At 43.1% G+C, this 576716-nt stretch overlaps 5 protein-coding genes and 1 pseudogene across 22 annotated transcripts in view; 4 read left to right on the top strand and 2 right to left on the bottom strand.

Annotated features, from left to right (window-relative positions):
• Positions 1 to 18903, bottom strand: part of tango2 (transport and golgi organization 2 homolog) — a 25874-nt gene extending 6971 nt beyond the window's left edge. The window contains exons 1-5 of the mRNA XM_084024166.1: positions 18753 to 18903; positions 18109 to 18240; positions 10167 to 10255; positions 8446 to 8565; positions 5073 to 5190 (exon numbers count right to left, since the gene is read on the bottom strand). Of these exons, the coding sequence (XP_083880292.1) occupies positions 5073 to 5190; positions 8446 to 8565; positions 10167 to 10255; positions 18109 to 18164 (383 nt within the window). The 5' untranslated portion in view covers positions 18165 to 18240; positions 18753 to 18903. The remainder of the gene's footprint in view (positions 1 to 5072; positions 5191 to 8445; positions 8566 to 10166; positions 10256 to 18108; positions 18241 to 18752) is intronic.
• Positions 18904 to 132361: 113458 nt separating this feature from the next.
• On the top strand, positions 132362 to 282958 carry arvcfb (ARVCF delta catenin family member b). 14 transcript variants are annotated; one of them, XM_084024118.1, is made up of 19 exons: positions 132362 to 132463; positions 196782 to 196940; positions 197408 to 197428; positions 203221 to 203861; positions 211446 to 211951; positions 224138 to 224321; positions 234912 to 235029; positions 235131 to 235302; positions 237052 to 237069; positions 239195 to 239266; positions 264227 to 264354; positions 266202 to 266352; positions 267560 to 267752; positions 268827 to 268938; positions 269109 to 269253; positions 271521 to 271574; positions 274857 to 274948; positions 276277 to 276389; positions 279973 to 282958. In XM_084024118.1, exons 2-18 carry the CDS (start codon positions 196815 to 196817, stop codon positions 276376 to 276378), a joined length of 2835 nt encoding a protein of 944 aa, XP_083880244.1. In that variant the 5' UTR covers positions 132362 to 132463; positions 196782 to 196814; the 3' UTR covers positions 276379 to 276389; positions 279973 to 282958. The 14 variants fall into 14 exon arrangements, with proteins under 14 accessions (XP_083880244.1, XP_083880249.1, XP_083880240.1 ...); XM_084024123.1 differs by lacking the exon at positions 132362 to 132463 and adding an exon at positions 138909 to 139115 and having other exon boundaries at positions 269166 to 269253; XM_084024114.1 differs by lacking the exon at positions 132362 to 132463 and adding an exon at positions 138909 to 139115.
• Positions 282959 to 286595: 3637 nt separating this feature from the next.
• On the top strand, positions 286596 to 287922 carry LOC311023567 (tubulin beta-1 chain pseudogene; annotated as a pseudogene). The gene has a single exon. The product of its transcript is annotated as a tubulin beta-1 chain pseudogene (transcript).
• Positions 287923 to 297105: 9183 nt separating this feature from the next.
• Positions 297106 to 318234, top strand: txnrd2.2 (thioredoxin reductase 2, tandem duplicate 2). Its single transcript, XM_084025627.1, has 17 exons — positions 297106 to 297219; positions 298234 to 298299; positions 298383 to 298439; positions 298548 to 298692; positions 299345 to 299419; positions 300525 to 300603; positions 301337 to 301399; positions 301617 to 301687; positions 304942 to 304961; positions 305342 to 305433; positions 305527 to 305701; positions 310599 to 310735; positions 312400 to 312495; positions 313205 to 313297; positions 314457 to 314528; positions 315075 to 315172; positions 315786 to 318234. The coding sequence occupies exons 1-17, from the start codon at positions 297144 to 297146 to the stop codon at positions 315907 to 315909; spliced, it is 1539 nt and encodes a 512-aa protein (XP_083881753.1). The 5' UTR covers positions 297106 to 297143; the 3' UTR covers positions 315910 to 318234.
• An 8809-nt stretch (positions 318235 to 327043) lies between these two features.
• On the top strand, positions 327044 to 357673 carry gnb1l (guanine nucleotide binding protein (G protein), beta polypeptide 1-like). 2 transcript variants are annotated; one of them, XM_084024159.1, is made up of 8 exons: positions 327044 to 327153; positions 331721 to 331871; positions 333443 to 333605; positions 333763 to 333888; positions 334929 to 335091; positions 339144 to 339236; positions 346211 to 346426; positions 354722 to 357672. In XM_084024159.1, exons 3-8 carry the CDS (start codon positions 333496 to 333498, stop codon positions 354998 to 355000), a joined length of 987 nt encoding a protein of 328 aa, XP_083880285.1. In that variant the 5' UTR covers positions 327044 to 327153; positions 331721 to 331871; positions 333443 to 333495; the 3' UTR covers positions 355001 to 357672. The 2 variants fall into 2 exon arrangements, with proteins under 2 accessions (XP_083880285.1, XP_083880286.1); XM_084024160.1 differs by lacking the exon at positions 331721 to 331871 and having other exon boundaries at positions 327090 to 327153; positions 354722 to 357673.
• A 2732-nt stretch (positions 357674 to 360405) lies between these two features.
• tbx1 (T-box transcription factor 1) lies at positions 360406 to 369506 on the bottom strand. Of its 3 annotated transcripts, none has more exons than XM_084024152.1 (8): positions 368995 to 369506; positions 367456 to 367846; positions 365319 to 365420; positions 364788 to 364959; positions 363723 to 363878; positions 362857 to 362924; positions 362224 to 362324; positions 360406 to 361461 (listed from the first exon to the last, which is right to left on the bottom strand). In XM_084024152.1, exons 1-8 carry the CDS (start codon positions 369176 to 369178, stop codon positions 361082 to 361084), a joined length of 1554 nt encoding a protein of 517 aa, XP_083880278.1. In that variant the 5' UTR covers positions 369179 to 369506; the 3' UTR covers positions 360406 to 361081. The 3 variants fall into 3 exon arrangements, with proteins under 3 accessions (XP_083880278.1, XP_083880277.1, XP_083880279.1); XM_084024151.1 differs by having other exon boundaries at positions 360406 to 361464; positions 368995 to 369504; XM_084024153.1 differs by having other exon boundaries at positions 360406 to 361464; positions 367456 to 367795; positions 368995 to 369503.
• Between the last annotated feature and the right edge of the window lie 207210 nt (positions 369507 to 576716).

Here is a 576716-nt window from a genome sequence, read left to right as displayed (position 1 = left end):
AGTACATTTGTCAAAAGAAGGAAACAAAGAAACCACGACGTATCATTGCCGATGCAGTAAGAGCTAAAAATAGAACAAGTGTTAGGTCCTCATCTGAGTAAAGTAGTACTTCAAGAGTAACAGTGCTACGATCCAAGTTTTTTTTTTTTTTTGCGGGGGGGGGGGGGGGGGGGGGTCGAGGGAGGGTGTTAGTGGGTCATGCTATGTAGAGTCGAGGTGAAGTCTGAACAGGTGAGTCTTGAGCCTTTTTCGGAAGATGGCAAATGACTCTGCTGTCCTGACATTGGTCGGGAGTTCGTTCCACCACTGAGGCGCCAGAACAGAGAAGAGTCTGGACTTTGCTGAGCGTCATTTGTTTGATTTCAGCGATGGTGGTACCAGCCGGCCAGCTGAAGTAGAGGAGCGGAGTGCTCGCTTCGGGGCATGAGGTTTGACCAGTGTTTGAAGGTAGGCAGGTGCCGTTCCATTGATGGCCCTGAAGGCCAGTGTCATCGTCTTGAATTGGATGCGTGCTGCAACAGGGAGCCAGTGGAGGTCACGGAGGAGGGGGGTCACGTGGGAGAATTTGGGTAGATTGAAGATAAGGCGTGCTGCAGCGTTCTGGATACGCTGCAATGGTTTAATCGCATAGGCCGGGAGTCCGGCCAGGAGAGAGTTGCAGTAGTCAAGGCGGGAGATGACCAGTGCTTGGACCAAGAGCTGCGTTGCATCCTTTGTGAGGAAGGTCCGAATCCTGCGGATATTGTAGAGGGCAAATCTGCAGGATCGGGCCACAGCAGTGATGTTGGGGGTGCAGGATAGTTGGTCATCGAGGATTACACCCAGGTTCCTCGCAGTTGAGGAAGGAAATACTGTGATGCCCTCAACAGTGACCGACAGGTCCATGCGAGGGCAGTCTTTCCCTGGGATGAAGAGGAGTTCGGTTTTATTCAGGTTAAGCTTGAGGTGATGTGCAGTTGTCCAGACAGAGATGTCAGCCAGACAGTCCGAGATGCGAGTTGCAATGTGAGCGTCAGAGGACGGGGGAAAAGAGAGGAACAGCTGGGTGTCATCAGCGTAGCAATGGTAGGAGAATCCATGCGATGTGATAACAGAACCTAGTGATCTGGTGTATAGTGAGAACAGAAGCGGTCCTAATACTGAGCCTTGAGGGACACCCGTGTCCAGAGAGCAGGGTTTGGACATAGAGCCATTCCATGTGACCTGAAAGGTGCGATTTGTCAGGTATGATGTAAACCAGGTGAGAGCAGAGTCGGTTATGCCAAGTTCAGCCAGAGTGGAGAGGAGAATTTGGTGGTTGACTGTGTCGAATGCAGCAGATAGGTCAAGGAGAATGAGAACGGAGGAGTTGGATGATGTTTTGGCGTCTCGCAGGGACTCGGTCACAGTGAGGAGGGCCGTCTCAGTGGAGTGGGCAGTCCTGAATCCTGATTGGTTAGGGTCTAGGAGGTTCTTCCGCAAGAGATAGGATGACAGTTGGTTGTAGGCAGCACGTTCCAAGGTTTTAGAGAGGAATGAAAGAAGAGATACGGGTCTGTAGCTTTGGATGTCAGTAGCGTCAAGGGTGGGTTTTTTCAGGAGAGGCTTCACGATAGCGGTCTTAAAATCCGCTGGAATGACACCTGAGGTGAGGGAGGAGTTGATCAGGGTGGTGAGGAATGGCAAGATGTCGTGTGAGATGTCCTGGAGAAGAGAGGAGGGAATCGGGTCAAGGGAGCAGGTGGTGGCACGGTTAGATGTAACAAGTGCGTGAACGTCTTCAGAGGTGATGGGGCTAAAGCTGGTAAGACCATCCGAGTTGAGAGTTGGGGGAGATGTCTTCTGGGAGGGAATAGGCGTGAATGAGGAGCTGATGTCATTTACTTTCTTGGTAAAGTAAGTTGCAAAGTCATCGGCAGTAAGGAAGGAAGGGGGCGGAGGGGTAGGAGGGGTGAGGAGGGAAGAGAACATGGAGAAGAGTTTCCTGGGGTTGGAGGCAGAAGAGTTGATCTTTGCCAGGTAGAAGGCAGATTTAGCTGCCGAAACAGTTGAGGTGAAGTCAGAGAGGAGGAGGTGGTAGTGAGCAAGGTCCTCGTGCTGTCCCGATTAGCAATTAGCTCAAAACACCACGGTGCTTCCATACAATCTCAATTTTTTTTTAAATGTCCTATACAAATAAAGTTGTTATGTTATGTTTTATGTTACTGTATGTGAGCTCAAGGTGACTGCTGACAACAGAATATCATAATATTGTTATAAAATATTGCTAATGAAATCTTATCACACATGACCTCGTAAAGTTATTTCATCTAGATTCGCCTTCACCGGATCAGGCAGACTTTCGTGGAAGATGCATGGAAATGTAGTGGCATTCAGATCTGCTCCTGGGATAAAATGTGACCCCATGCTAGCAAGTGTTCAGCCAAAATCAGCATTATTTCCATTTTTGTGGCAATGTTGGGACATCTGGATTCATTCATCAATAAACAATGCAGGCTATATTTGAGCTATTCACTGTAATCATCTACAGCTTAATTCTATTCAAAGAGAATGTGATTTCCCAATTTCCCAAGGTAAGCTTAATAACTCTCTAAGTAAAAGAACCAATAAATAAATGATATGCATGGCTGTTTCTCTTTAAAAATGTTGAGCTCTTCCAACCCTGATCATTTGGAATGTGTCTATCTGATGCTCCGCTGTTTGCCTTGTTCAGCACCGACAAGTTTCTGCCAAGAATCACAAAACATGATATGAAGCCACAAGATTGAATCACTTTCTAAAGTATGAAAGCAGCCACACTCTGCCTGACTGAAAGTGCATTAAGCAAGGCATTTCATCGCAGGCAAACATCATTAGACATATTAATTAAAAAGGATCATCTCTGGGGTTTGACTTTAAAGTGAGAGTGAGATGAAATGGGATCAATCACCAAATGTATAGAAAAGTCAGATGAAATGCTTGATATGGAGCCTTGAAAGAATCAAGCAGAGGATATCCGAGATCAAAATTTTAATATATATGGTATTAGCTCCACGGAGGGAAGGCTCAGTACAATGTTCCTGGAAATGCTGCCACTGACCAAATCAGTTGCATTAAACCCAACATGGTTATAGTTTATTAATCACTGCCATATTGGTTTAAAAAGCAAGCAACTAAAGCATGGCCAGTGTATTAAGTGTACACCCTTTCTCCTGCATTTCAATGAGATCTCTATAACATTTAAAAGTGGTGGTCACACCGTTTCCCCTACTGCCACCCCGTCATAAATCATGTTGCTGCTTACAGATGACGGAGAAACCCTCTAATTGTAATAAAGTGCTATGCTCTATCTACCAGATGTAGTGCATTGATTTGGAAAGACACCAGACGCCTTCTTTCCTCTCAGTTGCTGTGCACACTACAGTGGAAAACAAATGGGCTGCTAATGAGGGTTTTTATTAAAAAGTTGAAGGCTTGTTTTCTATCATGGTTTGTCACTATCTGCAGTGAACGCAGCTCCAACCAGATGGCTATTTGAGGGGTGGAACACCGAGGCTCTGGTGAGCCATGTCAGCCCTAGATGACAGCTCAGCCAATGTGATGGACATGAAGTGTATTATCACAACCTCAACAAAGGTGCTTTTCACTTTGCTGGCGTCTCGTGTGCGTGAGGTGGAACCAGATCCTTTCATTTAAGAGGAATGCCACTGGGTCAGCTCCCACTAAAGCTGCAGCTCCTCGTCTTAACAAGCACATTTGCATATCTTGATAACATCAGCCTATCAAAGAAACCAGACCATCTAATTGCTGTTTAGTCAGTGTGTAAAGAGAAAAAGGTCTCTCAAAGGCTGAAATAACACAGAGTATCTATTGCCTCCATGCGGTTCTCAACACGGAGATGACTGAGTCAGTGGTTAGCAGCTAAGAGTGTAAATCGATGGCAACAGTGTAGCGCAGAGCTAACAGTGATAACCTGGGTGGGAGGACCGGAGGGTGGATGCTAAGCTGGCAGAGTGGTGTGGATTAGCTAGCCAGTGGGGCACAACAAGCAACCACAATTTGGCTCAGTCAGCAGGCCTGTCAAGTTTTGGATTTCTTCACATGTTGAAGTGGGGCATGGCTGATGTATTATGAGAGACACTCGACATTTAAAAAGTGTGGAAGGTGGTGTTTCAATCAACTTATTATGAGGTTTTTTTTCATCCGAATAAACAATAAAATCCTGTATCGTCCGTTCACTAGTTCTCATGTTACAATAAGCCTGCTGCAAACATAATCAGCCAGAGACAAAGATTTCAACCTAAATGTAACAGTCACCTCTGTTTGAAATCAAAGACTTGTTGTTTTAATAAATTGCATCATATCCATCACATAGGAGACATCATAGTCTTGATTATGATCCTAAAACAACAGAAAACTCACATGCCTAAGAAAACCTGATCCTCCTTGAGGCCATGACTCAGATATGTGGATCATGACCCCCCGGATAGTTTGGTTGGGGTGTGTGATGGAGCTGAACCTCCAAACTCTCACTGGCAGGAACCAGAGAGCCGCTTCCATGCCAAATGTCTACAGGGGCCTCCACCACAACAACAAATATGTTGGTGTGCACTGATCCCACTTTGATTTTTCTCCATTTACCAAATTCAGTCAAGTCAGGCTGGTGAGACAGACGAGGAAAAAATAAAGGAAAGGGAAAAACACTATTTATTTTTAATGCTATATTTCCTTTATCTGAAACCCTAAAATATGAACAGGTATTCCTTTAGAATATTAATGTTGGCTCTTTCACAACTCAGGAGCTGAGATTTTTTATTCCACTTATGTCTGCTTAGCCAGAACTCATAGGACTGGAGTTACAATCCATTCTCAACAAGTTGAAAAAGTCTCAGTTAGAATCCTTTGCCAATGTGCAATAAAGAACTTGTCTAAACATCTGAAAGCCAGGTGGCCGTATCAGGTCTTTTGTTCAAACTCTGGAATAGATTTGAACTTGTAAAATGTGTCATGTTGGCGGACAGCTGCTTACTTGAAGACAGATTTGTCTCCAAACCTTAAGACTCTTGTGATGAACACATATATTCTATGTTAACATCCCCACGACTTTCACTCACTTAAACTCAGCTGTGATGAGGTTGAAGCCGCTGTATAGGTGGCCTTCTGCCGACACCTTCTTCAGGTAGGAGTAGCTCTCTAGATCTTTGTCCATAAGGTAGTTAGACACTAGAAATCCTGCAGAGCAACACAGGTTAAAAGAAATGGTTCTTAAATCAGGGACTCATCAGGCACCTGGAATTTAAGAAAGAGTGAGGAATACACCACCAGAAAACACGATGGTGAACCTGGACACAACTTCAGAGTAGGGATGCAAATTATCGAGTAATTCATTAATCGATAGTTGTTTCATCTTATCGATCGATTAATTGATAAGTGGCAATTCTTCTGAGAAGCTGAATTTCCCTCTGAATAGGTTCTATCTACTGTATACGTAACATAAAATGCTATCTTCCTTATGATATAAAGAAAAATGCAATTGAATAATTTCATTTTAATGCATCAATTTGGTGAATTTTGAGAACCAAAATATGACATATCAATTACTGACCAATTTCTTACAAACTGCTGGTACTGATCCAAATGTTGACATATTAAATGGGGTTGAGGAGTTTAAGCATTCAAGAAAAGATGAAAACAAAAATGACTAAAACACAGTGCTGAGCCTTTAAACTATAAGTTTATTATAACTATTATTATTAATATAAGTGGGTGACTATTCCCCAGCCTTCCTTGGTGTTTTGGTTTTGACTGAAGCCTCGTTCACATACGTCACCACTCGCCCATCTCTGAGCGACAGCTGTCAATGAATGTGAATGTGTTCACGCGGAATGTGGGCGGGTACGGAGATAAAATTAAATAATTGTAACTTTCTGCGATGCGAGTGAAGCGAGTACCAATCGGAATGTAGAATAGAGATGATTGACAGTGACGTCAACAGAGAGTTTCACAGAGAGTTGTCGCTTGAACTCGTCGCTGGCGGCAGTAAAAATGTTTTTGCCAGCGAGTAGAATTCAGCGAGAAAGCGAGTGACGGGCGAGTAGCGACGTATGTGAACGGGGCTATACGCGCCGTCAAACTCGCCAGCTGAGGGGGGGTCGGCGCGGGGGACGCCTTGCCATGGCGACGACGGGGGAAAACAGAACGTTGATGAGCCAAACCAGCCGCGAGGATTCCCCCTTATAATACGCGCTGCTGCCGTCCTGTGTAGGCCTATCATTAGAGCCGCTAGTCAAGTCCATTTGCCTTGATGAAATAATTTTGGTCGAACATTGAGACTATGGTCAATGGGTGCAGTCGAATAGTCAAAAAATACTCCTATTCCTAACTCCTATTCCTAACTCCTATTCCTTGACCTCTGGGTAAAACGTCACGGGGTTAAGGAAAGACGATAGGAGAACTCAAAAGGATTTAGGAAAAGTCGGCCGCGGTGCTCAGAGAATCCGACCGGACTTTCACTAAGCTACGTCATTAAAACGCGGCCGCTGATGATTGACAGCTGATGATCGGCACCGGTGATTGACGTGCGTCTGCGCTGGAGAAACTACAATAATGGACTACAAAAAGCGCATCGTCCACTTCTCCACATGTTGGTTTTATAAACAGCTGGTTCACTGACCGGCTTCAGGTCCAGCAGCTCCTCCTTCCTGTTTGACCGGTTGCTTTATTTACGTTTCATTTGTGGTTTTAGTTTCGTTTTTGTCAAGTTTGTAACATGATTGAAAAAAAAAAAAAAAAATACCATTCAATTATTATCACTGTCCACACACATTTATCATCACTATTCCAATTACTATATGTCTGCATGAAAGTAACTGTTATATGCAAATGCACATATCGTTTGTTGCCGAGGTGTGCAGCACTTTAAATGTTGCTCTTGCAAAGAATTGTGGGTCGGCGTAATCTCCTTTCCTTTGGCATAGGAAGGTCCGTTGCATCCTATGCTAAAGGCCACTTGTTTACTTCCGGGTCACTTCTTAAGTTAGGAACCTTCCTAAGCAAAAAAGACTTTTGGACTGCACCCAATGTGTGTGAAACACTGCTGCCAGCGTCCCGCTTCCCGTATGCCTTGGGTGCAGTCGAATAGTCTTTTTTGCTTAGGAAGGTTCCTAACTGAAGAAGTGACCCGGAAGTAAACAAGTGGCCGCCATGATAAGAGCCGTTGGGATTCTCTAAATGCAAAGGAAAGGAGCTCCAATGCTTCCTTTCAGAGCTCCTTTAGCATAAGATGCAACGGACCTTCCTATGCCAAAGGAAAGGAGATTACGCCGACCCACAATTCTTTGCGAGAGCAACATTTAAAGTGACGCACACCTCGGCCGTTCATGAAAACAAACAATATGCCTATTTACATATTTAACAATTGCTTTCATGCAGACATATAGTAATTGGAATAGTGATGATAAATGAGTGTGGACAGTGATAATAATTGAATGGTATTTTTTTTTTTTTATTTCAATCATGTTACAAACTTGACAAAAACGAAACTAAAACCACAAATGAAATGTAAATAAAGCAACCGGTCAAACAGGAAGGAGGAGCTGCTGGACCTGAAGCCGGTCAGTGAACCAGCTGTTGATAAAACCAACATGTGGAGAAGTGGATGACGCGCTTTTTGTAGTCCATTATTGTAGTTTCTCCAGCGCAGACGCACGTCAATCGCCGGCGCCGATCATCAGCTGTCAATCATCAGCGGCCGCGTTTTAATGACGTAGCTTAGTGAAAGTCCGGTCGGATTCTCTGAGCACCGCGGTCGACTTTTCCTAAATCCTTTTGAGTTCTCCTATCGTCTTTCCATAACCCTGTGACGTTTTACCCAGAGGTCAAGGAATAGGAGTTAGGAATAGGAGTTAGGACCTTATTTTTTGACTATTCGACTGCACCCCTTGTTGTTGTCGTCAGAGCCCTGCCTCGCTTGTGTTCGCGCATGTGCGTCAAGTACGTCTGGCGTCAAGCGCGCCCTCACGTGGACTGGCGGGGAATTACGGGTTCAAAACGCAATTAATTGCAATTAATTTATTTTAATCGAGTAATTTCTTATCGACAATTAATCAATAATCGATTAATTGTTTGCATCCCTACTTCAGAGGAAGCCCAGAAGGTTCCTATTTGGTCACTCAATGTCATTGTTCAAAGTAAGAAGCCACACACAATCGCACAAGAACTCCTACTTCCAGGGGTGGTTGAAATGTGCTTAATCTGTGTTACGATGATGAGGGGGTCCTTGGAAAATGATCTCCCCTGTACCCCTGCTCTAGATGACAATTAAATATCCACGTCCAGCTTATTAAAGACATTGCATGAGTAGGCTTGAAATGTATCAGAAACACTTTGAAGTTGAGTTTAAATCTGAAGTGTAAGCAGCATGCACGATTCTTCACAGGAGACTGGATGTCTGATGTAAAACTAGAGAATAGATTTGGACTTTTTCACCTCTTCCTTGTGCATCAGGGTTGGGACGTCCTTCCAGGTAGTTGGTGAGTACAGCCAGCTTGCCCCGCTTGTTGATCCCCAGCCATGATCCTCCTTCCTTCCCACATTCCAGATCTAGACCTGGTTAACACAAACACACCAGAATATTAAATAAGTGCAGCTCTGACAGTTTTCAGTTAAAACCATGTACTGTATAGAAGAAGTGGACGAAGTCATGGTTAAATTAATCTCAAAAGGTAATAGCATTGGTAGAGTAGTGACAGTACTGAGGCTGGCAATCATGAGTTAGCCCCACCCCTAAAACATCCCCTGCTTTCTGGTCTGGTGGACTCTAAATGGACCATCATGTACTAAATGAACATCATGCTGGATTGAAGAAGACTTGAAACTAGAGATTGAGACCATAAACTGATGTTTACAATGTTTACTGAGATAATACATCAAGAGAGAAGTAGGACCATTTTCTCATAGACTTCTAAACAATCAGAGAGGAGTCTCCCCCTGGTGGCCAGCAGAGAGAATATAAGTTTAAGGCACTTCAAATAGGGCCTCACTTCTCAGAACTGCAGGTAAAACACAGCAGAAAAATAATGTTGACAAATATTCAACAAAAATGAGTCACTATTTGATCTAACATTCGTCTTACTACAAAACACTCAATAGGCAAGCTTTGCAGCAAAACGTCCATCCTTTGAATGCGACGGGCTAACAAAGGCAGTGAAACAACATGCTGGAGTTGAGGTCGCCTGTGTTCAGATACACCTGATGAAATACAACATTCACCATCATCGATATGAAGAAACAAATTAGTAAGAGAGTAAGTATAGAACACTTTGATTGGATGAGGCTTGTGTGTTACTTTGGCAGTAATTAAATAAAGTCAATCCATTAATACATCTGTTGTCTCTTGCCATATTCCTCTTCATCGCATGACATGGAAAAGGTGGACTGCATGTCTGCTGCACTTCCTGGTGATCAATAAAGACGGGTCCACTTACACTGACAGTGACCGAGAGAGCCTAATGGCCCTGCTCCTCTGGGAGTGGATGGAAAGCCAGTCCGATCCCACTGGGAGCAATAACTTACTTCCTTTCTCGTCATGCTAGGTCTCCTGTGGGGGCCCTGCCTTCCCAGCAGCCCCCAGGCCCGCAGATAAGGCAGAGCCATTTATTCCTGTCACATTGCATAAAAGCGGCCATCAATTAAGAGCCCACTCCTGGAGTCCTGACCCCTCTATTACAGAGGGGAGAAGGAGACCGATGAACAAAGAGGCTATCTCTGTGTTTCCTCCTTCAGCAGAAAAAAAGGATGATGGATTTCCTCTGCTCGGCTATAATGTGTATTGGACATCAGTCAATTAAACATAGTTTACGGTGGGTGGGGATATCCGGTGATGGAGTGGAGGAGAATTCCATTCTGAGGTGGAGGAGACATTATTTTCTTTCATTATTGAAAGCCATTTAGCCTTGCATAAAAGTGTAGTCAAATGCAGGTATAAAGCAAACATGTACAATATTATGTGTTATAGTCTTACACATAATCCATCTGTCTTGGTTCAACAAAAAGTCTTCTTCTTTAGCTCAATATATCATCTGTTGCCAGATTTTATATAGTTTTGTCTGCAACTTGTTACTTTTCTCGGCAGGTTAACTTCCCAACTCTCGTTAAAGAAGCCCCGTCTGAAGTTGAGTGGTGAGCTAGACACAAACATGCAGACTTACCGCTGAGGATCTCACTGTTGCTCCCCCAGAAGTCTGCAGCTTTGGACGGCCTGTTGTAGTACTCATCTCTGTTTGCAGCCAAAATTAGCCTGAGGAGGGGGAGCGAGACATTGTTCTGTTACAATCCAATACAGCAGCTTGGTGCGAATTCTCAGTGCAACTTAGAAAGAGCTGGGCGACATTGACAAGATTCATGATTATGTTAAATATCAACACAGATGTTATTATATTAATTGAACTCATTGCCGAGGACAATTTGCATGAAACACAAAGAAATGTATGATCTGAGGCCTCAGAGTCGTTCACAACGTTAGGATGAGCTTAAGGTTAAGATAAGAAGGAGACCTTGTCCCAATGACGGGCTACACATTGTTCCGTCTCCTCCCTGGTGAGGTTATTATATATGATGTGTCATGATCATACATACCGCTGAGCAAATGTAATCTCACTTTAAGCTGTTGGTTTATCCGTGTCCATGCATACAAGACTGTCTGTTTCGACAATTTAGGAGAAATATGTATGAAGTGATGGTTCGAGAACATTTTCTGTTACCTTTTTGTTCATTTCCAGCCTTTGAATAGGTTTGAATAAACGTGTTGGTAATTCACAGTGTAATCATCATATACCTTCAGTGGAGAGCGATCAAGCCAATAGAGAATATGCAGTAGATGACAAGGTCAGACACTGTGGAATATGTTCTAAGATATGACAGATCTCCATTGTGGGGGGGGTTTAGCTCAGGAGGTAGAGCGTTTGGCTGGCAACCGCAAGATTGCCGGTTCCATCCCCGGCTCCTCCTAGCTGAGTGTCGCCCTGCGTGGTTGACTCTGCCATCTGTGTGTGAATGGGTGAATGTCAGTCAGTAATATAAATGAGGCCATTGTAACTAACAAATACACAGTTGTTGGGACCTCACCTTTAAGACTACACAATGCAGCCTACAAAAGCCCTCACATGCGGTCAGGACAAAGGAACAAAGGAGATAAAAAAACTACAACCACCATTTTAGTTTCACTTCTCACCGAGGTGCGAAGTGCAACGTCACACAACTGGTGCCCTATTGGCTGACAACCACAGGTACCCCAGGGGGTCCCCGGGAGCAGCCGTGAGCTATATAAACCGGCGCTGCCTTAAGGACTTCCTCTCTCCTGAGGAGACCGCCGCGACCGGGCGACTCCCCTGTTTACCCGCGGAAGGAAGAAAAACACTTTCTTCGTCCCAGCTGCCAGCAGAACGGATAACTAACGACCCGTTTTTGTCTGAAGTCAGCTGACTAAATTGCCGAGCCCCGCGATTGTATTGTTGCCTGCAGAAGGGAGAAACACTAACTGTTTTCTTCAACTAATTTGATCCGCGAGGAGGATAACTTCTACGACCCAAACTCGCCTGGATTCAGCCGTTCGTCTGCACCCTCCGGCGCCGAACGAGCGCTTGCGAACCACCGTCCGTCGCCGGCATCCAGAAACGCCATCACCGCACAGGACAGAAACCTCACATCGACACACCTCACATCGACAAAAGTAAGAGGCTATTTGTCTGGGCAGAAGCAGAGATTCGATAGTGTAGGACATGCTTGTAATTCTTGTTAACGTGTCTTAAGTTTTGTTCACGGACCGCCGAGACGTGGCTTTCTGTATTGTTGTATTCGAAGGCTGATTGTGTACCCACGCCGCTGGGTTGATTTCTGTAACAGTGTTTTTGACTAACCATATTCGCGAGCTCAGTAAGCGTCTACTATCAGTTAAAAGACCGGGGTCCCGCTGAACGAACGCCAGTTCATTCACAAGCTGCCGTGTGATAGTAACACGCCTCCTGAGCCTTAGAATAGTGCGCGCGCATTCTCCCCTTCTCTTTGTTTGTGTCCCGCTAACACACACACGCACACATACACCGCCCCCACACGTATCCTACGCCAGCTGTTTCCGTCTCCGGACACTGAGGACATAGCTCCATCTGGTGGCTGTACCTGGCCATCTCTCGCTCGCTCGCTCTCTCTCTCTCGCGATCCTATCGGACGTCAGTGGCTCCGCCCCTGAACGCTGTGAGGGATAGCTCCATCCGGTGGCCCCGCCCGACCATATCTCTCTCTCTCTCTCTCGTTCTCTCTCACTACGCACACGCGCGCGCGCGCGCACACACACACACACACACACACACACACACACACACACACACACACACACACACACACACACACACACACACACACACACACACACACACACACACACACACACACACACACACACACACACACCACGTGTGTCTCTTCCTTTGTTTAGCTTAGTTTTGTGTGTTAGGTAGTTAGGTAATAAGGCTTTGTTAATTGCAGTGTTATTGATTGTGATCATTATAACTGATGTTAATAAATCGTATTATATTATAACTAGCGGTCTCTTGTGCTTGTTGTGTATATGTCACAGGATAACAGCAGGTTGTGAAGGCTAGTGCTTGAATTTCACGCCTTTTTAATTTTTCGATTGTTTTATACTTCTATGCCAATGATCACGATGATTGGCATGTGAGTATAAAACCTTTTATATTGAGACTGAATACAGTTTTAGGTTATCTTTTCCCTGATCCCAGGGTGGTGCCCCGTTTATTCATGATTATATCATGATAATATATTAAATATAATTATTAATATCGATAATCATATTGACATCAATAATTAGCTGTTGATAACCAAATCTGCTCCTGCTATATCCCCAACACAGTGCATTGTGACCTTTATCTGTTCGTTTCTACACACCTTAACTAGCAGGTCACTATGGAAAGTTTGCAGCAGTGTAACATCATGATATATATCCTCCTCACTCAGCTATTGTTATCCACCGCTCACATAACAACACACATGCACACGACCCTCTTCATCTCACCCATACAGCAGTTATGAAACACAGTGGGAAAAAAAGAGTTCTTTGCTCAGAGGAAAATATGACCTCTCTCACAATTGCACCATGTGACTTTTGTAAACATGAATTAGCATTTTAGCAGAGAATCATAGACGTGCATGGTGTGTAAGCATGCAAGGCCCCATCATGGAGCTTTGTAAAAATACTAATTGTTGTACATTTATAGTATTTGAGTTAAGGAAAAAAGTGTAGATCTAAATGCTGCAAAGGAGCACTTACACAGTAAAACTAAACAGGCCAGAAAAAAAAACAGCCAATGAAATGTGTTGACCTCTATAAAAGCTGTTTATTCTTTCTGAGTCCCACCAACAATGTTGGGTGGGAGCTTGGATCTTTTAAAGAGCAAACAGACCTAATTGACCTCTGTGCATCAAGTGGTAATGATAGCCTGTTCCCATGACACTGTGTGTGAGCCACCACTGCTCCAGAAAACAAAGCCAACACACCAGAGAGCATCTGCTATTGGATCCTGAGGGCAAACTCACATGTGAGCAGCTCTGATCACTAACAGTCAGCAGCTGCATCATGTAGGAGGGATGCTGATCAAAGCTCATGGTGAACAGTGCACCCTGATTCTTTGTCTACTCGGTAAACACAGCGCTTTCTGGACTCAGCAGCAGTTATGTATTCCAGGAGATTCTTGATTCCCATAGGGTCATTCTGATTTGTGATCCCTTGACCTTTCACCTTACATTGATGTTGAGGTAAAATTTCCACTTGCTTAAAAACAAGGTATTTTTGGAAAATAGCTTAAATTCTATGAAATTTGCTGCAGATGTTTATTGTCTGCAGAGGAAACTGTCCTTTTCCCCTCTCCCACAACCATGTTGTACATGTAAGAATGAATAATGATAACTTCTTTTCAAATAGCACCTTCATAAAAAAAGGGCTGAGCACAAATCCAGCTAAGCTTTGGGAAACAATATCATTGGTGTTACAATGTGCTGACTGAGGACGTCGTCACTGTAACACTAAAATCATTTGATAAATATTCAATGTCCTGGACATGATGCCAAAGTACAACAATTTAAGAGTCAAGAGATTCATCTACCTTGAGTTTATCTTTTGTAGATACTGGGTTTTTCTTTTGTGTAGATATTGGGTTTTTCTTTTGTGTAGATATTGGGTTTTTCTTTTGTGTAGATATTGGGTTTTTCTTTTGTGTAGATATTGGGTTTTTCTTTTGTGTAGATACTGGGTTTTTCTTTTGTGTAGATATTGGGTTTTTCTTTTGTGTAGACCACTGGGTTTTTCTTTTAGATATTGGGCTTTTCTTTTGTTTAGATACTGGGTTTTTCTTTTGTGTAGATACTGGGTTTTTCTTTTAGATATTGGGCTTTTCTTTTGTTTAGATACTGGGTTTTTCTTTTATACTGGGTTTTTCTTTTAGATATTGGGCTTGTCTTTTGTTTAGATACTGGGTTTTTCTTTTGTGTAGATACTGGGTTTTTCTTTTAGATATTGGGCTTTTCTTTTGTTTAGATACTGGGTTTTTCTTTTGTGTAGATACTGTTTTCTACCAGATAAAGATGTCCCTCTACTGTAACTGAGTCCATGTAGTTGGATCTGTACAGTGAGTATGGTTCAGGAATCATTTTTAGCTCATTAATGTCAGACAACCAGGAACATAATCAGAGAAAGCATCCAGATGATCCACATTCCTTTGTGATTTTATTGCTCACATGTGACAGCGTTACTACAGAACTGTCACTTTCTGACAACCGGTTTGGCTCCACAAAATATTGGTGCCTTGCATGCTTACACACCATACATGTCTATGGTTTTCTGCTAAAATGCTAATTCATATTTACAAAAGTCACATTGTGCAACAGAGGGAGGTCATGTTTTCCTTTGAGCAAAGAATTTTTTTCTCTCTCCCTGCGTTTAATAACTGCAGTATGGGTGAGATGATCAGCATGCGTGCTGCTGTGTGAGCGGTGGATAACAATAGCTGAGTGAGGAGGATATATAGCCACTCAATGATGTCAATGACTCTTCTTTGCTGCACTTTCCAGTAGTGACCTGCCAAAACCTGGCACAACATCACGCCAGTCCTAATGAACCCCACCCCGCCAACCCCCCCACCCCCACCACCACCACCACCACCAACCCTCTCGGTCCCTCAGATCCACATCAGCCAGTCTCCTCTCCATCCACAAATCCAACCTGCGCAGCTTCTCCAGGGCAGCCCCCAGGCTCTGGAGCTCCCTACCCCAACCCATCCGTGACTCTGAGTCCCTCACCAGATTTCAGTCCCGCCTCAAGACCCTCAAGATTTGTTTTTTTTCTGTAAAGCATCTGTGTATTGCGGGCTGCACGGTGGTGTAGTGGGTAGCATTGTCGCCTCACAGCAAGAGGGTCCCGGGTTCGGTTCCTTCTGTGTGGAGTTTGCATGTTCTCCCTGTGTGAGCGTGAGTTCTCTCTGGGTTCTCCGGCTTCCTCCCACAGTCCAATATAGGGATATTCATTGATGACTCTAAATTGCCCGTAGGTGAGTGTGAGCATGAATGGTTGTTTGTCTCTACATGTCAGCCCTGTGATAGACTGGTTACCTGTCCAGGTGTACCCTGCCTTCACCCAATGACAGCTGGGATCGGTTCCAGCCCCCCTGCGACCCTGAATACAGGATAAGCGGTAGACGATGGATGGATGGCATCTGTGTGTTCAGAAAAGCGCTAAAAAATGTAATAAAATGTATTATTATGAGTAAAGGCGTGTAGAAAGGAACTGATAAAGGTCACAATGCAGTGTGTATTTGTAAATTACAAGATCTGTCACTTATTAATACATTTATTAACACAACAAAAAGGTTTATAATTACAGGTCAAAATCATATCAAATGCTGGTTGTTTGATTGCAGCTCTGCTTTTATTCTGAGAATTTTTTTTTTCTTAAATAGTGCGGGCTAGAAAAATACTTTTTAAATACAGAAGTCTCAGCATCATTGAGTCACTTGTGCTGAACATGTACCCATTTCAACCCTGTATGTATATTCCTGTCATTTTGTTCTCTGGGATCGTAACATAAGTCTACATATAATGAACATTCCTTTAGATTTACACAGAAAAGTACTTCTGCAGCCAGTAGAGTGTGTGTGTGTGTGTGTATATATATATATATATATATATATATATATATATGTATATACACACACACACACACACACTGATGTGACCACATTAGGACACGTAGCTTCACCTTTCCCCAGGTTGGGGTCTGAGTCATGACTCATAGCACACCTCTGCTGTGATCTTCTTAGGCAGGGTCAGACTCCCAGAGGGAAGGACGGAGGTTTGGACTTTGGCCAGGTAGAGTGTTCGCTCTCAAGCTTCGGGCCATTATACAGAACCGGAGTTCAAATCACCCCGTTACTCACATTGACTGCACATGGTGATCTGTGTTGCCCACTGAAAGAAGTTAGCATTTACTGCTGGGTAGGGCACATCGAGGTTGTACAAATATTCATTAAAATGGTGCAAAATATGTGCTGTATTTTCCAGAACAGGTAAGTACATTGTGTGCACAATATTTACCCCTTTTCGACCAATGCAAACCTACTTCTAGTGCTTGGCTGGTGCTGGTTCACAGTTGGTTCAACTTGCAAACCTTCTCAGAACCTTTTCCAAGGTAGCACCACGACATTATGTCACTATATTCGTCATTATGCCACTGTATACGTCATTATGCCACTGTATACGTCATTATGTCACTGTATACGTCTTTATGTCACTGTATACATCTTTATGTCACTGTATACGTCATTATGTCACTGTATACGTCATTATGTCACTGTATACGTCTTTATGTCACTGTATACGTCTTTATGTCACTGTATACGTCTTTATGTCACTGTATACGTCTTTATGACTCTGAATGCCTCAGAGGAAAAAGGCCTATTGGGCAAACAATGTCAGCAAAACTGACACCTCCAAAATCAGATGCCACACTTTTAAAATGTGGATACAATGGGAAATTCTCTTCCCTCAACTCCCTTGTAACCATACTGATGTGTGTTTGTGCACCTTGCAAAGCTCCAAGTGGCACACTAGACAACTCTGAAACAAGATGAAATAGGCAAAATTGCAGCTTTGTCAGAGTATGATAGCAGTGATGTCAAGACTTGACACCTGAAACACCAAAACATTTTTCTTTTAAAAAGCATATCTATATATTCTGTAAGTGTTTCAACACTTCAGTGAAGCCATATGAAGCAAATTGAACAAAATATTAAAACCCAGTGTAACTTTTACACGCTTCCCAAAAATACATAACACAGTGCAGTGACACACTCAAAAGAGCATAGGTTGTCATGTGATGTTTGATCCTTATCATGAGAGCACTCTAGGGTAAGCTACGTCTAACCTGAATTTCCATTATCAAGATAAACATCATCTTGTGTGCCTTGAAAAAGCTGTCTAGCTTGCTGTAATGGTAAATACTCAAAGAACAAGTTCGACCCCATTTAAATGCCTTGGTGGAAAAAGGCCGATGTGCAAAAAAATTCAGCAAGACTGACACCTCCAAAATCAGATGTCACCTTTTTAAAATGTAGATAAAATGGCAAATTGACTTGAAGAAGTTGTCTAGCTTGCTGTAATGGTAGAGAAGTGAAAAATAGAGCCTGATATTAAAAATGCATGATACAGTAATGAGAATTCATTTTTATATTTACTTACGTCACTTATGTCACTGTAAATCGTGCAGTGAAAACGTATCATTATGATAATTTTATTTAACATCATTTGATTGTTTATGTAAAGTGATTCCGGTATATTTTAATGCCATTTCTGATGATTATCGGGATAATATCATGAAACGCAATCGTTTTGGCCAGGATAATCATGACATGAAATGTCATATTTTCCACACGTTTCATGGTTGTCTTGGAGCTGAGTATGTTGTGACATCATATAATGCACTTTGCACATCCTTTCTTCTGGAATTGCCCTTTCATGACTGACCAGGAGCTTGCTTACTTAGCTTTCATGGAGCACAGTGAACGTTTGTTGAAAGGATGAACTGCTCACCTGTATGCATTTTTGGATGCAGGCCGGGGGTCAAACTTGAAGAAAATTATACACATGGATGGACGTGTTTGGGGGGAGGGGTTGATGAAAAGTTTCAGTCACTCCACACGTGCCTTCAAACCTCAGTCATGTCTGACAAAGACAAAAACAGCAATGTTTGGTGATTGTAGAAATCGAAGATAATGTTTGTTTCATATGCAATCACATACAGATGGATATAATATTTGTGTGTCCATATACATATGTGGAAGAAAGAGAGTTAAATGTTCCATATCTTGCGTGTGCACCTATCATTGATAACTTCAGTACAACAGTTTACTTTGCTGTGGGATAAACTTATGAGGAGTGCATGCTGGGTGTCCTCCTGTCAACACGACCCATGTTCAGTATAGCACAGTTACGCACAGTACCACCAATGTTTACTATCTTTGTCATTCCGTTCACTGCAATGAGCGCCAAGGTAGAAATGGAGTAACATGAGTTCACCGACGACTCACCACGTCATTCTATACTTTGACAGCTCGGAACCAATTAACGCTTCTACACAACTTGTTAACCTCAGCAGTTACTAGCTTACGTTAGCATTGTTGTAGTCAATAACGTAAAGATGAAAACCCAAGCGAAGTAGAGCTAAGGTGACCTACCTAGCCTTAGTGTGCTGGAACCACGGGGCTGCTGTACTATACGTGAAGCGAATTGTTCACCCGCTGTCTACACATTTATGTTGTGAAGTGTCTGCTAGTTTTACTCGGCACTGTCACACTCTCGCTTACGTCAACTAGGAGGAAGTGTTCACATCGAGTGAGCTCGATTTGCGTCTCCGGTAGTCCCAGAAGCATCTTCTGGTGTTTTATGGCGGTTGGTAGCGTGAGCCTCTACAGCGGGCGTGAGGGTTTATTTTCCGTGCGTTGTCCTGATCCCGCCCGCTCCGGCACGTCAAACGCTATAAAACGAGTGCACTTACAACACGGCTCTGACGTTGGCTGTGATTGGTCGGTTACAAGTAACTACATGCTAACAGCAAACAGGTAACTGTTTTTTATTTCCGGTTAGTTCAAAATAAAAGCATTGGTATTATAAGCACGCTTCAGTGAAAGCATTTAGGCTTGGTTTGTTGAGAGCAGAGCAGAAGACCCACTTATTTTTTTAAATAACTCTTATTAAGTACAAGGATTCATCTATCAATTCAGTTCCCAGGCAGACGACTACGATTATGTGCTGTATGAATACAGCAGCTTTATTCAGGGCCAACGGGACAACTTCTGAAAATAAATAAAGGATTGCTTAAAATATTTCTGTGCAGGGTGTCCACCAGCTTATAATATGAAATCAAAGGACCACTTCCTCTGTGAATATGTAGCTGGTATTCATATGGCTTTGAGAACCTTTACGTTGAAAAAAATATTCAACGGACGGTTTCTTTGTATTTGTGCTGACTTGACAATACCACAGTACCAAACAAAAGAAGCACCGAATCTAGAGAAATAAAAGACGAAACAGATGACGAAATTAAATATATTTGACGCATATGATTGATATGTTGTGTTTTTAAGCAGTTAATGGACGAGTAAATATAATGCTGTTTTTTTAATAGAAATTAGTAGAGCGTTATACCAAATTAGAACAATTTAAAGTAAAACACGAATACCCGAATAATAATTCTTCAGATAATATTTTCAAAAAGTCAATCACAAATTCCCTCTCATCCTGTGCGGGTGGCAAGGGGCGGAGACACTGTGACCGACAGCATCCAGCACTGTAGTGGAAGGGAGGACGAGGTTGCCCTGCCTTTCGTACGACGCAACGTCGCCGGCGCCAATTAGTGTGATAATTGACGCTGGTCGCTTCGAGCAACGCTTCGAGAAGTCACTTTGAAATCATTTGGGAGAGCCTCTTCGTTTCTTCACGTGGGGCGTGACTGAAAGCACCAACCTGACAACTACGTTTTCAGATCTCGGAGCTTTTACTGGGCTGCTGTCCCCGCAGCGACCAAGTTGCATGCAGAACCGCGTCATTGAGCCGAGGCTCGGACTAACTGTGCACCAGCACCCTGGATGGTCGCTTCGCCTTCAGCAGCGCGGGTGAGCCGGAGGAACTGAGGTAGGCTGCGGTCAGCTCTTTTGCTTCCTCGCGCGAATCCATGTGGCGATTAATCCTACAACGCCAAGTTTAGCCTGTGCCATTACAACTCAGGAGGAGGAGTGATAATACTATAATAAAATAATGCAATAACAATGGGGAACGAACGACATGGAAAATGCTGGAAATAAACCAGCGACTTCCTTTCGGATGACTGAGCAGGTGATTAGATATTGATTAGGATGCATGAGTGTTCGATTTTTGTTCAATAGTAGGTGTTTTAATGCGATACAGTGCTGGGAGCTAGAATACTCTCATTATATCAAATGTATTGATGAAACAATGAGTTGTTGTTGTTGTTGGCTCTTGTCGCTAATGGATGCAGTCAAAAGGCAAGCGATCGCGAGCCGCGACCAGCTGTCAATCATCTCATCTTTACAAGTCCATTGTTTTGCCCCTCCTGTTTGTGAGTGAGTTGCCATGGAGAGTCTTCCGGTTTTCTCTCTAATTACCTTATTTGGAGAAGGGGCGGCCGTCAGTGGCTGGACCACCGGTGTTTTTGGGTTAATGGTGCTGCGTTCATGTCCCATGCGAGAACCGGACAGAATGACTGAAGGCTTCAAAACAACGACCTGAGCTCAGGCCACTACGGAGCCTCAAATGGAGCTCTGAGGAGTCTTTGATCGTTCCTGCCTGCTCAGCTATTTCACACTCAGCCAGGACTAATGGCCTCAGCATGTGGTTGGATGTAATAATGACAATTAACTGTGAGCATGTGCACTGTATAAAACCACTGAGCTCACACCCAGCAATGAGAAACCTCTGATAACTATATGTAACACACACACACACACACACACACACACACACACACACACACACACTCTCTCTCTCTCTCTCTCTCTCTCTCTCTCTCTCTCTCTCTCTCTCTCAATAATGAGCATGTTGGTCTATAAAATACTAGGCTATCTAATTTGGTCACTGTGTGGGACTTGAATCCCTTTTATACGGACCGTCTTATTTCATCTTATTCATAGACTGTCTACTGCCACTGTTGTTTACTATACCAATTAAATCTAACAGATAATCAGTGGTACAGCATAATTGTCTGTATCTGTGGATGCAAGTATGGAACAAAAAGCTAAGCAAAACCAGAAGTGGTTGCAGGTGCAGTAAAGAGACCGATCCTGATTACTGGGGACTTGTGATCACTAAGGCCAGGTGTTCCACATTCACTTCAGGACCTTTCACACCATGTGCGATGTAAACCTGTAGTTTAGGGGAAATTGTTTCTGCGAAACCTATTTTTGATGCGTTATGTCTCAAGATTTCAAGATTTGTGGCAAGGTGTTGCACCGCTTGCATGTGGACATGAGAATTTAGGCCATTGGATTTATTCAGACAGTGTCAGACAGAGTGAGACTCACAGTGCGACAGTGAAGACACACAATGCCCTGGGTGGTTTTTAAACCAGCCAAATTACACCAGAAATGTATCAAATGTATGTGTTTGTTGATGTTTCTACTTACATAATAATAATATAATCATAATAATATACTGTGGGTCAGCATGGAGCAGTATATTTTTTTTACAGCTTGAATACTTCCTTGCATCCTTCATTACTTTGTAACAGTTTGTAGGATCTTGCCCTCCTTGAAAGACATCATCATTTGCGTGTGGCAGGTGAATAGATGTAAATAAGTTCATACCAGTCATATTCACAGGTCTCCTCAGATGCTTCTATGTCAGCAAATCCTTATGCTCAAAGAATATATTTGGGCTCATCGGCAATCAGTAAGCAGCTCATTTGGAACACAACATATTTGCAACTCAAACAGAGCAGTCTCTGGACAGGACCAGAATTTACACACCACCTGTTACAGGGGGGAAACCAAAAAATGGCTCCATAACCGGGGGGATAACTGGAAGACTTCACCTGAATGCTAATGTTAAAACCCCCTATTTCATCTGTTCCCCGCATAAACACAAGCTTTTCAACATTGTCTTGTCCTCTATTATACAGTCAGTTTTACTTAAGGCAAAAAAAGAAGCGTTTTTTAAAATTCATTACCATAAACACCGGTTGACAAGCCAATTAATGACCAACCCAACATAGCAGCATAATGTAATGTTGCAAGCACATAAAGCTTTACCCTTCACGTCTGAGCCTAGATAGGGCCTCTCTGGCAAAGATTGAGTTGTTTTGTGCATGGAACCAATTCTTGTATCACCACTTGACAATCTTAAAGGTTGAAATGTAATTTTTATAATGGACTTGACACGACCTACGGTCAGTGAGCAGTTCATTCTCCACTGCTCTAATTTATGAGGAAGTCAGACGCCTGAAGAAGATGTCGTATTGCGAACTGTCAGCCCTGCAGCGTGTTGACAATGTGGAGACAAACGTAGAAGCTGGTTACTGTCAGATCCTGCCTTTGTCTCAAGTCTGCAGGAACTGACTTGCCATGTCACTTTCTGAATATGACTCCCTGGTCTTTCCATTCTTTTATCCATCCATACACATTAGACAGGGGTCACAAGTGGTAGTATAAATAAAAAGGTTGCTTGATGTGATGAGGGGTAGAGGATTTGTCCAGTGTTTCTGCATGCTGATAATAATATTTCTATGTTGAAACAACCAGTAACCCATTTTGTATGAGTATTATTTACATCAGTCGTCCTCATGGTGCTTGAAAGAGGAGGGGAGTAAACAGCAGACAAAGATGCCTCCATGCATTAATTGGTTTTGCAACACACTGTAATAACAGTTGCAGTGCATTGCAATAGACCATGGGTATTTCAATGCGAAGACATCCAGGGATTGAGTATCCAGTAACAGTGAATGTTCCTAACAGAGATTTACTGTTCTTCAAGACAGTGAGACTGAGTGACAACTCAAGCATTCACTAGTCCTTTAAATGAAAGATGAATCCACTAAAGTGTTCCAATGATATACAATACCTCACAGGTTCTTCAGCTTGTTTTTATCCAATTATTTCATATCGTATGGGCAGCAAGGCCGACACCAACCTAGCCAGCAATTTTAATATCACAAAGCTCAGCAAAATTAGCAACAAGGGAATGTTCTCCTTCCTTCAGTTGCCAGGAGCCCTATTAACTGCACTTGTGTATTTTGCCTTTTTTTAATTGGATGGGATATTTTGTCCATAAATTAAAGGTTTTGAAATCTTAATTCTATGGGCTCACATTGTTGCAGTATGCAGTTATAGAATCGGGATTTAGGGAATTAATTGCAACTGACAACAAAAAGAGATTCAGATATACATTTCAATAATTATAGTGATGCACACCAAATTGCAAAATAGAGATTAAATGAAAAAAGGAGAAAAAATAGTACTTTAGTTTATATGCAACCAACGATGCCAGTATCTACCAATACCGAGGTATTTCTGCAGATTTCTTTTAGTTCATTGAGAAAAAAGCTGACACGACTAGACCCCTGCATGAACGCTGCATCTTAGATGGATATTAAACGTGTAGTTAAACACACACACACACACACACGCACACACACACACTTCCAGTATGTTTTAGTGCCATTTTAAGACTTGTGTAAATCTGGACATGACATTTTCATATATCCATGCCTGCACCCAGCCTCCCTCACAAGAGTCACAAAACTGTCAGTTGTCAAACCAGTAGGATTCTTCGCCCCACACAGTGTAAGAAATGACCGTTTGCATATGAACGTAAACGTTACCAGTAACACTATACATGGAGAGCCAGTGTTGTCATTAATCATATTAGCCTTGTACCTACCTCATTATAGTTTCATGGTCAGTGTAGCATTTCATTACCGAGTGTGCATTGGAATTCTCGAGCAGCAGCGGCAGCAGTATTTCATAGAAATGGTATTGATGAAATGATACGCTTAATGCATAACGTGTTCAAAATGTATGCAGTATTTCTCCACGCAGTCACACGGAGGGGTAATTACAAACTATCGTAGTGCACATGAATTGTTTCAAGCCATTCTCATTATTTCCTGGAGATATCTCTGATTCAGAGCTCTTCTGCTGTGTTATATCATACACGAGCTGTCTTTTGTGAGCTGACTGAAGCTTCCTGTGATTAGCCAGGGGAGAGCCAGTCCTGACCCGGAGTGAATGGTCCTTTTGTGGGACAGACACCTGCAGAGCTCGGCCTCCTGCTCCTGCAGCGATTAACATGCACCTCCGACCTCCGTGGCCTTCCTGCTCCCCAGTCCCTCGGACACCCACGCTGGCACTGCACTGTCGCCTTGGCACCTGTTCCACATCGTCCATCCTGCAAAAGCTATAACTCATGTCTTTGTCTGTGCCGGGCGAACACAGCGTGACTACAGAACTGTGTTAGATTGCATCGATCACCAACGGGTCAAAATGAGAAGTTTTGTAACAGTTGACAGTGTGGCTTTGTTCTAGCAGGTGATAAGATGATGTGTGCAAAATACCTGTATGTTTTAATAAACACTTTTAAAAAGGTATTCAATTTTCTGGTGAGCCAGTTGAAAGTTGTACAGTCCCATGAGTCACATTACTTATTTTTCTGCCACAAATGTAAAAACAGATACATTTTAAACTTAAAGCTATGGTCTACGACAGGGCTATTCAATTTGTTTTGAATGAGGGCTGGTTGATGGAAATGATCCAAAATGAGGGGCCGGAAAAATATGGCTTGAAAATCACATTAATAGCTACAGATACTGTGAAACACGACATGAGTGCATATATTGTCTTAAAATAAAAATATAAGTTAGCGTTTACTCAACAGCTCAACAGTTCATAGAAATTCAGGTAGAAATAGGTTAACTCAGAGTTCCACGGCAAAAAACAAACCTTATGGGTCATTCTGTGTCATTTCATCAAATTTCTGAAAATCTTCCCAACTGACCATCACAGAATTTCTTGAAAACATTCTAGTACAAAGACACACATAATAGGACAGATCCAAAATATTAGGTCTCTACTATCAACAGTTTTCTCATGATACATCATTGAATGAAGGGTAGTTTAGCCGGTTTTTGGCGTCATGCTCTGAAAAGCCATTTTTAAACATGGAAAACTATCTCACCTGTGGCCTTCAACATTTCTACAGTGTATATCTGTTACTAATAGCCTCCAGACATGGAATATCAGGGGTGTAGCTCAATGATAACCTAGTATGGTAGGTACTTAAAATGTGGCTTGTCGAAATGAAGTAGCAAATTTGAAGAGTGGCTGAGCTCCCATTTTTGCAGATAAAAGACTTCTATCATTTCTGCCTCTATCTCTGGTGTTAGCTTAAACATTCTACAAAAATGGTCTCTCTTAGATTATTAGTTTCACAGATATTAAGGCTCAAAAATGGAAGTAAACACATCTTTGCCCAACTTCAGAGCCATATTCCAAAAAACTGACAACAAGTATCAGGTCCAAACCTCGGGAGGGTGTTTTACCTCGATTTGTCACAGTGATTTTTTAAAATCCTGATATTGGTGGGGTTTTTGTGGCCGGTTTTGGTACTGCATTTCCGAATAGTCTACTAGTAAACATCACAGCAGGTCAATTCAATTGTGTTTTTTACCATTTACCAAAGACTTACATGTGACTAAATGCTACTGATAAATTTAGCCTTACAAAAACATTAAAATGTAGCACAGTTGTAGTTACAGAGGCAATAAGTCCTTGAAGGTGAGTTGAACATGCTGAAAGCAGCTTTTAATGTCTTAAACCATGAACAAACATATGATAGCATAATATTGAAGACTGCTCATTTTGTCATACTTTAAGTATATAAATTACACAACCAAATCAAATAATAATCTTAATTTGAGCATAAAGATTTTACATTACAATACAAAAGTCTCCAAAGTTTGATATTGAATAACAGTTTGTCTTTGAAGACACGTGCAATGTCCCACTGCAGCATAGAATTGCAAGATTTTACGTTCCCTCTACACTACACTACAAACTGGGTGCATGTATGCCATCAAAAAAGATGAGCACAACAGAGCAGAGATGTACATTAGACAATTTGTAAAGTGACTGACAAATTAATGAATGTGACGAAGGAATTGGATCTAAAAGATGAAAAAATGTGTGATCCCTCATAGTGAGGATAGAGACAAACTGTTATTCAATATTAAACTTTGGAGACTTTTGTACTGTAATGTAAAATCTTTATGCTCAAGTTAAGATTAATATTTGATTTGGTTGTGTAATCTGTGTGTATGTATATACTTAATGTATGGCAAAATGTACAGTCTTCAATATTATGCTATGTTTATTATTTATATTATATATATATTTATATATTTATTTATTTATCAGTAGCATTTAGTCACATGTAAGTCTTTGGTAAATGGTAAAAAACACAATTGAATTGCCCTGCTGTGATGTTTACTAGTAGGCTGTTAGGACATGCAGTACCAAAAACGGCCACAAAAGTTTGGACCTGATACCTGTTGTCAGTTTTTTGGAATATGGCTCTGAAGTTAGGCAAAGATGTGTTGACTTCCATTTTTGAACCTTGATATTCCATGTCTGGAGGCTATTAGTAACAGATATACACTGTAGAAATTTTGAAGGCCACAGGTGAGATAGTTTTCAGAGTATGATGCCAAAAACTACCTTTTATTCAATGATGTTTCATGAGAAAACTGTTGACAGTAGAGACCTAATATTTTGGAATTTTCCTATTAACAAGTGTGTCTTTGTGCAAGATTTTTTACAGGACATTCTGAGATGGTCAGGTGGGAGGCATTTTATGAAATGACACGGAATGACCCTTATTTTATTAACACAGGCTGCCTAAGGGCGCGATCAGTACCGTGCCTCGGCATGGTCATCAGAACAACATCAAGCACGTAAAGTACACGAAGCAGAACGTAGCAGGGCAAGTCTACACTGTGCTGCGCGGAGATGAGAGAGGGCAGCTCATATCGGCCATTATACGGCCAGCATTTTTAAATGTTTTTTCCATTAAAAGGGCCAGTAAATATTTCTTTGCGGGCCGGATCCGGCCCGGGGGCCGCCAATTGAATAACCCTGGTCTACGATTTCGAATAAAAAAAATCCATTCAGTCTATCAGCCAAAGGCCTGCATAGAGATTGACTAATGGGAGCCATTGCTCCAAGCCAAAGGCTCCCATTGGCTTGTACCCTCCATCCAATCCCTTCCTCTCTCCTGCTCCTCGTCATCACGCCTCATCGAATCGTGGAACACTGAGGGGAGGGGTTTGGTTGGGGGGGCGGGATGCTTTTTTCAAATCTGTCTCAGAGGCTCAACTGATTTTCAGAATGTAGAGTCTAGACCATACCTTTTAATTGAATTCATTTTTGGCATTAATGACAGAAAGACACACAGAAGGCAAAATGTTGGGGCAAGTGTAAGTTTATGTTCAGTCTTATGGGTTTATGTTCAGATTGTAATTTTAAAGGGATAGTTCGGAATTTTGGACATAAGACCTATTTTCCAACTCAACCGGTGTGTTCGAGACGTCTGGAGACGTTTTCAAGACATTTCATTCAGTTCTTCTAGTTGCCGAGTTCGCTGTGCTATGGCTAGCGCAAGTCAATGGTTCTAGTTAGCCAGGCATTAAAAACAGTCTTGCCCACTCCACAGTGCACCCGAGGCAAATCAATTAAAACACTAGACTGTCGATGTACATATCTGTGTTGATAGAATAATATTTGAAACAAAACTAACCTCGCATCGCACGCATCATCCATTTTTTGAGGGACTAGTTTCTCAGCAGCAGCGGAATTTTACTTTGCTCTGGTTAGTTGTGAATTAACCACAACACTGCAACAGAGAAGCGCGTGACGGAAGCCCAGCGGGACACAATAGCCTTGTAGCCTAAAACTTGTACAGTTGGATTAAATAAAATTAGTCGGACAGTCTCTGTTTGTTCGGTCCCGGTTCTCAGCTCCAGCGGGGGCTATCTTGGTCTCCACAGACGCTCATTCACGTTCTGCCCTTTGAGCATCCCTCTCGCGCAATTCTTTCTCTGTATATTCAGGCTCGTACAGGTACGGTTGCGTTTGGGTGGAAAAAAAAACTCCTCATCAGAGTCTTCAAAAGTTTCAGTATATTCTCCAAAAGTGTCCATTTCTGTGAGATTGAAGAAACTAGCACTGCAGGCTACTCTGCATCTGTAGCAATGACCGCAAGTAAACAAACTATTATAGAAGCGGTAACTTATAAGTGCTAGTTGATATCAATCCGCCGCTGCCATAGCCTACTAGGAAGTATGACACGCTGCTGCTGCTGAGACATAAATCCTTAAAAATGCAAGGTTGGTTTTATTTTAAACATTCTATCAACACAGATATGTACATCGATAGTCTCCAGTTACAATTGATTTGCCTGGGGTGCACTGTGGAGTGGGCAAGACTGTTTTTAATGCCTGTCTAGCTAGAACCATTGACTTGCGCTAGCCATAGCACAGCGAACTCGGCAACTAGAAGAACTGAATGAAATGTCTTGAAAACGTCTCCAACACACCGGTTGAGTTGGAAAATAGGTCTTAAGTCCAAAATTCCGAACTATCCCTTTAACACTGGCATGGTGTGAAAAAACAATATGGACGAAGGTAATGCTAAAATGAAATCCTAGGCAGCTAATGTGCTGTAGATTCACCTGTTGTACACAGGCAGCAACCTCCAGTTCTGAAAAGTGAAGCCAATGCTGAAGTGCCTTAAAGGAGTCATCACCTGGTTTTATACGTATCCAGCCCCCCTTGGATCGCTTTGGATCAATTCGTAAAACTTATTAGAAAAAAAAAAAAAAAATTTAATCAAACATTGAGCTTGTTCTGACCCTTTTTCGTACCGCGATTTTATCACGCGAGATTACGCGCGAGGTTTTGACTGGTCCGGATGTGCATTGTATAATATGTAATGAGGCGCGCGTTGATTCGCCGCAGGAAGGACAGAGCCGGGGGGGCTTGCCTGCATGCAGACTCCAAAACATAATGGCGGCGCTTCGGCGATTTCAGGTAGCGGACGGGGCGGGGTTGGGTGGTGAAAGAGGGGTGGGCTTATGCAAGTAGCCGCCACGGTGACGTCACCGAAGGCGCAGAATCAAAATCTCGTGCTTTAGGAATGCACACCCTTGTGTGCTATTCCTGTTCGGAAAAAGAGCAGAAGCGAAAAAACGGCGCCACTTTCAAACTCCAGCCTTTCAGGCAAGTTTCAACTGAGGTCAAACACAGATATGCATGTTTTAACAAGAGAAATTGCGATTTCCGGGTGATGACTCCTTTAAGGTAAGTTCACACCAAACACAAAGTGAATGTTCTGGGACTTCACAACATGTAAAAAGCAGCAATAGTAGTTATGTCGACCATGATTAAGTTAAACATTTTAGTCCCCCTCCTTCCCGGCCAGTAACACGAATACATGACTGCCTCCCCGAATAAACGCTGTTATCATGGGGTCAAATTCACGTGTGTAACGCAAAGGTGACCATTCACATGGTTTTGGACAGAAGTCCCATTGCATGGAAGTCTATGAGAAAATGAAAAAAAAAAGTCACTTCCTTCACTGGTTGCAAACATTTCAAGATGGCGTCGGCCAAAATAAAACAATACAAAACTGTAATCCACACTGGGTGACATTACGAGGGCTACATCCACTTCTGATATACAGTCTACAATTCTGGCTCATATTCTCAGTAGGTTTATTTGGTAGGTTTCCGTTTTCCTCAGGCTAATGTGTCGTGTCCTTAAAGGCCGGGGTCAGTGAAGGCAGCACTCTGCTGTCAGACACAAGATGACATTTGTGTCGAAATTGGTTTTAAATCAGATTTACGTGGCATCATCGCCCTACCCAATTTTCAGGACCTCGGGCTGCGTTGTTATTAGAATATCAGCTGGCCTGAGCTCCATGACACGCTGACTCGCTGATAATCCACTCCCCTTTCTTGCACCCTCTCTTCATCAACACAGCGCTGATTGAATTCCTCTCCTGAATATTCCTGAAACCTGCCCTCCACCCTCTTTGCCCTCCCTGAGTGGATTGTTTTTATTTTCCCTCTTTAAAGCTCTCTCTCTCTCTCTCTCTCTCTCTCTCTCTCTCTCTCTCGCTCTCTCTCTCACTCTCTCACACACACACACACACACATACTGAATTAGGGCTGTTGGAATGAACCTAGGGATTCGAATACAATAATACAAATCTGTACTATTCGAGCGCTGAAATAAGTATTTTTTATTTATTTTTTTTAAACGTGTTTTCTAACAAATCTCGGCCTCCTCACCTTGGCCTAGCCGCATAAACGGAGGCTTTTGACACGTTAATTACGATGAACAATAAAGTTTTCTGAATCACAATCTGAGTATCAGAAACAGCCGACAGCGGCGCATCACGGAGATAACACGCAGAGATAACCCTGAAATGAAACAAAGAAGTGATGACATCATGACAAAGATGCATTCATGCTGCTTACTGCTAGCTAGATCGACCCGCGTCTCCATCAGCTGATTCATCTGGAACGAGACCAACAGCTGGATGTACTGAGAACGTGAAAGTAGAGCTGACGGTGAGACGAGGAGGGCGTAGCACATGGCATGTGGTTGTTTTACTTTCTTAATTATTACTAATCTAGAAAGCTGTCAGCTGTTGGTAATTCAACATGTATTGGTAATGTTTTTGGATCGCCCTCTAGTGGACAGGAAGTAAAACAACCACATTGCTGATAATGGCATTGGCAACGTATAAGGCTGTGTAGTGTAGTTAATATTAATTATAGGCTGAATTTGAGCATTAAATATTCAAATATAATTCAAATATTAAAAATATGGAATGAGATTCAAATAGTGTTATAGATGAACATTCACAGCTCTATACTGAATATTCTGGTGTGTATGGTAATGTGGTGTTTATGTAATTCCTGACATGAGACGGTGACCAAACAGAACAGTGAATGTGTGCTCATCTATCTGTCTTTCCATACTCTGCATCCCTGCACCACGCCCCCTCCTCCACTCCCAGACTTTGGTCTTGAGGATTAACCCCGCCCTCGACATTCTGGCCTGCCTTGATTATGTCCAGGGATAAGAGCTGCTTAATTGTAATCACTGGAGCTGTCCTGCGCAGTGTAAATACAGGAGCACAGATCAGCCCAGGTCACACACTCAAGATGGATGAACAACAAAACAGACATGACAACATTTAGTCAGTATTTGTTGTCAGTAATGATGGGACGATATAGGATCGTGATGAAAACACTAACAATAACTGAATTTCCAATATCTGGTCTGTAAATATCGCTCTCTACAAATAGCTTGCCATCATGGTAGAGAAGAGAAGAGCCTGATTTCAAAATACAGGAATTAGAATCGAAGTAAGAACAGATTCACACAATACATTTTCAAATGTATTTATCCTTTATTTTTGCAGGGAATTTTATGATTTACATAAAATTAGATGATGATATGATTTACCAAATTTAGAATGATTTGGTTGTTTTATTATTCACTATCTTCACCAAGACAGGTGTATCCTATCTGTGATCAATAAAAAAACCTTAAAGTGGCATAATTCTGAAATGTATTTAACAATTCAAACCAAAGATTTAGATTATACATGTTCCTGCTCATTTCCACTGCATTTTCCAAAGGTGATGTGACAGCAACCTGACAGATTTAATTATTATTAAGTGAGTGATGATGAGTATGATTCCATTTAACATCGTTGCCATCTGCTACGGTCATTTCATATTCCCATGATGGAAAATAACGTAAACTGTTTGAATTCATTGACATATTTTATAGTTGCAACTCTTCAAAATACTGATTTGCCAGCCGCCCGTCTCGCCGATCATTTGTGGCTTTGTTTGTGCCGGAGGCTCGAAAGTGTGAAATGAAGTTGACACATCATTAGAGGGTTCGAGGGGGAATAAGGCACCTGAACAAGCGGTAATTTGTTTTCCTTAAAAGGTAATTGCTTCAGAAAGAAAGGTTGATGAGATAGTACAACGTAACTGCTTGTGTGCAGCATCTGTAGTGAGCAGGTCTTTACCTTCCTCCACCATCTGGTGAACACGGAGGCTTATGTCTGTCCTGTGGGGTTAGCTGAGCCCTGTGCTGAGGATCCCACATCGCTTTCCCTATCCGCTTCAGGACTCTCTTTCCTTAATTCTTAATTAATGTTTTTGAGTTACTCCTGGTCAAGTACAGTCTTGATTGGACTGTCGAAGCTGTATTTTTGAATGTTCATGGATAGAATGTCGATGCTTTATGGATGTGAAGATAGAGGATCTTAAAAAAAAACCAAAGAAACCAAGGATAACTCATTATCACGGTCACGAGTGACTTGAAAAAGCTGTCTAGCTCGCTGTCAAAAAACAAAACAAAACAAGACTCACCCTTGACAGATAAAAATGTTTATTTCTTAACAAAATATAAAATGATGCCAGTATATTTAAGTGCCATTTTAAGAGTTTTAAGTATATTTTGATGATTCTCGGGATATCTTGAATGGCAAGTATTTTGGCCAGCATTATCGTGAATATATTTAGAAACTTTCATATCGCCCCATACCTACTATACCTAGCTGAAAAGTGGATCAATTTTGGGGATTCAGGAGGATTGCATCTCTGCTTTTTACTGCTGGGTTCTTCGGGCTCTGCTCAGAGCAGGAAGTGAAGTATGGGTAGAGGGTCTGTAGTGAGATGCAGTGTGGGAAAACCCTGTCCTCTTGAACTTACTGAGTGCAGGCCCAGCCACCCTGGAGAGTACAGCTTGATGTCTGCTCCACTGAAAAGGACATCTTAATGCCAGAAAACCGTCCAATGAAGATTTTTCTAGTAACACGTAAATTGAGAAATGTTAAAGGCAGTCTAGCGGAACAGGTTGGCCATCTGGCATTTTAGTCGTGTCAGCGCTGAGGTCAAATCTCAGGCGACCTGTCCTTGGTGCACTACACCATGAGAGCCAATTACTGCCCTCTAGAATCCCCCTAATGCACTTTGTCCCATTTACCTCCACACTGTTCGGATGTTAATACCAGGGACCGAGTTCAGTTTCTGCAATATGATCAATTCTGTTTTTTTTTGTAGTGTTTCTAATTTATACAAAAACCAAAGTGTAAAGACAACTCGTTGCAGTTTTATAGGGGGTTATGCACTTTAGGCTTACAATTAGTACTATGTACTAGTAAGCTGACATCATAAGCATACACTCTTTATGGTCTGTTTGACCAAGAAAACCTGAAACTAGAGACGGAGACCATAAACTCATGTTTACTGATAACATATCAAGTAAGAAGTAGCGTCATTTTCTCATAGACTTCCATCCAACTTCTTTTTGCAACCAGAGGAGTCGCCCTCTGATGGCCAGGAGCGCGAATGCAGGTTTAAAGCATTTCACCGTTGGCTTCACTTTTCTGAAGCAGAGATTGACGTCTCACCAAAACCAGTAACTTCGGTCACTAAGCCAACTAATCTTCTGGCTCCAGTTTCTTGAAACATAATGTGAGTGGAGTGATAGGCCTATCTATATTCTCATCTATTTATACATACATACATACATAATCTAATGGAGCGGCAAGTAAGCGAATAAGCTTCAAGTCATTTAACGAGCAAAACCCCACAGAGTGATTTGCCACAATCAGCCATTCCACTCATAATTTAGATGATGTATGGATGGCCACCGTGTGAGCTTTGAACATCAACATTACGGATGTTGTTGTGGCAAAATGTACCGGCACACAGCCGCCTGACAGCAAGGGGTTCCTGAACGGGGATCTGAAATCACACCAAAGAAGCAGCCAGCAACCGTTTTAGTGGAGAGAGAAAACTCTTCACGGGTGTAAATGTATGCAGATGTGAACCTCATCAGAGATTTAGCAACTGAAGTGCTTTCCTCTGCCCGCACTGATGTTTGCTCTCCTGTCACGCTTAGTTAAAGTGTTTAGATTTAGAGACAGGAAGTGTAATTGAGGTTTGGAAGGTAAGAGAGATTACAATCAATTTGGCGAGTTTAACTGAAAAATCACAATTACTAGAGCTTACGGGGTATAATTAGAATTAATATATAAAATTAGGCAGTGAGTTATATCTTACTTATAATGAGCTACAAAGACAGCAATTAAATAAATATCCCTGTTTTCTCAGTAATAAGCTAAATACTCATCAATCCAAACAGATTCCTTTGGATTCTAGTGTTCTTGTTCATGGCAGTAATATCTCCTCAGTGAAATGGTCCAACATATAAGGAAACATTTGTTTGATGTCTGGCTGAGAGTAAATAATAATACATAATCGATACCAGAGATAACTTCTGTTGTGATAAGACACTATCCATAACACTGAATTGAATTGAATTCCACTGTCATACTGGTCTCATATGTCCATTAAAGCTCACTAAACACATGATGCATCTTGTTTGCTTAATTTGTAAAAGAAGGCAAACAGTAAAAACCATAACTTGTATGTGCTGGACTATTTCTTGGCTGGGAGCAGTGACTTCCTTCCTCCTTGATCGCCTGGCAACCTCACACTGGCAAGATGTCAAGGAACCTATAAGAGCAGGAAGGGTCATTAGGTCATTGAACTCACATTGCTATTTTCATAGATTTGTCTCATCACACTGCTCTCTCTTCTCACCTGTCATGTAATCTAACCATCTCTTGGCTCTAACTTAATAGTTAATGGTATCAGGCCATGTCCACACGTACCAAACAATCTTTTTTTCCCTGGTTTTCCTTGGCGGCGTGTCAAGAACATCTGCGTCCTAATGAATCCATTGTAAACGACTGGTAACGCTGTAGTAACGCTGTAGTAACGCTGTAGTTCATATTCCAGGCCTATATGTGGCGCTGTTTCTGCTACCAAAATACACCAAAGATGGAGAAGAAGAGACGGAGCTTACGCATAAAGCTTGCACGCTGTATACAAACATAGACAGTAGAAGAAGAAACCGAGCACAACAAAGGCTAGATGGTTGAGGGGCTGGGCGATGACATCATCGTATGTGTATTTGCCGTAGACGCCAATTCGAACATGCAAGTGCGCCGTTTTTGACTTTTTCACAAAAAGTGTGTTTACAGGCACCAAAAACTCCAATTGGACGGTCGACCCAAATGTGTAAGACTTCTGCGTTTACACACAAAAACCATCGCTGTGTGGACGGGCCTCAGTCTTTATGTCCTAAAGTGTCAAACCATTCCTTTAAGTTGAGGTAAACAAGGAGACGCAGGGAAATAGTCAGGACAGAACTGATTTTAATTCTCTCATTTACATTAGTAGAAAAATAATCTATCCAAACAGTCTGTGTGTCCATTTCCACTCTGGCCAAGCAGCAACGTGACAGCTGATTTATGCGGCAGTCATGCGAGAGGCCTCATGAAGAGGCTGTCAAATAAAGATGGGGAAATGTTTTTCCTCCCCTACTTAAGAGCTGGCAGCAAATATAAAGGGACACTGTCAAAACATGAACATTGCGGAGGAGATGCCAGTGAATTCATCAATGCCGGCTTTATGTGGGGCTGACTTTTTGATGTACGGGGCTCACGCTGCAGCGGTCGTCTGTTGAGGGTGAGAGCCAGGAGCTTTACCCAGCTGGGACTGAGCAATGGCAGAGGCAATCTGTCCCTCCTGCCTCCTACAGCACAAAATCCCACTTGGATGAAGAGAAATGACTCGAGCGTGGAAAATAACAGTAGACCGTCTCATTACAAGGGATTTGGGTTATTGGAAGTTACTTGTTTTGAGTTTATGACTGCTTTTTGGAAACCCCTCTCCAATGCTTTTTTTGGGTGCTTGATCATTAATAAAGCATTTCCCCCCTCATCTATTTTAAGTGTAGATTTCTCAGATGCAGAGATCTGGGTGTCATGGAGGAGCGCTGCAAATGAGGCTCTCTGTGGCCCCAATGTTGTGGCTGTGACTAAATCAATTCAGGCTGCTGCAGAGCTTTGCAGCATAGAGGGCAGTGCTGCAGTGTGGATGAGGCCCCTTCAGCCATGGAACCTTCTATACGGCACTGTACAGACTACACATACAAAGTAATACCTGTTTGACAAGCAGACACATCATATAGCATGAACATTTCATGTCACAATTATCCTGGCCAAAATAATTCTGATTCACGATATTATCCCGATAATCATCACGGATATTTTTTATCGCGTCATAGATAAGACATCTATTTTAGTGTAAAAACAATCAAATAATCTTAAATAATATCATGAATAAATCATATATCATAAGGTCTGCATAAATAAAGTAAAAGAAATGTTGTACACTTTTTCCCCCCAATTCTCTTGTATGAAAGCAATCTAGACAGCATTTACAAGATATTTACCAGTATTCTGATATTTACAATAGAAAATCATCTCGATCAACTTATTGTGAATGTGTTGATCGTGACCTGTAATAACATCCTGTGTCGTTCCATTCATATATAGGACAAATCAAACCTCCAGCTAGAATCAAGAATTTAATATACTACGTTTATTTTCTGATAATACTCCAACAGTAGCGTGGCTCAGCTTGTTTTGTGCCCTACTTTGAAAAGTGTGTAAAAATGTAACCACTTCACATTTCCTCTGTTGTTGCCATGGTGTCTGCCCTAACTTGTCATCATCATATCTGCGGGAAACACTGTAATCCTCTTATTCTGCTGGTATCCCCACCGAAAACTACAATTCAGACAGCCGGCCGAGCTGCTGCTGCGTGACCCTTCATTTGTGTCGAGGTGTTGGGTTTGCATTACTTCTGCTCTTTAGCAAGATCACTGAACTCACCCTGCAGCAGCACTACCACAGCATCATGGGAGCCTGCAGGCTCCACTATGGCATGAAATCATGTGAATCGATCAGAGACAGAGCTGTTCCCTCAGACAGCCTCTTCTTCCATTCCAGCCGAGCTCGTAGTGCTGCAGGCCCGCGGGTGCTGTCGCAAGGTGATGGGTGCTGTGCAACTCCAAACCAGCTGCCCAGGTGGAAAATAAATAACCTTTCGTTCATTTAAAATATATTTACATTTTTCAATAGTACATTGCACATAAATGTACTCTGAAAAATATTGAGTATACTGACATCATACTTTCAAGTATTATTCAAGTATTCATTTTTAACACACTTAATAATTGTACAGTACAATTTCTATAAATATTCTATGTGAAAATATACTTTAAGTGAAAGTTGCATGTAATTAATAAAGTTTACTTATGTCAATGTTATTGTTAAATATATTATTAAATAATATTTAATAATAAATTGAACAATAACAAAAAAATGTTGAGCATTAAAAATATGCTAAACTTATATTATAAGTTCAGCTTATTTTTAATACTCAACATTTTTTTGGAACAATGCATTTAAAAAAATTAATTAATTGGAATTAGCCAGAAGTATAATTGAGCAAACTATTACTAAAACAATAAAAATGGTATATCCATACTATTGGCAACGTTTTAATAATCTTGTAACCCAAACAAAGCAAACATTCATTTAATTAATCAATCATGTATATTAGTGAATGCAGAGCCAATACTAAGTATACTTGAAGTTGTTCCATTTCAGCACATAAAACTACACAAAATACACTTCAAATGTTGCTTTTCTACTTTTTAAATTAAAAATAAAATACACTTACAAAATGAGTTAACAAAATAGCAAACTTCAACTTAATAAATCAATAACACTCTTGAAGTATACTGATGATTAGTGTGTCTGCAAGTACACTCAGGTATACTACAATTTTATAAGCTAAGTATATTTATTCTTCACCAGGGATTTCTTGGCTACTGGAGGTCCGTAGGGAAGGAGGAGAGGAGGAGGCAGCAGGAATGGAACACTTAGCCTCAGATTGATTTAATCATTCAGAGCATTTGTAGGAGGGTGTGTGTGTGTGTGTGTGTGTGTGAAGAGGTGGGAGCACTGTCTGCGACAGAAACCTTGGCAGTTATTACTGTCATCTGTGCTGCAATGCATGCAGTGGATGTAACTTGCTTTAACCACGAATTACCTCTCGTGTACATTGGTGTGACCTCTTGATCAGGACCACCTCTTTTTTTCTATGAGAAAATCATATTTTTTATTCTGAACTGTAATAAATGATTAAAGTCCAGTGAGGAGAGGGGAAAGAACGTCCACTTCTTAAAAGTGAAGCCAAATCTGAAGTGCCTTTAACTTACATTCTCTCTACTGGCCATCAGGGGGCGACTCCTCTGGTAAAAGAAGTCTGATTGCATGAAAGTCAATGAGAAAATGAGCCTACTCTCTCTTGATTTATTATCTCAGTAAACATTGTAAACATGAGTTTATGGTCTCAATCTCTAGTTTCAAGTCTTCTTCAATCCAGCATGATGTTCATTTAGTACATTATGGTCCATTTAGAGTCCACCAGACCAGAAAGCAGGGGATGCTTTAGGGGGCGGGGCTACCTGCTGATTGACAGGTCGCTTAACACCGTTGCTACCACGCTACCAATGGCATTAGCTACTAAGATGACTGTAAAGCTGTAAAGGTTAGCTTGAATTGCAGAAGCTAACTTTGTTAGCAGCTTTACACCAGAATCCAGATGGATCCAGATCCAGTAAGGTTGCTGCTCGGGCACCACTCTGCTGCTTGTGTTCCTCAGATCCACCCGTCGCACCATCACAGTTCAAATATTGTCACTCCCTTCACTGGTTGCAAAAAACGACAGCCAGTATCCAAGATGGCAAAAATGATACCCATGTTGGAATATACTCTATCCATTAAGTCATACATTCAGGTTAATTTGGTGTTGTGTTCTGACGAAGTGATGCATGGAAACAGACCAAAAGAGTAGGTGCTGGCCGTAAAAACATGATCCCTTGCTTACATCAGAAATATTGCTTAGTGCAGCTTTGAAAACAGTATATTTAAGGTGGTTTACCTTCCACAGCATCATGGCTCACAGAACTGTGAGGTGTTATTGACGAAAGTAAAGCCCCGAAGAGATTTTAATATCTAACTAGAACCAACATTTCACTAAATGCTGTTATGTTAAAAAAAATGTCTTTCAGGCTGCATGGAAAATATCCAAGCATTAAAAACAAGATTGATTCTCCAGCACTTACACACCCTCTGTATGCTGATATCAATATGGTATGTCACTCTGTCACAAACATCCTCACTGCGCCATCCCCCCTTTTCATCACTGGAACACTTCAAATAGATGCTGGCACCATGAATGACAGTGAGTAAAGGGGGGGGGGGGGGGTACTGGGGCTGATGGGATTGAATGGTAACTGATCCCTTGGTGTTGCTGGCATGGCATGGCAGAGGACGAAGCCATGATGTCCCACAGGGACCCCGTTAGCCTGAAGCATGTGTCATGGTGAGTGATGTAACAGGCTTTGTAGAAGTATTGTGTGTAATGATTTATTTGCGAGTGTGCACTGACATACTGTAGGACATATGCCCCATCTCCCCTTCTCAGGATATGAGATCACATTGCTGCTTGTCTACAGCCCTGTTATTTCCTGGCTGTGGCTGAATTAATTTAAGTTTGCATCAGCGTTTCTACTCCCCCCCCCCCTCTCTCTCTTAATCTCTTAATGTTCTTATCTTAGTGTAAGCCAGATATTGTATCTTCATATCTATAAATTGTCAGGAAAAATAGTTCCGACTTTAGCCTTTACAACCTGTACGGACTACACTACACATGCAAAACCCCTTTCCCATTATTCACTAACTTACATGAGATCTACATCACTCCATTTGTGTGTTTTAAGATTGTACGACCCATCTGAGTATTTTTAGGCCTTAAAAAAACACAGATTAGTCCTAATAATGTGAGGCATGTTAGTTAACTTCAGTTTTATTAAAGCTGCACAAATCCAGTTTTTTTTAATTAACAATGGGCCGAATGGCTGTGGGAAGTGAAAGGGTCACTTTTAGTAATAAATCCACTTATAATTATCACCCAACTCTGCAGTTATTTCAACTTTATTGAGTGTAATATCGTCTGTCAGCTAATTACTCAACATATTAGCCATAACAACCAAACGGCAGACATACAGTTAGCAACTAGCTGATGAAAAGAGTATAGCATTTAGCAGCTAAAGAGGTCATGAGATGAGGATGTTTTGAAATGAGCATGAATATTAGATTTATATTTTCCAGGTGTCCAGAAACAAATAAATGCTAATGTTGGTATCACATTAGCTACATCCATTTAATAATATGATAATATGTAAATGTTGGGTTTACAGTTTGTTATGCTGCCCTGTTGTAAATTGCAGTGGACTTTGTCTAACAGGAAAGGGGATTTAATCAGGGATGATGGTTTGATTTAAGGCTCTGATGAAGATACGTTGCTCACCTTTTCAGTCCTTTCAAGCACACATCAGAAAGCAACTCAAACAACCTTTTTATAAATTGTGAAAGTTGCCTTATTTTCCACTAATAGGATTTAAAAGTCTTTTCGGTAGAAGAATTTTCCTTCATGAATGAGATGAGATTTACTTTTGAAATAAACTGTCACAAAATAAATTACCACTCTTTGGGACGTGCAAGTCTAGTAAGAGTTGATGATGGATATCAAAGAAAGTGTAAGCGAGTGATATTTCTTTGGAGTGAGTAAAAACTACTTCAGTCATAAAACTAAAACTAATGTCTCATATAGTTTTCTTTTTGGAAGTGTAATCCATTCTTTTCAGTAGGATGTTTGATTTGCACGACAATTTCATTTCAAGGTCCGTAGAAAAGAGTAAGAGAATGAATTAGACTTTGTAACTTTGTCCACTTTTAAATTTCTCTTCTTAATGGAGGGTAATCTTAACTGAGATCTCCGTTCTTTAAAACTTTGCCAAGTGCAGAGATTAAACTAAAGAGACTAATTGTGATTTCATGCAAATGCCACCTGTTTGATCTTAAGGGATTTATTTAAGTTTTAAAGTCACAATGTATTAATACATTGGCTGGAATTGTACCCACTTCTATCACAAACATGCACTTCACCCCATCACTATTGAACTACCAGATGTTACCAGCGCTGCTTAATATGCACAAAGAATCTGAAAATAATTAAAATCTACGACAAGTGATGTGACCCCAATTACCCCATTCTAGCTGGTGCAGCAGTGTGGCGGTTTGGGCACTGCACATCTTTGCCGAATCGCAGTATGTTTTCCATATAAAGATCATGCACTCCGACACACAAGGTGTAAACAGCTCATCAGGAAAAAAAGAGAATACATTTTACTCTTTTGAGGCACTGTTATTATATGTGTGTCTTTTATTTGGACATTGTTGTCCCAAGGAGGAAAACCTCTTTGGGTGAGACCGCCTTCACAGTAAGTTTTGGAACACCCTTCCATTAAATATACGTCAAAGTGACTCTTACCGTTCCTTTGCATATCATCTTAAAACGTGGTTAAAAGCAATCAGACCTGCCATCATACCGAGCCACTGTGTGCTTACCTTGTCTGCCCTCGTCTGCCTTCTGTCTGTTAGATTGTGTTCTGGGTTTATCCCTGTCTTCTAATGTCATTCATGTTGTCTGTGTTGATAATCGGACTATCATTGTTCTGTATTATTTTCTGCTATATATGTCCCTCCGTTTGCATGGTGGTGCCCTATTCCTTCCTGTCTTTTGTATTGTGGTCTATGTTGTCATGTTGTAAGTGTCATGCTGATTGTCTGTCTAACATTGTGGGGGCTTTCTGCTTGTTGTCCTACTTTGCATGACACTGCCATATTTGTTCAAGCTCTTTACTGGTTGAGCTGCTTCATGTTGGATTCTTTCTTGTTCATATTTTACTTGTGTTTTATTGTTGTTGTTTTTTAATGGCAAACTTAACTTCTAGCCAAGGGACAACACTTGAAAATTAGCCTTTTGGCACATTTAAAGTGATGTTGATTAATATGCACTGTCCCTGCAAAATAAAATAAACTTAAACTTATTGCCCTGCAGATATTGTGGCTGAAGTACAAGATGGTTTTAAGATTAAGTAAATTTTCTGAAATTATAGTGCAGTAAACTGTTTAAACAAGTTTGTAATTACAGAGTAATCCTTTAGACTGTGTCCATGTTAAATGTTTCAGGAAAGAATGGTCACAGCTTGAAATGGGCTCCGATAATCTCCTGTCTCAAAATAATGGTGTATGTTAATCTGTCGGTCTCTGTCTGTACTACGCTGCACACAGATAAGCACCACTGGTTGCATCAGGGGGATTTAGGATGTATATTACAGCACTGCAAATCAATTGGTTGACCGCAGGCAGCACAGATATCTGAGTGCAGCTTGACACCAATTCCAAATGCCATACCGTCTTCTTGCATGTCTGTCCCCCTTTTGGTAAGTGCTCCCGCTGGGTCCGCGATCTGCATTCAGCTGTTCGGGACAGGATATGAATATTCCTAGCAGTCCTTTTGCACGCTCGGCGAAGCGAAGCAAACCCCTCGAAAAACATTCTTGTTAATCGTGGCATTTGCTAAAAGATGCCGAAAGGCAAGCAGTTGTCAGAGAGCTCACTGCGCAAAGAGATGGCCCACATTGCACACCCATGTGGCGCCTCAACCCAGGGATCCGTGTCTTTGCCTGAATGATTGACAGGCCTGTAACAGCAAGGCCTTTACCGTGTCCCATAATTGTGATGAAAAATCTACCCCCTCGTCTCCTCCTCCTTCTTGTTCCATCCTAATCTTCTCTTGCGGTTCTCTCAGCCCGTAGCGCTTCAAAACCCCTTTGTCTCCAACAGCTGCTGAGGACAGGGAGGTATAGAGAGATTAAATGAGTCTTTGCAGCCCCCTGAAGGAATCCCACATGCCTCGCTGCCTCTAGGCCCTGCTAGTGCCTTTGATCCGTGTTTTCCAACCCAGTCAAGTCCCACTGGGTGTAAGGGGGCTCCTACACATGCCAACCTACATACAGACCTCTTCAGACTTCAGGGTGGCTGTTGAGCATATGACTTACCTAGTTAGGCAGATAAAAGGCTCCGTTGCATTCAAACTCATGGTGCTGGAGGAAACCAGTGGATTGAGAGTGTCTTGTTTGTGCTCCAGCTGTCAGTAGAGTTTGTCAGGCTGTTCCACTGCAGTATACGCCGGTGGTTATGGACCTACCAGTCAGGATGTCATCAACGGTTGCCTTTCCTTTTCTGCTGTATAATGTCCTGTATAAGGCCTTCTGTCCAACCTTGGCTACCATTGCAGGACAGGGATAAAGCAGTGTCATCAGTGAGATCTGGCAGGATCGGCTGGATGGTGATAAACCTCTGGGGAATGCCTGCAATTTTATATTAGCCGATTGCAATAAATGGCCTGTGATGGCCCTGGGTGATGCACAGCACGTATATCAGCATGGATGTCATTTATTTCTCTGTTAGTTCTTGTAGTGCAAGGGCAACACACAGACCTGTTCAACAGGACACACTTTCTGCCTTTCATCTAACCTCTAAACCAATAAAATGTGGCCATCCCTGACACTCCAGATTTCTGTTCTGTTGCTAATGTATGATGAAGTTGATCGAGTAGGTAATGACAATTCTGCTGTCTACTGTATTCTGAAGAAAAGATGATGTTTAAGACATGCTATGGGACACATTTGTGCCTACATGGACACAGAGTAAAGCCTCCGTAGCTTGAACATGGTCGAAATTGAAGCAGTGCATGTAAATTCTCAGGGCTGCTGTAACCCTGGTAACGTTCAGAGGGAATTTGGAGGATGGGTGATAGATTATTATGAGAAAGCATCCACAAAGCTAATTGAGTCTGTCCCTCAAGTTTGTTTAATTTTCACATTTGGTCCCCGTACATGCCAGCCATGGCTTTTTCATATCTGTTTACTAGTAAGTTAGCCTAGATACCAGGGGAAGATTATGTGGCAAATCCGTATTTGGTGCACTGTAGTGTGCTAATACACCCTCCAATCTTTCATCTTAACCTCCCTGACTATATTGGTTTCATTGTAAATAACAGTGTTGATAGCTTTAATACTGCTCTTGTGTGCTACATTTATCTAAGTACTCCTGGATGTAGCTGTGGGCTGAAGAATAGTGCTGGACCACATGTTGTGTGGGTTTACATGTGTAACCACTGACGCTGTTAAATGCCCAAGTACCAGTGCTTTGTTTTCATATACCAGGTTAATTACATTTCTTTCAAAGTATTTGTCTCTTTATAATAGACCATAACGGTATGTTTCACATTGTGTTTGACTGCAGGATTATTTGTTTATTCATTGTATTTAGCAAGACACACGCTGGTTTACGAACCCAAAATGTAAGATTTTGTTCTGATTTGATTGCAATAAATAAATACAAAGAATGCTGAAATAACTACATTATGATGTCTATTTGTAAAAGGGCATGCCTTGTTTGGTCTCTTTGCAAGACGACAAGCAAACAACTTGCTTTTTATCTGAATTCTTTTTGAAAGAGTTTGAATTGATGGGTGCTAGGCTATGCTAACATTGTAGCTGCTCCATCCAGCACTTAAAAGAAAGCCATTTAGACATAAATACGAACCTTGGGGTGCTACAAGAGAGCTCCATTTTTTTATTCAGCTTCATCAGGATGACAGCGAATCATGTTATTTTCACCGCCTGGCACCTATACCCGTCTTTGCATTGACTTCTGCAATCACACTTTATGAAACATTTGATTGGTGTGAACGCAGCATAAGACTATCTCATGTGAAACTAGCTGCCTGTCAGTATTCAGGCTGTAACATGTTGGCAGGATGGAGACACATGTGATCTGCCTGCCAGTATGGTGGCGGTTAATTTCCAAAATATTGGCCACCTGCAACAACTTTAATCCAAGATTCACCATGCAAACCTTGTATTGGTTAGTTGTCGGCATTCATTTTAAACAACAGCACCATTTGCTTTTCCTTTATTATTATGGGACGATAGGATTTCATTGTGTTAATAAACACTCACAATAAGTTGATCATGGTAAATTTTCATTTTCAGGATAGTCAAAAATGACAAGCTAACTAGCTATCATGGTGGCAAAGTGTAAAAAGGAGCCTGATTTTAAAAAGATACAAAAATACATTTCATTTTACTTATGTAGGGACATCTTATGATTTATGATCATCTTATTCAAGATTTTTTGTATTGTTTTTCACTAATAGAACATAATAAAAATACTTGTTTTTAGGTTTTGCAGTCCTGCTGCCGATTTCCCTGCAGAGGATTACGTGGATGGAAAGCTTCCATTCATCTGTCTGCACTCTCCTTGACACTACAGCCTGTGAGTGAGCAGGTTGCAGGAACCCCTGACCTAAAGGTGCTTTCCATTTTCTGCCCGGTCTCCCTGTGTTAGTCCTCAGAGCCCCATTCGCCTGGGCCATCGTGGCCATCATTACATTGAGTGCAAAAATACATTAGCTCTTACTAGGAGCCACTAAGCTCTCGCCCATCTGCTGCTAGCAGGGGATTAATTAAATGATTCTGCCTGGCCTATTACCTTGTTATACCTTTTGTCATCTGTTTGGTGACGATACCCGAATTTCAGCATATACACTTGTTTTCTGAATATTTTTGTTACCAATAAGTTGCATTTGTTAGAGGATGATTCGGTTTATAGCCCATTGGACTCTGAATACAGGGCGCCAAGGCAACCATTACTGAAGGATATGGAGTGTGATTCATAAGGGCAGCCATTTATTCTAGTTTGTCGTTATGACAGAGACCTTATGGAAGTCAGTAACAATCATCATTGCATATTTGAGTACATTACAAGCTCCATGTTGTCCCTGTGTGCTCTGTGCTTTGTTCTTTCAAGCTGTGAGGAATATAGAGTCAGTCATCATTATGTGCACCAGTCGTGTTCTGCCAAGACTCAGTGTAAGATTGCATTATGCCAGATGGATGTTATACAGGAGTGTAACTACTCTGCTCAATGTATTGCTTTAAAGGCTTTTGCTGTCACACCTACAATTATTATTATTTTTTTACTCAGCAGTTTACTTGAATGTATATTTGTACTCTTCACTCAGCACACTTACAAGCTAACCAGAACAGGAATGTCACATGGTGAATAACTTATTTTGTAACCACTATCGGTGACTCAGCGGTTCGAATCCGGATCTCATCCAGTCTGCATGCCGAAGTGTCCTTGAGCAAGATACTGAACCCCCACATTCACACGCCATCGGCATTGCATGTGTATGAATAAGTTAGCTCTTTTGCCATCAGTGTATGAAAGTATGTGTGAACGGGTAAAAGAGACTGAATGTAGTGTGCAGCGCCTTGAGTAAGCTAGAAAAGTTCAAATGTATAAATGTAGGTCCTAGGGTTGTAAACGATAAACCGATGCGACCGGATATTCGGTTCAACAAGTGAGAGATACGGCTACATCGGTAGCAGCCTCCTCAAGCGATACGAATTATCAATGGATTCCTAGATGAATCGGTTATGGAGTCATGGATCGGGTATCGCAAGACTTTGAAGCGGTTGGCGGCATCATATCTATGGGCGGCATTACGCCAGCGTCTCTAAAACAACGCGAGAGCTGAAGCTGCCCGTGAAACGCCGTAGCTGGCTAGCTGGTATGAGTTATAAACAAGGGACAACACGGAACATGGAGGAGGTGGAGGTGGAGAGGCCGGCGCAGCACAGGTAGGTGGCTGCGACGCTGCCGTGTGACCGCAGGCACTCCACGACGGCACGTGAGAGACGGACGGCTTTGAATGTCAATCGCTTGTGTCTCAACTTGCGCCACAAGAGGCGGCCGCAGCACGGGTAGCGTCCACGACACTGTCCTGTGACCACCATCCAACGATTCAGACAGAGTTTTTTTTTGGTCCATGTCTAAAAATAAATACATTGACATGTGATTTTGTTGTTCTGTTTTTTTTTTTTTTTGCCAGTGCCATACAGCCACAATGTTTGGGGATATGTGGTATTTTACATATTTGAAAAGAAACTATTGTACTGTCACTTTCATAGAATCGGCTTCTTTATTTTATAAAATATCTACAACAAATATTAACCGTAGAATCGAATCGTATCGTTCTTACACTGTATGGAATCGATTTGAATCGAATCGGTCTGTAATTAAAGGATATCGTTTTTGAATCGAATCGGTCTGTGATAAAGGATATCGTTTTTGAATCGAATCGTAACCTGTGTATCTAGATGCATATCGAACCGTTTATCACAAAGAGATGTGCAACCCTAGTAGGTCCATTTACCATTTAATCATCCAAAATACTTAAAACTCTTAAATTGGCACTAAAACAGGATACAGGAATCACCTTGCATTTTGTTAAAGGGATAGTTCAGAATTTTGGACATAAGACCTATTTTCCAAGTGAGCCGGTGTGTTCAAGACGTCTGGAGACGTTTTCAAGAAATTACATTCAGTTCTTCTAGTTGCCCGAGTTCGCTTATGCAATGGCTAGCGCAAGTCAATCGTTCTTAGCTAGCATGGCATTAAAAACAGTCTTGCCCACTCCACAGTGCACCCGAGGCAAATCCATTGTAACGGCAGACTATCGATGTACATATGTGTTGATAGAATGTTTGAAATAAAACCAACCTTGCATTTTTAAGGATTTATGTCTCAGCAGCAGCAGCAGCGTGTCATACTTCCTAGTAGGCTATGGCAGCGGTGGACTGATATCACCTAGCACTTATAAGTTACAGGTTCTATAATAGTTTGTTTACCTGCTGTCATTGCTACAGACGCAGAGTAGCCTGCAGTGCTAGTTTCTTCAATCTCACAGAAATGGAAATTTTTCGAGAATATACTGAAACTTTTGAAGACAATGATGAGGAGTTTTTTTTCCACCCAAACCCAACTGTACCTGTACGAGCCTGAATATACAGAGGAAGAATTGCACGAGAGGGATGCTCAAAGGGCAGAACGTGAACGAGCGTCTGTGGAGACCGAGATAGCCCCCGCTGGAGCTGAGAACCGGGACCGAACAAAGGGAGACTGGTGGTGCCAGGAGGGAATCCCCCGCAACGCGTCCGAGGGTTTACGGTTCTGCGGACGGAGCAGAGGTCCGGGTTCGCGGTGCGTAATTGTGGCTTTGCGTGGCCATGGGCTGCCCGGTGTTTGAGTGAGCTCCGAGGGCTTTTCAGACAGCCTTGGGGGTAAAAATGCCGACAGTTTGGCCCGGTTCAATTGCCTATTTACGGGCAGTATTTAGGGCGGCGCGTCTTAGAGTTTTGAGTCCGACGGAGCAAAGTAAAGTTCCGCTGCTGCTGAGAAACTAGTTCCTCAAAAAATGGATGATTCATGCGATGCAAGGTTAGTTTTGTTTCAAATATTATTCTATCAACACAGATATGTACATCGACAGTCTAGTGTTTTAATGGATTTGCCTCGGGTGCACTGTGGAGTGGGCAAGACTGTTTTTAATGCCTGTCTAGCTAAGAACCATTGACTTGCGCTAGCCATAGCACAAGCGAACTCGGCAACTGAAAGCAATGCACTCAGGAGAGAGGATTCTGGCTGTTTCCATCTCAAAGCAACTCGGGAACATGGGCTTATTCAAATGACTTTAACAGGCTGGTGATAAGAGAACTTCAAGGGTTACCAATAAGCAGAGTCCCTTTCTGTTTTATTTTGATCAGATAATCTTGTTCTTTCTGACTGCAGTCATTCGGTCAAAATGAAGATGATGGTTTTTAGGTCCATTTCATATTTGTTGCACCCCCATGATTGTGGGTGTTCTTGAAGACACGTGCATTGGCACCAGTGCTTTAGAGCATAATGGTTTTATTTTGAGCACATCATTTCTTTTACATTCAAACAACTGAGAAAATGGTCAGACCAAAGGGAAATAAGCATCCTTCTGGGGGATGTTCTTTGAGGACTGCTGAAACACAATTTTACAGCCACTGAGCTCAGTATTTAGATTCAATGCATAAGAATGCAAGCGTGCAATTCTAATTTGGACTTAATTTGATTTGCATTTGTTTGGAAGTGCGACTGAGCGGCCATATAGGCAGAGGATGCTCTCAGCCTGCTCTTCTCGACCTCAGAAGAACACTTTTACTAATCTAAATAGATTCAATGGCGAGTGTATTTTCTTTATTGTAACCATACATCAACCATGAGTTACTTTACACTAAGTTCCACGGGTGGTATTGTATGTTTTGAAAATCAACAACAACAACAACAACAACAAACACTGGCATTGAACACAATCATCCCATCATCATGAACAAGATTTGTCTGCTGATAGAGCAGTGTATAATTATGCTATGATCATACACATTTCTAGTGCTTGATCTTAATTCCTGTTGCAATTTACTGCACACATGACTTAAGCTGTTTATTCTCAAACAAAATAGACGTCTAAGACATCCTTATTTCCTTGTGCTTGCTGGTAAGGTAGTCCTGCTCATTGCTGTGAACTGGAAGAGAAACATCAGTCGAGTCACTTAGTGATGTAGCAATGGACAAGAACTCGCCATACACATGTGTGATGAGTAAAGTGGAAGCAGTGTATTTTAGCAGAAATATGACAGAAAGATATGAAGTATAACAGAGGTTTATTATGCATGCAATATTGTCATGATATGTTAAGATGTATTGTTTTGACTATGTTACTTTAACCATAGACTGTATAAGTGGACATAGTCATGGTGATGTCACACATTGTTTGTGGACTAAGGTTTTGAAACCTCTAGTTCGGCATTTTGGCCACCGTCAACTTGGATTTTTTTGCAACCAGCAAAGGAAGTGACCATATTTGGACTGCTGCAGCAGAGCAGATTGACAGATTTGTATTATAGGCCTTACACTGAATGTGGTGCTCAGGTTGGTCATGTGCACACGTGTACAGCATCTCTGTGTGTGTGTGTGTGTGTGTGTGTGTGTGTGTGTGTGTGTGTGTGTGTGTGTGTGTGTGTGTGTGTGTGTGTGTGTGTGTGTGTGTGTGAGTGCAAGCTGCTGTCTAAGTGTTAGAGATTAATCGGTTTAGTGAGAAGAGAACTAATTATAGCCTGGGACCTGCACTCAAAGCCCAGATCTCTCTATCTCTGTCTTTGTCTGTCTGTCTGTCTCTCTCTCTCACACACACACACACACACACACACACACACACACACACACACACACACACACACACACACAAATTCAAAGTAATCATGCCCTACAAGTGGACCTACATTAATATATTGTTGTGACATGGAAACCAGTAATGGATGACACCTGTGGGGCCCCTCTTTATTTCTACTGTAGTATTGCAATATGCACTGAGTGAGCCATAGTAGTGCACTGTTTTGATTTAATATGTATTCAAGGCACTTGTTAAAACTCCAATTTAAAAGAGAGGCACTTTGTGTAAGCATCAGAACCACTGGAGAAAATGCAAACTGCAGCTTTCACTTGTTGTGAGTACAGGACTGTATTCCTTGTGGACTGTGTAGGTAGATACAGTTTGAGTATTCTCCATAGGCTCGTTAATCTGTTATGATGGGAGTCTGGCCTTTGTACTCCCCAGAGACCCCGAGGCCATGTGTTCCTGGCTGCGGCCTCTAAAGTTGGACTGCACCCTCTTGCATCGGCTTACTATCCCAAAACAAGCTCTTCAATACAAACAGAGAAGAAGTGCAACTTGTGTGTTTTTACACTACTTGTAACTGTTCTTCAGATAGGGGATACATGTATACTGGGAGCCAGATTCATTGAATGCAAATATTCCTTCCTTCCTTTTTTCTTTTTTTTTTTCTTCAGTGTTGGGCTTCTACGTCTTTTGTGTGACCTCGTAATCCTAAAGCTGTTGACCAATCCGCAGCCTGGCTCGAAGCCCGCTCCTTCGCCGCTGGTGACGAGTAGTTTAACAACGCTGAATGCAGCCCCCTGTTTGCCCAGCAGCCATCGATGTGGCCTGTCTGGAAATATCGAGGTCAGGCTAAGCCACTCTGCAGCGGTTTCTAGGGCATGACACACATCAGGACTGAGTTGAAATCTAGTTCAAACAGCAGCTGGGGGAGGTAGGGGAGGTGTGTGACATCACCTAAGTCTCCCACACGACCACCTCCTTCCATCCCGCCCACTGTGGTTCACCCTGGCGGGTTGCTTTCTTTAGAAAAAGGAGCTGCGGGAGGCTGAATGCTGTTAATGTGGATAAACTGCACTGTGGGATCGAACCCTACACAAAGCGATTTGACTGCAGTGCAATTTCACGATTATCCCGGCCAAACTAATCATCCCGATAATCATCCAAATATACTTAGAACTCACTAAAACATACTGCCATCTGTATCATTTTTATTGTGACACAAAAAAAGACATCTTTTTTTAGTGATCATCCTTTTTAATGAGAAACAAATAATTAAGATTCAACAATTAAAATCATCTTAAACAAGGCAATCATAAGGTCTACTCTTAAATAAAGGATAAATACATTTTGTATCTTATTTTTGTACATTTCTGTATCTCTAATTTTGACTTCTTTAACAGCGAACTAGACAGCTTTTTAAAGTCACTCATGATGATTTTTATGGTGATCCTGATGACGTAAATTCACCAAAATGAACTTACTGTGAGTGTTTCTCATCCCGATCCGTGATCAAATTTCCTCCCGTACAAGTGTAGGGGAGTGAAGGTGAGCAGCTGGGCTGAACCCTCTTCAGGTCTTCGGGTCCACATATGGACGAGTTGTGCCTCCGTGCATGAGCCACTCAGACTGTCCATCCATCCATCCATCCATCCATTTTCCTCCGCTTATCCGAAACCGGGTCGCGGGGGCAGCTGCCTGAGCAGGGACGCCCAGACTTCCCTCTCCCCGGACACTTCCCCCAGCTCCTCCGGGAGGACCCCAAGGCGTTCCCAGGCCAGCGTGTCCTGGGTCTTCCTCGGGGTCTCCTCCCAGTGGGGCATGCCTGGAACACCTCCCGAGGGAGGCGTCCAGGGGGCATCCGATGCAGATGCCCAAGCCACCTCAACTGGCTCCTCTCGATGTGGAGGAGCATCGGCTCTACTCCGAGCTCCTCCCGTGTGACGGAGCTCCTCACCCTATCTCTAAGGGAGCGCCCCGCCACCCTGCGGAGGAAGCTCATTTCGGCCGCTTGTATCCGGGATCTTATTCTTTCGGTCATGACCCAAAGTTCATGACCATAGGTGAGGGTAGGAACGTAGATTGACCGGTAAACCGAGAGCTTCGCCTTTCGGCTCAGCTCTCTCTTTACCACGACGGACCGATACAGCGACCGCATTACTGCAGCCGCTGCACCGATCCGCCTGTCAATCTCACGCTCCATCCTTCCCTCACTCGTGAACAAGACCCCAAGATACTTAAACTCCTCCACTTGAGGCAGGAACTCCCCCCCGACCTGGAGGGAGCAAGCCACCTTTTTCCGGTCGAGAATCATGGCCTCAGATTTGGAGGTGCTAATCCTCATCCCGGCTGCTTCACACTCGGCTGCAAACCGCCCCAGGACATGCTGGAGGTCCTGGCTCGAAGGAGCCAACAAGACCACATCGTCCGCAAAAAGCAGGGATGAAATCCAGTGGCTCCCGAACCAGATCCCCTCCGGCCCACGGCTGCGCCTAGAAATCCTGTCCATAAAAATAATGAACAGGACCGGTGACAGAGGGCAGCCCTGCCGGAGTCCAACATGCACCTGGAACAGGTCTGACTTACTGCCGGCAATGCGAACCAAGCTCCTGCTCCGGTCATACAGGGACCGAACAGCCCTTAGCAGAGGGCCCCCAACCCCGTACTCCCGAAGTACCTCCCACAGAATGCCACGAGGGACACGGTCGAATGCCTTCTCCAAGTCCACAAAACACATGTGGACTGGTTGGGCAAACTCCCATGAACCCTCGAGCACCCTGCGGAGGGTATAGAGCTGGTCCAGTGTTCCACGGCCAGGACGAAAACCGCATTGTTCCTCCTGAATCCGAGATTCGACTATCGGCCGAATTCTCCTCTCCAGCACCCTGGAATAGACTTTCCCGGGGAGGCTGAGAAGTGTGATCCCCCGATAGTTGGAACACACCCTCCGGTCCCCTTTTTTGAATAGAGGGACCACCACCCCGGTCTGCCAGTCCAGAGGCACTGTCCCCGACTGCCACGCGATGTTGCAGAGACGTGTCAACCAAGACAGCCCCACAACATCCAGAGACTTGAGGTACTCAGGGCGGATCTCATCCACCCCCGGTGCCTTGCCACCGGGGAGCTTCTTAACTACCTCGGTGACTTCAGCCCGGGTAATGGGTGGATGAACCTCCGAGTCTCCAGCCTCTGCTTCCTCAATGGAAGACGTGTCAGTGGGATTGAGGAGGTCCTCGAAGTATTCCTTCCACCGCCCGACGATATCCCCAGTCGAAGTCAGCAGCTCCCCACCTCCACCGTAAACAGTGTTGGTGGAGGGCTGCTTCCCCTTCCTAAGGCGCCGGATGGTTTGCCAGAATTTCCTCGAGGCTGACCGATAGTCCTCCTCCATGGCCTCCCCGAACTCTTCCCAGACCCGAACCTTTGCTTCAGCGACCGTCCGTGCTGCAGCACGCTTGGCCTGCCGGTACCCGTCAGCTGCCTCAGGAGTCCCCCGAGCCAACCAGGCTCGGGGGACAGACCACTCAGACTGTTTCCCGATTAAAGCTCCTTATGTCCCTGCCCACATTTTGATCCTACACTAAGACTGCCGCTTTAAAATGACACAGAATTTGGTTATTTTTTCATGAGCAGAAGTTCTTACACTGTCAGCGTTCTTTTATGGGAACATAAAGTGTTATGTAAGGAACTTAGCCACAGGGAAATGTGGGTTTTCTCCCTCACTGCTATTGCCATTTTTATGATGAAATTAAATTGCTTGACACTCGTAAAATGCCTAAATGTTGCTCCCAGCTGGAGGTGAGAATAGGAACGCACTGTGGCATCCTCCCTCCTTTTTTCTGTCAGGCCTTGAGCGACAGCAGCTCACAGGTTATTATCACCCTGTGAAAGGTTACAAATCAATACTTGTCATGACAGCAAAATCCTCTTTTTTTCAAGTACAGCTCTGCTGTAAAATAAGAATCTCTAATCTCTCCTTCCTCCCCTCCTCCTTCAAAGCTTTGGACATAATAATCTGACAGACAGGGTGTTTTTTTTCTTTTTGATTCCGTGTATGTGGATTTTTGGATTTATGATGAAACTACATTTTGGATGCACAATAACTAGGACACTGGCGAAGCAGATGCGTATATGTAACGATTATCTGACAGTATTTGGGAGAGTGTATTTATATACAGGACTGAATACAATTTAGACAGGGATCATATAATTATAATTAGGGAGGACCGGCAGGATTATGAATATTGTTTTTTTTAAACACAAAAAAGATAAATAAATAATGTCTGGGTCTATTCAGATGATCCACAACCCACTATTTTAATTGTGTGAGAGTGTGAACGTTATTAATGGGAGAGAGAAATTACCTGAGTGTTCCAAAGTGTTTTTTCAATTTGCAGATGAGCTCACTCCAGTCCTCTATATAATCCTCTATATAGTCCTAGACCTATGTAGTCCTCTATCTAGTCCTCTATATAGTCCTCCATATAGTCCTCTCCTAGTCCTCTTTATAGTCCTCTATATAGTCCTTTATATAGTCCTCTACATAGTCCTCTATATAGTCCTCTATATAATCCAATGTCTGCTTTAATGAGTCTTTCATACTATAACTTAATTGGAAATATATACATGGAATATTCATTTGTTTTAAATCGCTTCATACTCAAACAAGATTAAAATGAGAGTAATATAAATGAAGCTAATCATCTGGCATATTTCATGACTCACTTGCAGATATGCTATAATGTTGTGCTAGGATTGTCCTGTCACACCTCACCATGCCTTTTGTCTTCCGTGTCCGTCATCTCCTTCATCTTCCGAGTCCTTTACCCCTTCCCCTCTCATTCTTTCCATCTCGATTGTTGCCATAGCTACACTATCAACTGGAGACGAGCCTTCAGCACATGGGAGGTGATCGTGTTCAAATGACATATCTCACTAAGATGAAATCTTGCTGCCAAAGCATTTTCTTCTTAACACAGTGCAAAGATATGCTTGCCGTCGATACTTTCCCCCCATCTTTGCATTTCCTATCACTCCTACTGTAGATTCTCTGAGCTTCCTTTATCACGCTCCATTTTCTCCATCTCATTTTTAAGCTTCCTCTCAGTATAGGATTTGATGTTCTGGAGGTCCTCATTCATCGTAGTTAGGTGATTTATGTTAGCTGGCTGCAAAACGATTACATGTCCAATGCAAGGAAGACATACACTACTATATTGCCAAAAGAATTAACTCATCCATCCAAATAACTGAAATCAGGTGTTCAATAACTTCCATGACCACAGGTGTATAAAAGCAGCACCTCGGCATGCAGACTGTTTCTACAAACGTGTGAAAGAATGGGTCGCTCTCAGGAGCTCAGTGAATTCCAGCGTGGTACTGTGATAGGATGCCACCTGTGCAACAAGTCTAGTTGTGAAATGTCCTCCCTCCTAAATATTCCTTAAAGGGGAAGCGATTGGGAATGACAGCAATTCAACAAGAAGTGGTAGACCACGTAAAATGATGGAGCGGGGTCAGCGGATGCTGAGGCACATAGTGCACAGAGGTCACCAACTTTCTGCAGAGTCAATCACTACAGACCTCCAAACTTCATGTGGCCTTCAGATTAGATCAAGAACAGCGTAGAGAGCTTCATGGAATGGGTTTCCATGGCGATCAGCTGCATCCAAGCCATACATCAGCAAGTGCAATGCAAAGCGTCGGATGCAGTGGTGTAAAGCACGCCGCCACTGGACTCTAGAGCAGTGGAGACGTTCTCTGGAGTGACCAATCACGCTTCTCCATCTGGCAATCTGATGGACGAGTCTGGGTTTGTCGGTTGCCAGGACAACAGTACTTGTCTGACTGCATTGTGCCACGTGTAAAGTTTGGTGGAGGGGGATTATGGTGTGGGATTATTTTCAGGAGCTGGGCTTGGCCCCTTAGTTCCAGTGAAAGGAACTCTGATGCTTCAGCATACCAAGGGATGTTGGACAATTCCATGCTCCCAACTTTGTGGAACAGTTTGGGGATGGCCCCTTCCTGTTCCAACATGACTGTGCACCAGTGAACAAAGCAAGGTCCATAAAGACATGGATGAGAGAGTTTGGTGTGGATGAACTTGACTGGCCTGCACAGAGTCCTGACCTCAACCCGATAGAACACCTTTGGGATGAATTAGAGTGGAGACTGAGAGCCAGGCCTTTTCATCCAACATCAGTGTGTGACCTCACAAATAGGCTTCTGGAAGAATGGTCAAAAAGTCCCATAAACACACTAAACCTTGTGGAAAGCCTTCCAGAAGAGTTGAAGCTGTTATAAGGGTGGACCAACGTCATATTAAACCCTATGGATTAAGAATGGGATGTCACTTAAATTCATATGAGAGTCAAGGCAGGTGAGCACATACTTTTGGCAATATAGTGTATTTGAAGGTTTGTGCTTCAGATATTTATATTCTGGACATTTATTTTGGTTGATGTTTTCAACACTTTTCCTTGTAATCTCTTCTCCGCTGTAGGTGTGATGATTATAGTGGTGATTGGCTGAGAGCCAGGCCAGACTGACCGGTGTGTTCGGAGAGCCTTGGTGATTGTTTGGATTAACGGACCTGGCTCTGAATGTGAGGCATTTCCACAGCAGGTTTTGTCTTCCACAAGATTCTGGATGTAGGATTCAGCCCAGACCTGATGTCTGAGGTACCTCCTGCCTCTTCTGACGATTGCTCTTCTGTCCTGGGCTGACACGAGGCTTGATGTTGTGCAGCTGTGACAGTAACAGAGTCATTGTTCATAGCATAAATCCCATGTCTCGTATTTGATATTTCCTCCCGAGACCTCTGAGGAGACATGAGGAGGATACATGAGAGCAGCCTTCACACAAGTCTGATCTGATTCATCTCAACATCACTGGAGTTTCATACCAGAGAAACAGATAACTGAGTATGAGAACCACTAGTTTTATATTTCATTTGTTTTCTGATTCACCATGTAGTTAAACATCTGAGTTAATTGAAGGCCTGAACAACAAAAGGACCACAATTAACTTTATTATTTATTAGAAAGATTTCTCTTGTCATGATCTTTCCCCCATTAACTCTTATGGATATAGTTAAAGTATGTCCATCAGCAAGAAACACGTTTTACATAATTTCTCCTAATTTCCATTTAGTCATTGTGGCTCTGATATGAGTTACATAATAAAAATGTTACCTCATAAATAATTGCCAGTGTTCAAAATATACTATCATCATATTCTGAGTTATTAACTATTGAATTCACAATTGAAATATCAGTAACTAACGACGCAAATTCAGAATACATATTATAAATACATTCTGCCAGTAGACTTACATATGCAGGTTTTTCTTCATGTGTTTGTTAAACAGGTAGCAGACTACTCTGTCGCTGATAATAACTGTGTCTTTATTAGTCCGAGCACAGAGAACATGTGTTCAGACACAAACTCCATCAAAAGTATCCAGCTGTTGGACCCGACTGACAGCTGATCCAGCTGCTCAGTGAGAGATGTCGCTTCAGGTGACGCTTCAGAGGAAACATCTCAGTTCTCTAAAAACTCCCCGGTTCACCTCGCCTCACAGGGTTTCCCTGCTTCTCTCCATGCATCACAGCTGGAGGGACTGAGTAAACGTGGACCCCATTGAAGAGATTTGGGGCGCACCCACGGGTGTGTGCCCTGTGACCGACAGGCACACTGACTGACACCTGCTGAATGAATCGTTATGGTTAATTATCATTTGGTCTGCATACTCTCATCTTACATACCTGCTTGCCAAATATATAACCCCATACACTCTGATGTATCAGGACGTAATTGAAGGGTTTTCATTTGTGCTTTTTTCCTTGTGTGGGAGCAGTAAAGTCTCAACAGCGTCCATCCATCCATAGCTAATGAGGCAGCGTGAGTGAGGCTCGCAGCAGCCTCTGACTCACCTCCCCTCTGCGCTCTCCTATGAAACGGCCGCAGTTACTTTCACCTGCATTCCTGTTGGCTGCGTGCACGTTCAAATTTGGTGGGTTGATGGGTTACTATTTTCGGAGCTGCCTTCCAAAATTCATTATTATTTGGATAAGCGCAAAACTTAACTACCAGACTGGTAAGGTTGCTGGTACGTGCAAAGACAACAGCATGTTATCTAAAATAACGCTTAACAATCACTTATGTTCAACAGCTGCTGTCCAGTGCTACTCACTCTTTTATTCAGCTTTTCACTCAAATCCTGTGTTAACACCAAATGTGAATTTTTGCCTCCTGTTACAGCAGGACCAACATAAATAATAATAATAAAAATAATAATAAATAATACTGGCGACCTGTCCAGAGGGGTATTCCATCAAACTCGCTAAGCGCAAAGCCGGGCTAATTTCGATAAGCCTCGCTACCTTTAGCGAGAGTTGCGTTCCATCAACGTGACTTGAGGCACTCTCCGCTAAGTAACCATGGGAATTTATCCGACCAAACTAGCCTGCTCCGGGGCAGGCTAACCATCAGGCTTACTTTAGCGGGGGTTTCAGAGAAGTCCGTCTGTCGGAAACAACTGTACCAGCAGAAGGTTCCGCCAAGCCTAGTCCTCGTGATTTCATCACGTGAAAGACCAAAAATGACCAAAATGACACAAACAGACTATATTTTCATCAAGCGTCTAAAAATACATGCTTGCAATTAAAAAATATGAATAAATCGTTTATTTTGTTTAATAAACCGACTGGCCATATCATAAATTAAAGCCCCCAGGTGGGTGCGTGGTGATGCACCTGCCCTCGGATGTGAGCATCGCAGGTTCACATCCTGGCGAGAACATCTCATGTGTGTTTTCTTTTTCTTTTTGCCTGTATAATTGTCTTTAGATCAGAGAATTAGACCAACATTTTACCTTAACTATGATAAATATGTCATACAATTTCCCCCAAACCCAAATATAACTTGCAAAAACATGATAGACATAAAGATGTTATTATTAATAGCATGTTATAGATCCCAATGACAAAGGCATTGCTGCATGCAATTTTCAGCCACATAAATTCCTTTCAGGTGAGTTCATTAATAGGTTCATTGAATGTATTCATTAAATTGTTGAGATAAATGAGTTGGTCAATATAGATGCATTTACTAGGCCTATCTAAAGAGAGAGAGAGAGAAAGAGAGAGAGAGAGAGAGAGAGAGAGAGAGAGAGAGAGAGAGTGTTCCGGCCAAAGAAAGAAGTTTGACAAAGTTCCATAGTCAGGAATTGAACCATCACCTGCCGCGTGGGAAGCTGGCGCTTTACCTCTACACTATCCTCACGTTAGAGAAATCGTAGTCAGTGTTATATTAGAACATGTTACTCTTAACGGTACTTCCGTATTAAATCGTTCGGCAATTCTTGCCCAAGCAGCCTCGCGATTTTTATTTATCACTACAGTATTCCCTTTATTGGTTATGATGGGTTTGTACTCCTCGTACAGTTCCATCAATAATTTTTTCTCTGGTCTTTTCTGCCATTTTCTCGATGATTCGACATTCACGGTTCTGGTCTGGCTTCATATCCCGTGAACGGTGTAACACACGACAACTTTAACCTGGCTTGAATAAGCCTCAACAAGGCGCGGCTGAAATGCGTTAATGGAACGGGTTTACCCGCAAGTGGAAGTTGGCGTTAGTTCTAACCAGGCTTAACCAGGTAAGCGCCGCTTTAATTAGCGAGTTTGGTGGAATACCCCTCTGGTGTATCCTGCCTTCGCCCAATGACAGCTGGGATCGGTTCCAGCCCCCCCGCCACCCTGAATACAGGATAAGCGGTGGACAATGGATGGATGGATGGATAATAATAATAATAATTATAATAATAATAATAATAATAATAATAATAATAATAATAATAACTTCATTTACATAGCACCTTTAAAAGCAACAGTTTACAAAACTTTTGACAGCAGAATTTAAATATGGCCAGGTACACAAATACAATAAACACATTAGCAGAGATCAGGTAAAAAGGCAATAAAATTAATAAATAAAAATAAATAAAGTTAAAACGGGTGACATCATATAAAAGCAAGTCTTTAAAATTGTGTTTTAAAGTGTAAGACCGGCGAAAATGGACCCCATAGTCTTTTTCACCATGAAAAAACATCAAATAAGCCATCCAGACATTTTTTTTCAGTGATCACCCATGTATCGAGAAAGTCTCGAAAGACGCTAACAGCCCCATAGCGCTAACAGTGATTAGATTGGGGCGATGCGCCTAATGCATCCACAACGGCATATTTTAACCACTAATATTGCTCAAAATAGCACCAAACCTCTTCAGTAGCATGATAAGGGTCCTTACACATAAAACTAAGCACCAACAACGTATTTAGCGAACCCGTTAGGCGCATCGCCCCAATCTAATCAGTGTTAGCGCTATGGGGCTGTTAGCGTCTTTCGAGGCTTTCTCGATACATGGGTGATCATGGGTCTGGATGGCTTATTTGATGTTTTTTCATGGCGAAAAATGGGGTCCATTTTCGCCTGTCTTACACTTTAAGAAGTGAAATAGAAAACATAGTAGCAACATTGTTTCTGTGAGGACGGTGTATGGGTTTTCCATATACATTTCTCCACAGTTTGGTGTGGTCTTGGATTTTCCCTCCATTTCTGATTCAGCATCGCCAGGACGCCAGGAGGAGAATCCCAACATCATCACGCAAATCTCACGCTCAAGTTGAAATATTTCAACTTGTGAAAATGTGAATGATGCAAACTTAGTCACGTAATTGGTGGCATTCGCAATCACAGGGCTGACATGTAGAGACAGACAGGTAACCAGTCTATCACAGGGCTGACATGTAGAGACAGACAGGTCTTTTGACTGTGGGAGGAAGAGAACCCACGCTTACATGGGGAGAACATGCAAAATCCACACAGAAGGAACCCAAACCCGACCCGGGAATCGAACCTGGGACCCCCTCGCTGTGAGGTGACAGTGCTACACTACACCACCGTGCAGCCCGCCAAGATGCATTACAAAAAAAAAAAAACTAAATCAAAACAAAAGAGAACAGAAGAAAGCAAGCAAGCCAGCAGAAAAATCAGTTTAAACAAATTTAAAGATTAAAAGCAAGCGTGAAAAGGTGAGTTTTGGCTGGTATGAAGCATTGCAGATCTGGCTGGGAAGGACATTCCAGAGGGAGGGGGCAAAGGCTCTGTTGCCCTGTCCTGAGCTTGGTGCTAATGGGTTGGAGGAGGTTGGCATCAGTGGACCTGAGGCGACGGGTAGGGGTGTGGCGGTGGAGGAGGTCAGAGAGGGAGGAAGAGGCCAGGTTGTTGAGGGCTTTGAAGGTGTTCAGTAGTATTTTGAACTCAATCCTGTATTTGATGGGGAGCCATTTTACGGCATTTCCTTTACCCATGAAACGGAAAATTCTGTAGATATAGAGTACTGTTCTTTCAAAGACACTTCTGTCAAAAAATAAATTCCACAAAAAGATAAATTACACTATATCAAACTTGCCCCAGAGTCTGAAAATGAATCAAAAATATGATTATTATGGTAGTAAAGGTTAACAAAAGTTGAACAACTCTTTCCAACTAAAAGCTCTTTCCAACTGAGCCAATGGAAACTGCATTACATAAATCATTTTAGATGAGCATTGATTTTTTTATTTTTATTTAAGTTTCAGGAAGGTTCCTCCAAATCTGAAACTCTTTGGTGATGTCGCTGCCTATGGCAACTTACACGTGAGTGGAGATTCTTGCTCCTGTAACTCAATACATAATTAAAAATACAGGTAAACTCACATTAAAACACATTTTTACAGACTTTTCTTTGGGAGTTCATGAAACCCAAAATGAGTGATTCATGCGGCTGTGATTCACCGATCAGTGAATCTAAATGAGTTTTACTCTTCCCCCCTCTGACAGAGCTGCCCACCTGCTCCTGCGTGCTCTGACAAACAACTTCACACAAGACATCTGGCGGTTCAACAGGTTCAACTGTATACGACGCATGTAAAGCTGAAATGCCCCAACACAAGTAACCCTTTCATGCTTTGTCGTCAGTTTCTTTCACGCTCAATTTGCTCTGCTATCACGTCAGGGCCAAATGTGCAAACAGGTTGCAAATCATTCATCAAGCATTAGTGTTGGAAAACCGTTTAAGATCTCTGCCATGTGGAATATTTTCGCCATAGCAGAGTTCATCAGAGGCACGCATGTGATTGAAGATGTGTAACATGGAGAAAGGGAGAGAAACGTGACTAGATATCCAGAGTTGAAAATATCAGATAAGAAGGCCAAGCACGAGAAGGAGGAAAATGGTAAAAATAAAAAGGTTGAAATTGTTGATTTTAAATTATTCTCCAGCCCAGAAAGAGTAATGGTCATTTTCCATAATCTCTATGTAAAATGATGCAGGCATCTGTGATGCATCAAGTTAACCTCTCTGGGTAAGGGTTGTGATAAATCTGATATTAAAATGTCATTTTTGCATGAGAGGGCTGGGTTCATTAAAATATTGAAGAAATGTTGGAAACGAGATGAAACTTCTGTGCAAATGGATGATTTTAATATTGCCAACGAAGCCTTCGTGCCTTCAGTTAGATTTAAGGGGTTGATTAAAATGTTATGAAATATGAAAATGTAAAAACTGTGAGGGTTTAGAAGTGGTGGAATATTTGCAGGATGACTGCTTCGACCCCTTCAAACCAGTTATTTTAACTGTTGTTTTAGCCACCAGCTCCCTCAGGATGTTCTTTCCCTGTTGAACTTGGAACAGGCCTCTGCATATTTCTGGAGGAAAAATATATTAGATGTATGTTTTTCTAGATGTATTGCAGTGTAGGTCATTATACTCGAATGTGGGGTTATGAGTTTTTTGCATTTAAAGATACTGGCTGTAACTTAAGGTGTGTTTAGATTTAGATGATATCTCAGTGATTTAAAAAGCAGAGTGATTTCGGTTTGTGGTTCCAATCTTTCTACATATGAACAAAAAATACTGTTTTCCACTTTATTTCATTCAGGATGATGGTAATGAAGATGAGCAGCAGTAAACATGTCATCTACCACCAGTGATGCGTTTACTCATTGGGCTGTGTAGGGAAAGCTGTCTTTCAAACAACTCAAAATTGGGGGAATCATGCAGCGTATAGTGAAGCTCCTGCATATGTTTTACAATTGCAATTCCACGGAAGCTCTCTATGTGGGGGATATTTGACTTTAAAATTCAATGCACCCTCAAAGCCAATTGGTGTTTTTGTTTTAAAAAGCTAAGTTGTCTTACGGTAGCGAGATTCATCACTCACCCCAAGTTGTATCACCACATGGTCTGAGCCTGGAACGCATCCTTCCGTGTCTGGTTGTTACAGTGATGTCGACCACAGACTGTATATGAGAAGTGGACGTAGGCCCCATTGCTTTGTGGACTCCATTTTGAAGCTCAGCCTGAATTTGAAGTTCAGTCTGGATTTTGGGCGCCGCCATTACATTTACATTAACATTAAGGTCATTTAACAGACGCTTTTGTCCAAAAGCGACTTACAATTACGACGAAGTACATTAGTCGAAAGAAATGCGCAAAAATAGAAACAAGTGTTGGGTCCTCGTCTGAGTGAAATAGGTAAGGTAAGAATATAGAAGTGTTTTTTTTGGGGGGGTGGGGGGTGGAGGGGGGGGGGGGTGTTAGTGGGTCATGCTATGCAGAGTCGAGGTGAAGTCTGAACAGGTGAGTCTTGAGCCTTTTTCGGAAGATGGCAAGTGACTCTGCCAGCTGAAGTAGAGGAGCGAAGTGCTCGTGTCGGGGTGTGTGGTTTGACCAGTGTTTGAAGGTAGATGGGTGCCGTTCCGTTGATGGCCTTGAAGGCCAGTGCCATCGTCTTGAATTGGATGTGGCAACAGGGAGCCAGTGGAGGTCATGGAGGAGGGGGGGTTCGTTCTGGATACGCTGCAATAGTTTAGTCGCCGAGGCCGGGAGTCCATGCAAGGGTAGTCTTTCCCCGGGATGAAGAGGAGTTCGGTTTTATGCAGGTTAAGCTTGAGGTGATGTGCAGTTGTCCAGACAGAGATGTCAGCCAGACAGTCCGAGATGCGAGTTGCAATGTGAGTGTCAGAGGACGGGGGGAAAAGAGAGGAACAGCTGGGTGTCATCTGCGTAGCAATGGTAGGAGAATCCATGCGATGTGATAACAGAACCTAGTGATCTGGTGTATAGTGAGAAAGGAAGCGGTCCTAATACTGAGCCTTGAGGGACACCCGTGTCCAGAGAACAGGGTTTGGACATATAGCCATTCCATGTGACCTGAAAGTTGCGATTTCTCAGGTATGATGTGAACCAGGTGAGAGCAGAGTCAGTGATGCCAAGTTCAACCAGGGTGGAGAGGAGGATTTGGTGGTTGACTGTGTCGAATGCAGCAGATAGGTAGAGGAGAATGAGCCATCTTGGATTTATTGTAAGCAGTAAAAAGAAGTGATCCATATTTGGACTGTGGAGGAGCAACGGGTGGATCTGACAACAGTTCTGCCGTTCTGCAACACAAGCTGCAGAACGGCAACCTTACTGCGACGTCTGGATCCATCTGACTTCTGGTGTGAATCTGTTAACAGAATTCTTATATATATATATATATATATATATATTATATTGTCAAAAGTATTCACTCACCCATCCAAATAATTGAAATCAGGTGTTCCAAGCACTTCCATGGCCACAGGTGTGTAAAAGCAACACCTAGGCATGCAGACTGTTTCTACAAACATGTGTGAAAGAATGGGTCGCTCTCAGGAGCTCAGTGAATTCCAGCGTGGTACTGTGATAGGATGCCACCTGTGCAACAAGTCCAGTCGTGAAATGTCCTCACTCCTAAATATTCCACAGTCTACTATCAGTGGGATTATAACAAAGTGGAAGTGATTGGGAACGACAGCAACTCAACAAGAAGTGGTAGACCACGTAAAATGATGGAGCGGGGTCAGCGGATGCTGAGGCACATAGTGGACAGAGGTCACCAACTTTCTGCAGAGTCAATCACTACAGACCTCCAAACTTCATGTGGCCTTCAGATTAGCTCAAGAACAGTGTAGAGAGCTTCATGGAATGGGTTTCCATGGTGATCAGCTGCATCCAAGCCATACATCAGCAAGTGCAATGCAAAGCGTCGGATGCAGTGGTGTAAAGCACGCCGCCAGTGGAGACGTTCTCTGGAGTGACCAATCACGCTTCTCCACCCCGTACTAAATGAACATCATGCTGGATTGAAGAAGACTTGAAACTAGAGATTGAGACCATAAACTCATCTTTACAATGTTTACTGAGATAAGAGAGAGTAGGCTAATTTTCATAGAATTCTATGCATTCAGACTTCTTTATGCAACCAGAGGAGTCCGCTATCCAGACTTCCCTCTGTTCTGGGAATAAGCACATATTTAATATGGGAATACCTAATTTGCATATTCAAACATAAACCTTCAGGAAAAAAAATGAATCAACTGGGGAAGTTTCATTATGAAATCTTTTAATATAAATTTCCCTATCCACCACATAAAAAAGAAATTGTGATTCACAATTATATAATAATTCCCCATAATCATCAAAATATGATCAAAATGGCACTAAAACATACTCTCATAACTTAACATTTTGCTCAGAATCAAATATTTGTATTCCATCACAGATTGTTTTCAACATCGCTATTAGTGAAAAACAATCAGATAATGTTTAATAAGACAATCACAAATCACAAGGTCTCTGTACATGAATAAAGGATATATAAATAAATTAAATTGTGTTTTTAAAACCAGGCTGTATTTTTCACTTCTCTAACATGACAGTGAACTAAACAGCTTTTTCAAGAGTCTTGTGACGATCATACCGATTTAAACATTCAACACAATCAACTTATTGTGAGTTTTTTTTTTTTTAAAATCACAATCCACAATAAATCCTATTGTCCCATCCCTAGGGGTGACTGAACTGTTTATACACTGTCACCTTGTTACAAGTCACGGAGTTCTCACAAAAATAATGTGTGTTTCTGGCGGACATGCAATTGCACATGCTGTGATGTGTTTTTGTGTCTGTAGTCCTATGGAGAGATATCGAGTATTTGCTTGTTTTCGTGGAAGTGTTTGCAGATGACTGAATGCTGAGAGAGCTTGTGAATGAGCTAAACTAGTGAGCAAGCAAGCACGTGACCCAGCTGAGTGTGTGTGGGTGAGCGACCAGACAGCGTTTGAATGAGTGTGTGAGTAAGTGATTCATTATTATTGAAACCGTGTGTTTCCTCTCGTGTTTCAGTAAGTGTTGCTGCAATGTGTTTCATGTTTTGGCAGCCAAAGATGGCGCATGTCGTTGCAGTAAGCGGTGGAACAGTATTGAGTAGCTGCTCTGCCCACAGCTCTCATCCTCACTACACGGTGCAGTGATCTCTGCTCACTCCTCCTCTCCTCTGAGAGACGCTCCACTTCTCTGGGAGATCTTCGTCTTGGATGACGGGGCGGGAGGTCTCCTGCAACCATAATGGAGGAGTTTATGCAGCCTTTCTGACACTGGCAGAGGAAATGTGCTTCATTTCTGCCCAATATGCAAAGTGGTCTGGTGAAGTGCAAAAATGCCAAACTGTATTTCAGTAGTGATGGGTGATTAGAGCTGGACAGTCTTGGATGTTTCTTCTTTTTCTCACTTAAATCACTAACTCTACTGTTAATTTAAACATTGTAATACAGTCATTTATATTCTCTCTAACATATATAATATATATATTTTGATACAGTATTATAGCATACATTTCTGCAGGGTCATATGACATCATGTGCCCGATTCAGGCGGCAACCTTTGGTTCTGAAGAGTGAAGCCAAGGCTGGAGTGCCTTAAACTGGCATTCTGCCATAAAGCAGGGAATGCTGTAGGGCGGGGCTACCTTATGATTGACAGGTCAATACCAGGGTGGCGCTACCATCGCTACCAATGCAAATAGCTACTAAGATGACTTTAACACTACACTGTAAAGTTTACCTTGAATTATGAAGCTAACTTTGTTGACAGCATTTCCTTCGCTGGTTACCAAAATTCCAACACAGCGGTGGCCAAAGTCGAAGCTTCAATACTGTAGTCCACAAACCAATGGATGATGTCACGCTTACTACACCCGCTTCTTATATAGCGTCTATAAGCGATACTCATATACCAGCTTTCTTGGTCTTCACTAAGATCGCTAAAATCCAGTGTTGATTTATTTTCCATGACAAAAAAACATCACATTTTCTCTGAAAATCCCATCTCGACGAGCTTTGACATAGTAATGAATGTTTTGAGAGAAGGGGATCTTATATATTCCTTTCATCGTCTCAGGTCTTTGTTGGATCATACATCACAGTGTGTTTGGTGTGATCAGGGGGAAGACCTCTGAGTGGCTCAGAGGGTTCTTACCCAGCCTCCCCCCAGGAGGACTACATACTCCCTAGATCCTCAAGGTCTCTGTGGTGCAGCAGATATGCTTTGCGGCCTCCTCTGGCTCTTTAAAGCTCAGTCATTGCACACACCGACCCATTTGTCTGGACCTGCTCTATAAAAATCTATTACCAGTCCAGTGTTGTGTGTTTTCACCTTGTTTTTTTATGGTTTGTGTCCTCGGCATGGGACAGCACAGCAAGGACAGAACTAAGAAAAACACTGCCTTACTTTGTGCTACATTGAACTTCCATGCAGATATACAGAATTTGAAGCTGGAGATATTAGAGCCATGGGTGGTGGGTGTAGTCAACATGCATCAAAATGCTGAATGCCTGATATTCTGAGTCCAATTTGCAACAAGTCCAATTTGACTAGTTGGTCTTAAACACCTGAGCTCCAACAATTACCACCTCCCTCTTTCTTCCAACTGCAGCAGCAGAAGCAATCAGAGCTGCCTCTCAGCCAGTGTGTTGGAGTGTTTTCACACCCATAGGGGGCAGCTGCGCTCTCCACAACCTTCCCTCTCTGACTAATAGAGTAGCAGACACACACAGAGAGGGATGTAGCCCCAGGTGAAGCATAATCAGTGTATTTCAAATATATTTACTTTTTCAATAGTATATTGCAAATATACTAACATAGGAATCCCCTGCATTTGGAAATATATTGAAGTATTTTTCATAATAACAAAACAAATTGTACTCTTGTACACTCACTGATTATATGAAAATATAATTCAAGTGAAAGTTACTAATTACTAAATGTTCTTATGTCACCTTTGTTGTAAGTATATTTTTGGTGTATGTATATAAAAAATATGCTCAACATTATTATTGGAAGAATGCAGTTTAGGCACATTTTAATATGCAAATAATGAATTGGAATAAGCCAGAATTATAATTGAGCATATTATAATTACAAGAAGATATTAATAATATATTGCTTTTATGTTATTTCTCGAACAAAGTTTAATTTAATGTATCATGCATGTATATTAGTACATACATAGCCATGAAGTGTACTTAGTATACTTGAAGTTGTTCCATTTTAGCACATAAAACTACATGAAATACATATATTTTAATACAACTAAAATACTCTTAGTACAAAATGACTTGTTCCAAAGGAGTAAACTTCAAGTTAACTAACTAATTAACATGCTTGTATACCGATGATTAGGGGGTCTGCAAGTACTAAAATGTAATATACTTAGTATATTTGTAGTGCTCAGAAAGAGTCAATTTCTACTGTGTTGTTTATGGCTCCAGCCTTTTGGAATGTGTTTGAAGCAGCATGCGAGTACCTAATGAAGTGAGGCATCTGCCGGAGACGGAACTCAAGCTTGTTTTGATGTCAAGCTCTCTTATATTTAGTTTTTATCTCCCTCTGTCTCCTTTCATCTTCATCTCTCTCAGTTAAAAGGCTCTTTAACAGTGATCAACAAGGCGGTCTCGCAAAGTAACTGGATGTAAGAAGTGGACGTAGTCATTGTGACGCCTCCCATCGGTTTGTGGGCTACGGTTTTGGAGCCTTGAGATCAGCACTTTGGCCGTTGTCATCTCGGTATTTTTGCACTAGTGACCATATTTGGACTGCGGATGAGGGACGGGTGCATCTGACGAACACATACCGGAGCAGCAGCCTTACTGAATGTTTGCAGACAGGTAACCAGTCTATCACAGGGATACATTTAGAGACAGGTAACCAGTCTATCACAGGGAGACATGTAGAGACAGACAGGTAACCAGTCTATCACAGGGCTGACATGTAGAGACAGACAGGTAACCAGTCTATCACAGGGCTGACATGTAGAGACAGACAGGTAACCAGTCTATCACAGGGCTGACATGTAGAGACAGCCAGGTAACCAGTCTATCACAGGGAGACATGTAGAGACAGACAGGTAACCAGTCTATCACAGGGCTGACATGTAGAGACAGACAGGTAACCAGTCTATCACAGGGCTGACATGTAGAGACAGACAGGTAACCAGTCTATCACAGGGATACATTTAGAGACAGGTAACCAGTCTATCACAGGGCTGACATGTAGAGACAGACAGGTAACCAGTCTATCACAGGGCTGAAATGTAGAGACAGACAGGTAACCAGTCTATCACAGGGCTGAAATGTAGAGACAGACAGGTAACCAGTCTATCACAGGACTGACATGTAGAGACAGACAGGTAACCAGTCTATCACAGGGAGACATGTAGAGACAGACAGGTAACCAGTCTATCACAGGGCTGACATGTAGAGACAGACAGGTAACCAGTCTATCACAGGGCTGAAATGAGACAGACTGGTAACCAGTCTATCACAGGGAGACATGTAGAGACAGACAGGTAACCAGTCTATCACAGGGAGACATGTAGAGACAGACAGGTAACCAGTCTATCACAGGGCCGACATGTAGAGACAGACAGGTAACCAGTCTATCACAGGGCTGACATGTAGAGACAGACAGGTAACCAGTCTATCACAGGGCTGACATGTAGAGACAGACAGGTAACCAGTCTATCAAAGGGCTGACATGTAGAGACAGACAGGTAACCAGTCTATCACAGGGCTGACATGTAGAGACAGACAGGTAACCAGTCTATCACAGGGCCGACATGTAGAGACAGACAGGTAACCATGCTATCACAGGGCTGACATGTAGAGACAGACAGGTAACCAGTCTATCACAGGGAGACATGTAGAGACAGACAGGTAACGAGTCTATCACAGGGCTGACGTGTAAAGACAGACAGGTTCATCCTGCATGTCTTTGGACTGTGGGAGGAAGCCGGAGAACCCGGAGAGAACCCACGCTTACACGGGGAGAACATGCAAACTCTTCACAGGTTCAAGGAACCCGAACACGACCCAGGAATCGAACCAGGGACCCTTTTGCTGTTAGGCAACAGTGCTACCCGCTACACCACCGTGCAGCATGTTTGCAATGTTTGCTGAGATAATGCATCAAGTGAGAAGTCCATGCAAGCAGACTTCTATTTGCAACCAGAGGAGCCGCCCCCTGATGACCATTAGAAAGAATGCAAGTTTAAGGCACTTCAGTGTTGGCTTCACTCTTCAGAACCGGAGCTTGCCACCTGCTTGCAGAACAATCATCGATTACCACTCTCTTAAATGGGGGGGTTTTGACTCATAATTACAGTCAATGGTTGTCCCTGAACATTGAAGCATTCATTGTAGGCTGAAAGAAATGGCAGCTCCTTACAGAGCGAGGCTACAGCTGAGGTATTGTTCTCTGACAAAAACATATCTACGAGAGTATTTATCCTGGACCAACTGAATTGCCAAGCAGTCGAGACAAAGCAAGAGAGATCCGGAGCTGGCAAGAAAACAGGTCTCTGTAGCTGCAGTCAAGGTCTTTGCCCACACTGGAGTGTAATAAACTAAACAATATCACATTAACACTCACGGTCTGCCATTAATGGACCTAGCTTTGGCCAACAGACAATATTACACACACATGCGTGTGTTCACACTGTAAGTGCCCACTGTCTCTCAACTGACTGTTAAATTCTGCAGCTGATAATTATAACTGTTATCTGTTGCCTCTGAAAAATGATCGAGCTTGTCTGCACCCATTAATTTACTCTGTATCATAAATTAAGTGGCACAGGCTGTGTTTTATCCCCATCTTGTTGGAGAAAATGGAGGCAGTTTTTCCAGAGGCTAAGTCTGCTTTACTGTACTGAACGTCACACATGACAGACTTTTGTTCTGCTTCCCCGTTGTTTAAAAGCCTGGAGAAAATGAGTCTGAGATAAATTAGCCACAGTCGAATGTGTGTGCAGCCTTGAACTGGAATGAGGATGTGTCATCTAAGCAGAGCATTGGAGCTGTGGGTTGACATGCAAATTAACTGTTCACTCCTTAACATATCACAAGAAACTCCGCTGACCTAAAACTGTCTGATTTAGGATCTATGTCCCAGAAAAAATGTTTAGTATGGTAACCTTGTTTTGCCATGTGTTGTCCAAAAACCCCCGAAGCTGCAGGAAGCATACATCAGCAACCAATCTCATACTGCCGTCGATATATGTCCCGCCTGTTGCTGCAACATGATTTGTACTCGAGCTGATGAATCATGTACCTCAAATCAGCCAGTGAACAGCAGGAGAACCATGTGGCTGCCAGCAGGATAGAACAAACATGATTTATAGGCCCCTATTGTGCATTGTACTCAGGCACCACATTGTGCATCCATCCACATCCATCTCTGACAATAGCTGTCAGTCAAAATGCTAATGCTTACTTCCTGTAAATGCTGAGTGTTTCCGGTCGGAAGAGGACGACAATAGTGACCTGTTTGAACGTTGAAAATGCACAAATTGTTTCACGTCTACATTCTCAGGGTTTAGCAGGACAACTCCACATTCATGACTGTTAACGTGGTTGGACGTCATTCACAGAGAACCAGAGACCTGCACAATAACATTTCAGCAGGATGACTTAAGGATGTACTGAGTTTAAATCGTTGAGTTTGAACTCTAAAGTTGAAGTTAAAGCAGAGATAAGAAAGAAAGTTCATCCACCAGAGAGCAAGGACAAGTATGTTTTTCAACTGTTTTATTACCAAGTATTATAAATTCCACTCATTGTACAAAACTACATTTTTTTTTGCTTATTCATGTGAGCATCCACGTGCATAATAAAATATCATGGTGCAAAACATAAGTTACTATTTTGGGTCAATATTCAAAAGCTTTACAAGATGTGAAAATGACATTTTTTGTGGGTTTACTTTGCCCATGCGAACATAGTCCAGTGACAAAGTGATTTTGTCAGATCGGAAACTTTGTGTAGTCAACTAGTCCAGATCATAGACTGTATATGAGAAGTGGACGTAGTCATCGTGACGCCGCCCATTGGTTTGTGGACTACTGTTTCGAAGCCTTGAGTTCAGCATTTTTCTCCATCTTTGATTTTGGCCGTCGCCATCTTGGATTTTTTGCAACCAGTGAACGGAAATGTCCATATTTGGTCTGTGGTGAATCTGATGGACAAGCTGTGGCCCCTGAAACAGCAACCTTATTGCATCTGCAGTGGTAGCGACCTGTCAATCACAAGTTAGCCCCGCCTTAAAGCATCCCCTGCTTTCTGGTCTGTTTGACTCCAAATGGAACACAATTGACTAAATTGACATCATGCTGTATTGAAGAAGACTTGAGAACATAAACTCATACACAATGTTTACTGAGTTAATACATCAAGTGAGTAGGCTCATTTAACAATCCACTAGATTTGTGTGCTAGGTTTGGGTTGACAGTGAGTCTTGCAACATTTGGATGGATGAACAACCAGGACCCTTGTTTCCAGAGAGAAGGGAAGTATTGCTGCTGTTACTTCATGATAAGTCCGTCATGATGGAATGTGGAAGTCCACAACCTCTTCTTCAAATCCCTATCAACACTTCCATTATCACTCTCATTTGCTCTTCTTGTCTCATCCTTCTTGTCCTTCTCACCTTTTTTCCCCACCATTGTTTCCTTCTCTTCCAGTGTTCGCATCTCCATCCCTATACCCTCCCTTTCCACCAACTCCTCCTCTGGCAGCCAGGAGACACACCATTTAAATTGGATGTGTGGCTGACGACACCAACAAAAAAGTGATGTTTATTTCTCCGCCTCCAAACAGGCAAGTGTGTCACATCCCGGATGTTTCGGGGAGATGCAGGGCTGTTAGTGAGCCATACAGACTGATATAAGTAGGTCTTAGTGTGTGTGTGTGTGTGTGTGTGTGTGTGTGTGTGTGTGTGTGTGTGTGTGTGTGTGTTTGTGTATGCTAGTGTGGTCCTTGAACCAAACTTGTGAAGCTCATTATCTGAGCGCTGCGCTATGATTCCCGAAAAAAGGTTTGACAGCCACTGAGAATCCCTCCACCATACCGTACGCTACACTTTGGTCCGCTCCGCTACCTGGCAAAGGAAGACATCGCTGAAAACTTCACAGCTCACTTGGAGCCGCTTGGCCCATTTTCTGTCTACCTCTGCCATCGTTCTGTTCCTGCTCTCTTCTTTGTGCTTCCATCTCAACAGCTTTCGTCCAGGTCTATTCGACAAAGACTAAAAAAACCCAAAAGACTTCTTATTATAGCATTTGATGAGCGGAGCAGCCTCTGTCAGTTTATCCACCTGCTGCAGCATGGAGCTGATATGATCCAGCACAATGTGGTTTGTTTACCTTTATGTAATCTTTTTGGCTATTTATGCAACTTCAACTTTGGAAGCTGCCACTATGAATACCAATCTCTGTAGCTTCGGAGCGCCGCTGCCTCTGCATGGGTATTTACTGCTCCTGGATGGGTCCCAGAATTGATGTCAGAGAAGTCTACACTTGCACTTTCTTGGTAGAAGTCAATATGGTGTAACTTTAGTGGGTGTGAAAGAAGAGGAGAGGTGAAGTGGGACTTTAAATGGACCAAAATGCACTGTTTGGGACATGATATGGAGTTACTGACCCATCTTTGTGCAATTTCAAAATCTATTTTCTAACATTTTTTGTATGATGAATTTATACTTTTAAAGAGAAGTCAATATGGAATAATGATTTTCAACTAAAATTACTTTCCAAACTTACCATGACCCAAAGTGACTTCCAATTGCTGGTACAAACCCAGAACAGCAAGAACAGTTGTCCTTTGTACAAACATTTTATACATTTATGTATTTGACTGCTGCATCCAAATTAACATTCCAATCAGCAGCGGTGACATGGCAAATATTGAATCTTAAATGTTGGAAGCCAGACAGCCTGGGAGCAAAGGGAGGAAGGGTGTGTATGTAAATCTCAGTTGATTTTTGTTTGCATTTTTGAGCGCCACTGACAGAGGGTCGGGTCGGGACGGGGAAGAGATTCCACGGAGCATTAAGTCTAACTGAATGGGTTTTCGCTCTATCATAGCGTACAGCGCTCCACTTTTCAACAGCGTTGAATCAACATTTCCATTTCTCTAATTCTTTCCATCTTTTGTTGCAGCCAGCAGACTTGGCAACTATTGTTTGACATGTTGCTTGTGCCAGAGAGAGCTGTGTGCGTGTGTGTGTGTGTGGTTGTGGTGTGGGAGAGTTGCGACTGGCTAATCCATAAATTATAAAGGAAGACTGCTCCTTTTGATGCCATATCAAGTGGAAGTGTCCACATTTCTCTGCCTGTATCCACTTTCTAACCTTTTAGATTGGAGGTTAAGTGGAAACCCTAACAGGACTTGTCATTTAGCTGCTGTTGGATTGATTCCAAATAAGCATTAAAAAGCATTATTTTTGACAATGGTGTTGTGTGTGTTTGCATCGTGTGTTGGGATTTGTGAGGCACCAGAGGCAGGAAATAGTGCATAAAGAACTATGTTAATTTAAGAAGAGAAAAATGAAATGAGTGATTTGAAGATTTTCTGCAACAGCAGCAGTAAGCTTCTTATTAATCTGTGCGCTAAAGATAAATGAATATTTTATGTCTGAGGAAGGAGCAGTAGACAATAGGTCATAGAGTCAAATGCAGACGTACCTGTATTAAATCTGTTCTATTTTGAAGATTGGTTCCACAGTCTACAAAGAGTCATTTTTACACCGAAGGGAATCACCACAGAAACTTTCTCACTTCAAAACCATTGAATCCAGCCTTTGAGGCACTTTTACTAGTTTCCATTATGCCTCGGCTGAATTATTTTTGTGGAAAATCAATTCTATCAAGGTGAGCTTTGGAAGAGGTGCTTTAGTATTAACATTCACAAGAATATCAATCAGCCAGCCACTGTGAGTGGGTGAAAAGACAAGGGAACAAAAGTTCTGATGGTTCTTCTGTCTCCCCAGAGGGATTTCATTGTGGTTGTTTCTCCTTACTGAAATCCAGTAAGACCCCCCACTCCCCCACCCTCACTATCCCTAGATCCCATTAGCAGTGAACTCCAGGGACCTCTGATCAACTATGCAAGGTCACTGTGTGAGTAGTCTAGATAACAGGAAGTGAAGGCTTGGGATCAACACCCGGAGGAAGGAAGTCAGACTTTACTCCTTCCTCCCGCTTTCTGTGTCCTTGTTCTCAAACTCCCTTTGAATCGGGCAACAACAGCAGCAACCTCAGAGCTAGCAACTTATACTTGTGCCCGATGTTGATCCGTGTTCTGACAGGGCCGTCATCAGTCGGAGTTGTTTTGGTACATCTCTTAACTCTGGTAGTAGCATGCACCAGAGACGTTGACTTGACCGACGTACCGATCCGTTCCACTTCACATGAGCTTCCTGATATTGGTCAGTCATTTTTTTGCAAGACCTACACACAGCTAGCAAATCGTCTGTCTTTTTAATTAGCCCAGTGTGCTCCTCCAGAGCTAAAGTATAGGCAGGTGTGACGGCTGGCTCATCGACGATCAAATTAGGTTTTTTGTTCTCGTCACACAGGCGGCATACGACTTTTAAGGTTTCATGCAGAGTTTTCTTTTGAGGGGAATCAGCCATGTTCACGACAGAGTGAACGTTACGAAACAAGTTGAAACTGATATCTTCTGAAATAAAGACGTCTTCTTGTGCCGTAGAATGTTAGAATACTTTTATAGAATACTGTCATCAAAGACGCCCTTTGTAGCAAAAAAACAGCCATTAAACAGACTGGACTGATGAAATCAGCTTGAATTCTCATCTCTGCAGCTCACTTCAGTTTTCTCCTAAATCACACAATGATAAATCGTGATTGAGATAATAACCATAAATTAGATTCTCAGTAGGCTATTTTATAATGGTAAACACTACTGCTCAGCCTTAGCAACATTAGCATGTTAGCAGAATTTCTAGTTCGCTAACGTTCAGCATTAATACGGTAATATTCTATCTGTGATATGACATGTTCTTTCCACTATGATATAACCGGTGTTCCAATGTGATGGCTGAGGACCGTTGGTCTGTAACACCGAAATCATTTGATAAATCTCAGTACTGAATGTCCTGACCTGACAGCAAAGTACAACATCTTAAGTTTCAAGAAATTCATCTGTCTTGCGTTTTTCTTTTGTGTAGATACTAGGTTTTTCTTTTGTTTAGATACTGGGTTTTTATTTTGTTTAAATACTGGTTTTTATTTTGTATAGATCTGGGTTTTTATTTTGTTTAAATACTGGGTTTTTCTTTTGTATAGATACTGGGTTTTTATTTTGTTTAAATACTGGGTTTTTATTTTGTTTAAATACTGGGTTTTTATTTTGTATAGATCTGGGTTTTTATTTTGTATAGATACTGGGTTTTTCTTTTGTTTAGATACTGGGTCAGTCAAATAATCATAGAAGGCGTCCAGATGATCCACATTCCTTTGTGATTTTGGCCCTCACACAAAGTACGTCATCTCTGTTTATTGTCTATTGGTTTAATTCTTTGCGTAAAAATTATGAAAGCAGACTTTAAGTTGAATTTTATTTCAAATAAGGAGGCTGTCAGTGTTGAATCACAGGGAATTAACAATGGCTGTCCATAATTTACATATTGTGGCAGGGATTTAATCGTTAGCCCTTAAACTCTGTGCATGTGGGAACATGAGTCTCCTGGACAGAATCACATCTGTTAACTCCCTTCATCCTGTCTGTGTGTGTGAGGAGTACCGTCATTGATAAAGAAGCCAGACCTCCCTGCGAATGACTTCCACATTACGTCATCTGTCAGTAACGATTAACCTCCAGCCGCTAAGTCTGAAGAGGTCTGAAGCCAAGCTCTGCTGATGCCAAGAGCCGCCGCACACACTGAGGATAAAACAGGGAAAGCTGAAAGGCCAGTGAAGTAGACGCACCACAGGGTTGAAGCCTGTGTCCTGTGGGAATAATGCAGTGAATGTGGAAGATGAGAGACATTTTGTCTCATGTCTTTTATTTTAATAGCGGCCACTGGCTGTATGTTATTAGCTGCACATGGTCTCCACTATCACCGGCATTTACTACCTGTGATCTGATAGCTACAGTAAACGCACTCCCTTGCACCCCAAATAGCGTTTATCTTTTAGCTCAGTAACTGATAATCTTTTGCAGAGCAATGCCTGATGATGGATCTGAACCGTACATTTCCACTGTGAAGAGATTATTGTAATAAAATGGAAAGATAAAATCAAAACGGATACTTCTTTCAAAGCAGCGTGAATAAATTAATTTCAGCCAATTGATGGGGCGTTGTTGTTCGGTGTGAGTGAAAATCCTATTTACAATACCTTTATACACAGTACGTTTTTTATTGGTGGACATGTCATTTTTTTTTTGTATCATTCACTTTTTTTAAATTTCTTTACAACAATCTAACAACAACAGTAACATTACTATCGTATGGCATCACATACCACAACACCATACAATTAGTGCTTAACGAGTAATTCAATTGTACACCTGTTGGTTCAGTGCAATCTAACTACTGAATTGCATTCCGGCATCGTCTAGGTTTGTGCTCTGCAGTGTTCAGTTCCTGCACTCTTGTCCCCCTTTGGGCTTTCTTAAATACACTGTACAGTTCCTTTGAACAAAGTCACTGTGAGACCAGCAGGGGCTGCCTGAATGGTTCTGCCTGGTTGCTCTTAAGGCGCACCAGACTGTAGCCGAGGCTCGGGTTTGGGAGTGGAAACTGTGTGTGTGTGTGTGTGTGTGTGTGTTTGTGTGTGTTTGTGTGTGAAGGCTGACTGTTGGAGGAGCAGGCGGGATAGACCAGCTCCTCTGACCCTTCAGAGCTCCATCTGGACTGTGGGAGGCTGTCATACAGGAAAGCAGGGACCGAGCGGAGGAGCAAATTGCTTTTTAATCGATCATATTCCCAGTAAAAGCCACTCCCAGCAACCACTTGCCTACTTTCCATTCTATTTATGGAAGCTGCCTGTGTGTGTGTGTGTGTGAGTGAAAGAGAGAGAGAAAAGGGACAGTAGGGGAGAGTTTTGTTGACAACTTCAAATCAATGAAAAAGAGGCTTGTGTGTGGATGTATTTTTCTCATTAAAATCGGAGTACTACAAGGACCTTGCATCGAGGCTGATAGCAAGCTGTTCCTTTGTCTCTGCAGAAGGCAGTGATTCCAGGGCAATGAAACATGAGCAGCAGACACTGCTATTAACAACACAAGAAAAACCCTCCCCACCGTTAAACACCACAGAGACAGTCAAACATGTCGTGTGCTTTCATAGAAGCCCAACAATGCTGTAATGTGATAATTTTCCCAGCTCCACTTTCTTGCATCTATATTCAGTCTGATGCCCGGTGTTGGGTCTCACCAACGGGTGCTACTGTGAAGCGTGCATGGGTGATTATGACTCAGCCCAACGCTGCTGCTGGTTGTTGGATCCATTTTTTGAGACGCCGTTGTTTCTAACTAATCTGCCCCCTGGGGCTCTCATAGAGGAAGTTTAAGTCTGTATTTGCTTGCTCTGTTGAACACGTTTTTTTTTCATAAAGCATTGAATCATCTCCTTTGTTTAAAAACAAAATTACAGCTGTAATGGTGTCACATAAAAGATCCTGCAGAATGAGCAATACCATTGAATGAGGCCGTCGCTTGGAAGCACTGCTGTCAGTTATTCTCTGCAGGTCTCCCAGGAATTGGAAGACAGATTTGTACTATTTGCTGAACATTAGTTTTGGGTGTGCTTTTGTTTCTCTGCAGTGCACCAAAAGATGTATGACTGTTTAATATAACTTTGTAGAAGTTACAAAGACAGGACTTACATTAGAGGAAAGCACAGCTATGAAATCTGTCATATTTTTTTGGAACCGTAGCTGTTTTTCTTTTTTTTTTGTTTTACTGTGGCTCTGATCATCACACTACAGGGAAGAACAGACTTGCCAGTAGACAAAACCCAAACAAATGAAGAAAACTGTGGCATCAGTTTTAGAAAAACTCAAAGCTGGCTGCAAATTAATAAAAACATTAAAATTATGAAACACCTGTTCCACATGTGTTGTCAAAGATTGGTGAGAGTTTCTCTTTTTGCGTGTGTGATCTCTCATGGATACTGTCATATTTCACTCATAGACTGTGTAGTGGAAGTAGTCACTGTGACGTCATCCATTGGTTTGTGGACTACAGTTTTGAAGCCTTGAGTTTGGCGCTGAGGGCCAAACCCCCAATGCTGTTGTCTGACCCTGCTGCTGGCCTCATGTACCACTCAGCTTTTATTCAGGCAGTTCTCTGTTGTTTACTGCTCATCCTCCCATTCTGGGTGTATTCTGCCATAAAGGCTCTTAAATTATACATTTGATAGCCACCAGTCAATACGATCAACCTCAGGTATTCTGGGCCTCCTTGCTCTTGCACCACAGCATGTCAATGTGTCTGGCCAGAGAAACTTTGTAAAATTGCTTTGTTTTTGTGCTGTATAGTTTTTTTTTTTTTTTTTTGTGTTTTAAGGTATGCTGCTGCTCATGTTTTATTGTTTGGTTTTTACTCATGTGAAGCACTTGGTGAATGGTTCTAGACCAGAACGTTTACTATGAAAATTAATTTGTTGGTAGTAGTAGGTATTAAAGTGTCAGTCTGTAAGATGTGAGCTGTGTTGCTTCTAGCGGCCTCTGTGGTGGTAGATGGAACTGCAGGCGAGCCTCTGGGACTCATCTCCCTCACCAACAGTGTGACTGTCTCTCATCTGCGTGATGCCTTCAACACATGCTCCACACTGAAAGGAGGTCTGTGGTTTCCCCTCGTTGGCGTCACTTTGCTTCTTGATGACTTTCCTTCTTCACTTCCATTAGTTTGTTGTTTCTGTTGAATGGTCTTCTTTCTCTGCCTGTTGATCCTCCATTGTGAGTCAGCAGTAATGAAATGTACCTGGTCAAACACTTTAGACTAGAGGGAGCCTGACTCAGCAGTTTGAAGTTACAGATTTCAGATTACAAGTAAACGCAGCATACTTCTGTGAGTAGCTCCACCTGCAGACCAACCGCTGCTGACTGACGGAAAAAGATCAAACTCATTTAGAGTTTAGTGGGAAAGTGGCCACAGACACGGAGATCCTATTTCTGGACAAAGCAGCAACAAGCACTTTCATTAGTGGTCACATGATCAACCATCATTGTTTTAACTCACTCTTAGGAACTTAAAAGACAATTACATAGATGAAAATGATACGGACTGCCACTTTAAGTCATGTTATATTTGTATATTTCCGTTGACCCGTTGATGTGAGTGGTATCATTCTTCTCATCTAACTCAGCAAAAAAACAATTTGACGTATTTCTCCGAAATGTCTATTTAATCATTTTAATACCTACCGGTACATATACTGGGCTTACACAGTTTTCTGAAACGTCTTTCTCTCTGTTTTTCAGCATCTCAAGTGTTGTGGCTCTGGAGTGATACATGTCAGCCAGTCTTGATATTTGTATGGGTCTTTCTCCTCAACCAAAGGTGAGTTCATCCTCCTCTCAAATAGGTGTCGTGGTTTACTACACGTTAACATTGGATTCGTGGATGATACACAGATGCTACACTCACTCCTGCACAGTGCTCAGACCTCTTTTCTTAAAGTCCCAGTCAGCAACATTTTTTTGATCATATTCACTGAAGTCGACACTACGCTCCGATAGAACAACATAAATCATCCGGTTTTAGAAAAAAAAGCGTGCCTCTACGTGCACGTAGAGTTGTTTGTTTTGCAAAATATCAACACAGCCCGGGTCATCCTGTCCAATCAGCACGCAGGGCTGTGTTCGTGCACACAGAGCCCCTCCCCTCTCGGGTCGTTCCACTATCACAGGGGGGAGGCGGAGGGAAGAAGCAACAAGCTTCTAATTCCTCGGTTAAAAACCAAAAGGAGGAGGTCCAAAACGACCAAGAAAAAGAAAACAACGGTGGGAAAGAAGGAAAAAAAGAAAGATTACGACGGTGCCCATGATAAAACCAGAGTCGGACATCAGACCCGCGTTTCAAAGGTAGACGAGCTCCTTCTAAGCTAATGCAAACACGATGATTCTTCAAAACATAGTTCTGAATATTATATTCCATTTCTACTCATAGAGCCACTGAAATGCGACACGGATCCTAAGTTACTGCTGTATTTACCTGAGATTGACAACTTTCCTGGCTTGCCCTTGCTTTCACTCTTCCAAAGTACCGATGTCCTTTCACAGTTTCTTTGCCACAATTCAGGCCTTGATGTTGGTTGTCCTGGAGCTGTGAACTGAAGTATAACCTATTTGTGGAGTTCAGCAAAACAGCCTTTTCTTTGGTCACTCTGACAAGGTGACTCTCTTTAGTCACTGATTTACAAGAACGCTGAGTTGCTACATTATGCTGTACTTTCTTGCTTAATAGGTTAATCTGCTGGCAGCAAAAACTGGTCGTTTGTGTAGTTTGTCTGAAGGAAATCTGGATCCCAACTCCAGGTCTTGTTTTGTTTCTGTCCCTGTCTTGTGCGTTTGGTTTAATGGGACTGAGCTACAGCGCTGGCTGTTCTGGGGGGAGCAGTACATCACCGTAGCTGCATGTACGGCTTCTACGCACTTCGGCCAGGAGTTACAGCCCGGCCTCGGGTGAGATATCCGCTCTAAGACTTGACATGAGGGCGAGATTTAAAGACTTGCAAACTAGAAATCAAACAAAATGGTGAAGAAAGCCGGGCTCTCACATCCAGTTTTTGAAAGCAGTGGTATGGGAGATTAACCCAACTCCACCAGCTCCCTCGGGCTATGATCCTCCCCCGGTGGGTGTCTCCTCTGATAGTCCCCTGAGAGGCAGCTCTGCTGGGACAGAGCCACTACTCCCTGTCATCGTTAGCGTTTTAATGGGTACAGCTAAAAGCACATATCTTGTTTGTTTTTGTTATTTCATTTTCTTGCTTTCCATCACTGGCTCTGAAATCCATCGGTTGATGGCTTTAAAGGTGTGTTCACACCAACACATTTTTGTCTCACATTACTTAAGCAAATTTGACTGATGGATCATTTGTGTTTTTTTTTTTAATCTTACATGTATCTTATGATCTTCATGTGTGACATGGCCTATAGTTTACGTCAGCCATCTGTGCGTTCGCTACAAACCGTACGTTCAGTGCCTTTTGATAGCAGCAAGGACAAGGGAAAAATAGGGGCTGATCATAGACTCTGAATAAGAAGTGGACTTAATCCACCTGACGTCCCCCATTGGTGTGTGGACTATGGTTTTAAAGCCTCGAGTTTGGCATTATGGCCACTGCCATCCTGTAATTTGCAACTAATGATTGAAAGTGACCATATTTGGAGTGCGGAGGAACGACGGGTGGATCTGATGAACATTTAAAGCAGTTAACAAAGTTAGAATCATAATTTAAGATCAACTTTATGGCTTAGTGTTAAAGTCATCTTTGTTGTTAATTGCCATGGTAGCAACGGTAGCGACGGTAGCGAGGCTGCGGTGGCAACTTGCCAAGTACAAGGTAGACCCACCTAAAAGCATACCCTACTTTTTGGTCTATTTGACCAGTAACATTATCTGTTAAATTGCCCCCCCCCCACACACACAATTCCTTTATTTCTGAAGCCCATGCCTGTAGACAATGTTGAGCATATCTATGTGACACTGACAGTAGCGAGCCAGTAACTCTGCTTTTAGACTTTTTGTTCCCACAGGGGTTAACCGTGCTTGGATTAAAGTGTTCACCAAATGGCATACATTATACTGTAAGTTGGATCAGCTCTCTCCTGCTCTTCAGCTGAATAGAAACGAAAAGTGTTCCAAAAAGTTTTGAAGTTACTTTTCATGACAGTGTTGTTGAATGTGCAGAGGAGGACTTTTAATAAGGCAGCCTCAGCCAGGAGTCACACAGGCTGTCTCTAAGGGCCAACGGGCCCATAGCCATGAACTCCCAGCTCTCTCACTAATGCTCCATTCTATTCTCTCTCTCTCTCTCTCTCTCTCTCTCTCTCTCTCACTCTCTCTCACTCTCTCTCTCTCTCTCTCTCTCACTCTCTCTCTCTCTCTCTCTCTCTCTCTCTCTCTCTCTCTCTCTCTCTCTCTCTCTCTCACCTTTGAGAAGCTGGTGTTTTGCTTTCATTTGAAGGAAGAGGGGCCATTGGCCCACAGCCCAGTGATTCACACTGGCCTGTTTTCTAAATAATTAAGATGGATGAGAATTTATTTAAGTTAATCATACTCTTTAACTCAATGTTATTTTGGTCCCATTTCTGCCCTTTTCACAATACATCTCTTTACATGATAAATATGACCAATTTCCCATAATAATTGCTACCAAGTGACATTTAGGCCATTCCCACTTTGAAGTGATTTTGTCATTAAATCTAGGGATCTGATTTGAGGAAGTCTTCGGGTATTGTTTATCACTCATTTTGATTGAGTCAGTGACCGAATTTGCCTGAGGCCACTATTTGTCATTATATGCAGTTAGGGCATATTAATGGGCCAGGTAAAAATACTCTAAGTTACACTAAGTGAGACGAGCTCTATATGACTGAATCTTGCACTGTGAATTGGTTTGGACAGGAACTAAAATGGATTTGCAGCTGTGCAGTCAACTCTAGTCCACAGTCAAATTTGCAATTTCTTTAGCAGATTACAATTTGTAATGATATAGCCTTCAAGTTCTTCCCAGGTGGAAACCCCTTCCCAAAAGTGAAGCCAATACTCAACTGCTAATTGCCTGGCCCCAGTGAAGAATTGTTTGGTTGTAATCAGGAAGCAATCTCCGATTCTGAAAAGTGAAGTCAGGGCTGAAGTGCCTTAAACTTGCATCCTCTCTGCTGGACATCAGGGGGCGACTCCTGATTGCAAAAAGAAGTCAGATTGCATGGAAGTCTCTGAGAAAATGAGCCTACTTTTCTTTTGATGTATTAGCTCAGTAAACATTGTAAACATGAGTTTATGTCTCAATCTCTAGTTTCAAGTCTTCTTCAATCCAGCATGATGTTCATTTAGTTAAAGGTTGTATCAGCGATTCTGGGCCGAAACATAAATGATCACATTCATCTGTTTTTACCTCATGATCCGCTAGCTGCCCGCCCCATAAGCAGGCCGTCAAAAAAACGCGTCTCTCTAGGCAGCCTAGGCTCCGAGATCGCACACAAAAACAAATGGTACTACCAACACCTCAAAAGCAAAATAAACAACCAATCACAGACAAGGCACGTTCATGAAAATGCGCGTCCATGATCATTTTCAAAACACGGGACGGAGGGGCTAGCTGGTTCTGTTTTGGATCTCGCAACGGAAGTGAGGGCAACCAGAATCGCTGATACAATCTTTAATAGCTGTAAAGTTTAACTTGAATTCTGGAAGCAAACTTTGGAAACAGCTTCACACCAGAAGTCAGGTTGAGCCAGATGCAGTAAGGTTGTTCAAGTGGCCAAACTCAAGGCTTCAACAAACAAATGGGTGACGTTCTTCCTGGCTGTATTTACTACAGGAAGAGTCTAAACCTACTCTTTACATGTCATTCCTAACATTTCATACAGCATGTATAGTGCAAAATAGAGTTTAAGCCTCAGGAGATTGCATGTTCGACCTCAGAAAAGTGGAGCTTTAGGTGTGGCTGGTGTAAAGCTGATATTTGCAGAGGCTCCAGACATGGATGTGGTTGGGTTTATTGTAACGGTGAACCGAGGTTCCTGTGTATTCACTGCACAGTCAACGTCCCTCTATAAATAAACTCTCCCTGGTACCACATTAGTAAGGCATTGGGTTATTTCCTTGGAATTATATTGCATAGTATTGAGGCATATGTTTACAGCTGCTTCCAGTAATATTATGTCCTCCGGAGTAGTGGTGAGATAATGTGCACTTAGCTTTAGTGGGTCTTGAATTGTGGGGGACACTGGTAGTTTGTGACATTGCCACACTTTCTTTTATTGTGTTTCAGTGGAGAGAGTGGCCGTGTCAGGGATTCCCCTCAGCTTTCTCTAATATTGATATAGAGAGTTTGGATTTCTATCTATGGCACAGCTCACTGTTTATTTCCAGTGTTTGCAGCGCTGCCCTTGCTGTGGTGTTCTGAGACGGTATTTGGATGCATGGCAGTGATGCAGCAGCAGAGAACCGGGGTGTGACTAATCCGGGGATCTCCTGCACGGTGTGTACGGCTTGCTGTCCTTCATGCCTCCAGCCTCCGCTGATGGAGGTGGGGGGGATATGGTACAATTTGGAGCTAGTGTTATAGATCTAAGTGCATTACCACCACATATAGTGGAGTTAAGACCGTCATTAAGGAGTGAAGCAGATAGCCTACCAATGCTGAGGTTCTATTAGTGACACTCCACTTTGTATGTATTGTTTCTTCTTAAATGTCAGTACAAAGTAATGAAAATGCATTGTGTATTCTGCTCTGGTTGCTATAACCAATGATAAGGGGATACTTGTCTTTGGGTTCATGTTCTCATGTCCTCACATTGGCTTTTCAGTGATTTTTTGATGGGTGCTGTTGTGGCGGTGGTCATTGGTGAGCTGGGAACAATTGAAGATGTATACCTTTATGTATTTGCACTCTAATTCCCTCCTCAGATGTCCTTATTTTGGCTTGACCTGGTGCTCTATGGTGCGTGTGTCTGTAGGGTGATAAGAAGCTGGTGAGGGATTGTGTATCTCATTGGTCATTGGACTTGAGCTGTGACAGAGTTTGAACCTGTTTGTGTTGAGTTGAGTCCATTATCAGCAGAAATATCATTTTAATACCTTTGTAAGAATATCTGAGACGATCCCAAATCATTTAATTTGAATGTTCTTGTGTTTTTATGTGCGATTCTTTAGATTCATTATACGAAGTGTGTAACCTCTTTTGACTGCACAGTCTCCCATTTATATGAATCCGCTGTTATAGCTGCAGCCCTTCAGAGACCTGCTAATTCTGTTTTAATGTAGCAGTTTTCATTTTGCCTGTCATTACAAAAATGATGTATGAGCACTCTGAACACAAATCCTCGCCTTCTTATGTGCCAAAGGAGAGAAATTGGGATGCACTGCTCTGTATTAATAGGATTACTTTGTTCTTATTCAGCTACAATGAGGAGAAACTCAAGTCGCCCTCTTTTGATTGCCTCCCATCTGGCTGGAACTCCTCCATTTTATGCACTAGTGCTGGGACTATTAATATATTCATTGGTTTTACACTGCAATTCCAAAGTTGGGAGTCACCTGCTATGTTTATGTTTTTCTTCTTTCCTTCAATGACAAAAACAGTATAATTCAGACATCAAATGTATTATTTATAGGGCTGTCAAAAGATAGATTTTTTTAATCGCGATTAATCGCATTTTGTCCATAGTTAACTCGCGATTAATCGCAAATTAATCGCATTTTTTGGCAATTTTTTTTTCTTCTAAATGTACCTTAATGTATTTTTTTTCATATTCTTAATACTTAACAACATAAGAGCAAATATACTTGATTTATGAAAATGTTTATTTAACACTTCAAATATCCCCTTACCAAAACATGGGATCAAAACAGGGTTATAAGAATATATCACAAACAATTAAAGTGAACATGTCACAGGAGATAGTGTAACAGGAGATAAGTACAGTTAGGATATAAGTGCATTGGCTTGCAAGTGATATCTCAGACTGGACGTACTTCTATGGTAGCTCATTTCATACCCACAGTACGCGCAGATGACTTTGGTCTTATCGACTGAACCATCTGGCAGTCTTTTGAAGGTGAATTTGCCGTTCACAAATCGCCCCTGTGGACACGCACCTTCAAGGTACCTTCCCAGTATTGCAGGCTTGCTGGGCTGCCACTAGAGGATGATTGACAGGCGCTCTCCTTTAAACAACACATTTTTGCGAGCGTTCGCGAGCGTTCCCGAGGCGGCGAGTCGAGCCCGGCGCCTCTGATTAGCATAAAGTAGATTCGACTTCAACTTTAGGCAAATGAGGAGCGGCCAACTCGCGCGCCGTCTCTCGACATTCGCCGCGACGCTACCAGAATGCATTGCACAGCTTTTCACATAGACAATGAATGGGACGCGGGGAAACACCGCTGCCTGTGGACACGCACCTTCCCTCTGGATCAAGACTACAGGTGCCACCGACGGTCATAAATCATACAATGCGCGTTTTTTTTTTTTTAAATACCGAGCGTTAATCGCGCGTTAAAAAAATTAACGGCGTTAAGAGGATGTTGCGTTAACGCGTTATTAACGCGTTAACTTTGACAGCCCTAATTATTTACATTGGCCCCAAAATAAAATATTTGCTTGAATGGAATTAAACTGATTTGTCAGTCCACAGTATGTTCATCTGATAGTCTGTGATCCAAATTCAATAGTGTCCCACCCCTCGGAGTACTGATGCTCACAGACCTCACAAGCAGACCACAGCAGGATGAAGCGTGCTTCCAAGTGACTCTTGTTTCTACACAGCCCCTTTTTTCTGAACGCAAGTGTCTTTATTCAATTATTTTCAAAGAGCGGTGAGTGTATGCAGCCACTTTGGGGGGGGAAAGAACGGATTTCTGAACTTTTCAGAAAAGTGAAGTCCGGGAAATGGAGGAGAAACTTGTTTGGACCATGTCTGCCAGTCAGATACTGTCAGAACAAAGACGGGAGCAGATCGGCCGGATGGACACTGAATGTTGCTGGTGACTGGTGTACTTGTATCGTGTTTTCTCTGACAGATCGTCTGTCAGATTGAGCAATGACAAGTTCATCACAAAGTATGGAGTTTGAAGGTGCTTTGCTGCCAGAAAAAGGCACTAGGTGGAGACTTTGTATAAGAAGTGGACGTAGTCATTATGATGTAGTCATTGTGACGTAGTCATCGTGACGTTTTCATCACCACGTAGTCATCGCCACGTAGTCATCGCCACGTAGTCATCGCCACGTAGTCATCGCCACGTAGTCATGCGTAGTCATCATGACATATAGGGGGGATTAGCTCAGCGTAGTCATCGTGGCGTAGTCATCGTGGCGTAGTCATCGTAGCGTAGTCATCGTGCGTAGTCATCGTAGCGTAGTCATCGTGCGTAGTCATCATGCATAGTGATCGTGAATAAGTCATCATGCATAGTCATCGTGAATAAGTCATCATGCGTAGTCATCGTGACTAAGTCATCGTGGTGTAGTCATCGTGACTAAGTCATCGTGGCGTAGTCATCGTTGTGTAGTCATCGTAGGGTAGTCATCGTGAGTAGTGATCATGCATAGTCATCGTGAATAAGTCATCATGCATAGTCATCGTGACTAAGTCATCGTAGCGTAGTCATCGTGACTAAGTCATCATGCGTAGTCAGCGTGACTAAGTCATCGTAGCGTAGTCATCGTGACTAAGTCATCGTGCGTAGTCATCATGCATAGTGATCGTGAATAAGTCATCATGCATAGTCATCGTGGCGTAGTCATCATGACTAAGTCATCGTGGCGTAGTCATCGTTGTGTAGTCATCGTAGGGTAGTCATCGTGAGTAGTGATCATGCATAGTCATCGTGAGTAGTGATCATGCATAGTCATCGTGAATAAGTCATCATGCATAGTCATCGTGACTAAGTCATCGTAGCGTAGTCATCGTGACTTAAGTCATCGTGGCGTAGTCATCGTGACTAAGTCATCGTGGCGTAGTCATCGTTGTGTAGTCATCGTAGGGTAGTCATTGTGCGTAGTCATCATGCATAGTCATCGTGAAAAAGTCATCATGCATAGTCATCGTGAATAAGTCATCAAGCAAAGTCATCATGAATAAGTCATCATGCGTAGTCATCGTGACTAAGTCATCATGCGTAGTCAGCGTGACTAAGTCATCGTGACTAAGTCATCGTAGCGTAGTCATCAAGCGTAGTCATCGTGGCGTAGTCATCGTAGCGTAGTCATCATGCATAGTCATCATGCGTAGTCATCGTGAATAAGTCATCATGCATAGTCATCGTGAATAAGTCATCATGCATAGTCATCGTGAATAAGTCATCATGCGTAGTCAGCGTGACTAAGTCATCGTGAATAAGTCATCATGCATAGTCATCGTGAATAAGTCATCATGCGTAGTCAGCGTGACTAAGTCATCGTGAATAAGTCATCATACATAGTCATCGTGAATAAGTCATCATGCGTAGTCATCGTAGCGTATTCATCGTGACTAAGTCCTCATGGCGTAGTCATCGTTGTGTAGTCATCATAGGGTAGTCATCGTGCGTAGTCATCGTGGCGTAGTCATCATGCGTAGTCATCATGACTAAGTCATCGTGAGTAGTCATCGTGCGTAGTCATCGTGACTAAGTCATCGTGGCGTAGTCATCGTGACTAAGTCATCATGACTAAGTCATCGTGGCATAGTCATCGTGACTAAGTCAGACGTGACTAAGTCATCGTGGCATAGTCATCGTGACTAAGTCATCGTGACTAAGTCATCGTGGCATAGTCATCGTTGTGTAGTCATCGTGGCGTAGTCATCGTGACTAAGTCATCGTGACTAAAGGCAGGAACACACCGGCCCAACCGTTGGCGTCTGAAGCGTTTGGAGAGGCTCGGACGAGGTCGGGAACACATATGTTTGGTGTGTACAGCTGCGTCGGAAGCTTTCGGAGCCGCGCGGACGTTGTCTGATCAGACTGAGCATGCGAAGTCTGAGGAGGTGGGCTGTTGGACGTCTGAGCCATTGGATACTCTGATTGGCGGTGTGCTAGCGAATCAGAGTATCCAATGGCGGTGTGTGGGCGGGGTGGAAGTGACGATGGTAAACTCCGTATTACTCGTTCCCTACTGAGACGACGTCTTCGTAAAATAATGAGCCCGAGAGCACACAACGTGAGTGTCACCCTAGCCAGAGTCATCTTTCCAGAAATGCCAAGTATTTAGTCCACAAAGGTCTTCTCGAGTCGAACGAATACTGAACCAAGACTGTGTGTGCATTGTTTTTATCTGCACTCCGTTCCGTCATTTCCTGTTTTCCTGTTTTGGAGTACTGGCACGAGACTAGCGCCACCCGCTGTTAAGGAGGCTTATTGCATCTCGCGCAAGCGCAGAACGTACACGCTGCTGTGGTGTCGGAAGCACGTCGAAGCGGTGTGTACAACGCAACTTTTCTGCCGAACGGGTCAGACGAGAGGCAACAGAGTGGGCGGAGAGTGGTCGGATAAGGCAGTTGGACGTCTGGGCGGTGTGTAGGGGCCTTAAGTCATCTTGGCGTAGTCATCGTTGTGTAGTCATCGTGCGTAGTCATCATGCATAGTCATCGTGAGTAGTCATCATGACGAAGTCATCGTGCGTAGTCATCATGCATAGTCATCGTGAATAAGTCATCGTGCGTAGTCATCGTGAGTAGTCATCATGACGAAGTCATCGTGCGTAGTCATCATGCATAGTCATCGTGCGTAGTCATCGTGGCGTAGTCATCATGCGTGGCAGAGCGGCACCCCAAGCAGAAACGTTGTTTCTTCTGGTGTGACGCTGTTAACAAAGTTAGCTTCATAAATCAAGGTCAACTTTACAGCTAAGTGTTAAAGTCATCCACTCCCTAAAACACAGCCTGCTTTATGGTCTATTTTACTCGAAATGGATCATCTCAATAAGCTCATGTTTAGTTTGCTGAGATAATAAATCAAGTGAGAAGAAAACCACAACCCACAATGTGACTAAAAATGATGCCTTTAAGCAACTTCAAGCTCTTTATAGGCTGCATTAGTGAACACTTGACACCTTAACAAGTACTTTTAAATCTTCAAGTATTTTGATGTTTGGGTTCTTTTTCCAACGACTGGTGATTTCTTCTGTTCTTATTGAAATGTTGCTCAGATGGCAAAGATCCATCTGTCATTCTGCCATTCAGTTGTCAGTCTGGTTGGACCATTTTACAAAGTTTTGTTCTTTAATGTACAAAATATGACTATTTTTGCAAACCCTCCATTCAAACTAACATCTATTTATAAAGAGGAATCTTTACAACTTAAAAGCATGAAAGATGACTCAAAAATAGAGAGTAGTCCTCTCAGCCATCTGACTGTTACCAATCAAGATTTTGTGGCAGGCGATCCCAAACTTGAACAGCAGTACATATGAAAGGAAAGGTCTGTAGTGTGCAGAGACACAACTGAGACGTAACAAAGATCCAAGACTCAAATCCAGGTTCAGATTTACCTGGTTTATGCACTTAATCTTCTTAATTTATGTTTGTTGTGTTATTTTGTTAACATACAGAGTGTAATAGGCAATATTTACACTATGTAAATATACTCATTTTCTGTTTTATAGTTGAAGGAAATGTCCATAAACTTAATGTGAAAGGTCCAGGACATTATCTGAAGTTGCAGGTCGTAAAAACAAAAGCAATGAGCATTAAGTTACTAAAACGCACCATAGAGCTGAGGGGAACTGCAGAATCGGATGATAATTCCTCATGGTTTTGCTTTGGTATGCTTTGGTACTACTTGGTAATCCATTGTTCATATATCAATATATAGTTAAACTTTGTAACATTCCAGTGTTGTATCCTTCATATTATGTAGGTCAAACTGACTTACTTTCATGAATTATTTGATAAAAATATTTCTTAGGTATCAGTCACTTAATTTAGAGTATGAGTAATGTTTTTAAATGGTGTCTTTAAAAAAATGTGTGAATGGGTTTAGTGCTCTCTCTTTTTAAAATGTCTACCAGTCGCCCTATAATCCATCTGTTTCTCTTTTTCACTGTTTCTTTGGAGACAGAATCCAGAGAAGCCAGAATAAATCTTGCTGTGCTGACTCTGCCCATGTCAGCTTCAAATACAGCTCGCTTCTTTTTATTGTATATTTGAAACCCAACAATCACATTCTTCTGCCAGCTGAACACCGTGTGCTTTCATCTTTCATGACAGGCTTGGTGTGTGTGTCTGTGTGTGTTCTTGGCCCTCATAATAATGAAACAATATTTTTAAGTAAAAGTATACTGACATATATATATATAAATTAAAAAAATTAAACATGAAAGTAACATGCTTAGTATAAACTTATTGCTTATTAAACTTAGTATTAAGCTTTAGATACTAATAACGATGCGCATGTGAGAGTAACCTCACTTCAACGACATGAACCTTAACTTCTGAGAAATGTGCTTGTATGTTATTTTATTTAATAATTACACATGTATAATATTTGAATAAATACATTATGATGAGTTACCCTGACATTTATATGAGATACTTGAATAAACAATAAGCCTTCGATCCATGTATCATTTTAATTTAATCCAATTGCTTTAAATTTGATCTTTTACATTGAACTTATTATATGATCAAATTAGATGGAACATTTAAGAAGACTTAAAGGTTTTGGTATGATTTTTTTTTGTTTAGCATATGTGTCATGTCGGGTATCACTGGCTACTTTTAATACACTTGTGATTTTAATTGTGTGTGTGTTTGTGAGAAGGAGAGAGAGGGGAAGGAAGGGAGTTCAGTCTCTCTGGCTGCAGAAACACTCTACTGGAATGTTAATTGGTATGACTGGTCAGCCTCTGAGATAAGATACAAGGCTGCTTTTAATAAACCAAAGATCAGCATGTCCCACTGTCTCACCCCGCTGAAGACGAGAGAGGAAGAGGATGTGTGTGCATGAGGAGCGCTGTCTGCCTGAATCCCTCTTTTTCCACACATTCTGTTGCCCCGTAACAAATAGAAAAAGTGAAATATTGCTGAGGTGATTCACTGGGAGACTCAAAGCACATGTATTATTAAGACTGGTGCGGCGAGGTTTTGAAGTTATGCTAATGAGGACCATTTTGGTGCTACAAATCTCATTCGTCATTTGAATCATTTCGCTGCCCGTCCCTCCTCTTCTTCCCCTTCTCATCCCTTCGTTTCCATCTTCTATCCGTTCTGCAAGAGTCACTCACATTCAAGGGTGCAGCGCTGGCATGAAGCCTTGCACACTCCGGTTTAAGGGAGGTGATGGTAGATTAGACTGCAGCTACGGAAAGCTCCACACAGACCTCTGACCGGAGGCTTCTCCTCCCACATGCTGCCGATAATAAAGAGCTCATTTTTATGCTCACCTCCTCCTCTTTGACATATATACATTTCTCTTGAAAACATAAAAAATAAAGATCTCTATGGATGTTATGTATGCACGTACATAAATCCTCGCTCTCATCCCAATGCACCGAAACAGAACAGAATCACAGTATCTATTTACAAAAAAACACAAATGTTGAATCTTTATTATTCTGACTGGCATCTATCATATAATGTTGGCATCATGCAGAACAATTTGCATGTGTGTGACGTTTGTTTATGTATGTGTTTTAATATTTAACCGTTAACGCAGTAGACACCAAGTAGGGAGTCTAGATTGTGAATTGAATCACACTGAGAATAGCAAAATATTACAATCCTTTAATGTACAGTGGGTACGGAAAGCATTCAGACCCCTTTAAATGTTTCACTCTTTGTTTCATTGCAGCCATTTGCTTAAATCAAAAAAAGTTAATTTTATTTCTCATTAATGTAAACTCAGCACCCCATCTTGACAGAAAAAAACTGAAATGTAGAAATGTTTGCAAATTTATTAAAAAAGAAAAACTGAAATATCACATGGTCATAAGTATTCAGACCCTTTGCTGTGACACTCATATTTAACTCAAATGCTGTCCATTTCTTCTGATCCTCCTTGAGATGGTTCTGCTCCTTCATTGGAGTCCAGCTGTGTTTAATTGAACTGATTGGACTTGATTAGGAAAGGCACACACCTGTCTATATAAGACCTTACAGCTCACAGTGCATGTCAGAGCAAATGAGGATCATGAGGTCAAAGGAACTGCCCAAGGAGCTCAGAGACAGAATTGTGGCAAGGCACAGATCTGGCCAAGGTTACAAAAGAATTTCTGCAGCACTCAAGGTTCCTAAGAGCACAGTGGCCTCCATAATCATTAAATGGAAGAAGTTTGGGACGACCACAACTCTTCCTAGACCTGGCCGTCCAGCCAAACTGAGCAATCGTGGGAGAAGAGCCTTGGTGAGAGAGGTAAAGAAGAACCCAAAGATCACTGTGGCTGAGCTCCAGAGATGCAGTAGGGAGATGGGAGAAAGTTCCACAAAGTCAACTATCACTGCAGCCCTCCACCAGTCGGGGCTTTATGGCAGAGTGGCCCAACGGAAGCCTCTCCTCAGTGCAAGACATATGAAAGCCTGAAAGTTTGCCAAAAAACACATGAAGGACTCCCAGACTATGAGAAATAAGATGCTCTGGTCTGATGAGACTAAGATTGAACTTTTTGGCGTTAATTCTAAGCGGTATGTGTGGAGAAAACCAGGCACTGCTCATCACCTGCCCAATACAATCCCAACAGTGAAACATGGTGGTGGCAGCATCATGCTATGGGGGTGTTTTTCAGCTGCAGGGACAGGACTACTGGTTGCAATTGAAGGAAAGATGAATGCGGCCAAGTACAGAGAGATCCTGGAAGAAAACCTCTTCCAGAGTGCTCAGGGCCTCAGACCTGGCCGAAGGTTCACCATCCAACAAGACAATGACCCTAAGCACACAGCTAAAATAACAAAGGAGTGGCTTCAGAACAACTCTGTGACCATTCTTGACTGGCCCAGCCAGAGCCCTGACCTAAACCCAATTGAGCATCTCTGGAGAGACCTGAAAATGGCTGTCCACCATCCAACCTGACAGAACTGGAGAGGATCTGCAAGGAAGAATGGCAGAGGATCCCGAAATCCAGGTGTGAAAAACTTGTTGCATCATTCCCAAGAAGACTCATGGCTGTACTAGCTCAAAAGGGGGCTTCTACTCAATACCGAGCAAAGGGTCTGAATACTTATGACCATGTGATATTTCAGTTTTTCTTTTTTAATAAATTTGCAAAAATTTCTACATTTCTGTTTTTTTTCTGTCAAGATGGGGTGCTGAGTGTACATTAATGAGAAATAAAATTAACTTTTTTGATTTAAGCAAATGGCTGCAATGAAACAAAGAGTGAAAAATTTAAAGGGGTCTGAATACTTTCCGTACCCACTGTATATAGCCCAGACATGTATTAAAACCCTCCAGTATAATACATTTATTTATTTCGGGCATGTCAGTTAAATCATCATCATCACACATCTTTGTTCAAATAATACAATACACATGGCCGAAAGGGAAAGCGGGAGAAGCCAAGGCTTATCTAGTCCCGCCCCCATTACCCACAGGATAAAATCGTCTTCATAATATTATCTTATCTTTTGCATTTTTCATTTGACATAACATTTTCTTTTACTTGTGACATTTGACATAACATGTTACAGCAGTAGGTGGTACAGAGAGCGGAAGTCCAGTGCATACAGATTACGTGTGTGTCTGCACACGTGTCCATATTTGTTCGTCATGAGTGAACAGCAGTCTCATCATGTAACAAAGTCTGAAGGGGGTCCAATCGACAGAGAACAAAAAAGTCCAGTGTAGCTATTATTTGTTGGGATGGTGTGGGAGCCCTTTTTTCTGCCATTTTTATTTTATTCATCAATCTCCTCTGCAGCTTTCGCCGCCGTTAACTTCGCCATTTCCTCCAGATTAGTGGCCACTTCAACTCGCACCAGTGCCGTGAACTCGCGAACTGCAGAGATGTCAGAGCGCATCCCGACCACAGCAGTCCGAGTAGTGGCATTGTCCGCCCTCACACTGGTCAGCTCAGTGGCGATCTTTCTCATTTTCCGATATTGCATGAAAAGTCCACATCCCAAGGCGATCGTTCCAATTGCCATGAACGCGAACACGTACACGTCCTCGACGTCTTCCACATCCAGTGCGGCAAGGCAGATGACTCTTCACTTTCCCCAACCATCCATGATGTAGCCGGACATAAAGGTCCCGTCCGGGCACGTAGGTTCACCAGAACCCGCACGCCGTGTTGAGAACACTCTGTCGATGGCATTCAGTGACCAGTTCAGCAACTCCATCGTGGACTGTTGGATTAACAGTCACGGTTGGTATTCATACCTAAGTTATCTCCACATTGTTGATACTCCCTGCTACGTACAACTGACATCGGACCACACAAGTTTCTCAGGTTCAACTTATTGTTTGGGTACAGAATGTTCATTTGTTATGCTCCCATCCCGTCACAACACCATGTCTGCTGATTCGTGCCTCAGACCTTTTTCAACTCTCATTCAATAGTCTGTACCGGTCAACGGTTGAACATCTACATCTACTACTACTGAATTATTCATGCACTCTTCTGTTCGAATCAATTTGGGTTTAGAGCATCCAACCAACCGCATCACAGACATTATATGAGAAAAGATTGATGTTGACTGGCAGATATGTCCTTTTTTAAAAAAAAAAGACAGAAAAAGAGCAGGTAGGGGTGCCAGGATCTGTGAACAATGTATTTATTCATTCTAATTAAAATTGTGAATGATGCAGGGAGTCACAATATTCCGGTGGACAAGTGAGGCCGTTTCCAGGTTTTTTGTAGAGAGAAATGGTGCAATCTTTGTAATGTTGACTCAGATGCAGAACTCGGCAGCAGCCGTCGGTTCTGAAAAGTGAAGCCCCAGCTGAAGTGCCTTTAACTTGCATTCTCTTTACTGGCCATCAGGGGGCAACTCCTGTCTGATTGTAAGTCTATGAGAAAATGGTCCTATTCTCTCTTGATTAAGTAAACATTGTAAACATGAGTTTATGGTCTCTAGTTTCAAGTGTTCTTCAATCCAGCAGTACCGTTGTCCTGGCAACCGCCAAACCCAGACTCATCCATCAGATTGCCTGATGGAGAAGCGTGATTGGTCACTCCAGAGAACGCGTCTCCACTGATCTAGAGTCCAGTGGCGGCGTGCTTTACACCACTGCATCCGACGCTTTGCATTGCACTTGCTGATGTATGGCTTGAATGCAGCTGATCACCATGGAAACCCATTCCATGAAGCTCTCTACGCTGTTTTTGAGCTAATCTGAAGGCCACATGAAGTTTGGAGGTCTGTAGTGATTGACTCTGCAGAAAGTTGGTGACCTCTGTCCACTATGTGCCTCAGCATCCGCTGACCCTGCTCCGTCATTTTACGTGGTCTACCACTTCTTGTTGAGTTGCTGTTGTTCCCAATCTCTTCCACTTTGTTATAATCCCACTGACAGTTGACTGTGGAATATTTAGGAGCGAAGAAATTGAGCACTGAGCTCCTGAGAGATTCTTTCACACATGTTTGTAGAAACAGTCTGCATGCCTAGGTGCTTGCTTTTATACACCTGTGGCCATGGAAGTGATGGAACACCTGATTTATATTATTTAGATTAGTTAATACTTTTGGCAATATAGTGTATGTGAACGTCCTGGAGCTATGATTCATGTCTCTGTGTTGTTGCTATTTACAATGGCAGACAATGGACGGCAGGGTCACAGCTTGGAATAAAAACAGATTTCATACAATCGTACATAATGGACTGACTCATGGCAGATTGTGAAATAGACACGGAATGCAATCTATTACTTTTGTAAACAGGGACATGAATTGACCATTTTATTGTGTTTTCAGCATGAGAACAATGCCATGGAAAGTCCTTTTTGATGGTGGACACACAAATTAACTACATTGGCGTGACTATGCAACGGCCAGGGCTATTGACATAGTATTAAATATTGATAAAGACCACTCATTGGGAGGTGGATGGGTCCATCAACATAGGACTTTCAACCAGTGTTCAACACCAAACATTTATTTCTATTGCTAAAACTTAACTGTGTTTTGTTGCCTAAACCACAATGTGAAGTTATTTAAAACCCAACCATGTTTTCCTAAAACTCATTATGTGGCTTTGTTGCTTAAATCTAACTTTTGTTTTGTTGGGTAAGGCCTTCCCACCTGGCAGAAAAGAACATGGTGGAGGTCCAAACGATAATTCCAATTTAAATACATTATTTCAACCTCCGACATAAGTCCTGCTGAATGACACAAAAGAAGTGGAAGATCCATGTACATCAATAAGTAAATTTGAATCTTGCGATTATGCCAAAAGTGCCGTGAGACAGTCTCCCCCACACACAACCAATTGGCCGTAAGGCTGTAGTCTAGTTATGGCGGTTCTTCGATCATTACTGTGTAGCTCTCTCCACACCCAGAGGCAGAATGCAATGAGTTGAAATAGCAGGGAGATAAATTGTGTTTGGACTCTGCAACCATCCAGCGCTTGCAGTGTCAATGCGCTCTCCCACGTTAGATTTGAGGAGTTCCACGCGTTGTTTCGAGGCCCTCTGACTGCTGTTATCGATCCATGTGAAGGAGGGCCGTGATTATACTGTTGTAGACGCAGTGTCAACTCAAGGTAGTGGATATGGGGTGCCTTGATTGTAAGCAATAACTTATATAGCTTTCACAGATGCTCAGATGAAGTCTGTGTGTTGGTCTGTGTTCACTTATTTATTAATTCGGTGTTATTTTAAACACCCTGTCTTCATCTTTGTGAAACCATGTGCAATATTTATTGTCATATACTTACTTCGACTCGTCCCAAATTGCTGATTATCTTCATTTGGAGAATTCTGCTGTCCCATGATGTCACAGCTGAATGCATTTTGAGATGTTTCTGACAAAGCAGATCATAACATCGTTCAGAAAGCTGTTTTGAATATTGAGTACAAAAAATCCAATTTCAGTATCACATGACGATACTGATGGACGATTGGATATTATTGAACATAGCAACTGCGAACAGATCGGCAGTGGGAGATGCTGTATGAAATGTATCAGCAGCGAAACATTTTCACATCATAATATGAAATAAAAAATAATAAAATATGATCTCTGGCTCCATTTTAATCATGTCTAGTCACTTCTTCTATTTCTTGTCAACCACAGATAGTTGCTAGGCAACGGGAGCAGCATAGGTGACCCAAACAGGACATTTTCTGTAGAACAGTTCAACCTTTCGGCCTTCAAAGGAACCGGCTGACATAGACCAGGAAGGGTCGTGTTCTCCGAAAGATGCAGGTGCTGGATTAGGACACAGCTTCTTTCTTAACCAGGCGCATGCACTAACTTCCTAGGGTATCCACTCATTGCCTGGCAACTTTATTGTGAAAATCAAGGGGTGACTCCACTGGTTGCAAAAGAAGTCTGTCTCTCTAAACATTGTGAACATGAGTTTATGGTCTCAATCTCTAGTTTCAAGTCTTCTTCAATCCAGCATGATGTTCATTTGGTAAATGATGGTCCATTTAGTAAAATAGATGATGAAGCAGGGTATGTTTTAAGGACATCAGGGATCCATCACTTCCGTTCCCTGATTGCAAAAATTCCAAGATGGCGATGATCAAAATGCTAACTCCTCTTCAAAGACTGCCCTCGCATGGACCTGTCGGTGACTGTCAAGGGTATCACAGTATTGCCTTCGTCAACTGCGAGGAACCTGGGTGTAATCGTTGATGACCAACTATCCTGCACCCCCAACATCACTGCTGTGGCCCGATCCTGCAGATTTTCCCTCTACAATATCTGCAGGATCTGGTCTTTTCTCATAAAGGATGCAACGCAACTCCTGGTCCAAGCACTGGTCATCTCCCGCCTTGACTACTGCAACTCTCTCCTAGCTGGACTGGCTCAGCGACTAAACCATTGCAGTGTATCCAGAACGCTGCAGCACGCCTTGTCTTCAATCTACCCAAATTCTCCCACATGACCCCCCTCCTCCGTGACCTCCACTGGCTCCCTGTTGCAGCACGCATCCAATTCAAGACAATGGCACTGGCCTTCAGGGCCATCAATGTCAAATTTTATTTTTAATTGACATCTTTAAGACTGTGTCAGTTACTGTGAGCAAGTGGAGCTACATTAGGTACTCTACATGTACATGTACAGGTGGCAGTTCTTCATCACTCTCTCATAGCTGTAATTATAACAGAGACAGAGCCCCTCGTAGTACTCAACACTGAGGTGACATGCAGGAATACCTTCAAGTCTATCCAGTGGAAAGTGCAAACAGAACAATGAAGTACATGAAGGGCACAAATATGAGTCAAAAGGGACTTTCACACTGGCATGATGATGTATCATGTGACTGAATTTGGCTACACACCTTAAAAAAAAAATCTGATTTTTTTTAGATCTATCAAGCAAAGGATATCTTACCAGATACAGAGAGAAGTGAGAGTATTTAGAGATAAATTCTACTTTTTTATCTACTGTCTGACTTCTGGCTTTTTTAACAGACGAGAGGATCCGTATTTAACACCATGGCATTTTCCAGCCAGGAGCTGATTTTGTTTGATTGCTGACGAGTGACAATTTCTCCCTTCACTGACTCCCAGTATGACACCACAGCGAGACCTCCGGGCTCCAGAGAGACCACACATGGAGGCGCCCCCCCCCCCCCCCCCAGGGCTGTTATGCTGTGATCACACCAAACGTGGAGCGAATATTCAAGTTTGACCGCAGCATCTGTTAAGTCAGGGGATCGTTTGGGTTTATATGTGTCACTCGTAAGGTGGTGCTTGGTACACACCAACAAGGTTCCATCCAATCACCATTACTGCTTTGTACATGTGTGAAGATATCAACAAAAACTTTTCAGTGACATTTGACTGGAGGTAGGCTGTGCTAACCCAGGGCATGATGGGAAATGTTTGGCTGTCACCTGATCGAAGCTCTGATTGGCTTTTAGTTTTGACAACAAACACCACGTTTAGTTTAAAATGCTAATTTGGTGTGCAATTCATATTTTTTAATGCTAGATTGTAGAATGTTAGTCTCACGACAGTTCATTCTGATAAAAAAAACATATCTTGTTTGGTTTATAATAAGAATAAGAGTTTATGAGTCTATGACACTTTACGAAACGAGCAACAACGTACAAAGCCAGATACACATATTTATTTATGAATAAATCTAAACATGGTCGTCAAACTACAGGAAGATCCGTTCAGATGCTTTGAGTGAAACAGAGTAAAATGAGACTCTGATTAAAGGGCCACTCTCTCCTTCCATCTCCTTGTCTCTTTCTCTGAATGAGGGAAGTGGAGTGGGGCCAGGGTTGCCCCCTCCTCTGTTCCTCCTCACCTTCATTGTCCTCCCTTTATTCTCTCACTAAACGCCGCTGACAGCATCACTGCTCACATAGATCCCCCCCGTTCTCCTCGCCCCAAAGACCAGGAGTGGCCACCGAATGAGCGTGTCGTCAAAAGAAAAGGAAAACAAAGTTCGGAAGTGTTAGTGTTACTTCCCCTCATCTCCGGGGATACAAGGGGAGAATCAATACTTTTTCATTAACCTGTCTTCCTCCCTGTAAACGAGTAGCTATAGCCTCGGGTACCTCAGTAAATGCTCTGGCGACAGTGTTGGGGGGGGGGGGGGGGGGGGGGGGTGGATATCGCTCTCTTTCACACTAACACCCAACATTTCTTCCCAACATTCTCACTCCTTAGCTATTCCACTCTGTATTAAGAACTAGGGTCACACCATACCAATATCCAATATCAGCAAATTAATTTTCAAACAAAGCTCATGCATTCAAACCATCGTGAGATCTTGAATTCATGATCAAATAGAAAAGGGTAATTTTCTTTACTTAACAGCCCAAATGTGCACAACATGATGGCAGTAGAATGAAGTCTATTCATTTATTCAAAAGACTTCAGAACTTCTCAGAACAACCTACAACCGTTATTTATAATGTTTTGTGAAGAGTGAAGACATTGAGGGATTTATCCCTATATTCTCTACCTATGTAAAAGAAAAAGATCAAAGTCAGTAAAAACCATTCTACTTACATTGGATGAAGCAGCCTCTACATCAGGGCTCTCAAACTGGCGGCCCACGGGCTACATCCGGCCCATCCCCCCTCTCCATCGGGCCCACGACGGATGTCAAAATGATTACATTTCTACATTAAATTATTTTATTATTTAATACTTGGTCCATATCAATTTAAACTACCCCTTGTAATAAAACCCAATTATATTTGTTTAAAAGTTAAATAAAAAGTATTTTGTTTCAATACAATGACAAAGGTCAGAGGTCGTGACTGCAGCGTTGACTGCAGCGTTTTTCCAAAGAAGCGTGCTGTATCTTCCTTTGTTTCACCACAAACAGCAAAGATGTGTCTTTCCCAGCAGAAAAGAAAGGTGGACTGGGAACACACACTGTTCCAACAAAGATGGACGTTGTAGGATTTTGTTGTGGAGTTCAGTGGAAATGCTACGTGCCTGATATGTGAGGAAAAAGTGGCGGTTCTAAAGGAATACAACATCAACGTCATTACTGGTGTAAACATGGAGAGCAGGATGAGAAGTAGAAGGGAGAGGACAATGTTGACATGGCCGTCCTATCAGATGACAAGACCATCAGCGGCCCTAAGCCACTTTGAGACCCTGCTGTGCATAGAGCAGGGGTCTACATAGTGTTACTTCCTCATTGAGTACGTTTCTCCTTCTCTCCCTCACAGATCTACACTATCTCACATGTCTGGAAATACAATGTAGCAAGTGTTTGGGAATGACCTTGCTCCTTGTACGGTGCCAACCTCCCCTCTGTAATAGATTAATCTCCCTTCTCCCACGTGTGCTTGCACACACTGTGTAGAATGTGTTGCAGCCACGAGGTGAGACTGTGCAGCTTTATATCCTCTGTTAATGTTGTTTGTTTCGCTCAAGGCTCTCCAAGGATGGGAGCTAGCAGCACATGCTGGAGAACAGCATCTGTTGTACCTGAGTGTGAGGAAGTGGTGTGTTTTGTTCATGCACACCTGCTGCAGTTGTTGCAGCTGGAATCATCAACAAGTGCTGTGGTGATTGGGGTGCAGCAGAATGGGTTTCCTCCGGGTTTGCGTGGCCACTAGAGCCCGACTGATTAATCCGTCAGCCGGTTTAATGGGACGATATTAGCCCAGCGCAGATATGTTGGCATCGCCGCATATACTGGCCGATACGCAGATATAAAATATACATTTCTGAAGAATGTGACATGGTAAGAGCTGTTGATGATTCAGAAATGGTATCATTACAAGGTTTGGCCGTCAGGAAGAAAATAAATCATCAAGGTGATTGATGAAATACATCCCTGGCAAGTTTAAAATAGCAAATGATTACCAACCGCCAAATGCTGATACATTTTGGATGCGGCCAGTGAATCTGTCTGCGCTACCAGCCACTTTGGCAGGTAGCGCAAACGTCAAAAAGAACAACAAGTGATAACATTCAGATCATCCAAGGTGGAGAACTGATCCAGACGAGGTGATTATCACAGCCAATGAAGGCTAAAGCTCAGCAAATAATCAGGAATTACTTCATTATTAATATGTATACATGTGTGCAATACATGTGGCCTGTACAAAACGTTAATCTCAGACCACAAAGGCATCTGCAACAACAAGCGATCGGGAAACACGCTTTGGCACGGAGCCTGCACGTCAGTAGAGAATTAAGCTACACTGACTCATACAGCCTTCCAAATCCACTCAAAATGTTCAATATTTTTGCCAATCATCTAGATTTTTAGAATAGAAAATAACCTCCGAATGAGGTTGGTGACCTGCCAAAGTGGCTGGTAGAGCAGGCTGCATCCAGAATTGATCAGCATTTGGCTGTTGGTAATTTGCTGCCCTGAAGGGGAGATGAAGGCGGGATGACTGCCACGGCATCGCCTGGATCCAGATGGCCCAAGACAGAAGTGGATGAATGCGAGCACTTTCTCAGCAGCCTCTGTTCCATGAGCCACTCAAAGGCTCAAGTACAAACACAAAGCAGCTATACCAAAGTTGTTCAAAGTTTCACCAATTTGACTTTATGCACTGCTGCCTGTTGAATGGTTGTATAGTGTAACTTTATCTGCTGTCAGGTTGCCACTGGTAGAAATTAACTTTCATCCAAAGGAACAGTGTGCACCCGTGATCCCATTTTAGGGGCATTTTGGGAGGCCTTTATTGAACAATAAAGACACACATTGGCAGAGCACATTGACTAAAAACTAATTTGCAATTTGCTGACTTTTATCACTTTTTCTAGTTTCAGTCATCACATCATGCACTTACAGTATTTCCCACTGGTGGAAACAGAGAATTGTGTGTTCAGAAGGGTTTGAGGCTGGTTTCCCAGCACTTCTACTGGTCTGTGTTCCATCTCTCATCCTTATCATACTGCTTGATGTTTTCATATTTTATGTTCACACAGTTTTCAATGTTCTAACTGCTTAATGCATGGTGCCAGGATTTCAGTAGCCTAAAGTTGTGATTTCTGATCAAAAGCTGCTCACTGAAAAAAATATTATTTTTTTATATGAAGCACAGAAGTAAATCTAAATATTGTTTTGTGTTCATTTCTGACATTATTTTTCATCAATGGTGGAAGAAATATTTAGATTCCTCAAGCAAGTGTTGCATTTCAAATTTGACTTATGACTACAGGGTTATGAGCTAAATGGAGCCTATGTAAAGTGTTATAACATCTTAGTCTGCAAAGTTACTACAGAACTTTTCTCTCTTTTAAACAGTTATGATATTTAGTGGGCGGAGCCAAACAGGTGTCAGAAAGAGACAGTTCTGTAGCAGCGCTGTCGCAACGTCACACAGAATGTGGATCATCTGGAGACTTTCTCTGATCTTTGACTGGGTTTCCAGCAGAAGAATCAGACACAGGCATTGTTTATGGGTCTGGGTCTAGAACTGTTCATCAGGGACAGACTGGGTCTGGGTCTACATGGGGGATCTGTTCATCAGGGACAGACTGGGTCTGGGTCTACGTTAGACAGAACTGTTCATCAGGGACAGACTGGGTCTGGGTCTACGTTAGACAGAAATGTTCATCAGTGACAGACTGGGTCTGGGTCTACGTTAGACAGAACTGTTCATCAGGGACAGACTGGGTCTGGGTCTACGTTAGACAGAACTGTTCATCAGGGACAGACTGGGTCTGGGTCTACGTTAGACAGAAATGTTCATCAGTGACAGACTGGGTCTGGGTCTACGTTAGACAGAAATGTTCATCAGGGACAGACTGGGTCTGGGTCTACGTTAGACAGAACTGTTCATCAGGGACAGACTGGGTCTGGGTCTACGTTAGACAGAACTGTTCATCAGGGACAGACTGGGTCTGGGTCTTCATGAGAGAACTGTTCATCAGTGACAGACTGGGTCTGGGTCTACGTTAGACAGAACTGTTCATCAGTGACAGACTGGGTCTGGGTCTACGTTAGACAGAACTGTTCATCAGTGACAGACTGGGTCTGGGTCTACGTTAGACAGAACTGTTCATCAGTGACAGACTGGGTCTGGGTCTACGTTAGACAGAACTGTTCATCAGGGACAGACTGGGTCTGGGTCTACGTTAGACAGAAATGTTCATCAGTGACAGACTGGGTCTGGGTCTACGTTAGACAGAAATGTTCATCAGTGACAGACTGGGTCTGGGTCTACGTTAGACAGAACTGTTCATCAGGGACAGACTGGGTCTGGGTCTACGTTAGACAGAAATGTTCATCAGTGACAGACTGGGTCTGGGTCTACGTTAGACAGAAATGTTCATCAGGGACAGACTGGGTCTGGGTCTACGTTAGACAGAACTGTTCATCAGGGACAGACTGGGTCTGGGTCTACGTTAGACAGAAATGTTCATCAGTGACAGACTGGGTCTGGGTCTACGTTAGACAGAAATGTTCATCAGGGACAGACTGGGTCTGGGTCTACGTTAGACAGAAATGTTCATCAGTGACAAACTTTGACCTCAAAATTTCTCACGTCATCAGCCAGCAGAAGTTTGCAGCAGAGCTCCAGGTTGAAAAAGCTCTGGTTCTGGTTCACCAGATGTGGAAGAAGATCCAAACCTGGCAGAAAACGTGCCCCTGAGCAAGAGCCACCGTTTTTCAAAGAGTCGTAGGACCTGAAAGACAAAAAGGCCTCAACCAAGCAGGAGCAGGGAGCAGGAGGTGAAGGAGGCTCCTGAGAACTTCATAATTTAAATAAAGTTGAGCGAGAAAATGGAAAAAATTCAGACACCACATTGGTTTAAATAAGAAATTAGATCAACTTTTAGATGTTCCAGCAGTATAATACAATGTACATTAATAATACAATGTGCATACATAATACACATATATAAAATAGCATTTAATGTTGTATATATAATACAATACAATATATAGGATTCTGCAAGGATCATATAATTCTTCAATATAATTCTTCACTGCTGTGAGGTTACAGTATTAGCTGCAGCTGTGATGTGCCTGAGCCTAGTTCCTGTATGTTTACAGTGCTTGGTGGTTAAGGTGACGCATGTTTCTATTTTAAATGTGTGATTTCATGTGTAGTGGAGAATCCGAGGAGTCTCCCTGTTTTAAGATGTTCTGGCGGTAAGAGGGTCGGCGCAGCCTGACTCAGTGGGGAATCCACGGGGATCACATGCAGCGTGAACTCACCTCGCAGCCCCCAGAGAGACGGAGCTTGTGTGAACCAGACTGCACATCAGTAATGAGTAATCTGAGTAGCTGCAGTCATGCATCACGTCGCCCTGCCCAGGAGGATGCCCAAAATAAGAAGCCCGAGTGTGGAAAACAAGCGAGGGCGTGTGCGTAACCGCGACTCGTGCATGCCAGACTCAACCTCGACGACTGATGCTGAGAAGATGAAGATGTGAACCCCCGCTGCCTCATGACCCTCTGTGATCTAAACACTAATTAGGAGTTCTTTGTTTGTATCAACTTACATCTGGGATTCATGCAGTCTGAGAAGTCTGTGGCAGATTCAACTGTCAGCACTTTGATCAAAGTGATTAGAATGAGGCCTCCTGTCGAAGCAAGCCGGCTCTCACTCGCCCTCAGCCAAGACATGAGCCCTAATTTGTGTTTTGTTTTGGTGAACCCCACAGCTGCTGACTTTCAACCAGCCGAAGAGCCTCGCAGTCATGGGCCAATCTCGCTGCAGGCGTCAGCTCTGATAAGGATGCTGTATATACATCATGTTGATATTGGATGGCTGTGTCCTTAGTTTGCTTTGGTTTCCCCAGACACTTCTGTAATAGCCATTCCCAGAATGCTCTTTGATTACTGCTGCGGTGTCGGGCAGCTGTGTGCCATCGACTCCACGTCAAGAACCATTTGGCTGATTTACGCTGCTAAACAACGCAAACCCATATTCCAGAGCATATTGTCTGCCCGTCCATTTTGACAGCATGAAGCACATCCATCGTTGTTAAGATTGCATTGCAGCAACATGATACAGTGATGACAGCTGATACCCATTTTATAAAAAATCTTTGTTTGAACTTCTTTGTCGCCAGGAGCGCGATTCAACTTTGCGATTGGATTCTTCTCCGCGAGTCGTGACCAATGTGTTATCTCTGCTCTGTTGGACCTATTTCACCCCCATTTGCACCACAAAGAAGTCCCAATCAATACTGTACGTGGCGCGACTAATTGTCACAGCACTGAAAAAGAGCTTTCAAGACCTAAATGTGGCCTCCTTAACGTTCTGTCAATAGTCATGACGCACCTATAAAGTGTACATTTTTCATTTCTAGCGTTGTTTTCTACTGTTTTGTCATCTTCCTGTCATGGAGACAGAGAACCTTCGTCCACAAGCGTGTGGGAGGTTATCCTGGTTCATGAGTGAGGGCGTACAGCTACTTACGTCTAATTCTATGGCTGATTTCTTTCTCCTCCTCCTCCTCCTCCTCCTCCTCCTCCTCCTCCTCTAACTGTGGGTTTTCTCCTCCTCTTGACGGTGTGGCACTAGCTTTGCTAATACACACAGAGTAATCCAGCTATTGGCCATACTTCAGTGTAGGTCTTATTTTAATTATGCTGTTTACACGTGTCTTAGGTACTATGTACTGTGAGTCTCACTGTCGCCATGAATAAATCAATTATTGGAGCACTGCTTTCCACCCTGTAGTGGATACCTGTAGCACACAGAAAATAATACAGACGTGCTGTATTTCATTCTGGCATGTTACTTTTTGAGGAGTCCCGAGTTATTTTTTCCACAAAAGTCGTTTTAGCAAGCTGCCTAATTAAGACTGATTCTGCTACATTTCCTAAATGCCTTAAGTTTGCCTATAGACTGTAGGATAAGAGGTTGTGATGTCAGCCATTGGTGTGTGTCCTACGGTTTTATGGCCTGACCAAAAATGGATCTGAAAAACACCTTGAGTTTGCTTGACAAATATAATCATGTTTTTTTCTCCATGCTGTAACATCAGCAAAAGGATCTAAAGACCAAACAATGCATTGGTTCTACAAGGCCATCATGTCCAACACAGATCAATTGGTTGAATACTTCCTAGAGTGTAAAGGATATATAATGGTATCTTTATCAATGTTCTGCAGAAATAGTCCAGCAGCTGTTTGAAGTACTTGGAACTTGGAGATGGGCTGCAGCTATAAAATCATTTGTAATCGAGTAATCTACCGATTATTCCATCGATTAATCGAGTAAATGGATAAAAAATAATATTGTGCTATTAAACAACCAAAACAAATAATGCGTAACGGAAATGATGTGGCTATTTCTCAAAAAACATACAGGTATTTATTCCAACTCCAACTTTATTGCAACTGAACATTTAGTGCTTTTACTACTTAAAAAAGAATCAAAGCTAACCATCATATCTAGTGAAATCGCATCACGACATCACTCCGAATACAGTACGCTCTGGTACGTTAACTCAGCTAACATCAATGCTTCCGTTACCTTGTGTCGGCGACGCTTGGTGAACTGTGTTGTGCTGTGCCAGTTCTTCTTTGCAGTAGACACATCGCACCTTGTTGTCTTCTTTTTTGAGGGTGAAACGATCCTGAACTTTGGACATTCTCTGCCGTTTACGGACTGTTTCTTGGATCTCCGCCATCACGCCAACTGAATTCCGAATGTAGTGGTGTGCTTCCTCAAAAACGGTCCGTGTGGAACAATGATCCCTAATGAGCATAATGCACTAGATCGGAATTTAAGGAAGCTTCGAGGCAGTTTTTGCCTCAAGCATTTTTTGTAATCAAGTTACTCGAGTAACTGGAATAATCGTTTCAGCCCTAACTGGGAGTAATTCACACAAAGTCATCATTAGCTTAGTTCATCTAGAGTCTGGTTACTTGTGGAACAGTCTGATCGATCTTTGTACCCGCAGATTGCATGTGTGTTCATTTCTTCTTAGCATTTGAGTGTCATAAAAATCCTTTTGCAGTGTGATTCCTATTCATTCTGATACTGTAGTGTGTGTGTGTGTGTGTGTGTGTGTGTGTGTGTGTGTGGTTATATTTGTTGGCAAGGCTCGACCACAGTCCCTGAGAAAAGAGCAGTGAAGCATTTTATGCGAGGAAGGGGCAATGCTCCGACCCCAGAGGGGAGCCAAGGCTGTGAGGGGTCAATCGAGATGCACCACCTCAGCTGCACAATCTGACAGACCTAATGAAGCTATTTGTAATGGTATTCTCTCCCTTCAGCTACAGCCCTCTTATCTGTAGCCAAGCCAGCTCTCTGCAGCAGGGCTGAGGCCAGCTCATCACTACACCGTTCTCTCCGTGTCTTCTCGGTCCCGAACGAATGATCACATTAGGCTGACTGGATTGTGTGTTACATTACCAGATCAGTGGTTTGTAAAGAAGAAGTGTTATGATCAACACACCTATTTCACTAGTTGTGGGAAATAACACTGAATATAAATTGTACAAAATATTTGATATTCGTTAAACCCATGTACGTTCTTTGAAAGGAATATGTTGCCACTGGGTAAAACATTTGATTTCTTGCTTTCTTGAGTTAAATGAGGAGTGTGTAGGTTTTGGGGGCATCTAGCTGTGAGGTTGCAGATTACAACCAACTGAAACTTCTCCCATGTGCCAAGCGTGAATTACAGTGGCCAACACAACATGAAATTCTGAAGAGCTATTTAAAATTAAATTATCTGAAGCTAGGCGTCTTATATACACATCAAATTTTCCCAATTATTTGTGGCAATGTTGTAGGCTATGTATTGTGTCTAATAAAATAAAATTATGGGGCATTAGCAGGAGCAGATTCGGTTATAAATAGATTATTAATATCAATAGAATTATTGACCCCGGACCCCTGACAGGATGCAGCGGGCATCGCACGGTCCCCCATCGGAACAGGACCAGGCGACGAGCGGACCCCCGTCGGGACTGGTGACCGACGGACCCCTGACAGGATGTGTGGAGCGGGCGTCGGGCGGTCCCCCGTCAGAACAGGAACTGGCGATGAGCACCTCCGTCGGCACTGGTGACGGACGGACCCCCGTCGGGACCGGTGGCGGATGGACCCACGTTGGGACTGGTGACGAATAGACCCCTATCAGGACTGGTGACGGACGGACCCCCGACAGGATGCGTGAAGCGGGCATCGGACGGTCCCCGTCGGAACAGGATCTGGCGATGAGCGGGCCCCTGGCAGACTGCATGAGGCAGGTGACGGATGGACCTCTGTCGGGACTGGTGATGGACCATCTGCTTTTCAGTAACTCATGTTTACCGAAGTCATTGCAAACCTCCTGCTCACTGTAATCACCACTTTAATCACCACTCTCTGTCACAGTTCGTAAAATTATTTAAACATAGCGATTGCATGTCAGCTGGGTCCAGAGAATGCTTACAATATGAACATAATCTGTTCATTAGATCAAACTCAAAGTGCTCTGCTGCTTTCCAAGGACATGTTGTCTCTCAAGACTGATTCAATATATAAAAGCTTTCACTGGGATGCTTAGGAAGTATTGATTTACATTAACATATCAACAAGCTGACCTTTTACTGAGTTTGAGCTATGAATTTTTGCATGTTCTTAATATTCAGGTTTTTTCTGTGAGGGCTGTGCCAACTTTCATGAGGTTCTGCACATCTCTGAGATGAATTGCACAGATCCCAAATTGCCTGCCTGCTCCACCCTATTGTAGCCGAGGAAGCCCCGTTTAATCACTCAGCCAGAGCCAAGAGATTCTTCTGGGCTTTGCACAGATTAAGAGGACATTACATTGAAATGAGGGAGAGAAAATTGTCTATGGGTTTTTAAATACTCACTGGAGAGCCTCAGTTTCACAGTCTTTTATTTTGGTAATTTTCTTTTGCCTACATGTGTCCATGGACAGGCTTTGAATACTTCAGATTCAAGCTTTCACACACATGACATGTGAGCTGCTCCGGAGAAGATGCACCTCTGCTTGAGAGGTGAGGTGCCTTGCTCAAAGGAGTTGTTGAGACAGGAGAGTGTGCTCTCTCCAGGCCTTCATCTCACATGTTTGAGGACTCCCAGTGATACACCGGAAAGAGTACAGTAAGATGTCTTTGATCTTACGCACTGACAAATTCCCTGAAACAGATTTTCTTGTTTTTTTTTTGTTTTTTTTGCCACGTCAATTTGTTTTTGTTGAAGGCTGTTAAATGTGGGATGAATTTCTGACATGCACTGATGCCGAAGTTTTTTTTCAGAGCACTTGAGGTAACTTCAGGTCCTTCCCATCAATGTGAGAAGGTACTGGCAGCAGAAATTATGCCTGCCTGCCTCTCTCTCGCTCTCATTGACTTCTCTTTCCCTCTCGATCTCTCCTCTCTTTTACAACTCGTTGTTTGTCAGCTTTGATGCGTCTGTCACATGATGCCTATCGCGGAGCAGCGGCCAGTTTTCCATTCCGGCCCAATAAAGCTGCAAACACCAGCTACAGAGCACAACAAAGGAAGGATGCAAATCTTTACAAAGGGCATTTTTTTGGATTCATCACTGTGACTCTGGTAAAAGCTATTAACAATAGCCTTTTTGTAAACAAAATGGCCGGTAGTAGCTCTTCGACAGAAAGCAGTGGTGTTTTTTTCCAGAATAGTTAATGATTCAGTTGGGTAAACAAGGATTTAATTGTCTCTCAGTGTGAAATGCTCTGACATTTGATGTTAAATTACAGCTGTAAAACTCCGGGCAACACTGAGGTTCATATCAGTGCCAAGCTGGCATAGACTGCGGGACTTGTTCATTTCAAATCTGGACTGGATGGAGGTAAGACATGGACACATTGATCTGAGAGATCTCAGAAGGGAAGAGGATATCATGTATATTGGTTTCAGTGGTATTATATTAATCAGAGGTTTAGTTTTGGAAATGTGAAAAAAATGGCAAAATGATGCTCAAAGAGAGAATCCATCGTTTGTTCTCTTGAACAAAACTCCCAAGTCACCTTTGTTTGACAGCAGTGACATTTAGATTCAGTGGGTGAGATTGATTTGAGGTATGACTGCAGTCAAAGTTAAAAATGAAGTGGATGCTGGGTTTTGGTCTGAGACTTTTTCATCAATAGCAAGTGGAAGGAACGGAGCAGGCAGGACTGCTGCAGAGTGAGGAGTGATGTATTGAGGCTCCCTGTCTGGCAGAGTGACGGCTCAGAGACAGCATGTGTTACCCGTCCATCAGTCCCGCACTTTCTCATCGGCCTTCCCTCTTCCTGCCAAGGCTCCGGCGTGCACATTGAGAGAGAGAATATCGATTTAATATAAATGAGAAGTCTTTAAGGTTCTCCATAGTGTTAATCTCTCCCTCCATCACATTCCACCTCTGCGGGTGAAACTGACAATAACAGCACAGCTGGGGTAGCTGAAGTGGGGGTGGTCGTCACACATACTTCACGAGACCAGGAGAGTTCAATGTGCAGCCAGAAATGTGTGTTTCTTTGAAGATACAGTATTGGACTAGATGGTGAAAGTAACAAAGTATATTTACTCAGGTAATGTTGCGATAACACTTGACATCTGGTTTTGGTCCCAACTATATAAAATAATGCAGAGTGAAATATGTTATGGAGCCCATTTCCTTTTGAACCCTTCTTTGGTTCAGGATTGTTGCGGTCAATTACTCCCTGAAATATGCAGAAGTTAAATGATTAAATCCACAAGGGGAAGTAGGTCTGAAAAAAGACAAGGCTTTGGTGTGTTCTGTGTTCCTGTGTCTCCAGTAGCCAGTTTCACTTGAGCCACCTTTCCGTTCCCAGTCCAGGAAATTGTGCCTTCTACTTGCGTTTCTAAAAATAGCCGCTTTATTTTACCCCAAAATGTGGTGGTGGCCAATTATATTTGGCTGAATTCCCTTCCTGCCCCGGAGAAAAGTGCAGTCCTTTCAAGTGCCCAACCGTCAATCAGCAACTTGTTGGAGGCTTTCGACCGATTAGTAATTGCGTTCTCAGTCCAGAGCTTTGTGAAGTTTGTAAGATGGAGATGCTGTATTCTGAGATGTAATTACCACTTCCTTTTTGGGAGAAAGAAGTTAATTATCCAGGCCGACTTCATGACGCGAGATGTAACGGCCAGTGTCAGCACCAGCGATGACCTTCATGCTGGTAGTCCACTCCACATGCGGTTTCAAGCCTCACTTCGCATGAATGGCTATGTTGTTGTAGTGTTTTTACACCAGTTAACTGCAATTAGATTTAGGATTGGCAACAATTAATCACTTGTTCTCCCCGGCAGTTATCTGCTCACCACTGGTCACAATATGTCCTTCCCAATTACACAGTAATGGACTTAAACAAAGTGTGTATTGTTGTGTAATGAACTGTGGCTTATAGCAAAAAAAACTAAAAAACAAAGCGGGATGCATCTCGGTCACCTTTAATTCTGTGTTGTTAGCAGGGATTAAACGCATCGCTTAAACACACCTAATTTCAATCTTTATCACTTGCAGAATATATTTTTATCAAACATTTCAGACTCTCATAAATGATATCATAAAGCTTCTGTTTGTATGATTTAAAGTTCTATCAGTCAGGGTCCATATAGTAAAATGTCCTTAAATGAATGCTTTCCTCAAAGTGTAATCCATCTCTGTCCATGTCAGTGTTTGCCTTATGATGACTTCATTTCATGCTTTATCCTTTATTTTATACGTATAACTATTCAGTTGTAACAGTGTGACTTTCTTGGTGTGGCGGTGCTTCTCCTCATATCCACTGCAAACACAGGCAGCTGATAACATCCCAGACTAATGTTTGATCTCTTCACGGCTTTGACACCTCCAACACACACACCTGCGGACTTCTCTCCCGTCTCACCGTCCCTCTCTCCCACTTCTCATTCTCTGATACCTCAGATAAGTCTTGGCTGTCTTTGTGGATCCCGATGAGAGGTGAGAGTTTCGCCAGGCTACGATGGTACCCGTTACATAATTGACGAGGCAGGGTTGATGCTGGCGTTATGCGCAAATCCCAGCACGGATCTTTTATTCAAAGCAGCAGCACGTTAAAAAAAAAAATCCTCCTCAGCCAGGCTCTGTTGTTCCACCAGGGGAACTGATCCTCCATATGCTGAGGGTGATGGGGTTGAATCCACAATCACCAGTCCTGGGTTGGACCTGCACCCACACAGAAACACTTAAAAGAGTTCCAAAAATGTCCACTATGTCAGAGTGTGATCATCCAAGGGCTTTACATGATCTACCATTCATCAAACTGCATCCTACAAATAAACACATCCATACCTCCTCACAAACCTGCAGGGAGGTGCTGGATGTTTGAATGAATGCAAAATCCAAAAAAATGCTTCATCCTGCTGTGGCCTGTCTGCTCTCTGTCAGGCCTGTGAGCCTCGGTCCACCAGGGGTTTTACAAAGTGGCGGTGTTTGTGAACGGGCTGCAGTTTGCTCATTGGCTGGGAGTCCCTTTGCCACGTGGGTCAGAATGATCTTTGCTGATGCCCAGAACAGTCGCGAACACTGCAAAACTTTATAATGAATGGTGATCCGGAGCCAAGAGCAAACACAGGCTGAAGACAGAGGGATGTTTATTTAAACATGAATGTGGAAGGAGGAGAAGGATTGTCCGGGAGAAGAGAGGAGTCTGGCAGGTGAGCCGAGAGGAGCGGAGGCTGGTGTGGGCTGAGAGTCTGAGGGAGGCAGGGATGCTGGCGAGCCTGTAGACATCCTGAGACACGGGTAGTGAAGCCGAGCAAACAAAAACCAAGCTGATAAGAGGAAAACGAACAAACAGAACTGGCCAACAGGACGCCACTGAGAACAACGGAACCCGCTGTGTGTATGGTCCAGAGAATATTAAATTATCAGCAAAGTTATCGCTGTGAGATGAAGCAGTGCAGTATGGGTGGACACCCCAACACCGACACACCATGTACCTGGTGAAATATCAGGAAGGTATGAAAAAACAGATCCCGTCCGATTATTCAGCAGAGCTCAGAGTCCAGAGAGAGAGAGAGAGAGAGAGAGAGAGAGAGAGAGAGAGAGAGAGAGAGAGAGAGAGAGAGAGAGAGAGAGAGAGGCGACTCAACACCACAGTGTGATCGGGAGACAGCGGAGAAAAAAAAACAAAGAATAAGAGGGAGAGAAGGCAGGGGTCCTGTCACAAAATAAAAATAAAATGGAAAATACAGGCAGAGGGCATGGGCTCTGTATACACAAATACCACCACATACTTGAGGATTGAAGATTACCTAAAAGTATTTTTTTTTTTAGAAATGTATTATATATCATTCAATCATTGTGAAGGAAAGGGTGTCAGCTTTTTTCAACAAAATTGAATAACTTCATTTGTTATATACTCTCAACAACAAAACATGATGTTCTTCATGTGTGAAAATTACAATAACTGATTTCTGACATTGCATATCAGAGAAGCAGAGACTGGTACTGCTATTGTTACTTCACTTCCACTAGTGTTTATATATCAATGTAAATAAAACGACAAGTTATCTGGCAGGTCTAATCCTGAGATTTTACCTCTCAGCTGAGTTATATCTCTGTGTCAAGGGAGACATGAGTGACTAACTGATTTCTCAGTGTCTGAGGTCTTATTGACCTCTCTGATCGGGGTGCTGAGACCAGAGGCAGAAAGGTATAGCATTTTTCAGAGTAAACTTCCCAAATATCTCCATATATGCTTGTTCAATTTTGAGAAAACTGCTAGTTTCTAGAGGTGATGATAGATTTTTTAGAAAATAGGCAGAAAATCCACTAGAAGTAAGAGGGGAAAAAAACAGGTCTGAAAAGTGAAGCAAATGCTGATGTGCCTGAAACTTACAGTCTCTCTGCTAGCTATCAGGGGGCGTCTGGTTGCAAAAAGAAGTCACATCAATGAGAACATGGCCCTACTTCTCTCTTAATGTACTATTTTAACATTGTAAACATGAGTTTATGGTTTCAAGTCTTCTTCAATCCAGCATGATGTTCATTTAGTACATTATGGACAGCTACCGTCGCTACCATGCTACCCGATGCCAATGCAGTTAGCTACTAAGATGATTTTACCTTGAATTATGGAGCTAACTTTGTTAGCAGCTTCACGCCAGAAGCCAGATGGAGCCAGATGGAGCCAGATGCAGTAAGGATGCTGCTCATGGTGCCACTCGTTTGTTTTCATCAGCTCCACCCGACGCAACTCCACTTCAAATATGGTCACTTCTGTTCACTGGTTGCAAAGATTCCAAGATGGCAAAGACCAAAATCGAAGATGGTGGCAGCCAAAATGCTGAATTTGAAGCTTCAAAACTGGAGTGCACTAACCAAAGGGTGACGTCACCATGACTACATCCACGTACACTCTGTGGTAAAGACCAAGTTATTGTGTTTCCTGCTCTTTGAGGACAAAACCAGACGGGGAAACAGGCGAGAATGAATTAGCCCACATCAAACAGAGCGAGACAAACCATGCATTCATGGTTTAGGATGTTTGCTTCTGTCTATGTTGTCAACAGCATGATAATAAAACACCTCGCTGTTTTTATTCCAAATGAAGGACTCTACTCTGCCTACAGGACAAACAGTCCAAATGTCAACCAAGGCCCGGTCAGATCATCTTCCCAGTGAAGGATTTGGTTGCTGCTGTTAACACACTGATGCAGATTTTAAAACATGCACTTGGCCTACAGGAATGCACTGCTATTTTTGTTTTTCTTGTGTAGCAAATGGGCTACAACTGCCCTGTGTTGCATAATCATAATAAATTATCCTTGAAAACAGACATAAAATATTTAAAATGTAAGACTAATATTATTCTTTGTAGTTATCACCGAATAGCATTATTTAAAACATAATTTGAGAACTTGACTAAATTAAGCTGTGCTCAAACTAATATTAGCAGATGATGAAAAACAAAATACCAAAACTGCAACACACATAATCTCCAACAGGAAACTGCCCACCTGTATAAAGAAAGTAGGCCACAGCTTTTAATTGAGGACTTATTGTGAGATTGCAGATGGTTAAGGATGAAGTGGGCTGCATAATGTCACGTGTAACTGTGACGGGTATAGGTTTGGACCCAATTGCAGTGCAGAAACAGGCAGGTTCAGTTTGTAATGAGTTATTTGTCGAAGAGGGACAGGCAAAAGGAGAGTTTAAGCCGGGAGGGAGCCGATGCAGGGATTTACCAAACAGCTCAGGAGGGAGGCAGACGGAAACGAGGAAAGGCAGGACTAAGGCGGTGGTGGGGGACGAAGGCGGTGGTGGGGGACAGAAGGCTGAGGTTATTTCCAGGAAGACGACAGGACGGGTTGGTCAGCAGCAGGCAGGGTCGAATCCTTAGGCAGTCCGGTAACCGCTGGAGAGTCTGGCATGTGAGCTGAGAACAATCTAGCAGAGAGTGAACATTTAGCAGAGTTTATATACTGGGTTGATTGGTGATCAGAGGCAGCTGAGTGCAACAGGTGAGGAGAGTTGGACTAATGAGGGGGGAGTGGCAGGCAGTTGAAAAGTACTGGGAGATGAGCTGTATGAGAGTGAGCAAACTGTGACAGTAACTGACTTTATTTAGCAAAATAATGCAAACATTCTCAAGCAACCTCATTGGCGTCATAGCCAAAGAAGCATCATGTTATTCATCATCATCAAGTTAATTCGGAGCTAATTGTCAAAGTTGTATAGCAAAGAAGGAAGCTTGGAAACAATAGTTTGCCAATTCAGCGGTCGCATCCTTCGGAGGTCACCGCCTTCGTGGTCTACAGGGGCCAGTTGTTCAAAGGATTGGATCAAATTGGAAAATCAAATTGATCGGATTGGATCAAATCTGGAAAATGGGTTGTTCAAAAGGGAAAGAAGGATTCTGAAATCGGATCAGATCATGTAATCCAATCCTAGTTTGGAAATGGATCAAACCTTCAGTTTGTGTTGTTCAAAACTTTTCAGTAGGATTTGGATAACTTTGATCCAAAAAAACTGGATTACCCTGATCCCAACATGGGGTAGGATTTCAAGGTGGATTTCAGGAAGAAAATGTAGTAAAACTTTAAAATTGGTCAAATAATACATTTGTATAATTTAGTGTATATACTTTTATTTATATTTTGCACTTGACTTGTTTAACCGTTACAGTGATAAAGTAGACATAGGCAACCAATTAAGCCTTTCAGTATAGTAAAGTAAAAATAAAAATGATCTTGTCCCCATGAAATAAACCCCCAAACAGATTTCAATAACAAACAAAAATAATATATTACATTTTTCATCTCTGTCATTGTCATTCATCACTGTATATTAATGTCATCAGATATGAACCTGTCAAAAATAATTTTTGAACAATTGCATCCCTTCACGTCCAGTCAGTCCCTCATTCTGACAGAACGCCAGAGGTTGGTCTGGTTCTTCAACAGGCTCAGGTGCATCATAAACATCACAGAGAGGGACATTGCGTCTGATAGCGATGTTGTGCAGGGCAATACACGTATATACAAGTATTATGTTGCATACTCCCTCTGGTTCCACACGCAAATAGTTAAGGCATGCAAGCGTCTCTTCAGAACTCCATTTAAATGCTCAATTGCACATCTTGTTTTGCAATGAGCAGTATTGAAGCGTGCCTGCGCAGGCGTGGTTGCTGCAAGAAAAGGAGTCATCAGCCATGGTAGGAGTGGATAGCTACTGTCTCCTAATTTTATGCCATCCGGTCGGTTGGTTTCGAGCTCTCTGTATAAAGCACTCGCCCTCAGGATACGTGCATCATGAACAGACCCAGGCCACTGAACAGACCCAGGCCACCAATTCCTCTCATGAGGTGCTTGGATATGCACATGAGTGCAGTCAATAACCCCAATAGTAGTGTGGCTCAGATGAGGGGTCATAAAAGAAATTATAAACGGAAGTGGATGTTTATGTTTTGTGTTTTGTCTCAAAATAAACACTTAAAGTGACCCCATGTTGGCTCTTCTACCTGTTCTGTACATAGCTGGTAATCCGGATTTGGTAATCCTGAAAACTGTGTATCTGGATCAGGGTGATCCAATCCAATGTTGCTTTGAAAAACCGCCTTAAAAGTAAGATGGATTACCTGATCCTGGTTAGCAAAAAATGTGATTTCCAAATCTGGATAATATTGATCCGGATTACATTTTTTGAACAACTGGCCCCAGAGGATTTCCTTTGCCTATCCCTCTTAGGGTTGTAAACGATAAACCGATGCGACCGGATATTCGGTTCAACAAGTGAGAGATACGGCTGCATCGGTAGCAGCCTCCTCAATCGATACGAATTATCAATGGATTCCTAGATGAATTGGTTACAGAGTCATGGATCGGGTATCGCAAGACTTTGAAGCAGTCGGCGGCATCATATCTATGGGCGGCATTACACCAGCGTCTCTAAAACAACGCGAGAGCTGAAGCTGCCCGTGAAACGCCGTAGCTGGCTAGCTTGTATGAGTGATAAACAAGGGACAACTCGGAACATGGAGGAGGTGGAGGTGGAGAGGCGGCGCAGCACAGGTAGGTGGCTGCGACGCTGCCGTGTGACCGCAGGCACTCCACGACCGCACGTGAGAGACGGACGGCTTTGAATGTCTATCGCTTGTGTCTCAACTTGCGCCACAAGAGGCGCAGCAGCACGGGTAGCGTCCACGACACTGTCCTGTGACCGCCATCCAACGATTCAGCCAGACTTTTTTTTGGTCCATGTCTAAAAATAAATACATTGACATGTGATTTTGTTGTTATGTTTTTTTTTGTGCCAGTGCCATACAGCCACAATGTTTGGGGATATGTGGTATTTTACATATTTGAAAAGAAACTATTGTACTGTCACTTTCATAGAATTGGCTTCTTTATTTTATAAAATATCTACAACAAATATTAACCGTAGAATCGAGTCGTATCGTTCTTACACTGTATGGAATCGATGTGAATCAAATCGGTCTGTAATAAAAGGATATCGTTTTTTAATCGAATCGTAACCTGTGTATCTAGATGCATATCGAACCGTTTATCACAAAGAGATGTGCAACCCTAATCCCTCTCCTATAATCAGCTGTGGTTTAAAAGAAAAAGCATAGAAGAGATAACCAACATTATATGATTTAAATGGAACCAGAGATATTTTTATTTTATTGTCTATTCATTATTATGATATATTTCAGGCTGCTGATCCACTTACATTGCTTGATTAAAATCCAATTGTCGCCATGATAGGTGGGACCAGTGAAGGATCCATCAGTTGGATCCCCCAAATTTCTCGGCTGCATTTTAATGAGTTGAAATGGGACAGCATTGTCTTAACATTCAGGCTCCAAAGGATGCGGCCGCTGAATTAGGAAACAGCTAATGTCTCTGTTTATCCATATTCATGCATTATCATGGTATTAATGATGGTGGAAAGTTAGCAGGCTAACTACTTTATCTGGATAGCTGGAGGCCAGTATGGGTACTTTAGCTTTTTTGAGATATTATATGGCAATACTGTATTCTTTCAGCAAGTAGCACTACTGTTTCATATCGTTCTCTGTTGAAAATGAATGACCTTCAGTAACAAGTTCAGTTTACTTTACCTCTGTAAAAATATCCAGATCCAGACTGCTGGCTTTGGTTGCACAATTTAAAAAAGCTAATTGGTTTCTGAAGGCATTTTCAAACCATTGTGGTTAGTTTAATCAAGGCTGTTCAATTCTAAACAGAGAGGTGGTTGTCTTTTGTTTCACGGTTTTCCCAAAAGACTGTGGTATAAATAATGTCAATATTTTCTCCCTGGGTAACATATTATCAACTACAGGCACAAGGTCAAGGTGTGCACCGGTGCAGGCTAGATCCCCATGTTGGCTTTGTAAAACCTGAGTCATCATTAGGGGATGATACCAAGGCTGTGGCTTGTGGATTGCTTTGCTGATCACCGTCTAACTGAAATTAATCTGTGACAAATTCAACTTTCAGAGCAAACCTCCTTAAATGCTCTAATTTCTCCTCCTTCCTCTTGTACCCTATAAACTTTTCAGCTGGCTCTGTTTCTTTGTCTTGGCAGGAAATCATTCTCTCTTTGCCCGGGCAATTGTTTTTCCAATCACGTTCCTATATTTACATCTGGAGAGGCGGTAAGTTCTGATGGGGCAGGATGATTTCTTAATAAATGTAAGGAGCTTCAGCCAAGGTTGGCTCTCTAGGAGGAGTGCTAACACCTGAACCACTCTTCTTTTTAGTATGACACAAGCCTGTTTGTCTAACCTAATGATGATGGACTGTCATTTTCTCTTGGAATAAACAATTAGCCGCTGCTCTCTGCAAACACAGGAGGAGCATTTGCAGTACAATGTTTCTTTGACAATAACCTGGAAATACAGAGCCGTCGGAGCATTCTGTGGGAGCTCAAAACCAGCTGCAATAGTCTGCAACTTTTTCTGGTTTTATTTGGCTGCATACTGGGGAGAGATGGGAGAGGAGAAGAAGAAGAAAGCAAACAGGAGAGAGACAGTGGATTACATGGAGTATGAATCATATGTAAACCTGAGGCACAACAATACTACGCTGTGCACAGTGGGGCTTCCTTGTGCTCAGTGAGCTGCTGCTATACATGAAGGACGGCTATACATGAAGGACAGCTTCATCCCCTCTGTTGGGTTGCTTTTGTGCACAACTCTAAAGAACTTTTCTTTAACTCGTTTAGAGAGTACAACGTTACATTTCTGTATCCTACAAAAGGTGCTTTCTTTATTGGAGAGTCAGGTAACAACATTGATTCCAGTTTCATGCTTATTTGAATGTTGGAATTTGGGAACGAATCAGATACAACAATGTCAGCAATCTAACGCTTGCCTAGAAAGTTCATATATGTTTTAGAAAATGTGAAACTATTGACCACAATCTTCCCTTTAGCTTAACCAAGCTGTTTTAGATGGAACGTTGAACCAAACCCTCCTCATAGATGTCACACCAGCCCCCAGGCAGTAGTATGTTGTGATTGGCCTGTCAATTCCTTCCCCGTTCATGTGATTACCTTGCCCCGCCCTAATGTGTTGCACCTTTGTCTCGTTAGCTCCCTTTGTTACTTAAGTCATGTGCTCCCCTCTGTGTTTGCCAGTTCGTATTCGTTCCTTGAGAGATACTTACCAGCATTTTTTCCTGCCTGCCTACCTGTGGATTATCCTGCCTGTCTGTTTTCCGAGCCTAGCCTTCCCCTGTCGGTACCTTTGCCTTTGGACTGCCTTCCCGTGCTTGACCCTGCCTGTCTGGTTACCTGCCTCATGTCTGCCCCTCGCCTGTCTTTGTGGATTCTGGATTCCCTGACTGCTGTTAGCCCTTCTGTGTTTTTTTGGTGAACATTGATCAGTTGTTAAGGACTCTGGTTGATAGTGTGGCCCAGATCTCCAACCAACTGACGGCACTAAGCAGTGCTCATTCATTTCAGCCCACTCCACCACCTGTTGTTGCTGCTGCTCCTGTACCTCCAGCCAACCCTACTGCAGAGCCCCATATTCCTCCGCCTGCAAAATACTCTGGTAACCCCGATACATGTTGTAATTTTTTAACTCAAGTCCAACTTGTTTTCAATGCTCAACCAGTTCGTTACCAACATGAGGCTGCAAGGATAGCTTATGTAGCCAGCCTCTTGGAGGGGCCCCCTCTCAGTTACTTTAATGCCCTGTATGAGCAGGGGTCTCCTGCTATTCAGACTTTTGCCCTGCTTGAAACCGAACTAAAGCGAGTTTATGATCACCCCATTAGAGGACAACAGGCTGGTCAACAGCTTTTGAGGCTAAGGCAGGGGAGGCGCTCAGTAAGGGAGTTTGCCAGTGACTTTCGCTCCTTAGCTGTTGAGTCCGGATGGAATGACCAGGCACTGCTCACCGCATTTCAGAGTGGGCTCAACCGCACCATTGGCTGAGAGATTGCGCTGAGGCAGGAACAGCTTTCCCTGGATGAGGCAATATCAACAGCAATCAGGATATCAGACCAGATGGCTTAGTGGCTAGTGGAACCCTCTCCACTCAGACCAACGGTGCCCCCCTTCGGAGCTAACAACAGAGTTCTCCCGGCTCTGCCTCCTCCCGGGGCCACTGCTTCTACAGGAGAGGAACCTATGCAGGTTGGCCGCACCCAACTCTCCCCGGAGGAGCGTCAAAGGCGCATGTCAGAAGGTCGCTGTCTCTACTGCGGCCAATTGGGACATATTATCTCCACATGTCCAGTAAAAGCCAGGGCTCACCAATGAGTGGGAGGGCATTTGTGAGCCGCACATTAACTGTTTCTAATCCCTCTCGTCTGCAACCTCTAGTGTTTCTGTGTTCTCCCTCAGTGTCTCTCCAGCAGTCCGTCCTGGTTGACTCGGGTTCTGACGCTAACCTCATTGACTCCAGCCTCGCCAAGAAGCTCAATCTCCGTCTGTTCCGGCTTCAACGCCCTCTGGAGGCTTGCGCGCTGGATGGAGGGCTCATCTGCCACGTCACCCATCAGACTCAGTCACTCACCCACAGGTTCCCTGATCAACACTCTGAAAGAATCTGTTTTCATGTGTGTCGGACTCCCTTGCATCCACTCATCTTAGGTCACCCCTGGCTCATCCGTCACAACCCACACGTGAACTGGAGAACGGGTGAGATCCGTGTCTGGGGCCCCACATGCTCCCTTACCTGTGGTGTTGGGGTCAATTCCCCTCTGTGCCCGGAAGTCTCCAAGGTGACCGTTGCATCCACCAGCATCTCCAATCACTTGGACCCAGAAACTGTTTTTCCAGCTCTCGAAAAGGTACCCTCATGTTATCATGATCTAAAACAAGTCTTCAATAAGGCTCGAGCTTCTGCCCTACCTCCTCACAGACCATACGATTGCGCCATCGACCTCCGACCAGGCACAAGTCCCCCTAAAGGGAGGTTGTATTCCCTGTCTGGCCCTGAGACAGCAGCCATGAAGAAATATGTGGATGAATCCTTGGCTGCTGGACTCATTCGTCGCTCCTCTTCACCCGCCGGTGCAGGTTTTTTCTTTGTGGACAAGAAGGACAAGTCACTCTGTCCCTGCATTGACTACCGGGGGCTCAACGACATCACCATCCCTAACGGGTACCCCCTTCCTCTTATGTCCTCGGCTTTTGAACTGATTCATGGTGCTAAGATTTTCACTTAACTCGATCTGCACAATGCCTATCACCTTGTGAGGATTAGGAAGGGGGATGAATGGAAGACTGCCTTTAATACTCCAAGTGGACACTATGAATACCTGGTGATGCCTTTTGGCCTGACTAATGCCCTGGCTGTTTTCCTGGCCTTAGTTAATGATGTTTTGCGGGACATGTTGAATGATTTTGTATTTGTTTACCTGGATGACATTCTCATCTTCTCCCCCGACAAGTCCTCCCATGTCCAGCATGTCCGTCAGGTGCTTCATCGCCTCCTTCAGAACCAGCTTTACATGAAAGCTGAGAAATGTGAGTTTCATCAGACCTCTGTCTCATTCCTTGGCTTCATCATTGCGGAGAGAAGCGTCCAGATGGATCCTGAAAAGGTCAGTGCGGTTAGGAAATGGCCAACGCCCACCTCCCGTAAGGAAGTACGTTTCCTTGGGTTTGCCAATTTCTACCGCAAATTCATCCGCAGTTTCAGTTCTGTGGCTGCGCCCTTGCATAACCTCACCTCTCCTAAGCTTCCATTCAGGTGGGGCGCTGGGGCTGAAGAGGCATTCTGGCGACTCAAGAAGGCCTTTTTTCCTCGGCTCCCATCCTCTCAATCCCTGATCCGTCCCTCCAGGTCATGGTAGAGGTTGATGCCTCTAATGTTGGGGTGGGGGCCATATTGTCTTAACCCCCCCCTTTCAGATGACAAGCTCCACCCCTGCGCCTTCCTCTCCAGGAAGTTGTCCAATGCGGAACGCAACTACGACATTGGTAACCGGGAACTGTTAGCCATCAAGGTCGCTCTGGCGGAGTGGCGTCATTGGTTGGAGGGAGCGGAGCAACTGTTCTTGGTTTGGACTGACCATAAAAACCTGGAGTATCTGCGAACCGCTAAGAGGCTCAATTCTCGGCAAGCTAGGTGGGCTCTGTTTTTCACACGCTTTCACTTTACCCTGTCCTATAGACCCGGCTCCAAGAATGGCAAGCCTGATGCGCTGTCCCGTGTGTTCCCCTTGGAGAAGCCGGAATCAGACCCTGAACCCATCCTCCCCAACTCGTGTTTTGTTGGGGCGTTCAGATGGAGGATAGAGGAACAGGTAATCAAAGCACTCTAGAACTGTCAACCGGCGAACCGGGGGTTGACACCTGTTTCTCTCCGCTCCCAGGTCATCCATTGGGCCCACACATCTAAGCTTGCATGCCACCCTGGTGTTCGCCGCACTCAGTTCCTGGCCCAGCAGCGATTCTGGTGGCCCGCCATGGGGAAGGACATTGCCGACTACATTGCTGCTTGCCCTGTCTGTGCCACCTGTAAGTCCTCCCATAAACCACCGGCCGGTCAACTGCGTCCCCTGCCTGTGCCCCTAAGACCCTGGTCGGATATCTCGGTGGACTTCGTCACAGGCCTGCCTGCATCGGAAGGTAACACCACTGTCTTAACCGTGGTGGATAGGATTCTAAGATGGTTCATTTCATTACCCTGGACAAGCTTCCTTCTGCCAAGGAGACTGCAGAGGCCCTGCTTTTCCATGTGTTTCGTCTGCATGGTTTTCCCAGAGACATTGTTTCCGATAGGGGCCCTCAGTTCGTGGCACAGTTTTGGCGTGCTTTTTGCTCGCTCATTGGCTCTTCAGTCAGCCTCTCCTCCGGATATCACCCACAGACCAATGGGCAACCAGGAGTTGGAGACCGGTCTCCGTTGCCTGGCTACACAGAACCCTTCCACATGGTGCCGCCAACTGACCTGGGTTGAGTATGCTCACAATTCTCTGCCCTGTTCCTCTTCCGGCCTGTCTCCTTTTAACATTGTCTACGGTTACCAGCCTCCCACCTTCCCTGCCCTGGAGAAGGAGGTCAGCGTGCCCTCAGCTCTGGCTCTAGTGCGTCGGTGCAAGCGGACATGGAAGCGGGCCCGGCAGACTCTCCTGCACAACTCCGAGCGATATAAGAAGGCGGCTGATCGCCACCGGACCCCAGCCCCAGAATATCAGTGTGGGCAATGTGTTTGGCTCTCGACCCGTAACCTCCCCCTTCGCGTGGAGAACCGGAAGCTGGCACCCAGGTTCGTTGGGCCATTTCCTATCTCTAAAATCATTAACCCTGTGACTGTGCGTCTGAAACGCCCCAGGTCTATGAGGGTTCATCCTTCATTCCACGTTCCAGATCAAGCCGGCCAGGGAGTGTGCTCTGGTTCCCGCTTCCCGACCCCCACCTCCCCCCCGACTCATTGAGGGGGGCCCTGTCTACATGGTCCGTAGGCTCCTGGCATCCCGTCGCCGCGGCCGTGGGTTTCAGTACCTGGTGGACTGGAAGGGGTACGGCCCTGAAGAGCGTTCCTGGGTTCCCTCCTCCTACATTGTGGATCCGGCCCTCATCGATGCCTTCCACCGTCTTCATGCTGAGGCCCCTGGGCCGTCCGGTGCCGGCCCTAGAGGGGGGGTACTGTCACACCAGCCCCCAGGCAGTAGTATGTTGGGATTGGCCTGTCAATTCCTTCCCCGTTCATGTGATTACCTTGCCCCGCCCTAATGTGTTGCACCTTTGTCTCGTTAGCTCCCTTTGTTACTTAAGTCATGTGCTCCCCTCTGTGTTTGCCAGTTCGTATTCGTTCCTTGAGAGATACTTACCAGCATTTTTTCCTGCCTGCCTACCTGTGGATTATCCTGCCTGTCTGTTTTCCGAGCCTAGCCTTCCCCTGTCGGTACCTTTGCCTTTGGACTGCCTTCCCGTGCTCGACCCTGCCTGTCTGGTTAGCTGCCTCACGTCTGCCCCTCGCCTGTCTTTGTGGATTCTGGATTCCCTGACTGCTGTTAGCCCTTCTGTGTTTTTTTGGTGAACATTATTAAATCTTTTTTGTGAACGGACTATCTGACTCCTGGTCTTGCATTTGGGTTCTCCTGTCTGAGCTCAGTCGTGACAATAGAGGCAAATTATCACAAATTGTTCATGTGAATCTTTTAAAATTATATATTTTTAGTTTTCCAAGTCACTGGAACAGGGGTAGGGATGGGGATGGGACGTTATAGGTTTTGATAGTGGATCACAATAATAAGTTAACCGTGGTGAATTCCATTATCGGGATAATCGTAAAAAAATAAAATACAGGAGACAATTTTTTTTATTCATCATTGATTTATGATAAATCTTTATTATATTTCAGATTATTTGATCATTTGATTGTTTTCTTCTTTTTTTCACATATTCTGATGATTATTGGGATAATATTGTGAATTGCAATTATTTTGGCAGGATAATCTTGACACAAGGTTTCCATATCATCCCATACCTAGTGCTGAGGCACTGACATCTGAGGAAAGCCCTTCATTAGTGGAGCTTTCTCCAGGCAGTCAGTCAGTCAGCGAGCCATGCAGCGCTCACTGCATTTATTATTAAACACAGAATTACACCGGGGTATTCTCCAAACGATGCAGGTTGAAGGGGGACGCGTCTCGATAGAATATACAATTGTCTGCATAATGCAGAGCAGGTGAGGTACCAGGCACTGATATGAAGCACAAACATTGCATGAGTGCTCTGCAGTTATTACTTAGTTATTATTAATGATGATGGCGGCGTCAGGGGCATTGGAAACATTGTCAACACAGAATGAAGAGGAGAGAAAATGTATGTGACAAGGTATAAATAAATCTGATTAGACTTGGGTATTGGGAGTATGACATCCTATCTAGCTGGAAGCATCGTCACTTACTTTTAATATCTTCCTTTACTCACAGAATCTTGGTATGCACATTTTACTTACGAGAGCTGCTCAACACAGAAGCATTATGACATCCCATACCTGAGCAATGTGTCAGCAGCACTGTGTCAGAGCTGGCCAATCACCAACACCTCTTTAGCCACAGGAACCCTCGACTGCCACCCACGGTAATTGCAAGCTGTGTCCCAAATCCCTCACTGCTTCTACATGGTGTAGTGCTGTCTGTATATTCAGTGACAATCATTTTACCCTATAGTGAACTCAAAGTATCCGACAATTCATCTTAAAATCTAGTGTACAACCGATGGTCAGTAGCATTTACCATCATGCATGCTGAAGGAAAAATGGGAGCAGAGCATTTGAGACACAATGATGAAAATAACATATTTTATGTTAGTGTATTCAATACAGATGGTCAGTGTTTTTTATGTATTACACTCATTGACAATGGCAGAACATAGCGCAAGTTTTGTTACCTACTTACTTACCTTTCACAATAAAAGCCAGAGACATATTTGGCATCACTACTTGCGAGGGGTATATGTATAACAATATGTATCCATACAAAAATGTCAGTATTGATTATGGATGGTCAACCAGCCACCGTTGATCTGACACGTTGTAATTCTGCGACAGCAGTGAAAGAATGACCCGAATAGTATAGTAGTTTTTAATTTACAGAGGAGCTCGATATACAGTCTTCTATACAGTCCTCTACATAGTCCTCTATACAGTCCTCTACATAGTCCTCTATACAGTCCTCTATACAGTCCTCTACATAGTCCTCTATAGAGTCCTCTACATAGTCCTCTACATAGTCCTCTATAGATTTCTCTACATAGTCCTCTATACAGTCCTCTACATAGTCCTCTATACAGTCCTCTATACAGTCCTCTACATATAGTCCTCTATACAGTCCTCTACATAGTCCTCTACATAGTCTTCTATACCGTCCTCTACATAGTCCTCTATACAGTCCTCTATACAGTCCTCTACATATAGTCCTCTATACAGTCCTCTACATAGTCCTCTACATAGTCCTCTATACCGTCCTCTACATAGTCCTCTATACAGTCCTCTATACAGTCCCCTACATAGTCCTCGATACAATCCCCTACATAGTTCTCTATGCAGTCCTCTGTAGAACTCATTGGATAGTGAGTATGGAGGACTGAATATGTGAGGTATTTTTGACACAACCACAGTCTTCCACTTCTGACCTCTGATCAGCTTGACAGAATTAGCTGGGAGATTAAGCGCTGTTAGTTGAGAGTCATAGCAAAGGAAAAACTCACTTACTCGAGCATTGCATCACATTAAATAGAATAAAATGTGTATTAATCAAGCGGTGCTGTGAGTCTCTAACTGCGCGTTTAAATAATCCCCATTCAGAAGCGATGTAAGGATTCGTCCAGAACCAGAGACGAGATGATAACTAATGCGGCCGTGCTTAGCTTCACCTTTGATGTTTGTAGCAGAAATTCAAGGTGCTCAGAGCCTTCATCTGTCCTTGAAGTAAACACACCCAGGAATCCCTGGAGAGCTGGAGAGGGGAAGATATTCTAATCCCAGAGCCAGCTCAAACCTGGAGAGGAACGTTGATTGATTTTTTTCTCTATCTCACTGTGGGTGACATCTGATCATAATTAATGAAACATTACATGGCTTCACTCTTGACGCTGCATCTGAGGTACTACTCACATGGAGAACTGACTAGACATTCAGACGTAAAGCAGGAGTTCATGTTTCTGATCTGAAACACCAATTCCTAAAGTTTAAACTTAGTCTGCAATATTTCATATATTATCATATCATATCATATGAAAAAATGAAGGATGTTAAAAAATTACTTCACATTTTGTCCACCCTAGAAAGGAACAATGTGTTTATCAATAATTAGGTTGAAACACCCATGCATAACAGATAATATTTTGAAAGGAGCCGCTGTTTTGGGAATTGTAGTTTTTTTGAAATAAATATTCCACCAGATTGAAATGGTGCTTGAAGTATGAGGCAATTGTTAAGTAACCATTACATTTTATTAAGCCCATTGTCTTGAAATGAAAGATGGCCTGCGAGGAAGCATGTGTAAGGGTGCGTTTGATTTCATCATCAGTGACACCTTCAAGGTAGCAGTCAATCCAGGGGTTTTGCTGCCAGGCTTTGTTTTTTCAGCCATCAAAGGCGGCAGACCCACTGGACAGCTTGGTGTGTATGGCAGAATGATTCATCCCATGGTATGAAGCATCAAAACCAATTTGAGCTGCAGTATTGGACACTGGTCTCTTCCTTTGTGTGTGCCTGTGATGTCTATATTTCTGAGGCGGTGCAGTGTGAATGCTAAGGTCAGGCTGACATATTGGTTTGTTGAAAATATTGAATAAGTGTTGCCTCATTATTAAAAATTAGAATTTGGGCAGACAAGAAGAATTTATAAGTAGACTAGTTCTTTATGTGAAGCTAGTCGATGAAATTATTGTTATTGCTGTAGCAGCAGCATAGCTGTCGTTTCTTTTTGGATATAATTACGTTTGTATAATTATCCTGGGTTTCCTTGGAGAATATTAGCATCTCGAGAAATATTGACTGCATGTTTTCATTTGACATCTGCCAACACCACATGAACATACAGTAACTGTCTGAAGGAATATGTATTAAGAAGGGACTTTGAGGTTGACACAGAAGTAGCAAGCCTCGGTACCACCAGCTGAAAAACCTTCACAGGGAAGGTGTCTGGTTTATAAGGGGTCAGGAGTTCAGAGATATATTTCAGAGCAGCAGTTTTCGTTTGTCCGTCCAGTCCATTATATCAGGAATGCATTCATTGAATTTCTTTTATTTTGGCACAAACAACGACCTGGACTCAAGGAAACTGAATAGAATTTGCAATTTGCAACTTGACACTAGGCGCTAATTCAAGTTACCACTGTACTGTTCAACCCCCTTCAGCATCAGACACGGAGGTCAAGCTTTATTAGGTTACAGATTTTTAGCCACATGTCTTATTTATATATTTTTTATTTATGGAGAGGACAGAGTGAGAGTTAGAGGGGGAGGGAGAGGTGGACGACAAGCAGCAAAGGGCTAGACTCAAACCTGCGCCACTGCATTGAGGACTCCAGCCTCGGTACAGGACTTACATGGGGCCTTGGTAAAAGTGAGCTATCTGGTGCCCCGAGCGACAGATTTAACATTAATTGACAGTCTGTCAAGGTTATTTTTGATCTGCTGAATAAAGTTGGGAGGGCTGAGGAAATGGATCTCTGATTTATTGTTATTTAGCAGCAAAAAAGTGCTGGACAGCCAGCGGGTTATTATCAGATGTTATGGGTTATTAAAGCAGGTTGTAATAATTTTGTATATTTTTCACTGCTTGTTCAGAGAATCGTCACCAGAAATTTCACTTGTAAGACGAGGTGTCCCGTCTCCTCCACAAAGCCGCTATTTTTAAATAACCAAGCTACCGTCAGTAGCCACAGCAGGTTTTTTTAATTAATGAATAAACATTGAATGAATGATGAATAGAAAACTGGCAGCCTGCAAAACCACACTGTGGTCAGTTAACAAGGTACAGAAATGCCTCTGTAGGTTTTTGACGCAAGGATCCAACAAGACCTGCCTCGCTATGACCATCAGCTAAGAATTCTGCCTACAGTCCTATCTATCTGCTGCATTACGGTATCCGCAGTGGAAAATGCAATCTAGAAATGTATCTCGTACCAAAACTGAATCAAGTCGAGCTGGCGCTATTGGCAGTGTAAATGAGGCAGCATAATTGCAAATAATGTCCCTAAAAGGAAGCAAGTAAATAGAAAGCAGTAGTGGACCTAAAAAGGAGCCGTGTGGCATACCACAAGTAATTGGCAGGAGAGGATGAACCAATAGCCATTGAGAGGGTACTTGAGAGTAGAGCACAAGCATCAGATTCACACAAGTGTGAAACTACTATACTTGTCTGTGTTACATAAGAGCCCATTAACCATGCACCATCGGCAGGTTGGCTGAATACTTCTGTCCTTTTTTTATCCACAGGTCTCTCCTGGCGGACTGAACAAACGAGTCGACTCTAACTGTGCTACGCCTGTCCTCTGTGTACTTGTGGTCTGACGGCACTCACCAACATCAAAGGTAGACCCGTCTCTCTCTCTCTCTACACCTCCAGCCTCCTTTAATCACTTTGTTCAGCTCATCATTGCAGTAATTACATTCCTGACAGTTTTTTTTTTTAATTTGCAAATGCAAGACTTTACTTTCTCTGTCATCTCTCCTCGAGGGAGCTTCACTTTACTTCACTTCAATTTGTCGCTGAGGTCCCTTGTATGATTTCTCATTTCAATTCATTCAGGAGCTTTTTCCTCCAGGAAATGTGCTCTGATTTCAATAATTCTCACAGTCGAATCAGCTCAGGTAAATGTCAGTTGAAAGGTGGCATTAGTCCTCGTCGAAGGTTTAAGTGTGTTTAGGAGAGAACAGGAGAGGAAGTTTAGGTCCAGTTTCATAACATAGGCTCAACTGTGTAATTGTGTGTTTGATGTCTGTCACCTGTTGAAGATACAACCTGAGAGACACCTTATTGAAATTTGGATCGTATGTGCTCCTTTTCATGCTTTTAAAGTTAGAGACACTCTTTTTTGCCTTTTCCCTCTTTAAGTAGTAGGTCATAGAGAATATTACAAATAGTGACTACTGTTCAAGTCTTTCTGTGCAATGCCTTTAGTGGTTTGAAGTAACTTCTTTGCTTCTTCAATCAACTTCTCACAACCAAGAACTTTTATCCCACAAAAAATGTAGATACTTGAGCTTTGAACCTTGACTGGCTGCTTAATATGTAAGAAACTTATTCCATAACATTTGTAACAGAAGAGAAGTCATTTTAAACAGACTCCTCTATATTGTACAGTATTCTGTAGCATGTTTCAGTTCTGGTGAAGTATGTGAATATCTATTAGTCTTAATGAACTGATCCATCTCTTCAAAGAGTCTAAAATCTGGCCTGAAATCCAGCAAGATGTTTCAAAGAAAAGAGATGAAATAAAATATGGATGGTAAACAATGAACAGCTATGGCCTCCACACACCACTCGCTATGCTTTCCTTATCCTGGCATCCCTCAGCAATATCCCTCTGGGAATTAACTCTCACTTTAATGTTCCTTGTGTGTATTGCGTTTTGTGGCATCCTTTCAAATGTAGTGGAAGCCTTGGTTTGGCTACAGTTACACTCTAAAAAACATTGGAAAAAAAGGTCACGATCATGAGTCGCGCCTTTAAAGTGTTGCAAAACTCATAAAAAACTTTGTGTTGGAGAAAAGCCCAACATGGTAGATTGTCATTATGATGAATCTCTTAACTGCTAGTCACTCTCCGTATGAGCTTTGACATATTCACTTGAGTCAGAAAGGCTACGTTTAAAGCAGAGCAATACTTTTTACCTTCTGACTGTATGGATGGATTCACATCAACAGCCAATGTTGTTTGATTGAAGGCCATTCCCACCACCACTGGAAGAGGAGCAGGTGTTGTTGAGTACCAGATTGAGCCGCTGAGAGCTGCATTCTCAGATGGGCAAATAATGGGTTTATACAATGAATTAAATTTGAGCTGCAATTACAGCCTCTGGAAAAGTATAAAAAATGCCGTGGGGGGGAGGAAGCCCTAATCAGGTGATTGTTTCTAACTCAATATTGGGCACTGATGGTCACACTCAATTATCCTCATCCTTTACCGCCCAATCTGTTCCCCCATCCCCCTAATTTCCCCGTTTTCAAACCCCTCAAGACATCCGCCATGTGCCGCTTCTGGTCTGGGCAGACTCCTCACTAGCTCACTCACAAGTCTCTGCTTTGATTCCTGATATAAGACAGAATTCAAAGCAATAGATTTCATTTTTCATGAGGCAAATTTGTATTTATTTGTCAAACAGACTGACGTTTTCTGTTTGAGCTAAGTTAATCTACTTTTGGCAATACTTTTATATTTTGTATATAGACCCTGGACTGCATATGAGAAGTAGACATTGTCAAAGTGACGTCACCCATTGGTTTATGGACTACGGTTTGAAGCCTCAATTTTGGTATTTTGGCCGTTGCCAACAAACACTGAATGATTGTGACCATATTTGGACTGTTGAGGAGCAACAGGTGGATCTGACGAACACAAGCAGCAGAGCAGCATGCAACAAACTTACTGGATCTGGATCTATCTGGTTTTGCTGGTGTGCAGCTGTTAATACCCATTATTCAAGGTCAACTTTGCAGCTAAGTGTTGAAGTCATCTTAGTAGGTAATTGCATTGGTAGTCTGTTAGCGACAGTAGCGGTAGTGACCTGTCAATCATAAGAAAGTCAGACCCCTAAACATACCATGTTTTATCAGGACCATTATTTTCTCATAGACTTCCATGCAATCAGACTTTTTTTTGCAACCAAAGGAGCCCCCTTGTGCCCAGTTAAGTCAATAAAGTCATCAATCTAACTGAGCCTTTTTTGTGAACATTATTTCTTTAAGCTCTTATTATGGACACAGAGTACGTTTTTCTTCGGCTCAATTTGACTCCTTTATATCTCGCGACACCCACAGGCTGCAAAGCATAACGTTTTTAACACCAACTCCTTAGTGAATCATAGGTTCTCTTTACGGATGCAGGGTGGCCTTGTGATTAAAGCTGCACTTGGCATCTCTCCACATTGGTGGTTTCTAAAGGCAGTGAGAGGTAACGGCCATAATTCTACAGTAGAATACAAGAGAGTCAACGGATCAAATGTTTGTCATTCCAGCTTCCTCTGGTCAGAGTGCCGGCATGCTGCTAGAGGCGGAAAACTTTCCATACGTACAACATTTTCATCTTGGCAATGTGGGAATAACCAACCTTTCAGTTTAGGCAGATAGGACATTTTCCCTTCTTGCAGCTTTTTGTTTTTGTGATTTAGTTGTGTCATATGGTGAGATAACCAGACCTCTAACTGCTGGCTCATTTGAAGCTGCTGAGAATAACATCACTTAAATGCTTGCCAGTTTACTATAGCGAGGGGTTTGATGGCAGAGAGTCTTGTCATTGCAAGATTTGTTTTAGGGGACTCCAATTGACCTGATGAATAAGGTGCCATGGATTTATGACCGGATTGTCCAGCAAGCCTTTGAAGTGAGCAAAGCTGCGTCTCATCCTCCGATCCACACTTGAAATTGTGGACATGTGTGTGTGTAGATATATTTAACACTAGGCTATTTTTAGAGCTGAGGGGTTTGTGCTGAAGTGCATAAAAGTCTTGCAACAGCGCAAGCGAAGCTGCAAGTGAGGAGCCGCATCATTTCTACGCATGGAATAAGAGCCTGTTTTTCATTTTAATCATGTTTACGCCTTAAGAGTAGTCAAATCTAACACTCTTCCCTTTGTGGAATTAATTAAACATTTTTCCCTTTTCATCTCTTTGATCAGTGATCATCCCCGCCACTGATAAACTTCCAAGAGTGGCGCCCACCAATGCCCTTGGAGTTGTACTCTGATATATTTCCATAACAGAAAGTTGAGACGAAGTAGGGCGTGTGTAATTGAGGATAGGGTTAAACGTGCAGACCTTGGCTCTGTTTCTATCCCTTCTAACGCAGGCTATTAGCAAACATCTGCTGAACCAAAGCTTAAAAAAAAAAGTCTGTCACATGGGAATTCTTCAGATGCCCCTCCTTGTGCTATTTTAAGTAGGCCCAGAAGTTGGTGTTTAATGATAAGCTGTGGGCGTAGCTGACATGCCTGCCATATTATTCCCTTTACGACTCAGGAAGCAATGGCTCCGTTGGCCCCCAACCCTCCAGGAGTGTGTATCAGTAGACTCTCATCAAGTATGTCCAATCAGCATGCTGCCCTATTGCTGTCGGTTATCTCAAGTAGTGGATAGCTTTGGAAATTGGCAAGGATGCTATTTTTTGCAAGTAGTCATTACCCAGCAATGTTTCCATTTTTAAAACCAAGCTACCAGCTGATGACTGTTCCCCCTAAAATATTTCTGATTGAGTTTACAGTGTGGTGGATTCCAGATTTGATCATGACAACAAACAGGCTAAGTAATGAGAGACCTCCTCCTCATATAGAGGTAAAGGAACCGAAGGAACCTTTTCTTTCATTCACACGGATGTGAAGTTTAACTTTGAAAGCACAGCATGGATTGCTTGGTGAGGAAGAGTGAAGGAAGAGTCGTGTCAGATGAGACTCCATTCCAGATAAATAAATGATCAGTGTGCAACAAACATCAAAGAGGGATTGTGTGCTTCAAAGAGAATAAAGGCCTCACACTCACTAGGTCCTATATTGAAGAATGAATCCTGCGTATGCGAGCGCACACACGCACACTTTGTGTCTGTAATCCGACCTGTTTAAGATTCTAATGGCTGCATCTGCATCGATCGTCCCCTGCGGAGCCCGACCGTCCCTCCTCAATCATTGTCGGTTTCGATGGCAAGATCAGCTGGAAAATACCCATAATACTTTGATGTAATGTGTCTCCTGACTCATTCCTCATTTCTTGGTTTTTGTAAAGTACCTTCTCTCCTTAACCTTCCTCTGCCTAAAGAAGTACTCACTTTACATTCCTGTTGTAAAGCCCCAATTCCTACGCTCATAATCCGAGACATGTTAGAAGAAAGGATTCGTCTCACCACGTGCTACACTGTTTTTCTTTTAATGACTCACTGGCCTAAGTTGACCCCAGGTTGTGATTTTTCTCAACAAGAATCCCTTTCACTCTCTGATGGAGCAGTCCAAGGCCAGAACATTATGTCCCAACCACATTCAATAGGACACATCACTTGTGCTGTATCTGTGAAAAATGTTGCTTGTAAAGTGTTTTGTAAAATAGATATGGCCTGTATCCACAAAAATGAGGCCGTGATCCCTTTCTCTCTGTGCAATACCTATTTTCTTCATTCATTGAAAACGTGTAATGAAATGTTAATTAAGTTTTTACTATGCACCATACAGTATGCACCACTGACGTTGTTTCTTTTACAAAATGTTGCCATTGAACACTGAATCCAGAGTTTGGCAGAATAAATTAATATTCCAGGATCCAGCAAAAGTCCCAAATCATTTCTGTTAGTATTGTAATTTATTGGTAAATATTGTATTAATAAGATTATCACTCAGCTGACACACAGTGAACTGTGGGATTTGTGGCATGTGGCCCCAGGGTAGCAGCCCACTTTGCCAAATTTATAATCCAGCCTTGAAAATAGCCTTTAGTAATGAAGATTTATGAAAACAAGTCACACAAAAAAGCTGTGTGGAAGCCAGCAACAAACTGGATGTATTTTGAAAAGAACATAGGTGATAATGTGCTAATTTTCAAATACTTGTTTTGCACCTGGTTCATTAGACGTGGGTTTAGCAAAAATGCAACCCAGTCAGAAGAAGAATGTTGATCTTTATTTCTGTTTTTAACCTCTGGCCTTTTCTCTTTTTGTATTCCCTTTGTTTTTCTTCCCTGTCTCTCCCAGCTCTCCGTTCTCCTTGCTGTCTCATCCTTCTGCTTCTCTCAGAGTGGGGGATGTCTGTTTTCTAACGCCTCTCAGCCTGCTTATCTACTAGGTCTGTATTGCTGTGGTTTGGTATTTCCAAACCTATTTGTTATTGTGCCATCAACCCCCTTGATATCACGCCACCATCAGTTATGGATATCAGGGTGTGTGTGACAGTGATACACATTGTGGCTTGCAACTGTTATCTAGAAATTGTGATTGTTTATGATAGGCCGTGTGTGTGTGTTTGTGTGTGTGTGTGTGTGTGTGTGTGTGGTACCAGGCCCAGGTGTCTGTGTGGGTGTCTGTCGGAAGCTTGCATGTGATGGATTCCGTGCCTGCAACAGTGCTTGTATGTCAGATTGTGTTATGGCTCTGTGCATGGCTATATCCAATGACAGTGCCAGTCCTCCACGCTGGCTGTGATTGTTCATTCGTAGGGGCCAGATCATTCCTCTCTGCCTTTTGGACGTCCAAAAACAAGATTCTTTGTTTTTGTGAGTGCGCACTGTGCTGTTCCATTCCCTTTGTTGTACTTTGAATTGGTGGATCGTGTTTCCATTCTCCTGCGCTGATGTGAGATTGAATTGTACGTGTGGTGCCAGGATTGTCTTAATGACAAGAAAGGCTCAAACATGTGCAAGCAAAAACCATAATTGGCACCCAGCAGAGTATCCTCATTAATGCCGTTGCTATGCTGGGATTATCAGAGGCTTTCCTGTGTAGTCACCCATTGTGGGGAGCGTCTGAGCTTGTCTCTTCGGGGCTCAATAAAGCTAGTCTAACTTAAACAGATTTGACTGTCACAGATCGACCTCCCCAGTTCGTCAACCATCCTGATTGTTCTATTTTGATGTATCATGTTGGACTTCATGATTATTATATAAAGCTTGTGCTGTATGCCAAATCATCAATGTCCCATCTTGGCGAATATTTGACTTTGAACTTGCGTGAGCCTATTAATGCAGTTCTTCCCCGCCTGTTGGGTCTGGGTGTCTTTAATGACCTGGTGCCCTCCCCCTCCCCTTCTCTTCCTTCCCTTCCCGACATGAAAGATCCATACTACTTCAACTCAACACTTGACATGGAGGACTATGATGTTCGCTCGGCCGCCAGCATCCTGGCCTCAGTGAAAGAGCAGGAGGCGCGTTTTGAGCAGCTGACTCGAGCCCTTGAAGAGGAGCGTCGCAACGTCACCCTGCAGATAGAGCGCACCAACCTGCCTCCCAACCCCGCCACCAGCCAACCGCTAGCATGGCAGCAGGTGGTGATGCAGGTAAATGATGCCAGCATGCTGGCCACCATCCCAATCATTTTAACTACCAACTTGCACCACCATGCGTCTCTCTGTCGGCCTCACTAGTGACCCCCCCCCCCCTCTATGTGAGCCAGATCATCCCATGTTTCCTCACGGTCATTGCTTTTCATCATTGGTGGGACTCAATAATCTCTCTGTTGAATTTCTGTGTGGTTTGGGACACTTGTTCCCTTTGTCTGAATGCACTGTCCTGGATGTTGTGCAATCATCAGCTCTGTGATGACTCATCTTTAAAAGTGAGCTGATGAGATTCAACCTCTCACTCCTTTGCCTCCTCCTTTTACGTCACTGCTTGCCATTCAATCCCATCTCCCTCCATCCGCTGGTCTTTGATGTTGTCTTGGTGATGCTGCTGATTGGCTGTGGCCTTTCGCCCAGAACTGGCCACTGTCTGTGGGACAACAGAGTCCTGGCCGGGGCTCCTGTGAATGCTGGTGGAATTCTGCAGGAGCAAACGTTGTAGAGTTGTAGAAATTAGACAGCCGTAATCCCCCCCCCCCCCCCCCCCCCCCCCATCCCCAAATGTCAGCAACCACAAGAACCCATTGATGTACATTGGAAAGAAGGAAACCATCTCAGACCGTTCACATGTTTTACTAGCCTGAATTCTAAAACACAATTTGCCAATGCAGCACCTGTAGCACTTGGAGACATCACCTTTAATCACAGTAAAGGAGGCAGTCTCATGTATTATTGATACAGCAAGAACTTGCAGTGATGAAACTGCTGTGCTTACATTTGCCTGCGGTTGTATTTGCCTGTAGTCACATTTTGTTAACAGTCATGTCAGTGTTCATTTGTAAAGGGCTTGCTGTCAATTTGACCTCATGAAGGGATAATGAAGAGGATGCAGGGGTTACAGCAGTGTAAAGTAAAGTCGTCATCCCCTCACCCACCAATCTGCTGCTTTTATACACGAATCCGGGGAAAATACTGGAAGTAAACAAGTCACTATTAGTGCGGTCTCCCTACAATCAAGCCTCCAGGAAGAGAAGTAAAAGTACATTTTTTTTCCTTGTGGACAAACCTTGGAATTACAATTTTCTTGTTCATCACATGATGCCATTGGCCCTCTGTATTTACATTGGGAAAGTACGACGGCGTATTAAGGCCACTGTAGAAAAAACAAATGGAGCCAAGAGGTGGGCAATACAAGCAGTTTTAAAGTCACAAATTTGCTACTTTAAAACTAGCAAATTTGCTACTTCAGGTCATAGAGGAAGTAAACAAATTGCTTGACCGGATGTTTGCCGTTACAATGACAACAAGTAAAAACTACCGCTAGCATTATAGCCCAACCACCCGATCAATAAACACCCATAAGATGGCAATGTGGCCCATATAAAATTAACCAACAATAACCATCAACAGCCATCACTCTAAGGACCTTAACAAGGCATTGTCAGATGTTGTGATGTATTAATTAGAAAAATAATCATGGGAAGTTAGCTAGCATAGATGCCGGTTGTTAGCATTGTAATAAAGTGGCAATTTTTTTTTCCACAGTGGCCCTAATATGCCGATATAGTAAAGAGACATCCATAATTCAGTGGATTTTTTTATGGAAATCCACTTCCCAGTACAAACACTTGGGTAGCTCTTATTTAAATCATTTACTCCTCAAAGTTGTAAAATGCAAAAAGACGAATCTATACTCATTTTCCTTCTTTTGTTCGTGTGAAAGAGCAAGACACCCGCTGGGAGGCGACGTTAAAGGAAAATGCTTCTGCGCTTGCGTTATGAGCCCATTGATGTGGAAGCAGTGCAGAGGATCCATATCATTTTGAATCAGTAGTCAAACTTTTTTGGCTTTATGCACCACTGAGCAAATTTCATATAGACACCAAGGTTTCATCAATCATGGCAGAAATAACCACTTTTGCTGCTTTGTTGTGAAGCTGTATTCACTGTATATAGCAAGACACTTATCGGCTGATTTACTGTAGTGATATGAACACAAATAAAAAAAATATCTAGGATTGAATTAATAAATATATTGATACAAAGGATACCTTGATAAATGGAAAATGCCACAAGACAACAAGCAAGCAACTTTTAAAATGGTTGTTTTATGAATGTAGTTCGGATCGATCAGAGGTAGGCTTTGCTCACATTGTAGCTGCTCTATTAACACTTAAAATGACAAGAGAAAGAGAGTCAGATTCCCCTCCTTCCTCATGAACTGGTCAATGATTTAGAGGACAGTTTATAACACGACAGGCAATGGATTAACCTTCTCTCTTATGCTATCACTGAGGAATCAGATTCACAGATAACCTCCAACCTTTCCCATCGGGGCATCAAACTGGTCTAACAGGGTACCCCTCACACAACCAAGCACCAATTTAAATCACTTGAAAGATGATTGGCCTTAATCATAAACACCTTTAAATGCCAAAGGACATTGGAGTTTGGTGTGGCAGGTTTGTAGTCTGGGGCAAACCGTTTCGTTCTTGAGTCAGAAGATGCAGTGTCGTCCGTGTGTGCTGCACCGTGAGATCCACTAAGGAGGTATGAATGATGCAGAATGCATCAGGTTGTCCTCTTTCTATCTTTCCCCTCGCTTAGTTTAGTCCCCCACACACTCCCCAGACTGCATGAAGGATTAAAATGGATCATGGATCACTAACTAAGGTCCCAAATTCAAAACCCAGACACCAGCTCAATGAGGCCTGCCATTATTTAAAGTTGGGGCAGACGAGCAAAAGTGGAACGAGTCTGATTAATTAAAATCAGATTCAAATACATTCTAATGAGAGTGACAAACCAATAATCTAAATAGGGCCTATAGAGATTGTTGCAGATACACACACACACACACACACACACACACACACACACACACACACACACACACACACACACACACACACACCAGTTTAGCACTGTATGATTGGTCACATCAAACAGCGGTCTGAAACTCAGCACTGTTTGCTTTTTTCATGAAGTCCCCTCCCTCAGTGCTCTACCACTGCAGGCTCTTCTGTCCAGTACAGCGTGGATGTGGAGTGAGGTATGGCCCTGGACCGCAGCCCAATGACTCAAATAAATCATTCAGTGATGGCTTGACAGTGTTAAATGGAAATATAGCAGTCATTTCCTCTTCAATTTTCAAGTTAAGAAGATTTGTAGCCTTTTGAGATGTTGGGTTTGGTGACAAATCTTCTGGTTAATTTTCATGTGAACATAAATATGTTACAGGAAATTGTTTTTGGCGACTTGGCTCCAGAGACGGCATCATTGGTTGGCGCAACCGAAATGTGAAATATAATGAAATCTCGGCATATATTGGATGGACTGACTTTTGAGTTTTAAGGTCAAGGTCACTGTGACCCCATGTGACCCAACACTCAAGGATGAATTTGGTGGTCAAAAGTCACTGACACAGAACACCTTTTTGAATAAACTCAAGAATTCATACGATATTCTAACAATTTCAATTACAATTTTTACTGAGATAATAAATCAAGAAGTAAGGTCAATTTCTCATAGAGAAATTCCATACAATCAGGCTTCTTTTTGCAACCAGATGAGTCGCCCCCTGATGGCCAGAAGAGAGAAGGAAAGTTTGTGAGAGTTCGGCATTGGCTTCACTTTTCAGAATCAAACTGTTTAACCAAGACATACAACCACAAGCAGTAATTCTAGGCTTTAGTTTTATGTAATATATCTTGAGAATGGGGAACTATTTAAACAGTTGTTGTCATGTTTGGCGGACTTGGAAACAGGCGTGGACTCGAAAAAGGGAGGTGAGGACCCAAATGCAGAAAAACAGAGGTTTTATTTAAATAATAAACTAAATACAAAATAAAACCTAAGACAAAAAACAAAGTATCAAATGAAGGAGACCACACGGGCAAAAACACCAGGCAACGAAACACTTACGAAATGGAACCAAACACGAAGGGACACGGAAGGCAGGACGCAGGGACAAAGACAAATCCAGGGACGAGACGTGGTGCATGACAGCGACAAGAGACAACGACATCGACAGCAACAATGATCCGACAAGGACACAAGGGAAACACACAGACTATATACACACACAGGGAGGCAGGGAGCTGACGAGGAACAGGTGAAACACATTAGGGCAGGCAAGGTAATCAACACGAGAGGATGGGGGAGTCAAGACAGCGGAAACAACAAGGACCAGGAAGTACGAGACAGGAAATCACACCAAGGGCAAAAATCACAAAATAAACCAGGGAATCAAAACATGAAAACACAGATCATGACAGTACCCCCCCCTTAAGGGACGGATCCCAGACGTCCCCAAGGTCCATGATACGTAGGGTGGGTGGAGGGGGCCAGGAGGGGGGGTTCAGGAGGCCGGGCATGAGGGCGACCTAGCGGGCGGGGCCGCTCAGGAGGCCGGGCATGAGGGCGACCTAGCGGGCGGGACCGCTCAGGAGGCCGGGCATGAAGGCGACCTAGCGGGCGGGACCGCTCAGGAGGCCGGGCATGAGGGCGACCTAGCGGGCGGGACCGCTCAGGAGGCCGGGCATGAGGGCGACCTAGCGGGCGGGACCGCTCAGGAGGCCGGGCATGAGGGCGACCTAGCGGGCGGGACCGCTCAGGAGGCCGGGCATGAGGGCGACCTAGCGGGCGGGACCGCTCAGGAGGCCGGGCGTGAGGGCGACCTAGCGGGCGGGACCGCTCAGGAGGCCGGGCATGAGGGCGACCTAGCGGGCAGGACCGCTCAGGAGGCCGGGCCTGAGGACGACCTAGCTGACGTGGCCGCTCAGGAAGGCGACGTGGAGCAGGCATAGGACGACCACCCGTCTGGACAGGAACGGGTGACGAGCGGACCTCCCGAAGGCTGCGTGGAGCAGGCGTCGGACGGACCCCCGTCTGGACAGGAACGGTTGACGAGCGGACCTCCCGAAGGCTGCGTGTAGCAGGCGTCGGACGGACCCCCGTCTGGACAGGAATGGGTGACGAGCGGACCTCCCGAAGGCTGCGTGGAGCAGGCGTGGGGCGGCCCCCCGTCGGAACAGGAACTGGTGACGAGCGGACCTCCCGAAGGCTGCGTGGAGCAGGTACGGGGCGGCCCCCCGTCGGAACAGGAACTGGTGACGAGCGGACCTTCCGAAGGCTGCGTGGAGCAGGCGTCGGACGGTCCCCCGTCTGGACAGGAACGGGTGACGAGCGGACCTCCCGGAGGCTGCGCGGAGCAGGCGTAGGACGGCCCCCCGTCGGAACAGGAACGGGTGACGAGCGGACCTCCCGAAGGCTGCGTGGAGCAGGCGTGGGACGGCCCCCCGTCGGAACAGGAACGGGTGACGAGCGGACCTCCCGAAGGCTGCGTGGAGCAGGCGTGGGGCGGCCCCCCGTCGGAACAGGAACTGGTGACGAGCGGACCTCCCGAAAGCTGCGTGGAGCAGGAGTAGGACGGCCCCCCGTCGGAACAGGAACTGGTGACGAGCGGACCTCCCGAAGGCTGCGTGGAGCAGGCACGGGACGGCCCCCCGTCGGAACAGGAACTGGTGACGAGCGGACCTCCCGAAGGCTGCGTGGAGCAGGCACGGGACGGCCCCCCGTCGGAACAGGAACTGGTGACGAGCGGACCTCCCGAAGGCTGCGTGGAGCAGGCACGGGACGGCCCCCCGTCGGAACAGGAACTGGTGACGAGCGGACCTCCCGAAAGCTGCGTGGAGCAGGCGTGGGACGGCCCCCCGTCGGAACAGGAACGGGTGACGAGCGGACCTCCCGAAGGCTGCGTGGAGCAGGCGTGGGACGGCCCCCCGTCGGAACAGGAGCGGGCGACGAGCGGACCTCCCGAAGGCTGCGTGGAGCAGGCGTGGGACGGCCCCCCGTCGGAACAGGAACTGGTGACGAGCGGACCTCCCGAAGGCTGCGTGGAGCAGGCGTGGGACGGCCCCCCGTCGGAACAGGAACTGGTGACGAGCGGACCTCCCGAAGGCTGCGTGGAGCAGGCGTGGGACGGCCCCCCGTCGGAACAGGAACGGGTGACGAGCGGACCTCCCGAAGGCTGCGTGGAGCAGGCGTGGGACGGCCCCCCGTCGGAACAGGAACTGGTGACGAGCGGACCTCCCGAAAGCTGCGTGGAGCAGGCGTGGGACGGCCCCCCGTCGGAACAGGAACGGGTGACGAGCGGACCTCCCGAAGGCTGCGTGGAGCAGGAGTAGGACGGCCCCCCGTCGGAACAGGAACTGGTGACGAGCGGACCTCCCGAAGGCTGCGTGGAGCAGGCACGGGACGGCCCCCCGTCGGAACAGGAACTGGTGACGAGCGGACCTCCCGAAGGCTGCGTGGAGCAGGCACGGGACGGCCCCCCGTCGGAACAGGAACTGGTGACGAGCGGACCTCCCGAAGGCTGCGTGGAGCAGGCGTGGGACGGCCCCCCGTCGGAACAGGAACTGGTGACGAGCGGACCTCCCGAAGGCTGCGTGGAGCAGGCGTGGGACGGCCCCCCGTCGGAACAGGAACTGGTGACAGGCGAACCCCCAATAGGCTGCGAGGAGCAGGTGTGGGACGGTCCCCTGTCTGGGCTGGTGCCGGACGATCGTCCGCCGGGACTGGCGACGGACGGGCCGCCGACTGAAGACCACTGGCAGGTGTCGACCGGACCGCCGACTGAAGACCACAGGAGTGTGTCGACCGGGCCGCCGACTGAAGACCACTGGCAGGTGTCGACCGGACCGCCGACTGAAGACCACTGGCAGGTGTCGACCGGAACGCCGACTGAAGACCACTGGCAGGTGTCGGCCAAGCCGCCGACTGAAGACCACTGGCAGGTGTCGGCCGAGCCGCCGACTGAAGACCACAGGCCGAGACAAGGGCTGTGACCGAGGCGCGGGCTGGATGCTTGGCTGTGGCTAAGGCCTGGACTGGAGGCTTGGCTGTGGCTGAGGATGGCTGGAGCTCAGGGGTTAGGAGGAAGCCCCTGACCCAGGCAGGCAATGAGCCCCTGAGCCACGGGCTGGCGGAAACCAGCTCCCTGGCCCTCGCCAGGGCCGACTGCCTCTCCTCCTCTCCCTCAGCATGCCGGTGCTCGGCCTGGAGACACTGGAGTCTATAGGTAGCCTCCCGGAGCTCATGCGTTGAGCCACATAAAAGAAAGGCTGCTAGGTCCATATTAGCTGCTGGGTCCTTAATGTGGTCGGATCATTCTGTCATGTTTGGCGGACTTGGAAACAGGCGTGGACTCGAAAAAGGGAGGTGAGGACCCAAATGCAGAAAAACAGAGGTTTTATTTAAATAATAAACTAAATACAAAATAAAACCTAAGACAAAAAACAAAGTATCAAATGAAGGAGACCACACGGGCAAAAACACCAGGCAACGAAACACTTACGAAATGGAACCAAACACGAAGGGACACGGAAGGCAGGACGCAGGGACAAAGACAAATCCAGGGACGAGACGTGGTGCATGACAGCGACAAGAGACAACGACATCGACAGCAACAATGATCCGACAAGGACACAAGGGAAACACACAGACTATATACACACACAGGGAGGCAGGGAGCTGACGAGGAACAGGTGAAACACATTAGGGCAGGCAAGGTAATCAACACGAGAGGATGGGGGAGTCAAGACAGCGGAAACAACAAGGACCAGGAAGTACGAGACAGGAAATCACACCAAGGGCAAAAATCACAAAATAAACCAGGGAATCAAAACATGAAAACACAGATCATGACAGTTGTGATTCTATTACCATGAAAAAATTCCCAAAATTCGGCTCTTTCAAAAGCTCAGCCATACATTATAAGTGATAATTAGTAAATCTACTGCATGTAATGGGTAAATATAATCTAAATATGCTAAGCTAAAACCATTACAAGGGCATTCATGGGCAGTTTACCATGCTGAAGTTGGCATGTAGTTTAAGGCACCACGGTGCATTCTCATAGAAGTGGCAGTGGGCTTGTGGACTTGTTGAACCATGAAGGGGGAAGTTTTTTCAAAAATTCCAAGTTGTTTTCTTTGGCTTAAGATGTTGATGATGGTTCAGTGTTTTCTATGATTTATATTTGTCCTACAGAGAGTCGAGACAACATAATAGTCCCAAACACAAATATATCACCCTCTGATAGGAACACAAGTCACCTTGTTTAGCTGGAGTGCACACAACTGAATAGCATTAAAGAATATTGTGGCTCTACGTGTTTTAATATAATTTTATTATATGTGATTTGGCACTGCATGTTCTGAACACAGGGTATAAAAAGGTACATCCCACAACACTTTGACCATTGTATTGGAACAATGAGCGTGGGAGAGGTTCTTGTAAACAGCACTGGCCTACTTTCAAGACTTCACTAATTGAATTTGTATCCTCATTCACGATATCGATATTACACTTCATGAATTGCAAGGAAGAGTTTTCGAGTGGTTACGCTGTAGCGTCCTGTGAGAAACTACACTAGCTTTCCTGATGAAATTATCAGTCGAGATTCAGTGACACGGACTGAGACGCCTTTCAATCTACATGACCGCTCACATGCTCATACCCTTTCTTCGTTTGATATTGCGTTTGTCTGTGGTAATTGATTTTTGCCTGAAGGAGCGTTATCACAGAGGCTCTGAAAGGTCAAATGGTGCATACAGTTCTATGTGTGCAGACAGCACTCAGACAACCACGTCTGTTTGGAGCGAAGGGAGAAAGGTGACCTCATTTCATATACACCAGAAGCCTAATCTTTCTACCCATGGCATCTGTCCGGCACATGCACAGATCCCATCACGCGGTGCATAAGTCACCATACTGCATCAGAAAGCAAACTCAGGATCATTTCTCGCACTCTCTCTCGGTATCGTTAAATGATGGTGTTTGATATTCAGATGTTATATTTGGCAGGCATCTAGCATTGCAGAGGTATATCATCCCCTTGTGTTAATGTTGTGGGAAGTTTTTAAAGGCTGTGAGTTTTAAAGAGAAGGGAACAGTGCAGCCTTTGATCTGTGTTGCTGTCTGTGGTGAAGATGTACAGGGCGATGGCACAGCAACACTCAACCAACAATCGCTCCAGCCGCCCTCACCCACTTTCATCGCCCTAGCCCCCCAGCCCTGTCTCGGCACAATGGGAACAAAGGGCTAAGGGGTGCTATAGCGACAGAAGATCTATCCTTCCACTGGCAGGGCCTGGGAGCCCCTGTACCCTCGTAAATCACCTGCCTAACAATAAGCCTTAGTTTACCCCCTTCCCTCCTCTATCTTACCCTGTCCTTTCCTCGTTGTGCCATCAGAAACCTTCTCTCCACCCATAAACACTCTAATTACCTCGGTGTGAAAGTGCCTCCTTTGTTTATCTGTGTGTACCACACTGTTCCCGTACCCTCCTACACCTACTTTCCTCTTGCGCTGTCGATTCATGGAGAAAACCTGCAGAAAAGTCACACTTCAAATCTAATGATGTCGCTGCCCATTTTCCATGTTTCCATATGGAGCAACTAATTGTGTTTCTTAGCAGTTTAAAGGTTACTTTCTCTTCTGAATATGAGGAGTGAGAAATTATTTCCTCTTGGGCTCAGCTGTTGTAGCTTTGTTTTCAGGGTCCGTGCATGATGTCTACATTGCTGTAAGTGTCTCAGTGTTTTTCCACATGTCAGCTGTCAAAATGAAGCTGTATTTCTTTTTGGCCCCTCTTCACTGGTTGCATATCTATAACTTAGGAGCACAGTCAGATATTGTTTATTTCTTCTCTGATTATTTCATCTGAATTAAGATGCAAGGATTTGGAGAAACCTGTTACACAACCCTTTGTGAGATTGAGTGGATTGTCTAATAATCGTGGGGTTGGTGGTGCAATTCTCATTTCCTCCTGACAGCATGTCAAGGTCTCAAGGAAATGCAATGCAATCCATTTAGAAATCTAATAAATGTATGAAACATTTAAAGAGCTAACCCCACCTGCCCATTACAACGGGCAAACTTTAGCAGAGCCTGCCATTTATGTTCTAGGTTATCTTTTATTCACTCCACTTCAACATTAGGACTCAAGATTGAGGTGATGGCCCATGAATCACCCTGCTAACTGCTCAAGGTGGGCAGTAAGTCTCAGCTCCGTTAAGAGGCTGACATGGAAGGACAGGAATTTTCAGTTGGGGTTGCACATATTTCCCATGTTCAGACGAACAGGGAGAAAGAGGTTTGAAGGGGAGGCAGCAGGAAAGCCTTTTGTACCGTGGGCTATTTATATTCCTCTGGGTAGCTCAAACCTTCATCCTTCAAATCTGCCCCAACGCTGGTGGACTTAATGCCTGTCCTGGTGCTCCTCCCTGCCACTCGATCACAATCCATTAAACCATTAACTCACTAAAAGCATTAAGAGGGGTATCTGGACACTGCTCCCATCTCCTTCACCAGACACCGACTCTGTGTACACGCATAAGTGAACACAGAGCCTCCATATCTTTGAAGGGCACTGCTTTAGTCTGAACATTTCTGGGGAATTTGTACTTGAAGATGACCATGGTGGTCTGAATAGACGATCAGGCTTGATAGTTAAAATCTGAGATGAAATCATAGCAAATAAAGCCCCTCACCTTCACAAGACCCCGATGGCACCGGTGGAATGTGACCTCACCCTTCCCAGTGTCCAGGATAACTAAACAGGGCTAGATGCTGACCCCTTTCAACTAACAACATCTAAATTGAAAACAGACTTTGCTGCAGGGCTGGAGGTGTTCTTCAAAGCCTTGATTTTATTCTCCTCGCAAGTTTAACATACTGGTGCGACAATTTTACTACATGACTTACAAGCATATAAATGCTCATCAAATGAGGAACAGAAGCTTCACCTTGTTTTTGGGAGACGTGCAGGAGTAACTTCACACTTTATTGGACAGAACGTTCCTTGAGACTACAAACGGCGTAATGGCAAAGGGAGCTGAAGGTTTCTTTTAATTTTGACCCCAAAGGCTATTACAATGTGAATATTGGTATGCTTCTCTCCACAGTGTAAAAACTGTCTCTCATATTATTCTCTTTCAGGAAATATGTTAACAAACATGTTGGCTGGCCTTGGGATCTAAATTGTTAAATAATAATTTAAAAAAAACTAATAAGTAGACATTAGTGAAAAGATGCCAGAGTTGGATTCACATTCGCAAAGACCAAAACACATCTTAGGCAGACAAATCAGTTTCCTTTAAGACCCACAAACTAAATAGTAAATGAATCAACTCAGAAGGGGCGACTGTAGCCCTCAGCTCGGTATGTATGGTCTATTTGAATCTAGATGTAACATAATGTACTAAATGAACATCATGCTGGATTGAAGAAGACGTGAAACTACAGATTGAGACCATAAACTCATGTTTACAATGTTTGAGATCATAAATCATGTGAGAAGTAGATCCATTATCTCCTAGACTTTCATGCAATAAGATTTCTTTTTACAACCGGAGGAGCCGCCCCTGGATGGCCAGTCGAGGGAATGGTAGTTTAAGGCACTTTAGCTTCACTTTTTCAGAACCGGAGGTTGCCGACTGCCTGGATTTAGCCTAACAAACGAAGTTCTTCATTTAATGCTCACAGAAGAAAACCTCTTGGTAATTGCTAGTTCCTGTAAATCCTCATTCTTCCATCTGTGTGTCAGATTGTCAGCATATGAATTCTACAACAGAGGGGTATGTGCAGCAAGAGCAGGTGGTATACTATCAGATTATACAATATCAGTCAGAACCACACATACATCCATTGACTTTGAACTCGGTCTGACTGTATGAGCTCTGTTATTGCCTCAGGCTGGGGCACATTTCACTGCTGGACAGACTGGAATGAGACAAAACATCACAGAGTGTGAAATGTGCAAACCGTTGCTGTTTTTTGTCACACACTTCAATGTAAAAAAAACCTGTTTATAATGTGGCACAGTTGAAGAGGGTGATTTGGTATGTGGACTGTAGCATATGGAGTGTCCTAGAGTGATACTTGTGTAGAGGGTGAGGCAAGAATGCATGGAAAGAAGGCACTGCTCTTAACAGTCCTCTCTCCAAGTGCCTCATTCAAGCTGATCATTCAGTGCGGAAGAATGGCATATATATACCAAGCATACTGTATATCCAGTGCATGAAAAAAATATATTTTTGTTAAATCTCAATGCAGCTGACATCACTTGTATTTATTATTTTCCGAGCAACATGACACAACTGAAAGTGTGAACCATCATATTCTGTAAACTGAGGCATATGAAAAGTGATAACTTTATATTTTGCCAGCAGCTGGCCCATCTGACAAAAAGAAATCTCAGAATCTCTCATGACATTTGGCATAAAGTTCAACTGAATAATATGATCATTTTAAGACTTCCCTTTAAACAACCAATTGAAGGATACAAGACAGAGGTCACAAATCCAGGGTACATTGGTTCAACCAAAATGAAGGTGTAAAAGTTGATGATTTGCTGCATGTCAGGCTCAGACTGATTCCGATTATGTTGTTTGTCCCTCATTCAGTGTCCCAATTATGCATGAAAACACTTGGAAAAGCCAAATCCAGTTATAGTTATATGAAAAACCTTGGCAATCACAGCATTGCGACATAAAACCAGAAAATAGAACCTTTTGATCTAAAGTTATGTCATTTAAACAGTGGTTTCCCTAAATGAAGGGAAAATTGCCTTTTTGCAAGACAACAGCCCCCAAGTAGATTGGACTTGAATCCTCTGCATCGCTGAGTCGCCATTTTTCACTGGGACAATAAAACATGATAGTAAGAGTCATTAGATAAGGGCTTTTTTTGCAAGCTGTGCCATTGTTAGAATAAACAGCAGTCAGCCCGTACAGCAGAGCAGATCATCCTGGCCCTGTAGATTCTCATACATTATTGTTTTGTCAGGGCATTTACACTGTTTCTCTTAAAGAATATAGCAGCAAAGTCAGTATTATGTTCAAAATCAGATTTTATACATTTTTTGCAGACCTGCTTTGTGGAATATTAGGTTTAACTTAGTAACCTTTTTTTTTTTATTAAAGTTTGGAGGTAAAGTAGAGTTTCTCATGATATGTATTCTTAGCAGAAAGTATTACTTTATGCCATTAAAGTCTCCTCTCAAACTTAAGATTATAAAAACATATTTTTTTTGTAATGAAATCCTATCGATGTTTTCAAACCATGAGCTGCCTCTGCCTTCAGTCTACTTTTTGTATCTGCTTTTGCTCCTCTGTTCTTTCTTCTATGCATCAGGCATCTTGAATGGCAGTGAAAAACACAATTTTAACAGATGCAGCTTCATTGGAGGTGTCTGGCTGTCAAAGCAAGCCTTGTTGCTGAACATTAACCTTTCTACCATCTGTTTCGCACCGTACGTCCTGACAGAGTAAAGCTGACTCCAGGAGCTTTGATTACAACTCCTGGATTATTCATACACTTTGTTCATTTTACTTCCTAGGCGTTGGTTGGCTAGACTCAACACAATATAACCTTTTTTTCTGACAGTAGCAGGTATTCCTGGAAACATCAACCATCTGTAATGTTGAACACTTCCCAGGTATTATTTTGAAAGGAAAAATTCAATATACTTTTTGGGGATATGTTGTTTACCTCAACCTGTCCTTTCTATTTGTACTTTAGTTGTCAGTGGGTTGTGACTGTGCATGAAAAGAGCATTGTTTAGCCATGGTGAATGTTTGTCAGGATGGCAGCGTCAGTCCCCGACTTTGGTCTAGGCTCAAATATCTCAACAACTATTTGACAGGTTGCCATAAAACTTTGTACAGACATTCATGCCCCCCAGGGGATGAATCCTAATAGGTGATCCCCTGATTTTATTTCTCTTGTACCATGACGAGGTTGACATTTGTAGTTATGAGCAAAATGTCTTGACTACTATGAAACAGATTGCTTTGAGATAAAGATAAAGATAAGATGGAAAACAAACCAAAAAATGACATTCTTATTAGCCTCAGCTGTACTTTGTGCTTAGTGGTAATTAGTAAAATGTTAGTATGCTACCACCAGGCGGCTACCTCCGGTTCTGAAAAGTGAAGCTAATGCCGAAGTGCCTCAAACTTGCATTTTCTCTAGTGGCCACCTCCTCTGGTTGCAAGTCTAAAAATGTATGGAGGTCTATGAGAAAATGGTCCTACTTCTCTCTTGATTTATTATCTCAGTAAACATTGTAAACATGAGTTTATGGTCTCAATCTCTAGTTTCAAGTCTTCTTCAATCCAGCATGATGTCCATTTAGTACATTATGGTCCATTTAGAGTCCAACAGACCAGAAAGCAGGGATGCTTTAGGGGGTGGGGCTATCTTGTGATTGACAGGTCACTACCACAGTGGCATCGTTACTTGTAAGGTTGCTGCTCGGATGCCGCTCTGCAGCTTGTGGTCATAAGATCACTCCTCCGTGGTCCAAATATAGTCACCTCCGTTTACTGGTTGCAAAAAATCCAAGAACTCAAGGCTTCAAAATCATAGTCCACAAACCAATATATCATGTCCACTTCGTATATACATGGCTATCTATGGCTATAGCGCTAAACCAAGAAGGTACTGCAAAATATTATATCTGCAAAAAATATCATATTTGCATCATATAGTTGCTTTGAGTCAAAGGCCAACAGCCTCACAGCTAATGTGGCTGAGAATTTGGCAAATGTTCCTTCAAACAACTATCACAACATAAAACGATAAATTGGACACAGGCAAAACTCACATGCACAGAGGAAATAAAGAGTGCAGTTTCTTTTCTAATCTGCTCCCATGAGTATTCCAAAGCACATAATGGATTTTTAAACAGGGTTATGAAAGTCAGTCAATGCTTAAATGGCTTAAATGGAATGTGATATTGCGAATCACATAACAGAATAAATGCAGCGCAATTTAAGTTATAAGGCTTTTAAAAAAAAAAAAAAAAACACTTTCCGAGGTAATGTTGGTTGGATGAGTTCTTAATGGTACTGTTGAAAGTAAATAGTAGATGTAATGGTGCATGGTGGACCAGGTCTTTCATTAAGAACAAATGGAGCAGCTCGGGCAGATGAAATACCAGGCTTGTAGAATGTAAAACCTCAGCCATTTCCTCTCTATTTGGGATCTCTGCTTTCTCTGTTTTCTTTTTTAAGTTCAGTCATTCTTTTCCCTCTCTTCTGTACATCCAGACGTCTCTCAAAGTTGTCCTTAGTTCAGCTTCCACCTATGTTAGTAGATTAACATTCCTTTTCAGTCTTGGTCACAGTCATAGATATTTGAATGTAAATTCTTTCACGTACGTCCCACCCCTCCCTTACATCAAGTGCAGGGAGAGGGACGGGACAAAGAGGTGGAGAAGAGGAGCAGTGTGTGTGTGTGTGTGTGTGTAGTGTGTGTAGGGTGTAAAAATGTGCAGAGTATTGGTGCCTTCGCCTCAATAGGGCCAACTTTTGCTTTGTGTGTGAGCCCCTGTCCCCCCCAACTCCTCTTCTTTTGCCTCCTCTCTCTCCGTCTATGCCAACAAGGGGGAGGGGGCGACGGATTGATGGGCAGACGCAGCTGGAGTGCACAGAGGAAGCTGGTCCCGCCCTACTAAGATGCCAGACATAGACCCAATGAGGGAGAGAGAGAGAGAGAGAGAGAGAGAGCTGCTACACTTCCAGCTCCTGCTGCATGTCTGGGAACCCTCCTTTCTCTTGACACACCTCCTCTTTCCCCCTTCTCTCTCAGCCCCTGAGGTTTTTGTTCTCTCTCCAACTTTTTTTGTTGAGTGTGTGTGTGCGTGCTAATTCATACAGTTCGGCTACTCTCCATTCCTTTTTTCTTGGACTCTTTAGTGGGGGGATTCCCTTCGGGGGCAACGGCAGCCTTTGCCCCTCCATCTCGCTTCATTCCATACATACGTAAGAGCATCTCTGCAAAGGAGAACGCTGGGTCCCTTTTCAGCTGTGTCAAACCAGCCCGTAATAGCCAGATTTACAGTGGATGGAGGGTGATTCTACTTTCAAAATAAAAGCATTACTTTTTCCACAAATGAGCTTGTTGCAGCTCACGTTTCAATCATTCTGTTTTCATACCCTATTAATATTGAAACCACTTGATATGTGTCCCTGACCATTAACTCTTGACATAGTAACTTACACCTACTACTATTTCTTTATTATAGGTATAGGTCTATGTGTAACTTATATACCTCCAATAAGGCAGCAGAAGAAATCAGCCTTAAACAGACCCTTTTCTCATTACCATTATATCATTATTCTAGATGTTTGGTTACATCTACAATATGGTTGGAGAGCTTGGGATTTGAGACCTTGTACTTTATATAAGTATGCAAGACATGGTGACATCACCCACTTGGTTTGTGGACCGTTTTGAAGCCTTGAGTTCGTTTTTTTTTCCCGTCACTGTTTTGGATTTAGGCCGTGGCCATCTTGGAATTTTTGGAACCAGTGAAGGAAGTGACCATATTTGGACTGGGGAGGAGGGACACCTAGAGCAGCAACCTTACTGGATCTGGATCCATCTGTATTCTGGTGTGAAGCTGTTAACAAAGTTAGCTTCATAATTCAAGGTCAACTTTACAGCGAAGTCATCTTAGTAGCTAACTGTATTGGTAGCGTGGTATAGCTGTCTATCACAAGATAGCCCTCATGTTCTCATAGACTTCCATGCAATCAGACTTCTTTTTACAAACAGGAGGAGTCGCCCCCTGGTGTTCAGTAGAGAGAATGCAAGTTTAAGACATGGCTTTGACTTCACTTCTCAGAACCAGAAGTTGATGCCTGTTTGAGAGAACCAAGCAACATGGAACATAACCAGAGCTGTAGTGGAGGCTAAACGCATGTACATGTCGTTTATGCACCTCTGGAATTTTGGAAATAGCCTTTACGCACCTGTAAATTAGTTTATCCACGTATATGTATGAGCCAGGGCTCACTTGTAAAAGAGATATCTATCTCAATATGATTCTTCCCTGGTTAAATAAAGGTAAAAAAAAAAAAAATGTTTACATGCCTGTACATCTTCCTAAATATTTCACTGCCTGTGGCAGCTATCAGGAAGTGGCAGGTTGTCTCTATTAATCAGTGGCTCGGTACACATTGATGCGGTTTGTAGAATGGACTGTTAAAATAGATATTAGGTGATTTGTGAAGCGTCCTGCAGTGTCTCACCTCCATCAGATACAAGCACAAGGCCTCCATTACAAAGGAAGTCCAATACTTCACCTTTTTTAATGTTGTCTTGGTTCGTATAATGTGACACATTCAGTCAGTGACGATGATGTCACCACTGTTGTACGGAGTGTTATGTTGAATGCGTTCCTGTACAACATGGAGCAAAGCTTATTTTCTCTTCCAATGCAATCTCAGGTATAAAGTCACAATGAGCAGGTGTGGATGATGTCGGTGCATGTCATCACTTTGAAGGGAAATAAAGAACAAGCACTCTGGCTGGAAGTTTACAAGGGAGCCCCCCCTCCCCTTCTTAAGATGCTTCTCTAACAGAAACGTTGTGAACGTGGAGCTGGGCTGCAGCATTGATCACACATTCACACTTGATGCTTCTGTAGGTCTTTTAGCAACGGGAAGATCAGCCAGGAGGCTGAATAAAGTGACTGGCTGCCTAACAGTTACCAGGGCAGAACTCTCCAATACAACTCATTGTACATGTATTTTACAGGCAGGGGTGAGAAAGGAGGGTCAGGAGGTCAAGGAGAGGGAGGAGAAAGAAAGAGGAGGATAGTAAGAGGAAATAAAGAAAGAGAACCAGACAGTGGAGAAGAGGAGAGAGGAGGAACAGAGAGAAGAGGAAGAGAGAATGAAGTGACAGATGTAGAGAAACAGAGAGAAGAGAGAGAGATGCCATTGATTTAGTGTTTTGTTTTTCTAAACAGACCTTCTCTGACCTTTTTGTTTTCTGTATGAGGACACAGTTGGTTGATCTTTTTTTGTAGGCCTGCTGATATGTTTTGTGCTGCTTTATTTTGATGAAATAAAATTACACTACAATAGATGCATTCATTCTGGAATCTTCTTCAACATTACTTTTAACATTTAACAAAATTGGATGTAGTGACTGAGTGAAGGCATGAGAGAGCACTCAGTGATGTCCTTGGTATAGTCTAATGGTCACACATAGCACACATGTGTGTAGGATAAAAACATTGGGTAATAGACTGCAGGTAGTCTCCCATTTCTTTTCACAAAATGTACAATAACCACATACCATCATAACCATAACCAACAACTTTGACAGTGATGACACCGGTCTGGTATGGTACAAAATACAACCTACACCGCGCAGTATATCCAGGTCTGCCTTCCTGCATCATGGTCCATCTGATCACAGGATTCATATTTACCTTCTGATTTTACCACTACAGCCCTGAAACCAACCCCAGTATATCAGACCAGACCTGACCATTTGACAGCATAGTCTCTACCTACAACTTGAACTATAAAAATTATTTTCCTTTCTTGTTGTTTCGAATGAAACCATCGTTTTGTAGTTGGAGCAGATAAATCTATATATCCGTAAAGCGCACTTTTTGTGGGCACGCGTAATCGTCGAGCTTTTATTGTGAAAGGCCCAGCGCAACACATCCTGCCTCCTTGTATCTAACCGTGTTTGGCTCGACACAGCTGAGTAGAGGATGGCTGCCTGCGTCTGAGCTGCTGCCTCTGCGCTCACAGAGAGAAAACTCAACGTAAATAGACCCGGACAGCGTGAGCAGACGAGAGGAGGAGAGGAGGGAGCGGACTTTTACCGAGACAGGAACTAGTTGTCGCACGCTGATTTCCCCGGGAGGTTTTTCATTTTTTCGGAACGAAGGGGGGGATTTTAAACCATGCCTGCCGAAGTGAAACAGGTTAGTGTTGTCTGCCGGTCCCCTCTCATCGATTCTCCAGCCTCTTCTTGTCTTTCTCTTCTTCCTAATTGATTCCGTATTGTTTGCATCTTGTTCCGTTTCTTATCCTGGAACAGCATTCTCTCTGTCTCTCATGTAGCTTTCCCTCCTAGTTTAATTCACGAGAACAGCTATTCCCATTTATCGATGTCCTTCAGGAGGATGGTGCGTGTGTGAGCGTGTAACGTGCACGTATGGACGTCTGTGCACGTATGCGTGTGCATGCATGCAAGACGATCAGATCCATTCTGGACGAGTTAAGTACTTCTACCACTTAGTGACCATTTCATGCTGTAAATAGGCATGACCATGAGATATGATCAGTGGTGATCCTGTGTGTGTGTGTGTGTGTGTGTGTGTGTGTGTGTGTTGCAGTAAAGCAGTGCTGTGACTTATGAGTTTCCTGACACATTCATGGGATGGGACGTAGCATCCACAGAATGACTGGCTGGTGTGATCATGGGACAAGCAGTGAGGTATTGAAACTTTGTGATCAGCACCGCTGCCCTGAATGAGCCGGGCCAGGATTTACAGCCTGTTGGCTGCAGTGCCAAATGTGTGAGAGACATGGCATTAAAGTCTTTTGTCTTTCACTTGCACAGATACCGCAGGAATGTGCTTTTGTTAGCTCTTGTGAGCGCGTTGCTGTGTGTGTGTGTGTGTGTGTGTGTGTGTGTGTGTGTGTGTGTGTGTGTGTGTGTACCAGTCTGTGGTGTGCATGCATTATTGGAAGGCTTTCCTGTATTTGGAAGCGCATCCACAGGCAGCCTACACCATCACAGAGCTCTTTTTTCCTTGGCAGTGCCGAGATGCACGAACCCCCCAAAGAAGATAAGACATCCAGAGAGAGAAAGAAAGTGAAGGAAAACTGATTGAATAAGGTCAACTTCCCATCAGCGCTTCTCTCCTCCACTAAGAGGGGTGGAGTAACTGAACCCCTGTTTGGCAGACAAAAACATTCTATCAGCTCTCCACGTTGCTCTGATAATAATACATTAACAGTTGCCCTGGTGGACGAGCGCCACCAGATAACTGGAGGAGCCTCTCCACCAAACAGGATCTGTTTTTCACACGCTGTCACTTCCTTCCATCCCCTTGATTTTGAAAAGTTTCAAGGCTGCACACCGAGTGTGAGCCGATGGATCAAAAGCAAACGTGGCCTGTCGGGAGTGAGATGAAATGCATGTCAACAACCCGAGAGAATGTCCTCTCCAGATGTATGCCCAAAAAGGCACGTCCGTGACCCCCCTTCAGACACAGATAGCTTGCATGCTTTGGGGCTGGCCGGCATCGTGGCGTGACCTTTTCAACTCAGCTGGACATTCCTCAGCGTGGGGAGCACCTGCTTGGGCAGGGCAAAGACGGTTCAACACACTCAAGCCTTATGGATCAGTTCCAGTGTCCACGTTGTTGTTTTGGTTGTTTTCTTCTAACTTTAACATTGTTGGGACGAGAGAAGAACCCTTTGGAATGGGCGCTGAATCGTTGGATGTCTTCTAGCTGCCACGCTTTGCAGGGATGCACCATACTATACCCTGGATGTCCTTCAGGGGCGCCAATAGCTTCAAATCCGTTTTTTATACGGAGAAGAATGTAGATAGAGGAGATGAGAGAGATGCTGATCTGCCGTGACCTCATCTTAATGCTTCAGCAGCGCTCATGGTAAATGAGTTTTAGCCCACTGAAGATTACTGCATAGCTCTCAATTAGTGGGGGAGACTGCAACAGACCATGTCTGAGTTAAATATAAACTGTCCTTTTATTCTCGAACTTTACACCAGCAGGGGTAGCGCCCGGATGCTCCGAGTTTAGTTGCAGTATCGTCTGCTCATGAAAAATAGAGGAACAGATTTGTCGTGGAGGAGAAAAGAAAACATTATAAATAATCCAGTAGTCATCATCTTGCCAAGGTCTATCGTTTTCTTCCCGCATGTGAGAAGGACCCATCTGAATAACAAAATAATTTGTCAGTGAATCAGGCGAAGAGTAAAGGAGGACTTGCCTTCAGACTGCGGGTTACTGCCAGATTCCTGACAGCTAGCGAGGGCTTTCAGGTGCAGCGTTCAGAGAGTTCAGAGCGTTCGGAGCGTTCGGAGCGTTCAGCGTTCTCCTCTCTGATACCATTTGATTTTTACCAAAGTTAAAAATCACTCTAGTTTTTCCTGCAGGGGTGTTTTTTTGTATGACAGCTCGACCGTCCCTTCATATTCTTTTTCCAGTCCTTTCCAGGCTCCTGTTTTGTGACTGCAGAAGATGTTTCACAGATCAATATTATGTAGAGCGTGAGGAGGGGGCTTTGTTTGGGGAGTGGAGGTCATACAAGAATAATGCCACTGACCGGAAACATAGCTGACGGTCAATAACTGGAGAGAATGCATCAATGTGAAGGGCATTACTGGGGGGGTTTGGAAGGCGAGCCGGTCTTGGAAGAGGCACCATCATATGGTGGTAGGTGCCTGGTGACTGGTGAGGCCAGATGGCCATCCCCCCACACAGCCTGGCCATACTCCCCATGTTTCCCATACCGTTCTCATGGCTGCCCTTATCGCATGACCCATGACACAACCCGGCTTGACATGTTACACTATCTGCCACTCCGCCCCGCGTCCGCCCACCTACTTCTTTCACTGGGGACCCGTCTTTGGTTTGAAGTAACCTGAACTGTATTTACATGTGAACAGCTCAGACCATATATGGTCTGTACCTCCACATGCTGACTACTCCAGCCTATATTCTTTGTTATTATCACATTCACTGGCTTGAAGTATCAAAGAGATGTAGTTACTTTATGATGCATGTATTCCCATGGAATTTGTCATTTTCAATATCAAGTTCAAGATCAAGAATATTTGATCTGTTTGCTGCTATCTGCTAATAAAATGGCCTTTTTTATCAATGCCATTTTCAATACAGAGTCGCAATTGATGATTATTTTCAAGTAGTCCAGTAATCCGCAGATTACTTCATTAGTTGTCTTGTAGGCATGGGAAGATATGAATGTGTCCCCATTATCCTGTCCAAAATAATTGCGATTCACGATATTATCCTGATAATCATCAAAATGTTTAAATCTCTTAGAAATGGCACTTTACCATACTGGAATAACTTAAAATTTTTTGAGAAACAAATATTTTATTGCATCACAGATGTGAAAAATAAATGAAATAAGGTTAAATCACAAAGTCTCTGTGCATACATAAATGATGAATACATTTATTAAACGGCAAAACTGTGCAAGTCTGTTTTTTATTAAATTTTACTATGTTTTCACTTCTCTGCCATGATAGCGAGCTAGACATGTTTTTCACGTCACTCATGATGATCTTCATGATTATTGCGCTAATGGAAATTCACCACCATCAACTTATTGTGTTTGTTTGAATTTGCAATCCAGGATAAAATCTTATATTGACCTGCCACTATTGTCTTGTAAATGGAAGTCTTCAAACCGAAGGTGTTCGGTTAATAGTCATACGGACCAAGAAAACCAGCAAATACTGAATTATTTCAGCTCTACAATTAATTAATTATAAATACATAAATTAATAATGAAAATAATCATTGCACTCCTATTTTATATTGCATACTGTGATATTCATATACAACTATGCTTAAAATGCTACAACTGTCAAAGTTGTTTTTTGAAAGACAGTTTGACTTTGTCTGAATTCTCCTTATGCAACACTATTCCAGACAGCCGGTCCACCAAGTGGCTGAAAACAAACACTAGGAAATATGTGAGCGATTTGACCCCAGTGAGTATGACACTTATACATAGTACATTGTATGTTCTTGCTCTTCATGTGAACACAGCCTCGGGTCTAGGGATGCAACCATTTAGGTTTTTTTTTTTTAAATGGACCCCATAAAAAACGGCCACAATTTCTGTTACAATCATAAATATTGTGAATCACAATTATTTGCCTACTCAGGTCTTTGGTGTGAACTCTGTGTTCTGTGTCGATCATTTGGGGTCTAAACCCCCCCCTCCCCCCTGTTGTCTGCCTTGGCTTCTCCTCTATCTGTCCTAACCCATTTGGCTGGCTGACAGTGTGACCGATGCAGGCCCATGCACTGGCTAACTCACTCTCTGACCACCGGTGGGACAATAATGCTCCCTGAGCTTTCATCATCACGCTGATGGACTTAAAAAAAGGTGAGCGGCAGTCAATGTGAAGGCGGGGGGGAGGACGAGGGATGCCGGAGATGGAGAGTCATGCTGCTGTGTTTGGAAACGGCAACGGGGAGAAGAAGCGGCGCATTAATGAGATGGCAGCTCATTATCTTGCTCGACTCGTTGGTTGTTACCTACTCAGCAGTCCTGTTATCAAAAATATGTGCGGGGTGTGTACAGTATGCATCATGTATGCATGCATATAATTCATTCACATTCTTGAAAACATGACATAGTTGTATTGTTTACATTTTGTATATGTCCAATCACTAATTAGCGACTACGTGGCTGATTGAGAGGTTTTTTTTGGTGCTTTTTACCGCTGCCAAATACCCTCCAGAGGTGAGATGTAGGCAGTGTCAGCCCACTCTTTCTTCAACACACACACACACACACACACACACACACACACACACACACACACACACACACACACACACACACACACACACACACACACACACACTCACTCACTCACTCACTGGAGGCTACAAAGGAACATCAATTGGATGCCCAGCTTATTTACTCAGTGTTTGTCTGCAGGCTACGGACAGGGCAGCCCTGTTTACAATGGAGGGGGATTCATGGTTTCCTTCGCTGTGTCCAATAAACATCTTTCTATCGGTGCTGCTGGAAGCCAGCAGCAAGATCCATGTTTCAGTATCAGGTAGATAAGAAAGCCACTCGCCTCAGTCACACAGGGCTGAGCAGAAAGCTGGGGAAGTAGAACCCGTTACACCGTTCTACATCAAGGTTCTACATTGGGGTTCTACATCGGGGTTTTACATTGGGGTTCTACATCGGATAGGGATGCAAATTATCGAGTAATTCATTAATCGATAGTTGTTTCATCTTATCGATCGATGATCGATTAATTGATAAGCGGCAATTCTTCTGAGAAGCTGAATTTCCCTCTGAATAGGTTCTATCTACTGTATACGTAACATAAAATGCTAACTTCCTTATGATCATATTTTGAATAATTTCATTTTAATGCATCAATTTGGGGAATTTCCATCCATCCATCCATTGTCTACCGCTTATAATTTGGGGAATTTTGAGAACCAAAATATGACATATCGTTTCCTGACCAATTTCTTACAAACTGCTGGTTCTGATACAAATGTTGACATACTAAATGGGGTTGAGGAGTTTAAGCATTCAAGAAAAGATGAAAACAAAAATGACTAAAACACAGTGCTGAGCCTATACTATTAGTTTATTATGACTATTATTATTATTCTTAATAATATAAGTGGGTGACTATTCCTCAGCCGTCCTTGGTGTTTTGGTTTTGACTGAAGCCCCGTTCACATACGTCGCGGCCTCGCCATGGCGACGGGGGAAAACAGAACGTTGATGAGCCAAACCAGCCGCGAGGATTTCCTCTTATAATGCGCGCTGCTGCCGTCCTGTGTAGGCCTATCATTAGAGCCGCTAGTTAAGTCCATTTGCCTTGATGAAATAATTTTGGGCGAACATCGAGACTATGGCGGCCGAAATTAGACTACGGCGGTGCGCCATAATGTGTGGGAAACACCACTTCCCGTTTGTCTTGTTGTTGTCGTCAGAGCCCTGCTTCGCTTGTGTTTGCGCATGTTCGTCAAGTACGCCTGGCGTCAAGAGCGCCCTCACGCGGACTGGCGGGGAATTACGTGTTCAAAACGCAATTAATTGCAATTAATTGGTCGGGACACAGTGTGCTGTCACGTTGACCTGCGTGTGTGTTTGTGTATAAATGTGAACTTTCTGTTGCATAAACGCTTGTGTTTGCGTGTGTGCGTGCATGTGTCATTACTATAATTGGCTTTCCTGCAGGGTCCGTGGTTAAAGCTGCAGATGTGACAGGTTCTTTGGGATGACGGTGGACAAGCAAGGACCCCGGTGATCCTTAAAGCCAGTGATTGATGACACCATGGTCTGCAAATCTAATTCCCCCAGACCGGTACCATAGCAAAACAGCTTGTGAAGTGAGTGTTGATGTGTCGAGATGCTTGTAGCTGAACTTCAGCCAAGTTGACGACCAGAGTGGACCGTAACTGCCACAGCGCTATATTGATAGTAAAGATTTAATTTCCCACAAGGGAAGAAACCAACCCTCCAAGTCGTCAGTAACAGTACTCAAGATAATCCTCATGATTCATAGATTAGTTTTTATGATTTTTGCCATTCATCTCGAATGGAATATGAGTTGTTTTCTCTTATTGCTTCCTCCCCCTTTTCCCATTCTCCCTGTGCTCCAGACTGGGAACACTGGTGCCACCCAGAGCTTCAGTCTGAGAGTGGTCTGGTTCTGAGGCCTTTTCAAAAGAACTGGGGCTTCTTTAAAAGTTATGTATAGTTCTTATAGGCTCCTCCCTCACCGTCCTGCAGCTGTGGACCTCTTAGAGGGGCCCTGAGGGGGGAGGTCAAAGTCCCCATAGAGCTTCCTTCAACCAGAAACACAGGAACAAACACCTCCCTACTTCTCCCTTTCTCCTTAAAACTCCATCCAGATTGTACTACATGCAGCACAGCCGTGGGGGCAGGGGGAGATGGCTCAGGCTCCTCTTGCGTGTTTAGTCTAGAACTTTCTTTTGAGGGATTAGCCCACTTCCTGCCTCTGGGCCCGGCCACGAGAAGCAGTCGGGATGCCGGGGAGAGCATCGATCCTCCATCATCGTGCCATCTGTCTCAAAGCTGCCTTTTGGGATTAATGATTCCCTCTGACAGCTCTTTAGTCGGGCTCCATCAGTGCCGGCTGACCATTCAGATTACGCTGACATGTGGCACAGCGAGGAGCTGGCATGAGGCATCTCCCATTTATTTAGTCTAAGTGCTGTAAGGAGTCGTCACAGTCATTGGGATTTTGAAAACTCAAAGTCATGACAAATTGTTTGATGGCAGCTTCCCGCTACAGATATGTTTCACTGACTTTAATCACACATCTAAAAGACTGCAGCGTACATGGATAGATGTGAAGTCTATGTAGATTCACCACACTCACCAGTCCTCTTTTGATCAGATCAGATAACCTTCATCAGCGGTTGTATCTGTAGATCCGTGTTTTGATTACTCAGAGCTCAGTTACAGGCCGTTGGGAGTTTGAAGTGAGGACTGACCGTTGGGGACCAGCTGGCGGTTGACGTGCACTGATGAGGTCCGGCACTTTGTTAGAATCCTGCTCTGAACCCCGCAAACACACAATAGTGGCTGTTACTGCTGATGGCTTGGATCCAGGGAGAAAAATAAAAGAGACAATAGAGGAGGAAGGAACGAGAGGGAAAGTCCTGACCACTGAAAGCTGACCGGCCTTGAGGCCACAACCCCCCCTACACGCAGCCACAGCTCACCGGCCCCCGACACCGCCTGCACACAAACATTATGCTAACCAGCGGCAAGAGTTCAGCCAAACCAGGAGCAGAACCTCCTAAAATGGGAAAGATAAACCAGTTCCTGGCGTTCTCAGCGCTGCCAATTCTCCACGCAGACAGCGGGCCGTACAGTTCAATGGCTTCTACAATAGAGGCATCCAGACACTGGACCGGTTGTCATATGCCATTACATGTGATGGCACAGCATTGTTACCCATCTCCTCATCTTCTCTTGATATGTGCTCAGCCCATTCCCAGAGGAGCGACCGGTGAACAATGGAGTGATGCGCCTCCTCGCACATTCCACAAGGCTCCATTGAGCTGTCTAATGAACCTCTACCGCATGCGTGGCCTGCGCTGGCTGGCTGCTGCTGCGGCTCCACTAAAAAAAAATACCATCTCGCCACATCACACCCCCCTCATATTTAATTCGTTTGGAATGTGTAATAGGCTGTGAAGCGGAGCGTGGTGCAGCGTTGATCCGTGCCAACCAGGTCTGCGGATACGGAGAGGACAGGTGCCAGCCACCCGCGGAAGGTGCTGTACTTAACACTCGGTGCTGGGTTGGACAGTGTACAATCCCGGCCCCGCGGTGAAGGCCTTCAGAGCTCCCTGCCAGCATCCTGTTGCTCTGGCCAAGCAAGCTTTTAGTTTGGTATTAGGACATCATAGACGTGTGTTCCTTTTCTGAAGAGGGGGCAAGCTGAAATTTGGAGAGAAAAGGTTGCGTCGGGTCTCATTCGCAGGCCAGTAGAGCTAAAGTTCCGTTCTTTTTGCTGTAACTCAATCCTGCATGTTTAGATGGAGATCACACCCGTAGGATGAAAACAAAACACAATAAAAGCTTTTCTTCTCACTCGTGGTCCACTTTTATGCAGCCACTTGGAAATGATGTATTGATGTAATATTCCACATCTGCAGCTTAAAGCAAGGTTAGTTCATCTTAAGAAACTAGCAGGAGTATACTGCATTTGAAAAAATCTCCAACTGAAAAAGCCGGCCCAGTGCTGGTCAACTCTTTTACCCACAGTTACCGCTGTCAGCCCGTCCCTTCACGTCACCCACAAAAGCCACTCCTCCAAAATGATTGTTATATCGAGACGTAATGAGAATTCCAATAAGAGTAACTAGAATGTGTTTGAAGAAGATGAAATGATGCGCTTGCTTTATTAGGTAAGATATTGATATACAGGGAGCGTCTGGGTGCAAGGACAGACATGACCTCATGACGCAGGAGATGCATTAGCGACTGAGCAACAACAACAGCTTTCCATCATTATTTGTGCTTCTTACAAGTCTCTGAAAGGCAGGCAGTGACATAGCTCCAACCTCTGTATGTCGGCCCCGGTCTGTGCTTTTTATCTGTTCTGGTAGACTTTGTAGGAGAAAATACAGCTCTGAAGATTGATTCTGCAAGCACATTGCCTCTTAAACATAAGAGTGCTGTGCTGTTTTCCTAACTGGAAATTTGACTGCCAAGGACATTAAAACTAACATGGGTATTTATTTCCCTCTGGCTGTTTATAGTTGTCGTCGGTTACCACGCTGCTTTCCTGGATCCTTAGAGATTTAAGAGTGTCTCATTTTAACACCACGGTTGATCAGCAGCTGAAGTAGGGGCATATTTTGTATGTTTTTGTTTTTTACCTCTGATTTAGGACGTGTGGAAAAGAGTCCACTAAACCCTGCGAAGTTCTCAAAAGTTAAACAAACAAGACCTGTTGACACAGACCTCCTTGAGTTCCCAAATTCTTTCCATCATATTCTAGGACAGTTAAGAGAGGCTTAATCCAATAAAACCCACTCTTCGCCTATTTTGCGCTCTGTCTCTCTTGAATTTGGCTCAGAGTGTGTGTGTGTGTGTGGGGGGTTGAGTAAGTTCCTGTGAAGGAGTGGCCAGCTGCAGCCTCTGTTGTTCAGGCCACAAGGGAACACAGGGAGTGTTTTTTGGGGTCATGGAGCAGCTACATTCCAGACCTGAATACTCAGATGGGAGCACTCATTCCTCAGTCTGCTGCAAGCCATAATCCACCTCCACTGTGTCCCTTCTCTGCGGTCCTTCGAGCATAATGTCCCTGAAACACGGGTGCTAATTAAGTGCTGCTGGTGTCTGTAACTGGCTTGCGGAACATGTATCAATGCCCTCCTTGTTCGGTGCAGGAGCGTCGCTTACCGGTAAGCCAGAAGTCACGGGAGACCAGACAGAGTGCACCCTCTCCTTGATCCTTCATGTTCTCACGCCGCTCATATTGTGACTTTAACAAGGCCTTGTTATGGTCTTCTGTTCACTGGGTGCTTTGCTGCCTTTTATAATTACTGGCGGAGATGAACTGAGATGGTACTTTTTACATTCAGAGAAAGATGTTACAGGGGAAATGAAAAATGGACTTTACTTCTGTGGTCCTTAGTGGAAGACGAACCAGCAAAGTTTGTTTTTTATCTCAACATACTGTAAAAGAAAAGAAATACAAACAAATCAGATTCATCCGGAAATCGCTGACAGAAAAGCCGACAGAAGCAAAATGCTTGTAAAATCCTGCCCCTGCTTTACATCATATGTCATTAAAAAACAAATATGCATGTTATAATACATTAACAGTACAATATTTCTCTGTGATTTTGTTAATCAGACTCGGTTGTCCTCCTCTCTATATTGGTCAAATATTGTTTTCTTGTACCTTTTTTTAATTGTTAAATGCTATGGCTTTGTTTGATCTCACACTTCAAACCATTCCACAATTTAAACCACACCATGACTTCACATCATCTGACACGTTGGCCATATAGGCGGATGAAGAAGCCGACGTATGATAGAGGGAATGTGCCGACCTGAGGAAGGAGCAACTGCTTTTTCTGCAGTTTTGAGGCACCCAGATGCTCACACCCCGGTGCGTATTCGTCCTGTACACTCTACAAACTGCCCACGCCCTATTTTAGTAGTCAGGTGTCAACAGACAAAGGTCCCTGTCTTTTTTAGCTCACAGTCATAGACTGTGCGTAAGAAGTTGCTTCGTAATTCAAGGTCAACTGTACGGGTAAGTGTTGAAGTCATCTTAGTAGGTAACTGCGTTGGTAGCAACTTGTCAATCAGCAGGTAGCCCCGCCCCCTAAAGCATCCCCTGCTTTCTGGTCTGTTGGACTCTAAATGGACCATAATGTACTAAATGAACATCATGCTGGATTGAAGAAGACTTGAAACTAGAGATTGAGACCATAAACCCATGTTTACAATATTTACTGAGATAATACATCAAAAGAGAATTAGAGTCATTTTCTCATAGACTACAATCACAAACAATATACAAACAATATAAAGACTTATTTTTACAACCAGAGGAGTCTCCCCCTGATGGCCAGTAGAGAGAATACAAGGTTAAAGCACTTTTCAGAAACGGAGGTTGCTGCCCGCTCACAACACAACCCACCCTCAGAGCTACATACAGCAACAGGACCATGGCTGCCAACATGGTCTCACGGGTGCCCCTCCACCCGATCGCCTCCCAGATGAATGCCTTATCCAGTAAAGTAGCCAGATCAACTACAACATTTTATTAATGTGTTAATCGAACGTAAATCCTTGCTCATCCAGCTGAACAAATACCTGACTTATCAACGTGGATCATCACATTGATGCAAAATCCTGTCAATGTAATATTATCGTTGAGCTGCAAATTGATTGATAGATAGTGAAAATGAACTCATCATCTGACAGTATATTGGCTCAGTTCTGAAAACCCGCATGATTGATGCAAAACGACCAGTTAGGTGTGACTTGATGACATCCCCAGTGCCAGAGCATGGGTAGTATACCCAGCCGTGGCAAATCTGTCAGCTGTAGTGTTCAAGGTATCTTTATTATCCCCAGAGGGCAATTGGCTTTACAGCCAGCAGTACTACAGAAACAACAAATGCTGCCAAGTCATAAATAAATACAACTGGTGAAACATAAATACTGTTTCATCTGTGGTTTAATCCTGATATATTGATTACAAAAAAAAATGTGTTTCAGCCCTAAAAATTCATTACTGCTGTATTTTTTTGTAGTGCCACAGTTTTACAAATGATGAATATGCAAATATCATGTTCTGCTATATTAGTGATGACACATTGCCTGCATTCTCCAAAGGGTCCAATTATTCCAACCAGTCTTACTGAAATATGGTGCACAGCAGGGGCCGAGACTTCGGATACTAAATCTGCGGGACGGCCTTCAAAGGGAAAGCTATTGTGTCCCCTGCCACATTGTAGTGTGCAAATCACAGTGGGCACGTGCACAGAGAGCGATCTGAAATTACAGGCCTCCATCCACGCTCTGCAATCTGAGGCTTGCAGGCAGCAGGACTGGCATGGTGTCCCCAGACCTCCGAACCTGGAGCCCTGAAGCCACAAGCTGCTGCTGCTGCTGTGCTCCAGCCTCTGTGGCAAACAAGCCTCCTGTCTTCTCCATCCAACGTACACTGACAAACCTAATTAGCTTTCTCTGCCGGGCCCAACGCCCTGCCTCTCCCCCGCCACAGCTGTGCACTTTGTCCTCAATGCTTGGAATACTCTCTCTTCCTCGAGTGTTTAGATTCACAAATCATGGCATTCTGATGCCAGTTCACGGCCCCCCGACCTCTCAGAGGTCTCAAAATCAAACTATGTTTATATAACCCGCTACATATTGCGTCCAGCTAACCCCGTTTCTGGGTTTGAAAGGTGCAGTGGTGTGCAGGTGCTGCAGAGAGACTTTCTCTGCCTTCCCCCTGCAGTGAGCCTCTCCAGGGAGGAGCTGATGTCTGCATGATGTTTAAAACTCTGTTTCTTTAGTCTGTTTACTATAGGCGCAGCGACTTTCTGTGTTTGTGTACGTTGAGGATGCTGAGTGAATGTTACAGATGCTTTTATGTGTGAATTCCTGTGTACTGTGCACATTTGGCAGTGAACTTTGCTGGCGGCAGCGCTGCAGTGTTGGGCGGTGAGGTTCTGAAGTGGGTCAGCCTCTCTGTAGTGCTTTTTACTCTCAGAGGAGCATGTGAGGAAAAAAACCCCTGCATAGCCAGGAGAACTGTGCTATTACCGTCGCTGTGAGTAGACACATTGCTGTGAACTAACACAAGCTCAGAAGAATGATGTAAAATACATGCATGCTTAATTAATGATCCCACAGGGATTTACCATGATTATCCTGCCAAAATCATTCTGATTCACAATATTTTCCCGATAATCATCAAAATATGCTTAAAACTCATAAAATAGCACTAAAACATGTAATTGCTTTACATTTTGTTAAGAAACAAATATTTTTAAAGGATTTAAAACATTTTAAAATGTATTTTTGTACAAGGAATGTTTAAATCAGGCTCTATTTTGTACGTATCTACCATGATAGTGAGTTACACAGCTTTTTGATGTCGCTCATGGTGATATTTTCAAATATCCCGTCAATGTAAATGAACCAAACTTATTTTCAGTCGTTTTTATCATCGCGATCTGCAATATAATCCTATATTGTCACATCACTAGTAATGATTGTCCAGCCCCAAATAAATGTGATTCACAATATTATCCTGATAATCATTCAAATATATATGACACATGGAACACATCTTTCTGTCGTGAAGATCATAAAGGACAAAGTAAAAATAATAATAATAATAATAATACACAATTAAAATCAGTCTTTCTGATGATTCTTGGAAGTTTATTCTTTATATGAGGCTACAATTTACTTCTCTACTATGCCTGTGTGCTACACAGCATCTTCAAGTCACACATGCGATGATATTCATAATAATCCCAATGGAAATTCCCCCTCGATCAACTTATCGTGGGTGTTTTTTTAATCACTGTCCGTGATAAAATCCTATATCGGCCCATCCCTAGTTGGATGTTGGTAAACTAGTTCTGGTGCCACAATAAGCCTTTCTTTCATTGGAATTTGAATATTGTTTTTGGGCTGCCTAAGAGCATTAAGCATAATGAAGCAATTAGAAACATGCTGTAGAATCATTGCGGTCTATATGCTGTTTTGTTTTCTACACTCTTAGAAATAAAAGTGCTAAGTAGAACCATATAAGGTTCTTCGGCTTGTCCTCATAGGAGAACCCTTTTTGGCTCCAGGTAGAACCTTTTATAAAGGTTCCACCTGGAACCCTTTTGGAAGGTTCTACCGAGGACCCCACATAAAGGGTTATACCTAGAACTGTGTGTGTAAGGTTCCACCCAGAAACCCCCATGAGAGGTTCTACAAAGAACCCATACTGGGGGTTCCACCAAGAACCCTTTCATATTTCAAGGGTTTCATCTAGAACCTGCACAGGGAGTTCCACTAAGAACCCTTTCATTTTTCAAGGGTTACGTCTAGAACCCACACAGGGAGTTCCACTAAGAACCCTTTCATTTTTCAAGGGTTTTATCTAGAACCCACAAAGGGAGTTCCACTAAGAACCCTTTCGTTTTTCAATGGTTATGTCTAGAACCTACACAGGGAGTTCCACTAAGAACCCTTTCATATTTCAAGGGTTTCATCTAGAACCCACACAGGGAGTTCCACTAAGAACCCTTTAATTTTTCAAGGGTTTTATCTAGAACCCACAAAGGGAGTTCCACTAAGAACCCTTTCGTTTTTCAAGGGTTATGTCTAGAACCTACACAGGGAGTTCCACTAAGAACCCTTTCGTTTTTCAAGGGTTATGTCTAGAACCTACACAGGGAGTTCCACTAAGAACCCTTTCGTTTTTCAAGGGTTTTATCTAGAACCCACACAGGGAGTTCCACTAAGAACCCTTTCATATTTCAAGGGTTTCATCTAGAACCCACACAGGGAATTCCACTAAGAACCCTTTTGTTTTTCAAGGGTTTCATCTAGACTTCACACAGGGGGATCTAAAAACAACCCTTTTCAAAGGTTTTCACAAATAACTGTCTTGTCCTCTGAGGGTTCTATAAAGAACCATATTGTATTCTACAGATCAGTTTAGTTCATATTATATTGTGGTCATTTATCATGTTGACATTGAACAAACATTCAAAACATTTTAATGAGAAAAACATTTATTTAAAGATAGTCCAACAGAACAGGCTGTGTAGGTCCCAGGGGAGAACAGGTCAAAAGTCAGCATAGGTCCAGTGGAATCAGCAACATGACAGGCCAGACACACCATGCTGTCCTCAGTAGGTGAACTTGTGTAATCTCCAGCAACGGTGACATGGCAGAAAGAGGAGACAAAAAAGAGTTTTAGTTCCATCAATCCAAGGTGCATTTACTGTGCCTTATTGTAAGCTATCTACAAACAATAAAATAATGCATGGTCCAATGAAAGGAATCAGAGTACATACTGTATGTAGTTATCGTGACAGTGGAACAGAATCATGAGAAAGTGAGGGAACCCCACAACGTTTTCACATTGATTTAAATAATGTTAAAATACTTTTCAGTGTTATGTTACAAGTACTCAAAATGTACCATATTGTAACAATAATGGAAATCTCAGCAAAACCCTCTTTTTCAAGCCAATGGCACACTTCGGCTTTCGTCAAAGCTGTGTAAGTCATTTCTACAAGAAAACAAACAAACAAGCAAACGAACAAAACATAACAAGAAACAAATGCTTAGTCCACCTTTCACCATAAAAGTCCTCAGCTAGGGTCAAGCATGCTGAAATAAGATATTACATTTAGCTCACCTTGATTCTCTGAAGTTTCTTCTGTTCTCTCTCTCTCTTCTGTTCTTCTTTGTTCTGTTCTGTTCGCAGTAATCACTATTGGTACGTCACACCTGGTTTGTAGAGGGGGAAGACCAGACTATATGGTGCAATCCATGGGGCAACCAGCTCTTAACTCACACATGACAGCAGCCATTGTGCCAGCTCACAGGCCCAACACACCAAACCTTGCCCTTTCCCCTGGGAGATCAAGGTTCAATTCCCGGCATCAACAAACCCTGATGTAGTAGCCCCAAAGTCAGTGTTAGAATATGATTTTTTCAGTTAAGGCTTGGCCTCTGACATCAAAGACCTTTCTTTATCACTGAACTTTTGTGCAGCTTCACAACTTGACTAAGCCAGTCAGCAGGGTACAGCAGCCAATTTTAAGCAATTCTGAGCAACAAACAGGAGAATAGGAAGGCAAGACAGTTGACATTGTAATGTTGCACATTTTGCACCAGTTGAGGCTGAAATCCACAATTTCTGGAACCAAAGACCATTGTCTATCGCACTGAGCTAATTGGCAAGTGGCAACTCAACTGTGGCTTCACAAATTGAGTAAGCCATTCACTGTCGCGCAGGCAGATTTGAAACCACTGTAAAAAAAAAAAAAAAAAAAATCTGTTTTTGGGATAAAAATTCTGATATGTTTTTGTCAAACATCATCTACCATGACTTACTGAAATTTTGTACATTTGTTACACAAAGACTACCAGGTATTTTGATGTATTACCATTATCACCCTTGCTGGGGCTTGAACCCACATCGTCTGGCACCAAGAACCAGCTCCTAGCCAACTGAACTAATTGTCTGGAAGTGCAATCAGCAAGGTATGATCTGTCAACATGGGAATTGAACCTGTGACCTAAAAGCAGAAGTCACAGTTTGTACAGACAGAGCTAAACAGACACATGATCAGCTCTCTGTCTGGCCACTGACATGAAGGAACGGTCAACCTTGCTGTGTGAGTGAGTGTGGCGAGTCAGAGGAGTCCCTGATCTATACATTCTGCTGGATAGCTCAGTGGGTAATGCTACAGACTTTAGATTTGGAGGGTGGGGGTTAAAATCCCAGTCACAGCTAATCTTGGCCTGGGTCAACAAGATTGGCTGATGAAGGTCTTTCTTTCTTATAATTAATGGTTGTGAAAATAAATTGGTAACAGAACATTTCAGTTTCAGGACTGCCATTATTTGTATGTCTGAGCAGAATGTGTAAGGTAATAGACTAGTATGGTGGACCTGATGACTCCACCCAGCTAGCAGGTTAGCTCAGTCACTACTGCCAGTGACTTTAGACTGGGTGGCAGGTGTTCAAATCCCAAGATGGGCAATTATGTTGCAGTTTGATCAACAGGATCTGGAGAAGAACAAATAAACAAAAAAATGGATATGAAAAGTATTTGTATCAGTAGTCACAAGGAATTGTATTTTGCACCATGTATGGAAGTATGTCCCTGGTGACACAGGATCTTATACCCATGCTTTCAACAATCCCTGAAGAACTCTTTCTTCCAAAAACGGTTCTCTGGATCAAAATAGTTCTTACTGGAACCCTCAGCGTTACCAAGAACCCTTTTAAAACCTTTTATTCAGGAAAGGGGTTTTAAAGGGTTCTCTCGATCAAAATGGTTCTTACTGGAACCATTAGTGTTACCAAGAACCCTTGAAAAACCCTTTCTTCGGGAAAGGGTTTTTCAGAAGCAAATGGTTCCAGGTAGAACCTCAGCCCTTGTGAAAGAACCCTATTGGAACCCTTATTTCTAAGAGTGTATGGATATCTTTCCTCTCTTGAAGTTCCACCCTTTGGCTTGGGGTTTCAGCTTGTCTGCTCTTGAGTGATGGGCATTTGGCTGCTCATGGATCCTTCAGTCCTCCCTGGCAGGCAGAGCCGTCTTAATTGTTGAATGCCTCTGGAAAGTGCTCTGCTAATGGGGCTGTTGGAGTCCCAATCAGCAAGCACTGCCTTTTCCCTCTCTAGTATTTCGGCTTGAACGAGCAGGGCTGCCTCGATGATGCAACAAGCAGCTCTGGTTGGGTGGCTGTGGCCTGGAGATGTGATGTCTCACATGTCTCATGTCTTCACGCCACTTTTCAGGTTTCTGGTGTGGATCTGGGATCCGGGCAGAGATGACGTCTCGTGTTGATGTCGTCTGCTGGGTCTGTTTTTGTGTTAGTCGCCTGGCTGGCCTTGTGAAGTAACGGGTGTGATGAAATATGACAGCCACGCTATCAGATAGTTGCAGGGACTAATTTCTCAAACTGTGACAACCTCATTCACACTGGATTCGGGGAAATGAAAGGGGGGGGGGGGGGGGGGGCATTACTGATGCTACCATAAACACTCATCATAGCTGCTGATCCTCTTCACCGAGCATTCACACAGGTAAGAGGTCTTCGACAGATCGTATTCAGGGTGGGGCTTTTCCCGTAAAACTGGGATTTGCATAATAGGAGCTTATTGTTCTTTCCCTGGAATCATTGTGGATTGACTGGGAAGGCTGCCATTTTTCATTGAAAATCCAAGTGTTGACTCATTGTGTGTTGTCCCACTAGTCTATAGAGGCGATTTGGGAAACCAGAACAGTGGTCTAATACCTCAAATGAGTCATGATGCACATGCCAGGCCCCTTCCCCTGCCTCTCTCCAGCCTCCTTTACCTCCTGTACAGTCCAGGGCGGATGAGAGGAGGTTTAACCATTCAGACCAAACTCAGCATCATTTCACTGCATGCTGCTGGCCTTCTCTTTCCTCCGCTTTGTTGCTCAGTCTTTATTTTGGCTTCACAACAAGTAGTGGATCTACTGGCAAGGAGAGCAACCCTCTAATACGGGGAGATGTGAGCACCTTGTCACCATATGGGGCTCGGAATTCCATGGAAATGTTCTCTAATCTCCACAACATGTTCGGAATTTGAAGCCCTTGTTTTGTTCAGGAGAAAATAGCAGTCCACTCACCACATGGCTCCTCTGTTGACATGCAGTGAAGTGGCATTCAAGTTTCAAGTTCTTCATCTGTCAAATGCACAACAACACAGGCATAGCATACATTGATGGCAATGGAATTTGAGTGATCCAAGCCCTCCTTGACAGTGCAATGGTGCAGTAAATGTTAGACAAAGTTTTAGGACTAAAAGATCAAATAAAATATATGTATAATAATAAAATATATGTGCAATATGCCCGCGACCCTGAATACAGGATAAGCGGTAGAAAATGGATGGATGGATGGATGGATGTGCAATATGCAATATCCCTGTAGCACATTCACTTGAACATGCATGCATGAACACACATGGGAATCTATGTTTATGATGTTGTTAGTAGGACACTACTCCTTTAGGATTGTAGTTTCAACTACTTCCAGCCCCATTTTATCGACTTTAGTAGCCACCAAATGTTCAGAAACCAACAAGAGGATAATCGAGAGGCGTTTCCGATGCACAGGCCTTGCATTCAGCCTGGAATACCACTGTGTCTCCTCTAACGATGTACCAATACCATTTTTTACCTTGCGACATCGATTATGATACCTGAACTTGCTTGATTTTTATTATACTAACCAAGGTGGCAACTTTGGGTTGTGAAAAGTGAAGCCAAGGCTGAAGTGCCTTAAGCTTGCTTTCTCTTTACTGGCCATCAGGGGGTGAAAAGTCTTTTTGGTTTTAAAACCATAGTCAACCAATGGGTGATGTTACGAAGACAACGTCCACTTGTTACATAGAGTCTATGTACCAACCCTGTATGATGATGAACCCTGTATGATGTGGTACTATTGCTTTCATTGTGGCCCTGACTCAGGTTAAACATGAACAAATACAGAGAAAGAATGCCATTGAACTTGTATATTATTCAAGTTTATTTAACTTCTTATTCATCATGACTGAAAAAGAAGTTAAATAAATCAATCTAGGAATGAATAGCAATTCCAAAGTGCAGCCATCATTTATGGGAAAGTACCGATGTGCAGGATGCGTGGCTCTGGAACCCAGCCAGTAGTTGTTGGTCCTGTACAGTATAAATGAGCTTATAAATGATATGATAATGTAATATCAGATCGGTGTATAGACTTGCATACTCCCCAATACCCAATCCAACATTTCAGCCTGGATCAGAGGTGTGTATCATTGCCCCATTGCCCTGTGGTGTGATGCACTACAGAGGCAGCTACGGAGTTCTGAGAGGTCCTCCTCTGCCTTGCTAAATGGCTGCTGGTAATTCCTGTCGGCCTGCTTAACAGACTCATTTTTTAACTTTGCATGTTGATTGTACAATGTCTTGTTGTCGTAAGCCCCAGAGGATTTTTTTTTATCTCTCCCTTCTCAATATTTTTTTTCACATATTGTTTGGTTTAATGCTTTAAACATCATTACAATTTCTATAAACATTGAAACTATGTCAGTTTTTACATTTTAAAATGAAACATGAGTCCAGTTAAAACAGGTTCTTCTTTTAGCAGCATACAGTAGCTTTTATAGTTTTCATCATTGCGTTGATGACATATTTATTGCGTGTGGGGAAAAAAACATAAAAATGTTGCTTTCCCACGGAACAGCCAGAGATGACTTCTGTTTGTGGCGCAGCTTAGAGTCAACACAGACGACGACACTTTAAATGATGCGGTGTTACTCTTGTTGTGAGATGTTTTCATTCGTGTGGGCATCAAGTCTGGAAGGGATATTTCTCAGGGTTGTGTTTTTGAGGCTTTTAGGGTGGGTGGGGGGGGTTGGCTTCTTATTACACGGCACAGTAAGTTATGCCTCAACAGTGAGAGTCATCGCTTTCTCTCCCAGTGTGTGAGGAATCATTTGTGGTTGGTGTTGCATGAAGTTTCTTTTTGCATCCTTTGAGCCATAATCTGGAACAGGCCGTTCCCTATTTGAGACATTCCTCAGGTTTAGCAGAGGTCTTCAGATATCATCCTTCCTCAGTCTTTGCTCACTGCATCAGTGGCCTGAAAAAAAAGTTGTTTTCATCATTTTGAGATATTGCCTCGTTCCTTCCTGAGGCCAGTGGACTAATGGGCTTTGGTCTGTGGAATACACTCCAGTGTTTTCTCCCTCATTGGGCCATTTGCTGAGGCCCCAGTGGGGCCAGACAACAATAGGCTTCGTATGAAATATGCACTATGACGGGGGCATTCCGGCAAGCAGTCGATCTGTTCACAGCAGTTTAGTGGTTGGATAAAAATCTGCTGAGATTGAAGAGAAAAGCACAACTCCAATGCTCCAGGGATCCCAAATAAGATTGAGTGTTCAGTTTGTTATTGGATGGTGCCCGCCTGCTGTCTATCTAACTGCTCTCTGGCACGCAATGCTTATGGGCCTGTCTTGTCTCTCTTTGTCTCAGTCAGAATTTCCGCCTAATGAAATGAGGGTGCATCCAGAGTCCTGAATTAGTAGTGAAACAATTGTTTCATATCTTATTTATTTGCTGAATATTCCATGGCAGAGGGAGCGGGCCCGGAGCTCTGCCAGTTCCAGTGAGGGGCGGTGCTCCACAGGGCTCAGGTGGTTGCAAGCCTTGATGGGGCGCAGATGCTCAGAGTAATTGCAGTGAAATCTGGGGATGTCTCAGGTAGGAGAGATGGCGCAAGTCCCTTTCCAAAACTCAACTGTCAAACACCAACTCGTTCTGATTAAGGAGCCGCCTGCATGGCTGAGCTGATGCCGACCGGAGAAGTCAGGTGTTGAGCCAGTGCTCGTAAATGCTGCAAAAAAACACTGGCTGCAGACTGAGATGCCAAACCCTCTAACTCATTTGGCTGTGAAGGGAACTGACTTTTGAAGGAGCAAATTGTTTTCTATATTAATTCTCTGAACTCTGAATTTTGCACCACCAGAAATCACCTGTCAAAAAAACCGTCCTGGAATCAGAAATGGAGGAAATAATATTGTAGTAGTCTGTGGTCCCCCAGAGCTGTATAGTAGCTCATATTAGTAAAGAGTCTGTCTATGGTACAAACAGCAAAGTTGCTGCAGTCTGGATGACGTTACTTCAAGAGTTGATGGAGTGGCTACAATGTTAGCATTGATTTTATCTCCATTCAGAAAAGTTGTTTGCCTGTGTTAACAAACCATGGCTTCAAGCTTTATACAAATTGTCACAATTGTGCGTTGTTTTTTCAGCACCCCTTTTATCTGTTTATTGCAATGAAATCACAACATTTATTTTGGGTTCATACCGCTGTAGACATGTGTTTTGCAGCTCAGTGAAATCCACTGAGCACCTCTGGATGATGTTATGAGCCCAGACAGGACAGCGTTTGGTTTCCCCGGTGTATCCGGGACCAGCTGAACCACCATCACATGGATTGGTTTGGAGGGTAGAAAAGAAACCAGAATAAATAAGAGTTAATGAGGAGATCATAAACTGCACAAAAGGAAAAAGTAATCGGTGGAAAATGTTCAATATCCCAGGAAACATCCCTGTTAGCGCAGAGCGTATAATTAGCTCATAACACTTAGTGATTTGGTCACCCAGGAATTTAACACAATAGTGGGTTGTTTTTCTTTATTCAATTAACAGTAGTAAGTGAGTGTTGCTAATATTAATAATATGAGTAATATCTAGATTGAGGGGGTGCAACACACATCCAGCAAGAATTTCATACGTGCTGCTAATGATTCAGAACAACACAACATATTAATAATATTTCTCATCAGCTGAGGCCAACTTCATGTCGTCTCTGTTAGCATCTACACTGCTAAGTAGCTGCTGTTTGCCACTGGAATTCCATGTGCCATGCTATCAAGCTGGAAGCCACAGACGTCTATCAGAGTGTGACGTTGAGGTTTAAGAGACATCCCTCTCAGTCATTTTAGTGGTTTGTAACAGATTACTAAACACTGGAAATGTCAATATGTCGGCATCAAATTGCAGCGATTCATTTTTTTTTTTTTTTTTTTTTTGCTGCAGGCACATCCTCAATCCTTTTGAAAGGAACAACTGTCCATTGGCAGTTCATCAAGCAGTTTTTCCATAAAAAGACTGTGATTAAGCTTTTGGTTCACATGTATTGACATATGTCACCTCAACAATCGGCTGTCAGTGGGTGGTGTTGTTCCCCAGGCGGTTCGCAGCCTGTCACAGAGCACGTTGGTGTATGGACTTCACATTCCTGTGGAGGCATAAAGGGAGAGGCCACGGAAGCACAGGATGTTGGAGCGTCGCTGTCGGTGTCAGTCCAGCCCTCCGAGTCAGGTCCTACGCAGCGCCTTTGTAACCTCTGCAATCCTGTGTGAAAAGCTGACTAGGACCTTTTCATAAACTTGCATATCTGCCTCTTTTCTAGCAGTGTTGTCAAGCTGACAAAAGCCCCGTGGTTATATTCCGTTTTCCCAGGGAAAGATTTGCTTTCGATCGTGTGCCCGCTGTTCTTTTGCCAAAGCTTGGCTTCTCACAGCTCTTTCTCCAGGAGGATTGTTGGAAAAGGCTGTCCACTATTTCCTTTTATTATACTCACAAATGAAAGTACTGTTGCAGTGTGTGTGTGCACGTGATTCCTATGATTCTTCTGTGACGACAGCAGGTAAAGGTTGTTCTAGTTATTTTGACATAGGTTATAGGTTACATAGAACCTTTATAATGATTTCAGTGTGGCATGATTTCAGCCGCGGTCTGTGAAACCCACAGTGAAAACTGACTCACCCTACTTAAGGAGCTCTTAACACGTCTTAAACAATGTCACGATTCTTGCTTAATTAGAACATTTCATTGCCCGATTTTGTAAATGCTGTTTGTCTCACTCAAACCAGGTTTTTTTCCCCCTAAACAGTGTTACTCATTGATGTGTTTTAATTGGTTTTGGACAACAATGGGACTCTGTGACTCGGAGAAAGAAGATATATCAGGCTTTGATACACATTAACTACTCTTTTGTTTTTGTGGGAATAAGTCATTACAGAACAGGTGAAGACAATTACAGCGACAAAAACAGTCAGAAGACATGAAAAATGAAGTAAATGAACAAAAGAAACTACAGCCAAATGAAACACACAAAAGAGAAATGATGAAAGGGACAAAAGCAAACTGTGTGTGTCTGTGTGAGAGGTGTTGAAAGAGGTTAGATGGCAGGAAAAGAGATATTAACACTTAAAGACTGCGCATATATACATACCAATTTATAGACATACATATTTTTCCTTTTATGTGTAGAGGATGGAAGGAGCAAAGGTGGGGGACAGAAGAGAAATCACCATAAAGGACTTTTGTGTGTCTGAGCCTATGCAGTAGACCTACATATGTCATTGTAGTGAGTTATTTTTAAGCTCCACTTGCATGCTGCAGAACTCATTGCACAGCAGTAAGTGTTGCTGAACGCAGCCCCGTCCTCCCGTCTGACTAAAGTTCTCCACGCAGGCAGCCTGTGGCTGCAGCAGTCATCTCACACCCTCCATCTATTTTAAGCCCTCAGACAGAGGCCCGCTTCCCCTTGAGTGGACCCCACTCTCTCTGTGTGGCCCAGAGCAGGGCCTCCGCTCACTCTAGACATTCACACACACACACACACACACACACACACACACACACACACACACACACACACACACACACACACACACACACACACACAAAGCAGCTGCTGCCAGCTGCTGCAAAGCTAACAGCAGAGGTAAATGTCTGGACGGCGACTGCTGTACACGGAAAGTTTGAGGAGGATGCTCATTAAAGTTTGAGAGTTGATATGTTTGTCAGGTCTGTACCACAGCAGGGTCAGCAAACAACAGCCCAGACATGCTCTGAACAGTTTGGAAGTCTGGTCTGAAATAGGCTGAACCTTCAATGGAGGTTTGTTTGATCATTGGCTGTATGTAAGAAATGGACCAAGAGATGGTTGTTGCAACATTACCCACTGACTTGTGGACTGCGGTTTTGGCCGTCGCCATCTTGGAAGTTTTGCAACCAGTGAAAGAAGTGACCATATTTGGACTGTCGAGGAGCGACAGGTGGATCTGATGAACACAGCAGCGCAGCACCCCGAGCAGGAACCTTACTGGATCTGGATCCATCCGGATTCTGGTGTGAAGCTGTTAGCAAAATTAGCTTCACAATTCAAGGTCATCTTGACAGCTAAGTGTTAAAGTCATCTTAGTAACTAATTTAATTGGTAGGGTGGTAGCGACCTGTCAATCATAAAGTATGTTGACAATGTTTACTGAGATAATAAATAAGGAGAGAAGTAGGGTAATTTTCTCATAGACTTCTATACAACCAGACTTCTTATTGCAAGCAGAGGAGTCGCCCCCTGATGGCCAGTAGAAAGAATGCAAGCTGAAGGCATCACCTTTACAGGAGGTTGCTGCCTGCCTTTAGATGCAAAATTGTATAGTGATATATGCTAATGAACTGCTGACTAAATTGCAACAGTAGCAAACTCTTTCACTTTCACTGAAAGCTGGGTCTATGGATTATCTTATTCTTTATTTCCAGACCTTACACATCCATAACTGTAGTAATGAGAATACCAGCGTTGTATGCAGACCTCTACCAGTTTGCCATTGTTTCTCTATGTGGTGGATTCCACAGTAGGCAGACTGCAGGAAAGCGACCAGCACCACATTTCCTTCCCATCTGCAAACACTTTGTCCAACTCCCATATTGCATATGATGCAGTGCCGATACCACTACCATGACACAAACAAGTAGCCGGGGTTAAGGGCATTGTCTACCTTGGCAGACATTAGTTAGTATAATAACAGTTTCACAATCACAACAGTGTTTTAAGCATGGGACGATATTATACTGGCCAAAAATATTTGGGATTCACAATATTATTGTGATAATGAAAAAAGATCAAAAGATGTTTAAGCTCTTATGGTGATAAAACATCCTGGAATCACTTTATATTTAGTTAATGAACAAATGTGTTTTTATCGCATCAGACACATTTCTTTGAGTGAAAATAAAATAAATTAATAATAATCTTAGGTCTCTCTGCATGAATAAGGGGATAATAAAATGTATATATACCATGATAGCAAGATAGACACCTATTCCATGTCACTGTCCGGATAAAGGATATTAACTGCAATCATATTATTCCGAGGGCTTTTTTTTATTTTTTTTATCATGATCCGCAATAAAATCCATATAGTCCCACCCCTTGTGTGCTGTTAACCAACAATTGAGCCAACTCCAAATGTCAAATTAGGCATATGCCATTTATGTCAGGGTCTGGGGCCAGGGACTCAAACGCAGACTAGAGTTAGTTGGAACACGTGTGGTTTATTGGAAATGTGCAAACAACAGTGGTGACGTGGCTGGTATCCTTCGTGGCGCCGGGAGTGATGGTGTGACTCAGTGTCAGGCTTTGGTTGTAGTTGGCGGGTGACCGGTTCAGGCTCTGGGCTGGTGGTCTGTGATAAGGCAGAGAACAGGTAAGTAGAGTATTCCGAAAAAACACGAGAACTAGTTCAGGTGCGGCTGGCGTCTTCTCACTGTGACTGATTCAACGATCCGGCGAGGTCTGGAAGGTTGGTCTGGATATAAGTAGGCGCGCTGATCGGTTGATGAGCTGCAGGTGTGCCAACTGGAGCTCCAGCGACCACGCCCACCAGCGGCTTCCAGAGGGAGAGAGAGGAGGTGCAAGACACAGAGACAAACACCAAACCAAACACACCAAGCACACCAAAGACAAAACATCACAAACATACACACACTGGGTAGGAGGTCCTGATCATGGCCCGTGGGACGTGACAATTTAGTTGGTGATTTGAGCCGGAAAGTACCCTTACGACTAGTTCTTAAATAAGTCTCATGTTTCCAACCACAAATACACCAGTGTAAATAAAGTACTTTGTCCTGGTTTTAGGTTTCATCCAGCTTGCTAAAAAGTCTCCGTCATCCACCCTGGAAAGTACCTCTATTTTGGTCAATTAGGAGAGGGAGATGAGGCTAACGTGATTTTGTGTGGCTGCACGGCATCAGAATTGTGAGTAATCAGATGGCTGGCGCACACCGGACATCCTCTGTCTGACGGAGACACAGACACAAGCTCCCCAGTGTTCCTGATAATCACGGCTGTAGACAGGGAGGCGCAGTGGCTCTATCATCAGCTGTTGCAGTAGCTTCTTCTGGTTATGGACCATGCAGAAGCCCCGCTCACTGAAGTGTGCCCTGATGACTGCTGTTATTTTACATAATTACTTTTAGATTACCCATGTTCCTGGTTAAAATAGCAGTGTTATTCTATTAGAAAGTGGAGTCCGTAGATTCCCACAGGTCCTTGCTAAATGAGCAATAGTTTAATGTTTTCATTTCTCATTCCAAATTATCCTCAGTGCAGTAAATGTGAATTTTGTAATGATGCGATTCCCTTGCAACTATTATTTATTTAAAAAAAATGTATTATTCTAATAATTAGTCCATTGATTAATCAAGTAATGAGATTAAAAACGATTTTGCTTTAATAAAGAGAGTAAATATACAAAAGAGAAGGTAAGACTGAACAACAAACTGGTTTCCTTTTCTAGAGTTGTGAGTAAGTTTTGACAGTGCCAGAATAATAATTGCGATTTGTCTCAAATAATTGTGATTCAGGATATTATCCCGATAATCATCAAAATATGCTTAAAACTAACATTAACACTGGAATCACTTTACCTTATATTTATAATATTTATATAAATATATCATAGATGTAAATATTTAGTATATTTGTTATTGTTATGCTTCAGAAAAGGACACGCATCTTTCTTTAGAGAACATCATTTCTAGTGAACAATGATGTAATCATAAATCATAAGGTCACCCTGCATAAATAAAAGATAAATCATTTTTTTCAAATAGCAACATTGTTTTTTATGTTTTTACAATGTAAATCCTGATTTTTTCTATTTTTCACCTCTATCATGGTAACAAGCTAGAGTCGAGACACTGATTCCGATATCACAGAGTAAAATATCGATATATCGGCCAATATTCATGTTTGGCTTTCTATGAGTAGTGTCTTCTTTTATATCTCCCATGTTAGATTCTTCAAAAATTCATGTCATATATCTGCACATATTGGCCAGTTTATGCAGCAATATCAATATATCGGCCGACTAAGTCGGCTGACCGATAAATGGGTCGGGTTCTACTTATGACACTATTCATGAGTATCCCATTAATGGAAATTCCAAATGGAGTGCTTTCTAAGCCGATCCCTGATAAAATCCTATATCGACCCATCCCTATCGACCCATCAGCAGATAACTTGGGGATTCTAATGCTATTAGTACCAATATGAATTCTGGCAGTCCAAACCCATACTGCCAGGGAGTAGAGCTGTGTGGGGTTAGGTTCAGGGCTGATGTCTCAGAGGACTCTGAAGGGTTGGGCTGATAGTTCCTTCCTGTTGGGAGTCATGTCTTCACCAGAGTTTGGATGATATCTGGATGATATCTGTCATCCAAACTCCCCTGACCCGTCTCTTGATGGGCCAGTTTAGAGTCTCTGGGCTGTCAGCACTCCTCCCCCAACTAACGGCTATTTTGGGTCAAGATCCTGTTTACTGGATCTTCAAAAGTCAGCATTTCCTGGACTGAACAACAGCAGCTGATGCAGGAGGGGGTGGTTTTTCATCATGGGGGGATATGGATAGAGATGCGTGTGTGTGTGTGTGTGTGTGTGTGTGTGTGCTTGCTTGATTAAAGGCTGGGCGAGGGTGGGTTAGCAACCAGATGCTAGGCCTGCATCTGGCTGGCTGAGTGGGAGGGAAGCTACATTGAAAAGCGGCGGTGCCAGCAAAGTGGGGCTTAGCCAGACACTGAGAGGAGATAATCCATATTTCATCTACATCCTCCTCTTCCTCCCAACCACCTGCAGAGAAACACAACATGGACCCAGGGCATGAATAGTGCATGACACGGAAATTAAATTTGAGAAATGCTAACGCTTCGGTGGAAGTAAGAGACACCCTTTCATATCCAACACCTTGGGGAGCTCTTCAGAACCCGGGAATGACCCTCTCTTCCAGCCTACTTGTGCACCCACCTTTTGAGTTTGGATCCAGCCAAAAAGGCTTTACTCTGCATTCATTAGATATACTCCCCAGAGCGCTCTCCCAATCCCTCAAAATGCAGTTTTTCTGATATTTTTAATTCATCCAACCAATGTTTGCGATGAACAACCAACAACCACACTTCACAGTAAATGAGCTGCAATCTTCAAAGACGCTATTTATTTTTATACCGTGACTTTAGCTGAAAATGTACACTCTGTAATTTAGCATAGGAAAAAAGGCACGCTACCAAAACTATATTTCAGATATCTGCCTCGTCTTAAATATTCATGATCAGCTTGCAGCTTTGAAAAGTAAGCTTAAAAGACGCTCTTGCTCACTCAGCCTCCCATGCACGCACACACAAGCACACACACACAAGCACGCACTCACACACATGCACACAGTCGCACAGTACCAGAACGAAAGCCCTGTCTATTGTCTCCCTGCCTTTTATCCTCTACTCAATATTCAGAGGAAATCAGGTAGACTTGTTTCCATTAGCTTGTAAATGAGCTCTTGTTTTTTTGTGACACTATTAATCTCTGATTAAAAATCTTAACTGCAACACAATGTCAGCTGTAGCAAACCAATACCGATCCTGTTCAAATCCAATTTGGCCCTGTTTACCTCTTCCAGAGGCGGCGGAATGCATTAGATGCAGATATGGCACTCTTGTTTTTCTCCAGCCTCTCACGTGACTTTATTGCTGTTATGAGCCTTGTCATAAAAATATTTGTTTACACTCAGACTTAGAAGTGTTTCACTTCCGTCACTGCCAGAGGAGAGGGAGCTCTGTCTTTGTATTGCAGTGAAGTGGAGGCTATGGCATCTGTGTACTCTGGTTGACCTACAGATTTCTGACCTGCGGTAGTGTTTAACGGTAAGCTCTCACACAAAACTGCTCAGACTCTGTGCTTGTGTTAGGGATGGGACGTTGTGGGATTACATCGCAGATCGCAATAAGTCCACAATATTGAATCGTGGGGAATTTCCATTATCGGTGTAATCGTAAATATCATCCCGAGTGACTTGAAAAAAAACAGTCTACGTGCAGGATACAACAAGGTCTTTTAAGCAGAGCAGGGCTGAGAAGTAATATCACATTTCTTTTTATCCGACAGAGAGAGAATAATAAACAAAGTAACTGGGCCGGTAGCTCAAGCCTCCTGATAGATTTATCCAGCTGCACAATGGCTCCTTCATGGGAGACACATAGATCCAGCCTCACCTTATCTCATGACCTGTTGAAGGTTAGCAGTAAATTGGCAGGGACTTCTCTATCGGTCAGTTCTCGCCATTTGTCCTCCGCCTCTGGCTCTGACGCCATGCCATTGCCCGCAAAATGAGCCCAATCCTTTACCAGGCGGTTGGCACCAGGCCGTAAAATATCCCCAGAGGGGGGTTAATCACGTTTGACTGAGTGCATATTTGAAAAGCAGTCGCGGTTATTGTGATGGACTGCCTCCGCTCTGCGAGGTGTTATCTATGTGTGTTTTTCAGAGCGGAGTCCTGGTGATGGCAGCGCCTTGGGCTTTCTGCGGCTCCCTTCGGAAGCTTATGGTGGTCTCCTGTCAAGATGAAGAGTAGTTTAATTTGCTCTAAAATGTCCTAACTAGAGAATTCATTCGAGTCAATGCAGTCACAAGTTTCAGCCTCGCCCTCTATTGCCTCCCGAGGGGCAGCGAAGACATTTATTGCTTTGGAAGTAAATCCGTTTGGAAGTAAATAAGTAAAAGCACACGTTTTGCCTTACAGGTCTGTTTTGGAGTTCATGACAACAGTTTGAGAACTTGTAGCTTGTCCTGTAGTGAATCGCCTACACACGGCCACAGTCCCAGTGGAGGACATTTAGAAGCATTCTTAAAACAGTGAGAGCCCCCTGCTATTATAAGTCATCTATTATAACTGCCGTGGATGTTACTGTTCACAAGAGAGACAGGGGAAAGGCCAGATATGGAAGGGGGGGGGGGGGGGGGGGGGTACATTTCTGTTAAGTGGGACACCGCTGCACAGACCGTTTTTGGAGAAAGAGTTTCAGGGGGACAATAAGTCTTGCACTGGTAGCCTGAGAGGAAGTGGACCAAATGTCCCCTTTCCAAGTCCTTAAGTCTCCAGTAGACCTCACATGAACTGAGCTTCTGGCAAAGCCCCCCCAATTCGCCAACCCTCTGACAGAGTCATGCTGACAGCGATCCAGAGGCTGATGGGGAGGGGCACTGCAGGCAACCCACCCTCCAGGAACCCAGTTACACCATCAGGGCAAACCCACCACTCCACACTCCGCCCCCCGCCTGCCCACCATGACCAGCTCCTGTTTATCTGCCTCTACAGGGCTGAAGTCTTCTTTTTCTCTGCGTGTCTCATGGCCGCACCCACTGTCCAAACAAACAGACCCTCGCCGTGAGCAGTGACCCCTTTCCAAGTCTCATTGTTTTAGCTTTACTTGACAGGCTCCATGTGGTTTCTCCTGCCTTTGTTTTTTATTTGTGATCCCCCCTCCTCCTCCATTCTGAGTCTTTGGCTACTTACTGAAAATCGTATTATTATAAACTTTTTTATCATCCTGCTGCTCGAGTTGCTTGGCGCTGTCATGAATTCCATGTTGAGAGTGACTCTCTGCATGCTTCCCTCCCGATGTGACTCCAGCTCTTGAATTTTGAGGAAAACATATGTGGTATGTGACTCCTTGTGTGCAAGTGTGTTTGTATGCACAGTGTATAATTGATGGCATATGTAAGAAATTACCCAAGGTTTCAAAACATCTCTCGGCCAATTTAAATGGAAAATCAGCCATTCCAGAGATTTAGATGGTGTCGAATGTTGCCAAGGGTCGAGCTGGGGTTTCCATCTGTCGCTAGATAGTGGGTCTGCAGTGGGGAAATGTGGTCGCGGAGCCCCGTCGGGAAGCAATCAAGCTTTAGCTGCAGGATTTTCGTTTGGCTGGGCGGTTGTTTGTGAGGCCTCTCTCTCTTTTAGGGTCTCAGCCTGTCAAGCGTTCTGGCTAACCCGAGCTTTGTCTAGGCGCTGGTGCAAAGGAACAAAGGGGCGCATCGTCGGAGGGTGGCGTGGGGGTGGCGGGGCAATAGGCGAGGGTTTCAGGGAAGAGGTAGAAAAAAGCAGGAATGGGGTGGGAAATGATGGAGGCGTCTGAAACCAGGAGGCCAAGCGTGAAAGATGAGAGAGGCAGAGAAGCCCAGATTTGGCCGAGGATCAGTCGTCAGAGGAGGAGAGATTAAGGTCCCATCATTCCCAGCTGCATCATCAGGACTTTGGCCCACTCCCCTACAGTTATCTGTGTGCTAGTTAATGTGTGCTTTACCCCTAAAAGAGTTGACTAGAAGGATGCTTGAAGCACACACATAAAATACAGTTGACCACCAACAGGAGGTCAGCTGAACTTCCCGTCGTTCAGAGAGTTGGGACCTTTGCTCCGGCTGTAACTGAGATGAGGCCTGGCTGGCCTTGTGGTTGAATGGCCCTCATTCTTTCTTTTCACCCTGGGATAGCATGCTGTTTTGGGCCTGTGCCATGCATTGTCAGCCTCTTTGGTTCCCCTTCCTCTACTTGACTTCCCCTCTGCCTCTGCTTCATCCCACAAACAAACCTCGCTTTGGCTGGATGTTTGGATCACAAGGCAGCAGTTCACAGTTTTGTTTACGAGTTACCCTAGTGCACCGCGAATGCACACTTATTCCTCTCTCCTTTTCATTTGAACTGCATCATGTGATTCTTCGTTGTGGACTGCTGCCGAGAGGGCAGGTGGTAGAAACAGAAGGGACTGATGGGAAATTGGACGACCCAAGGTTAGCCAGGCCGATCTTTGCTGGAGGATTAATTGTGTAAGAGCCATGTAATGATTGCTGGCATGTCTCTGGAGTGAAATCCTGTTAGTCACTGCACAGGGGTTAGGCTAAGCCTGAGCGTGTGTGTGTGTGTGTGTGTGTGTGTGTGTGTGTGTGTGTGTGTGTGTGTGTGTGTGTGTGTGTGTGTGTGTGTGTGTGTGTGTGTGTGTGTGTGTGTGTGCATCAGGAAGGAAGGTGACTCTGATCACACCGGTATGCATGACCAGGTGGCGATCTGACAAGGTCTGTTGTCTCAACCTGAAAGCCACCTCAGGCTCCCTCCCACTGTGTTCGGACTGAGACATGCATCTAAATTCTGCTCACTGAGGTTGTGTCGGGTTGAGAGGGAATGTTGTCCTCATGTATGCCTGCATTAACTGACATCATGTAACGCTGTTCATCTTCTGACTCCTGCACTGATATTTTGCTATGGTTCATATGTGGAACCTAAAGACTGGTCTGCATCATTCATAGTGTTTATGGGGCTGAGTTGAATCTCGTTTTCACTACCAATCAAAATGTGTATGCAGCACCTTGTTAACTGATAGAAATTATACTTTTTTAGTTAGACAGCTCACACAGATGGAATTATATTAATTACTAGATTAATATGTGCAGTGTTAATATTTGGTGTCTCTAGGCTCTAATCCCATCACTCCCCATAATGAAACACCAAGTTCAGCACAGCACAGAATGGGGAGTGATGACAATAACTTCCTAAAGGTGACTTCTCAGGCTCAGGTAGATGTTTGGAAATGCGATACAGCAGCGTAACCCATTGGCTTGTGGAATATGGTTTTGAAGCCTCGAGTTCGGCATTTTGGCTGTCAGCATCGGACTTGGAACTTTTGCAACTAGTTAATGGAAGTGACCGTATTTGGACTGTGGTGAGGCGACAGGTCCATTTCACGAACACAAATGGCAGAGTGGCACTCTGAGTATAGGGGGGACGATATATGAGTTTATTGCAGATTATAATAAAGAAAAACTCACAATGAGTGGTGATGGTGGTGAAGATGGTGGTGGATTTTCATTATTGGAATAATGGTAAATATTGTGATATGAGTGACCTGAAAAACCTCACTGTCATGGTAGAGAAGATAACATTAGCCAGATTAAAAAAAGTAATACAAACAATATGAATCCAAGAATCATCAGAAAGAATGTTGTTATTTTTAAATTGTCCTTTTTTATTTGGTCCTATACAATTCTCACTTAACAAGAAGATTTGTTTCTTGACAAAATGTGAGGTAATGTGATTCCAGTATGTTTCGCCTTCATTTTAAGAGTATTGAGGATAATATGCTGATTTTCGGGATAATATTGTGAAACACAATTATTGTGGCTGGAACAATTGTGACATATTCATAAAGTCATGCCTACCAAGGGTGCCCCACTATTTTGGTCATTTAACAATATACACCAACTTGCTCAATACGTCTCAAATTAAGAAGTAAGTAAATAGTGCTGATCTGGCCCCTTATACTGTATCCCAACAATCTTTTTTAAAGCACTATAACTATCACTGCAACATCAATAAAATGCATTTCATGTAGTCTACACCGTAGACATCTACTGAAGAGACGACTCAGACTCTTCATTGCATCTAAAGTTTTCTTGTTTTGATTTGGTCCTGGGGGAAGGAAAGGCCCTTATCTGCGAAAGATCCCTCCCTTTCCAACATTTGATTCTAACTCCCCATGCACTAACAACTGAGCAGTTTATTGAACACAGATGATGAATGGGTGTGGATTGATGGCAGATAGCAGGCCGCCGCTAATTGACACCGCTGTATCACTTCATCTCCCGCCTTTGTATTCCTCCATCTCCTCCTCCTTCTTTTCTGTTTGTGGCATGGCAGTCCATTACGGTTCAGATTAGTCACCCTTAAGAAGCAGCATGTCCATGCATGATCTATTGCAATGAAATATACTCCAATGGCTCAAGGGCTCTTTTCAAGGGTTTTTTTTTGAGGCGCTGATTGTGTTGTACGTTGTTGAGTTATGGAAGAGCACGAGTTCCTCGTCTCTTCTCATTCTTGGCGCAATGTTTTCATGTACTTTAATGGGATGTCGCCAAAGCAACTCTATACTTTTCTTTTAGTATTATAGTGCAAGCACTCTCCAAGCCTCAAGCCAGGGGTTAGCCAGTGTAATAGTTTCTCAGAAAGATCAGAAAGGTGAGCTTTTGTCATCTGCCAATCAAGCTCTCTTTCTTATACCACTAGTGAAAACCAACCACACCAGACTGAATGAAGTGCAGGTTGTACAAATCCTCAGGCCTTCTTCGGAGCCAAAGCCCTGTCTTTTTGAGACCTCAGCTCCTCCTCTAGCCCTGGATGAACAGAAGTGATTTACACAGCTCTCTTCTCTTGACCAGAAATTAGGTCCAGCTCTTGGCAGGGCTCTTTAGGCTAGACAAGGAGGCAAGCGTTGTTGTTGCTTTTCTTATTTACATCAAGATGTGTTTCTTTCCTCTGGATAAACCGGATCCTGAAGATAGGCTTGTTTGGGTTTATAAAAGCTTGTGTTATATTCTTTCCCAGTTGCTCTTCCTATTTTTTTATCCACTGTATCCAGGTTTGACTCTTGTTGACTTCACATTTCTATTTCACGTTGTTCCAACGGAACAGGTGCGTTGAGACTGTTTGCTCAAGGGACCCTCCATTATTTCTGGAATGGACCACCGGAGGAAAATAGGGGGGGGGGGGGGGGGGTGTCTTAATATTCTTTGTTGAGGGGTTGGTCACCCAACAATTTTTTTTTTCCCAGCTAAGAGATCAACTTGGAGAAATTATGCATAAAGTGATCAGAGGTCCAAAAATCCTTCCGGTGGGTCTTAAAATGAATAACGTTCAGTCCCTTACTTTTAATCTGAGAGGATGTCCCTTTGTTTTATTGATCCAACTGATTTTAGCCTGGAACCGTCAAACAAAATTTGAGGTTACCACTTTCCCAATGTCTGCCTCAAACCACTTCCACAAGATATGAATGCACTGGGACCACATTATCTCTCGTACCCTTCTTCCACTTTATCGTTCATCTCTCTGAGGTCAGCCATAACCTCACTGTGCTCCTCTCTTCCCGCTCTTAACTTAAGCATATGCTTTTCTGAATCTCCTCCACTCAGAATCAGCCTGTGATTCCCCCGGTACCAGGCAGACAGGCATGCTAGTCCACAGCCAGACGGCTTTTAATCATTTATTTAGGGGTTCAAGTCCACTCTTTCACTTAGTGCACGTAGAGACGAGAGAAAAGTGAACGATAGACACCACATTAAGCTCGGATCAAGAAAGCAGTTTGTCAGCGAGCCTCTACGGATCCCTCCTTCCTCCCTGTCAACTGTGTGTTTTACACTAGACTAAGATGGGGCTCCTTTTATTATGCGTTGCTGTTTTGACAACGTCTCCTCTGGGTTCAGCCAATGAGCCTTCAAAGAACTGAAACATCATAGGAATGCAGTTAATTTGTCCAGATTTCATGAGTGGAGAGCCGAAGAACATTCACAGCCATTGTGTTCACTGAGTAAGAAAGAGTTACTGTAACAGTGTGTCTGCCTCATTCTGCACAGAGGATGAAAAGATTAATCATACCAAAACCGAAAGTCGTTACACATGGCTTTATTATCTTAGTTACATGCCTAATGGACTATTGTCTTTCCTTAACAATATTCAGTTGTTTCTTTATGGAGTGTTCACAAAGAGGCACAACGCTATGAAGAAATGCTTCCGAAGGATGAATGAGACTAGAAATGTTCAAGTAAAAGGTGGAAAGTCGTTCAACTTTAGAGGCCGCAAGACTACCAATCAAATTGCAACAAGCAGCCAATTAGTGACAAGGGACTCGGCTTGTATTTTCACTGAGCCGGCCTTTCTGTGTCTGAACAAGGATATTTTGTGGTTATTAAAGGTACTAAATTCAGAGCATTAATGTAGCAGCATAGAGCTTTGTATTATGTGTGGATATAGTAGAGTAATTGCGTCCTCCTGAACAAAGAATGAAGTATCTGTGTGTGGTAATAGAAGCTTCTCTGTGCGTTGTTTAGGTAGCTGGTGCACGCGTGCCTTTTAATACATTAAATCCCAGTGTGTTTACCCAGCTGGCTAGCTAATCGCTGGTTCCAACCCACGGTGTCATCGTGGAAATGTTAGCCTCCCCGCTTTACGCTGTTCTGTCAGTACTGTGGCCTTCGCCATGTTGAGAGCAGTGTGGAGGCAATCCCTCAATCACAGATACGCTCCAAATATGGAACGATATAGATGTTTCATTCGTTTCCACATTAAAAACACTGTGCATTTGACAGTGGCCCAAGTCAGGAAGGTAATTCACATATATGTATACATACAATTGAACAGAACAAGTATGTTTTCCTGGAGTACAACGAATCAGCTCTCACCTTTCCTGAATATCATTAGAGGGTCCTTCCCAGCCTAGCTGTGCTGTTTAGCCTGAGGAATGCTTGTGTGTACATAAATAGTCTCTTTCTACACAGCAGACAGCCTACCCAGTCATTAACCCCAATAATGGGACTTGGGAACCTTTCTCTGGGTGCAACGTGACCTCACTCAGCTCAGTTCAGGGTACTAATTGACTCCCAGTCAGTGGCTGGGTACAGCAGGTAAATAAAGGTTGCACATACAGCCAAAAAATACCTTTTTTTAGGGTTTTGGTAGAAAATATTCCCAGTGCAAACTTTTGACGGAACAGCAAGAAGAAATGGAGATCAATGAGGACTGTGTGGAGCTTTGAAGCCTGAGAGGAGTTGGACAATCAGTGGAGAACAGTTCACTTGTTTGTGTCTTCTAAGACGTGAAAAACAGGCAGACTCCCTCCGTAAGGCGTCGCTTGTAGTGTTTCAACAAAACAAGAAAGAAGAGAACAAAGCCAAAACTTTCCTCCTGCTCCTCTCACTCTGTCTCTTCCTCCAGCTTGGTGTAATTGGTCAGACTAAAATAGCGTGCTTGGTTCAGTTGTTTCTACATGAGGTGAGCTAACAAATAGTTTAAGAGATTCAGGGAGGGGATTAAGATTAATGGGGGTCAAAAGGTTTAATTAAAAAAAACAGTATTTTGAAAATAAATTGGTTGATGTTACGTCACATTTTAGAATAGAATGACATCTTCCTCATGCAGCAAAAGGAAAACAATAGAACTGGCATTGCAGATAGGTAAAACAAATCATTGAGCTCAGATGCATCAATCTGGGACACAATATCCTGCTTCTTCTTTTTTTCCCTTAAAAAGAAAAACTCCACTTTCCTCTACACCGTCTACGCCTTCTCCATTTGTTCCATTCGTTTTTTTTCACTTAGACATGAACATCTTATCAAATGAAATGAATACATTATCCCCCAATCTGGCAAAAAAGAAATAAATAATAATAATAGAAAATAAATAAATAAATAAAAATAAATGCAAAAAGGAAGGTATACATTACTCTTTTCTTTCTTTTTTAAGATATATAGAGTCTCTCCAAAGCTAGACAGGCCATCGGTTCCTTTGCCAACATTCCAATAGAAGGTGCATCCATGCTTTTCCACAACAATGCAGTTCTCCTTGCAAAAGTCCAAAGTCAATAATCAGGGACTGTTGATGATGATGAGGTTATCAACGATTGCCTCAAATGCCTTCCTTCCCCTCTCCGTCAGGGGAGCTGTAATGTTGACATGCACAGTAATGGGCCATGCCAGGGCGTTGCACCTCTAACCACTGACTTCATATCATATCATCAGCAGGAAGTGCAGCATGGAAGCACATTCGCACGGTCAGGTGGGGTATGAGGGACTTTACACTCGCTTTCATCCTCTGCCCATGGAAACCCTTTCCTTAAATCCGTGGTCTCCCATTGAAATATGAATCAAAAGCAGCGCTCCAGGCTTTTGCTTGCCTTGAAAGAAGTTTTTACTCAATTTGAAGTACCGAGAAGTGAGGAGTTGCTAGCTACCCTGCATTGCAGTGTTTGGATATAATATTGGGACTAAATAAATCATGGAATGTCAGGACAAAAAACAAATAACTATATCTATTTTCTTTCTGTTGGTATTGTATTTGCTATTGTGAGTGTGTGTGCTTACTGATGTGTTATTTTGAGTGTTATTTGAAGCTGTTCTCCAGAGCCTAGTCTTGTTATGTTCAAGGTGGTGGACAGACTTACCTTTCTATAACCTTTTTAACTTTGAGCTGCATCATAACAAGTAATACTGCATTTGCCCTGTGCAGTTATTGGTGTCATAAGGAATTCACATTGGCAGCCAATGTTCAAGTGCAATATTGTACATGCAAATCTCCGTGACCCATAATTAGGACTTAATCTACTTAGACATGTGACAAATTGAATGTGTAAATGTTGTATAGTGATGCTGTTTTTTTTCTAAATATTTCAATTCTGGAATCACTTATCATAATACTCCAATTGTGCGGTGATTTTCATTCTGCACGCGTCACGTTTGCTTATTATTATTTGATAAACACTTGTGATTTAGCTCCTCGTCTCAGTAGATTTTGGTGCTGTTATTTTCGAGCCATTATTATTCGTGAACTGCGTTTCACACTTTGCTCGAGTGTTGCATTGCAAATTCCGGGTGGCATTATATTTAATACCCTTCATTTTCAGTTCTATTTTTCCCCTGCTGGATTCTAATATCATGTGTTGCTGCAGTGGCCCAATTAAAGCTCCAGCGTACACCTAAAGGGAGATTACCTGGGTGTTTTTCTGCACGCTGTCTGAACATGGAAATGTTCTGGCTTGGCTGACGTCTCTTCCCCCACCCTGTCTGTGCAGGAGCAGAGTCCCAGCAACGCCACATCCCTGGCTATGATGCAGGAGCCGCAGGAGGTGGTGGAGGAGACGGTCACCATAGAGGAGGACCCCGGCACCCCCACCTCCCACGTCTCGGTGGTCACCTCTGATGATGGTACCACGCGGCGCACAGAAACCAAGGTGAGTCCCACTGCGTTGGAGAAGAGATCCTGTAAAATGAGTGTGATGTAACACTTCTTCATTTGGAGGCTGCTAATTGTTTCATGTCGTAACGAGGGCTGATGCAGGTTGTTTGAGCCCCCATGATTGTCATGTAATCTGAGCTGATGTCAGCCTGGTACCTGCTATCACATCGGACCAGGACGCCTCAGAGTTTTTGCATTCTTGCTGCAAACAGATCCCACTGAGCTCATAGCTTAAAAAACACAACAAAACCCACAGACCCCTTTGATCCATTTCAATATTGCTTCAAATTATGGTTATGGATTAGCGCTTCCAAACAGCACGGTACTGTACCTCCTCTCCCAGACTTCCAGCCCAAAGAACTCTAAATCCCATAATCCCCCCGTGTTCTCCTAGTTCTGTGCTTCTTAAAAGCTCTTTTGTTGATTCGTCCTCTACTGTGCTCTGTTGTTTCTCTCTGTAAGGGTATCTCATCTAACGTGAAGGTGAGTGACTTTTCTACCAATATGGCTTTTCCCACCACGCCACCATCTTTATGTGTGTCCATACGGCCCACAGCAGCAGCACACAGCACAGCCTGCTTCATCACAGCCGAGTAATGCTGCAGTCTATAATACCTCCACCCTCCCTCCCTCTCTCTCTCTCTCTCTCTCTCTCTCTCTCTCTCTCTCTGTCTCTCTGTCCCTCTCTCTCTCTCTCTCTCTCTCTCTCTCTCTCTCTGTCTCTCGTTTTATTATTTCTGTTGCATGCTCTTCTGTCTCTCTCTGTCCCTCTCTCTCTCTCTCTCTCTCTCTCTCTCTCTCTCTGTCTCTCTGTCCCTCTGTCCCTCTCTCTCTCTCTCTCTCTCTCTCTCTCTCTCTCTCTCTCTCTCTCTCTCTCTCTCTCTCTGTCTCTCGTTTTATTATTTCTGTTGCATGCTCTTCTGTCTCTCTCTGTCCCTCTCTCTCTCTCTCTCTCTCTCTCTCTCTCTCTCTCTCTCTGTCTCTCGTTTTATTATTTCTGTTGCATGCTCTTCTGTCTCTCTCTGTGTCTCTCTCTCTCTCTCTCTCTCGTTTTATTATTTCTGTTGCATGCTCTTCTGTCTCTCTCTCTCTTTTTCTTTCTTTCTCTTTTTGAAATTCTGCCTTACAATATCCCTCGTTGACATTACAGGAGGAACAAAATGCCACTACTCAGCTTCAATAACACCTTTTACATCCTCATACGTGCGAATGTTGATGTGTGTGTGTGTGTGTGTGTTTTTAAGGTCAAAACAATGTTTTTCATGCACTCCACAATTGAGATGTTTGGCTATGTTGCTTCTATAACATCTTCTTTCACTAGTGGGGAAAAAAGCATCCAAAATACATGTTTAGGTGGTTATTTCACACAACTTTGTCTATTTGCGTCATTTTCTCCTAAATACATCAACAGTTAGCATAAGATACACAAATTACACAAATACACAATATATATATATATATATATATATATATATATATATATATATATATATATATATATATATATTAATGTAGGTAATGGACTGGGGAGGTTTTGTGTCATATCTATTAGTTTGACATTAACATTTACTCTATTCCCCTGTAGTGTTTTGCAAAACGTATATCATTTTAAAATACATATCTTTAAATGTCGTTCTCTCAAAAGTGTTTTTTTCTCAGACTCCAGAAACCAGAGAAGCAGAAATCTCCACTTCAGGAGCACTTGCATCAACCAAACCTTCCAGTTTTATTCCTCTCTGTATTCTGAAGGATCTTACAGAGAGGTTTCTTCATATATCATTCATAGCCTCATTAATAACTGATGTTAACATTTTCCTCCCAAAAATAAGGGAAAAATGTATTAATTTAATGGCTCTTGACAGGATTTTGTGATTTATAGATTGCTCAAAATTCCCTCAATAAAGCCTTTGAGTCTAATACGTCAACATGAAACAAGAATTTTGACCTTTACTAGTTCTGGTGTCTGTTCTGGACATGTATGCAAATTAGCACATTTGATAAGATAATGAATAATTTGCCTATTTCAATAATCAATTTGGAAAAATGCATAAAACAAAACAAAACTAAGTGCCTTAATGTAAGTAATGAGCTGGGTCAGTGTCACGGTGATACAGTATGTATGAATTTAACAGGTTAAAGCTTCACCTGTAATGTCTCCCCTTAATTGTCACATTGTAAAAATTCTCAAGACGTTTTACTTGTTTTTCCTTTCAGCTGTATGTTTTTATTTTATTGGAATGGTATGAATTACCATTTTTTTGGTGCATTGGCTCCCAAAAGTAATTTGCTACCACTTTGAAGTCCCCAGTCCTGAATAAAAAATAAAAAAAACATTTCAAGCAGCATCAGTAATCTGCTATTGCTGGAACCAGAATGTCCTCTTGGTGTCAGGTTGGGGGGGTTGAAGTTTTTCAAGTGTGTGCTATTCATTGTGTTTTGGGAAACAGTCTGCATTTCACTTCTAAGTTTGAATTCATAATTCTTTGTGCACGGAGAAGAATTCCCAACAGAATCCACGGCAGAATTTTATAAATAAAATCAAGTGGGGGGGCTTTTTGTTGCAACACTTTGCTTGGGATTCAGACGTAAACGTAGGCAGTGGAGTGGTGTTGAGCTCTACTCTCGGGACTGTGAAACTGTAATTAAAAAGCCTGGTCTAATCCCTCATCAGGGAGGCCCGTTGCCCTCCAGCCTGTTTACAGTGAGGGGATTGGCCACACACACTCACTCGCACTCACATGATTTTTCATTTGCATTCATATGCAGACCATCTTAGCGATAACACACACACAAGCATGTGCAGTAAAACATCAGACTAATCAAGGGCTTCGCTGCTGAGGAAGCGGGAAGAGGAAGGTCGCTGCGTTAAAGAGGCCGCCCCCCCCTGCTGGGAGGAGGGGAGCAGGCGCTCTCTGGATGTCACTTTGAGGAGAAAAGCAGATTAATGTTCAGGGTGAACTCTCCGTGGTGGCAAACGGATCCAGACCCGAGTCCCCCTGAAGAAAGCCCTCCCCTCGTCTTCCTCGGATCCCCCTCCGTGTTTTTGTCCTCTCCGCATCTCGTCTCTCTGACTCCCTTTCATGTGTTGTTTTTCCACCCTCTCCCCTCTTCTATTCCCCCTCCCGTCATCTCGCAGCAACTCACAGTTTTATTTATGTGCTTATCTGTTCCTGTGAACCAAAGTCTTGCCGTACTGTCTAATGCTAACACGCTCCTTTCCCCTTGATGGTTATCCCCGTTCTCACTGCTGGAAGATGAAACATGGAGGCTTCTCCCGTCTTCCTGATTTGCAGGCAAAAAAAAGTTTTTTTTTCCGAGCTGATTTAGTATCTGTAATATTACCAGTCAGAAGGCAAAGAAAGATTGGCACCAAGACAGCGTTGAAACAAGAGACAAAAAGAGGCTGACAGCAGACGGATTCAGTTAATGGAGGATGAGTTTTATATATATAAATAATTGGAAAGCAACTATGAACAGCCCTTCAATAGCGGATTAACTGCTGGTTCTATTTCGGCTCAATCAAAGTGAACCGGCCAATTAGATCCATCCTCCCGTCCCAGCATGCCATGCTCCGCAGCCCCTATCTTCCTGCCGGCAGACTCTCTAAACGGAACACCGGCCCCGTCGGAAGGAGAGCACAGCCGGGCCAATAAAAGCAGCATCCCTCCTCTTTCCTCTGGATATGAGCTAATGAGAGTGGAAGCAGACCGCACAAACAAATAAAAGGCCTCTTCGCTGCCCCGCACACGCCGGGGAGTCAACCTCGGGTCGGCAGGAGTTGGTTTATTAGCTACAGCTGTTGTGAAAAATGAGGTGCCACTGTTGAATAGTACTACTGTGGAGTGCTTTACACTCAGACAGACTCCACTTCAGTCTTTGCAGTAGTTACTGGAGCGCAGCAAGGACTCTCTCTCCTCTGGCTCCGCTCAGGTCACATACAGCGGCTGTATATGCAGCTGGGGCCATGTGCCAACAATACCCCCATCCACCCCCTCCTCCGACTCCAGAGTGGTCCCAACCATCACCCGCCGTACCTAGCACCCAGGGGAGACCGTACATCTCGACCCCCACCCCCATTGGAGACACCAGGAATGGATGCAAATCCCTGTGTGTTGTCTGCGGTGTGTCTCCCCCCCCCCCCCCCCCCCCCTCCCTGCTCCTCTAACATCATGTTTTAAAGAGGCTCACATTTAGCCACACTTGTGACGACGTGTGTCATCCTCCAGGCCACCGTGTCCACTTGAGCTCTCAATAAAGTGAACACTGGAGGTTGTGAAAGCTCTGGCGGAGCTGTAAGGTGGACGGTTTGACGCCTGCTGCCTTTTCCTCCACTTTGAACAGTTTGGTAAACAGTTAATGCCGGTGTCTAACTGCCTGTGGTTGTTTCAACACTTTTCAGCTTAGCGTTGACCTTCAATGAAAACAAATACTAATCTGTAGTATTTCGCCGTGTGCATGTGCTCGCACTCAGGTTTTCCAACATTTAAGCGGTTCTCTTTCAGCCCTGTTTACCCCACTTTAGCATCTCTCTTGAAACGCAGGTCCCTCGCCTCCCCTCGCGTTCCCCCACGCAGCGCTTTAACGCCTTGTGAACTTGAGCGTACATCAAAGAGTGTGTGATGGTTCCCTGTTGCAGCCCTTTGCAAATCACCTAAAAAGCTGTGTTGGTACAAGGCAGCTGGGCATGTTGAGGCTGGGAAGCAGTTTGCGGCGCTCTCCTCTCAGCTCCAGCAGCCAGAAGAGAATACAATGAAACACCATGATAAATACATAGTAAATAAAATGAGCAGTTAGGAAGAAAAGCATTCAGGCATTACTCTCCAGACGGAAGACTTGGGTTGCCCGGTGAAGCCATATCTCACAGGGAAATCAATAAAACAAGTCCAAAAATTCAAAATGTTATTTAATAAATGATATTTATTATGCCGACGTAATCACTCGATGCCGGTATGATATTCGGCCGCTGTGGTCAGAACAGCTGAGGATAAACGTGAGCGTGTTGTTCAAGGTCATACATGTGTTTCAGCAAATTAACTCTTGATAGGTGGCATCAGAAATACATGTCAATGAGTCACTAATTACTCTGCGTATGGAAATGAACCTCCTCAAAGAGGCTTTATCATGTAACAAAGATTTCTGCTCGTTTCAGCCGAGATAACGAGGACGCCGTGTTGAACAACTCGTACGCTGCTCGTGCTCCTGCATGGGTTAATGCTTCGTCCTGCTTTCTTGATATTGTTATACCGTTGCCTGCTCCTGATTAAAATAAATTATAGCATTGATGGGAAACTAAAGAAAGCATATTACAATTAAGTGAGTCGGTGTCGAAAAAATGAAACGCATCGGAAAATCCGAACGGCGGTCTGCGCCCGTCAAGTGGGAATGAACCTCTCCGCGACACCTTGTCAGGCACGCATTGCATCAGTCCTGAACCCCCCTGCGGACGACGATTAATTTTCATCAACCTCATTAATTTCTGAAGATTAATTTATAGCCGTGGACAAAATAGCCAATTATCGGCCACAGCAGAATTCACTGGGCAGCAAATTGGTTTCTGTATGGGCGGAGAGCCCAGGGAGGTAGGGGGGAGCTGTCTGTAATCCTCCAGTCAGACAGACTCAGAGACAGCAGAAGGGCGAGAGCTGTTTAGCTATAGGAAGAAGCGAGCCTGAGAGAGAGAGAGATGCATGCAGGTCTGGTTGTCATGTGATCCAACCCTGTTCCCTTGGGGACACGACGGATTCAAGGTCCAGTAGAGCTGTAGCACTTGAACATGGCTCCGTTACAGCACGATGCTGTGTAGTGAGGCAGCTACTGTGTCCCGTGTATTTAGGGTTCCATGTACAGATTCTTTTCCACTTGAAGGCAACACAAATTGGTGGCACAAGCCTTCCAATTAAAATTATGCATTAAAAAAGGAAATGGGAATTCCGTCTGATTGTATAGAAGTCTATGAGAAAATGGTCCTACTCCTCTCCTGATTTATTATCTCAGTAAACATTATAAACATGAGTTTATGGTCTCAATCTCTAGTTTCAAGTCTTCTTCAATCCAGCATGATGTTCATTTAATCAATCATGGTCTATTTAGAGTCAAATAGAAGTCATGGTAACGGTGTCGGCTATATGCAGTCCTCGTGTCCTGATCAGACAGTTAAACATCTTTGTTTCATGGATGTGCAGCCTGAAGACGACCAGTGGGATCCAAACATAGGTTTGCTTCTGTGAGTCCTGTGATGCCACACTGTCTGACAGGCGTGTCTGTCCCCTCTACAGGTCACTAAGATGGTGAAGACGGTGACCACGCGGACGGTGCGCCAGGTGCCCCTGGGCCCCGACGGCTTGCCTCTGCCTGAAGGCTCGTCCCCGCTCGGCAGCTACACAGACTCCATTGACCGGCGCTACATGAAAAATGGAGGAGACCGCTTCATCATGCCTCAGGCGACCTCCACCCTGACGCGCTCCTACAACAACTCCTACAACGATTCCTACGTCGAGACACCCGAGAGCCAGTACGTGCGCCACTACGGCCTGCACGACGGTTACCCCGACATGGCCGACAACTACGGCAGCCTGTCGCGTGGCGTCAACTTCCGGCCACCACGCTACCCCTACATGCCCAACAGCTACCGGCCGGAGAACAGCTACACGCTGCCCATCCGCAAAGACGACTACGGCCACGTGGCCCAGCCCCAGGTGCCGATGGGCAGCAGCACCGTGGACCTGAACCGCTCGCAGCCCGAGCGCTTCCAGGCCGAGCCGTACGGCCTGGAGGATGACCGCCGCAGCCTGGGCCCCGAAGAGGAGGAGCCGTATGAGCTGGAGCCTGACTACTCCACTGCCAACCGCCGCACCCTGCAGGGGGCCAACCGGGGTCGCACCCACCGGGAACCTCTTCGCGATGCGCCCCGAGTCAGGTGAGGATGAACACGCTTAACAGAGTCGTCTTTTTCCTTCAAGCAAGAACAGATGTTCTACCTCAGAGCAAAGATATCGATACATCCGCATACCAGTACACCTGTTTTTTATACTTCACACCTCACCTTGCATGAAGGATTAAGCCCACTCACAGGAGATAAGGGTTTGTCAAGGTGTTTGTAAAGATGAGAAAGAATCAAGAATACTCTTCTTCGTCATGAAAAAGACTACGTTACATGGCGTGGAAGTAAATAGATGTCTCTTCTTGCTAGGGAAGTCTTTGATTGCCATTTTCCTGCAAATGGATAACAAACAAGCGTTTGTGTTAGAGGCAAAGAGGGGGGAATGATCTGAGACGTGTGGAGGGAAGGAAGGGAGGATGGAGGGGAAGGAGGGGAGAGTAGGAGTGGAAGGGAGCCTTTTGTCAGTAATCTCTCAAAAGCTTTTTTGTGCAACCTTTGTTGAGATGAGTGTAACCCCTCGTTCCAGCCGTGTTCACCTCACAGCAGTAAGATCCCCAAATTGACTCTTGTCTTCTAATAGTTCCCAATCATTTCTTTGCTGCCCAAAGGGAGGCCAAGAAAAAGTGTCCAGCAGGGGTTTGGAGCTGAGTCGGTGGTACGTGCGTGGGGACGTGATCTGTAGCAGATGGATGTTTTGAAGTTCGCTGCACCTTCCTTTCAATCTCGGGGCTAGATGTTTGTGTGTGTGTGTGTGTGTGTGTGTGTGTGTGTGTGTGTGTGTGTGTGTGTGTGTGTGTGTGTGTGTGTGTGTGTGTGTGTGTGTGTGTGTGTGTGTGTGCGCTCTCTTTGTCACTGTCAAAGGTGATGCTCGATCCGGGCTGGCCAGCTTCTTGACAGGGAGTTCAGCTTTTTGACCTTTTTTAAAGGTTGAGTAGGTGATCCTATTCAGAGACTTTTTCTGTTATATTACTAGAAAAACTCAGAAAATACGATCTCTTAATGTTCCTCTACGATACAATTCAAATTTCATTCCATATTTTTTTCAACATTTGAATTATATCCAAATATTTAATGCTCAAATTCAGCCTATTATTAATATTAACTACACTACACAGGCTTATACGTTGCCAATGCCATTATCAGCAATGTGGTTGTTTTACTTCCTTTAGAGAGCGATCCAAAAACATTACCAATACATGTTGAATTACCAACAGCTGACAGCTTTCTCGATTAGTAACAATGAAGAACGTAAAACAACCACATTTCCGTTCTCCTGGGGACGCTGTGTCCCTGGTTGCCATGGCTACGCCCTCCTCATCTCACCGTCAGCTCTACTTTTATGTTCTAATGTACATCCTGCTGTTGGTCTCGTTCCTGATGAATCAACCAATGGAGATGCGAGTAAGCAGCATGAATGCATCTTTGTCATGACGTCATCGCTTCTAGAGCTCCGCCCATTTCTTTGCTTCATTTCACCGAGTGCTGCCAGCGGTTATCTCCGTGTTATCTCCGTGATGCGCCGCTGTCGGCTGTTTCTGATACTGAGATTTTTTAAACTATTCAAATTAGATTTAATTCCCGAAGTTCATTCCAACAGCTCTATAACATACAGATAGCAATGAAAAAATGAAATGCTCTAACATAGAAAAATTAAAAATTAAAATCTTTGGCCGTGGCAGAACTGTAAAAACCCTGTCCAATCAATAAAGTTGGGCGAGAAAAATAATTGGACGTCTGAGGCCTGAACAAAGGGGGGACTTTCTATAAACCATCAAGTTTTTAGGTCCACCAAAGATGGAAACAGAGGGTTTGAATCCGATGTCTAATCAGATAATCAGATGCTGTCTTTGCACACTTTTGACTTTTCTGTGACACTTGCACGAGCACACTATCTCTCTCTCTTTCTGTCACAAACACACACACACACACTCAATATAAATCTGCATCTTCAGAAAATGAGTCACTCCCCCATCCGCCTAGTGAGAGGCGCTTGCTTTGACAGGCAATTTGTAGCCTGCCTCACACGTGTCACAACACAGCCCTAACAGCCACATACACCCCTTCTCACACACACACACACACACACACACACGCCGACAGCTGCTAACATGACTGCACAAACATAAACACATATGTTTGTAGCCACTCTTGACTCACTGCTTACTTGCCTGGCTAATTGTAGCAGAAAATATATCCCAAATATTTCCTTCAAGCGTCTCCCCGCCTGGGCTCCAATCAGCTGACATCCAAGCATACATCAGTGTTGGCGTGTTTTCCCCCGGTCACAGGAACGTGACCGTCGGCCCTCCCGGAGTGCCCGCTGCTCTCCTGTGCATTCACGCTGCCATTAGTATTCTTCCAAGCAGGGACTGATGACTCCAAAGGGCTGTAATGAATCTGGGAATGAGAGCGCTTTAATTAGAGCTTATCGTTGCATTGCAAGCCTTCAATTATGTTCAGAAAAAAAATAATGAAGACGTTTAGTGCTAAAACGCCTTCCTGCATCGGCGCCAAGCACTGCCACCGCAGCCGAGTCCATCATGCGTCGGGAGTGATGATGGATCATTTGGTGATGGAGGTCTTAAGTGTCTGAGTCTGCGTCATTCCTTGCTTTGTTGCATGGATGCTTTCAACGCTCTCCACCTAAACACCAAATGAGAGAATATCTTTTCCACATGGCCCAGTCCTCCATCAGAGAGGTCTTCTTCTCCGTGGATTAGCAGTATGTGACATACTGTATGTCCATGCTGCAGAGCACGACAGGATGCTGATGCAGGTGTTTCCTCTATCGCCTGTCTGTAATAGTCCCATGCAAACTATTGGAACTCATCTGGTCTCTACATGTGATGTAAGAGGTGCTGGTCTTTCATGGTCCTGCTGTGTTACTCTTCAGCAGGGTGCCATACTATGTTATTGATCTGTTAATGTGTGCGTTGATGGAGATGGCAGGATTTTAGCTATATATTGTCTAATTTTTTAGAATGAATTATAGATTAAATTACAATGCAACACAGTTTTTTTCTATTTAATTAAACAACTTTATCGACATGTCTCCATAAGTCTTGGATTGGCCTGTTTTACAGAGGTTTGTCATTAGTCAACATTAGTTTTCCTTGGTATAAAAGCACTTTAAAAAGTGTTACATTTAAAAAGTGTGTTATTTACCCTAAGAGTATATTAGTGCCTTGCTCAAAGCCACCGAGGGTGGGAAGGACATCTCGTTTTCCTTCAGCCCTGCTCAGGTTTGGCAGATAAACGTGTCTCCTGCCCCTCCCACTGTCTGGATCCCTTTCACACGATCCCGTGTGTGTGTGTGTGTGAGTGTGTGTTTTCAGGAGCAGCTCTGTGTGTACGTGCATCAGTGTGTGTCCCCATGCCAGCATGATTAATAGCTGCTTTTGAACTCGGTCAGACTACAGGGGCGTCTTTAAGCCAATCTCTAATGGCTCATCTCTCCTTGGGTGACCTGCTCCACCACACCTGTATTCAGGGGTCACCACACACACACACACACACACACTCACACTCACACTCACACTCACTCATCCCCTAATTGAGAGGGGGTGTGTCTTATTCTAATCCCGTGGCGTCTGCAGGGAACGGCTCGTGGAAGTGATCCGGCCCCCCTCCCCCCTCCTCTTACTCGTTCCTGCAAAGAGGCTTTCACTGAGAGCCACATCTGCGGGTAATATCATGCTTCCCTTCTGTCGTGTTTGAAGTTTCTCAGAAGCATCCCTTAAATTATAGATGGACCTTCTGAGCGATGTCATTCCTTTAATTGAATGAAAACAAGCAGTGGATAATGCCTCGAAACAGCCGGAGAAATTGTAAATTGGCGACACATAAAGACTCCAGCTATCCTGTTTTTATTCCCTCTTCTTTCTTCTCTGTCCCACAAAGTCTTGAGTGTGTCATAAAACAGTTATTGCCCATAATTCAAAATGGGCAGGAGCAGTCAGTCATAAACGCCACGAAAGACTTATCGTGTACATGTGCGATGCAAACATTGTCTTGCAAGTCATCCTTTTTCGGTCGGCCTCCTTTCATTGGTCTGCCGTGGAGGAGGGGTCAATGGAAGGATGATGAAAATAATCGGCAGAAGATGAAAGGGAGGAAGAATAGCGAGGATGTGACGGAGTCCAGATGAATGAAGTTTTCCGACATCTTCTATCTCCTGCATCGGTTTATCTTCCCGCCTGTTCTTTGTGTCTTCAAACAAAACAAGCGCATCTGTGGACCAGCGGTGCACAGAAAAAGGCCCGGACGTTTAGCAGCCCGATTAGCATTGGGAGAGTGATCCGCTGTAATCACGCTCGGAGCATCGCGTCTGGCGGCAGAGAGCCTTTCACATCCTGTGAATACACCCCTCCCTATGCACACAATGGCGCCAATTTAAATGCAAATCCTGACATTCCCATCACTCAGCCTCGCGACGCCTGCTTTACCAAAAAAAAAAACCCTGCAGCATCGGGCCCCGATCTAAATGAGGCGCGATCGGCACAACTGTACATCTCATGTGTGTGTGTCGGAGTGTGTCTGCCAGGGGGAGAGTGTGTGAGGAAAACAGTGTGTCGGATAATGAGAGAGAAATTCAAAGCGAGAGAGGGAGATGGTACGATAAAGACGGCATTACGTACGCAGCTGCATGCCGTGGTGCTGATGCTGAGATTGCGTGCTGCCCTTTCTTTAAGAGGGTTATCCCTGCCTCCTTGCCTCGTCATGTCCAATATCCAGCTGCAATTGAGCTGGTTGAAGGCCTCAGAGTGTGGGAGTGTGTGTTTGTATCTCGTGTTGTCAAGGAAGCATTTAGTAAACCGCCAGCACGTGCACATATATACTCTGAAATATCCCTGGTTTTTCCATGCCGGCTGTCATGCAGCTCGGTGTTGTTGCCAAACCTCAGAGCTGCAGTGAGACATGCTGCAGTAAGATCGACCCTCCTTCCATAGTGGTGTTACCGCCTGCCCACGGAGGTTTGTGGCTCTCAATGTTCCACAAAGCACCAACAGTAGCCCCTTTTACACTGCCTTTTTGTCAGAGTTCAAAAAGCTCAGTGTTATGTAGCAAACCAAAGTTCAGTCCAAACAGTGCAATCCATCAACTTGAGGAGTCTTCTTTCTGTGATTATCATCTCTGTGATGCTACACCAGATCCACTCCACTTTAGGTGAAATGTTTCTTTTTCATCTGGAGGATCCCCTGTTTGAAAGGACATTAGACGTCCGCAGCTAGTCAGGACGATATGAATAATAATGAATAATATAATACAATAAGTGTATCCATGCTGGGTCACTTCACATTTAGTCAAGAAGCTCATATTTATCACATGACAGATGGAAAACATCTTTTTGTAGTGAAGCTTGTGAAGCACACAAATATTCATAATAATAATAACACATAAGTTGTATATAGTGTTTTTCCATGGGGTTAAAAACACTTTACAAAACAAAACAAATGATATCAAAACAAACAAAAAAAGAACAAAGCAAGCAAGCCAGCAGAAAACCCACCCCCCCCCCCCCCCCCCCCCCCCCCCCCCCCCCTAAAAAACAAACACATTAAAACACGTTTAAAGACTAAAAGCAAGAGTTAAAAGGTGAGTTTTGAGGTGTTTATGAATGCAAATTTAAAAATATCAACATCGTGTGAGTCTGATCATTCCTGGAGGCTCTATTTTCCACTCTTCATGATATCTAGAAACCTGATTTTCACGTCGTCCCGATAACGAAAATTCACCACAATCAACTCATTATTTTTGTTTTTTATTGCGTTCCACAATAAACTCCTATATCATCCAGTCCAGAGTCACATCCTTTGTCATGTGCCTGTGACACAAAGCTTGTCCGGCAAAGTTTGCCATTCAGCGCCACGGTTCTTTCAACTTGCATTGGACACAGGCCTGCATTCAACTGCCATGGCGCCTCACTTCATCTCTATTAATCCTCTTCCATCCATATGAATAGGGGCTTTAGTATCTCGTTACGTTGCATGGGCAGGACTTTTTGTCCCAGTTCATTACGTATTGATTTCCCTGGCAGTGAAATGCACAACGCCTTGCCTTAAAAGCCAATATGTTACTGCGAGGTTTGTGTAAAAGAAGAATCAACAGAGGAACACACCGCCGCCGAGGCGAGATGGCATGCCGAGTCCCCCTCCTTCCTTCCCAGCATGCCTGGGAAGAACTGTAAAAACACATAATTAACATAAAACTCATTAAAATTACAGCTCGCTGTGGAATTCCCTGCCAACCACCGGCGTTGGCCACCATTTTGTTGCACCACCAGCCACCATATATCAAAGATGGTGAGAGGATACCAGCTGGATTATGCAACGAGGATAAACAAGTCTCAAGCTGTGGTGGGTGGGTGGTGGTGGTGGTGGTGGGGGGGGGGGATGATAAAGGATGTGCACAAGTACACAACCCTAATTAAATTCCTCTCCCCATGTCATAACTTTCCCCACCAAACATTCTACCATCCATTTATACAACTGGGCGTTCAAAAAATCCTTTTTTTCCCTAAATAAGTTTCCAAAATGTGCTTTGCAACTAAGTTGCCAGTGTAATATGTGACTCCCCTGACTCCGTCCCAGCGTTGGTGACGGATGACTGCTGTGATTAAAGAGCCAGAACTGAAATGGGTAGCCTGCACTGTTGCAAGGAGCAACAAATGATCTGGCTTCGGATCATGCCTTTGGATTAAAGATCCAGAGATCACAGACTCTGCGGTTTGGGAAAAAGAGATTTATTGTTCCCCAATAGGAAGCCCTCAAAAACCAGCGCCCCTCTTCCCCCAGAGGACAGCACTTCATTTCCGTCACACCGAAAACAGTGGATGCTCAATGCAGTTTAAGTTCCTGGCCCAAAATAGTAGGGATGCTAATGAGGCTAATGCTAGCAGAGGAGTCCTAGAGAGATGGTCATTAAGGTTTTAGCGGCTGCATGCTAGTGTTGGCGCTGTGAACAGAGGCCGGCCCCCCGGTGGGCATCAGAGAGGTTTGTGGTCCTCCCTGGGGGGACGGCACAGCTTCCCCCCGTGTTCCCTGTGGGAAAGACATCAAATCCCTTCTCTACTCTCGATGGTGGCTTCCTAAAAAAAAACTTCACAAGACTTTTTCTTCAAAGCTCATTCTTTGGTGTTGCCTTTGTCTCCGTTTCTTTGTGAACCGCCCACTTTTTCTCTCCAAAATCTCATCCCGTCTCTCAGTCGCTCACTCTCAGACTTTATGTTTGTGGATGTCTGACTTGTTTGCTGCTACCACCTGACGGGGAGGAATAATGATGGCTTTTTATTGCGGGGAATTGCCGTCGCGGTCCCTCAGAAAGACCCGTTACTAACAGATCCAGAGCACAGATCGCCGTGTCTCGCCTTCGCTCTCTGTCCTGCACTCCTTCCCCTTTTCTCTCTCCGTCACCAACACATCGTCTCACCTCTCACTCACCCCATCCTCTGCTTTCCCTTTTCTCCTCATTAGTCAGCAGCACTCACCTGGGTTGGCTTCTCTCAAAGTTCTTTCCCCCGGCCGTCCAATCCATCTCCCAGACAAATCTGTCTGAGTCACCTCCCGTGTGCCTCGTCCATTTCCCATGTCCTCACTGTCCCTCTCGTCTATTCTCTTCCAGAGGCTACCCGGACGAAGCCATTGAGGCGGAGCTGATCGACGAGCGCCACCCCTACATCCACGGCATGTACTCGGCACCCCTGGCCCAGCCGGAGAGGGGGAGCATGGCCAGTCTGGACCGCATGGGCGGCCGGCGCTCGCCGTCCATCGACAGCATCCGGAAGGACCCGCGCTGGCGTGACCCTGACCTCCCCGAGGTCATCGCCATGCTCGGCCACCCCATCGACCCGGTCAAGTCCAACGCCGCCGCCTACCTGCAGCACCTGTGCTACGAAAACGACAAGATCAAGAAGGACGTGCGTCATCTGAAGGGGATCCCTATTCTGGTGGGGCTTCTGGACCACCCCAAATCCGAAGTCCACCGCAAGGCCTGCGGCGCCCTGCGCAACATCTCCTACGGCAAGGACAATGACAACAAGGTGGCCATCAAGATCTGTGACGGCATCCCGGCCCTCGTCCGCCTGCTGAGGAAGACCAACGACATGGAAGTTCGAGAGCTCATCACCGGTAAGAATGAACGTTTCCATGTCAAACTCAAATAATGATAAGAAACAGTAGCATCCATATTCATCAATATTGTTAAGTCAGTTTTTTTGTGAGATGTCAATATGTATGCATGACATCATTTTCTATATTGTGTCAATGTCTAAAAAAGATATGCGACCTTATGCGTCTGAACTACATCACCCAGTCGCACCGGAAAGCTTTCAATCAGAGCACTGAAGCCTCATGTGGGGCAAATGATTTGAAACAAAGTGGATATGTTTCATTTCATTCCACAAGTCAGAGATCATTTAAAGTCGCCGTGTCGGAGGTAAAAGATTCTTATATTATGCACAAACTGCCTACAAAGCAGGAGCCCAGTCTGTTGACTTTCTTCTCCACTCGCTGTAGGATTCCCCTTTATGTCTGCCTAATTAGCCTCGTCTCTCTTTCTCGTAAAGTAAGCATAAAAGTGCTGCTTTGAAGCCTTTTAAGCTGGTATGATAGTACCTCGCTGTGCTTTCCAATCGCTGGCTTCCATCACTTGAATATTCCATCCAGGAATATCCTTTGTTGGCTTTTGTCTGCCATAATCCCGTACTCCGCATAGTAATGCAGGGCTGAGTCATACTACATTAATGGGTTTTTTGTGTTTTCCACACATGATCTTCTTTGCAGCAATATTTTTGCTATTTTGTCATCTCACACCAGTCACACTGTGTGATATGTTTGTGCCCCTGCCATCCCATATGAGTAGTGGTTTGCATAACTCTCTGAATACTTGTGAGGCAAGATACCAATGCTCTACTGCAGAGTTGTAATTAGTCCTTTTTCATCTAGTCAAGTCACATTTGGAGTAAATTGTCGGGGATGGCTCTTTTTACCACTTGTAAAAAATGTTAACGAGCTAATAAGTGATCTTACTGGAGAGCCATTTCCTTTCCATGTGAGGTAATTAGGACCAAACGTTATGACATTCTATTGCCATTAATACACTGTACTGTACAGTAAGCTCAACGAGACGGATATACATTGGAATGATTCTCCGTTTAAAAGGAAAAGCAGCTGAACATTGATTTTAGAAGAATAAGATATTAGCTGCAGTGTGTCATGAAATATGGTTTAATTCCTTTAAGAGGAGCTATTGATTGGAACGCCCGATGGGTTTTCCTCTCCTGACCTGGTAAATGTCAACAGGGAAATATAATGGTGTGCACGGGTGTGCTCGGCTAATCCCCGACGTGATTGGTTTGACCCGACACACGTTGGCCCGTGTGCACGCCTTGCCATCAGAGAAGAGGGCTTTTGTTTTCAGTGTACACCACTTTTTAAGTGAGCTGCTTGGCCTTTGAGAAGGAGCTGCCTTGTGTGAAATACAGCTGATGAACCAGCCAAGCCATACAGGGAGGCTTCTTTGTCTGTGATTTTACACTGTAGGGAAGGGAACGTCTCCACGCTGGCTTTTGGACGTTATGTTGTGTAGATCTGCGATGCCGTGGACCTCGAGAGGAGGGTTGCGTACTCGTAACACTACTCTGATACTACAGCAACGTGACATTAAGCTCTCATCGTTGAGCCTAATAAACTGCAACAATAACCTGATGAACATTAAATCCATAATGTCTCAGCAGCTGCAGTATGTGAGTAAGTGAGTCTCCACCACATCAGTTCATTTAGCTGTGAGGTTTTCAGCTGTGTCTGAATACGAAGTCAGCAGCAACATTACAGCATGAATGTAGCAGTGCATTGTGGGTACAGTTTATTTGTGTTTGATTAAAAGCTACAACTCCGAGGACCCTCGAGGAGACTCAAGCTAACTTCCAGTCTTGTTGCCAGCCAGCTGATACTTAAAGTGAAGTGCCCGGGGTTAGCAACATTTTAAGGTGGACTGACCTTTAAGGTGGATGAGGGTGATTGTCCTTTAAGTGAAGCTGCTCCTTTGTGTCTTACTTAGCTTTTAATGTTAACTGTTAAACACAAAGTTAAAATGTAAAAACAGCATCACGTTGTATTTTTGAAATGCAACAGTCATAAAGTGAGGATTATGTCATGTAAATGACGCATTGTTGTGATGCTATTATTAAATACTCGTGGCAGTACTCGGCATCGGGGCATGTACTCAAATGTAAATACTTGTACTTGGTCTGAAAGCAAAGGTGGGCATCCCCACTAAAGAGGGAATGTCAGTATTGACAGCTCCAATCCGGAGGTATTTGATAGTGATACCGTAGCTTTAAGAGCCACGGCGTGGCTTGGCTGTGACAGAGATGTCGCGGTGAGTGATGACTGTGCCGCAGCAGAAATGATTGCCTTTACAGCACCGTGTTGCTCCCCATCGCAGCTAAAAATAACCCTGCACCACAAGACAAGGAGCACGGAGAGGAGGGAGGCTTTTCCTTTCCTTTTTCCTCCCTCACTCATTATGCTCCCTCCTTTACTCAATCTAATTTTTCTCCTCTTCATTCATTATCTACACACACACTCTCTCTCTCTCTCTCTCTCTCTCTCTCTCTCTCTCTCCAGTCACTGCAAGCCCAGCCTCCAGCCTGAGTCCATGTGGCTAGAATTGACCGTGTTTTTCTACAATTAAATATGGGTTTTTAGATATAGGCCCCTTTTCTTAGTCCATGTGTTTTAAGAGTTTCGCTGTTGGAGTTCCTGCTGTCCCTGGAAAACCACAGAGAGCTCTGTTTTCTCTGGTGACGTGGAAGGAACCAAGTGGTTTTATTTTCCAACACACCAGACAGACAGACCAGTCCTTCATATTTTTAGAGCTTTCTACCGTTCAGAGTCATTTTTATTTCCCCTCCCGGTAGGCTCTGGGCTGTTTGTGCCCTCCGGCAATCCCCTCTCTGCAAATGTAGATTATTAAGCGGATTTGTCTCCTGTTTTTCCTGCAGGAGACACTCAGGCAGGTGCATGCTGTGTTGTTGTTTGTGTGAAAAATGCATAGAGAGAAAGCTGGCAGGCCTTTAAGCCAAGAGAGATCATGTCTAGTGTGTATGTCTGTGCCAAGATTTTCTGGGCTTTTCCTCACTCCAACATAATGTGTACATCACTCTTTAGAGGGTGTTTTTGGCCTCAGAGAATGCAGATCGCACACAGGACATGAATGCTGAAGCTGTGGGTGTTTAAGCAAACAGGAAACAATATTTTTCCATTTACTTAAATTTCACCATCTTAATGAAAATTCTCTAACCACTCAGGTGCAGAACAATACGCTATAAAAACGGCATTGTTATATTATTTGTACCTAATAAAGTTGTCCAATGTGTGGCCTACTTACTCATGCATGCAAATACTTTACTGATCAAGATTAGAATTAGTTTGAAGTCTCCTTGCAGTGCTGTTTTCAGTCTTCTCTGATTCCTGCAGCGCATTAGGGCTGCAGCGATTGATTATTCTTTCTAATCCAGTTACTTATTGATTATTCCATCAATTCACGGAATAATGAGATAAAAAAATAAGTTTGCTTCATTGTGGAGCAATAATGAATATACAAAAGAAAACATAACACGGAGCAACTAGTTGGTTTCCTTTTAGAAAAATCATTATTATTTCTTAAATTGCATATAATAATCTGTCAAAACTAAACCCGTTAAGTGCCATATTATATTATGGGTTTCAAAGCTCCAGACTGTGTTTTTCACCACAGTCCCAAAAAAGAATCATCCGTTAGTGTAAACTGTCAAAATTCAAAATGTTATCCTTTTACCTTGTTGTTGTTGTTGCTATTAGTCATTTGCCAGAAGAAAAAAAAACACGCATTTCAAATGATTAGGAAAAAGATGATTGAATTTATATTTAAATATTGGCTCTAATTAAAAATCAATGATTGGCATTAATAGGTTTAAGTATCATAAGCTGCTTAGAGGGAGTGTTGGGAAGTCAAACAGATCTTAATTCCCTCTTTAATATCTATTTTATATTGCTGTGAAAAATCTTCACACGGCTGTTTCTATTCACGTTTCTCACCAAAGACGACATTATTCCAGACACATCATGATAACATTAGAATGTATCTTCACTTCATGGTCATTTTTAAGAAACGGAGGCTGAAAGCATCCTGATGTAACTCAATGTTAACCAGGGGAAGGGAAGCCAAGATGGCGACGGCCAAAATGCTGAACTCAAAAACTGTAGTCCACAAACCAATTGGTGACGTCGCCATGACGACGTCCACTTCTTATATACAGTCAATGCTGTTAATGATAGTGTTAGTCATTAGCTGCTAGCTGCATTATGCCCACCGGCTGCTGATAATTTAACTAGCTGTCGGATTTCAACACGGATTCCTTGTTCAAACCAAAACAATCAGCTGAAAGCAAACAATGTGATGGGATGATAGTTCTATGTGGTGTCATAACTCTGAGCGACCCCCTTTCACATTACAGAGCATCAATTTCTCCATCGTTAATGTAAACGTCTTGCTTTCTGCTGCTTTAAACACAACGTGCTACACTAGACACTCTAGTCAAGGTGCATACAGGTGTAACTTGTTCTTAGTTGCTTTATTTCATTTCAGTCTGTATGCTTTGGTGACATTAAATTACTTCTTTAATAACAGACTATAAACCCTTTTCACAGAAGTCATTTTGTCCTGTCGTACTGTAGCAGGAGAAGCACAGGTGTGACTAATTACATTAATTAGTGAAGGCTTTATTCCATTTCACTGTCCCAGTTCCTGGACTGGATGTGTCCATGTGGGCTCGCTTGTATAGTTTACTGAGACACTTGATGGGACTGAGCTGTCGTTAGTGTTATTACTTACACCTGTGCTATCCGTTAGAGAGGCAGAATGCCTGCATGAAAAAGGCTCTATCAGTCGGTCTCAAGGCAGAAGCAAAATGTATTTTTACAGTTTTTAAATCCTACAGTCTATTTTAAACGTGTTTTTGTATGATGCATTTTTAAATCAGAATCTATTTTTCACTTGTCTACATGATGGTGAGCTAGACAACGTTTTCAAGTCACTTGTGAGGATGTATACCATCATTCTGATAATGAAAATGTGTTTTCCATCATGATAAAATCTGATATTGCCCCATCACTATCCCGATACATAGTATGTCAAAAATACCAGCATGTCCTCTTATGTCACATTTTGCAGTATGCAAGCCAGTATGCTTTTCTGGCTATTCTATTACACGCATTATTCATTTTATTATTATCTGACCCACAATCCTTTGCGCGGCAGCTATGTGGTCAATGTGTTCCAACGAGCTGCATGGTATCCATCACCATGACACTAACTGAACCGTATGTCATTTTTAACAACCGGACACACTTTGAGCATTTAATCTGTGTGTTCCATAACGATGTCATCCATTTTCAATTTATATTTATTTAAATTGTATTTATTTATTTATATTTGATTGTCTTTTTACCTTATCTCTGCTGATGTGTTTGTTGTATTTGTGTACCTGACCATATTTATATTCTGCTGTCAGAAGCACTTTGTAAGCTGTTGTTTTTAAAGGTGTTATATACATAAAGTTATTATTATTATTATTATTATTATTATTATTATTATTATTATTATTATTATTATTATTATTACTATTACTAAGGTGGGAGTAGTGAAGCCATTTCTGAAAAGGGTAACATACCTGAGCCCTGATCCGTGAGTTCATCATATATAGTGTATATAGAGTGTGCATGTGCATGTGTTAGTGTGAATGTACGTTCAGCCGTCCTACTTGGTGTGATTTACTGCTTCCTGGAACTCGACCTCTGCACCCTGCCTCCCGAATACACATGCGCATTAATCTTCCATTTCTCTTATTTGAGTGGGTGTTTGCCATAGCAGACAACAGAGTGAGTCCACTTACCGAGGCCCTCCTCCTCCTCCTGCTCCTCCTTCAGCACCGAGAGTGTGATGGATGGCTTAAGGGGGTGAGGAGGAGAAGGACAGGAGGGAAGAGGCGGAGGAGGAGACCAGTAATAGCCAGAACTAAATAAATTGCCCTGTTAGAAGAGCAACATGGCTGCCAGTGGTGCCTGGGAAATGTAATTAGCCTTAACCTCGACTCCAGTCCCCATCCCAGTCCAGGTCCAGGTCCCAGAGTCTGCAGCCCTCACATCCAGGTGTCACAGGGAGGGGAGAAAGACAAGGAATACATAGAGAAACATAGCTAATATGGTTAATTCTCAGTCAGTCAGTTATGTTTTAATCAAATCTTTGGTGGGATACGTCAAGCTCTTACAAGTATGATTGATAATATTCAGCTTGCCGTCTGGATTGGATTCAAGACAAAGGAAACGGACGGGAAATCACAGGTCGATGCGTAAAGAGAATGACTGAATCTGTATCAAATATGAGTTTATTTTACAGAAATGGATCGCAATATATTCTACAACTTGTTTTGCACATTCTGCTCCTCAGATGCTTTCCTCCACTGCCAACCCAACCAGACTGTTTACCCCTTTAGTATGTTTCCTCAATGATAAACAACATTAATAAACCAGCAAGGAACCGTACTTTGGAGATCTTAAAACCAGTTTGACTCAGTTATGGAAGGCCGTGGTAAACTCTTGGAATGTTATATTATGGCCCTGCTGGGAATCCTGACTTTTTTAAATAGCACAGTTGGCAGAAAAGTGACAACATAAGTTAAGATCATAATTCTATATTTTGTAAACGTGAAGACGGCAGAAAAACGCTTTCAGATATCGGAGCTAAATGTTTTGTTCCTCATCCTGCACGTCTGGCCGGCTGGCTCCGTGGAGAAGAGTTGGGATTGTTTGGGCCGATGAGCGTTGGTTGATGTCAGGCCAGTTTTCTTCAATCAACCACGAAGAAGAGGAAATGCTTTTTGATTTTTGGACCAAGCAGGCCTATTCAGCAACAAATGGCTATTAATGAAGAGTGTTGAAGTCGTAATGAATGAATACCCAGGGACAGTTGACAGTGCTGTTGAGCCAAAAGACTTAATGATGCTGGAGATTATCTGCTCGTTACTGAGAAGTTTTCCCCTTGTAGAGTCATTTCTGGAGTTTCTTCCCAACCACTTTATCCCCCCGAACCATTATTCATTTGAAATTGACTCATGTTTGTTCCTTTCCAGCACATATTGCGACCATAGCTTACACTAGGTTTGTATCAGAATTAATAAAGCTTAATAGCTGTGCTAAGAAGTATCACCTGGTGGAATAAATCATACCAGCAACTTTTAAAAAGGAACAGCATTCACAATTCAAGTGTAAACACTTTAAATGCAGGAATCAAACACATCAGTCCATTTAGAGTCAAATAGACTAAAGCAGGGTATGTTTTAGGGCGGGGCTACCTTGTGATTGACAGGTCACTACTTCGGCAGGGATGCCTTGCTACAGGTCACTTTGGCACCACCACAAAAATTGGTGGTAAATCCTGGACTTGAAGTGTAATGTGTGTTGTGTGTGTGTGTATGTGTGTGCGTGTGTAATATATATATATATATACCAGGTTTTAAAGCTATTGAAAGTTATAGCGCATTCTGCTGGGCAAACTATGTAATAACCCCATTTCCAAATTATTCTAGCACTACTTTCTATATTAGATTCTTTATATGTATCCGCAGTAGGCCAATTTGGGCCAATTATATGGGCCAGCCAATAAACCAGTCCCAACACACTCCAGATGAGATCGGCAGTGCAGGTGTAAAAGGAGCCTTTGACATCATACCTGCATGGTCCCTGCCTCAGCTCCACGAGACAGCAGGAGGTCCCCGGCCCACCTCGGTCTGACAAGCTGACAGAGGACAGCAAATACACTAAAGCTGAGTCGCTGGCCTGAAACAGTGGCACGCCGTGGGACGGAGATCGGCTCTTCCACAGCACTCTGTCATCTTAAATAACAGTGTGTCTGCGTGGCTGTATGCCTGTCGGACTTGATGGATCACAGCCACCCGCAAAGACATGCCTTTCCTCCCCTCTGGCACATGTGATCAGTGTAGAGCTGACTGATTCCCGGGCCTGAGCCGTGTTTCAGCTGGAGGACTGGAGGTGATGGAGAACAGCAGGTGCCTGGTTGGATGGTACCTCCTGCATCCAGGCTCCGGGTATCTCTCTGTACTTTGAAGTATGGGTGGTGTATATGATCTTGTTGGATTTTGCAAATTGCTTCTTTTTTTTCCTTTTTTTTTTATGCACATGAAAATTCAAAGATTGATGCTGGCTTATTTTATATGCAGAAATACATTTCCAACCATGCTGGGTGTGGGCTGTTGAGCATGTTTAATGGTGACGGAGGACAACACTCAACATGCACTGTGTTCATAGCCGACCTCTTCCCAGGTCGATCTTGTTAGTGACGCCTGGACGCTTCTTGATGTCCTCCCAGATCTGTTTTCTTGTTATGTATCATATTTGGTCATTTTGATTTTTAGGCTACTGTAATTTCTTTTATGTTGACATTTCTGTCCATCCAGGTATGTCTTTACGATCACGTATGTGATGTTTGATTTCAGGCTACTTGATTGACTTGATATCAGAGCCTATTTAAAAGGCTGTTGCATCAGGCTGGAATGTTCATATCATAACTTACAGTATATTATACAAATGAATGATAAGGCCTACGTTTTTGTGGATTATCAAAGCTACTGTTGGTAACGTTTATATAAGTCATTTTTGTCATATGTAGGCCTACATACAAGTATGTGTTTACTTCTCTCAGGATATCGTGACAATTTGGGTAAACATGACAAAAACGTATTTATGTTAAAGTTACCAACTGTAGTTTAATTCACTCTTGGTGTCTTCCTTCTTGGCACCTTGCAGAGCTCCAATAGGCTGTATGCTTGTCTCACATGGCTCCTCGTGTGCTGAATGCATGTTGAGTGTTGCTTGTCACAAGTAAAACTGATGCTAATGACACAACAATGGAGGTAATCAAGCTGTCAGCCTGGCAGGCAGACACCAGTGTTATCTGGCTGTCATCATAAGCAGAGTACACACCCCTAAGAGCACATTTCTTTGAATGTCATTCATACTACATGATACTTCCACTCATTTGCTCCTGTGCATAGTTGAAATAAATGACAAAATCAAACCCGTGAAAAAATATGATCCAGGGAAGTAGTGGGTGTTTTACTCAAACCAATACCTCAGGAGGGCCATGAGTCAAAAAAGGATTTAAAAGATACAGTGCACGTTATTTATGAAGACAGTTAAAATTGCAATACATTTTCAGTTTTTCTTTTGGACCTAAACATCACATCTCATTAATTCATTGTGTTGTGTCATTAATGAGCAGTCAACTCATAATCCTCCATAATGTTACATTTGCTCTCTCAGGCCTGCATAGTTCTCTTTAAAGCCATGTGCTAACGTTTAATTCTGTCCTCTACAGTACCAGAAATAACTCGCCAACGAGCCAAGCACATGTGAACCGTCGTCACTGTGTTGTGATGTGATACCTGAGTTGCATTCAAACAAGTAGCAACAGTGAAGCTCTGAATCTGTGCAAAAGAAAAGTGTGAAGGACTGCAGGTCCGGTATGTGATGTCTCCAGCATTACTTCCAGGCTTTACCTCGTTGTTCTCAACCAATAGCACTTCAACGTGCATTCAGTGGCGGCAGGAAATTAAAGGCCACTTTGAGGTAAAACCATGACAATTAAATGCAAAGACGCTGAACAACGACAGACTCAGACACACACAGCTGGGTTAGACCAAGGGCACATCACAATATGCAATTAAGGCAATAAATAAATAATAAACTGATTTCTTCAATTATGCCGATGGAGGAACATCCATACGTTTAAATAACGTCTCAGCTCCTTCTTGTCCAAGTTTAACACACCATGAAAGTGCTCGGGGACAAAAATCGATTCGGAATTTTTAGAAGTGTGAAATTTACAGTAAACACATGAAGCACACAATTAAACCAGCCTTCATTCAACAATGTAATTACCTGAACATTGTTTGTTTGGGGCTTAGGAGACATTTTGCCCGGCAACGAGTCTCTCAGGCAGTGTTTACTCTCCGGACCTGTTGTGTGTTTATTTAGTTTGTTACTACACTTATTAATATCAGGGCAATGTAAAAAAAAAACACATTTGTCTCAATAAACAGAAAAGATGCTTTGTACCAGATCTGAGCTCATTTCCATCTGTAGTCCAAGAGCAGGTGAAAGGCAGCAATAGGGGGATAGTTTGTTATTGAGTTATTGGTGGGATACATGGTTAACTTATAAGGAGTCAAATGATTTTGAAAAACCACAGAAAAGCATCCACAGTGTACAAAATGTGAAATATTCTCACTGCACACAGGATTATATGAAGGTGGCTCAAGGCTTTGTTCAGTATAATGTGTGTGATGGTCACCTCTAGTGAAGCTCGTCTCTGATGTCTCGTCACCAGACAGAGCACAGAGGGGATGGAAGTACAGCTTGAATGATACGGTTCCTATAGACATGCCATGTAGGGGCCAAAGGTCAGGAGCCACATTCAGACTGAAAATATCAAGAACAGCATGCGGATTAGTCCAATGAGTTTTTTTTATTTTCTTATGTCAATGTCTTGGCAAAGGAAAGCAGTTTTCTCCAGGCTCTACCACACCAGAAGGACTGCATTTATTTTTAGCCCGGGTCTGTCCGTCGGGACCTTTTTTTCTCTCCCTGTGTGCAGAGACCATGATTTAACAGGGGAAATATTGACCATCTGGAAAATGTACAAAAAACATTTTTAAGAACAGGCGAGACAGTTTCACTGCTAATGGTCTGTTATGGTGGGGAGGGGGGGTGCAGACTATGAGTGTAAATATATCAGTGCATTTCTATTAGGCTAAGCGCAGACTGTAAAGCCCCTAGAGGCAGATTTGTGATTGTTGATTTTTGTCTTGAGAGCAGGGTGTTTATATAAGACGTTTACATCATTATTCTATCGGAAGTGTATATCATCCATAGGAATGATAAGGGTTATTGAGTGTGGGTTATTAAAGGTACTGCTGCTAATGTGAAAGAGACGGGAGGATGCTGTTGTAAACACAACAGAGTTGGTGATTGTAGTTCGGTGGCTGACTGTGCCAGATGTCAGCCAGTGTGACGCCCAGCAAGCCGAATGGGAATATGCAGGGTACATCATTGTAGATTCAGATCGACTTACACTTTCCAGGAATAAACAGACGTAAATCCCCTTACTTGAAAAAAACATCCCATTTCCAAGTTTTCTTCAATATCAAAGAAATGCAGTGATATGTTTCTATACGTCCACGGTTGCAAACAGGAAGTGCTTTGTGCTATTTCAGCACACTCTTAATTAGTGGTAAAACTTTATGGAGTTTATAAACCACTACTTTGGACTGACTCCAGTTCAGACTGCCAGCTTAATGCCTGGATGCAAAAAGAGAAAAGAAAGAGAGCGAGAAGTGATGAGGCAGAGAGAGAGAGAGAGAGATCAGGGGTGACTCGAGCCCCGTCAAACATCAGCCTTTTTGTGTAACATTTTTGTTCTTGTGGAGCCGGAGTGTGCCTCGCTCCACAGCGTCCGTGTGTCTGAGTGAAAACCCATCTGATGCTGACGTTTTAACGCAGCATTGGATTTCTGTGGGCTCCGGCTGCCTGGCTGCCCATGCTGCAAAAACCCTCCTCCTCTCTGCTTTCTCTGCCTTTTGTGAAACCTCAGTTTAATTTACCTCTCATGCAGAAGTGTGGAAAGGGCTGCTTGTTCAAGAGATGTTCAGGTAAACAGAAAATGCTTTCTCCTGCTTGGACAAGAAACATAGAGGAGGTGGATACAGACCATCAACATGCTACACATAGTATGCATTCGTTGAGGACATAAAAGCATAACGTTACTCACTGTAACCTCACTAATCCTAGATTATGAGAATATTATATAAATATCTATGTCTCTAAACTCCCCATTGATTACAACACAGTCATGGTCCACAAAGGCCTCATGAGAAAATCAAATAATCATTTTTTTATACAGTGCAATATGTTGCAATCATGATGGGCCGATGAACAACCAATTCTGTTTTATTTTGATTTTTCAAATACTCCAATCTTAATGTGGTTTTGAATGTAATCTTAAAAGTCTCCTGCCGCTACACAGCTGTCGTTATATTACCGTTATATTGCATCAATCCTCATCTCTCCTCTTCTTCCATCCTCCCTATTGCTCCTTATAATCCGCTTTCAAAATGCCTTTATCTCTCTCTCTCATCCGATCCTCTCAATATGACTTTAAATGTCTCTTGTCTCGCCCTCCCTGCCTCCACCCTCCAGGCACCTTGTGGAATCTGTCATCCTATGAACCACTGAAGATGGTGATCATCAACCACGGCCTGCAGACCCTCACCAACGAGGTCATCATCCCCCACTCAGGTTGGGAGCACGAGCCAAACGAGGACTCAAAGCCCCGTGACGCCGAGTGGACCACCGTCTTCAAGAACACCTCCGGCTGCCTCCGGTAGGTTCCGTCCAGATGTAATACACATGAATCTGGCTGAGTTTTCAGACGAATGCATCATTTTCAGAATTTCACTGGCTTTCAGTTGAGGAGTGGTTACGCATAAGAAATATGTTTTTGTCGTTTTCACATATACAGAGGCATCGAGGTTTGGATACATTATAGTCAAACTGTTGAATCGTTTTTCCCAGTCAAAAAGCAATAACGCTGCAGCTCTAGATTTGCTTTACTTATAGGTTTGTGAACTGTATGTTTTGCAATTTGGGACTCATGATTAGATACAACAAGTGATTTAAACATTTCACCTAGCGCTCTGGGAAATAAAAATGGCCAACTTTACTGGTTTTCCTCACACTTTAAAGTCAAATTGATTTAGTGGAAATTGCACCAAAAAGCAAGAAAATCTGCAATTCAAACAAGAAATGGCCAAATATTGGATATGTAAATGTAGCACATCCAGCATGCTGTCTGAGGAGCTTGAGCAGATTGAAAGCTTTTGGACAAAGCCAGCTTTGAATCAGGAACGCTACAGAAAGACACAAATAAGCAACACTGTGGAGACAGATGGCAGATTTATTCAGGTTCATGTCGATTCTGGCTTTACAGCATGTGGCCACATATTAGAAATCCTCCTGCATTTGATAGAAGGGAGAGAACTCAACACACCCCCAGCCTTAAACATCAGCATTTCTGAAGACACCAGTTGTAGCTGGGGACAGGTGTGTATGAGACTACATCCTATTGTTGGACTTGGACCAGGGTCAGGTTGAAGTCTTTAGATTGCTTGATGTTTGATGTGGCAGATGCTGGGTTTTTTCTGTCCTGGCCTGAATCTCTAGGAATGGGAACTATGCTGGATGTCTGTCTGCAGCAGATTGCTGGGTGACTTTAGGAACTATTAATGACAAACATCCACCCTCATCACACATGTGTATGTACAGGTACAGTGCGTATCAGAGTAGACTGTATATAAGACGTTGTAGTCATGGTGACGTTATTTTTTGGTTTAGAAAACCTTTAGAAAAGTTCGGCCTTTTGGCCGTCGCCATCTTGGAATGTTTGCAACCAGTGAAAGAAATGACCATATTTGGACTGTGGAGGAGCAACTGGTGGACCTGATTAATGCAATTAAGCTTTCATGAGCTACAATAATTTCCCCACTGAACTGGGAATGCTCTGCTTTGACCGTTTTCAGTAACTGCAACTGGAACCTTGAGTTGTTCTCAGGTCAGTCATCCCAAATGGTGTTAACTTCTCCGTTTCCACAGTGACCTCCCTCACTCTGTGTGACTCACTCGACCGCTCTGCTGACCCTGTCCGGTCCATTTGATTTAAGAAGTGAAGGTCTGCTTCTGTCCCGTGGCCTCCAGTCTGAGATAATAGCTTAAAAGTGCACTTACCCAAACCCCCTCACATACATATTCTGTGGAAGAAGACATAACATCATGAAGCCTCAGTGGTCTTTGCAGTCACATTGCTCACGGCTGTGGAAGCAAAGCTGACTAGGGTGTAGAATGCATTTTCACATCTGACCCGTAGTCAAACAATGTCCACACCAACGCCTCAAAACATGTGTCATCTCTGTTATGTCCACGCTGGTGCTTTCAGATTGTTTTCTAATGTTTCCACACTAAAACTCCAAAACAATGCAAAAACACCCTTCTCCTATTTAGTTCATGGCAATAGTAGTAATTTATTTCTTCATGAGGTGTACCCCAAATATTAATATGAATATCACTTATAGCCTACAACTGCCCAAAGAACGTCAATCTTACATTTTATTAACATCAATTATTTTTCAAAAGGTTCCTAATAGACATTACAGACGTAACAACCTTGTTTTGAAGTCATTAGCAGCGCTCCAATCCAGCAGCCGCATCCTTCAGAGGATGCGTTCAAAGACCGCATGCGCCACAAAGCTGTCCCGTTTCAAAGACGGCCTTCTTTCCCTGATTCAGAGGACCCAACCGATGGATCCTTCATTCCAGCCGATCAGCAGAATGCATCCTCGCCTGAAATACTGTATATCATGCGCAGATATTGCCGGCAGTGGAGCGTATCCTCCATCATAATTTAGAATAAAAAGAATAATATCAATTTTAATCATATATAACCCCTTCTGTGCTCTTTGTCAACCGTAGCTGGTTGCTAGGCGACGGGAGCGGCAAAGGCGATGTAAACAGGAGATCGTCTGTAGCTGCGCGGTTCATCCTTTGGGGTCTCCAAAGGACCCAGTTTATGTAGACCATGAAGGCACCGCTGATGTGCATTCCAATGTTTACTCCTATCACCGTTCTGTATGGACACCCTGAGTGTTAGAACCTGACTAGACACCAAGAAAGAAAGCTAAGATCAGCTAAGCACACCACCTGTCTCCTGAGGCTACCCATACTGCTTGAGCATATGTTACTAAGGCTCTGTTTTCTTTCTATTGCTGTTCAGTTGATTGATTGAAAAAATAATAATAAGCAGCAATTTGGATAATCGATCTGTGGCTTTAATAATTTTTCAAGCAAAACTAAACATTCTCTAGTTCCAGCATCTAAAAACCAAACTAACATAAAATCATCATATACATTCAGGGAACTCTGCACTCATCTTCAGCGCTAGGAGCAGTGAGCTAAAGCGCCCCGGGAGCAACTTGGGGTTCAGCGCCTCGCTCAAGGGCACTTTGAGATGCAGACTGTCGGAGCCTGGGATTGAAACCCGCTCTTCCCCCGTAGCCACTGCTGAGGATTAGATGCTCTTTGTTGTCTTCCATGACAGTAGAGTGATTATCTTTAGGGGTTTATCGGTTGCACTAAATGAGTGGTTTTAGCTTTTCATTTTTTCTGAAATTGTATTGACAAAGTGATTAATGGACTGATAATGAAAATAATTGTGAATTGCCAGTTATCTAAAAGCTTCCTTGTTTTCAAAACGATACACTCGGACTAAGTTTAATGTAATTTAAGTACTTGAAAACCTCAGTCAGTCATCCTCTCTGTTCCTCCTGTGAATGCTCATCAACATGAGGTCGACTAGTTGAGTCCAACAATCTTGAACTCCTGTTCTTGACTTCCACATAGTTCTCCTTCTCAATCTTCTGTCCCTGCTGAATGTGTCAGCTTGGCTTCCACTTACAGTGACAGACGGTAGTAAATTGTGAAAGACAGTGTGAGTGTGACGTTATCGCGGCTCGTGCCTGGCTGTCGTCTCCGTCCAGGCCCGTCTAGACTGTAATCCGGGGCAGAGTGTCTGCTGGCGTAGACGCTGCAGCGTGCTGGTTGACATCCAGAACAATATAACATCCAAATCCAGCTCAGACACAAAGTACCAGAATGCATTTCACACATCATCGCTCTGCATTAGATGTTTTCCAGCTCGTATTCTTCGGCTATAGAAAGTGTGCAAACTCGTAATTTTGGAACATTTTCTGCTGAGTTGAATAGCAGCATTAACGAACCAAGAGGGAATAAATGAAAGCGCTCTGATAGAGCCGAGGAAAGTCATGGAGAAGTCATGGAATATCAAATCAGGCCCACAGTGGGAACCCTGCTCTTTTTCTGCTTCCGACTGCTTCTCATTGTCTTTCTCATGATTTCTTTCATCATCTGTCAGACTGTGTCTATGTACTGTATCTTCCCAAACACCATATCCAATCCTCATCACCACTGATGCCACGTATCTCACTGCTGTCGCGAGTCACAGCGTCTCCCCTGCGTTCACACTGCCTCAACCCTTGATGTAGCTGCTGCTGATGAGAATACGTCTCCATGGTAACTGTGACCAAGCCCACAGTTGCCTGGACGCGAGGTTTGTGTGCTGGGGAGAAGTGCTGATGCCAGGGAGAATCTGTTTACTCACGCCAACAGAGACGCAGCCTGCCCCTCAATAAAGCCGGGGAGGGTTTTATTATAATAGCTCCTTCTGTCAATAGGAGCCAGCTTATTTACAGTGTTTACGCTGTGGGCTCAGTGAAGGGGAAACGCTGTGTGTGTGTGTGTGTGTGCGTGTGTGTGTGTGTGTGTGTGTGTGTGTGTGTGTGTGTGTGTGTGTGTGTGTGTGTGTGTGTGTGTGTGTGTGTGTGTGTGTGTGTGTGTGTGTCACCTTTGGTGGGATGTATGCCATGGAAAAGGGGAAAGAGGGAACAAGGATATGAATAGAAGATAGACTGTATATAAGATATAAGAGGTGAGTCATCGCGGTGTCACCCATTGGTTTGTGGACTACAGTTTTGAAGCCTCAATTTCAGCATTTTGCACACAGTGAAGGAAGTGACCATATTTGGACTGCGGAAGAGGAGCGACGGGTGGATCTGATAAACAGAGCGGCACCCCGAGCAGCAGCTGACTGCATCTGGATCCATCTGGCTTCTGGAGAAATTCATGGTTCCCAATGATGAATCCGAATGACTTAACTGTTCATCTAGCGCCATCATCTGGTCACAATTTGAAAATTACAAACTTGCAAAATTCCATTCCCATCATCCCCAGCTTTTTTGTTTAATGCTAATTAGCAAATATTAGCGCGCTTTTGCCTGAACTAAGTTTGTAACCGTTTCACATGTTAAACCCCAGCATGTTGCATTGTCATCATTGTCATTGTAAGCATGTTAGCATGCTGACATTAGCCTCTGAGCAGCCTCACAGTGCTGCTGGCCTAGGTGTCGACCAAATTCAAAAAGCCAGTTAGAGATTTACAGCAAGGGTTAACAATGGTGACAGGAACAACTGCAACAAACATGGCAACAAGCATGAATGGGATAGAAGCAGCTTCTTTAATTAACATGACAACCTGGCCCAGTATCCAGTTTCAGATGAATGCCAGTATTTGTGTTTACTGCAGACACTTTGACGTCATAGGAACGAAAGTACAGGTTTACTGATAACATTAACAATGGCTCAGATCTATTCCATTAAACTCTGACAGTGAGCCAGCATCAACAATACCAGGACTCCGAAGCAGCTAAATGCAATTCAGACGTCATTCTTTTTATTGTTAACACCTGTGCTTTCCCTACTGTGACATGTCAAAATGATGTGAGTTCCTAGCAGTGGAAATCCGCTGGCGGTAAAGGTGAGTTGGGCTTCGAACACATTTGGGTCTATTTTCCTCACAGATATTAAGCAAGGATGAGATAAGAGGTGGAATCCACATGATGAATCAGGATTTGAATCAGAATCGATAGAACGTAAAGGATACCCAACCCTGGGGTAAACATATGGTCCCACAGTGTTGCCGTTGACCTTGCAGGTTGTTAGCAGAGGTCAGCCACGTCTCCATCCATCTCCATCAGTCTCCATAAGTCCTGCTCCAGTCTATTCGTCCCAGCTGCTCTATTGTCCTCTGATGGCCACATGACTCCCAGTGACCTTCACACCCACACTTCAGCTGATAAAGCACACACTATAGGCCCATCCAGATCCCAGTGACAGGCTGTCCATGTCAGTGCAGACACACACTGAATTCTAACCTACATAATGATGAAATGCTCTCCACAGCCGTCACTGAGCCAGACATGACGAGGCCCAATTTTCTACAAGTTCAATTATGATTGCTTGAACATTTGCAAAATGAGGGCCGTTTCCAAATGACACTAAGCCAGTGGTTTTCAAACTGGGAGTTATGACAGGGGGGCGGCGAGTAGGGCCCTATGATTTCCACAATGTGGAAAATGCAAGCGGAAAATTGAATCATGTAAAAAGCGGAATTTCGTTGAATTTCTAAAAATCAGGGCTTCTCTAACATTATAAGCGTTTGTCACCTAAGCTGAAAAAAAAGAAAAAACACGTTGTCGAGAGTCTCTACTGTGTTTTAGTGTAATTAACCGGCACACCGCTTCATCCAGCGTCCATCCTCTCTGTCTGTTTCACACACACACACACACACACACACACACACACACACACACACACACACAGTTGACCCTCAAGAATCCGTGTGATGAGCAGCTCCAAACAGAACCTCACATCAGAAACCTTAGAAATCAACTGATTCACATTTGATTTCACATTTGGGGGGGGGGGGGGGGGAGACCACGGAACCACGGAACCACTGCACTAACCCATCGGGGGATCTGTTTTTCTTCCTGTCATTAACAAGAACGTAAAAAAAACACCTCAAATGACTAAGAATTTCCTTATTGATGCCAAAAGACCTCATGCTTTTGTGGAGAAATAAATGTCTTCAATTTCTGCACTTGGCCAGAGAATGTCCTTGTTTTTCTTAAAAGGGTAATGTTGTAGTTTGAACATAATTTTGTCACTAATGTCATGAGCAGAAAATCTATGTGCTGTTAAAGGAGGAAAGAAAAATGTGTTGTCTCGGCTAAGCATTTCTAAAAGGGGGCAGATCAGGTTTATGTATTCACACACATCGATATCCAACATTCTGCCTCTTATTAACGACTGTAAATTGAGATGTAGTCATGATTTGTGGTAATAACAGACAGGGCATGATGTGCTCATTTCCATTTTTGCAGTAAATGTTTAATGACCTTTCGCTACACCACACAGTTTGTAATACACTTTAAAAACAGCAGAAATAAGCAATAAATATTGTACAAATATTAAGTAGACACATCGGTTCTTTGAGCTAAACTACTCACATTGACAACATGCTGATGGTCAGCAGGATTGTGTGTTCACATAGACTGTCAGTATATTAACATTTGCTTGTCAACAACAAACAAAAAGTACAGCCGAGGCAAGTGGGAATTAACGTTGCAGGTATTTGGTCATAAACCAAAGTATTTGACTAATCAACAGTTTGGCCCAATGATAACGCCAGGGATCCCCAGTTGTTACGATTCCTCCTGAGGGGGCACCTAGAGCAACAATCTTACTGAATCTGGATCCATCAGGATTCTGGTGTGAAGCTGCTAACAAAGTTAGCTTCATAAATCAAGGTCAACTTTACAGCTAAGTGTTACTGCATTGGTAGTGATGGTGTAAACAGCCACTCCCTAAATACTGCAGTGATTGAGAGATTTCAGTCTGGACCCAAGTGGAGGACGCAGCAACCAACTAACCGTCCAACAGGTAACTCCTCACCGCAGCAGCCCAGCGTTGGAATCCGACCGGCGTCCCTTTCTGCAATGTCAGCCCCATCTCTCTCTCCCCCTCCCCCTCTCACTCTCACTCTCTCTCTCTTAATAAAAAAAGCAAAAACGGCTAAAAGGGGGAAAAAAATGATCGTCCAACAGACCGATCCATCTGCCATCAGCGGAGCCGGCATACCACTAGCACGGCTAAAAACCCTGTTAAATTCCGTACATGCCGTCATACTGAAGCTTTGATTGGTGACATGATCCCTTATGTTTGCTAGTTGTACTAATGAAAGGCAGAATGTGAGTTTCCTTGTGCACAGCAGGCAGAACGAGCAAATGTAAACAGAACTAAAGACAGAAGTCACACAAGAATACCTCATATACAGGAAAAGGGTACTTGAGAGCAGAATCGATTTTGAAGCATTAACACAAAAAAAAGTGCTAAATTGACATTTAAACTAAATTTAAGATACATAATTAAGATGTATTTCTGCTAATACTGTATATTATGTCACTTAATACTTATGTTATTAATGTCACATATTCACATCAATGTTATTTGTTTTGTTCATTCAAATGAAGGTATCTGTGCATTGATTTTAAGGTTGCATGTGTGTGCACGTTCTGCAGGTGGACATAGAGAATCACTGTGAAAGGAATCCATGGTTGTAGAAGGTTGATCGTCTTTGAAAACACATGGCATCCCAGTCATTTCTTGATGTCTGATTAGAAAGTTAGTCACATGGAGAGGATATGTAGTATCACAACAGCAGATGGTAAACTCCCAGATGGATCAATGATCATCAGGACCCCCACTAAATGTTACTCCACCAGATAACCAGTGCAGTGATAACAGCGCCATCCCGCACTGTCTCCACTAGCAGACGCACCCGTCCATAAACCTTCGACCAAGACAACTGCTCCCTGACAGACTCCCGGATATGAAGCAGCTGACAATAAAACTCTTCGGTCTGCCCTGAAACACACTCCTGTCAAATAAATCCAAGGCGCTCGCTCCTCTGGATCCATTTACAGAGGAGGTGGTGACCGTTCTCTGACAGCTGAAGACAGATGCATTTAGTTTATGAGCAGGTCCAGATGTCCGGTGCTGTCTGCCTTGGCTCCTCCAAAGATTAGTTTTAATTAGCACTGACTGCAGGATGGTTCCATGGGTCTCCATTCCATAGACAAATGGCAGAAACTCACACACTGGCCGAGTAGACGACAATGTGGAAATTGGGGTGTTTCACTCGTTCCACATGCATTCCTTCACCATGCCTACCGGAGTGTTCTAGATTATAGATGCCACCCCTCCCCATCTTCACATTTAGTTAGAATGAGTTGTACCTCTGAGATAGGTGACAGGGAAAGGTGATGAAACTTGATGAAACAGGTAAGTCCATCAGGATTGTAAAGTAGAGCTTGACTAAATCAAACGAGTGAAAGATGCAGTAATGAATTAAAACCTGAAGTCGAATTAGTCAGAATCAATTATTAAACTAATCCCAGCAGCTATGCCAAGCTACTGCTACTTCCTGTATCCAACCTGAGCCCTTCAACGATATCTTCTTATCTGTGTGTGTGTGTGTGTGTGTGTGTGTGTGTGTGTGTGTGTGTGTGTGTGTGTGTGTGTGTGTGTGTGTGTGTGTGTGTGTACTTTTTTAATGGACACTGAACTAGTTCCGATATAATCCATACCAGGCATCAACCTCAGGTTCTGAAAAGTGAAGTCAATTTGAAGTGCCTCAAATCTGCATTTTCTCTGCTGGCCATCAGGGGGTGACTCCTCTGGTTGCAAAACAAATTCTGATTGTATAGAAGTCTATGAGAAAATGGTCCTACTTCTCTCTTGATGTTTTATCTCAGTAAACATTGTAAACATGAGTTTATGTCTCAATCTCTAGTTTCAAGTCTTCTTCAATCCAGCATGATGTTCATTTAGTACATTATGATCCATTTAGAGTCCAACAGACCAGAAAGCAGGGGATGCTTTAGGGCGGGGCTACTTGTGATTGACAGGTCATTATCATGATACCAATGCAATTATCTACTAAGATAAGACTTTGAGTCATGAAGCAAACTTTGTCATCACACCAGAATTCAGATGGATCCAGATTCATCAAGGTTATTGCTCAGGGTGCCGCATTGATGCGTGTGTTCAACAGATCCACTATTCACTTCTTCACAGTCCATATATGGTCACTTCCTTCAGTGGAAGCAAAAATGTCAAGATGGCGACGGCCAAAATCTGAGATGGCAACAGCCAAAAGGCCGAGCTCAAAGCTTCAAAACCAATGGGAGATGCCATGAAGGCGGCCCACTTATACACAGTCTATGGTGTGTATGCCTACACCTGCCCTTCCATTTTCTCAACAGCCATTCATCCCCTTGACTTCTTCACACTGCAGTGATGAGTGTGAGGTGGTTTTGATGAGTGGTTCCCAGAAAAAGCTGCAACGCCAGAAGCGAAGTCATCGGCTCGTTCCAAACGGTACTGAACTAGTCCGAACATGATTCAAACACAGAGCAATATGGCTTTGCAGTTGTGGAGCAGGAACATTATAAAGCAATCTCGTTGTATGTGATATGTTTCAGTCCACACAGCACTATAAAGCACTCCACCTCCGCCAGGCTGCCACTCTTCCCCCTTACTAACTGGGGGTCGGCTAATGGGATTAGGCGGGTTGGAAGCCCCGCATAAATGAAGTCCCCGGTGAGGAGCAGGGAGCTCCAGCTATCCCTTAACCCTCTTTAAAGCCTCGCCTCTCACAGTCAGTCAGACAGCCGCACTAAGACTGCACCAGCTCTGCTGCCAGTGTGCTTAAAGTAGGAGCTGTGCTCAGGGCACTGGCTGATGTAACATGGATGGCATTTCCCTTTGTAGCAAAAATGAAATTTATATTCATCAAGATTATTCCTGAAGCAGCCGGGCTTTATTACATTGAACTGTTGAGGCAGACAGGAAGGATAAAAGCCACGAGTCCCATGCGGACCCAGGAAACCACAAGGCTGGGTTCTGCTGGTATTGGTTTGTAAGTCATGTCATGTCGTCCATCAAGGATTGTAGATCATAGTAATGTTGAAAATGAAGAAATCATCAACAACACCAAAAGAAACCAGATCTTTTATGATCTTCAGGTTTTTGATGCACCCACACACTTTTTTTTTATACTTTCTCCTGTCTTTTGTGGAATTTCCTTCAGTTACATTTTTCCAGACTTCAAAGAAAAAAAAGTTTTTTTTACTTTCTTGCAACTATGCATACAGTAGTAGTACTAGCAGTTGTTTTAACAATTATACAATTATATTTGGGGTTTTATGTGATAAAATAGTTGAAATGTATGATATTGACTCCAAAATGACCTTCAAATACAAGTGAGTCAATTTTATTGCACACACCTACAAGAAGTTAGAATTTCCCCTCACAATGAATCTGCCACTGAATGGCTGCAGAAATTGCATCTCAAGTTGTCTTATTTCCACAGGTTCTTCTAAAAAAGTGGTTGTATCTGGTTGATGATTACTAACGGTCTACATGTCATGTACCTTCTCCCCTAAAGAAACGTGAGCTCAGACGGGGCAGAGGCTCGGCGCAGACTGAGAGAGTGTGAGGGATTGGTGGACGCCCTTCTGCATGCTCTCCAATCAGCTGTAGGGAAGAAGGACATGGACAACAAGGTAGCCACCAAAACACGTGTTCCTTACATACAACTATCTCTGATATGCTCTCTATCTAGTAGTTACTAATGTAGGTGAGAATGTCCCTCTTCCCTCCGTAGTCTGTGGAGAACTGTGTTTGCATCATGAGGAACCTGTCCTACCACGTCCACAAAGAGGTGCCGGGGGCCGAAAGGTTCCAGGACCCCTCTGCGCCACAGGCCCCTGGCTCAGCAGGACCACAGAGGAAGAAAAAGGATGATGCCGGCTGCTTCGGTGGCAAGAAGGCCAAAGGTGAGAAGGAGGGAAGAGGGCGACCCATCGACCTGTGATAACCACTAATCATAATCTTGAAGAATTCCAAAAGGAGATTTAGTAGAAAATTAGGAGAAATGATTGTGTTTTTTTTCTATTTGCATAGAAGGCAACTTACGATGAGCTAGAAGTGTTTCTTAGAAGATTTGCTTCAATGATTGATAGGAGCTGCATGTGGTCGTTTTATAGTCCTTATTGTTACTTTTGCCTTCTTTTCATTGTTTTTCATGCATCTGATCTTTGTACATCTGTAGGATGTACAAAGATCTGAGAGCGAGAGCAGCGCAGTAATTCAAACAGCTGGGTTGCATATACCTCTCTATTCTTTGTCACCCTTTGTTGTATTTCAGATCATTGTTGGTTTAAGGCGCCGGGCTCATAAAAATCCCCTCTGGCAACGACCATGTTTCAGAAAACATGAAGTGTCTGATAGACAAATAGACTTTGGACGTCTCAAATGCAATTCTCCTCTCTTGACATTCTCTTGAAAATGTAGTTTCAATTTCACCACAATTCAATGGACAAGCTGCCGCTACCGTAAATGAGTGATGAGGCAGTTTGTCACGGTAAACACTTAGCTTAGCAAGACGTTGATGAGACAGCGGCCGCCTCTGTCGCGGATGTGTGTCGCTGCCACGTCGGCAGGTTTTTGCAGCTATTGATTCTCCTTAACAGATGTGTGTGCGTGTGTTGTCGGCGGCTTTTTAATCAGCATTCTCTCGGGCCGTTAGCTCAGTGACACCGTTATCTCCCTGCTGTACAACATTAATGGCTGCCATTAATCACTCAGCCAATGGGGTGTGACTAGCAGCCAGTGACCCCTCCACTTCTAACGACTCATCGGAGAATCCTCCGGTTCAGGGGTCAGGAGAACACAGGAGCTTACATGTATACAGAGTAATAAAGACACCAATTAACCACGTAAATACTTTTGCACGCGCACTTTGAATAATGGGAAGTGTTCAGCTGCAGCAGACCCCGAAGGCGTTCAGGCTCAGGTACAGAAACATTAAACGCGGCTATAAAGGAGCATAGAGGCGGGTAGTTAAGCAACACTGCCGGCAATATGCTCAGTAATTTGTTACCTTAAGTAGGCTACGTTTGGCCTCCTCTTCAGTTTAATGTCACAATCGGTATTAAACATACCATTGTGCTCAACACGCACTCAGCAGCTCACGCTTTGTATTAAACAGGCTGGAATCCTGGTGCTTATTTCCATCTCATTGAGCCTACTTCTGTTCCCAGGCAGGAGTTTTAATGACAGTTGGTGCTGTTGTTATGTATGTTTCACTGTGACTCTCTATCTTTTTATCTGACGATGTAGCTGACTCATTTCCTTCTTAGTCTGTTGTTTCTTTCTCATTTGCGAGCTTGTCTCCACATCTTTCCCTATTTTCCTTTATGTTTCCAGCTAGTTGACACCTTCATCTCTAAAAACTACTATCTCTACCTCGAAAAACACCTTCGGACTGCTAAAAGCTTCCCGATGAGTCTCTTTTCATTCTCAAAAGTCCTCCTCCTTTCTCTGTCTATGCACTCTCCTTTCTTTCCTCCTTCCCCTTCACTTTTCCACCTTCTCCATTAGTAAACGATGCCATCTTTTTGTTGAACTGTTCGTCTGTTGCACAGCTTCTTGACACACGCACATGTCTTTTTCACCATGCCTCTTCTCTCTTCTCCCCGCTTTGTGTTTTTTGGCATTGCCGCTGCTTCCTTGGCTAACTATAGAGGAATGGTTTAATCAAGGTGAGTGTCCCTCCTCAACTCTACTCACTTCAGCTTTCCCTCTCTCCTCCTCCCCTCCTCCCCCTCCTCCCCCTCCTCCCCTCCTCCTCCCCCCTGGCTGTAGAATATAGTTAGAAGTAGTTCTGGGTGTCCTCCAAAAAGTTCCAAGGGCTCCAGAAAATTGGGGTGTTTCACTCCTTCCACATGCATTCCTTCACCATGCCTACCGGAGTGTTCTAGATTATAGATGCCACCCCTCCCCATCTTTACATTTAGTTAGAATGAGTTGTACCTCTGAGATAGGTGACAGGGAAAGGTGATGAAACTTGATGAAACAGGTAAGTCCATCAGGATTGTAAAGTAGAGCTTGACTAAATCAAACGAGTCAAAGATGCAGTAATGAATTAAAACCTGGAATCAAATCAGTCTGAACCAATGATTGAAGTGAGATTCACAGCCTTTTAGACTCCAGATTAAATGTATCCCAGCAGCTATACCAACCTGAACCCTGCAACCATAGCTTTGAGTTTGAGGATACATGTCAAGCTCTGCTACAGACCCTGTAAGTGTGTGTTGTTGTGTGTGTTTGTGTGTGTGTGTGTGTGTGTGTGTGTGTGTGTGTGTGTGTGTGTGTAGGCTTTGAATGATATGGATCATTGATTTTGAAACAGATTTGTATCAAAGCTGCCAATATCCACGATTTTGCGTGATAATTTGTCATCGATGAAGACACTGTCATTGTTAAATACATTGTTCTTTTTTTATACCTTATTTATTAGACTTAAATGATATGCAACTATATCAAAAAATTATTAAATGAGGAAAACATATTAAAAATGAAAAAACACATGTCCTTCAGCTAATAATTACCATTAATGTCCAACATTATCAGACCGTAAAGTAAATATAAAGGGATATAATATAAAGGGCTCCCATCCTGCTCTGAGCAGAGAAGCATATTGATCAGTCTATGGCATCAGCCAAAGGTCTTCAGCAGTTGGTCCTGAAGGAACAGTCAAATGTTTTTGGGAAATCTTCCTAATTGCTTTCTTGCCAAGAGCTGGGTGAAAAGATTGATACCACTATCATGTCTGAGCATTACATATGAAGCTCACCTCCTGGCTGTAGCTGCATCGTTAGCAGAATAATATTGATTAGTATCAGCTCACTCTCGGGTGGAAAGCGATTACGTTTATTACCCAAAATGTTGAACTATTAGTTTGAGGTGCCTTCAGAAAGCAATGCTAATGTTCTGTGTGTTTCAATGGATGGCGGTTCATCTGTTTAATCTCTGTACTGTCCCATGGGCACGTCCATACGCATGTGAGATGACCGTTAGCCAGCCGAGCTGCAATCGCCCACATGCCCTCCTACTCCATTCCCCCACTTCCACTGCACTACGGTTCTAGTAGGAGAGGTGTGTGTGTGTGTGTGTGTGTGAGTGTGGAAAGAAGGTGTGTGGCTTTTAGGGTTGTCAAAAGTATCGAAACTCAAAAAAGTATCGATACTAAAATGTTGTATCCGGATACGATACTCATTTTCAATATTGTTCCAATTGTTATTGTTTATTTTATTTATTTATTTTTTGCACTACCTCAGACCTGAAAGTTGTTATTTTTGCATTTTTTTTGTTAATAAAAATATTTCTTTTAAATTTTGGGGTCTTTTTTTCATCCTTGTGGTATCGAAAATGGTATCGAGTATCGAATATTTTCCTGAGTATCGGTATCGAGTTGAAAATTTTAGTATCGTGACAACCCTAGTGGCTTTGTGTTCATACAGTATATTTTCCGCATATATGCCACTTTGTCGTTTTGAACACGCTGGTGCCGACAGTATGGGATGTTTGTGTGCTTGAACATATCATGGTCCAGCTCTCTGCACTGTGTACACCTGCACCAGACCAGGGTTAGACCTATATGTCCATTCAGAGATGGAAAGGATAAACATCAAAATAGTGTTATGATGTAGGCATGGAAATTGTTGTCTAAAGACACTGAATATAAGCTACTGTATTTGCATTTTCTATTCGCCTTCCAACCCCCATATGGGTCTAACCCTGGTGTCGGCATCGCCTTCTAGAATAATGTTAATGTCATAGAATAATATGACACTGACTGTCTTGCCTCCTCTCTTCTCTACCCAGGCAGGAAAAACGGTGAGAACGACAAAAACTACGACACACTGGATCTGCCCAAGCGCTCCGAGCCGTCCAAAGGTAGGCCTCCTGTCAAGCAAAGCATCCCTCTGTTCAGGCTTTGGCTCCGGAGGGAGAGCATCCCTCAGTGTGGAAATAACTTGTCTCATTTAGATGGTACCCTGCAGGAAAGGACAGGGAGGAACGAGTCAGATGGTTGACAGCAGGGCCGGTGGAGCCGTGAGTGTGATTGCTTTGATTGGAGGCAGGTCGGGTGTGTGGGTCAACAAAGGCAGCGGTCGGGTCATTCAGCCTGGTTACATGGATTGTGCTTTCACTGTGGCAGTTGATAGGCGGCAGCTCGTGAAAACATCAAATCTGAACGCATTTCCTTTTATTGAATACAACGCCGAGAAACAAAAGGCCATAAACGCAGTCTGTTACTGTATACTCGGATCTATTGAGTTTGTAGATAAATAGCATCCATTGTTTTATCTGTTGCATTGTACTAGGATTTCGTTGGTGACGACGGGGCCTCGTCTTCTGTCCCACTACATGTCATATCATAATGAGACTATGGCTGAATTCATTAGTTGAATCACTTGGTTATTTGATGGACAAAAAATCTGCAACTTTTTTGATAATGCTATTTATATAATATTTTCAAGCAGAAATGTCAATCATTTCCTGGTTCTAGCTTTTCTTCTGGAAGGATTTGATGATCCTCTCTGTTTTATATAATTGGAATGTAATATACACTCAACAAAAATATAAACGCAACACTTTTGTTTTTGCTCCCATTTTTCATGAGATGTACTTAAAGATCTAAAATTCATTCCAGATACACAATATTACCATTTCTCTCAAACATTGTTCACAAATCAGTCTAAATGTGTGATAGTGAGCACTTCTGCTTTGCTGAGATAATCCATCCCACCTCACAGGTGTGCCACATCAAGATGCTGATCTGACATCATGATTAGTGCACAGGTGTACCTTATACTGCCCACAATAAAACGCCACTCTGAAATGTGCAGTTTTGTCTCACAGCAAAATGCCACAGATGCCACAAGCATTGAGGGAGCGTGCAATTGGCATGCTGACAGCAGGAATGTCAACCAGATCTGTTGCTCGTGCATTGAATGTTCATTTCTCCACCATAAGCCGTCTCCAAAGGCGTTTCAGAGAATATGGCAGTACATCCAACCGGCCTCACAACCACAGACCACGTGTAACCACACCAGCCCAGGACCTCCACATCCAGCAGGTTCACCTCCAAGATCGTCTGAGACCAGCCACTCAGACAGCTGCTGAAACAATTGGTTTGCATAACCAAACAATTTCTGCACAAACTGTCAGAAACCGTCTCAGGGAAGCTCAACTGCATGCTCGTCGTCCTCATCGGGGTCTTGACCTGACTCCAGCTCGTCGCCGTAACAGACTTGAGTGGGCAAATGCTCACATTCGATGGCGTCTGGCACGTTGGAGAGGTGTTCTCTTCACGGATGAATCTCGGTTTACATTGTTCAGGGCAGATGGCAGACAGCGTGTGTGGCGTCGTGTGGGTGAGCGCTTTGCTGATGTCAATGTTGTGGATCGAGTGGCCCATGGTGGTGGTGGGGTTATGGTATGGGCAGGCATCTGTTATGGACGAAGAACACAGGTGCATTTTATTGATGGCATTTTGAATGCACAGAGATACCGTGATGAGATCCTGAGGCCCATTGTTGTGCCATACATCAATGAACATCACCTCATGTTTCAGCAAGATAATGCACGGCCCCATGTTGCAAGGATCTGTACACAATTCTTGGAAGCTGAAAATGTCCCAGTTCTTGCATGGCCAGCATACTCACTGGACATGTCACCCATTGAGCATGTTTGGGATGTGCTTGACCGGCGTATACGACAGCGTGTACCAGTTCCCACTAATATCCAGCAACTTCGCACAGCCATTGAAGAGGAGTGGACCAACATTCCACAGGCCACAATTGACAATCTGATAAACTCTATGCGAAGAAGATGTGTTGCACTGCATGAGGCAAATGGTGGTCACACCAGATACTGACTGGTTCTGAGTCCCCAGACCCCCAATAAAGCAAAAAAATGCACATTTCAGGGTGGCCTTTTATTGTGGACAGTCTAAGGCACACCTGTGCACTAATCATGATGTCAGATCAGCATCTTGATGTGGCACACCTGTGAGGTGGGATGGATTATCTCAGCAAAGCAGAAGTGCTCACTATCACACATTTAGACTGATTTGTGAACAATGTTTGAGAGAAATGGTAATATTGTGTATCTGGAATGAATTTTAGATCTTTAAGTACATCTCATGAAAAATGGGAGCAAAAACAAAAGTGTTGCGTTTATATTTTTGTTGAGTGTATGTGTGTTTTAAACTGTTGGTTCGGACCAAACAAGTCATTTTAAGAATCTGACAATTAATTTGCCAAATGATAACTCCCAAGAACAAATTATGATCTTTCACCTCATGATCTTTGTACCGTTGCTAAGACAAGATATTGTGTTTTAAGTTGTTGATTTTTGTCCTTTGGACGAAGCCAATCGTTCCATGCCTTGTGCTAAGCTATGCTAACCAGCTGCTGGCTCTAGCTTCACTTTTGACAGTAGGAACATAAGGTGGTGGTGTCAATCGTCTCATCTAACTCGCTGTCAGAAAGGAAATCCCGAACTGTCAACGTATCCCTGAATGAAAACGACGATATAGTGAACTTTCTAGAAATGCTGTTAACAACAAGTAAAGTGGCAAGATAGGGACGCCTGTGTTTGGCTAATGTAGCTTTTTAAAATCGTCATCACATTGATTTAAAATCCTATGAGCCCAATACTGCCATAAAGGCACAGCTACCTCGGTATAACTGGCAGAGAAATCCTGCACATTTATCTTCATATTTCTTAACTGAGCCGAGAAGCCACAGTGTCGGACAAACATTACGCCGTCGCCCAAATTGGATGTCAGCAGCACACAAAAGGAGGATGGAAAGATGTGTTTTGCTGCTATTTGAAAAGTTAAATACACTGCTGTTGGGTTCAAGGAAATGTGCTTTTGTCCACCATAGTCGAAGAATAGTCACTGTCTGTTCTGGGACTCTTCCACTGCTTATCCACATCCACAAATATCACTGGGACATGCGATCAGCGATAGTATGTTGGCAAACGCCACATGAAGCCCCACACTGTCAGTAATGTGGGAGTTAGTGTGTGTGTGTGTGTGTGTGTGTGTGTGTGTGTGTGTGTGTCCCCGCACTTATTCTCTTTGCTTTTTGGCACAAACAGTCGTGACAGTCGCAAAAGCAAATTAGTAGGCGGCACATCAGTCCGGATGGTATAAGAGTGTGTATTTGCTTGTGTGTGAGTCCCCATAGTCCCTCTGTGGAGATGTCTGAGTGTGTGTCCATCCGTGGTGGCGTCTGGAATGCGCTTGTTATACACCCTCATGTGGTATTTACACATCAGCACCTTCATCAATGCCTAGTGGCAGGCGCTCAAAGTCAATACCACTTCCTTTCTGACTGTTAATTAGCCACATTAACACGGCAAAGTGGGCTCTCATTAAACTAGATCACAATTAATTGCCGTGCTTTTTCCAAGTTAAGCCGATTTTTTGCTTTTTTTATCACTCCTAAAGTAAAGGAAAGCAGATGAGCTCCGAGGATGATAATTAATATTTTCCGCTCCCTGGGTTTTCATGGGTAAAAGCCAAGCTGGCACGCAGCGACTGTGGATCTATGGCGGGTTGCAATTGTGGTGCGATTATGTTACACAATGTGGAACAACACCCATCGGAGTTTAGAATCCAGAGAAAGCAATTATCGTTATGGGCCTAAATGTCAAACACAGTTGAAATGTGTGTGTGTGTGTGTGTGTGTGTGTGTGTGTGTGTGTGTGTGTGTGTGTGTGAGCACTCAGCATTTTCTCGCTCACAGACAGACAAATCATATTTGACGTTTATTAGCTCCACACACAGGAATAACAACAGTGAGGTGCATGGATAATAAGCTTAATCACGAGAGCAAAACTCACGTAAAAGGCACATCAGTTTCTCCTCTTCAGGAAACTACGGAGGTGAAGGAGCGGCCGCCCGCTCGCCTGTAAAAGTCATCAGGGTGCCTTGTTTGTTTGTCTGGGAGGCCAGGCCCCGACTCTACCCTCCACCGCCACATCCCTTGGTCACGTGGTGAGAGACATAGATAGAGGATCTCTCGTTCCTGTGGCGATGGGTCAGACAGATAGGGGAGATTACCCATGTATCCCGGTCACGATCTGATGTTAGACAGCGAGGTCAACACCGGGACCAGGCCGGACCCGGCAGTGGGCAAACGATCCATCTCTTTCTTTGTGTGTGGATGTGTGAGTGTACAAGGAAAACAAAGAGAGAGCGAGAGGAAACACAAGCACTGATGGGTATTTTAAGTCTCTGTTTAGACTGTTGTGATATATGAAGTTTGAAGAAATGGGCAACGTGCCTATCTAAACATCCAGCAGAGCAATGTTTATTTGGAGACATGTTTCTGGCCACCTTATGAATGTTCAAACAATATTTGCTCTGCTGTGTGCTCAATTTTCCTGGGACAACTTACTTTTTGCAACCAGGCGAGTCACCCCCCGATGGCCAGCAGAGAGAATGCAAGTTTAAGGCATTTTGGCTACACTTGAGGTTGCTGCCTGGTCCTAACGTTGGTGTTTGGCAGGTACCCATCAGCTGTCTGCTGGGCCTGGAAGTGAAGCTGAGGAAAACAGTGAAACTGAAGAGTTGAGAGCTAAAAAAAAAAATTAATAATCAACTAATAGACACTAAAACGCTCCATACAGCTGAGGGGAAGTGCAGAGTTGGGTGGTTTGTCACCCCTTTCACCTTGTAGCCACTCCATACATTATTATTACAAATATATGTTTTGGTACAACTATCATTTTACCATTTATCATTCTAAAGAATTTAAGTGTAATTCTCATTATAGAACATTTAATCAGGAAACCAAAAGAGATATTTGACCTTTTCTTCCTTTAAGAAATAGCAAGACATTTTTGAGAAAGTCCCACTTTCATGTCTGTACAGTAATTATGAAACTAGAAGACAGTTATTTTAGCTGAGCATTAAGCTGGCTGGCTCTGTCCAACGTTATAAATATATCTCTACCAGCAATCTATATGTTGTATATCGTTGGCTTCATCTGGAGATCTTTCTCAGGGGTTATGTGCTGGACTAGTTCTCTTCATGGCCTCACTGTGAGGTTGCCAACCAACCAGCGATCTAACTCACAGGTTAAAAAGGGAATACATGTAATCAAATCATCCCAAATTCTGACCTATTACTTGAAGGCAGAGTGAAGCAGGTTGTGAATAATTCATGTCCTCTCTCCAAAGTGAAAGCAAAGTATCGTTATATTTTTTTTCTTATTAATAGCGCTCCAGCGGTTGTTCTGACACCCCAGACACCCTGCTACAAAATGAAATAACTTCCCTTTCAAAGTATAAGTTCAATATCGGCATGACTGAAAGTTGAAAGCGTAAAACATTGACCCTGACACGTCTATTTATTATTAGCCAAACATCAATACCTGCTCTTCTGCCCTCTGCTGACTAGATCTCAAAAATCGATGCTGTGTTTTTAGCAAACTTGTCCTGCCAGAGTCTCAGTCGTTGTGATTCATCTTTCTAGTTGATTATGTGGCTACTTTGTCCACCCTAATTGATTGAGTGAGTTATTTTGTCCGTGCAGTTGCATCAGAAGGGGGACGTTGTTGCGGGGCACGCACATCAATGGAGAGGTCCATTATTCATGCATCCCAGAGAGCAGAGGCAGAGAAGGAAAGAGGGGTGGCTGTAACAAAAGTCATTAACAAGTGTGAAAAGAAGCATTTCATTAAAGAGGCGGTGAGTGCGGCAGCCCCCTGAGATGATGAAACATTTTACCCAGCTGTTAATTGAAAGCACAGCGTAAACCTTTAGATTGGAGGGAGGTCAGGTGAGGGAAGAGAGGGGAGGGAGAGGTGTGTGCACTTCTTGCCTCTTTTCTCGGAGAGTGCAAATAATCTGCAGTAAAAGGTACAAATGATAGGTTTCCTTTTGCTGAGGTTTCCTCCAGCTTGACGAGGAGGTGGATAGAATACAGAGACGTTTCCGGCTCTTCTGAGAGAAACACAGCACCTCAAGTCAATTAGCCGTTACCTTTTATGTGGCCTTCAACTCTCCTGCCTTCTTTCTTGAGCACGTCGCTTTCCTCTGTTTTTGCCAGAGCAGCAGAGCGAAAAGAGCCTTGCGTCCTCTCTCAGCATGCAGCCGTGTTTCCAAAGAATAAAATGTACCAAAGTTAAATGTACATGCTGCAATCGGAGAAAGGCATCGGCACATTTCCACCTACTGACAGCAACACGAAGAGCTCTTTCCGCTGCGTTTCAAAAAGTACAAAGAATATAAGAAAGGAGAATTGGATGAGGATGGGAAAACCTTTCTGGCTCGTGTGCAGTCAGAGGGCTTGTAGTGGCCACAGTCCGGGCTGTGACACATATCTGACGGCACGTGGACCTTTGCAGATTTAAGCCTCAAGAGTCGACTGCCAGCCCTGTGATAGACTGGCGTCCTGTCCAGGGTGTAACCCGCCTTCGCCCAATGTCAGCTGGGATCGGCTCCAGCCCCCCCGCGACCCTGAATACAGGATAAAGCAGTAGACGATGGATGGAGTCGACCGCCATGTGAATCCAAACCTAGTCCGGACCAACGTGGTGGACCGAGCTGACCGAGAAATTCATATCTCTAGAGCCTCAGCGCCGCCGTGGCTTCACAAAAGAAGTCCAATGTGATGTTGGTAGGAAGGTTACTTTGTGATCACGTTGAGTTCATATATCAACCTGCCGTCCGTGTGCAGCATAGCGATATTAATCAAACCTATACATGTTCAACTCCTGATTGCCTTTTACCTCTTGGCCGGCTCCACTCTTATATGCTTTTATACGAGGATATAATTGGAAACTTTGCGGGTCGCTGCGGCTCCTCTGGCAGAGCTTATTCCCACCGTGATGAATCTTTTTTGTCATCCATCACAGCTGCGTTAGGTAGCGCTAATTAGTCATATCTGACAACAAGGGCAATCTGACGAAGCAATAAAGGCCTCGTGTTTGAAAAGCATCAGTGCTTTTCATGACATTGCCCTCTTGCTCTCTCTCTCTCTTTCTCTCTCTCTTTCTCCTTCTACCTCTCTTCCCACTTCTCATTCCTCTTGCTCTCTGCTGCTTCAGTGCTCTCTCCATCCCTGGGAGATTTATTGTCCTCCCCTCGCCTCACACACTCTGAGCAATTGATAAAACAGCGGCGTTTACCAAGAGGGCGAGTGTGTAGCGCGTCTCGCTGTTTTTGTCGAGCTGAGCATTTAATTTGGGGAGAGGTCTTAGCGTTGATAAACAACTGTGATGTAGCTGTTATGTATCACATTGCGTAACCCTCTTCGCCTTCATCCCACTGGAGATCTCTATTTGCAGTGTAATGAACAATGACTTCGCAATCGGAGTCATCTCCGTCTCCGATGCTTCGCCGCTCTTTAAGTCTGAGAAGTCACGGGCTCAGTTCAATCAGGGGGAAAATAACGGAAGCCGCACTTGCCTTGTGTGTCTCACGAGAAGCATTCCTCTTAATGTGCCGGCCGTGAATGTGATTCTTCTAATCCTTGCTGCCATATTTCTGTGGCTCGTAAGCGGCGGCGAGGAAAACAAGCGCCGTGCCCGAAGGCGTGATGAAAGTGAGCGGAGACGTTCAAGCGGATCCATTTTTGCCGCATCTTCAAGTCAATCAACCGCCGCCAAGTTTGCTTCAGAGTAGCACAATCCCCATGGGAGGGGACATTTCTGGCCTCTTCTGCGTCTATTTTTCCACCGAAGTTAAAGCGGAATATGATGAATAATTTACTCTCCGTCCCAAATGACAAGCAGCAGCCTCATTTAGGTGCTCGCCGTTTTCCACGCTGTGGAATCCAACACCCGCCTAGTGAACGCTGGCTCCTGGCCTTGCTGAGCTCCTGGCCTTGCTGAGCTCCTGGCCTTGCTGGCTCCTGGCCTTGCTGAGCTCCTGCGAGCTTGCAGCTCCTTGACCGCCGCGGTGAATTGACCGCACTTACCCTTTTGTTCACAGTATTCACCTCTCTTACCCCTTTTCCACCAACGCGAACCTAGTTCAAGAGCCGGGCCGGTGCCGTGCTGGTTCGCAGTTGGTTCAACTTGGAACCGTCCGAGAACCTGTTTGCGTTTCCACCGGCTAGAGAGCCCAGAGAACCACGTCATTACGTCACTGTATACGTCTGAGGTTTCCCCGCAGCGCTAATTTCAAGCATAGCAGACATGTCTCTTCAGAAAAAGTGTTTATTTTGGCAAATAATACAATAACAATAAAATACACAAAATACTAAAATCACAACATTTTTAGAACAAGTGTAGAACAGTGTGTGATCCATAGATAGATAGATAGTTTGATGTTTAGTCATCTGCAGGTTGGACCTCCGTTCAATATCGCCGATGTCCGACAGCTCTACAAACACAAACCAGAGAACAGTGGTTTAATCACAAACGTGTCCACGACGCTGTAAACACAGATGTTAAGTCACGTTGGTAGTTGGTAACGTTTAGTGAGCCAACAGCAGTCAGAAAGTGGCATGCTAACGTTGTTGTTAGCAATATCACGCTAGCTGGCTAGCTAGCCGGTCAGCTGACATTACCCGAGGATGCATAGCCACTAGTTGCTGCTGTTACAAACGTAATCACTAGCTCTGTAAACTAAACAGAAATGTGTCGTTGGTTTGCAACGAGGTGAAACATTTTAAAAGTGAAACTTACCGGGAACAGTAACGTTAGTAAAACTCCGCACTCCGCAGTGGCGTATTTTCCCCCGTTGCCTCGAGCGTTAACCCCGCCCCCAGCCCCTAACGTAAGCCGGGGCCGGTTCCAGCCCAGCAAAGAGTTGGGGCCGCTCGGGAACCAGTTTTCCAGGCCGAGAGCCGGCTCTTTGTCTGTGGAAACAGGAATAACTGGTTCGCGATTGGGCACCGGCTCCGAACCGGCCCTCAAAATGCCTGTGGAAAAGGGGTATCAGTGGCGTCCGTCGATCACCTCCCAGTTCTCACTCACTGCCGCCACATTTCACAGCCAAGCGGGACGCCAGATGACGGCCGGCTACCTCGTGGATGTCTGCCTATACAAAACACACGCGCACTTACACACATGCACATCAACATATAAGAGCTTCATTCACACGTACTTTCTCACTCTCAGCTGCTATCTTGACACATAGAGTCCACTCCCCACAGATCCAGACCGTCTGGCATCTTGCACCGCCATCCATCTCTTTGTAGCCTAGTTCCCTCATTTTTACACCTTCTTTATGAAAGAATACAGCAGTGAGTAGCATCGCCTCGATCACGTCTATCCTCCTCGAAAAAATAAGGAGACCAGTGTATCAAGAGTTGTGATGAGCGACTAATTGCTTTTGCATTCCTGTTCCATTTTTGCTGCAACCTTCAAGTGAAGAGGCAAAGCTAAATAGGATCCAAACAAACAGACATAAAAAAAGAGTTTTTGTATCTCAGGAGACCGTCCTAGTTAAATAAAGGAGAAATAAATATAAACCAAAACCTCGAGCTCAAACATCAGACACGTTCCTCTGGACTTTCCACCCAAACAGTTTGTGTAACGCTCACTGCAGTGAACAACTTTGCATGGGTGGTGGAGATAATCGATGCCTGTATGTCAAGGCACTGATGTTATTTTACTACATTTTCATTCACTTCCTGCGTCTGGATGCGTCTGGATGGATTGGACAGCGATCTGATATCAGATTCCCAGTTGAAATGCAGCCAAGAAGCATTCGAGGCAAATTGAAATGAGATTGTTGAGATGCATTCGAGGCAGATTTTGAAAAGATTTAAATGCATCAATTGTGTCAGGTTGCATAACTCTGTCCAACTGACTGTAGCCCCTGTGGTAATGACAGTAACGTCGTATTCCCTGCAGCTCCAGCGATTTTGAAACTTATGGCCGCACAGAAGGCATTAAGTGAATGTGCAGCATTAATCTGATCCCTGATCAGTGCCACCATTGAATAAGACAGCACAATGACCTGCATGGGGGAGCGAGCAGCATTAAGTTATTGGCCATGACGGCCAGCAGAACTTGATTCCTATCCAGGCGGCAACCCTCCGGTTCTGAAAATTGAAGCCACGGCTGAAGTGCCTTAAACTTGCATTCTCTATACTGGCCATCAGGGGGCGACTCCTCTGGTTGGTATAGGAATCAATCTCAAGTTTTAAGTCTTCTTCAATCCAGCATGATGTTAATTTAGTACATGATGGTCCATTTAGAGTCCAATACAACATATAGCAGGTATGTTTTAGGGTGTGGCGACTTTGTGAATGATCAGAGCATTGCTACCACAGCGTGGCCTTGCTATCATGCTACCAATACAATTAGCTACTAAGATGACTTTAACACTTAGCTTTAAAGTTTACTTTGAATGATGAAGCTAACTTTGTTAACAGCTTCATACCAGAATCCAGATGGATCCAGATCCAGTAAGGTTTCTGCTCGGGGTTCCACATTGTAGCTTGTGTTCGTCAGTTCCACCCGTCGCTCCTCCACAGTCCAAATATGGTCACTTCCTTTCATTGGTTTGAAATATTTCAAGATGGTGATGACCAAAATCCAAGATTGCTATGGCCAAAACTCACAGACTTACAGCTCAATGAATTGATGCTTGATTGACACTCCTCACATGTCAATCACTTCCTATCCTTTAATATTGATAATACAACTAACACAGAAAAGTGGCTAATTATGTGGCTAGCGCTACACCCCACTCCACCCCGTTCAACTCGCCACCATCCTCTCATGAACACAGGCGGTGATGAAAAGGAAGTTATGATAAGACGAAGAGGAGTAAAACAACAGTTGAAGGGAGTGAGAGGCTTATTTAAGTGGGATCACCTTGTGTTTGGTTGGAAACACAAAGAGGTTTGCATAATAATGTTATTCCTAGGAGGTCTCATTTTGGAATGGCTGCTGTACACATCATTAGTGGAACGAAGTCCTTGTACAGTACTGTGTGTTTGCGTGTGCATGTGTTGCTACATAGCAACATTTTGTAGGATAGTGGTGCACCTCTAAATCCCAGCACTTTCTCTGTGGCAGCGCATAAACCGAACAGCACATCCACCCACTCAGCAGTGATCAACTGCTTCTCTAGTTGTTTAAACTTTCCTTACCCCCCAAAAAACTCCTCTTACTCCTCCTCTCTACTCTTCGGATGATTAAGCACGTCATTGGCCTCCCCCGTCTCCCTGAACCTGAGTGGTTGGAGCAAAGCGATAATTACGAGACAAGAACGACTCCAGCAAAAGTAGGAGGAAGCGTAGTGAGATGTACTTGCCAACTAGAGCCTTTGTTTGGCCCCGTTTGAGCGCCGCTTCCAGTTTCTGTGAGAGACGCTTTAATCTAATTAAAAGCAGATTAATTGCACGCATTGCTAGAGCTACAGCAGAGGCTTAGTGAGAGGGGGAAAATGCACCCCCCCAGAATTTGCCACTGTCCCGTTACTGGTAAGCAGTCGATGAAGTATTGGTCGTAAACAGTCTAGACTGTTGTAAACAGAGGGTTTAAATGCACCCTAAGGACTGCTGTCCTTGTATACAATCGAAGGAGAGGGTCATATGGAGCAGAGACGACTTGAGCACTGGCAGGCGTCCAATTAAACTGTCCCTCCACTGGCTTTTACTCCAACCATAAATTCAGCCGTATATATATTAGCAAGCTAGCCAGCACGATGCTTCAGATGATATTTTAGGGATTTAACTGGTGCTTCTGTCCCATGTGACATGAAATGTGAGCGCCCCGTGTAAGCAAGTGAGCTGAGAGGCCCAACGTTCCTGTGACTAATACAACCGCCACAACAGAGAGAAGAAGTAGAAGTGGAAGCAGAAATGGTCAGAGATGGATGGAGCGGGAAGGGTGAGAAGAGGGCGACATGAAACAGTCAGGTTTCAGCATCCGCAGCCAATCTGTTTGAATGGTTTATAATCACAAGCACTTTTGATTTTAATGTTTGATTTTGACGACATTTAAGCTGCCAGGGGCAACGCGCCTCATCGTCACTGCCTTTCATTTGACTCTCATAAGCACATACACAAACACACAGACAGACACACACAGACACACACACACACACACACACACAGACACACGCATCCAAATCCTAATTCACACAGCTGTCCACGAACACAGTCCCGCACACACACAGATACACTCTCACACACACACACACACATGCACACGTAAAGTGCACCGTGCCCTTTACCATGAGGGTGGTATTATGTGGCTATTAGAGGTGCTGTGGTTTGTCAGGGCGTTGCAGGGAGAGATAATATTACCTGAGAAGATTGACCACAGCATCCACTATGTGTGTGCGCTGGTGTGCTGGTGTGTATGTGTGTGTGTATGTGTGTGGTGGTGGGGTGGGGGGAACAATGACCAAGGCAAGAGTTAATCCGGAGTATCCATCACACTTTAGCGTGCCATTTCACGGGGGGGGGGGGGGGGGGGGGGGGGTTTGGCGAGGCTGGAGGGAGCGCTAAATGAGAGATGGTTTGTGACACTGACCCAGACAGAGGAAATCCCTACTTCATCCAACACCATCACACATCTCAGTGCAGACATAGCCAGAAACAGAAGGTGCATTTGTTGAGGTGCTTCTGGTCTGGCAGTGGTACACCAGGTTTTTGTGTTTCTTTAAATACAGCCAACAACCTAAACCCGTCAGTTTTCCTCAGATGTTGTCTCGTTTAACCGGGGTGCATATTCACCTCTTCCTGCATTTGTCACATATAAAGAGGTAAATGTAATTACAGAAACGATTGCTCCTAAAAATACTCACCCTCTCCTGGTGCTGGCAAAAAGACACAAGCAAAAACTGAGAGAACAACTTTAAGGTCCTACACAGCCACACAGCTATGATGGGAATAATCCGTTTTTCAACCCCAAAATATCTAGCTACAGTAAAGTCAGAGAAATATAATCCAGTCTGAACCAGACGGCAAACTCCAGTTCTGGAAAGTGAAATCATTGCTGAAGTGCCTTAAACTTGCCTTCTCTCTAATGGCCATCAGGGGGCGACTCCTCAGGTTGCAAGAATATTGATTGCATGGAAGTCGATGAGAAAAGGATCCTACATTGTAAACATTGTAAATCTACCATGATGGCATCGCTACCATCCTACAAATGCAATTAGTATGAAAAATGACTTCAACACTTAGCTGTAAAGTTTGAATGATGGAAGCTTGTGTACATCGGATCCACCCGTCGCTCCTCCAAATGTGGTCACTTCCATTCACTGCGTGCAAAGATTACAAGATGGCCACGGCCAAACTGATATACAGTTCACGGTGTGTACGTGGCCATACAGGCCAGAGGAGAGAGTCTAGTAATAATGTGTGAAATATGTAGCACCTGTGTGGGTGGATATGCCGTACAACGACTGCATAGAGGCTTTCCATAAACCCAGAACACAAAACAATGAATGAACTCGGGTGAACACAAAAGGAGACTAAACAAAGCAGAACAACTAAACCAAGTGGACCTCCAGAGACAAAGAGATACAAAGAAACACAACGAGCCGCCTCTGTGCTACAAAACCCACTGGCCATGTCCTTCATTTCCGTGCACAGGAGGTAAACCGGTTAATCCATTTGTTCCAGCACCTTCTAAACTCTTTAAATGCAGAGTGTCTCCGCTTCAACCTTAAAAACCTGCACCGTGTTGTTGGCTGTGATAATGCCCCGTGTTTCGGTTGTTATTTGAGCCATACACCCCCCCCCCCCCCCCACACGCACACACACACACACACACCACCCCCTCCCCCCTTCCCGCTTCTAAGACCTCGATCTTCAGTCCTCGTTTCAGTGCACTGCCACATCTCTATTAACCCCCCATCACACACACAAGCAGTCCACAGGATTATCTGGGCTTATTCCCGAAGGCTGGACACCCAACCTCCAAAGCCTCATCCCAAACCGTCGAGTACATCATTTCACTTCCACTGCATCAGTTTTTCCTTCTGGAAGATTGTTGCCCTGACGCTATCCAATGCATCTCTGTGGACTATTTACCAGACAGCTCCCATCCACCGTCACAATTTATTCTTACCCCCTTTACTCCCTTTTACTTTTCTCTCTTCTCCCTTCCTTTTCTGGTTCCTTACCTCCTATCTCACTCTCCATCCTCCTCCTCCGCTCCTTCTCTGTTGGTGCACAATTTCTTGTGTTGTGGACTCCAGCTCCCTCCTTCTCTCTTTATCTTCATCTATTCCTCTCTCTACCTATTTTTTTAATATCTCTGTCTCTCTGGCAGGCTCTTGCCTTTGCCTGAGTTTCTAGTTTCATTTGTGTCTGGCTGAGGACGTGACTTGCCTGGGTAAAGAGAGCAGACAATCAAGGTGATGCTGAAACACGCTGCATTCTTACTAAACGCACACAGTCACACACACACACACACACACACACGCGCAAACACACTCCAAAGCACTTGAGCGTGTGAGGGGGCTCTTGCTCCTAAACACTAACTTCCACGGTGCACAAGCAGGACTCCGCCACTAATTGCAGCCCTCGGGCTAGCATTTCAGCCAGCCCTGTGGAATCACAGGAATTTTAGGTAAGGTCCAGAATTTAAAGGTGCTTTGGTTGCCGGTTTGGTTGCCTCTCACAGTCGTGAATGAAGTGCATCAGCTAAATGAGCAGGTTGCCGTGTTCTGAAATGTACGGATTAAAAGCAGTTTGTTCCTTTTTCCTTGTTTTGCAGCTGTCTCACATAAACTGACAGATTTGTTAGTGGCATGGAGATGGGGTTTCCATAGCAACCCTTGTTCTACTGCACTCTTTCATCTCTTGCCTCCATCAGTAGGTAGAGACATTTTTGGAATTGTCTGCTTGGTTTTTGTGTTTCGTGGTGGCGATACGGGAGGTGAGCGAAAAGAAAAAGAGAGAAACTGGTCAAGGAAATAAATGTTCCTCCTCCGTATCTGTTCCATCTTCAGCCAACTCGATAGCACAGTCCAGACATGTGTCTGCAACGTGACGGATGGAAGACCACGATGGGAAAGATGACCATGTTTATGAATTGGGAGGGTTCTCTCTCTCTCCCGCTCTCTTTTTCATATTGTTGGTGAAATTATTTCCCTGCAATACCAACATGCCAGAGTGGAGCAGCATGTGACGTGGGCTGACGTCACTCCTCGGGCTGCTAGTGTGCTTCTTCCTCTACTGGAGATCCCAACCTTCTTAGCAGGTGTTCAGGAATAACGGCAACCTCCGGTGTGAAAAGTGTAATCACCGTTGAAGTGCCTTTATTGGCAAGGAAGTCTATGAGAAAATGACTCTACTTCTCACTTGATTATTATCTCAGTAAACATGAGTTTATGATCTCAATCGCTAGTTTCAAGTCTTCTTGCACAAAGATGGTGATGGCTTGAGACATAAAACTAATAAAGGAAGTTTGATTCATTCCTTTTAAGGTTTATCAGATATCATACAACACTCTTTTATAATCACTCTCTTGTAATCTTTCATTCCATCAATAGCAGGTAAACAGACTTAAACAAATAAGGGACATTTGAACATTTGAATTGCATGTAATGTAAGTCATCTGGTGCTGTGTGATGATCTTTCAGAAAAGTCAAACAATACGTCTTGGAATAGTTTTTTGATTTTTGATTGTAATTATCTGAACCTGTTAATCACGTCAACTCCAGAACAGGTCGTAATGATTCAGTGATGATATTGTAAAGGATACCAGTAGGCTACACACTTGTCTTTGTCATATCCATTATCATAAGCTATAATTATATATCTCCACCTTTAACAGTAGTACCCTGCTGCTCCACTGCTGTGTGTAAGTGCTGTCACACATGTAATTCTGATTAGAGAGGCCCAATGAAATACGCAAATACAACTTGGAAAACAGAAAATTGACTTCCCGCCCCTTTGATTTGTTTCTATTTCCAAGTAAAAGCACCTAGATGCATGATGTGCACATCTTTTACACGGAGGTAGCAGCACACACAGGTGACTTGTTCTATCTGGCAACTACACATTAGGCGATATTAACTTTGAAAGTCACTTGTTGAAACACGGCATATTGTTATTAAATACTTATATTTTACGCACCACGCAACTCGAAAAGTGACAGATCTTCTCAATATGGTTTCCATCCGAAGGGGAAATAATATCTCCACCTGACAGAGATTCTAATATGAACTAACACATTTCACCTCGGGCCCTGAAACGCTATTACATTTGCAGGAGGGACATTGGAAACAAACAACCAGAGCATTACCACCGCTGATCCACTGAGAGGCCGGATCGCTGCGAGGCACATTCTTGAGAAAGCCACAGAAAATCTAATACAGCTATGGCTCAAGAGTGAGAGCCCCGCCGGCTGTGTTTCTGTCTAAAGTTCAGCGGCTGCAGCGGATGAGATGGTGCGTTTCCAAAACACATTGTTAAAGGTCTTTGACGTTTCAGACAATCTGGTGTCAGTGTCTCTTTGCTACCGATGTTGATGTGTCCTCTCTGGACTAAGAGTCCACAGCAGGACTTTGCTGGCCAATCAGCACAGGAAAGAGGAAGTACTCCCCTGTCACTGTCGAGGCAGCTTGCTGAAAAAGCTCCTATTGTGCTTAACGGTAGGAAACCAGCTTTGATGGAGCAGACTTTATGTAGTGCTGGAGCAGGACCTGTTGCTTCTCCCCCTCCGCTCTGTCTCTTTCCCCATGTCCTTCTCACCCCATCACACCGGGACATGTTTGTGGTCCAAAGCCGATGGTGAGCTGTCCAAAAAGATGGGCCATTTGCCATCTTCTGCCTCTCTTTATCAGCATCCAAAAATCTAAGGCCAAACCACCATGTGGGAATGCTAATGCATGGTGCCCCGGGGGCCGCCCATAGAGATGCCAATCTGCAGCAGGGGCCGACTGGGAGAGGAGAAAGTGAAGCCTCCTGGACCCTGTCAGTCTGAAGGGTGAACCGGGGGCCTTTGCAGCCTCTGCTTTGACTCCGGTAGGCTCCAAGTCTGTCAGCAGGACCGCGGGGAGAAAGGAAATGCACAGCTTCCATCACATGTTCTCCCTCCAGCTTAGGATGATGACAACCAGGCGTGGGTCAAATTGTTGTTTTTTGTTGGTGTGTAACACGTTGGTTTGTCATGACATGAAATTGTACCGGAAAGAGCAGAGAAAGAAACATTTGAAAGTCAATTGAGTGTATTTTTCTGTGATTCATTGAAAGCATTAACATGCGTCGGGTACGTGGGCCTGATGACATGCAGCCCTGACATTAAGATGCATCTCCAGAATACAAATGGAATGAGAACTCTCCCATTTCAGTGCACGTCACCTCCTCTCGCAGTGCTTTTCACTTCACTTCTACCCTTCCCCAAGGGTACCTGCTGAACAAGCATGTTTCTACCTTAACTGATTTATTTGCACGCAGAGACATAATTTGCTCCTCAAAGCATGCATGACCAAAAAAATATATATAAATTCCAAACACTAGACTCGGCGAACCCTGACAATTTCCGTGTTTTGTTTACGTGGCTCCACCGCTCACCTTTTGTAGTTTTTAATGAACCCAAGAGTCACGACCGTTATTCTACCGGTGGCATAATACTTTTAATGATGTGCTGATTTAGCCATCGCCCCTCTGTGGCCCGTCCTGCCAAACTCGTCATTAGAACTCTAGCGCTCTCCCATGTGCCTGTGTGTGTTACATAAAGACACACTGATGAGCAGGAGACGACGACTTGAGGCTGATTTATCCGAGTTCCATAGGGGGGGGGGGGATGTGACTGTGGCCAGCGTATGTGCTAGAAGTATTTCTCATCTCATTTCCTCACCTTGTCTTCCACTTCTCGACCTGGAGAGACCGAACAATGAGCGCGACGGCAGTTCCTTTCAATTAACCAGTCAGGAGCGCAAAGGTCAGAAGCTGTGTGTTACTGCAATGTTCCTGTAAAGGTAGGAAGACTACGTAAGAGCACACGCTGTTACAGAAAGATGACTGAGGATGACAGATAGGAGGGAGGTTTTTTTCTGCTGTTTGTTTTTTTTTTCTCCTCCATCTGCCACTCTCTTTATCTTCCTTCATCTCTCTCCGGTCCTTTCACAGCGCTGTAAAACTCCCCTATGAGTTGTAGAAAATGATACGCCATCATGTCCCTCTGATTCCATGGAAGTGCTATGTGTGGAAACGGAGCAGCAGATAAATGGCTGCTGGTACAGCAGCAGGAAGTTGGAAGGGACCCGTACGTGTTGTAGACTGGATCGATGAACATCACCTTTTGACAGGGCCAGGGCTGTGTGTGTGTGTGTGTGTGTGTGTGTGTGTGTGTGTGTGTGTGTGTGTGTGTGTGTGTGTGTGCATGTGTGCATGTGTGTGTGCGTGTGTGCGTGCGTGCGTGCGTGCGTGCGTGCGTGCGTGCGTGCGTGCGTGTGCGCAGAGTTCCAGTTCTGCACAAATGCAACCGACTATCCTAAAGCAGAGATCATCAACAGGGGGTCCGGAGAGAAGATTTACTGCAGTCCCATGTCCAAAAATAGACCTTAACATGAATACAACCTATAATAAGCAAATCTAAATCTTCCTGTTTGTTTAATATTATGTTGTGAAATTGTGATGTAGAAATGGCAAAATAGAATTATAATATGAATCTGTCAATTATAATTTTAATAGCTTAGCATTATACATAATTACAAAGTACTGTTAATAGGCACTACACATTATTATTGGTACGGTTTAATAAGCAACACAAACATACGGTATGTAATTGGGGTCCCTCCACTGTGTCACGATCAGTTAAGGGGTCTTTGGCTTGGAAAACGTTGAAGACGTCCTTCCTAAAGGAAGGTTGGAGTCAGTGAGAGGACTCCTCATTGTGTTCACATAATGTACGTATGAGTGTGAGGAGCGTCACCTCCGTAAGCCGTCAGTTAATCCATTATCATTTACCAGCCCGTCACACAGCTACACCTTGGCTTTAATTGCAGCCAATGGCTACGTGAGCAAAGGAACGCCCTGCACTGAGCATCGCTCCATCACTTCAACGTAACTTTGTTTCTAACCCAGTTTCCATGCGCTGCAGCACCACAAAGCCCCGTCTCCTCAGCATCCGGCCGCTAATTGAGCCTCGCCTCGGTTGCAGTGAGTTGTCACCGTCTTCCTCTGCTTTCAAAAGTGACCTGCTGCTCCTCCCCTCTCACCTCATTTAGGAATGAGCTTAGATCTCCCGAGCATTTCGTGCACGCCTTCCCGATGTTGCCATTTGTGTGTGTGTGTGTGTTTGTGTATGTGTGTGTGTCCCTCAGCGTGTTTTAGCAGGAATCTTGTAAGGAGGCCACAGTTGTGTGTGATGTTTGTTCGCCACAGCAACATGCAAGCATGGGAAATATCCACGTTGGGTTCAGCTCAGGCCGCTGGAACTTAGCACTAACATTATTTACACTACACTGTATGTAGTGGAGGTCGGCATTTTGGCCATTCACATCTTGGATCAGTGAACGCATTTGACCATATTTGTTCTGCAGAGGAGAGGAGGTGGATCTGGCATCTGCTTTCTGGTCTGTTGGACTCTAAATGGACCATCATGTACTAAATGAACATCTTGCTGGATTGAAGAAGACTTGAAACTAGAGATTGAGACCATAAACTCATGTTTACAATGTTTACTGAGATAATACATCAAGAGAGAAGAAGGACCATTTTCTCATAGACTACAATCAGAGAGGAGTCGCCCCCTGGTGACCAGCTGGGAGAATGAAAGTTTAGGCATTTCAGGTTTGGCTTCACTTTTCAGAACTGGCAAGACCATAATGGTGTCATTATGGGTCCTGAATGACACACCTCATAAAATGTGTAACATGCAAACCATAGCAGGGCTGAACACTAACATTTAAGTTGTTGCCACCAAATATCAGCTTTTGGTTGCCGAAAAGGAAAACTGTAGATGCCGTTATTTTTTAGTATTTGAGGTTCCAGGTTATACATCAGCTTAAAGGGATAATATGCAACAATTGGTCCACCACCACTGCTTTGTCACGCGCCTCCATTACCATAGAAACACCCACAGAAAACAGATGATTGATTATCAGTACAGCATATCGCAATATTTTTGTGCAACAATATTGTATAAATGTATAAACATTGCAAATACAAGTTAAACCTTTGGTAACCATTGTCATTTTTCAGTCCACCAGTTTTTCCTGGTGAGGTCATGAGTAAAGTCAGTGGGACTAGCAGCCAATTGGTCAAAACAAAAGATGGATGTTGCTGCAAAATAGCTTGCCCTTTATCCTACTAGATAAAACAGATGTTGACAGACTGCATACTTTGCAGTTGGAAAAAGGTAACATACTGCAATATACATTGTCACAATACTAGCTGTATTGCGCAATGTTTAAGATTGTATTGGTACTTAAGTATTGTGATAATTTCGTATTGTGGGCGGTTTCACCATATCGTGGTTTTGACCGGTATGAAAATCCTAAAACTGAGACACGAGTGAAAATGAGACGAGACAGTCTACAAAAAGTCGTCTCCAGACCAAGACCAACCGATCTTGTTTATACAATCCACATGTTCAACCTATGAATTATGACCGGGAGCTTATACCTCTGATACGAAATAGTTGGCTGCAGCTCCACCTCGACCAACTTTTACCTCACTTTCAAGTAAATGATCAGAATCCTAAGTGGAAAAGAAGTGAACTTGCATCAACTCCACGCTACCAGCGGATCCATCCGTATTTCAATAATCTCATCATGTTTGCGGTCCATCACAGGATATAAGGCTGTGGGCTGCCCTGTGCAGAGCCAAGGTCACGTAACACTGACAGCTCATCTCTCCTCTGAATTGTAATTCTGCCTAACAAACTGAGAGCTAACAGGCCAAACGGCTAGCAGGAGATGACGGACAACGGCAGAATACCGTTGCCAACAGTCTTGGTGCTGACATTAAGCCCCCGCTAAGGACACAGAGTGAAAGCTCTGGCAGAGATGTTCTCTGGCTGAACAGCGAGAAATTCCACTAAGGATAAAGGAATTAGTTTAAAGGCCCAGTGAATTCTTCCCCATTATCATCATCCTTTATTGAACAGAACATGTCTCTTTTCTCTCTCTCTCTCTCTCTCTCTCTCTCTCTCTCTCTCTCTCTCTCTCTCTCTCTCTCTTCATTTGTAAAATGCCAATTTCATAAGTGGCTTCAGTTGATTGCCAGACCAAGACCGCAGCCCGTGCAACATGCAGGTTTGCAGATTAAAATACCGGAATAAAAGTTACCGTTTTAAAGTTGCAGGCAAACTTGGCGACAGTGGTTCAACATGGCTGACATGTTGTGCAGAGTGGGAACGGTTCCTTTGGAGATGAAGTGTCTGTCAACGGAAGTTGCTGTGAGATGGTCTCCAGTTTGCTGAGTGTGCAGCCAGCAGGCCCAGAAATATGAGGAGCGTGCAGGATGTTGCTGAGTGTCTAGTTTGCAGACTGGCCCCCCCGAGAAAAACCCATCGATGTGATTCATGTTGTACCACATGGCTACAGCCAGCGCCCGGTGCATGACGGCTCCCGCTTCTTTGAAAATAACTTCTCAAGATTTCTCAAGCAGCACCTTCAGTCACATCCTCCCGAACCTGGCAGTTCCTCCCACACACATTCTGGAGGAGCAGAAGGCCAAAGGCATTGAAAACCCTACTTTGTGAGCGTTAACAACTATGTAGCTGTGTCTGAATCTGGCAATCTGAGTTCCGCTCTCTGCAAATTACGGGTGTGAGATGTGGATTTAGAGGCACAAATGTCAGGTTGGTGTTTCCGTTGAACATCTCAAGCACACAAATGACACACTGCTCTCTTCCACTGTTTTGTTTTCTTCCCCTGGAATAAAAGCAAGTCGATAAGAAAAGGACATGTTACCTCAAGATGCCCTCTTAAGGGTTTTGATTCATGCTTTTATACTTTGGACACAAGTCACACTTGTTACAAAAAGATCTTGAAGAATTCACGAGGGCCTTGTCAGCCCTTGGGCATCTATCAAATGGGGTTACTATCCATCCCTGCCCACATAATACAGGGGTTTTCAAATAGAACCTCCGGAATTCTGGCCTCCCAACTTATGGGGAGAAACAGTGGGTAATACTTTCTTTAATTTGAGCCTAGAGGGATAGAGGAAGGATTTGAAATTGCTTGTGTGCTGTCACCGAGGATAGGAAGGAAGCTGCTGGTGAAATGGAATTTCTGTAAAAGGAGATTTTCGCCACCAGTTTCAAAGCGTCAGCTGAGTTGTGCAGAAGTCTGTTAAGCCTCAGTGAGCAGTAGCAGATTGTGCCCTCTGTGGAAGCACTATGGCCTTATTTCTGGCTTTGTTTTGACTCCTCACTCTGCAAACATTCACTTTCCTCTTTTGCCATAGATTTGTTTTCCCCCATATGAACCTAAAACATAGAACCCGACCGATTTATCGGTCAGCCGATTCAATCGGCCGATATTAGCCTATAGATACATTGGCATCGGTGCATACACTGGCCGCGCAGATGTGCAGATATAGAGGATATAGAAGAATCAAACATGGAAAGGGCTGGAAGAGTGATTCAGAAATGGTGTCATTACAAGTTAGAACTTGACAGAAGACACTGACTTAGACAGATTTAGTTTAACAACTATTTTGCATAAACAGCAGTCAATATGTTTTATTTCTCTTTTTAATACCATATATATATAATGCATCAGTAATCACTTTTGACCAGGTGCAATGATTATATTGTTGTTTTCTCTGCACTCTAGCTTTGTACTTTGCTACACAGTTATATTGTTTTGACATACACTGCAGCTTTTTTGCATGGATTGTACCGATGTTTTTTTCTTACCTGTTGCTGCTTGCACCTTTGTCCTACACCACCGAACTCGGGCCGTTTCACCAGACTTTCCTCCTGCTGCCTGGTGGATCCTGCCGTTTTTCTAGCTGCAAACCATCGCTACCAGCACCAACACCTGCTTCTTCCGGGCCCGGATAACCCTCATCTGGATACTGTAACATCACCCGGCTTAGCGAGCAGCCACTGCTAGTCGGCCGGACAATTAGCGTGCCTTTGATACCGCTGGCTCCCTGCCGCCGTGAGCTATATCTCCAGACAGCCTCTCCTGGAGCACCTGCCATGCTGTGGACCATCCTGCTGTGCTACCTAAATCCAACTCAGCTTTCATCTCAGAGAAAAATGAACTTCTTACCTCACTCTGTTCCACATCTGCAAACACCGTCATACTTGGAGATATGAACATTCATGTTGACACCCCTCCTGTGACCATGCAGCTGAATTTCTACAATTACTGGACTGTCTCAACCTCAAACAGCATGTCGACATCCCCACACACAACAGAAGGCACACGCTCGACCTGGTCATTACTGACTCTGCCCCATTACAAAACCGCTGGTGTATGACGTGGGAGTGTCAGATCACAAAATCATTTCACTGAGTTAAAATGGTCGCACCTCACCAAGCCTAAACGGCAAATTCACTTCAGGAACCTGAAAAACATCAACCCATACACCATGACCTCGGAACTCCAGCAAATCCCCCTCTCCAAAGACCTCCTTTTTCCACCTCAAAAACATTGCCAAACTCAAAAACTACAATACATCCAAAACAGTGCGAAAACATGATCACATCACACCCATCCTTCATTCACTTCATTGGCTTCCTGTTTCATTCAGGATCGAATATAAAATCTCTCTCCTTACCCATCAGTGCATCCAAGGAAATGCCCCTCCCTACCTCAAAGAACTCCTCACACCACAAACCTCCTCACGAAACCTCCGCTCTGGTAACAAAACCCTGCTTCACCCCCCCAGGACCAAGCTCCACACTATGGGGGATTGGGCATTTGGCTCAGCCCCCCCCCCCCCCCGCATGTGGAGTTCCCTCCCTGATCACCCGAGGGCTCCACAAAACGTTGACTCCTTTAAGAAGGGCCTAAAAACCTTTCTTCTTAAAAAACATTTTAGTTAACTTGTGCTCTTTTTGTGCTCTCCTTAAACCTACTTTAATTCTGTTTTTATTTTGTTTTAAATTTTGGCTTACTCTGTAGCACCTTCAGATCGTTGTTAACGATGAAAAGTGCATTACAAATCAAATGTATTATTATTATTATTATTATTATTATTATAAAACCTGAAGACATGTCAAAAGGTGCCTTCAGGGTGATCCAAATGGTAAAGAATAGTTTTTGCTGAAGCCATTTAAAGCTGTCGAATTGTCTCCCCTTCCTGCAGCGTGATGATTCCGCCATTAAAAATGCATGACTCCCTCCAGAGATGAACAGCTCGACATGACCTTGACAGAAGACACATCCTCGCTATGAAACCCCTGCCTTTTAATTGAATCGCATCTTGTTGATCCCTTGTAAAGCACTCAGTGGCAAACCTGTTTGTGCAAAATAAGAAAAACTCTGGATGAATAAATTTGATTTGGAGAAGGGGGGAGCCCCCCCCCCCCACCCCCTCTCTCTCTCTCTCTCTCTCTCTCTCTCTCTCTCTCGCTGTGCCTGCTCTGTCTAATAGCTGATAATGTAATTACGCTTCCATCAGTGGGAGGCCTAATGATTGACTGGTGGAATGTGTTATGTGCTAGCGAGATAAACCGCCCTCTCAGATACTCGGGGTTTGATCGGATCAATAATTTCTCCCACTTGTGTTCTCCTCATTTGTAATACTGAAGTATTTTCAATCATAACGCTTCAGGAAAGATTCTTGGCGCTGTTCCAAGCATTTCTTAATAACGCTGTTGCAGCCTGTCGTTGAAACCATGTGGATGGACTTTTATTCCTGTATATGCTGTGGAATTCTCAAGGTTGTCTGCTGTTACAGTAGCATTGTAGTGTTGAACCCAATGCCCCCCCATCGCCTGTCTTGCCAGGGAGTCTAACCATTGTGTGCGTGTGTTTCTCTGTATTTCCCTGCAGGCTTTGAGCTGCTGTATCAGCCAGAAGTGGTGAGGCTCTACCTATCCCTGCTGACGGAGAGCCAGAATTACAACACCCTGGAGGCCGCTGCCGGGGCTCTGCAAAACCTCAGCGCTGGACAGTGGACCGTGAGTCCGGGGTCGGGGGGGGGGGGGGGGGGGGGGGGCACAGCACGTAGACGCCATGTCCATATCTGAATTTGACTCTGCTTTACTCACATTATTGCAATGTCCATCCTCATCTCTGACCTTTCAGTAGCAGATATCTTGGATTGCGATAGGAACAAAAAGTCTAAAGGACTTGAAAGAAGACAGATGTCTAAACTGAATTTAATCTCAAGACAGAGACTCAGGTAGCTCAAAAGCAATCTTTTCATTGATGCTACCTCTCTGACATGTTTAGATAAGTGTTGGATAACTAATGAACGCCAAACTTTGATCTCTGCGAGACGTTTGCCTCTGATGATGTGAGGACCTGGAGAGCCGGGATCAGACAGTTATTCCAATGAGAAGGACTGAGGAGCCGCTGAGAGGCTGGGTGCATTCGGTCCACGGCAGCAGCATCACTGCAGTGCAACTCTTAACACCCATGTGTCAGATTGTCAACACGTCCTTCAGTCCTCTTGGAATTCATCGGCAGCCTAAAGGCTCCTTTCTCCAGTGGAATCAATGCCAGGACTCTTGGTTTCATCCCTGAATCTCACATTTAGTGTTAATAATTCAGTGGTAGTGATTTTCAGCTCAGTTGAACATTTTGAGGAGAAATGTCCTTCCTTTTGGCGTTTTTCCGGTCGGAGCTGATCAGAACACCTGGCGAAGGATGGGGAACCTGTTGAGCTGCTAACCCATCACAGAATCACATCTGGACAAAGCCTGCCCCTGCTCCCTGGAAGGATAACATAAGTGCTTCTTTAAATCCTCTTTGCTACTGCTTAGTTCTGGGCCGCTGGATTGGCCTGTTTCTTACAGCTTACTACTGCCACCTGGTGGCTCAGCCGCACCTGTCCTCTGTTTAATTACATCTCTTGGGGTACCAGTGCTTAGAAGATAAACCCTTTTATGTCAAACTTAATGTTTCATGTTACAAAAAATATGAAAAAAAAACTAAAATCTACTGATGTTTGAATTAAGACGAATTATAGCACATGTCCATTCAGAGCCCCACTGTGTAATGTTGTGAATTAGTCAAGGAGCAGCGCCGAGCTGATTCGTTTTGTAGTTTGTAGTGTGTGTGTGTGTGTGTGTGTGTGTGTGTGTGTGTGTGTGTGTGTGTGTGTGTGTGTGTGTGAGGAGGGCTGGATAGACGATAATTCAATATGATAATGTATTTTGGTTCAGTGGAATCGTAGCCTGATAATAACAAACTGTTTTTTCACAACGGGGTATACAAAAGGCCACATGGTTATTTTAGCTCATTTATTGAATTACAAAAAAATAATCATGCTATATTGGATTAAATCTGTTGTTATCGAAATATGAAATTACCTTTTATCTTGCTCGAAGATTTTGACCATGAGTTTTAGTAGTTAATCGTATTGGTAGCGTGGTAGCCACCTGTCAATCACAAGGAAGCCACGCCCCCTAAAGCATCCCCTGCTTTCTGGTCTGGTGGACTCTAAATGGACCATCATGTACTAAATGAACATCATGCTGGATTGAAGAAGACTTGAAACCAGGGATTGAGACATAAACTCATGTTTACAATGTTTACTGAGATAATACATCAAGAGAGAAGTCGGACATTTTCTCATAGACTTCTAAACAATCAGACTTATTTCTGCTACCAGACGAGTCGCCCCCTGGTGGCCGGTAGAGAGGATGCAAGTTTAAGGCACTTCGGTTACTGCCTGGCTTTTAGAACAGATGTGTGTTCGTGCTGGGCAGCTCCCAGGAGGAAAAAACAGTCTGCACTCACTCAGTTCCACTCTAGAGTTTAAAGGTTGAAATTCTAAAAATGGCGTCTGTGTGCCCCGCAGTGGTCCAACTACATCCGAGCCACGGTGCGTAAGGAGAAAGGTCTTCCCATCCTGGTGGAGCTGCTGCGCTCCGACTCCGACAAGGTGGTCCGAGCCGTTTCCATCGCCCTGCGCAACCTGTCCATCGACCGCCGCAACAAGGACCTGATCGGTACCAACACACACTGACTCAAGATTTCAGCAAAAAGCATGTTTGTTCGAAATTGACAAAAACATATTGTTTGTGCTACAACCAAAACATCATCATCCTTCAAGGATAATTTCAGTTCTTTTGATCATTACTCTCATGAAAGAGTTAGTGGTTGCTGTTGCCCTCCTTGTTCTGTGCTAAAACACAATCCAACGTTCAGCCGAAGCTAATATGAAGCTTTAGCAGTCTGACTTAGTCAAATCAAGTGGGTTTCATCCAGCACTAAAACCTAACCAGCTTCTGAACAGTTTTGATAAGAGTTGATACCTTTTCATTCCAACAACAGCAACTGATTGTTTTTGAATGGAATTGAATGATCTTCATTATCGTTTACTCAGGTACAATCACATTGTGCAAGGCTTCTCTCGGTGCAGTTAAAATAAAACAAATAAATGCGAGCGGTAATAAAAGCACTAAAGGGGCGCAGTCGTTTACTTTAATGTGAAGTTATTAGAAGATCGCTTGTCAGAAAGTATATAGTCGTACCACTGGAGTGTGATGATGCTAACTATTTACAAAGCAAAAAGACCAAGGATTTCTGTGTCGAATCAAGTTAAGATAAGTGGAGTCTTGTTTGAAAATATGGTCTGAAATTCTGGTGAAACTGCATTGCAAACAATTGAGTTTGTCTTCAAGGCGCTATTATCATAGAGGCTGCTCATTTTCAGGTTCATACTTTTTATTTCTACAACATGTTCTAATGTTCAAAAAACACTTCATTTTCCTACACAGTACTTTCTGCCTGAATCCACCAGTATGACATCATGTCTGAAACGCTCCATTGTAGTGTCTTTAAAACATTGCTTTGTGGTTAAGCTTAAAGGCAGAGTAGGTCATTTGGAAAAACCAGAGACTTTGAACACATCACTGAACGGAAGAAGTCCCGCCCCTTCGTTCAGACCTCTGTTCAAAGCCAAAAGAGTGCTCGACATTGACAGAGTGCGCACAATCAGGAAGTTAGCATTGACAGACAGGCTGGTCTGACTGTTTTGATTGGACGGGGTTTTTACAGTCCTGCCACGGCCACAGATGACATTTAAAAGAAATAATTGATGTCAGAGCATTTCATGTATTCATTGTATGTTACGAGGATCTCAAGTAATATAACAGAAAGTGTTTCTGAATAGAATCACCTCCCTCCACCTTTAAACAACACTACGCCTTACAGGGAGTTATGCCATGCGGGACTTGGTGAGCAACCTGCCCAGCGGCCAGCAGCGGCCAGCCAAGAACCTGGAGGAGGACACCGTGGTCGCCATCCTCAACACCATCCACGAAATAGTCACGGACAGCTCCGAGAACGCTCGCTCCCTTGCCCAGGCTCAGGCCATCGAGAAGCTGGTCGCCATCAACAGGACCAGGTGAGAGTTAATATACACACATACTACACCAGCAGATGGTTTTATTGTGATTCATTTATGGCTGTAGCCTGCTCACACACAGAGGCAGGCACACATTGCACATGCTCATTAATACACTCAACACTGGCAGAACTGAAGAATGCTTAGTATTACCAAACACCCCCTTTATTAAACTCTGGGTGATTACTGTGTTTTCATCATCTATAGGTCAAACAAAGTGTACTGTGGAGCCGTGAGTGAAGCAAACACTGTCTATACATTCATATCCACGTAAGCCGTGCCAGAGGTGTCACCACGGAGACGTTATATGCGTGTCATAATTACTGTATGACCTTGAAAGCAATTTGCACCCTGATCTTTTATATTAGTATTCATGGAGGATAATGTAATGTGTCTCTAATGGCCCGAGCTTGGCTACCACAATACTATATATACACTGTAACAAGCCAGAGCCCACACACACCGCCGCCCGCCACACAATTAGCAGGCTTTCAGAAGTGGAGGGCATTGTTATGGATGGGGTGCCGCTGGGTAAGAGAGCGCTCGCTCCGCGTATTCCCGAGCTCTCCACGGCAGCTTGCTAATGAAAACCAACACATATTAAGGCAGACATTTTTTCAGGAAGCGTCTTGTATTACCACGGTGCTAACCGTACCAAACCGGAGCGCGTCTGCACCCCTACTTTTTAATTTCAGATCAAGAGCACTTTTCAAAGTCCTTGTGCGGTGAAGTATTGATCATGAGGTAGAGTCACTCTAACTAGCATGAACATACATCGCTCACTCGCAGGCCAAACAGCCGTATTTCTTCTCCGCCCACATGAGATTAGCTTTCTTTGAAGCGAGGCCTTCACCCACATGTAATTAATACCGGTGGCTAATGAAAGGAAACACGCACTCATCTGGCTATGAATGAAAAGCTGGACCCTGGAGCCGACATCTTTGAATAAAGAGACTGATTTGTGCGCTTGCACATCCAGCCGTCACTGTTTGGAGGTTAGATGGGGTTTCCGACTCGAATCGCTGCATCAAGTCTTCATTTCTTTCCTCCTTCTTGTGTGTCTCTCTCTCTCAGCCAATCGGCTCGTGAAACCAAGGCGGCGTCCCACGTGCTCCAGACGGTCTGGAGTTATAAGGAGTTGAGGAACGCTTTGACCAAGGACGGCTGGAACAAAAGCCACTTCCAGGTACACAACCGTCCATGAAGTTACCCTTCACATGTAACCCAAGTTGTTAGAGAATATTATTTCACGCTTAGAGACACAAAATGATGATCATTTAGTCCCGCTAAGAGAGCATTTACTTGACAGTAAGTGTTAGTAGCATCATTAGCATCTCCTGATCTTTTTCATTTCAGCATGTGGATGATATTAAAGATATCACACATTTAAAACCCGCCTTCTTCTCCTCTCAGCCCACGGTGACAGCCACCCCTAAAGCAACCAAAAACGGCAAGCCGGGCTACGATGACACCACCCTGCCACTGATGGAGAAGAACCAAGGTCAGTTCAAGTGCTTATGTGATCGCAAACGTTTTCACCTATGTCGAGGACCGAGGAGGTGGGATAGGGGAGAGACGATCCCAGAACTCTTCAGCAGAAGACTATTAAATGTTACTGTTAGTCTAGGCCCCGTCCACGTGGACCCCAGTGCCTAATCTAAGGGATTAAAGCTGGGAATAAAGACTTCCCCATCCTGTCCATGGCTCTCATCTCCAATTCCATTGGTTCCAACTGAAGATGCAAAATCTTCTATAAACAGATGGACCTTGATTTCCACTTTTCAAAAGAGATGGATGAATTTCTTCCCTTAAAATAAGCACTGTAAGAAAAAACTGCATTGAAAAACAGATACTGTCCTGGCAGGAAATGACCAGTATCTTTCCTTTCCATTTCCTTCAAACCTAAAACTTCAGTGATATCATTCTTTGATGTGTTTTAGGTCTTTAACAGAGATGAATAATAATAAAACCTTAAGAATCAAAATGTATTGTAAAGCACCTTTCATAAAGACAGCTCCAAGCGCTTTGCAGCAGTCAAAAACACAAAAGGTCATAAATCAGAAAGCATGAAAAAAAAAACATACATATTAAATAAATCAAATCATTAAAGGAGTGATTGCTACAAGTTGTTAACATTAAAAATAATGCTTAGACAGTTTTTAAGATACAAAAGTCCAAAACAAAAAGTATGGGAGATGTAAAACTAACATTAAACAATCAAAACAAAAGTTGCAGAAGTCGCTTGTCTGTGTCACGTTTAAGGAGAAACAAAAGATTACTGGAACTAAGGTTTATTTAAGGAAAAAAGGAATCACATGCACACACACACACACACACACACACACACACACACACACACAGGTGAAACACAGAAGGAGAGGGAAACTCAAACAGGAAGTAAAGAAAACAACACATGACAGATGAAGACTTTAAATTCATTTTAGGAAACAAGCTATATGAGTCAGAGTACAGAGACAATACTTAGAATATAATTAGAAATGTAAATTAATTGGTAGTTTTGTTCTTTTCATTGGGTTTTTATTGACAGTAAGAAAACTGAAGGGAATAATCATGTCTAGAATCCGTATTTTCCTGAGTATCCCACCTGTATCGTCCTCAAAGCAGGTTTCAACTAAATATTAACCGTGAATTGAAAACAGTGCGTGATCGTGTCCACTTTGCTGAGGACTTTTTTATTTCTCATGCCTTTTATTGAAGCATTCTGCTTTCCACATTATTACTCTCATCTTCTCTGAGTAAGGAAGCTGTGGGGTGTCATATGTTGCAATACTGCCTTTGATAGGGGTCAAAAATATGCACAAAAATAAATCTAAATATAAACTCAGCAAATGGGAGCTTTAACCCTCTGAGACCCATTGCAGCGTATACGCTACAAAAGATCATGTTGTCTTTAGAGCGTCATAACTCCGTAATGGTTTGCGCTAGAAACATTTTTTTTCCTCTTAAACTAGAGAAACGGGGCTAAACAACGGTACCCTGCTTGCCCATGTGAGCGATTTATTTCTGACAACAAAACAATGCGTAAAGTTGTAAAGATGTGAATAGATGTCTCCTCGTCTCCGTGGCGCATTTCTCCGTTGTGTTTATTATAGTGTATATACGTTTTTATTGAATGATAAACACAGTTAGCTGAGGTTGTGCTGATTCTGGGGATGTGTATAACTTGATGATACTCTAAAAAATGACAATTTTATAGGGCAATACACAAAAGTATGACAAGACGGAAAGTTCTCTATGTGGGTCTCATACTGCTGCTGTTCAAACCAAAACCTTCAACCCTCATGAAATGTCCTTGTTTCAAATGCTGAACACTTTCGAGTTTTCGTCGTGGGTTTTTAAATTGATGGCGATAATACAAATTTCCCCACCCTTATGTAAGTGCGTATAGCTCCATCCCCAATGGGAAACTGGGTTAGAGATGTTCTCTAACAGCAGCAGTATATGTGGGGGAGGGTGGGGACTTGTGCAGTACATTGGCCCAACAACAAACATCTCTTTGACAGAGGAGTCAATAGCACAGCAGGAATTTAATGTCCTGATTATTGGCCTTGAGCCCCACTTTTTTCTTTTTTTTTTCCCTTTTTTTATTTGCATCCATACATGCACATGAAACGCGGCGCTCATGCCTGCCAACTCTCAGTTTTGCATTATTCAATCACTGGCCGAGAACCATTACCCTGAAAAGCAGCAGCGTTTTGGCTCCACGACTCAGTTTGTTTGTACAAATGGCATATGAATGCTTTTCAGGCACCAAGAAATGTGGCAGTGGTGATATGATACCTATGGATGAGCTGGGTCCAGGTAAGAGCCAGACTGCATGCTCGTCCTCAGCCAAAGAAGAGCTAGCCCCCCCCCCCCCCCCCCTCTAATCTCACTCCAGTGTCCAACACCGTTTGATTCGACAACCCTTCCACAAGTTCTTTAACCGTTAGCCAAGATGTTATTTTTAATCTGAAAATTCAAACCGCTGAATGCTCTGATCTCGCTCTGATGACTTCAGACGTGGCGCTCTTTGATGCTGTATGCAAGACGCCCTCTCTTGACGAGATGTTTGTACAAAACTGGGCCTGCATTAGAAGCTTGACACAACACAATGTGGGGGTTCCTCTTTATATCTTCTTCTTTAAAACTGTAAATAATGCTGCTCCAACTACAACTCTGATAGTCTTTCTACTTCTTACAGTAGTCTACTGTTAATGTCTGTTCTTGGTTTTGGCTCCAAAAGCATGTACATTTACAGTATTTTACCATATTTAGAAATAACGGTACATTACTGTTTGGCCGTAATTTGGCCGTATTTTTACGGTAATAATTTACAGTGTAATATTATATTATCATATAATATGTTATATATATTATTGCTTTGACCTGTCTAGGGTGTACCCTGCCTTCGCCCAATGACAGCTGGGATTGGCTCCAGCCCCCCCGCGACCCTGAATACAGGATAAGCGGTAGACGATGGATGGATGGATGGATATTATTGCTTTTAATTTATGTTCATAAAGAACCAAGAAGAAACATGAAAGAAAACGCATACATGCATCTTTCCCTTATACTTTAGTGTAACTTTACCAGTTTAATCTCACAGAATATCTGAGTTTTTTTTATCATAAATGTACTACTTTAAGAGAAATCGGAACACTATCCCCCTCTTTGTCATTTTTATTTCCATCTTTACAAAGACATAATACACCATCACCCTCTCTTTGTGTATATAATGCTGCTTTTACAAGCCTCTGGACCAACATTCATCAAGCCTCTAATAACCCCTCCGAGGAATTTCCTAAAAGTGAAAGTAGGGCTAAAAATACTCTTAAAACCAAAACACACTTGTATGAAGCTTCCTACACTGACTTTGAACAAGGAGGAAGACTCCCTGGAGACCATCGGGTTTGCTCTTTTATTCTGAGCTGTTTTGTAGAATTGATGATGACATATTGTCGTTTTCTGACAGCTGCGGTTTGAAATGTTAAATGGGTAGAGTTGGAAATGCAGAAAAACATGTTAATTTCCATGTGTTTGGTAAGTAAGTTCAGAGATGAACTTTTTCACAAATGGAGTTGCAGAAATCAATAAACATGAATGAATGAATGAATGAATCAATGATTTGACTGTTGAACTTAACTCTGATGAGATGAAATGTTCTGGAGGGAAACTGCTGGCCTGCAGTTGTGATACAAAGTGGGAAGATATAAGTCTATAAGATGTATATATACAGTATAATGTATATAAGAAGTGGATGTAGTCATGGTGACGTCACCCATTGGTTTGTGGACTACGGTTTTGAAGCTGTGAGTTTGTGGTGAAGGAAGTGACCATATTTGGACTACATAGAGGAGCGACCTCGACATGTTATGATGAATAATGGTAGAGTCGGACTGTAGAAAAGCACACTGCAAGGTGACATGGGCATATGGATTATTACTGTCACACACCTGTTAATGAACTGACAAATTACACACCGATACAAGTTGAACATGTTCAGACCTATAACTCAGGGAAATAACCAGTGCTGATGTGCTTGTATACAGTCTTAATACAGATCTATAGGATCGCTTGCTGAAATGTGCAACGATATTCTAGAGAACATCAGATTTACACTCACATTCACTAGACGGCACTTTGCAGTACAAGGATAAATCAAGGAATATTGAAATAAAATGAAATATAATTCATATTTTGAATGATACTCAAGTCTGATTGGATTAAGAACCTTGTGTTAGCTTCCTTGTGTATTATTTTTGTCTTGTGACTGTGAGTGTAAATCTGATGTTCTCTATAATATCGTTGTGAATGTTCTGTTTTCGTCTTTTTTGTGGTCTGCACCAGGGTTTGATTGACAGCTTTCACACCAGCCAAAACGAATCGGGCAAACTGACCTGTGTTCATTTTAAAGAACCCGAGGGTTTGGTGTGGAAGCACCCTAATATAGCAATACAGTGTGAATAAGGTGAAATCCAAAATGTATGCAATGCTTCTAAAAATGAAGAAAATGAATGACCCTATACATTATGTGAGTGTTATGAGTTAGTTATTACTGCTGAAGCTGTTGCTTGTAACAGACACACATCACTGTGAGGACGCAGCATCTGCAGGTTTAATGGAGGCGTTTTTTGAGAGGCGTCGCTTTATTCTCACACAAGGCCTGTTAAAAGAATGTACCCTTTTGTTGCCAAACCAGGATCTCTTGATTATCACATTGTCATGATTGACTTTTGGAAACTTCTACCAGTTGTTTAGACATTCTATTCCTCAGCTGGGGCCTGAGCTGGAATGTGTGAGTGCACTTTTAAACACAGTTATGAGGACAGCTTCAAATCCCACTTGCAAATACTTCATCTAGTTTGCTTTGAACCCACTCTGGTGGTAAATAATGAATGCCAGAAAGTTGAGAATGTGAATCTGTTGAGTCTATTATTCTGTGTCCAACAACTTCCAAGCACTCTCGTTAAGTGTTCCAGGCAGGCGCCAACCTCTGCTTCTGAAAAATGAAGCCAACCTTAAGTGCCTTAAACTTGCATTTTCTCTACTGGCCATTAGGGGGCAACTATTCTGGTTGCAAAAAGTCTGATTGCATGGAAGTCTATGAGAAAATGAGCCTACTTCTTACTTGATGTATTATCTCTGTAAACATTGTAAACATGCGTTTATGGTCTCAATCTCTAGTATCATGACTTCTTCAATCCAGCATGATGTTCATTTAGTACATTATTGTCCATTTAGAGTCCACCAGACCAGGAAGCAGAGGATGCTTTAGGGGGCGGGGCTACTTGTGATTGAAAGGTCAATACCAAGCTATCTTTAACACACCAGAAGCCAGATGGATCCAGATCTCCAGATCTCTGCTCTGCAGCTTGCCTTGGTCGCTCCTCCGCAGTCCAAATATGGTCACTTCCTTCACTGGTTGCTCAAGGTTTTAAAACTGTAGTCCACAAAGCAACAGTTGACGTCACCATGTCCACTTCTTATATGGTTCCAGTGCAGAAAACCTTTTTCCGCCCGTCGCTCACTCAGGTTAATGCAACACTATAAATGATCTGTCACCGTCAGAATTGACTCAACCTTGTTCTCTGACCTCATTAGATGGTTACTCCACCATCGACCAGAGGGACAAGGACTGCAAATACAAGACAGTGGACAGCTCAGTGGACCAGACAGAACGGGAGCCATTAAAGGTACGGGCTCTTCTGGACTCCCGGAGGAGGGGGACAGAAGATGATATAATGGTGTCTCATTGAAATGTCCTCTACCTCTGTGTCCCTCTCTTTCCCTCTCTCTTCATGTTGTCTGTGACGGTCCTCATTAAAAGCTCTTAATCCTATCGATTCTTTAAAGAGGCTGGAAGTTGTCGTTCTCTGTTGACGTCGGCCAGCTCGGCTCGGCGCTGCGGACAGCCTCAGATCTGAGGGGCTGCCAGTTAATTGAGTGTACGCTTTTGGCGTCTGCGAAGTAATTAATCTGAAACTGATTAAAGAGCCGCCACCGAGCGCTCCTCGCGGAGACGACCCTTGCCTTGGCAACGAACAGACTTCTGCATTATCAAGCGGCCGTGCGCTGATTATACAGCTGTTTCACTCTGCAGCCAGTTTATTTCTTGTCGAGCTGATTGGCTATCCAACCTCAAAGAAGAGTCACAGGATAATGGCTTCAGAGGATGTCTGACATATAGCGGATGACTCTCAAGTACTTTTTGTAGTCTCTTTTTGATCTACGTGAGTGCTAGATGAAAAGGATTTTCCCTGTGGGATTGTTAAATGAATGCAATAAAGAGTCCATTCAAGCCAGTTTAGCATACGTCTCTTTAGATGTATGGTCGTATATATATCTGCTTCTCCATGCGGGTTCAAACTACCGCAAACATGTTTTCCGAGGCAACGTCCAGGTGGAGATTACGTCTGGAGTTAATAATCCAGTTAATATTCTGTGGGGTTTGGCTCTTTATCTGAATATTGGTAGTGGTAGTCACGTTTTCTGAGAAATTGGTTTTATGATAGTTTATTATTATTAACAGGAGCGTGACAATTTTGATTGAGCCATTCAAAACCACGTTAGCGGAATCCAGTGGCTCTTTATCATATGTAGGTTTATTACTAAACAGTTTGAGCTGAAGTTCCACTGTCACTGCTTCATATGGCAGAAACTTTATCCAGCTGACACATGGGAGTAATCACAACAGTTGTTTTTGTCTTCAGAGTGTACAGGTCTTCTAGCCTTGCTCCAGAGCCCTCTTCTCAATCTGCTGTCTGAACTTCCCAGATGTTTTCTTGCCCGCTCCGATTGTGACTTGGCTGTTGAAACTCTCTCCCTCTTTCATTTGCATGTTGTGGTTCGCTGTTTTGAATCACCTGAATTTTTCCAAGCTTTCTGGAAGGCAGCGGACTAACACTGGCTTCTCTGATCCTGGACGCATGTCTACGTGTGTGTGAATGTATTTGTCAAAAATGTATTGACCTCATTGTTTTGCTTCTTTTTTTCTTTTTAACCCGTCCTCCTGTGGCCACAGAATGACACAAATAGGAAACACTATATCAGGAGTAACAGGCCTGCGGTCAGTCTGGTGGACGCTTGTGATGTTAAGCCCCAGCCTGTTGACTCCTGGGTCTAAATGCATGCATGGTAGGTCTGAAAAAACATGAGCACAACAAAAATAACCACCTTCCCCTCCCTGGTTGGGTTGTAGCATCCTTTCCATTGCCTGTTCATCGTTTCCACCCGTTTCCTTTAAATCTCACACTGTATCATGTAGATCTGTGTCTGAAATCACTCACTCATTAATAACCTCCTAATCACTATAGAGGGAGGTCTATGTATCTATGACTATAAAGATGAACTTGGGACAATACTCTGCTAATTTCTTCTGCTCGTTAATTACATCAACTGCAGCCGGTGGACCATCCATAATAAATTTAAATGTATTTTATATAATAAATACATATTATAGCTTATTTGTTCTAATTTAAGTTCCCCGGGTATACATTGATGCCACATTATGTCTAGGGCTTTTATTGTGAAAGGGATGAAAGGAGCAGTTCATGGAGGCAATTAGTGCATTTTTTTATATGTGACCGCCTCTGCTCATTAACTATATTATTTTCATAGATTTGTCTCAGTCCTGCTGCTCTCTCTTCTCTCGTGCATCTGTCTTTTTTCCTTCAGCGCAATGCATGCTGGTCTATAACGCTCAGTTAGTGACGATCGGTGGTACTCTTCAAGAACATGAATTGTAGGGTATAATAATTCTCACTCAACATTCAGACAGAACTACAACATGGAGAATGCACTGTGGTAGTGAGTACTGAGTGATTTCAGAAGCAGCCCAGCTCTCACCCTGCTCTCACCCAGCTCTCACCCAGCTCTCACCCTGCTCTCACCCAGCTCTCACCCTGCTCTCACCCTGCCCTCACCCTGCTCTCACCCTGCTCTCACCCTGCTCTCACCCTGCTCTCACCCAGCTCTCACCCTGCTCTCACCCTGCTCTCACCCAGCTCTAGTAGTATAGTAGTTGTAGCATTTAAGGTTTAAAATGTTTAGATTGTGTTTAGGATTTAATACATTCATATTAGGTATTCTTCATATTTACACTGGCTCTTATGTTTCACACACTTTCATATGTAGAACAAGAGAAAGATGGCGCTCCAAGAAAAAATTACAAAATGAATCAGGAAAGAGAAAAACGCGTCTTGTCAAGCTTTAGATTTCTCTACATGTTGAAGCAGTTTGCATGGGAGCGACACTCAGCATTTACATCTATTTTTTATCTTTCCTAAAATCCAAACCACAAGATCAAAACTGTTAATTGAGTGTCAGCTTCAGTTACACAGCATGCCTGTCTAACTGTCTAACCTGTACTGGAATGCAAATTATAACCAATGTAAACTAAGCAGGATTATATTCAAATCAAATACCAGTTTTTTCTTATTTTTTTTCACATCAGTGTTTTTACTCACTGAGTCAACATTAGCTGATAGATATCTTCAGGCAACAGTTGTCATTTCAACCATGACGGTTGATGGTGAGAAATGAAAAGGCAGACAATAGCAGGCTTCTTGTTTGGACTGTCTTTGCTAGAGAAACCTGTTTTAGTCTAAATGTCTCAAATCGAGGACCCAGTTGTTCCAAAACTTATGGGGAATTTCGAGTGCAAAATGTTGCCCATGTCATTGTAAACTGCTGTATGTCGCGTGTGAGAACCAAAAGCTTTACGGTGGAGCAACAGTAACATTGCGTTAATGCATCCCATAATTATTTGACCACTGGAACATCCACATTTAGCCACATGAGTGATCACCAAGGTTTTGTAACCAAAACAAATAAAATAATGCGTAATAAGTAAGGCTTGTTCTGTATTTACAATTCAGCAACACCTGTGTGCTTGCTATGTACATCAGCTTCACTCACAGCTTCCCCTGGCAAATGATGAGGGGAGTCCTCCTCCTGCACTTCAGATCCATCCTGCAGAGACTCAGTTATCACATGATGAGAGGCAGGAGGGAGAAAGAAAGAGATACACCCACACACACACACGCGCGCAATTAAGATTTGAAGATAAGCTCAGATAAATAATTCTTGTAAGTAGATGAGCTGATGGCGGACTCACACTTAATATGTCCGAGGCAGAGATGTAATGAAGGGTTCAGTTTACATTTTACATTTGGAGGTGGATTTTAATATTCTGTGTCAACATTCACGTCATAAATTATTGCAAACTGACTTTTGATGTAACTCAGAGGGTCATATAAGTTACAGAAAGAAAGAAATGCAGCTTCTCTTGAATGATTTAGAAATACTATTTTATTCTCCTCTTGCATCGTCGAGCAGCTGAATTCATCTTTCTTTCCATTACTTCATATGCATCAGGCGGTTACACAAGTCACAATGATAGACAGCTAAATTAGAAAGGCGCTCATGCCTGTGAAAAAAACGCTTGACTGTGCATTCGTGACCTTACGGTGTCTTACTGAACTCCCAAACTGACCTGCGATTAAATGACCCTTTAAATGACATTTGCAAAGCTGCAGGCTGATCTGGGTGAACTTCCGTAGTTGTCCTCATTCCTCCATCAGCAGCTTTTACCTGAAACCTCTCTACCCCCTCCTCACCACCGGCTTCCTCATCGTCGTCTTCTTATCTCAATGATCTTTGTCAGCAGCCATCTGTTCAATGCTTTCATCCCCATCATTGTCATTATCACAGGAAATACATCACAGCGTGACTCTTCAGAGTCAGTGGTGTGATTTGTGGTGTTCATTGTAATCGTATCACTATAGTTTAAAAAAGAACCCTGTTATAGGTAATATTAAGAATGAACCATCAGGTAAGTCGTTTTCACTTCACTGAGCACATGCCGGGTTTCATCCAACACATTAAGCATCTGTTTTGCTGCTACTTGCCTCCATTTGCCATCTGGGCTGACAGAATGGAAGCATTTTGCTGACAGTGATGTGATTCGTCAAGTACCGTGATGATGCCAACCGATTGTTGTGCTGTCTGACACGGAAGCACAACTGGAGAGTTTCATTCCAGACTCACATCCATCGATGGCAAAAATGTGGTTCCTGTTCCAAAAAAGTACATTTCAGTGTGAAATGTTGATGAAAAGGCTTTTTCTTTTTGCCAACATATCCCATGAAAAGACCAAAAACAACAACAAATTGATCCTAGTTAAAAGTATTGTGCCTTAAACGTGCATTCTCTCTACTGGCCAGTAGGGGGCCAGTACAGCATGATGTTCATTTAGTAAATGATGTTCCCATTTAGAGTCAGAGTCAGTGGACAGCTGGAGGTGCATCACCCTCAGTAACTGCTGTCTGTGGTTAAGCTGTGTTTAAAGATGGGTTCATTTCATCTTTGGCCACTTGGGGGCAGCTACGCTATAAAACGTACACATGGCATGATATTAGATCATATTGATTTGAAGTCCTGTCTCTGAACAGCGGCAAAATGTGAATGCAAGATTCAATCTTCAATCCAACTGCTGATGGAAATGTTTTCATTAAATATTATTATATTGGTCTTTTAATGGAATTTGTTCACAGCAAGAAAAAGTAATAATTACAGCATATCCTTTAAGTCACTGTATAATATGTAAGTTATTATTTGTCATGCTGGATGTCAGTTTTTAGAGTGCAGCATTTTGGACTGAAACAATTACAAACTGTATGGATGGTCCTTCTAATACGTTTCTCTCTTGTTGCTCCAGGCTTAAGATAACGACACCCCAGCTAGAGGAGGATATCTCATATCATCACTGCCATTTCACATGGAGCTCATCTTTGGAGTTGGACTTTGTACAGAAAAAAATAATTAAAAAAAATGATGATGACGATGATGATCACAACAGCAACTACCCAGCAGCAGCCAGCATTCTCATGCTTTTCAGAAAAAGAAAATAACAAAAAGTGACTCCTACTACTTTCTCATATCTACATTCCCACTGGACATCATGTGAATTTTACAGTGTTGACTCTTGTTGAGCTCTACCGGTGACGAGAAACAGACAGAGGGCCGGTGCTGATGAAGGATCGGACGTATGAAGGGCAAAGCAAAGTGGGCTGAAGGAAATGAATGGAACAGGAACGTGTGTTGGAAAGAAACGAAGAAAGAAGAAATGCTGAATTAATGGTTGTTTTTTTATTTTTTTATTTCAGTTTTCACAACTGGAAGACGTTCATGCCTCAATTGTGTTGGTTTTGGAGAATTTCACTTTCAGTTTGCTGTCAGGGTTTGGTATTTTGATGTGAACAGGTATGGACAGGTGTGTTTGAAGGTCAAGGAATGTTTGTTTTCAGATTGGTGGGATGGACACAAGGAAGTACAAGTAGAGAAGCCGAGAAGAGCTGTAGCATATTGGATAAACATGGAAACGCAGCAGTCTGCTCTCCTACACTTACAATCCATTTGGTTCACGGTGTTTGTTTTTATTTGTTTGAAAGTGCACTGAGATGCTTTGAAATCAGAAGTGGTTAGCAGGAGATTGGTGGACATTGATGAAGTGAGGAGTGTGAAAGTCGTGGTCTGGACAAAGGAAAGTGAACATAGTGTGGACATCGGATGGAGTAAAAGTTTCTGTTCACACTGCATTGCTACGTAAGCTACAATGGAACTGTTTCTGAGTCCTCGTCAGCATGAGGACTCACAGAGATGTGGTTCCTGGTGGAACCACTCAGGTTGGGCAACGACGCTGTTTTATGAGTTTCCTGGCTGGTTGCACTCTGTCAATGATGTGTATTAAAGAGGATATAAGGCATTTTGTTTATAAATGGTTTGTGCTTTTGAAAAAGAGGCAGATTGTTCTCGTGTTGAAAGCATAGATCTAAAAGCATTTTCTTTTTTCTTTTTGTTGGGTTTTATATAAATGTATATTAGGGTCAAAAGGAGAAAAAGTGGAAAAAAGGAGGGGAAAAAAAGTACCGACTTGTTAGTTGTATATTAATATCACATTGTTTGGAAAGCACATCTCATTTGATAAAGGCTCACCATGTTTGTAAACCAGAAATAACTTAAATGTGTGTCAAATATTTATATTTTGTATTTGTCAAAAAAAAACTACAGAAAAAAAAAACGGTTTATCTGCAGTGTTCTTTCTAAAGGCGATGAATTACATGTTGACAAACATCCAGACACTCTGGAGGGGTCAAAGGTTAGAGGTCAGACTCATGGGATTGACAAGAGATGGCAGTGTTAATAAAAGTTCCTTAGGGTTTTCTTCCCAAATGCATTCAGACCACAATCCCCCCCCCCCCCACCCCACCCCACACACACACACACACACACACACACACAGACACACCTGTAACCGGTGCATATAGAGACATATTGAGTCCTGAGCATGAAGAAAAACTGTACAGATGTTTATATTCTATTCTTTCCAAGTGCCAGTTTTTGTGGTGTAATTTGGATAGTAACTAATTCATTCACGAGCAAGAAGAGAGTGGATCTGGATGTTCAAGGCGAAATAAAAGAGTTGCATCACACTGTACAAAAACAAAACATCAAGTTTGGTGATATAGTATATATTTTTACAACGTTTTAGGGTGGGCAGTCAAGCTGAAGAGAAGCAGAGAGATACAGAATGGCTTTGCCATTTTTCTCCCGCTCGCACACTAAATCAATGCTGATGTGTGCCGTCTCCTTGTCCGGCCTCAGTCTGTCAGCGAGACAGAAAGAGAATCCAATCCAGTTGGTATCACTCATGCGTCATTGAGGCGAACGGCATGTGCCTGCGTTGAAGTCTGATTTTTCTTTCGTGACGTATGTGACTTTATAAAGCTTGCATATTTTACACAGTGTTTACAAAGATGTATGTTGTGGTAAAAATCAATAAACTACAAAAAAAACGAACTGTATAAATTTTAATTTCAGAGGTTAAAAAAAAAGTTATAATAATACCCAGAATTCCTTTTGTGTGTCCTCAGAAGTGTGTGCTTTCATTGGACAATACAGAACCCCTTGCAACAAAGACCCATATGACTGTCTATTATTGACTGCACTTCGCGGCACCACAACCAAAGGATCTGGAGTTTAAAGGGGGGTCTTGGTTTTCTGGATGTGCAGCACATTGTACATTCACAGAATAAAGACCCAAGCAACTGTAAAGGAAACGCAGGACACGGACACACGGCGAATCAAAGAAAGCTACCTGTGTAGATAGAACTAATTCAGGAGCGTCAGAATAAAGTCACTCAGTAGCAGATGTGTTTGTACCTATCATGTGCCTTAACCTTTTCCATGGTAGATCAAGATAAGTGTGTTTTATAGAACTTTATTCCTCCCTTTCAACTGTCATCTCTCCATTCTGTCTGTTCACCTCTCCCCCATCTCCTCCTGTGTCACCCAACTTTTCCTCCATTCAACTCACTCATTCATCCATCCTGCACCCCCCTAAATCGCCATCCTCCTAACCCCGAGTAGAGTATAGACTGTTGGTGGGTTTCTGCCTTCTATTACATTGTATTATAAACTTTGAAAAAGATAGAGTTATTCAAATAACGCTTTTGATTTCCTAGAGGAGTAAAGTTGTTAATGCTTTCGTAGCGAGCAGAAGCGATGCCACAGTGACAGAATGTATTATGTTGATTTTACTAATACCCAGAGGCAAATATTACGCTTGTTAAACATAACGGAAAAATACTGGTTTGTAGAGTATAAATTTGGTGTGTTTTCAATAAATCATGCCTGGAAAGAAGGTGCTGCTCGGCTCTGTCTTATTTCATATTGTGTTCATATTTGACAGCAGAGGCTGCGATGCTCATTCAGATGGTAACCTCCTCCTCAAATGCCTTATTGCATTCTCTCTGCTGGCCATCAGGGGGCGACTCTGATTGCAACAAGAAATCTGATTGCATGTCAGTAAACATTGTAAACATTTGTAGTCCGTTTATGGTCTCAATCTCTGGTTTCATGTCTTCTTCAATCCAGCATGATGTTCATTTAGTACATGATGTTCCCATTTAGAGTTAAATAGACCATAAAGCAGAATATGATTTAGGGCGGGGCTACCTTACCAGGTCGCTACCATGTCCTCGCCATCATCGTTTCCATGCTAATGCAATCATCTTGGGGTGCCTCTCTGCCACTTGTGTTCATTAGATCCACCCGTCCCTCCTCCACAGTCAAAATATGGTCACATCTGTTCACTGGTTGCAAAAATTCAAAGATGATGACGGCCAAATTCCAAGATGTCGAACTCCAGGCCTCAAAACTGTAGTCCACAAAATAATGGTTAAAGTGTAAGTTTGGCAGAAATTGAAAATAAAGCTATTTTCTGCATGAAAATATATCAACTAAGCCGTGGAGGAAGTAATTTTCGCTCATCACGCAGTTCAGAGCTAGCACGGGCGGAAGCTAGAGTCCAAAATCGCAAACAGTGGGTTAGCATGGGGCCAACAGCCACACGCTTTCAAAATCGCATTTTTAAACCACTAACATTGCTCAAAACAGCGCCAAACCTCGTCAGCAGCTTGCTCTGGGTGTCTACACATAAAACGAAGCACCAACAACTCAGTTCATGAACCCGAAGTTTATAACAGAAGACAGTTAAGAACACTCACCAATTCTACCCCTGCCAGCTCCTCGCAAAGGATAGTCCGTAAGTGTCGATTACCGAACGCAGCTCTCGTGTTCCCGTGTGAGATCTCGCGTGACATGTATGTGCTTCAGATAAGGCTGCTGTCTTGAACTGATTGGAAGTGTATACAAACTATCCCGACGTTTTTACCCACCGTTATTAACTTATATTTGGCCAAACTGCCACTAATTTAAAAGTATACTCGTTTTATTCTGGGCGAAATCTTCAGTGGTCTCCCTCGTTTTGCATTGCGTTCGGTAATCGACACTTACGGACTATCCTTCGCGAGGAGCTGGCAGGGGTAGAATTGGTGAGTGTTCTTAACTGTCTTCTGTTATAAACTTCGGGTTCATGAACTGAGTTGTTGGTGCTTCGTTTTATGTGTAGACACCCAGAGCAAGCTGCTGACGAGGTTTGGCGCTGTTTTGAGCAATGTTAGTGGTTTAAAAATGCGATTTTGAAAGTGTGTGGCTGTTGGCCCCATGCTAACCCACTGTTTGCGATTTTGGACTCTAGCTTCCGCCCGTGCTAGCTCTGAACTGCGTGATGAGCGAAAATTACTTCCTCCACGGCTTAGTTGATATATTTTCATTCAGAAAATAGCTTTATTTTCAATTTCCGCCAAACTTACACTTTAAGGTCACGATGACTACGTCCACTTCTCGTATACAACATACATACACACACACACACACATTTTTTATATTATATATTATATATATATACAGTATATGAGCAATTGTGAGGGGGAATTCTTAATAGTCTTAAGTCGAGATCCTCAGACATCAGCTTGCTAGAATCACTTGCTTCCATGTCTGAGGTTGAGGAGGAAAGGATGGCACATTTCTCCAGAGTTGGCTCAGATTCAGGAAGAGGGAGGAGACGGATCAGGAGAACCTCAGGGTTTGTTGAAGAGAACCTGCCGGACAGCCAGTTAAAAGATTAAGTCTTTTAAAAATGTATCCACTCGTTCTGGAACAGAAAACTTTAATGAACCATATATGGAGTCCATGCTAGTCTGCTCTGTAATCCAGATTGGACTACATGTATACTTGGTGTACAACCACCAAGGAGCTCAGAGCAGATCTCATCCGAGAGGCAAAACGTCTTCAAAACCCAAAGCAAGTCCAGTTGCCTGTTGATACAGCGTTGGTGGAACAGTAGGTGATGTGAATCATTGATTGTCTACCAGTTATTTACTAAACGACACATTTCTACAGATTTCAAAGATTCAGTTACAAAAACAACCCATGACATATTACCATGGTACGGCGCTCCCTGCTGGAGAGATTCTGGTTGTGGCCACTAGGTGGCAGTGTTGGCTGGCCATTCGTTTCCACAAGAAGTAGGTGAGGATGCTAGTGGTGAACGCCAGCAGGATGTCAGTGCAATTTATATATATATATATATATATAGGTTTTTGATGTGTAGATGGTTTCATCAGAAAGGAAAGTACAAGAGTAATATGAATCATGATGTATATTTTGGTGACCAATCAACAGTATGGAACATTATTATAAGTCTAAAGGCGTTTAGGCCGGGTTGCTCTGACAAGGATTTACTTTAAACTTGCTCAAAATTAAGAAATATTAAACGTTAATATCGATGTTATTGGCAGGCGGAGTAGACCAATGGTGGAGGGGCATTTTAACATTTGATTGGTTCAAAATGGTGTCTGTATATTATGCTTGCGCAAATGAGCCAATTAACATTCGAGCTGAGACTTAGGGGGGCGGGTCTTTATGTAGTATAAAGACGAACGTTGAGCCGTTGACTACGTACATTCATTGAGAGCTCATACACCGCATCCAGAACGAAAATGAGAGAAATTGTGCATCTTCAAGCCGGCCAATGTGGAAACCAGATTGGCGCTAAGGTTAGTTAAACTATATTTCGTTTGACTCGTGACTCACGTCGTGTTCTCCGCCGGGCTCTCTGCTCCCGGAGCGGCGCTTTGTGCCCGTTCGCGCCACTGAAACCACACCCTGGAAATATAAACTGTCCTCTTTGTGAAAATGGACATTTAAAGCTGAACGAAACGAATGCCATTTTGGGTCGTCTTCAGTACCATCATGTGTTGGCGTTAAAGACGAATAGAAACGATTTAAACTTATTTTTGCATTTGTAAAACGTATCTCTAAATTAACGTATGCCCGCCTGTTGTAGAAAATCGTTAATACTAAGTTCAAAAACTGCTGACTGATCCACGTTGATTTGGATTGGCGGAAAATGGTTTGCATGGTTTGTTCGGCAACGTTACCGCAATGCGAAAAAAGGAAGCAAGGATTTCTGGTGAAAGGAATACGACACCGATAACGTTATATTAACCTTATAAACGCAACGGTAAAATGGGTTTACATGGCGTGTTTGAGGCCTACTTGGCGATGCCTTTTTCTAGCGCAGGGCCTTTTTGCCCCGATGAGTAAGCTTCTGCTTCTATTGTTTAATGGCGGTTGGCAAATAGCTTTTAGGTGCATTACCTCCACCTCCTGGACTGGAGTGTAGACCTGAACATGTTATGTGCCACTACATTAATTACTCATAACACTGGTATCTACGAACTATGTGGAAATATCCTGGTAGGCAACTCCATGTCATTGCTATTTAATAACTATAGAGAAAAGGGCAGAAGGTCACACTCAAATCAGTGACGAGCATGGTATTGACCCAACTGGTACTTACCATGGTGACAGTGACCTGCAACTGGACAGGATCAACGTCTACTACCATGAAGCCTCAGGCAAGTTTTTTTTTTATAGGTGGTAAATATGTGCCCCGTGCTGTACTGGTTGATCTGGAGCCAGGTACCATGGACTCTGTGAGGTCTGGTCCTTTCGGCCAGATCTTCAGACCAGACAACTTTGTCTTCGGTAAATATTTTGTACACTTTTTGTACAGAGTGGAGCTGGCAACAACTGGGCTAAGGGTCACTACACAGAGGGGGCAGAGCTGGTGGACTCTGTCCTGGATGTGGTGAGGAAGGAGGCAGAGAGCTGCGACTGCCTTCAGGGTTTCCAGCTCACACATTCCCTGGGTGGAGGTACCGGCTCCGGTATGGGCACCCTGCTCATCAGCAAGATCCGTGAAGAGTACCCCGATCGCATCATGAACACCTTCAGCGTGGTGCCTTCCCCAAAAGTATCAGACACAGTTGTTGAGCCCTACAACGCCACACTGTCGGTCCACCAGCTTGTAGAAAACACAGACGAGACCTACTGCATCGACAATGAGGCCCTTTATGACATCTGTTTCCGTACCCTCAAGCTCACAACCCCCTCATACGGAGACCTCAACCACTTGGTCTCTGCTACCATGAGCGGCGTCACCACCTGCCTCAGGTTCCCCGGGCAGCTCAACGCTGACCTGCGTAAGCTTGCTGTCAACATGGTGCCGTTCCCCCGTCTGCACTTCTTCATGCCGGGCTTTGCCCCCCTCACAACCCGAGGCAGCCAGCAGTACCGAGCACTCACCGTGCCAGAGCTCACCCAGCAGATGTTCGACTCCAAGAACATGATGGCTGCCTGTGACCCACGCCACGGCCGCTACCTGACCGCGGCTGCCATCTTCCGTGGCCGCATGTCCATGAAGGAGGTAGACGAGCAGATGCTGAATGTGCAGAACAAGAACAGCAGCTACTTTGTTGAATGGATCCCCAACAATGTCAAGACCGCTGTCTGTGACATTCCTCCCCGTGGTCTCAAGATGGCCGCCACTTTCATTGGAAACAGCACCGCCATCCAGGAGCTGTTCAAGCGCATCTCTGAGCAGTTCACAGCCATGTTCAGGCGCAAAGCTTTCCTCCACTGGTACACCGGTGAGGGCATGGATGAGATGGAGTTCACCGAGGCAGAGAGCAACATGAACGACTTGGTGTCCGAGTACCAGCAGTACCAGGATGCCACTGCTGAGGAAGAGGGGGAGTTTGATGAAGAGGGTGAGGAAACCTGGCCTAAATGTATCACTTTTCCAAATATCATCTGCCCGATTGTTAATGCAAGCTGTAATGTTCCAAGTAATTTCCAGTTCTTGTTCAGGAAGAGGGTGAGGGCTCTGCTGTACAATTGTTGATGTGAACTGTCATGTTCAATTTCCTTCAAGTTTTCATTGTTCAGTGTATCGTTCATTTAAAAAGTTCTCCTTCACGTTCCAGTCTGCCTTCCTTGTTTTTCTGCCCGAGTATGTGATGAAACTCCTCACTGACTTCATGTGAAGGTAATGCTAGGTGTTGCACCACACTCTACATGTTGTAGCTGTTCACTGCTTTTTTATTTTGTCAAATGAGATTTTCCATACCACAAATGCAGGTGTTTAAATATTAAAATGTTTTAAACTGTCATCTGAGCATTGACTCTAAAATGTATATTTTATATTGCACTGGGGTCTTGAACACTAAAGCAGCGTCGGCAAATTGAGCCTAACTCTGGGTTCTGGATGAGTTCAATGAAGAGTTACACCTGCCGACTCTACAAAGCCATCATCAATGGAGTGCAGATCCTCTGTGTTTATGGAGGAAACGAGCTCATCCTTCAAAAGTGGAGCGACCTGACTGCAACTAAGCAGACTGAATTGACTGCAGGTCGAAATGATGCATACGAATATTGACCAAATGGTTTTAATCATATTTCACATATTAAACGGTAGAGCAGATATCTCAATGAAGAAACGCATTTCACAAAACTCCTGTTCACAGAGAGAATTTGTGTGTGTGTGTATGTATATACATATGTATATGTGTATATGTATATATATATATATGTGTATATATATGTATATGTGTGTATATATGTGTATGTATGTATATGTATATATATATATATATGTTTATATATATGTATGTATGTATGTATATATATATATATATAGTCAAGCCAGAAATTATTCATACCCCTGGCAAATTTTTACTTAAACTTACTTTTATTCAACCAGCAAGTTTTTTTCATACCGGAAATGACACAGGCTTCTCCCAAAAGATAATAAGACGATGTACAAGAGGAATCATTGTGGGAAAAATGATTCCCCAAAAAATGGCATGTCCAAAATTATTCATACCCTTTGCAAACTGAAACAGTCTATGAAATCCAAAGTTCTATACCATTCCAAATAGTCCAAGCTCTTCTAAAGCATCCTAATTACCCTGATTCATTGGGAACAGCTGTTTTAATCAACTCAACCGGTGAAAAACAGCAGCTCTATGCAGTTGGTTTGTGGACAGTCATGGGTAAGACAAAGGAGCTCAGTGAGGACCTGCGGCTGTACATTGTGGCTGCTCACAAGTCAGGAAAGGGCTATAAGGCCATATCTAAATGTTTTCAAGTTCCAGTGGCTACAAAGTATTATTAAAAAATACAAGACTGTGAAAAATCTCAGAGGACGTGGTCGGAAGCCAAAAGTGACACCTGTGCTGGCCAGGAGGATAGTGAGAGAGGTGAAAAAGAATCCAAGGATCACCACCAAGGCCATCCTGGTGAATCTGGGCTCTGCTGGTGGCAACGTCTCAAGGCAGACAGTCCAACGGACACTGCACACTGCTGGGTTCCACGGACGCAGACCAAGGAGGATGCCACTTCTCCAGATAAGGCACACAAAAGCCCGCTTTGCCTTTGCAAATGCTCATCTGGACAAAGAAGAAGACTTCTGGTCTTCTGTTTTATGGTCAGATGAAACAAAAATTGAATTGTTTGGTCACAATGATGTATCCTAAATTTGGCGTAAAAAAGGAGAAGCCTTCAACCCTAAGAACACCATCCCCACTGTCAAACATGGTGGTGGGAACATAATGCTTTGGGGGTGTTTTTCAGCCAATGGACCTAATCACAGTAAACGGCACCATGAAAAAAGAGCAATACATCAAGATTCTCAACAACAACATCACGCAGTCTGCAGAGAAACTTGGCCCTGGGCACCAGTGGACATTTCAGCATGACAACAACCCAAAACACACAGCAAAATTGGTGAAGAAATGGTTAGTGGACAAAAACATTAACGTTTTGCAGTGGCCCAGCCAGAGTCCTGACTTGAATCCGATTGAGAATCTGTGGAGGGAGCTAAAGATCAGGGTGATGGCAAGGAGACCCTCCAACCTGAAAGAGTTGGAGCTCATCGCTAAAGATGAATGGGCAAAAATACCAGTGGAGACATGCAAAAAGCTGGTCAGCAATTATGGGAAGCATTTTATTGCTGTAATAGCAAATAAAGGCTTTTCTATTGATTATTGAGAAGGGTATGAATAATTTTGGACATGCCACTTTTTGTTCAAATGTAAATAAAACCTGAGAATTTTTTCCCCCCACAATGATGCCTCTTGTACATCGTCTTATTATCTTTTGGGAGAAGCCTGTGTCATTTCCGGTATAAAAAAAAAACTAAAAACTAAAAGTAAGTTTAAGTAAAAATTTGCCAGGGGTATGAATAATTTCGGGCTTGACTGTATATATACATATATATGTGTGTATGTATGTATATATACATACACATATATATATATATACACACACACATATACATACATACATACATATGTGTGTGTATATATATATGTGTATGTATGTATGTATGTATGTATGTATGTATATATATATGTGTGTGTGTGTGTGTGTGTATATATATATATATGTATGTGTGTATATATATATATATATATATATATATATATATATATATATATATATATATATATATATATGTGTGTGTTATATATATATATTTGAATATGCAAGGTCTTTCAAAGCCTAAGTTTGCGATAAAATGTAATGTGGTTTGTTTGCCGAATAGCCCACTAGATGGCGGTATTGGTGCTCAGATGGCCTGTTGAAGTTGAAATCATTAGCCATTTAATTTGATGATATGTTCGCCATATAGCCCACTAGATGGCAGTAGTAGTGCACAGAGGGCAACCTGTTGCATTTGAAGCTTTGGTGTAAATTGTTAACATCAGTAAATGGCAACACTTTAGTGCGACCAATAGCTTCTTTAATTTATACATTTGTTGTTTAAATGTACTTTATAAATAATTGTCTTCAATACAGCATGATGTTCATTTCGTAAATGAAGGTTCCATTTAGAGACAAATAGACAACAGGTATGCTTTAGGGCAAGGCTGCTGTCTGATCTCTGAACACATTCCAATACCAGGCTTTATGATCTTGACTCATTTGGACATAAATGGACTTATTCTAGCTTTCAGGTGTGGCTGCCCTGAGCATACAGCATGCTGTGCAATGATTACAGGCCCTTTACTTCCTGTCCCCGATATAGTTTACCTGCAACACACTTCTACCCTGCCAGCCATTGTGAACTTAAATTATGCAACAAAGATAAACAAGGTGTCCAACAGATATCATACAGAGTCAGATTTGTTCAATAAGGTGTCATCAAATCATCAGCTATGTCGCCACAGACATGGGGATACTATTTCTGGGCAAAGCAGCAAGTACAAGGACTTTCATTAGTGGTTCATATGATCAATCACCATTGTTGGTGTTTGTAACTTAAAAGACCATTAAATAGATGAAAATGTTATGGGCTGCCACTTGGTGGACGGTACTCTGTTTTTAATGTGGAAAAGGAACAGTGAACAGTGTGAAACAGTGTGGGGTTAAAGAAAATGCTGAGCATGTCATTGCACTGCATGTATGAGGTGGAAAGAGGCTATTCCCAGAGAAGGTAGTGTGGGAGTGGAATCTGATGGGGACACTGGGAACAGAAGGAGACGGAGGGGAGATCAGAATCACCAGAAAGGCACTATTACAATTTTTAAAAAATACAGGGTTGGTGAATAGAAAAGAACACCGTAAAATGAAGTGATGTTACACACAGGATTTCCAGGAAATGAAAAAGTGGATAAGCTAGCAAAGGAGGCGATCAGTACAGATATGTAGAAATGAATATTCAACTATCAGTGGCAACAATACTAGGATGGTGCAACAAAAGGGACTTACATGAAATACAATGTAGGAGCCATATTGTGTCACTGGTGGATTATTTGTCTTTTGACTTGTTTTGTCTTGTTGCCAGGGTGATACACAGGGCTTGGGTCACGTGGGCACAGGGGATGATTGCCGTAGGTGATATAGGGAACTGGATCACCTGCACTGGGGGAGGAGAGAGAGGAGTGTAGGTAGCCGCAATTTGACCGCATTTTGTTCAGTTTGTTGCTTTATTACATATTCGCCACCAGTGCACGTTTTCCATTTTTAGGCGTGTGTAATCTAGCCGCTGAAGTAGCCGTAATTATTTCAAGTTATTAAATGATTGAAACGTACCTACTCAGCGTGCTTATGACCCAGCAGCAGCGCGTCACACAAACATACAGGACCTCATCCTCTCAAACGACTTTAAGGACAGGCAAGTCGTTACATTTGTCAACAAAAAAGGCAACAAGAAAGCGATCGCTCACAGCGCAAAGGCATCAGCGAGACGCTCAGTAAGTACAGCGGTGTCGAACAAAGGGCAAAGCGCCACTTCACACGTCTGCCATGAAGGACAGGTAATCTCACCTGTGCATGTATGTGTGTGGAGAAGGAATCCGGATTGCATCAACGTCGAAGTGTCTCCGTTTGGAACAGTTGAATGAAGGGATGCTGGTCGGATATGCGATGTCTGTGCATTATGTTTGCTCCGTGCGCTGAATGACGTCTGCACTTTGTTGCCTGTGTATGCGAATGTTTATGATGTTACAGGAGGAACGCTGATGCTGCCTTGTTGAAATGAATTGCTCTGATTGATTGTGGATTGTGGATGGATTTAAATGTCACAGTTCGCTGAAACTGAATTTAAAAAAATGAGTCAACCAAATGACGCTGCCTTGTGTTCTGACATGGCGTCTGGGAAAAGGGAGAGGAAACTCACTGAAAAGGCTCTGTTGAATAAAATTGAAAGCCTGCAAAATGAACGCAAACGTGTTGTGGATACAATTAAAGGGTTGATACCAAAAATGAAAGAGCTCATGAAACAAAGCGAAAATGTGTCTCAAGTGAAACAATGTTTGGAGAATTTAAACACGCTGTGTGAAAATGCCACAACCTCATACAATGAACTGTTGCCTCTACTTCCTGAGGATGAACTCATTAAACAAAAGGAATGGTTTTCAAGCATTATGAACTACAGCAATACATTTCAAAAGGACACTCAAAAATGGATTGTTGAAACTGAACAAAAAATATCTCGGGAACAACAGGATTCACCAGAAATACCATTACTCTCTGTGGAAATGAATGAAGCAAATCAAAATGAGGATGACATTAAACCAAGTGACAGTGTTTCGAATGTTGGAAGCCACAAAACATCTCAGTCACAATGCTCTTCAACCTCTTCTGCACATGAAGCCGAGCTGGCAGCCTTAACCATGAGGCACAAATTATTAAAGGACAAGCACGCTTTGGAAGAAGAGGAACAACGCCTGTGCAAAAGGAGAGAAGAGCTCAAACTGAACACTGAAATTGCAGAAAAAATGGCAAAACTTGAAATTCTCAAGACAAAAAGCACAACCAGTGGAAAAAGAACATCAAAGGTCTCGGATGGAATTAAATCATATTTTGAAAAGCCACAAGTTAAACAGTTACTCAATGTCAATGCAGATGAATTTATTCCAAAACAAACTGAAACAAATACAAACATGAATACAACTTTGTATGAACAAAACCAAATGCAACTTCATATGAGCCCATTCAACACACAAGATTCACATGGACAACAGTGGATCAGGAAAACAGCAATGACGTTCTTGGCATCATGAGGAAACAAAACGAAATAACAACATTGCTAATGCAACAGCAATGCCTCTCAGCCCTACCTAAGAGAGAGATCCCAATTTATGACGGTGATCCGTTAAAATACCACATGTTCATTAAAGCTTTTGAGAATGGAGTTGAGAGGAACACAATTAACAGCTGTGATCGTTTATATTTTTTGGAACAACACACAAAGGGTCATGCCAAAGAGCTTGTGAAAAGCTGTCAACTTTTAACGTCTCAGTTTCCTTGATGCTAGGCACAGGTATGTAATAATAACCTCAGATATGTTCTAATTCAGACCCAAGACTTGTGATCATGTTGTATACCATTCCAAGATAAACTAGATCTGGAGATAAAGTCTACATTTCAATTAACACGAATGTAAAACAAATCTGACCTGCTTGTTTTCGGGATGATCTGGGTCTGCCATAAATAATGTTTCCATCGCAGTCCCTCTTAATCCACCTAACACCTTGATTGCGGTTTGATGGCTGGCTGGTGGATGGTTCTGCCTCCTGGTGCAAGCTGATGAGCTGTTGGAGGTTTTGGAGGTGAGCCTGATGTTCAGCCTGACCAACAAGGTCACTCAACTCCTTCTGGAGCCGGTTCGGCTCAGGATCAGACATTGTACAGGGAGGGAGAGAGGGCAGGTGAGGGCAGGGGGAGAGGGAGGGAGGGAGGGAGAGAGAGAGAGAGAGAGAGAGAGAGAGAGAGAGAGAGAGAGAGAGAGAGAGAGAGAGAGAGAGAGAGAGAGAGAGAGAGAGAGAGAGAGAGAGAGAGAGAGAGAGAGAACAGAAAGTAGAGAGACTGACAAGATACAATACAAATGTGGCTCTTAAAAGTGCCTTTTTGTTGTTATAGGGTGCTGCTAATCAGTAGTTGGAAGTGACAGGGATAAGGGAACCTGTTGAGAAAGAGAAAAACAAATCAATATAATATAGAATAGATCACCAAACTACAAATTACAATATAAATACTTTAAGTGATGTGTAAGTCCATACTTCACATAAAATAGTTATAAATTCAGTTCACACAGATTAAAAATGAATAGTTCACGTTTTTAATACACCATTTCAATAGTTCACGTTCACTTCATTTTATTCAAGCTATAAAAATATCCTTAACCTAGCCCTATTATATGGTATCTTTGGTGTCCATGGATGTTTACGAGCTTGCAAATAATTGAATTGAAGTCTGGCAATTGATGGCGTTGTGACATGAACTTGCCAGGGTTAACTTGAATCCAACATTTTTATTCAGATTTCAATCTCACCATAGTCTGAGCTAGTTCAGTGACTAGCAACTAGATTGCATTCAGTTCATCGTTCTAGAAAACATAGCGTGTTCTCCTGGCTAACTATTAGCTAACTATGTGTAGCACTAAGGGTTGCCACCTTTTAGAAGACACAAAGAGGACCGGATCCGGGCCGGGGGGGTTCTAGCAAATTACATTTGGTCTAAAAAGATGTTGTTATATATATCTATCCTATGAAATCGCATACAGTGCGCATAAACATTACCAAAAAAACACAACTATAAATGGCAAAAACTTTACAGCATAATTTGCTTGCTTTTGATGAGGGCATGCTGTTTAATTATTTAAGCAGAATAGCAGGCAATACTTACGTGGGATGTCGAAAAACGCAATGGTCCTAAGGAGCGTCTCATACAATGATGTATCACTGTTGAAGTAGTTTATTGGCCAAAGTGATGCACCATGCACGATAAATGATTGCCTGAAGGAAAATATGTCTTCGTATTTATTTATTTGTTTGTTTGTAATCCAACTCCACTTACACCACAGCTAAATAAAAAAAATATATACAGTCAAGATAAACACCTGTAACACAAAATGCATCACCTGAAACCGAAACTTCCAGCGCAGGCAAACCGCACGTTGGCTAACCCCCTTGCGTCAAAATCAACCGATGAGGGATTTGCGTTCAAATCAGATGACCCTCTGCGTCGGAAATAGACGCAGAGGGTCATCTGACTGATTTGAATGGAAATCCCTTTGCGTCACTGTCGGATGCAGAGGGGGTACCCTATGCGTCCGTCAGTGACGCAAAGAGGGTATGACCAATCGTCAGTATGTGACGAGTAGGGATGAGACTGTGTTGTCAACACATAAATCCAGAACGAGGATACACAAAAGCAAAAGCTTTATTAAAGGAGCAGTTCTGAAATGAACAAAAGATCGCCTTTGCTTACATGGACAAAGCCCTCTCATGGCCTCCAATTAAAGCAGAGGAAATAAAGGCCCTGCAGGACTACAGTCTCTTTCTCAGAGGCTGTTGTAATGCCATGGAGGATGTGCAGTATCTTTTGGATATGGATATGCCTTCAAACATGTTGAGCATCATTAAAAAACTGCCCTACAAATTCAGAGACAAATGGAGAAACCGAGCATGTGAGTTGCAAGAACGATACGACCGAAGAGCTAGATTTACAGATATTGCCGACTTCATTGAAAGGCAAGTGAAAATTATAACAGATCCTGTGTTCGGCAATATACAAGCCTCTCAACCAATAACTATGATTAGAGGAACAAATAAACCGAAGCCACTGTTTCGTCCTGGAAACAAGGGGAGATGTTTTGAAACATGTTGGCTTTCCGTTAAGGATTGTTTCAGGGCACGGTGTCCCCCAGGGTTTTGCCAAAGGAACATCCTGTTGGATTTCCTCTCCCCACTGTCCAGCATTTCTTTCAATTCCTTTAAGAATGACATCTGTTAAGAACACTGGTTTGACATTTATTGTTTATAAATTTCAGCTATATTCTATATAACTATATATAGTCTATAGTCAAAGACACACAAGATGGCTCAAATCTAAAAAGAGTCTAATCACGTAAACATATCTCGACGAATAACAATGAAAACATAATAAAAGTCAAAGATTACTTACTCAGATCGTTGGAATGGGAATGGGAATCCAAGTGAATAGATATCCAAGACCATATTGGCTCTTCTTGGATTTAGAATGAGCATATGGCATATGATCAATATTATCACACCTGGCATCAAAATTGGAAATTGCTCCTGATTGGCCAGTAACTTAATCACCAACCGTTTCCTTCATTTCATTGGTTTAGAGGCAGTGATCATGCAGCCATGGCATGATCGAAAAACCAACGGAAAATTAATCTTCAGTTCTCTCCAATAAGGAGTTAGGCTAAGTGGTCCTGATCGATTGACATGGGCCTGCATAATTGAAAGTACTACTCATACAACTATGACTAATAATAATAATTTAATCATTGTTATTACGATTTCTATTAATAAAAGTGATCAATAACATTGGATAGACAAATGATTATGGCTTCTCACATTTAGGCTATTCTGCTAACAGTGAGAAAAGGGAAAAGTTGTATTAAAAATAAATACAAACAAACAAACACTTCACAGATCACTCAGCTGGTCCAAACAACAGAACAGATCACAGAGCAGCTGGTCACGACCACTGTGCCACTGGTCAGGACCAGTGTCTTTAGCGCCCCTAGTGGTTGTGACAACTTTTCAGGCAATTCTCTAGCCAGCACATCGCCAGCCTGGGTCCTTTCATAACAACAACATGGCTGCCTTGTGGAGGGGCAGACACCGGTGGAGAAGGACTAATTGTTTGCATGTTTTGACGAGAAACCTGACAGGTAAAATTATTTTGTACATATATGTATTTGTGTAGATACTAGAGAAGGACACGGACTCAGGCTAATGCTTGGAGTTGTTCCACACCGCCAAGTTACAAACCAGCAGCAACTCTGCTGTGACTCACTAGCTTACATCTGGTGTCCTCCGTCACCCAGAACCTCTCTATTCTGAGTTCCTCGGCTGGTTTAACGGCCACAGTGAACCGAGCCAGAACTGGTTAGTGACTAGCTGGTTCAGCACGCCTGTGTTTAAATGTGGGTTATTTGGCAAAACGCAATTATAGAAAGCTGTGCTGTTGAACTGCTGTTGAAATGTTCTACTGATGTATAAATGAATTACTGTGATGTTTGGATGGTGAAGTCTACGGGACCGTTGCAGGGAGCCTCGGTACATGGGGCGGTAACTCTACCACTAAGCTATCAGCGCACTTAACTCATTCATGTAATCAGTCAGATCAAGTAGTGCGGTTATGACGGGGCAGTCATATTATCCGACTATTAACTTACGCATTCACACAGTCGGCGAGCTTTGCGACTGGAGCAGATGTTCGTCACACGATGTTATTGCTGTGAAATATGAATACCTGACCATTCGTCAGAGATCCGAAAATTTTAAATACATTACGAACAGTCCCTAACAGCACATAGCTGCTGCGGACGCAACGTAAAGTAAATATCCCTCCTTCCTGATGTGACGTTAGATACTAGCTAGCATTAGCTAACTTCATAGCGTTTCTCAGCTCAGATACCAGTGTGAGAAAGCACATTAACGTTACTGAAGTGACGCCACTGCCGTTATATTAATTTAGCTAACGCTAGTGACTTATATTACACAAATGAATACACATTTGCTCTATATTTAAAAACTGCGTCATTAAAGCGAAACTGCTTAATTTGCGTATTAAGACAATGCCCCAGACACCCTATGTAGTTACAGTATACTGTATGTGAGGAACATGTAAAACGTATAGGTTCATAACTAACTGTGTCTACTATTCCTCATTCAATGTATAGGGAAGTATGACTATGACCTGGTGGTTATTGGTGGCGGTTCAGGAGGCCTTGCCTGTTCCAAAGAAGGTGAGATGACTTTGCCTGTTATTCCATAATGTTTTGGCATGTATGCTTCTAATAACACACTCGCAATGTATCTGTATTTACAGCGGCGCAGTTGGGACAGAAAGTTGCTGTTCTAGATTATGTGGAGCCATCTGTTAAAGGTAAATTCCTTTTTTTCTCAACCTGTTGTGCTAGATAATTACCAAAATAATTATTTGATGTTTGAAGACCCCACTGTGAATGTCTTCTTGAAATGCGTTTCCAAACAGGTACCAAGTGGGGTCTTGGTGGTACATGTGTTAATGTTGGTTGCATTCCTAAGAAGCTCATGCACCAGGCTGCTCTGCTTGGCACTGCAGTCAAAGATGCTAAGAAGTATGGCTGGCAGATCTCAGGGCCAATCAGCCATGACTGGTAGGTCAACCAATAGTTTTTCTTACAGTTAAAGGGTAGCTACACAGCACCATCTAGTGATGTAATTGCAGTAGGACAAAAAGGTGACTTGTGGTTGGAAAATTAGTTCTTTGATGGTAATGGGGTTGGTGCTATTGCTTTGTTTTTAAAAGATGTAAAGATGAAATATACTAGTTATTAATTATTACGTATTATATTACAACTATTTCATACATTGTTGTTGCTCACTTCATGTTTTACCTTTACATGTTTTACCTTTGTACATTTTGTAAATTTCCCCATTGTGTGACTAATAAAGGATTAATTTACAGTCTATTACTAAAATAAAAACAGAATTCACAAAGGAAACATGCTCACAGGCCAGATGAATGAATCCTGTTAACATGTCCAAAGAAAAGCACATGTACAAATGATAAGGCAGAAACCAATGGTTCATGGTTCTCTGATGGACAATGATACTTAACTTACTTTAATATACTCTTAATTCATATAATTTGGTTATATGGTGTTAATAAACATTATTTCCATTATGATTCCCATTATTCAGCTATGTCTGAGTGGCATAAACAGTTGCAGCTTGATGCATCTTTTCCTCTGTGTCATGCCAGTTTGGTCAGGAATGTTTACAGTGTTACTCTGGTGTGTTTTCCAGGGACACCATGGCAGAGGCTGTTCAAAACCACGTCAGGTCTCTGAACTGGGGTCACAGAGTTCAGCTTCAGGACAAGTATGTGACTCCAGCTCTGCTTGCTGTATTGTGACTTCTTAGATGCATGATGTTTCGTTTAATAATTTATTTCAAGGTATTTATCCCACACATTTCTTTTCTTGTAAATTATTTACAGATATTGAATTCGTATATGCACAAAATTCCAACCTATATAAGTTGAATTTGCATGAAGCATTGGAATATGTTCTTTAATTCTTTGCTCATTTGTATGACATGAACTATTGCTGAAGGCTGTACACTTCTACTGGCACACAGCTGAAGGAGTGATAGTCAGCAACCACATGTTGATTGAGTGGCTGTCTGGAGGGCAAACAGGTGTTAACCTCTGTGAATGTACCCGAGCTTAACCCAATATGTTCTCATTCCAGTGAGATAATTACCTTGGACGCAGCATATCAGTAATGCTTTTCTAATATCTAATATTTGCTAATATCATTTTGTTTTCTATCTATTAATTAACAATTAGCCTTGAGAGCAGAGAGGTGTTGTTAACCACAGTGATTCCCCACTTGTGTATTCGTTACAAATATAACAATAAATGAGCACACAAATTAATAATTAAGTTAGGTTTTTCTGTAAGCAACAAAGTTATATAGTTGTTAGTAGTATCCAAGTTAGTACACAAGCATTTAGAATAGCATTTGTTGGTATAGTGATTTGTCTCTTTACATTGTACAAAATAACTTAATTTAAGAGTGTATTTTCAAACAGATTCCTTTTAATCAAAAACTGATTTTCAATCGGTGTATCTAATGAGCAGGATTTCAATTAAATGAGAATAAAATTAAATGTATCATCCAACAATCTATTCCAATTAAAGTGGTGGTTTTAAAAAAAACGCTACATGGCAGCAGCGCTGGCTTACTAATGAGTTACATAAATATGACAAGTACAAAATCACAATTGAAATGTTTTGGTTTCCTTCTCAAGATTAAAGCTTACAAAGATCAAATATGTAGGACGTAGTATATGTTGGGAATTAGCAGGAAATAATAGAGAAATGGTGATGGGGGATATGAAGTTAATCCACCACAGTTACTGTGGTTGATCTGTAGTACCACAGTAGGTTAATCTGTCCATCTGTGGATTCTCTGTTTTGCAGGAAGGTGAAGTATCTGAACTTCAAAGGAAGTCTGGTGGATGAACACACTCTTAAAGGACTCACTAAAGCAGGGAAAGAGGTGGGCTGCTCATCCATTCTTTTAATTGTTACATGCATTCAGCCCTAAACTGATGATTTGATGTCAATCATTAAGACCACAATCAAGACTGTATGAATTACTCTTACTCAATATGAGTGCATCAAGAAATTAACTTCACCTGAAAGAAAACTTAAGTAGTTTTAGTCCTATTTAGAACATGTGGTACTGGTGCACTTAACAGTTTTACACATTCCTAGCAAAACATTTCTTTCCTCGTTTCGATAGCTGGATTCTCACAATGTCACAAGATCATGCGAGAATCGCAGGATCACATATCACCCAAAAATCCTTCCCGTCTGGCTTCAAGTAATGCGTTTGTGTACTGTAGAAGTGGAGATTATTTCTTCAATGAAAGAGGAGCAAAGAAGACTCTGAAAGCTTTTCTTGATGCAAATGTTTTTTGCTCTCCTCCCGCCTCGCCTTGATTGACTGATGGTTCATCCAATCACCTGTAATACTGTGTATTTGATTAAGTCAGTCCTTCTAAGTAAGTCCAGTCATTCTTTCTGAATCATTAATTTATGTGCAAATGTAAATTCAACACCTCCGTACCCACTGAGAGTGCTGCTACTTGTTTCAGTGACATCACAAGGTTTCCATCATCACCTGAATACAGAGCACTGACGAGGCCACTTGCTTCATTTGACATTTCCTTGTTTTCTGAAGGATACGAGCAAAAGCTATTACTTCACATTTCCCTCCTCTCATACAGACGATCCTGACTGCCAAGAACATTGTGATCGCCACAGGTGGACGGCCCAATTACCCCACAAATGTAAGTAGCACTGCTGCTGTCATTCCACCCCAACACGTTTCTCTTTTCCCCTGCCAGCATGTGTTGTTAGGTTCATTGGTTACCAGGTGAAAAAAAGCAAATGGAAAGGAGTTGCCAAAACCCCTGAAGTGATGTAGAATGTGGTTTGGAAGCCGTACGTGTACTTTCCAAGCCTTAACACACTGAGGCTAGATCACAGCTTTAACTGTGGTTACAGATCCCAGGAGCAGCAGAGCATGGCATCACCAGTGACGACATCTTCTGGCTGAAAAAGTCGCCTGGCAAAACGTGAGGACACCCTTCACCTTCCCACACACGGCATATATTATATTGCATTATTGAGCAGATATTATCCAGTCAGTCTACATCTGATTACTTGCTGTGAAGATGACCTTCATACAGCGTCGGTTATGCCACAATACTAAAAGTAAAAAGCACGTTTTTTTTCCTTTCTTTCTTTTTTTTCTTTTTACACGAAAACTATCAACATTGAAGACAATGAACGTTTTGATATCACCCTGGAATTGATGCATGTGTAGGATTGTTGCCATCATTCTCAGTACAATGAGCAACAAGGAAAACAGAACCTCTAACCTCTGCAGTATTAATGTCTCGCTTTAACTCCCCACGCTGACACGACACGTCCCACTGTCACGCACTGTAATCATTCATCAGTGACATGGGGTTTGTTTTTCTCCCTTCCTGTCAGCCTGTCTTCGCCTCATGATTCCGATTAGCAGCGTGCATCCTGACCTTTACAGAACAAGCCCTTTAATCCAGCCATTTAGCCCCCTGTCATCACCTGGTTAATTGGTCTTTCCCTGACGTTTCCTCTTGGCACAACGCGCAGACAGTGACTAGTGGTTGTGGTATACCTGGGTTGTTTGCTTCACGGTGAGAGATGAGCGGAAATAATTATTCTGATATGTAAGCTTCATATGTATCCAGGCTGCCTGCACCTGGGGCAGTTTTTAATTGTTTTTAATTAGTTCCTTTTTTAAATCCAGATTTTGTCTAATGATTGTTTTTTTTTTGTTTGTTTGTTTTGGGGGTTGATGGGTATGCAGCACTTAATTCACTTTCGTTTCTCCTTTATGTAGGAGTGTCAGTTCCTTCGAATGTTTGATTTTAAAATGTGTGGCATTCCAGTGTAGTGTATGTTTGGTAATATGTATGCTATTCAACTTTTTGACCACTTGGTGGCAATACAAAAGTGCCCTGTAGCCATCCTTGAACAAGTACCATTGGAGCATTCATCCATTCAACAAAACACCTCTCTATATGAAGCATAATTATCCACTTCAGCTCAGGAAGTCCTTTGATGAAGAGTGTCATGGTTAGTCCTCTACCTAACCGCAGGCTGTGAGGGGTTAGCTGTGGGTTAGCATTAGCGTGCTCTGTAAGGGTAAACCGCACACTGTGGCCGGAGCTGGAGATGTTGTTGTGCTGCTCAGCTTTCAGCAGTGCAGCTGAGGGTCCAGGAGGCTGTTTATGCCAGCAGGGCTGGTGTGGGAGGGGGTCTAGGTGAGTGATGCGTGTCTAATGGGTTTTGGAACACATGCACACCTGAGTGACAGATTTGGCCCCGGGAGCCGGAGCCCAGAACTAGCTGCCATCATCATGCTATCATGAGAAGGCAGGAGCGCGTGCCAGCAGGACTGATACTGGTCTAAGGATTCATGCTGGGGGTCTAACTGTGCATTGTGTGTAGTGGACAAAGTGCGACACTTCCCGGGAATATCTTTCAGCGGTTCATTGCGAAAGCAGCCCAGATGGCTCCAGCATAACTTCCCAGCTATTGTAGAGAAAGAAAACATTCACACGCAGGGTCATATGCACACTCGTGTGCCTTTTTTAATACCATGAACAGCAAAATGTCCCACGCGTGATCCGAAAATTACACTCTAGCATTACAAGGTTCACAGCAGCCCTGGCTGCCAAACATACACACCTCTCCCAACTGGCAGATTACAATCCTTTACAGTAACTTTGAGTATTGTATGCACTGTATGATTACTGTTAGATAATAAAGGTGTGCGTGTCTGTGGTAAATGACCTGGATATGATTATCCCCCTCATTTCAGACAGACAATAAATAATGCAGCAAACAACGGTTTGCTATGTAAAGATAAAGTGGAGTGGTGTCTCTCTGAGCAGAGAAAGAAGTGGCTCTCTCTCTGTGTGTGTTATCCAAGCTTTCATGTACTGGACCAGCAACATGTTCTTTCATGTGAGCGCGCTCCACTGGCTAGCTTAAGGCCACTCTGCGCCGTGTTGAGATCCTTTGAGAGGCAATCGAAATACTCCCAATCTTGTATTATGCACCTTTAAAATATCTGGCCATTGAAATGACTACTGCAGAATTTACTATATGTTAAAAAAATACTACACACGCTGTTGCTGAATATATATGTATTGATTTTCATACTTTTTCACAGATCATATGGACACAACAAGTGAAACAAAACAGATTGTATCAATGCACAAAGATGGAGAAAAGAAAAAAAAAGTACACATGTAAATAGTTCATTCTGTCATGCATAAACTACATTTACAGAGTTGGCTATTTAATTTGATTCAAGTAGTGCAGAAAGCATCTCCTTATTTCTTGGAATGACTGTAGGAGGCTTTTAGCTGAAACATGTCAGTGTTTCCATGACCAGGCAGCCGCTGTTTAACCTGCCTGTCGCTGCCGCTGTGCCCCCTAAATGTCCCCATTGTAGAAAGGGGTCAGAAGGGTTGTAAGGGATCTCATCGCATCATCTTTTAAATGATAAATGTAGCAGCTGTACAGACTCAGACTGGAACACAATGATAAAGAAGAAGGGCCGGAGGAAAAGAGACAGTTTCTCAGTGATGAAAATGTAGAATCAAGCTAAAGCTCTTTGCCTAATCTTCTTTAAGCCACTTCACAATATGTGCTAAGTGCAGCTGTGCATTACACAGACACAGAGAAGCGAGCACCAGGGCTTTTAGTGGTTTGTGTTAGCACGGACGAGGGCAGGATGTGCCGCAGGCAGCCAGAGTTGTCATGTGGAGCAGACCTAAGGGAAGGAGGTCTGGGTTGAAGAGGTAAAAACAAGGGAGAGAAGGGCCTCATCCATGCGGGTGACGGGCATCACTCAGCTGGCTGATGTGTGGACTTGAGCCCTGAACATGGCACACCCCATCTGCAGGGATTAGCCTAAACGCTGGCAATTAGCGCTACAGTGCTACAGATCTCAGGGCTGGTTTAGAAGTGTGATTTACCTGGACCACACACACACACACACACACACACACACACACACACACTGACACTGCAAACTCACACATACCTTTTACTGTCCCTGTTTTCTTCATTTTCTTCACACGTCTTCACTTCCCTCTCAGGTTCTGAAGTTTTGTAATTCATCGCCTCTCTAATTTGTGGATTTTAAAGTAAACATTTTCAACTTTGGACTTTATTTTATTTGGCAAAAAGTGTGCTGCACGATTGAATGGACATGTTTTTATTGCATTATTACTTTGGCTAACGGCTTCTGTTTATTTGTGTTTTGCAGGCTTGTGGTTGGAGCCAGCTGTATCCTTTGTCTGCCAGACAGCTTGTAAATGGGGCCACTTTATAAAATCTGCTGGTAATGAGTAGAGATATTGGGAAGTTATTAACTTAATAAAAACATTGTCATCAGACCAGGTTCAATAGCTACAAATAACACATGTTTTAAACTCAGTGTGCCATGTCAGCAGTCTTCAGTACACATGATGCATCATGTACGCTTAACCATGATAAAAGAAACAATATGACATTTTTCTAAACCCAGTTTCCTGCTGCATCGCTGTGATCTGACCTTCTTTTTAATCTACTTTCTTGTTGTGGAGTGTCTGGCTTATGGCTACACATCCAGTGCAACTGGACGTGCAAATCAAGAAAAGTAGTTAACTCCTCAACCTGGTGTTCAGATGTAGCTCTGGAGTGTGCGGGCTTCCTCACCGGCATTGGCTTGGACACCACAGTGATGGTCCGCAGCATCGCCCTCCGGGGGTTTGATCAGGTATTGCTCCCTAAAGTACATTCTATCTATAGATCTTTCCATAGAGTTTTTTTCCCACATTAAAAAGTTGATATTCTCTTTTGGTTAATGCAGCAAATGGCAGGTCTAGTCACAGACTACATGGATGCATATGGCACGAAGTTTGCATGGAAGTGTGTCCCAAAGAGAGTGGACAAACTCTCCTCGGGAGCTCTGCAGGTGACCTGGACCGACACCCGCACAGGCAGCGAACACAAGGACACATATGACTCTGTGTTATGGGCAGTTGGTGAGTCTGTGCGTAGCAGTTCACTTCAATTTGAAACAAGCCTGAATTCATAATGCGCTTCAGGAACCCTCTCATACCCTCCACATGAAGGTCAGGTGGTAGAAGGAGATGCCAAGGCTTTAGACTTGAGCCTTTGACACACTTAAGTGATCAACACCATGTGCATCTTTTGAAGGAACCTTTTTAAATTAGTGTTGTAATAAGAATAGCAACTGACTTTACTTGTGACTTGAATTGGACTTGTGTTGGTTTACACTTGTATTGACTGAGACTCGTCTGCGTAGAGACAAAACACCAAGGACCAGGCAACAAAGGTCCCAAGGCCAGAATCAAACCCTGGGCATTGCAGTTACATGGCATACGCTGTAGCCACTTCCTGTAGACTCCTTTTAATAATGAAGCTACCTTGCTAATCCAGATAAAAGGCCTGAATTATGATGAACTCGACTTTGTAGGTAAATTGATGGTGAATCAGTGCAGTGAACAGTATAGTAATGGACTACTTATCCCATGTTTTAAATATACTAGCCATATTGTTCCCTGTTTATATCCATGAAATTAAAAAACACCGGTGTGACTTTGCTCCCTGATACCATTTTTTCATTGTCATTCCCAATAGAGTGCAGTGTCAGCAGATAGCAGTAGAATCAAGGCTGAAAACAAAGTAATAAAGTCTGAGTTCTGGGAATGGACAAGGGAAGTGTTAATCACCCTCCACTGGCTCTCTGGCTGGAGAGGGGCAGGACAGGGCAGGATGCACCCAGGCACAGGGTCACCGCGTTCCCCTCTTTGTTCTCCCACGCTGGGCCTTCCTGCCCATGCCAGCCCTGCGGAAACCAACTCTGCATCTGTCACTGCCATCCCTGCCCGCGGCCCTCGGCCTGTCATTACAGCAGCATTCTCATCTGTCCATTCTTTCTTTATACTCCCATTCCACCAGCAGTGTGAGTAGCAATGGAGGGCCACTGCCGCCAGCTTATTTGTGTGGAGTGGGTTTAGAGGCGCCGCCAGTGCTCAGACTGTGTTTTTAGTGTTGTGGAAGGAGAGATGGTTGGCTCTTGCTCCATGCGTGTGACAGCGACAAGGATGTGCGTGACCTTGCAGCTGAGATGACGTTCGTTTGTTGACTTCCCACATTGTCTCAGCGTAGGACTGCTGGTGAGAATGACATTTGCATTGACTGCATATATCAGTAGGTGTCAAGCGTGAGATGCTGATTTCCTGTTTCCTAATATTCACGAGAGCAAGAGTTCTCAAGCAGACATTTTGGGGCCTGGCAAATGATTTTCGATTGCAACCACAGTGCACCAAACTGTTGATAATTTTAGCCTGGTTTAAGCCTCTTTCACATTACATTTCAAACTTAAATGCAGCACAATATTTGTTAGTTGTTCTTAATTTGCTGATAACCAAAACTTTAATTTCCTTCACCTTTTTATAATAAAAATCATGTCACACATTAAGTCATAACACAAGCAGCGATATCCTTGTGTTAGCACTACTAGCTAAAACCTTGCAAGCACCCAGCTATATCCACGACAATGTTTGTTCCCATACAGTTCAGTGAGAACCAGCAACAATGTGGCCTCTGCTCTTTGATGTGTGCATGCAGGAGTTATGAGTACAAGGCCACTTCCCTTTACTGTGACCTTACACTAGGGGCCAGGCAGGGTCCCAGGCCTCTGTGGAGTTATTAAAGGCCAGAGGGAACGCGGGACAGTATCACCACAGCCTGCCACATCCTTCTCCTTGGCCCTGCCTCCCTCCACCTTTCCCCTGCTCCTTCCTGGCCTCATGGCCGCTCCCCTGTCCAGGTGTGCCAGCAGAAACACACCAGGAAACAGAACATTTCCACACTTCCTGTCTACATGCATGGCCACATTAGTCTTCCGTCTCGCTGCGCTCTACAGTACTGAAGGATGCCATTTGAAAACATTTCCTAGTTTTTTAAAAGACATTTGCCTGACGCGGACTATAAGTTATCGATGACATCCCTGGATGTTGTTCTCCCGGTCTCTATTACCCTGTGGCTTCTCAAATACCTTTTTGTTGCAGTACAATTGATAATAATATGTAGTATAATAACAATAGTGAAGAAAAATAGACTTTTATTTATTAGGGATTCTGTGGCAGTACCATCATGGTGCAGCATAGGTGATTGTGAAAAATGAAACAAACCAGTGTGTTGCAGAGAAAAGGATATTCAAAATGTGTTTTTCTATTTTTTTTTCAATTATGAATGCATTGTCCTCTTATATGTTTGAGCTTGCACAAATCTCTATTTAAATGTCTGAATTGAAAGGTCAGACAGCATCTTGCTGAGTCTTAAACTATTAATTTGAATACCCAGTTTAAAGAATCAACAGCTGACTTTATTTTCTGAGACAGGCCCCTTAAAATGTGGTTTTAAATCTTTCCATTTTTTTTCCCTATAAATTTAAATTAATAAGCAATAATTTAATGTTTAGAAAAAAAGGGACTGTGTGGGTGGGATTTCATCCGATTTGATGGACAGTGGAAACAACACAAGCAATAATCTTTGTTCTATAGCTAGCGAGCTCTTTATCAATTTGCATCTTAAAATCTTTTTTGGCCTCAAATAGAACATGTAATCAATTTTTGGCATCCTGTCCGATTATTTCCCCAAGAAAAACAGTCTCCGCTCACATCGCTCTCCCTTTTGTCTTTGTTCATTTGATTGATCAGATAAGTGTTCAGCTCTCATGTCAGCTAGTGGAGGGTTGTTGTGGCTAATTAGCCTGTAGCAGTCTTAAGGCTTCCTCTTAATGTCACAACAAGCTTTGTTCAGAATCAGATTAGTGTGCGTGTGTTTATTCTCAACCATCCTTTTCAGGAATTCATAAGTAAATTATTAAATATGTTTACACTAAAATGTAATTATCAGCATATACAACACGATTATCAATGTAAAAATGATCAATGTATAAATACATAGTATTTTCTAAATAAATAGTCAGTCATAGTCCTATTAAATGCTCATATAAAGTATGAAGCTATGTATTTTATGTGATTACAGCTGTGTTATTCCTTCACTGTTTACACAGCTACGATCAATCAGATGACCACTACATGATAGTGATGTAAACCATTTATATATAATTGATATACTCATGAATGTAAAATTAGGGAAATATTTAAGGCCTTGGAGATATGGCAGTATTCAATCTAAGGGGATATTCTGTTTCTTCTTCTTTCTTTTTGTAATGCATAGAGAATCAGATGTTTGGATAAAAAAAATTACATTTCAAAATTAAAATAGCTTCACCTAATTTGAGTATAATCCTCTATAGATTCTGAGAATGAGTGAATGACATGTATGCAGACTATTCCAGTGTTGTGGACCTAAAGGAGAAGAAAATATTTACAAGTCTTGCTTTTGGGGATTGGACATGACTTCCCCCCTCTCCTCATTCTCTGTGCTCCCCATCGCCTTCAGCCACCCATGCTGTTGAGCACTAGACGGGTCCCTGCAGCCCCCCGGCCTGAGAAGAGGGGGAGGACGTTGTTCTTTGGCTCCAGCCAGGAAAACGGGTCTCGGGGGTTTGTTATTTTTGCTGTCCGATAGCATCTACATGGGTAGCTCAGTGCCGGGTGTTTATTATGCTACCCAGGCAGGTTGTGAGGAGCTATGGAGAGGAGTGGGGGGTGGGGGGGTGGTCCATGCCCCATCACCATAGAGACTCTGTGACGACAGCATCAGTCAGCCGCCCCCCAGGAAGTGTCAGAAATCACACCTTTGGGTGTCCTGGGGGGTTGAAGGGATACTGATTCCCAGCAACGGTCGAGATCATCTCTCTCTCTCTCTCTCTCTCTCTCTCTCTCTCTCTCTCTCTCTCTCTCTCTCTCTCTCTCTCTCTCGATTGATTGATTTGTATTTTAAGGCCAATGTTGGTACTTGTGTTGTTATATTTGAGCTTGTAATTGCTAATTAATATAATATAATCAGATCTTTACTAATGACTTTCGTAGCCAAAACAATTCACAATAATGATATCACTATCTCTACATTACAACATTTTAAAACAAAATTCTATCAGTGAAATTCACTTTCCACCTTTGTTGTGGCTTTAGTCTCTTTTTTTGGTAAATCAATTACAACCCAAAAGTGGAGGGAGGTGGAGAGAGAGAGTTGTAATCATAACTGTGAATATAAAATGATTGAAGAGCTACTGTATTTTTTACACAGTATTATAATACAGGTTTTATTAAAACCATATCAATATTTATTTTTTAAATATCACAGTTATCATCAATGACGGTATATTACAACATCCTGAGTGTTGACAGATTTGGTCATGAAAAAAAGATATGTGCTACATATATTCAAAGTCTCCAGAGGAGACATTTGATTGAGCCTAGTTCTCCCCTGACTTCTCTTTTAGTACCACCATCAGGCAAAACAGTACATTGTTTAGTAAGTGTGAGTATGCTAACAGAATAAACTAATTCATCTTTTTGTTTCAGCAATTGTTAGTATGCTCCCGGAGTTTTATTGTCTGCGTGGAAAAGCTTTTAAGCAACACAGTCCGCTGAAACAGTCAATTCTTTCATTGTCGGCGGTCCCTCAAGGTTGCCTTCTGGAAGGTTCCCTGTAGAGTTTCTATCAGATTGTCACCCAGGGAGGTGAATCAGGGAGCCTTATTATCACTCCTAGTATTCCAGCTGTATGCGTGGACACAGTGTGCACATATGCAGTAGTATATAACCCGATTAAGCAGTACCCACTAGGTTGTCTGTATGCAGTGTTGGTACATACCGTAGAACCTCAGCAGAATGTGTTGTTAACGCTGTAGAGAGCCCCCCCCCCCCACATATCTATCTCTCCTGGGCTGTAACGTAATATTCTCCCTGTGTTGTTTCCTTCCACTGCCCTCAGGCCGAGTCCCTGAAACCAAAGCCCTGGGCCTGGACAAGCTTGGCGTGCAGCTCAGAAAGGAGACAGGGAAAATAGTTGTGGGCGCTGACGATTCCACCTCGGTGCCAAACATCTACGCTTTTGGTGACATCGGCGAGGTAGGCGTTGTCAACGGACACCACACTGACAGCAGAAACAGCCCCGATAACAGTCGTGGATGGGAAAACGCCACATAAATGATAAGTTTAGACTGAAAAATAATACTGTACAAGCTGTACGGTCTACATTCAGCTCTTTTAGCTCCATGAGAGAATAATATGGGACTATTTTAATCTTTAACACACATATAGGCTCTCTATCATATGACATGTGCATGTCATTAATTCATTAGAATCTGTAGTAGGTAGATGTTGTTGACACTAATAAACAAATGTTTATGCTCATCACAAGGTTAATGAAGACCTATATGTATAAATGCATGCTTCCTGTAAAGGAGCTTTAGCTATTCCCTAACACCTGTTCGCTGTTACGAAGACATAGATCCTTACCATGAATTAAGGTTGTAGAGACTTCTAGTGTCTCAGATGTAAAGAGGTGGTAACCTTGGTTTGATGACATTGGCTTTAGCTCCTCATCGTTCCAGGTCTCACAAACCCTCTGCTATGTAAAAAGTGTTCATTTCAAATATAGATATAGAAATGAGCATAGTTAGTACACCAAATAATAGCCATTTTGTTAAAGGTATATACATATACAGAATGAACCGTATGAAGTGAAGCCTACAGTCTCTGGCGTTGCCACTGTGTCTTCAGGCTGATCCACCCATGTTAGTACTAGTTATACCTGCTGCATGTAATGTCAGTGTTGTTTTTTCATCGTGACCAGCTGTGTGCTTCCTCCCTGCCTCCCAGGCCTCATGACACCCACACGCACTCTTTTTGATTGACACTTCACTTTGATGAGTTGTGCTTCACCCCAATACGTCTGTCAGCTTTTCACAGGGAGGCTTTTTTTAATTCAGGTTTAGCAGTGGGGTTGATAACTCAATTTGTCCAGTGCTTTGTTTGTGGTTGTTTTTTTCCCACTCTGTGATAAGAGTGCCAAGAAATGCATCATGATGGCAAATACCAGAGCACACGTCCACATACATGCAGAGGTGCAGGGATGTTGGACAACAGGATGTGCGTTGGTGATTTAACAGGTTTAAGTCACGCCTTTAGAATTGCCCCGCAGCCTTACTTCCTGTGTGTGTGTGTGTGTGTGTGTGTGTGTGTGTGTGTGTGTGTGTGTGTGTGTGTGTGTGTGTGTGTGTGTGTGTGTGTGTGTGTGTGTGTGTGTGTGTGTGTGTGTGTGTGTGTGTGTGTGTGTGTGTGTGTGTGTGTGTGTGTGTGTGTGTGTGTGTGTGTGTGTGTGTGTGTGTGTGTGTGTGTGTGTGTGTGTGTGTGTGTGTGTGTGTGTGTGTGTGTGTGTGTGTCAGTCGGTGTCAGTCGGTGTCAGTCGGTGTCTGTGTGTGTCTGTCTCTGTGCTATGCGTTTGTCTGTTTTGGCAGACACCCAGAACAATAAAGGCAAAACACAGATGCAGAGATTGTTTTAAGCGTGCTCGATGGTTTAAATGTTTAGCACTTGTCGCTTATGTCAGTCACTCATGGCACACCTTGTCATGTGTTTGTGTTTCCACTATTTCTGCACTGAATATTAATGTTTGAACGTCAGACTTCTGTTACTCATAGCAGATAAACACATGTTTAAGAAGCAGACCTATCGATGTTATCTGTTTGATGTCCACATATTTCAGTAACTTCAGTTGCGTCTTGTTTTAGGGTCGTCCTGAATTGACCCCAACAGCCATTAAAGCAGGAAAGCTTCTCGCCCGTAGACTGGCTGGGAGCAGCACTGAACTCATGAGCTACGACAACGTAAGACACACACACACACACACACACACACACACACACACAGAGAGAGAGAGGCTGGTCATTTCCCTCTTTCTTTCCACAGCTCGTGTCTTTTTTTAACCTATTGTTTTGTGCTTAATTTGAGGCAAATTCTAACCATTTCTGGTGTTTGTGCTCAGAGTCTCTGATACACCGACACAAATCTCCCTGCACCTCCAGCCTCTCCTCAGGATGAGTCGTATTATAAAACTACCAGCATTTTTCCCAGAATGTCGTCATTCATTATGATGACATGTTTGTTTACATTCAGTTATTCTGCAAGTCTCAGTGCAGGTTTTATTGTGGAATATCTTTATATTCACAGTTTTTTAGCTTTTATTATCAAAAATATAAAATGATATGTCATTGTTATGTACCCCCCCCCCCATAAATCAACTTTAAAATACCTTGTACAATAACAGTAAATAGGATATGTCCCAAAACAATCCAAAATCAGCAGAAATAGTAATTAAAACACACACACACACACACACACACACACACACACACACACATACAAAGCAAGCACAAAAACAGGAGAGGAGAGTCAACCTTTAATCACAACCTGCACTTTGGCTAGTAATAGTAATATATAAGAGTAATATTATTACATGTATTATTATTTCCATTCTGAATGAAATTTTCAGAGTCTCCTCCATGGTATTGAATGAAATGTGTGTGTGTGTGTCAGGTGGCCACCACAGTGTTCACCCCCCTTGAGTACGGCTGTGTGGGTCTGTCTGAGGAGGACGCTGAGAAGAGGCTTGGGAAAGATGGCATAGAGGTAAGATGTGTCTCTATACAACTAGTGAATTTACAGGATGGATTTGTAGCATTTTGAATAAAATCCCTTCATGTTATGTCCCCATTTAAAGTTAAATGCAATCAAGAAAAATCAGGCATACCTTCAAAGTGATTATTTCCATTTGAGTGTAAATTTACTCAAACTTTGAAATGTAGTGGTAAAAAATATGTTAATTAAAATTATTTTAATTATTAATTATATTTTTCTCTGTATAAGTCCTCAAGATCTACAACTAACCCCAGTATATGTGGAAGGAAGTTACTTTTGTTGCCAAGAAATGACAGGTGTCCCACATGCACAGGTAGTTACAAAGGCAGTGTCATTGGCTTGTTACTGCCATCAATAAATGTATAAACAAATCCAACGTCCCATAAATCCCTGAGCAAACATTGACACACGCACACACGATGCAGCAGAAGCAGCTCAGTATTCTGACACGCTGGCGTACGTGAGCGGTGTGCCAGATGCTAGCCAACACCTGCACAGCTCTGTGGGTAAACGGTTTAGGCGGCGAGGTGGGGCTCGTCCCCGTGACTGACAGGTGAGCAGGAGGTCTGATTGAGGTGTGTGTGAGGTGATGACAGGCTCGCTTAGATCTGAGGAGGAACCGCAGCACCAGCCTCCGACAGCTGCACGGCCCGCACGACTTGTGTCGGCATGTTCGCCCGGAGAATAAAACACAACTGCACACGTTTTTCACTGAGGAGTTTGAAATCAATCACTATCTTTAATGAAATTTTCATATAGTTTGTTTAAATCGGAGCTCCTAAGGCCTTGCAAAAGCATTGTTAGTGAGAGATAGTCATTAGAATCGGAATGGGCTGTAATATGTGGACCATGACCTGACACTAGATTTAATGAACCATTTTGTCTTGTGCTATTGAAAAATCACAATCTGTGCTGCTTTTAATTTGAAACCGATTCTTACATGAGGCTCCTCATGTTCTAAGAGTGGCTATTCTTGACAAAAGTGAATGTATGCAAGAGAAGATCACCATTTTTTGCACATTCGTAAGCTGGTTGAAGCAAAGAGCCTCAAGAGGGTATTTTGACATCACAGTCGCTCATGCTGTTCACAGGACCACAATAATGCATCTCATTTGTCCTGTTTCTATGATTCCTGTTTCTATGTCTGTAGGTCTACCATGCGTTCTACAAGCCTCTGGAATTCACCGTCGCAGAGCGCGATGCCAGCCAGTGTTACTTAAAGGTAGGAGACCAAACTTTTGTAAGTTTTAAGCTGATTATGTTGTTATTTTAGACACCATATCATTTAGTTCATTGTGCTATATGCAAGATGAGATATTTGTGGACAGGAGTAGCCTTCTCAGGTTGGTGTGTTTCAGACTTCTGCTTGAAGGACATTTTTATTGGGATCGGCTTATAAATGAATAGTCAGAAAGGTTTAACCATAATCCTGAAAACCTTTGATTTCTCTGTCAGTGGCCTAGCAAGTCAGCTGTGGAATCCACTTGTCCTTCTCGGTGGTTATTTTGTCGGCTACAGCAGATGAGGCTTCAGCTCCTCGGCTTAAAGTCCCAGTGAAATGGAAGTTACAACAATTAACCAGTGAAGAGGAATATTTGAGTGGTGTAAAGTAAGAGGGATGTAAATCCTTCCTTGGGCGTGGGCTCTACAGAGCTACAGAGTTTTTTTTTTTGCAAATATTGTTAAATAGGTGCATAATATGACGGGGTGTGATCTAAAAGGCTTCTCATTTGATCTTGAGATTAAATGAGTTTTTCGACCTCCTCAGGTGATATGTGAGCGCGGAGGAGAGCAGAAGATCCTGGGTCTGCACTTCACCGGCCCAAACGCTGGAGAAGTCACACAGGGCTTTGCTATGGCCTTCCAGTAAGTTTAATAAATCCTCGATTTTAATTAAGGTACATTTGGTGTTTGTATTTCCTTCATGCTCTATGGATCAACTATCCAAACCATTCTGGTGTTTAGGTGATGAAGTTGACAAAATGTTAGACACCAATGACATGCCAGTGTAGCTACACGTTCGTTCTAGCTTGGTTTTAGACATCTTTTATTGTCTTTGCCATATGATGGGATGCCTGCATCTGTATCACTGAGAGATCTGTTGTCATTCGTTAAAAACAACCTGAAAGGTGCTACATTTGAAATTCAGAGCTATGTACACAAAGCACAGATACTTTGGGAGAACAACACACACAGATGGAGAGCGACTTCACTCTCTTTAAATAGAAAATCATTGTTTGCTGCTATAGTAATGCTCTGAACATCATATAGAGAAGCTTAAATGAAACTATTCAACACATCTTTTTCTCAGCAGACACAAGCTTTTATTTCCAAGGACAAACTGATGGCAAACAATTAAAATAAATGAATGGACTTATTATTTTTAGAGGATATTGGATCATTTATACAGTTGTCAATCATGAGAGAATCATAGTTAAATCCAGGTGAATGACCCCCTTTGTATTGCCATGTGTCTCAGGTGCGGAGCAACGTATTCCCACCTGCTGCAGACCGTAGGCATCCACCCAACCTGTGCCGAGGAGGTGATCAAGGTCAACATCACAAAGCGATCCGGCTTGGATGCCATGGTAACCGGCTGCTGAGGTTAAGCATCTCGGTCTCTGAACGTTAGAGAGCACACAGGTTCCCTCCGTGGAGAACGTTAGCGTTTAGCCTGGGTTTCTCCTGCTCTCTCTTCTTGCCCCTCTCCTTCTATAAGGCTATAAGCTTATAAGGTTTCACGGTGTTCTCTCTGGGAATCGTCTCTTCATAGGCCAGTCATGCAAATCATTAACACATCATGTGATAACCAAGACTTTGATTATCCCGTGTATATATGCACGTTGTGTGTGTATCCTCTAAAAAGCACAGATCAGGTTAGTGAGTGTCAGGGCCGCAGAGTGAGCTTCTTTTAAATAAACAGGCTCATCAATCAGGATTAAGGCCTGTGCTCAGGGTTTTGTTGAAACCATACAAGAACGGTGGACCGAACCCTAACGTTTTTCTGAATATATGTATTCTGCAAATATTGTTGTTTCTCCGGCTGTACTTCCTGTCCATTAGTCTTGGAGGTGACACATACCATACACCCCCACAAACACCACCCCCCCATGACACTGATGGATGGCCCCAGAGCTGTCGCCGCAACGACACCGCCCCATTTCCCATGGACACACACAAACAGTCGGTGGGCCGTCTGTCAGTCAGCCAGCTAAGACCTGGCCAGGGAGCCCCCGCTTGTTTAGGGCCCAGCAGACCCCCGACCCCTTCCTCTTCCTCCCATGCCTTTCTCTATCCCCATGCATAAGAAGAAAGAGTGGGACTACAGACGTGTGTTGTCACAGTCTGTGTGAATGCCACAGGGCAACTCTACCTGTTGATAACAGTGCTCTGACAGCTCTACTATAACTATACTACTCAGTGTCACCCAAAGGTGGCACTGTTGTCCTCCAATTCACCCTTTTTGAGCTAAGAATGGAAGACAGTATAAAGTAGTCAAACATGAGCCTGAATACATTCAGGTTGCACATTTAATCCCTTTAATCCCTATAAAAGATATGTGCCTCTTGGATGACGTTTAAAAGCAGTGGTGCCAAACTGATAAGTGTTATCTGTTGTGTATTTACATTGATGGCAGGTTAGGCCTAAAGAGTCATCACCCTCAAAGATAAGGCCAGTTGCTTATATCAATAAAGCAGTAATGGGCCGTTTGCTCAAGTGTCCAACCTGCTGGCTCTACTGGACATCTTGGGTTTATTAAGTAGAGGATGAGGAGGAGGTCTGTCAATAACGTGGGTTGCTTAAGAAATTGGGGGGACCTAAGAGAAGGCTGCTGGATGTAGTTTATTTGTATTTGAAGTCTAATCTGCCCAGCCTGATTAATGATTTCGATGAGGGGAGTGACAGTGTGCCAGGAGATGGAGAGAGGAAAGAGAGAGAGAGAGAGAGAGGTACCAGGTTTATTTGGACCTGAGCCAGAGGAGAGAGAGCAGAGTTTCAACCCTGGTTAGGGAGGGAAGGGGGATTCCTGTGTGCTCTGTTCAGGGCCGAGGTGCTGACTGAAGGACCCTGACCTCCGCTCAGCAGGAACAGCTTGACTCTATCACTCGGAGCACAGAGGGCTCACATGCTGCAGCGCTGCACGGCAGGGGCCTGGGGGGGCCGGGTGGGGGGGGGGTTGGATGGTCGGATGGCCAGGAGACGGACGGACCCAACCTACCAGCCAGCCAACCAACACAACACCAAGCAGTAGCGCTGTGTTTGCCCAGGGTAATTGAGTCTATGTTTCTGTGCTTAATGAGCCACTTCAGAGACCCGAGGGTGGGCCCAAGGCAACACGAGGGAAGTCATTGAGGCCATCAGTGTAACTGTAATGTCGGTTTGCCTTTTACCTTCCACTTCCCTCCTGCATTTTCTCATCTGCTCTATATCTTGTTCTCAGTATGGCTGCTCATACGCACAAAATGCCATTTATTTAACGACATATCTGTCTGACTTGAATGTCATTTGTTGTTGTGGATCACCGCAGTCACTCCAGGCCCAAGATTTGACCAGTTAGCCTCAGCTGCCCCATGGGAAGGTCAGGGTTCAACTTTCAGATTGGCCAGCTAATGATGGCCTGCACTAAAACCCAAAACTGGGGAGTGCAGGTCTGATGTCACCTGGCCGCCTACTTTAGCAATTGTAAATACAGAAGTGTAATTTTCCATTCAAGATTTGTTATATATAATTTATATGTAAACTATTAAATTAACAATGCTCACTGATTGTTCTGTGTTGTACATCAATGAATGCTCGCGTGTTGTCTATTCATGTGCATAGACTATAAATGTAAGTACTTAAAGGAATATTTCAACATTTGAGAAATTATGCTTATTTCCGTTCTTGACCAAAATTAGAGCACATCAATAATTTAGCTTTGCAGATGACTAAAAAAGGAAAACTGACTAGTGCTGTGATGTTTGTCAACAAGACATTGATAGTGGTATCAATCTTTCCCTCTGACTCTCAGCAGAAAAAAGGTATTTCTCAAAGTATTGAACTCCTTTTGAGAATAATCTGCTTTTTCACAGCATTATAAAAATATTGAAAAAACCTCCGGAGAAAACTGCTGCCAGTGTTGAAGTGAATCTGCATCTGTACAGGTGTACCTAATGCTGCATGTCTTATATTAAGCAATGTCACATGGGGTGGTCACACTTTGACCCGGAGTCATCTCTGCTGACAGGCAGCTCTGCTATGCAGCCCTGTCACTCAACCCTCTGCACCAACAATGGCAGAAATTCCACTGTGTTTGTTTGGTTAAGGACAGAGCTCTCTGAAACCCCTGAACCTCCTCAGGATCCACAGCAGCCTCACTCACCCTGAGAATGAGGCCGGTGTCAGTCCTAACCCAGACAGCGGGAGTAAAGTTCACCTGCCATCTCAAGAATAGCCAGTCCCATTAAGCAATTGTGTCTCCTCTGTCCCCTCCACAATGGAGCAAACAGGCTAAATCCACCTTGAAATGCACTTAGTAGAACATGTCAACATGTCAAGGTGCGCTCGGTCCTATGCTCCGTCTTAATCCAGCCCATTGAATGCTGACAGTTGTCTAGAGGCAGACATGCACAAGGCCTTTGTCACTTCAGGTCTTGAGCCCTAGCAGCCACGCTGGAGGAGCAGAACCCTCAGACACGCACGTTAAAACACACATGCTGGGTATACAGCCCGCCTTCGGAGCAAAGCCTTAGGAGGAGGAGAAACCGACGCATACCTTGTGTAAACATGAGTGAAAAAATGAAGCTCGGAACAGAAAAGGCTCAACCAAGGCGAGGATTATCCCTGAGAAATGAATAGGGGCCAATTATGACGGCTCTGTTGTACTGCCAGTATCTGGCTCAGGAGCTGTCAGCCCGAGATGCCTGCAGGGCCTGGAAGGGGCTGCAGTGGCTCGGGGCGGGGCGGGTCTTCAGGAGGTTTCATGAAGACAAACGGGCCCTCAGACTGGTAAGCCAAGGTGAGTCTCCCAACCAGGTTTGTGGTTTCTCCCTCATCTGGCCTCCCAAGTTCAAGACAAATGCTCAAAGAACCCGCTGAGGCCATCCACTGAACCAAACGGTATAAAAACAATGAGAAATGACATTGTATCCTTCTCCTTTCATTTGCTGTACAACTTGACACAGTTCACAGACACCACTTTCTTCTGTGAGAACTCCTCATTCTGAGATATTTTAATCTTTTCTGGAGTCTGAATACTCCCATTGAGGAATGTCAAGGTTGTCTTGTTTGTTTCAAAGACCGGCCCATATTTGATTCAACCACCGCACTGAATCCCTTCATGACCTTTCATTCAACCACAAACACGGGGAAACGTAGATGAGGTGGACTTGTCACAGCGGGGTCCTGTTGGTAGCCCAGGAGAGGCGAGGGCCTGTGAAATGAGCTTATCTGACCCCTGATAAGAACAGGATACCCTCAAGAATGGTCTAAATTCAATACACATGGCTGCTAATGCGGCAAAGTGGGTGTTCGGAAGAGAGCTTGGTGCAGCAGTACTGTGGTCAGGTTTGGCCTACCCCGACTGGTCCAGCAGACCACAGCCTTACATAGAACACCAGTGCCTGTGGCCAAAAGGGAAAAAGGATGTGCTACAATATCAGTTTGTGGTTCTGATCCCTGGACTTCACTAAGAGACCAATTACGATCAGCAACCTCAGCTCCTAAATCATTTAGTCAGGTCTCTTGCCACACAGGAAGCTGTTTTATTACCTCTGGAAGCAGCACAGAGATTTATTGAGCTGCTGTTTGATGCCGGCGTGCAACAAAGGGACAGTGTTTGTATGAATATGCCAAATCACAGCAGTCAAAAGCAGCACAACAAACACTGCTTGACATGACTGAATGGTGATGTTGTTGCACCTCTGACAACCTCTTTGCTGTCTGCTTGATCAGCTCTTATTCATTCATCAAAAAGTTTAAACATCATTTCACTAACTAAAATATCTCATCGACTGCCCAATTTATTGGCATGAAATCATTTTCGCCACGTTTGTGATTTTTAGTTCGATGCTTCCACAGCTATGTTATAGACGACACTGAAAGTCGGTACACTTTGATTTACATAGAGCAGCTGTGGCTCGGAGGTAAAGCGAGTCGTCCTCCAATTAGACATTTTGATCCGTGGCTCCTCCAGGTCATGTTGAAGTGACATCAGACAAGATACTGAACCCCAAATTTTCCTGGGTGGACGTAGCCATCGTGACATTTCCCCCTTGGTTTGTGAACTACAGTTGGGAGTTTTGCAACCAGTGAATGGAAGTGACCATAAATGGATATGCGGAGGAGCAACGGGCGGATCCGAGGAACGAAAGCAGAAGCGGCAACCTTACTGGATCTGGATCTATCTGGCTTCTGTTGTGAAGCTGGTAACAACGTTAGCTTCATTGTTGAAGTAATCTGAGTAGCTAACTGCATTGGTAGTGTGGGAGTGACGGTAGCGACTGTAGCGAGGTTGTGGTCGCGACCTGGCTACCTGACCTGTACTTGAACATTTTAACACTGCAATGTATTTGTTACTTCACAACAACAATGTGAAAATAAAAATGTTCATTGTCTGTTTGCTTAACTAGATCTAACGCTAACATCGTTCCAAAGCAGCCACACTGACGAGGCTGCCTACAGACCTGCAGACGTTTTTTGTTTACCGGCCTCATGAGCGCAGGCATTGGCCGATGGCGATCATCTCAATATGCCATTAATCGGCTAACCGATTAATCGGTCTACCACTTATTTAGTTTATTGCCACACTGTATATAATTACAGCCTCGCAGAGCCCTTAGGATGTCACGCATTCAAAACCTCATTTTGATCACTGACAGAGATAATTAGCTATAGCAAGCGTCTGCACCAAAAATAACAAGCTACTTCATTACACTTCCTAAAGGTTTTGCCAAACACTAGCAGAGCAGAGAGCGTGTCAGTTTGCTTCTAACGGTCTGCTCCGGGGGCTCTAGTGTTATCAGTCTGAGTCACAGCACATAAATCAAAGGAGGCTACCTTCCTGTTTGGTGATGGGCTTCGCACTCTGCAGCCAAATCATCAGACTGGAGATGTGAGGAAGTGCCTGCACGGCCCGAGTTTCTACCAACGACCCCGTACATGAACATGCATACAAGAATACACGCATGCAGGCCGAGCTGCAGGGATGGTCTTGTTATGCGATGCAGATCCCTCGGGCTGCTGTCCGTGTCCTCGCTGATTGATTCTGTATTTCCTGTTCGGCCATTAAAAGCTCTGCGTGGTGGAACGAGCGGCTTGCGAATGAATCACACACACACACATTCTGCATGTACCGGGTATCTGCTTAGCTTAGCTTTGCACAGTTATGCCTGCCTGTGTTTATTTGTTGGTCACTGATCTGATGAGCGATGGCTTGCGTGGCATGTATGTGTGTGTGCAAGGTGTTGTGTGTGTGTGTGTGTGTGTGTGTGTGTGTGTGTGTGTGTGTGGGGGGGCAGGTGGGAATGTGGATGCGTGGGTGTGTCGGCAACATGAGCTCTCTTGCACACAGCCTGTATTTGGTTGTCCACGCATACTGCATGTCTGAATGGCGCGGTGTGAGTGTGTTCAGCCTGCGTTCAGTCCACATGAACGATCCTAAAAATAAAGCTGTGGAGAGCTATACCTCTGCTCTGGCTTTCCAAACAAATTTCCCGATGGTCGTGTAACAGGAGCGTCGCATTCACAGCCAAACTGTGGTATGCACGCACACACACACACGCACACAGACCAGTGTGTGTATATATATATAACCTGCTCAGTAATTAGCCTTCGCAAAGTAACCTTTGGCCTTAATGTCATCCTCTATGACAAATGAAGTGGCAGCAGCACCACGAAGAGTGGTCGTGACTGTATGTTGAGGCATCTGCTGGACTCTCGACTCGCTCATCTCGGTTCTGTCCATCCAATGGCATTTTAAGTCTTAAACTTGACTCGTGTTCCATGCCAGTGGTACAAAGATGGCAACAGATTATCAAGATGATAATGTACGTCATCGTCTGAAGTCTCAGGCCTCAGAGTGTTTGTAAAAATGTAACACTTTTGATCCTTGACTGGTGTAAAGGTCTCCTCGTCGTTGTGTAACAAACTTTCTTTTGAAATAAAAATGAGTAAGAAATGGAATCCCAAATATCGTTATCAATTTTATCATCAACAAAAAGGAAAAGGCTAGCCACTAATAAAAGCGTGGCTCTGGAACAATTTAAAACTTCTCAGCATATACTGTATTTAAACATAGTTTAGTTTAATATTTTGAGGCTCAGCTAAGAGCTTCCAGGTTTCAGCTCAGGTGGCAACATCTCGTGAAGTGAAGCCAAGGTTGAAGTGCCCCTTTAACCTGCATTCTCTCTATCCATCAGGGGGCGACTCCTCTGGTTGCAAGAAGTCTGATTGCATGGAAGTCTATGAGATGAGATGATCCTACTTCTCTCTTGATGTATTATCTCAGTAAATGTTATTGTAAACATGCGTTTATGGTCTCAATCTCTAGTTTCAAGTCTTCTTCAATCCAGCATGATGTTCATTTAGTACATTATGGTCCATTTAGAGTCCAACAGACCAGAAAGCAGGGGATGCTTTAGGGGGCGGGGCTACTTGTGATTGACAGGTCTCTGCCTTGGCCTCGCTACTGTCGCTATCATGCTATTAATACAGTTAGCTACTAAGATGACTTTAACACTTAGCTATAAAGTTGACCTTGAATTATAAAGCTAACTTTGTTCACAGCTTCACACCAGAATCCAGATGGATCCAGATCCAGTAAGGTTGCTGCTCAGGGTGGCGCTCTGTTGCTTGTGTTTGTTCGATCAACTCGTTGCTGCTCCACAGTCCAAATATGGTCATTTCCTTTCATCTTTCATCGGTTGCAAAAAATCGGAGATGTTGACAGGCAAAATGCCAAACTCCAGGCTTCAAAACTGTATTTCACAAACCAACAGGTGATGTCATGATGAATACGTTCACTTCTTTTATACCGTCTTTGTTCCAGATCCATGTTGATGCTGCAGAACAGGACCCTTATTCCTTATTTTATAAGTTAATGCTTTGGGAAGGAGAATAGCTTGCATGTAGTTGTTGTCACCACATGTGAGCGTATGTGCATCAGTGTAAAAGATGAGTGTAATTGGTGACTCGGATAAATATTAAAAAAGGCTTACTCCTGGTTGTATCAGGGGTCAGAGATAAAAATGTAACCTTTCCTGCTAATCCCAGTGGATATGACCATGAGAAACAGCTTCATTATTACAGAGGAGTTCAGAAAAGAACTGATAAGTATATTAACTTGAGACACTGGCTGCCTCCCTTTCTTCACTGTTCCAAGGGAGGATGCTTTCGTGGAGCTGATAGTGCCTGTGCGTCCTTCCCGCTACATCCTGATTCATTTAAGTCTTGGTTTGCTCTTGCCTCAAAGTAACAGGCCAGTCACTCCTCGCCGTCCCTGAGGTTTCTCCATTCACACCTGCAAAGATGCTCAAGGAAAACATGAGCTCCCCATCACACGTTATCATACCTGCACCAGCATCTTCCTCTGCACTTCTGATAACGTAACGCTTACTCGTCAACTGACACGTCGACGATTCAGGGAGACACAACATTGCACCTACACATTTATTCTGGTGTCCAACTGAGTACTTAAATGAGGCATGAGAGGACAGTCCATCCTGTTTTGTGCGTTTTTTTTTTTTAATTCTCTGAGATAACATCTGAAACATAAAAATAGAAGAAAACAGAAAATGTTAACACAATACATATTATGTAAACAGTATGTTTTGAGCTGGAAAGGTCGTTTTGCAAGAATTTAAATGTTTGTTTGTATTCATAAACCTGTTCATCCTTGCCTGAAGGAAAACACACAGAGACTGTATATAAGAAGTGGACGTAGCCATTGTGATGTCACCATTGGTTTGTAGACTACGGCTTTGAAGCCTCTGATTCAGCATTTGGTCATCGCCATCTTTGATTTTGGCTGTTGTGATCTTAGGCCAAATCCCAATGTCCCCCCTCATGGACTCATGGACTGATGCACGTTCCCATTAAGTGCTGGAGTCCTGAGAGCTGTCCCTCGGTGAAGTGTGTGTGAGGGCTCGCTCGAGGACAGTTTGAGCCCTTTATACCCACTTTCCGTAAATCAGCATCGATGCAGACTTTGAATGAGGGAATTACCCACAGTTCATAGCGTAACATGAAACACGGGGTTACCAGGGGAACCAGTTATTTTAATTGAACTAATTGAAGCCGTTTTAACTAACACAAGTAAATAAATGATTTGACAATGACATCTGGTATGGGATAATACGATCCTGGAAGACATTCAGAATAATAACACTTTTAGATCATATATTTTATGTCATCAAAGTAAAGTGACTTGCTGATTGCTGTCCCATTTGTATTTCTACCATTTCAAGCCCTCACAGCCTCTCACACTCAACCACTTACCTGGAAGCGTCAGTTAAGTCCCTGAGGGTTCAGGGCTTAGACCTTAGGGGGGACATTGGGATTTGGCCTTAACAATTTTTTGCAACCAGAGAACAGAGGTGACCATATTTGGACTGCGGAGGAGCGACAGGTGGATCTGATGAACATAAGCAGCGGAGCGGCACCCCGAGCAGCAACTGGACCTGGATCCATCTGGACTCTAGTGAAGCTGTTAACAAAGTTAGCTTCATCATTCAAGTGTTGAAGTCATCTTGGCATTGTGGTAGCGACGGTAGCGAGAACTGGAGGTTGCCACGAGGAGTAAGGTGCCTGAACAATAGTATTCATTTAAATAACTTGCTGGGATGTTTCCTTGAATAAAGGTTAAATGAACCAAATGTAATAATTCATCATTTTATTGTTAGTTTACTTATTGACAGTCATGTTATAGTGTCACATTTAAAAAAGCACTAGAAATGTATACTTAGGTAGCTCTCTGTGTGCATATATTCATTACTTTCTGGTCCGTCTTGGAGGCCTTCTGTAAAAGTCTTGTGTTCCTCCCTGGAGTCGTGGCCTCCACGGTGTGCAGTGTGATCCTCCACCTCTCCACGATGAGAGAGGAGCCTGGTGAATGAGCACCAGCAGACGGCATCGCAGCACTCCCATCTATTTCTACCCCTCTGTGGTCTGGCTGCTGCTCAGGCTGACCCACAGCCTTTCTAATTTGGTGATGAGCTGTAAAGTGACCTGCCTGCCCCCACGGCCGGGTGGCGGGAGCAAAAGTGGGATTCCAGGGATTTCCTTACCACACAATCTCTCTCCGGTTGGATGGATGATACTGTATACACACCTCAACCCTGTCACCCCACCCTCCTCTCCTCCTCTTCTCCTCCTCTCCGTCCTCCTCGGACCCATGGGGAGACAGGCTCCAGCTCTCAAGTGCACCCTGGCATTGTCCCGTACACCCTCCTGCCCCTGGGTAAGTTGAGATGCCAGGAATAATTGATGATGATGTAGGCCATGGTATCTGTCCAGGCAGGGCAGCAGACACTTTCTCCCACCTCCTGCTGAGAGGTTACCCTCCTGCCACCTCCATTTGCACTAATTGGTTTAAACTCACTGCCGCTCTACAACTGAGACTCACCCTTGTCATGTATTTCATTACAGGCTTAGTGATTTCATCTGGCTCATTTGTGAATTAGATAAACTGGTAAGCATCCTCTAAATCCCAAATATTGAATGTCCCATTTGAGTATGTCTGGAGGTGATAATGTAGGACATTATAATAGATGTGCTCGACCCATGAAATATTATGACTGGGGGTGTTCCTGGTGAAGGCTGCTTAGGCTAAAATGTTAACATTCACTTACCCAAATAAATTCAGTTGTATGTGATCGGTTGTAAAAATCCCTCAGCTTTGTAAAGTAAAATTAGTGCTATATTCTTAATTTTTGCAGGGCCTTTTTTTTGCTTGAAGATTATTTCGTTTTCTAACCCAATGTACCTTCTCCCACTAAGCCACCTGTATTCCTTATTGTTTCATTTCAGAGTGCAGGCTGACTCTAATCCATGGCCACAGAAGAGGTTTAAAACACTCTGGTTTCATCTAATCTTCCAGCTCAGACCTAGCCGAGCTTGAAACCTGCTTTCTCCATGATAGGAATGGACAAATAAAGGTCTCTCCCAGCACTCCCATGAAAGGAGTCTGTGTGCTCTGTGGATTAAGGCCCTGTGTTGTCTCTGTCTCCCTTTCTCCATTAGACTGAAAAGAATGAAAAAATAAAGACTCTCCTGTTCTTGCAGTATGATAAGTCTTTGCCAGTTTTATAGTTCTCACTCAGTTCTGATGTACTGTATGCAGTTTTAGGTAGGTAGAGTGTTTCAAATCCCCATTATAGAAGTAAAGGGAATTTAAAAGAGCACATAGCTGAGGTGTTATATTCTAATTGTCTGTGTGTTTGAATTCTCCAAGCCTCCTCTTACCTTCAATAGAAAATTGACATGTTATGTGACAATCCAATAAAAATTATCTGATTTGAATTACAAAGATTAAAAAAAATTATGATTTACCTTCCTATTTATTTTTGTTCATATATGTTATTAATTGTTAATATTTTCATAGCCATAACAACACAAATAATTGTTATTGTGATTGTGATCATTCATATACTTTTTTGTCATAATATTTATAATCATGTTGGAGAGAGAGAGAGAGAGAGAAAGAGAGAGAGAGAGAGCGAGGGCGAGGGCGAGGGCGAGCGTGTGTTATTTTTATACAGGCACTTCTTTGGGCAGCTCATCTACTGTCAATAGAGGTCCTTCCAGTCCGGCGCATGTTTGGTATGCTCTCCATGCAGCGCTCCTGAGAACACCGGGGTGTCACTGAAATGGTATTATTTGAGTTTTCTTCAAGCTTCTTTCTTTCTTTAGTGACCCACGTGATAACGAGGTGTTTGTCTGTAGCTGTAGTTGTAGGCAGTTGCTAGCTTGTTGCTATCTTCTTGTACCGTGAGGCTGTCGGTTTAGCTAAGTTCATATAACGTTATATACAGTGTCGTCTTACCTTAGTCAGTTGAGTTTACCTTCAGAATAACATACAGGTGTGAACGTAACGCAGCCCGGAATACGTCCAGTACAAACCGAGCTGTGCAACAACACAAGGACCTGCATTCATATTTAGTTATTTAAACTAAACACAAATCTAACACACAACTCCGCCCACACCGGTTCACCTTTCCCAGAATGAGGGAATACAATACTTCCATACAATTCTTCTTCTTATATATATATATATATATATATATATATATATATATATATATATATATATATATATATATAATATATATATAATATATTTGTATAACTACCTAATCTATAGTACATAACACTTGCTGCATGTGGTAACTTCAATATGATGCCTCTGTTGAGGTACATCTGTGCAAAACAAGCAAAATAAACGGTCAGATGCTGACTGTTCATAGATCAGTTCATGGAAGTCTGAGCTGTAATCTGGAAGAAAATGGCGTGGGAATGAATTTGAGTTGTAATAATAAAAAATGCCTTTCAGATCACATCACTGTGCACCTATATAATAATATATGCAGAAGAAATGACCAAACATCACTTTCTTGGAATATATTATTTTTTAATCAAAATCCAATATTTTAATTTTGTCTTCCTATAAAACAAAATATGATGCGTGCTTACACGAGCTAGTACCAACCATTGTCAGCCAATAATATCTTGACATCGATCTTTCAATCAATCTGCAGTAAAAACAATCAAATAATCTTAAATAAGTTGAGCATGGATCATATGGATAAATTATTATTTTTCACTATTCTCTGCCATGATAGCGAGTAAGTCACTTGTGATGATATTTATGGTTATCCCGATTTATGATCCACCACGATTGTGTGTGTGTTTTTAATCACAATCCTATATTGTATTGTCCCATCTCTAAGCTTGATACCGTTGAAATGTGGTTTCAGCTCAGCTTTAACATATTCCTCAACATTAGATAAAGCACTACGATGAAGAGCATACAAAAACATTTTAGCTATTTTCTCTTGAACTTCTGCACTCACTCTTAGTGATGAAGGCTTGAAATCACATGATTGTCTGTCTGTCAAGTGCATTTTTAAGCAGAGCCAAGTTCGGATGCAGATTTAAAGGTTCATCTTAAAAGATTATAAGTGTGAAATTGGTCATGTAGCTCCTGCAGCTCACAGTGTCTCCCATTATAATGCCCATATTTGTTTATTCCAGTTTGTCTTTTTATGCAGCTTAGTTCAGTTATAGGAGCTTTTTTAATGTTTTGCTGAAGTCCGGAAGCTGCTCATCATGTACAAATAATAAGCCCTCTGTCAAACATTTCACACTCATCACACCCCTGAAGATGACTGATAGTTGTAACGTTGGCAGATGTGCTGTTTGACAAACATCTTGTTGTTGTCCGTGTTCTTTGTACCATGTTGCATGAGGTCTTTTTGGGATTATGGCACAATAAACATTGACTTGTGTTCATATCTTTGCTGTATGGACAGTTAAATCCCCATAGATCCGCAGCCTAGCCCCAAAGGGTGGAAATATATGATGATGACACCTGAGCTGTCAACTCTCTTGTGTCTCTTTATCCTCTAGTGTCCAGGTAGATGACCTCATGGAGGAAATGGGAGATTGTGCAAACAGATAAGGCTTCTGGTACCTGTTGACCACAGTCAGGACCTCCTAAAACAGGACCCTCTGACACAGTGCTCCATCAGGGCCTGCCTCAATGACACCCACAAGGCATTGAGCTCTTATCTGCAATGGCCCCTGCTTAGCATTCACGCCATTCACGAGAACAATGCCACCTCTTCCCACTCAGTGGATCTGTGACTGACAGTGGGTGTTGGTGCACTTGTGTCTGACTTCAACCTCTATGCGACGCTGGGCTGTTTATCCAGTCCAGATAACCCCACCAAGACACAATATAGGGTGTGTGTCTTCCTCGCCACTTCCCATGTTGTTTGTCTAACTGGACTTTTATAATGGACCTCGCTCTCTATTCGGCACGTTGGTTTCCTCCTCCAGAGGGATCGGTATTAGCTGGGTGTGGGGGGGGGGGGGGGGGGGGGGTGCGCGGTGCAGAAAGGCTGACTAATGATCATAGAGCCACCTCACCACCCTCTGGCCAGCCAGTGAGGCGGAAGTGCCCCCATGGCGAGACGGTGACAGGCAGGGAAACCACAGATAAGAGCATTGCCTGTGATAAACAGTAGAATGACTAAAAGCTGAAGTATAATGCGGCAGCAACGGCCAGATTTCTTTTTTCTTTTTTTTTTTTAAAGCCTGTTGGCTTGAAGAAGAAAAAGCAGAAAAGAAATACTATTGGTTTGAAAGGTTGTAAAGTTTGCTTTTCATTGGAAGGCCTATCTAGAATGCAGCTTTTGAGTCATGTGTAATCTACTTCAGTTTTCATCACGCAGCTCAGATCTCATATTAGATGAGACTGATATCAGCTGGGGATCTCGGGATCCCATGCCTCCATAATGGCTCTTGTGAAGCTGGGGCATTATAAAGCTTCTATAATAAACCCCTGTGATCAGTATATCCCTCCCTCCCTGCTCTTATTTATGAATGGCACAGTTTGACAAGGGGACAGCTCAGGTGGGTAGCTGCCGATCACATGATACCAGCACTAAAGAGCCAAGCGAGGAATGTGGACAGGACTCCCCTTCACCTCCCAAAAAACTTTGATGCCTCATATCATAACGAATACCCTCTCTGCCCCCTCCCTCCCCGGGCCCTCATATGCGGAGCAATGCCGAGGAGGGGAACGGGTGCTGCAGTCGGGGCGGGGGGTCATAGATAGTGGCTGCGTTTGATCTGAAGGTCGCCAGCCCCTTGCTGGTGTTGAGAGATCCTTGGCGGACGAGGCTCGCTCTTATTTAATAACATGAAGGGGAAGCGGACCTTTCTCTCATAATTAGGCCTAATTACCCAGTAGGTGTGGACAGACGGCCCAAGAAGAGACAAACTGCCTTTATCCACGGACTTAGAGTCAGATTACCCCAGAGCTGTCTTATCTGTTACGGGGCCAGCAGGAGCCTCCATCCTCCTCTCCCTCTTCTTCCCACTGACTCCCACATCCAGCTCAGGTATATTAATCAGTCAGTCTGATTTATTATCCCTGTCCAAGACACGCATGTTAAACTAGCCCTAGCCAGTTACTGAGGTTCTTTTTTCATGCGGACATGTTTAATAAGACAGTTCTCTGAAAAGTGCTGGCTGCAGAGGATTTTGAAGATCTAAATAGAACTTGTTGCTTGTCCTTGAGGATGTAGTACCCGAGGTCTACCCCCCAACACACTTTGCATTCACAAGAGACGTCAAACATACAAGCTTGACCAGCGATGCCCGATTGTTTGCTCGACCGCCTCCCTCTGTTAGCGAGGAACAATTTTGGGTTTTCTTGCAAATACATTAGAGTTGACATCCTGCCACTGCCTTGTTTGTTTACGGTATCTGTCTCCCTTCCTGAGCTGCCTGCATGTTTGTATTTGGGTTTGTGGGGGACTCACCCGCAGCCACCACAACAGACCCATTGTTGTGGGTGATTCAGATTCACTGGAAATGCTGACACCTGAAAAACAGTCCATTGAGGAAGTAGTGTCAGGGGAAAGTGGCCATTATACACCTCTTGTAGATGTTTGGTTGCATAGTCTCTAAAGCCCCTTTTAGACAGCCTTTTCGTTGCGGGAGTATTCCGCCGCTATTACAGAATATAACAGAACATTAAGCCTCTGAGACGCCAACGCAGGTCGTCACAGAGCCGCATCAGAGGAGAGACGAGGCGATAAGGTGTGTGATCTAAACGCTCCGAGCACCTGAGGAGGAAAAGACGTGACGTAGTGAATACGTGTTACCAGGGCGACACGCCGCCGGTGGATTTAACGAGCTCAAAGCGTAGATCCGGGGGAGATAAAACACTGTTAGTTGCTCGTATGAGGCCGCCGTTACACATCAACATGTTTATGATGCAGCAACTTCACTTGTTGAAGAAGCTTCACCTTTCATAGTTGTATTGATGCATCGAGCTAATCAGATGTACGAAGCTCGTTGAATACATCACAATGCCGACGAGTCCACAGACGAGACTGCGGTCGTGCTGTGGGACGTCCCACTCGTTCCACAAAGCCGAGGTGCTATCTGAACACAGACATTCAATTCAATTTTATTTATAGTGTCACATCACAACAGAAGTCATCTCAGGACACTTAACACATTGAGCAGACTAGAATACGCTCAAAAAAATCATCTAAAAAAATCAAGACATACAACGTTCTATCTAAACGCTCCCGTGAAATATTTTGACTTTTTTGACCTTTCCGCCATTATGTTGGAAAGCTCTGTCGAAATGGGGTTTGAGTAACAATGTTGTGTGTGTGTGTGTGTGTGTGTGATTGACAGTGAGCTGTGATTGCCATTGGAAAGTCTTCCAGCCACTGGTCTTGAGACGATGACAACAGACAGTTTGAGGCTGCTGCGTCCGTGACTCACAGCTTCATGCAGGCCTGCTGCAAGAGGACAATAAAGGACGCTTAATCCACCTGTTATCAGGGTGAGACTCACCCTGTCACACACTCTCACAGGCACAGGACTCTGACTCAGGAATGCACCCTGACCCATTCACAGCTTAACTGATAGACCCTCACAAAAACATTGTTGACGTTTTTTACCATTTCTTTCATACCACACACAATAACAAGTTTGTACAGTTGTTTCCTGCTGGTTTAGTTCGGAGATATGAGTCAGGCCTAGTTGGTCAGTATCTTAGGCAAACAGCCTTATGCTTTGAATCATATGTAAACCAAATGTGTGGGTTTGTTGTTGGTGATTTTACATATTTTGATGGACATTAGTGCTATCTCTTCTATAGTGAGCATTGGAAAAAATGCTCCATTGTGTCTCACTGTAGTGGAAGACTGATAGTGAAGCTGATGGGATGACTGTGTCCTTGTGAGTCCATCAGACTGCAGCCTTGGGTCCTTAATTAGGCAGGCTGGTCAGGGGTCTCGGTCTCTCCGCTTCACAGATTCACATGGACAATTTAACCACTAACCTCCTGAAATGAGTTGCTCCTGAATGCCTCGGGCTCCAGTTTCAGCCTCTACTGATTGCAGGGAGCAAAGGTTATGATAAGTAAAAGTGGAGGAGGGGGTGACCATCGGTGCGTATTACAAAACAATGTAAAACAAATACTTGTAAAGACTGTATAAAATATGGTCTCTGTGAGGTCTCATGGTTTTCTTAAGATCCAATGTGCCATAAACTTGCATTTTCTCTGCTGGCCAACAGGGGGCGACTCCTCTGGTTGCAAAAATCATGTTGATTGCATGGAAGTCTATGAGAGAATTACCTTACTTCTCACTTGATTTATTATCTCAGTAAACATGATTTTTGTGACGTGTCATCCTGAATTCACCAACTTTATTACAATTTAATTGAAATAAACTGAATATCGGACAGATTAAAAACACCTGTCAATCTTAACATGACGAGCACATGGATAATAGCTATCTGAAAGCCTATCGCTAAGAGCCACTCACATGTTATTGCACTGCACTTTAATGTTGATGCATCATTTCCTTGCAGCATACCTGCGGTCGGTTGGGTTTCCTCAGCACCCCGGCCTACAAACGACATAAAAGCCTGAGCTGTTACTTCTGCCTCTGGGACAACGGCTGTTGATCACAGGAGGAGTGAGAAGCCTGAATCTCCGGCTGTTTACTGTAATTAAGCTGTCAGGGTTGTGATTTATGACGTATTGAGTAAGAGAGGTGTTATCAGGTAGACTGGAAGGAAGAAGACGGAGAGCGAGAGAGAGCCACAGGGTTTGTAGCTATAAACAATAGAGCGCATACAGACATTAAACACAACTGTCTGCTCTGGAAGAGAACGGCTTCGAGGCAAAATGGAGTTACTCTCTGACTCTTTTCAGTGGTGGCAGAAAACAAACTGAGTTGACTAGTTTTCTGTGAGGATTTTAGATTGAAGGCCTACGTTTAACTTTCACCTTATTCTATCCCTCTGAAAGGGTCAAATGAAACATTTTATTTCTGCTGAAAATACTTTTCCACTTCTTCAGAAGCAACTCATCTCTCGACTCCCTTTCCTCGTTGTCTGTTTCAGTGAACGCGGGTCTGCAGCCTCCTCGCAGCCAGACATTGATTGCATGACCAAGGATGTCTCGTCCTCCTCCGTCCCCAATCTACACCCTGAGGGGGGCCGGCGGGCCCCTCAACACCCTCCACTTTAGTTGCCGTGGAAGAGACACTCCCCTCCTATTTTCTGGGTGATTCATTTATCACAACATCCACATCTTCATCTTCCTCAAACAGTGAAGATTGTTGTTTTATCAGAAGTATATAAGTAAATACGAAGCCAGCCAATCAGGAGTTCAGATGTGTATGAGCAGTTATTAAAGCGCTGCACATCATTGTGTTTTGCAGTTCAGGGAAGGGTGCCATTCACATGTGGAACCTGAACACCAGGAGGGCTGAGAAGATCCTAGAAGGTCATTCTGGTAACTCGGTCATCTGGGTCAACACACTGCGGGAGACAGACACCCTCATCAGGTGAGCACTAGTGCCCGTCTTAATCAGCTGATTTCATCGGGCGGTATTAGCCTGTTGCAGATATATCGGTATCAGCACATAAGCTGGCTGATATGTGCTGATATGAAACCATGGTTACTGTTTAAGAATGATTCAATAATGTGTCAGCAGAGAGAAAATAAAAATACCAAGATTAAAATAACAGTTTTTAGAAGACAGTTAAAGAAGACTCTGACTCATCAGAATTGTTTTACTCCATAATATTGGCAATGGCCCCAAAAATCTCATATCAGTCGGGTTCTAGTGAGAACCGCTCTTTTGGTCTCTGACGAAATGTCTGGCTCATTCTTCTATTACTGTTTCTCTTAGAGCATTTTGTCAAATACTATTCAGAACTTAGGTAACAAGAGGCAAGACAGAAGAAATATAAAGAAGTCAGTAATAGAGGTGTAACGATTCATCGTCAGTCCTATAGATTCTACTAAATCGATCTGCTGCAATAAATAAATAGAATGAATCGTTTTGGCTTCACCAATAATCGATATAAATGCATTTAATGGGATGAATCGTGATTCTTACTTATGATTAATGTTTTAATATGTTTAAGACACTCTCCCCTGCCAGCATGTAGTCTATTTAAAAATGTTCAAAATAACTGAGCAATGTTTAATTACATTTTTGTATTCAGCATAAAATATTATGCAGGACTACTTTTTTTTCACCTTTCAGAAGAATACAGATAGTCTCACTTGCATTATTGCATGTTTATTTCATGGATACATCATTTTGGTTACAAGTTACTGAATCGAATCGTGGTTTACAGAATCGAATCGAATCGTTACAAAAAAAAAAAAAAATCGTCCTTGAATCGAATCGCCAACGACTGTATCGTTAATCGAATCGCTGTGAAGCCAAAGATTCACACTCCTAGTCAGTAACAGTGAATTCACAATATTGCACTTAGGAATGAGGACAGATGAAATGCTTACATATTGACATGACCTGAAACATGCAAAGCACCACAGCTGTGATCTGTTCCTGTTCTTCCATGGATGGAGCAGTCAGGGCCGGGACATGCGGGTCTGTGTGTGGGACCTGAGCCACGGTCGCAGTGAGGTGACGGACTCCGTGTGGACCGGCAGTGTTGGGTTCTGTCAGTGCTCCCTGCTGGAGACGAGCCCCGGGACGCGTCTGCTGGCCTTCGCTGGACAACAGACACACGAGGTCAGACATCAGGAATGGAACATTTCAAGCTTAACAATCAACAAAGCTGGTTTCTTATACTCTTCAGTCTGGAGGATAATTAGATATAAATATATTGATGACATATTCATGCTTATACATGCTTACATTTGATCACAGTCATACGTGTACTTGAGTCTGACTTTTAGATTCACATTCAGGACTTTCCTCAGACAGGCAGTATGAATGGTGTTTCATGTATTTAAGGTTTGTTGATCATTAAATATTCACGGAGGGTTCTCCAGTCTAGTTTAGGGGACCCTCCATCAGAAGGAGGAAACGTCCTTGAATTGATTGGCAGCAGGTGGGAGGTTGGATGCTTAATTGATTGCTGTCTGATTATTAAAAGTGCCAACCTGTGTGAACCTGACCAGACCTGCTGGGTTCACTTTAGGATTTCAGTGGAAGTAAAAAGTTGTTTCTTGCATGTCATCTTTTGCTATTTCCACACTGTGCTCATCTGCAAGTGCTCAGCACCGTTAACACGGAATGGCTTTCATTCAATCAGGCGGCCAACATGATATTTTCAGCCGATCATTAATAAATGTGTCGAGAGCTAGCGTGATGTAAGGACCTGTCAGACAGCAATCTAAACAGCCTCATTAACAAACCAGCCTTCATGTCATGAACCGGCATGCACATCGCACAGGATAGGAACTTAATACCACCAGCTAAATGTTGGTTCATTTTGGCTGTGGCTAGTAACATGTCGTTCAGTGAATTCCACCCGTCTGAACCCCTAATAGCTCCGCCGGGGCCGAGGAGACGAGTTAACCGTGTCTTCAGGAGGGAACTGTGGCTAATTAAATAGTCAAAGTGGCTGTTTTAAGCTTTGAGGGCTGAATTCAAAGAGAATTCCCGGGTCGGGAATGAAATCACAGTTGTATGTTGCGTGCTTAACACCCACAAGCCTGAAGGGTTTTTGTGTGGAGAGAGGCAGGACGGGGTGAGGGCTGCCAGTGATGTCGGCCATCGTTTATTGCCTCCAGATTCATGTTACTTGCTCCGCTGTGGAGGAGCCACACTTGAAAGAGACAGCGGTCACCTGATCCAGCCAAACGTGCCTCTGCTAACCTCAGTCCAGCAGGCCAGGCATCAGGGCGCCTGTGACTCCCAGCACCTCAATAATACCATTGTCCCATCAGACAGAGACAGACAGAAACACCCATACAAGTTGGACTAAAACAGCGAGTTGTCCCCCCCCCCCCCCCCCCCCCATTCCACAGACATAATGACCACGACAGATGCTTATCACATAACCGCAAATAAAACACCCGCATAAATGAATTCCCCCTCAAAAGACACAACCCAAATGCACTTGCACACATGTACAATGGTGTGATTTAGTGGCGTGTGCAAAATGCAAGTCTAGGTCAATATTTAGGGATGCAACCGAGAAAACCGAAGAAGACACTGAGACACTGACGGAAGAGATTCCTATTTCGGGCTGTTTTACTGCTCACGGCTAGATTCCTGCCAGCGCTGCCGTGGCAGAGACCTTAATTAATAGCGCGGTTGTTGTATTTACAGGCGGTGGGATGCCACACAAGAACAGTGAACACCTGAGGCACAGAGAAGTCCTTGAAGGCCCTCTTTGTGAGGCACGCAGGGGTAAACATCCAGGACAGATGTGGCTTAGCGCGAAAATACAGATCGCTCCTTAAAGGGCTGTTTAATGTGAGGCCTAATGAGGATGAATATGCGGATCATCAGCACGGAGGAAGTCAGGGAATGAGTGGAGGTAGTGATGTGGGTCCACACATACAAAGGCACGCACTTTATCATTGGCTTCATTAGGCTGTGTATTTTATCAGAATCAGTGCCAATGTGTGCAGGAAAACACCACTCATGTCACGAGGTCGGCTTTAACAGGATTTATTATAGACAGCGGGGCGGCTGCTCTGCTCTGATATATTTGTACTCTACTGCTGGTCAGGTGTGTGTGTGTGTGTGTGTGTGTGTGTGTGTGTGTGTGTGTGTGTGTGTGTGTGTGTGTGTGTGTGTGTGTGTGTGTGTGTGTGTGTGTGTGTGTGTGTGTGTGTGTGTGTGTGTGTGTGTGTGTGTGTGTGTGTGTGCAAACTAAAATACTGAAAACAGATAAATAAAAAAATTGAAATATTATATATATATACACACATGTAATTATTATGTATTATGTAAGTATTGTTATGATATTATATAATAATTGCTATATAATTGCTTTATATACATATATATTATTACATATTTATATAATATGTAGAATCTGTGCTTCAGAGGTCTGGTTAGATCACTTATTTAAATCTGATTTTATTTTACATTTTCACAGATTTTTTTCAATGTTTCATTGTATTTTTCATTTTTTCAGTTGTAGGCTTCGGCGTGTGTGTGTGTGTGTGTGTGTGTGTGTGTGTGTGTGTGTGTGTGTGTGTGTGTGTGTGTGTGTGTGTGTGTGTGTGTGTGTTAATTTCCAGTCCATATGAGGAAAATGCAAAATGACCATGTCAATTGTCATAAAGTTCTGTCATTTTGTTTATTTATATATAAGTAGATGTCATACTACACTATAAGTATGACAGTATGTCACTGACCACTATGCCACAGTAAGATGTCAATTTGAGATTGAAAGTGATATAACAACCATTTCTGAGTAGATGTATAGGCCTATGTTTATGTCAGGTGTCATGTGATGTGTATGTAGGTGAATGCTTATGTATACTCTCTTCAAATGAACTGTTACTGAAAGTTGTTTTGTTGGTTTGTGGTTATTTTCATGAGGTAGTGATTTGTTGTGAATCTGTGAAATGAAGAGGTACGTTTAGGGAAGAGTCCCCTGGGTCTCCAGTGCTGCTGAAGCTTATATCTGAGCTGGAGTTCTGGTCTCCCAAGGAGGGAAGTCCATCACCCACTCAGTAGGACCAGGATGTAGTTGCATGTCCCTGAGTATTTGCACATATGCACATGACTGTATGGTACTCAAGGTCTGCAATTTAACCCAGTAGTCATTCTGTTGTTTCAAATCCAGTGTACATAACACTCTTAGATTATTAAAACACAAAATGTAGATCTCTGGACTGAAAATGAACATTTATATTACATTATCTGTCAAGTAATACATTTATCAGTTTTGAAAAAAAAGACCCTCCTGAAAATATAATAAATTCCCAATAATGTAATAAGCTATTACATAACTGGTGAAGTTATTACATTTTCAGGAAAGTATTACACTATAGGGTGCTACAGGCTTGAAATGATATTCGGAGCATTAAGGTAGCAGCAAACAAGTGTTTGTTATGAGAAGATATAGTGGAGGAATGTCTGCCCAGGCAGAGAATGAAGTTGCTCTCCCTCTGTGTGTGTTGTAATCTGAGCTTCTCTGTGCTTTGTTGACATAGCCAGGAGGGCCGCATGTGCCCTTTAGTGCATATTAGTGCATGTGAGTGCATATGAGTGCATGTGAGTGCATATGAGTGTGCTCCACCACCCAGCTCATCACCACCACTCTGCACTGCGCTCATACAGCAGTTGTTGCTGTTGTTTGCGTTGTTGCCGCCGGCTCAGCCGGTACCATGTTGAGAGACGATTGGAGGCACTAGATTTGTTCTGGATTTTGTCTTGAGCACCTTTTAGGTAAAACATTTTTCATATATCCGATAGTACTCCCCAAGAAATACAAACAGACTTGGATGTATAAAATACAAAAAGAAAAAGAAAACGCTGTTCTATGTTCTTACCTGTAGCACTTTGATCATAGCTGTTGTACTTAAGGTATCCTTGCTGAACAGATACTACTTTACTCAGATGAGGACCTAACACTTGTAGTTTCTTTATTTTGACAAATGTACTTTGGACAAAAGTGTCTGCTAAATGTAAATGAGTTATTGCATATTATTGCATTGTTGCATGCGAACACACTAAACTAAGATAGCATTTTCATTGTGTGTATATGTGCTGCACTGCTTCATAGAGCTGCTACAGTAGCATACTGTAGAATAATGGGGGTGAACAGGCCTTCTGTTGACTGAGTTTTAAGTATTGTCATGTGTTCTCTGCAGATCAACATTATTGAGCTTCCCAGCAAGACTCCAGTCTGCACCCTGGAACCAGACGCTAAGTTGGGGATGGTCATGTGTATTCAGTTGTGGCAGGTAAGCAGGCCGTCCTCAAGTGTCATCTTAACAGAACATGTTGCATTTCTTTTTCTTAATGCCAAAAAAGTAGATATGTGTCCCTTTTTATAACAAGTTCACCTTGATCGCCGTCATCAAAAGCAGCAGATTCTTTCACATGTAAAACATACAAGAAAGATAAGGTAATTGTTTTATACCTGATCAGCCAGCAGACCATAACAAGATGCAATAATAGAAAAGACAACAAAAAGGCATGAGAGACGTGGCACATGATTTACAGCCCAACATCTCGTCGTGGGCCATTTTTTCCAAGTATTTCTTCTCAGCTGGCAGCGAGTCCCGACACTGTAATTAGAGCGTTTGTAAGGGCCATGAGTTCACAGCTATATATCAGCCTGCAGCTGTACATCCAATCTGATCTCGGTGAAAAAAGAAAAAAAAAAGTTGCGTTCTGTTTTGTAAATGCTGTCGACAAAGTTTTATTTTCCAGCCATTAAGGAGACCCTGTAATTATTTTCATGGTTAATTATTAACTCCTTGGGTTTAGACTTATGCAAGACTCTGTATGGTTTAACTGATTTTTTATGGGCTACAGTTTACAGGCAACAGAAATCAAAACATAGCTTATCGTTTAAAAGCCAGAGTGAGCCGCCGGCCTGTGCACGTTCAGTCCCGTATCCCTGTCATACAAATAAGTCAATTTAGTAAGTTAACTTACTTAAGCAAGAGCCAAACAGTTGACTTTATGTTTGTGATGTTTTTATAGGGACATGTAGACAAAGTCAGAGTCTCACAGCGTATGCTCACTTTGTGTTTCCCTCTTTGAGTTCACTGTAACGCCCACCTTTCATCATCTGATTTATGGACCGTTGCCGGTTCAGTGCTGAGTGCCAGGAAACATAATGATCAATTATATCATTATAAATTATATAATATCATTGTAATACAGCGCGGGCAGCTGTCTGACTTCAAAGCTGAAGGGCCCAGGTGATTACTTTCAGGGCTGAGGCATGTTCATCAGTTACACTGAGTGAGCGACTCGAGAGGTCCGAGCAGTGGGGAGAGACTGAACAGCCACCAGCTTGTGTGTGTGTGTGTGTGTGTGTGTGTGTGTGTGTGTGTGTGTGTGTGTGTGTGTGTGTGCAAACTAAAATACTGAAAACAGATAAATAAAAAAATTGAAATATTATATATATATATACACACATGTAATTATTATGTAAGTATTGTTATGATATTATATAATAATTGCTATATAATTGCTTTATATACATATATATTATTACATATTTATATAATATGTAGAATCTGTGCTTCAGAGGTCTGGTTAGATCACTTATTTAAATCTGATTTTATTTTACATTTTCACAGATTTTTTTCAATGTTTCATTGTATTTTTCATTTTTTCAGTTGTAGGCTTCGGCGTGTGTTTGTGTGTGTGTGTGTGTGTGTGTGTGTGTGTAGTAAAATGCTCATCTTGTCTTTCACATGAAATGCTTCTCTACTACCCACTGTTTCCTGAACCTTGCGCAGCTGGAGACAGCAGTTGAAACCGTCGTCCTCTCTCTCCACCCTGTCTCTCTCCATCTCACACACACCAGGAAGAAGCCACTGGCAATTTTCTCCTCTCCTCTGTCTTCCCTCTTGCCATCCCTCCCTCTTTTCTTCCCACCGTTGAGACGAGAAGTGATTATCCTCGATTATTTCCGAGACAGACTCACCAACAGATTTATTGTCGGCCTTTAAGCCCTCTCCGCTGGAGTTTATGGGAAAAAGATTAAATATAGTGTTAAACGGCACTTACTTTTTTCCCTCACATCAGCCTCCTTTCAGCAAAATCCCACCCAGACTTAGTTCATATGCTGGGCTCTGTCTAAAAGGTGTCAGAGCTTACTGTGTGATTTCTGTGAATCCGTGGCGGTGAACGATACGGTGGGCGTGGAGGGAGAAAGTGCCTCCACATGTGGGTCTGCCGTGTGCCGGGCTCCATCCAGGGGGACAGTATTGATGTATGATGTGCAAGGCTTTTAATGTGAACAGAGGCTGGCGGGGAAAAGGAAATGTTCCTATACAGATATCCATCACTCTCAGCTCATCACCTTGCTGCCTCGTGGCCATGACATCATGGCGGACCGGGACTAAAACCGGGGGAAACGATTGGTTCCTTATGCTGAAGCCTGAGGCCTGTGGTGGCCACATCAGCAAACAAGCTGTTGGTCTCTGGGTTGATCATGACTTACCACGTAAGGAAATTGTGGAGTATACAATTAATTCAGGATATCACCCTCTCTCTAATTACAGATTTAATATATTTAAAGCGATGGTTCGGAGTGAAATGCACCCGAGGTAACTTCCACCATGACATCCAGCCAAATACCCCCTCAGAAGCATTTTTAGCGATGGTCAGCATTGGTCAAGATAGGGCTATCAGCCGAATGGCTTAGTACTGGTGCGATGGTACAGTGTATCTTGTAAATTACCCCACTAATAATGCATGGCATGTTACCAAACTTCTGCAGTAGTACACATAGGGTCTGTACTCACAAAACGAGGCATTTGAAAGTTTGTAAGTATACCAGGAGTTTATTTAAAAGAACACTTGCCTGATAGCTTCTATCCTCGGCTGCTAACGCTACCGCAGTGTCGGCGCCACTTCCGTGTTTAACAAGCTGTTTCTGTGACGCGAGTTTCACGCGAGAGTATGAAAAAGTTTTGCTGAATTTTTATAAATGTGTTGACCTGATAATACAAGCATTTAACCATCGCTAAAAATGCTTCTGAGGGGGTATTTGGCTGGATGTCATGGTGGAAATGACCTAGGGTGCATTTTACTCCGAACCATCGCTTTAATATAGTAGTTTTTTTGCAGGGACGGCCCTCATTGATCCATAATGAAACAAATGTTCCTGAGCCAGAATATACCAGCCAATATTTACCTGTTGTTGCTGGCCAGTTGTTAATAATCCACCCTCGAAATGGAATAAAACCAAACATCTTTTCAAGATGAATATATTCATTCAGTACGGTAAATATACACAAAAAATAGCACAGCACATCTCCACTAATAAATAATGCGACAATACAACACACATGGCAGCGAGCTAGCTTGAAGACTAGAATTTGAGCAGCATGTATTTGTGGAGATCTTTACTCTTAATATTTTAGTTATTACAAGTTCTATATGGACATTTTAATTTTCTGGTGGTTAACTGGTGCATTAAAAGTTCAGGGTGTAATAGATGGAGATGGGACGATATACGCCAATCCTGGTGAATAATCGTAAATATCATCTTGAGTGACTTTAAAATGCTGACAAGTTTAAACAAATATGGCCTGATTTTGGTGGTTAAAAACAGACAACAAAAATGAAGAAAATGTTCTTATTGTTTATTTATGCAGAGAGACCTCATGATTTATGATTACATTATTTAAAGTTGTTTGATTATTTATTTTTCCATTATTGTTGTAGGTGTGATGCAATACAAATATTTGTTTCTTAAAATAGCGATTCCAGTATGTTTTAGTTTAAAGCAGTTTTAGTTTATTATAAAATCATGAATCACAATTATTTTGCCCAGAATAAAAGTGACCTTACATCTTCATATCGTCCCATGCCTAGTAACTAGTAATTGTATTAAAATCAAATTGGTTGATTGGTGACTTGAAAACATGACAAAGATTGAAGCAAAATAAAAATTGTACATTTACAGCTCCGTTTTTTCAATTTTGTCAGTGTCTTTGTAATCAGAAAAAATAGGGACGCCTTCTGAGCATCAGTGGCTGAAAAGACATAATATTGTTGTTGCATAGAGTAATGTAATAAGTCCGATGACATGAACTGTTTTGAAGTCTATTGATTGACTCAGAATGAAATTGGGAAGAAAAAAACATAGCTTTGTTTAAATCCAGGGCTGAAATGATTAGTCAGTTAACCAATTAGTTATTGGAGAAAAAGTCCATTGATAACACGTTTCCAATGTTTACGTTTACAACTGTGAAATGGTCTATATTTTGTTTTTTATCAACATACATTTTATAGAATTCCTGACGACTTGTATAAGGCGCCGTTTCTGAATGTGGGCGGTGTGTATGTCTCCATGGACTGGAGTGTTTTAAAAACTTCACAGTATCTATATAGCATTTATAATAATAATAAAAAAAGACATGGAAATCTCACTTTTTACAATATGGTACCTTTAATTTAATTTCCAATATCGAATGCTAAACATTGCCTATAGTTTCATCTTCTCAACTGTGAGAACCTAATGTGTTAAAGCCAGGCGAGAATCTCTGGTTATAAAAAGTGACACCAGTGCCGAAGTACCTTAAATTTGAATTCTGTCTGCTGGCCGTCAGGGGGCGACTCCTCTGCTTGAAGTCTGATTGCATGGAAGTTTTTGAGAAATTCACCCTACTTCTCACTTGATTTATTATCTCAGTAAACATTGTAAACATGAGTTTATGGTCTTAATCTCTAGTTTCAAGTCTTCTTCAATCCAGCATGATGTTCATTTAGTACATGATGGTCCATTTAGAGTCCACCAGACCAGAAAGCAGGGGATGCTTTAGGGCGGGCTACCTTGTGATTGACAGGCTGTTACCATGGTGTCACTATGCAATTAGCTCCTAAGATAACTTTAACACTTAGCTTCAAAGTTGACCTTGAATTATGAAGCTAACTCTCTTAACAGATTCAGATGGATCCAGATCCAGTAAGGTTGCTTCTCTAGGAGCCGCTTTGCTGTTTGTGTTCATCAGATCCACCCGTCGCTCCTCCTCAGTCCAAATATGGTCACTTTCGTTCACTGGTTGCAAAAAATTCAAGATGGCGACTGCCAAAATGCCGAACTCGAAACTTCAAAACCAGAGTCCACTTCTTGTATACAGTCTCTGGGAAAAAGCCCGTGGAGTCTTGACTCTTTTCGCGACCCTTATGATGTACCAACTGGGCCACAGTGGTCTGAACGGAGATCCAGGAAAGGGCCGTTAAAGGTTTGCTTTGGTGAAAAAGCCTGTAATCATACAAAATACATTCAACACAAATTATGATCACAAATTGAACTAATGTGTTGTGGGGAAAATGGCGAGGGATCACATGACTATTAAGGAGTCCAGGCCCGACTAGTTGCTCTTTTGGAGAGCGTCGTTGCTCCCCTGCCTCTTCAACCGGCGTCCATCCATCTGTCTTTCCAGCTGCTCTGTGGTGATGAATCTCCTCCCAGAGCCCCAGCCCCACTCCAGCAGAGAGCCCCTTTTGTAGAAAGGCCTGTGGAGGATATAATGAATTAGGTGTCTACCCAGGGTTCCCCGACCTCCGACCCATGACATCATCAATCAAGGAGGTCCTACACTTAAGTGAAACGGTGGGCCCCAAACCTGGAACGCTTAGCCCTGGCCCTGCCGGCAAGCAGGGGCCACTGATTTTCACTTGTTTTTATTTGTTTTCATAATCCCTTAGTGTTGGTCCTCGCTGATGTGTTTGGAAGGCATACATGACTCTGTCTATGTATTCAAAGCCGGACGAAGAGAAATAGAGTGCGTTAAGTGAGAAGAGGACTTGAAGATGGATGAAAAAATGGCAGACATGGCCCCCTCGCACATATGGAAAACATTTCTTCTCCTCCTGTCTTCTGCAGGGCACAGTGCGTTAGCTGGGGGCCTGATGCTAATTTAAAGTAAAGGTTTGGGGAACGCTCCGGCCATACATGGATGTAAATGATTGACTTGTAGGTTCTCCCACTAACTATATGTATACCAAAGAATTGTGGCATTTCAGGAAAGCGGGAAGGAGGTTCGATCTCAGCCGTTGTGTCTCCCTCTTTCTCTTTATCATTCCTCCTCCTCCTCTCCCTCCTTCAGTCTTTCCTTATTTCCCTGCGGCGTTGCAAAGATAAATGAAGCCCCCAGTTTTTTATCAGTTCACTTTTATGTTTTCGTTCACAAAAGTGATTTACAATCTGTGACTCCCAACAGTGGGACGCCACTCCTTTATCATTCTTTCCCAGTTTGAAACCACTTACTTTTCTCCTAGTATGTGTATAACCACCAGTTTGTGCTTGGTATAGGTTACTCTCTCTATATTTAACAGAGGTACTGTGGTTTAGGTTTTGCATCTAATGCCTGTTTGTACACCTGGTTTCATTTAATTTCACTCGCTTTGAAAGATTTACTCTGAAGGTGAAATGTTGCGTCTGGATCTGTAATTTCCTGCGGTGAAGAGGGGATGAAGCAAGACTATATTGTTTTTTGTACATTAGTTTGTTTTAGTAGGTGAGCATTAATAACGTGTGTAGACAGAGTGAGTGAGTGAGTGAGTTAGTTACTTGAATCTGAAAATTAATACTTGTTTTAATTAATCGTTAAACTCATTTATCAAGCTAAAAAATACCATTCTCTTGTCCCAGCTTCTCCAATGATTATCTTTTTTTTTCTATTATTGTAAATTGATTTTGGGGGGCTGCAAAATTGTGATTATTCAAAAGATAATTCCTATATTAATTGAAGTAACTCTTCGTTGCAGTCTTAATGCTGTGCCCCAGTAAGTACAGGTAAAACTGACAATACAAATAATATATATTTAATAATAATAAGAAATATCATAGCAATAATCAACATTTGGATTATAAGAAAAATCAAATCATGAGACTAAAATGTGTAAAACGTAAGATCAGGTTTCGTGATGAAGAGCAGTCTGGTAGCTCCTCTATGCGAGGCCCGCGGTATATCTCAGTGATATAGATGAGGAGCAAAGTGAGGAGTGGTGTAATGGAGTGTTGGAAAGAGAGAGCAGCAGGCTGACGAATGGAGCCCACAGCCTCTTTCCTCGTGTCAACGGGAGCTTCCACACTGATAACCTCTGGTCCTCTCGGCTTCCAGCGCCACGCAGCGGTTTGCTACCCGGCTCTCCTCTCACAATCTCACCTCACACAACTCTTTATGTTCCCTCTTCCCATCCCGCCGTCCTCCCTCTTATCATCCTCCCTCACTTCCAGCCAGACTCGGGTTCCGGACCTCTGCTGCTCGCTGGATACGAGGACGGTTCCCTATTGCTGTGGGATGTAAGCCAGAGGTCCATGCTGAGCCATGCCAAAGCCCACCCTGAGCCCGTCATGTGCCTGACCTTTGACACCAAGCGTCTGAGGGGTGTATCTGGCTCCTCTGAGAAGAAGGTCTCCGCCTGGATGCTGGATGACCAGAACAACCTGCAGGTCAGCAGAAGAGGCTTAGAGAGGATGTCTAGTCCACTGGTTGTTTAGGTCGGCCTGTTCAAGTTTACATTCGTACACTATTACTACGTTGCAGTGGCCAAAGCCTGACATTACACCGTTAATGCATTCTTCTTATCTGTTTTTCACCCGTTTATCCATTACTTTAAGCTAACTTTTTAACTCTTCATTACTTTAAGAAAACAATTTCAAAAATGTAAACATTTCTTTTAGCAAACTATTTTAATAAGTTCTCCATTACTTCAAATCAATCAAACAATGGCAACCATTTATGCATTACCAGATAACAATTCAACCATTCAACCAAACATTCAGCAGACTATTTTAACAGTGTTTTCATTAATTATGCCAACTGTTTAAACTATTTATCCAACATATTGACCTAAACAGTTAGTTCATCATGTTGACCTCAATGTTTAGTCTTCTATGCTCGCTTGTTAAACTACTTTTCTTGCTTTGTCAATAGGCTAAAAAATGAAAAAAAAGGTTAATTTTTTTTTTTATCAAATCCTAATACCTCCTTATTTTTGGTTAAATTAGTTTTAGTTGTTATGGTTATTGGTTATTCTACAATTTTTCCAAGGATGCCTTCTGTGGTAAGGGTCCCGGGTTAGGTTGACGTTTATTTTATTTTATTTTATTTTGCATATTAATCAACATCACTGTCAATGTGCCAAAGGCTCATTTTCAACTGCTGTCCCTTGGCTAGAAGTTAAGTTTGCCATTAAAAAACAACAACAATAAAACACAAGTAAAATATGAACAAGAAAGAATCCAACATGAAGCAGCTCAACCAGTAAAGAGCTTGAACAAATATGGCAGTGTCATGCAAAGTAGGACAACAAGCAGAAAGCCCCCACAATGTTAGACAGACAATCAGCATGACACTTACAACATGACAACATAGACCACAATACAAAAGACAGGAAGGAATATGGCACCACCATGCAAACGGAGGGACATATACAGCAGAAAATAATACAGAACAATGATAGTCCGATAATCAACACAGACAACATGAATGACATTAGAAGACAGGGATAAACCCAGAACACAATCTGACAGACAGAAGGCAGACGAGGGCAGACAAGGTAAGAACACAGTGGCTCGGTATGATGGCAGGTCTGATTGCTTTTAACCACGTTTTAAGATGATATGCAAAGGAACGGTAAGAGTCACTTTGACGTATTTTTAATGGAAGGGTGTTCCAAAACTTACTGTGAAGGCGGTCTGACCCAAAGATGTTGGATGGAACAACAATGTCTCCTCTTATCTAGTTAATCCAACCCCAGAATTTTTCTGAAAGTCTCTGGTAAATGGGGGAGGTGCTAATCCATTAAGAATTTTGAATATTGACGAGCTTTGTGAAATTTAATAAGATTTTCCCAGTTAAGGAGACCATATCCAGGGAGTATATCACAGTGATGGTAGCTTTTAGGTTTATTATCCAGGACCTTGAGAGCGTGTTTGTCTACAGATTGACTTTATTGTTGTATCAGTAGTAAGATACCAAGTGGTTAAACAGTGTTATATGTGAAAAAATCATAGCATGAAAATACATTTTAGCAGCTTCTGGTGTCGGGTATTTGCGAATAAATCTAAAATTATTTAGTTGAATTTTTTTTGCAACAACTTGTTTTTGAAGCAGAGAGTTGAGTCTATGATGACACCAAGATATTTAAAACTGGAAACCACTTGTAACTTCTCCCCTGATACTTACATTTAATCTTGTTGAGAAACATCACTTGCTCTTTTTGTGAACGTTTTTTTTACATTAAGATGTAAGTAGGAATCTGCAAGCCACTTTGTGACGGCTTCCATTTCCTGTGTGAGTTTACAAGCAGCTTGTATGTATATGTATATATATTACTGTATCATCGGCATACGTCAGCTCCACTACATGCTGAAGGTAGATCATTGATGTATAAACTAAAGAGGACTGGACCTAGAATAGAGCCCTGAGGCACTCCAACATTACAACTGAGAACAGGTGACACCACATCCTTAATCTGTACACACTGATTTCTGTTGTCAGGGTGGGATTTGAACCAGCATAAAGCAGAAGAAGAAAAGTTACATTTTGCCATTTTTGTAAGAAGTATGTTGTTGTTTACTGTTTCTTAAATCGACAAACACAGCACAGACTGCACCCCCTTAGTTTAACTTTAATATTTTCAACAAGGAAACAATTGGAAGTTGTAGTAGAGTGATTTGCTCTGAAACCGGACTGCATGGGATGTAGGATAAAAGGACCGTCTTCAAGATGACTAATCAATTGTACTGCTACACATTTTTCTGTTACTTTTGACAATACAGTTGAGATACTTATGGGTCTGTAATTATTCATACAGCCGCTTTTAAGATAGGTGTAAGTATAGCTGATTTCCAGGCAGCAGGATACATCCTCTGATTAAAGTATGCATTATTGACCTTACAGACAGGATAGGAAAACGAGTCTATAACCCTCTTTAGGAGCATGGTGTCCATTCCAAAAACATCTGAAGCTTTTTGTGGGGAGCCTATCATTTCCAGTATGGCTGTTTCAGTGACGTTTGTTAGATTAAAAACTGGCCGTGTATCGACCACTGATAGTGGAATTGTAACCTCGGTAGGGGCATTTTGGATAACAGATTTTACTGAGTCAACAAAGTAGGTAATGGTGGCGATAGTTTTTGTGTCAGTGTTTTTGGCGTTTCCAGATTGCTGTAGTATTACCCTTGGCTTCACTAACCATTGTAACGGTCATGGGGCCTCCTGAAGTATCCCTGGTTACGGTCCTGGACCCTACCTGCTAACTCATTGTTGCACAAGAGAGGAAGCTAAATGCCATTGAATATTATAAAAAGGTAATGATGGAGTTGGGAGGAGAGGAGATTTGCCGTTCTCTAGGCTCTCTTGGAAAACATCAGGGGCCAAAGAGGAAGACGCTCAGTAGGGCTCCGGGGGCCATAAATCAGCTGCTGGTTACACAGCATTGGCAGGGCCAGGGGCCAAGGGCTAGGCTGGGCCTGTCACTCCAGACTCAAACCACCCACACACACACACACACTTGACACATACACTCTGACATATACTAATATACATATATGTATATGTGTATATATATATATATAAATTAATCTATGAATTATCAACTTTTTGTGATATATCACAAAAAAAAGGATAATTCATGGATAGTTTTCCATAATAATAATAATTTATCAATAAAAACACACATACACACACAGATAAAAAGGCCATGCCAGAGCATCTTCCGCCACGCCAAAAGAGACGCATCGTCTTTGTACCATAACTCATGTTATGTAACAGCCAACGCTTCAGAGACTTAACGCCTCATTTGAAACTATATTTTCTCTTGATTTCATGAGCAAAAGGGAATGCTGCCATTTTGCAGCCAAACCCCATGAATCAGAGCAGAAAGCAACCTGAGGCCTATATAGTACACTTCTGCACAGTCAAAGGCTATTATTCTTTCCAAGGCTTTTTTTTTTTTTTTTTTTTTACAAATGAACGCTTGAATTAGAAATATTTGCAAAGCCCCATTTTTTTAAGTCTGAATTCACCTAGAAAAACATTTGATTCAATAAACCAAAACAGAAGGAGAGTGGTTATTTGGTTTATTTTGCTCAAGCAACAAAATATTGATTCAGCATGTAATCCAGGATGAGGATGACAGGAAAAAAGCACAAGGAGAGGGAAAAGATCCAACAGGGGCTTTTAAATTATCCCAAAGTGCAGCGCAGTGTGACGTCCAGACAGCTATCCTCAGTTCTTCCCACAAAAGTATTTTTGTGTGGCAGCAGTAAGGGGGGGGGGGGGGACCTGCCGGGTGGCGGACCCTGGCCCCGGGTCCTGACGGACGACCCGTGAGAGGTAATAAAAATATCACAACCTCTGAGGCCCCTTAACCAAACAAAAAACACATCTGCAGTAAAGGGAACAGTAGTTCACAGTGGGAGGCTGCAATAAAGGCTGAGGGGCTATAAGTGCCACGGCATCCCACTTCCCACAAATGACTCCTGCGATACTATTGAATGTAATGGAATTGACTGGCAAGGAAGATGGATGCTCTCTGAAATGAGGGAGAAACCGAATGTGACACAACGCAGCGCCGTTATGATTTAGTGAAGCTGAAGGGCTGTGAAGTGAGCTTATCAGGCCTAGATAAAGAGAGACAGCCTCAGGAATGGAGGTTAATGTATTACACATGGCTCCCAGAGGCCTTTATCTGCTGTTTGACCTGGCTTGTCCCAAAATCTTTTCTTAGTAATGAAGCATCATCTTCAGCCTTTTTTTTTTTTTTGTTCTCTCTTTTCCTACCAGGATACATTTTTGGGAATGTGTCAGGGTGAGCTTATGAGGGCGTTGGTGTCGGGCTTTACAAGCTGTTAAGCCAGATGGACATATATTTAGCCGGCCACTCAAATGTATTGACAAGTGCAACGACGTGTTCCTCTGGGGGAGAGAGAGAGGGAGAGAGACAGAGGTGGCGGACTGGAGAAAGAGAAAGCAGGTAGAGACACAGGAAGATTAGCAGTGTAAATCAAGCGTAGCTGACAGCAAGCAATTTCTGAGGCCGATGACAGTTCTCCACAGGTGGAACTCCTGCCCCTCACCTTCACCGCTAAGTCAAACAACCCCCACACATCCCTCTAGTAGTCACTCATACAGTGTCTTCTGTGGACTCCTGCAGCCGTCAGCCAATCTCGATGTGACCCGGTTATGATTCAATTCTCCACCGTAGTCTGCTATTGAACTGATGTATGTATGAGCTGCTGTCATAAACGTTTACCCCCCCCCCCCCCCCCTTCTCTGAATGGTACGGCTCGCCTGTTTGACACATCCATCTCCTTGTCAGCGAGCGCCATGCTCTGACAGGCAAGGTGACAAAAGGCTGTAATCTCCCCGCTGCCGAGTGTGATTCAGGGACAGGGTGTGTCAGAAATACCTGCGGAAAGCCTCCCGGCCGCCAGGCTCGAGTGAGTGAGCGATGACGGGACGTTTCAGTGCACGAGCGTGAAACGCCTCTATCCGTGCCAAGACCGAGGAGGACAGGCCGGGAGGAAAGTGGAGCGAGGGCTTGAGTGAGATCTGCCAAGTGGACGTTCCTTTTGAACGTCTCCTCCGTCGGTGAGATGCTACAAAAAAGAGGATCCCGAAGTGTGAGTTTGTGTTGGATCTGTCGTGAGGCCACAAGAAGTCTGGTAGGCCTGCAGCTGCCGAGCAGAGGTGGTAGCCTCCTGACAGCTGAGCAAGCTGTGTGTGTGTGTGTGTGTGTGTGTGTGTGTGTGTGTGTGTGTGTGTGTGTGTGTGTGTGTGTGTGTGTGTGTGTGTGTGTGTGTGTGTGTGTGTGTGTGTGTGTGTGTGTGTGTGTGTGTGTGTGTGTGTGTGTGTCAGCATGCCGTAACACAGGCCAGGAAGGAGTGTTAAAGAAAAAGAAGAAAAAAAAGCCCAAAGACGGATTGTGTCTCTGATGAGATAGTAAGGAAGGAAGGGGAAGAGAAATGGGGTGTCAAATACAATAAGCCACGACTCCCCAGTTAGAGCCAATGGGGTTCATTACAGATTTAGACCTGCTTAATGGCAGCGCTCAAGTCTGCAGCATGCTCTTGGTATTTATTCAGCAGTGGCGTGGCCCGTCGGCGAGAACATAGAATTAAAATGACGGCACAATTTGGACTTCCTTGAACAAAGAAGAGTTATCTGAACAAGAAATATATGTGTTGGCTGCAACTAGTTCCCGTTTTATTTTCATTTACCTGCTGTGTGTTTGTTAACAGATTAGTAATTTATTGTGTAAAACAGCGTGTTTTCCCAGAGCCCAAGGCGATGATTTCAGCTCGCTTGTTTTGTCTCACCAACAGGCCGAAATTGGACATTTTAGGCTCACATGCTTTCCAGGTGAGAGTTTGTCCTCGTCGTTTCCATTCTAATGTCAGAGTATAATATATGACATGAACAGTCAGCTGAGCTCAGCACACACGGGGAGCAGGCAAAACGTTCCAACTCGGTCATTATGCTTTATCTAAAAAAACGATTTACGATGTCACAATTCCCTTAATAATATTCATTCACAATATTATCCCGACAACCATTGTTAAAAATGGGACTAAAACATACTGGTATCACTTTAAAAAAAACTAAAAATTAAGAAACAAATAGTTTTTATTGCATCACAGATGAGACTCACCTTTTTTAGTGAACATCCTTTTTAATGTGAAACAATCAAATAATCTTAGGTCTCCCTGCATAAATAAATGATGAATACATTTTGAATATATATTTTTTTTATATCCTCTATTTTTTAAACCAGCCTCTATTTTCATTCCTCTACCCTGATAGCGAGCCAGACAGATTTTTCAAGTCACTTATGTGATGAAATTGAGTGTTTTTATCGTGATATGCATAGAAAGCCTATATCCCAAACTGTATATGACTAAAACTAATATTACTCTCCAGCAACAACTACAATGATCAATTATTCACAAAAAATGATCAAAACATTGATACGTCTTTAAAATATCAAACAGTTAAAATACAGGTTACAGTTTTCCTGGTGTACTTTCAAATGTATTTTTGTCCAACTAACAATCCAACAATTATCCCATTTACAGAATGAAGAAGCAGAACCAGAGCATTTGTAATTTTCATTTGATAATCGTCTGTGATTACTTTTCTACTGAGCAACTTCATCAAATGAAATCACAGAATAAACACTGATCACTCGCAGCTTAGGAAACCAACGTGAGCACCATACATGTTTGATTATCGCGCCGCAAACCTTATTTTTTTCTCACCATTTTTCATTCTCGGACTGTAGAAAGTAAAAACAATTCGCCAGCCAGCTCTGCTGAATGACCATTACTACATCATTAGCCATTTACTGCTTACAATTGACCCTTTAATGAAACAAATGCCTTTTTCTGACACAAACTATGGAAAGCAAAACAAACAAAAACAGACACTTAAACCCATCATTATCAGGCCTCTAATGCAAACCAGATGCAGAGGTAGGAGCATACCAACTTCTTGAGGTAATAACAAGCTCCAAACAACCTTTCACCCCCTGACTTTCTGTGTATCAGTGTATCTGGCTTGTTTGGGCTAGCCAGCCACACACTCTCCTGCACTGGTGGAACCAGTGATGATGGTTTGCTCCAAAAAAATCCCATCACTGCTGAACCTAGCTTTCTCGCTCTGTTTTGATCAATGACATTCCTCTCTCTCTCTCTCTCTCTCTCTCTCTCTCTCTCTCTCTCTCTCTCTCTCTCTCTCTCTCTCTCCTGTGCATTCCACTTTATCCACTTGGGCTATGAGTACCTGGCTTATATCTTCCACATGCAGCTTGTGGATAGTTCCTGCCTTGAACAGCAGCATGCAGATAAATGCTCCTCCCATCCAAGGCCATTAGTCTCCCTAGACACAGCTTATGAAGTCAATTATACGCTGTCCAGTTTGATTTCAGCTCTCATATCCAGATGTTTGTGTCCCATCTACAGGTCCAGCAGAGATCCCTAGCCCACAGGAAGAGCACGTTCGCTCCCCAGGAATGCCAACCTCAGCCGGCCCTTTAGATAGTGATCTCTGCTGTCATTCATTATAATGTGTCAGAATGTTGCCCCTTTAAGAGAGATTGATACAGCCCACTGTAGATCACACAGAGAGGGAGCTGTGGCTAATCTTTAGCAGGCAGACGTTACTCTGGTGTATTTATCGGGTCTCTTCTCCCGCTGACCAGACCTTTCAGTGTGAATGTAATTCATCAGAGGCGCTTAAGGCAACAAGGCCTCTGCAAACAAGCGTTTCAGCGAGATGGTCTCTCTCATTCTTGCAAAGTGTGACAATGGTAACTGAAGCGCCGCTTCCAAGCGGGCCTCCCTAACTCCAAACCAAATAGTGGGACGCAGAGAGATCTGCTCGCGGCCCTCGTGCCGTAATGTTTTATGGCCGACGATTGAGTCCCGGGAGTCTCCAGCCAGGTTCAACAAGACATCCAGCCTCACACTAGGACCTCAGTCAGATCAGCTGATAGGCTCTCCCTGTCAGTGTTTGTGTTGGCCTCAGTTTGCTAGACGGCAGTGATTAATCGGTTTACAGACCTAATGAGTTTGTCTGATTAGCTTTGTCTTCTTTTTTGCGTGAGGAATGGTTTCATTACGTTTTGGGTTTTGCTGTCAATGACCACAAAGGAACTGCTACACTGTCCTCGCCTTTTGGGAGTATAATACATGTGAAGGTGGCTCATAACCTAAGATCCTTTTCCTTGTGGTTTTCCAGCTCCAGGACTGTGTGACGCTGGTCAACCCTGGCGTTTCCCAGCTGTGTACCAGGGGCGATGGTAAACTCCTGGCATCAGCGGGCTGGGACCATCGGGTCCGGGTGTTCGGGTGGAAGAAACTGCGACCACTGGCAGTGCTGCAGTACCACACTGACATGGTGCTCAGCGTGGACTTCTCTGACCACCAGGACCCCAAACAAAGACTGCTGGCTGCGGGATCAAAGGACCAGCGGATCAGCCTGTGGTCAATATACAACGAGGGAGGGGAGTCTGGATGAGCCAAGAGCTCTGGGAGGATATGTGGACTTTAAATCAACACTTTCTACTGATGTTGGTGTGACCAGTAGCCAGGAATTCAGTAATAGTCCGGGGGACAAATGGCCTGTTTGCAATATATTTTGCTACTTGTCTCTTGATATTGCCAAACATTATTGATTTGTGGATGCATTGTCCATCAATAACAATAGCTAATTGATTGTTTTTATCATAACTCATGTCCAAATTCTGACCACCGTTCTCACCCAGACGGCAACCTCCGGTTCTGAAAAGTGAAGCCAAGTTGAAGTGCCTTAAACTTGCATTCTCTCTACTGGCCATCAGGGGGCGACACCTCTGGTTGCATTAAGAAGTCTGATAGCATGGAATTCGATCAAGAAAATCACCTACTTCTCTCTTGATGTATTATGTCAGTAAACATTGTAAACATGAGTTTATGGTCTCAATCTCTAGTTTCAAGTCTTCTTCAATCCAGCATGATGTTCAAATTATGGTCCATCCAGGTACCGGTGTAGTTGCTGTATTTCCGTCCTGGGGCCCAAAAAAATCTTTGTCCATTGAGTCTCACTAAACCTCCAACCGGCTGGTGGCATTAGACAGCAAATGGTTTGTTCATTGACCCGCTTGCCATAAAAACCAGCGAGCAACTGAACGCAGGAAGTCCGAGTAATTAACTAAGTCGAGAAAAGAAATGGAGAAAGAAAGCAACGCCTTTTGACAGAAGAACAACGCAGGGAAATTTGAGATTGAAAGAGCATGGAACTGATTGGCTGGACATCGCAATTAGACAGCAGTGCCAAGACTGGGTATACGTGGTCTTTTTCAAGGGCCAAAAAAAGTGTCCATCAGTTTGTGATGAAGCTAATGTGACTTAAGACTGCGTCCTGCTACAGGACGGAAATTAGAAATAACACCCGTCACACGCCGTCACTCCATCAGACCTCACTCAACCTTCACTGACTTTCTGTGAACTCGTGTGAACTGAAGTGACATTAGTAACTTGGTGAGCAGCTTACGTTTACAGACTCATCGTTGGGGACTGCAGAAAAAAAAAAATAAGATAAGAATTTTCATTATTGGGATAATCATAAATATTGCTTAAAAAAGGCTTTTATCTTACTCTCACCAAAAATGATGGGGACTAACAAAAGATGTTTTATCTGTGACGCAATAAAAAATATTTGTTTCTAAACAAGATGTTCAGTGCTTCCAGTATGTTTTAAGAATATGTCAAAGATGATTATCGGGATAATATTGTTAATGATAATTATTTTGCCAGGATAATCAGACGTTAAATGTTCCCATGCCTCGTCATACTATTGTTTACTACAAATCCAAATGCCATTTCTCAAACGGTGGCCGTGCATATCCAACATTGAAATATCTGATAATAGTTCATTAGGAATTCTGCTGACTGCTTCAGTTTGCCCGGGCCTTTTGTGATGCTCCCTGCAGCTATGTGACTGTTGACTTATCTGATAGGAGATTTGCTCCAGTGCACCTGAATTTGAGGTATACGACGCACCTGAGCAGCTATGTAATCTTGTGTTGTTCTAGCAGGTCTTAGGTTAACACACAGGCCCCTCCAGCCTGACCTGGGCTGTGTTTGTCAAACAAGGTTAATCACAGCAGGAGCATAAAAAACAGAGGGCTGTTGGTTTAGTGGAGGTGCTGGTCTGCAGATGCTCGCCTTGGTCACCATTATCTGTTCATGAGTTGAATTTCTTACGTCTTAGTTCATCGCAAAGATCCGAAACAGAAGAATTTGTAAAAAGTAAAAAAAAAGATAAATCTTTTCATATTCTCTGTCAATTAGCAGCGTCTGCATTTTCAAATAAGAACATGGTTACCTTCTACATTTACTTTACATGTCATGCCAAATACAGATGTCTTTTTAAGAGGCGGACGTTTATCATGAACAAGGCCAGGGGTCTTGTTGTGAAAGTCCCAGAGAAAATAGAGAGGTGTTGTTTTTCTGTCCACTGTCTCTAATAATATCTCTGTGAGTCAATGAGCAGCATGGGAGCTCATGAGGCCGGGGGCCGCGGGGCCGGGGCTTCAAACGCTCCGCGCTCTGCTTCATGAAGTCTTTGTCTCCTGGGATGAGCCCGAGTTTAGAAGCTCATCACGCTGTACAGGAAAGGCCTGAGAAATCAAAGAGCCAGAGCAGCGTAATGGTCACAAGCATTAGTGAACAGAGGACAGACAAGGACATAACGGCCTGCTGGGACGCTACTGTCATTGAAAAAAATACATGGAATAAGATTTTTTTTCCCGTCCTGTTTTAACGGCTTGTTTTCTTTGTTCCCCGCTGAGCTCCGGCTTCCTCACCCTCCTGTTGGCTTTGAACAAACACTGGAGGTGGCGTTGGCCAGCTTCCGTCCATTCTCTGATAAATCAAATGGCGGGTCCATTGGTGCTGATGTCTTCTGAATAGAGCAGACGGCCACCCGACCGGCCGGAGAAGTGCCTGGTGGCTCGGCGGTGCAGCTCGTAAATCACCTCATAATGGGTCATTTAGGAAGTCGATAAATGGACACGGAGACCGTCTGCACAATAGGCCCTGTGCCTCACTTATCACCTGGCGTGTGTCTCCCTCGGCCTTCAAGGTCAGAGGTCAGCCTGACTTTGTGATAGGACATAATCCCTGTGTGTGTGTGTGTGTGTGGGGGGGGGGGCTTTGGATGTATTCCTGGGCATGTAAGATGTCACATTATTTAGAAAATGGTGAAAAAGCACCAGAAATTGTCTGGTTGTATTTATTGTTCTAAATGTGATTTATTCCAAATGGATTTTGTGTTTTGATGTTCTGCATCAAATGTCCATCACATCATCCTCCTCATATATTTTTTATATGAGGCCGTCCAGGGGGGGATGTTAAACACATGTTCTTTTGTACAGGCGGAGGTCTCTGATTGGTTTACCCGCCGTGTTTTGAATAACTGTCCCCAGATACGGCCGGCGGGGAGGCGAGCCGAGGCTCGGCAGCAGAAATGTACACAGAGGCGAAGCGGAGGAATCGAGGCCGTGATAGGCCTGTCACAACAGATGTTCCAGATGCAGCGGAGTGTCAAATGATGCCTCGGGTCGCATTATCATCCATCCTCTGCCTCTTCATACTTCACTGGCGAGTCCTCTGGCACCGTAGTCTCCCGGAGCCGGAGACATATGGGCACGTGAGTGTGACTCAGCAGGTTGTGAAATGAAGGGTTCACTGAAACGTCGTAGCTTTAAAATGGCCTCGGCCTGTTGAAAGCATGCCGTGGTCTATTAAGGGTGCGTGTGCGGAAATGTCATGTGGGAAACGTTTGCCAGGACAAGCACCACACTGACTATACTGGTTGGTATTAAGGTGCAATCCCTTGTAATTCCTCCAGCCGGCACAATTTCTCTGATTGCCATTTTGATTTTTAATAAATCATGTTTAGTATGTAATCTGTAACCAATAAACTATAACGTAAAAAAAATAAGAAAGAAAGGTAATGCCTGTGTTCCTTATTTCTGCGAGGCTCTTACTCTCAGACTGCAGGTCAGGTCTTCCAACATGAGGGAGGCCTCAGGCTTCAATGTCAAGTCTACCAGACTGATGCAGGCTGCACCAGGGTCAGCCTTATTACAGGCCGGAGGAGAGCCGTTTCATTGGTTAACAGTGCAGGTGGTGAGAGGAACTGAGAAGGCCGCGATATATCAAGTAGAAGCACTCTACTACCAATGTGAGATACTTGAGTACATTTAGTGATACTTTACACTTAAGATCCATGGGATCGATATATTCTTGTTTCAAATGACTTCATACAGAAGTTTAGGATTTGACATTCACTATAAATGTATGGAATATAATGCTAATAACCCAATGTGTTTTTTTGAATTATAATAGTTTTGATACATTAAGTTGCTAATAATATGTTCACTTAAGCAGAGGTGGGAGGTATGAAGTCCAAATACTGTACAGCAGGATTTTCAGGTATATTTGAACTTTACTTGAGTATTTATGTTGGACTTTTGGACTTTTACAAAACAGGCGTGTTCCTTTAGTTTGAATGCATTTGAGAGAAATTACGTGTTATTTATTTTCTAATTCATTTAGTGAGAGTGAGCCTTGCAAAAAAAAAATAATAATAATACAACTGACCGTCGTTTCCTTTCTGACTTGAGGTCACACTTGTCCTCGTTGTCTCTGATGTTTCCTCCGTGGTGTCAAACCTATAATTAGTGCTCATATCGCCTTTTGACCCTTCTTCCCCCGCGTGCTACCTTGTACCCCCCTCCTCGCGCAGATAAATCCAGTATCGTCTCGCGGTGCTTCCGGACTTCCTCGGCCCCTGCAGGCCGGCGTCGCTGCGCAGCAGGCGGCTTCCTGAGCGGGCTGGACGGCGGTACGCGCGGAGCTCTGTAGCGCAACGTGATTAAAACCGCTGATTTTAGATATTAATGGTCAATAGTGAGAGAACTGTTGGTAATGCTTCCTAATTGTAAAGAAGCCTAAGAACTTTAGTCGCTGCGCGACGATAAAAACATCCTCCGAGCCATTAGTCCGCAGAGTGGAAACGTTATTTAACCTCTGACACCTTTACAAGCATTAAACCGTCGGAGGTCGCGCGCCCTCGGGCATCCTTTCCCCTGCTCGGCCTCGATGGAGCCGGCTTCAAGGAGGAACACGTACACGGTCGGAATGAATCATCGGCTGAACCCTGACAACAAAGCGTTCCTATAGAGATGGAAGTGGTGACGTTCCTAAAACATCAGCCGACTGTCCCATTAAATATGACCGATGCATCCTTTCGGGGAGACGGGAAATGTAGGCCGAAATGCTGCCCTTTTCTCCCCAGTTTGCATCACATTGGTTCTTATATTTATTCTTTGAAAACACATAATTTCACAATTTAGATAAAAAAAATGTTTTAATATAATATAATAAAATAAATAATAATACAATTAAAGCCTATTACAATTCCAATATGTCTTATACTATTCCAATTTCTTAACATGATTATCATCCTCTAATGATTTTGAGCACTTACTGTTTTTTAATGGAAAATCTTCAGTTTCACTGCTTAAATATGTTGAATGACCTCAAATGTGACTCATTAATCAGTGGCAGACATTAGCAGAACATTGCAGCTGCTTCACTCGGTTAATCCAAAGTACAGAGGAAGTGTGTGTAGAAGAAGGAAGTATGGCCGATGAGTGCATTTATGTTTTTTGCAGATTTCAGCACTCTAGTACGGTCTAATGTTTAGACAGCCTCCAAGTCCTTCCAATGACCGCCGGAGCAGCGGACTGCTCAACCAATTCTATAGTGCAAATCCGGTTGCAGAAACTAAAACTATTTTTCATATTTCTACCCTCCCCCTTCAACTGTGAACTGTGCAACGGCTTTGAATGGAAGATCTGCTCAAAGACGGTGTTTTTTTTATGAATTACAAGAATTTAATGTTTATTTTACAGATACAGAACAGTCATTCTGCTTCATTTATTTACTTTGAATTGCTGCAAGTCAGTGCCATGGTACAAGCTTCTCAGAGCGGCTCAAGATGTTCAAAAAAATCTAATTGTGTATTTTTTTTTCCTCAAACAAAACATTTGGGTGCGTTTCGACACCCTCTCTGATGAGCTCAACATGCAAACATCTCGTCTACCTAGAAGGTTGATGGACTATATAACATATGGCTTTTTTGAAAGCAATAATAACGAGGCAAATCAAAAAGTGCATCCAACACAAAAAAAAAAAAAATTCAATTCCAGTCTGTGATCAAAGGTATTGTCTGTGTGAAGGAGAGGTCCCTCATGTCTCCTTTGCCGGCTCAATGTCTGCCCCGCTCAGGTAGGAGGTGCCCTGGTGTGGAGCTATTGCCATTCAGGTTCAAAGGTCAAAGACGACCTCTTCAAGGACTCAGAGCAGGTGCCCGTGTTTAACGCAAAGATGCATTTCCTTTAAATAAATAGGGCAGGGTTTATCCAGCAGAGTGTCCCGTGAACGCACCCCGCAGGTTGCGTAAGCATCAACAGACAGGACCGTGTGGCCTTTCCTGCCCGTTTCCATTCCCACAGCTCAGAGCGCCGTCAGCCCTGCACAGCAGCCATTATCTGGGCCCGTAGTCATAGTTAGAGGGCCCGCTGGTGGCTGAGTACATGTTCGCTGTGGCCGGGTTCATGTGGTGGTGGTACGTGTGTCCTCTGATACTGGGTATAGGGTAGGGGGACGGCCTGCTCTTGGCTCCCAGGTAGTGTTCATAGGTCGTGGGGTACTTGTAAGGGTGGTGGTGCAGGGTGTCCGGGGGTAGACTGTGGGGGTCCGGGCGAAGGTCGTGGGGAGGACTGGGTCGGCCGCTGGTGAGCGAGACGCCGTGGAGGCCTCCCGGGACAGGCAAGGCAGGGCTGAGGACCCGGGACATGAGTTGGTGAGCCGGGTCAGCGTGCATGGGCGTGCCGCTGGGGTCTCTGTCGTACTCCCGCCGGCTGTCTTCTGTGCAAGAAGAGAAGGAGAGCAGTCAGAACCAGCCAACGTGTACCAGCAGCCTGCGCCAAACTACAGACTGTGACAGTTTATGAAAGCTCATACTGATACAATTGAACGATACAAGGAGAAAAACAAGAACTTGAACGTGGTGAAGTTTCATTTTTGGAATAATCGTGAATATCATTATGAATGGCTTGAAAAAAATCACTATCAGACGAGTGAAAAATACAGCCTGACTTAAAAACAACAACAACAAAAAGTCTCTTTTAAAATGTATGCAGGGAGATTTATGATTATTATTTTAAATTGTTTGATTATTCGTTTTTCACAAAAATGGATGTTCACTAAAATAAAGAAATGTTCACTCTGTGATGCAAATAAAAAATATTAGTTTACTCACAAATTATAAAGTAATTCCAGCGTGTTTTAGTGGCATTTTTAAGAGTTTTTAGCATATTTTGAAGGTTATCGGGATAATGTTTCTTCATTATTTTGGACAGGATAATCGTGGCATGATATTTTCATATTCAGTTATATAACAGTATAAGCACCTCTATTATGTTGGCAGTGGATGACATTGACTGGTCGGTATTTGCTGTTTAATTAAAAGTATGATACTGAAGTTAAGGATACAGAATGAAGAGAAATGAGGTGAAATATGGCAGGAACTGAAATAAGCACCTTTCCTTTTAAAGCTAGAACGTGACGTGACTGCATGTTTGAGCTTTGAAGTGAAAAGAAAAAAGAAAAGAGGGAGCTGCAGACCTTTCTCTGTGCCGTTCTGCTGAGGGGGAGATGACATTGGGTTTCTTGTTCTGGCGAAGGCACTCATGATTGGCAGCGAGCCCGGCCTGTGAGTTCTGGGCCTGCAGCGGAGAATGGATTCAGTTACATGCTCATTTAATGAACGTCAAAAGGCACAGTTTCTTTATTGTACATTAAAAATGATGAATGCACATTTGAAGAGTTTACACTGTTGCATGTAATGAGCATGTGCACATTGACAGCCCCCCCCCCCCCCCCCCAACCAATTTCATCAAAAACAACTCCCATAAACTTCATAATCGGTTTGGTTAATGCTCATGAGAAGAAAAAAAGAAAGAGCAGAGGAAGGGCTTTGCAGAGCTGGATGAGCAGCATTTGGAGAGAGTCTACCAGATGGGTGAGGTTGACTCTATTGTTACAGTTACAGAGTGTCTGGTAATTTGTCAGTGACAGAAAAGCACGGTCGATTGATGATCCAACAATATCCAGTCATTCCTAAACGTCACGTGTGTCAAACTGCACCCATCTGGCACCATGCGAGATAACCAAACAGCCAAGCTATTTTTGCAAACGATCTCTCGCTCTGTTTTTTTTTTTTTTTACATCGTGTGGACGCATGCCAATAAGACTCACCAGTCCTCCGGGTCGCAGTCTCTGAAGCCCTTCGCGAAGGGGTTGCTGGCGATCTTCAGCTGTGTGATCTAGAACCAGAGCACATCATCACATGTCACTGTTTCTGTGAGGACTTGGAGGATATTTCAAATGGAAAACAATAAATAAATCACATTTCCAAACACACTGCTGTCTTTAATAAAACATGTGCCCGAGCGGCTGCAGCACCGCATCATATCCGTCCGCTGTTATTTTAAACACAAGCGAATTCACACAAGTGCCATTATCTCGCTATGTAATATTCCCCTCTGAGCTATTTTGCAACATTTTACAGCTGCGTCTCATTTGCAGCTTCCCATACGCACTAATCATAAGTCATTCATAATCATAACTTTACGGGCTACATTTCTCATCATCACCATCATCATCATTACAGCGTTTCAAACGAAATGCTAATTGGTGTCGTTTTGTGTCCGCTTCATGAGTCACGTTGTGAAGAGCAACAACAGTGGAAGCGGCTTCAAGTGTATAAAAAATAATTTCTCTAACATTTATGTCATATCCACTTAGCAGCGCGCGCTCCCTCGCGGGAATATCACCATCGCAATAACGCACTCAATTGCTGATCGGACCCGACTTTTATTCCAAGCTCTCACTCGTTACGGGGTCGCACTGAATAACCGCCGCGTGCGCTGACCCGGGGCCCGATGGGGACAGCGCGGGACCCGATGGGGACAGCGCGGGGCCCGATGGGGACAGCGCGGGGCCACACGGAGACATTACGCACGGGTTTGCGCACAAGATGGACACGCAAAGAGGTTATAATATGATTGGCGGTGACCCATCGATGTGGTTTCAGGTCCAGGTCCACCTCTGGAGGGCCTTACCCTGTGGTTCTGGTACGCTGTGACCGCCGTGAAGCGGGTCTCCTCGAAAACGAACGTTTTGTAATTCTCCTCGGCGTACTTCTCGCTGTCCTTGCGGGGATCCACGTAGACCACGTGGAACCGGGGCTGGTAGCGGTGCATGGAGTTCAAAATGATCTGGAAAAAAAAGAATAGCAGAGGATTCATCAGCATTAGGAACTCTCGGTCGCGTCGTTTTATTACAATAAATATCAACACGTTTGAGCGAATTAATAGATAAATAATGGATGGATAAAATCGAATAAAATTATGATTTAATAAAATATCTTACAGACCAAACGACGTATAGTTTAGTGACTCACATCATATTAAACATTAAACAGCCATATCTAATATGAATTTGTGGATTTAAATAAAGCAGCGGCCATTTAAATAGTGATATTAAATGCAGACATTTCTTTATTCCGTATTAAATGCGCAGATTTGTGATCGGCGCCGTGTAAAACTACGACATTCACCATTTATTTATAAATATTAAGTACAGTTCTCATGTACACACTTCAGCATGGAGCAGTAAAATATGATATTCATATTTGCACCCAGCAGCCGTGACTCAAACACACAGAAAAGCCCCGAACTCGGAAGATCTTTTCTTCTTGACTTCAGCTAACGCAACACAGAGACGAGGGACGGAGCGGGACATCGGGAGGCTGGAATCATTTCCAGCGGGGAAATGTTCCACTTCCTCGCCGTCACTTCTGGAGCAAAGCCCGATGAGCGGGGCCAATTTTCCGTGGAGCGCAAATAGCTGTTGGCAACCTTTGACTATTAGTCAAAAAAATATCAAAGCGTATTATTGCTGCTAAATAACTCGGATTAATCTACGTGAGGGCGAAAACAACCGCAGGAGCTCCAGTCGTCATCTTTCTGTTGGGACTCATTGCGTCTAAATGGTGTTTACAGCTAAATCAGCTTATAGTATTTTATGTGTTTGCCTCTGGAGGTGATCTGTTCTATCATCGCTGTTTATTTCATCATTGCTTCGCAGATGCAACTGTGTGTGTGCTTTAATGCATGTTCACTCACATGGCCGTTGTCATCCAGCAGGTTGTTGGTGAGTTTGAGTTTATCAAACGAGACGATCTGCTTCATCCACTGGGCGCCTTTGGCCGGGGAGTCCGGGTGGTAGTGGACCCGGCCCGGTGTGGCGGGGTCCGCCTTGCCGGCAACCAGCCACGATGAGCTGTGGAAGGCATACCTGGGGGGGGGGGGGGGGTCATTAGACACACGATTAACACAACTCACCTAGTGCGCTGTAGATATGAGAGGCATAAAACGGAGGCAATTATAAAACAGGCCTCTTGCTTCTTTCAGGGGATCTGATGAGCCTCCGTTAAAGTGCAATATTCATAATCATAAGTGCAATATTCATTCTTCTTGTGCAATATAGTTTATCAAGTATTTCATATGTATTTTTGTATATCTATACATCTGTATCAGCGTTATCAATATTTCCCGATTATTGTAGACATTTTTTTTCTATATATCCTGTATTCGTGGACATGTTTTAGGTTGTGTGTGTGTGTGTGTGTGTGTTCATCTTGTGCCCGGGGTTACCTGTAACGCTTGTCGTCCACGGGCAGGAAGTCCATCAGCAGCATGTAGTCCGCCATGGGGTCCATCCCGAAGATCTTCACTTGGAACGTCGGAAACATTCTCCTGGTTCACAAACACCAAACACACGTTGTCACATCCGTCGGCTTTAAAACGGCACGTTTAGTTCTTCTGTCTGACATTTAAAAACCGGATTATCCGTGTGTGCGCATGTGTGCGCGCGCGTGAACGGTGGTGTTTGAATTATCTGGAATCAGGCAAACTGGTTTGCTAAACTACTTCTTTCCCTAGAAGGACACGCTTGTTTGCAGACAGACGGGGAAGCAGCGCGAGGACAGCCCGCGCGTCCCCGGATCAAACTCCCTCATCCGACCGCAGCGGCGCGCTTTGAGCTCCGATTTAGCAAGACGCTCGTACTCGTCCTCTGCTGTTGTGATGACCTGCTGGCACATGAAGGGCCAACACACGCAGTGGAAACACCTACTCACGCATTATTTGGAAGGCGAGGTGTGGCGCAAGACCTTGACATTTTTATAGGATTGTTTTATAGGAAGACAAATACAACAGGGAACATTCATAATCAGCGACCTCTATTCCAACAACCACGTATCTGCTTTACATGGAGGTTGACTCGCTTATCAGACGTCTTGCCTCCAAACATCTGTTTTACGGCCCGGCACCTCGGTCACGAGAACCTCGGCTGGAAGTTGAGTAATCCGCCGAGTCAGTGAAAGGGATCCTTAAAATCAACGCTCAATTAACATCAGTGTTGTGGCTAGATGAGGCTGAAGGAGCTCCTAAAGTGCTCCGCTGCAGATCTGTTTCTCCTGTCAGGCGGCGCGGAGGGAAGCAACCCAAGCCTGCTTTCAGGATTAAATCAATTATATATGCTGCCTCTTTCTATTAGCCGAGCACGCAATAACGCCGCACGCGTATGCGCCATATATCCAACAGCATGCTGAATAGTGGAACATTTTATTGGATCCGCACAAAGGTCAGAGGTCAACGCCTCATAGATCACACGAGTTTTAATTAAAATAAAATGACAGCTGAATATTTTGATTTCTTTATTGGTCCTATTTGTTGTCTGTGTGTGTGTTTTTTTTATTTTGTATTATTAAAAACCAAATCAAAACCAGCGTTCGTGTAATTTGTGTATGCCAAACGGATTGTTGTGATACGGACGGGAGCAGGCAGACGCTGCTATGATGAGGAAATAAGAAAAGTGTAAACACGTGTCGAATAAAAACACGTTCATAAAAACAGCACACAGCGTGTTGCAGCGGCCTTAACAGCAGCGCTCAGACTGAAGGAAAGCAGCCGAGGGAGTCTTACGGGCTCTATAAAACCTTAGTGTTTACAGCTGACACACTCACACACACACACGCGCACACACACACACGCAGGCCTCTGTGAAACCTCTTCAGCATCAGATGTGAATAGATTTCATAAAGCCGATGCACACAAAGACGGTTTAATTAATATAATCTGTTCAATAATTGAATTCTATTCATATATATTTCGCATAGAAATACACATATATAGGGGTTTACGCGCGAGAAGCAATCTGATGCTTTCTGTTGTAATGAAACAATCGTTTTAAATCATTGGAAGTAAGAAACAACAACTAACATTTGAACAGAGAATAATCAGGAACAAAAGTATTCATTAAGAACTTCAGAAGAAGAAGAAAAATATATAAAGTAATGTATCGATATATATTTATATAAATTAATTTGTGTGTGTGTATATATATATATATATATATATATATATATATATATATATATATATATATATATATATATAATTACTTTATATATTTATAATTACTTTATATGTTTTCTTCTTCTTCTGAAGTGCTTAATGAATATTGTTTTCCTGATGTGTGTGTGTATTATGGAACTCCTTTAGTGTATAGGCTATATACTTACAATGATTTCAATTTGAAATAAAAGACGATCTCAATGGACACAATGGATCCGGCTGATTTGTGTCATCGGCATAAAATGTGCAAAACATTTACATGTATATTCTTTTTATGTAAAAATGTGTTTTGGTGCTCTTCCGGGGCCGGATATGGAGTATTCCTATATTTATTAACTGATCACGTCCAGGTGGACGGAGTGCTGGTGCTCACCTGCCCGCCTTGGTGACGATCATCTCCGTGCCCAGCTGGTTAAACTCGTCCCATAAAGCCTTCATCTCCAGCTGCACGTTGATGTTGGCCACTTTGGGGTTCTTCTTCACGGCCGACTTGCCGTTCGGCGTGGAGTTGGCGGACGACGACGAGCAGTTGGGAGTCCCGCCGTCGCTCGGCGGGGCCTGGCCCGGGTTCGAGCCCGGGTAGTTGTAGTTGTGCTGGGCGGCCGGGCACGGCTCGAAGTGGGCCTCATGTTGGCTGTAGGGGTCCCCGGGGGACGGGGAGAGGTGGTAGCCCCCCGGCGTGTTGAGGCTGCTCAGGCTGCTCGTCGTGAAGGCTGCAACATCGCAAAAATGGGACAGCTGCGTCAGCCACGGACTGGATATGGCTGAAATCATCCCAAAAAAGGTGGATTTTACTATCAACACGCCGTGCACTCAGAGTCGGTTAGAACACAAGACAGGGAACAACAAGAAGCCGAGCTCCAGATGGAGATGCCACACACACACGCGCCCCTTTCGGTTTCAAAGTGTCCGTCTCGGCTGCTCAATAATCCCTGAGGTCGCATCCGCTGCTGCCGGCATGCTACAGACTGCCTGATCTAAAGGATCCGAATAGTGACGAAATGTGTCCACACACGCAAACAACAAAAAGAAAAGTAAGAAAAAACAAGTGCGCAGAACCTGTGAAGTATTCGCAGACGCACGCGTGGAGTGCGCGTAAATGCGTGTTTGCTTGTTGGAGCGGCCTCTGCTACTGCAGTGTGTCGCGCTGCGAGCCGGCCTCCTCTCTTATCTGACGCAGAGGGCCTCCCCTTTGCGATAAAACCGGTTCTTATTTCTATTTAGATAAGGAACTGCAGGTAATGCGCCTTTTCCTCGCCTAGGGACGAGACTGATTGACGGAGAAGTGCGCCCCTTTTTTAAAAGGGCTTTCCGGCACCATTTAAATGTGGATGAGGGTATCGCCCACATCACCCCGTTGGCAAACAATGGAGGACCTGGCAGATTGGAGCGTAACGTTAAACGCTTTACAAGGTAAACACTCATCGATTTGCATGAACAAACAAACAGGCGGCAGGTGACGGTTTCTTTCTCCTTATTGGACACATATAGATGCGCGCGGGGGGGGGGGGGTTACGCGCCCCCGCCGTCCGAGCTGGTTTATTATGATCTGTTTTGTTGTTTTTTAGCAGAACGCGCAGGGTGCCCGGGTATATGTCATCTGTCCGAGTTAAAGTTGACTTTCTAGGGTTTGGTTTCGGGAACTTTTTCCCAACTTTAGCTGCTTTGTATGCAGACTTCTCCTCCCTGGTGCTGATTCTACTAGATTTGCACTATTTTTCACAGTAGGCCACAACTGTGTATGTATGTGTGTGTGTGTGTGTGTGTGTGTGTGTGTGTGTGTGTGTGTGTGTGTGTGTGTGTGTGTGTGTGTGTTTACAATAATTGCAATCATGCATTCAAACATATGTCGTCTTGCCTCTTGGTGTTTTGTAATCGCGCGTCTTAAACCCACACCAACACAGTGATTTACCTTCCATTTCCCGGGTGACAGTGCTGTAGTGCATTTTAAAGCAGCTGCGGCTGTGCTGGTCTGGCTTGTCCAGGCCGGCGCTCTGTTTGTCAAACGCCGCGTTTCCTGCTTTCTCTGCGGCCGAAATCAGAGAGGCAATACTGAAAGCGTTCGCCTTTGGAGAGAGGGGCGCGCCGTCGTCCATAGGCGAGGGATCCAGTCGCTTGAGAAGTCGTCCTTTCCTCCTCCTCCTCCGCTTTCCAAACGCGCAGAAAGCAGGAGAAGGCTGCGCACAATGGAGAGGAACATGCGCCAAAGTAGGGTTTTTTCACATTCCGCGACCGGCGCTCCGTTTGGGGGCGCAGAGTCCGGGAGAGACCGTTCCCTCAAAGTATTCCCACCGCGAAAAATAAAGCGCTCTGCCGTCAGAACATAGTTCATCCGCACAAAGTCGAGAGAGAGAACTTCCCTCGCGTCTCCTCCGGGCGGTGGCGGGGTGGTGTCATCTGAGTGCTGCCTTGAGGAGACGCGACGACTGCTACGAGAATGTCAAAGATCCACGCCTCCCCTCCTGCACCACAACGAGAGAGAGAGAGAGAGAGAGAGAGGGAGAGTGAGAGAGAGAGAAAAAAAAGCCTCCGCGCTCTTTGCACTGGATGTTTTATTCCATAAATTGCGCGTGTCAGTTCATTTGAATTAAACTCCAACGTCACTGCGATGTCCGGCTTCAGAGCGCGCTGCTCTTCCAGTAAATCATGGGCCTACAGTGTGTTTGCATGTGTGAGCTGTCCGAGCCCCGGATAGAGAGGCTGCTGTGGCTCCCGGCCCGAGCTGCTCTGGAACTGCACGCGCTGCAGCGCGAGACTAAACGTTGAGTGTGTAGTTTTCATTAAATATGATTGGGGGTAAAACCCAGTGGACAGCAGTTAATTCACATTGTTTAGTTCAGTTCCACATGTGTTGGTTGTTTTGTGAGTCAAGTAAGAATATTACATCCAAGAAACATAAAGAAAATATAGATCCAAGACAGGGAATGGAGTTGAAGTATGATAACTTTATTTAAGGAATGATTCACTGGACATTCAGGTGACATAAATAGTAGACTTGTATACTTATTTATTCAAAAATATATATGTTGCTCAATGTTACGCGCTTTTATCTGGCATGTAGCTTGTCAGCTTCGCATCTTGCTGCTGCAGAGTTACGCGGAGAAAAGCGCCCTCGGTAGTCGGTAAACACAGAGGACAAACACACGTGGCACTTCAACCCGGAGCTGGACTTGACCTCTCCGCCACCATCGCATGGTTGCCTCTCAGCTTATCGAGCTGCAAGCTTTTAATGTGGAGAAACCAAAGATGTGTTTGCTGCGCGGAGAGCGGATAGTCTCATTTACACTGAATTAAGCGTGAAGGCAGCGGCGGGGTTCTAATGGGATCAAGCAGTTAGTGGATTAACCCGAGGCTATTTGTTTTGGATGTTTCTCCGCGGGAGGGTGCGAGCATAAATAAACTACTGCAATATGTTGTTCAAATATTTAGAGAGAGATATTAGACACATTTATCAATAATTATTCAATAAAAGATATTACGCATGGCTGAGTTAAAGCCAGTGTGTGTGTGTGTGTGTGTGTGTGTGTGTGTGTGTGTGTGTGTATATATATATATATATATATATATATATATATATATATATATATATATATATATATATATATATATATATATATATATATATATATATAAATCAGATAACATTTTAATCAGATATGATGCCATCGATACCTACTCACTTCATCATTGCCAAGTCGGAAGCCTCCTTTGGTAAGACTCAGGTGATAACAGACAGAATACAGGCGCAGATGAAAATGGGAAGAGACTGTGTCGGAATTCGCTCGCAGGTTTCAGCAGCGGCCAGAGCACTTCTCATCAGACTTACACTAAAGGTTTGGTTGAAAAAAATAATGAAAAAAAAAAAGCGGATTTATTAAAAATAAATATAATAAAAGTGGAAGGAGGGGATGCTCCAGGGTAGAATTCAAATTAACCTCAAAATAATATATTGATTCACTTGTATATCAATATATCCTCAATATCAATATATCTGCAGCTAGTTGGTAATAATAATAATAATAATAATAATAATAATAATAATAATAATAATAATAATAATAATGATAATAATGATGAGCACGGGAGGGAAATGTTTCCGTAAAGTGTACAACGTAAACCTCCAACAAGCTCATTTTCGTTTCATCATTCGAGCAGCTTTAATGCGTTTTATTATTCCTGTCACGTCACAGAGTCATCATTCACGTCGTAGAGACTCTTAATTACCGCACTGACGCATTTACACCACGTGATCACCGCAGGCCTGTAGTCACGGAGAGGGAACGGGCCTTGGATTTAGAGATGAGGGAAAAGTTCATCCGAGCCGAGATGAAATGCTGTGAATGTCCAGAATCCAGACTCTGAATAGCAATGGCGACACTTGTATTCTTGGAGAAGCCTGCTGATGGAGCCGACCAGCTGTTGTGTCGCTGTCACAATTAGTGTTTCCGCAGAAAAACTCTTTTTGCAGTCCGGCCTCGCGCATTCACAGCCCAAACCTCAGCTTCGCTGCAGGCGATCATTTTCATAATAGGCTACGCTTCATAATGTTGAAATGTGAACCGCTGCTATTATTACTTAGTCACCTTTCTATTATTTCTGCTTATCATTATCATACCCGCTGCTGTTGTTATCATAATCATGTTATTTATTCATGGTATTACTGCTCTCATTATGTGTCATTTCTATATGTTGTCATTATTTGGTGGTTTATTCTGTACACATGACGTAGAGGATCCTCCGCGGACTTTTTCCTGATTCTATGGAGGACGTTGCATGCTGTATGATTCTAACATATTTGATTTGCGGCTATTAAATACAATTGAATTGTTTTTACACTCTTATTTTACGCATAAAAACACGCTATTCTCTGCGGCCCGTTCCGTCATATCCCGAACCTGCTGCTCCTGTCTGCAGTGGGGCAGCACGTTAATGACGGGGACCAGAAGGACGGGGGACACTGGTACTTTTAATCACTCACACAGACACATTTGATGGATATACAAATCCAAACAAATAAATGGTGCCTCGGTGTTCGTTTGACACATTTCGGCGCAGTGTTCGGGTTTCTTCCTGTTGTCTTCTGCTCCTCGCGCTCCAGGACAGCATGCCTGTGTGGTCCTGCTGCAGCAACATGATGACAAATCACACACACACACACACACACACACACACACACACACACACACACACACACACACACACACACACACACACACACACACACACACTCCCGCCCATGCCTCATTAAAAGGCACAGATCTCGTAAACGTCAAGGCTCGGCGGCTGCTATTTCTGCGTTATTAATAATCAGACATGAGATTAGGTCATCGGTATATCCGCGAGGCCCGTGGGCGCGCGCGCTCTCATCTTCTTCTCGTGAAAACAGCACCGACGCTCCTTTCATGTTGTTCTGCTTGTGTGGAGACGTTTCATTTAACGAGCCTGTCTGTGCCACAACTGTACGCATACAAATATTAATTACATGCTCGCGTCATTTAACAGATCATAAATCACGGGTTATTAAAAAAAGGAAGAAAGAAAATATTTTCTCATTGACGTTGACTAAAGCAGCGGGGGACAGAGGCGGCGCGCTCCGCGTGTAAAAGCCCATCCTGTGTAAATATTAGTGTAAATCTGAATAAGAGCGGGAGGAAGTGAGCAGTTGACCACTGACGGCGGAGGGCTCGGCCCGGGTGTCCTCTCTCTCAGCGGGGCTTTAATGCACGGCGCAGGTATGCAGGAGGAAGGACTCCAGAAAGGTGCCTCAGCTATCTGAAATACCCACAGATCAAAATATAAGTTATGTTATTAATTAGGATTGAATTTACCCCAAATGAATGAACAGAAATGAGAAAATCAAGTTGAACTTATATATTTAATTTGTGTCAATTAACTCCAAAATCTGAATCGAGACGTTAATATGCCTTTTAAACAGGACTTTTATTTTGGTAGTAATTGAACCGTGATGCGTTTAAATGCACACGTATTTCATAGTGTTGCTCTCTGCAGGTGCACGCAGTCTGCAGCACCGACGGTCGGTTAACTAAATGTGAATGCCTTCATTCACTTCACTCCTCCAGTAAAGAAGTAAAACATAAATAAATGCGCAGCACATTCCCGAAATGAAACCTCCACATCGCCGCCAGTTTTTCAGTCCAGTTGTTTTTTTGTTTTTTTACCACAGCGATAAATATTTGTCCATCAGTATTTGTTTTTCCTTATTTCTAATTTAGTTTGCATCGTCTGTCGTTGAGTGGTTACTTAGATATTTCCAAGACTTCCCCCCCCGTGACGTTCATTGGTTGCCTTCGTGAATTAATCTAAAAAAAAATATCGTGTGGATCGCAACTGCTGATGGGAGTTTGTGCTCACGTTGTGTTACAGGTGTTAAAAGATGCACATCGTCCTTCAGTGAGCCGCCAGCCACCCTAATGTCAATAAAGACAGGAATATTATGGCAATAATATAATAAAATACTAGAATAAAACTCTCGTCTACCAGTGTTTGAACATGATTTGGCCCTTTAGAATAGCTGTGGTGGTAATAATGTTTTATAACCGACTCCTGTGTGAGTCTAACCTCAACAACATATTGTAGAAATTGAAGGGAATTTCTGATTTGAAAAAAAAAGAAAAGAAAAACACATTTCCTTGTTGACATATAAATGTGGTTTTCCTGTTCAGCCGGGCTCTCTTTGTATTTTTGGGGGTCATCATCAGAAGGACATGTTCATAAAAACACAATGGAACTGAATACAATGGCTGACTAAAGGTGAAATCATGGTTCCCTCGTGTCTGTCCGAGGCAAATTCCCACATTTATTCCCACACACGGTGTTAAAACATGGGAAACAGGCGGCAGACGTCACCATTAATATCGTCCATTCTTTCACTTGGTTTATAGTCCACAATGAGAAATGTTTTGGAAACCACTTTTCCGTGCTTGGCCTCATGCATTCTGATGACCGACCGCTCCACTAGCTCCACGTGTCCGAGCCGCCATGCAGGAATAAAAAGAAACAGAAAGAAAAGCCAGATTTTCACTTTCTCCCTCCCTCTTTGCAGTCGTCTGGGAAGATGTTTGCCACCGCTATCTGTTTATTTTGGGACCAAAGGTCCTCTCTCCACAAGTCTTCGCCGAGTTAACGAATATGGACCTGACAGCTGCCAACCGTGCCCTTCGTCAGCCTCTGTGCCGCCGGCCGATGCCTCCACACTGTGCTCCCCTCAGCCCCACCACACCTGAAGCAACACTGCTGTTACCATTAACGTATGATCCATCTCGCAGGAGATTACTGCCAAGAGATATGGTAACCAAATAAAAATGTATTTCTTATTTCATCAGGACAGGGAAACGGCAGCGTATGCATGTGTATTTACAGTATTGTGGATATTCTTATCAATATGAATCAAGTTGAATTTCTCAAGGAGAAACTGAGCGAGAGCAAAACAGTTTGGAATGTGAGTGTAGCACATAGGAAGGGTGGAGGGGTGCAGGGGCGGGGGTGCTTGGGAGTCAGATCCCTTTTCAAAATCACTTCTTCTCTTTCCCTCCCGTCTTTGTTTTAAAACTGGGAAGCTTTTAGCTTTTGAAAAGTATCCTTTGGCTATCTGTTGCGCGGCGGCCCCAGTCGTCATCACCTCGCCTCTCCCAGCAGCCCCATTGGAGCGCCGGTAAATAGCTGGCATTCCTGCCACAAAGAACCGATGATGTGGGCTCGGGGCCTCCGTGATCTTCCCAAATTAATTAAGGCCCTTTTTTCTCCCGGCAGGATCTGCGGCCTTTTGTCTCTCTAATACATCTTAAGCCCGGTATTAAATACAAGGGCAGAGTCTACGCTCATTATAAATCTGTCACTGCCTGCTTGGCTCTTCTCGGCCTGGCCCGTGAGCCAGGAGGCTTCAGTGTAGCAGAGAAGCCATCCTCCAGTCCTGGCTCTCGCCCCTCGCCTCCTCCTTATCTGCCGCCCCTCCATGCTCCCCACTGGCTTGGTATTTATTTGAATATGAGAAGGCCTGCTTGTTGTTTCTGGCAGAAGGGGCTTGGGGCTGAGACCCCCCCCCCCCCCCCTCCGCCTCCAAACTCCTTCCGTCCCTGCAACGCTCCTCCATCTGTCCTCTTTAGCCACCCTGGCTTGTTCACTCTGCACCAGCCTCGGCTTTCATGAACTTGAACCACAGCCCTGCAGTCAAAGGCCACGACAGACCGGCCCACTGTTCATGTGTGTGAGTGTGTGTTCAAGTGCATGTGTGCATATCCCATTAACTACTTTCCCTCTCTAGCTGCATTAATAACTGTTAGTGGAGGTAATGTGCAAAGCCAGCGGGTGGCCGGGGTCTGCTTCTTTTCTTCCAAAAACTCAGCTGAGTGAATGTTTCCTTTCAAATCACTCCAGTCGGTAAATGCACCTTTCAGGGGCCGATTCTCTCATTTTTGCTTCCCCCATCCCTTCTGCCCCCCCATCCGAAAAAAGTCTCGGACAGCAGGGGTCAGTAAGATGATGAGTCCTCCAGTATTTCTCTGATTTGAAACGCTGGAGGTGTTTAGTGGGAATTTAACGTGCTGATTCGTTCTGTGACAGCGGGATCAGGATCGCCTCTTACCAGCAGCAGGAAGCGGATAACATGTCCATTAGAGAAACCCCCGCACCAACCCTAAACAGTGAAATTAGGGGATCAGAGGCGTGCAGAGATTTGACCTTGAGGAATGTCATTGCCACGCCCCCGGCTGGAAATGTGCAGCGGAGGAGACAGGAAAATGAGCTACAATGTGGCTTTTTGTTTGGGCGTATACAGGAGCTTTGGGGTTGAGGGGGGACTATCGGGCCTTCCTGAGCTCCTCTTCCAAGATGAAGAAGCAGGAAGTCACACAGGAGGTAAACAATGTGCAGAATGGAGCTGATACCAAGCACTGGAATTTACACCCCCCCCGATTCCTGTTGGCATGGCTCCGGGCCAGTTGATAATGGACACGGCGCCCACCAAACACCGGGCTTCCATGTTGGAAATGTTTCCCCACCTTGGAAAATGTTTACATTCAGCCTATAGCTCAGTGTGTGCAGACTTGGCCCTGGACGTGGCCTTGCTTGCATCAACCATATCACGGTCGTGCTTCAGGTCACACACCTCGCTCTGTGCATCTTGTCACTCAGTCACTCGGAGAATCCGTCAGAAAGCCGCCTCCACCAATGGGAGCGAGCGCTGGGTCTGTCTGATACTGATTACAGCGATTCATCATGTCAGGCTCTCCCTGCCACCACATGTTTGTTTTGATCTCTTCCTCTCCAGGGCGGTGACAGTGAAAGATGAGGGACCATGTGGCCGGGCCGGCACTGTGCCATGGAAACCCGGGAACAGGAGCACCTCCAGGTCAGCACGGGCTCATAGCTCTGCGGCCCCAGCTCGGAGCTCCGTGTCGGGGTTGGAAACAGCCAGCTCAGGAGGGCGTGGGGGAGATCTGGCCTGCCGGCTAATTGCAGACCCAAAAGTGTAACTTTAGGTGATGGGGGGGATTAAGGCATGTTGACTTGTGTTCACTGGGGGGGCTAAACCGACACTCTGTTCCCCCAGAGCGGACAGTTCCTGAAACCCCCTGGAGTTGGCTGGGGGGGGTCTGGGTCACATTAAGGGGTACTGTGTGGCCCGCAAGGGCAGACCACATGACCAGCTCGTCTAAAACAAGCACTGCTGTGTCCATGATGTCAAACACTTCCTCCATCTGCGTCCATTAGCCAGCTCTGGAGGTGGAGAGGAACATTTGAGAGCTGAAGGAAAACAAAGGGTCCAGAGATTACACGGCCCTCGTTTAATGAAAGAGTTCCCTCCCTGTTGCTCAAAGAAACTGGACGGAAATATTGATAAGCTTTTCTGTTTGCATGAAGTGGAATTATTTTTTCATTGGTTGAAATTAGAATTATTACAATGTGATTATATTGTTATTAGTATGATTTATAAAATATGAAGCAACCACACACAGTTTTTAAATACACAGTTTACACCCGGAGTTAGAAATAATATTTGTTTAGTGTATTTATTGTACAGATTCGTAGCCAACTTGTGTGGACTTTATTATTAAACTTGAAAAGTTAATGAAATGTAATATAATATTTGTTTCAATTCTAGATATATTTTGATTAAAATAGTCAAAACATCCTTGTGTGTGTGTATATATATCAAAAGTAAAATGTAGGTCACAACAAAATCTGCCTAAAATAAAATAAAACATTTATAATTTGTGGTTCATGAGAAAATGAAATGGTTACACATCTTTATTTTATGAAGCATATCATTGAGAATACATAAAACTGGGGTGATAAATGACTAAAACATGTAAACAATAACTCTGTACAGTCATGCAACATCTAACTAAATTGCTAAATAATATATTTTGCAATTATTTTAACATTTATTTAAAATATTTTTCCCCGTGGCATTAAAGAAAAAATAGAATTATATATTGTTTTTTTTCCAAAAAGAAAAAAAGATGTAACAATCAAAAGGGACAAAGCTATGAAATAGAAATGTTTCATCATTCTAAATCCTAAATTCAAATGATTCCTAAGAGAGACTCCTGGTTTCACAATAAAACGTTGCAGCACTCTCTGGATCCTCTCGATCACCTGAGTTGTCAGAAGCCTTTATTTACAATGACACAATACTTTTTATATAGACATTCCTCCGGCCCCCATCGTCCTCCTGCACTGTAAAATACGGGTGGACTCTCTGACAGACGAAGCAAGCAGCACAGACGGGCAGAAATCTCTCTGGTCATGCGTGCTGGAGCGACTAGAGGGCCTGAACACTGGAGTGAAGTGGAAAAAAAGAATGAAAGAAATAGTCCGTGTGTTTGGGTCTGATTTCCCACCTCATTAATCTTGACTGTAGTCGTAAAGTACGACTTGCAGGCTGGCATATTTTCAGCCCAGCTTGGATGTAATGATATTTATTAAAACGTGTCCTCACTTGCTGCACGTCTCTTACCGTATCTGACATCATTGTCCTAGATACCGACTGGTGTTTACATATGACTCAGAGGAAGAGGGTTGGACATCAATACTGTTCACTTTGTGGGTTTTTTCCCCTCTTTGTGAAGATGTTTCTTTTTTATTTAAACGTTTTGTCTTGTTAGAATCCTTTTGTCGACCTGTCCACAAAAGCAACATGATGACAAACGTGTCTTGTTCAAATTCCCAATAAAATAGCCTACTTTCACACCATATACTGTAAAAAAAGTAATTAAAATAATGTTTTAGTCCAGTTGAAACTTATATTTGGGACTGACCTGTCTGTGAAAGCAGCACAAACGCAAACTTAGTAAAAGCTTATTTTAAAATAGCTGTGTACACAAGTAAAATACATATTTTTGTTTGGGTCTAAATCCAGATATGTGGCCCCAATTGTACCTCATAAATAGAGCACACTGTAAATAAGAAAGGTAGTATAATGATATTTCAGTAGCAACCAGAATAATTTATTAGGGATCAGATGATGCTTTGCATCTATTTTGCCACAACTTAAAATCAGGGGAGGACATTAAAAAGCAGATGCTTACATATTATTTATTAAAGGTTAATCTTCTGCTCTGCAAAGAGAAATCACTGCCTTTCTTGCTTCAAGCTCGAGCACTGATCCGTGCTGAACGCCGTGCAGCAGGTTGACTGGAGAATGTTTGGCTGGAGAGAGGTATGAGTGTGTGTGTGTGTGTGTGTGTGTGTGTGTGTGTGTGTGTGTGTGTGTGTGTGTGTGTGTGTGTGTGTGTGTGCGCGTCTGTCTCTGTCACAGGCCTTGGAAAAAGCAGTAGCTCCCCTGTGTGGTGTGCTGGTGTAAGAACAGCTGGCGCGGGGGGAGAGGTGGGCATTTGGGTACCGAGACACGACCCCGGCTCCACTGGTACATGAACACATCGCTGCAGCGCTCAGGTATCAAACCTGCACTTCACTGGAGGAGAAACGTGGCTGTAACCTTGAGAATGTTGTCCGAGTTGGCAGGCGGATGTCACATCCATTTCCACATGTTGAACCCTCAGACTCGCACTTGTTGCCCAAAACACACCTAGAAAATCCTCTTTTATCCACCGCACTCCCCATGTGACATGTGGCAACAACAACACACACCATCACATCTTTTTTTGTATTACCTCTCAGTTCGTAGTTTGTATGTGGGTCGTCTTACTGGGAAAGGAAAACAAGATCACTTATCACCAGTGTGGAAGATGTTATTACTAGTTTTTAAGGATTTCAATTGGGTGCCATGTTATCCACACTCCAGTTAGAGCAGTGGGGTCGACCAATCAGATGCTCCTGGACGTCCCCAGAGCCGACACAAAGACAGCGCTTTGGTCAGCTGTGGTTGTTTTTAAATGTGCTCTACAAATAAAGTTTGACTTGACGTGACACACACACACACACACACACACACACACACACATGCCTGCATACATCCACGTCCACACACACAAATTACAAGAGCTGCAAACGATTACTCAACTTCTTGTTTTCCAGTATCCATGTCTTTCAAGTTTCTTTGATATTTAGCCAACATAAGATACACACATGCACGTGAAGATATTCGCTCACACACACACACACACACACACACACACACACACACACACACACACACACACACACACACACACACACACACACACACACACAGTTATTTAGCTAGAGGCCCTTTGGTTCAAGTTGATGTTTGGGGTGAGCCGTGATATTGTGTAGCTTCAGAGGGAGCCTAATGCAGGATCAGGTGTCTCCGTCCGTATCGGATGCCTGAGTGGAGTGGATGGATAGCTTCAGATGGCATGTGTCCTCTCTGGACCCCCCCCCCCCCCCCCCCCCCCCCCCCAACCATCCAAATATTTACCTGACATGTCTCCGTGGGTGGTGGCCTATCTAAAGAAACATGTATACACATATGCACATTGATGGATTTTTTTTTAGCATTCCGATATACACACTGGGGTTTTACTGATTTGTGTTATGAAAGCTGATATGAAGCAGTATTTTCCCTCAGACACCAGAAATACTAGTATTTAAAAATGACCATTGTGAAGGATACAAAGCCTCTGAAATAACATGTAGGTCATCATGTGAGTGGATAACTGCCCATCATAAATATGATTATGATTATGATATGATTTCCAATGACACCCAGTGTTGCACTGAATATTCTCAAATTCTAAATAATACCTAAAAGACACTGTTTGGCAGGGACAATATTACAATTTCATGTCACGATTATTCTGGCCAAAATAATTGCCATTATGAAAATATGCTCTTAAAACATGCTGGAATCACTTTACATTTAGTGCAGAAAGAAGTATTTGTATTGCATCACACATCATTTTTACGTAAATATCCCTTATCACGAAAAACAATCAAATAATCTGAAATTACATCATAAATCAAAAGGTCTTCCTGCATAAATAAAGGATAGATCCTGCATTTTTTAAACCGTGTTGTCCCATCCCAGTGGTTAAGATAAATGCACTTACTTGCACACATGCTTAAACACAGCTCCATTCCCGCGTCAGGCCTCATTGCTGTTGACACTTTGAAGTCATCGGCTGCTTGTTTACTGATGCAAATTAGCAGGTAGGGACCTTCAGAGGAGCAGAAAGCGTGGCGGCGTCGTGGGTGGTGGCTTCTCCGTCTAACACCGCACCCCGACTCATCTTCTGCATCCATTCCCCCCCCCCCCCCCCCCCTGAAAGAATGCTTTCAGCTGGACTCACCTGCATGGGTGACGGCGGCTGCAGCTTCAAGTTTTAGAAACATCTACATTTTTTCTTTTTGCCTCCAATTCATGGTCAAATCTAAATGTAATCTCACTGAGAGAGGAAACATGCTGGCATACATACATGTAGTGCAGGTCTTCGGCTTACGAAGCATTTCACACCTGAAATGGGATTTTTACCAAGGACCAGTGAGGCATTGCAGAACACAAATATTCAAAGAGTCACATGTTGTCCAAAATGTTTTATTTATTATACTTAGAAGAGTAAACAGGTCTCAGACCTGCTGCTGCTTCCAACGGTGACAACACTCCACCTTTTTCCACGTACTGACCCCAACACGCTGCCCTGCCACGTACGGCCAGCTACACCATATGTGTGTGTGTGTGTGTGTGTGTAAATGCAAATGTGTGCAGGAAAATCATTCTTTGATAAGAAATTGTGAAGTCAGTTTTAATTTTAACTTATTTTGTTTGGCATCAACTGTGATTAGTGTGTGTGTGTTTGTGTGTGTGTGTTCAGCTATGTTTTGTAGATAAACAGTTGATGACTGATGATGTGTTGAAATGTATCCAAAACAAGAAAGCAAACTTTGCAGTTCCCCCTTTGGCCAACGAGCAACAAGCACCGTTCCATCACATTTCGTGAATACACAGTCAATGGCACACGTGTGTGTGCGTGTGTGTGTGTGTGTGTGTGCATGTGAGTGTGTGTGTGAACAAATATCGTAGTTGGTGTAGATTCCCTACGTTGTGTTAAAGTGTAATCAGCTGTGTGCAGGATGTTGAGAGTGATGGGCGGATTTTTCCAATCACAAACTCGCACAGCTTGCACAGTTGAACTATAGAGGCGTGTGTGTGTTATGGATCCAGGATCTTTGTGTGTGTGTGTGTGTATGTGTGTGTGTGTGTGTGTGTGTGTGTGTGTGTATGGAGGAGAATGTGCTTTGAAGGCAGGTCATTACTGTGGACAGGGATTATCTGCCTCCCCCCACCTACTACTATCACTTCAGTAGTGTGACAGCCGGCGGTGTCAGTCACTTAGTGTGTGTGTGTGTGTGTGTGTGTTTGTGTGTTTGTGTGTGTAGGATTGTTTGCATTAGGCCAGACTGAGTAAACAGGGCTCGGGTTACCTCCATATCTTTCATTCCAATTCAAATGTGGAAAAATATCACATGGGTGACGGGGGAGTACATTACTTGGTAGCACCAGATTGTGTTTGCTTTCACGTATAATGAGGGCTCACATCACATCTCTAACCCTGCGTGCCTTCTGGCTCTTTTAAAGTGGTTGATTTGTAACTGGCGTGCTGCACGGTGGTGTAGTGGGTAGCACTGTCGCCTCACAGCAAGAGGGTCCCGGGTTCAATTCCCGGGTCGGCCCCGGGTTCCTTCTGTGTGGAGTTTGCATGTTCTCCCCGTGTTAGCGTGGGTTCTCTCCGGGTTCTCCAGCTTCCTACCACAGTCCAAAGACCTGTCTGTCTCTACGTGTCAGCCCTGTGATAGACTGGTTACCTGTCTGTCTCTACGTGTCAGCCCTGTGATAGACTGGTTACCTGTCTGTCTCTACGTGTCAGCCCTGTGATAGACTGGTTACCTGTCTGTCTCTACATGTCTCCCTGTGATAGACTGGTTACCTGTCTGTCTCTACGTGTCAGCCCTGTGATAGACTTGTTACCTGTCTGTCTCTACGTGTCAGCCCTGTGATAGACTGGTTACCTGTCTGTCTCTACATGTCAGCCCTGTGATAGACTGGTTACCTGTCTGTCTCTACATGTCAGCCCTGTGATAGACTGGTTACCTGTCTGTCTCTACATGTCAGCCCTGTGATAGACTGGTTACCTGTCTGTCCCTACATGTCAGCCCTGTGATAGACTGGTTACCTGTCTGTCTCTACATGTCTCCCTGTGATAGACTGGTTACCTGTCTGTCTCTAGTCTCCCTGTGATAGACTGGTTACCTGTCTGTCTCTACATGTCGGCCCTGTGTCGCCCAATGACAGCTGGGATCAGCTCCAGCCCCCCCGCGGCCCTGAGGATAAGCGGTAGACAATGGACGATGATGATTTGCATTTGAATCCTCCCTCCCCATTTGAGAATATGAGATATATTGATACATCGAATTAATTCATACGTGCTCACATGCACAAAATATCTTCTGTCCTCATATTCAGATACTTTTCTAAGAATCTGCTGTCCATGCTAAAAGCTAAAGCTACACGTTGATTCTGTTATTTGTCTCCAACTAGTTTATTGATAGCTGGCAAACAATGCAATTGTCCGTTACATTGACAATCATGAGCATGGTCAGTTATGTCTGTTAGGTTGTTTCAGGGAACACTGGTGTCCTTCAGTGTGTGAGCTAGCGTCACACATGCTACCTGCTAACACACGTTGATGCTAACTCCCGGGAGGATTCCAGCAAGTTCTAGAAACCTCTGATAATGACAAATGTTGCAGTTTGTGATCAGAGTTGATGGAAAGCGGCTTTGAAGTGGAAGTACGTCAGTCCTGTTTGAGAGGGGGAAATAAATCAGTCAGTAGGGGTTGACCATAATGACAATCATTTGTCAATGTTTTTCTGCTTTTCATGTCTCTTAACAATTGATAAGAAACAGCTGCAAATATATGATACAGAACAACGTGCGAAAGATACAGAACATACAAATGCAGAATGCACTCTAAACATGCGCCCAGATTAAATGTGAAACAGATTTTTTTTTTAAACTTTTTTGTTTTTCATCTTTTCCGCCCTTATTCCCCTGGATTTGACCACAGGGATGTTTTCTGCAGTCTGTTTCTTACCTAGGAACACGGCAGTACAGAACAGATGTTTGTTGCTTGCTTGCTCGTAGCGCTCCATGAAGACTCATCTAGAAACTCACCGGGAACTCTAGTTGCTTCTCATATTTTCTGTCGCATCCTTCTATGTTGCTCCTGCTGACTGTGTTTTCATGAAGAGCAGAAACTAACTAAACTAAATATAGTTGAAACATCTGTAGCAGACACCTCTTCACCTTGATTTTCACTTCCTTTCAAGCTATTATTTTACACCATTTTCCGTAAATTACCTATAGACTCTCATCAGGAGTCAGTTATTATCAATCATCTCTTTTCATGATTTCTTCTACGTCTAGGTCTTACACACACACACACACACACACACACACACACACACACACACACACACACACACACACACACACACGCACACTCTACATGTTCAGACATTCCTGAATGTTGCAGACAGTCATGGGATTTGTGCCTATGTGAGTGTGATACAGGAAGCCAAAAGATCAACAAGCAATGCCACCTAACACTTCATATCCCAGCCTCTGATTGTGACCAGATATTAAACCCACTTTTTCTTTGATTGCGTTTATTATTTACTAGTTTCCACAGGGACCGTCTCTATTACCACAGCACTGAGTGTTCCAGATTGCCAGGTTTTTGCACGTCACTTGCTTTCATGAATATTTGCGAAAGAGTGCAGTGAGCAGTATTAAGACGATATCATGTAAGTCATATTGTGCTCACAAGGTGCATACTCCTTTCTTCATATTTGTTAGGGAGTCAACAGGGGCCCCACAGCACATTTTTATTTAGGGCTGTTTGAGAGTATGGTACAATCCTATACTGACTTACTATTTGATTTTTGAAATAACTTTTTTCATTGTTTTTCAACAAGTTAACTGCATACATGTGAAAAACAGGTTAACATAGACCAGGCAAAAACATGAAATAGAGACAAAGAAAAAAAAGGAGGAGTTTGGGATTATTTATCGCAATGCTTTCATTCACATTGTCGGCTGTCCCACCTCACAACCTCACATCACAACATATGTTAGAATAAAAACATGTGCCAGTCTATCTATTCTAATTTCACTTTCTTTTCTGTTGTGCCTCTGGCTTTCCTTCTCACTTTCCCCGTCTCCCATTCTGTCTCCCACCCACCACCTCTCTCTCTCCCTCCAGTCAGTTGATTTATCCCCTGTTCTGTTTTCCCTGGACCACATGGCCCGGCAGTTTGCCCTAGCTCCACTCATCCAGAACCAATGTCATTCAGATCCAGTTAAATAAATGGCCCTATAAATTTCCTCCAATAATAAGCCCGGGTGCTGCTGGAATGTGCGGCAGCTCGTTGGGGACGAGACGGGAGGGGGAGTGAGAAATCCACGCAACCCAAAGACCCAGACGGCTCGGGCTAATGTGAGAACGCATGGATGCTGTGTGGTTGAAGAGACGAGGACTCTGGATTGAACAAGTGTGTGTGTGTGTGTGTGTGTGTGTGTGTGTGTGGGGGGGGGGTCTGCTAGCTTGGAGCTGGAGTAGGACTGGAGTGTGAGGGAAGCAGGGGAGTGGGTGGGGGATTCCAGGCCCCTGTCTGCCTCCCTACCTGGAACGAGACCTCAGGGACACTTTAAGTTAGCCCACCCAGAGACAGAGACACCAATCGAGCCTCCATCAGACCCGGCTGAATCATGTCAAGTCAAGTGTGTTTGCGTGCATCTGTGCATGTGTGTGTATCTCCATGTGTGTGTGTGTGTCTAAATGTCACTGAATCATCTAGCCTGCATTTATACCAGGCAGAAACCTCCGGTTGTGAAAAGTGAAGCCCTGGCTGAAGTGCCTTAAACTTGAATTCTCTCTACTCGCCATCAGGGGGCAACTCCTCTGGTTGCAAAAAGTAGTCTGATTGTTTAGAAGTCTATGAGAAAATGGTCCTACTTCTCTCTTGATGTATTATCTCAGTAAACATTGTAAACATGAGTTTATGGTCTCAATCTCTAGTTTCAAGTCTTCTTTAATCCAGCATGATGTCCATTTAGTACATTATGGTCCATTTAGAGTCCACCAGACCAGAAAACAGGGGATGCTTTAGGGGGCGGGGCTACCTTGTGATTGACAGGTCATTACCACGCTACCAATGTAATTAGCTACTAAGTTGACTTTAACACTTAGCTGTAAAGTTGAAACATTGAATTATTATGAAGCTAACTTTGTGAACAGCTTCACACCAGAATCCAGATGGATCCAGATCCAGTAAAGTTGCTGCTCGGGGTGCCGCTCTGCTGCTAGTGTTCATCAGATCAACCCGTCGCTCCTCCTCAGTCAAACTCCGAGAACTGGCCGCCCCAAAGCGATGGGTGACGTGGCGATGAATAACAAAGGAATCGTTCATTGACTGAAATTAAGCAGACAACGACCTGCATTATCACTTGAACATTGACCTATCAACAATTCAACCCACAAACCGCACTTTACAGAGGTCGACTTCTACTGTCATTTGTTGTTCTTTTCCACTCAGTCACAGTCTGTGTGTTTACCTTCGGCTGATTTATTGGCCCGTCACTGCACTGCAGTAGCTGGCTGGCAGTACATGAGAAAAAGTGTGATCCCCGCGCCGTTCCGCCGCTATGAGTCTCTGTGGGAAACAGGGAAACTCAATATTATTCCTCCCACCAACAGGTTATGCGCTTAACACAAGGGTTCAGAAGGCTTGTTTAGGGCGTGGGGGGGTGGGGGTTTTGTCATGCTCATTTCACAGCGCAAGAGCAATGCCAGCATAAGAGTCATCAAAGAGCTCCGTGCACCTCCTGCAGTGTCATCCAAAAAGCTGGTCAGGTGGCGCACAGACTTACCTCCGCCCGCCCCGGTGAAAACGACCTGGCACTGTAAAACAAACACACCCGGTCTGGCTTTGAACTGAAGGAATTTCATTACAAAGAGGGGTGAGCTACCATTTCCACTGACCCACAGGTTTTGCAGGGGTGGTGTGGATGTGGAGCCTACCGACTCCGTCCCTCTACCTTGTCCAGCTATGGAGCTGAGAGACTGGCCCACTGTGCGATGCTGGTGACCCGAAACCCATTTACTGCCTTAAATCGCTGGCCCTGTCCACCACCCCCCACCTCCACCTCCCTCCAACGCCGCACTGCCACCCTCCTGTCCGTCGCCTCCAGAGGATGACAAATCACCCTCGGCTCCTCAAATGGGCCTGAGACCACGCGTGGCCCCTGGTCCCCTCCCTATAGCCTGTCCTGTCTGCTTAGAGAGGGAATTCCTCATCCTAGAATGAGGCAGTGGTCCTGGGCAGGCCTAAACCTCCCCTCCACCCCCTTCTCCCACAAGAGCTCTACCTTATATCTATGTGTTTAATCGAATCTACGCGGAGAAAATAAACATTGTTTGAGCGCGATGTTGACAGATCGGCTGGAAATATGAACGTCAGCCATAGTGGAAAGAAGTGGGCATTTATCAACTGAAATCAGCAGGATGGATACTGTTTCTTGTGTGTACTTGTGTGTGTGTGTTACATCCCTGTTGCATGAAATGATCCGTCTGACTGCGTGTGTTTGTCTGTTTCTGTGTATGTTTGCATACCTGTTGCATGGACTGGTGTGTGCGAGTGTGTGCTTACTACATATGCGTCTGGCTCCCATGTGAGGCAGTAAATCTATCATTCCTGCTGCGTTTACCTACCACTTCACAGAGCTGTATGTCCAGTGTAAACAACGTTTATCACTGCATGCAAATGAGCCCGTAAGCCACAGCCTCTACAATGACTCCATTCACTCCCAGCATGCCGTTTTACCAGCGCGTTGAATCTGATACCCCAGATTACACGCTTACTCCCAGGCATTGTGCACCGCTTTGCTGTCACTCACACTCTACAATGGTTGACTCCAAACGTCATTTTGCAAATATTCAGTGTTTTTTTCTTTCTGGAGCCATTTTTAGAGTTATGACCAATACTGGCCCATATAAATGTCATGTTTCAACCTTTTGACAGGCCTGCCGTGAACACGAGAGACAAGATTTATTTCTTCTCCCTCCCTCTTCCCCTCCTTTTTTAACCTTCTATTACCTCCTCTTGTCACTTCTCTTTCCTTTCTTTTTCTTCCCCCCTCCCTGCATCCTCTCGAGGAGGTAGTGGTATGTGTTGATTGTAGTGATTTCGCTGTGACACTACATTTTGCTGTCCTGCCCTTGGGAAATGGCACCATGGTTTGTGTGATATGTACGTATGAGGCCAACATTATTCTTTTTATTTAAAAACCCTGTTATTAACCTCTGATGTGATAAAAAAAAAAAAACATATCACCAGTCCACATGAACAGGTTCAGTATTAATACTTGGGACCATGACCAGATACCGTTTCGGAGTTTCACGACCCTATAATGATCTTATCATTTTTGGCATAAAGTTCAAATTGGCCATCAGCCCTCAAAAACTCACACTGGCTGAAGCCTGAACAGCAGCAGCACGTGTTGCTGTAAATTATGACTTAGGGCCCCACTGGGAGGTAGACAAGATTTATAGGACACTAATAAGCATCTCCTCAGTCTGCGTGTATGTGTGTGTGTATGTGTGTGTGTGTGTGTGAGAGAGAGAGAGAGAGAGAGAGAGGGAGGGAGAGAGAGAGAGAGAGAGAGAGAGAGAGAGAGAGAGAGAGAGAGAGAGAGAGAGAGAGAGAGAGAGAGAGAGAGAGGAACAAATACAAATTTAAAGAGCCACATAGTGGGTGTGGTTTGAATGTAATATAATCTAAGATTCATATCACTTTTAAATGGAGTAATGGAAATGCTGGAGATAATAACTCAAATATGTCAAGAACACATTGAGTAATAACGTATAGAAAATGTTTGTGTTTGTAAATGCAGGATCCGGTCTTTCCTCCCGGCCTCTGCGATTAAACCATTGCAGCGTATCCAGAACGCTGCAGCACGCCTTATCTTCAATCTACCCAAATTCTCCCATGTGACCCCCCTCCTCCGTGACCTCCACTGGCTCCCTGTTGCAGCATGCATCCAATTCAAGACGATGACACTGGCCTTCAGGGCCATCAATGGAACGGCACCCATCTACCTCCAAACAATGGTCAAACCTCATGCCCCGAAGCGAGCACTTCGCTCCTCTACTTCAGCTGGCCGGCTGGTACCACCATCGCTGAAATCAAACAAATGTCGCTCCGCAAAGTCCAGACTCTTCTCTGTTCTGGCGCCTCAGTGGTGGAACGAACTCCCGACCAATGTCAGGACAGCAGAGTCATTTGCCATCTTCAGCAAAAGGCTCAAAACTCACCTGTTCAGACTTCACCTCGACTCTGCATAGCATGACCCACTAACACAAAACAAAAAGAAAATGCACTTCTATGTTCTTACCTGTAGCACTTTGATCGTGACACTGTTGTACTTAAGGTATCCTTGTTGAACAGCTGCTACTTATATCGGCAATAATATGTTGTGGTTTCTTTCTTTCGACAAATGTACTTATTGTAAGTTACTTTGGACAAAAGTGTCTGCTAAATGCCCCAAATGTAAATGTAAACAGCAATTACATATTTTGTGGGCGGAGCCAAACAGGTGTCAGAAAGTGACAGTTCTGCAGTAGCGCTGTCACACGAGCACCAAAAATCCCAGAGTATGGATCATCTGAATGCCTCCTCTGATGACGTTACTCGTTTTACAGGAGAAGACGTCTCCAATCCCAGTGCAACATACCTACAGATCTACAGCTTAATGAGACATCAGAGAATCAGCTTGAATATGTTTTTGTGAATGCCGCTTTACATGCAGTTTTGCTGCATGGACTTGCTAAGCCTTCTCCTCCCAAAAGGCCTTTTGACAGATCAGACTTCTCTGCTCTGAGCCAGACACACTTGTTTCAAAGAGGAATGGCTCTCATAAAGAAGCTGCAGCTAAAATTCTTTCATATCCAGTCTGGCTTTGTGTGTATGTGTGAGCAGCTTGTGAGGTCAGGACATGCTCCCTGTCAGCACTGCTTTGGGTTTGACATCGCTGCCTCCTTGTAAGAGCTGTCTTTGACAGAGCAACAATACCATCAAATCTGACTCAAGACACTCTCACACAAAAAGAGAGAGAGAGAATAAGCTGACAATGTGAGTGTGTATGTGTCACACACGTAAGTGCTTATCTGCCCCTATTGGTTGCATGTGTCTGCCCCTTTCTATCTCAGTGTGTGTTCACCTGTGGCCGTGGCTTTTCAGTAGAAAGAGGTGAGCTCATGAGGGTGGGTCTGTCGGAGAGATTGGTGAGCATATGGACTTGGCGGCAAGGTTAATCCTGGCTTTTCATACTGGAGAGTCTCCTTAAGAGACAGTGTGGTGGGTGGGTGCTCGTGAGTAAGTGGTAACAAGATAAAATATGATTGATCGTAGATTTTTGAAAACATAGTGAGGACTTAAAAGTACATTTTTTTAGTTGTGTTTGTTTTAATTATAATTTTTCATACCTTTCCCAGTGTAGATGTTTAAAGTGTCCTGTTGTGTCTCGAGGAGAATTTAACTACGCCATAGCAGCCGGAAACCTTCGTTCTAAATAGTGAAGCCAACAGAGAAGTGCCTAAAACTTGCAGTATCTCGACTGGCCATCAGGGGGCAACTCCTCTGGTTGCAAAACGAAGTCTGATAGCATGGAAGTCTGCCATCTCTCTTGATGTATTATCTCAGTAAACATTGTAAACATGAGTTTATGGTCTCAATCTCTAGTTTCAAGTCTTCTTCAATCCAGCAAGATGTTCATTTAGTACATTATGGTCCATTTAGAGTCCAACAGACCAGAAAGCAGGGGATGCTTTAGGGCGGGACTACTTGTGATTGTGATTGAACTGACACTACAGTCGCTACCAATGCAATCTGCTACTAAGATTACTTTAACACTCAGCTGTAAAGTTTACCGAAAATGATGAAGCTAACTTTGAAGCCAGATGGATCCAGATCCAGATCCAGATCCAGATCCAGTAAGGTTTCTCTTCGGGGTGCCGCTCTGCCGCTTGAGTTTGTCAGATCCACCTGTCGCTCCTACACAGTCCTAATATGTGTTCTGTTCACTGGTTGCAAAAATTCCAAGAATGGCGACAGCCGAAATGCTGAACTGGAGACTTCGTAACTGTAGTCCAAAACCAATGGGTGATGTCAGGAGGACTACTTGTACTTCTTCTATTCTTCTTTATTATAAAAAATGAGTGTGAAGAAAGGGAGACAACAATTCACTGTACATCCACTCTAGTTTAGTCACAATTTCAGTACCACCATTACTTCCAGTTACACACAGACCAGTCAAAATGTATATCCTATACATATGTCGTGCCACCATCCCCAAACCTCAAACACACACTCCCTCTCAGGATTCATAGTGCTTCTTGGCAGCAGCTGCAGCCCTTTGTACTGTGGGTTTAGCAGTATGTGTGTGTGTGTGTGTGTGTGTGTGTGTGTGTGTGTGTGTGCGTGTGTGTGTCAGTTCACTGTATGTGAATTCTCTCCCACCGCCACAGCTGACGGGGCATTAAACCACTCTTGAGCAGCATGTAGCCACTGGCATGTAGTCTGCAGGGGATTTAGAGGGCAGAGAAAGTGGCAATGTTTTTCTCTTGGTTGCAACACACACACTTTCAGTCTTTAATGTGGTTGTCACTCCCTTTACTGTTCTCAGACATGTGCGCACACACACTTAGACAAAAAAAAAAAAAAAAGGTGAAAATCCATTGCGAATGATGAAATCCATCCTTTGAGCTTTACTTTCCTGCTTCCCAGAATCTCTCTTTCTCTCGCTCGCCTGATGGATTGTTTCGCCGTGTTTTCGTCAACAGAGAATTCCACAGGAAACGACGATAATTAAGAAATATTGATGCTGGATACATCTATTTGCTTTTCCAAAAACGATCATTAGCAAAAATCGGCTGCAGTCGTTCATCACTGTACAGCAGCGCTTGGCATCGGACGCACACGCTCGCTCACTGCGAGGCCTATCCCAGTGTTTCTCCCAACGATGACTTCATATGCTTCATTTGCTGTCCTGTAAATGTGTCTCTCAGGGAGATGATATGATATAATGACTGGACATATCTGTCCATCTGTCTTCCATACACATGGTCAAGCAAATATAAGGGTGGAAACAGACGGGAATCCACATGACACACACTTTAACTTTGCATGCTGATATATAAGCAGAAGTTTGTGTTTGCTTTCACATAGGCCTGATGACGCCTTCGGAGAAATATGTCACAATTAGTGAAGTTCATAAAAAGGCAGAACATCACTCACAAAAAACTGTGTAAAGCTTAGGAAATGGTGTCACCATTGTGATACACTGAAACAGTTGAGAAGTACCATTCGAGGAACAGAGTAATCACTGACACCAACAGTTGAACTGAAATTTGAATTCTAGCCAACTGACTCCTTATGTGAGGAAATACAAACTAGAATATAATAATTCAGCAACTATATTGTGCATTTACGTGTTTTTAAACACTGAACGCAAACAGGCTGAGCTTGAACCCTCTCGGTAGGCCTTCACCGTGGCAGTGGGTGATGTGCATTTGAGAGCCAGTACTTCTGTGTGATAGACTGGCAACATATGTGGTGCGCTACTGAATGCATCAGAGCACTGTAGCCTACGAATGTTGATACAAGACACCCCCCCCCCCCCTCCCCCTTTTTCAGCAAGCTCTCATTGTCTTGTCCTCTCGTCCCTATAAAACATTCGGAAACAACTGGAAGATAGAAATCTAGCTAACATCACTGTACGCGGAAAGTGGAAGCTAATTAGCCTAGCTTTCTAGTGTTGCTGCTTCCTTCTAATCATAGCCTTTTCTTTGCTGTTATAACACCTGCACAGTCATTGGCAGCACTGTGCTGTGTTTAAACAGCAACCTCCGTGTCTGGAAAGTGAAATTATTGCTGAAGTGCCTTAAACTTGCATTCTTAGAGTCTTGAGGGGCGACTGCTCTGGTTTTAAAAAGAAGTACGATTGGATGGAAGTCTATGAGAAAATGACCCAACTTCTCACTTGATTTATTATATCAGTAAAGATTATAAACATGAGTTTATGGTCTCAATCTCTAGTTTTCTAGTATCTCAGTAAACAATCAAGTTTCAAGTCTTCTTCAATCCAGCATGATGTCCATTTACTAAATCATGATCCATTTAGAGTCAAAATAGACCATAAAGCAGGGGATGCTTTAGGATGGGGCTACCCTGTGATTGACAGGTTGCTATTACGCTTTTGTCAAGTTTGGCTATTGTCTTTGTTTTCATTTTAGAACTTCAACCCTTTCACAGTGTGTTTTCAGTTCATGAACGTTAATATTAACATTTTGGTTCTAAACATGTCTTATTCAGTGATCCTTTATAGCCTACTTAGCTCCACCCACTTGTGTCACCTTTGGTCCAAAAAAACAAGATGGCGACACCAAATGCCAAAAACCCCTGCAGTCCCAAAAACAATGGGTGACATCACAGTGACTATGTCCAAGTAATCTGTTGCCTTGTTCTTCAAACCATGAATTGGAGTTATAAAAAATACTCTTAGTGATTACCACAGGATTCAACTAGGCAGGTCAAGGATTCATCAAGGTAAAATAAATTAAATACATATATTAAATACAGGAAAAAGTCCAGTGACTTGAGACATGGCACAATTTTGACTTTGGTGTGGCCTTTGGAAGTAATTGAGGCAGCGATTGCGTACACCACAACATAATTGGAAGACAATTCAAAAAGCATGTTAACGTCATTTCGTGGAGACAGGGATGGGCCATCTTATAAGTGATAATAACAGTGTACTCATCAAGTTAATTAGATTGAAATGTGGCAACATCACTAGACCAATGGGCAAAATTCCCAAACTGTTTCTAGTAAACATCCTTGACAGGTCACACATCAGCTTCTTAATTCAAATTCTCTCTAACGTTGTAACGGTCCGTTATTAGTACAATTTTCCTGTACAATGACAGAAATTTTGGGTCTGCTAACTATTAAATTTACCCCAAAATGAAGTGCTTTGGATAATTTCCTTAACTGTTGGCTGTTTTAAACCCGTCTGACTGCTTGTGTTTACTGGGATTTTCTGGCAATACTGTTTTCAACAATTATTTGTACTATAATGGCAAAAACTACAAGATGCTTTTCCTTAAAAGTACTGTCTAAATGACCACACAAGACCACACAAAGTGATCAACACCTCTGACACAGTATTTTTAATTGCACTCAATACAGTTTGCCACCAAGACCAGCACACCCAGAAGCCTAATTAGTTGGGAGGAGCACAAACCCTGCAGCTCTGGAAAATATAATAAGGTCTAATGCATCTGTCATTTGTTTGCCTATATCCAGACAGGTTTATATTTAGAAAACACAGAAGGAAGCCTACAACCTCTGATGTCTGTTGCCAACCATTCAAACATTGTGATCATTGTGAAACATTGAAGATATTGTCAAGTCATTGTCTAATGATTGCTCTGCAGGGATGAACAACCATGTGGTGTGGAGAGTTGACAACCTGCAGGGTTTCATTCCAGCCCAACACTGCAGGTGATATTACACTCTTGTCAAGGTCTGTTTAGCACTAATATCTGAAATATAAACAGGCTGAAAAACAATCACAGTTGCAATATGTTGCACACCTTTTGATGATTGATTCAGGAAGTCATGTCAACACAAAGAAGAGAAGAAAATGAGTGATTACAGAACAATCCATCATATTCACACATAACACAGTCAAAGCAAACAAAGAACAGGAACGAGATAACTGAACACAACCTGCCTGACAAACATTTTCATTTGTATTCATTCAGTTCTAATGTATTTTTTACTAATTAATATGTAATTTTCCAAACGTCTGTCTGCATGCAGTGTGTGAAAAAGGAAGAGGAAGAGAAGAAAAAGAGCTCTGGCACTTGTTGCAACTCGCAGCATCCAGTAAAAGGAAAGAGGCAAATGGCAGAGCTTGTTTTCTTTTCAACTCAGCTGAGGATCCTACAATTGTCTTTATAGCTGCATCAACAAGCACACCATTTCAATATAGACAATAAAACACTATATTTTCAGAATATGTTATAATTTGGTTATAGCATTACCCTCCTATATCATTGTCAGATGCATGAAAGGTGGCATAAAAGTCAGAATTGAATCATAAAAGTCTAAGTCTCATACAATTATATCCTGTTTCCTTTTTTAAATAATTCTGCATCGTCAGTCTCTTGAGCATGCACATTTGAGAATCGCTGGTCCACAGGGCCTCATCTAAGTTTCCAGAGGTTAACATGATGTCCTGTGTGCCCCCAAAGGATTCAGGGGAAGACTTCTGGAAATGGTTCCTCTGTGTGTGTTCAGACTCCACTTCCCCCTCCTACATCTCAGGAGGTCCAGCCAGGCCTGGCAGCCCCTCAAAGACGCCCTTCTTTTGCCCCGTGCCCCTGGGGAGGACAGCCCCCAACATTTATGCAAAGTCAACAAGCCCTAATTGTAGGATCAGCTTACAAGCTAAATTCCTCTTGAGCCCATTAACAACTGCAGTTAATTATAAGTCAAGGCAAAGGCTGTGAGAGACAGCGCGAAGAGGCGATGCAGAAGAAGGGGACCAAAAACCTGGAAACATGTCAACTTACATGCAATGTGTGCATGCAAATAGCTCCATCGTAGGACAGTGAACACGACACGCTACAACTTTTTCTGTTTATGATTCAATTGTTTTTTTTTGCGTAATTTTTCGATCAAAGTGCACAAACATTTTGGGTGAATATTTTCTATATTTTTGTATATCGTAATGTACATCGCAGGAAAGAAATTATGCCAATGTAAGTGTTTTTCCAATATCGTGCAATGCTACGCACACGCAGGAACACAGGGACGTTGTTTTTTTTATGGGGACCTCCCAGAATACAGTAAATCTCTTCTTCATTGGTCTTTGTGGCAGGGATTTGCTCTAATGAAGGAGAGGCTCAGAGCAGTGACTCAGACATTGTCAAGGTCACAATTAGACCAATTTTCCTCCAGCCTCAATGTGTCAGCTTGACAGTCGGATCTCTTTGCCCTCTAATTACACTCTTGGACAGCTGAGTGCACATTCATCCAAACTAAGACAGTGATATGAGGAAGTGAGCCATTACGGTGGCAAAAACCGGGTTTAGTGGCGGGAAGTTGGTATGATGGTGATTAGTGTGATTAGTGCAATACTCTTCATGCTGCCCTGGAAAGACTCAACATTTTGACTTTCATTTTGGTCAAGTAATAATGTAGTACTTCAGAAAATGTCTCAGTAAAGTAGCCATAAAATCTCAGTATTAGTAGTATAGCATATCCTAAAATTACATATTATAGTAATTAAATTGTCAACAATTTCATAAAAGGTTATAAAACAATGTGTTGTAAAAAGTAATACTAAAGTATTTCAAAGAAGTCAGAGTCTAGTATGCCAGTAAATTAACATAGTACAGAAGGTTAAACGAAAGACATAAAAAGTAAAAAAGTCAGACTATATTATACTACAAAAAGGCATAGTATTGTACGTCATTAAAAGTCATGGTATAGTATGTCATAAAGGTCACAGTATTAGTATGTCATAAAAAGCCATACTGTAATTAAAAGTATATTATACCATTAAAATATAAAAAGGGATAGTATAGCATGCCATAATGTAGAATGTTATTGAAAAGTCGAAGTCATAAAATAGTCATATCATGTAATTTATAATAAATTGTCAATGAAGTTGTACTATAGCATCTCATTAAATAGAATGGAAAGGAAAAGTCCTTGTCTAGTATGCCATAAAAAAGTATTGCATGTCATAAAATGGTCATAGTATAGCAGTATCAATAACAGTCATGGAAACATATTTCATTTAAATGAAAAAAAGAGTCACATTGAACCATGAACTAAGCCATGAAGTAGGATCCTAACAAGTTTCGTTTTATAACCTGCAATGACAATAAAGACATATCTATCTATAATTCAAATTTAGTCTATAATAAAATATCAGGCTATTATTAGTGTTATTATAATATAGTCCAGTATACTTGGATATACTTGAAATACTTGTATGCCATACAACATGTCATTGAACAATATGCAGTATAAAAATCGAAGTATAGTATGACATGAAAAAATAATTACAAAATCATAGTATAACAAGCCAATAAAACAGTACCATGTGTCATAAAACCTTCATACTAGTATGAAACTCATAGTGAAAGTCATAGTGCAGTGTGTTATTAAAATGACATCTAAAAGTCATGGCTTGAAAAAAGACATAATATAACAAACAGTCAGCATAGTGTGTCATAAAAAGTCATACTAAAGTATTCCAATACAAATGGAAACCCGTCATGGTATTGTATGTTTAGAAAGGTTTAGTATGTCATTAAAAAGTGCAGTATGTCACTGAAATGTAAGTCCTGCATGCCCCCATATTCAATTTACTTTTATTATAATGTCATATAACAACAAAAGCTATCACAGGACACTTTACACATCGATCAGGACTAGATGGAGCCACAATATGGTGCTTCCATCTTCAGGCTTCCGGCAGGATGACTGACACTGATGGAAAGCATCCTGGGAGGGTCCAGATAGTAACAGTAGAGATGTCAGGTGATGAAAACAGAGAAAACATGTTGTTGTTTGTCTTACTTTAAAATGCAGATACTAGATCGCTGAAGACAAATTAGGTTATGAGACCAGAAGAAAACAAACAGGTTATCATCATATTTCATACAAAATAAAAGCATTTTTCTCAACATTAGCTAAATTGATGCCTGTCAGGCTATTTATAAATAATTATTCATACAGTTTTGCTTACTTTAACAACATAGGGAAGTCAATGCCTTTTTCCTTGCAGCCAATGCTAAGGCAGACTACTTTAACTTTCGATCAAGGGTCAAAGGTAAAGTTTGTATATATATATATATATGAATAAATATATAAATGAATTAAAAAAAAACAAAAAAAACAAAGCATTGACACACTTCCAACATGATGCCTACAATTCATTTAGCTGGATACCAAAACAATCTTTAAGTCATTTTTCTCTGTTCTACACTCCACTGAGCTCAGGTCTTTTACCTTGGTAGGGCAATATGTATCGAGATTGCATATAGAAATTAAACCAATCAAAATCAATAGGCAGGTGGATAAAATTATGGTACGTTTGCTTTTCCTGATCTTATCTTATCATCAAGCTTTGAAGACAATCAGATTATTTTATATGAGGAATAAGGTACCAAATTCCCTACAAACGTTTCCACTGCTGAACAAGTCCTAGTGTGGACAGTGCCAGCCAGACTCACACCACCAACACAGTTCATTCATTTAATACTGGTGTTTTCATTGTCCTTGTCTTTCTACATAAACATCCTTCCGTTTCCGAATTGCTCCTCAATTGTTCAAATTACATATAAAATCCACATTGCTGCTTCATGGAAGTGAGGAGGAGCCAGAAAGTGGCGACAGTGTGGTGAACAGAGGCACTGTCGGGCCTCGTGGCTCTAAGCCTGCTTTATTGAATTCTCTGTTGTCTTTATGAAGACCAAGCTAAGACGGGGCCAACAGGTGCCGGTCTCAAGTGGGATGAGCAATAGGATGTTCCCTTTGACCCCGGAGGGAGATTGGACAGCTGCGGTGTCTGAGTCTGGGTGGAAGGAGGAATGAATGGATTCGGTCCACCCTGTTTCCAGGTCAAGGCCATAGGTAAGTCGAGAAAGGCATTACGAGTTGGATGGCAAGCTTCGTCAAACAAAAGAACTTCTGAGCCACTGGACTCATCTAAAAGATAGTCTTCTTCCATGAAACTTTGGGGGCGAATTCACAAAACGATAGTGGCCGCTATGCCTGCACAAATAAGAAAAAAAAGTGTTACTATGTAAAAATGTGAATGCACCCCGTAACTGCTCTGAAAAACAGCGTCTTGTTGGTTTGGCAATATTTGTATGTATGTCAATTCAGTAATAGGCGCACAATTAAGACAAAACTGGCCCCTTTTTATGTAAAATGCCGAACTCAAGTCATCAAACCCAAAGTCAATGAAACAATGGGCAACGTCACGGTGACTAGGTCCTCTTATGTACAGTCTACAAATCAGATGCAAAAAGGGCAACTTGCCCAAAGCTGCAAAAAAGTATGGGTCTGTTTAGAAGATGCAGATAAACATAAAACAAACATCAATAAGAACAGAAGAAAACACTAAACATAATGTTAGTAAAATACATGCAGCACAACAGACGACAAAGTCAGACTAAAATCAATCAGATTGTCCAGTTCTACAAACTTTAGTTAGTTAGAATAATAACATTGTTACGGTATCTCAAGTGCAAAAATGCATACGTCAAATTAAGTGCGTTAAGTGTGTTTCAAATCCCACTACAGTGGCTCAGCTGACCTTTTCAACAGGTTCTTTCCAGAGGCGTTGACTTTGATCTCCATAGACAGCTGAGTTAGCTGTATGGTAAATATGTAATGTAATGTAATAACATTGTGTGCCAACAGAGTTCGGTTGTCCTCTACTTTGTGCCCGGACTTGGGCAGCCTGGCGAGAAGAGAAGAAAGTGGGGGACACGGTGAGTGCATTGATGTGTAAGGATCCCATGGCAACACCAGAGCAAATTGCTGGCACCATGCTCTGTCCACCTCTCTCCGCCTCCCTCTCTTTCTTCACTCACCCTCTCATCTCTATGTCTCTCCTTTCCAGCTGCAGGCAAGGAAAACCCCAAACCAGTTGGCCAGTGAACCAGTCTGCTCTGCATAGGGCCCTGCCAATCATCAGCTGGTCCTACTCGTGTTGTTTTCTGCCAGACTTTCCATGGGAGAAGTGTCAACATGTACCTGCTGGAGTTAAAGCTATGTACCCATTTCAGGGTCCGTGACATTTCAAATAGTTCTCATAGAAATATTGACCAACGTGGAGAAAAGCACCGCCTACTGACTAATCAGCTCTGGTCAGTACTGACCAATCAGCTCTGGCATCAGCATTCAAACTTTGAATTATGTTTTTAGATTTATTTTATTTGCTCCCAAGTCCATTTTACACCGCTGGGATTGCAACTGCAAGAATGAGGCTGATATTGTCATACACCACGCCTTTGGGGGTGATCGGAACTCTGCCATGTCGACTGCAGGGTCATGTCAAAATAGATGATCCCTACTGTGGGTCTTAAAATAAATAACGTGCAGTCCCTAGGGGTATTTTCCTAAATTTATAAATACATTCAGAGTACTTTGTGACCGCCTGTGATATGATGCAGTGCTTTACTCACATTATATATATTCTTTTTGTGTCCCAACTCACGGATTTGTCTCAATGACACTGCTCTCTATTCTCATTGATGTTATGTTATTTTTGCTTCAGCATAATGCATGATCGGTTGTACACTACTCTTTAAGATGAATTGTGGGATGCTTTGAGTCTACTATATAGGGTATAATAATTCTCAGTATACATTCTGGCAACACTACAACATGGACAACTCACTATATTTCGGACAGCCTCTGAAGTGTGCCAGGTGTGATACCATGGACAGATGGTCTCTTGCATGATTTTGATGAATATCATTAGATATGATGAGGATATACCACATCAATGCCAAACCCAGAATCAAAGCCTAACCCCCTCTTGCTGTTATTAATGATGTTTCCACCATGTCTCCTCTGCCTCCTCTGGCAGCCATCAGGTAAACTTTTACATGGCTTCTTTGGAGCCACAGTCCCTTCTGGTTGAGTTTGATAGAACTGTGTGTCTGTGTGTGCTTTGGTGTGACAGTTTGGAGCATGACACAGTTGTTTGCCTTGTATTAAAAAGGTGCCCATTGTCTTCACACAGTATGACTAGTTTCCATTGTAAAGAACAATCCCGTAGAAGGCAGAGGGTTTATGATGTGTGAAATACACTATGGTGTGTGTATGGGACAAGGAATATCTTGTCATTATTTCTATTCTATTATTATTAGAATATGGTTTTTATTTTGAGTAATGAGTAATTAAGTCAAATGGCATATTGACATTGAGTTAATAACTGTTTTGTTGCATTGTTTTGCCTGTAATAATAGATTGATTTATTCTATTTAGATAATTGTGCCGTATATCCTGTAGAGGGCGCTCCTTGTTTATTTTGCGGCTTGTTGTGCTGTAAAAACAAAGTGAGAAGTCAGGGAGCTAGCGGTGGAGACACACGGTTTTCTTACCGTGTCAGACCATGTTTTTTGCCTTGTTTTATTGATTCCTACCGTGGATGTAAACTTTTGGACTTTGTGAAGAATAAATATGCTTGTTCAACTTTACAACGGAGTCAAGTGGATCACTGGAATTACATCGGTACGACTCGCGTAGGCCGTGATTATCTGCTAGCTACAATCTGCACTAACATTAGTAAGAAAACCTGCTCCTCGTGGTCTATTCCTGTGGTTGGAAATGAACGTCGGAGCCTCTGGATGTGGAATACAATTCAAGGACTTGGAACAAAAGTGAGTGCACTAACAGTTGTCTGCTTTTCTGGCAGACAAGAGGAATGTATGGTCCGAAAACGGGACTATTAGCAGCGCATTCGTATGCTAATTAGCGTCGGAAGATCCGCTAACGACCGTCGGCTTTCCTTTATGTGACTACTTCAAGGGACACTGTGGGATTTTGCTGTGTAGCTAACCTCGGCTAACAAGTGGAAAAGGCTAATCTGTCATTATGGAGTTTGATGAAGATTCTGCTACAGTGGTGAAACGGAAAGTGAAACCTACAGCTGCAGCTATGGAGGACACACTACAAAGGAAAATTGGTTCAAGGAAAGCCAAGTTGGGCCAAATCACTATGAAAAAGAATGAAATGCAACTTTTGATGGATAATGATGGCAATGTGGAAGAGGTCAAAATGAAGTTGGCTATGGAGTTTAATGAGCTCTTTGGAGAGTTTTGTGAACTGAATACCGCTGTTAAAAGGCTGTTTCAGCAAATTGAGTCAGAAGAGGTCACAAACAATGATCAGCAGTCTTGGTTTGAACTGAAGGCTAATCTGTTCAAAGACTTCATTGAACAAGTCAACACTTGGATTACAAATGCCTATAGCCGTATGGAGGAAGCAAAGAAAGTAAACGAGAACATCTCTCCTTCAGACAGCATATCGGTTGCAGCGTCTAGGAAGTCTAAAAGGTCTAAGGCAAGCTCTGGTCTTTCTTCAACCTCTTCAGCATCCTCTGCTTCTAGTGCCCGCTTGAAAGCGGAATTGGAAAAGGCTGCTCTGTTGGCACAGGCAGCAGCATTGAAACAACGACAAGCTTTGGAGAAACAAGAAGCAAAGCTTAAAGCGGAAAGAGAGGAGCTTGATATTCAGACTGCTTTAGCTGCCGCGGACGCCAAGCTAAAGTTTTTGCAGATGTTTGAGCCATCAAACGCTTCACAAAATGACAATGAACACACTGAGTCACATGAAAATCACCCAGATGTGAGGAATGAGACCAACGATCTTGGAGAGGCTGTTTCATTTGCAGTTCAAAACGTGGATACGGAGACTCAGGACAACACGAGTACTACACGTTATTCTTTGCCACTATCCAGTAACACTGCTCAGATAAACCACTCAGCTACACCTGCTGTAGAAACCCATGGTTCGCCAGAGACTTTGTTAAACGTGATGCAACGTCAAAATGACATTACAGAGTTCCTGGTAAGGCAACAGAGTCTTTCTTCTCTACCACCACAAAACGTTCCCGTCTTCAAAGGAGATCCTTTAGAATACAGACTCTTTGTAATGGCGTTTGAGCATGGGGTGGAGAGTAAAACAGAGAACAGCAAGGACCGTCTCTACTTTATGGAGCAGTACACATGTGGACAGCCCAGAGACTTAATAAGGAGTTGTCTACATATGGATCCAGACCAGGGATACAGAGAGGCAAAGAAATTGTTAAAGGAGCATTTCGGAAATCCTTATAAGATCTCTGTAGCATACATAGATAAGGCTTTAAATTGGCCTTCAGTCAGGGCAGACGACGGTGAAGCTCTCAATGCACTTGCCCTCTTCCTCACCAGTTGCAGCAATGTAATGACAGATGCAGAGTACATGGAGGAGTTGGATAGTGTAGCCAACATGAGAGCCATCGTGAATAAACTTCCTTTCAAGTTAAGAGAGAAGTGGAGGAATGTTGCCTTTGATCTTCAAGAGCAACAAGCTCGAAGACCCAAGTTTAAAGATCTTGTCAAGTTCATCAATAAACAGGCTAAGATTGCATTACACCCTCTTTTTGGAGATATCAAGGACAACATTCGGGGACAGACCAAACCACCAGTAAATCTCACACCACAAAGGAAGAGTGGTAAGACAATTTTCACCACAAATGTTACACCAGTGACCAACCAAGCTGGTGTAGGCACAGAGATAAAGATGAACAAGAAGGCTGCTACTGGCTCTGTCAGTGCTTTCACCAAGCCCTGTCTCTTCTGTCAGGGTGAACATAGCATGGAGGAATGTAATAAAATTAAGAAGTCCCTTCACAAGGAAAAGATAGACTTTCTCCGGAGAAAAGGACTATGCTTCAGTTGCCTAAAGCAGGGGCATATGAGCAAGTACTGTGAGGAGAAATTAAACTGTGAAGTCTGCTCATTAACACACCCTACCGTGTTACACATAAAGAGGAACGACAAGGCTACACCTAAGGAAGAGTCACAGGAGGATGGTGAAAGGCAGACTGTGTTCAGTGGCTTTGTGGAAACAACAAATGAAAAGTCTGCTGGTAACGGGGCCGGCGACACTGACAGCATCCTTGCAATTGTTCCAGTACAAGTAAAGGCGAAGAAGGGCAACAAGGTGATTACTTCATATGCTTTCTTGGATCCAGGCAGTACCGCCACTTTCTGCACTGATGAGCTTATGGATGAGCTCAATCTGCGTGGAAAGAAAATTGACATTCTTCTCACCACCATGGGAGAGCAAAAGACTGTTCGCAGTCACGTGGTAACAGGCTTAGAAGTGAGCTGCCTAGAGGGTTGCAACTTTATAGAGCTGCAGGAAGTGTTTTCACAAAAGACAATTCCAGCTAATAAAAGTAACATCCCATTACAAGAGGACGTGGACAAGTGGCCTCATCTGGAGCAAGTGCAAATCCCTCACATTGATGCAAAAGTAGTTCTGCTGATAGGGACAAATGTGCCTAAAGCAATGGAACCAGAAGAGGTCATCAGGAGTGTAAATGATGGGCCTTATGCTGTAAGGACAATCCTCGGTTGGACAGTGAATGGACCCCTCAGGGAGGGTAACAGCGAAGCTACAAGAAGTGGTGTGGCAAATGCCATATCAAATAGAATATCCGTGGCTAAACTGGATGACCTATGGAATCAACAGTTTAAATATGACTTTCCTGAAGGTGGCCAAGAAGAACAGCTGGAGATGTCGAGAGAAGATCTTCAGTTCATGGACAGTGTGTCACAGTCGACAAGACTTGTAGAGGGACACTATATTATTGGTTTACCACTGAAGAACAAAGACCTTCGAATGCCCAACAACCGGGTTATTGCAGAGCAGCGTGCCTTGAACCTGAAAAGGAAACTTCTCAAGAATGATTCATTCCGTGAAGATTACATCACCTTCATGACTGACATGATTGACAAGGGCTACGCAATGAAGGTTCCTGATGCAGACCTCTGGAGCAAAGATGGTAAGGTTTGGTACATTCCCCACCATGGAGTGTACCATCCTAAAAAACACAAGATCCGTGTGGTATTTGATTGTGGAGCTTCTTATCAGGGAGCCACACTGAATGGGAAACTTCTGCAGGGGCCGGACCTCACCAGCACTCTGATTGGAGTCATCACAAGATTCCGTCAAGAACCTGTGGCTGTTATGGCTGATGTGGAAGCCATGTTCCACCAGGTAAAAGTCCCACCAGAAGATGCTGACCTGTTGCGGTTTCTATGGTGGCCAAAGGGAGACATCAACGCATCTCTGGTGGAGTACAGGATGGTTGTGCACCTATTTGGTGCTACTTCTTCACCAAGTTGTGCTAGCTACGCCCTAAGACGATGTGCTGAAGACAACAGGGACCTGTTCAACACTGAAGCAATTGACACAGTGTTGCAGAACTTTTACGTTGACGACTGCCTCAAATCAGTCACCTGCGAGGAAGATGCTGTGTCGCTGTGTCGCGAGCTAAAGGCCATCTGTCAAAGTGGAGGCTTTAGACTAACGAAGTGGATCAGCAACAGTCGTATGGTACTGACAGCCATACCTGAAAATTAAAGGGCTAAAGAAGTTAAAGACTTGGACCTGGATCAAGATTCACTCCCTTTAGAGAGGGCTCTGGGAGTACAATGGTGTGTCCAGACTGATCACTTCAAGTTCAAAATTGCCATTCAAGAAAAGCCTCCCACCAGAAGGAACATCCTCTCAATGGTGAGTTCCATTTATGACCCACTAGGAATTTTGGCACCAGTAGTTCTACCTGCAAAATAGATCTTGCAAGAGCTCTGCAGGCTAAAGCTCGGCTGGGATGATACAGTTCCAAGTAATCTTGCCCAGCGGTGGTCTGATTGGGTGAACAGTCTGCAGCTGCTCACTTAATTTGAAGTGGACAGATGTTTTAAGTCAACGTATTTTGGAGAAACTGTATTTTCTCAGTTGCATCATTTCTGTGATGCGAGCGAAGAGGGTTATGGCACAGTCACCTACTTAGTTCAGCAGAACAGCAACAATCAAGTCCACTGTGCGTTCGTCATAGGAAAGGCCAAGGTCGCCCCACTCAAGCCTACCACCATCCCATGCATGGAATTAACAGCAGCAGCTATGGCAGGACGCATGGACAGGATGTTGAGGAGGGAGCTAAAGGGGCACCTAGTTGACTCTCTGTTTTGGACAGATAGTATGACTGTGCTAAGGTACATTAACAATGAGACAACCAGATTCCGTACGTTTGTAGCCAACAGAGTTTCGGATATTCTGAAAGTGTCCACAGCTTCTCAATGGAGGCATGTCAGCACACACTTAAACCCTGCTGATTATGCGTCACGAGGACAGAAGACAGGGACCTTCTTGCAGAATCCAGCCTGGATCTCTGGACCAGACTTCCTCATTAAGTCAGCTGACTGCTGGCCAGAGAAACCTGATCACCTTACGGATCTCATCACTGCAGATCCTGAGATCAAGAAAAATGCCACAGTCAATGCTCTTGCAGTGAAAGAAAAGATGGACGTCATACAACAGCTGATAGAGCACTTTTCCTCATGGAAACGTCTCAAAAAGGCGGTGGCATGGATTCTTAATATAAAGAACACACTGCTTTGCCTTACTAAGAAGAGAAAGGAGCTGAGTGCAGACATTGCACTCTCTGGTGCTGATGAACATCATCAAAGACAGCAACTACACAAACATATGACAAGCTACAAAAAAGGCCTGAGTAAAGGGATCCTCACTGTGGATGATCTGAAGGAAGCTGAACTGGAGATTCTACGTCACTGCCAGAGACAGAAATTCCAAGAGGAAATCATCACTCTACAAAATGGCGAGCCTGTGGAAAGGAGCAGCTGCCTATACAAGCTCAACCCAGTTCTCCAAGATGGAATCCTGAGAGTTGGAGGAAGGCTCAGTCGAGCAGCAATGCCGGAGGATTCGAAGCACCCAGCCATTTTGGCTAAAGACCTTCGGGTGTCAGAGTTGATTCTTCAAGAGATTCACAAGGAAGTAGGTCACAGTGGGCGCAACCATGTTCTTTCCAAGTTACGTCTAAAATATTGGATCCCTAGTGCAAATGCACTAATCAGAAGAGTCCTGTCCAAGTGTGTTGTGTGTCGGCGGCTACATGGTGCTACTGGACAACAACAGATGGCTGACCTACCACGAAACAGAGTGTTACCAGATGACCCACCCTTCACTAGAACTGGAGTGGATTATTTTGGTCCTTTTGAGGTCAAACGTGGAAGAGCCACTGTGAAGAAATACGGTGTCATCTTCACCTGCTTAGTTATTCGAGCTGTTCACTTAGAAGTAGCAGCATCCCTGGACACAGACTCATTCATTAATGCCCTACGTCGATTTATTGCAAGAAGGGGTCAGGTTGAAGAACTGCGTTCAGATAATGGAACCAATTTTGTTGGGGCAGAGCGAGAGCTCAAGAAAGCTATCCAAGAGTGGAACACTTCCAAAATAGAGGATACTCTGCTTCAACGAGGCATTAAGTGGATGGTCAACCCTCCAACTGGCTCTCACCATGGAGGAGTGTGGGAGCGTTTAATCCGGTCCATCAGAAAAATCCTCAATGCCACTCTGAAGACACAGAGTCTGGATGAGGAGAGTCTTCAAACGTTTCTGTGTGAAGCTGAGGCCATCATTAATGGCCGTCCCATCACCACACCTTCCAGCGACCCAAACGACCTGGAAGCGCTCACCCCAAATCACCTGCTACTATTGAGGACTAAGCCATCTCTATCTCCAGGACTTTTTCAGAAGGAGGACCTCTATGCACGCCGAAGATGGAGGCAGGTCCAATATATGGCAGACCTCTTTTGGAAGCGCTGGGTGAGAGAGTACTTGCCTGAACTCCAACTACACCAGAAGTGGTCTCGTGTGTCAAGAAACTTTGTTCCTGGAGACATCGTTCTGCTGGTGGATGATACTGCACCGAGGAACTCATGGGTCATAGGCAAGGTCATTCATACTATGCCAGATGAACATGGACTTGTCTGCCGTGTTCGTGTAAAATCCAAGACCAGCGAACTAGATAGACCCATCACTAAGGTCTGTCTTCTCCTAGAAGCAGTGTGAGACTGTGCTAAAGACTCCTGCAGTATGCCAGTTATGAATTATCAGTTTAAAGGTGCAATATTCTTATGTTTTCTTGAGATTGTATTACCCATGGCTGTTTGTTTGTGCTAATTGGTAATTGTTTCTAAGTTTAGAGAACAATTAGGGGCCGGTAATGTATGGGACAAGGAATATCTTGTTATTATTTCTATTCTATTATTATTAGAATATGGTTTGTATTTTGAGTAATGAGTAATTAAGTCAAATGGCATATTGACATTGAGTTAATAACTGTTTTGTTGCATTGTTTTGCCTGTAATAATAGATTGATTTATTCTATTTAGATAATTGTGCCGTATATCCTGTAGAGGGCGCTCCTTGTTTATTTTGCGGCTTGTTGTGCTGTAAAAACAAAGTGAGAAGTCAGGGAGCTAGCGGTGGAGACACACGGTTTTCTTACCGTGTCAGACCATGTTTTTTGCCGTGTTTTATTGATTCCTACCGTGGATGTAAACTTTTGGACTTTGTGAAGAATAAATATGCTTGTTCAACTTTACAACGGAGTCAAGTGGATCACTGGAATTACATCGGTACGACTTGCGTAGGCCGTGATTATCTGCTAGCTACAATCTGCACTAACAGTGTGTTTGTTAATGTTAAATATTCATCTGACACCAAGGAGGAAATCCTACAGTATCCAACCTGAGTTCTCTCAGACTTTCACAAACACACATTTACAGATGTAATACATACATATATACACACAGTAAAGAACTGGACTTCTGGTCAACTTGAAGTCACACATTCGTCAAGGCCGCCACCTTCTTAGTACTTTTGCAACCAGTGACCATTTTATTTGGACTGCAGAGGAGCGACAGGTGGATCAGATGAACAAAAGCAGCAGAGCGGCACCTCAAGCAGGAACCTTACTGGATCTGGATCCTTTTACATTTACATTTAGGCCATTTAGCAGACGCTTTTGTCCAAAGCGACTTACAATAAGTACATTTGTTGAAAGAAAGAAACCACAAAATATAATTGCCGATAAAGTAAGAGCGAAAAAATTGAAACAAGTGTAGTAGCTGTACCTTAAGTACAACAGTGCTATGATCAAAGTGCTATAGGTGCTATGAGCATTTAAAAATAAAGTTTTCTGAGTGACTGCGGATGCAGTCATTTGTGTACAGTGTTAAAAGCACTGGTGAACTAAAGGGGGGAGGGCAAGGTGGGTGATGCCAGTGATTGCATCATCCGTGCTCCTCCCTCAATTGTTGTGGGTCTAATTTAGGCCCAATCTCTGCTTTTAGTTTTGTCATCATGTATTTTTCAAAGCACTTCATGACAAGTGAGGTTAATGCCACCGGTCTGTAATCATTATTTTTTGGTATAGGAATAATGGTAGACTTTTTCCAGATGGCAGGGACTTTATGTAAATCTATAGATGCTTGAAAAATGGGGCACCAGGCTGGGGTTAGTTCTGCAAACGTCTTTAGGAGAAGAGCTGAGATACCATCAGGGCCTGTGGATTGACTCTTACTTACCTGGTTGAATAATGCCTGTATTTTGAGAGGATCAACTACTAGTTTTGGGTAGGCATCGGTTGAAATAGACTGTAGTACTTTATTATATTCAGAAGAGAAATCCCATTTATCAAATCTTCAATCAAAGGAATAAATCATTAAGCTTATTTGCCATTTCAAGTTCATGATTAATTATGAGACGTTTTGGGCAAGTGGCAGCCTTCATAGAGTCCCATAGCATTTTAGAGTTCATGGAGGTAAAATTCTGTTCAATAATGTCCTTGTGTTTTCTCCATGCTTCCCTTAGCATGTGATTAAGTTCCTTCTGTATGGCCTTCATGCTCATCCACTCTTTGTTTCTTAGAACCAGTTTCTTACGATTATTACAGTCCTTAATCTCACTAGTTACATAGGACTTGTTGTTGGGATACACTGTGACAACCTTTTTTGTGACAACACAGCTAACACAGAATAGAGTATAATCAGTAATAGTTTCAGCAGCCTCATCAATGTCCAAGTAATGATATATGTCCCAAATTGTACAGAGAAAGGACCCTTTGAGTGTCTCTATGATGTCATGTGACCATTCATAGATGGATTTTGTCTGTGGTTTGCTGCTCTTAACAGTTTTATAGGTTGGCATAAGGTGAATGGTGTTGTGGTCCGAATTTGATAATGGGGGTTTCAATCTAGCCCCGTATGTATTTTTAATGTTTCCATAACATTTGTCTAACACCTTGTCCCCTTGAGTGCTGCATGATGTACTGTTCAAAACCCGGGAGTGACAGTTCAAGTTTACATTGGTTAAAATCACCCAGAATGAAATCTGGGGCTCCGGGAGTTGGTTATGAACACACCACTACTTTATGGTCTATTTGACTCTAAATGATAATTGACTAAATTAACATCATGCTGTATTGAAGAAGACTTCAAACAGGCGATTGAGACCATAAAGTCATGTCTACAGTGTTTAATAAATCAAGTGAAAAATAGGGTGATTTTATCATAGACTTCCATGCAATCCGAGTGGTAGCAACCTGTCAATTGCAGTACATTGTGGAACACAGCCACAAAACACATTGTAAGGCAAGGTGCATTTTTTTTAAAGTATGCAGTACACTCCAGAGTAGCATGCCTGTGTAGATGGCATGTGAAACCATAAGCAAACTAGTTTATGAAACATTAGCTGTAAGGACAATACGCCCCCAGGGAAGTATCCATAGGTTGATGTATGTCATATATATAACGTAACACCAGTGAATAGTCTTTCCCCTCCATGCATCTGCATGTTTTGTGACAGATGTGAGAGATAGCACTCTTGGAGATGAATGACAACACGTGTAACCTCATTCACAGTGACAGAATGGTAACTGATCTCCAGTGCAAACCAGTGGAGGTCGATGATTGTAAGTCAGGGGGGGAAAGACTCTCATTAATATAGATTTGGGCTGCTCTCTCTGTCTTGCTTTCCCAGGAAATACTCAAGTGGCACTCAAAGCTTTATTGATTGGGATATGCGTCAGATCCTCCACTAAGCGTTTGTCATATCGTTTCCGCAACAAGTGCACTTGGCATCTTCAAGTACTTAATTGCTTGTATGTATTCTGTTGTAGATACAATTTTGTTGCTAAATGTATTTTATTATGTTATTTGTCATGTACCTTTGTTCAAAACCACTGGTCACGGATTCATGATAACTCATGATATGACTCACGATTCAACCTGTGTATTGAAAAGCAGTGCTGACAAATTCCTCTTTTCTGCTGCTGTTTCACTATTTTACTTGTCAATGTGAATCTACATCCTGTCTTAGATACAACAACTACAGCCTCGATGTGTCGGAGAAGGGTTCCAACTCACAGATCTGTTTGTCAAACTGGCGCTACATGCCCGCTTCTACAGAATTGTGTTGTGCTTCCATGTTCAGCAATTCAGACAATAAAGTAAACTGTGCTATGATTTCATATGTTATAGCTAAATGTAGTCTTCAACTAAATGATGAAGCATAATGAAAGGCTGAGGTAGCAGAACTGATATAGGTCATTTTAACGTCGACCTAACAAAGAAAAGCGTGCAAATGTGTGCAAATAATGCGTTAATTACAGAGAAACATTTAATTCTGTGTAACAGGTAGGATTACATGATATCACTATAGAAACAACTGCCAAAAATGATCAGCATTTGCAAATGGAAAAGAGTTAAATTTCAAGACCTGATTTTGTTAGTCAATCTTTCCATCCGACTCTCCGTCTCCTAAGCCTGAGGTGTGCTGTGGCATGCATAGTGTGAGAAATCAGGCCCTGGCGATCTGCCAAGTCTGTCGTCAAACAAAGAATTGATGCTCTGGCCTCTGGGCTTCTCCTGCCCGTCTTTACACTGACTAGTATGAAAGCTTTGCAGGAAAAAAATATGTCTTTTTTTTAACCTTTTTTCTGGCAACTGCTACAAACACACCAGTGCTTTTAGTTGGAATAGATGGGGGTTGATTTGGGCGTGTGGGGTTGGAGGGGCGGCGGGTGTGTAGGGGGGTGAGGGGCGGGGGGTGGGGGGGTGAGGTTTCTACAACGCACAGGAAACACAGATTCGGTGTTAAGTGTCGTTCCCCGTAGAAGCATAAACTCCTCTGCCTCTAAATGACAATTTAGATGGAGAATGTTATTTTATAGGGGTGACAAATTGCAGGTATCTCCTGTGGCTTTGGGTGAGCATTTCAGGGCCGCTTGCCAACGCTCTGAGTGGGAGCCAGGGCCTTGACTGACTGCTGCACCTGACCGTGCACAATCCCCGAGATCAGCTGCCGTCACCAGCAGCCGCAGCCGCCTGCCAATGAAGACGGCTGTCATCTCAGAATGTCCCACCTTCTTGGCATTTTCTTCCAATGATGATGACTCTCTGGAGAATATGTCCAGCCATCCATCCCCCCCCCCTCCCCTCCACCAGTTCCATAAGCCTCTTTAATGAGATGATGAATGATGTGGTATCTCCCAGCAGCATGGCCCACACAGAAAAACCTACTACCTGGGATTTATACTTTCACAGGCAGTTGTGTAGCTAATTTTTCTCTGATATCGATATCGTACAACAATTTTTCTTTCTTTCTGTCTGCATCTGTGTCTGCTTAAAGTGACGTTTTCATGTCCTGGGAAGTTCCCTTTGCGGACTATATTTTTTAGCTGTATCTTGGAGACTGTGCAGCTAGTAACACTTGAATTTGATGGTCATTATCAAGCCAAATTCAAACTGTACTGTGTGCTAAGTGCTAATGCTTACATGCTAAACTAAGATTGTCCATATGGTAGGAAATGATACCTGCTTAGCATCAGCGCGTTAGCATTGTGAGCATGTTAGCTTGCTGATGTTAGCATTAAGCTTGAAGCATTGGTGTGCCAAAGTGCAGCCTCTCAGAGCTGCTAGAATGACTCCATCCTCTGGGCCCTAGTTTCGTGGCGCAGCGCAGGGCGGCGCAGGGTGGCGGAGCCGGCGCAATGCAAGTTTCGACCCGCGCAGCCTTGCGCACGGTCAGTTTGGCAGTTTGGTGGATCGCCTGCGCCAAGATGGGTGTGGCGGCGCAGCAGGGGGAGGCGTCACAGATTCAGCTTGGCGTAGCGGAAGTTTCATGGCAAAAAGCCTTGCCGAGACTGCGCTGAAAGCTCGCCAGCTCCAACCTGGTCTACTTTAGGCGCAAGGCGTAAATTAAGTCCATTCATTCAAGGCGAATCACAGTTGGCGGAGTGGCAGTTTGGCTGACCGGCGCGCAGTGCGCACATGTCACCGAGATCTCACAGGCAGGTTTCCACAGTTCCAGGCACATTTAAATGCAATAAATAATCACAATAAACACTATTTAATGCAACTAATTGAATCAACACATGAATTTATATCTATATAGATTGTCCCGTCACATCTGACGTCAGATCAAAGGCGGAGGGCACGCGTAACGGAAACTCAGCCTCTCGGACCAAAACATCTCCCTCTCTCTGTCCTGTTTTTTATAATATCGGCATTGTTATTATTATGATACGCGTGCACAGCGCGTGATGCGCGTGGTGGGAGCGGCGGCGCTGTTTCTGTCATCGGGTTGTCAAGTGACGGAACTTGCACTGAACCTCCCCTAACGCATTAAAGGTGAGGAGAGGAGCTCATTTGATTGGTGAAGATCTGAATCGGCTGTATTAATCCCAGTCCACGCCTCGTCTCCTCCTCGTCTCCCACTCATGCCTTCTTCTCCTCCCTCTTTCCCACTTGCGCGGGTGGGCGAGACGGGAGGTGAGAGTGCGCGAGCCTGCGCGGTGCACGAAACTTGCAAAGTTCAGGCGGACACACCCCGTCGGCGTGGCGCAGGTGCGCTGAGAGCTGACTGCACCTGGTCTACGAAACTAGGGCCCTCTGTCTTATTTAATCCGCCTCTGCCATGTCCCCCCACTTCATGGACGTGAAACACTAAATGTCGGAGGCACGTACAACTGAAGAAGTGATTTCCAAAAAGGCACAAGTTCAAGCAGACGAGAACGTGACGAGACAGAAAAAACAAACATCAAGTTTGATATTTGTGACTTTGTGGGCAATCCTAATTCGTTTTTGTCTACCTGTGTTCGGGGTTGTCTTCCAGTTGGGGCCGACCCACAGGATTTCTTGATTCTGCTGGTTGAGACTCGCTGCTATAAACAAAGAATGATTTTTCATCCCCCCCCCCCCCCCCCCCATTCTTACACTTGCATGCATACAGCATGTGCGCTCGCAAACACATGCTGTTCCTGTTGCTTAGAAACATGTACACGCTCTGTAGTATCTTGTACTTGAGCGATGTCTTGAGCCCAGCTGTGCGTACTGCAATGCATAAACCAGGGATGTTCAGTCTGGCTTGCATGCTAATTGCCTGTGGGGCTCTTCGCCATGTAACTCCCGACGAGACCACCCACAGTGAGGAGTGGGTGCATTCGTCTCCATTTCAATAAAGCGTGTCATTATCTCCTCACCTGTGATGTGCCACTGCACCACTAAAAGATAAACGCTGTAATCACATCCGAGACGTCTCTGAGAAAGCGTGATTGATGTTGCCAGCTTTGTTGGGTACACACTCAAGTGTTTTTTTGAAAGGTGCGATTTTGTTGCTTTGTTTCTCTGTGCTAACTTTAGGATGCATTTAGACGAAACAGCTTCCCTGCTAGGTCTGGCCCTGCAGGTTTTGCAGGGAGGATTTGCGGGGAAACGCATGATTGAGAGTGGGTGGTGCTTGATGCTGGAAAAGCTGCTGCTGAGTGTGAGCAGACTTCCCTCCTCCTCTGACCAAATCCTCTTTGGCCACGGGCTCTCCCCTGTGCCAAGGCCTGCTGAGCTAAACCAACAACTGGGCTGCTTGATGAAAGGGACGAGCAGTGGGGGTGGGTGGGGGTACGACGCCATGAACCCGGGGTCATCCCACAATCCTGATGACTCTATCCCCGGTTCCCCTTTCACTGGCACATAGTATACACCACTAAAGCATAAACTTCACCACAGGGTGCTGATGTTCTTTTAACATCGCTGAACTAAGCTGAGTGTTGTGACCGGGCCTCTGTTACGCCAGCTTGGCACACACACACACACACACACACACACACACACACACACACACACACACACACACACACACACACACACACACACACACTGCATAGTACGTGCTGTATACAGTGTAACTGTTTTAATGGTGGTGGAAAAGGAATCATGTGATCTGACACAGAATAGGTGCTGGTGAGAACCGTGGAAAATACAGCCAATTAAATCGTCACAAAAGCTCGTTCTTGTTCAAGCCAGAATGCGTGCTTCTCTGCGCCTGTGTACCCGGGGCTGCAAGCCACTTCAGAAATTGAAGATGAGCCCTTCAACCCCTTTATGTGGAAATCTTGTTTGTCTCGTTTTTCATTTGTGACGTGTGTCAAAAGCAAGACGGATTTGAACTCCCCGCCAGACTGATTGACCCAGAGCTTGACTGTCAACTGTAAGAATCTGGGTTGGGTTGCAGGGATGGGTGGCTTTGCAGATACATAATGACATGAATGTGTTTGTCTTCCATGCAGATAGTGTGTGTGTGTAGAGGAGGGGGTGTTCTTCGTTGAGACAAAGACACAACGGGGCCTGTAAAGCTGAGATAAAAAGCGCCGCTGATCATCACCGTTGTTTGAAACTTGTTTGAAACATTGGGAGAGGAATGAAGCCATAAGGAAGTGACCACCCAAGGTTAAGAATATAGCTGCGGGGAGATCTCGACTCCTGACATGTCCCTGCAACAGGCTAGAAGACTTCCTGAAGATAAGACAAAGTATTCATTCATTCCACCATAAAAGAAATAAATCGTCCTTAAGCATTTTTTTTTGCCTCACATTCGCTTTCAAGGCTTCACATTTGCTTATGCGAGTCCAACGAAAGCAGCAGAAACAAACACAGCCTTGTACCGGGACATGCTATTTGTTTTCCTTCAAGCACACCACATTTTGCAGTGCTGCACAGGATGTGAGGCGTGACAGAATATACATATGATTTTATTTCTCTGATCACAGGCTCGTCCCCCCCACCCCTCCACTTTTTTTTTGCATATGGAGCTCATCAAAGATGAACGACTTGTTAATGCTACGATTGCTCAGCTGGAAAGTTGTTTTTAAGCGAGAGAGCCATTGAAGAAACACAATGTAATAAAACACCAAGTCAGCTTCGGAGCTTTTCCGCGCCACAAAGAAGTCAATCTTTAAAAAGCTTTTGCTTGTGGAGCGCAGCACAGTAAAGCTTCTTAGAGCTGGGACCGCGTCCCTGTTGCTCAGATAAGGATCAGGAGTCGTGATTGTACTGTGAGCTTTGTAGCATTAGCATGCAGACAACCTGCTGGCCCTCGACTCAACCTGAGCACTCACAGACTAAGAACAAGTGTCTCACTTTGCTCCCGGACATGTTTTAACACTGGAAACTCTCTGGGGCTGCATCACGGTGGTCTACATTTAGCATTTGGAGGCCACGGTGCTTATGTACAATGGCCAACTGAAACACATTGTCCTTGGACAGAGGTGTTCATGTCCCATTCCCGAAGCAGCTGCCTCGCTGAAACCCTACTAGTAGATTTGCAAGCCATGAAACACTAGCTGTGTCCCGATCCAGCGGTCGCATCCTTATGAGGCTGCATTTGAAGACAGCATGCGTCACAGCGGCTGCAACAAGGCTGTCCGGTTTCAAAGACTCCTTCAAATGCGGCCAAGAAACATGGCCTTCTTTTTCTGATGCAGAGGGATCCGTCACAGCCCAACTTATCACAAGATGGATTTTCATCAACATGGCGATGCAGGAGAAATACAACCTCATCTGAAATTCATCATGAAGCACATCCTCCAACATAATATGAAATAAAAAGAACATCATATGATCTCTTGATCCATTTTAATCAGATAACATAAGTTTCCTTTTCCACACTCTTTCTGGTGAACGGGAGCGGAAAACGCAACGCAAACAGGAAATCCTCTGTAGACCAGACAGTCTCATTTGGAAGGCTGCTTGGTCGCAGGCTTCAAAGGACCTGGCCGACATAGACCTGCTTCCTCCGAAGGATGCCGCCGCTGAACTGAGATACAGCTATTGACGGAGAAGTGTGTTGACATGAGAATATGGTTAATTTAGGAATGCTGCCATTGTGGAAAGAGCAGTAGAGAGAGGCGGAAGTTCTAGTTTGAGCAGCTTTGGATGCTGTGGATAAAAGACAAGGGGATGAAGGTGAGCGTGACCTGCTATAAATGCAATACTCACAGCCACGCACATCAAACTGTACATACTGTTTGTGTAGTATACGGTAAGCACACCCTGAGCACAGACACACTCTAACACAGGTGCAATGACCCTTGTGACTACTTGTTGATTCATGTGGAAGGTTGGTTATGGATTCATGCAGGGCTCTTCTGCATTAGTGTAAAGTAGCAGAGTTACTGAAACACACTGAGTAGAGCCATATAGACAAACATGGCATTTTGACTTTTTTATGTTTCTGTTCTGATTCATGCTGTCTGACAAATACTGAATCATGGCCCACCATGAGACGGAATACACACAGTAAATGGATAGTCACTCTGCATTCATTCCCACAGCGATAGTGTGTATCTCTTCTCCACAGTCCAAATATGGTCACTGCCAAAATCCAAGATGACGTCGGCCAAAACGCACAACTGGGGGTCTTCAAAACCGTAGTCCACAAACCAATGTATGATGTCACGATGACTATCTCCACTACGTATATACAGTTGTTGTAAGGCATAATGACTTACAACAATAGTCAAGTGGCCACTGTATCTGGACACTGAAACAGAATTTTCTATCAACTTGATTTGTCCCCTATGACGAAAATGTATTTAATGGCCAGAACAGAAGAAATGATTACACCAATCAAAAACTCATTAGATAACAAGAGAAGTACAATCCAGCACTTGGATTCCTATTTTGCACACTAACACTCCTGCACAGCCAAGTCCGTCACCAAGCACTCAAATACCCACACGCCAAAGTAACCCACGGACACATTCGTACCACATGCACACGACTGCACCATGTATATTGTGCACGGCTACTACTTTATCTGCTAACACGTAGTAGGTAGTGGATGTTTATTGTGCTAATGTGTCCAATTTGGAGCGATCCAACATGATCTGCAAGACAAGGCATATATGTGGAGGAATGTTTAGTTTATGAGCTTTGAAATGTTTCTCAGGGAAACTCGGGGTTCAATGTGCGTTCTGCCAGTTTAAACACATTACTGAAACTCTGCTGCATGCTGGAGTTCCCATGAGGTCCCCTGCAGGTTTATTCAAACATATTATGTGTACAGAGAGACGCTGACATCATTATGACACAATCTCTCTCAGGGGAAATTGCATTCACTCGTCACTCTAATGCAGCAGCTCTGATCCTCTGACACTGGTAGCACTTCTTCTGCTTTCCTGGACAGAGAAGACTGGATAGTTTTGCCTGAGGGCAGCCAAATGGTTTCCTTGTTTTGTTCTCTCTCTCTCTCTCTCTCTCTCTCTCTCTCTCTCTCTCTCTCTCTCTCTCTCTCTCTCTCTCTCTCTCTCTCTCTCTCTCTCTCTGGCTCTCCCTCTCTGTCTCATACTGTTCATTTGAATATTTGGCGGCTGACTCATGACACCCGTACTCATTCATGCTCATTCACAACATCTTGATAGTGTGTATATATCACCTGTTTGGATGACTGACAGCTCCTACCAGCAAGGGTGTAATTAATCAGAACAAAGCCGAGCTATGCTTCTGACAGCTGTGATAGATTGGGGAAGTTGCTCAAGTTGACTGGGTTTGTCAGGTCAAAGTTATGACTGTCATTGGGAATGCATGAAAAGAGCCAGTGACAGTGCACTGTACCTGTGATTGATAACTGGGCTGCTAATGGCTATTTGTCGTCTGATCTGGAATGCGTCGGCTCGAGGCACAATGGTTATTTACCAGTTTTTGTCCTGTCTCAGGACTTTTCAGAGATGTCAACTGAGGAAAAAGCTGTAGATTTATCTGTTGGTAGATTGCAAAGCTGCTGCCGCTCCTTGCTTTTCCATTACGCTGCTAAAAATGAATCTTTGCAGTCAGAGTTATGCAATGGCACAGTGAAAGTTGGCAGCACACTCCAGACTCATTTGTCAAACTTATTTTTATTGCACAGAGATTATATTGCAATGTACAACAATAACAAATTAAGATATAAACACACAAACTGTGTGATCGCTTTCGTTCCCTCGTCTTTGGCCTCTATCAAGAGTCCAAAAATAACTTCTCTTCTCACATGTTTTACGTTGTTTAGTTTCTTCTTGTCTTGATTCATGATTGTGTTTTCCGTGATATACGGTCGGAGGTGTTGGGAGGATCGTGGCGGTTTTCGTGGGATGGGTTCCAGCGAGGCGCTTTGTGTGCTCTCTGCCAAAATGAACAAGGAGCTGCAGCGATCACACCATCTGCTGTCTGTGATCTGTGACTCAGGGCTTTTGGACAACAGCCAGCATCTTCCTGTCAGCTACCTGCTTGCACATTTGCCTGCCTGATTGATAATCAGGTCAACTTCTCAAGAATTCTTCTTGTCTACTTAGTAAATGAATTTCCGTTGGAGAAGCGACATATGAATTCTGTGGATGTCTACGTAAACATTTTGAAAAAATGTCTGCAGTGGAATGAACCATGGCCTCTGACTCTTAAAAAAAAACCTCTACTGGTTCATCCACAGAGCGTTGTGCAGTTATTGAAAATGTACTAGTGACATGCTCTATGGATGGCCATGTTTGTCTATCAGTTAATGGGTTCACCACATAGATTGCAGGAAAGTGGATGTAGTCATCGTGATGTCACCAATTGGTTGGTGGACTACATTTTGAAGCCTCTATCACCATCTTGGAATTTTTGCAACAGAAGTGACCATATTTGGACTGTGGAGGAGCGACGGGTGGATCTGACGAACAAAACATCAGAGCGGCACCCCTTACTACATCTGGATCCATCTGGATTCTGGTGTGAAGCTGTTGACAGAGTCAGCTTCATAATTCAAGTCATCTTAGTAGCTAACTGCATTGGTAGCGTGGTAGTGAACTGTCAATGACAAGGTAGCCCAGCCCTAAAGCCTCCCCTGCTTTCTGGTCTGGTGGACTCTAAATGGACCATAATGTACATTAGACATTTAGTATGTACATCATGCTGGATTGAAGAAGACTTGAAACTAGAGATTGAGACCATAAACTCATGTTTATAATGTTTACTGAGATAATACCTCAAGAGAGAAGTAGGACCATTTTCTCATAGACTTCTATACAAGCAGACTACTTTTTGCAACCAGGAGTCGCCTCCTGATGGCCAGTAGTAAAAATGCAAGTGGAAGACACTTTCGTGCTGGCTTCATTTTTCATTACTGGAGGTTCCCTCCTGTTGCAGTAATTTGGTTCAGACTGAAATAGTTCATCTACTATTAGAACACATTTTGTAGAAACATGCATGATCCCCAGAGGATGCAGCCTACTGATTTTGGTGGTATCAACAACTGTTGGATGGGTTACCATGCAATTTGGTACAATGAAACATTCTTTTTTAACTTTTATGATCTCTTAACTTTTAATCGAGCATTTAGGTCAAAACTTTGGTGTATGACTAAATAGCTATAATGAATAACAGTATATATACTCCAAGTGCTAATTAGCACATGTGAAAAATGCCAATTACATGCTAAACTAAGATGGTGACAGTGGGCATCACTGATAACTTCAGAAATTACCTGCACCATTTATCATAAATCTCACAAGGGACTAACTTGTATGTTTGTCCAACAATTTTGATGTAGAACAGCGAAGAGGCTGCAATTTCTGATCTATTTAGCTGTAGAACAGAGTAGAACAGTGACGAGGCTGTGATTTCTGATCTATTTAGCTGTTCATTTATGATAATTTGTACCCTCAAGCTAAATCCCTGAGCAATGTCCCAGTGCAGGTAACCAACCAGTGACCAGCAGTTATTTTTTTGTTGTTGCTATCAATACATTTGTAATGTTCCCACAGAATCACAAATTTTTTCTTTTTTTCTCACTATTTAAATATATTACTTTTTGAAGCTCCCAGCAAGCAGCATGGTTTCATGTTCTTTAGACTGTTTGAGGTCCATACAAAGGATGGCTTGAATCATGTATCTCACAGATGTTTTCACTTCCTCTCCCTTCTACCACTAATTTAACTGCCCTCCAACAACCAGGAAACTCGCAATGGGGACATATATGCAATTTCTCAAACAAGAGTGTGAATTAATTTTAGATGTAGTTAGACATGTCTGGCCAGGTTTAGCAGTAACCCATAAAGACAGATTTACCGACACTGTAACAAAGACGTTAAAGGGCAAAGCCATACAATTTGAGAGATGATTCCATTTATACCTGCGATCCGAACACTGCCATCAGTGTCAGTCAATCGGTGTTTGTAGATCCGAGCAATTCTGACACAGAGTTCGACCTGTAAACTGTAAAAGTGGATAGTTTGATGTCACATGTGGTAGATGTGAATGAAGTACCAAGGATTTTGGATGTAAAACATTACCTTTTCAACAGACATCCTTGTCATCTTTAGTGACTGGCATATGAATTCATGATGGCGGTTCGAATTATCAGATTCCCGCCTGCCGAAGTGTCATTGGGCAAGATACTAAACCTCAAAATGCCCCATAAGGCTGTGCTGTACGTCATACTGTATGTCATATACTAATATTTACCTATTAATAATTAATTATGAATATGGTTTCGTACGATATAAGCAGTGGTGTAGTGGAGGGTATATGCAGGTATACGGGGTAAACTCACCTCATCAACTACCACTACACCACTGTCAGACAATGAATCTCACACAGTGCTGTGGTGAGGAGTTTCAGGCACAGCCAGTGGCTAATGCTATTAAAAATGCTAAGCCAACCAAGACAGTTATCAAAGTAAACAGCCCACGTATCCAACGAGCCAATAGATCAGGTTAATATGTTGATGAAGTTTGTGATGCTTCATTTAGAGTTATGCTGTCTGTTAGGGGTGAAGAGAGATTGTTTAGAAGCTGCAGGTGTGCTACTGCTAGCGACAGCTGCTGTGGGGGGTTTAACTTGCAGTCTGTGTGTTGTAGACATGTTGACTTCTGCAACTTTGCATCATTCATTTCAATGGGATTCTCTCTGCCTGGGAAAACCCAATGCAGAGTGTTGCAGCAAAAAAAATAAAATAAAAAACACCCAACCTGTTGGTTAACCACATTGCATACTGCATTGTAGTATTTCTCCTGTTTACTCATCATAATGAAAGATGAAATGATTGCCACCGTGTTAACATTCCAGCATTGTACATTGTTTTCCTCATCATATTAGAAGTGATTTTACATGTCATCTAAAGACCTTTGAACTAATAAAACTAATAACCACAACTTCCTGGACTGTGTTTCATCATCTCCCCCTCAGGTACCTGAAACAACTTGCCCGCACCAACACAGCCCCTTGTATTTTTTTAAAGTAGGTTTTTTTAAGGTTCTCTGCTGTGCCAGTTCAAGCACAAAAGCTACTATAAAGAAGTAACTGTGGTTTTTAGGCCAGAAGAAGCAGTTGTTAAATTGTTCTAAAGTAGTTGTTTTGGTGCTCCAGACCTTTTTCCCATCCTGAAAGAGGCCCAAGGCCAATGTGAAGGCCAATGTCTGCATGGCAGCACATATGCTGCTGCCATGTCTGCTTTGTTCTGCCTTCTCCACCTCCACTTCTTCACTCTATTGGCTGTCAATGGCTAGGTCAGCGGATGACCCCGCTGCTAAGCCGCAAGCTTTATAAATGGACACGCTAGCTGAAGAGACTCAGTCGGGATGGAAATGCACGCTTCGGAGATAAACTCAGCTGAAATTCAGGGAATGATCAAGGGTGGTGGGGTAGATAATTAATGATTTCTCATTTTCCGTGCTGGAAAAAGCCCCCGCCCCCTGTCGCTACAGCTGACTAACATTAGTAATAAATTCCTCATGGTTTGACAACATGTTGGGTGGACTCTCTGGCCCGGCTAAGGCTCAGCACTGCATAGCCCCTCATTGTCCCATAGGTTTTACATTACAGTTGGGACCGAGTAAGTCCCAGAGAGATCAGGATCCCACGTTAAGTCTCTCTCTTTCTTTTTTCCCCCCACTTTCTCGCACACACGCATATGCTTTCCGCCCTTTTCAGGCTTTGCTCTCACACACACTGCTCTGGGTCAGAAAAGCTCATCTACAAATCCAGCCTGTTAAGAGAAGAAATACAAGCTGCTGTTGAATTAGCACTGCAGTTGTGTTTGTACCAGGCTGACAAGTCGCTGCATGTTTTCCTCTGCTGAGTGAAACTGTTGGCCTCAGTGCACCTCGGCTGCCAAGGAACGGAGGGCAGATCTAAAACTATATATATGGCATTGTGACAAATACCACAAAATGTTCTGTGAATGGATCTTATTCCCTTTTTTAATACATTGTTGTATTACTTTTCGGAAATTATGAGATGAAAGTGTTTTTTTCTTATAAGTATTCCTTTACTGAATGTTACAGTTGTTCTCAAACGTCAGACCTGGAGCAACAGAAATCACTGGAGATTAAGATACATTCACAGACATTCTGCCCTGTTGACAGTGTCCTCTCCTCAGGTGGCAGGTGTCCTCGGGACCTAATGCACAGTATTAGGGAAAGAGGGTCAGACTTGGGGGAGGGTAATATATGTTTTATTTTTGCTGAAAGAGGATAGTTAGGCGTTTTGGAGTGGGGTATGGTACTTCAGTATTTTTTTCAGTGCAAATTAGTATTTTTTATTTTTATTTTAGGGCAGCAACTGAACTGCCTTCCAGTTCATTCATTCAATGACTTTTATTTAAAAGCTCTTCAAAAATCGAGTGGAAGTACTATTCCGTGTGTGTTTTTGTCAAACTTTCAGAACATTTTAATGTAAGTGTTAACCCATGTTAACAGTGAGCAGAAACGCAGTGTAAAACTGTAATGCTGAGAGGAGCTGCAGATTTGGGTTTAATTCTCTGTTAATAATGGAACTGCTGATTATAGCCACATTTTCATTTAAGTATTGGAAACATCCAAATACTGTCTTGCTTGATTTATAAGTGAAACATACAGTTCACCCCCCTTCCCACCCCAATGACTTTCATAATTCCCTTAATAAAAAAGCCTTTGCCTAATGGAAATGACTGACATTTGTTTGCATCTGGTGGTATTCATCTACATAATTTTAAATACCGTATTCCATTCATTTGTAACATGGGAGTGTTAAGGCAACTATGAAAACGTTTCCCACACTGACTCAAAATAACCCCAAAGTGGAATACATTTGAATAAAATGGGATATTTTCATAGATTAACCCGACACCTAAAACACCTTCTAATCATTTGAAACCTCAAGGTTTTTAATTGTTTGTTTGAAGAAGCGTTACTCTAATCTCTGCATCAGTCATTCATTTTACTATCCGTCTGTGGAAGCACATCCGTCCCATCTGGATCGAAGTGGTTTCTGGCTGAGGATCCTATTACATTGATTTAGCAGTGGGACTACCAGTCTGAGGTTTTAAAAGAAGGGGAATGCCCTTTTAGCATTTGCTTGTACTGATACAAACCATTTTATTCATGTTTTGTGTTGTTTTCCCTACTTGCTGTTGACTAACTACAAATAACTGTTATTGTAATTATTTCCAGTATGCTTTGCTATGCCAATACTGCACTGCTGACTTGCACTCTCCATTGTTTTGTACTTCCTTGTTCTATATGTTGTTTGCATGCAAACAAAATATGTCACTAGAATTAATTCTTTGCATTGTCGTCTGCATGGCAAACAGTGCCGTACCACATTTCAATTGCATTCATTCTCCAAAGACTTGTCATTACGGAGAGACAAGCTTAGGAGTAGGCTACAATGATCACATTTACACCTACATGGCATCTCTCAGCACCTGCTCAGGAAGTACGGAGCATTACACACTACCTTGGCCATGTGCCAGACCATGTTAGCACTGTTTTCCTACCCCGCCGTTATATATTACTTTTACTTTAAGGGGATAAACACGCATCCCACATCCCTAAAGTCACTCCTCCTCCTCCTCACTGCAAATGTCACGGTTGTTGGTTTAAGCCAGGATCTTTTCTGCTAATATGTGTCCAAGTGGTGGAGCTGTCAAATGGCGCCCTGTTGATTTGCCTTCAAACACTACCACTGCTGTTCTAGTCTTAATCAGCCTATAGATGTCCGTTGGAAGTTAGCTTCTAAAAAGCTTGCTGCTCCTCTTTCTCTTTTCAGCTTGCAAGACAAAAGGGTTCCTATAGTGAATAGGTGCTGTGATCAAATAGGTAGAAGCAGAAAAACAAGACCACTCCTTGGTTCAGGAGCTTGAACTGTTTGTGAACAGTTCCATCTGTGCGCAATGCACCTTTAGTTAGTTCATTCATACCCACCATCGTCATACTGCAGCTCATTTGCAGTTCCTCTAGTGTTTTTCTTATTTATGGTACAAAACGATTTTGTGAGTCAAAAACCATTAAGTGTTCCATAATTTTGAATGTTTTGAAAGCGATGGTGTGAACAACATGCCTTTTTATTGGCCTGATGTTTTCTTGTCAGGACCGGAAAATAAAAGCCGTAATATTGCTCAGCGAAATTCCATCACAGATGTGAAGCTTTCATTGACTGGATACAGGTTGCAAAAAAAAAATATTAAAAGGCTCTAAAGATAGTATACAAGGCCTTTAGTTATGCTGATTTGCAGTGTCTGATTTTAATGGTTTGGCTGAGAAAAAATCAACCTTAAAGATCAAACCTGTGTCATTATTTACTGATACTAATTTTCAAATGATCTACTTTTCTATCACCTTGTACTTCATTTCGTGGTTGTGAATACTTGACTGAACACAACCAAAGAGAAACGTTGAGAGAGAAAACCCGCCTTGTTTGAGGCTTGCTTTATGAGTAAGTGTAAGTTGTCTCCGAGGTGAATAAAGTGGTATATTTATAGGTTCGGCTTCATACCTTGGCGATGCACGACAGGTTAGAAAAATAACTGCTTTCAGTTTGATTTGATGGATTGCTAAGAGGAGCTTCTGCTGTTTCAGTCCAAACACCCCTAAATCAAACTTGTCACCAATTTCCCGGATTTTACAAGGTGAGGAGAAGAGAGACAAAAATCTATTATGAGCAAGCTCTGCTAAAGGTTATTTTTAAAATCTTTGATACGGATCTAAGAAATATTCTCACACGGCAGACAAACACGGAGCTTACTTATGGATACATTTTGCAGCAGCTCACAGAGAAACAGTGTGGAAGTATAAGATGAATGCAGAGGACAACATATTTCACATAAAAAAACATTTAAACTGACTCCATGTTCGCTGTGAGACCTACGTTACTCCAAATATTTGGCAAATCATGGAATCATTTTTACAGTTTTTACACTCAAAACTGAAAACCTCACACACTAAATGCTAAGCCTGACACTCCCTTTGCAGGATTTTCATTTGGTACACACAGCCATATTTTCAAATGACACACACATACTATTCATTGAGTACACAACTAAGCATTTCCTGCACACTGAAGTGCAAAATTGAAAACACAATCATAGAAATGAAACACATCTCCCCATTCACAAAAATGAATTAGGCATAATTTTGTTTGGCCTACTCCTCTTCCTCCTTGTCCTCCTCCTCATCTTCCTCCTCCTTGTCCTCCCCCTTCTCTTCCTCCTCCTTGTCTTCTTCCTCCTCCTCATCATTATTGTCCTCTTCCTCATCTTCCTCCTCCTTGTCCTCCTCCTCCTCTTCATTCTCCTTGCCCTCCCCTTCCTCTTCCTCCTCCTTGTCCTCCTCCTCATCTTTCTCCTCCTTGTCCTCCCCCTCCTCTTCCTCCGCCTTGTCTTCTTCCTCCTCCTTGTCCTCCTCCTCGTCCTCATTGTCCTCCTCCTCATCTTCCTCCTCCTTGTCCTCCTCTTCATCCTCCTTGTCCTCGTCCCCCTCTTCATCCTCCTTATCCTCCTCCTTGTCCTCATTGTCCACCTTGTCCTCCTTTCTCTCCCTCCTCCTTCTTGTCCTCCTCCTCCTCCTCTCACTCTTCCTCCTCGGTTGTCTCTCTCTTCAAAGGTCTCCATTGTTCACCAAACAAAACGGAGGTTCAAGACATTTTATGCAGTCCTGATTGCAAACGGCTCAACAGACCAGAATGTTTTTATTATTATTTATATTTGTGTGTTGTAGGTTGATGCTTTGAGATTTTTACTTTAAGTGTGTGCAACAACTGAACATTGTGTGTAGTGTTTTGACAATAAGGTGATGTGTAATTGACATGAGAGTGTAAAGAAGGAAAGTCAGAGTCTAATGCAGATAAGGGAGTGTGAAGTTGTACCAAATTGGGTAGAATTTTTGCTTTTTGTGTGTTAACAACAAAAACTGTAAAAGCAGACATTTTGGCTCTGGTGTACATATTCCTTGTTAGAAAACCAGCAGGGACTAAAGTGGATACAACTGGTTAGAAATGACCAATGTGTTTTCTGTCACAGGTTCACAGGGGTCACGTCAATGCTCCTCTGGTGGATTTACAACCCAGCTGGGGCTTTGGGTCCACTCCAACAAACATGAGCTTCCCTTGGTTATTTTCACTGCTAATAACCTTTATGATTAAGCACATACAGCCCTTCATATTTTCAGGGAAAAAAACAATTACGTGATGCCTAAATAATGCGGATTGTTAATTTCAGATTTCCATCTTTCTTTTAACTTGCACCAGTTAGGTCTGGTAACACATTTTATTTTGCATCATGCTTTGAAATGGTAACTAGTGCAACTGAAGAAAAGACTTCAACTCCACCATCTACCTGACCCATAGTGCCTGATGCACTTAAAATAAATTGAAATAAATTGATTATATGTGAGAAAATGAAAACTGACAGCAACTAATTGATTCATTAGAGCAATCTCTGACACACAGTAGGCCACTTAGTAAGCACAAACTCAGGATGTTCAAAACCGCAGAACATCTTTCTAATGGATATTTCAAAGTTTCCCAAAAATACCAGTTGTGACGGGCTCTAGTTAGTATAAGCTTCTACCGATAAGTGTATACTAAGTCATCTTAGTAGCTAACAGTGTTGGTAATAACGGCGTTAGAGTATAACGGCATTACTAACGGCGTATTTTTATTTATCGTTTTATTTTTTGTTTATTTCTTTCAGTAACGAGTAATCAAATTAATTACTTTTCCCATCGTTGCAACGCCGTTGCCGTTACTGAGAATGTAGATTTGCATGTTACTACAATTTGGTTGAATGAAGCACAAGGTGTCGGCTTTGGCCAGTACCACACATCAGCTGCCTGGAGAGAGCGGGGTTGTGGATGATGACAAATGCGTTGCAAATGCGATGATGATTGGCTGGGTGGGCGGATCATGCCCTGCTCACGCTGTGTCACTGGACGCTCTGACTACCAGACACAACAAGACAGGGACAATGCAAAGGTAGCGTTCTCCAACTGGAAGTACCAGCACTACTTCTCACTCATTGAACTTAAAGGCAAGAATGTTTATGTGAGCATGAGCTTTATATTTTATATTTTCAATATTTTATATTGTTACTTTATGGAATATAGCAGGGACGTCAATTGGGTATGGCAAGGTATGGCAGCTGCCACACCTTGACTCCAGGGGAAAATGTAAATATTCGTTTTTTTAATACATTTATGGAATTACTCTGTGTCAATTTGTATTGATTAATCTATTATTTAATACATATAAATTAACTTCAAGTGAAAATCAGAACAACACAATCGATTTCTCTAGATATTATCTTTCCCAACACTTGTATCCCCCCCTCCATATCTTGAAATGTGGTATCTCCCAGCCCCCCATGACGAGACGACGGAGGTCAGAGCTGGGTCATTATTGTAATCGCGTTTTTGTTTTGCTAAGCTAATTAACTAAAATGAAAAGGAAGCAGATAACTTTAGAATATTTTTTCTAAAAAAAAAAAGAGGCAGGTGATGGGTCCAATGTTGCCCCAGCAGCGGAGGGAGGAGGACCAGGTAGTGAAGGTGGGATTCAGGCTGTTAAGGAGGCTGTTAGCCACTCAGCACCCTCTTCTCCCTCCCTCTCCTCTTTGCATTTGGACTTTAACAGTTTTAAGTTGACCTGGTATGTTCACGTGATATTGTTGCAATTACATAGTGAATGAAGTGAACAGAATGAGTGAAATTGTGTTTGTCAGAAAGGCTATTACTGCTCTCTAACCCTGCCACTGGATGCGTAACGGTGCATTTGACTGAATTGATTGATTAACGTGCGTAGTTAAGTGTTTGTGTCCATAGTTATGTTAGCGGAATGTGAGTGAGACTGCATTTGAAAAAGTTAAAATTTTTCTAACCACACAGATAAGCTACATAGCAGACTAGTAACCTTGCCATACCTTAGCTTTGGCTGAATTGACGCCACTGGAATATAGTAAGATAGTGTATATTGTGCAGTAGGCCTAATGTACAGCTACAGAGATTTGCACAACTTAATGGGCAGATATTCCTTTGTTTCTTTTTACCCAAGTTTACATTTGTGTCTTAAATTTGCACTTAAATTTTATTTTCATTCATTCATTCATTTTTTTTTAAATATATTTTTATTTCTATGCATAAATACCAAATGTTCTAAAATACTGTATATAGTGTTTTTATTCTTCAATCAGTTAATATAAACATCTTTGATGTTAAAGATGTTATAGAACATAAACAATAATATCAGTTATTTTGCTGAGTAACTAATTTCAATGTGCTAACTGAGTTACTAACTCAATTAATTTTTAGGAGAAGTAATTTGTAACTGTAAATAATTACTTTTTTTAAAGTAAGATGACCAACACTGGTAGCTAATTGCATTGGTTTCGTGGTAGCAACGGTAGTGACGTTGTGCGTAGCAACCTGTCAATCACAGGGTCACCCCACCCTAAATCATCCCCGGCTTTATGGTCGATTTAACTGTAAATGAAACATCCATCCATCCATCCATTGTCTACCGCTTATCCTGTATTCAGGGTCGCGGGGGGGCTGGAGCCGATCCCAGCTTGTAAATGAACCATAATTTACAAAATGAACATCATGCTGGATTGAAGAAGACTTGAAACTAGCCATTAAGTCCATGAACTCATGTTTACATTGTTTACTGAGATAATAAATCAAATGAGAAGTAGGGTAATGTTTTCACCCCCTGATGGCCAGTAGAGAGACTGCAAGTTTAATGTACTTGAGCTTTGGCTTCACTGTTCTGAACCAGAGGTTACTGCCTGGATACAAAACATACTGTTGCATATTGGATATGACGGTCAAATGTCCTTACTTTGGTTAAAATGTCGAATGAAAATAGCGATATAAGTAAGTGTGGTTTTAACAAGATAAGGCCAGAAGACAAAGTGCAAAGTCAGTTACTGTTCGGCAGCACTTCAGAGCTGGCACAAACTAACTGCAGGTCCCGTATTTGTGAAACTGCATGTCTTTCCACCTGGAGCCCATCATGGCTACCACTGCAGGCCTGGCAGCTGCAGCACTGCACTCTGGGATACCGGACACCCTGAGATGACGACTCTGATGAATCTGTCTGCTCCTTGCCCTGTGGCCCCCATCAGATCCATCCTACTGGGAAACAAGTGTGTCTGACTGACCTAGACCAAACATGCTCCCTCACACACACACACACACACACTTCCCATGGCCTCGACTGCACACCACACCATTAATACCAATTGGCCTTTCTTTATGGCTACAAATATTTTTCACATGCTGCTGGCATCCTCCGAGATCATCTTGAATTTCCATGGCCACAACAAAAGCACCCAACTCCTTGTACTCAGTAGTGCAAAACCACAAGATTCAACTCGGGATATTTGTTAACATGATTTGTGAAACTTTTCAGACCGCAAGCCTGCAAAGAGTTGCACTGTGTGTGGGTGGAGAAGAAGTCAGCGCTCCCTTTGCCATGTTTGATGGTTCCTTTATTGTGTCTACAACACAGCCAGCAGGGGAGTCTGTTAAACGCCAGTCAGGCACACACACACACACACACACACACACACACACACACACACACACACACACACACACACACACACACACACACACACACACACACACACACACACACAGACAGGCCCTTTGTCAAAATAACACAGAGCAGTGAGGTGTTTTCTTTTGATACATCGACAAAGAGGACGAGATGATATCTCTGTACAAATGGAGACCAGTTCTCCCAGTACAGGACAGTTCCTTTGGTGGGGCAATGAAACAATTACAAAGAAGAAAGAAAAGCATTCAAAGTATAGATTCAATTAAAGTATAATCCTATACACTGCTCAAAAAATTAAGGTAACACCTACATCTTTACTGTACATTCTATAACTTGCTGAGAACAAAATTATATAAAAACAGTCAAAGCAAACCAAAATCATCAACCCATTGAGAGGTCGATTTAAAATCAACCGAAAATCAAAGGCAGAAATTGAAATCCAATACCCAATCCAATCCACTTTATTTATAGAGCACATTTAAAAACAACAAAGTTGACCAAAGTGCTGTACAAGTCAAACAACAAATCACACAGAGATCAAAAGCACACAATAACATATTCACAGTATGTCACATAAAAAGACAAGTCTTTTAAGCTGAGCTTTAAGCCAAAGAAAATAGTCCCCCCTCAGCTAAAATCCCAAACTGATTCAACTTGGATGATTTTATAATGTTCTACCTGTATGAACTCCAGATGAGGTCTGGGCTGCTCCTGATGAGTTGGCGGATGGTGTACTAGGGGTATGGGGGGTGTGGGGGGGGGGGGGGGTATCCTGCCACACCTGAATCAGGCCATCAGTGTGCCCCTGAACGATACTTGGCAGCGTTGGATGCACTGATGCAGGACGTTCTATAGGTGCTCAATTATATTTCGGTCAGGGCAATGTGTGAGCCAGTCAAAGGCATCAATGGCTTCGTCATCCAGGAACTGCGTACACCTCTGGTCACATGTCCTGCACCAGGAGGAACCCAGGGTCAAATGGCACACTTGCCAATGTCTGTTTCTGACAGAAACATGCTTACCAGTAGCCTGCGGGAGGTCATTTTGTAAGAATCTGGCAGTGCTCCTCATGTTCCTCCTCCACAAAAGGAGCAAAAACTGGTCCTGCTGCTGGGTTGATGCCCTTCTACGGCCCTGTCCAGCTCTCCTGGTGTAAGGGCCGTGTCCTGGTACCTCCTCCATGCCTCGATTTGGCATTTTGTCTGTTGCCATCTTGGTATTTTTTGAAGGAAGTGACCATATTTGCACTGTGGAGGAGCGACGGGTGGATCTGACAAACACAAGCAGCAGAGCGGCACCCCCGAACAGCAACCTTACTGGATCTTGATCCTTCTGGATTCTGGTGTTCAGCTGTTAACAAAGTTATCTATATGATTCAAGGTCAACTTTACAGCTACAAACAAATGCTTTGGCTCAACAACAAGAATGAACTCAACAATTTCCATTAATCATTTTAAGTTATGACAACTTAAGTTCAACCAACACACTACATTGAGTTGGGGGAATTCACTTTTCTTTAATCAAAGGTATTTTAATTACCAACTTTTTAATTATTGGTAGGCAAGGCAAGGCAAGGCAACTTTATTTGTATAGCACATTTCATACACAAGGCAGACTCAAAGTGCTTCACATCATAAAACAAAGTGAGAAGAAAAAAATAGAAGAATTAAAAGAAAATAATAAAAATTTAAAAATGCATTACAGAAAGAAAAGAGAATAAAAACATATTTGCAATAATTAAAAACAGTGCAGACATTAAAAGATTTAGCAGAAAGCTATGGTGAACATAACAGTTTTCAGTCTAGTTTTAAAAGTGGTCAGAGTTGGGGCAAGTCTTACTTCAGGAAGTTTATTCCAGCCATTTGTTGCATAGTGACTAAATGATGCTCTCCCGTGATTGTTGTTTACTCTGGGAATCACTAACAGATTGGTCTCAGAAGATCTTAGTGGTCTAGAAGTCTTATGTAGTGGGAGCATATCAGTGATATACTTCGGTCCTAGACCATGTAGTGATTTATATGTGAGCAGGAGGATTTTGAAATCAATCCTCTGACATACAGGGAGCCAATGTAAGGATTTAAGAATTGGTGTAATGTGCTCACATTTTTTGGTCTTTGTAAGAACTCTAGCAGCAGCGTTCTGAACAAGCTGTAGCTGCCTGACAGTTTTTTTTCGGAAGACCTGCAAGGAGACCATTACAGTAGTCTAGCCTACTAGTAATAAAGGCATGTACAAGTTTTTCTAAGTCTTGAGCTGACATGAGCCCTCTAAGTCTTGCTACATTTTTTAGGTGATAGTAGGCTGATTTTGTTACTGATTTAATGTGACTGTCGAAATGTAAATCAGAATCCATAATAACCCCAAGATTTCTGGCTTTGTTTGAGGTTTTCAGGGACAGAGGGCCCTAGTTTCGTAGACCAGGCGCAGTCAGCTTTCAGCGCACCTGCGCCGCGCCGACGGGGTGTGTCCGCCTGGACTTTGCAAGTTTCGTGCACCGCGCAGGCTCGCGCAGGCTCGCGCAGGCTCGCGCAGGCTCGCGCAGGCTCGCGCAGGCACACCTCCCGTCTCGCCCACCGGCGCAAGTGGGAAAGAGGGAGGAGAAGAAGGCGTGAGTGGGAGACAAGGAGGAGACGAGGCGTGGACTGGGATTAACACAGCCGATTCAGATCTTCACCAATCAAATGAGCTCCTCTCCTCTCCTTTAATGCGTTAGGGGAGGTTCAGTGTAAGATCCGTCACTTGACAACCCGATGACAGAAGCAGCGCCGGCGCTCCCACCACGCTCATCACGCGCTGTGCGCGCGTATCATAATAATAACAATGCCCATATTATAAAAAACAGGAGAGAGAGAGGGAGATGTTTTGGTCCGAGAGGCTGAGTTTCCGTTACGCGTGCCATCCGCCTTTGATCTGACGTCAGATGTGACGGGACAATCTATATAGATATAAATTCACGTGTTGATTCAATGAGTTGCATTAAATAGTGTTTGTTGAGATTATTTATTGCATTTAAATGTGCCAGGAACTGTGGAAACCTGCCTGTGAGGTCTCGGTGACGTGTGCGCACTGCGCACCGGTCCGCCAAACTTCCGATCCGCCAGCTGTGATTCGCATTGAATCAATGGACTTTATTTACGCCTTGCGCCTTGCGCCGAAAGTAGACCAGGTCGGAGCTGGCGAGCTTTCAGCGTAGTCTCGGCGAGGCTTTTTGCCACGAAACTTCCACTACGCCAAGCTGAATCTGTGACGCCTCCCCCTGCTGCGCCGCCACACCCATCTTGGCGCAGGCGATCTACCAAACTGCCAAACTGACGGTGCGCAAGGCTGCGCAGGTCGAAACTTGCACTGCGCCGGCTGCGCCACCCTGCGCCGCCCTGCGCTGGTCTACGAAACTAGGGCCCAGAGAGTGAAGGTGTTGAATTACTTTAAACCTTTCTTTTTTAGCACCAAAAACAATTATCTCAGTTTTGTCCTCATTTAGTTGTAGGAAGTTTTGGCACATCCAGTCTTTGACTTGCTCAATGCACTGGCACAGAAGATCTATGGGGCGATAGTCGTTTGGTGATAGTGCTACATAGATTTGGGTGTCATCGGCATAGCAATGATGGTCAATGTTATTATTTTGCATGATTTGTCCTAGTGGGAGCATGTAGATGTTGAATAAAGTTGGCCCCAAGATTGAACCTTGGGGGACTCCACACGTTACATTGGTAGGTTCTGATACAAAGTCGCCAATGGAAACAAAATAGTTCCTATCTTGTAGATATGACTTGAACCAGTTTAAGACTGTGCCTGAGAGCCCCACCCAGTTTTCCAACCTGTCCAAGGCTACGTTCACACCGCAGTTACAAGTGACCTGAATCTGATTTTTTCGCTCATATGTGACCCATATCTGATTTGCTTTTGACAATGTGAACAGCACAAGTCGCATTGAATCTGACATTTTCTAATCAGATTCAGGCCACATTTAAATGTGGTACTGAATCGGATACGTATCGGATTTTTTGGAATGCGACCGCAGTCTGAACAGCCAGGTCGCATTTAATGCGACTTTGACGTCATTCTGACCCGCGCTGCACTGTTTTGTAAATTAATGACAAATAAAGTTGATTGAAAAGCGGGCGGGAGCCAAAACAAACATGGAGGACAGCAGCGAAGCAAATTTGCCGGCTGCCGCCACACACTGTTTTTAGCATGAAGCCATACAGTCCCACGTTACCGGTTGCCGTTGCCATGTTCGCTTCCGTAAACACCGCTGTGGCGTGATGTCATCAATGATCAACTGCGCATGCGGGTCACTTCAGGAGCGTGAGCTGTTCACACAGCAATCCGTAGACAGGCCGCATTTAAAGAGGTAATGTGAACAGCCAAACAAAAAATCGGATTTGAGCCATAAATCGGAATTGTGCATTAAGACCTGCGGTGTGAACGTAGCCCAAGAGTATTGAGTGGTCGACAGTGTCAAATGCAGCACTGAGGTCTAATAGCATTAATATTGAAGTTTTGCCAGAGTCTGTGTTAAGACGGATGTCATTTACAACTTTAATAAGGGCCGTCTCGGTGCTATGAAAAGGTCGAAATCCTGACTGGAAGTTGTTGTGGCAGCCAGTTGAAGCCAGGAAGTGATTTAGTTGTTGGAGGACAACTTTCTCAATTATTTTACTTATGAAGGGTAGATTTGAAATTGGTCTCTAGTTGTTGATAATAGAGGCATCTAGGCTCCGCTTTTTTAGAAGAGGTTTAATGACTGCAGTTTTGAAGGCCTTTGGGAAATTGCCTGATTGAATGGAGTTATTAACTATTTGCAATACGTCTATTGATAGGCAGTCAAAAACATTCTTAAAAAAGTTTGTAGGTAAAGCATCAAGGCAGCAGGTGGATGATTTTAGATTTGTCACCGTTTCCAGTAGAGTTTTAGAGTCTATGGCATTAAAGCTTGCCATCATTGCTGTGTTACTTTTGCCTGAACAGGGTGGTGATCCAACTTTTTTGTTTGAGATATTGATGGCGCGTCTGATGCCTTCAATTTTATTAGTATAAAAGAATGCAAACTCATTGCATTTCTGCGTGGAGTGGAGTTTAGCTGGTATTTGTGTTGGGGGGTTGGTCAGTCTGTCAACAGTTGCAAATAGGGTTTTCGCCTTATTAGTGTTGTTGTTTATGATATTGGAGAAGTATGTTTCTCTCGCTCTTTTTAAGACTAAATTGTAGGCCCGGAGGCTCTCTTTATAGATGTCATGGTGAATATGAAGTTTAGTACTCCGCCAGATTCGTTCAGCCTTCCTGCACTCTCTTCTCTGGGCTGTCACAACAGCAGCTTTTCTCCAGGGTGCCTTTTGCTTACCAGAAATTGTTTTAACCGTAGCAGGTGCAATGACATCTATGACATTCAGAATTTTGGAATTAAAGATGTTTACAAGATCATCAGCATGACATGGGTTTAGAGGTGGTAACGAGGAGATGGCATTTTTAAAGAGTACATTGGCATGTTCATTGATGTACCGCTTTTTCACCTTATTTGATTCTGTTTGTGTGTCAGGAATGAAAGAAATATTAAAGAAAACACAGAAGTGATCAGACAATGAAGGATCAGTCACAAAAACATCAGAAACATGGAGACCTTTTGTGATAATCAGGTCCAGGGTGTGTCCCTTACAATCAGTAGCCTCTTTCACATGTTGAGAAAGGTCAAATGTGTCTAGAATATTAAAAAGTTCTTTTGCACCCTTGTCATTCAAATCATCAATATGAAAATTAAAGTCACCAGTTATAACTAGGCAGTCAAAATCAGTGGAGATGCTAGACAATAATTCAGTAAAATCATCGAAGGTAATGTTTAATCATGGTAGGATTAAACATGTTTTTTTAAGTTAATTACACGTAAAATTAAGTTTATTCCAACTAGTTTTCCATATTATTTAAAATGATTTTTAAGTGTTATGTACTTAATTACAATAATTATGAAGACAAGTTTTTAAGTAGTCCAGTTATATTTTCTTCACAACTTTTTAAAATATTATTCATGAAGCTTTTATGGAATTAATTAATTCAACAACAAAATTGTTAGGCAATTCACATTTTTTTTGTTTATAGGTCAAGTTTGATCCTGCAACTTTTTTTATCATGATATAAAGTACATTTAGATCGATGTGCAAAAACTGCACACACGTGTTTCCACAGCAGACCGTCAGTCTTTAAACAGTATGAAACGTTTTAACACACAAAGTTTAGGAGATACTAACAGAATCACATTCATGATATTTTAAACATCTTGACATCTTAAAGTTGTACTCCATAAGATTTGAGATACGTTGCTTCTCGCAGCCTCTTTGGCGGTAGATGGAACTGCAGGCGATCCTCTGGGACCTCATCTCCCAGAGTTCCTTGGGAAACCCAACAGTGTCGACTGTATGACATCAGTTGTGATCCTGGTTTCCCTCGTTGGCGGTCACTTTGCTTCTTGATGACTTTCCTTCTTCACTTCCATTTGTTTGTTGTTTCTTTTTCTTGGACTGGAAGTTACATGGTCTTCTTTCTTGCAGGGGGTTTAGCTCAGGAGGTAGAGCGGATTGGCTGGCAACCGCAAGATTGCCGGTTCGATCCCCGGCTCCTCCTAGCTGCCTGGTGTCCCTGAGCAAGACACCTCACCCTAAGTGTGTGAATGTGTGAATGTGTGTATGAATGGGTGAATGTCAGTCATTTACTGTAAGTGCTTTGGATAAAAGCGCTATATAAATGAGGACCATATCTTTCTCTGCCTGTTGATCCTCCATTGTGAGTCAGCAGTAATGAAATGTACCTGGTCACACACTTTAGACTAGAGGGAGCCTGACTCAGCAGTTGGAAGTTACTGATTTCTGATTACAATGAAACACTGGCATGCTAAACTAAAGGGTAGGTCAAATTTCACTGCTAAATATGACTAGGGTTAGCTACATGTAGTAGGACAACATATTCCATCAACTTACAGGTGTAGCCTAACCTAGGCTGTAGCCCTGTAGCCTACATTAGACCAGTATTGGTATATCACATTTCAGAATATACCCAAATTAATTGCTTTAGTCGTTGTTTTGTAAATGAATGATGCTCACCTGGAAAATGTATTTTGTGATGTATTTGTTCAGCCGACAGGTTCTCTAACATTTTAACTGTCTGAAAATGTCAAGGCATGTTAAGTTGGCAGGGGAGGGGACTTGAAATCCTGAACTTAAGGTTGTGAAAAATTAAGTCATCAAGCCAATTCAATTAAGTTACTGCAACTTGAATTTAGTTTGAAATTAGTTTATGCAGAAGTTTGAGATTAAATGACACACAATATTAAGTTGATGTAATTACCAACATTATTATGTCAGCACAACTCATCAAAATACAGTAAGTTTCTAACTTAAAAGTTATATCTAAATCAATACAATATATTTTTAATTTGCAGCCATGCATTTAATTAAGTGGTAGTAACAGATACCCTGAATTATTTTTGAGTGTAAGTGTTAAAGTCATCTTAGTTTGGTATCATTAAAACACATAACATGGCACTTAAACATACCAGAAACACTTTACATTTTGTGTAAACATTACATTTTAGTGAGCATCCTTTTTAGTGAAAACAATCAAATATTAAATAAGAATGATCAGAAGTTAAGAATTGTTTTTTATTTTTAAAATCAGCCAATCTATTTTTCACTTAACTACACAAATTGAAAACTTTTCCAAATCACCACTACTATTTTCATCCTGTCGATCATTCTGGCGTATTTCTGCCATAATTACTAATGACAGAACAACAACGCAGTTATATCTAGTTGACTCTTGTTCCTGTTTTGTGTCTGTATGACTGTGAACACGTCTGTTTCTTAATGCCAGACAGTGTCGTCCTCCCAGCCCCACCCTGGACTCCTCGAAGCATTTTGGCAGGTTTGTTTTTAGTCAGATGGTTTGTCAGTAAGCGGAAAGCCCTGATGCCACAGCGCTGTGTTTACTTTTCACTCAGCATATTAGATATGGCTTCACTCTACCCTGATGCTGGTATCAAGCTGGGCATGTGTGCACCTTTGTCTGCGTACACATACAAACGTCCTTGTGTGTGTGTGTGTGTGTCCATGCGCCGTTTCCCATGCCAAGACTCACACACCACTTTGATGAGTTTATCAGATGGGAATTTCATGCCATCTCCCTGAATCCCTTCTCCTTGTCCTCCTCCATCTCTTCCATACACTGTCAACATCACGTTCATATTTATACTGGTGTCTGGCACTGATACACATCCAAGACTGTCGCTGGAGATTTACCGCTTTCACTATAGCGTGGAGTGCAAACAAAAATTAAGACAACAAACAGTAATATCACATGAAAGGAGACTTGAGGAGAAGACATAAACTCTCGCTATATATAAACAAAGTGCACAATAGACAGTGATCTCATCCAGAGCAACTTAACAAAAGGCTTGAGGCAGTTTTTGCTTGAGGCTTTAGGACTTTTAGAATATGAATATATGCTGAAGGCAGTGGCACTTCTTGGGCTGTAGTGTTGCCAAAAAAACAAGTGATCATGACATGAAATCAATAATGTAGGAATGAAGATTATTACTGCAGATGAAGGCAGGTTACCGAGGTTAAGTCCAGGCCCGAGGTCAGCAGCAGGAGGCCTTATGGGTGAGCATAAGATGTGGTGAGGGGATGAAACGAGTCTAGGGGGCAAGCAGAGGGTGTTCTGGGATTTTTTTTTCTTTCTGTAATGACAGGGTGCTGGGCAGCTGGATCCTGTTTTCCAGTGCGATCCAGGAGCGTAGCAGGGCATGGACAGCTCCGTCTGTGGGCCCTGTGTTCATTAGTGGAGCAGCACTGCAGCACTGGGGGTGATTCACAAGCATATCAAGTTAAAAAGAAATGCCTGGCCACAGAGGGATTTTCCTGCTAGGCCAATGTGTGTGTGTGTGTGTGTGTGTGTGTGTATGTGTGTGTGTGTGTGTGTGAGGGGGTGGTGGTGGAAGAGCGAAGTGGGATGGGATCAAGGGGATGGAGTTAGGAAACTTCAATGGGAAAACTTCCCCACATCCGAGGAGACGCTTAAAAGTCGTCCTCGATCAGACTTTCACAAACATCCACGGCGCTCCTGTTCTCTGTCCGCTCCATTAAAACACGCTGAGGCATTCAAGGGTTTTGCCCTAAATTTACTGATGTGTTTGGGGTACTTTTTTTTATCTGGCCTGCTCATCTTGTGATTATTTGGAGACCTGGGCCTTGTGCTTGTGTATGTTTGTCAGTGTTTTTCCCCTGACACTGCACTGCGCCGCCGCCAGTCCAGGCACAGTGCCAGTCGATCAGGTTTCACTCTGCTTGTGTTTGCTTCTCTGACTGGCTTGGCAGAAACCAATAAACACCACACTCCCACCCTTATACCTCCTTCTCTGTCTCACACGCCACGTTGAAATTCCTTGCATATTTGGACATAGGCAACGTGGCAACTCAACAATTAAAGCTGAAACGTCAGGCCGAGTAAGACAGAACTGTTCCGTATATCACCGTAACTAGATCTATTTCTCTGTGATGCCGCTGAGCCTCAGAGGTCCATTTGTCTTCTGAGACCACATGGTGACTTTGGGGTGGTCGTTTGGTGTTCACCGTCCACTGAATGTTTGAATCTGGACATATCTGGATTGAATTGGTGCCTCCACCTCCTTCTGTTTCATGTGGTTTGTAACTGCAGCAAGGCACATGTGGCTTTTATTGTTCTTCTCAAAATTTGACCCCAATCCCACCCATTATCACAATCAAAATTGCTTTAATATCCAAGTACAATAAATACAGTGAAATGTGTCCTGATGGCACTGATGACATACCAACATGAAACCTAATAACATACTGACACATGGGGCTAGTTACAGTACCAGGAAAGAAATCTGTGTATGTCCCAGAAGGCAACCTCCAGTCTGAAAAGTGAAGCCAGCGCTGTCTCACCTTGCCTTCTCTCGGCTGGCCATCAGGGGGCGACTCATTTGGTTGTAAAATGAAGTCTGATTGTATAGAAGTCTATGAGAAAATGACCCTACTTCTCACTAGATTTATTATCAGTAAACATTGTGTTTTCACTTTGAGTCAAATACACTATAAAGCAGAGTATGCTTTTAGGGGTGGCTACCTTGTGACTGACAGTTTGCTACCGCACGTTGTGACCATCACAACCACACTACCAATGTGATTAGCTACTAAGACGACTTAAACACTTAGCTATCAAGCTTACCTTGAATGATGAAAGCTAACCTTGAATTATGGATGCTAATTTTGTTAACAGCTTCACCAGAAGCCAGATGGATCCAGATCCAGTAAGGTTGCTGCTCTGCCACTTGTGATCATCAGATCCACCTGTTGCTCCTCATTCAAATATGGTCACTTCCTTCACTGGTTGCAAAAATCCAAGATGGAGAAAGCCAATACGCTGCACCCTGTACACTGATGTTTAATAACCATAGTTCACAAACGTCATAATGATTAGGTCCACTTCTTATATTCAGTCTATGGTGTGTCCATGGTGATTCATACTCAGCTCCAATAAATTTCTTTGCCATAATATTTTGGGGTCCAACAAACAATGTTAGTTCTGCAAAAGTTAATATCAATATCAATATCAATTCACTTTTAACGAGAACTGACAACTAGATGTGTACACCCTCTGTTGTGTAATTTCTGGGGAAGACAGCACCATGTGTTGTGTGTGTGTGTGTGTGTGTGTGTGAGAGAGAGAGATAGAGAGAGAAAGCTACCAATGAATCAGCCAAATGCTGAATGTTGTAAAGAAACTGCTAACTGTAGGCCTGCTGAAAAGGAGGTGGTATCAAAGTAACATGGCACAAAAGGTAAAGTGGTAAAAAGGTAATGCGGAAGGAATTGAGGTGATTTTTCAGAGCCTATACAAGTACACCAACGTCAGCACTTACATCCTGCAATACTTAACCACAACTATGAAAAATCTGCTTTTCTTGTAAAATTGCCTTTCTATAAACAGAGCTATGTTCATATCGGCAGCACATCTCCTCAAAGTCAGTCAACCACTGTCGAAGGTCACACAGAGGCCTGATGCTCAGACACAGTTTCCACAAATATGTTTTAAAAGATGTCTATCCTGTTTTGAATGATAGCCGTTAGCTGCAAGGTAGGAACATTCAAATTTCAGTAACTTCAAAGTTCTTCAGGGAAAGGGATGATGTTTGGATTCATCTTTCTGTTTAACCAATCGAAGCACATTATCAGCTGTCTTGCAGCCTCATTAGCTTCACCCAAAATGACCATTGTAAAGATCATTAGTTATCGCTATTTCTATCTCTTCTAACGCTTTGTGTTTTGTATCAAAAGTGTGTTTTTCAAAAGGCTCAGGCTCTATATCCGCTGTGTGAAAAGCGACATGCCCCCATAACTGTTCAGCTAAGAGTGGAGTTCTTTTCTTTTTCTTCTGCAAGAGCTTTTATCTTGCTCTCTATCTCTACCAACAATACGCCACCATGCCTCCATATTTGCCCAAGATGTCAATGTTTTGAGAATACACAGTGAAGTGTGCATGTGTGCTATGGCTCTCGCCATGTAGGATATGAGCAAGGATATAAAGCGACTACCCACGCACACATGAACACGCGCGTGCATTCAGTCGAAATAATGTGGAAGTGTACCAGTTGGACTAGTTGCTCTCTGTGAAGTCCAACACAAAGAGCCTGTCATATGAAGACAGCGTAGAGGAACATAGATCTTCCACAGACTGGTACGGTTGCTTTATTTGACATCATGCAAACTATGTTTATCTTACTCCCATGCAGTTATGCCTGGTATTTGCACAAGTATTATGGCGGGTTTTCACATTCAACAAACCACAAGACATAGAAAAATAAAAATCACTGTCTAGACAAATTTGCTAATGGTTCTTTGTTGTAATTATATGTCACGATGCATGAAATACTGTCAATTTTGTAACCCCCCCCCCCCCCTTTCCTAATTAATGCATTGTGATTATTTAATGGCCACGGTAGCCCGACCTCCTCTCAGCTTCTCTCTGAAAGGCATTCAAACCATATCACCCTTCCCTCTTCTCCCCAAAAGCCCATAAATCACTTTCCTGTAAACAGTGGTGACACACCGCCTGATGTGTACTTCGATATATATTTCGGCGACCACAAGGCCAGAAATCTGAGCCCGCTTGTGTTTGGGAGACAAACTGTAGTGAGACGCTGTGCTCACATGTGCTTCGGGTGCTAACTCCCTCCTCTCTGTGTGTGTGTTTGTGTTTGTGTGGTTTGTGTTGCTCAGAGTACATGTTGTACACAAATGGCATCCGGCTAATTTGTTCTTATTGTTACAAATTATGTTGTCGTACTTAAGCGTTGTAATGCTCCCAGTAACAATAACACGGCATCAGACTGGGGCCGGGGCTGGAGGTGCTGCGTGACGCCACTGCAGGCCTGGCTGGCTGGAGGCATTCCTCAGTGGGAATGGTTGGTTGGTTAAACACACTCTTGGCAGGTTATATGACGTGGCAGTTAAATTGCATTCAGCCGATTGCTAAAAATAACTAGTTGTTATTATGCTTCATCATAATTGCAGATTTGCGCAATGCTTTAATCCAGACAAAGAGGAGGTGATGGTATGCACTGTTAACTTTATAGGAATTACTAATGACCATACACTATTTAGAGAGGTTCAGTAGTAGCCACGTTTTAAAAAAAAGACACTCCGGTTATGTAAACATGAAAGCAATCTAACTGTCAAATATGGACGATTCGCCAGTAGCATATGCATCGAACTGGGATGCTCCACGTACCCCTCTAGCATTAGTTTTGCTCATGCACGTTGCCTCCAGTCGCGGTAGTAATTAAACAGGGGTGGAGGGAGAAATCAGGTGATTTAGTATAGAGCATGGGTTCCCAAACTCTATCAATGTGGGCCTCCCCTCTGAAAACAGTGACACCTCCGTGCCCTTTCTACTTTGAAAAAATTAGAGTGTTCAAAGCAGGCCCGGTCGCCTGAATACCGCAGCTAGGAATAATGGAATAGGACTCCGGTTCTATTTTGTGGGTTTTCTCTCTGAACTGGGGCCATGATTAAGAGGGACGGCCGGGGGCATTCGTATTGTGCCGCTAGAGGTGAAATTCTTGGACCGGCACAAGACGGACGAAAGAGAAAGCATTTGCCAAGAATGTTTTCATTAATCAAGAACGAAAGTCGGAGGTTCGAAGACGATCAGATACCGTCGTAGTTCCGACCATAAACGATGCCAACTAGCGATCCGGCGGTGTTATTCCCATCCCCGTCCGGGAAACCAAAGTCTTTGGTGAAATAAATGAAAATGAAAATGAAATAAACGTTTTTCCTTCTTTTTTGAATCAACCTTCCGCGCCTCCCCTCAAATTATTTGGCGCCCCCCAGGGGAGGCGCGCCTCACAGTTTGGGAACCTCTGGTATAGAGCAAAGTCTCTTTACGGAGTCAGGGGGGATGGAAGGGTCACATAAACTCAGGATTTCACCGCTGTTCGTTTCCGCTGTGAAACCAAAAGCGTTGATTTACGTATGCAAATTAATTTACGTGACGTACTTATCATGCATAGGTAGCTTAAATCACATAACAAAGTATTTTAACGCAAATCACAATCTTTTTCTAAATCTAACTGCGTAGTTTTGTTGTGTCCATGTGCGATGAGCTGCGAGTGAGAATGTGTTGATTCAACACGTCAGTCTCATGTCTCCCTTTTACGTCAATGTTAGCACATTTATGTTTGAATGGATTGCTGCTGTAAAGAACAGTGTCTCACGCAAACACACTTGAGCTGGGGATCAAACTGCCAACCTTGTGATTAAAGGACTACCCTGCTCTTCCCGTTGAGTCACAGCTGTCCCAAATGTAATGTGAAGGTACCCTGCTGAGTTTTTGATTAGTAGCAGTATTATGAAGTGATGTTTTCATCAGTGGGTCCCTAGTGGTCAAGAAGACTTCTAACTTGTAAATGTAGTTATAAAAACAACTTCAAATATTTAAAAATAAAAAAAATCAGCTGACGGAAGGGCACTCGAAATAACAGAATTTAGGGATACACTTCAAAATACTTCAACATGAATGCAAACAAAAACTCCACAGGGCACCTTTACAATTTCTACAAATCCATCACTGATGCAGCCAGTGAGAGAACAAGTATATTTCAGGAATGGTTCTTTTGATAATAATACCACAATTAATATTTACCTAATAGAAATCTATATCTGAATGACAAAAATACATCACTTAACAGATAGTTGAAGCTAGCAAATGTCCAGGTCTGGAGATGAGATGTAATGAGAGTCCTTATTTGTGTGTGTGTGTGTGTGTGAGATGAACACCAACCGAGACTTGTCATCAGGTGCTAGCTTGGTCCGGGCCTTGGTCCGGGCCTGTTTCGCCCTCTCAACACTGGATGACAACTGGCAACCGGCATCCTGAAACCCAGGAGTAGCGTTGAAAATGTCTCTGATTACAACCCATTATTAATTGTGAGAACAACTGGAGCAATCATTTTTCTTTTTTTGCCGGCGACAAAACCCAACTTTGGCCTTCTGTTATCTCCCTAATCCTATCTCATCCCTTTCCTGTCCACATTGGCTCAATATTAGAGCAGAAGACGGGAGGAAGGAGGGATAAGTGGGGAGTGAATAAGGGTCTGGGGACAGATTTAAGGGCCTGACTGGTGGTGGCCATGAGGGGGTTCCCCATGGATCAGTCTCAGGCCCAGGTGCAGGGTTTTAATGAAGATGGTGGAGTTAGAGAGAGGGGAATACATTTTGAATACCCCATCCTCATGTGAAGTTTCACTCAACGCCGTGGCCCTCTTTGACCCCGGATTAGTTTCCTCTTCCAGCTTTAGAAGCAGGATGCTGACCCCCGGCATCCCCCCCTCCGCTACCTGTACCCCCACAGATATCCCTGGTTCCCTGGGGACAGATAGTGTGATCGCGCCTGTTGTCTGGACTGAAGCCAGCTTGGACGTCACAACAGCGAAGGTGCCCATCTGGCAGGGCAGACAGGAAGCCTTGTCCTCTGTCCTGACCTTATCATCCTGTCCTTTGTAATACAGTACGTTCTCCGTGGCATGGTGCATATTTTTCTGTCTTTCATGTTTTTCTGTGCAATTTTCGAGAGCACATTTTTCTACTTTTCCGCTTTGTTTCGGTCTCTCATACATTATGAATGTCCACTCTCAAGGACTTAGTCAATTCTGCCCCTTTTCCAAATAAAAAAAACCCCTAAACAATCTAATAACAGCATTCACTCCATGTTATCTTTTCAAATGTAATGTCAGCAAAGTTTACATGATTGAGTTTTGCACATGTTGAATCTGTGTACTGCGTGTGAATGAATGAGCTTGGGAGTGTGTTTCAAAGTGTGTGAGGAGGAGCTCCAGGGTATTACCACTGTTTTTTCTAGAACGCTGCTTTGTTTGTTTTAGGACTAAATGTGTGTTAGTGAGCTCGGGCAACGGCTGGCTGCATGTCTTCCACTAATTATGCTTGAGCTGGCGATGTGAACCTTAGAGCATCCGCCTCCTTGAGATTTGGGGGAGATACATGTGTGTGTGTGTGTGTGTGTGTGTGTGTGTGGAGGGGGGGTTAAACTGGAGGTGGTGAAAGGGTGTTTGCAGGCTGTTAATTGGGCTGTGGTTGTGCACGCACCTTGTCTGCGGTTTCCCTCCGTCTTTCTCACTCTCTTCCTGGGGTTGTTTGTGCTGCCCGCCTGCGCTATCTGTCCTCATATCTTCGCTGGTTTCCTAACACCTGTTGATAAAAGACATCCTCACCTGTCAGCAGCCGCCACCCAGCCACTCATGAGCCTGATCCTCAGAAGAGCCCGAAACACTCCCTGAATGTGTTTCTGCCTCTATTTGTAGCTTTTGTCTTCTTCTCTCATGCTGTGTCCAAAATCCGACATGCATTCACTTCTATACTCACTATCCAGGAAGTTCTGTTATAAGACTGTAAAAATGAGCCAATCTGTAAAAGGAAAAAAAAAGTCTCTGTTTATGATGTTCCTGTTGTCGCACAATTAAAAATGCCAGATCAACTGTGGTTGGTGGTCCATCCATAAGAGATACCAACATATGTTTTTGTAATAAATAAATATTGTGAGCTAATATGTTGCAATTAAATTTCCCCCATGCAAGCAGTGGTGCTGTGTTTATGACTGTACGTTTGTTTGTATGTTTGTTTGTAGTTTTGTCTCCATTCAAGTTAATTGTTATTTATTCTTCATTGTGTGTATTCCTTTGGACAATTGTTGATTAGGACTTAAATTAATGACTACAACAACTACTACCATTAACCTTTTTGAAGCTGGATTCTCCCCCTCCCTCTTTTTCGTCTTTATCTCTTCTTGTCTTTTCTTTATATGGTGTCACGTTCTCCCGATGTGCTACTTCCTTTTTAAAAACAGATGCAGTACATTAAGAAGAAAAAGCCCTTAGAGACGTCATCTGATCTAAGATGGCCTTTTGTTAAGCAGAGTGCTGCCGGTGTATACCTAAATCAGCATGTGTGTGTGTGTGGGGGTGTGTTCCAGACAACGGTGTGTTAAAGACGTGTGTGTCACTAAGGTGAATGGAGGTGGCAGGGTGCTAACAGCTGGAGACAGGTTCCAAGGCAGTGAGGTTACAATTGGTGTTAATAGATTTCTTCCTAAAGAGCAGATCCCATTAAAAGGCAGCGACGGTCTCTTCTCATTCAGCGTTTTCCCCGCCTGTCTTCAGTGTTTCAGGATGTGTTCATGTGTCGACCACAGATTGATTGGACTTGTTTGCTCGCCAGCGTGGGACAAAACTGAATGAACCCAACTTCATCCAGCACCGTCATCAGGTCCAAAAATGTGTTTGTCCAATTATTTTTAAGACAATACAATACAATACTCGCGAAACGAATGACATTCCCATCAACCTCAGCTATACTTTGACTTTAGCGTTTATTCACAAATGTTAATACGCTAAAGCGCTAAATTAACCAGATAAATATAGTGGTGAACCTTTTGCATGCTAGCATTGTCATTATGAGCATATGAGCATGCTGACAGTAGCATTAACATACAGATTTGCTAGCATGGTTGACTTTTGATGTTACTACTAATTTGACAACATCAAGTAGAAAGATACACTATAACCAAGGTACTATCTATATACAGTACAACAGCTACCAGAGTGTATAGTAATATTGATATTGAAGTTTTCCCGAGTGCTATTTCTCATTTAGCTTGCTGCATAATATTTTGTACACTGTCTGTTGCATATCCAAACAGATGCACCATGAATTGTATTCTGTGATTTTCAAAACGTCTGGAATAGAGGCCATTCTACTGTATGGTGTCAGTGTTTCCTGCTGGCCTGCTCTCCTGTACTCCGGCACATCCAGGCTAACCTACAGCAACGACCTGTACCGCTGACACCCAGCAGCCTCTGGGAGTTGACAAATGGAAAAAGCCCTGAAGATGAATGAAGCACAATTACCCGAGGTAAAAAATGTTCCTAATGATTTATGTCTGGCTCAGGTTGCTTTATTTTCGCCTGGGTACTGTTCTCCAGGAGGACAGTGGTGGTGGTGCAAACCCTGGGGCTGCTCTGTGCTGATGCTCAGACAGCGAGCTGCAGACATTGACTAATGGGCTATGTGAGACCACCGCCATTGATATTTACCTCATTTGTCCTGGCCCGAACACTGTCTCAACAACGTCAAGGCTAGCCATCATTCTTGGAGGGGGGGTTGTTTCTTTTTCAAGCCTAGGTATGGGTGATGCCAGGGGCCCCCTCGCTCACTTCTTCTATAGGCCCACCCATCGGTGCCCCAGGGCAGAGGAGAGAGAGGGAGATGGTGAGAGGGGAGAAGGTCAGACTAAAAGCTCCAGGCATAGTGAAGAAACACACACTTCTCTATGTTTTTACTTGTCTGCTTGATGAACTATCATACTCACTACATGGTTGAGGGAGAAAAAAAGGACAGGTTTTTTCCCCTTTTTTCAATACTACACTCTTAGGTGTGATGGAAATAAATTGAAGTCATAAAACTCCCTCGAATATAGTTCAGCTGACGTCTTTAAACACCTGAAATCTGGGTTGACTTGAGGGCATTACCGCTGTTCATTCCGGATCCAGTACCCCTTATTTAATAAATCATAGCATGCTTTGGAATTACTGATACCATTCAGGATATATTTTGTTGCAGCATCTAAATAAACCAACAGAATAAATGTTGATTCAATGTAGCAGTTTTTGGACAATATTTATTTGTTTATCCAAAGGATCCCCATAGCATTACTATACCATTATTTCAGCTATTCAGTCTGTCTGCTGCATGCCAATGAATGCTTTTGCATATTTTTAAAAAGAATGCTGCCAAAACGCCTCTGTTCCTGGAAGTTGAATGCACCGTATTACTCTTGTGTATGCCAATAGCAATAACAATATAACCCTTCTGTGCCAATATATTTTATGTAACCACATGTTCTGATATTAATTATAAACCCAGGTGCCAGGGGAATTATACATATCATCACCTCTATAGATAGAAAAAAAAAGTGATATTGTCTATATCAATTTCAGGTCCATAAAGAAGTAAATTTGTGCAAAAAGTGTAACTTTCCTCACGTTTTTCTGTCATTGAGCATTCATTGAGGCCACATGCACATTTGGCCTCATGCACATGAAGCATCTTTCTCCCTTTGTCTCTTTTTTTCCAGACACACACAGTGTTTGTTGGCAATCAGGAAAAGGCAACCACTCTACTTGGAGCCCTAAGGCCATGTGCAAGTTCTCACTGCTTTTTAAAAAAATATATGATTTATTACCGCTTTGATATCTTGGCACAGTGCGTGTGAGAGTTATGAGATTTGAAACACTTGTGTACAGAGTATAAATCTATTCTCTGATTACAAACCTCTAGCCCAGGTGGTCTCCCTCATGCTCCAGAGTCCAGACAATGACTTAACTACAGTACCATCATGAAAAATATGACCCCTAGTTACAGTGGTAATGTCCCTTTCTCTCCCTCTCTCCCCCACTGGATAACAAATGGCCAGAGAGGTATATTTATCAAGCTCAGATTAATTGCAAAATAAAGTGTAGTCATTTTAAATAAGCTTGGCACATTCGGGGAAGCTCCTCACAGGTGGTACTAATTTGTCTGTTAAATGAAAATAATCATTTCATTGAAAAATGGCTCCCTTGAGTGTCAACAGAGGTGTGGCAAATCATATAACTGATTTTTCAATTGAAACCATTAACCATAGCAGTTGTTATTATGATAAATCATGCAGGAAACCTACAAAGGCCCAGCTCAGTGGTTCACAATTAATGAATATTACCCAGTTTAACCTTGTGTGATGTATGTCGTGTTTGGTAATCATAATACTTGAATACTTAAACACAGATCAGGTTTCTCAGTGTGTTCTTAACACAGTGAAGTAGTGAAGAAGTCTATGAGAAAATGGTCCTACTTCTCTCTTGATGTATTATCTCAGTAAACATTATAAACATGAGTTTATGGTCTCAATCTCTAGTTTCAAGTCTTCTTCAATCCAGCATGATGTTCATTTAGTACATGATGGTCCATTTAGAGTCCAACTGACCAGAAAGCAGGGGATGCTTTAGAGCTTTGTGATAGACACTGCTGTTGGATCGCTACAACGCTACAAATGCAGTGAGGTACTCAGATCGCTTTACGACTTGGCTGTAAAGTTGACTTTGATATAAGGAAGCTGATTTTGTTAACAGCTTTACACCAGAATCCAAATGGATCCAGATGCAGCAAGGTTGCTGTTCTGCTGCTTGTGTTCATCAGATCCACACGTCGCGCCACATCGGCCAAAATGCAGAACTTGAGGCTTCAAAAATGTAACAGTCCACAAACCAATCGGTGACGTCACGTAAATTGTAACTAATGCTTAATGCAATCACTTACAGGACAAATAATTAAATTAAATGGATTGCTGGATTTATATCCTCCTCCAGCCCGACCACCGCTTTGTGTTTTTAATTAGCTCTTTAGTTCATCAATAAGAGGATTTCCTTTCTTAAATAGTATTTAACCTTTATTCAACTAAGAGGGACACTACCTCCTTAATACGAGAGGTCTGGCCAACATAGCAGATACAGTATACACACACTGTAGTCATCTTAAACGTGGATAGACATGACATGACGTATATACATCCAAGTGTCATTGTCCAATCAATCCCTCCAAGTGCCCAAGGGGCCCAGTAATGACTGAGATAACCTGGAGCACTTCTCTTTGATATGTCCACACACACACACACACACACACACACACACACACACACACACACACACACACACACACGCACACACACACACACACACACACACACACACACACACAGGGTCTACAAAAGCAGTCCCATATGCTCACATGCATGTACAGACACATGCATTTCCAAAATGTTACACAGATGCTCTCTATAGAAACACACAGTCCCACCAACACACTCACAAGCTGTGTCATAGCAGTATGTTTCAATCACAGGTCCTGTGAGGATCTGGATTGTTCGGGGACTGATAGGAGGATGTGGAAATGAGGGTGGAGGGCCGCTCCGACCCTTTCATCTGCAGGCCCTGTTCCTCTTCACTCGCCCTGCCATTCGTCTGGGGAGATGCCTGTCACAAATTCCTGCCCTGCATGTCAGAGACACCCGTTTCCCTGTGCAGCCCCGTGGACGGCCTTATGGACACGACCCAATGGTACACTCACTTTGTAGGAGCCAGAGCTGACATCTGGACCGCAGAGACAAAGGTGAAACATGGGAGCGCACTGATGCATTCTGGGTAACGTGTCTCATTTCTCAGGAGGCGCGGTCGTGTGGGGAATGTATGTCTTGAAACAGGTTTGGAAACTTTTTATGGATACAAGTTGACGCAATAATCACGGTGGCAGCTGAAAAAAACTCATCTCCACTTTCCTTTTGTTGCTACACAGGTTCTCACTGATCTTCCTCTTCCTTTTTTCCACCTCCACTCTCACTTTTCTCCTCACTCAGCCTCCTCGTTTCCCCTGTGTTTACTGGGGATCAAGCAGTGTGATAGTTAGATATGACCTCTCCAGTCCCATGAAGTGTTTCTATTGCTGGGACTGATGTCTGTAGGCCACTTTGCATTCAACACGCCAGACTTCCAGCTGAAAAGCAGCCACTGTTTAGCTGCATAGATAAATATTGGCTATGCAGTTCACACGGAGCTGTCGGTGCTGTCCTTCTTGTTAAAGAGGCACTGCACACGTCAATGTGGTTTGAAACTGTGAACTAAACAAATGGCTTTGCTGTCATCAGACCCATCAGTGCTGGTGATAATAATGACATTTCATGGATGAAAGGCCAGGGCTGAGATAGAGGGATTAGCTCAGATTAAGATCATTAATCTGATTAAACAACATCCCTAGCCTCTTCCCACCACGTCTATAGTTTTTGCTCATCTACTGTTTTAAGTTGGCGTAACTGTTTCAATCTCCACACACCAATGCTAGGATCATTGACTGTATGGAATAAGTGGACATAGTCATCCTGACATCACTCATTGGTTTGTGAACTACGGTTTTGAAGCCTCACGTTTGTCAATATGGCCGTTGCTATCATGAATTTTGGCCATCGCAATCTTGGAATTTTTTCAACCGGCGAAAGAAGTGACCATATTAGGACTGTGGAGGAGCGACGGGTGGATCTGACGTACACAAGCGGCTGAGTAGGACCCCCAACAGCGCCCTTACTGGATTTGGATCAATCTGGGTTCTGGAGTGAATCTGTTAACAAAGTTCATAATTTAAGGGTCAATTTTACAGCTAAGTGTTAAAGTCATCTTGATAGCTAATTGCATTGGTAGCATGACAGTGATGGTAATGAGGCCACGGCAGAGACCTGTCAATCACAATGTAGCCCCGCCCTAAAGCATCCCCTGCTTATGGTTTAATTCTCTGAATGGACCATAAGAAAAATACTTGAAACTAGAGATTTAGACCATAAACTCATGTTTACGATGTTTTATTGAGAAAATAAATCATGCGAGAAGTAGGCCCTTTTTCTCACAGACTTCCATGTAATCAGACTTATTTTTGCAACCAGTGAGGATGCAAGTTTTAGGCACTTCAGTCTTGGCTTCACCTTTCAGAAGTCGAGGTTGCTGTCTGGTGAAGATAGAGTCAACCAGCTGGGACAAATCTACATGATGAAATATGTATTCTATATATATAATAACATTGGCTTTCTTAAGAGTGTGTGGATTATTACATTTTAATAATTTAGCAGCTGGCTTGTCAGTTAGCTAATGTTAGCTTGCATATTCCAGCATGCTGTCATGCTACACTGGTTACAGTAATTGAGCAGAACTGTGGGTTGGTGGCCAGTGACATTTTTTGTAATTTGTGGTATGAAAAACAATAAATTCATCAAATTCAGTGCCCCATGTCTCCCTTCCAAACGTAGCTGTCATGTGTCGATGCTTTTCATTATACGGTCGTAGATATGGTTTTATGCAGCAGACATCAGTTAAGTGAAGCTTTAAATATTGTGTGATTTTTTGTGAACTTTTCATGTGGGTTGGAAAATTGACCAATGTTTCTCTCATTCCATTTGTACAGCACCTGCAACACTCCTAGCCGAAAAAAACACCTCTCGCCCCGAGGGAAACTGTCTCAGTTCCTGTGCAAATAAATAACAGCACATGCAGTCAAGACAAAACAGCAATTATCCAGGAGGGAGAGAGAGAGAGAGAGAGAGAGAGAGAGAGAGAGAGAGAGAGAGAGAGAGAGAAAATGTTGTTCACACTAATATTTTCATGTTCACCACTGCTCTGTCTTTACATGCCCCCTGCCTCTGTTCCTGTGGTGTAGATGGTGGTTTGCTCCTGCTGATAAATGTGCTGTACACTTCTCCATCCAGTTTGCTGTGTTTGAATACATACTGTTTAACACTTTGATGATCATATGGTCTTTATGGACTGATCCTTCAGCGAGAGGCTGCCATTATCCCAAAAGACAACAAGCGTTCATTTGGAGTTGTGTTGACACTAAAGTCTGAGCTGAAAACCATGTCTGTGCAGTTGTTTCAGGCTCTATCCTACTAAGTAGTGCGGCCTGCAGATGCAGGCATGTTTCTCTACAAACACCAGTCTGTGCATAAAATATGTCTTAAGCCTGGCTGACAGCACAATTTGATTCTTGAAGATGCCTCGCATGGAAGCCTCTCCACCCTGTTTTAAGTAATAAGAGATTACAGGTAATCTCCTGGTAATGGCAGGTTGGCATTCCACAGAGACAGGAGCATCTGAGGCATTTTGGGGGATGTTGTTTTTGAACTAAAAGCCTCTTAATCCTTTTTTCAACGTATTAATTTGTTCATTGATCAGAGCAGAAAGGATCTATACTAACTCAACAAGATCGGGGGGAAAAGGTTTGTGCTGTTCCGTCTGTTTCCACATGTGAGGATGTGTGTGTGGGTGTGCATGTGTTTACACAGATGTGTGTGTCGACGTGCAAGCATGTGTCCACATGCTTCACGGACATGCATCCATGTACATGCCACTGAGGCTCATGGGTACTGTAGTGCTAAATGCTCTCATTTGTTTCCAGAATCATTCCGACGTATTTCACAATGATGCCTTTTTTAGTTTCTTTGTAAACTTGTTGCACTTAAAACTACATGACATAAGTGTCTCCTGTCAGCAACCATTCCTGTGAAACAACCAATTACCATTTTTCCCTCACCCTGCTATGTAATTTCCACTTCCTGCAACAGGTGGGTGACATGTTTTTAAAGTCCAATGTAGTGATTTGATTTAAATGGCATATTGCTGGAAAGACTGTAATAATAGCCGCTATCATTTGTTTTGGTAATTCACAGGCATGGTGGCTTATGATGATATGGTATCTATTAAACGTGTGTGTGTGTGTGTGTGTGTGTGTGTGTGTGTGTGTGTGTTTTCCACCTCATTTTCACTCTGCCATCTCACAGCCTGATCTGTTGCAGATCTTTCACTGTGAAGCCTTCAGCTGCGACCTTGGAGGGAATACATATAACGGTGTAACAGTGTGATTCATCCGGCTGCACCTTCTGAGAAACATTATTGAGTTGCTCTCTTCCGTGCCCAATAATGTTTTTCTGGAGGGGAAGCTGAGCTTTCCTCTGGCGTCCTCTGTGGTCTCTGTGAGTGTTTGTGTTGTGTGCTTTTAGACTCATGCTGGTGTGTACGCTCTTGCAGGCAGATGTGAAAGATGGATTTACTTGTTCTGCTGCCAAATCACAGTTGTCTTTTCAAAGCCCCTGACCCAGAGATAAATTGCCGCCTGCAGCAAATTTAACTCCTTTTACTTTGATTACAGTTACTACTTGCTCTCTGCAAATAAACCGGAATGGCAAAGATGGAGTGCATACCAACCCGAATGATCTGTACACTAAAAAAAAAAATATATATATATATCGCTGGTTGTTTTAAAAAAGGCTTTTTGAGGTGTTACAATTTTTCAGATATGTAAAATAAACAATTGCATTTGTTTCCAGATTAGGTGAAACTTGATTAAAATATATATTTTTTTAAAGTGAAAGGATTAAAAAAAAAAAGGATTTAACACCACTTTTTGCAGTGTTTTTTTTTTGGCGTACCCACAGACCAAATGATCCCAGATGAATAACCCCTGTATGCGGGCTCCTCGCAGGAAAACCATGATAAAGTTCTCAAATTAAAACATTGCATTGGCAACCTGTTTATTCTATTGGAGCATTTTCATATAAGACAGCCAAGAGCAGCAGTGGAGGGGCTTTCCATTGCGATTCGGTAAATATGCAGTGTAGTCTCTGTGTTATTCACCTGAAAGGTCATAAAGCAGCGCATCCGATCGCCGCTCAGCCCTGTGCTGATTGGCTGCCTGCCTGCCCTGCTCCTCATTGTTGTGTGCTTACACTGAGTGGTAGGTTGCACTGATTTGCTGTCTGGAGAAGATTTAGATCTGTCACACACATGCACACGGTGGTTTTAAGGCAGCAGGGGTTATGGGCTTATGTAGAGGAGAAGTGAAAATTCTTGTTTGGGAGATCTGCTGAGGCTTAAGTTTCCCCATCGCACATGTCACAGTGGAAAAAACTCAGCGGAGGAGGTGGGGATCGAAGCGTCAATCCCACACTAGGCTCAGGGTAAACACAGAGGTATTCAATGACCCAAAGAGTCCTCGCTGGCTTTCTTTTAGCCCAGCTTGTGTTTCTTGCTTGTGTCGCTCTGAATTGTAACGTTGCCACGCAACTATTCATCCGACGCTCGCAGTAACATACCTGAGTATTTTTCACGACGTAAAAGCCAGCGGATGATAAGCTTTCACATTCATGGTTGACTGTGACTAAGCTGCAAAACCTCAACTTATTGTAAATCACCCTATGAAATTAGACCCTACGGCTAATGTTAATCTCAGTTAAAAGAAACACGTACACTTTGAAGTGCAGCTAATGACAATGTAAATAATGTACAAAACGTTATTATAAAAAAACATTTGCAGCAAGGGATTTGAACCAAAATGAAGGTGGAAAAAAACCCTAAAGTGGCATGCATTGTTGGAGATCTTCGATATATAATATAAAACACAGAATGAACAGGTTGCACGCATGCAAAGACAGAATACAGAGAAGGATTCCTTCCACGTCGGTAATATACAGCACTAAAAACAGTGTCTCGCTGCTCCGGGAAAAGATTCCAGGTTTGTTTGGAGAGCGCTGCAGATACACAGGAACATGCATTACAAAGCAGGAGCACTTGAGTGACTAAGCTGGATGTCATCGTCTGAGAGAGAGAGAGAGACAGCAAGAGAGAGAGAGAGAGAGAGAGAGAGAGAGAGAGACTGCAGGGGCCTGTAACAACAGAGGGAGCAACACTCAACTCACCACCGACTGTCATCTGAAATGGCTGCGTGTGTCAACACCTCCAAGAATCACTGTTCCTACATCAGTGTGTGTGTGTGTGTGTGTGTAATGAGTGTCGTCGTCTGAGTGTACAGCTCCAGCAGCAGTGAGGGGTCTGAAGGATATAAATCAGTATGTTTTGCTGAGGTGTGTCATCATCTGTGATCCTTTTATATCTGTGAGAACAGATGTGCATGTGAGTTGCGTGAATGTGTTTGTACGTAACCTTAAAGAATGTACTCTTGTATAAATTATTATCGGTTGCGATTGTGTTAAGAACAAAATAGGAAGTATATTAGGAAATAATAATATACCTTGCAGTATAGCTTTTAGGTTGTCGTTCTTATCCCTCATTATAATAAATACACTGTGTAACAGCTTGTTCCACGTCTTTATTGATGGTATTTGATGTCGTGATTTTATAGATGATTCCCCACAACGATCCGGACTTATTTAGTACCATTCAAAACCTGAATCTCCACTAGAATTTAGTATAGTAGTAGGCTACTATAGTATTTGGGGTTTGAAAGAAGTTTGGCTGAACAGAGTTTGTAATGACTGAACCACCAGCAGGCCGATGTTTGAGGAATAGTTTGATAGTTTGGTAAACGAAGATCGATACCGCTCTTACTTACGTGCATGACATACAAAGCTACAGCCAAGAGATGGTTAGCCCAGCTTAGCCTGGTGCTATCATTATGTTACAAAGTGAATGTTTATGTAGTTTAGAAAATGTTGAGTCATCTGCCAATCGGCAGTTCAGTCCTGGCACTTGTCAAAGTGTCCTTGGGAAAGATAATAAAGCACATGGCCCCAGAAGGCTGTGCCATCATCAGTGTGTGAATGTGATCCTGATGGATCTAATCTAAATCTCATTCAACTACACATTCAGGTCCTTTGTGTGTGTGTGTGTGTGGTAGTGTAAAGTGCTTTTAGTGTCCAGAAGACATACACACGCAGGTTTGCTTTTGAGTTGAGTTATAAAAAGAGACTCCGAAGAGTTGCCCTCCTTGTTTCCTCATTCAGTGTCGTATCAGTTTCTCACACTTGCTTCCTCCGTCTCTCTTATGGCTTCATCATTTCTTTTCAACACAGGGTGCATCTCATTATTTCTGCCAAGGGAACATTGCTGTCATCAAGAGAGACTCTTCCCATGTTGTGACTCCCAAACCAAATGAGCAGAGGCAAACGCAATGAGACAAAGACAGCAGTTGGATGTGAACAAAGTAATCTATTTGCTAGCTTTCTTATTTTGAAGAGATAGAGCTGCCTTATTGTTGTCCGAGCAGAAATTGACCTCCAGCAGCAGATCCTGTTGGAAAATTAACTTTTCATCTGAAAGAAAAACACACAGAGGATTCAAAGTCCTCTACACCCCATTTAATGCTACCAAAGCTTTAAAACGTCAGCCACTCATGAGATTATTTGATGCTGGGCGAGTGGAGGTGATGCTGAGATCAGCCTTTGGCATGCTTTGGCCCTGCAGGTCAAACAGAGTTGAGCCAAGCAACACGAGAGCAGAATGACCCAGAACGTGCTGCACACGGGCTTTCTCAGGTGAGTTGGCGAGGTGGGCGATCTCCGTCTCCTGCCAGTGGAGGGCCCGGCAGTGGTGGGAGCGGTGCTGGTATTAGTGGGAGCCCTGGTTCTGGGAATGAGGTCATCGCACAGGGAGTCCGGCGTTCCCCCTCGGCTGTCGGGCCCTGAGGCTCCCTCACATCTGTGTGCTGTCTGACCCAGCGGCAGGCAGCTGCTCCCTCTCATTATACCCCCTAATGGATGGATCCGTTTCCCTCTGACCTCATCCTGCCTCCGCAACAACATCCCTCCGTCGCTCCGTCCTGATACCCCTTCATCCAGGCACAGACCCCCTTTTCTTCCATGTCTGAAGCGCTGAGCAGGCACAACTTGGCCTGCAGTGGAAACAAGGCTTTAGATTACAGCCCACAAATGGCAGCATAATCGTTTGGTATATATGGTGTACCAGTAATAGACCCGTTGAGTACCTCTACGTAAGTACAATGGAGGAATCGAAGAGGGGTTAACAACGTGGTATTATAGAGTTTTAATATTTTTTTTAAAATGTGATCAATCCTGGGGAACTGTAACATAGTCATGGCATTCAATGTTGTGTTGACATGACAATCAAAACGGACCTTACAGAATGCTTAGATGAGCTTTTTTAGTCCAAACCAAGAAGTTTATTGGACAAATAAGATTCAAGGATCATCTACATAAACCAAGCAAGTCATACTTTAATGTAGGGAACATACATACATAACATAAAAAACATCATAACATGAAATAATTGCTAACACACAAAAAAATTGCAAATATGCTACTGTAAAACTAGAAAATTTGCTACTTTACTGCCCGATCACTAAACACCCATAAGATGACAATCTGGCCCATATAAATTTAACCAACAATAACCAATTTAACCAATTATAAAGGTTAAATAACTTTTTTTCTCAGAATATTGCCCACCTCTCTCGGCTCCGTATTTTTTTTCCTACAGTGACTCTAATACACCGTCGTACACATCTCCTCCATTCATTCAAAGTTGTCTTTTTTGCCCTCTTCATCGTTAAAAGTAAGTTTCAATGAACGTCACATCGCCTTCATGTCCCCATTCCTTTAGGATCTCTCCACAGTTATCCATAGCTGGAGTGTTTCCACCTATAGTGGCTGTACACGTCTCTGTTAGCATCAGCATTTATCTGGTGAGTATTAAAAGGGGAAAGAAAAATGGAGCCGTGTTCACTTCCCAGCTCTCCACCTGTGTTTGCCATGGAGTAAACAGGAGCTGTTGTCACGAGGGGAAGACAGCTTGCGGTTTTACTCTTTGGAATTGAATTTCAAGTTCTCTCTTCTCTTTTGATTTCACTACAGACGGCAAAGCGAGCTATCAACGTGGCCTCCCATGGCGGCTTCTCGTGGGGAGGCGTGATGGATGGAATCAGTAATGCCTCGGCGTACCCCAGATATTTGTCTTTATCATTAGCAAAGGCCTGCTGCGTTTGAAGCGCCGTCTGTGAAGGCCAGCTCGGACCATTTACAGGCAGGGGGGGCTCATCTCCTCTCATCATGTCTCCTCTCCGGTCTTTTCAGATACGCTGAGATGCAGATTGAGGAATTGCTCTTTTATCGTTGCGTCTATTACCCAGCGACCCTGGTTCATCGCTCCCATTGGTTAGCCGCAGCCCAGCAGACCTGTCAATCAACAAGTGTGGCCGTGTTGGGCATGCCTGGTGATCAATGGCTGGAGGAGCAGACCAAGAGAGAGGGAGAAAAAGAAAGATGAAGAAAGAAGCAGATAGAGAGAATGTGAATGTGGAGCCGGTGATAATCTCCTCTGCAGATGGGGGGAAGTGAAACAAAAAAAGAAAAAGAGAAAATGGGCGGTCTTATGGGCCTTGTGATGATCCATGGGAGATCTTGAATGCATTTCAGTGATGCAATTCTTGGTATACTTGAGTGTGCGGAGGGTGGGGGTGTGTGGGGCAGACAGAAAACGTCCAAAATAAAAGCGCAGCGGCAAAACATTTGGTTGCCAGGCAACAGGGCTTCAAGCAACGGTAGTATTGAGTTATGAAGAATGGTGGTGCATGACTCGACTTCCCCGATCCAGTTTCAGGACGGTGTCAGGGCGGGGTTCTTGTGTGTGTGTGTGCGTGTGTGTGTGTGGGGGGGGGGGGGCACAAAGACGGAGAAATGTCTCCACCTGTCCTGATTCGTCAGGGTGCTGAACAATGACATTGGCCGCTGCAGACTTTGTCTCCAGGGGCTCGACCCTGGCTTATCATCAGGGGCTCTCAGACTGGGCTAAGCTTTAGAGGTCTCTTGTTAGTTTTGAGCTCCGTCCAAGTCATTTACACAGCATGTAATCTAAAGATGAGCTCATTATGTTGTCTTATCACATATCTGTGAGGCGGTTCAATGGCTGAGAGGCTTAAGACAGAAAGTTGGAAAGTAAGGAAATAAAGGACGTGTGAGCCGGTCACACGAGGAGGGCTAGACTGTTTTTCTTTTTTTAGGGGGCCAGGGATTTTTTGGGGGAGTGATAGCAGTTCAACAGTAGATGCCACATAGAAGTGGGGTACATCTTCTGAATGCTGGGTACCTAAGGATTGATTTGAGATGCAGCTCAGTGGTGTTTGTCAAGTTGTTCTGGGCATAAAACAGGAGAAAAAAAATGTATTATATAAATAAATAAATAAACTGTGAAAGGGTTCCCTGTGAAAATCCCTCTCCAAAACGTAGCCTAAGTTAAAGTAGAAATCCGGTCATTTTTGACCCCATTTCCGTTGTCCTCAGGGTCATCCCGACTTATTAGAAGCAAAAAACCCGACAAAAATTGACGTTGCCTAGCCCGAGATCTGTACCTGCCTGGCAGCCTTCCAGACTCGCTCCAATGCTAACCCATTGGGGCACGTTATATCTGCTTTCCTGGGCCTCAGAAAACAATTCCAAGACCTATGCAACACAGGTTGGGTCCGTACGAGACACCACGGCGCTCGTTTAGCTCAAATAGTGTTGCAAAACGAAATAAATATGTGTGTTTTAGCATGAAGTTACTCACCTCAAATCACCCCGTAGACATTAGCAGTAGATAGCGGAGCGCCTGTCGTCCCTCCCAGTCACCGCAGAAACGAAAACGTTTTCCTCGTAGCTTTGATTTTGTATCCATAAAGAAACGACCGAGCTGTGCAGTCGTCCTGTCCGTAATAAATCCAGGAAGCTGTCATGTCCATATGTATGACTATGTTACACATAGCAACGATGTTACACATAGCAACGATAGCTTCAGCTAGTAACGTGCCGGGCGCTCGTCCGTCCGTCCCAGTCACCACAGAAAACGTTTTCCTCGTAGTTTTGATTTTGTATCCATAAAGAATTGATCAAGCAGTGCAGTCGTCATGTCCGTAATAAATCCATGAAGCTGTTACGTCCATATGTATGACTGTTACAACATAGCAACGATAGCTTCAGCTAGTAACGTGCCGGGCGCTCGTCCGTCCCACTCACCGCAGAAACGAAGACGTTTTCCTCGTAGATTTTGTATCCATAAAGAAACGATCGAGCTGCGCAGTCGTCCTGTCCGTAATAAATCCATGAAGCTTTTATGTCCATATGTATGACTATGTTACAACATAGCAACGACTGCTTACAGCTAAACAGTAGCCTGGAGCCAAAACAATGCAAGTCTCGCGCAAGTTCCCGTCTGCCGTCCTCACTCTGGAGCTGTTTTCAAGCCAGTACAGTTGAAAATCTTGGACAGTCGCGCGAGGGTCACTTTGATCTCACTCTGTTGATGAGAGACTGCAGTCTGCACACGCGACACGCGACTCCCACTTGTGCTGTCAACACAACTAGCCTACTGAGACTGCGCGAGGTTTGTTGTCTTTGTAGCAGGTTCAACTGTCACACAGGCTAAGCAATCTTACTATGTAGGCTAGCGCTAGTTACACTGTCATATGGACATGACGGCACTGCTCGATGGAAAGAAGTTTGTCACTGTATTGGCTTGAAAACAGCTCCAGAGTGAGGACGTCGGGAGACGGGAACTTGCACGAGACTTGCATTGTTTTGGCTCCAGGCTACTGTTTAGCTGTAAGCAGTCGTTGCTATGTTGTAACATAGTCATACATATGGACATAACAGCTTCATGGATTTATTACGGACAGGACGACTGCGCAGCTCGATCGTTTCTTTATGGATACAAAATCTACGAGGAAAACGTTTTTGTTTCTGCGGTGAGTGGGACGGACGAGCGCCCAGCACGTTACTAGTTGAAGCTATCGTTGCTATGTTGTAACAGTCATACATATGGACGTAACAGCTTCATGGATTTATTACGGACAGGACGACTGCACAGCTCGGTCGTTTCTTTATGGATACAAAATCAAAACTACGAGGAAAACGTTTTCGTTTCTGCGGTGACTGGGAGGGACGACAGGCGCTCCGCTATCTACTGCTAATGTCTACGGGGTGATTTGAGGTGAGTAACTTCATGCTAAAACACACATATTTATGTCGTTTTGCCACACTATTTGAGCTAAACGAGCACCGTGGTGTCTCGGACGGACCCAACCTGTGTTGCATAGGTCTTGGAATTGTTTTCTGAGGCCCAGGAAAGCAGATATAACGTGCCCCAATGGGTTAGCATTGGAGCGAGTCTGGAAGGCTGCCAGGCAGGTACAGATCTCGGGCTAGGCAACGTCAATTTTTGTCGGGTTTTTTGCTTCTAATAAGTCGGGATGACCTTGAGGACAACGACAATGGGGTAAAAAATGACCGGATTTCTCCTTTAAGAGCGTTATTCAGCACCCTTCCCGACATGAGGGCATGGTACCAATGGGTTCATCAGGTTGTCCGGGTTGATATGATACCAGTATCTTCACTCTATTAGGACTGAACCCGTTACAGCCTCTCAGACACATGGTCTGCAGAAAAAGTGAGTGTCATTACAAACCGTCCTCCCCAACATATCGGCCGTCTGTGCATGTAACTTATTACAACCCGTATTTATGTTTATTGATAGAAGGCCACCTTGAGACAAATCAACTCACTACATTTGATTTGATTGGTTGTAGTAAGTCCGTGATAACAGATAGTAGATATGATTCATCCAATAACCAATGACCATAAAAGTCCAAATATGGACCTCCGTTCACTGGCTTGAAAAAATCCAAGATGGCGACAGCCAAGAGTACCATGACCTGGATGATTGAGACACTACATTTCACTACATTTTACTACACAAATGCATAGTCATTTTTTTATCTTAATTTTGCTTTTTTTTTTTTTTAGAAACACTTGAACCTCTTTGGGCCTCAAACTATGATCGTAGTTTATATGGGAAATGTGTTTTTATTCACAGAACTGCTATTTTCTTCATTCTTATATTTCACTTTCCTTCTTCCTCCTACTGTGTGTATGTGTGTGTGTGTGTGTGTGTGTGTGTGTGTGTGTGTGTGTGTGTGCGGGTGTGTGTGTGTGTGTGTGTGTGGCCATGCAAGGTGTATCTGTCAGTCAGTTAATTTGTCAAATCCATCAGCTCCTCACACAGAGGCCGAGAGCAGACAAGGCCGTTATGGTACACGATGCTTCTGACAGTTCATCCCCTCTGACCCCGGGTCAGTGGGAGCATCAAGCTCCAACTCCCATCAACTCTGGCCAATTCTCCTCACTTACACTTCATTTGCCATTCAAGTATTTCCTTTTACAGAAGCTACCATATCACATATTCCCCTCACCCGAGCCTGAGCCACAGTATCAGATGTAGTACTGTGCGGTTCTAGCCTCAGGCCATCTGGCTCCAACCAGGTAGCAACAGCGGAGGCAGGGAGTGGGCAGAGGATGCCTTGGATGAACAGCTGAAAACCACTTCCTCAAATAAGAGGCTGAGCCTTCCAAACACAGTATACACTCTTCTGCTGATTACAGTGAGCATGCACACCAGATGGGTGCATGAGTCGTGTACAAGGCAGCCAGTCTTCATGTTATTTTCTGGAATTTAGCTTGTAACATGTTCTTTTTCCTTCCGCTAAGCCTCTAAATGACAGTGTCTCATGGAGCAACACTGACGAAGAACCAAATGTTTGCTGCTTGTTGGTGTTTTGTTCAACATAGCTAAATAATAATTACAATTATGTTTGAGATCCCCCTGTCCGCTCCGTCTTTGTGTGTTTGCCTAAACATGTTGTATGTGGTGAACAGGGCGTACAGCTGGGGATTACATTCACGTGTGTGTGCTTTTCAATGTCTGTGCAGCCTATAGATATGTGTGGTTGGATTATTAGTTGTCAAAGGCAGATATAATAATAGCAATAATATCTATTTTGTTTTGTCCTGCATTAGTGATATTTTGTATAAATGTATTTACATACTACTTATATTCTAAATACTTCCCTATGCTTATACAAAAGGGAAGAATGTTTAGGAACACACCACAAATTAATAATTGCAACTAATGGCTACTTTAAGTTTTCATTAGGGTTTTTTCCCCATTAACATTTGAATTCATGAATCTGTAATTTCCTGTAATTACCTGTTTATTGGAAAGAACTACATTAAAAAAGGAAAGATGTATTTGAGTTTAGGTGGAGCCAGCAACTGCGTAGAGGGATGACTAGGGCTGTGTCTTAAATCACTCACTACTCACAATAGTGTCCACTCCATAGTGCGTATCTTCATGTTGCAATGCCGTCATCCCACAATTCATCTTGAAAAGTAGTGTACAACCTATGGTTACTAACCGAGCGTTACGTACCATCATGCATTGTGTTGAAGGAAATATGACAGACGGATGAGAGCAGAGAGAGCAGCGAGATTGAGACACATCCATGAATATAATATTAAATGTGAGCAGAGCGCTGCATCATAACACAGAGTAAAAAATACTTAATAAATTTGTAAAACACGTGTATTGCCTTCACATTGACAACGTTTTGCAGCGTATCGCTCCTTTTGTTCCTCCCTTTGACAATAAATGTTAGAGACATAAACGCAGCATCACTGCTTACCAGGGGAACTTCAATTAGCTTAAATTATGTATTAATTACAAAACATATCTCAGTATTTATAATGGATGTTCCCCCAGCTACCTCTGATCTGACATGTTTTAGTTGTTGTGTAGAGTGATGTTGTTAACGGCGCAGAGAAAAATGGCCATTTGATTTATAGTTGATCTCACTATATAATCCTCTCCATAGAACTCCCCAGATGAGTGGAGTAAGTGATTTCGAACACAACCTGGAACAAGGGTGAGAACTGCACCTCGAACAATGAAAGAAATAGTCCAGCACATGAACCCCAGTAAAACCACAATGTACCTTTTCCCCCTTATTTGTTCTGTGTACAGATGAAACTAAAGAGATTCAATGTGTTGGTGACCTTTAGTGGTGCACATGGTGGGAATGTGCCCTTACAATATTATAATTACAGTGTTATGTAATCTTAAATTTGCCATGGTTTATTTATTTATTTATTTTTTGGAGGGTTTCAAAGTTTTTTGTAATTGAAGGGGAAAATTCAAAGAAAATATTAACACAGGTGAGAATATCTCTATTGAATGGGACATTGGGTCAGAGTGTGCACTCAGGCAGCATGGCACACAGCAGAACGTTTCATAATAGAAATGATGTTGATGTTGATGATGACAACTCACAGTTCCTTCCTTCTTTGAGTTTGTGGGTGTCTGGACGATGTCAGTGTCAGGCAGCAGACTTAGACCTCGCTGTGCTGACAGCATGGGCCCTTGTCTGATAAGACAAGCCTGCTGCTCGCCTGTGCGGCCCTGTGTCGCTCTCCTGCCAACTGCTGCCGCTCTTACTCTGGGATAGTTTCAGCTGCCTTCCATAGATATTATCTTCCCAACATTTCCTGCTACGAATGCAAACATGTGAATCCACCTGAGCTATATTTACAACTGTCCCTATTGAAGGCTGTATAGTCTGTCAAAGTGGCTTCAAAACTCAAATTTGAATTCAAAAATGAAATCAAAATTTCATTCAGGAGTCATTCACTTTATTATTAACCCCTACAACAAGAGCAATGTTATGAGTTGCACCCATATGTATAGGAGAAGTGAACATAGTTATCTTGACGTTACTTATCGGTTTGTGGACTACAGTTTTGATTGGGACCATCATTTACTAAATTAACATCATGCTGTATTGAAGAAGACTTGAAACTAGTGATCAAAAACATCGTTAGTTTCTTCCATACAATCAGACTTCTTTCTGCAACCAGAGGAGTCGCCCCCTGATGGCCAGCAGAGAGAATGCATGTTTAAGGCACTTTAGAATTACTTCACTTTTCAGGACTGCAGTTGCTGCCTTGTAACTTCCCAAATCCCCACTCTGGTTATCTTCTCACAGAAGGCTCACATTTCAGGGTTTCTTGCTATCAGTGTGTCATCTTGAAAGACTACCTGTCAAAAGCCTCGATTTCATCCATGACTGAGTTTGTCAGTTTGTAGTAAGAAGACAGATTAATCTACTGTTTATTTAGCTTGCCAGGACAATCTGTCCAGAGCTCAGCAGAGAGTGATATTGGATCCTTTCTGCAGTATACATACCAGTAATGTCACACTGAAACTTACTTGTCAGGTGCCTTTGTGTCCGGTTCTATTCATTCAGAGTGACTGGTAGAAGCAGCTTAAACACCTTGTTTGGCAGCATTACAAGCAGCCAAACAGGTCAAGGGTCAAAAGCACAGGATACTCACAATAGGAAGACATGAAGTTATTCATGAAGGGAAGAGAAAGGAACTAAGACATGTTTGCTACATCTTCTCTATTTCTTTAGGTACCCACATTTTGGAATGTGCAAATGTTTATGACAAAATGCTTAAACATGTTGTTAATCTGCTTAAATAAAAATTGACAGCAAGCCCTTGAGATTCTCATTTAATCTTCAACTTCCAAAATACATTATGTAGTTAAAGCGATGGTAAAATGCACCCTAGGTCATTTCCACCATGACATCCAGCCAAATACCCCCTCAGAAGCATTTTTAGCAATGGCTATCAGCCGAATGGCTTAGTAGTGGCGCGAATAGTACATCTTGTGTATCTTGCAAATTACCCCACTAATAATGCATGGAATGTTACCAAACGTCTGCAGTAGTACACATAGGGTCTGTACTCACAAAACGAGGCATTTTAAAGTTTGTAAGTACACCAGGAGTTTATTTAAAAGAACATTTGCCTGATAGCTATATCCTCTGCTGCTATGCTTCCCCAGCGTAGACGCCACTTCCGTGTTTAACAAGCTGTTTCCGTCACGCGAGTTTCACGCGAGAGTATGAAAAATGTTCACTCAATTTTTATAAATGCTTGTATCATCAGGTCAACAAGTGTTTACAAGTGTGATATACACAATGTACCATCACGCCAGTACTAAGCCATTCAGCTGATAGCCCTATCTTGACCAATGTTGACCATCGCTAAAAATGCTTCTGAGGGGGTATTTGGCTGGATGTCATGGAGGAAATTTCCTAGGGTGTATTTTATTCTGAACCATCGCTTTAAACTGACCTTTAGACCCAATTGACATATCCTGATTTCCATATTTTTCATCACTTAGCTTATGTCATCTATATTAGCAGAGTGTCTTTTAAGATAATAAAGTAGTACACCAGTTTTACACATCAAGATGAAATTGACCCTTCATCTGAGAAAATAACCCTGATGATCTCATTAGAAATTTTCGGTTAAGAAAAAGCCTGCACTATAAACCTGAGATGTAGAAGTTCAAAAATAGAGTTAGAGTTATAAATAATGAACCAAGCAAACTGTGTGAATTGAAAGACCTACTAAATTGCAGTGAAGCTCAGGCTGAAGTGCCTAAACTTGCATTCTCTCTGCTGGCCATCAGGGGGCGACCCCTCCGGTTCCAGAAATAAGTCTGATTGCATGGAAGTCTATGAGAGAATGACTCTGCTCGGGGTGCCGCTCTGCTACTTGTGTTCATCAGATCCACCCGTCGCTCCTCCACAGTCCAAATATGGTCACTTCCTTCTACGTCACAATGATTATGTCCACTTCTTGTATTCAGTCTAGACTCGAGGCTAGAACTTCTACTGCTTTGATTTTGATCATTGCTTTTTTAAAGCATCATTCATTCATTCATCATTGTCTCAACTTAAATGTGTAATAATATGTGTGCTTAAAGTCTCACATGTTTGTTCTACTAGCCAAAATATTTTGAACTGAGTTAAGATGACAATTTTACCGTCATTTGATACCAGGATAATTGCTTTTAAATCTTCGAGAAAGAGAGAATGGAAATTACATGTATTTCATGGTCAGCGTGCTAAAACTATAACCTAACAGGCCCCCCACAGGATCACTGTAAACTTTCTGTAATTCAATAATAAAGTGCAGACGCAGCACCTGTAGAAAGACCTCTTAGAGCGCTGCCTGCAGTGTCTATAAATACTTGCAGATACTTTTTCTTCATTGGTAGCTTGGATATGAACCAGCGTTTGTGCATATCATAACTTGGTCAACCAGGTTGGTCACATGCTCCGTTTTACGAAAGCTGTGTAAATAAATGTTGACTCACATGTCAAATGGCTTGGATTGGCACGGAAACATCTTGCCCTGTCAGGTTTGTCACTTCTGTCTCAACAGGTTTCGTGTACAGTTTGATGTCAACAGACAACACAGTGGCAAACAACAAGCTTGCACATGTGAGCAGGATGATTCTTTCTTTCCTCTGCTAATGAGCCTGGATGTAGAAGTGACTGGGCATCGAGGCACGGTCAGTACCTGGCTTATTCCACGCATGTAAATGAAGCCAGCAGCAGGAAAAACACTGTTTTCAAGAACCTGGCCTAAGCTGCCAAAATGAACAAAGAGCAACGCCATGTTCCCTAGCATTAGCCGAGTGCCAGCCCCTTCTCACTCCAGTGCACAGAGTTGTCAGAGAGCAGGAGGCTCAGGGTGCTGTCACTTTGAATGACTCCATGAATAGTCCCGGGCCTTTTAGAGCACACTGCTCGGCTTTAAGCTGTTTTGACATGGGCCCTAAGACCACTTGGCCACTCTAGCACTTGGCCAAAAGGGTTTGGGTGCAGAGCCCTGAATATGAGGAGGGAGACTGCCGCGCTTGGCAGCGGTGCTTTACTGCCTGGCTGAGAGGGAATGACGGTGGCATGTGGCTCACACTGGGCTGGATGGATTTCAGTCACTGCTGCTCATCTCCCAGCTCCCCCTCCGGCCATCTGTCCGTCTGTCTGGTTCCCCGGCGGGCTGTAGTGAACAAGGTGAGAAATAAACATTAATTATCTGGTATATCTTTTACTTTATGATTGCTGGAATTGCTAAAAGTACATCTAACCACCTTATCCCCCCCCCCCCCCCCCCACACACACACACACACACGCACACATACACATGCATACACATGTTGAACACTTGTCTAGTGTGTGAAGTGAATGAAGCATGTAGTAAAGTCCAACTTTTCCATTACCTGCAAGCATAAACATATATATGAGCTTAAATATGGCCAGGCTGATGGAAGATCAACATCATTTTTAAAATAAAATGTGGCAATGACAGAGCCACGGTGGCAATTTGATTCCCACTGGGTCCTTGGTGACTGAACATGAATGCACTCATGGTAATACGCTATCATAAAATTTGGATAAACACATCCCGCAAATAGCATGCCCTGAATCTAAAAGTTGGAAAGTCATAAACAGCATGGCAGGTTGAGGCAACGGATTGCCCTTGGGGTAAGGCAGCTCATGTAGTCGAGGATAAAACAAGACTTACGTATGCATTTATTATACCCACATTTTTATTGGAGGAATAGTTTAGTCTGACATGTATTTTTATGATTTCAATTCAGAGAACACAAATTAAGCGTAGAATAATATGAAAGTTGATAAAAGTGGGGTGTTTCCTCCATAATTTATGTAAATTCTCGTCGGGTGTTTTCATTTTAAATCATTTTTTAAACTTATTTCATACATAATTTTTCATTTGTAATAGGCTTTTTCTTAAATAGTTGCAAATACATTTTCAAATTCAGTTCCTTTTCAAATGACACATTTAACAGCCACTCGGGGCAGCAAACACACTTCAAATGGCTCCTCAGAAACACAACAAAAGAAGAACAATTACACCTTAATACACAATACGAAAGTAGACATTCAAAGATGTTATCTAGAACCAGCTGTTGGAGTACGTGCCTGGATCCTGATCTGTAAAAAAGGCGAACCTTGCGTACAAACAGACTTGCAACTACAGAATGGTGATTTGTTCTCCTTGAATTAATTATATTGCTCACAAAAACAGTAAAGAGTATCAAATACAAACTTCCCATCCACATGAACTGAATTTTTACCACCAGATCTTTGGCTTTAAGTTTGATATTTACTCATCTTTATGTTTTGTGTTTTAGTGGAGGAAAATATAAATCTCTTTAGCTGCTAAATGCTCCAGCAGCGAGTTGCCAACTTAGTTTTTTTTTTTATTATGAGTATATTTTTATGCCTACTACGTAATTTGCCTGCCAGGTCAAAAATAATTTCTATGTACAGAATGACCCTGCGTTTTCTGAAAAAAGAAAGGGTGTGTAGGTGGCATGTTTATCAGACGTTCTACCTCAACAACAACAACCGTCTGATACATCTGGAACACGGTCGACAACAAATGTAGATTAGAGCAACTGTAATATGATGAACCAGACTTTATTACTACTTTAGAAGAGTATACGTATACAGAGTATACGTTCCATATGTAAATTCTTAAGAAAAGAACGAGTCAGCAGTAAAGTTTTTAATAATCTTTTTCATATTCACTACAGATATAACCTATTGATAATAGTTTGTATACGTGCATATATGGAGAGTGGAGGGAGTCTGTAAACTGTAAACTTAATTGGAGATACTTAATCTTGAATAAATAAGGGCACATGGCTAAATCCTGAGTGGTGATAAAGCGGACTAATCTCACTGGAAGCCAAGGTAACACAAACACACGCCTGTAGATAAGGCTGGTTTGATCCACTGTGTGCACTGCAGACCAAAGGCCCTGTGATGCTGTCTCGCTGTTGACAAAAGCCAGACCACAATAAGGCCGCTGCAATCAACTACCGCAGTGAGTTATTCTCTCTGTCAAACTTCTTTCTGATGACTTGCTTGTTTATTTATTGGTGGCTCGTCTCTTTGGAACATGAGATCTGATCCTACACTTACAGTAAACGCTGCGACAAAGCAGGCAAAGGGTCCACATTTGATTCTTTGTCTGGATTTCTCAGGTGAAGACCAAGAGAGAACCTACACTCTCAGCATCAGAGGTATGGCAGGCAAGATGTTACACACGTTTTCATTCTGAACCTCTTCATATGAGACTCCTAATTGTAATTTCTTGGTGTGTGTGGTTTGCATCTACCGGTATGTATTTGATTCATGTGATTTTGTCCAATTTCTCTGATTTTCTTACTAAGTTGTGCACAGATTGTCTTTATAGGAGAGAACAGTCTGATTTTGAATATTTTTGCACCTAAACTGGATGCAAACTGGCCTGTGTGAACCAACTGTAAGAAGAAATGATCAACCAAACCTTTCCCGTGCCTTTCCAAGAAAGCAGACAGTTAGAGCTCAGTAGCCTCAGCTATGTATTACTGCCATCTAATGGTCAGGGAGCATTAAAACATTGACTTTGCACACTTCCACAAAAGTGTACAGGGAGCTGTGTCACTTGTTACATAACCTATAGCCCTATGCCATGATTTCATCTTGCACAAGAGGTATATGTCCATATATGTTTTATTACTACCAATGATGTACTGTTTAAAAAAAAATCTGCAACAGTGTGTGCTCCCAATACCTTCCTGCTTCTTTCACCTGCCCGATCATTGTTAAGTAACAACTACAATCAGGAGCCGATTCAACCTTATCTGATCACGCCACCCACCCCACTTGTATCCGCGGCTTAAAGCTCTCAGGTCCTTTTGTGGCTTAATTACATGTATCAAACATCAAATAATGGCCGCAGCTGGCTCGTGGCAGTGTGCGCTGTGCAACTCATAAACTGCATTGTCACAAAAGCAAAAGCACAATGGCGACTGGCAAAGAGTATCGCTTTCACAAGCGCTGGTCAAACAGAGCTGCATATGTAAGGAAACACTGACGGCGGGAGATAAACACACACTTAAAAGCAGCACGTTGATACACTGTATCCGCTGTCGGAAAAACTCACCTGCCGCCATCTCTCAACGCCGCCGCTCATGGCCTCGCCATCTCTTTTCTGCCAGTGCAAATTGACATGTCATCACTTGACTATATTGATCAAACCTCAGGTGCAAAGTGGAGGCCCCCCGCTGGACACCTAACCTAACTTTTTTTTTCTCCGAGCATTTAAAGCCACCCATTTCTTCAATGATGTGACGCTCTCCGCCTCTTTGGTGTTCGGCGTGGGTAAACACAAGGCTGCAAGCTGCCGCGGGCTCCTTTAGAAAACACTGAAAAACTTGCTTGAACTGTAGCTAGCTGGCTTTCAGTGCCATACAAACACAGGGCTAATGCGATCCTGGCTAACCCCAGTGCCCACGGTGGTCACACTAGTGTTGTATGCTGACAGCTCCTGTTAAGACTCTATTGTGTGGACATAACTGTGGAAGAGAAGAGGGGAGGTAGTTAAAAGCACAAAGGGGACATGGGTACACACTCCTTTCTTTCTCTCTCTCATCACAGCTGCCTTTTCTTCTGGCTGCTGCCCTGTCGATCATCCTCCATGAATGGGGATCCCCAGGCCTCCCCTCACCTCCTTAGGACGTGTCTGGAGATGGGGGGGGGGGCTTACCAAACTCCTGGACCGCCAAAGACAGGTGCAGGCCAAGATACGAGAGGCTCATAATGGTGCTGACAGATAAGTTGCTCTGGATGGAGCTCAGTCACTTCATCAGTCGCTCTTCCCTTGGTCGCTTGTCTCCGACTAACTGCTGGAGCAAAGGTGTTGTTGTCACCTCGTATACGTTCACAGCAAAGGGAAGAACAACAACCGTGTAGTAAATAGTGATTCACACAAAACAAACTCAGTCAAGTCATATAGGTGGAGAAGCTTTTTCTTTACTAGATCAAATGAAATGTTACTTTCGTCAAACTAAAACACGTTCGGATAAATATCCATTATTAACATTTAAAGGTGCAGCGTGTAGAATTTGATGATATCGAGAAGTGAGGCTGCAGATTGCATCAAATTGAAAGTGTGCATAACGACGGTGGTTGATGTGAAAACAAGAAAATGCAAATGACCATATATCTAGCCATTGTTTGGCTTTTCCATCTGGGTTTCCTTAGAAACAGTCTCCAGGAAGAGGATTTGCTTCTTCATTGATAGAAATGACTAATTTGAAGGAAAACCCCACAATGATTGCTTTTTTCCAGGTTAATACAAAATAAAGAAACCATATAAACGTATTCATATAGATTTGCTAACTAGTGTTCTTTAGTGTGTGGAATTCATTAAATGTCACTCAATGATTCCTATTTGCAATAAAAAGTCAGTTGTCAAAATAACTAAAAAATATAGCTTTAACTGTCAGATTAAAACAGGTCAAGTTAAACTATCCAGTTACAACTTCATTAATTCATAAACATTTAGTTCTTGTAACTAAAACTGATAAATTGACTACATGTCCAGCTGATAACCGTCAACTTTATTTGTTTAAAAGCGTTTTTTTTTTTTTTTTGCTGAATATCTCTGAGTGAAAAAAAAATGCAAACCTTGTTGAAGGAAGGTATATATTTCACATGACCCCATACTCTTTCTCCACAAATGAGTGAAATGGTGCTAAGTGATACTGGTGTTGGTGGGACCATACAGTTAAAGCCGTAAAGCACCAGCAGTAACCAGGCAGGAAATGAGACACCAGTAAGGGATGCAATTGTCAAAACTGAAAATGTCATGCAGGTGCAACGTACGCACATCAGTTCTTCTAACTAATGGAAATGGCAGCTTGTGACAGTGTAAAGTTACAGATCAGTCCAACTGGGATCAAGTGAACAGGAAACGTAGCATTTTATTGGAGTTTTTTGCCCTCGATTTTGGAGCTTCTTACATTTCTACTCTGGGGTGGAAGGTTTGTTGTGAAGGGTAAAACCATTGTACTTGCACCAAATTCTGTTCACCAAAATGTTTCACGTCCTGTTTTGGGAGCTTTAATCAGCCTTTCCATATTAAAAAATATTCAAGGTCACTGAGGTCACAGAGACAAAGGCCTTTATGAGGGGAGGGGAAGCCCTGTGTGCAGGGATGACAGATGCCGAGACGTGATTGGCCCGTTCCTGCACGGATGGGATTCGCTGTCAACAGGTCCCAATTAGTCCAATCAGAGTGGAAGGAAATGGCACAGAAAGGATACTTTGTTAGTGCCACTGTTTGTGGAGCTGGAGGCAAAAACAAAACACAATCACTCGTTCTTTCTTCCCACCACACTGGGCCGTACCAAGCTCTGTGGGGGCAAATTAACTTGGGATTTAGACTGGTTGTACCGTTGCTTTGTTAACACACGCTGCGGACTACATTGTCCCAGCCTTTAATGTTGCTGTTGATGTAAATATTGCCTTCTGGGTTGCTTTTGTGTTTCTGAATAGTATTCAATGACCAGAGCTACTTCCTGACACAAATGTGTCATCGAGGGCCTTTCAGATTGTGCACAAACACAGCAACAATCTAACCAGCAGGCTGCAGCTTTCATGAAAAGTCATTATGCTCGATGCTGAGTCATATTTGGAAAATAAAAAACGTGGACGGAAATTGTGAGAAAGATTTTGAGGACATGTACTGTGGGAAACAGACAATCAGACATGGTAATGCCTAAAACAATCATACGTGAAAGGGTATAAATATGAATACTTGATATACTTTTTTTGTTGTATTTATGTAGAACGTTCTAATCCTCTGAACAAAAATACTCTAATGTCATCACTGACGCTGGGATCAGCTGTATTTTTAGGTGCTGGAGAGAATGCAAGGATATTGCATCATGCCGAATGCTATGAACAGAATATGTGTTCACACGATTAATTACGCAGGAAAAATTCAATACAATTAAATGAAATACAGACAGGAATTCTAATATCATATTAAGGTAAGGTAAGGTATTCAAGCAATGCCCATGCTGGGACCTTGACCTGACTAACTAATCAACAAGGGTTTAGTGAGTGATGGGACATTGACCCTTGACCCGAGGAAGTCATTAAGATGGAGAGACACTGAAGGTCTGATTCATAGTCAGATTCTCAATGGAGGCCTGATACCAGGGAGGGCAGAGGTGGGGATGGACGGGTAATTGGGGAGGTGGAGCGGGGATGTTTTATTTCTCTGGACCTGCCCAGACGGCAACCTCTGGTTGTGTTTTAAACTTGCGACTCCTCTGCTTGCAAAAAGAAGTCTGATTGCATGGAAGTCTATGAAAATGATTTATTATCTCAGTAAACATTGTAAACATGAGTTTATGGTCTCAATCTGTAGTTTCAAGTCTTCTTCAATACAACTTGAATTATGAAGCTAACTTTGTTAGCAGCTTCTCACCAGAATCCAGATGGATCCAGTAAAGTCCGTGCCGCTATACCGCTTGTGTTCATCAGATCCACCCGTCGCTCCTCTTCAGTCCAAATATGGTCACTTTATTTACTGGTTACAAATATTCCAAGATGGTGACAGTTCAAAATTCAAAAGGCTGACTCAAGGCTTCAAAACTAAAGTCCACTTCTTATATACAGTCTATGGACCTGCCATCTCAAATCAGCGTATAAAACTGTTATTTAGGAGTTACATACCAAAAGCCTAAACACCCATTTAGAGCAATAACACCTTTTTTAAAGTATTTCACTTTGCTCACATGCAGCTTTCAATACATTCTGATGATATTATTCTGAGCTTTGCTGAAAAAAATTTGAAATGCCACAATGACTCAGAACAGTAACTGGATCATTTGACCAACGCTCATTTGACATTATGACATCTATTGAAGCGTTCTCAATGGCGTCTCACACTAAGAGAAATGTGTTCTTTAGTCTTTTCTGAAGCCCTCTCCACCAGGTTTTGGTTTGTAATTCTTGGTGTAGAGACAGAGGGATCGGTGCGGATATGGTTTAGAGGTCCTTTATTATTTTGCGTGGCATATTATTTTGAGGCTGACTGGGCCCTTTAAAAAAGCTCCCGCTAATGTTGTTACAGACATCCTATTGGAGCGTATTGTTGTGAATGGCCAGAGGAGCAGACAGATGCCAGCCTCCCATGGCCTGATCCTGGATTCCTCAGATATGGTTTTTCCACTCTACAAGTGTACCATGACAGACACGCCAATGTTTTTCCACAGGGTCATGCAGTTTGGTTTGGTAACAATAAAAATGTGTTGCTTGTAGAAAACAACAGTCAACTGTCTGATCGAGAATGCTTCTCTCTTTGCTCTTATTACCACTTGGCTGACCTTTCCTGGAAAATATCTTGAGAAAATTATATATGTTATGTTTCCAGCAGAAGCATGAATAACAATATTCTCTATGACAAGAAATAGAGGGCCATCTTCAGAAATCTGTAGAAAATGTCACCAAAGCTAGGGACACCACACCTGGGGATGGGAGGATATAGGATTCTGTCAAAGATCGCAGTAAAAAACACTCTCAATAAGTTGATTGTGGGGATTGTTCATATGGGGATGGTTGTGAATAAAGTTGAATTGAAACAGCTGTTGAGCTTGGTATCATGGTAGAGAATTGAAAACTAAAGCCTGATTTCAAATAAGAACGTCCAGGAATTATCAGAATGAAAAGACTCGCACAATGTTGCTATTTTTAGTTTTTTTCATTCATGAATTATTTTTAATTTATCTCCAATAATCTTCACACACAAAAAATGTGTTCCATCTGTGATCCAGAAAAATGTGTTTCTTGACAAAATGTCAAGTAAAATGATTACGGTATGTGGTGCTGTGTTTCAATACAGATCAATATATAAATTATAAATTAAATTAAATTAAATTAATGTTGCAGACTAGACCAGACTGGGTGGAGGATTTCACTGACTTGGAAAAGCTGTATAGGTTCTTCTAGGGGAGACAAGTAAAAATTTTGTCTGACTAAAAAGATACAAGACTTTTATCGTTGATGCAGGAAGACCTTCTGATTAATGATCATTTACTTAAAAGCATGTTCACTAAAAAAGACGTTTGTATTTCATCTGTGACACAATAAATAATTACAACAAATAATTAACTAAATTAAAAGTGCCATTATATTATGCTGGTAATTATAATATTATCAGGATAATATTGTGAATCATAATTATGTTGGCATGGATAATTGTTAAATTGTCCCATGCCTAATCATAACCCCAAAACAGGTTTTGGCTTATTTTTAACTTGACGAAAATTAGATAGGCCTAAGCCAAAAAAAAAATGAGGTAAGTCAATCGTGACCCAGTATACCCATGTAACTTACATAAGTGTGATGTGAGCCCTCAGGTAAGTAGAAGACAGGTTGCATTTATAGATTATGGATTTTTCAAAGAGGGACGTGTTATATAAGCATTCAGCACAATCACATTGTCAGGTACATTTCTCTTCAACATAAAAGAGGATTTTTGAAAGAAACCTTTTATAAACAATTTCATAGAACAAAACCTGCAGTGATTTGTCATTTGACACTAATCGAGGGCAGCTATGTGCTTTAGAAACACCTTTAACCCAGGGATCAGATCGACATCTGATTGCTTCATTCAGACATCAAGTACTCAACATTCCCAAACATCACAGAGGTACAAAAGAACTGAAGTACAAAAATTACTTTTGATGGAACACGCAAAAAGAGTCTCAGTAGCATGTCACAGCGGGATAAAAAAAGTAGAATATTGTTATGAAGTGCCAGTCACTAGTTTCAGTCATCGTGCTGTCTCACTGTAAGACAGTGGTTCACAGTCACTTCTAAGGACCTGAGGGATCTCTGCTTTTTTCTTTGATACGTCTGAAGGACAACACTGAAGAATCTCTTTAAGATCAAAGCTTGGAGATCAAACACACATCTATAGGAAGAAGGAAAGTCATATGGACCTCAATCACTGTCTGTCCTTAAAACCAGCAGGCCCAGAAAAGCAGCTGAGTGTTAAAGACAGATACTGCTGTCGACCCTGCGAGGACTGCCGTACAGGACCACAAGGTGGCCCCATGAGGCCCCTGTGCTTTCTGTTCCCATTCCCAGTAGCCAGAGAAGGTTGAAAAGGTTGGCATACTGTAAGCCAGAGGTTTGAGTGTCAGAGTTACTCAACCAAAAAATACCGTTCATGGTTTGTGCAAAATGAATAGCATAACTAACGAAAAAAAAATAACATTAGATCTTAGATAATGTTATATGCAACAAGCATAAAGTCGACATTTTCTCTTGGTTTCAGGCAGGCCTCCTTGGTGAAAGTCTTGTATTCGTTTGACCCATTGTTACACCCTCCTTGCCCATAGTGGGCTTTCTCACATGTTACAATCATAGACTGTAGTGGACGTAGTCATCGTGATGTCACCCATTGGTTTGTGGCATAAGGTTCGGAATCCTCGAGTTGGTGTTTTGGCAGTCGCCATCTTGGATGTTTTGCCACCAGTGAAGGAAGTTTAGAGGAGCAACTGATAGATCTAAGGAACAGAAGTGGAAGAGTGGTACGATAGTCGCAATCGCAAGGTAGCCCAGCCCTGATACATAACCTGCTCTTGGGACCGTAATTGACTAAATGAAAATCATGCTGGATTGAAGAAGACTTGAAACTAGAGATCGAGACCATTTATTCATGTCTACAATGTTTATTGAGATAAGAAATCAAGTGAGAAATAGGCTCATTTTCTCATAGACTTCTATGCAATCAGACTTCTTTTTGCAACCAGAGGAGTCGCCCCCTGATGGCCAGCAGAGAGAATGCAAGTTTAAGAAGAATTGGCTTCACTTTTCAGAGTCGGAAGTTGCTGTCTGGTTACATTCAGTATTACACCACGCAATTCTTAATATTGAACGCTCAATATACAGTCACTTTCTCTAACCAAATGCAAAAACGCCGCCATTCAACGCAACCATAAATGGCATGAAACCTACAATGGCAACATTTTGGCTGGATTGTCCATATATACTGCCAGAGGATAAAAAGGACTGTGGGATAGGACTATTAATTATCAGTGGGCTTCATCTCAAGACTTCAAGGGTCAGCACCATAAAGATTTTTTCTCCCCCTTTCCAAAACATTAAACCTAAGGCATCTTTTGTTATCGGCCGAACACACAATCTTACACAACCAGGCAGAAATGTTTAAGGGCCCTCTGAGGTTTCCCCTTTAGGCAGTAGTCTGAGAAAGCAAAAGACTATATGTCATCTTAAATGGAGTGTAAAAATGACTAGTAATCATTTGGGTTGGTAAAAAAATAACTTGTGACTAGTTGTCAAGGATGCTTCATATTAAGGATTCTAAAGGGACATACCATATCCCTATTTGGATTAAAATCAAACACTGTCCTCACTAGAAAACCCCCAACAGTGGCTGCATGTTTCAAACCCCCCCACCACAAAGCCAGGCTTTGGCTTTTTAATACCAGAGAGAGTGTTTTGTTTCCTGCCTCCTATCAACAGTCAGCATTGGTTTCTTTTAACCCTAGAACACTATCGCTCAAATTCAAAACACCATCACTAACGCTGGGTGATTTTTACCCGAGATAATACACCCAATAAAAAGTACTTGTCATCAAAATATATCAAAACATGACAATACATGACAAATTTGAGTGGTGTTTTTTGATTCCAAACTGTGTCATGTCTAACAAAATGAAACAAAAGCATCATGAGGGGTCCATATAAAAATGCTCCAAAATTACTGGAAAATTAGGAATTTGGGAACAAAAAATTCCTAAAAAATATATTTGAGACTTCCCTGGTGAAGGCTCAGTGTCCTTGGCACACAAATAGTTGCAGGAGAGAGAAACAAAATATGTCATATTTCGAATGGGTAAAAAAGCTCAGCTGACTAAAATAACCTTATCATAATATGAATGCTATTGGAGATCACCACTTTGTGATAGTTATTCATAACCACTGCACATAATAAAGACAACATGAAATTCCAGAACCACTCTTACTTACCTTATTCCTTACATGCAATTGGTACACACAGACAGTACTACTTTACCTTCTATCACTATTGCTGGGTGAAAATCACCCAAACATGTGCCTGTAGGAAAAAGTGTGTTTTGGATTAAGAAAATACCCATGCCATCAAAGATGTCAAAGAGAATGCTGAAGCTACCCAGAGACCCTTCACACTCAGATGAACGCAGCATAATGAAAATCACATAAATGTATTTGCTTGGGTGAAAACCCGGCAATAGTGTTCTAGGGTTAAACATGACCACATGTGCTTTCTCATTTTTGCTTTGCATTAAGACAGCATTTCTATCCATATTGTCTTATCTGTACTTTTGTCATACTGCCGTTGCAAGAAGGAGCACATAACTTTGTTTTTTTGTACGTATATAACAAACCAGATGTGTTAGTTAGTGAGTTTTAGAGGTGCTGGTAGATGGTAATGGTAAAGAATGTTTTTTTCATCTGCTACAGTCACAGTTGGAGACCCTGTTGGAGAGAATCTTAAATACTAAACTGAGGATGATTTGACTTTCAACTCATAAGCTGTGTTCAATTGCATTCAATTGCCAAGCAAATTCTAATCACACATTTGAAATGTTGCAAAAGGGAAATTGGGCATGATTCCATCAACTAGTCTAGACTAAATAAACTGTCTGCGTATTTTGATAAATGTGTTTCCATAATCCATTTAGCCCATCAACTCTTGAAAAAAAATCACCTCAAGGCAATGATGTTTTTCGCCAATGGAGATAATTTGAAAAATGAATTTTTCACTTTCCATACAGCTTTTCCCATGTGATACTGAAGAATGCACATAACAATACGTGAATGGAAATCCGGTCAGTATACCTCTGGACTCCTTCCACCACCGGCAGCATTTTTACAGGTGGAGGAAGTGAAGATATCTCTATCCTGAAGCTACATTCCTCCTGTTAGTGTGAGTGACTGATCTGTTGCAAAGAGACCTTTGATGCTTGAGATGATGCACCAACTACCTTCCTATGTTTGAACAGTCAGGAGCGGACCGAACACAACCGCCTGCCAGTCAAACATAATTTAGTGGAAGAGCCTATCTGGCCTGAAGCAGGGGGAGCTCCCGGCACGCTGCATACCTGTCCGGCACTGATTGAAATAAAGTCAACGTCTGAGGGCTGAACGGCCCTGACAGAGCTATGAAACAGCAGGGAGGTACAGTCACATATACACAGCCTGTGTTTGTGCAAGTGTGTTTGAGAGAGTTTGATGTGGGCTGTTAAGCGTCTATCGCATTGAACGACACACCTTCCCAGTCTTAATTAGTCCCAGCATGCAGCTTAAACAGCAAATACTCTGTTTTTCTTCCAGAGAGAATAATATATATATGAAAAAAATGATATATATATATATATATATATCATTTTTTTTTTTTTTTTTTTTTTTATTGTACCTTGTAAGTAAAATGTACCCTCTCTGCACACAGATAACCTTTCAAACCCCAAAAACAGCTCTGTTGCTATATGGCTTCTATATTTCTGGTTAAAGGTCCCATGGGTGCTCTAGTATGTAATTTATGGTCAAACAAAAACCGTTGAGACAAGGACTCATGGCCTGTGAATTGTTTGCGTTAGCTGCCCCATAAAAGGCATCACCATGTCAGCTTCAGTGGTGTGCGGAATAACAAGAGTGTGTATATGTATGTGTGTGTGTGTGTGTGTGTGTGTGTGTGTGTGTGTGTGTGTGTGTGTGTGTGTGTGTTTGGGTGTGTGTGTGTGTGTGTGTGTGTGTGTTGTACTCAGAAAATCAGCTGCAGTCCACATGGGCAGCCTTTTAGCTCACCTCCGGCCACATCTGGACCGATTCAAACCTGTAAGATGGTGAACTCCCATAAGAATAAGAAAATAATGCCAAAAGTAATATTAATGGCTGGCATTTGGATTAAACAGATACAATTATAGTTTAATGAATCCAATATAATCCATCCAGGGAGATGCAGTCACAAAATGTATTCATGAGAGAGAAAAAAGGAGCTTTAGAACTAATACATGACCAATGATATTTGAAGAAAAAGTTGTTGGGCTACTAACATGTTTGGAGGAACACATGTTTACCATGGCATCATAGATGTTGTCTTACAGTTAGACAAAATTAAACTTTCTCCAGAGCTTTGAACTGTATCAACTATATGAATAAGCAACACAGTATTCATATTTTATGAGTTTTTTTCAGCTGCCAATGCAAGAAGTGTGTGTGTAAGCATGTCTGACTGTCATGCAGGAAATTGAAATTCACCTCCCATTAAACTGGCAATTAACATTCACATTTTAAATAACTGTACCAAAACTAATTTTAACACTAATGCAGTTTACAGAACGTCCAAATTAACAGGCAAACATCCACCCCTCCTCCTCTGTGTGGACGGTGTGTCTTCATAATTACACACCTGACTCCCTTCTTTGTTCCCGAAAAGTCGTATTTCCAACAACTGCGAAGGGGCTTTGTCACTTGAACATAAACTGATTTGTTTTCCATAAACGCGATCTTAAAGGTTGTATCAGCGATTCTGGTTGCCCTCACTTCAGTTGCGAGATCCAAAACAAACAGAGCCAGCTAGCCCCTCCCTCCCGTGTTTTGAAAATGATCATGGACGCGCATTTTCATGAACGTGCCACCCACCCCTTGTCTGTGATTGGTTGGAACACTGTTTATTTTGCTTTTGAGGTGTTGGTAGTACCATTTGTTTTTGTGTGTGATCTCGGAGCCTAGGCTGCCTAGAGAGACGCGTTTTTTTGACGGCCTGCTTATGGGGTGGGCAGCTAGCGGATCATGAGGTAAAAACAGATGAATGTGATCATTTATGTTTCGGCCCAGAATCGCTGATACAACCTTTAACCAAAGTTAACCATGTTGGCATGTACAGATAGTAATTGCTGCAGGCTTTGCAGTGGACACAGATAACATTAGCGTTGATGTGGGATTTTGCAGAATTGTACCATACTGATGTTCTTGTCTGGTCATCGTTCTGGGATAGTTGAAAGCTTCCGAGTGTTTTTTTTTAAGTATTATACCCAAAGCCAAGAATGAAAAGTCACAGTTAACTTTAAGTAACCCTCAAAATAATAGGGATTAAATCCTAAACATAGCAACAGCCCCTTTTCTATGACAGGTTAAAGTCCATCCACCGATGAGGCCGTGAAGTACAGTTGAAAGTGTGGGGAAACAATAAAAGCGCACTTGGTTTGCTTGGAAAGATCAAGATTGGACGTTCATGCAGTTTTTTGATTACGATAAAGTCAAAATCCAAACTATGGTTTGGAAATGCTCTTAGTTTTACCAGCATCTACTCTAGAAGCACGGCCTCTAAAGTATTTTAACGTGTCCTGTAGTTTGATAAGCAGAATATGGAGCCAACAATGACAGTAGCCATACTGAGTGCTCAGTTCCCACAGTGGCCACCCACACTAAATATACATGCAGCCAGAGCTGGGGATAGAAGCACTCAACAAATGGTATTATGGATGATATGAGAAAGACACCTTCTCCTGTTTCATCATTAATATGATTAACATGCTAAACTATTTGTTATTCTCATAAATGCTCTCATGGCAAAGGAGTTCTCACGAAAACGGACGTCTAATTTACAGATTCACCGCAAAATCTGTAATCACAGCTAAATGTGAGGTAATCCAACGCCTCCCTTGGAATATGGATGGTGACTTCCCACCATGTGAGACGACAGCGTGTTTTAGCTTGTTTCCCAGGCTGTTTTTAGATGTGTTATGATTGTGGGCATCAGTCATAATGCCAAGGTCATGGCTTCTAGATGGCTTTTCCACTATTAGACCTCATTATAGCTCATTAGGCCTCAGCTGCTTGTCTCTTCACCCCTTATAACACACTCACACACACATTCAGACACATATAACCCGTGCTCCAGATGGACAGATGGACAGTCACACATGCCCACACATACAATCCACAAACACAAATACGGCTGCCCGCGTCAAACACGCCCCCTTCCACGCCAAATGGCAAATAGCGGTGGCTGAGTGTTCCTAGAAACTGCTGTTTGGTAAACGGAGAAGGCTGGGAGTCAAGGAGCGGAGTGGGCGAGTGCAGCAGGTGGTTCGGTTTCAGGTCCCTCTGGGTGCATTCCCTCACTCCAAGCCACAGGCCAAGGTAGCACGGCTGTCTGGAAAACAAGTTCATCAACAGCTCCTGACACACTGTTCCTGGGCTGGGAGCAAGAGGAGGGCCACGGAGGCCTGCCAGGGACCCGTCATGGCTCAGTCAGGCTTTTTCTGTCTCACACCTCTCTGAGGTCCTCCATCAGAACTGACACTTCTCTGCATGGGACTCTGGCTTCTGCCATTGAAAACACCAACTGAATTCAGCTTTTAGTGAAGACCAAATTAGAGAGGGACGAAGGTTTCTGGGAATCTAATCCTCACTTGTAGTAAATTATTAATTATTTCTATTAATTCTGGCTCCTAATGAGAAGCAAAGAAATGGATGAATGTGAAATAATTGTTTTAGAGATGATGAATATGGGGTGGATATTTAGGTTCGAAATTAGAGTTTTTTATGTTGTATATTTGGAAGAAGGAGAAGTAGTAGGACTGGACACGTTTCCGGTCATGCAATATTTATTTCTTGAATTTATATCATACATTTTCTTTTGTTTACGTGTCATTATATTTGTTATTGTTATTTAATTTTTTTATTTTACATGTTTGAAAAAACTAAACTAAAATTACAATTGCAGTTAGACTTGGGCAAATACGTTGGGGAAGATTAAGGGATAACTCACAACTTTGGTCTTAGTTTTGGCAATCATTCCTATCAGTAATACCAATATTCATATTGGTCATATATTTGCATTGGAGATGTGAGACTATGGTGACACTTCTGAAAAGAAGTTGATTTAAAGGATAGTAGCATTTCAGGTGAAATAACTTTTGGTTTTACCTCCATAGAAACTGCCTCTGCTTGTGTTTGTTGTCCCAACTGTCATTGGTGTTGTATCGTCTCCCACCATTTAATTGTGTCAGTACAATGTTATCATAACTGATAGAAAATTAAATTAACATGATAAATAAGACCCAATATGAAGTATATGAAATGTTTAAGTCTCAACAAACTGTATTGGAGCTATGTGGGAAGTTTTATATACCTTCAAAAATTTCTGAATGTGTAACATTACATCGGGTATGAGAGCTGGTCAGGTTTAGGCAAAGATAAGATTAGCCTAAAGGTTAGGCTAACAGTTAGAGGTAACGTGAACAGGACTCTTGCTCTTGGCTGACACCAGTACTGACCTACATACATGTACAATCTGGCAGCTAAATGCTACATCCCGCCCCTGTTTAGGGGAAGGCAGGGGGTGCAGGTTCGTGAGCAGGTTGCTTGGTTTGACAGGTTCACGGGTCAGTGTTGTGGATGTCCTCCCCTGCTGGCAGCCATGTGCTGAGGTGTATCGGCCAAGAACGGGATGCTGAGAGGATGAGGGAGGCACAGCAGGAGGGAGACATTTAGTGGAGAGAAGGCTGTTACGGTCCGTTAAACTGCAAGATGATAACAGCGGGAGATAAGGTAACAGTAGCCGTGAAGGCTGTCTTCAGGAAAAAGGAAGGCAAGAATGATTTATCTCTGCATTTAGGAAAGATTTAAACATGAGGCATGCATTAAAGAAGACTGTCATTTTAGTTGTGAATTAGGAGGCCAGTGAACTATTTATGAGTATGACATTTTATTAGCAGTGTATGAATCTCTTTGAGTATGGCTGAACAACAAATGCATGTGCAAGATAGTTTTGGGACATAGCCCACTTGCTGTGAGCAAGTTCAGTTTGGTCAGTTGGGTAGAGTTAATGAGCTTGTTGGACTCATAGACTCATAGAAGAGGTACTCATAATGACGTCACCCATTGGTTTGTAGACTACAGTTTTGAAGCCCTGAGTTTGGCATTTTGGCCAATGCCATCTTTGGCTTTTTGCAACCGGTGAATGAAGTGACCATATTTGGACTGTGGAGGAGTGACGGGTGGATCTGATGAACAAAAGCGGTAGAGCAGCACCCTTACTGGATCTGGATCCATCTGGCTTCTGGTGGGAAGCTGTTAACAAAGTTAGCTACATAAAGTCATCTTGTAGTAGTAGCTTTGGTAGCAATTGTAGCGACAGTAGCAACAGTAGCAATGCCTTGGGAGTGACATGTCAATCACAAGGTAAAATGTTTACAATGTTTACTGAGGTAATAAATCAAGTGAGAAGTAGGATCATGATCTCATAGACTTTGGTTTTTGCAACCAAAGGAGTACTGATGGCCAGTAGAGAGAATGCAAGTTTAAGCCACTTCAGCATTGACTGAAAGAAATGTATTCCAACTTGACACAAAAAAGAGAAACCTAAACCAATATATTAGGTTTATCACTGAGGGCACACAATTAACGGGACCTCCGGTACATAAAATGCCAGCCTTCCTGCATTTCCCTGGAGAGTGAAAAACATAGACCAACAAATCTTCCACCACCTTATATACCCCACTGTCTGTGGCCAATGAGGGAAGATCTCTGGAATCAATGCTACTTTAACCCACGTGACATCTATCTGCATCATAATCATTTGGATTCAATTGGTAATCAAATGCACCGTAATTCATAAGCAGAACCTTAACATTAGGGGTGAGTAGGGCAGTAGAGAAACAAATAAAATGCCCTTCTTTGGAACTGACATCATCATTACAGCAAAATGAATTATTCAATTAATGAAGAGATTTTATAGGGGAAGCACACTCCTTCTTCCTAAAGGGTCAGGCAGGTCAGGGAATTAAAGGCCCCCTAAATAAATCTAGTGTCAGCAGAAAGCCACAAGTGAACAAACATTTCTCAAACATCACAAACTCATATGAACAGATGAGCCAGAGTAATGTGCAGCTTCCACTCAGCATACCTACCAACATTGACTCCAGCAATATATATATATATATAAACAGGGGAGCAAATTGGCTCTGAGACCGAGATCATGACTATAAAGTAAATGTGATGGGATAAAAAAAATAAAGCCTAAGCTGTAGCAGACTAGACTTAAAACCCAGAGTGAACATATGGGCTACAAATTGCTTTAATTGCGAACATATCGACACGCTGCCTTCACCGCATACTTCTTTAACACCTGTGGTGGTTTAACAGATGCCCATTGCCTCATGCTATAGAGCAACATGCTGCTTCAATGTTCATCTGATCAAGATATAATCTACATGAGTGACATCTTATGGTGAGGAATATAAAGTCAGTTGGCCATACCTTCAGTTCTGAAAAAGAAAGCGAAAGTTGAAGTGCCTCAAACTTGCACTCTCTCTACTGGCCATCAGGGGGTGACTCCTTTCTGGTTGCAAAAAGTCAGTAAACTTTGGAAATTTGTGTTTATGGTTTCAATCTTTGGTTTCAATTATTCTTCAATACAGCACAGTGTTCCTGATTTTAGTATTATTCATTATGGTCCACAAGAGTCAAATAAAAGAATAAACAATAAAGCAGGGTATGCTTTAGGGCGTGGCTAACTGTGGTCTCACTCTCTCAACCTCCCTCACTACCGCGGCCTTGCTACCCTCGCTACCACGAAACCAATGCATGCTCTAAAGTTGAGCTTGAACTGAACTGAACTCAACTGATTCCCTAAACCATGAGGCAACCCCACTTGGAGTATTTTAGTCCAAGTCGTTTTTTTTTTTCCAGAACATGCTGTTGACATGTACAACCATTGTTTCATATTTCCTAAAGGAATGTGTTTTATGTATATGAACATGTGCTTGGAAACTAAACCTGTAGGTTCAGGTTCAACTACAGTAATCTCATCCTTTCCTCTTTTGTGATTTGCACTGGATAGCAAGTGGCAAGAGGATTGTTGATGCTGGGGATATTACTTTGCTTTGCAAGTATTGTACATCTCTGTTCCATCTCCCCACCCGCCACTGTGGAGTATCAGATATGGTCCCGGACTATTTATGAGGTTACAATAGTGCTGTCAGGTTGCTGTGATTAATGAAGCCTGATTCTGTGGCTGGGAGGCTTTGATGGCTCGCATCTACTGCTGCACATGTTTCCTTCGCTTTATGCTGTTGACCCCCGGCTACACACTGCTGTCCTACACACTGCCTGGCCAATAACTCAGCTCCTGTGACTTGCACAAAAGTTGGCGACATTTGCTGCATCCAAAATCACTCACTGCTAACTATAAAGTCCACTCTATAGTGAGAATGCCATTATGTAGTGCCGTCCGAATGTGTAGTGAGAATTATTATACCCTACATAGTGGACTCAAAGCATCCCACAATTCATCTTGAAAAGTAATGTACAACCGAGCGTTATATCCCATCACGGAGGACAAATGGCAGACAGACGAGAGTAGAAAGAGCAGAATGATTGATACAAATCTATGAGTTGTGGCATGTAAATAATATATGTAAAGTGAGTAGAGAATCATTACACAGCGGTTCACAAAGGACTTTGTATTTTTTTTTATCATGAATATGGTAAAATATGTTCATTGCCTACACATTGACAACGGTAGCATTTACCGCTTCTTTTGTTCTTACCTTTCACAATAAAAGACCTAAAAAAAATTGTACTAAGGGACTGTTCGTTATTTATTTAATGACCTACCGGAGGGATTTTCGGACCTCTGATCACTTTATGCATATGCCCCCCCAAACACATAGCAGAATCAATATGACCACCCCTCAACAAATAATATTAAGACATAACCCATTCCTTCGGTGGTCCATTCCATAAATACCGAACGGTTCCTTACTGTGCATTTCATTACTGCAGTGTGCTCAGTACATTGGTGTCTCTTTTCAGGGGATTTTCTGTTGTCAAACTTTGAGTCTCTGCAGCCTTTGTTAATGCTCCTTTCTGCTAGGCCACGTTGACACTCACTGCTCCATCGAACTAATTGCATTTTTGGAGGTATCAAGTAACAAGATTAAGAAAGAACAGAAAAGGTAAATGCTGCTGTTGATAATAGATCCTAAGATACCAGATCCAGACCCTTACAGTGTGATGATTCCTATCAGTGTGATAGGTTGATAGTGCATTCTTCAAAGGCAGGTTGCTGGAATACCTTCTTCACACATTGGGTTATATCACTACAGTCTCTGATACACTGTCCTGAGTGTAGCTAACGTCAGGGGGTGACCAGTTACATGAAACCAGGACAGTACCCTACCATAAATCATAGGTGCTGGGCTCAGGGGACGACGACACAATGCCAGATAGGCTATGTCGTGAACTCTTCCCCTCTCTGTGAACTTGCCCCTAGGGAGCCATATCATATGTTGCTGATCCCATAGGGACACACAATGGTCCATATTAGCTGTCACTGCCAGCATGTCAGCTCATCAGATGAAGGATGGCAACTTTAGAAAAGAAAAGCCTTGTAGTTCACACTCTGGGGAGGGAACTCTTAATTCATTCACACTGGCATTGATGTTATTGTGTGTGGACTGTAGACTGTAGTCACTGGACTTCAAAACTTTGCCTGCCACATCTTGGAATTTTAGCAGCCAGTGAATGCAAGTCACCATATTTGGAGCGATGGGTGGACCTGATGAACACAAGCTGAAGAGCGGCACCTTTACTGGATCTGGTTCCATCTGGCTTCTGGTGTGAATCTGTTAACAAAGTTAGCTTCATAATTCAAGGTCAACTTTATAGCTAAGTGTTAAAATAATGTTAGTGGCTAATTGTATTGATATTGTGGTAGTGACGGCAGCGAGGGCGCGGTAGTGGCGCTATTGTAGCGGCCTGTCAATCAAAACGTAGTTACGCTCTGAAACATGCCCTGCTTTTGAGACCACTAAATGAACATCATGCTGTATTGAAGGTGACTTGAAACTAGCAATTGAATCTGAGATAAGTAGGGTCATTTTCTCATAGACTTCCATGCAATCAGACATTTTTTCCAACCACAGGAGTTTAAGGCACTTGGCTTCACTTTTCAGAACCGCAAGTTGCAGCCTGGTGAGGACTACCAATCACTTTGCTCACCAGGCCAGGCAACAGAGGAACTTTCATCCACAGTGCTTCTTGGAAGTAGATCAGTTTTTGGTGATGTCGATCATTGCGTAGTTCCCTGAACACAACGGCAATATGCAAGACAAAGACCAATTCATCATTGTTAAGAAAGTTACAAATCTTATGTTACTCTACATTATGGCCCATTAATTTGCTACTACTGAAATCCAACAATATGCAATTTGCTGCTGCCTGTTAGAAAGTCAGGAAAACTTGTTTTGTCAAAAATAAATGTATTTAAATTTCAAATTAATTTGTAACTCAGGGCGGTAATGAAAGGTTCAATAGAGCAAGCAGGTTTTAAGAAATACTTCTCTGCCAACTAATTATTTTAGTTCTTGCTAATATTTAACTGGGGGGGTATTTGTTAAGAAGGGCTCTGAACAGGCTGTTGAGTGTATAGCATCCGCAAGTGGCATATTTGGTGACAAGAAAAGATAGTGCGCCAACATCTGCCCTTCACACTCGGTGTCAGTGATATTTCTTATCTTGTGAAAGTCTGCGTTGAAAGATTCTTGTATGCCCGCGGCCACACTGCACAATTTAACACTTTATTTCCATCACTTGCACCAATGTTCTCGGTAGAGTGAAACCTCATAACCCTCTGTTCTGTTGCAGCTAAATTTAGTGGCAGATGCAATATTTCAGATCTATAACAGAAGCGATATGCCATCTCACTGGGTATGTGTGCATTAATTCAACCCATGTGTGTGTGTTGAGTGTGTGTGCAGGAGCTTAGCGGTGTGAGATGGCTATCTGGGGCCATACATCAGACCTGGTGTAGCAGTGGGCCCATGTAATTATCAGGTCTCAATGGGATGCTGTGTTATTTTTGCCCAGGGTGAGATGCTTATCTGGCCCTGTCAGCAGCCACCTGGATGGATGAGCCTCGCTCCTCAGAGCACCGGGCTCACCTTCCCTCTGCACCACGGACCAACTGGTCGACTTCTCCCATGCAGGCCACAGCAAACTGCTGCTAATGTGCAAGATAGATGAGCTCCCCTGAGAGAGTGAGACAGCCATGGCTTTGAGTATATTTAGACTGATTTACCAATCCGAATCTTCATTCCAATTTACATATCAACTAATGAATATAATCCGTCTCTGATTAGACTACTGCAGAACATTGTTTGAATATGTATTTATTGTAATTGCTGAATTATAGGTTCATATTCATCTGAATTAATTACACTGCAATATATTACTTTAATTACAGTGATTTTGGTCATATCCCACATTTATAAATATCTTTAATATATTCTATATATTCTTTGTAAGGTTCTTGAACGTTTGATGGTCTATGGCAGGGGTGTGACCCTTGGCCCGCTAAAGTGTCTAATTCAGATGACTTTTCTTGGTGTGCTCAAGGAATATAATATTTGGTGCCATTATGACAATTGCCATGGTGAAAAATACAAGAACTTTCAAGGAAACCTGAGAAAAGAGAAGATACATGAATTGTTTGAGGCTCGTTAACTAAAATGAGTTTGACACCGTTACGAGCTGCACATTCTTTTCCAGTTAGTGAGGAGAATCTTGCTAAAGAATGGATGCAAGCTGAACTCATCTGTGTGAGTATTGTATTGAGACATATGACAAAATTAATTACAGAAAACCTATTTTAAAAAGGTGACTAGTAATGAAGATTTAGTGGCATTATTATAAAGGACATAGTATGGTAGGTGGCGGAGTGGTTAGAGCGCATTCCATGTATGAACGTACGCACATGCACAGGCGACCCCGGTTTGAATCCCGGTCGGAGGTCCTTTGCTGCATGTCACACCCCCTCTCTCACTTATGTTTCTGATTTGTCCACTGCTAATAAAAGGTGTCTATGCCTCAAAAAAAAAAAAGGAAAAAAAAAGGACATAGTACATTTTGCAACTAGACATTGCAGAAAAATGTGAGCTGACAGGACTAAGTGGGTAGAGCAGGTTTTCCTTAAGGGGCAAGGTTAGCGGTTCGAGACTGTCGCATGTCAAAGTGTCCTTGAGCAAGACACTGAACCCAAAGATGCTTCACAGCTGCCGACTGCGGCTCCTAAAATGCGACAATTAAATAAGACGTTTTTTATTATTTGGAAGTTGTAAACGGAGCTCAATGCTACCATTAGCATGTCAACAGGCTGATATTTTATAGATAATGTTTCACACCATCTGTTTAATGGGTTAGCATGCTAATGCATGATGATAGCACTAAAGGAAATGTTGAAGCATTGCCAAAGTCAGGAGGATTCATCTTCTGGCGAACATGAATGTCTTTATGAAAATATGAGACAAGATATTTCGCTGTATGAGTAAAACTGGGGATTACCAGTCATGCTCGTTCTTTGAGGGCTATTTATGACAGCAGCTGTTACTGAATGGCATTATCATCCCTAAAACCACTCAGTTACTTGGCAACTAAAATGCTTTTGCTAAAGAGTGACTCAAATGATGACGTTTAGAGCCGATATAATGCTCACTGGCAATGCACTTTACATTGTGAACTATGGTAACTACTTATAATCTGACTTTTGCTGTAGTGGTATTTAAGTGTCCATTGTGTTGCCATAGTCTATTATTTCATACCCTTATATATATATATATATATATATATATATATATATATATATATATATATTATATTTATATATATTGTTTTCTTCCTGTCTGGTTTTTCAAGGATTTCCCTTTCAGTGAAGCCTCTGAACCTGCTTGTTTACGATGCATAAAGTAGCATAAATCGGCTCTCAGTTTTGCTGGTACGGGTGATCAGTTTTGTTTATGAGTCTGTACACAGCGATAGCACTGAAGTGTATTCTGCTGCTGGCCCATAATCATTTTTCATTGCTGACTTTCTTTGTTGTGCTTTATGCAAACACTGATTGGAAATTAGGAAGTGTTCCGAAACAAATAAGCCTCCAAGCTCTTTGAGATATCTCTTACAGGATCTCATAAACAGAGGAGCACAAGGAACGCACACAAATCAGGCAGCAAACTCCTCTTAAAAAAAGTGAAGTCAAGTTCTTTAACTTGCATTCTCACTGTCGACTCACATGGTTACAAAAACAAGTTTGATTGCATGTAAGTCTATGAGAAAAGTTTTTACTTCTCACTTGATTTATTATCTCAGTAAAGATTGTAAACATGAGTTTATGGTCTCAATCTCTAGTTTCAAGTCTTCTTCAATCCAGCATGATGTTCATTTAGTAAATGATGGTCCATTTAGAGTCCAACAGACCAGAAAGCAGGGGATGCTTTAGGGCAGGGATACCTTGTGATCGACAGGTCGCTACCACGCTAACAATGCAGTTAGCTGCTAAGATGACTTTAACACTTAGCTGTATAATTGACCTTGAATGATGAAGCTAACTTTGTTAGCAGCTTCACACCAGAATCCAGATGGATCCAGATCCAATAAGGTTGCTGCTCTGGGTGCTGTGCTGATCAGATCCACCCTTCGCTCTTCCACAGTCAAAATATGGTCACTTCTTTTCCCTGCTTGCAAAAATTCCAAGATGGCGACGGCCAACAGCAAATTGGACAGGTACAGCAGACTGTACCTGTATGCAGTGAGCGGTTGCCCACTTTTCCTGCAGATCATTTCCTATAATTTTTTACTGTGCATTCTAGTAGTGAACATTTTCAATAGGTCAAATGATCAAAAGATTAAAAGTGTCAAGCGTTGAGGACCCAATGTCAGTGTCAGCACGACTTACTGGCAGGAAATGATTGAGGAAACTGCAGGATGACCCAATCTATTCCCCTGTGCGCCTCCCAACACAGATGTTTTGTTGACACTGTTAACACTGAACAAATGAGAGAGGATAAAGAATGCCTCTGTTTGGGTTTCTGTTTGTGGGGATATGTGTTATTTATTGCTTTAAAGACAAATGTAAAAGGGCATTAACTACTAACTACAAAAACTAGCATTGAAATGTGCTTTTAATAATATGAGGATGTTGTGATTTTTTACTTTGACGAGATACATGGTGCTGCTTCTACGTGATCCTCCTTTGTTGTAGTCAGGGTTGGAATCTGCTTGAAATTTAAATTGCCTACAATGTCAATGGAAAGACGCGATTAGAGATGAATTGATGCAAGTTGAAAGCCGCTTACTTTCAGTTGGGGCACATAAACACAAATGGTCCAACATTCAAATGTTTCACAAGGCTTTCTGTCTGAGACCACTTTAACAAGACCAAGTCTAAAATCACATTAGTGGCTCTATGATGCTGGAGTCTACTTTCATACAGCAGTACTTTGAGCTAAATGTTAATGTCAGCTAACATACTAACAATGACAATGCTAATATGCTGATATCTATCAGATGTAATGCCCGAGGTCACCATAGTTTAGCATGCTAACAATTGCTAAGCACTAAACATAAAATACAGCTTAGGTTAATGGGAATTACTTTTTTGTATTTTGTCATAAAGCAAACTGTTGCCATATATAGTGTCAGGTAACATTTTCCACTTCTGACTCGTCACTGACACCAGTGGCCCAACGCGTCATACTATGGTGCTCTAGGTGCCCAGCTATCTTCAATGTGGATGTGGAAGTCCACAGTCCGCCGTGTCAGTTTCCACTCATCATATGCGTAGTGTCTTTTCCAAATAAACTTCACACATGAAGTTGAGTTTGGCCAACAAAACCACTAAGCTAGGTTTTAGGAAAAGTGCATGTTTGACTTTAGCTCGACTGACTCATTTTACTACGGAGTGACTAACGACTCACATGACAAGCAACTCACGTGACTAAGATACAAGCAACTCACATGACTAACGATAGACGCAACTCACGTGACTTATGACTGACATGTTCAACATTTCAAAGTTAACTTTTGGTTTCACAGGCACCACAAACAGTGGTCTCCAGGATGGTCCGGTGTTTGTTTGACCCAGACCCCCCAGCCCGGTGTGGACTATCTTGTACCTTCTACTAAGTCACTTTGCTCTGACCGTTTGTGGAGTTAGATTAAATTGCAGTGTGTATCAGACGCCGAAGGACAATGACCAATGGTTTGTGACGAGTTCGGAGTGCGTTTGGGCTGGAGGGGAGCATGGAATGCCCAACTGTAGTCTACCACATTTCATGGCAGTGGAATGCGTTTACATTCAGTCCAGTAGTATAATTGCATTACATTCCACCACTACAAATACTCCACCTGCCACCTGCTGATTGAAATGGATGTAATTGCATAACAATATGATTTATTATTAGACAACATTGTAGCCTCCGTTCAAAGGCCTGAATCAGAGGCAGGATCACTTTACATAAGCCAGTATCGCATATGCAGTTTGTTTGTGATGTAGTGGAGTGCATACTTTGAGATAGCATCGACACTTTGCTTAATCTTCTGCTATGATGTAGTGTCAGAAATTAATCCTCCGCCTTCTTTTTTATACTTCAGACCACACATCTAATTATGAATTCCCAGAACAGATGTAGAACAGCAACTACATAAACAAGCTTCATGTGAATGACATATACTCGTCTTCAGCTGCCTTTCAATCAAATCTGTTTCATTTGAATGACAAGAGACATCTGCTGCTAAATTAGCATTTTTTAAAAGTGACTTAAAAAAGAAACACATGAACCAAATACCCACAGAAACAAAAACAACCCTGTAACTATTTGCATAGGGTTTGTATATGTGCACACTTTGTTGTGTAACTGACAGAATGCTACAGTGACACTCACTTTTACTGCGTTTCTTGGCTTTTAACCACTCTATTAAGCCCAGAAAACCTCTGCCTGGTGGAACCTAGCATCTTCAAACCCTGTGACCCCGCCCTTGAGCTTTGACCCGAGCTCCCTCCTCTCTCAGTCCAAGAAGGGAGTGCTGAGTAGATGTGGGTGCTCTCCCAGCAGCTTGGAGGAAGCTAGAGTTACTGGAGCATGTGGATTCATTAACAGCTATCTGTCTGTTTTGCTGCAGTAATGAGTGAGGCAGCAATTTAAAGTTGAGTGAACAGCCGTCTGGAATCCAAAGTAGCGGGACAGGCTGCCGGTGTCAATCAAAAGTCGAGGTTCACCAACAGGGCATCGCCAGTCTACCTGCCTCCATCACCATTAATGCACATACTTATATAGTCGTGGATGAGGGTGCTCCACATAAACCATAAAGCTAGTGGAGTGATAAGCCTTCACAGATGAGTGAGAGGTCAGGGGGAGAGAGAGAGGAGAGACTCACAGGGCTCTTCCACCCTCTTCTGGCCAGGAATGGGAACATCAGCATTTTGGTGACAATTAATTAAACATCAGCATTAATCAGCTATCTAAAAATACCACTTGAACCTCGATGAAAGATGATACATGTGGGTCATTTCCTTTTCTGCTCTGCAGGTGATTTTTATTCCAGTCTCGAAACCCCGATTACAGAGCAGTTTGGACCCAGTTTCCTTTTGTACCCGGCAGTTTATACATTGACCCGTTGTGATGTGTGTCTGTGTGGTGGTCCGGATCCATAATCACATTCGTATCGTGCTGCACTACATTGCATTACACTGCATTCTATCATCACACTGGAATCATTTAGAGTAATGGCTCTTGAGGGGTTTTTTTTTCAAAAGTGTGTCATCTTTCTTGTTTCATGTCAGAGGCCTGAAAACATCAAATCAAACAGAGCTGAAGCATGAAAAAAATAAACATAACTTTGTGTATTCCTGTGAAATGTCTCTGTTCTGCTTTTGAAAATGGAAGCCCATTTCGTACACTTGAAAAAACAAAAATTTTAACTTTTTGTTGCCCCAATTTGACTATCCCCATGTTGTAGTCAAATTTGGATAAATTGTTGTTATAAAAACTCAGTATTCCAGGTTTTATGCACTGGAAGATTGAATTGACTTCTTTTCCGTGTCTTTGAAGGAAGCGTTTGCTGTTCAGAATCCTGCATTGCATCTTCCAACACATACAAAATGACATACGTGTGACTCTGAAATATGTTATGAAACAGCTGCATTACTGGTGTTCAAATCTTGTTGTTCTGCGGTGAAGTGAAGCCTGTTCAGTCCGTCGGCTGAGACCGGGTCGGAAAGCTGGAGCATTTCATCTCAGCACTGACAGACGGACGGGCAGACAGATGGACGGGCTGATGGAGGGGCTGATGGAGCGCGGTGGCCAATGAACCATCGAGCCAAACTAGCCCCGCTTTACAAATCCACTCATGCATGCTGGTGCTGATCTGGACTCCTGCTAGCTTGTGTCTGATTATGTGTGCATGTTGACGTGTGTCGAAGCAGACTTTTCTGTATGAATTTAGGCATGCATCATGTGTTGTGTTATATGTGTTTTTATCCAAATATATAAAATATAAAGATTTGATTGAGCCTGTACATGCACATGTATCTCTCTACCTTTGTATTTGTGTGGCTGCTGGCCTGCCTGTGTGTTCAGATGTGCTGGTGCGCTATCTGATAAAAAACCTGTTAAGCCAGGAGGCGTGGGGGGGTAAGTATCCCCGGCCTTTTTCAGAATAAGTATAAACAGCTAAGGGCTAAGTGTTGCGATCAGACAAACAGATAGCAGCTGTGAACAAGGACCCTGACTTATAGCTTCCTATCAGATAACCTGGACACGTGGTGCTAGCAGGGAGGCTCACGCAACATGAAGCCCCAATTTTTTGGAATTTACCGAGACAGAAATGAGTTGTTGTTAGTTTTCCCATTATCTGATGTAATAGATATTAAGCAATTAGTTTGAGGCATATTTAGTGTGAAATTTGTGCATTTTTGTCTTTGGAAAGACTGTGACTTTATTTATCTATGTTTTAGTTCTGCATATATTTATTTGTACATTATCTTTTGTTTAAAAAGTGAATTTTTCATGCACAAGGCATGGCAAAATTGTTAAAAATGCATGCAAATACTTCAAAAGAACATATTGTCTCTGTTTGAAGTTGGTGTTACTGTGCTCTTACACTGTCACATCCGATTTACACATTCAGAACACTTTTCCAAGTGTCTTTTCCAAGTCCACTTGTGTACGCTAGACCTGCCAGACAGACACACACGTGGCCATGGAGAAATTAGATGACAAGCCGCCTGACTTGGATGTTTCTATTGCAGAAGAAACATGTGAAAGTCAGGTAAAGCAAACACACCTGTATTTCCAACATGTCATACACAAGAGAAATGATCTTACAACAAGTGAAGAAGAAGAATGTTTGCAGACAGTGACAGGCAAAAAGCAAAAGAAATTGTCAATAACTTGTTGCCCCATACAAAACCGTGGATTAATTTCAATTTGTTTTTGCAGGTTTTGATGTATAGTAAGATCTTGGCTTTTACCTAATGACAGCACTAGACAGATGTACCATACGTGATTAAGGTGCTTTAATTATATTTACCCAGGCGGCAACCTCCGGTTTGAAAACTGAAGCCGGGGCTGAAATTCCTTAAACCTGCATTCTCTCTTCTGGCCATCAGAGGGCAAATCCTCTGGTTGCAAAAAGAAGTCTGAATACAGTCTGTGAGAAAATGACTACTTCTCACTTGATTTATGAGTTTAACATGAGTTTATGGTCTCAATCCCTAGTTTCCATACTTCTTTAAAACAACATGAGTAGTGTCACACTGCTGAATAGGAGAAATAAATATGTCTTTATTTCCATAACACAACTATTTCTCTCGGAATCATAAATCACGAGCAGCCCAAGCCGACCAATCACAGTTCCTGAAGTTGCTAAGTGGTATTTCCATAGAAGTTAGTGAACAAAGGCTTTCTACTTAGACTTTCAAATATCATGGAGGAGTTTTTTTTTTTTTTTTACCAGAATCTTTTCCTGAACTTAACCAAGTAGTATAGTTCTCATTCACATCATTAACCACGTGTTTAAAACTGTGACTGGTGGATGCAGTTTGCCTGTCTGAATAATGCCAGTGACAACAACTGATAATGGCCATTTAATAGTCTGATATCATTAAGGGGTGTGTTGTCGTTGTAATATGTTTGTTAACAATGATCATCAAACCAAGGCGATGGAAGGGCAACACTAGCATTAAACCCTCAGGGCCAGTCATATCTTTGAAACCAATTATCACATGGCAGGTCCGAACAGTTCCTTTAGGCACATCAGATCGATCATCGGATAAAGCTTTAAGCAAAGCTTGTTGGGTTGCTGCTGTTACAGTGCTGTTAGGTCAGAGATGAATCGTCAATGTCACAATAGAATACACAATCTGCATCAATCCTGCAGCCCAGCCAAACCACATATTTCATCTACAATATAAAACACACACACAGCCATAAACACAATTCCAAACGTGGTGGTCCGTAGCCTGAAAAATGATTTTAACTATAGCCGGTCTCACTCCCCCTGCTGAGCGTTTATTTATGTAGATTGGATGGAGTAGCGTATAATTATTCCTTCCAGCATTGCCAACGACTTCTTTTATTTATTCTTCATTTTCTTTCCTTTGCAGGGCCGCATACTGTCCTGGGATCAATGAAGGGAAACAAGAAGCACCCATCTATCTTTAGACACCTACTGGCCACTTGTGCATGTATCTGATTACAGGGCTTAATTATTTGAAAGTTCTTTTAGAGTGAACAGTCCTGAGGGGTGACTTTAATAGCATTGAGTGTGTATTCAGACTATTAATTACAGCTCTCAAACTAAATTTGATCCCTTTGAAATTTAATGAAGAGTGTGTGTGTGTGTGTGTGTGTGTGTGTGTGTGTGTGTGCACAGAGTGTGCATGCAGGCTTGTGCATGTGCTTTTTAATGCAGAAAGTTGTGTGTTTTAAATGTACATGCGTGTGTGTCAGCTGCACTGGCACAGTCTGAATATTTCTGGATGTGTGTGTGTGGGTGAATGTGCATTTTTCCATTTCCCCTCTTGCCTTTAAATAAGAGCAGTGCCACTGAGCTGTTTATTGGCTCAAGGTTTCTGCAGTGGTAATGATGCATGGAGAATGATGTGGGCCGAACTGGAGACAGGGAGGCCTTTCTGAAGTTACATTCAACCCGAGCAAAAAGCCTCAAAGTCTGCCACGGAAACTCAAAATGTGTGTGTGTGTGTGTGTGTGTGTGTGTGTGTTTTAATCTTTCTGTCAAAATGTAATGATTCTAGTTGACCTTCTTTCATGTAAAAAGCCCAAATGTAATTCAGTGGGCTAAATGAAGGCTGTTTAAATATGCGTTAGACACACAAAGGCTGTGAGAACATCATGTTGGTGTTTTCAGCTGGTGCACACTGAACCCTCACAGCATCACAGGATTAAGAAAACGACGTGACCTTCATAGAGCAGCGAAGTGTGGCAAGTTATTTCCTACCCAGAACCATGGCTTTGGATCAAAAATGCATCAGGCTATTATGATTTTGCATAATAATTTGTTAACTCATACCTTCTTGTGGGCATGAGTTACGAGCAAATCAGCCAGTGATCCCCCCCGAACCCCCCCCCCCCTTGTCATGTGAAGGACTTCGTGAGGCCCCGGAGGGGCAAAAGAATGCAGTATTTCACAAGAGAAAGGAGAAATAACAGTTGTCCCCTCAGTTTCATCAACGGGTCCCTCGGTGGGTCCAGACTTCAAAGTTGGAAGCCAACATTGTTCACCTCAAAAAGAAGTAATGTTCAGTTTGTAAATGTTTGACACCAATACTAATTTACCAAAGTTGTGTTTTACTGTTATCGTCCTCGATGGGGTTGATTGATCTCCCAAGACTTTTATCTGTGACATCATCTGAAAGTGTCTAGACCACTCGAAACTAGACTAATGCAAAAGAAAAGCAATGTCTCCATTTAGGCTTACTGATGGGACAAGCTCCGTTCTTCATCAGATGGAACATCTCCACCCAATGAAAAAGAAGTCATCATTTGTCTCAGGGAAGGTGTGTGTGTGTGCGTGTGTGTGCGTGTGTGTGTGTGTGTGTGTGTGTGTGTGTCCTTGTTTGTCAGAGGACAGGGGAAATGGCCTGTGATGTTGTGGGACACACAGGTGTGTTGGAGTTGAAAGCATCAGGCGTCGGAGACCGTGGCGTGGGGCCCCTGATACGGTGGTGAAATCTGGCTTCATTTAGCACAGCGGAGGGCCTGACATTAGAGAGGGTGATGACAGTAACAGTTAGGAGGGTCAGCTGCACTTCAGACTAGAGAGAGAGTGACAGGGAGAGGTGAATGAATATGGCAAACTATCTATCAAATATTCCAGCCATCACACTTGCTTGCACTCTAAGAAACAGATCAGTAACATCATCGCATTTTCATATGAATATCAATTTTTCAGCCATAAAAATATGGGTAAAACACCATATCTTTTAACAACTCATTGAATTGTGGGAGCAATGCCAGGGTATTATCTGTTTTTCTCTGATTATATCCCTTTTTTAGAGTTTTTTATCTGCCTGTGGAGATACAAATGAAGAATGATGATGATTTAGCATCCTCAAATGGTCTATGTTCTATGTTAATGGCCTCATTTATATAGCGCTTTTATCCAAAGCGCTTTACAGTAATGACTGACATTCACACATTCACACACCGACGGCAGAGTCATCCACGCAGGGCGACAGCCAGCTCGTCAGGAGCAATTAGGGTGAGGTGTCTTGCTCTACCTCCTGAGCTAATCCCCCCATATGTTATTACCATGTAATTCAACGTGACTGTGACCAGGAAGTCCTCATATCTAAAGACATAATCGGTTGTCTATCATTGCCTTCCAAACTGACCATGGATCTGGTGTTTGATTGTCTTGTGCCCTAAAATTAATCTGAAAGTGATGGTTAGAACCAATATTCCCTGGGCGGAAGAAACCCATCAGTGAGAATATAGTCGGAGAAACAAAAGTGTTTGTCTTCTCTTTTTTAATTTAAATTGCTGTAATAAAATATAACTAAATATAAACAAATAAAAATGAACAATAAAATCACCAAATTCACGGAAAGCAGTCTTGACTGGTTATTAATCTAATAGCTTGCAACAATGCTGAACCTTTTTCTCAATTATATTATTATTTTACACAAAAGGGTGCCCTTATGTAAGAGGCTTACAGGGTTATCTCAGGTAATAATGAACATTTTAACACAAAAAGTGGCATTTTTTTTTTATTTTTGTCAATTGGTGCTCCTACGATGGCTTATTGCAACCATAGGTAAATATAATATATATATTTGATCTAGGGGGAGGCAGTAAAATACTTATGAACGGGCTCTTTTCTTCTTAATCATGTTGCTGCATGTCGTCTCTCTCCCCCGTCCACCATTAGTCCTGTGCATCGTACACAGGCAACGAGCCAAAGAAGAACTGAGAAAAAACGCCGCCGCCTGTCACTTAATGTCAAGATGAGGAGCACAAAGCGACAGCTGAAAGAGGCTGCGTTATATTTGGGTTACCAGTGAGTAAGTGAATAAATGACTCAAATGTATTTTTGATGAGGATTTGGTGCAAGTGCCTCAAAAAGAATGTTTGTACAGCGTTTGATTTTCTGTTTGATTTGCTTTGGTAGTGAGTTGCCTCAGGCTTTGTTATACTTGACATGAAAATTCATCTTAGCATAAACATTTAAATCTCAACGGATTCAAAAGGATGATGTCGCTGTTTTAATCTTTTATTACATTTGCCTCTTTGATCATAGACTATCAACAGCAGCTGTATATATGTCCGTTCTTTCATCCATGTCCTTTACACGCTCAAAGATAATCCTTCAAATTTGGTGATTCATTTTCTTGAGTCCACAAGTACCTTGATAACAAACTTTCCACGGCATGCACAGCATTCATGTCAAGCATTTCTTCAGTAACTCCAAGTTAAACCTGATGTTTGTTTTGTTTTTTGCTGTCTGCACCATAGACTTTAAATAAGAATTGGACATTTTGTGGACTACGGTTTTGAAGCCATTGCAAACTTGGAAATTTGGCAACCAGTGAAAGGAAGTGACCATATTTGGACTGTGGATGAGCAACGGTTGGATCTCACGAACACAAGTGGCAGAGCTGCACCCCGTCCGGATCTGGATCCATCTGGTTATTTTTCATCATTCAAGGTCAACTTTACAACTAAGTGTTAAAGCAATTCGAGTAGCTAATTACATTAGACATGTGGTAGCATGGTAGTGAGGCTGCAGTAGCAACCTGTCAATCTAATGGTAGCCACGCCCTAAAGCATACATACATGCTTTACTAAATGACCATCATGCTGGATTGAAGAAGACTTGAAACTAGAAATTGAGACCATGAACTCATTTTTACAATGTTTACTGAGATAATACATCAAGTGAGAAGTAGGGTCATATTCTCATCGACCTCAATCAGACTTATCTTTGCAACAAGAGTCGCCCCCTGATGGTCAGTGGAGAAATGCAAGTTTAAGGCACTTCAGCTTTGGCTTGACTTTTCAGAAAGGGAGGTTGCTGTCTGGTCTGCACACACTGGATGTTACTGCAAGTCTTTGTAAACCAGACCCGTGTGGATGCTCCAGCAGCAGAATGACTGTCAGTGAATTCTCGAGTGACAGTCACTTGAGGCAGCAGGGGTGGCAAGGTCATTCTTTCTGCTTGGTTAGGCACATGCACGCCCATACACTCACATACAGGTGCTCATTGTTCAGTCAGGCCTGGGGCTATGAATCCATCGGAGAGAGACTGAAAGTCAGAGAGGGCTCTTTAAAGTAAACAGGGGTGAGCAGGTCTCCTTTCTCTGCTCAGATTTATTGGACTGGCAGTCGACCCCAACTGTCCCATGCATGAGTGGGCCAGGTGATGGGCCACGGTAGTGGTGGTGGTTGTGTGTGTGTGTGTGTGTGTGTGTGTGTGTGTGTGTGTGTGTGTGTGTGTGTGTGTGTGTGTGTGTGTGAGGGGGGCACTCATGAAAATGTTAATTACCTGCTAGTGGTCAGCAACAGGTCATCTTGAGGTTGTGATGGACAGCGGGTCACTATTTAGAGACGTTAGTGTCTTATTGCAGGACATTACCAGACCGAATACGAAGGTTTTTGACATTATTATTACTAACAAGACACTGCTAGATTACATTAATTAACATAAAAGTAGCAGGGCCTGTCAGAGCGTATTGTCAGGCAGGGATTCTAATTCTCCTGTATCATTAAAGCGTGCATATCTAGAGATGGTGCCATTAAAACTAGTGTATTACTTCCAGCAGTAGCGTTTGGTCAGTACAAACTCTGCTGTGATTGTGACACACAGCAATAAGTTCAAATTGTTTAGGTCAAAGCAATTATTAAACGTCCACTTTAGTATACTAAGTTTACATATCTGTATGAATTAGGACTTTGCCAGTCTTGACAGTTACTTGAAAAGTTTACAATGTTTACTGAGATAATAAATCAGGTGAATTAGGAACATTTTCTCAAAGACTTCCATTCAATCAGCCAAAAAACTTGACCAACCCTGCTTTAGGTAACCAAACAAAGGTTCTTATGTTCTCCATGTTAAGGGTTAACCATATTCTACAGTAGTCATTTCAAAAGATATTTTACTAATAGATGATTAGCAAGAAATATTAAATGATATGCAAACATCAACAACTATTAAATGCAATACAATCAAGGCATGAAACAACAGTTAATAACATGGGCAGCTGACTACTCTGTAGGCTCCGGCCCACGACCCTGAAGACGATAAAGTGTTACGTAGAATGGATGGATGGTGGGGCCAGATTGTTTGATGTCTCTTCTGAAGCCCTGGTGTTAGGCAGAGCTCCGGCACTAGCTGGCAGAGAGGACTCTTATCATTGTTCAACTCTTGGCACTAAAGGGCCTTGTTCTGGTTAGTACCAGAGTCTACAGCCATGTTAGCAGCTCTTGACACTCGTATTTAGGGACAACAATGTGTTGAGATAGATGCTGACATCACCATGCTACATTAACATCCTCACAAAATCAATGTTAAACTGATGTTTAGCAGGTATAATGTTTACCATCTAAACTGATTAGCCGTAAACAAAGTACTGTCATGTCTCCTTCTTGAAGTATTGTTATTATATTATTTGGGTTTTTGTGTTCTCGTATTTCATTTCCTGTTTTATTTTGTTATCTCCTGTTCCCTGTTCTCACCTCTCCTCCTGTTTCAGGTGTCTTGACTTCCCCTCCCCCATGCCTTGTACCAGCGTACACCTGGTGCTGATGGAACTGTCATTAGTTCTGCAGGTCTGAATGATAAAGCAAAGCATTGGTTAAACATTGACCTGATGAATGAGTGAGATGAACAGTCAAGAGATCACTGAAGTTGTTACTATTTCATGCTAAAGGGAGAGTAATGTCATCCAATGGTTTTCACTCTTCTCCTCAAGAATGAGTGAGATGATTTGGTCTGGGTCAAATCAGGCCGATGTTGGTGTCCCTAGAGCCGTGTTGCTAGCACGGCTAAAAACTACAAAGTCAAATCAAATGCAATAGGCTGGCATGCATTTGTCTCTGTCCCTTCTGTAGCCCTCTTTGATACATCAGATGTGATTCCTCCACTGGAACATAATTGAATACCAGTTACCTGCATCAAAGAGCTTCCACTTCACCCAGTCGAGGCACGGGCCATGTTTCAGTGACAGCCAAATTGATTCCACGATAGGAGGGGATAATCTGTGTGAGGGAGGAGGTGGAGGCTGTGATTAAGTCAGAGACGGTAGCGAGGACGCCGCAATCAAATCTGGCCACGCAGATTCCTATCAGATAATAAGCTGGATACTTAGAGAGAGAGAGAGAGAGAGAGAGAGAGAGAGAGAGAGATAGAGAGAGAGAGAGAGAGAGAGAGAGAGTCTGTCTTTCTGCATCTCTATTTATTCTCTTGTTCGACAATTGCACTCCTCTCCCGGAGTGCTTTCCTGATTGCTGCATCAACAGAAGGACAGGAAGAGTGGAGTGATAAAACAAAATCTTCATTTTCACAGCAGCCATCGTCGAAATGGCACAGAAACAGGACCCACATGGCTCAGAGGTCCTACACCATTGTGGGTTGAAATAGTTTCAATTCAGATGAGTTTTTCAACCACTGTGTTTAGGCTGAAGCTGCTTTTTTTGAACAAACAATATACTGTATAATCAAGCCATAAAACACAAATGAACAGAAACAGGCAGTAGGACGGCACCCAAGTGGAAATGCAGTCATAAAGTGATATACAGGAAGAAAAACAAATAATCCTTCACTTTTGTTCTGGCTGAGGCACTCTTACCCCAAAGCCCACACATGCACACCCACCCCCATGCACTCCTGGCCAGATGCATACTATCCATGCACAGACCCACATCGTAGCGCTTACTGTTATTTACTGCATCCCAGTGACAGGCTGTTTGCCGAACAACTAGACCCTGTTAACCCTGAGACAGTAAATTTTGAAATCATGTTGCTTTTGCTTCCTTGGGGTCAACTCAGCGTTGGGCCTGCAGCACAGCACTGGCCAACGATTCTCGTGTCTTTGTCTTTTTTATCGGTCAACAAGAAATTCACTATGAACCGTTCTGCACTGCTGAATGACATATGATGTATTTTAAGTGCAAGGCTCAGGAAAACAGCAATGTCTGCAGAGTTTATTTGTCCAGGGTGCAGGTGCAAAGGGACAAACTAAGTGAAAACATGTTTATACAAAAATATATTCAAGGGATTGAATATAATTTGGTGTGAAGGTTTTGACTCTGTTACTCCTCACTATTGTTTGCTTGCAACATTGTTGGTTGAATAAAGTTAGTCCAAAGATGCCTGTTTTAAGTACCTAAAATGGGATATAGACCTTTTTTGTGTTTGTTAAGATTGATGACATATTTTGTGGGTGGAGCCAAACTGGTCACGTGAGTGCCAAAATACAACAATACTCTATTTCCTAAGTTGTCGTCCGTTTCAACTAGTTTCCACTGTTTTTTGCCACCACAGTGTTTGCACAATGGGCTCTGTAAACAGCATGTAGGTGATAGATCTTGATTAAATGCTTGCTGCGCTCTCAGGTTTGGTCTATCATCAGGACATGCCATAGCAGATGCATTGCTAATGGCCTAAGACTAAAAGCTCTGCAGTCAAAAAACAGTGAATTCACACTCTTTTTGGAATTGCTTGGCATTAAAATGGTTTTATTTGAGCTCACAGTGTCAGTTATTCACAGATATCTGCACTGGCTTACTAACTGTCAAATCCTGTTGTGTAACTTATACTTGTCGTTCAGATTAAATTCAGTGCACCTCAAGTGGAATAGTACAAACCCTCAGTGTGCGGTTATTGATGATAGCTAGGGGAGATATAAATCAGGGGAAAGATGGTAGTCAAGCAAGGCGGCGGGGGCAGGAAGTCTTCGGAAACTATACCATTTGATACTTTATCTGCATGTGTGCACTGAGCAGGGAACCAGAATTCCTCTGGCTAGCCCACGGCAGTAATGTTTTTCAGTTTCTGTTCCCTGCAGATAAGCGCTGGCTGTCCTCTGTCTCACCGCCAGCTTTGCCTGTGGTGCTGCTCAATTGCCAACAGCAGAGGACCGTGGTTTTACCCAGCGGCCCTGTTATGTAATTTAGCATACCTGTACTAATCTCACATTTGGTGGCAGACAAAGAGCACGCCCGTTGAGTAAATCCTTCCCTGGGGAGGTGGAAGCTAAAGAGCAGAAGAGGACTTCCCTGGACCGCTGTTCTCTTTTTCTTTCCCCGTCAGGACCACCATCTCCTGACCAGCAGAAAGTCTGATTTACACCCCTGCGGGTGGATCGTGGGATCTGGACGGTCAGATACCTCTTGTCAGGACGCCCTCTCAACCGTTGCCTCCATCTTATTTACGAGGCCGGTGGCGTTCAGCTCCATGGATGATCATTTTTCCATGCAGGATGAGCCTGTCTGTGGATGTCGGTGACGGACCTGCCTGGGGAGGAGATGGGGTGGGTTCAGGTCTCAGGCTTAATGCCAGGCACAAATAAAGCAGTGGGGGGTGTACACTGTCGTATTTCAGCTGGAGTCACTATTTAATTATACGCAGTTTATTGATCAGAGTAAACCCTAATAATTTTTTTTTACATTTTCTTCCCCTGCCTCCCTATCTCTATCCCAAGTGGGATTAAAATAATTACCCGGGTCTGTCATGCGTTTCTCATTGGGGATGCCTGGTCAGTTCCTACCACTTTAAAAAAACTCCAAACTTTCACCCGTCACTTTCTGACACTTCGCCGCTGTAAGGAGCACTCTTCCTCTGCTACACATGCTGACAGAAGAGCTGCATGCTCTTTCTCTCCTCATCTAGTCCAGTTCATTTTACTTTACTGCACCCTACTTCAGGCAGCTTGTGCTTTGTTAGTGAGTGTTGGAGGTCACCCGGGCCTGGTGTCATTACTCAGTGACTGACAGACTGACAAGCCCTCTTGTCGTGGCCCAGTCGGCTGCAGGTGAACCCAAGCTGGACCGTGATGGATGGCAGCTGACAGAGAACTGACAGCGACTGGGAGGGAAGGACCGAACTGACTCGAGTGCTAAGCTACTACTGCCGCCGGCTAATCATTTTGGAGGTCACTGCAGGAGTTTGGATTTGTGTAGGCATGCGTCTCTGTTGGTTGGTGAGGTTTTATCAAACAAGGGTGCTGATGGCTGTGGCTGTCGCCTCGAGGTGATGAATGGAAGGGGAGTGCAAGTGGAACTGGAAGCAGTTTGAATCTCCATGTTGACTGGGAAGATGTCGACGGGGAAAGTGAATGGATAGCACCCTCCACTCTTTCATGGTCTACTGGCTAAGTGCTCTTGAGCAAATAACTTTACCTCCAACTGCAGGGCTTAACTGGTCAGTTCCAGGTGGCAACCTTCGGTTCCGAAAAGTGAAGCCGATGCTGTAGTGCCTTAAACTTTTGATGAGAAAATTAGCCTAATTCTCTCTGGATTTATCTCAGTAAACATTGTAAACATGAGTTTATGGTCTCAATCACTAGTTTCAAGTCTTCTTCAATCCAGCATGATGTTCATTTAGTACATGATGTTCCATTTAGAGTCCAACAGACCAGAAAGCAGGGGATGCTTTAGGGGGTGGGGCTACTTGTGATTGACAGGTAGCCACAGCAGCCTCGCTCCCATATTACCAATACAATTAGCTACTAAGATGACTTTAACACTTAGCTGTAAAGTTTATCTTGCATTCTGAAGCTACATTTGTTAGCAGCTTCACACCAGAAGCCAGATGGATACAGATCCAGTGAGGGTGCCGCTCAGCAGCTTGTGTCCTTCCCTTCCGCCCTTCGCTCCTCCACAGTCCAAATATGGTCACTTTTTGCAAAAATTCAAGATGGTGACAGCCAAAATTCCGAAATCAATGCTTCAAACCCTGAAACCCTGACTTTCTTGGGTTAAATTAGAGAAATACCTCTCTGTCGATCTCCCAGATTACAGAGCGTGACTTCTTAGCCGCCAGCAGTGAATCAGGTTTCGGGCCTTCATAACTGGCGGTCAGTGGCACTTATATGAGTGACTGCAAGATAAGATCAAGAGCTGTGTGTGTGTGTGTGTGTGAGAGAGAGAGAGAGAGAGAGAGAGAGAGAGAGAGAGAGAGAGAGAGAGAGAGAGAGTGTGTGTATGTGGGTCATGAACCCATCAATCAGTTAAAGGAGAACAACTCATGTCAAGGTGCAGTGTGCACTCCTTTGGCCATGTCACTGCACCTCACACACATTGTGACCCCCTGGTCAAATCTAGCCAGCCAGTCAACCAGGCAATCTGCCTCATCAGGGCTGAAGAAGTCTACTGCTCTTCTTTCATAACATTGTCCTACTTAGGTATACACCCTTCTTATTTCTTCTCCAGTACAACCAGTATAGAAATACAACAAAGCAGAGATCTTCAACAGGAGGTCCGAAGCAGTTTGAAACAGTTAATATTCTGACAGGGTATGACTTACCTTTTCTCGCCTCAACTTCTCCTAACACGTCCTCCCAAAAGCTCCAAAGCCTGTCAATCGGTACCGGTTAATAGGGGGAAGTTAAGTACACAGTTCAGGGGCTTGTCAAGTTCTTGCGAAAAATCGGACTGACAGCTGAGGCTAAAATGCCAAACACCTGGACCGAAGAGAAAATATGTCTTCCGTACATCTAATAAAAATACCAAAATGGAACCATGGAGCTAACCACCAATGGGGGCAGACCACCAAGAAATACCAATAAGAAAATATTCTCCAGGCCCTTATAAGCAACCGTGACAGTAAAAGTTTATGTCACAGCAGTTGGAAATGCTTGCACTTTTGACTACAAGTTCATGATATCACCTCCTGGTCAGCGAGGGTCAATCTCCTTTGACAGTTTGGAAATCCCAGAGAAAAACACAAGTGCAGCCATCCATTCTGCTTAAACCTGGCTGTGAGTCAGTGATTGGATTCTGGTAGAGAGTTGCTCCACTGTTCATTCTCCACAGAGCTCTCTCAATGTGTTGGGCTTGGGAATCAATCACAAGGCGTTTTCCTCTGAATCCCTGAACCCTCTGTCCCAGTTTCTTTTCCTACAATGAAATCAGATTTGCTAACATTGACAGCCTAAGCAGCTGTGGAAATGTGTTAAATTAAGTCCAATTATTTGATTGAACCAAATGACTTTCATCCATGTCCTGTCTTTCTGGTCTGTTTATTCTACGTCAATTATAATAATGAGAGAAAACCACAAATATGAGGCCTTTCATGCTTTTTGTTTAGATCTAACTGTGTCACTGTGCAGTCTTACTCAGGATGAATAGTAATGTACTCTGTTGATCCTTCAACTTAAAACTAATGGATTCAAATGACCAGGGTTGGAATTTCATCATTTTACCACCAAGGCCATTTGGCCTTCACTTTCCTTTTTTTCAGGGGCACCAAGAACACATGACAGGGCACAAAGGCCATTGAGTAAAATGAGATGGTTTTACCTTTCAGATTAATACCATCAACCACCAACATCCTAATTCATAACAAAACATGATTTATGTATTACAATATTTTGAATACCAATATCAAGTTAATGTTACATTGGATTTTTTTTAAATAACATCTTACAAAGAGAGCAATAAAACATATTCTGTATGAAATCTTTATATATATATATATATATATATATATATATATATATATATATATATATAAAGATGCACACGCACATACACGGGTAGGCAATGTGGACTTGAAATTCCTACCCTGCCAATGACCCTCGGCTGTTCTTATTGCTATTTAACAAATTTTTACACGCTAATGCTTAATTAAGATGGTGACCAAAGACATCTCATAATTAATTACAGCCTCACAGAGCCACTGGCGTGGCTAAAATCTGTTATCATGAGGATCCACTGACTGCAGTGTGACGAGAGTTAGTTCTATTCTCTTGTGAATCACGTGATTTTTTTTTAACTCTATTCAAAAGATTTATGATTTCAAAACAACTTTTGAGGCCAAAATGATGCAACATTTCATCAGCAAGTTTAATACACTTGCCGTGGATGAATAGAAGAAGAAGAATCTGTTTTTTTTACTTTCATTAGAGCCCACTTTTGTAGTTCCTTGCCTCCAAGATTACAGATACAAACAAAAAAGTGTCCCAGCCTGCTTGGGAGATGACTTATTTACACACTGGCTGATGAGTAAGGTGCTTGCTAGCCTGTGAAGGTTGACAGGCCCGCAGCGATGAGGAGGCAAACTTAAATTATTTTCTTGCTTCCTTCCACTGAGTCTTCACTGTCGAGAGATTTTCATCTTTGTGCAGTCAGCTAAAGAAAGTGAGAAGTTAGATTTGTTTCATCATAGCGTCATGTAGCTTGCAGGCATTATTATATCACTAAAGAGGTAAAATGTAGTGGGTTGGACTTTTTCAAAACAAAAAAGCATCAATACTGCATTACAAGGGTGTTGCAACATAACTAATCTGTCCCAGTGCAGTACAAGCAAAATGTAAAAAGCCTTCAGCAAAATTGCCCTTATTCATGGCTCCGAGGCTCGCTGAACCCCGAACATTGCATGCTAAGTGTTATCATGCTCATACTGTGTGGGTTCAGGGGTTTTTCTTGTCAATGTCATGTAAGCTGACTGCTTGCTTATTTTTCCAGCTTTAACAGAGAGATAGTATGAGGTAAAGTGTAGGAGCCACACAACCCCTATTAATCATAGCAAAGACTAGGCTTCCCCAGGCAGCGAGACAGGATCCCTCTGTTGGCATTCATACATTTCTGCATGCAACTATAGCATGCGTATGACACATTGTTTATACAGTATGCCTGTACTTGTCAGTTTATATACGTGTGTGTGTGTGTGTGTGTTTGTCCTTAACCAGAACCCTAAACCCCATTTCTACCTGAAAGGATACAATATCCAGAATCCATTCATCAAAGTCAGAAAACAGGCAGTGTGGGTGTATATTAGTGTCTACATGAATGTACCTGTATTCATATATGCATTATGTATATGGTCATAGTCTGTTTTTTATTCATGTTCTTTCCAATGGAGTGCATTCATCAAGTGGAGGCTGATTTCTGTGTGTGGTCATATGATCTGGAAGATGATATTGTGGGTGTGCACCATAGACTGTATATAAGAAGTGGACGCAGTTCCCCTGATGGCACCCATTGGTTGGTGGAGGCCATCCAGAGGCCATAAAGCCATGTTTACAATGTTTAATGAGATAATACATCAAGAGAGAAGTAGGTGATTTTCTTGATCGACTTCCATGCAATCAGACTTCTTTATGCAACCAGAGGTGTCGCCCCCTGATGGCCAGTAGAGAGAATGCAAGTTTAAGGCACTTCAGCTTTGCCTTCACTTCTCAGAACCTTGCTTGGTGTGAACCTGTAGCAGAATGTATGAAGTGTCCATGTGTGCTGGTGCAGTTCATGTTCAGGGATGCGTGTTAAACTGTATGTGGACTCATATAAAATGATTAGTAAAGGGATCAGGTGCAGGCTCTTATCCACTGTGGGGCTACTGGCACGTGTTTGCACAGATGACAGATGTGTGCGCATGTTTGTGTTTGCCCACCTGTCTGGGTGCATTTGTGCATTTGGTTGGATGCAAACTGAATGTATTTGTGTGCACATGTGCTTTTGGGTACATCTTGCATGCATAAACCCCTCTCTCTCTCTGTGTGTGTGTGTGTGTGGCTAGTACTAGACCACATGGTACAATTGTCTGCAACAGATGGGCTGATACAATGCCAGAAAAGCAGCAATTACCACAAATAAACCAGTGTCAGCTGTTCACTCTGTATAAGGTTGCCAGGTTTGAACTAGCCTCATATCAGCCTGAATTGTCAACTCATTATACTTTGTTTCCATCATCATTGTGTTATTGCCTCTACTCTAATCGCTTTCCATGAGGGGTTTCAATTTTGACTCACTTATCACAGACCAACCTAACCAACCTAACCTAATCATTTTAAGAATACAGGTTGTCTGTTGCCTGGCAACATGTGCTTTGTGCCAGTGTGTTAGGAGTGGTTAGAAGATGAACTTTAAACTAGCCTACGATGTGCCGTATATAAAATGTATTTCTTAATTTCATAATGTATTGTGAAGACGTGGCAGTCGGAGCTTAACTACAGTTATGGACAAGATATAGAATTAACCTAAACATGAAAGTGCTGCTGAGGTTTCGAAGTAATCAAGAAAGCGGATCCCTCCCACTGCGTAGCCGTGCTGGTTTTGCCTAAATATATACGTCTGATAAATAAAGTATGTATACGTATGTCACATGTAACAACCGCAATCCTGGCCTTGAAGGGCAAACGGCAATGACATTAACAAAAACATGACAAAAAGAAAAACACGACATTAAAGGTCCCATATTATACTGATTTTCATCAATTTCACAAAGCTGTCAGAGGTCCAACAACACTGGATTCGATATGCATTGCCCCAAACCCATCCATGGTCCTGACTTTCAGCTGTCTAAAAGTTGCTCAAATGAGCTCTCCTGAGAACAGTCTGTTTCTGTTTCTGCACCTTTAAATGCTAATGAGCTCCATCTGTCAACGCCTACTTGGAGCGGTAGCATGCACCAATGTTTACGTGGATGTATGGCTATGGCTCGCCTATGTGGCTCAGGGGAAGTTACTGGTCCCGTATCGTTGGGACAGATCCTTTTACGAGGGTCAGTGTCGAGGCAAAGACAGCTTTGTACTGACCCTCGTTACTGAAGCATAGAGACAAACTGTTATTCAATATCAAACTTTGGAGACTTTTGTACTGCAATGTAAAATCTTTATGCTCAAATTAAGATTATTTGATTTGGTTGTGTAATTTATATACTCAAAGTATGACAAAATGTACAGTCTTCAGTATTATGCTATCATATGTTTGTTCATGGGTAAGACATTAAAAGCTGCTTTCAGCATGTTCAACTCACATTCAAGGACTTATTGCCTCTGTAACTACAACTGTGCTACATTTTAATGTTTTCGTAAGGCTACATTTATCAGTAGCATTTAGTCACATCTAAGTCTTTGGTAAATGGTAAAAAACACAATTGAATTGCCCTGCTGTGATGTTTACTAGTAGGCTGTTAGGACATGCAGTACCAAAAATGGCCACAAAAACCAGGATTTTAAAAAATCACTGCGACAAAATGAGGCAAAACATGCTCCCGATTTTTTAATATGATTTTAACAAGAATATGATCTTTCAAAAAAAGTAAGTTTGGACCCGATACTTGTCAGTTTTTTGGAATATGGCTCTGAAGTTGGGCAAAGATGTGTTTACTTCCAGCCTTAATATCTGTGAAACTAATCATCTAAGAGAGACCATATTTTGTAGAATGTTTAAGCTAACACCAGAGATAAAGGCAGAAGTGATAGAAGTATTTTATCTGCAAAAATGGGAGCTCAGCTACTCTTCAAATTTGCTACTTCATTTCGACAAGCCACATTTTGGGAGAAGTTTAAGTACCTACCATACTAGGTTATCATTGAGCTACACCCATGACATGCCATATCTGGAGGCTATTAGTAACATACTGTATACACTGTAGAAAATTTGAAGGCCACAGGTGAGATAGTTTGCCAGATATTGCTGTTTAAAAATGGCTTTTCAGAGTATGATGCCAAAAACCGTCTAAACTACCCTTCATTCAATGATGTTTCATGAGAAAACTGTTGACAGTAGAGACCTAATATTTTTCCTATTAACAAGTGACTTGTTTCCTATTAACAAGTCAGGTGGGAAGATTTTCAGAAATTTGATGAAATGACACCGAATGACCCATTTGAAAATTATGCTGGACTGATGAATAGGCTGACCTTTGCTGTGAAATCTAGATAAATGCAATTTCAGAGCTCCTTGAGTCTTGAAGACACATACACAGGTGGAATCAGCCGCGCCGGAAGCACCGGTATAGGGGCTGCAATCGCAGAGGAGCTGGTGGAGGACCAGGGACATGAGGAGGTGCAAGGAGGCCAGGAGCAGCAGGATGAGTTGCTGGTGGGGGACCAGGGACAGGAGGAGGTGCAAGGAGGCTAGGAGCAGCAGGATGAGGAGCTGGTGGGGGGCCAGGGACAGGAGGAGGTGCAGGGTGGTGGCTGCAACGATGAGTGCTGTCAGGGAGAGACTGGTCGGATAGTTCAGCTGCTCACCGTGCCGAGGAACGAGACAGCTAGGGCTTACAGGGATGGAGAGAGGTGTTTCAATGTCAGCTGGTATCAGGCAAGAGAATGGCTGTCTCTCTGCACAACGCGGAAAAAGACATTGCTGTCCAAAAAGGCCTTGTTTCGTTTGCCAAATGTGGAGATGTGGCATTCGTTCAGTCGGTTTCATAACTGGACGAAATGCCCCAAGGTTCTGAACTTACACCAGAGCAAATAACTCGAAATACATGTCCCATGACATAATTAATGAGTTAATTTCTGAAATGTACAGAGAGTGCATTAATGTTCTACACACCAAAATCAGGGCGGCGAAGATTTATGTCGTCATTGTGGACAGGACCAGAGTTGTTGCTGGGCGAGAGCAGCTGTCCCTCTATCCGGTGGGTGCCAGATGTCCTTGAGGTCCACGAAGATTTCATTGGGATGTATGACTGCCCAAGGGCCGATGCGGAATCCATCACCAGCACGATTTTGGACATGTTGGCCAGATGCTATCTCAAATTTAAGAACATGACGGGGCAGAAATACGACTGGGCAGCTGTCCTACAAGGAAGATTGACCGGTGTTGCCCAAAAGGATTAGGGACATCAACTCCTGGGCTCTCTCCATCCACTTTGTGAGCCACAGTCTAAACCTCATTCTCCAGGAGGTAGGTAAAGACTGTCCCATTGCCCGCAATGCCCTAAACATGGTTCACGATGTCCATGAAATAATTACATCCTCGCCAAAACGTCTGGATATCTTCGAGCGCAATCGTGCCTCTTTTGAATGCACATCGCCTGGCCTTAAACAGCTGTGTCCGACGCGCTGGACAGCACGCACGGCTGCCATCAAGGCACTGCTCCTTAATCAGTGTAGTAGTGTATGACACTCTGGAGGAGGTGGCTTTTTCAAATGGCAGCTTGGACACAGTGGCAGCACGGAAAGCACCAGGCCTCTGTGCTCAGATGACCAAATTTGATCTGTTTTTCGGCTTGCAGATTTCCTTGCGGCTGTTCTCTGCTAAAAAAGTGGCACAGGTGCTGCAGTCTAAAGACCTCACATCAGAGGCAGTCGCAGTTGCTGCCCAAATGCTGAAAATCCATCTCTGCAGCTTCCGCAGCTCAGAGGCATTTGCACAGCTGTTTCAGCAGATACAGCTGACGCGTCGAACCCGAACCACTGCCAAACAACGGACTTGCTCTTCTTTTTGGCAACTAAATCCAACGCCGACATGTTTGTTTACAATGTGAAGAGCGCGATGGGAGGACAGAGGCGGAAGTTGCTACGGCAACCCAGCGCAGCCCAGACACACAAAAAATGTTACGAGTTTCAAGTTTTTTAACATCGTCCTAACTACATAATCGCGATTAAGATTTAAAATCGATTAATTGAACAGGCCTATGCTCTTTGTAGATTTCTCCTCGGCATTTAACACCATCCAACCCCACCTACTAACTGAGAAACTACTGAACAACTGTAGCCTTGACCCTAGCCTGACCGGTTGGCTACTTGATTTCCTCACACAGAGAGTTCAGAGGGTGAGGGTAAACAAAGTGCTATCCGGTGGCCATCATCCACAGGCTCACCTTGAACCCCTGTTGTACATACCGTACACCAATGACTGTCGTAGCCAGCATGACAGCAGGAACATTTTAAAATGTGTAGACAAACAAAGCCATACAAATGTATCAAAATCCAGCACACCCCCTGTATTCTGAAAATGTGCTACTGCCATCTGGTTTTGCTAAAACTCCCATTGCTTTTAAACAGAGGTACAAAAATTCCTTCATCCCCTTTTCTGGATTAAATGCACACAACAGGAAGAGATAGTCCCCCCCCAGTATCCACTTTCTCTTCTTATATCTACCTTATCTATTGACATTTTTTATCTTGGTTTTATTGACTCATCATTTTAGCCACTGCCAGACCTATTTATTGCAACTAACTTATTTGTTTTATTTGTTTTGTGCATATCTCTCTGTATGTACTGTAGCCTAGTATGTTGTGTCTATTGTTGTGTGGTATGTGATCCTGTCTGCAACCAAATTGCCCATTTGGGACAAAGAAATAAACTGAACTGAACTGTAGACTAAATCACTGTATGCGTAAAAAGATGCTACTTGCAGTCCAATCAGCTTGAATGAAACCACCCGAAATCACTACACAACACCTAACCACACACCTAACATAATGCCAGTTTTTAGTTTTTTTGTTGGATTTTTTTTTATCATTATCTTATATCGTAATATCCCACATGAAAACATGCATGAATGCTAGTTGGCCTCTGAAATTTTCAAAATTGTCTCGGGGAACCCAGCCTGAAACCAGCTCTTTTTTTTTCGTCTTTTTTTTTTTGCACCCCCACTTTCAAACTGGTTCCAGGGCCGCTGGGTGGAATGGACACAAGGCCAATGATGAGGTCTGTGGTGATGCTGTCATCCTCTAAGTGGGGTGTCCCTCATCTTCAGGAGAGGATGTGTCCTCATCTTCAGGAGAGGATGTGAAGGGGGGTTTAGCTCAGGAGGTAGAGCGTTGGACTGGCAACTGGAAGATTGCCGGTTCGATCCCCGGCTCCTCCTAGCTGAGTGCCTGGTGTCCCTGAGCAAGACACCTCACCCCAATTGCTCCTGACGAGCTGGCTGCCCTGCGTGGTTGACTCCGCCGTCGTTGTGTGAATGTGTGCGTGAATGGGTGAATGTCAGTCATTACTGTAAAGCGCTTTGGAGAAAAGCGCTATATAAATGAGGCCATTTTATGTGTGCTCATCTTTAGGAGAGGATGTGTGCTCATCTTCAGGAGAGGAGAGGATCCTCATCTTGGGTAGAAGTGCAGAGGAATTCTCCCCGTCTTCGCTCTCCGAGCACATCCCATAGTCAAGTGCTTGAAGCAGTGAATATGACCTTCTTGCCATCTTGCCAGAGAAAGAATGATCTTTCTCTGTTAGGCTTACTTAGTATTAGTATTGACTGAACCTGCATCAACTTCACGACAGATTTATAAACAGTGCCAGAGTTTGTTTGTGTTTCCCCTGCAGCTGCATCTTTGACCTCTGCAAGATGTCTGTTATTCTGATTTTTTTGGAGAGAAGCTGTTTGGGTGTGTAAGGCTATTGTGTAGTTGTGTGTGGCATATATTATGAAAACAACAAAGCTACAGGTGTTTTCAACATGTGCATCAAAGCCAAGTTTGCCTGGGAAAACCTCAAAGCTCAATACCCTGCATCAACAGAAATGCACTTCAACTTGGACGTATGATACATATTTGTGCTGCAATTTCATGCACACGCAAACATTTTTAATGCACAAACACAAATCATTATTTCACATCCTTATGATCACACCCATGTCAAAACTGTGTCATTAATTTGCTCCATAGGACGCAAGCAATCATATGCCCCTATTGGAAACTAAGAATATTGCATAAAATTGCTCACTTGGCCAAAATATGACAAAATACATACATATATAGAAAACATTAAACTATTTAGACTAATTAGACTTCAGGATGAAAGCATTTTACCCAAATTGTATGATTTAATACTGTGAATAACAAGGAATTAAAAAATGTAGCTTGCATGGGTTTCAATTGGCCAAACGTTTCCACAATAGAGTCAAGAGGTACTATTTTATTTAAACAGTATATTATTGATATATTTAAAGAGCTGAAGTTGAAATATTAAGAATCATAAAAAAAATCCAGACCTTTGGTAAGTTTCATTCTATTTGCATTTACACAGCTAAAATGGTCAAAGAAAAGAAGGTGGAGTGGATGCAAACGGCCACCATAAAGGCATGAGGGTTCATGTTGTGTTTTTGTTAATGTCATTGTGTTTTTGTTAATGTCATTGTGTTTTTGTTAATGTCATTGGGCCCTAGTTTCGTACACCAGGCGCAGTCGGGGCGCAGCGCACCTGCGCCACGCAGACGGGGTGTGTCCGCGCCCCCACCACGCGCACCCTCACCACTGTGCGTAGGGCGCCAAGTGCTGAGGGGGCACCAAAAATATTATGAAAAATCATCATAGTCATAATAATTATAATGCCGATATTATATCACTATAGAAATTGTAGGCACATTTTAGGCATGTCTATCACAAAACAGGGTCAGGGAGCGCACAGCAGTAGACATAATACTGGCGAGAACCCGGTGCCTGCACGAGCCATTCGTCATCATCATGGTAAATGGCCTCATTTATATAGCGCTTTTCTCCAAAGCACTTTACAGGAATGACTGACATTCACCCATCCACGCACACATTCACACACAGACGGCGGTGTCAACCACGCAGGGCGACAGCCAGCTCGTCTGGAGCAATTAGGGTGAGGTGTCTTGCTCAGGGACACCAGGCACTCAGCTAGGAGGAGCTGGGGATCGAACAGGCAATCTTGCGGTTGCCAGCCAAACGCTCTACCTCCTGAGCAGATGTGACGGGACAATCTATATAGATATAAATTCACGTGTTGATTCAATTAGTTGCATTAAATAGTGTTTGTTGTGATTATTTATTGCATTTAAATGTGCCTGGAACTGTGGAAACCTGCCTGTGAGGTCTCGGTGACGTGTGCGCACTGCGCGCCGGAGAGCCAAACTGCCACTCCGCCAGCTGTAATTCGCCTTACGCCAAGAGTAGACCAGGGGCCTGTACTACGAAGCAGTATTTGTGCTTAGCGAGGTAACTTAAGCGTTAACTCTGGGTTTTCCGTCCTACGACGCTGGTTCACTTGTTACCGGGGTAGATCGCCATGGTAACTTACGCTGTGGAGCTAACCTGCTCCGGAGCAGGTTATGTTCCTGATAAGAGATCAACGTGGAGAAACACACCGCCGACTGACCAATCAGCTGTCTTGGTGCGCGTATATAAAAAAAAAGAAGCTCGGTGGATTGTGAGAGGTTCTCGTAGGAGAACTATAGAGTGTACAGAGACCGGCAAAACCCTTTTTCTGTCCCTGACGATGTTTTTTATGAGAGATACAGATTCTCATCGGAGGGAAAGATTTTTCTTTGTCAGCGTACAGCCTACTTACCACTTTGAATTATGTTTTTATATTTATTTGATTTGCTCCCAAGTCCGTTTTACACCGCCGGGATTGCAGCTGAAAGAATGAGGCTGATATTGTCATAAACCACGTTATAAGAATACATCCAAGCAACAAATTCATTATTTTAAAGTTATGTGTTCTGCCTTTTATTGCTGAAGGACATCGTAAGAGTTAAAGGGACTAAAGAAAGAGTGACGACATGATTTAAAAGAGGACCGCAGGGCGGATTCGAACCAAGGTCCGCTACAGTAAGCCTCGGTATATGGGGCGGTAACTCTACCACTAAGCTATCAGCGAAGTTACTGTTGAAATCAAATCAGTCAGATCTATAAGTGCCCTTATGATGGGGCAGTCATATTATAGTTCTACTAATACTATTAATACAACTTCCGCATTCACACAGTCGGCGAGTTTTTGCCAGCTGTCCTTCCTGCATTTGGCAGATGAAACTGTTGCCTTTTGCCTGTATTATATGTTTAACTTCTTCGTATTTCTGTAAGATTATGGTTCGCTCCTCGTACGTGAAATACGCCGCTCCGCTGCAGTAGACTGATCCATGTATGTGATTGGTCAAATGCTGCAAACGGCGCCTCTTTCATGTGCACACGCTCATAGCTGGACAGGTAAACCCTGGGTTGAGTTAACGAGTTGATAACCAGCTTCGTGTGACCGCTTATCTCTGATTGCCTTTGTTAGGGTTACTTAAGCTGGATCTCTGAAAGATACCCTGAGTATGTTGAACTCGCTTCGTAGTACAGGCCCCAGGTTGGAGTTGGCGGGCTTTCGGCGCAGTCTCGGCGAGGCTTTTTGCCACAAAACTTCCGCTGCACCAAGCTGATTCTGTGACGCCTCCCCCTGCTGCACCTCCACACCCATCTTGGCATTACACCGGCTCCGCCACCCTGCGCTGCGCCACGAAACTAGGGCCCATTGTGTTTTTCTTTTTGTCGTTGTGTTCTTGTCAATGTTGTACTTTTCTTTTTCTTGTGTTTTGTTAATGTCCTGTTTATGTTAATGTTGTTGTTATTGTTAATGTCATTGTGTTTTTCTTTTTGTCATTTTGTTTTTGTTAATGTTGTTGTTTTTGTTAATGTTGTTGTGTTGTTGTTAATGTCGAGTTGTTTTTGTTAATGTTGTTGTGTTTTTGTTCGTGCCGTTGTGTTTTTGTTAATGTTGTTGTGTTTTTATTTTTGTGGTTTCAGTTTTGTTAATGTCGTTGTGTTTTTCTTTTGTTGGTCGTGTTTTTATTTTGTTGTTGTCATTTGCCCTTCAGGGCCACTATACAATCCTTCTGACCTTCTTATGCCCAACTGAGAAAGTCTTAATGGCCTCATCGTAAAACACACTTCATTCAAACTGGATGGAAACAAAATAAAGCTCAACAAACACGTTGCAACAATCAGCTCTGCTTTGGTCAAAATAAATACTTTATTCACAGACTAACCTCACGTGCCGACTGCTTATTGGCAGCTCTCACTCCTTCTTCAGAGACCATAACATTTGAATACAATGAGATTATAAAACAGACTCAAAACCTCTGGTCTTACTTCTGAGAATTTTTGATGGAAAAGAAAAGTCCCTCATGTAGATTCAACTGAAACACTGACGCAAGAAAGTATGTAAAAACCTTGCATTAACAAGCTGGGGGCTTTCCAGGAACCAAGACAGCACTGGTTATAGCTTCAGGAGTATACTTTGATATTATATCTCCATAAATATATTAAACCAAAACCCAGTCTGTTGTCTGTGATGGGAATTTTTCATTTAGTAGTTCATTATAGTATAATTAGTAGTTTGAGTAGTTTTAACTCATACTATTCCATGTGTCATGTGGTAACCTGTATTCTGCACTTATGTCATGTCATGTGTTACATGAGTTGTAAAATGCATCTTGTGACACCAGCACAGCTGGCAAGTCAATATGGATCTATGGACACTGATGAGTGGTTCAAACACCACATTCTGGACAAAGTTCTCCGTCTACACAAACAACGGAACAATGCTTCTCTGATGACACATCACAAACAACTGTATAAAAAGCCCTTCTCAAGACTGAAGAATTGGTCAGACTCTTAAGGAGTCTGCCCCTATCTGGCCAGATAGTTTGCTCTGAAGCTGTATGTCGGTGATGCGGTCTGCTTGGACACCCTGTTTGCGAATGCTTTGACTTATTAGACTTTGTCTGTTTACAGTCTGTAGCGACTGCTAGCCTGTTTTTGGACTCTTTATAGAATAAATTACTAAAAGCTCTGTTAGGAGTTGTATTCTTATTTCTCATCAGGTGATCATAAACTGATTTCCACCACATTGTCTTTCAACTTCTCGAATATTGACGCTTTGTCAGGCCCCATGGCATCTGATACTAAAGCACAAGGCACCATTTTGTGTCTGTTAACCAGCTGATAATAATAGGTTCACATTTTGAGTTGTTAATAGTGTTATTAGCTCATGGGTAAGCATTGGGTGGTAAAAGATTAAAAATGAGCGTGTGCAATTAGTGCTATTAGATTTATTTTAATGTTTTTTATCTAATTTCTTTTTTTAGTGTGTAAAAGGAACCCGACTGCAGTGCCTCCTGCCTCGCAAACTGCCATCCACACTCTGTGTTGCCTTCTGGGAGTTCAGGCTCATGTAAATGGAGACACAAAACATTCCTTTGTACAACACTATTGACAGTTTTAATGCAACCACTTTGAGGAGAGTCTCGCAGCATTTATCTGTGCAGACGAGTGGATTCACTTCTCATCGAGCAAAGGTCCCCTGTGGAGTGATAACACCCACTCATGAGATAGAAATCACACAGAGGGTGGCGTGAAAAAACACCAAACTGGAGACGCACCTGCAGAGACATGCTCATATTCCCATAAAGAGGGAGAGAGAAAAAGTGAGTCAGTGCCATGCGGGAGCATAAACACCCTGCAAAACATACATGCTGCAGCACATACATGGGGGCTTGTTTTAGCGGATGTCTTTGGTAGAAACAGGCAGTGCAGCAGGTCCCAATGAAACGAGCCAGACTGCCAGAACCCTGAGTATAAAACTTCCTGTTCCTCTAGTTGGGGCTGGACAATTTGGCCTAAAAGTAAAATCTCCATTTTTTTCAAACGAATGGACAATTTTCAATTCAACCCTCGATTTGATTCTGTTTTTCTCAAAACAAACAAAAAAGACCAAGGCGAAATGTAATTTTTTAAATCAAAGTTCCTAAATAAGTGCAGTAATAAATCCGTAAGATAGCTAAACTAATTTGGTTTAATAAAGAGTCAAAATGGTTCACAACTCAGATATTAAGACAACTTAATCATAAATGAGTAAATGATTGTAAATATTTGTAACAGTAAGGTTGATTCATAATTCAAGATCAAGGTAGAAAAATAGAGACTGTGCCTTTATTCTTGTTAGTGTAATTTGATTCACTGCATGTATCTGTCAGTGTCGCCTGTTGTGATTGGCCACGGGTAACCAAGAGGGGCGGGGCTTAAGGAGGAGGGGCGGGAAGACAAGAGAGGGAAGAGAGAGGAGATATAGGATAGCGCCAAGGGGCAGTAAACGGAGATTGCAAACTTTTGGAAGTATTCTCGTTGATTGGTAAAAGGACGTTGAGTTTTTACATTTTTATGGTCCGTCTGTCGAGGCCACATATGAATGTGATCATATGTGGCTGACTTTTGCACGTTCTGGAAAGTGAGAGAGTCGGCTACTACGGAGTCCATTGAAGCAAAACAAATCTGCGGAGTCTAGAACTGTTTTTAAATCATGATTTTGTAGTTTTTTTTCACAAACCGTAGGAAAGTAAAAATGCAAATTAATCAATTAAATCGAAAATTGCCCCGCCCATACCTCTAGTCTGGCCCTGTAATGTTTACATACTGTGAATCAGATCATAAGTGCACACATTCTCAAGCACCAGCAATTAGACCCATCCTATGAAACACTTTTTGTACTCTTTACTTTATAGTACTATACTTTCAGTACATCAGAGCCCGTATTCTTTCACTTTTAGTTGAGTAAAGAAGTTGAGTCAGTACTTTTAAAACAAGTATATCCTTCAACTTGAGTATAGAATGTCTAGATATATACTATTACCATTAGAACTTCCTCCCCTGTTAAGAGACTTAACTTTTAAATGACAAAGGGGATTTTATTTTATGGGCCAAAATCAAAGCTCCTTGGATAATAAAAACATTCACACTGGATTTTTGTTGATGTCACATAAATTGTTTTGCAGCTCATAAATCTTTCAGGTTTTGAAGCTGCAGCTCAAGGGGATTTTACACTTGAGGGAACATATATATTAATATTGACTGATTAAATGTTCCGTTGAAGCATCCCAAGAGGAGAGCTGACTATAGCCGTGTGAGTGATTGTGACTGGAATATTACATTAATATAACATCACCATGTTGCAACAAACTTCCTTTTCAACGTGTTTCATGTTCTCTTGGTAAGTTCCCTGAATTTACCCAGAGATTCTTGCTAGGTGAGTCTTTCAGATGAGTTCCTCGTGGCCTCCTGGTTCTGTAGAAAACTAGCGGCCAGCAAAAACGTCCTGATCATCAATTTACTGGAGTATAAGGCCATCAGCTGCTAATGATCCTCATTATTTCACACTCAGCAACCATCCCACAGTTACATTTAGCATATTGCTCTGACCCAGGATCTGCCAGAAGGTGACAACTTTACACATTCATCCCATGCATTCACTAGGATACGAAGCCAAGCAAATGCCATAAAAGACAATAGGCAGCTATGCACTCTGCTAACTCGGCTCAATGCTGATGGATATAATATTGGAGGGAGGAACTGTGCTTGTAATGAGCATCTGTCCCTGTTGGATGAGGAGGATATGAGGGAGGAGTGACACTCGCCTACCCAGGGAGGAGTTGGGGTAATGACTCCAGCTGGTGGTGACAGATTTCTGGGGGGGGGGGGGGGGGGGTATTGGGCATATTGGCTGGAACCCATGAAGATTCTGATACCAGGCAATGATCCCACTGAGGACTTGTGCTCGAAATGGTAATTGTGGCAAATTCAATTTTGGAAAAATGGCTTCCACATCAGCTTCTAAATTGTAAATACAGCACTTTGCCTGCCGATCGATATAGATAAAAAAGAGAGAACAAGAGAGAGAGAGCGAGACAGAGAGAGCTGTAATACAGCAGTCAATACAGCATTAATAATTTAGTAAATGATGATAATGCAGTGTATGCTTTAGTGCGTGGCTACTACGCTACCACGCTATCATGCTATCAATGCAATTATCTACTAAGATGCTTTCAACACTTAGCTATAAAGTTGACCTTGAATTATGAAGCTAACTTTGTTAGCAGCTTCACACCAGAATCCAGATGGATCCAGATCCAGTAAGGTTGCTGCTCTGCTGCTGGTGTTCATCAGATCTCCTCCACAGTCCACATATGGTCCCAAAACTAAGTGAATATGTAGATGGCCAAGGCCATCTACATATTCTACATGATGGTAGATGTGTATGCATCATTAATGTGAAGAAATTGGGGACAGACGGCGAAAACGATCGCACCTTAATGAATCCATCATCCTGGGTGTGAGAGATCTCCATATATGACTAGGCTATGAGTCAGAGATTGGCTTGGGGGCAGAAGGAAGAAATGAAAAGTTGTCAAAGTTCTGCTGCAAAATTACCTTTCTCTGCTCTGAAGTCTGCATTGGAGACAACTGTTCAGGCAGAGATGAATATTGTATTAACTGATTTGACCTATTGCAAGCGGGCCTCAGAAAGTGAATGAGACATAATGTTGAGGCATTTGACCACTACTGGCACGCAGTGTCACTTTCCATTTTGGCTCCTGATTTGATTTAGTTTTTTGACTATATTGCATGCAGATTAAAAGAACACGGGTAATTACACAAAGTACCTTTTAATGACAAGGCTGAGCACTCACAGGTTAGTCCCTGAATCAACCCGACATGTAATATTTTAGTTTGAGGATCTTTTCCACAGTCTTAAGCGAAAAGTTATTCTCTTGAGTTTTTAGTGTTAATGGTTGTTGTTGTTGGGGTCCCTTGCTGAGACCACCATCTGTTTTTTTTGCTTTGAAACACTTTTTGGAATTTTGTACAATCTTGTGTGTTTTGTCATAAAATATCTATCTAAGAAACTAAGTTTTCATCTCTTCTCTTACTCCTACAGTATATAATCCTAATTGTTCTCAGTTTCTGTGAGAGGAGTGTGTGTGCGTATGTGTGCATGTGCATCAATTTCCAGCTTTGTTGTGTTTAAATCCCAGCGTGATGCATAAACAGAGCAGCATGCCTGAGAAGAAGCAGTGTGTCTGCAGGAGGTGACGACCCATTGAGCACTTCTGGAGCTGTCAGTCAGAAGAATGACAGCTCTGATGTCTGATACCCATGCAGGGAAGAATTGGCATAATATAGCGTTGTGGGAGACACATGACAATGTGGGAGGAACAATGAGCAAAGAGCAGCCTTTGTAATTGTCAAATAAACAAAGTAATAAGGACCGCCGTGTTAACTGGGGTGTCAGCACCACAATCAGCAGGGTTTTTATGGGGGAGGATTCACAAATTGAAGCATCTTGCAAATAGAGACGTGAAGCAACTGTTGTGTCCGATATAACTCACTCATACATCCCTTTTCACTATCCAGGGAGTTCTGCGGAGTGGAATATACACTGTATTGAGCTCATCTGCAAAATTCACTTTGGGACACTACTCGGGCCATTTTCTCTGCTCCATTAGCACGCCACTGCTGTCGCACAATTAAAATATGTCTGATCAACGGTGGCTGGTGGTCCATTCATAACAAATACCGGCATATGTTTTTGTAATGAACAGATATTGTAATTTAATTTACTGTAATATGAGTTCCGCTGGTGAGAGGTGATGCTGCGTATCCGTCTCGGGCTTTTATTTTGAAAGGTAGGAAGGAAAGGAGCAATAAGCACATATTATTTTCATGCAGATGGTGATGATGATGATGATGATGATGATGATGATGATGATGATGATGATGATGATGACGACGACGACAATGATGACGATGATGACGATGATAACTCATGGATTCGTCTTAATCATATCACCCCCTCTACTCTCGCCCATCTGTCATTTTTCCTTCACTGCAATCCATGACGGTACATAATGCTCAGTTTGTGACAAAGATGAATTGTGGGAGCATTTGAATCCACTATATGGGAGATACTAATTCTCACTAAACACAGAATACAACATGGCCAACTTGATCGAACGTGATAGTTCGTGATTTCAGACAGCATGCCCTCTCGGAAAAGTTGCAACTTGCACATGATGAGTTGCGATTAATGCGGCGTATTTAGACAATGCATTGAAATCAGCTGCCTGGCCCACAACAGCAGTGGTGAGAGTAAGATTCTGCATATATGAGCATAGAGGAAATGCCGACTCGGATGATAATTCTCTGTGACCACTTTGAAGCAATGTGTTGTCTCCCTTCTCACGTTTAATATTAAATTAACAGCACACATGGGCAAGAGTCTGCATTTGGAATGGAATACAATATATTCCATTATAAGTATACATTTTTATCCCACATCCATCCAACAGGCCCCCATTTAACACCTGTAACACTCCCCCCCCACTGCTCTGACAGATCGTCACAAGTGTAATCTTTAACAGTCAATGTGTCCATCTACCACCGAGTGTCTCTATTACTTTGAGGAATGATCGGCTAATTCATTGTACGCCTTCAATAGAAATGATCATCTTTCATCCCGTCATCTTTCTGACGCAGGCAAACTATTTTACATCTGTGAGTGTGGGATCAAAAGAAAATGACCTCCTTTCCTTCCCGGAGAACAGAAGGCATGACAGGTTCTCAAAAGTCCACCCCGCTGAGAGGCTCTTATCGCCCCTGCCTCAGACGTCTGTCGCCATCTACTGTAAGTGCTGGTATCAGTGTCTCAGCGGGGGGGCTGTGGGTTTTGGGAAATGGTTCTCAGTGAGCGCACCCCTCCAAGAATATTAATTGAGGAAGCAGTGAGGAAGCAGTGAGGGAGCGCTTCATCCTGAACTCACTGCCAAGAATTTCTTTTCATGGTACGGTACACGGTACGATACATTACATATGCATTTTCCATCTATTTGTATCAAAAGTTTTCAAATTGAATGTGATAATGGTGAGTTCGTGAGAAGGAATTAGAAAAACAGTTTTCAGTTTTCAAGTGAAATCTTAAAAATCTTGTTTCATATTCATGAGGACCAAATATGTTTTTTAAAGTGTGCATGAGAAGGCTGGGGCTCTCCGGGAGAGACACAACCTGTTGAGTGAATGTGGAGCAGAGCTGTCGCCATGGAAGCCGTCTTTAACAAGTGAGAGTTCAAATGCAACCGATAGCAGTCACAACTCCTGATTCTTGTTTACCTCCCGCTCAGTCCCACAGGCTGCATCTGGAGCATCTGCAGGGTCTTTCATCTCCCCCGCTGCACTCCACTTGCTCTCCACAGGATGGCGTTGCCGTGCTGCAGCAGAGTCGAGCTGACCAACCAGAGAGCCGCTAGTCCTGCAGTCACTCAGCAGCCCGGCCAATTGGATCACGGGGGCCACATCAGCACTCAGGAAGCAGCTACCTAAACTGCGTGGCTGATAGTCATCTCTTGCTCTGGCTCCAACCCCCCTCCCCTCTCCTCCAAACACTCACACACATATTCACTTTAACAAACAGCCCTGCCTGTGCCAGCTCTCATTATTCTCTGTTTAAACTCAATTCTGTAAGCAGCTGTCTGTTTTTTTTCTCTTCTTCTAACACCTCTGTATGTGGAGCTTGAAGGTTCGTATTTGGTGTCAAGGGCTGTGATGTATATATAACCATCCGTGTGTCTCCCGGTGCATGAGCGCACACACACACACACACACACACTTCTGAGGCTTCCACACGAGGATCTGAGGTACAAAGGGACCACCAGACGCAGTGACACACACTCAGCTCGCTCCCTCTCCCTGCCCCATGCCCCGAGCAGTTAGAGAGGAAGATGTGCTGATACAAGGAGGAGGTGGAGCGACCGGGCCGGCCGACAACAAAGCTCCCCTCTGTCTTATTGCTGCAGCAAATGCACACCAGTGATTCCTGTTATCCATGATGCTCTGTTTGTTGTACGTGAGAGGGAGAGGGAGGGATTGATGTTTGTACTTTGCATTTAAATTATTTCCCAGATTATGCATCTTGATTCACAGTGCACTGGCGAATTTGTAATGCCAAATAACAACGTGCCCCCAGTTTATTTGATCAATGCCCTGGTCTATGAGAACTTGCAGCTCCTTTCATTTCATTTCCAGGGATGGCATACACTTTCAAATGGGAGAGCCAGACTGGGGCACCATTTTTAAAGAAGGGAGGCACATTGTAAAAAAAACCCTAGTATATTTGATTTATTCAGTGTATTAAACGCATGCCAAATAAAACACAATAAATTGTTAAATATGAATTAATATCAATATTAAAGGTCCCTCATCGGTACTGCTGTATTCTTTGTGGTCATTTTGCATTTCCTTGTAGTCTTTTTGCTTCTGTTTGTGATCATTTTGGTATCATTTGATGGCCATGTTGTGTCTCTTGCTGGTACATTCCTTCATGTTTTTTTGTTCATCTCTGTGTGGTGGGGAACCCCTCTGACCCCAACCATGTTCATTTCAAGCACTTTTCAGCTAAGGTTTCCCAGCCAAAGACACACACATCAGTACAATAGCGCACACCCACACACACACACACGAAAACACACCCACTACAACATTCTCTCACTGTCAGTGCAACCATGAGTTGGTGCTCACCCTCATCTGGGAATTCATTAAAACCAACATTGGTCATTTGAAACTCAATGTCATTTCCCCTCTCCCACGTCTCACGCAGAAATGTAATTCGGGGAAGGACGTGGCCGCGGGACATTACGACCCCGCGCTCAGAGCTCCTTTTGTTGTGTCGCTACGTACGCCGGCTTTTATACATGAGAAAGTCTTGATAAATGACAAAGAGGCACAATCTAATTTAAGAAAAAGACATCACCCCTTTTGTGCGAACACACAATGTTTATGAGGGAATGTGATTGATGATTACATCCAAGCAGAAGTGACAGAGGAATAACATTATTCACCTTAGCTTTGTCTTCCTCAGGCAGAGCAGAGTGGTAGAGTTATCTTCGCTATCATTAGTCAAGGATGAAATTGTGGCCATTCTTTACATGGAAACAATCTAAACTTGGAGAATGGTGATGAGTAATGGGAAACGAGGGGACGAGCTGGCTGGGAGGAATATTCTCTGGCCTAGTTAATGTGTGATTTTCTTCATTCCATTAGTTTGTACCTCAAGTCAAAAAAAAAAACTAGTGCAGGGGATCTCCGCTGAAAAAATATGAAAAGCCCATGAAAGTACTGGCATTGGTGGGTAGACACGGATGAGTGCATATTTACCCAAAGTGAATGTGGGGGATGGAGGGGTGGAGGAAAAGGAGGGTTTGGGAATCTCTTTCCATGTATCAGGGCTGACGCTAATTATGGCTTGGTTAATTAGAGTATCTCAACGTGATCCCGCTAAGGAAGGATGCCCCTTAGCTCAGCTTTTTTCTCCCTCCCCCATATCCCTTTCCCAAAATCACGGCTGAGCCCCTTTCATGCTTCCCCTTCGCCTCCCCCTTCCTCACTCCTCTTCCTATCCAATCCCTGTCCGCATGTCTTGACAGCTCATAAAGCAAAGCAGCATATCAAAGCAGACTGAGCCATCGTAGCCCTTAACCGAGCATCTTTTGCTTCAAATTGCTTCCTGAGGAAAGGGAGCAATGAGATAAGAAGGCAGAAAGAGAGGAGGAGGAGGAGGAGGAGGATGAAACAGGGCCATACTGAGCAGCTCTCTCCACCAGATGGAAAGGAGTGAACGCAGGGTAAAAGTTGAAACTGCATAACACAAGCATTTATTTATTTCTCTTGGGTGTGAGTTAAAGCCTCGGTGAGCCGAGGTGGAAGACGTCAGCTTCGCTCCCCCCTCCCAAACAAAGTAAGTCCCATCTCGGAGACAAGATCAGGGAATAGACACATGTCACGGCGCCACAAATTGAAGTCCTCGCTCTGTATTTACTGGAGCGGAGCCCTCTGCGCACACAGAGGGAGCCCTGCATGTACAACCGAGAACACCAGGATTTCAAACTCTGAAAACTACCCCCTCCCAAATTCAAATTCTTACCACGGCTGCTTTTCAAGCTCAGTGGCACTGCAAGATTCTGCATAAATTAAGTGGCTGGAGGGAGTGAAGACGGGGAACAAGCACCGTCTGCCTCTGCCTGGATCGTGTAAGCTCCTGAGGCCTCTGTGTCGAGACGAGGGCCACACCTTCTGCTGTTTGGCTCTTCATTAAAGCACACTGACTGTCTTCAACCATGTGGCCCTTTCCAGACTTTTACAGTCTGTGTTAGCGCACCATCCATAACCAGAGGGCTAATTGTGTGTGAATATGAATGTGTTGTTTTCTGTGCGCCTCATTATATTTTATACCCGATAATGTGAAGGAAGGTTGTGTAAGGATACGGGGGAAGTGTCAAAAGCCGGCTTCAGTGATTGTGTTGGTGACCCTTGTCTTTCACCTCTAGACTTGTCCCGCCACTTCACAGAGACAAACACTCCGAGGCTGAGATTGGATGCATTTGCTGGCTGCAGTGCAACCTGTTATTTTCTGCACCCGCTAGTTCAGCTAGTCTGGAGGAGCGTGCAAATAAATAATAAAAAAAATAAAAGAAATGCTGTGGTTGTACTGCTGATGGTGGTCCAAAGTAATGTCTGAGGCAAGGAAAGGGACGAGAGTTTAGGGAGATAGCGCGAAGGGGAGCTTCCAGGATGTGTGCTATTTCAGACGTGGTGCTTTCAGGCCAATTGTGCCGTCATTGTTCCATCACTGCGGTTATGACTTCACCGTGGCTTCCTGTCACATGATGATGGCTCTACTGACCCCGTGAGTGATGAAACAAGTTGGATGGATGACTTCACGGAGATGAACGTCATTCCCTTTTTCAAAGTGCCGAGGGGATTTCCAGTTGGACTTGATACACACGGTCCTTAACTGTGCAGAATGTACAACAGCTTGAATAATCTGGTTTCAAAGCCAAACAGAAATAATAAAAAAAAACGTATTAACAACCATTAGGAACAATGCTAAAACAAATCTAGTCAATCAGACGATGTTCTTACTATGACCAACATGGAAATTGAGTGATTGCTCCACCTGATTAATTTAAAGGTCAACCTGAATCAAGTCACAAACACTTTTTTTTTTATGATATTAGAGTAATCTGCGGGCCGGTCAGTTAAAATAAAAGTACACATACTAGTCAAATATTACCCAAAGGATATAAATATTGAAGTTATAACTCTTTTCTAAAGGATGATTGGTGTGCTTATCACAGATACCTGCTTGTATGGAGAATGGACATGGAGTTGGTGTGGGAAGGAAGGTCGGGTATCATTTTGTCTTTTTTGATTTTTGCGGTTCCAGTTGCGGCCGGGGTTGAATGACAGCACAACTTGCCCAATTTTGCAGACAAACATTATTTTTATAATCTGGATTGCGTGAATTAAAAAGAATTGCCATCACAATCGATGGCAGCATGGCTTCCTATCACTCTACTAATACAATTATCTACTAAGATTATTCGAAGACATGGCTGTAGAGTTGACCTTGATTTATGAAGCTAACTTTGTCAACAGCTTCTCACCAGAATCCAGATCCAGTAAGGTTCCTGCCCGCTCTACAGCTTGTGTTCATCAGATCCACCAGCCGCTCCTCCGCAGTCCAAATATGGTCACTTCCTTTCACTGGTTGCAAAAAAGATGGCGACGGCCAAAATCCAAGATGGCGACAGTCAAAGTAAATGCTACTTGCATCTCTGATTGACTTACCCTTGTGAAATGTAAGGATGAGACATCAGCCATATGTAACCCCTTTTTCCTTAGTCTTTAAAATCTACACTGAGGTCACATCCAATAAGAATAAAACAGGTCCTAGGTTCTCAGCTAAAGATGGTGAATTCACTGTGGTTCTACTCTACCGAATTAAGCAAGGGACTTTATCACTTGAGTGCGAAACAAAAGAAGATGTCCACTGAAAACTTACTACGCTATGCCCTAGCATAAAATTATGTAAGCCCTCAGAAATAAATCTTTTAAATCTTTGGTATAATCATAGGCGGCCTGACCTATGTTTCAACTGGTCAATTGAAACAGGCCCCGGCAGCCTGGGGGCCCCCCCAAAAATGATGGGATGGCCGATAAAAAAAAAAAAAAAAATGAATAAATGAAACTTGTGGTGAAACTGTAGGCTAGCCCTTTTTAAACAGCGTCTCCGCATTATCTCAGGAGCGGTGGTTCGGCAATTCTCCGCAGATGGTGATTCACACAGAGCGAAGCATCTCCGCCGATCGCCTGTGATTCCCACAGAAAGTGAGGCTCCTAATGAGGCGCAATGGTACATGTCATGATGATGACGTTGGTGTTTCTTAGGTGTTCCCCCAGCAAACATCCTGGAAAGTGACAAAGTTAGGTTTTTCTCGCTAAAGTACATAATTGGCATCAGATCGCTGTCTGACTCTGTCACTCGGGTAGGAGGCTGGGGGAAAGTTCCCTGAAGTCCGGAGGGCTGACAGTCGCGGTGATTTATTTAAAATAAAATAAATAGGGCCTTAATACATTTATTTAAAACAGATCACCACAACCGTCGATTTTAACTCACCGGGGTGTTTGTGTTTGTGGTGAAAATACATTTTCATCATACATAGTATTGAAACGGGCCCCCAGATGCCTAAGGCCGCCACTGGGAATAATACCTGGAGAAATGCTTCAGACATGGATAAGTATATAGAAAACAACAAACAACAACATTTCCGGTACCAACGTATTTTCACAGTTCACATAGAAATAGAAAAGAAATGATAATGCTACCACCCAAAAAGCTAACCCAAGCGCTTGGATAATTTTCCCTAACAGTTGGGGCCCATGAAGTTTTATCCAGTCACAAGACATTAAACTTGGAAACCAGGACAGTTCACACAGTCTGCTTTAAAACTGTCCCGTCTCTCGGTTCAGTTCCAATGTCAAGTACTCACGCAACCTCCCGTCGCAGATGCAAGATGGCGTTAGCCAGCCAGGCCGTAGAGCGATGTCCAGACAGCTCCGCGACGACTCCCGTAGCCCGGGCTACCAGCAACACATCCTCGTTCTCTGCTGTACCTCGTCCGCCGTCCGCTCCGTCCTCACGACCCGCACAAACGTCGTTCCTCATGTCCATGTTGTGAAGCAGGCTAGCTCTCTACCACCGAGCTAACTCACAACAGCGCTAATGTCGGAGCTAGTGACGGAGACCACGCTATCGCAGCTCGAGAAAAGAAAAACCCATCACCGTTGTGTAAACTAAAACACAATCGATGGAGATATGTGAAAAGAGTCCTCTGACCGATAAAGTCTCTCTGGGCAGTGCAATATCTGGGCCAACATTAAGTTTGAGTCTCCACACATTGACTTCTTTCTCTGCCGAGGAAAACAACAGCTGCTCGTCTCTGTCCCGGAGAACTTCTAGAGACTTCCTCCCGCGGAAATAAACAATAGTTTTTCCTAAAACAGGAAAAACTAAACCTTACTCAGTTTTAAAGGCCATAGAATATTTTTAAACAATATAATACATGAATTACAGAATTAATACATGAACAGTATTAATTTAAACAAAACTATTGCAAAACGGGAAACAAAGGATTCTGGGAAATGAAGTCCTACTCCACTCCGTGTTCGAAAAACAGTATAAAGGGATAGGCTGCATGTTTTTACCATCACTTATATTATAAAAACACAGTAAAATAAAAATGAATGGTTTTACACATTTTTAGAAAACCCTACACATATATACTGGATAAGGAATCAAAGGCAGTTTTCACAGTTACAGAAAAAGCCATTTATCACCAGTGTCAGGTTTTGCAAGTGGGATAGCACGCTCTGGAATGCAGGACGTCCCTTTGGGGTTAAGATGCCAACTACGCACTTTAATGTCTCCGCTTCTTGTCTGACTGGAGACTTTTGTTGCATATCTCTCTCTCTCTCTCTCTCTCTCTCTCTCTCTCTCTCTCTCTCTCTCTCTCATATGTTTCTTGCCATGTGTCATTTTATGATAAGGGTGTAATACATGCTGTGATGGGTTTTTTATTACCTTCATCTAAACCGTTTTCCTTTAGACTGCTAAATGATCTGTTCTAAGATAAAAATGGAATTCTTCAAAAATGTATCTAAATGTATTGGCCTAACCTGTCACAGTCTTGAGCAAGGTCAAATGGTATAGGACCCAGACGCAGGCAAAAAGGTGAATGAAAAAATGTTATTTATTTTAATGAAGGTTAAACTAACAAAAACAGAGTCCAAACAGAGGAAACAGGATCATTAGAACAAAAGACAACAAAACTTACAAGGAACGCCAGGCAACAAAACCCAAAAGGACACAGGAAGGCTAGACGCAGGAACACGAGTAACAAGACATCAGGATGAGGAAACAATGAAGCGACAAGGAGACAGGGGAAACACACAAACTGGGGTCAAATAGTCAAAAAAGTAGGTCCTAATGGCTGTTCCTCGACTTCAGGGGGAAAACGAGGTGAAGGAAAGATGGAAGGAGAACTGGAAGGATTTTGGAAAAGACGACTGCGGTGCTCAGAATCTGACCGGATTTCCTCTAAGCTACGTCCTTATAATGCGCCCGCTGATGATTGTTTAGTTTTTTAGTTTAGTTTTTTTTTCAAACATTTGTAACATGATTGAAATAAATACATACAAATATCATTCAATTATTATCACTGTCCACACACATTTATCAACACAATTCCAATGACTATATGTCTGCATGAAAGTAATTGTTAAATATGCAAATGGTTATCGTTTGTTTTCATGAGCAACCGAGGTTGTTTAAATGTTGCTCTCGCAATGAATTGTGGGTCAGCAGAATCTCCTTTCCTTTAGTATAGGAAGGTCCGTTGCATCATATGCTGAAGGAGCTCTGAAACATTGGAGCTCCTTTCCTTTGCATTTAGAGAATTCAAACAGCTCTTATCATGGCAGCCACTTGTTTACTTCTGGGTCACTTCTTCAGTTAGGAACCTTCCTAAGAGAAAAAGACTATTCGACTGCAGCCACAGACTATATACTCAGGGTTGATTGACACAACAAGGGACAGGTGAGGAAACACAAGGGCAGGTGAATAATCAACACAAGAGGGTGAGGGAGTCAAGACTCCAGAAACGACCCTGGACCCCGGATGATCACAACAGGAAACCAACATGAGAGTCAAAAACTACAAAATAAGATGGGAAAGCAAACAAAAACCAAGATCATGACACCAACCATCCTCATGACATGAATTTAAACCTAATATCGAACCTTAATTACAAACCCAAGTCTTACAACAAAACCAACCTTAGGACTAATAAGCAGCAGTACATTTTTCAGTGGGAGGCATTCGTGTGAGTGCATTCAGTCTACATAAGGAGAGAGGTACAAGCCTACATAGTACTGTACAGTACACACGTGAATAAGATGTCTACCGACTATCTCACAATGCCCAGTGGCAGAAAGCAGCTTTGTAGTAAATTGGGAGATCATATCACATCTTGTCTTTAGGCTTTGTTACCACGACAACATCATTGCCCCAGCCTCCTCTATGTCAGGAAAGCAGAAGGACAGAAAGCCTTCTACTACAGATTCCCTGCTGGTTTACAGTGACACTGTGGTATTAATTATCATGTGTTGGACCCGTCAGGTGGAGAGCGCTTGTGTATTCTCCCTGTAGCCACTTTGTTTTCATCCCTGATATTCTGTGAGAAAGCCAAGGCTGTGAGTTCACAGCTCAGATAAAGACTGTAATAACTGGCATGTGGTTACGTAATGTCAGTTGTACGAGTCTATACAACAGTGTTGTATAATTCATTGCACTGGTGGAATATGTAAAAGCACTGCTCCAATCCCCTTTAGGTCTAATTAAAAGACTATCAGCCTTTTTACAATGAAAACTCCAGGGGATACAGTGTAATCACGTATTAATAGAATGATTACTAAAGAAATAAAGCTCCTTACACAGATAAGAGCTGCTGAATGTATAACACAGAGCCACCCTTAAAAGAATAATTCATATTCAAGTGTTATTCCTATGATCTGAGTTCAGCTTTAAATTTGTGAACATGAACAAGCCTTTACTAAAGCCACAGAAGGAGAGTCAGACCTCCGTCCCAATAATGTGAATGGGAGGCGGACTTTATAGGATGAAACTGCTGCAAAATCCTCTTTAACACAACGCTCGCTCAATCATTGCATAGCTAACCAAACAGAGGAACATCTGCACGTCTTCAGGTATGTGTAGTGTGTGGTGTGTATGCAGGGGCGTGTTGTATGTAAAAAAGGTTCCTTGATATTAGGTGATGGTAATAATAACCAGTAGACTACAATATGAATAATATGACTGTTTATTTACAGAAAATAATGAGAGATTGAATGATTTCACAGTATGGCATCATTTGGAAATGTTAAGAAGTGTAGAAATATACATCCATCCATATATTTATACATGCACTAGAAATAAAAAGTAAAAATCTTAAGTGACATTAATGCCTTTTCTAAGTATTCAGTATGTAAGTTGGAAACAACATACCATTAAATATTGACCAATATGGCATACAGAAATTTTACAAAATAAGAATCTCCAATCCTGTCTGATATCAATGTCTAGTATATCGTTAAGATTGCAATGTGTGTAATTGAAAATGGTATATTTCACATAGAACAGTATGGCATACAGTGTTTAGAAAAACCTTCAAAAGTGGAATTGGTCAAGAAAAATGAAAAGAAAAAAATATGGATCAGACAAGGAATTGCAAAAGGTGCAGCTTCAGGTATGTGTGGTCCAAAAATATTTACATTTACATTGGTGGACAGTATCACATTTACAAATGTACTGTACTCAAGTAAACATTTCAGCAACTTTTACTTTACTTGACTATTTATTTTTTATGCAACTCCTCTACATTAGACTGACAGCTTTAGTTGCTTTTCAGATGAACATTTTGCTTCCCCTTCCTGTCCTGTAAAAAACATCTCCAAATGTGTTTACTTTGAATGTTTGTGAAGAACTGAAAGATTAAATGTTCCTTTTTATGGGTTGAGAAAATTCTCCTACTTTGTAAGACACATTAAACTACCGTAAATCCTCTAATATAGGCCAGGGCCTTTATTTACTCAAGCACATCGCGGCCTAGGCCTTTATTGGAAGGAGGCCAGAATTAGAGACAGGCCCCTATTTCTATTTGAGCAAAACGGACTACCAGTAGAATGAATAAAGGAGAACAAAGATTTTGGGCCCTAGTTTCGTAGACCAGGCGTAGTCAGCACGCAGTGCACCTGCGCCACGCCGACGGGGTGTGTCCGCCTGGACTTTGCGCAGGCACGCCTCCCGTCACTCCCACCCGTGCAAGTGGGAAAGAGGGAGGAGAAGAAGGCGTGAGTGGGAGATGAGGAGGAGACAAGGCGTGGACTGGGACAGCTGATTCAGATCTTCACCAATCAAATTAGCTCCTCTCCTCACCTTTAATGCCCCAGGCGAGGTTCAGTGCAAGTTTCGTCACTTGACAACCCAATGGCCGCTCCCACCACGCTCATCACATGCTGTGCGTGCGTATAGTCATAATAATTATAATGCCGATATTATATCACTATAGAAATTGTAGGCACATGTTAGGCATGTCTATCACAAAACAGGGTCAGGGCACACAGCAGTAGACATAATGGTGGCGAGAACCCGGTGCCTGTGTCATGGTTATAAAAAAAAGTTAAAAATGTTAAAATTAATGATTGATCAGATTATTGATCATCTGTTCTGTGTTCAACTGCTTTTGCCTGAAAACAACAGAGACAGTAATAGACGTATAGAAAAATAGTTTATTTTATATGATTTTGTTTACAACCTTTTACTTACCTTTCAAAATTCACTTGTATAAGTTGTTTGGAACGGCAATTGTATTTTCTTTTCTTTGTTAAGTCTGTGGCGAAAGGGCTGCTCTGAAATTGATTGTTGATGCCTGTGTTTTCCGTGTGGCAAGAGGAGCAGTCGGCGAAAAAAAGAAAAAAAAGAAAAAATACACAAAGGCTAACGTGGGCTTGTGTCGTTCTTCACTTTTCCACTTTACCTTTTCCCCGGCAACCGAGCATAACACCTGCACGAGCCGGCCGGGCCATTCATCATCATTATCACCGTCTTCATCATCTGCGCTCCACAGCTGCACCGGATTCCCCGTCCAACACCAGAACGGCGGGACACCGGGACCCTGCGTGCCGCTCAGACCAGCTGCAGCCCCAGCTCCGGTTCCAGCTCGCGGCAAAGTTGCGCGTTTCCACAGAGAACAGGCTGCTGAGGCGTGAGACCAGGCGAGCTGCTGTATTTTTTTTTAAAGATTTTTTCAGGCATAGACACATTTTATTAGCAGTGGATAGATATGAAAAACAGGAGAGATAGAGGGAGATGTTTTGGTCCGAGAGGTTCAAGTTTCAGCTGTGTTAATTCAGTCAGGCTGAGTTTCCGCTACGCGTGCCAGCCGCCTTTGATCTGACGTCAGATGTGACGGGACAATCTATATAGATATAAATTCACGTGTTGATTCAATTAGTTGCATTAAATAGTGTTTGTTGCGATTATTTATTGCATTTAAATGTGCCTGGAACTGTGGAAACCTGCCTGTGAGGTCTTGGTGAGGTGTGCGCACTGCGCGCCAGTCAGCACAAACTGCCAGCTGTAATTAATAAGTAAGTTTCAGTTTACAAGATTTTCGAGAGCTTGCGGGAGGCGGCGGCACACCGTCTCTCCACACTCGCCGTGAGGCGAATGCATTGCAGGGCTTCTTACATACCGTAAATCCTCTAATATAGCTTCAGCCAAAATCTCTGCGACGCAAAGGCATTGCATGGCTGACAATGAATGGGAAGCGTGGAAATAACGCTGCCTGTTGTTGGGACCTCACCATTAGGACTACACAATGTGGCCTACAAAAGCCCTCACATGCGGTCAGGACAAAGGAACAAAGGAGATAAAAAACTACAACCGCCATTTTAGTTTCACCTCGCACCAAGGTGCGAAGTGCAACGTCACACAACTGGTGCCCTATTGGCTGACAACCACAGGTACCCCAGGGGGTCCCCGGGAGCAGCCGTGAGCTATATAAACCAACGCTTTTTCCATTGCAACACCACGTTGCAACAGGAGGCGACTCCTCCACCGCAGCACACCGCTGCAACAGGAGACCAACTTTTAACGTCTGCAGCGTTTCCTTTGTCCTAGGCCACAGTCTTCTCCCCGATCTCGCTGGACAAGCGACAGACTGTTTTTCCCCGTTTTCCGCGACTCGCCCCTTTTTCTTTTACTCGTTTTTGGATCCTGAGAGATCGCCACGACCGCGCGATTATCTTTGTTTTTACCTGCAGAAGAAGAAACACAAACGGTTTCTTTATTTCAGCGACTAGCCGGAAGCCCCGCTCCTGTCTGAAGTCAGCTGACTAAATCACCAAGCCGCGATTATATTGTTGCCCGCGGAAGGAAGAAACACGAACTGTTTTCTTTATTCGAGTTTGATCAACGAGAGGAAACACGCCCCGCTCTCGTCTGGACTCAGCCTACTCATCACGTCCCCCGCTGACATCGGGGACTCACGAACTACCGCCGCCGCCCGCCATCGCCGGGACGGACTCACAGCCTACGCAACGACACCAGTAAGAGGCTATCAGTCTGGGCAGAGACATAAGTTTGATAGTGTAGGATATGCTTGTAATTCTTGTTAACGTGTTTTAAGTTTTAAGTTTTGATCACGGACCGCCGAGTCCGTTGCTTTCTGTGTCGTTGTATTTGAATGCTGATTGTGCACCCACGCCGCTGGGTTTCATTTCGGTAGCAATGCGTGTCCAACCTCGGACACATTCATGGGCTCAGTAAGTGATCTACCATCAGTTAAAAGACCGGGGTCCCGCCGAACGAACGCCAGTTCATTCACAGGCTCCCGTGTGATGGTAATAGCTTACTGATCCTTTGTGTATTACGCGCGCATTCTCTCTCTCTTTGTTCTGGCTAACACACATGTGCACACACATACACCGCCCCCACATGTATCCTACGCCAGCTGTTTCCGTCTCCGGACGCGAAAGGACATAGCTCCATCTGGCGGCTGTACCCGGCCATCTCTCGCTCTCTCTCCCTCTCTCGCGATTCTATCTGACGTCAGTGGCTCCGCCCCTGAACGCTGTGAGGAATAGCTCCATCTGGTGGCTGCACCCGGCCATCTCTCCCTCTCTCTCTCGCTCTCTCCACACACACACACACACACTCCACGTGTGTCTCTTCCCTTGTTGAGCTTAGCTTTGTGTGTTAGATAGTTAGGTAATAAGGCTTTGTTAATTGCAGTGTTATTGATTGTGATCATTATTACTGATTTTGATAAATCTTATTATATTATAACTAGCGGTCTCTTGTGCTTGTTGTGTATATGTCACTGGATAACAGCAGGTTGTGAAGGCTAGTGCTCGAATTTCACGCCTTTTTAATTGTTAGATTGTTTTTATACTTCTATGCCAATGATCAAGATGATTGGCATGTGAGTATAAAACCTTTATATTGAGACTGAATACAGTTTTTGGTTATCTATTCCCTGATCCCAGGGTGGTGCCCCGTTTATTCATGATTAGATCATGATTATATATTAAATATAATTATTAATATCGATAATCATATTGATATTAATAATTAGCTGTTGATAACCAAATCTGCTCCTGCTACTACCCCAACACTGTGGACACTTGCCCCGGCCTCCATTAAAGACCGGCCGTTATTTACCTCCGTCGACAGCGAGACCGGCCAATGTTAGAGACCGGCTGGTAATAGAATACAGGCCAGTATTAGAGGATTTATGGTAGTTACACCCCTCTTGGATTAGCTGGAAAATGCAATTGCAATTTTCTGAACTGATGAAAAGTTGACTTTTTAGAGATCCAAGGTTCTTACAGGACAGCAAATATACATCATATATAATAGCATACACTGACAGAGAGAATTTTACTGCACAATGAGTACTTTACTCTTGATACTTCTACATTTTGCAGTATAATCCATCCACCACTGCGGACTGTATACTATTTCGGTGACTGTGAGCAAAGCGTCCAACAAAGTCATCTAGATTCAACAACCTTGCCCTCCTCCTCTCAATACTCAGCACTCCAAGGTTACTAAGCCTGTCATCATTCATTGTTGTTCGCAAATGATTTTTTATAATCTCTAGTGCTGAGAAGCTGCGCTTACAACTAGCACTGCTCACGGGCAAGGCCAGAGCTATCCAACACAAGTGAAAAAGCTGATGAAACACCTCTTTGTATGGTTCAAGGAAATACGTAAAATCCAAAAAACTGGACATTTCACTCCCGCACTGTGCCTTCCTCTGAACAACCTTCTTGCCTGATACAGCTCATGTTTGAGGTCTTCAACATCACAGTCATACAGACAGCCAAAACATAAAACTGTTGCTTCCTCTAAAAAGCGTTCACCCTTGGGGTTAAGTGCTTGTATACACCTCATGATATCACAGTTGTTTTTATGAACTGCCTCATAAGTTCTGCATTCATGTGGTCAAGGATTGGGTAAAATACACCCGTCCTGAACTTATCTTTGTCCCCATCCTTGCACCTACGATGACCTACAGTGGACTCTACATGATAACCACTAAGTCTGGAGCTCCCTCTTTTTGATCTTTTTTCAGCAACCTCAACTGTGATATAACATTGCTTTGTTGTGTCAAAAGCTCATCAAAAACAGGATCCAGCTCTGCAGTCCTCTAGGGTGTCATGCAGTGCATGTATTAGGTCCACAGGCCTAGCGAGGTCAAGCAATGGTGTTGAAGCATGTCGGAGAGACGCTTCTTTCTCTTCTTTTTAAAAACGACCAGTGTTCCATTAAACCTCAGGTCTATCTGTGTAAATAGACCCCGTGCTTCCACAGATCTCTCACCACTGCTCTCTCCAGCTATCTCGTGAAGCACATGCAAGGAAGCTGGCAGTCTGTCCAGGAGAACTGTACTCTGTAGGTCTCTGGGTGCAGCTTTATACATGTCCTAAACTGAAATCACTGGAGAGCATCATTTGGTCACTATGCAACAAATAGCTGGACTTAACTTCCTGAAGATGTAAGACTTGCCCCAACTCCAACCACTTTTAAAACTAGACTGAAAACTTTTATGTTCACCATAGCTTTCTGCTAAATCTTTTAATGTCTGCACTGTTTTTTTATTATTGCAAATTCTCCTTGTCTTTCTGTAATGCATTTTAATTTGAAGCACTTTGAGTCTGCCTTGTGTATGAAATGTGCTATACAAATAAAGTTGCCTTGCCTTGCCTTGCCTTGAACCGACAACCACCTTTCGTGAATGTATGAGTCAGACATACACGTACAATTTTTGCAGCATAGAAAAAAAAACAGAACCTCAGGCACAGCCTTAACTGAATCAACAAGCACAAGGTTGAGACAGTGTGCAATGCAATGAATGTAAAAAGCATGTTTAGCCTCTGCTTTGATCCTGGCTGCAACCCCACTGACATCACTGCTGCCCCGTCATAACATCGACCTACAAGATTTGACTTGCATTCAAGGCCATACCTTTCCAGACACTGCTGCGTTTAATTCACTGGCTCTCTGGCAAGATAAAAAACTCTTGTGAACTGCACTATTGAAATAGTACCTTAGTACTAATGACAGTTGCTCCTGTGTTGGGCAAGCTAAAGTGTCTACTCTAACCATGGGAAATGCATGTACCATAAGCTGTTAAATGACCTTTTCCTCCCCCCTGCACAGTGCTTGGATACACCCTCAGGTAAGGCTGTGTTGGTCCATCTGCCGGGCACCGGAATATGTCTGGGAAAAAATGTATTTTTATTTTTCCAATTCCAAATGGACAATGTTGTGAGCTAATCCTGGGTCTCCAATTAAATAATGCACTAAATTACTACATCCTTAATTTTTGTGGAAGCTTTCCTTAATCTTAAAGCACATCTAGAATTTAAATACCTGGTGATTGGGACAGTGTAGGGAGTGAAGAATGTGGAGCCTCTCCTGTGTCACTGTCACTGCAACTTGCACATACAGGGCCCTAGTTTCGTGGTGCAGCGCAGGGTGGTGCAGGGTGGCGGAGCAGGTGCAATGCAAGTTTCGACCAGCGCAGCGTCAGTTTGGCAGTTTGGTGGATCGCCTGCGCCAAGATGGGTGTGGTGGTGCAGCAGGGGGAGGCGTCACAGATTCAGCTTGGTGCAGCGGAAGTTTCGTGGCAAAAAGCCTCGCTGAGACTGCGCCGAAAGCTCGCCAGCTCCAACCTGGTCTACTCTTGGCGCAAGGCGAATTACAGCTAGCGGAGTGGCAGTTTGGCTCACCGGCGGACAGTGCGCACACGTCACCAAGTCCTCACAGGCAGGTTTCCACAGTTTCAGGCACATTTATATGCAATAAATGATCACAACAAACACTATTCAATGCAACTAATTGAATCAACACGTGAATTGATATCTATATAGATTGTCCCCTCACATCTGACGTCAGATCAAAGGCGGATGGCACGCGTAGCGGAAACTCAGCCTGACTGAATTAACACAGCTGAAACTTGAACCTCTCGGACCAAAACATCTCCCTCTCTCTCTCCTGTTTTTCATATCTATCCACTGCTAATAAAATGCGTCTATGCCTGAAAAAATCTTAAAAAAAAAATACAGCAGCTCGCCTGGTCTCGCGCCTCCGCAGCCTCTGTGTCCGTGGAGAAACGCGCAACTTTGCCGTGAGCTGGAACCAGAGTTGGGGCTGCAGCTGGTCTGAGCGGCCCGCGAGATCCCGGTGTCCCGCCGTTCTGGTGTTGGACGGGGAATCCGGTGCAGCTGTGGAGCGCAGATGATAAAGACGGTGATGATGATGATGAATGGCCCGGCCGGCTTGTGCAGGCACTGAGTTCTCGCCACCATTATGTCTACTGCTGTGCGCCCTGACCCTGCTTTGTGATAGACATGCCTAAAATATGCCTAAAATTTCTATAGTGATATAATATCGGCATTACAATTATTATGACTATACGCATGCACAGCGCGTGATGAGGGTGGTGGGAGCGGCGGTGCTGCTTCTGTCATTGGGTTGTCAAGTGACGAAACTTGCACTGAACCTCCCCTGGCGCATTAAAGGTGAGGAGAGGAGCTCATTTGATTGGTGAAGATCTGAATCGGCTGTGTTAATCCCAGTCCACGCCTTCTCTCCTCCTCGTCTCCCACTTGCGGGGGTAGGAATGACGGGAGGCGTGATGGGAGGCGTGCCTGCGCCCGACTGCACCCTGCACGTAACTTGCAAAGTCCAGGCGGATACACCCCGTCAGTGTGGCACAGGTGTGCTGCGCCCCGGCTACGCCTGGTCTACGAAACTAGGGCCCACAGACTCCTGTGAGTCCACATTTTGATGATCTGACTGGTCTTCCACCTCACCGGAGGGAATCTCTGACTACACAAAGAAATATTCCATTAATGCATAAAAAATTAGGCATATCTTTAATCTGGCTGTCTCTCATTATGTTTAATCACACATTTAGCACTATATATTTAATTACTTTATGATTTCTTTACCTGCTGAATCCTATATAGAAGATGATGGGCCATCATCCTCGTCTTCAGGTTCATCAGTATGCAACGTTTCTAGGAAAGATATATCTGTCTTCAAGTATTCAACTTAACTTTTAATATTCATTCAAAAGAAATCCTGTGGCATTCCTTGATATTTAAGTTATGGCCTTTGTGGAGACACAGCCTATTTAATACAAACTTGTTATGCTGTACTAGTTGTAACCTCCCTATATGGTCTCTGCATACTTATACATACCTTGATTTGCTGCTAAATCAGTGGCTAGTGATGACTGCTGCTCCTGACACACATTTCTGCATCACTGTCTCCTGCTCCTGTTGCTTATTTTTTTTTCTTCTTCATAATGAAGAAAGTCTCAATATTTTGAGACCTTTTCATTGTTCTTATTCCATTCTTTTCTTAGGTGTACAAAAAACATCCTTCAGACTGCCAGGTGGTGTGCCAACCCCGCAGGCTGGGATCCCATCGGCGTGCACCGTCCCTCCCTGCAGAGATAGAGGACGCAGTGAGTGGTCCGCTGCCCCCCCAGTGCCCGGGGAGCGGCGGGGGGCGCCTGGTGAACAGGCCGGGGCACCGCGAGCAACTGGCGAGAAAATATAGGCTGCCTCAGCTGAATTGTGTTACAAGTATTACTCGCACACATGCCCCTGAATAAATTTTTACAATTGGCTACCTATGTTTACTAGCAAATGAGAGTGGCACTGTCAAGCCCTAATGTTACGTATAGCTGATATCGTTAGCCTAACTCCCCGGCCATCACCTTAACTTTAGCTACACAAACTTAACGTTACTTAATCACCCACGAATTCCCACATTAAACACAAAGCTAACACATACCAATTTACAATTTTACTTACCGGTACCTTTATTAATCTTAATGTTACACCAAACCAGCCATTCACCAATCAGCAACCATTCCAGCTTGAGCAGAAACTGTAGAGGTCTTGAGTACTTGCCTTGCCGGCAAATTACCTATGACGCAAATAGTTGCAATGCAGACATAATGCTGCATAAAAATTAATTAAAAATCATTTTGAACATCAAAACACTTTAAAATTGGGACATGTTGCAGGATTTGATCTTCTGAGTATTGGACAATTTAAGATGTTTACGTGGTGAACACTGACTACTAGTATTTTTAAGGCGGCTAACCATTAGAAATTTACTGTTAACTGGCCTGATGTTGGAAACACCATATTGTAGCTCCACCTGCTACTGTGCTCAACGTCTCCTGCTTCTTGGTCTACAATGACATGGTTGGGATGGATCCATCTTGGCGTGGCTGTGCCTGCTGCCATGGACTACTACTGTTGATACTATTGCTTCTGTTAATACTACCACTACTGTTATACTACTACTACTACACTACTACCAACACCAAATGCAGTTGGAACCCAAGGACCTGGGCTGCTCAAGATTTCTGCCTAAAAGCCTATTTTCTATCACCACTGTCGCTGTAACGCTTGCCCCTGGGTGATGTTGGGACTTTGAAAATGTATTAACTCTGAAAATCATGAGCGTATTCTAGTCCTGCTCAATGTGTGTCAAGTGTCCTGAGATAACTTTGGTTGTGATATGACACTATAAAATAAATTGAATTGAATTGCCAAAGTAAGGTGTGTCACGATATTAGGTTTATATTTCCTGTTTTATTTTGGAGGTTCCCTGCCTCATGTGTCCTGTGTTTTGCTTGACTTCTTGTCTTTGTGGGTTTCCCTCCTTTTTGCTTTGTCACCTGTGTTGTTCGTCTCTTGTGTCTGTCTGGTTTTCTGTATTTCCTGCCTATTCTTCATTGCTCTCCTTCAGGCTGCTTTGGTCCAACATCCATGTTCCTTTTTGCCTTCTCTTTGGATTTTCAGTTTTGTTCCTTTGGGTATTTTTTTAGCTTTTTTTCTCTGTCAGTCATTAAAGCTCACTTTTTGTTGAGTTTCACCTACCTGCCCCCACATATTTGAGGGCTCTAAAGTTTTTAACTTAATTCAGCGTGAGATTTTGGCTGAAGGTACGTGTCCACAGGCAGCGTTATTTCCATGCTTCCCATTCATTGTCTATGTAAGAAGCCGTGCAATGCCTTCGCGTCACAGCAAGTTTCGAGAGACGGCGCCGCCTCCCGCAAGCTCTCGAAAATCTTTTAAACTGACCATTGTCGATCTAAAATAAAGACAGATTCAGCAACTGCATAGCTTATTTCTCCCGTAAAAAGTTTTCAGAAACACATTTCGGTGAACTATTTTCGTAAAATAAGAGAAAGTTATTTAATTATGCCACAGCCCGAGTACTGTTCCAATTCAAACTGTGCAACTATAGTCAAGACCATGTTCAAGTGACCGGAAGTGTTCTTGCTCTGCATGTTTTTATCAAGGATGCTTTGACTGCTGTCTTGGGGGTAGCAAAGAATCACAGAATGATAGACGAGTCACCAATGGAGACTTTGATCCAGACTGAAAACTCTTCCAACTTTAATCCTAATTATATAATATTCATCCAGTACTGGTTTAACATTAGGGTTCCATGGTACTCAATGCTCCATCTGTGTAACGCTGTTCTTTAGTCTGACCTTGGGGATGAATGCATCTGATCAAGCCACTTGTTAAATCATTGTTTTGTTTACAGATTTTGCACTTTGCCATGTTCACATACATTCCAACCACACATTCTCACTCACAACTCGGCAAAAACATTATTTTCAAAATCAACTTGAACATTTGCAGGAAACCTGTTACATGCGTGTTGTCTTCCCAAAATAAACTTTAAAGGTTTACGTTTTTAGATTTTCAGGTCACTTGTTTCGGTTTAGACAATAGAACTACCTGATTGAGTGGTTTGGGTCAAAACAATTATGTTTGTCATGTATTTAAAAGTGAGCATACATATCTTACATATACGTTAGTAATTGCATCACAAAAGTGAGAAAAAAAATAGGTCAACATTGATCGGTTTCACAAAGTGCATGAACAGCGGCCTCCTGGGTGAAAGTCTGTGTTTTGTTTGACCTATCCCTGCAACCCAATCTCCCCACTAGTGACTGGAAGGAACAGCAGCAGGAGCTTGATCCAAAAGTTAATTGAGTTTTATTCCTGTAATAAATGCAGTTCATGGTCACACTTAGTTCAAATAAAATGTATTTTTGTAGTGGCAATTTATACAGCTGCAGTTCAAAGTGTTTTCCAGGATCGTAAAACATTAAAATAAAAGTAGCAAAGCATGAAGAAATGAAAATGAGAAGAAAAGGCGAGAGAAGCACACACACTGAAAACAGCAGAGTAGGAAAAATATATCCAGAGGAATAGGAATTAAGACAGAAATATATAGTTAATGGGGATAATAAAATGGATAACAATGTATTGGGGGTGCTTTTCAGTGAACAGAGTGTAGGTGTCGGATCATCTTTCAGGGTTTTACTTGCTGAAAACAATCTCAGTGGGTTTGAACTAATAGATGCATTGAGACCTGAAACAAGTCCTGGGTTTGTAAATTGAGAGCATGTCTGATATAGTGGAGCCGGGGCATTGGGAACTTTTTACATCAGGATCTCAATCTGGATTTGAGCAGATCGTCAGTGGGTGTTTGTGATGACTAGATAGGTCTGAGATGTGAACTGATATTCTTTGATTTATTTTGTCATTTGGCTGTTGCAATGTGGTAACAGTAACACAATTTGGAGGAGAATGTTTCGCTCTAACACATAAAATAGACTTTAACGCAGCTGAGGCTGATGGAAATTTATTTTATTTGGTCATAAACCAAAGACAAATTAAAATCGATGGTGATGTTCTATGAAAAGCCAGAGGATAATTCAAATATATAACAATTCATCCTCTGAGGGCCATGAAAGGCTGCAAGTTCTGTCATTTTGAGGAAATACATCCATTTCTTTTTAAATATCAGTTGAGACCAACGTGGTGGACCAACTGATTAACAGACATTGCCATCCTTAACTACATAATGGCTAAAAATCCCAGCAGTCTTGGTAAAATGGATTTATTTCTGGTTACATCATGGTTTGATTGAATGTAATGAACTGTCAAATTATTCAGGGTTTCTAACTGATTGGACAAAACGCGTAGCTCAGCCATCACATTAAAGTTGTTACAAGGAACATTTTAACTGGTTATAAAACAGTCAATGTAATACCATGCCCCTACATCAGCAAGCATTTTTTCTATGTAATTATTGTTGCCTGTAGGGATGCACGATATTGGATTTTTTGCCGATATCCAATATGCCGATATTTTACAAATCATTTAGCCGATAACCAATATTGATACCGATATATATATAAAGTCTGGCAGATGGAGTTGACTCAGTCAAATTGTGTTTATTTGTGAATGTTTCCAACACTCAGGCCCCTCCCTCTCTACCACCGAGCTCATCCCTCCCTCCCATCGAGTGCTCAGCAGTGCGTGTGCACCAGATTCTGTGAACGCAGCCGTATCTTCTCTCATCGATAAACGGTATGGAGTACACGCTACACAAAGGTAGGCTGGCTAACTTACTCATAGATAGCAACTGCTAACGTCATTTAGCATATGCCTAGCTTGAGGCGTGTGCCTGTGATATTGTAACATGCATGAGGGGGGAGGTGGGATCTGTGGCGTGTGCACGAACGATGAACTGTGCTGAGTGGACAGGATGATACGGGTGCGGTGGATTTTTGCAAAACAAACAACAGACTCTACGTGCACGTAGAGGCGTGTTTTTTTTTTCTAATACCAGATGATTTATGTTGTTCTATCAGAGCATAGTGTCTGCTTCAGTGAATATGATCAAACTGCGACTTACGTTTGTGGTGTTAAAAGAATGCGTCTTGGCTCCTCCTCACATCACCGACGCTGAACAATCATTGCAAATACAAACTCTGCTATCCGTTTCCGACACCTTAAAAAACTTCCACACCTCCGACATTTTTAACTTCTCCCTCGCTCTGCTGCAAGTTGAAGTAAGTGACGTGTCACGTCGTGCTTTTAATCTGATTTAATCAAGGAAGCAGCAGTCTTTATTTATTGGTTTAATATATCGGCATGTTATCCGATATCCGATAATACATTTTAACGTCAATATCGGCCGACACCGATACCTTGCCGATAATATCGTGCATCCCTAGTTGCCTGTCATCAGTTCCGAATCCCCACAACCAGTCTACCACGGACACGCCTAGATATGGCTTCGCTGCCGCCTTTGACCTGCGGAGCTCCAGCAGGAGGTAGAGAGCTAGCAGTCAACACCAACACCTGATGTAAGGCCCAGACTGTATTGCTGGGCCTGTGGGATTTAAGAGAGTCAGATTATGCATTATGAGAGGTTTTCTAAGGGGACCACTTTTGTCCACAGGGAGCACCAACATCAACACCAAATTCCCCATAGTAGCTTTTTGCAAGAATAAGTCAAAACTGATTCAATGAATTACGCTGATGGGAATAAAAATTATATTCAATCATTTTTTCAAAACGTATATACATTCTGGGATGAGTCTGAACGCTGGCACTTGCTGAGGAGTTGGACAGATCATGCCACGGGTACAGCTGTGAACCAGACGAGTCGCCACTTGAACTTTTAAAATAAGAGAGGGATGCATGGCTCCAAGGAGTATTGGATGAAGTGGAGGAGCAAGAACTGAGTGCAGTCTTGAACTCAACAACCTTCATTGAAAATAGGACTAAATTGATGTAAAATGAAACATTTAACTTAACTAACTATAATGATGTCAGATTTTTTTTTGTATGATATTATTTGACATTAAAATTGAATGTTTGAGTGACTGGTATCAGCTTGCTCTGCTTGTATACCCAATACACTGACAAGGGTTATGCATGTTCAGTGGCTGGGTCAATTAGGCTTCATTGCTGTGATATAATAGGACACTGACAACGAGAGTGATCTTGAATTGATAAGTGGCAGACACTTTTATCGGGTTATAATACAACCACCAACCCTCTTCACCTAAGTTTCAAAAAGGTCAACTCATCCCTACAGAGCTTCTTGGTAAGGAGGATGATATGAGGATTTAACTCCTTGAAACAAAATGACTGATTAACTAGCATGTAAGTATGCTATTTTGATTGTGGGTGTATTGATTGCCAATTGCAATAAACACATTGTGGTGCTATTGATAGGAATAGTTGCATTTAATAGTTGCATACTAATTGGTCTCCCATGGTAGTGCCTGTGGTGTTTTTGTCATCTGGTTCACAGTTATTAGAGGCTGATGTCTTGATAATATCAGCCTGTACAAGATCATGTATCTTTGGTTGTTGCCATGCCGATGTTAGCTGGTCGCTAGCTGTGCAAGCTGGTTGCTATGTTGCAGTAATTGCTTTTGGATTGTGATATTTCTGCTTATGTCAACTCAATATGAGTTGAACACAACCTCAAATTCTCTAAAGACAATCAGAAAACATGCAGCCCACCTCATTAATTTGATGTCTCGCGGCTGCTCACACAACCACACACACACACACACACACACACACACACAAACATGCATGCTCATCTCATCGGCCCACGCATTTGGCCTTGCAGATGTTCTACCAGTGTTGTTGCCAGTCTCCTCACACCCCAGTACTGGCAAGATTAAACCCCCAGCACACGTGGACTGTAGAAAGGCCAGCACGGGTTTCATAATTGAAGAGAATGAGGGGGAGAGGATGCAATGCAATCAGGCTCGGAGAAGAATGAGACCTTAATTAGACATTCTTCTTGTTCTATCAATAGAAGGCTTTCCTTCGAGCTCCACTCTCCCTTCGCTGGAATCCTAAAGTATCAGTGAATTCTAATTAGAGAGCACTTGATGAGAGCGTGTGCTTACTGTGGCCTAGATAGGCGAGCTTCATCGGTATGAGCCCCGGTGCTCCGGTGTGGTTGGTCCCATGCTGTGCCATCAAACGAAAGCTCCAGTCTCTCAGGGGTGCTGGAAAAGGCGGAGGAGGAGGAGGGAGAAGACAGGGTGAGGTACATGGAGAGATAACAAGACTGGGCATTGCCAGGGGTGACGGCACATGGGAGGGGGAGTCTAGATCTGAGAGGTACATTAGTAAGGCTGCATTTGTTTGAAGTGGATGTGTGTGTGTGTGTGTGTGTGTGTGTGTGTGTGTGTGTGTGTGTGTGTGTGTGTGTGTGTGTGTGTGTGTGTGTTTGTGAGAAGGTAATGTTTTTATGTTTATGTGCTGTGTGTGTGCGGAGCAGGAGATATATCTCATGTGGTGTGACGGCTGCTAGGAACAGCAAGGCTCTCCAGTCTCACAGTTAGTGGGTGACTGTCTCTCCATAACATCTCTCACTTCAATTAGACATCAGACGTTTGATTGGCCCCTCACTGAAGGCGCAGACGGCTCCGGCAAAAGCAAAAACTTACCAAAGAAGTCCAACATGGTTCAACTTTTGCAGCAAGGGCCTGGAGTTGGAGAATGAAATGTACATTCCTGGTAAATTTTGTAACATGTTGAATAAATGGTATATGTCTAATTATGTTTTTTTTTATAAAACTATCATCACAGTGATAACTCACTGAAGACTTGCACTCGATCCTAACTAATTATTTTTATCATTGCGGTCTGAATCCCCACATCTTTCTGACGGATCAGACTGATGATGACAAAGAGCGAGTGACAAGGGACAAGGAAATGTAAAGGAATGGTTGTGTCGAAAAAAATGAGTGGTGATGATGAAGATGCAGAGGAGACGAAAAGGGTAACTGATGATTTGGTTAGAGCGGAGCTGAGAGAGTAGAGTGGCAAGGATAAAACCTGGGCGATTAGAAAGGTGCACTCAGTAGAGTGCAGATCTGTACCAGGTGAGTCTGTAATGATGCGTTCACACCAAATTTACAACCGTTCACAACCAATTTTTTGTGCACCGCTATTGCATACAAAAGTACAAATTTGTGCCGGGCAAATGAGGCAAATTGCGAAATCTGCTTCATTCACATATTTGTGCAAGTTCAAATATTTTCACACAACAAGAAAAAGTGACAGTGTCACTGACATTCCTGTATCAGAAATGGAGGAAAAGGGGTTATACAATAGTAGCTCATATTAGTACAGTGACCAGACCATACTATGTATATTAATGTAACCGTAGACTGTATATGGAACAACAATGTTGCTGTCATATTTACTGTATGTCTAGATGACGTTATTTTAAGCGTTGATGGAGTAGTAGGTATTTCAGAAAAGTAGTTTGCGTCTTTATCGAGATAAGGCGACATTTCGCTTTGTGTTTGTTGTGATCACATCATAACATCGGACTGAATGAACCACAGTGGTCTGCTGTCTCTGCTCTGGTTTTGAAATCCTGCAGACTCTCCCTTCACTTTTGCCCGCCAGCTGGGAAGCAAGACACTTCTTGAGTATTGAGGAGCTGCAGTGTTTATTCATGAGCAAACTGCAAACTACACTGTACATTTACTGCCACTAGACAGCTTTAATGCTAACATTTCCATCTGCTCCAATCGCCAACACCTGTCTGCTCTGCGCTCCGCCACACGCTCGCTAGTCACACACACTAAGCACTGAGCTGTTGAGCCACGATCACATGCATCAGTGTCGATGGAAAAATAGATCAGGAATACTGCTGGATTTATGTAGGCGTGCAAATCTGGCCACATCCGAATCCCTAGAAGAAATATCCCAAGCTGAAGCAGCTGTTGAGAGGAACAACGAGTCAGCAGTAAATGACAGTATAACAGCCAATGAAGGAGTTTTTTCAAAAATACTGAATCGCCACGACCTTGAGAGGTCCTTGAGCAAACAATCTAAAATAAGGACAATATACATGATCCTCTCCGGAGAAAATAAGCACAGCTACAACTGCAAGAGTATTCCAGTTGTAAATGACTCTTATCAAACATTTGATTTTCCGTGTCAAATTTCAATTAGACGGAACTCCTTAAATGACAATGGGGGAACAAAATCCATTGCGAGTGCCACTTTAAGAGTAATTTTGGTATTTTTCAACCTGGACCCTATTTCCTCTTGTTTCCTTGTCTAAGTTAGTAATGGAGATGACAATGTTTTAAACTGGTCCAGTATTGAGGAAGTAAGATGCTTAAAGGACTGTGATGAAATCCGCTGTGGTGACACCTCACCATGAATGTACATCCACTTATAGTACTTGACAGGCCCAGGGTGTTTAAATACGCGTCTGAAATCCATTATGGAAAGAATCCAAAAAAGAAATCCAATTTATTTTGTTACCTTTTGCTTTGTGTCTTCGTCATGCGACTTCTTGACGGAAGTTGGGGGAGTGTCAGAGTTTAATGTGTTGGAGGTTAGAAAGTGTAGCCTAAACATTTTTCATGTTGCATGTGCATGTTTAGTTAATTATGAGAATGTCGACGCAAGACTTCTCAGTGTGAGATGCACAATAAAAAAGTGCCTAAGGTTTGGCATTTTGGCTGTCGCCATCTTGGAATTTTAAAACCAGTGGAGGAAATTACCATATTTGGACTGTGGAGAAGCAATGGGTGGCTCCACGAGCAGCAACCTTACTGGATCTGGATCCATCTGGCTTCTGATGTCAAGCTGCTAACAAAGTTAGCTTCATAATTTAAGGTAAACTATACAGCTATGTGTGAAAGTAATCTGAGTAGCTAATTACATTGGTAGCATTGTAGTGAAATAAGGCTAAAATAGTGATGCCATGGTAGTGACCTGTCAATCAAATGGTAGCCCTGCCCATAAGCGTCCCCTGCTTTATGGTCTAGTTCAGTGGTCCCCAACCTTTTTATCACCACGGACCGGTCAACGCTTAACAATTTTACCGCGGCCCGGGGGGGGGTTTGAACCGTCAGCCTAACACTCGCTGACTCTGGTCGCTATTGTAATGTTTCAAAATCTGATACAGATACTTTAGCTTTCTTTTTCTTGGAAATTGTAGGCTCTTCTCCTGTCTCTTCACTGGGCCTTTTCCCCTTCGCAAAGAAATTTTCCAAAGGCGTCTGTTTCTTACTCATTTTGCTAGCTTGTGGGTTAAACTTTGGCGCTCAAGTGACTGAGACGTAACCGAGAGAATCCGGTCATTTTTCAAAATAAAATGTCAAATTAAAAGATTGTTTAGACACAGATAATACATAAAACGGAAATAATTATTTATTTCTCGTGCGGCCCGGTAACAATTGATCCACGGACCGGTACCGGTCCGCGGCCCGGGGGTTGGGGACCACTGGTCTAGTTGACTCTAAATGGACCATAAACTCCTGTTTACAATGTTTACTTAGATAATAAATCAAGTGAGAAGTAGGGACATTTTCTCATAGACTTGCAATCAAACTTCTTTTTACAACCAAGAGGAGTCGCCCCCTGATGGCCAGGAGAGATAATGCAAGTTTAAGGCACTTCAGCTTTGCATTTACCTCTCAGAACTGAAGGTTGCCGCCTGATTTCACTTAGTGTAGGAGTAGTCTGAGGAGAGGAGCAAGTGGAGGTGAAGAGGCTGGTGAGGTCGTACCAGGAAATGTTCCCACCCTGTGTTAAGTCATTTAGCAGCAGAGACTACAAGCTATTAAGCCTGAGCTTTAGCCGTGACAATAATAATAATCACGAGACGGCTGGAGCTGAAGAAACGAAGCACCCATTTAGCAGATGAGCTTCCAAATGACCTCCTGAAAAAATATAAGTGGCACCTGGCCAAACAATGTGTCAGCACTCTCCACTTCTCTCACCCTCTCACTCTCTTTCTCGCGTCTCTCTTTCCATTTCTCTCACCCTTTCCCTCTCTGTTGCACATTCAGCGTCACGCTTCCCCAGTTTCACTTTGGAAAAAGTGGCAGACCGATGAAATGAAAGGCACGCGCATGTACACGACATATTCTTTACACTAGAGCGGCCTCAAGAAATGATTTTTTCTCTCACTTCCCCACACAGAAACATGCCTTGTTTAACACACATGCACACTCCCTTTTAAATCCCCCAGCAAAATGGAAATTAGAGCATCTTTGCCTCCTGTCTGACGTGTTTTACAGTAAAACGGAATATTTGAGCAGTGTGCAGTTACAAGAGGGATTTACATCACATCCTTCGCATTTGATGGGACTGCTGAAAAGCAATTCAGTTTGGTGCACGATGCACAGACACATCTTCCACTCATTGTTAGGTCAAGAGAAGGCTGGGAAGAGACACCGATTTCCAACAGGCTCGGATTCATATCTCTCTACTTAATGCTCTGCTAGCAACTACGATCCTCAAACAGTGAACATAAACTGCTTATAAGAAGTGGACGTAGTCATGGTGATGACCAGTTGGTTTGTGGACTACGGTTTAGAAGCCTTGAGTTCAGCATTTTGGAATTTTGGAAACAACTAGTGAACAGAAGTGACCATATATAGATATATAACTAGGGATGCTCCGATCAGCATTTTTGGGGGCCGATCCGATCACCGATCACAGGAATCATAAATCGGCCGATACCGATCACCCATCACAGAATGGATGGGAGAATAATAATAATAATAATAAACAAATAATAATAATAATCGAGCTGTTTTATGACTGAACATACTGTTGATGACTGTAGGACAAAGCGGGATTCTGGGTCGGGCTTGGGCTTCAGACTTGTGGTGTGAGCGGGACCAGAGCGGGACCGGACCGGCAATTTTTTAATAACAATGCTGCTCTCTGCAAAATCCACTACCTACTCGTGGCCACTTGCTCGTTCAGCTCCGCTCGTGTTGACTACAAACATCAACTTCAACTTCAACTTCAACTTCAACAACTTTATTGTCATTTCCACATATGTCCACATACAGGAAAACGAGATACCGTTTTTCAAGGTCCACAGTGTCGCTGACACACAGACATTCAACAACAAATAATAAACAAATAACAGATAACAGATAACATGTAACAACACAACAATCTAACTATAAGTATAAAAACAGTATAAATATGTAAAGTGTATGAAATGTAAAGTGTATGAAATGTAAAGTAAACAGTGTTGGTACATTAGTGCAAAAAGTGCAGAATAAATAGAATTAAAAATGTAAACCGGGACTGACAAGAGTCAGTAGTAAACAGGACTGTAAAGTGTCTTTGTGCTTGTTGATTGTCCAATTGTGTCGGGGGTGGGGGGTGGGGTTAAAGTCCAAATCCAGGGGGGGTAGGGGGTAGGGGGTAGGGGGTAGGGAGGGGAGAGAGTTCAGCATCCTAACAGCCTGGGGGAAAAAGCTGTTTTTGAGTCTGTTGGTGCCAGACCGGATGCTGCGGAACCTTCTTCCTGAAGGCAGGAGGCTGAAAAGTTTGTGGGCCGGATGGAATGGTTCACCCACAATGCGGAGTGCTTTGCGGGTGAGGCGGGTGTTGTAGATGTCCTGCAGTGACGGGAGTGAGGCACCAATGATCCTCTCAGCAGTGTTCACGATGCGCTGCAGGGACTTGCGGTTGGCTGCAGTGCAGCTTTCAAACCACACCGTGATGCAGCTGCTGAGGATGCTCTCAATGGCGCCTCGGTAGAAGGTGAGCGTGATGGGTGTGGGGGCTTTAAACTTCTTTAGTTTACGGACGAAGTAGAGGCGCTGCTGGGCTTTCTTGATTACAGCCGTGGTGTTGCTCCTCCAGGAGAGGTCCTCAGCGATGTGTACCCAAACATGTGCCGGAGCGGAACCGGACGGACCGCTACTTTTTATAATAAAAACGCCGCTGTGTGCTTTCACTGCCCGCTCGCTCAGCTCCACTCAGGTGGCTGTAATTAAGCTGATGAACGGTTGACGTTCTTCTTGCATGTGATGTTGATACTTCACCTGCACGGCTCGCGAAGTTGCGCAGGTTGTATTTTGGAAGAATCCCAGCAGAGCAACCGCTCTGTTCCACAGACACGGGACGAGCCGACTGTACGCACGAGGGTGGCTGTAAGTCCATAAAAGCTCACCACGCGTCACTAGCGTTGTTTACACTGGAACTTTGACAGGCGTCGTGGCCATCGTGAAATTCCCACCCTGCGTCAGGCGCAGAAAAACAGTCTCGGGTAAAGAAATATATCAATATGCGATCGGCTTTTCTGATCGGCCCTTTGACCGATCACCGATCAACCTGTTTAGGGTCCATATCGGCTGATAACGATCGGCAGCCGATCGATCGGAGTATCCCTAGCAGCAACCTTACTGGATCTGGATCCATCTGGATTCTGGTGAGAAGCTACTAAGTTAGCTGCATAATTCAAGGTCAACTTTACAGCTAAGTGTTAAAGTCATTTTAGAAGCTAATTGCATTGGTAGCTGTAGCGAGTGTCATTCATTAGGTAGCCACGCCCTAAAGCATACTCCTTTTTTTAATAAATCAAGAGAGAATTAGAGTAATTTTCTCATAGACTTCCATGCAACCAGAGGAGTCACTCCCTGATGGCCAGTAGAGAGAATGCGAGTTCAAGGCACTTCAGATTTGGCTTTACTTTTTCAGAAGTGGAGGTTGCTGCCTGACTGTGAAGTGTGGTTTGATGAGACCGATGTAGCTGCCCAAAGCCTCATTAGATTGGATTATTTCATGGAACGGCCCCTGAGTGCAGGACGTGTTACTAACTTTTGACAGCGTAAGAGGAGCTAAAGACGCTCTAACTCCCGTTACACTGGGATTTTAAATAAAGTATGTACTGTATGTCCTGTAGTCCTCTGGCACACAAAAACCATTTGATGTGACCAACATGAAAAAACCTCTCACATCCCCCCCATGCACACAAACACACTCCTCCCTGGTGGAAAACCACACTGTGTGTTACTTCGTCTTGTGATGTGGCTGCAGAGGAGCTGCATCACACTAACTACCTCCTTCAGAGACAGTGAGATAGAGAGGGAAAGAGACAGAGAGAAGAAGAATGGGAGTAAATTAGGGAGGGGAGTCAAACAAACGAACGAGTGAAAAAGATGAGAGATGTGTGTATGCCCTACATAGATTTGTCACGGAGACAGAGGCCGTAATGGGAGGAGATACAACCCATATTAACCGGAATATCCTTTGTATTATTTGAAGAATTTATGGCAATTTATGCATCCTATTGCAACCACAAAGTAGCATAGGAATTTGTCATGGGAGTTCTTGCACTGGCAGATTTAAGCTAATTAAACAAGTGGTTAAAGGTGCACTAATCAATATCATGTTCATAATAGATTAAAAAACTGTTTAACATACAAAGCAGTTATTCACACTGACAGTGGCGTGTCTAGAATTTTTTTCTTGGGTGGGCTAGCTAGGGGCACAGACTGTGGAAGGATGGCACACTGAAATTACATTTTTTTTAAATGCCCGACAGTCTTAGATCATATTAAACAGTAGGCTGAGGTATAAGTTTCACTGGTATCTAAGCTTACCTCTTTGTTAACTTACAGAGACAGAAACCACCAGTTGAGTGTAGTTATGAACGACTTTATTGCAACTCTAACAACATGTTAGAAAACTATAGATTAGCCTTTGGTCTTGATCTTAGACACAAACACAAATAATACAAATACACTTAAACAAATCAGTCTCATTATACACCAAAGCACTAGTCTGCCTGTACATGTGCCATTAATGTGAGAATTACATCAGCTTTGACTAGGAGACTCCTGTTGGCTCGCATTTTCGTGATCCAACTGATCACTAGGGGAGGTGTCTGATCACACAAAGAAATATTCAATTATTGCATCAATAATTTATTTAAACACACTTTTTATTTAATTGCTTAGGGTGCAGATAGGGTACCTGCAGAATGCTAAATTGCAGATGATGGGCCCTCAACCTCATCATTATGCAAAGTTCCTGGGAAATGTTATACTCAAAATGTCAATACAAGTATAACATCAACTGAACTTTTAATACTTATTCAAATATGATCAATTTTAAAGACATCCTGCTGCCTTTCTTGACATTGTGGACATATCCTGTTCAGTTCATTTAAACTTCTTATGCCTTAGGCTAGTCTATTCCTTCCTATTTGATTGATAGACAGATAGATAGATTCAACTTAGCTCATAAAAACAACAACCATACTTCCTCTCATCAACAATAAAGAGTATTAAAATAGACGTAAAGTAATAAAAGAGAATTGAAATAATAATTCTGATTAAATTAAAATTGCCCATTCCACAGTCCAGCCTAATTGTGGCAGAGGTGGTATGTGAGTCTGAGTGTGACTGATTCAGGATGCAGTGACTGATACCTTGATCACCGTTATCTGCAGCCTTTTTTTTCTTTATTGTGAAAAAGGTCTCAATATTTTGAGTCCTTTTCATCCTGCTGTTTTTCTCTCTCCCTATCACTGTCTGCCCCTGAAAAAATCATGCATATTGTTGGGTTAGAAATGATATTGTCAAGTCAGAAAATCACTTTCCTTAAACTGAAACACACAGGATAGGTATCATGCAATTATATCATCTTCTAATGATAAGTTACAGCACCCCAAGCTGTCTTGTTTGCACATGTGTATGAAATAAATCTTTTTGAAGACTAAAAACAAGCTAACGCTAAATGGCTATCCTTCACTCTAGAAAAGCCTCCACACTTGTATTTTATGCAGCAGCTTGTAACTTTTGTTTGAAAGGCGACAGACGCACAGACACACATACACAGTATGTGCACACAGTGTGCCTTTATAGTCCATTAGTCCAGCTTGGGGTTGCTGTGACGTTTGTGTTTTTCCACATTTGCCGGCGCAGGCTAATGTTTCCCATAGACTTCAATTCATTATGCTAAGCTAGCGCACTGTGCTAACGACTTATACGACTTACTTATCACCTCAATTTAAAGATTTGTAAATCATTTAACACTACACATTGTGAGCGACTGTTAACTTACCCTTGTTTTCTCCTTTTTGGATGAAATCGTGCAAGTCTGCATGAGAGTTGAAGTGCGAGAGAGTAGTGCATCCTGTATATTTTTTGAATGTCGAGCCGGACAAACTTGATTCGCAGCTCTGGTGGGGGGGCAGGCAGGGTGGCCAATCATATTCCAGGGGTAGCCGGTGCCACCCCCAGCCACCCCGGTGGCCACGCCACTGCACACTGAAAGACCCAACTTTGCATTTCCCCAGTTTTGGCAACTCTCAGCTCATTCTTTTTGTTTTACAACCCGTGACTTTATTGTTCTACTTGAGTGTTACGACTCCCATCAACCTGTTTCTTGACAGCAGGCAGCTGTTTCAGCAAAAAAACTCTGATAAACCCGTTGTACACTACCTGCCCAGCACCAAGCAGCACTCAAAGTTAGCGACTCGCTGGTGGAAATGGTAGAGCATTTAGCAGCAACAGAGAAGAGTTATTATGAGCATAAAACACTTGATAGGTGGACTGCATAAATAATTACATCATCAATACATGTAAATGTATAGTATTTTCCATTCACGTGAGTGGCTGCTCCAACACTTTGCTTCCACTATTGTCAAAGTGTCTATATATATACTGTATATATATATATATATATATATATATATATATATATATATATATATATATATATGTTCTATACAGCAGGGAAAGCAAAGAAAATAACTTTTTTGCTCATTTAATTTGAAAATGATAAACAGTTGCTCATTGACTATCTTGCTTCTTCACTCGTCATGGCACTCACATATAATACTGGCATATTGTCAGGAAAAAGTAAGCAATTAACAAAAATAAATCACAGAAATGTCTGTAATGTAAATGTAATCCAATTTCCCCCACAATTCAAAAAAGTATTTCTGATTGTGTAATCCTCCACCACATGACTTTGAGGTGTTGATCATTTCTGAGCCGGGCTGTAATATATGTTGATTTATTCTGAATATAAAACAGACTAGAATGTTCATGTGAACACACATTGTAGCGCCTCAAGCACTTTGACCATCTCCCTCAGTTGATTCCCTACATTAAGACAGTTATTTTTTGTATTGCAAGTTGTCTGAAAACGTTGTAATTGGGAATCTTATGAACTATGTAGTTCTTTGCAGAATTTGCAGATTTACATTTCCAGAACCGAAATCTGAACATTGGATAATGACAGGTACAGAATTCTTATTTAATTTGGTTGATATTAAAGTCAAAGGTTTCTACAATTTGTAATTTCTAAAATACTGTCTACAGACAAGGAACAGAAAACATGTTCACCATGTTTTTAGGAATAAAATGTTAAATAAATCAGGCTATGAATTATTATAGAAACACAAGTAAAACAATCCTTCAGCATACAGAAATGAATTAAATTGTCATGTTTGGTTTGTGTCTCAAAGCAAAGAAATAAAATAATTTGGACAAAACGGCCTGTAATGGTATGTATTGTAAATCGAAAAAGATGATACTGGTGAATAGTTTGAAATATTTAAAGGTCCCATATTATGAAAAACACACCTCTCTACACCTATAAACTGGTCCTCCCTGAGCCTGTCAACTCCCAGAATGAGGAAAACGAGCGACTCCTGCATGGTCTCTGCAGCCCCCCCACTGGTACAACGGCGCTCCTACAGGCTGTTCAGATTCAGCTCCCGTCGTTACGTAACAAATGGAGTCATTTGCATAGACCGAACTCCTCTGATAATAGGAGATATCCGAGAGGGGGCGTTCATCACCGAGGTGAAGTTCGGTGTGTCCTGATAGGCCAAACTCCTCTGATGATAGGAGTTATCCGAGAGGGGGCATTCATCACAGAGGTGAAGTTCAGACAGCAGTGAGATAGCAGTGTTTTACAATGTCGTCGCTCACAGCTAGACACACAGATTGCTCTATTGTTGGTTGTACACATCAACCTAAGTGCTTAAATTCAGTCCCAGCTACAGAAGAACAGAAGAGACAGTGGTTGCGTTTCATTTTTAATGACAATGTGCCGGCTACGGTCCGTGTTAGTTTGTATGTGTGTGCTACCCACTTCACATCGGACTGCTTCAGTAACGAGGGTCAGTAGTACAAAGCTGGCTTTGCCTCGACACGGACCCTCGTAAAAGTATCTGTCCCAACCATACGGGACCAAACTTCACCTGAGCCACATAGTAATGCAATGCATATCGAAAACAGTGATCTTGGACCTCTGACAGCTGTGTGGAATTGAGGAAAAACAGTATAATATGGCACCTTTTACTAATAGATAATAACATGAAACGTCCCCATTTGATTACATACTTTAAACATAAAAGTTTAATCCCTTTAAACAAAAACTGAAAATATATAATAACTTTATAGGCTATATGGCACAAGATCCGAGCTCCACCCCCTCGCTGGCTCTGAAAGCTTAGCTAATGTATCACGTTTGGTGTTTGTCAAGCTAAGCTCAACAGGTAGATAATTAGGACCCTATGAAATCCGTTTTCATTTGTTCCAGATTCTGTTCTTATTTTCCCGAAGTTCCGTGTTTTCCGTTTTATTTTTTCTTAATTCTGTGTTTTAAAATTTAAGAGCATTATTGCCATCAAATGTCTAATCATGTGATTGATGATTAAAAATTAAATAAATGAACAAAGAAAAATAAAGAAAAAATTAAAATGTATTGAAGAAACATTCTAGTAGTTCTAATACTAATCCCTTGTCATTCAGAGACAAATGTGCATACAATATGTAAGTGTGCAATCGTTTATGGAGGAGTCACAATAAACCACCCACTTTTTCATATAACAACTTTTCTTATGTTAAACTCAAGACAAAAGTTCTGCATAATAAACGCCTTGATGTGTGTGTGTGTGTGTGTGTGTGTGTGTGTGTGTGTGTCTAAGCCCCGCCCCTTGGTGAAACAGACAGAGAGGAGAGGCGCTGGATGGAGCGGTGTGCCCGTTAATTACACTAAAACACAGTATAGACTCTAAAACATTTTTTTTTTTCTTTTCTTTTCTTTCGCCTTAGGTGACAAACCCGATGCTTTCGGCCCGAGATACCAGATAACTGAATAGATTGTTTTGTTGTTCGGATGGACACTTCAGCTGAGAAATCAGAGGTGTGGCCTGAGAGCGTCTGAAGCCAATCAAATGCGTGTGACTCACGGCCGATGCGTGAGAGTTGGCAGCCCTGCAGCAAGTGTGATGAGTTATTCTCACTCATCAACAGTTTACAGCTCTGCACTGAGGGTCAGAACAGCCTGACTCTATTTGTTGTTTAAAACATTTCATCACATTTTCAAATGACATTTTGTGTAATGGTTTACTGATACGTTTTCTGATCAAATAAATATGGCCAATGAAGTCGAGAAGTAATTAAAAGATCATAGGAGGGGAAAATTGTGTTTTTTAGCACAGAGGAGAAGAGGAATGGAGAAATGCTGTCAATAGAGGCGATTAAGGAGGAAAAAGATAACTTTACAGAGAAACATGAGAGGGAGAGATATGGAGATGAAGAGAGATGATAAAAAGAGAATAAATTACAGAATAGTTTGAGAACAGCATGTGGAGTCTGTGTCTGCTTGAACATAAGAGAGAAAACAGGAAAGCGAGGCAGACCGGAGCAAGGTGATAAATTATTCGAGTGCTGCACGCGATGCTCTTGCCTCTTCATCTAACGCTGCTGACCTTGGGCTTATGAGCTCTAATAAAATGTGGCCAAGCACTCCTGAAATTGGTCCACTCACCATAATGCTCAGCAGTCCTCTGCCACATTAGCATGCAGCTTTTTATAGAGTACAGTACACCCGATACATACAAATACGGCGCCGCTGGGGACTGCAGGGGAGATGATGAGGTTGATGATGAGGATGATGAAGACCAGGAATGCAGTCAGGGGTCGATGGCGGCGATGGAAGATGAGGAGGACGAAGTGTAAGGGGAATGGTAGGAGTGGGAGCAGAGTAGTGATTTCTGTCGTGGCAGGAGTGGAGTTGATGATGGAGAAGAGGAGGAGTACTGTAATGGAGAGGATGATAAGGTGAGGGAATAACATGAGACCAGGGCAGGGTAGATTGATGATGACAAGGAGAAGGTGAGGAAATGTAAAGGGATGGCCGAGCAGAAAACCATGGTGGTGGTGAGGTTGGAGAGGAGGAGGGAAAGGTAAACCAGAGGGGAGTAAAAAGCAGTGATTTTCATGCTAGTAATAATAATAAAGCTTGAGACATTTCCAGAGTTGTCTTCATGTTCATAAAGTCAACAGCACCTTGCTGCTGTCGTGTCAGCCAAGATGAAATTTAAAATGTCACTTCTCAGCACAACATGTTCTGTTCCAGGGGGAGGCAGCTGTGAGTGGGAAGATGAGGATGAAGACCAAGAGCAAGATTATTCCATCACTTTTTTAACACCGACGAATTTCTCTTCTGTGGCCTCAATATTCCCTCACCATCATAATCACCCTCTTCGTCTCTTCACAGGGACAAAAAAAACACCGTCACCTTATTTTGGGGGTTTGACTAAAAGCAGAAAAACAGCATGTCTCTGGCTACTATTATCTCCAGCCATTATCACATTTCTTTCAGGTCTCGGTGCTCCTCTCGAGGGGCTCCTGGGTATTTAATGAAACTGGAGCACCAATCCTGGCCAAATGCAGATAAATTAGGGTGTTTGGTTTTTTTTTGGACGAATAATGAATTATGTCCAGTGTAGGCCTGAATAAGTAAAAGATAAGGGGTGAGAAAAAGAAGAGATGAGGAATAAAATACCTGAGAGACAAGGGGAGGGCTAATTGGGAACTGGGCCGTGAAATAATAATTGTCAGAAAGAACTGAAAATTGATTAAAAAATCTCACTTTGAAACATTTTGATATAGTTTAAAGAAAAAAGGAAATGGAACAATGGATGAAAATGATGACATGCGTTTCATTTTGTATTATTAGGTCTTATAATCAAAATGTTTAGCCGTGGTAGTGATATGGCATTATTGGCCCATCTACCACTATAATCCAGACTAAAATAACTCAAACGCTATCAAATTCAGGCTTGGGAAATAAATAGTACAAAAGAAAAAATACCAAAGGAACAAAAGTAAAAATGACAACAGAAGGCGATGAGGGACATGGACGTGGGACCAAAGCAGACTGGGGAGAACCAGGAGCAAGACAGGGAAGGCAGGACGAACACAACAAAAGCAGACGAGGGGACACAGACAGAAGAAACACCAAGACAAGAAACTAATGAGACAACAAGCCACAGGTGGGCAGACAGGAGGGCAGGCTGAAAACAGATTGGAGGAAACAGAGCAGGGCTGACGAGATGAATACAACACAGGTGACACACAGAAGGAAAAAAGTAGAGAAAACCACAAAGACAGGGAACTTCAACATAAAACAGGACAAACTAACATAAACCTGTGATCATGACAGGGTTTGCAAGTTGGCTGATAAATGGCATCCATGCGTAATCTGTCATCAGACTCAAAGCCGATGGGTTCCCAAATGAATCTATGTGCTTCATTATTAATACAATTTACCCTGAAGACAAATACTAAACAAATATAAACTGTAGGCTGCAACCTTAGGAGGAATTGTATGCACAAGCAGAGATTTAGTCTAGCGACTGCCTTCGAGGTCTTATCAATCCCATCCTGATTGCTTATGTGGGAAACAATCCACAATGCATGAGTGTGTTCACAATCTTCATTTAATGATTATTAATGATTATTGTTTTTGGTTTGTGTTTTGAAAGCTTAAAGGGATAGTTCGGAATTTTGGACATAAGACCTACTGTATTTTCCAACTCAGCCGGTGTGTTCGAGACGTCTGGAGACGTTTTCAAGACATTTCATTCAGTTCTTCTAGTTGCAGAGTTCGCTTGTGCTATGGCTAGCGCAAGTCAATAATTCTAGTTAGCATGGCATTAAAAACAGTCTTGCCCACTCCACAGTACACCCGAGGCAAATCAATTAAAACACTAGACTGTCGATGTACATATCTGTGTTGATAGAATAATATTTGAAACAAAACTAACCTCGCATCGCATGAATCATCCATTTTTTGAGGGACTAGTTTCTCAGCAGCAGCGGAATTTTACTTTGCTCCTTCGGACTCAAAACTCTAAGATGCGCTGCTCGGAATCCAGCCGGTAAATACACACCTGAACACCGCCGATTTGTCGGCCCTTAAAGGGATAGTTCAGAATTTTGGACATAAGACCTATTTTCCAAGTGAGCCGGTGTGTTTGAGACGTCTGGAGACGTTTTCAAGAAATTTCATTCAGTTCTTCTAGTTGCCGAGTTTGCTTATGCTATAGCTAGCGCGAGTCAATGGTTCTTAGCTAGACAAGCATTAAAAACAGTCTTGCCAACTCCACAGTGCACCCGAGGCAAATCCATTAAAACACTAGACTGTCGATGTACATATGTGTGTTGATAGAATAATATTTGAAACAAAACTAACCTCGCATCGCATGAATCATCCATTTTTTGAGGAACTAGTTTCTCAGCAGCAGCGGAACTTTACTTTGCTCCATCGGACTCAAAACTCTAAGACGAGCAGCCCGAAATACTGCCCGTAAATAGGCAATCGAACCGGGCCAAACTGTCAGCACTTATACGCCCAAGGCTGTCTGAAAAGCCCTCGGAGCTCACTCAAACACCGGGCAGCCCACGGCCACGCAAAGCCACAATTACGCACCGCAAACCTGGACCTCTGCTCCGTCCATAGACCCGTAAACCCTCGGACGCGTTGCGGGGGATTCCCTCCTGGCACCACCAGTCTCCGTTTGTTCGGTCCCGGTTCTTAGCTCCAGCGGGGTCTATCTCGGTCTCCACAGAAGCTCGTTCACGTTCTGCCCTTTGAGCATCCCTCTCGCGCAATTCTTCCTCTGTATATTCAGGCTCGTACAGGTACGGTTGGGTTTGGGTGGAAAAAAACTCCTCATCAGAGTCTTCAAAAGTTTCAGTATATTCTCCAAAAGTGTCCATTTCTGTGAGATTTAAGAAACTAGCACTGCAGGCTACTCTGCGTCTGTAGCAATGACAGCAGGTAAACAAACTATTATAGAACCGGTTACTTATAAGTGCTAGGTGATATCACTCCGCCGCTGCCATAGCCTACTAGGAAGTATGACACGCTGCTGCTGCTGCTGAGACATAAATCCTTAAAAATGCAAGGTTGGTTTTATTTCAAACATTCTATCAACACATATGTACATCGATAGTCTGCCGTTACGATGGATTTGCCTCGGGTGCACTGTGGAGTGGGCAAAACTGTTTTTAATGCCATGCTAGCTAAGAACGATTGACGTGCGCTAGCCATAGCATAAGCGAACTCGGCAACTAGAAGAACTGAATGAAATTTCTTGAAAACGTCTCCAGACGTCTCGAACACACCGGCTCACTTGGAAAATAGGTCTTATGTCCAAAATTCTGAACTATCCCTTTAAGCACCCAAGGCTGTCTGAAAAGCCCTTGGAGCTCACTCAAACACCGGGCAGCACACGGCCCCGCGAACCCACAATTACGCACAGCGAACCCGAACCTCTGCTCCGTCCGGAGAACTGTAAACCCTCGGAGGCGTTGCGGGGAATCCCTCCGGTAAATACACACCTGAACACTTATACCCCCAAGGCTGTCTGAAAAGCGCTTGGACCTCACACAAACACCAGGCAGCACACGGCCACGCAAATCCACACATGCGGACTCTCCGTCGGACTCAAAACTCTATGACGCGCCGCCCGAAATACTGCCCGTTGTTGGGACCTAACCGTTAGGACTACACAATGCGGCCTACAGAAGCCCACACATGCGGCCAGGACAAAGGGACAAAGGGGATTAAAAACTACACCGCCATTTTAGTTTCACATCTCACCCAGGTGAGAGATGCGACACCTCACAACCATCCTATTGGCTGACATCTTCAGGGAACCCCGGGGGGTCCCCTGGAGCGGCCTGAGCTTTATAAACCGAAGCCGCCCGGAGAACGCTCTCTTATGCTCTTATTCACTCTTACTCCGACTCCTACTGGCCTCTTCCTACAACCGGCGCAACACCACGTTGCAACGGGAGGCGACCCCCTCCCGCAGCGCACCGCTGCAACAAGAGGAACCAAGCCGGTTCCTGCCGTCCAGCTACCAGACGCTGTCTGAAGTAAGCTGACTAAATCGCCAAGCCGCGATTATATCGCCGTCCGTGGAAGAAAGAAACACGGACTGTTTTCTTTATTTGAGTTTGATCAACGAGAGGAAACCCGCTCCGCTCTCGTCTGGACGAAGCCGACTCATCACGTCCCCCGCTGACGCCGGGGACTCACGAACCACCGCCGTTACGGAACGCCGTCATCGTCTTACGCAACGATACCAGTAAGAGGCTATCAGTCTGGGCAGAGACACAAGTGATAGTGTAGGATATGCTTGTAATTCTTGTTAATGTGTTTTAAGTTCTGATCGCGGACCGCCGAGTCCGTTTGTTCATGTGCTGCTGTATTTGGATACTGATCGTGTACACGTAGCTGGGTTGAATTCTGTAACAGTGTTTCTGACTAACCTCCGCCATATTCGCGAGCTCAGAAAGCCTCTACTATCAGTTAAAAGACCGGTCTCGCGGAATAAACGCCAGTTCATTCACGCGAGCCCGTGTGATAACGGCACGCTTTCTGTCCCTCCGAATATCGCTCGCGCATCCTCTCTCTCTTTGTTTGTGTCCCGCTAACACACACACACATACACGCCGAACACACGTGTCCTAAGCCAGCTGTTCCCGGCGGGCGCTAGGGACATAGCTACATCTGGTGGCTACATACGGCTATCTCTCTCTCTCTCTCTCGCTACTCCGTCAGACCTCAGTGGCTCCGCCCCTGAACGCTGCGAGGAGTAGCTCCACCTCTCTCTCTCTCTCGCTACCCCATCGAACCTCAGTGGCTCCGCCCCTGAACGCTGCGAGGAATAGCTCCATCCGGTGGCCGCCCATAGCCATCTCTCTCTCTCTCTCTCTCTCGACACGCACGCACGCACACACACACACACGCACGCACACACACACATACGCACACACACTCCACGTGTGTATCTCCCTTTGTTTAAGCTTAGCTTTGTGTGTTAGGTAGTTAGGTAATAAGGCTTTGTTAATTGCAGTGTTATTGATTGTGATCATTATTACTGATTTTAATAAATCTTATTATATTATAACTAGCGGTCTCTTGTGCTTGTTGTGTATATGTCACTGGATAACAGCAGGTTGTGAAGGCTAGTGCTTGAATTTCACGCCTTTTTAATTGTTAGATTGTTTTATGCTTCCATGCCAATGATCACGATGATTGGCATGTGAGTATAAAACCTTCATATTGAGACTGAATACAGTTTTAGGTTATCTTTTCCCTGATCCCAGGGTGGTGCCCCGTTTATTCATGATTATATCATGATAATATATTAAATATAATTATTAATACCGATAATCATATTGATATTAATAATTAACTGTTGATAACCAAATCTGCTCCTGCTACAACCCCAACATAAATGTCGCCCCGTGTGAGGCCTTCTTAAACCAGCTTTATCCAGAGATTTATGCACAATAACCTGAGAATTATAGTAATAATAACAATAATAGGAATTGTTGTTATTGATATCATTGTTTAGAAATCGATGTTCAAGGATCGATTTGTTTGCTCCCTGTTACTATTTGCCAGGCAAATACAGTTGAGGGTTGCATATGCATGTTGTGATTAGCCATTTATTGTTTGACAACAATACTAACAAACACATGGTTAGGGATACTAAGACGCGTTATAACACTGTTATTACTCACCAGAGGTGCTAGAGACACCTCATTGACAGTCCACAGGCTGTAGAAGAGTACTAACATTTCCATTGTAAGTCACAGGTCGACGCAGCTCACCTGTGCACCCACATCAGTATAACAACAAATACATTCTTTTTCTTGCGATTAGCACCGAACAAGTAAAGCCACCGTATTCTCCCTTTACTAGAAGTAGAGCAGAGAATAGAGCCACAGAGTGCACCGACTCTGTGAACGTTGAAATTGTACCTTGCTATTTCCACCACGGGTTCTAGCTCGAGTTAAAATTTCAAAATAATTCCCTAACTGCTCCTGCCGTGCATTTCAGTTAGCGTGCCTTTGGCAAAGAATTAAGTAAGCAGCCTACAGTAAGTCTGAGTTGCTGTATAGAATCATTAGAGGGTGAAGCTGACCTCTCTAAAAGAGAATCGTCAGTCACCTTATCAGGTGATTTGCATAACCCCCCTCCTTTCTCTCCAGACACAATGGAGACCTTTTGTGAACAGTTCATCTCATCTGTGGCACAGAGCCTTCAGACAGGCTACTCTGAGTTTTTGCAGAAACTAAATCTCAGTGAGTGCCAAGAGGAGATCAACGTGTTACTGAACAGCAGATCTGATGAAGTAACATCATCCAAGGGTCCATTGTTAAAATGCTTGCTACTGACTTTCTACAAACAAACCTGTCTCTTGGTTCAGAGTAAATCTGCCCTAGAGAAAAAAGTGGTAGCACTAGAGGAGCAAAGTGCTTGTCGCCTCCACGACGCTCAAGCAGCAGACATGAGAGCCATGCGTTATTTAGATGTCCTGCACACCACAGAGTCCCAGTTTTTGTCCTACAAGAACAGGTGGTCGAAGTCTAAACCAGAATGTCCTCCCTCAGCCGACTCGGCCAGTCAGTGTGATTCAGGCTTCTCCGACTCCCCCTCTTTTCGTAGTGAAAATACGACTCCCCCGCCATGCAGAAGATGGGAACAGTTACCAGCGGACACAAAGTCCTTAAGACAAACTCCAGTGAGAGACAGCGGTAACGGCTACGCAGCTTCCCATTGCTCCGACACAGACAGCGAAGAAACCAGCAGTGGAACTTACACAAGTTCTCCTCCAAAATCTTCCTATCTTTGGAACAAACCTGTAATTTGCGACGCGCCTCCTCAACCTAGCTTAGTCTCACCTTCACCAGAAAGGACGCCACAGCGCTTCCGCTTTGAAGAGCTTGAGAGCATGGCTAAAGATATTCAACATTTTGATCCCGACAACTCGAACCATAATATTGACGAATATTTGAGAGAGTTAGACAGACTCCTGATTGACCTCCCCCATGCCTCCTCACGGGAGAAGCTCAGACTAGTCGGGAAGACCACAACCAGACATGTCCGCAGTTTCATAGGAACACTTGCACCCAGAACCCAGGACCGATACCCCAGACTTTGTGCAGCACTCCGGAAGGAGTATAGCCGGGACTGGGATCCCGCCGCCGCTACGATCAGTGCCCTCGCCGTCGTACATGAGGAGCAGGAATCACCCACGGAGTACTATTGGCGCTTCAGGGCCGCCTATGCTCAGGGCCGTAACTCCCCAGGAGTGGAGGAAGAGCCTGCCTTCAAGGCCCTCTTCCTGCATAACCTACACGAAAGTGTGCGCTACGATGTCACCATATACTTCAGGACACATCGACTCTCCATGCAAGAGATTCGTAATTACGCACAGGTGGCTTGGGAAACCCACTTAGCGCGCAAACCTAAAAGCCAGCCCGCTAACTTCGACACATCTGCGTCCGAAACGTCTGCCGCCTTAAAGCATAGCCCTCATAACAGCGCGAAAGGGGGTGAGCGGCCAGCACGCCCCAGGAATCAGACAAAACCAAGGAACGAGACTAACTCCCAAACATCCGCCGCCTTAAAGCAGAGCCCTCATAACAGCGCGAAAGGGGGTGAGCGGCCAGCACGCCCCTGGAATCAGACAAACTCCCAAACTGACGAAGATAGGGATCTGTGCGACCCGATCGAGAAGCTGATAAAAACGATAGCGCTATGGCGTGACTCGACCCAACCATCACTAAACTCCCCCCAGAAGCCTGGTAAGAGACGGCGTGGGGATACTGAGCATCACCGACATGCCCACCAACTGCGTCGAGATGGGCATTCACACAGAAGTAGTAGGAAGCCCTACTCCGAAATTCTGTCCCAGTCACGTGAACCAGCAGTGTACAAACATGACAACTCAGATAATGACAGCGCCTCTGACATTTCCTCTGTTTCTGGCTACATGGAGCGTTACAGCCCTGAGCCACAACATAGTAAATATGGCTAACTTAAATCTTCTCCAGGAGTAAACCAAACGACCACTAACCCCTTCTCCTTTTCCTCGCTTTCCTTTTCCTCCTTCGTTCCGTTTTCATAGTTGGGGTGTGTCCTGTTTGAAACTACCTGAGTGTAATGACAATGTTGATGTTTGTGAAAATTGTGTCTTAGCAGATGTTTGATATAGGTTAGATGGTTAGAAATCTCTGCCCAGACCGTAGAAATCTCTGCCCAGACCTTGCCTCAATCTCTGCCCAGACAATGCCTCCATCAAAGTCATGGACTTTAACCTGAATGAACTGTTTAACCTTTTTTCCATGGAATATACAGACTGTTTGGACTCCCACATGTTTCAAGGAATACATGGACGGTTCGGCCCTTATGTTGCTCCGAAGGTTGCGTCCCACACCTCAACCTTCAGACCAAAAGGGGGACTGTTGGGACCTAACCGTTAGTACTACACAATGCGGCCTACAGAAGCCCACACATGCGGCCAGGACAAAGGGACAAAGGGGATTAAAAACTACACCGCCATTTTAGTTTCACATCTCACCCAGGTGAGAGATGCGACACCTCACAACCATCCTATTGGCTGACATCTTCAGGGAACCCCGGGGGGTCCCCTGGAGCGGCCTGAGCTTTATAAACCGAAGCCGCCCGGAGAACGCTCTCTTATGCTCTTATTCACTCTTACTCCGACTCCTACTGGCCTCTTCCTACAACCGGCGCAACACCACGTTGCAACGGGAGGCGACCCCCTCCCGCAGCGCACCGCTGCAACAAGAGGAACCAAGCCGGTTCCTGCCGTCCAGCTACCAGACGCTGTCTGAAGTAAGCTGACTAAATCGCCAAGCCGCGATTATATCGCCGTCCGTGGAAGAAAGAAACACGGACTGTTTTCTTTATTTGAGTTTGATCAACGAGAGGAAACCCGCTCCGCTCTCGTCTGGACGAAGCCGACTCATCACGTCCCCCGCTAACGCCGGGGACTCACGAACCACCGCCGTTACGGAACGCCGTCATCGTCTTACGCAACGATACCAGTAAGAGGCTATCAGTCTGGGCAGAGACACAAGTGATAGTGTAGGATATGCTTGTAATTCTTGTTAATGTGTTTTAAGTTCTGATCGCGGACCGCCGAGTCCGTTTGTTCATGTGCTGCTGTATTTGGATACTGATCGTGTACACGTAGCTGGGTTGAATTCTGTAACAGTGTTTCTGACTAACCTCCGCCATATTCGCGAGCTCAGAAAGCCTCTACTATCAGTTAAAAGACCGGTCTCGCGGAATAAACGCCAGTTCATTCACGCGAGCCCGTGTGATAACGGCACGCTTTCTGTCCCTCCGAATATCGCTCGCGCATCCTCTCTCTCTTTGTTTTTGTCCCGCTAACACACACACACATACACGCCGAACACACGTGTCCTAAGCCAGCTGTTCCCGGCGGGCGCTAGGGACATAGCTACATCTGGTGGCTACATACGGCTATCTCTCTCTCTCTCTCTCGCTACTCCGTCAGACCTCAGTGGCTCCGCCCCTGAACGCTGCGAGGAGTAGCTCCACCTCTCTCTCTCTCTCGCTACCCCATCGAACCTCAGTGGCTCCGCCCCTGAACGCTGCGAGGAATAGCTCCATCCGGTGGCCGCCCATAGCCATCTCTCTCTCTCTCTCTCTCTCGACACGCACGCACGCACACACACACACACGCACGCACACACACATACGCACACACACTCCACGTGTGTATCTCCCTTTGTTTAAGCTTAGCTTTGTGTGTTAGGTAGTTAGGTAATAAGGCTTTGTTAATTGCAGTGTTATTGATTGTGATCATTATTACTGATTTTAATAAATCTTATTATATTATAACTAGCGGTCTCTTGTGCTTGTTGTGTATATGTCACTGGATAACAGCAGGTTGTGAAGGCTAGTGCTTGAATTTCACGCCTTTTTAATTGTTAGATTGTTTTATGCTTCCATGCCAATAATCACGATGATTGGCATGTGAGTATAAAACCTTCATATTGAGACTGAATACAGTTTTAGGTTATCTTTTCCCTGATCCCAGGGTGGTGCCCCGTTTATTCATGATTATATCATGATAATATATTAAATATAATTATTAATACCGATAATCATATTGATATTAATAATTAACTGTTGATAACCAAATCTGCTCCTGCTACAACCCCAACACCGTAAATAGGCAATCGTTTACGGAACGGGCCCCAGAATTTAAAATAAAGACACAAATAATAAGTTAATAAACCTGAGTGAAAAAACGAATAAACAGGAAATTAAGAAAGAATAAATAACAATCAAAATAAATAAACAACAATGACAATTAGACCCCTTCATCCCTGTACCCTGTGAGAATAATTTTCTTATAATAATTTTTGAATTGTAACAGGTTTGGACATTGCTTGAGTTCTTCTTTCAAGCTGTTCCATAATTTTACGCCACAGACAGAAACACAAAAACGTTTTTTGGTTGTATGCACCTTTATAGTTAAAGAAATTAGAAATTAAATAGTCCCCTTAAACCACAACTCCCTTCTTTTTGAGTAAACATTTTTTGATTATGTATCGGTTGTTGATTATTTTTTTGCTTTAAACATTAATTGTGCTGTTTGAAATTTAACCAG

This window comes from Eutrigla gurnardus, assembly GCF_963514095.1.
Source record: "Eutrigla gurnardus genome assembly, chromosome: 13".
Taxonomy (NCBI): Eukaryota; Metazoa; Chordata; class Actinopteri; order Perciformes; family Triglidae; genus Eutrigla; species Eutrigla gurnardus.
The sequence above is the reverse complement of the archived record's forward strand: the minus strand, read 5'-3'. Positions and strand labels throughout refer to the sequence as shown.

Bases quoted from the DNA above. Each gene is read 5' to 3' on its own strand.
- gnb1l (XM_084024160.1), top strand. From the start codon at position 333,496: ATGTCTCGTCCTCCTCCGTCCCCAATCTACACCCTGAGGGGGGCCGGC. The intron at 333,606-333,762 runs GTGATTCATTTA...TGTGTTTTGCAG, and splicing joins ACTCCCCTCCTATTTTCTGG to TTCAGGGAAGGGTGCCATTC. The intron at 335,092-339,143 runs GTCAGACATCAG...TGTTCTCTGCAG, and splicing joins CTGGACAACAGACACACGAG to ATCAACATTATTGAGCTTCC.
- txnrd2.2 (XM_084025627.1), top strand. From the start codon at position 297,144: ATGGCTGCCTTGTGGAGGGGCAGACACCGGTGGAGAAGGACTAATTGT. The intron at 298,300-298,382 runs GTGAGATGACTT...CTGTATTTACAG, and splicing joins CCTTGCCTGTTCCAAAGAAG to CGGCGCAGTTGGGACAGAAA. The intron at 313,298-314,456 runs GTAAGATGTGTC...CTATGTCTGTAG, and splicing joins TTGGGAAAGATGGCATAGAG to GTCTACCATGCGTTCTACAA.
- tbx1 (XM_084024151.1), bottom strand. From the start codon at position 369,178: ATGGACGACGGCGCGCCCCTCTCTCCAAAGGCGAACGCTTTCAGTATT. The intron at 367,847-368,994 runs GTAAATCACTGT...GGATGATTTCAG, and splicing joins TGTCACCCGGGAAATGGAAG to CCATATCCAGTCCGTGGCTG. The intron at 362,925-363,722 runs GTAAGGCCCTCC...CTCTGGTTCTAG, and splicing joins CAGCGTACCAGAACCACAGG to ATCACACAGCTGAAGATCGC.
- arvcfb (XM_084024114.1), top strand. From the start codon at position 138,924: ATGGAGGACTATGATGTTCGCTCGGCCGCCAGCATCCTGGCCTCAGTG. The intron at 235,030-235,130 runs GTAGCCACCAAA...TTCCCTCCGTAG, and splicing joins AGAAGGACATGGACAACAAG to TCTGTGGAGAACTGTGTTTG. The intron at 268,939-269,108 runs GTACACAACCGT...TTTTCATTTCAG, and splicing joins GGAACAAAAGCCACTTCCAG to CATGTGGATGATATTAAAGA.